Source organism: Lycorma delicatula, chromosome 1 (genome assembly GCF_047948215.1).
Source record: "Lycorma delicatula isolate Av1 chromosome 1, ASM4794821v1, whole genome shotgun sequence".
NCBI lineage: Eukaryota > Metazoa > Arthropoda > Insecta > Hemiptera > Fulgoridae > Lycorma > Lycorma delicatula.
In genome coordinates, this window is record NC_134455.1 from 62,515,553 (window position 1) to 62,919,601 (window position 404,049).

Consider the following 404,049-nt stretch of genomic DNA (forward strand, 5'->3'; position numbering starts at 1 on the left):
TTTACTAAAATAAAAATTATGTAAACAAGATAATTACAGCAAATATTATAAAGAGATAATAAATATAAAAAGATTATCCTTGTGGAAATTTGGCATTTCTTACGTTTTTAAGACAATAAAATTTTTAAAACCTAAACAGTTTCAGAATATATGGACTGACAAAAGATGTAATCTTTTAGCTACAAATTCACTTTGCATTGACATTCAATTAACGTAGTAAATTTTAAAACCCCCCAAAGCATACACAACAATCATTCTAACTATTAATCAGCCTTCTAAATCAGTGGCAAAAATTCTGTGTTCTTAAATACTACTTTCTTATAATAATAAAGCACATTTACTGTAAGGTAGTTCCTTATTTTAATAGATTTAAATTTTTTATTCTTCATCCCAGATTGGAAAATAATGCTCTTTCCAGATATGTAATGATAAAATGTTAATTATGTGTCTTGCATTAGATGCCACAGCCAAAGAGGCTATAAATAATGTAATTTGATTGAGTCAAAAGTCATTCCAAAAACTTGACAGACATTCTCATGAATAAAAAAAAGCATCCCATGCCAGTCTTATGAGAAGTGAGGAGTGATGTGGTTTCTTATTACCTTCATCAAACCACACATACTGTTGCACAACAGCTCACCCAGTTTACCAAACTCCAACTGATATTTGGTCTTATAATAGGTGGATCGTCTCTCTCTCCACCATAGGGTTTGGTTGTCAATGAACAAATTATTTTCAGAGAAAATGATTTTTTACCTTACGTGAGTTTTATGTAAAAGATTGCAGAGCAACAAATGAATTCATCCTTTTTCTTAAAAAAACAGTATACAGTTTCTCTTCAGTAAGAAAAATGGCAATTAATTATAACAAAAAAAAAAACAATGTAAAATTTATTGCCTTAAGTTAATTATCTAATTTTCAATATTAATGATCTGTTTTGTAGCAAACAGTAAAGTCTAACCTATTTAATCTGAGTTTCATTCAATAACATTCACATATGCTAAGAAGCTTATGTTCCTAATGCTGCCCTAGTAGCATTAGTGCTTCTAATGTGTATATTAGGACCAAAACCTTTACAGAAAGTTTGTGAAAATTGTCTAATTTATACAGAGTGATTCTGGAAGATAGGGCAATACTTTGACAACTCATTCTAGAGGATAAAAATAAGAAAAAAGTTCATATAAACATATGTCCGAAAACACTTTGTTAGCGAGTTATACAGAATGAAAGATTTTGCCCGAGTGTCAGTTCATCCGGATAAATTAAGGCTTTCTGAAATTCTGGGAAGGACAATTAAGGGGCAAATTCAATTGTTTATGGTTTTTGAGCTGGAATTCGAAAAAAATAGGTCCCAGAACTGTATCTCTCTTAGTTTCTAACATATCCCATGTAAAATGCCAAAAACAGGGTCGAAAAACATTATTTTACGTTTGACGTACAATAATGTTGTCAATTGGCAATAAATCATACATTTTTTTAACATAAATTTTAGAGAATAGTTATAAGAAGATTGATGTAAATAATGTCAACAGAACTCTAGACATGCTAGTGAAAGTTCAAGACAAATTCTTCCATCAGATGGATCTGTACCACACGATCAAAGGTGCTCGCATTGAATACTGGTAGGGAAACTGTTAAGAGTTACTCTTTCATTATATTGGCAATTCATTAATGTAAGTCAAAGTTAAGAGATATTAAATAGCTTTAAAACTCCAGTATTATTTTTTATAATAGTACATTGCTGTAGGGTCTCCCCCTCACATTCTACCCAAAACCTGTCAAATGTGCAAAATATAAACAGATCATATCTCCTTTATTAAATAATTTACCATAATCTGGTACCATAACTATAATGATTCTGTAGGTGATCTAGGACAGGATATGTCATTTAAAAAAAAGTAACCATTCTTAAGAACAAACATTACTTCAAAAAATTACTTTTTATCACTATACTGATAAAAAAATATTAAGTTATGTATTTAATTCTTTTTTAAACATAAATAAACAATCATAATAAAACTAAAACTAACAAAGATAAGTTCCACCTGAAATTGCAAAGAACTCTTGCAAAGAAAATAAATTTGACCACATAATATCTACTTAAAATGAGAATTAAGTGGTAAAGATAATGCAAGATAATAATAATAATTAATAAGTAATTATAATTATTAATAATAATATTTTTATTTTTATTATTATTATTATTATTATTATTATTACCAATATATAATACGAAAGGTAAAGTCGATAGATGGGTGGAATATATTGAAGAGTTATACGGAGGAAATGAATTAGAAAATGGTGTTATAGAGGAAGAAGAGGAAGTTGAGGAGGATGAAATGGGAAAAACAATACTGAGATCTGAATTTAAGAGAGCATTAAAAAATTTAAATGGCAGAAAGGCTCCTGGAATAGACAGAATACCTGTAGAATTACTGCACAGTGCAGGTGAGGAAGCGATTGATAAGATTATACAAACTGGTGTGTAATATTTATGAAAAAGGGGAAGTTCCGTCAAGACTTCAAAAAAAGTGTCATGATACCAAAGAAAGCAGGGGCAGATAAATGTGAAGAATATAGAAAAATTAGTTTAACTTAGAGTGGAAGAAGTGTTAGGAGAAGACCAATTTGGTTTCAGGAAAAGTATACGGACAAGGGAAGCAATTTTAGGCCTCAGATTAATAGTAGAAGGAAGATTAAAGAAAAACAAACCAACATACTTGGTGTTTATAGACCTAGAAAAGGCATTCGATAACGTAGACTGGAATAAAATGTTCAGGATTTAAAAAAAATTAGGGTTCAAATACAGAGATGAAAGAACAATTGCTAACATGTACAGGAACCAAACAGCAACAGTAATAATTGAAGAACATAAGAAAGAAGCCGTAATAAGAAAGGGAGTCTGACAAGGATGTTCCCTATCTCCGTTACTTTTTAATCTTTACATGGAACTAGCAGTTAATGATGTTAAAGAACAATTTAGATTCGGAGTAACAGTACAAGGTGAAAAGATAAAGATGCTACGATTTGCTGATGATATAGTAATTCTAGCCGAGAGTAAAAAGGATTTAGAAGAAACAATGAACGGCATAGATGAAGTCCTACGCAAGAACTATCGCATGAAAATAAACAAGAACAAAACAAAAGTAATGAAATGTAGTAGAAATAACAAAGATGGACCACTGAATGTGAAAATAGGAGGAGAAAAGATTATGGAGGTAGAAGAATTTTGTTATTTGGGAAGTAGAATTACTAAAGATGGACGAAGCAGGAGCGATATAAAATGCCGAATAGCACAAGCGAAACGAGCCTTCAGTAAGAAATATAATTTGTTTACATCAAAAATTAATTTAAATATCAGGAAAAGATTTTTGAAAGTATATGTTTGGAGTGTCGCTTTATATGGAAGTGAAACTTGAACAATCGAAGTATCTGAGAAGAAAAGATTAGAAGCTTTTGAAATGTGGTGCTATAGGAGAATGTTAAAAATCAGATGGGTGGATAAAGTGACAAATGAAGAGGTATTGCAGCAAATAGATGAAGAAAGAAGCATTTGGAAAAATATAGTTAAAAGAAGAGATAACCTTATTGGCCACATACTGAGACATCCTGGAATAGTCTCTTTAATATTGGAAAGACAGGTAGAAGGAAAAAATTGTGTAGGCAGGCCACGTTTTGAATATGTAAAATAAATTGTTAGGGATGTAGGATGTAGAGGGTATACTGAAATGAAACGACTAGCACTAGAAAGGGAATGTTGGAGAGCTGCATCAAACCAGTCAAATGACTGAAGACAAAAAAAAAATTATTATTATTATACTTACTTGTAAAACATAAGTATTTCCATTTATCACCTCTTCATCCCTTAATATAAGGTTCATGTTGAATGGTACATTTCTATCCCTTCTGTAAGGCTAAAAACAAATCATTAATTTGATAATTTCTTTGTATGATATACTAAAAGGTAAAACAAAGACATTTTAAAAGTGTGTGTTTAAAAAGTAAACTTAATAAAAATCATAACCAACACAAGAATATGCATACATATTATACATGTATGCAGTCAACTTACATCTAAATGTGCCAAATAAAAAAATATATTACTACTGCAGATAAATATCAAATATGTAAATATTAAATATAAATACTTCCGATAAAATGTATAAATATTAAACTTTTATATCCAACTAATAAAAGAGCTGTTCTGAACATTCTCAGCTTCACAAAGAAAAAACACAATATCTATCACAATTTTTTTTTATTTCTCAACAGTCACCTTGCAAACTGATACATTCAGACCAATGACTGACTACTTTACTCGTTGGTCCAACAACCTCAGTAAATTTTGTACAACTGCAAAGTAAGCAGTTGTTTTAGCTTTTGACCTATATTTGAGGTGAATCATCGTCCAGTAAGTCATTTCTTCAAATTTGGGAAATCACTGGGAGCTAAATATGGCATGTCTAGAAGCACACATCAGAGTTTTGCAGCAAAAAACAAAGACATATGTGCAGGCACATTATTGTGGCGAAAGAGTGCTTTCTTTCTGGCCAGATATAATGTTTAGCCTGAAAAGCACCCTTCAATTGGTCAATAAGTGAAGGAGGTACATACACCCCAGAAATGATCCTGCCTTTTTTCAGATATTCTATGAGCACCACACCATGAGAATTCCAAAAAATGGTAGCCATAACCTTTCCTGCAGATGAAACCAATTTTGCTTTTTTCTGCAATCGTTAGGTCTCTGGCATGTAACTGTGAATCTATATTTCACCTACTTTATAAAACATTGAAGTAAAATCAAGGAATTGCATTATTTAAGTCCCTTGACTAGTGTTCAGTTGAACGTAGTTTTAATAGACTAATGCCGGCACCCACTAAGCAAAAAGAAACTCTGATTCAGGAATGAGTTCAAGAACTTGCGTAAAATGGTTTTAGAGGCACAATCTGTAGAGATTGAACCATTACTTCCCAACCACAGAATTTTTCAGATTTTTGTATTCATATTGTTAAATCTGGTTTATGAGTTATAAAGAAAAATATGGTACAAAAAAATATATATATACCCTTTGGCACTGAACCAGCCTGTCCTATAAATAGGATGATGTGGAAATAAAATAAGAGAACATATGGTGAATAAAAAATAAAACTATTTTATAAGGTAAGAAACATCATTACAAGTGTTTTCTCACACTTTCTACAAAAAGTAACAGGTTTTTTTAGTAGCCCTAACCTTTGCATCACCTCTGTTTCTCTTTCTTCACCATATAATGGCCTACAATATCAAATCTGACATTGTAAAAGACTTTCGGAAGTATCAACTTGAAAAACAAATACACCTTCTAAAATCTAGAAAAAGCATTGTTTCCTCAGCATTTACACAATTGTAAATAATCTATCCATTCACTAGACCCATATCTAGTAATCTAATAACTAATGGACATTTTTTACCTCACACAGACTGGACATTTAGAAATCAACCAGTCATATTTATAGACATCTCCCATGTTTTTAATATAATTATGAATAAGTTTTGGTTGGTTCACAGCGACTTTGGCTTTTTTAGTTTTCAAATTCCTATAAGTTTTGACAAATGGTTCATTTGTATCACAAGTTGTCAAAAGACACACTACATTGTCATGCCATTTCACACAAACATTTTTATCAAAATGTTAGGAAAAACCTCTTTTTTCATTTCTTGCTTTGACATAACTGGATATTTCTTTGTTCTGATATCACAAATGGTTCCAGTAGCTTTGAATCAATCAGTAGAAAGAAAGGTTCTATTTATAGTGTAATAAAACCTAAATACAATCCTTCAACTTAACCCTTTGAATGTCTGGGTAATGATCTATCGTTTCCCTGACATCTATGATGATATGATATTCATATTCTTCAATTTTCTGGGTAAATGGTATTTTTTTCAAATTTATAAACTGTCATAATTTGACAATCAAGTCAATTTGACAATTATTTATTAATTTTGACAATTGATTAAGATAATTAAACATCAATTTGACAATCAAGTCACAAATTCACAGCAATATATGTTTGAAGTACACTTTACAAATGACAAAACAAAACCACACCAATATACATTTCAAACAAAATAATAAGCGACTATCAATATGCAAAAGTATACAGGAATTGACTTTTATACATAATCATAGACTTTAAACCTAACACACACTTCAACCAAGTGTCATGTTTATAGAACGGCTTACTTTGAAGGTATACATGCAAAGTAATTTCTTTTCTGGTCTGTAATACTCAATATACATTCATTAATGATAAGAATAATTATAAGCAACTATTAAAAAAAAATGTGGTTCAATTATAATAAATTATGAAAAACATAACATTATCTCCATTGACTAAATCATAATTTTTTTTTTTTTAAAAACGTGTTATACATATAATATCATAAATATTTTTTATAGTGAAATAAAAAGAAAATTTAAGTAAAACTGACTTTTACAAATTATTTAATAATATTAGAAAAAATAATATTAGAAATGACACCAGTGAACATGGTGTCATAAAAATAGGATGGTGGGACATAATAGGTTAAATAATACAACATTGTGGATTTTTAATAACTTTGGGTCGATTGTAGCAGTTTTTGGGAATCATCTTCAATGGATATACAAAAATTCTTCAATGAATTTTACATTTAAATTCAGCAGTTCACTGTTTTCTGTCTAAAACAAAGCGAAAGAGTCCTTTTAAGTTAAATCAATTCATTTTGAAAGTCAGTTGGCATTAAACCATTTTACTTAACATCTGGAATTTCAATTTTTTCAGAGAATGTCAAAACTTGTTATAACTTTATAAGGTCATCTGGTCATACTTGTACCATTCCTGTTTAGGCTGAGAACTTTCCAAATGGCCTTCACATTATAATATCAGATTCTAACTGAAATAAATCTCTTATATTTTTTTTTAATCATACTTTTACCATATTAAAAGGAAATATATTTACTATATTTTTTTTAAAATCAAGAAATAAATTATAGAAATGAAACAAAATGTTTCATTTCTTTTTTTCTTACTATAACAATTGCACTCTACATGAATTAGTCTACTTAATAAAAAATCTGAAATACTTTATTTAAACTTTACAAACTGGTACCATAAGATTTAAAAAATTTGTACAAAGCAAAACTTAGATGTTAATTGCAATACCTACTACGTGATAGTTATACAAAGTACAAAAAAATCTTCTTTTTTCTTTTATTACTTTTTAATTATTCAGTAACTGTTACTGTAATAAACAAATAATAAATATACCCCAAATAACATAATTGATGAAGAAATTGCATATAATAGCCAAAAAATACTATTTTTACATTATTACATGTATTTAGAAAGAGAGTTAAGTGTCCTCTTACTGCTTAGTATTCTATATAACCCTCTTACAAATCTGTAGCACCAGCAAGACTTGAATATGAAGTTTTCAAATACACACTCAACAGATGTTAAACTGAAATTTTAAGGTATTCTCATATTTTATTCTTTTAGATATAAAAAAAAAAATCAGCAAACACTCCCCCCCCCCCCCATAATAAGTTTACTTCTTAGCACACGATTTAATTATAATTAAATCATTTAGACTCAAATAAGTGCGTTGACAATTATGTAATAATTGTTGAATTTATTTTTTAATTTTAACTGATTTCATTAATTATTTTGATAATCATTCTAGTTTTATTTTTTATTTAGTTAAGTATTTTCTTAACTTAAGTGTTTTATTTATTTAATTCAATACAAAACTCTTTATAAGAGTCTACAGTTAAATATTACAGTTCCAGTTTACAGGAAGATTATTATATTTACTTGGTTTTAATTTTATTTAGATAAATGGATGTACTAGCTCCTCATCAGCTTTGTCCACGTTAAATGGTTACTTGCATTTCCCGTAGCAGTCAATCTTTTTATTTTTATATTTGTCACGTAACCAGAAGCAGGTGCAGCAAGTCACACATACAATAATGGTGGTAGTGACAGTGGTGGTCGTGCCAGCACCATATATCTCCGCACCCCTTATGAATTTAAAAAAAAACTGATAACTGTTTGTAAATATTTATCTAAATAATATTTGCAAGCCCAAATCTACTAAATATTTTGTTTACTATAATCAGGATTGGGAAAATTTACAATCATTGTTCAAAAATGTTTACCTTTCTTCATCCCCTTTCAAGGTCAGATTTCAAAATCTAGTAACTGGTTTATTAAAATTAAGATTATACTCACCAAAAATCAAATTGATTTCTTTATTTGTTACAAATTTCAAAAATCAATTTTAACGCTTGAAACTTCAAATTTGACTTTAGTATACAAAAAAAAAATGTTTTTTACTCACTAATTTTTTCATATTGCAACCAACTAAGTAAACTTTTTTATTCATCTAATAAATTTTAATAGTTGCAAAGCGTATGAAAAATGTCAGGCCTGACCAGGATTCAAACCCAGAATCTCAGATGCAAAGCTGAGACACTATTACTCCACCCCACAAGGATATATTTACAAGCATGTGTAATTTAAAACAAAATATTAAAAAAGACATCTACTGAACAAATGATATTAAATTATTCAGATGGTGTCCCATCTAAGATAGTGGTTTGGACATTTTAGATAAAGATCAGGGTAATAAAATTAGAATTTATATATAATGGAAAACCTTTTTCCTCTTTTCCATTCTGGCCACTTTAGGACCACATTCTTACCTTACTTATTAATTTCTGCTTTACAGTTTTATATCTTCCCAGTCTCTTCATTCCTTTTTTTTAATTTAAAACTTTTTTTTTAGTACTGTGCAGTCTGAAAACAGTACTGCTCAGCTGAAAGCAATGGAAAACACTACAGCTGCTTTTTTCCCAAGAAAATGTAGCTCTCTGCATTTTCATATAACAATGATGGAGGCGTCTTCCTTTGTAAAATATTCCAGAGGTAAACTAGGCCCCCATTCGGTTCGCCGGGTGGGGACTACTAAGGAAGGGATCACCAGAAAATTAAAAAATAACATTCTACGAGTCGGAGCGTGGATTGTTAGAAGTCTAAAAAAGGTTGGTAGATTAGAAAATTTAAAGAGGGAAATGGATAGCACAAATGTAGATGTAGTAGGAATTAGTGAGATTTGGTGGGAAGAGGAAAATGACTTTTTGGTAAGTAATTTTAGAATAATTAACTCAGCTTCAAATAATAGGCAGACAGGAGTAGGTTTCATAATAAACAAGAAGATAGAGAAGAGAGTAGAGTATTTCAAAATGCAGAGCGATAGAATCATTGAAATAAGAATAAGATCGAAACCTAAACAGACGATTGTTAACATCTATATGCCTACAAGCACCCATGATGATGATGATGATGAATTAGAGTGTGTATACAGAGAAATTGATGAAGCAATTAAACACATAAAAGGAGATGAAAATTTAATAATAGTTGGAGAATGCAAGCACTGGAAAAGGCAAGGAAGGAAATATTGCGGGTGAATACGGGCTGGGCAAAATGAATGAAAGAAGGGGCCAATTTATTCAGCTTTACATGAAGTATAATTTTGTGCCTAGACCCAGTTTAAAAATCATAATAGAAGAATACACATATGGAAAATGCCAGGTGATACTACAAGGTATCAGATTATATCACGGTTAAACTAAGATTTAGAATTCAACTCGTTGACTATAAAGCTTATCCTAGAACAGACATTGATAATGGCCATAATTTAGTGATAATGAAATGTAGATAGGGGTTTAAAAACCTAAGAAAAAGTGTCAGATGGATCTGTGGAATTTACAGAAGCTTGAGGAAAAGGAGGAGGTAAAGATTTTTGAGGAGAAAATTGCAAGAGGTCTGAGCAAAAAAGATAAGGTAGAAAATGTAGAAGAAGAATGGGAGAATGTTAAAAAGGAAATTCTTAATTCGGCAGAAGTGAACTTAGGTGCAATAAAGAGAACTGGTAGAAAGCCTTGGGTTTCAGACGATATAATGCAACTGATGGATGAATGTAGAAAATATAAGAATGCTAATGATGAAGAAAGTAAAAGGAACTATCAACAATTAAGAAATGCTATAAACAGGAAGTGCAAACTGGCGAAAGAAGAGTGGATTAAAGAAAAGTGTTCAGAAGTGGAAAGAGAAATGAACATTGGTAAAATAGACGGAGCATACAGGAAAGTTAAGGAAAATTTTGGGGAACATAAATTAAAATCTAATAATGTGTTAAACAAAGATTGCACAGATTTATAATAGAAAGGCAAAGTCGATAGGTGGATGGAGAATATATTGAAGAGTTATATGGAGGAAATGAATTAGAAAATAGTATTATAGAGGAAGTCAAAGAGGATGAAAGGGGAGAAACAATCCTGAGATCTGAATTTAAGAGAGCATTAAAAGAGTTAAATGGCAGAAACACTCCTGGAATAGATAGAACATCTGTAGAGTTACTGCGCAGTGCAGGTGAGGAAGCGATTGATGGATTATACAAACTGGTATGTAATTCATCAAAAATCTTAATTCTGTACAGAAGAATTGAGAGAGTGGAAGAAGTGCTAGGAGAGCAGTTTGGTTTCAGGAAAAGTATAGGGACAAGGGAAACAATTTTAGGCCTCAGATTAATAGTAGAAGGAAGATTAAAGAAAAACAAACTAACATACATGACATTTATAGACCTAGAAAAGGCATTCGAAAAAGTAGACTGGAATAAAATGTTCAACATTTAAAAAAAAATAGGTTTCAAATACAGAGATAGAAGAACGATTTCTAACATTTACAGAAACCAAACAGCAACAGTAGAAATTGAAGAACATAAGAAAGAAGCCATAATAAGAAAGGGAGTCCGACAAGGATGTTCTCTATCCCTGTTACTTTTTAATCTTTACATAGAACTAGCAGTTAATGATGTTAAAGTAACAATTTAGATCCAGACGCTATGATTTGTTGATATAGTAATTCTAGCTGAGAGTAAAAAGGATTTAGAAGGAATAATAAACAGCATGGATGAAGTCGTACGCAAGAACTATCACATGAAAATAAACAAGAACAAAATGAAATGTAATAGAAATAACAAAGATGGACCACTGAATGTGAAAATAGGAAGAGAAAAGATTATAGAGGTAGAAGAATTCTGTTCTTTGGGAAGTAGAATTACTAAAGATGGACGAAGCAGGAACGATATAAAATGCCAAATAGCACAGGCAAAATTAGCCTTCAGTCAGAAATATTAACTTGTTTACATCAAAAATTAATTTAAATGTCAAAGATTTTTGAAAGAATATGTTTGGAGCGTCACTTTATATGGAAGTGAAACTTGGACGATCGGAGTACCCTAAGAGAAGAAAAGATTATAAGCTTTTGAAATGTGGTGCAGGAGAATGTTAAAAATCAGATGGTTGGATAAAGTGACAAATGAAGTGGTGTTGCAGCACAATCGCTGAAGAAAGAAGCATTTGGAAAAATATAGTAAGAAGGGAGACTTATAGGCCACATATTAAAGCATCCTGGAATAGTCGCTTTAATATTGGAGGGACAGATAGAAGGAATAAATTGTGCAGACAGGCAACATTTTGAATATGTAAAACAAATTGTTAGGGATGTGGGATGTAGGGGGTATACCAAAATAAAATGACTAGCAATAGATAGGGAATCTTGGAGAGCCACATCAAACCAATCAAATGACTAAAGACAAAAAAAATAACTTTTTGTCTTTTATTACTGCATAGGATCACTTAAGTCAATTCAATATCAAAGTCTCTTTGAACACACTGTTCAGGCCTTTTTTTCAGGGGAAAGTACTGAGGTCCTCCTGGTACTTTTTCATATGGTCCAATCTCCATGCCCTTTCTGGTGTTTTCTGATGAAAAATGTTTTGTGTTTTTGTCCCCAATTTTTTTGTTTAATTTTACCTTGTCTGTGGTGTGCAAGACCAATTCCCTTCAGATCCTCTCTTATTTTTCTGATCAATCTGCATCCTGTCAAATGTTTTTTGAGTCAAGATTGTCCAGCTCTTTCATAGTCTCAAATCTTCCATCCTCATAATGTATCCTAGTCTCCTCTTACATATGGTATCAGCGATGGGTTCTAACCCTTTGTACATGACTTTGTTGGGCACAATCCACCACTGCCCACCCACTTTCTAGTACTTTTTGTTAATCTAGGTTCTTCTAATTCTTCTTTTGATTTTCTAGTCTGTCGGTCTTTGATTGTTCATTCAGATGGAAAAGTGTTTCTGCTGCATATGTGGCTTCCAATTTTATAACTGTGCTGTAGTGTCTTATTTTTGCCATTTTTGAATAGACATTTTTTACTGTAGGTGTACCAAGTTAACATTTGTGCTTTAGCTAGTTTGTTCTTGTTTGGAATGAGGTTTTTTTGTTTAGATTGTTATTATTTCTCGAGGTCTTTAAATTGGGTTACTATTGTGACTATTACAATTTATGTTTACTTCTAAATTGTGTTTGTTTGGAGGCAAAATTTCTTGTTGAGACCAATTTTATTTGCAATGTTTCCAAGTTCTAATACTTGTGTTTTAGCTTCACTGATGTTTGCCAACAGTGCCAAATTGTCGGCAAAATCAAGGCAGTTCATTTTTAATTCTGGTCTATCTGTGTATTTTGAAGGCACTTTTTAAGCCATTTCCTGATTACCATTTCCAGAGCACAAGTGAATAATAGCAGTAAGAGTCCATCGCTTTTTTGATCTCAAATTGTTCCAAGAGTTTGCCTCTGAATTTCACTTTTGACAATGTCTGTAAGGTCTGTTTTATCATGTAGTACAGGGATTCTCTGTGGATGTAATCATATGCTTTCTTTAAGTCTACAAATGTTATCATCATGACTGCTTTTTTTTGTTGTAATCCATTATTAGCTTGAGACTTATGATCTGGTCTGGACAGCTCTTCCAGAGTCTGAAACCTCCCTGGTATTCTCATACTTCTTTCTAGAGTTGTAAACCGATCCTGTTGAGAACGGTTCTTGAAAGAATTTTATTGATTCCCCTGCAGTTGTTAAAGAGTCTGTTTTGTCCACTTTTTTCTGTAACAGGTGGATGATGGCTGTCATCCAGTAGTTCCTTCTTTGTTCCAGATAAGTTGTTGAAGGGCGATTTTTTCTGGTCTTCCTGTATGTTTCCACATCTCTACAAAGGTCTGATATCTTCTCCTGACTTCTCCTGACGAGTGATTGGTAGAATTCTATTATTGTGGAAGGGTGATGTTTTCTAGTGTATTATTAGGGTGCTGGCATTAAAGTTTAGAGCTACAATTTCCATGTTGTCTTTATTGTTATGGGCAAGATTACAGTTTGAATCCTTCATTAGTAGGATTGGGAGTTCATACTTTTGGAGTGTTTTTTTTTTTTTAAGGTTGTGGTAGGTCTTACACCGTTTTGCTAAATTCTTCTATTGATTTCAGTGAATCTTTATGGTGTTGTTTTTTTATTTTCCTTAGGGTTCAGGTGGTTTCTTTTTTTGTTTTACTAGATTTTGGAAGGATGTTTGATTTTTGGGATTGGTGTAATAGCCAGGTTTCTTCTTCATTGATTCGTTGTCCCACCATTGATGCTTTTTACACGGTTTTATTGGGGCTAATCTTCTATGATTTTTTTTAAGGTTGCTGACTACTAGGTCTTCATGTTTATCCTCAATTGTTACTTTTTTTCAGTTGCGTTTTGGTAATTTTTATTCTTGATTAGTTGAGTAAAGTCTATTTTTCTTTTAATTTGAGGGGCTTGGTTTTGTTGCTTCCTTTGGGGAGTGAATTTAATTTTTTTGACTACGTAGTGATCTGAGCCTGTTATCTACTCCTTGAAGAATTTTTACATTGTAGATCTCTTTGTGGTGATGTTTGTCTGCAAAGACATCATCTAGTTGCCAGTATCCTTTAGTGAAGTATTTCCAGGTTTTGAGGCTTCCTCTTCAAATATGTGAATTTTGAGACTAGGTTGTGGTTTCTGCAGAGAACGATGAGTGTCTGTCTGCTTTCATTAGTTCTCTTTAGAGTGAGCCATTTTCCAATGATGTCACGGTATCTTCTTTCTCTGCCTTTCAGTCTTTCTTTTTCCTGTTTAGCCGGAACTACCGTTTAGATAATACTTCAGAGGATGAATGAGGATGATATGTATGAGTGTGAATGAAGTGTAGTCTTGTACATTCTCAGTTCGACCATACCTGAGATGTGTGGTTAATTGAAACCCAACCACCAAAGAACACCGGTATCCACGATCTAGTATTCAAGTCCGTGTAAAAATAGCTGGCTTTACTAGGACTTGAACGCTGGAACTCTCGACTTCAAAATCAGCTGATTTGGGAAGACGCGCTTCTTTCTCTGCCTAGTTGGAAGTTAATGTCTCCAATTAGATTTTAATGTGATTTTTGAGGATGTTATTTATGATCTGATGGAGTAGGTCCCAGAATTTGTTTTTATTAGTGGTGGCACAGGCATTTATGGTATAGATTTTATTAGATGCTTTTAGGGTTGAGTGTTCAGATTCTTGGGGATTGTGACTTGAATTCTTGTATGGAGTTTATTATTTTGAGGCTGACCAAAGAGCCTGTTCCAACTATGGAACACTTTACATCACTCTCTTCCCAGGTATACATTTGTAGAGTCTATATCCTTGAGATTCCACTGACATCCTGCTCGATGTTTCTTACTTCCTGCATACCACGATGATAATTTTGTGTTGGTCCATTAGGCAAAGTTATTATTTTTAGTATACCAGTCTGCACAAGCGAGTTCATATTGTGTATGGAAATGTAGATGAATTGCTTTGGTTTGATTTTGGACTTTGTATTGTTCTATTATAAAACCTCTTCAGTGATATTTCTTATATAAATTTAGAGATTCCTTTTCATGGATTCCATCTAGTAAATACTCAAAATTGTACTTTTAATATGTACTGAATTTATTTTTTCATACAATGTGTTAAATTCTGAAATCGAGTAATTACATATACAAACATTTACTGATAAAAACTAAATATTACTATATAAAACAGATGAATTTTTTTTTTATATTTTTGAAAAACGATTACACCAACATAAATCTTTATGTAAGAAAACAAATTAGAATTAATCATTTTTAATTTTTTTTTCATTCCTATAACTATCAAGAATAAAAATAAAACATTTGGATTACGTTAAATAAAATTTATTCTTAAACTTTCACTCATAATATCTAACAATTACATTCTGAAAGATTAAACTTGATCCCAAAGGGGAAACAGTATAAGTAACTAAGGGAGAAACAGAAATATACAATTTGCATAACCATAAGCAAAAATAGGCATCTTTTTCTTTACATAAAGCTTCTATACTTTAACAATAAAAGAAAAAAGAGCTTTACTTTTTCAGGAAATCAACTCTTCATTAGTACCTGCTCATGTCAATAACTATTTGGAATAAAAATTATTTCACGGTATAAGTTAAATCCTTTTGAGTGCCACAAGAAAATTTTTGAAATTATAAAATGTTGGTGCACACCTAAAATGTACAGACTCATCCTAAAATGCCAGGCCTATAAATTAAAAATCATATTAAGTAATATTCAGGATATCTCAAGATATTAGGTTTCAAAATGTTCAGTTTTACTTAGGCTACAAAATAATTTGAATACAAGTTTGATTACATCACAAAAGAATTTTGAAATTAAAAAAATATTTTACCTACTAAACAAAAATATTAAATCTGCGGGAAGTATGCTAATTTCAAACTACATACAGTTTCCTAGAACCATGCAAAGTTTTAAAATATTTGATCAAAAATCAAACATAAAAAGCTATTTCTATAGTATAACGGCGCTATTACAGTTAGAAGGTTATACAGACGTTATAATAATACACAAGTACCAATTATTTTATAAATATAATTTTACCCAACTTAACCAACTCTCGCTTTGTTCGCAAACCTTGAATAATTAATACAGTAATATTTTGAGTATTTAAATAATAAATTCAGTAATTATTTATTATTTAAATAATCAAAACATTATTGTTAATTAGTCAAGGTTAGTGAGCGAAGCGAGCGTAAGCACCAACCTTTTGGGTTATTGTTTATTTAAACAAAAAGTAAATCTGTTCAGATGTTAAAATAGGTCTAGAATCAATCATTTTTAGAGAAAGTTTTTTCTAACTGCGATACTACCGGTCAGTGTTGAATCATGAATCAACATGAATCAGCGAGCCTTTTTTCCCCAAAAACCATTGTACATTAAAGGAGAGATATTGTATATACCACACAGTAGTTCAAAGCAATAAAATTTTACCTTTTCCTATTTGTTTGAAAAGTAGGCCTGCTGTACAAACAAAGAAAGTCTTTTCCTTTTTTCCTGATAATTTTTCCAAGCCAGCAATTCTTTAATGGCTATCACCTCCTATTTCCAAATACTGTCTATAAGTATTCTTCAGTAATATATTTTATGTCAACAAGAAAATGATATCTAGATAGGGATATATAGATATTTTTGTTACTGTTGGTACAATTTTCTCTATAGATTATCTAAGAATATATTATCATTCTAGCAAAGAGGTTGAAACCACCTTCCAATATTTTACAGTTCTGCGCTCATCAAGATATCAGTACAGCATCATATCAAAAGCATCTATGTCCCGCATGTGTTTATTGTTCTCAACAATTAGGGATGGTTTTTTTTTACTAGTAATTCAACTGTCTTCTTTTTTTAACATCTTCAAAATCTTTAATTTGTGTTTTAGATGACAGTAATGTTACAGGTTTTTTTGCAATATTTTTGTCTACAGCCAAGTGCCACTATTTTTCCCTGTTTGTAATACTTTTTTTGAGCCAACTGTAGGTTTTGTTTTACTCAATCAGGTAAATCTTTTTTTTTGTTTTTCCTAACTGTTCCAGTTAAAAAGGTTTTTAGTTCATACAGCCTTTTTACAAGTGGTAAACTAGTAAAGAAATTAGTGATAAACACATGAAAGCCTTTGTTCAAATAACTGCAGGCACTACGCAGTGAAGTTACAACTGCAGAGCCTAAACCATATCGTCTAACTTCATCAGAATTATTGCCTTTTTCCCCTTTGTAACAAGAACATGTATGTCTATTAGATACAGTCGCATAAAACCCACAGCTTAATTCCCTAGCAATGATGATGTTTGTTGGGTAAGTACTGGATTAAGAGTGGTTTGATTTTTTGTTCAAAGGATTCGTCAATTGACAAATGTTTGAGTGCAGTGTAATAAAATATAAATTGATTTTGATTAAATTTGTTATATACCTTATTTAGGACTTTTATTCATTACACTAGAATCTATTTGTCAGACACACCTTTCACCTGAGTTGCATCTCTTGTAAGTTATAAAATACAGTCACCAAAAATTTAATAATTTGGCAATGTACAAAACAAAGTGTAATACATTTTTAATTGCACTATAATTTGGTTAAGTTCGTCAATTAAGATAGGAATTAAATTAGATTCAATTAAGACTAAATTAAATTAGATTAAGCTAGGATGCAACTTGGGTTAAGTGTAAATATACATTATTTTCACAGTTGCAACTTGGTTTCAATTGTGTTTAGTTAGATTTTGCCTAAAATCAAGGTTATACAGTTATATTATGTTGGGTTAGGAACTAATGATTTTGTGTACCGAACTTTGTATGATATCAAAATAATGTAATGCCTGCTTCACTCACTAACCTTGTCTAATTCCCCTTAAAAATTAAATTGGCCAATTCTTGGGTTGAGTCCATAATTTTATATATATATATATACACACACACACACAAACCAACTATTTAGTCTGAAAATAATCTATTCTACATATTACACTTATCCAGTGTTGAATTAAAAAATCTTTGACGACTGTATTGTGTAACTTACAAACGACGTAACTCTGGCGAAAGGCATTTTCCGACAATTTCAATTGTATTGAATAAGGTCCTAAATAAGTACATTCTAAATTTCATCAAAATCAAGTCCCTAATTGTGTATAATTACTTCAATGACAATTAATACTATTCATCAGAGTTAAGAAAGCTCAGTTGACACTTTGTTGTTTTAAACTTTGACAAGTATTATAACATTAATTCTTAAATTTCAGTGCAAATTACAAAAATGATTCTGCAGATCTTAAATAACTTTACTGTCTGTAATGTAAAGATCTACAGGAAAATTATATATTTACATTATCTAATTAAACATTTGTCCTACACAAAGAATGATAATTTAAGTTATAAAATTAAGTGAATGAACCAATCTTACCTTCACATTTGGTAAATTATAATTTTTTTTTCAAAATTAGATATTCCATAAAAGTACTATAGTACAGTAAAATTAACTGATGTGAATTAACACAAAATTTCAATGTAATTAAATAATTTTACATACAACTTGATCGGTAAAACAATCATTTCACATACTACATTAAGAAAAACATTACTTTTTTCCTAAAAATTAATAAATAAAAAATATATATTAACAAAAAAAAATGTGTATTTCAACTGATTGGTCAGGTTCACCACACTACTGGGCATTTAAATTACCATTGTAATCCTTGACACCATATGCCCTTAGTTAAGCTTACTTTTAGTTTAACAGAGAGCATAAAAATGTTAATAAAAAGTAATTTAAAAAAATAGTAAAGTATATCTGTAACCCCCGCCCCCGAATACCCTTTAAAAACACCTAGAAGAAAAAAACCAATGACAAAAGTCTTAAGAACCGAAAAATGTTCTGAAACACGATTCTAATTAAAAGACTTAATAAAATTCGGATGCAGTTCTGTAAAGATCGTAGAACGATTTCAGGTACGAAACAGGACCCAATTTACAAAGGTGTTCTTTTAAATTGTAAATACCTGAAATGGAAATAATGTAACTTCAACTACAACTTCCGCAATAAACTACAAACGTTAACCTTCACAGAGTTGCCAAAAAAAATTCTAGCATCTAATAAACTTACATTTCCGTTCTGAAACAGTTTGTGAATGGCCCATGTCGATACAACAGGAAGGAAAAGTCCTGCGTAAATAACAGCAGCGCTTGGTAATATTTCATACCACATTTCTGAACTTAACCCTGCAGCAATTACAGGACGAATACTTCCAACAATTACTAACAATGCTATCAGGACTATTACAAAATTTTCATACAGCTGTTTTTCTGATGTATTGTGAGCATGTTAGCAAACTTAAAATATCACACAGTTTCAGTTTTGTACTATTGAATTCATAAAATATATTTATTATAGAAAAACCATTGCTGTAATACAATTTCCTTATTTTACTTAAACGAAATAAATATTACCTCCTAATCCTTGTGGTAGGAGTAACCATAACACGAGAAAAGTGACACTTACAGTTCATAACGTACGCTATGAATGCATACTAGGCTGGTACCCCAAAGGTAAAAGTAAAATCAATTTTAAAACGAGAAGTTAAATTACTAAGCTGAGATACTATTATATGTTTTGGTTAGTTGAATGGAACATTTTTAAAGTTCATTTTATCGAACAGGTAGAAATGATATTATTATACAAAAAAAAAACGGCACATTCTTCCACTTTGCATTATATTTTCTACTAAGGATAGCAGTGTAGACCACTCCATTTTTCTTCAGTTTTTTGGCAAAATAATTAAGAGCATTAAGATTCTGTGCGAAAAATAGTTACGGAGCTAAAAGTGTACAAACTCAATATTTAAAAAAACCCTCATAAATTACCATATATTAACTTCATCTAATATAGAATTTGAATTATATTAAACCAGGCTTGTCCAATCCAAATGGTTTAACGGGCCACTTTGATGGCAGGTACGTTACAGCGGGTCGCACTTTAGGTAAACATGCTTTTAAAAAATGTAATGCAAATACAAAATGAATAAAACTTTTGTTATACTATGATTCAAAATAATTAACTCTCGAGTCTTAATTAATGAGATATTTGTTTATCCTTTCTTTCACTTAATTTTTGTAAATTTACAATTATGTTCGACGTTGGTTTTATGGCTTAGCTGGTTTTCTAAATTGGCATCAGTTAATGGAGCACGTGATTGAACATTTTGTAAATTTCATCTTCAAAAAAACGTTTCACAAATATATCTGTATCCAAAAGCACTTGCAACTCGTGCAAAATATCTTAAGTTAGAATATCTCTCGGATGTAATATAAGTATTGTAAAAATTAATTTTTGATGTGGACGCAAAAATTTGTTTTATGTCACTGTTGCCCTATAACTCATCAGCATATGCTGATTTTCAGGAATACTTTCACGTCAACATGAAATGGACGTAAAAATATTTCAATCATTTTATCATTTTTTGCTAATTTTGAGAAACGACTATCTGCGGTTATAAGTTTATTTCATTAGCATATTTCGAGAAATTCTTAGGTTTCGTCTCCGCTAGTTGTCTAGTCTTAAATTTAAAAGATTTAACATTTCTTCTGTCACCTGGAATGATTCACTCACATCGCGAATAAATGTCAAGTTGAACTTTGCCTGAGATATCTGTACTTTCATCGAATGCCAATGAATATGCTTTGAATTTGTTAATTTTGTCTTGCAAAGTTAGTACTATTTCAACTGAAATGTCATCAATGCGACGACATATAGTTTGGCGTGAAAGACTGATACTTGAAAATAATTTGTTTTTATCGGGCAAAACATCTTTTATAATCGCTTCCACACGGTCCTTCACCAGTTCACCATCCGAAAATGGTTTCACTTTCTTTACGATCAACATAGCAACAGAATAACTTACTTTCACAATGGTAGATGGTTGTAATGATGAACTAAACATCATTTGCTGAGCTTTCAGATACGATTTAAGCGCAGCTAATTTAAAATGTTTTACTTATTCAACTGAAATTTACATATTCAATATGTTTTGTCTCGTGATGTCTTTCAACGTTATGTTCCTTAAATGCAGCGACTCTCTCTGTAACCCACCGTGTTGGTCTAGTGGTTAACGCGTCTTCCCAAATCAGCTGATTTGGAAGTTGAGAGTTTCAGCGTTCAAGTCCTAAAGCCAGTTATTTTTACACGGATTTGAATACTAGATTGTGGATACCGGTGTTCTTTGGTGGTTGGGTTTCAATTAACCACACATCTCAGGAATGGTCGAACTGAGAATGTACAAAGACTTACTTACACTTCATTTACACTCATACATATACCGGAGGCTAAACAGGAAAAAAAAGAAAGCAGCGACTCTCTCTGCAAATTAAACACATTCATTTTGAGTTCTGCATTGTAAAAAAAAATCTGTTTCCCAAGATCATTAAACTTCTGTTTTCATCAACAACTTTTCTTTTCTTTGAATTCATCCTAAATGTTAAAAAAAATTGCAAATAAATGTAAGTTGGAGAATATTGGTATATTACACAGAGAAACAAAATTTACTTTTTTATGTAAATTCAGTATTCTTGTTTTCTAATAATGTATTAATATTATATAAAAATACCAATATTTAATAACTTTTTTAAACGTAATGCAAATAGTGATCATTTGACACTTGAAAATTTATAATAACTTTTATTAATTTAACATTTTATTAAATTCTTACTAATTTTTAATTTTACTTGCATTAATTTTTACAATATACTCACTCGAATAAATTTCAGAATTTCTTTGGAAAAAACCTGATGTCTTCGGATGTCACTTTTATTCACAGGAACCACTTTTTTTTCAAATGTCAATTACTGTGACAATGTACATATATTTATAATTAGAATTAAAATTACAGTTAAAATGAATGGTGCGGGCGACGCACGTGCTCTCCATTCGCATTCCTGTCGTACACCTCTCTCGTTCTACTCTCAAAACCATAGCACATCGGGTCCTCACGGACAATCCGCTGCCCACCGCTCGACGTCATTTAGAACCACCACAGGATTATGAACAGTTAGATTTAGAACATGTAGGTGTCCTTTACATAAAGATTGTTGCATACTTTGGGTACCTGGGAATTTTGAAATTGCACATAACATAGAGGTGTCTGTTAAATAAAATTAACTGTAATTTATAACAGTTTTTCTATTGTTTTGTTTGAATATAAACTTGGTTTTTGTTCTTAACTATCAGTTTTAAAACTATTTAGCTTCAAAAAAAAAAATATATATATATATATATATATATATATCATCCCTGTTAAGGGATAAATATCATCCCTTTTTAACAGAATTACACATGTCAACAAAAACAAAAATTGTAATTTGGAACCGAGATAAAAGTAGATGAATTAAAATGTATTCATATTTTTCATGCTGAATCTTAAAATGAAACAGTTTTTCTTCATCATCCTCAGATTTTTAGTTATGACCCTTTAACAGTTTTAGAAACTTCTTAAATAATGGAATAAACAAATAATAATAATGATTACAAATTAAAATTATTTTGCAGACATTTATATTTATCTTAATTTTTTCTTATTTTCCTTTTGTGTATAGTGAAGTCTTCTCTTTTTTTCATCCAGCAGTAATCATTCATCATAGATTCATCCCATCTGCCTTGATAATGTTGTTCCACCTACATTATACCTTGGTGAAACCTTTCTCCATGTATGTCACTGATGTCACTCGAGTTTAAAGGGAAAAAGTCAAAATGAAAATCTAAAAAATGAATTTTCAATGACATTCTGCAGCTTAAATTTTTGTAGTTCACTAACGACTTCATTTATAAGCTGATGATGGTTTTCAGCTATTTTGTTTCCAAGAAAGCTAGTAACATCTTTGAATGGCTTCCAGTCATTCTAGTTCTTTAGGATTCAATTTGCTGTCAAATTTATTTTCACAAATTAATTTTCTTATTTTTGGCTCGATGAATATTCCCTCTTTTAATTGTGAAAAAACCTCAGCCAAGTATTTAAAGCTGCCTCCATCTTTATCTAATGCTTTTAAAAATCCTTCATCAAACCTACTTTTACGCGTAGAGGTGGTAAAATAATACAATCTTTGTCAAGGGTAATATTGACATTTTCCTTTCCTGGGGTAAACTGATTTCTTTTTGACCAGTCTTTAACTGCATAATGTTTATCTAGCTTGACTACCCCACAAACAGAAGAAACATATATATTTTGTAAAGCCACTCTGGAGACTGAGAAAAACTTGTAAAGGCAGTTACTTTTATATGTATTTGAATACTAGATTGTGGATACCAATGTTCTTTGGTGGCTGGGTTTCAATTAACTGCACATCTCAGGAACGGTCAACCTGAGACTATACGAGTCTACACTCTATTTACGTTAATACATATCATCCTCATTTATTCTCTGAAGTAATACCTTACGGTGGTTCCGGAGGCTAAACAGAAAAAAAAAAGACTGAGAAGAAGCCCTATCATTTTCAGATCGGTAATGATTCGCCATGAGTGTTCATCATACACTTATGTCAAAGATTTTAGTATGTCAAAATTTTTGACATACTTTCACATGTTTCTTTCATTCCTATAGCATGTGCTACTGATATAGAAGAAAACTTATTCGAGTTATGCAACAACACTGCCTTCTTTTTGATGAGTCTAAAAATAAACGTCAATCATGAGTAACATATTCAATAACCAGTTCAGACATTACCCCCTAACATCATGACAGGAACAAATTAAACTATCTTTTCTAAAATATTTCGGTAAATTTTCATTTCGATTTCTATATACTGAAATTATAGTATCCTTGTTTAATAAATTCCATTCTTTAGGACATGAACTTAGGAGTTGTGCATGTCATTTTGGCAAATACAAGTCATAAATTAAGTTGCTCAGTTCTGCTTGTGTGATGAGTTTAGGTTCAGTATTTGATTCTACTGTAATGTAAGTAATTTATCTGTTGAAGATGAGGATTCATTGGTTGAGCCTTCTGGGGAATCAGAATTTTCTTTCCAAGAAGTTGGAGCGATCGGAATCGGTAAATCAACACCATGAAGTACTGGTCTCATAGCTAAACAAACATTTGGGTATGCGATACTGCTCTGATTGTTTGAATTGAAACCCGTAACATTTGTTAAACAAAAATAGCAGTCATCATAATGGTTAGTAGGCTCTCGCCAAATCATAGGTACACCAGAAGGCAAATGTTCTTTTTTTCCTTTTACCCAGTAGGTTAGATTAACGTAGCACTTGATGCATTTTACATCTGGAGCACAGGATTTGTCTTGGTCTCCCAAGGGACAGTCAAAATAATGTTTATAAGCTGTTTTTAGCAAATTCGATACTGGTTTTCATTGACTTTTGTGGTGATTTCTCCGCAAACATAACAAAAAAATATGTGGAGAATTTTTAAAAGCCCAATTTTTATTCACTGTAAAATTCAATGAAAATGAACTGAAATATTGCAGAAATACTTACTTAATTATGAAAATAATTAAATTTTTATTTATAAATACTTAATTACTTAAAATACTTCACAAAATTGTTTCTCCATGGAGTGCAATAAAACACAGCATGAAACACAAACACACAAAACTTCTTGATGTTCAATAAAATAATACCAAAATTTGTTCTGTGACAAAATTTTTCACTAAATTTATGGCATCACTTACAAAACAATCTTTATAATATGTATGATTAAAACCTTACCACAACTGGAGAACACAGCAAGTCATACCAAGAGCTGAACTCATACTGAAGAAAATTTCATCATGTTAATTACTCATTACTTGAATCACTGACATGTCTACACATGTCTGGCTTGACATGAAGTGGCATCATTTTACTGTTACATATCAAATATAGGTCTACAGCATACATCACAATATAAATCAAATGTGAATAAGCAAATATGCAGACGTACTAACTTATTTGTATTGTTTGTTCCACGAATGATGGAACAAATAAATTGAAGGGGTTGTAACTTAAGAATGCTACATGAAGAGTTGTTTCAGAAGACATATTCAGATTTAGCATATAAAATACTATGTAGAACAGTTACTCTGTTTTCTGTTCCCCCACCCTTTTAGTTTGAAATTTAGATTACAAGTAATAAGTGAAGCTGAAAAGTCTAATAACTGTAATGCAGCCAGAAAATAGTGTCAATGAAAAAAAATCATTTTGTTGGAGGAAGCAGAAAGACTCCTTACTGACCACAATAACTTCCTGGAAATCTTTCAGAGGATTACAAGTAGACTGTTTTCAAGAAACAGATGATTTAGTTGTTGAATTCATTAAAGAAAATAGAAGTAAAGGTTTTTGTATTATAACAGACAATAATGATTAAAGGCCATGAAATTGTTGAAGAGAAAGGTGTAGAAAGTTTTTAAGGTAGTTTAGGTTGGTGTAGGTGCGTGAGAAAAAGGAATGTGCTAGTCTTAAAATGTCATACAATTCACAATTACAGTGGATTAGGAGGAAAAATTCATTGCTTTCCAGAAACACATTACTAATCTAAGAAAAACATACAGTTATCCACTAGATACAACTGGTAATGCTCACCAAATTTCCATTTTTTTTAACATGCCTACAAACACAAGTCAACACTAAAGTTGAAAAATCTGTGTTAATTAAAAAACAAGTGGTAATGAAAAAGCTTGGATAACTGTTATGCTGTATGTGTTAGCTGATGTATCAAAATTCCTGCCGTTTGTGTTTTTAAAGAGAAAAATATTACCAAAAGAAACACTACCAATAAACATTATTGTGTGAGTAAATAAAAAAAGGTTAAATGGATAAGTCTTTGGTCAAAGATTGGCTTACAACAGACTGGTTTGGGATGTAGCTGTGAACAAACCTTTTAAAGATAATCTTAAAAAGAATTATGACTGTTGAATGTGAATGAACAGTCATCAGCCAACTCCTACTGGAAGAATAAAAAAACATTCCATGAGCTTATTATGCAAGTCGATTATTATTAAGTCATGGAACTTGATAACACCAGAGAGCAGTAACAAGGGGTTAAAAAATGTTGCATTAATAATACATTAGTGAAACTTAAGATAATGTTCTGTGGGAGGAAGAATCAGATAATGAAAACATTTCATTCATTATTTTTAATGAAAACATTTTATTTTTAGTAGCAGCAGCAATGATGGTAGCATCAATTCAAATATTCATGTGTTGTGAGTAAATTTTTGTTTAGTAACGAATTTTTTAATGAAATTTATTTATCTTGAAATTATAGAAAAACAATTTAAATAGAAATTTTAAAATTAAATTATTATTATTTATTTAAAAATATTCTTTATAAAAATCTTGAACACAATTTTATATTCTTTTTTAATATATGTTATTTAGATATAAAATTTAGGAAGTATGTACAACATTATTAAATAGTATAATAAAAAGTGTATATATATTACGTTTAATAATTTTCAAAATTAATTTCCTATTGGTGGTAGAATTTGCATTTGTAGAAAAAAAAATTCTACCAATTTTTTTGCTGAAAATTAAATTAAAAAATGGGGGTCAACCTATATTCAGGGTTGACATATACAAGGTCTGTAAATAAAGTAATGAGGCTAGTTTTTTTTGGCAGCCAAAGTGGCAACACTGTAAAGTTACTAGTGTAAGCATGTGGTTATATGAACAGCTGATTTATATTAGGTATTAATATTCTTAGTCTATTGTGGCCACGTCAGACTAAACGAACTTTTCATGAAATTAGTTTTTGTTGTGCCTTACAAGAATGAATGATACTAATTATGAGCAACATTGTGCAATCAAGTTTTGTGTTAAACTCAGTGGAAATGCTACTGAAACGTTTTCAAAATTGAAAAGGGTGTATGGAGATGATGCTCTGTCACGAGCAGTTTTTAGGTGGTTTAAAGTACTTTCAGATGGCCGGGAATCAGTTGCAGGCAATCCATGCTCTGGAAGACCATTAATGTCAAAACGTAACAACAATGCTGAGCGAATCAGAGACTTTTGGAGTTTTTGTCCACAGGACAGACTACATTGACAGAATATATATGTTTACAGAGAAATTCTTGAAAGACTGCAGAAAAGAGTTGCCTGCATGAGACCAGCCATCAAAGCCAACTGGATGCTGCATCATGACAATGCACCTTGTCACACTGCACTCTCAATTAATGAGTATTTGGCAAAGAAAAAATTCCTGTAGTTCCTCAACCACCTTATTCACCTGACTTGAGTCCCTGCAACTTTTTCCTGTTCCCAACTTTAAAAAAACACCATTTTGGAACAGTAGAAAACATTTTAAAAAATGTAACCAACTATCTGAAGGATATTCCGGTTTCTGAGTTCCAACACTGCTATGAAGAGTGGGAAGACCATTTGAAGCATTGCATGGCTTCCCAAGGGAACTGTTTTGAAGGTGATAGAGTGCATGTATAATTAGATTGTAAATAAAAACTTTTTCTGAACCAGTCTCATTATTTTATTTACAGATCTCGTATTTGAGCAAATGTGGTAGTTTTGGCTTGTGATAGTTAAGGTTGCAGTTGTCGTGGCGTGTTGTTATACATATTTGTTAATGTATAGATGAGATTTGTTGAAGTATGCTAGTGTAGAGTTATGTGGCAAGTGCAGATTCATAATTTTATTTACAATAATAAACATTACACAGATAAAATATACTATTTGATTTCCTAATCAATGTAAGATGAATGCCATCAGACAGTATTTAGAAAGGCAGTTCTGTTAAATTTATTATTCCATAGTAATTTAAACTGTATTTCATTTTGCTAATTTGTGAATATTATTATTAATTTCCTAACTGCAGAAATTAAATAAAGTTATGTGGTATTCTTAGTTCTCATTTCTTTAAAATCTAATATTAATGAAAAATATATGCTACAGTACTTTCAAAAAGTTTCCTTCTCTAGTAAGTGTCACATTTGAAATCATAACATACTTATGCTATCATTAAATTAATTTAATCCATTAAAAAATAAAACTAACTTCTTCAAAAGATTATGTTCTTTTCAGTGGAGTAATAATATTTTGACTTAAGTTTCTTCATTAGCAAAAAAGAATATTTTGTAATACCTCCACTGCAATGTTTGCAGTATAAATATGCGACACATTTTAATTATTAATTATGTAAAAGTACTATTGAATATATTAACAATCATGTAATATGTTTAATTGAAATGTGTAATATTGATTATGACTGACTGAATTTATATCTAACAAATAATTATGTCGAAATTAAATATTCAACAGGGTAAATTGGTATCAGACTTAAATTGGCAAACTATTACCAAGCCACTCCCTTGTTAGTATAAAACAATGATGAACAATACGTTAATAAAGAGTAGTTACTAAGTAACTTGTCAGTTTAAAAACTTAAGCGTTTAATTCCCAAAGAGTATAAAATACCATCCACCTTTTATTACCTTTGATATTTTTAATATGATAGAATATTTAATGAGATTAAATTAGTAATAAAAATTGCTTGTAGATAAAATTGACTGTCATAACGTTTGTGATATTTATAGTAATGGTGAAGAATATGTAAATAGAAAATGATAATAAAAATATTTTATGTAGTGAAAAAGCTAATTTTGTAGTCTAAAATGTTAATGTTCTTATTTTTTTATTTTTGAATTTTTTATTTAAAAAAAAATTAAATCAAGTTACCACTGACGATCTGAATTACCACATTTCAGTTATGAAAATGAACCTATTTAACGTGTAATCAAACATTAAAGTGTTTAATTTTGTTATTCAAATAATTAATTTATATAATTATACTCTTTACTTCCAAAATTCTCAAATTTGAACGTTTCTGTTTCAGAACTATTTTTGATGTATTTTTTTCGCGTAGTAATATTGGTATATAAAAGCCAATTGTCCTACTTTCATGGCCTCCTCTTCGTAGCAGGATTCCTACTTGTTAACGGGAGGTTGTGTGTCCTCGAAAAGGTTACACAACCCACCTTATTTTGTGAAATAATTCATTTTTAAAAACAAAAAAAAATCATAAAATACTAAAATTACAAAAAAATAGTAAAATCTATAAAATAAACGGGAAACATTTAAGTTTGAAATAATCGGAACGTTTAAGTTATAGCAACGTGCAACGTGGGCTGTACTGTTCGTCTGCAGTGAATCATAGGTCGAGTCTTAGGTATTTTGTAAGTTTTTGGTATTTTATTTCCGTTTGTATTTAAAAGTTATTCAAAATGAATCCAGGTCCAGGTGGTCCGAATTATCCCATGGCATCTCTGTACGTCGGAGATCTGCAATCTGACGTTACTGAAGCCATGCTGTTTGAAAAATTTTCTACTGCTGGTCCAGTTCTGTCCATCCGTGTGTGTCGTGATATGATAACTCGTCGCTCTCTAGGGTATGCCTACGTTAATTTTCAACAGCCTGCTGATGGTGAGTTTTATTTTATACATATATTTTTTGTTTATATTTTTATATACAAGTATGCACATAAGCCTACCCAGATGATACCATACGGCTTGTGAGCAACGATATGGTATTAAGTTATTACATCATTAAGTGAAATTTTTTTAAATTTTAATTAATGCCGTTTTTTTATTTCATTAAAATTTTTATGAAAGTACGCCGTAAGTTTAAAGATTTGAGTTCGTTTATACACCGATAAGTTTTATCATAATTTTACAATCTATGTAGAGAATGAATTCTGTGTAGTGGAAGGGTGTTATTTGAATAATGGAAAAAGTCGGAGTCTACTATGTCATAGCATAACTTGGCCTAACAGAATGAGCTGTTTGTACTTAACAAATTTACTAGAAAACTGATTTGGAGGAGCTAAACAATTTGGTTATTGTAGCCACTAATCAAATTTAAATGGCTTTAGATTCTTTTCCTTGTAAAAAACGTCAATGTGGTGATTGTTTCCTTATATTTGGGCATATGTTGCTCTCAAATAAGTTTCTTTCAAATAATTTTATAAATATATTTATTTTTAGTATTTGTATGTTTTCAACATGTTTCTCTTACATTATTGGTTTTAAAATATCATCTGCAAAATTACTTATTTTAAGTTTAAATCTCTAATTTAGTTTGTGTAATTGTTCAAATTACTTTGTTTGAAACTTTTTTATTTAAGAAGCTCACAGTAGTATGGTTTAAAAAAGTTTGTGATTTAATAAAACACATGTTGTATGTATGCATATATGACATGTGAATACACCTAACGAAATTGGTGTTAGTTAGCAATTAAGATGTTTTTTAGTTCATTTTGGCTGGAGTTAGTGTGTGTGAACAGTTTATCCCATATTCCCCTATTTTGTTTCAAGCAGCTGTACTATGCAGTCTGTTAGATCATAAATTTATTTAGTCATTGTGTTTATGTTATTAAGTTAACATTAATCTTTAATCCAAACTAATGATATTAAGGTAGGTTTTTCAATTTCGGCTCTGGTTAATTAATTCTTTAATTTTAGAAAAAAATATATGCAGTATTGAATTTATATTGAATAGACTTGATTTTTTTGTCTAGTTTCAGTGATTTTTGTATGATAGTTTCATAATTTAATAGTCAATATTTATTATTTTAAAAAATAGGTACTCAGAAAACCTGTAAAATGAAGTGCAAAATTATATTTAACCAAGGCATTGTTAGACATGGCCTATCTGATATTAGTATTTAGTAAAAGTGCGACCTTGATGAATAAGTAAATTTCTTATCTGATAAATGAATTTTTATAAGTATTAAATTATGTAGACAATTTGAAAAATGTATGTTGATAGTTTCTATTTAAAGTAAATTATAATATTGTAATAACAAAAAAAAGTATATAAAGAAGTTTTATTTGTAGATCAATGTGGCTCATATACTATAAAATTTTTTGTCTTGCAGATATGTTATTACACAATTGGTAATTATATCCTTAATCTGTTAATTTCCATTATTGGTATTTGTATTATCTTATCCACAAGTTCAATGTTCTATTATAAGAGTAGAACAGAGTTCATAGTTCATATCAGGTAACAAGAATATATTCTACATTTAAATTATATCTGATTTATGTTATTTCAATATAACATGAAATATTAAAATTAAAAGATATGATGTAAATGATAATATCCTTTTCAGTATAATTGATCTGGTGTTGTGGCCGTTTATGATAGTTTGTTGAATTACACAGGTGTCACAAGGGCAAACTGCCATTCTGATCAAAAGAAAAAATTCATATAAGCATAGGTTCAAATGGTTTTTTCAGATGCGGCTAATGAAAATGAAAGCCTTTCCCAAATTTTTTATACAAGTGTAAATTAATAATGTTTACATTATTGTGTATCAATTATAAGGGATTTTTTTTATGTTTTCCATAATATGTACATTGCAATCTGTTCAAGAAGTGAACATTAAGCAAACCCCCTCTTCATATGAGGATATGTATGACGTAAATGGTGTATACAGGCTCATGCTGACCATTCCTGAAGTTGTGGTTAATTAAACCCCAACCACCAAAGTACACTGGTGCCCACTGTCATATTCATATCCATATTAAAAGCAACCAACTTTTGCAAAGTTCGAACCTGAGAGCCTTTGACTTTGAAAATCAGCTCTTAAACAAAACTGATTTGCTATGACAAGATTACCACTAGACCAGCCCTTAAGGGCTTAATTGTTTAATTTGAATCCTAACCCTTTATCTGTTATTTGACAACTTTTTTTTTATTCTAAATTTTTAGTAACTAATTTTTAATTAAGTTTAAGCTATAATCTGTTGAATGATATTATAGGTGGTTTTTTATTTTTCAATTTCAGCTTTTAGGTAATTAATTTTTTGTTAAAATATTAGAATAATTTATATACTTCATTGTTAATTTATTCATCTTCAATAGACTTTATAGTTTGTCATTTTTCTAGGTACAGTTTCATAATTTAATAGTAAATATTTATAGTTTTTAAAAAATTGGTCCTCAGAAAAGCTGCATAATAAAAGTGCAAAATCATACTTAACCTATGCAAAAGTTGGATACAGCCTACCTGCTATTTGTATTTATTAAAAATTAATTGAGATGAATAAGAGAATCTTTTATCTGGCAAAACACTTTTGATTATTAAGTAATAAAATATATTAAGTAAATGTATATATATATGTATTACTCATTATACTTAATGCTAGTATTTCTGTGGGCATAATTGCATCTATAGCAATATTTTTTTCATACTAAATAAATTTATCAGTCTACGTCATTATTTACAAATTGTTTAGTATTGCTCAAAAAACTTTGTGAATGAATTACTTCATTTTCTGTTAAAAAAAGGAAAAGTTAAAATAATATCTAATCATACGTTGCGACTAAAAACATTTCAAATTTAAAAATATATCTTGATTTCACAAGGTTGAGAAAATATTTTAAAATTTTATTGAGGTTGTAAAGATCTATGTTAAGTAATTAGTTTTTATTAATGTATTTATTGTTTTCATGTTACATTTGAATAGTAATTATTATTTTTTGAATTAAGTGATATAAATACAAAACCATCTTAAAGAATGATTAGTTTTGTGTAAACATCACCCGCATAATCATTTAATTTGCTTGTTGCATCATGCAAGTACACGTTTTGTAACTAATTACAGTATTACGTTGCCTCATCTTTAACCATATTCCCGTAATCATTTTTTTCTTATATGATTCTGTATAAATAAAGCATCTTGATTTTCTCTTATCTATTCATTGTGCATCTCATGCTTGTTATTGCATTGGCTATAATTAAATCTTAAAACTGCTAGCTCTGGAAAAATATATTGACTAATCTTTTTTTTTCTATAATGTGTAGGAGTTTTTCTCTTAAGTTACTACTCTGTGAATATTATTTATTTTTAAAACCTCATTACCCAGTATATTATTTCCTTACAAGCTTTTTCTTTTGTTTAAAATGTTAGAAGTGTAAAAAAGGTTGGTAGATTAGAAAATTTAAAAAGGGAAATGGATAGTTTAAATGTAGATGTAGTAGGAATTAGCAAGGTTCGGTGGGAAAAGGAAAACGACTTTTGGTCAGGTGATTTTAGAATAAATAACACATCCTGAAATAATGGTGAGGAAGGAATAGGTTTTGTAATGAATAAGTAGATAGGAAAGAGAGTAGAGTATTACAAAATGCATAGCAATAGAATCATTGTAATAAGAATAAGATCGAAACCTAAACTGACAGCGGTTGTTAACATCTATATACATACAAGCACCCATGATGATGAGCTAGAGTGTGTATACAAAGAAATTGAAGCAATTAAACACATAAAAAGGAGATGAAAATTTAATAATAGTTGGAGATTGGAATGCAAGCATTGCTAAAGGCAAGGAAGAAAATATTATGGGTGAATTCGGGCTGGGCAAAAGGAATGAAAGAAGGGGTCAATTTATTCACTTTTGCATGAAGTATAATTTTGTGCCTAAACCCAGTTTAAAATCATAATAGAAGAATAAACATATGGAAAAAGCCAGGTGATACTGCAAGGTATTAGATAGATTATATCACGGTTAAACTAAGATTTAGAATTCAACTCGGTGACTAAAGCTTATCTTGGAACAGACATTCATAACGACCATAATTTAGTGATAATGAAATGTAGATAGGGGTTTAAAAACCTAAGAAAAAGTGTCAGATGAATCGGTGGAATGAAGCTTGATGAAGAGGAGGTAAAGAAGATTTTTGAGGAGGACATCGCAAGAGGTCTGAGTAAGAAATACAAGGTAGAAGATATAGAAAAAGAATGTGAGAATGTTAAAAACGAAATTCTTAAATTAGCAGAAGCGAACTTGAGTGGACAAAGAGAAAACTTTGTAGAAAACATTGGATATCAGAGGATATATTGCAGCTGGTGGATAAACATAGAAAGTATAAAATGCTAGTGATTATGGATGTAAAATAAACTAAAGAGAATTAAGAAATACTATAAACAGGAAGTGCAAATTAGTGAAAGAAGTGTGAATTAAAGAAAAGTGCTCAGAAGTGGAAAGAGAAATGATCATTGGTAAAATAGACTAGCATACAGAAAGTAAAGTAGAATTTTGTAGTATATAAATTAAAATCTAATGTGTTAAACAAAGATTGATAAACCACCAAGGTGGGAAAAATATATTGAAGAGTTATACAGAGGAAATGAATTAGAAACTGATAGAGGAAGAATAGGAAGTCGAAGAGGATGAAAAGGGAAATACAATACTGAGATCTGAATTTAAGAGAGCATTAAAAGATTTGAATGGCAGAAAGACTCCTGGGATAGACGGGATATCTACAGAATTAATGTGCAATGCAGATGAGGAAGCTATAGATTGTACAAACTGGTGCATAATATTTACTAAGAAGGAGAAGTTTTATCAGATTTTAAAAAGAGTCATGATACCATACTGTCATGATACTAAAGAAATCAGGAACAGATAAATTTGAAGAATACAGAAGAATTAGCTTAACTACTTGCTCATCAAAAATCTTGACTAGAATTTAGTACAGAAGAATTGAGAGGAGAGTGGAAGAAGTGTAAGGAGAAGATCAATTTGGTTTCAGGAAAAGTATAGTAACAAGGGAAGCAATTTTAGTGCTCAGATTAATAGTAGAAGGAAGGTTAAAGAAAAACAAACCAACATAAAAGGCATTTGATAACGTAGACTGGAATAAATTGTTAGCATTTAAAAAAATGTAGGATTCAAGTATAGAGAGAAGAACTTACAGGAACCAAACTGCAACCGTAATACATAAGAACGAAATCATAATAAAAAAGAGAGTCTGAGAAGGATGTTCCCTATTCTCGTTACTTTTTAATCTTTACGTAGAACTAGCATTTAATGATAAAGAATAATTTAGATCCGGAGTATTGGTACAAGGTGAAAAGATAAAATTGCTAAGATTTTCTGATTGTATAATAATCCTAGCTGAGAGTAAAAAAGATTTAAAAGAAACAATGAATGGATTGGATGAAGTGCTACATAAGAACTATCGCATGATAATAAACTAGAACAAAATGAAAGTAATGAAATGCTGTAGAAATATTGTAGATGGACCACTGAATATAAAAATAGAAGAGTAAAGATTAAGGAGGTAGAAGAATGTTGTTATTTGGGAAGTAGAGTTACTGAAGATGGACAAAGCAAGAATGATATAAAATACCGAATAGCACAGGCAAAATGAGCTTTCAGTCAGAAATATAAATTGCTTACATGAAAAATTAATTTAAATGTCAGAAGAACATTTCTGAAAGTTTATATTTGGAGTGTGGCTTTACATGGAAGTGAAACTTGGATGATTGGAGTACCTGAGAAGAAAGGATTAGAAGCTTTTAAAATGTGGTGCTACAGTAGAATCTTACAAATCAGATTGGTGGATAAAGTAACAAATGAAGAGGTGTTGTGGCAAATCCATGAAAAAAGAAGCATTTGAATAAATATAGTTAAAAGAAGAAACAGACTTATATGCCACATATTAAGGTATTCTGGAATAGTCTCTTTATTATTGGGGGGACAGGTGGATGAGAAAAATTTTGTAGGCAGGCAACGTTTGGAATATGTAGAACAAATTGTTAGGGACGTAAAGGTTACACTGAAATGAAACGAAATAACTGGCACTAGATAGGGAATCTTGGAGAGATGTATCAAACCAGTCAAATGACTGAAGAAAAAAAAAACTTAAATCTTAAAGTAATTCATCTATGCTTTTTGATACCAAAGTGAATAAAATTCTAATCTGTGTTTTATTTGTTGTAGAAATACATAAAAATCTCAGACAACAGTTAAGCCTATTCTAAATAATGTACAGTTGATGGAGTTTTTAATAAAATAATCTTTACTAAGTAGCTAATTAGCAGGTAAAATTAATAGTTTGTCAGATGGTGCGTAATTTTTAAGAGTGTGATAAAAATAAAATTACTATACTGCAATCATGCAGATAAATAGTATTATTCATATGTTTGTTAATATTTCTTATTTATATGAAGGCATCTCTATCTACAGTAGATCATCATAAGTTGTCATAATTAATATTTATTTACCACACTATCACTGTTGTATGATCAGCTCACTACCATAATGACAACACAGACATCAGTGTAAGGTTAGTTAGTAATCCTAATGAAACAATGTAACCAACATTAAAAAATAATATTTTAGTAATTTCCCAATCATTAAATTATGTTGAAAAGTAAAGATAGTTCTAGTTAAACATAAACAAAGAGAATAAAGAGATTCTTATCTCTTTATTCTTAACACTTCCAGCCCCATGTGTAACAATTTGATACATGGTGATTTATGAGCTCAGCCCCACGTGTATTAAATTGATACACCATAAAACCCAGTTAAAAAGTTGGAAAATTTACCATTAGCCAAAGGGTTACTTTTGCATGAACTCATTATTCTGATAGCCTATAATTGTTTTAATGCAAATAAACATATATTCTCTCATTTTTTGAACCCTTTTTTAAAAATGTGAGTCTGTAAGATACATGTGGGCCATGAGTTTATTTTTTTTTTCACACTTTCATATTTTATTTAGTGTCAATAATTTTGATACACAATGGAAGAAAAGCAAAAAATCAAATTTTTTACTTATGTTATATCTAACCCTTAATACAACATTTTGACAAAAGGTATGTTTTTTTTAAGTGGTGGAGGAACCCCATTTACGGGCGCCTATGCAGTGTCGGGCTCGCTAACAGGTTCTGCCAGTTATAACCAAGGGCGTATGCCACTACCAACTAAACCTCCACCCCTGGCTTCCCCCCATCCTGGGACTGCTTATAAAAACATTTCATTAGAAGAAGGAGGAATCGCTCACACACACGGTCATAACAATCCAACTATGTCACACACTACACAAACAGCACTAGTGGAAGAAACACATACAGCACGTCAAATACATACACCGACAACAACACACAAGAACCTGCAGAAAACAGGACACTCTACTAACATCCACAACACCCACACAGCCGTCAAGACAGAAATCTTAAATAGTCATACCACTTACCAGTAGCCACCATCAGATGCATGAGCTCCGGTCTCATTGCACCCAGGCAACCCCCACACGTACGGGGCACTCAGCCGTGGACCTGCCCACCCCCGCGCCCTTTGGCATCATTCTCGTCTGTGGGACTCCTCATATAATTGGAATTTCATCATGATCATCCTCACGAATCTTTCCACAGTCCTCCACTGTGCCTCACTTTGTGTAGGTCTCGTAGGGTATCTTCAGGGTGAAACATGTACTCATGTCTCAGGTTGTCGAGCATCATTCTACACTCTGTGGCGAATCGCAGACAAAAAGAAAATGTTTTGGGGGTCTCTTCCACCTTGCACTCTGGACAATTTTCAGCTTGATCGATCCTGAATCTATACAAATAAGACCTGAATCCCCCATGACCCGCCAGGAATTGCGTTAACTTAAAACTCAGCATGCCATGGTTCCTCCGGCACTATGCCCTGATGTCCCCAAGAAGGCAGTGGGACCACCTACCCTTCGTGGCCCGATCCCAGTGCTCCTGTCATGTTTGTGCGATCTGTTCTTCGGCAGAATGCCTTTTTTTTCTAATGGGAGTGTTCTCAGTTCCCTAGTTGTGCTAAGCCGCATTATCAAGTCTACAGGCGGAAATCCAGCAATCACCTCAACCGCCTTCCTGGACACTGTCCTATAGGCAGCTGTTACTCTGATGCAACATCTGCTATGGATGGATTCCAAATTACCCCTGTACTTGGCAAATCTAACAACGCCCACAACTCGGCACCATAGCAGGGCTGAATAGACCACACCAGTAAGCAGTTTTCTCCTATGTTGGGTGGGCCCACTTTTGTTCAGGAGTAGGCTAGCAATAAGCATCCTAATTTTCTCTGCCTTCTCACAAGCCCGGAGTACGTGAGTACTAAATCTTAGTCTAGTCTAGTGTCAACCCATATTCCCAAGTATTTTATGGCCACCTGAGACACAATTTCTCTGCTATCAAGGATCAGATGTAAAGTCAGCTTCCTCCTGGGAGCAGAGATCACCACCATCTCCATCTTTTCAGGAGCCAACTCCAGTCTTACCCCAACCATCCACTCACTAATCCTTGTGTACGACTCAGTTATTTTGCCTACAGACTCATACTGTTTCCGCCTCCACTAGCAATGCTATATCATCTGCGTAGCCAAATAATGTAACCGATTGTGGGAGAACAACCCCAAACGCTCCATAATAAGCCATATTCCACAGGGTCGGTCCAAGGACCAACCCCTGTGGAACCCCTCCATGGGAATACCCATCATAGATCTCTAGACCTATTTTCAGTGGTTTTGAGTATGTAACTCAAATGAATGTCATCATCTTCACCAACCTGCAGATGTTCCAATAGAAGGTAATTTACTAGTTTCTCTCTGATACAATTTCTTTTGGTGCAAAAAGTGTAAACTTTTAAACTGTGTGCATTAACTGCAGGTGTATTTGTCAACAGCTCGATCATAACTATGTATGTTACACGATCTGTACACTTACTACCATAAGACCATAAGATCTGTTATATCAATAAACGATTTACTTCTATTATAGTGCAGAATTGTGGGTGGTTTCTTCATAAAAACACCCAGTATGGTAGTAGTTTCATCAGATCAGGAACATTTTTTGTTGTTGGGAACATCATTTTCCTTTTTCCCATTAAAAGTCCTTGACAGTCATTTGTTGTCCTCTGTAAAGTATACTTTTCTCAACTGTTGTCAATTTTTATTTTTTTATGTTGTGTCCCTACTAGATGTTTTTGGTCATTTAGTTGCTGGGCAAGTGAAACACTGGTATAAAAATTACAGTAACAAAAGGTTACAGTAATAATCACTATTCGCAGAAGCTAACAAACCATGTGGAATGTATTCTTTTCTATTACACGCTTTCATGTTCCAACTGTAACTATCTTTTTTAGATAACTTATGTTACTTGATACCATAACAATGTCTTTTGGGTGGCACATGGATGCCAAAATTTTTACCCTTTAAAGAAATTGTATCATTGACTCATCCGTACATACTTCCTCATAAGGATTCATTATATTTTGAAATTTAACATTTAATGCATTGACCAGTGGTCTTATATTTGCCAAATGGTCTTCTGGTAGGTCAGTCAAATTATGTAACCAAGAATGTCTTCAAATCTACTTCGAGTCTAGATTTTCGTAATGAACATGTAGTAGATTGAATTTGTGGATCAATAGTTTCTTAGTTTGGGTTTTTTTGTAATCAAGGCCCATGTATAAAACTATCTAAAAAAATTGTCTTCTCTTGTAACATCTACCCATTTTTTAAAAACATTACTGTTTTTTCTCCTCACTATGGCATCAATGGTACACTGGTTAGTTTTATTTACCACCATATTTAAAATTATCATCAATGAACAAAAAATAAAATTTAAAAGGCATGTTTGTAGCTAGGTTATTATTAGCAGTCTAAGATAAGCTACGCCTGGAGGTTCTCTAGGAGTGAAATCAACATTGTTTAAATTACCTTTAATGTTCTGCCAAATGATGGCATTACCTTCTTTTGTTAACAGTATTTCATCATCATAATTTTCTGGTAATACGTCCTCATCTTATTTCTACTTGTATGCCTTCTTCAATTTCATTGAGGTTAGGTTGTTCCATTGTAATATTCTCACTGTCCCTATTATAGTACCAAACATCTGACAAATGTACTGATGGGAGTCACCTAAATTCCTAAAAATACTTAGTTTATACTAATATTTTAGGATAATTTTTCCATTTCATTTCTTATGTCATCAGAATTCATGTTTCTGCATCAAAGAACAAAGACTAAGTGAAAAAACATGGTAAGAGCAACAGGCAAAACAGTTGCTTTTGAAAACAGTGCAGTGTTTGCAATGTGCCAATGTTTGAACAATATGCAATCCACCACTGTCTTGTTGTCCCATAACCCCAGGGAGTAGCAGTCGCTATGGTATTTCAGTATAAGAAGCTAAAAGGCTTATGGTTTGAATAACAAGTCTAGGTCATGTGTATCGAATTGATGCACATGAGGCTGAGTACTTTCTAATAAAACACTGTGGGCTGGTAGTAAACATACTTCCTATATATGGTTGGGACTAAAGGTGTTATACTTATTTTTTATCATAAATCATAATTGTGCTGTTTTTATGTTTATAGCTGAACGTGCTCTGGACACCATGAACTTTGACATGTTAAAAGGACGACCAATTAGAATAATGTGGTCTCAGCGTGATCCCTCGCTCCGTAAATCAGGGATTGGTAATGTTTTTATAAAAAATCTTGATAAGGGAATTGACAACAAGGCTATGTATGACACATTTTCAGCATTTGGAAACATTTTAAGTTGTAAAGTATGTAATGTATTAACATATATTTTTACTTAAATTATAGTTGTAGAAAACTAGGAAAAATCATAAAATATTATGCTTGAAGGGTTTTATGTTGTTATAAATATAAGATAAACCTTTGCTTCTTACAAAGCATGTTTTTAAAGTAAGATCTGTTTAAAAAAAATATATAACTTTATTACTTGCACATAAAAACTGCATTTATTCACTACTGTTCTGTATAGCTAGCTGCCTTTAACTTAAACATGTTGATAGTGTCACTGGCTTCTTCATTCTCTCTTGAAGGAATTAAAGAAATTACACTGCCAGCTACTTAAACTGCATAGTAATGCCATTCATGAATTTATCATCATTGTCTAGGAGATTATAAATGTCGCCATGATTTGTCTGTATGTATAAGAATTCTCTGATAGCAGTGTCATCAAACAATTCATCACCTTCATTTTTGAAAAATCAGAAAAATTCATGCGCTGCAGGAAGACACTTTTCCTTGTATTTCTTATGTCTCTTAACATCTTTGGCATACTTGTGGCACACAATCGTTTCTTACCTAGCATCATAGCTCTAGAGCTATGCTGCAAGAAGAAAAATATGGTAATCAGATAAAGAATGGGATATAGTTTTTTCCCTTGAAGTTTCATGACCTGGAGGGGTCAATTTTCTCAAGCTTGCCAATACAATCTCACTTTTTCTAAAAAAAATTGTCCCCTAATTCTCCCCCTTTTCCAAAAATCAATTTTTGAATTTTTAACTTTTTTTCATGTGTCATCCCCTTTATGTGTTTAATTGCTTCATTAGTTTCTTCATAAACTATCTCATCATCATCATGGACACTTGTAGGCATATAGACATTAACAATCATTGTCAGCTTTAGGTTGATTTTATCCTTATTACAATGATTCTATCGCTATGCATTTTGAAATACTCTACTCTCTTCCCTATCTTCTTGTTCATTATGAAACCTACTCCTGCCTGCCCTTTATTTGAAGCTGAGATAATTATTCTAAAATCACCTGACCAAAAGTAATTTTTCTCTTCCCACCAAACCTTGCTAATTTCTACTATATCTACATTTAACCTATCCATTTCCCTCTTTAAATTTTCTCTACCACCCTTTTTTAGACTTTACCATTCCACACTCCTACTTGTAAAATGTTATTTTTTAATTTTGTGGTGACCCCTTCCATAGTAGTCCCCATCTAGAGATCTGAATGGGGGACTAGTTTAACTCCGGAATAATTTACCAAGAAAGGCGCCTCCATCTTTGTTACATGAAAATGCAGAGTGCTACATTTTCTTTGATAAAAAAAAGAACAGCTGTAGTTAGTTTTCCATTGCTTTCAGCTGCGTAGTACTCAGAAGATTGAGTGATGTTGATATGGCCATTTAAGTCCTGGAGTCTTTTGCCCTTAACTACTACTGAAAAAGCTTGTTGCCCTCTTTCAGGAATCATTCCTTAGTCCGGCAGATACCTCTCCAATATTGTTGCACCTTCGGTCCAGCTGCTCTGTATCACTGAGCACTCAAGCCCCCTCACCATCGGCAAGGTCTCCTGATTCACAGAGGGAGATATATATATACACACTTTTTGTTCAAACAAAAGTAATATACATAATATTACTTTTGTTTGAAAAGTCTTTAAAAAATAAGTTAATCCTTAGTAAACATTTTATTTTTGTACTAGTATATTATAATGTTACTTTCACATATGTATGTCGTAGCAACCAGTTTTTCTCTTGATTCATCATTTTCAAAACCTTCAAACCATTTTTCAGAGTTTGATGGCAGAATTATTTTACTTAATCATTGATTCCAAAATGAATGTAGTTTTAAAATTTTAGGGAATAAATTAGAATCACTGAAGAAAGGGTTAGGGCTATATGATAGGTCCCAGTTAGTTTGCAAGCCAAATTTTCAAAGTAGCTTTTGCATTGCAGCAGATTAAATGTGAATGTTATTCTAAAACAATACAATACTGCTTGCTTCAAAATAGGTTGCTTAATTTATGATTGATGTGATTAGCTGTTGAATAGAAATTCTATGAATTTAATGCTGCTCTACTTTGATTAAAATAAACTAGTTTCCTTGCCCCCAGAAAACTTACTTTGCAACTTTTACTTGTTCTCAGTTGGATTTCTGTTTTTTTAGTTTTGAAGGATTTTTTAATTGATCATCATGCTTTTTATTTATTTCATAGTTTTATGATTATTTAATGTTTTATCACAAAATGTTGTACCTAAACTAAGTAGTACAAGTAATGAGAAGAAAAAAACATAAAAATGGTCTGAGACTTCAGATTTATATCTCTTATAAATTTATAGAATCTAAATGTAGGTTCAATCTATTTGAAGTGACCCACTGGTGGTTACTTGACCAATTCAAATAATTGAAACTTACTTACTTACTATATGCCTCAAAACTTTAAAACTATTCTTTTTTAATTTTTTATTTAAGCAGTTTACCTTACCTGTGGCGGCCATTTTTGTTATGTTTTACACACCTATTTTTGTGATGGTAAGGGTTTACAGAAAAAATCATACTACAAAAATGTTGGTCCTGGTGTAAGGATAAAACAAAAAGCAATTTATTCATATTTTCTCAAGGTAAAAGATTGGTCAAGTGGTTTATTTACCTATATCTCTTCATTCTACTAGAAAAATGACCAATAAAGTTGAACATGAGAAACTGTGAAATTTCACTTCTGGTCATTTTTTTCAAGAATCAGGGATAGCATACACAGTTTGAATTATTTTTTTATATGTAGATATGTGTTAGTAGTAGTTTTACCATAAATAATATTAGAGGTGATATACTAACCCCTAAATATTTATGAATTTTTGAAAACTAATAAAATAAAAAATTCTAATTTGGCTTCAAATAACTCAGATGGGGCTGGTGATAAATATCTCAAATTTGCACAACAGTTGTAGATGTTCATGGCAAGTAAAAAAGTTTCTTGTGTATTGTACTAATAAAAAAGTTATAACCTCTTGAAAATCATGAAAAACCTGTTAAAAGCGATACCATTTTGACTCTAAATAAGTGCTCCAATGAGGTTTCTTGTCTTCTTGGTATATTTTTTACTTATTACTATAGTTGAAATAGACTTGTTTGAACCATTCAACTGCAGTGTTCATGTTATTATTACAGGCACTTGAAGTTATTTCCATTCGTCAGGAAAATTCATGTTGCAAGATGCTCGTTTGTGCCTGTAGCTTTGGAGTTACAGACTGGTCAGTCTGACATTAGTCAGTGACCTCTTCACATCTTTACAGAGTGTCTCAGATTTTATCCTGTGTTTGGAAGTGTTTATTAAATAAGTAATTCTTATTGAATAATGTTGTATTTTCATATTTTAAAATCAGTTAAATTTTTACATTATCTTCAAGTAATTTCACATAGAATAATAAATAATAATGTTTCATAGGAATCTATGTGAATGAAGTGTCATAAAACAGTGTACGGTGCAGTACCAAAAGAACTCATTAAAATATGTAAATTTAGTGATGAAAACAAACATATTTTTTTACTTGTTTAATCAGATGGCACTAGTGTTTATCATGAAAAAACGTTTTTTTTTAAATTCAGTCACCTGTATGGTTTGTTTTGTCGTAACCCTTTGAGAACTCATAAAAAACAGTTAAGAAAAACTTAAAGCAAATAACATTAGAGCACGCTCTTAAAGAACACATTTTTCCAAATTTAAATTTAGTTCCTGGAAAATCAATTTGTGTTAACAATTTCAAAAGTGATATATATAGTAGCCTCGAAAATGACAATGTGCAGGTTAATTTTTTCCATCCAGCTGGACTACATACTTCATTTCAAAAGTCTCAACAAGACGAAGTGTGGGTACCGATCTGCAAAGTCCTGAGAAAATTGGCACCATTTTGAACTAACTGATGACCGTTCTCACAAATTAATTTCAAGAAAATTATCAGAAGAGATACCACAGCTGTTTGTTAACCACACTGATTAATAAACTTTCATTACTACAAAAACATTCGTATTTCATTGAAGAATAATTAAAATTTTGCTACAATTTATTTTTTCTTTGGTAGTGTTTACAAATGTAAACCAGTACAAAAATAAAAATGAATTCTTAAAAAAAAGGGATAGGCCACTCATTATTTAAATCTCAGTTTGGGTAAGTTTTACATGCATTTTTGAATCAAAGTTGTATTAGGTTACTAGTATAGGTTATTAAATTAATAATACCTGTCATTAATAATTTAAAAAAAGGCTATTTTAAAAATATTGAAAATGTCAGTCAGCCATATAGGAGCCAAATATAAAAAATGTAAAGTACAAAGAAGACAAGAAACCCCCTTGGAGCAGTTATTTAGTGAGTCAAAAAATATTGCTTTTAAACAGGTTTTTCATGATTTTTGAGAGGTTATAACTTTTTTATTAGTACAATACACAAGAAAAATTTTTTTTGCCATAAAGATCTACAACTACACTGTAAGTTGTGCAAATTTGAGATTTTTATCACCAGCCCAATCAGAATATATCATCATTATACTTACTATTTATGGTAAAACTACTACCATATACTTACGTATAAAAATAATTCAAACTGTGTATGACATCCATGCCTCTTGGAAAAATGAAAATTGACAGTTTTTATGTTCAACTTTATTTGTAATTTTCTTATAGAAAGAAAAGAGATGGGTAAATAAACTACTCAACCAATCTTTTTACCTTGAGAAAATTTGAATAAATTGCTTTTTGCTTCATTCTTCCAGGACCAATAGTTTTAAATTTATGATTTTTTCCATAAACCCTTACAATCACATAAAGAGGTGTGCCCACCATAACAAAAATGGCTGCCAGGTGAACTGCTTAAATAAAAATATTTTTAAGGTCCTGAAAGATGTGCGGAACTAGTGGGTGCCAATTTTTGAATTGGCCAAGCAACCAGCTTTGTTTTTTTTTTGGGGGGGGGCCACCTCAAATGGATTGACCCTGTGTTGAATACATTTATTTATTTTTAAAATGAAAGTATATCATGCATAATGGTCATAAAAGTTTTAATGAAAATCCATTGGTGGCTGAATTCAAGTTTTGCCCTTATGTAAAGTTTTAGTTAAGGATCTAAAGAGAACAGGCAGACAAAGGTGTTTTTAATGAAACGTATCAAATATATCAAGAGTCATAGTAATGATAAATTTGTTAGCAGTTTCCATTCTAGTTTTTAAATATTGAAACATTAATATGTAACTTAATATTTGACTCCTGTAATAGAGTAAAAGAATACATTTCTTTACTTACATGGGATTTCATGCAGTTTGTAATAATTGGCTTTAACTTAATATTAAGTCTGCTGCTGCATTGTCACCCTAACGGTGTGACTATTGCTATACTAAATCCTAGCAAAGGCTATACCTAACATGAACGTATCTGATTTCTTTCTAGAAAAGTACAGTTACATCTCTGTTAAAAATTATTCTTTACAGCTACATGAGCTTTTTATTATATTCTGTAAAATTTCTTTATAAGTAGTTGATGACTTGTTTATTGAATTTTTTTGAAGATAGCTAAATAAAACTAAAAGTACAGATGGAAGAGAACATAGCTAAAAATTGATTTATTGTAGGAATATAGCTTATCAATTATTGACCACTTGTAATGTCATGTATTTATTAAAAAGAAAAAAAATACTCCTTACCAGCCTATATGATAAATTGGAGTATAACTTCATAATGAGAAAAATGTGCTTTATATGATAGTGTTCAGTTATTTTAATATGGTATAGACAAGTACTGGTCATATTCAGTTCACTCATGGTACTACAAGGGTCATCCAGAAAGTAAAAACCATTTTTGTTTTAAATCTCTTTGTTTTAAACAGGTTTATTGTATTTGTTTTAACTTTATTATATGCCTCGTAATCTATATTTTTTAGATAATTTTCTACATAATCGCCTCCTAAGTTCAAGTATGTCAATTTGTGGCCCTAGTTTTTACATGCTGTCGTCAAAGTAGTTCTGCCTATCCATTAACTCGCTTATGAATGGCTGTCTTAACGTTGTCACTTTCATTGCAATTTCCACCAAGAAACTCATTCAATAGGAATTATAACCAGGTTAAAATCCTTTTCTAGCAAGATCTGGACTGTATGGTGGATAATCAAAAATATCCCTCTGAAACCTTTGAGAAATACACAGGTTTTTTTGCGGCATGTGAACAAGCATTGTCATGAAACAAACACACTCGAGTCAAAAGACCGCGCCGGCAAGTTTGAATTGCGTGACGCAAGTTTCATCAAAATTTCAGAATTAGGAGTCTGCAATGATTTTCTTTCCACAAAGCATAAATTCGCACAGTAAGATTCCATGGCTGTCCCAAAAAATTGTAGCCATCATTTATGCGCCTAGGTTCAAATCTGCTTTTATCTGAGATGACAACACACCTGCAAGCCTCCTTTAACCACCAAAGTAGAGTCTTAGTCAAAATTTTGTGTCCCTTTTTAGTTCATTTAGCAAGGGATTCATAGAAAAGAGTTCATACTAGTAGGTATTCTTCTAGCCGAAGCTAAACTTATTAAATATGTCTAGCTAGAACAATAAAAGTTTGGTGGTGATGTTGCTAATACATCTTAAAAGAAAGTAAATTCATATAACAAATTCTAACAATAATTAAAATTATCTGGTTCATTAACAAATAAGAAGAAAGAAGGATTACATGAGATGTTTACATTAAGCAACAGGACAAAGAAAACAAATGAATCTGAACCTACTGCCCGTCAAAAAAGAAGTTTGGGAGATTTGGATGTTACCAATTGGGAGTTATTGCGGAACTAAAATGTCCAATTTTGCCACTGAATTTCCTGAAAAAAATTTTTAGACTACCAAATGAATAGGAATTTTTTTGTCCCTAGGTTGATTTTATTATTGCTGTGCCGTAACAAAGCTGAAGTAAAAATTTTATGCTGCAGAACTAGCTTTTTGAGAAAACAAATTTTCAGTCTGAAACTGTTTTTTTTTTTTTTAGTTTTAAAAATAAAAGAAACATTCTATCTCCAAAACTATTAGAGCTAGAACAGTGAAAGTTTTACTGGAAACTTGTAGATGGCTAATAACTTAATGTAAAAACATTGACTGAAGTGCGGTTAGTTTAGGGACAAAAGCAGACTTCATGTAATGTAGAATTGCCCCTAAACTTTCTGGAAACACTACTGACACCATATATGGGAGTAATTTGACAATTAATTTCCACAGGAAGAATACCTCACAGTCACCATGATTTTCAGTTATTTTTTTTAATTATAAATACATGCAAAATCACTCCTGTCATATTACAGCTATGAAATTTCATATAGTGCTGCAGAACAAGTGAGACACCAGTTGACAGCCTTGACCAATTGTGTGAAGCTGCATGCATGCGATGCACAAACAATCTTTCTGGATGACCATAGTAATTTAAAACTATTTTTTCTATTAATTGTCTGGACATTTTTAATGAATACATGCCAATTTAACAGAAAAAAGGCAAATATTTGTGTACATTTATTAATCAAATATGTTTGGCTGTAACTAAACCTCTGGTAACTTTTTTTTATTTGTATTATGTGTTTAAATTGATTTTATATAATTTTACTTTTTAATACAGGAGTAGTGCTATAAATATTCTATATGGTTTAAAAACATTTTGCAGGTTGCTCAAGATGAGACTGGTGCTTCTAAAGGTTATGGTTTTGTACATTTTGAAACTGAAGAAGCTGCCAATAAGTCTATAGATAAAGTGAACGGAATGTTGTTAAATGGAAAGAAGGTCAGTTGTGTTATTAATTTTTTTAATTTTATGTTCATCCTGATTTAATATAATGTCAAAATTATGTTATGTTCTGAGTAACATTTTAATGTTGTGTTTCATCGTGATTAGTAATCCAAGCACATTGATTTTTTTTTACTGGAATAAAATCAGTGGAGTTGAAAGTCTAATATTTAGGGATTTTTTGATTGTATAAAAAAAATGTCTGGTTAATTATTGACTGTGAGATGTGCATAAAAGAATAATTTTAATGTGCATAAAATATTTTATTTGCCAGAAAGATTTGTTTCATTATTTAAAATATTCTATATATTTATATAAATAACTTAAATATAGTAAATAATTTACTACAATATTATATTTTAAAAATTTGCAAATAATAGTTTACAAATAAAAGTTCTATATATAGTCATTATTCTAAAGTATTGCTCTCCCTTAATTTTTTTAAACAACTTGAAATGAAAAAAAATCATTTGTCTTTCTTAAAATATAAAAGTAAATAGATTTTCTTTTTTATCATTATTAAATTCTTCTACCAATTTTCTTCTTTTATTTAAAAGTTTGTTGAAAATGAACAGTAGGAATATATGTAAATGATTTCCATCAGGTTTTTTTTATAGGCTTCCAGTTTAGAGTGCTTTACAAGCATAATTAGTTTATATAAATTCATTCAAAGAAGTTCCATTAAAAAATTGCAAAATGTAGTTAATGGATTTAGTGCAAAAGCTGTATGTAATTGAATGAATAATTGTTCTAAATTACAAATAAGTTTTTTGTTTTCTCTCTCTCTCTCTCTCTCTCTCTATATATATATATATATATATATATAGGTGGTAAACTATATTATCTTGGTGGTAAACTTTTTATACTTTTGTCTTTGATGTTCGAGGGTGGTCCAGAAAGTAACTTACATTTGTGCCTAGTGTGGAGATGGGTGGGGATAGAGCTGCCATCGTGGTGTCAAAATGTTTCTACACTCAGTACACATCAAGCTGTCATAGCACATGGACATGCCATAGCACATTGTGAATTATTGAAATGTGCACCCTAATAGAAAATTCCACAAGTTGTGAGCTATGTTCTGTGATTAGGTTTTTACTGGCAAAAAACTTCAAACTAATTGCAATTCATCTGTCAAAGTCTATCTTTGAGATTCCATAAAAGTGTAGAAAAAGATGGACAGAGCAGATTGAAAAAATCCAAGTTGCTGATAAAGTATTTGTTAAAATTCAGTGGATAGAAGTTCAGAGGAGGACAAAAGAATGGCATGTAAAAGCTGGTGTAGGCACGATGTCTAATCTGTAATTGATTGAAGGAGAAGTTTTAAAATTACAATATTTTAGAAATTTTTTCCCCAAGACTTAATTCCATATTTTTTTGTAAATTATTTTTTATTCTTCAGATGTTCATTAACAATTAAATCCTTAAAAAAAAAAAGTACATTTATACATCAATAACAAAGAAAAACTTTTGTTTTTTACTGGGGTTATTGTAAGATTCTTATGTTTTAAATTGTTCCAGGTTTTTGTGGGTAAATTCATACCTCGCAAAGAACGTGAGAAGGAATTAGGGGAAAAAGCGAAATTGTTTACTAATGTTTATGTTAAAAATTTTGGAGAGGATTTCAATGATGACATGCTTCGTGATATGTTTGAAAAATACGGCACAATTACCAGTCACAAAGTAAGTACTCTTTATTTTCCTTAGTATATTTTGTTTATTTATTTATTTGTCAGTTTTTTTTATTACATTTTAATATATCTACAACACATTGTACGATGCAAGCTTGTATTTTCATATGATTTTCAGTTATAAAAGTGTAAGTATATTTTTGTCTTTAAAAAGAAATTTTAAAATAATAAAATTACCTTTCTTATCTAATCTAATTTTTCATTAGATATGTTAAGGGCTAGGTCATTTAAACTTGCTTATTTAGATTTGTTAAATAATTCCATATTTTGAAGTGTTGAAAAACAAACTTAACACACTTGTAAATGGGTACTGAGAGTACTTATATGAAAAACCTGCTCTGACAACTATATTAAAAAAAAAAATCAAACAAACTGAACACAATAATTCTAAGAAGCTTCTTTTGACTACTTTATCCCATTTGTGACATGTAGCATAAGCACTGTATATTCTTGCACTTATTTAAAATGTTAAAATAAGCTTTTTGTTCCATAGTATACACTTTATATAAGTAAAAAAGATCATAGTACCCATCCTTTTGATGTAATAATTATATTATCATAAAGGTTCTGTTAGAATTTTGGTTGAGTAAAATTAAAATATTATAAATAAAAATTATTCTAGGAAAGCCAGAATAATTTTGGTTCTTCAATTCAATTTGATGCTAAGGTTTGCAATTTATTATTCTGTCAACTAAATAAGCATTAAGTTTTTGGACTTTGTTGATACCCTTGCTGGTATATGAAATAAATGCATTCTTTATTTTATTAAATTTCTTTGTGAAATCTTCAGGTTTTTAGCCTAAAAGTAAAATTCTGGTTTTTATTTAAAATTTAATAAATTACATTATTTGGAAAAGTGTAGAAAGGTTTGAAAATTAAAGTTCTAATTTTTATCAAATTTGTATAGTTTTCTGATTTTGTCTATGTTGAAATTTCAGTTTTAGAGGTTTCTGCCATTTGTATGTATGTAAGATGCGTTACATCTTATTATTTGGTACTTATAAGTTCAGTAGCAATGCTAATAATATACTAAACTTATAAGTATCAAATAATTTAATATAAGCAACTTCATGTTACTATATTTGCAGTAATTTGTTATCATAATGAGGGAAGTGAATAAAATCAGTTATTACTGGGCAACTATAATAAATACTGATTAGGTGTAATAGTTAGAGTAAGGAGAATAAATTTTACTATTATTGATAATAATAACTTAAAGGATCAGTATTTTGGTGTAGTGCACTGAATTACATTCACTATGTAACTGATAAAATGATTCGTTCTCGTGGACCTGTCCCAACAGCTTGTCAATTAAGTCTACATTATCACGTTTCCTGTTTATTCCTGCAGTTTGTCTTTGATTTGGAATTCATTCCTTTATTGACATACTGCTGTATCAACATACATATTTAATACTAGAAATGTCTAGTGACAGAAAAAGTGAAGTAAAATTTGATGGATCATTAGCAAAAGCAAAATGCGATAGAACCCCACTGGTTAATGCACTAAATAAGAATACAATTGTTTTAAACAGATCTTATCAGCCAAAATAGTTCTAGACAAAGAAAAGGCTTGGAATGAAATAAAAAGTGATTATGAAAAAAGTATTGGAGAAACTATTCTTATAGAAAAAATAAAGAGGATCTTAAATAAAATAAAAACTGAAATAAAAAAGAAAATGACAACATGTAACAAAAGTATAAACATAAAAGCAGGGGAAAAGAACTTTATCAAGATACTAGAAAAATATGAAAACCCTACTGTAAATTTATTATCAGTGCGCTTGCTGTTGGGATTATTACAAAAGAAAAACATCACGAATCCAATGTGGTGTATGAAAAATTATCACTGAGCACATCTGCTGAAGTTACTAGTCACCTTCAAGCAAGGAAAGATCTATTCAGAAAAGGACGAAAAATAGGTATGAGACTGAAGCATTGAACCAACCATTGTGGTCATTCCATAATAAGGTTGACCACACTGTTGAACTGATTATTTTTATTATTTTGTGTTAATTGGTACCCTTTATTATTCCTTTTATCTTTCATTACATAAACGTTAATATTACACAAAATTAATTAATAATATATAAAAATACATGACAAACAAATGTTAGTATTACTTGGTTAAGTTCAACAATTATATAAAATTATTTTTTAATTATTTGTCGCAAAGTAACCATAACTTCATTTCACTTTGTCTATTCTTCATCGCATCTCTACATTGTGATTTTGATATTATTTTTATCAACTACAGCTTCTTCTTCTTCATCCTCACATTTTTGACATCCATCTTCATTTACATTAAATTGATCGTGAAGGGGTTTTCTTATATTGTGCAAGCAGTTGCAACCTTTTGCACTTTTTTCAGTTTCATTCTAATTGAATTGGCTAATGTTGGAAATTGTATTTTATTTGACAGAACATTCATTCCACTGTCGCTCTTTCTTTAGAATGCTGTTTGTTTAAATTTGATTCTCCTAAAAGTTTTTCCTTTATAGACCATGGCCGACTAAATGTTATTAGGCCTAAATTATCTTAGGAGCCATGGTGCTGTCAGACAGATGGCACTATTTAATTTGGATGTTTTTATACACACACTGCTCCGCCTTCAAATGCAGCTGTCGTGAGTGCTACCAGGCAGCTCAGCTTCTATGCTTGTTGTTTTCTCTTCCACACTGCATGTGATCTGCACATTAATGCTTGCATAGCCCTTCTATTGTGAATCATCAAAAGCTTTTGTTTTTTTCTCTAAATGAGTGCAGTCAACTTCCCCGATTACACTCAGCATTTTGAAGTTATTTCTCCGTTTTTCTCTAGTTTCTTAAATTTAATCTACAATTTGGGGAAAATTAATACAGTCAACAGCTTTGGAAGTAATTCTCTCTAGAACATCATTAAATATTTTATTGGCTGTGAATTCTGAAATATTCGATGACACCATTTTGGTACTCTGAATCAGGCAAGTATCTTTAAAATATTTCTATTTTACGCCGGGTGTACGGCCCCTCCTCTGGTTTCTTGAAAAAATAAATTACTTAAGTACTCCACAGATGTCTTCTCAAAATGAACCAGTTCCTTGTACCTATTATTTCTTGCAGAGTTAGACTTACTAAAGTTTTTTAAGTTTATGTTTTAGGTTTATTCTCATGAAAATAGCCATCTCTCTTGTTTAGCAGAAGCTTTCAGTATGGATCTTAGATTACTGAAGAAACCTACAGTAATTGCTGATGGTTTTAAGTAATTGAAAACTTTTATTCATTCCCATTATATTTACTGGAAAGAATCAGTAATTTCCTGTAATTTCAGTTAATACTGATTAAGTAAAAAAAATACTACTGGAAGTTATAATGTTGCACAATTACTTATTCTTTATTTACTAAAGAATACTTTACTCCAGTATTTACTGTAAAAAAAAATAACCAGTAAAAGTAATTACTGATTTTTTTTTAGTGCTTTTTTTAAAATATTTTTTCTACTTTTTAATATTCTACAAAATTAATTTACTTGGTCTTTTTCTAATTGGTTGAATAAAGCTATTGATAATTAATAAGTTGTGGATGTACTGATAGGTAAGTCAAGTATTTGTTAGGTGATGATTGATTAACAACATTAGCCCAAGATTTATGCTTGGGTATATAATACATGAAATTTGTGACATGTGAAAAATGTTAAGACTGACTAGGATTTAAATACAGAACCTGTCATCCTCTTCAGGATGACAGAAGATGGGGCTACCACTCCACCATGAAGGTTGGTGAAGAATTGTTGGTCATGAGAAGGAAATAGAAATTTCCTTTTAAATCAGTTTACTAGTTTCCTCATGTTAACTTCATGCTCTAAATATATTTGTGCCCCATCTTATATAGTAATCTACTCAAATTTTGACATTGTTCTTTGTATTTCAAAAGTTGCACTAGATTTAAGCCATGTGATTAATCTTCATTATTGATGACAAGTCAACTTACTGTTTCTTTTAGTTATGTGTTTAAGTATAATTGAAAATTGGCATACACTACTGTCATAACCAGAGGTTCTGTTTTCTGTTACTAAATTTTCTAATTTTTCGCCAAATGTTTTGTGTAGCTTTATATAAAACTTGTTTTATTTATTGTTTATACTGAATGTAAAAAAAAAAAAGGAATAGTAAGGTAATGTTTAATTGGTTCAGAAGATATTGATCCTGTCACGGCATGGTTTGAAAGTTATGTGAGTGCGGGGGGGCAAGAATGTGAATCTTTAGTAAATGATGTGTTAACTTATTTAAACAATATTTTGTTGTTGTACATAAACATTTTTGAAAGACAATTTTGCAGCTCATTTTGTCTTAATGTAAATTTTTTTTCTGTTGTGTGTAGTCTAACTTGGTAGTTGATACATTAAGTTTTTTATTTATTTAGAATCAGAACAGATTTATTATTAGAAAACTCATTAGTAAATATAATAATAAGTTGTTAACTATTCCAGGTTATGAATAAAGAGGATGGTAAATCAAGAGGTTTTGGTTTTGTTGCATTTGAAGATCCTGAAGCTGCAGAACGTGCTGTTGAAGAGTTAAATGGAAAAGAATTGTTTGAAGGAAAGGTAAGGATCTTTTTTTTATAGAATAGGCTATGAGTAATACATAGCCATTAAATTATAAGATATATCTGTATGTTTATTATTACCAAATAGGAGTTACTGGTTAGAGGTTGTGTAGTTCAGATTTGTTGTATAGAGTTCTACTTGTAGTGTTTTTATAGTAGAATATAAGTTAAAATTAATTTTTTTTTTATGAAAAAGGTAAATTAAATTGCTTTTTTATAGTTAATAGATGTCTGTGTTAAAATTTTCTATAAATAGTTATGAAATTTAGTAAAATATTAATGTGAATTATGAAAATATAGATAACAAAATTAATTATAAATTTATTGCTTCATTAAAAGTTAAAGGTCATCTGCACTGGCTATTTGTTTGTTTGAATCTGTGAAATCGACCTTTGAATAGTAAATAGTAGAGATTATTGTAGTAACTATAATCTTATCATTTGGTTATATTTATCTTTTATAAAATTGTCTTTTCATTTTAAAGCATTAGTTAGTTATTAATAATTAAAAAAATGAAATAGTTGAGATAGAAGAATTTTTATTATAAGTTTTTAAAAGTGGACCTTTAAAAAATTAATTCTTTCATAACTTATTGTTTATTTTCCATCATTATTAAATTAAGAATGTGGTACTCCTTTTAAGAACCATCCTGTTTTCACTGCATTTATTTTTCTACATTAAAGTTCTTTCAAACATCTCTTATAGTTAAGTACATTTAACTAATACTTAAGATTTGTCATTTGATAATCATATCATTACAGGAAGAAAAAACTTGAAAATAAAAAAATTATCCTTATCGATATAATAGAAAAAGGACCATTTTTATTTTTAAGTTTTTCTTTTAAAATTACTCATTTATAAGTAATTGAGAAATTTCTATTAAAATATGATGTAGTTCTTGTAATTTTATTAGATTAGATAAATGACATTTTCGTAGTATTAATATGTTGATAAACTGTAATAAATTTGAATATAATGTTAAATTACTTGAAATCTTTTTTTATTATTATGTGCATCTAATTTGCTTTAACTTGAGTATATAACACCAAAGGTTTCTGTAGCTAATATTTTATGTAGTAAATCGTGTCAAAACACATATGTTTCTTTTTTTTTTGTCTTCAGTCATTTGACTGGTTTGATGCAGCTCTCCAAGATTCCCTATCTAGTGCTAGTCGTTTCATTTCAGTATACCCTCTACATCCTACATCCCTAACAATTTGTTTTACATATTCCAAACGTGGCCTGCCTACACAATTTTTTCCTTCTACCTGTCTTTCCAATATCAAAGCGACTATTCCAGGATGCCTTAGTATGTGGCCTATAAGTCTGTCTCTTCTTTTAACTATATTTTTCCAAATGCTTCTTTCTTCATCTATTTGCCGCAATACCTCTTCATTTGTCACTTTATCCACCCATCTGATTTTTAACATTCTCCTATAGCACCACATTTCAAAAGCTTCTAATCTTTTCTTCTCAGATACTCCGATTGTCAAAGTTTCACTTCCGTATAAAGCGACGCTCCAAACATACACTTTCAAAAATCTTTTCCTGACATTTAAATTAATTTTTGATGTAAACAAATTATATTTCTTACTGAAGGCTCGTTTCGCTTGTGCTATTCGGCATTTTATATCGCTCCTGCTTCGTCCATCTTTAGTAATTCTACTTCCCAAATAACAAAATTCTTCTACCTCCATAATCTTTTCTCCTCCTATTTTCACATTCAGTGGTCTATCTTTGTTATTTCTACTACATTTCATTACTTTTGTTTTGTTCTTGTTTATTTTCATGCAATAGTTCTTGCGTAGGACTTCATCTATGCCGTTCATTGTTTCTTCTAAATTCTTTTTACTCTCAGCTAGAATTACTATATCATCAGCAAATCGTAGCATCTTTATCTTTTCACCTTGTACTGTTACTCCGAATCTAAATTGTTCTTTAACATCATTAACTGCTAGTTCTATGTAAAGATTAAAAAGTTACTGAGATAGGGAACATCCTTGTCGCACTCCCTTTCTTATTACGGCTTCTTTCTTATGTTCATGTTAATGATGTTTGTGTGAAAATCTGGAAAATGTTATTAATACAGAGTAAAATATGTATAATAAGAGCTTTTTTCTTGGTTGCAACATTATATTATTTGATTGAACTTCAGTTTGTTACTTGTAGAAAAAAATATTAAATTATAAAAAGCCTTTCTTCTAATGATTGCAGCCAAATGTAACTATTTTCTCTTGTGAATTACAAGACTTCTATCTTAAGAGAAATACTTAGTTTGAGATGATTTGAATCTAAAAAAAGTTACATTTGCAGTTTTGTTCAGTAGTTCCTGGATAAAAATGTATGAACCATATGTTGTGTTGCTGACTTCAGTGTGGTATTGAAAAAAGAAATATCAATTTAAGGGAATTCTGCCAGTGAATTTTTTTTTACGTGTTTCTTAGTTTCTGAATAAATCTCTCATATACCGTGTGAAAATCATTGACACTACACTTTAGTTAGGCATTCATTAATAAGTAGATTAATCTGTTGTTCTTTTTCATTAAACACTTCACATTGTTGCACGTTAGGTTCATTAGAACAGTAGTATTAATATTATCAGGTAAATATTCAGCAAGTCCTGTAACAAGAGTTTTGCTTTATAATTTTTATTTAATCACTTTCGCCTTGTAAGGTCTTCATTTTGCAGTAATCGTTTACTGCTAAATTTGACAAAACTTTGAAATTGTAGATAAGGTCATGTTCCAGTTAGATTTGCTGTTTCTTTCATTGTTTGTGGCAGCTTTTTACACTGATTACTTGCAGTGCTAGTTTAGCTAGCACTGCCATTAAAAGTAATGTAAGCGAAAATTATGATTTCATTTGGTAGATTTTCAAAATCAAGCTGATTTGATGAATAATTGCAATATGGTTTTACCTGGTGTGAAGATGAACATAAACAGATACCAGAGTCCCTTATGTGCGGAGTATTCTGTCAAATCAGTCAATGGTACTGAATAAACTTGAAGATATTTAGAAAGAAATCATTCTCATGTAGCTTCAAAACCAAGTGAATATTTTGAATGTCTTTTCAAGTTAGAAAATAAAACCATTTCCATTTCTGACAAAGCATTGCATGCTTCATATGCATTACCTGAGTTAATAATCCAACAGATTAACACTCAAAATATAGTCGAGAAACTAATATTACTAGCCACAAAAAAAAATGAAAATAATACTTAGTGATACTGCTGAAAAGGAAATATCCAAAATATCATCCAGTAAATAAAAATAAAAGAATTTTCTCATAATATTGAACTTAATTTGAACATTAAATTGATGGGGGATACTATGTTTGATCTACAGTTAGATGAAATTATTGACATTAGTGGTAAATCCTAATTTACTGTTTATGAAACAGTTTAATAACTGTTTGTACTTAAAGTATAATTTAGGTATTAATGATTAATTTTTATTTTGCCAAGAAAAACTACTACTAAAGGAAAAGATAATTATGACTGTTAATAATTACTTTGTTGAATTTCTGGGAAAATTGCTTCTTTCTTTGTACTGATGTTGCAATAGAATTAATAATGGGGTGAAAATCATTATTTTTATAAGTTTTCATAGGGAAAGTAAATATGACTATAGTGGAATTCAGTTTTTTCCTGGAATGGCAATTATGCAAACATTGTTGATGTGAGATCTTTAGAATGGGTATTATATACAATTATTGAATTGATAAACTATTTAAAAACAAGACCAGTTAAGTGTAGACTATTTGAAAAACTTTGCAACTCTACTACAGCTAAGCATACCCATTTGGTGATGCGTTGTCTTTCTAGAGGTAAAGCATTGGTGCGAGTGGTAGAGCTAGATAATTTTTGGTATGTCGAACTAGCATATTTTGCTGAAATTTTTGACTGATTGAACTCTGAGTGTAAGCATGCAACACAAAACAAAATAAAAGGATTTTGCAAAAAAAAATTGACGTTTAGCACTGTTCAGTTATAGGTGATAAATCATCTTGCTTTCCTCTTAATTGAAAGTTTAAAAAATCAGGGTAGACAAAATAAACAAAACGCCTAAAGGAGTTAATAAAAGAACTCCTAAATGCATCATAAACCTAGGTAAAAAAAAATAATTCCCTACCTTGTCCATTTCAACATTAGAATGAGTAATTCTCCTTTTACTACATCTGGTGAGATCAACATACAAAATGTCACTAACCGGTCAGTGAAAAAAAAATGATAGACTACATGTGGTTTTACCAAAATTTCTAGATACTTCAGTACAGTCCTTTTGAATTTTTTTTGTACAAAATATCAGAAAGAGGGCCGTTAAAGTTTTGCTGCTATTTTCAACATAAAGTGAATTAGCATTTCCTACTATGAAAATAGTTAAATCTAAACTGACTGGACAACTATCTTAAAGATAATTTGACTTTCTTTCTTTTTCTTGTTTAGCCTCCGGTAACTACCGTTTTAGATAATACTTCAGAGAATGAATGAGGATGATATGTATGAGTGTGAATGAAGTGTAGTCTTGTACATTCTCAGTTCGACCATACCTGAGATGTGTGGTTAATTGAAACCCAACCACCAAAGAACACCGGTATCCACGATCTAGTATTCAAGTCCGTGTAAAAATAGCTGGCTTTACTAGGACTTGAACGCTGGAACTCTCGACTTCCAAATCAGCTGATTTGGGAAGACGCGTTCACCACTAGACCAACCCGGTGGGTTAAAAGATAATTTGCCTGTCAAACATAAGGGTACGTGTAGACAACTGTGGAACACAGAGCACAGATTTCACATTAATTTTAGTGAGGAGTTTTTAAAAAATCAGTACATATATTTTTCAGCCAGATTTCTGGAATAAATAGGTCTGTATTCCAGGTATTTACCTTTGTTTTGAATTTCTGTGATGCTGCTGATACGTAGAAGAATATACCCACTTGCATGTTAACAAAGGCAATGTACACTGGATGTCTGATACTTTGAATTAGATATAGATATTATTATTATTATCCGTACCATTATTAATCTAAAATCAAATAAGTGAGTGTGCTGCAATATTGTGGGTTTTCAGTAAAGTGGCATCACAAAAGGTTGGCAGCCATTTTTATAAGACTATTTATTTTTCCCCCTGAGTGATGGATTTTTATGTAGAAACCTTGATTGGTGCTTTTATACCATGTATGAGTTGCTTTTATATTAATCCCTTAGTGTCTCCTATTTTTTAATATCACTACTTCAAAAATTTCTTTAGTGTTGGTGTTTATTTATGATTATTCAGTTATAACTGCCCATGTGATTTTGAACAAAAAAATTCCTTAGTTGTTCACCCATAAAAAGAAAGGCAGAGAATTCTGACAGCAGTAGTGCTAGTTCTTAGTATATGAATGAAATCAGAAAAATATTTAGCTTGGTTTGAGGTCCCATGTAAAGTTCAGATATTATCCATTTTAATAAAATCTTAAATTAATTATGATAAGTTGGCCGTTATTTTACAATTTAATGTATTGTTTTCTCTTCAAAAAATAAATTTACTTTATTTTTGACGGTTATGTTTTGATTATTAGTTTAAAATTATTATTAACAGTGGTAATTCAGTTATCGTCTACTGCAATATTGTGCCATCTGTTATTTTGATTTTTGTTGAGACAGTTAAAGAGAAAAAAATCATGTGCATGAAAATCATCGGTACTAGATGCATTGCTGAAATTAATCATTAGATAATTTTGCTGTTTTGCTTTATTTTGGTGATGATGCAATAGAAAATAATGCAGAATTTAATTTTACTGTTTATATACTCAATTATTTCTTTTATTATAAGATTCCATTTTCAAATCTTAATTGTATTTCAATTTTTTGTTGCAGTTTTTATATGTCGGTCGTGCACAGAAGAAAGCAGAACGTCAGCAGGAATTAAAGCGAAAATTTGAACAACTGAAGATGGAACGATTGAATAGATACCAAGGAGTTAATTTGTATGTTAAAAATCTTGATGACACTATCGATGATGAGAGACTGCGTAAAGAATTCAATCCGTTTGGTACAATCACCAGCGCCAAGGTTATGCTTGAAGATGGTCGTAGTAAGGGATTTGGATTTGTATGTTTCTCATCACCAGAAGAAGCTACAAAAGCTGTAACAGAAATGAATGGACGTATTGTTGGAACAAAACCATTATACGTAGCTCTTGCTCAGAGAAAGGAAGATCGTAAAGCACATTTAGCCTCACAGTATATGCAACGAATGGCAAATATGCGCATGCAGCAGATGGGACAGATATTCCAACCAGGTGGAACCGGTGGGTACTTTGTACCTACTATTCCTCAGCCACAGCGATTCTTTGGACCTGCTCAAATGGCCCAGATGCGTCCACAGCCAAGATGGGCTGCTCAGCCTCATGTTCGCCCCAACACCCAGGCTGCAGCATCAGGTAAACATAAATAAAAGATTTCATTTAAATTTTAATTTTCTACATTCTTGTCTATTAAAATATCAGCAGATTAAACAGTTTTGAAAACTCCAGTTTCATAATTAAATTATTCAGTATTTCGTTTTGAGTGTAAAGGAAAGTTACTGTTTATGAATTTAGAATATTAACAATATGAAATTAGATTTAAAATCGCTAAAATAGTCATTTTTAAGTAAGTAAATTTAAAAATTGTAAAGTATTAGATGACAATATACTGAACACTCATGAGTAATTTTTTGATAAGAGAAAACCTAGAATTAAATTTCAGTCTTTATCATCCAAACAGTTTACGCATTAAATGATTGTGTAATAAGGTGTAGTAGTGGAATTCCATGCTTGACCAAGAAACCTAAGATTAGATGGGCGAGTAGGTGGATGCATTATCTTAATGATGTAACTACCACTTGCATGATTTTCACCTGTTCAACTGAACTACATCGTGAAATGACTCATAACCTCCAACAGTGCTACTTTTTGACTGTTTGGCATTTTAGTGAGTACTTATGAAATACAGCTTCACAACAGTTGGAAGAAAAAAGTCAGCATAATTTTCACTTTGTTTTGGTTTCTTTGCTCTTAGAGATAATAGCTTCAACTGGATGACAGCTTTTGTATTGTATTATACACCCAAGATTCATTATTAGTTATCACAGTCTTAAGGATGTTAGGACCATTGGCAGCACATTTAAGCGCACTACCAATCCTATTGTTATATGAAGTTTCTTGGATGGTTGGGTAACAATTTTCAGTTATCAAATTTGTTAATAACAATTGGATTTTGACTTGTGATGGCCTACTGGTATTATTGATCATTGAAGCTTGGCCATTTAAAAAATGTTTGTACTGCTTAATTTTTATAAACTTACATAGATTTGTTCTGAAAAGCCTGTTAATCTTGCATATTGTTTCATTTTGGATCACTGAGCTTTTGACAGAACTAGGTGAACTTACATTTTTCAATGTGTTCTGTTGTGCACAAAATAAAAATTCAACAAGTATTGTAGCTCACACATGGTTGCTGAACAACAGTTGACTCTCTCTGTGATTAAATAAAAAAAAAAATCATATGTTATTGTAGTCATTAACAGCAGACTAATTAATACATTCTCTGACAAAAATATTTCATTTATAGTCATTGAAAACTTTGGTACAGTTACCAAATTTTAGTATATTTTAATTAGATACTAATAGAGTTTATATATATATGTGCACAGCAGGCTTTCCAAACATCCAATCACCATTCCGTACAGCTGCCCGTGCGCCAGCAGGTGCACAGCCAAGCTCACTACGCAATGCCATCTCTGCACGTCCAATCACTGGTCAACAAGCTGGTATGGGAGCCCGAGGTGGACCGATGGCAGCCGCTCAGCCTGTATCAGTCTCTGCCCAAGGTCGTGCACCAAATTACAAATACACTCCAAACATGCGCAATCCTCCTCAGCCTATGCCAGTTCCAGAACAGCCACCTCAACAACAGGTAAATGTACTAATTAGTAAAAAGTACAGTACTTTTGTATTAACTGGCATAAATATTTTTTTTTTTACATACAACAACTTGACTGTAAATAGTAATTGAAGTAATTGAACTGAATTTATTATTATTTAAATATCATAATTTTTATATTTAACATTAATTAGATGAGGTTAGCAAGCGAAACAAGCGTAGGTTATGTTGAGACACGTACAATTTGTCAATACATGGACTCTACATAATCTAAATGAATATGTTATACACTCGCTAACCTCAACTAATAAATAAATTCAGTAATTACTGCTTACAGTCGAGTTGTATATAAAAAAAATTGTGTGCCGGTTAATGCATAAGTACCAAAATTAATTTTTATTACATGCATTTGATACAACATAAGTAATATTTCTTTATTACTTTATGTTTGTTAACTTCACATTCTAGAAGTTCTTTGATTTTTCAGCATGTTTGATTAAGCTTAACCATTAAATAGTATCAGCACTGTTCTTAGGTAACCTGATTATGGTGTTGTAACATTTATTAGATTGATGTAACTTTTGGATTTTTTTTTAAATTATCGGTTGAAGCTGTTGCATGTTGAAAATCCCTATTAACAAAGCAAAATAAACAAATATCAAATTTGAATTTCATAAAACTATTTTAAAAAATCAAAACAGCTATTGTTGTTTTTTAAAATAATTTTGTGAGAGAATTAAATAACATACTGTTTATTCTCTTTTGTTAATCTTTTTCTTCATTTCTAAGGTTTAAAAATAATACCATTATTTGAGTTTTCTAAACTGTTTTTTTTAACTCTTAACCCTCAAATTTGTTATACCTTGTCCACCTATCTACTTTACATAATTTCTTACATTCTATGATATGTCATATTAATTATTTTTTTTGTAATACAAATTTGTGCAATTATTTTTTTTTATATATAATTGGTATTTTAAGTAGTTCTTACCTGATTTGTATTTTTTAGGGTATGATAGTTTTCAAAATACTCCCCAGGATAAAGGCCAGGCTTATAGGTGCACATGTTGCAGAAGAAAACTTTTCCATTCTTCCCATTCAGTCTTGATGATGCCCTCTTTTCCGACCCTGAGTATCCTGGACATTTCCCACTAGTTCCTTGACAATTGTTTGGCGAAACCATCTTTTGTTTGACAAGCTGTTTTCCAATCTCTTTTCATTTGTTATTATATAAAACATAACTATTTACAACTGAAACATCTAATAACCAAAAGAACAATTTTCTCCACCACATTCCAGAACATCTAATAAAACTATAAGAAGCATTGTATTGATCGGCCTGATCAACTCCTCCCATAAATTCATTATAGTTATTTATAAATACTGGATTTGTATTTTGTGTTGTAACACCATCTTTTATTTTTCTTTCAAAAGTCTGATTACTATTACCATAATAAGTACTAATGGTGTACTTATTATTGACTTTCTACACTAACCTAATATTGATGTCTTCATTTACAAATGTTTTTAATTTCCTTTTTTTTCAATTTTATTCTTTTTAAGATCTTTTGGGAGTGCTTTTCTGTATAACATTGTGGTTCTTGTAGTGTGAAGTCTTGAGATTTTATAGTTCTAAATTAAGGTTATATCTTGAATAAAATTTGTAAAAATGAAAACCTTGATCATTTGTACTGTCTTGTAACTTACTAATTGTAAAAGAATTTGGGATGTGAGAGAAGAAGCTCTGGCCTGATCAAAGAATCTGTGGTATGAGAACCATAATAAGGTTCAAAGACATTTGCATAACCAGTGTTTGATTCAGCTAAAATATATACTCATATGTCCAATTTTTGTTTGGAACTAACCTTTGAAGCCAACTGTTGATTCATCAGTACAGATTGCTTCACCAGGAACATTATATTTTCTAAATTTTTAATTTAAATACTCAACAACATTTTAAATGTTTTACCCTTTGGTAACAACCGTCTGAACTTGCAGAGGTTAAGATAAGTCCAAGTTCCAGAAAATTTGAAAGAACTTTTCTCTACTAAATACCTCTTTGAAGAATGGCTGATAATCTAGCCATTCTTAAGAAAAATAATATTGCGGATCAGACTTAGGATGCATATCCATGTTTAAAATTACTCGCAAGAAAAACCTTAAATTCAAGTGCAGTACATCTTCCAAGTTGTCCAGATTGACCGTTCTGGAAGTTTTGTTATAATACAGATTTTTATAACAACATAACAAAAAACAATTGAAAAAACCGAATTGGGTCATAACAGTTATTATTTTGTGGTCGTTGAACTGAAGTATACAGATATTTAGAAAAACTGGGAAAATTATCTGTGTACACATTCAATTCAAAAAAAAACTCAGTCAAACAATTTTGTCTATTCATTTTGAATATTTTCATCTGTCCACAAAGATAAAGAACTAACTGTCACTATACATGCAACAAGGTTTTTTAAATTAGTTCAAATGATAGCCAAGAGAGAGAGGAGCAGAAATTGGTGTTTTAATGAAAGTCTGTGCTATCTCCACAGTCAAGTTATTTTAGTTAAAATATGCGTGCAGGTATCGTCAGACATTCAAGTAAAACTGGATAGCAGCAGTGCGGGCTCATATGACAGTCAAGGAAGGACTAAGGGTTAATATTGTGTTATTACAATCAGACAAGTTATGGCTCTTAACAGTTTCATGTTAACTTTGTTTTTAATTATTCATTGACTGTTTAGTATTTCTCTAGTGAAAATGATCTTTTAAGGTAATGAAAGCATTCAAACGAGATTTTTTTCTTCTCTTATTTGATTTATTACTTAATTAAAAACAGATCATTATTTAACAATTGTAAATTGTTTTCGTTGTCCACAGTTGTTCTAATGTTAAATGTACAACATTTATTATAATTCTTCTTAACATGTAATTTATCTTTAATTCTAATATGAGGCAACACTCATTACATAAATATATAAAAATTAGTAGTTATTAAAATTAAATAAGAAATGTGATACTTTGAGTATTATAAGGAAGCTTAGCTGTTTAATATTTTAACCCACACATTTGCATTATGTTTTTTTAATATGCATCATTTACTTAACAGAAAATCTTCATGAAAAGTACGCTTTTGAAGATTGTTCAGAGATAGGATTTCTGGTTTCAGAAGATACAAAACCAACTGAAATTTACTGCAGATGCATAATTAATATAAAACCTGCACAAATTATGCAAATTTATTTCTAGATTGAGTTTAAAATTGGCCAGATAAGTGTTATAACCAATTTCAGAGATGACATTGAAATTTTAGCTACAGTTCTTGAAATTTTACAGATAACTCATTCAAAAGACAACCAAGTTATTCTTAACACAGTAGATGAATTGCTGTAAATTGTAAACATTGTTCATGTAATTATTCATTAAAAAAAACTTAAATACCATGAAGTATGTATAGAGATTGAGTCCATAGAGATTGTTAACTGTGCAAAAGTAACCATACTAAGCATTTTCAGCCTTATGAACTGAAAAAAATATTTTTTAAGTCAGTACATAGTAATTTTTGATTAATAAGATGTTATTTCATGTTGACAGAAGATATAGATAGTTATTGTTCTCTTATCATAAATCTGTCTATAATTGGTATTAACACATTCAGATCTAAGTATTAACTGGTGAAATCTTAGTTAATTTCATCTTAATGGGAGTAAATGCTTTGCATTGAACATATGTTAGATTACCAATATATAAACTTGAAAAGAAGTCTCTGGTTGGTTCAAAGAAAAGAACGTAATTAATTTGACCCAGTAAATATTTAATTACAAATTATCATTATATCTATTCTGTCTCAGATACCTAGATAATTTTTAGTATTTTTAAAACTTCTGAGGTTTTTATATACTAGTTACCTAACATTTCATTTATTATCTCATAATAATAATAATTCACATTGTGTGCAGGCTGTTGTCATCCAAGGGCAGGAGCCTTTGACAGCATCCATGTTGTCAAATGCAAAACCAAACGAACAAAAGCAGATGCTGGGTGAACGTTTATTCCCACTTATTCAGGTATGTAATTAATGAATTATTAGTTAAAACTTTCTTTTCTTAACAGATTTACATAAAGTCTTAATAAGTTGTTTATCACTATGATTAAAATTTACATGATGGTTAGTGCAATGGTAATGACACTTGCTGCTTTAAGGCAAAGTTTCAGAAGCAATTTGGTTACTTTCATTAGATAGAAGATCTTTGTCCCAAGTGTGTTCCCCCCCCAAAAAAAGTCAAAAATCTACAGTGCATTTGATTTTATGTAAAAACTATTAGTTTTGAAAAGAAAATATAAATTTCATGTTAAAGTTTTTTTAACATTTCATTTTGTTAATATAATTGATTTATTGATATGAAATGCTCAAACCATCAAATACACATTTATTTGCAGTCCTGTAAACATGTATTACATAAGATACATGGTGTTCAACTTTAAAAAAAGGCCCCATTACTCATTATTTTATTCTAAATGCATATTTTTGTTAAAAGTGCATTTTATTGGTGTGAGATTGGTAAAATAATGTGGAAGATGTTGATATGACTGGAACTGGAAGTGCGGGGACACTGTTCCATGCCTGCAGATTTGAGGATTGCCAGTGTGTCAAGCATTTGCTTTTGAGCCAGGTTGTACAATCGTGTGTTTTGTTAAAATGCAGTTAACTGTTAAGAATGTATTTGTAATGAAACTTTATGTTGTGTACTGGCAAAGATTCAAGGAAAAATTTGTAGGGGAAGCACCAGTGAAAAGTGTTAGTCAGAAGTTAGTAAAACATTTTATGAGACAAAATCTGTGTTAGACCAGAAATGTGCTCAACACAGATCACTTCTAACAATGCAGGTTGTACAGGACATTAAAGGGGCAGTTACAAGATCAAGTAAATTAAGCTGGGAAAAGAACATTTACTAGATTCAGCCGACACTGCAATGAAGAGAATGCTAAAATGTTATTCTTATAGAATGCAGGTTTTCCATGAAATGATTATTTAGCTAAAAATTCACCATTATCAATGTTTCAAGAACTTCATTAGAGGCAACATTGGCATTTAGATCAAGTGCTTTTCGCAGATGAAGCGTGATTTTATCTTAATAGTATCTGGGGTACTAAAAACTTGCAAACTTTCTTTGAATCTCGCCTACACCCACAAAAAATAGATATATGATGAGTGGTTTCAAGGCAACGAGTGGTTTCAAGGGTGCTTGTTTTTTTTTATAAAACTGTGGATGCTGCTGTCTACCAAGAAATTATCTACAGTTCATAGCTTTACTGCAAGAGGATGAGCGTGATTTCTGTTTACAACAGGACAGCGCTACTTGCCATGGAGATGCTACAGGAGTTTTTCACTGGAAGAGTCATTTCTAAAGGATTGTGGCCACTGAGATTCCCAGATCCAATTAGTCCAAACTTCTTTCTGTAAGATTACTTAAAAGAGACTGTTTATAGAAGTAATCCACACACCCTGCAGGAATTTAAAACAAACATTACCCATGCCATCCAGGAAATGGACAGGGTGTAGTTAACAAGAGTAGCCTGGAACATGGTCATACATACTGACAAGTGCATAGAAGTAGATGGACACCGTTTTCTATATAAATGGTTGCCAATAAACTATTATATACTAAATAAAATATAAGGGCCTCTTTTTAAGTTGAACACCTGTAATTTCATTACATGAAGTATTTGTTGTATGCAGATTGTATATAGCAGTTCCTATTTTATGCAAAGATTTAAGTAATAAAAAGTGAGAACTATACTATATGAATTGAATAAATAGGTTTGGGAAATAATTTAGTATCTTTAAATAAAACTTTATTTAAGTATCATAAATAATAACTTTCAATCAGAAATCGTATTTAAAAAGTAATTAGAAGGCAATACATGGTTGCAAATTTTATAAGTAACTGAGACATCTGTGCGTCAGCTATTTTGAAAAAACAATTTATATGTAACTACTGGGTAGATAAACATGGTGGATTTGGACTTACGATTAAAAAAGAAAGATAGGAAAAATATTAAAATGATTTTATAATACATCAAATTAGTAATTACACGGTATACATTTTAATTTTGGAATAATAAATGCTGTAAATTTATGTAGTATTAAATTATGTTACCTGATCACATTCTCAGTGCTTTATTTTCTCATTGGCAAATAATGCTTTATTATTTTAATGTTGTATGTATTGAATAAAAATCATGAATTAACTAGATACTAAAGTTTTTTTTTAAATTTAAAAACAGCTGGAAAAATAGTAAAATTTATTAATTTTTTTTAAAGAAATTAAGTAAACCAATTCCAATAGCTTTAATTTTAAGTAAATTTATTTTTTCCATAGGTCAATCCTGAAATCGTTTATGTTTGCCTTACTAAATCACATTTATTATTATTTTTTTTTTTTAGTAGATAAAATGCCTTTAATAAATAAAATCAAACGTAATCATATATATATGTACTTGTTCATGAGCGTATATATATATATATATATATATATATATATATATATATGTTACACATACATATTTTACTGAAATAACTCCTTTTAAAGTTCATATTACATTTCTCTGTACTGTTAAAATTATATTTTAAATTCTATTAGTATGATCCACCTACCTACTACAGAACATTGAGATAAGAAATATCTTACTTTAATTTTACCATGAAAGTACTTTTATGGGATCCTGCATCTTCAGTCGTAATTTAAATGTTTAATTGAATTTTAAATTAAAAATTAAGGTAATATATGTCTTTATCTCAATATTCTGTACTAGATGGTCATAATTGACATGCTCTAATGAAACAGGTCAGCCAAAATAGTTTATATAAAGTATTTTTTTAATTAAAATTTTACTAGATGACATTTGTTTCAAAAACATTAAGATTTCCAAAACAGTACATCATTTGTACCTTTAACTCGCATCTAGCAGCAGTATTTAGAATTATTTTAAGTGGTAATAATTTATGCCATGCAAGTTGAATTCAGCTAGTATCTTTTACCTGTTAACTAGCATGGCTCTCCTGAAGAAGTAAATTTACACCAAATCACTTAATAAGGATTGTAATTTTAGTTACTGTTTTATATTTTAATCATATTTTTTATGATGAAAAATATGATTAAAAGTTCAGTTCAGTATCAACATAAATGACTAATTGTATGATGTTTGAATTAATAGATACTATAGGTAATTTAAATATGAGACAGTATTGCTTCAATTAATTGCAAGTACAATTAATTTTTTTTTTAATTGATGTAAGCTTTTGGTAATAAATTATTACCAAAACAAATCAAACATTATTACCAAACAAATCAGTTGTTTCATTGTTGTGGTTGTAATTTGTTTATTTAGAGAATGTATCCAGACTTGGCTGGAAAGATCACAGGAATGTTGCTTGAGATTGATAACTCCGAGCTTTTGCATATGTTAGAACACCATGAGTCACTGCAGGCAAAGGTATGTTGATGCATTAAAATATTTTAATGTAAGTATAAACACTGCAATCATTTATACCACCTGAATCAAATTTTTATAGGGTTCAGCAGTGAATCAAGTATCTCCAAGGTAAAGTGAATACTGTACCTTGATGTAAGAAGGGATCAGGAAGGAATTGGAGTTCAATCGTGAAATAAGTTATTACAGTTTGCATGAGTTAAATAGTAAAATTTAATTATGTTTAACATAATGCTGTAATAATTATATTTTTCATTCAGACATAGTGATGGTCCACTTTTATTTAGACTGTGTAAAATAATTATCTTAGTCTTCTTACATTTTGTCAGCTGCTGTGAATTGCAGTTCAGTGGGTATTTACTAGAGCTTTTTTTGTTAAAGAAATTAGCTGCCAATTGTTTATTTTCTCACTGTCAATGTAATAAGCATTTATCAGTTTCTGTTCATAGTAGTGGCTCATTGATTCTTTGGTAATAACTATTTTTTTTCTGCTAAAAATGATAAAATTTCAACTAAAATGATACTAAAAAGATTTTTAACATCTATGCCAACAACATATATTTTGGTATAAATAATATTAATTCCCTTTGAATCTTTTTTTTTTTTTGCATTTTCTTGTTCAGTTGTATGTGAATATATAAAAATTATTTGTACTCTTTTTTGAAAAAAAGCTTTGTGCTGAGAAAAAACTCTGTAATGAGTGACTGTGTTTGTCATACACCTTCTACTTCCAGAAGTTTCTATTTGTCAAAATAAACTTCAAAATTACTTTTGTTTTTCTTCAAGATTAAATAGTGTACAGTCCATTAGTAGTTACCAAGCTGAATATTTGTCCATCTAATCATGAAAGAAATCATTATAAATTGTTCTATTGTAATAAAATGTATAAATTATTTCAGATATGCTTACAAATATTTTTGGTATATTAATGACTATATTTTGCTCCACAAAATGTAACTAGATGGATATATTAACACTGATTAAATTGTATTTTTATTTGAATATATATGTAACTTTTATTGCTGATCTTTCAATATTCTGTAAAAATTATTTTATGAAAATAATTATCCAAGTTAAGCCAGACAGGTATTTCAGTTTTTGAAGAAAACAGAGTCTTATTGATCCACCCTACCTAATAAAAAGGTGTAGTTTTTTTTAGTAAAAGGTGAAGAAAGTGCAATAGTCTAAAAATAATTGCACTCAAAAACAATAAACAATGCAAGTTTAAAAAAAGGTAAATAATACAAAAATTCATTTTGAAAAGGGTTGCTCATGTTTCAAGTATAAGTTTGGTGTAACTACACATAAGTATAATTGTCATTTTCATTCATTTGTAGCCTAAAATATAATATGAAATTGGAAATGTGAGGAGTTAGTGAACCTGTATTTATTTGTTAGAAATTTTGAAGCTATAATAAAATTGAGAAATATACCAATAATGGAAATAAATATACATATTATGTTAATGTTTATTAATAAAAAATTAAATTTTCCTCTTCTAATTGGGAAACTAAAATTATTCATAAAAATTTCTCGACAAAGAAAAACATTATACTGTGAATAGAAATTACTGTGATAACAATTGGAGTATTATGCCTATGCTCGCCAGTGAATTTTAGGCCATTTGCTTACAGACTTGTGTTTTTGTAAATTGTATGATGATGAAGACTTACTGTAATATTTTTATTAACAAGTAAATTTTTTTTCTCTAAGGAATGTTTAATTGTGAAATCTAGATCTTCCAAAAGAGAATTAGTAAATTCTGTAATCAATGTTTAAAACAGGCCATGTCAGAAGATATAAAAATAGATAATAAAGAATTTTTTCCAAAAATCGTTTGATCTCTTAGTAAAATATTTGCTCAAAAAAGTTAAATTTAAATTCTTATTAAAAAAGAAACTAAAAGTTAAAAATAACATGCCTCATTATTCTTTTGTTAAATGAATTCAGATTTACCCAGATGCCTGGATAAACCCATTGGGTTGATCTAGTGATGAACTTTTCTTCGCAGAGTTTTAAGATTAAAATCCTAGTAAAGGCAGTTACTTTTTACAGATTTAAATACTAGATCATGGATACTGATGTTCTTTGGTGGTTGGGTTTCAATTAAAACACATCTCAGGAACGGTTAGCCCTGAGGCAATACAAGACTACACTTCATTTGCATTTATATGTATCCTCTTTCTTGATTTAGGAATCAACTCGACTGCAAAACTTACCCTGGAGCAGACCATTGATAGCGACCATAATTTGGTGATAATGAAATGTAGATTGGGGGTTTAAAAACCTGAAGAAAAGGTGTCAGATGAATCTGTGGAATTTAGAGAAGCTTGAGGAAGAGGAGGTAAAGAAGATTTTTGAGGAGGACATCGCAAGAGGTCTGAGTAAAAAAGATAAGGTAGAAAATGTAGAAGAAGAATGGGAGAATATTAAAAAGGAAATTATTAAATCAGCAGAAGCAAACTTAGGTGGAGCAAAGGGAACTGGTAGAAAACCTTGGGTTTCAGACAATATATTGCAGCTGATGGATGAACGTAGGAAATATAAGAATGCTTTTGATGAAGAAAGTAAAAGGAACTACCGACAATTAAGAAATGCTATAAACAGGAAGTGCAAACTAGCGAAAGAAGAGTGGATTAAAGAAAAGTGTTCAGAAGTGGAAAGAGAAAGGAACATTGGTAAAATAGACGGAGCATACAGGAAAGTTAGGGAAAATTTTAGGGTACATATATTAGAATCTAATAATGTGTTAAACAAAGATGGTACACCAATATATAATACGAAAGGTAAAGTCGATAGATGGGTGGAATATATTGAAGAGTTATACGGAGGAAATGAATTAGAAAATGGTGTTATAGAGGAAGAAAAGGAAGTTGAAGAGGATGAAATGGGAGAAACAATACTGAGATCTGAATTTAAGAGAGCATTAAAAGATTTAAATGGCAGAAAGGCTCCTGGAATAGACGGAATACCTGTAGAATTACTGCGCAGTGCAGGTGAGGAAGCGATTGATAGGTTATACAAGCTGGTGTGTAATATTATTTATGAAAAGGGGGAAGTTCCGTCAGACTTCAAAAAAAGTGTTATATTCATGATACCAAAGAAAGCAGGGGCAGATAAATGTGAAGAACACAGAACAATTAGTTTAACTAGTCATGCATCAAAAATCTTAACTAGAATTCTATTCAGAAGAATTGAGAGGATAGTGGAAGAAGTGTTAGGAGAAGACCAATTTGGTTTCAGGAAAAGTATACAGACAAGGGAAGCAATTTTAGGCCTCAGATTAATAGTAGAAGAAAGATTAAAGAAAAACAAACCAACATACTTGGCGTTTATAGACCTAGAAAAGGCATTCGATAACATAGACTGGAATAAAATGTTCAGCCTTTAAAAAAATTAGGGTTCAAATACAGAGATGGAAGAACAATTGCTTACATGTACAGGAACCAAACAGCAACAGTAATAATCGAAGAACATAAGAAAGAAGCCGTAATAAGAAAGGGAGTCCGACAAGGATGTTCCCTATCCCCATTACTTTTTAATCTTTACATGGAACTAGCTGTTAATGCTGTTAAAGAACAATTTAGATTCGGAGTAACAGTACAAGGTGAAAAGATAAAGATGCTACGATTTGCTGATGATATAGTAATTCTAGCCGAGAGTAAAAAGGATTTAGAAGAAACAATGAATGGCATAGATGAAGTCCTACGCAAGAACTATCGCATGAAAATAAACAAATACAAAACAAAAGTAATGAAATGTATTAGAAATAACAAAGATGGACCAATGAATGTGAAAATAGGAGGAGAAAAGATTATGGAGGTAGAAGAATTTTGTTATTTGGGAAGTAGAATTACTAAAGATGGACGAAGCAGGAGCGATATAAAATGCCGAATAGCACAAGTGAAACGAGCCTTCAGTCCGAAATATAATTTTTTAACATCAAAAATTAATTTAAATGTCAGGAAAAAATTTTTGAAAGTATATGTTTGCAGTGTCGCTTTATATGGAAGTGAAGCTTGGACAATCGCAGTATCTGAGAAGAAAAGATTAGAAGCTTTTGAAATGTGGTGTTATAGGAGAATGTTAAAAATCAGATGGGTGGATAAAGTGACAAATGAAGAGGTATTGCGGCAAATAGATAAAGAAAGAAGCATTTGGAAAAATATAGTTAAAAGAAGAGACAGACGTATAGGCCACATACTAAGGCATCCTGGAATAGTCGCTTTAATATTGGAAGGACAGGTAGAAGGAAAAAATTGTGTAGGCAGGCCACGTTTGGATTATGTAAAACAAATTGTTAGGGATGTAGGATGTAGGGGGTATACTGAAATGAAACGACTAGCACTAGATAGGGAATCTTGGAGAGCTGCATCAAACCAGTCAAATGACTGAAGACAAAAAAAAATGTATCCTCTGTAGTAATACCTTATGGTGGTTTTAGAGGCTAAACAGAAAAAGAAAGAAGATACCTGGGTATTATACTATTAAAGGGAATCGATTAATTGCACCTTGAAAATAAAAAAATTATTCACATCATAGGTAACTTTTACTGTCCTTGGTTATCATTTCAAAATTCTAAATTGCATTTGGAGTGTTGAAGTAACATTTTTATTGTAGTTACAATGGAGAATAAAAATAATGTTTATTACATATGCAATATGTAATGTTTTAATTACATATGAATTATTTTTATTATATAAATATAATTGTTTTTTTTCTTATTTTACAGGTAGAGGAAGCAGTGGCTGTCTTGCAAGCCCATCAAGCTAAGCAGGCTGCTTCCCAGATCAAGAAGGATTAATGATTGAATGATAAAAAAAAGATTTTTTTTTATATAAAAAAGTAACAGAAATAAAGGAAGTAATTTATCATAATATAAGGGAGTCCAGACTCTTAGTAAAAGAGAAAATACTAACAGCTTTTGAACCGTTTTGTTCTTTATTTTTGTTACTTTTTTATGACAGGGTTAAACATTGTGTTATTTCTTTATAATCTTGTCTTCTGTATTCTTATTTTTGTTTTACTATTTTTTTGAATAATGTATGTAACACAGCAGAGGTATTAAATGGATAATATATGTAACCTCGTTAGAAAAAATGCACTGGAAGTAACTCGTCTTTCCTCTGCATATTTTCTATTTTTTATATAAACAAAAAAATTGTAATCATAATAAAAAAGAAGAAAAAAATAGCAAGAGTTGAAAAATGGAAAAAAAATAAAGTAAAATATAAAATAATACAAAAGTTTTGATCATATTTGTTTTTTCTTTCTCTAACAAATATTAACCATTTTCATATCAGTTGTGTTGTATATGTTATTCATGATAAAATAATTAAAGGGGAATCCTATCCAGTGTTGCTTTCATTATCATTATTTTCATTATTTTATTTTAACAGTAGGGCATTCCAGAAGACTACTATTTTTTTTCTTCAGAAAATTCATTGATAATAAGTAATACACGTTCTGTTTTAATATTTGGAAAATGTTTGCTAATTGTAATGTTTATCATTTATTTTCTTCAGTTGTTTATCTTATTTTTTTTTTCTTTCAATTTTTGCTTATTGATGACAAATTTGGTATACTACAAGTGAAAATATTTTGTTTTGTTAACTGTTCTTTATTGTTGATGTATATTGCAATATCTCAAAATATTGAACATAGTTATGTAATTTTCCATTATTTTTTTAATTAGAAAAACATTTTCTATAAAATATTAAAACAGCCATGAATTATCAGTATGTACTGAAATTTTTTCCTGTAATTTTTATTTATATTTTTGTTTTGTTAACATGTATATGTGCCTTTACATTCTCCTAGAATAATTTTACCTTTTTCTGAATTTGGTTTCGGGGTTTTGAGAATAAAAAAAAAATATTTAAAAAGCATTTTATTTTATTTTATTTTACTTGTTTGTATTGCTGATAGCTGTATTTTTTATCAATTTGAAAATATTAATTTTTTCATTAGCAAGTTTTTATCTGGCTGAATCAAGATGTTTGGTTTGTTATACGTGTAAGTTGTACGCGATAGTACTGTTGAGCTATACAGATTTCAAGCAGCTGAATGCCTAGTTGCACTATTGCAAGGATCTATCCAGTATTACTCGACGAGAGTACTAGGTAGTATATGTAAAACAAGGAGATCAAAAAAATATTAATTATACGCTTGCATTTAAATTCTTTAACCAGTAATATATGGCTTTTTATTATACTAGATTTTATTTTTTATTTATTTTAATAATTACTGCTGTCGTGATACACAATCTGTGGAGTTTGTTGAGGACCATTTTGGCTACATGAATTTTAGTTAACAACAGACTTATGTATCTACAATTTTTTCCTTAACTGATTTATAATGTGTATATTCAGATGGTGAATAGATATTTTAATTTTTTTTTCAGATTTAATTGTTAACATTGAAGAAAAAATAAATACTTAAGTGTAACAATGATAGGTTTTTCTTTCAATGAAATTACTGATGTAAAACATATAACGCAATATGTGATACAGTTTCCTGTGATATTTGCATTGTAGATTATACAGAGCTATTAACTATTCATTTTTAACCAAAAACTAATTTCATTTTAAGCAAAAATTTTATAATATTTCTTTCATATATGAATTATTAGTTAAAACATTATGATGCGAGCTTACAGATTGTTCATTTTTTAGACTGAAAATTAATGGTTGTGAGTATAATAAAACTGATAATTTATTATTTACAGACATTAACTTTTTAGCTTAGGGAGAGATTTCTCATGTTCTAACCAGTGTCACATTTATTCATTGACAGCTCATAAGTAATCATATAGGATTTAATAGTCTAAAAAAGGGCAACCCCAGCCAATGGATATTAGTAGAGTGTGAAGTTTCATTTAATACAGCACCTTTTACCAAAAAATAATTGAAACTCTGGATTAGTATTGTTAGTAACTGCAATACACTGAGGACAAAGTAATAAAATAGCATCTTCATATTTCCCTACTTTTAGTTTTTTCTTGATATAATCAATGCTTTAAAAAAAATTCTAATATGACAAGGTTTCCTAAACGTAGCTGCATAAAATGAACTTGAAACACAAGAATCACAAGTTTGTGGGTTGTCACATACATCCCTTGAAAGCAATCAAATAAAAATGCAAGTTCATCAGTTTTAATTAGTGGTGTCTTATCTCAGAGTAACTACAAGTTAATGTAATTAGCAGTATTGATTAATAATAAAACTAAAAAGAATACGAATGATTTTTTAAGTTTATTGCAGTGATAAAACATGATTTTTGTTTCTTAACATGTGATACATGATACCAGTTTGTTTTTTTAACACTTAAAAATTATGAAGTCAGAATTTTCCCACCACTAAGTTTTTTGAAAAATTTCAAAATTAAACTTTGAAAATTGTTGACATATGATGATGCATGGCTGCACACTGTGTTTTATTTTATTTGATTTCTTACATATATGTGCACAGCATATACTTTTAACTCTTAAACAGTTGTTAACTATGAAACAATAACAAAAAGTTATAACCCAAACATTACATACATGAACAAGATTCATCATGTCTGTACAATTCAAAATGACACAAAGCTTGTTGGCTTTGTTAACTTATAAACCTTTAAAATAGCATATAAATTGTATTGTGTCTAAAGTCACCAATTAGGATAAGACAAGGGTCTTATCTAATATGTTGTAATCATTTGGTCAACTAAAAGGCACATGTAAGGCCTTGCCAACTGGTGTCCCTGTGGTTTGTTATGAACCAAAGGATCTCTACATTCTTCTTTCTTTGTGTAAACACACTGTTCTCCTTCATTGCCATCTGTACAGTAAATCCATTTCAGTTTCTGAAAACTGTGCTGAAGTAGCGTACATGAGTACAACATTGAAGAAGTGGGCATAGAGAGACATCTTTTAGGCTTAAGATTGCAAGGTTGGAATTTACTTTTAAAAAAATATAAAAATCTTAGGCTATCAAAGCTGACAGAAAAATCTTTATAATTACTTTACTGAAGAAAATTACTTTGTTTAGTATATAAATATATTGATGGGCTTATATTACAATTAGGGCAAGTTCATGAACCTAAATAGTGGTGACTTTTCATCGATTCCTCAAGTACAGTTTAAAAGCAGTTTTGTTTCACAAACAAAAAAAATTCATGAGCCTCTAATTAAACTAGAAAAAATATTTTTATTGCCCCTTCACATCAAACCAGGATTAATAAAAAAAATTGTAAATCTATAAAGGACAATCAAGCATATGTGTATGTATGACAGAAATTTCCAAAGATAATTGAAGCAAAAATTAAAAAATGAATTTTTGTTGGGGCCCACAATAAGAGAACCTATCAGGATGTTTTAACTTTTGTTGACTGATTTACAATTCCCTGCTTAAACAGCATTTAAAGACACTTGTAAAAATTTTTCTGAGTGTCAATGTCACAAAAATCCAGGATCTTTGAGAAATTCATGCAAAATTGTTACTAAAAGTCTTTTTCTCCATCCATGTCTGGATTTCTTTCCACTAAGTCTTAGGCAGTATTTGGCCAACGCTGTGAATGTTTCCATAAAAATATTTCAGTGTTTGAGAGGTGATTACTTTTTGACTTTATGAACCTGAGACTATCTACTAAAGAGGAGCATCTGTTAAGAAATTAATGCAAGTACAACATTCCATTACATTAGTAATATTAACTTTTATAGATCTTTCATCTGCCATTTCTATTAAACTGAGGGAGATAGCAAGATTCTATTTACCATATTTGTAATTATACAAAAAACAGAAAGTTATCACACTTACAGAAACTTTAAAATTAAAGTTTTATTTTGTACTTGCAAATCTGTTTGGACTCGAGGTCTGTAAATAAAGCAATAAGACTGGTTCAGAAAAACTTATTTACAATACAATTATACATGGACTCTTATCACCTTAGTTCCCTTGGGTCCCACGCAATACATCGAACGGTTTTCCCACTCTTCATAGCGGTGTTCCTCAGAAACTGGAATAACCTTCAGATGGTCGGTCGGTTGCATTTTTAAAAATATTTTCTACCATTCCAAAATGGTGGTGTCCTTTGAGGTGGTTTTTTAAAGTTGAGAACAGGGAAAAGTCATAGGGACTCGTCAGGTGAATAAGGTGGTTGAGGAATTGTAGAAATGTTTTTCTTTGCCGAATACTCGTTAATTGAGAGTGCAGTGTGACAAGGTGCATTGTCATGATGCAGCATTCAGTTGTCTTTGATGGCTGGTCTCACACTGGCAACTTTTCTGGAGTATTTCAAGAATTTCTCTGTAAACATACTGATTTACACTCCTGTAGGCAAAAACTCCTTATGGAAAATACCATTACTATTGAAGAAACAAATTAGCATGGTTTTGATTTTCTGGGACGTGGTGAGTTTGAAGTGTGCTACTCCTTGCTGTGGTGTTTAGTTTCTGGTTCGTATTCATATATCCAAGATTCATCACCAGTAATATTTTTTTTGGAAAATCAGCATCAGTTCCAATTTGCCCCAGAAGATTGCGCCACACTTCCACCCTGTTGTTTCTCTGTTCAACAGAACAGAGGTTTTTGGTACCAATTATGCAAAAACATTTTTTCATCTCCAATTCATTTGTCAATATTTGATGGACTATGGTATGGTTCAAACTCAATTGTTCTGCAATCATTCTGACAGTTAGTTGCCCGTCATACAGTATCAAGTCTCTGATTCGCTCAACATTGTCATCACTTTTTGATGTTAACAGTCTTCCAGAGCATGGATCATCCGCAACTGATTCCTAGCCCTATGGCTGCCAAAAAACTAGTCTCATTATTTTATTTACAGATCTCATATATCTGAAATCATGTTTTCAGTTACAAATACAGTCGTCTACATCCTTCAGTGTCAGCTATAAAAAGGTAATATAAAAATCGGTGACTCCATTCATTACAAATTGCATTATGAAAAAAGATAGTTATTTTAAAAACTATGTGGTTGCGTATACCAGCTAGCCGATGTACTGACTGGTTTAATATTACTGCCTTTATAGACAGTGTTAAACTTTTACATTTTGTTGAAATATACAGAGATCAAAATAATTTGTTATTAATATGTCTAATCATTTAAAGATTAAGAAACATGCTATAAAACTGTAAATTCACCGATTAAGAAAAATATGATAGGTTTGTATAGACATACTCATTACCTGACTACATTCCTTTTCATTGTTTTTTTAATAATGATAATTATTGAAAAATCCTTAACTGGAAAAAATTGCAGTTTTAGTAATAAATAGAAAAAGTTGTAGCCAATTTCAAAGAAATATGGCTCCATTTATAAACAAAATGTGTCATATTGAACTTAAGTTTTCTTTAGTAAGAATAGCTATTTTTCAGCAAAGTTTGAGGTGTTACTTTGTTTTTTTAATAGCTTAAGACTGAATAGAGCAGGTAATCAAAATTGTTAGTCATAACCCTTCTGTTGGTATTACTCCCCTAATGATAAGGTTGTTCTGTTGTGAAAATTTAGCTGATGAAGTAAGCATATTCAATATACCAAATTTTTAGTTAAAACAGAAGTATCATCTACAAGTTGTGGGAACAGATAAAATATATAATTAATATTTTAAGATGTGGAAAACTAATTGCCTAAAAAATTGTGATTTTGTTCATTAGATACTTATTTTAAATATTAGTAGAATTTTATAGTTGTTTTGAAAAAATCCAGTTTAAATGGTTATTTAACTTTATAAATTTTGACATATTATACATGTATTTTAACCAGTATTATTTGTTGAAAGAAATGAGGTTGAAATTTTATGTGAAAATATATAATTTAATTTATTCTGCCATCTGGTTGGTCTAGTGTAGTGTTTTAACTCGCCACAAATTGTGGTGATTTAACAGCTGATTTTGAAGTCGAAGGTTCTGAGATTCAAATCAAAGTTAAAATTTGACAGTGGATACTGGTGTACCTTGGTGTGGGTTCAACTGACAATAGGTCAGAAATGGTCGGCCTGAGTCTACAAGACTACATTTCATTTCATTGGGCCATGGGGAGGTTGCTTCTTGTTCAAGAAATGTACAGATTAGGAAAATTAATATAATCTAAAATCAAACTCCTAGCTAATTTATAACTATTACAAACAGGTGTGATCATGATCGTATTATATAATATACTTTAGCTTGAATATCCAATAAAAGATTAAAATAGCTTTAATTGCCAGAGTGATCAGAGGCATATGAAAATAAACTAACCCCATCTCTAAATAAGCTTAAATCATATTTAAGTGTTATTAGTATAGTGAAGTAAATAATATTTGGAGGTTAGAATGTTTCATGACAGACTTATTCAAATTATTTATTTTTGATATTTTAATATAACCACATTTATATTTATATTAACCACATTTATCTTTTTATACAAAGATCTGAAGATAAGATTCAGATAAATTAAAAATGTGACTCTTAAATAAGACTATGAAACAAAGTTTGGAATATCATAAAATAGGTAAATATTTTGATCTACTGGATTTGATTGTCTTTGGTCTGTAAAAACCTGTTTTAGTCCATGCAAATGAAATTGGCAATGAGTTATTAAAGACAAAAAATAAAGTGAAACTTGCAATTCACCATTTTCAAATACCTTAATTATGAACAAAAGTTTCTTTTTAAGTAAGTGACCCATTCATATTTTACCAATGATTATACTTGTGTTCACCATTAAAATAATGATAAAGTAATGTCTATACTAATAAAGCTGAATTGCTAATTTATTGTTCAGTTCACTATATATAAGGTAAAAATTGTAGTTTTTGGAGTAGAATTTTATTTAAATCAATATATTGTCATGAAAATTATAGTCATCTTTTATTTAATAATACCATCAAATTACCTTAAAAGAGAAAAAAAAATTAGGTATCTACTATAAAGAACTTTTAATTAATGACGATTACTTTTAATCATTGTATTAATGCCAATATTCACAAAAAATTGAAGAGAAATTATATTGATGTCAAGGTAAAAACTGTTGCTTTGACGTATTGCATGTAATCAATGGAAAATATATTTAATTATTAAATACTAAATTTTAAACTTGCTCTTTGTGACATATTGTATGTTTGTGTTGTAAATGATCTAAAAGACTGGTCCAATTAATCTTAAGTGTTTGATAGAATCTTGATTAATAGGCTTAGTATTTCTGGTTTGAGTAGTCTAAAGCTGTGTGCACAATCATAAACAATATGTGTAGCTTGAAATGATATTTTCAGTTCATCTCTGCAAATGTTAAAATTTCTAAGAGATGGTGATGGACCTTAAACCACCTATTCCCACTTAAACTTTATATACATAATCCATGTACTGAAAACACCCATTACATTGTAAAACGTGTAGAACCTTACAGTCATAAGCCAAAACTCATTGACTTGCTTCTATACAAAATAGCTGAAGCAAGGAATAGATCACATCAACATGAATAACAGACTTTGAAAATGAAATTGAACAAAACTAAAAGAAAAAAAAAATTTTAGACTAGAGCATAATGATACTGTTAGAAGGGAACTGGATGGTGCTGCTCAGCACTGTAAGTCTGATGTTCAAATCCTGGTTAAATTTAACTTTTTACTTTCTCACTTACACTGCTAACTTCCATATCTTATTCCCATTCACATGTTATGAGCCTAAAAAAAAAAATGTTAATGTAAACAACATTTTCAAATGGACACAATATTCTACACTAGAAAAACAACTGACATGGAGTAAACACGCCATAGCAAAACTGTTAACAATCATTTCTTATAAACAGATCTGCCAATATCAATAAAGTAATAATTAATTTTTGAAATGTACATTGAGGACTGAAAAATTTAAAGTCAAATCTAATATGTGCTCTGAAATAGGTAAGTCTTATCAGCTGGTGTTAAAATAGAAAACAGCAGCACTAGTTACTGGAAATAGGTGCAAAAGCAACAGTTTTATAATGCTAGTTTTAATACTTCAGTTTGATTTGTATAAAAGAACTGTTTCAACAAAGGGAGCTCCTACATAAAGCCCCAAAAATATTTTTCATTTTTAGTCATATTGTTGACTTATATTGTATTATTATAGTATATTATTTATAATAAAATACAAATTGTTTCTGCTAAAGATTATAAGAATAAAAAATTACAGTTATTAAAAAAATCAGTTGCTTTAGTTTTGAGTTATTCGGTGTAAATTTTGCACTTTTCTAAACAGCGCAAAATTAAAGGCTAGTAGTGTTTCATTTTGACGTGAACATTCTAGTAGTCGAAGTTAGATTTTTTAATTTTGTTTAATTAAAAGAAAGTAGCTGTTTGTATACACATTTTAAAATATATATACTGCCTGATGAGTTCAACAGTTTTTATGACAAACCCGGATACTGGTAAAAGAACGTTTTCAAATGTTGAAACAACATATTGTCATAATTTGTCGAGTTTCACGAAGCGGTTACTTCGATTGCCATTCATGTGGGGGATTCTGGATTCTAATCCCAATCGGGCTTGGCATTTTTCATACGTTAAAGAATTCATTTCAATATAAAAAAATAGGGCGACTGGAATTGTGAGTCAGTTTATTTTTTCTAATACCAATAAATATAGATACCAAGGTTAAAATCCTAGTAAATGCAGTTACTTTGTACGGATTTGTAATCTGGATCGTGGTTACCGATGTTCTTCGGTGGTTAGGTTTCAATTGACCACACATCTCAGGAATGGTCGGCCTGAGACTGTACAAGAGCACACTTCATTTATATTCATGCATATAATCCTCTGAAGTAATACCTTGCGGTGGTTCCGGAGTGTAAACGGTAAAAAGAAAAGAAAATACCAACAAATGAATAATATTAAATTATTAGACGATATATTAAACGGTATAGAAGATAATAGTAGTTGGCAAAACTGAGTCCCAAAAAATCATCTGGTTATCAGCTGTTGGTTGTGGTTTATTGTGGCTGTGAGAATTAAATATGCCCTGAATTATATTGTTTTTGGACAAGTTAAAATGGCAGCATTAGATAAATTAGTGAAGGCTTTGGAAGGTCTGAAAATAATAAAGGAGTCGTCTTCTTTTACAGATGAATCTGTCAAGTAAGATAAATTACGTATTAAATATATAGTAAGCAATCAATAATAATGTATTTTCTTAAGTTTCTCTTTTCCTGTTATGTTAAGATACTTTAAATGCTGGACTTAATAAAGTGTATTCTTGTTAAACTGTCTAATAGTTGATTTATCTATGTTCGTATTGCAAGCCATTTGCGTTTTATTATGCTGTTGTGTAAACAATTATCAATATTGACATTTTTTTCTTGAGGACATATCATTTTTCTCTTAAATTTAAATGTTTTCTGAGGAGCAATTGGTGGTCGTGGATTTTGTTTTGTTTTTTTTTATTTTTATAATTTATTAGTTGGCTGATATTGCTTATTTTTTTAGATTTATTTAACACTAATTTTCTTTTAAATGTTGGTCCCTTACATACTTAACAAGATTTGAAGGTAATTTTTATATTATTGACCAATCTCTGATTTTGATGAAATTTGGAACTTAAGTTATTTGTTACAGTTATTATTAAATTATTTTATATTATGTCTTTTACCCAAGTTATATCTCTCTTAAGTTACCCTCACCATAAATTTCATAATTAAGTACTGTACAAGTGTAGAACAATTATTTTTTGAATTATTTATTTATTTTTGTATAATTATGGACCCAGCATAACATTTGTCCAATTTAATATTTAAGGTGTCTGTGTGTATGTGCATACACACACACTAAATAATATGTGTATTATTTAGATGATTAGTTCAACACATTGATACAAAGTCTGTATAACAAAATATGGTGTTGGCATTTTGTGACATATGTCCAGGATTCAAATTCAGGGCTTTCCAAATCAAAGATTTAGACTACAACTGTACATTTTCAGTTTTTTGTACTTATAAAATACTCATTATGGTTGGTTTGAAGTTCAGTTGTGTGAAGTATTGTATTTAAGTATTTCCTTTTTTGTTCTCCCTCTCTCTTTCTTTCCCTATGTGCGTGCATATGTGCTTGTCATTTAATCACATTCAAATTTTAGAATGCATTTGATTGGATTTGTTAGTTGATTTTGCAACCTATGGTATTCCTTTTAGTGAAACCCTATTTTCATTTTTATGCCCAAATGTAAGAATTATAAATTGTACATGTTTGGGAAATAAGTTATGTTTTATTAACTTGAAGCATATTATTTGTGTATGTTAAATTTATAATTTATTATTATTTACTAATTGCATTAACAACTACTCGTGCAAGTTTCATTTAAAGAATTATTTTTTGTTATTGCTTGCCTAATTTTAATGGATAATGATTTGTTTATTACATAAAACATATATGTTGCTATATCTGCAACCACATACCACATTGAGTACAAGGTACGTGGGATGGATGGAAGTTTATTACAAAACACCTACATCATAGCATTACATAAGAAAAAGCTAACTTATATTGATGTTATTCATATTTATATACTGATCTTTGGTGATTAGCAATTACCAAAAACTTTCTCAAAAACTTGTTTCTTGCTTGAACATATGTCAACTTTAAATTTCTGAAAACAGTGAAAATAGATAAGTATGATAAGGTGGGTATAGCAAATCTAAAATATAGATATGCAATTGCATATAGTCTTATATTAGTACTAAGTACAGTGGTACCTTGAGATACGAATTTAATTCGTTCTATGATCATCGTCGTATGGCAAAAAAATCGTATCTCAAAGCAATTTTTCCCATTTAAAATAATGTAATATATATTAATGCGTTCTAGCGATATGAAACTAACCCAAAACACAGTTAAATTACATATAATATACACAATTTGTATATAAATAAACTAGTAATAACACACATAATGCTTATTAATTTATTTATTAATATATTAATAACACACAATGTTTATTAATCATCACTTTAACGTCGGGCCTTTTTGGCCTCACTTTCCTGACTTTCACTGCGTGAGACCTTCACAAGGTAACGATCAAGAGAACTCTGTTTCTGCCTTCTTTTTAAAATGTTACGAAAGAATGTGAGACACCTATCATCAAATAAGGCACTCGCTCTCCTTGTAGACAATTGCTCTGGGTGTATTTTTTCCACAAAATCAGACACTTCCTGCCACTTGCCAAAGATATCACTAATTTCACGTGAAGTAAGTTTCTCCTCCGGCTCGACCTCCTCCTCACAGCTGAGTTCCATCATTACCCCCGAGTGGGAAATCTTCTGTAACTCCTTCAGCTCCTCCGTCTTGAGTTCTTCAGCATACTCCTCAATGAGATCAGCAACATCTGCCTTGTCTACCTCTAGGTCCATGGAGTGATCAATGGATACGATCTCCTCAATTGGTTCAAATCCCTCTCGTTTTAAAACAACAACTGGCCATAATTTTCTCCAAGCTGAGTTCAATGTTCTTTTGGTAACACCTTGCCAGGCAATATCTATAAGCTTAAGACAGATCACAATGTTGTAATGATTCTTCCAAAACTCCCTCAATGATAGGGTCGTATTTTCGGTAACTTCGAAGCAACGCTTGAAAAGATGCTTCGTGAAAAGTTTCTTAAAATTGGAGATAACTTGTTGATCCATGGGCTGAAGGGTAGACGTTGTATTGGGTGGCAGATAGACAATTTTAATAAATTTAAATTCATCTAAAAGGTCATCCTCAAGGCCAGGAGGTTGAGCGGGAGCATTATCCAACAGAAGGACACACTTAAGCGGTAGACCATTATCGATTAAGTATTTTTTCACTGAAGGCCCAAAGACTATGTTCATCCACTCAATAAAAAACTGACGGGTCACCCATGCTTTACTGTTTGCACGCCACAGAACTTGTAATTTTTCTTTCATAACTTTATAAGCTTTGAAGGCCCTTGGGTTTTCCAAGTGGTAGAATAGCAACGGTTTTATTTTGAAGTCCCCAATAGCGTTAGCGCAAAGGGCAAGCGTTAGCCTATCTTTCATAGCCTTGTGGCCGGGTAGACTTTTCTTCAGCCGTGATAAACGTGCACCTAGGCATTTTTTTCCAAAATAACCCTTTTTCGTCACAATTGAACACTTGTTGCGGTAGGTATCCTTCTTCACTAATGAGTTTTTCAAAAACCTTAATGAAATTTTCAGCCGCCTTAATATCTGCACTAGATGCTTCTCCATGACGAATAACTGAATGAATGCCACTTCGTTTCTTAAAATTGTCAAACCAGCCACGACTAGCTTTGAACCCCTCACCGCCTTGCGATGATTCTCCCTCCGTCTCGGTTACATCACGCTTGAGGTCTTGGAAGATGGCACCAGCCTTCTCACAAATAATCGTTTCAGACACAGAGTCACCTGCCAATTGCTTCTCCTTAATCCATAATAAAAGTAGCTGTTCCATCTCATCATGTATATTAGTTCGTAGCTTTGAAATAATGGTGACGCCTTTGGAAGGTTGCAGCTTCTTTATCGCTTCCTTCTGATTGATTATCGTAGATATTGTAGGATTGCGGCCATACTCATTTGCCAAGTCGATGATACGAACGCCACGCTCATGCTTTGCAATAATTTCATGTTTCGCTTTCATTGAGATCATTTTCTTAGGCTTTTTCTTTTCACCAGTTTTGTCTTTAACTTTGGGATCCATGGTTAAAATAAAAAAAATATGCAGAGTACTATCCATATACTATCCATATACTATCCAAAATGACACGAAAAACAGGCACAAACAAAGCGAATAACATGTCGTGGTGGCCATGCAGAGGACTGTGGTCTCAACAACCAAACAGAGCGACATAGCGGGCAGAAGCGGCGGGGGAAAAGCTGAGCGAACGCTCTGCCATCTAGGGATCACCTATGCAATTATCGCACATCACAAATTCGTATCTCAAATTTTTCGTTGTATGTCGAGGTATAAATTTTAGAATATTTCATGTTGTATCTCAAAACATTCGTATGTTAAGACATTCGTATCTCAAGGTACCACTGTATTGTGAAATTTTCTTTTGGGTTGAAATATTTTGTTATATGCATTTTTTTTTGTTGCTGTAAATCAGAAAGGAATGATCATTATAAATTGCGTAACATATATTCTTAAAGACTCTACACATATTATTAATATGATATGCACTGAGCACCTACATTTAAAATGAAAAACGACTCCTCATTTTTGCTGCATTACCAAAGTAATTCTAAGAGAATTTGGGTTTCATTTGTTTACACTACAAGTATGAATAAAAGGCAATGTGAAAAGATAACATTATTCTATCCTAATCTAATCTGGAGGCAGCAAATTAGGATAAAATAAATTTCATTTTCATAGTTATTGAGCAGCAGTGTTAAAATTAAAAAAAAATTATTGTGGAAAAATCCTACACTGTCTGTAATCCTCAACAAATTACACCCATACACTTGGCCAAGAAGCAAGGTATTGAATATGAAAAATGGTAATTGTAAATTATGAAAAATGATCACATATTAGCAAGATTGTAAAACCTTTCAGTATATAAAAACTGGCTATGCCCTTGCTTTTTAAATTAGATGCTTCCACTTAGAGACAATTTTCACCATTTGAAAAAAGCCTCTATAACTATTTGTGGATAAAACTTTTTCATAGATGTGGGAGTATCAAATGCAATACTTTCCGTCATAGTTTGGTAAAAATTATAAAATTTTATCCTGTAAGAGATAAAATACCATATTGTTTCAAAAACTAAAATTCATTGGTAGGATTATAAATCTATATTGCTGAAATCAGAGACTTTTGTAAATTCTTTGCAGAAAAAAATTGATAAAAGTAATATTAAACTTAAGCTGTGATGAGTTTTCATATTTATCTCCACAATTTACATACACCTCTAGGGGGCAGTGTTGGACTCACAACAGGTTTCGCAAGATGTTAAATGTACACCGTTTTTTTCTTTTCCTGTTTAGCCTCTGGAAATTACCGTTCAGGTATTACTTAAGAGGATGAATGAGGATGATATGTATGAGTGTAAATGAAGTGTAGTCTTGTACAGTCTCAGTTCGACCATTCTTGAGATGTGTGGTTAACTGAAACCCAACCACCAAAGAACACCATTATCCACGATTTAGTATTCAAATCTGTATAAAAGTAACTGCCTTTACTAGGACTTGAACGCTGGAACTCTCAACTTTCAAATCAGCTGATTTGGGAAAACATGTTCATCGCTAGACCAATCTTGTGGGTTGGCGTATGTATGCCTGCACCCTGCTTACTAAACCTAACCAGCTCACCCAATCCCCTCCTGGGGCCAGACCTACAATTAAGCATTACTCGGCCCCGGGAGGTGTTTTTGAGTGTGGAAGGATCAAGAATCCCTGTGCATCATCATCATTGCCCATCTATACAAGTGCAGACATGCAACGACTCAGCAGAGGGCTACCCCTCACTACCATGCTTTCCGATCCAAGTCTTCACCTTAGCTTAGGGCTTTGTCACTGCCAGTCTGACGTTCCAACTTGGATCTCACTCGCATTTGGACTAGTCATCTCCTCAAAGTCTGGCATCTGTTTCTGTTATTTTTATGACATCGCTTACTAACTTCCATACTGACTTCCATTCATGGTGACCTTTTAATTTGTTTTCAATGTTTTCTGAGGTCAGACCCTCCAGGTGAAACCATCACCTTATTTGAGTCCATCTGTTAAACTGATAAAACGTATGTTCTAGAGTGTCTTCTGCACCACAGTACTGACACTCTGGGAACTACTTTCTGTGAAACCTAAAAAGGTATGATGTATGATGCAAACTCACTGTGGCTCGAAAGGAAGTGGGCGAGGTAGTAGTCCACCTTGCCAAATCCCCTCCAGACCTATGGCCCTATCCTGGAAAGTAGCGTCTTGTCCAGACCACTCTTTGTTTGGGAGCAGCATCTCACAACATTTGCCATTCAGCTGTGTATGGCAACATTTGCCATACCACTGGCCTCAGTTTTGGACATGCCAACATAAGTTCTTGATAGTTGTGCCACATGAAGCTGTATGGAGGTTGTACTCGCCATAACCTCAATAGCCAGACTGGACACCGTACAATAAGCACAGGTGATTCTGATGTGTATATAGTTTTCCTCTTTTTGTGGTTAAACATTAATTTTATTAAAACACCATCTAGCTATAAAATCAGTTAAAAAATATAAAACTCATCGCTTACCTGTATTTCAGTGATAAATTAAAAGCTGGCACAATTAGCACATAATTTCTTATTTGTGCTTACAAGCATTTCTTCTACAGATCATTATTAAGAACTATCAGCATAGATTTAGATTCTGTTCTGTAAAATGTGTTTATTCTAATAAATTAAAACACAATATTAAATAAAATTCTACAAATAGTAAAATTTAAGAAGGCTGTAACAAAAATACTTGTTGACGAGATCAACTCTAGATATTATGCATTTCAGTTTTGTGACATTAAAAATAAATTGCTTTACGGTAAGTGGTGAAAAATTACTTATCATTTCTACTAATTAAACAATTATCTGTGTGTGTTGATTCATGAATATTCTAAGTCTTGAACTATTTCTACTTCTGTATTGCATTCTACTTCTTTCTCTAAAGATGTATATTGTGATTCTGCTACTTGTAATATTTGTGTGGTGAAATCACAATATGTATGCTCTCTATCATCCTTTATTCTTCTCTACAAAAGATTTTAAGAAATTTATAGATTAAAGTAAAAGTGGGAGAGATATATACTCTTGTTAACGTAGCTTGTGTTGTCCAAATAAAATTTTAAGTTGCCTGATATTAGGATCATTATTCCAGTAAGTGTCTAAATGAATTAAATGTGCTCATCTGAATGGATAAAAGATGAAAAAATTGAGATCTGTATTTTCAGTTTGGTAGAGGGATTTTCTTTCTACAGGCTGGCTATGCTAACTCAACACATCAACCTCATTGAGGAACTTGCACTTATTACATCACAAATGATTAGGGGAATTTTGTCAGAAAAGAACTTTTATAGAGAAAAATAAATCTTGGAAGCTACTATAACCTGAAGTAATTTTTGCAAGATGATTTTTACATATTTGTTTGGATGAGACATACGAACATACCACACTCAGGTTATTTGAATCATATTTAAATAAATCCCAATCATTTTTTTAGTTTCTCCTGAATCTAAAATTACCAGTTACTTTTTTTTGTTATATACGCATTGATTTTATTACATCATTAATTTTTGAACTTTTTGTGTTTGACAAAAATTGTAACACACTGACTGCCATTTGACAAATTTGAGTCACAGTTTGACTAAATATGAATCACCAGTGAGATTTGCAGATGAAGATTTATTTCCACGCCTTGTGCTATAATACTGTGACGCATTATAACAAACAGGATGATTCCAAATTGCACGGGAATCCCTCAGATGATATTGTAGCCAAAAATAAGAAAAACTATCATATAAACATAGGTCAGAAAACCGTAAATTAGCGAGTTTCAGCTAGCTAAACATTTAGCCCTGCTTTCTGCTCACTTTGTGAAATTAAATTGTACTAAAATTCTTGGGGGTACAAATCAAGGGGTAAATTTGGTGATTTCTTATGGTTTTCAATCTAAGAAATTAAATAAAAATGGTCTCAGACCTGTTTCACTTTTTTCTTTTTTTTTAGAGAGGGGAGGAATCCATTTACGTACAAAGTGTTGGACTTGCAAGCAGGTTCCGTAAGATATTATTGAGTGTGTATGTGTGCCTGCATCCTACCAACTAAACCTCCACCTCTGATAGTCCTTCCCCTTTCTAAAAACTGCTGTGAGCTATTACTTCAGAAAGGAGGAGTTTCCCTTCCTGCACCAGGCATTGGAGTGACCCATGGGTTCACCGCACTCAGGTGACTCCCACAGGTTCAGGAGGCCCCTGAACACTCACTCGCAGCCCTGTCCTTTCCACCTGAGCTGTCAGGCGTTCGTCTGCTTTTTTGCTTCTTCCTCTATCTGAAGCATCTCCAATGGACTAAGTCATATTAACCACGGCAAGCCAGAGCTACTCTTTGGTTAGCCTGGAAACCATAAGCCCCTCAGGTGGGAATAAAACCGTCGTATCCAGGAGTTCAAGCATTTCGCCTCTCTCCATAGCGAAGCGGAGATACTTAAAGAAAACATGCTGCGCCGTTTCTTCCGTTCTGCAATCAGGGCAGGTTTCAGCGCAGTCTAGTCAAAAACAATATAAATATACCCTGAAGCCCCCATAGTCTGTCAGCATCTGAGTGAGGTAAAAATTCAATGAGCCGTGGGATTTCACAATCCATCTGCCAATATAATTATCCATATAATTAAATTATATCAATATAATATAATTAATATTTATAATATACATATAATATACAATATAATATACATATAATTAATTTAATTATCAATATAATTATCCTGTGGGTCCACCTGCCCTTCGTCGCCTATTTCCACCTCTCCTACCATGTCCTCAAAGTGTCCTTCTCAATCGCCGCCTTCACCATATTTCTATCCGCAGGAGTCAAGCCACCAGACTCGCGCATTCTGGCCGGTAATAATGCAACCACGAGATCCACCTGCCAAGTACCCGTGATGACCTACCTCGTGGGCCTCTCTGGATGTAGTTCTATAAGCAGATGCCACTCGCAGGCAACATCTCCTGTGCAGCGACTCAAGAATCGCTCTATACTTGCGATACTTCATATTAATATTTCCGCCCCGTAAAGAACCGCAGCGTGGGCAACCCCAGTCAAGAGCTTTCTCCTCTGCTGCCTAGGCTCCTCACAGTTAGGCAGGATGCCTCCAATGAGACGTACGGCCCTATCCGCCCGACCGCATGCCTCGAGGACACGAGTGCCGGACCGCAGCCGCGCGTCTCCTCATATGCCTTAATACTTAATTGCGGGTTTGAATCGCACACATCTGCCCTCCAATCCACTAAGCTCTTCGGTCACCGTCTAGCGTTAGAGATTGCAACTATTTCTGTTTTCTCCGGGGCCATACTTAATACTATTTCGCTCATCCAGTTAGCCACCGCCCGGTAAGAATTTTCTCCTTGCGCTTTCCTACAGGTACAGCCTCCACAACCAAAGCAAGGTTGTCCGCTTAACCCACAATATCCACTTTAGGGGGCAGAGGAACACAAAATACAACATCGTATTTAACATTCCATACAATCGGCCTGAGGACCGACCCGTGGGGGACCCCTCTGCTTACTCCTCCCTCCAGAACTCCGCCATCCACCTCACACACAATACTCCTGTCACTGAGATACGAGCATATGACCCTTTTCAGATACACAGGAACACCGAAGCGATCCATAGCGCGCCTGATCGCACCGTGAGAAACGCAATTAATACATGCGTTCCTCACATCAAGTGCGAGCAGCACGCATATCTTACTCTTGCAGTTACCCCATCGGCTTGCCATTATCCCTTCCGCCAGGGAACGCTCTTTCATTACAGCATCCATCGCAGACCTAGATCTGCGGAAACCAAATTGCATGTCATGTAGTCCTCCCGCCTCCTTCCTTCACTCCTTCACCGCATCAGACAACCTCTGTTGGAGTAACCTCTCCAGTATCTTACCAATGGCATCTATCATTGATAAGGGCCTGTATGAGGCTGGAAGCGCCAAGCCCTACCCGGCTTGGGAATCAGAACAAGGAGCTGCCGCCTCCACTTCATAGGAAACTCACCCTCTTGTAAACATGAATTAAATACACTCAGAAAAGTCTCGGGATATGCCCGAGCCACCACCTTAACGACCTGGTTAGGCAGCAGATCCGAGCCCGGCGCCTTATCCACGGGCATACGTCCCACCGCCGCAAGTAGTTCCTTCGTACCAAACAATGCCACGGGTCCCTCATTTCCCTCCAGCTCCGGCAAATTACCTACTCCTACGGGTAATAGCTCCTTAATGACATCAGCGACCTCACCAGGGTTCGAGTAACCGGTGTCCTGGGTTTGAGATCGTTCCTGACTAGCAGGCGGTATGGTCTCCCCTAGGGATCAATTTCAATCTCACAGATTGATTTCCTCCAACAGCGTCTTTTGGAATCGCTAATCATGCGTGCTAACTCCCTTTTCTTGGCCTTATACAAGTCCTTATATACAGCCTTAGCAAAGTCCAGATATGTGCGCGTCGCCACTCGTCTAGCAGTTATACACTCCTTCCTTTTCCGTGCAATATCCGCCGTCCACCACTTGGTTGGAACAACCGTTCCAACATTCAGGCAAACCAAATCAATTTCCGTGATAACTTCCATCAGTAACCTACCCCGGGGATCCATACGCACCGACCCCCAGGTTGTAGAGTACACATTAAAATCCCCAGTTAATAGGGCCGACCTACAGACAGGTCTCTCGCAAGGTTCATCAGTGTCTCCTTGTATCTCCCAATATCAATGTTGGATGAAATATCTCGCTTATATTTTAAGAAAAAACGGGATAAACAGGAAAAGGTTTTGTCGGAAAATACACTTTTTTAGGTTTGGAATAAAATAACTTTGTTAATTTACCAATAAACAAATAAAAATTTCTAGTTAACTTTGTAGAGAATTTAATTCTTAGAAAAGTTATTTTGTGGTTTCGACCCATTGTGAACGACTGACCGGACAGCTCAAACACCACTGAAATGAATAATCAAAATGCTAGACATTAATCTTAACGCTATTCCGATCAAGTTTGTGTGTGTCTTTTTTTATTGAAGTTGAACTTTTAAAATTTGTATTTAATTTTAATAGACGTTGTTTACATCAATTTTCCCAGAATTAAATTCTCTACAAAGTTAGCTAGAAACCTTTATTTGTTTATTGGTAAATTAACAAAGTTATTTTATTCCAAACCTAAATAAGTGGTTTTTCTGACAAAACCTTTTCGTGATTTACCCCGTTTTTCTTAAAATCTAAGTGAGACCACTTTTATTCAGTTTGTTAGATCAAAAACCATAAGGAAGCTCCAAATTTACCCCTCGATTTGTACCCTAAGAATTTTAGTACGGTTCAATTTCGCAGAGGAAGCAAAAGTAGGGCTAAATGTTTTGCTAGCCAAACTTGCCAAGAACAATCTTACCTGTGTGTATATGAACCTTTTTCTTAGTTTTGGCTGAAGAATTATCTCCCGAGAGATTACCATGCAAATTGGAGTCGCCTTTGTTTGTATGTTGAAAGTCATGCCCTTACAGAATAGCTTGTTTATAATAATGTTCACAAAGTTCGTATAAATTCATAATGTACAATGCAAATGTAGTATCTGTTTAATTCTTACATATTATAATATTATAGTAGTGTTAATTTTCTATTCATTATAATATTTACATATTTTACACTAGCAGACCCGACAATGCTTCGCTATTACTAGATTTTAGTATATACGTATAAGGAGGACTGTTACGTCAACCTTTTTATTAAGAAAGTGAGATAACAGATATAAGGAAGGTATTTACTTAAATTATGCACGTAAGTAATTTGTAATTGAAGTATTGGATGATATAAATTGAAATAATTTTTTGATTTTGTAACGTATTTTCGTATGTGCCTCATGCTTTTCCATTGCGGTTTGCGCACCCCGCTGTTAACTGAGGAAAGCTTTAAATGTTAATTGTGAAATAGAAAATTACTATTTTGATCAGTGTTTTTTTTATTCTAAGTTAGTATTTTGTTTTTTAATACTACCGTATTTATGTTATTACATGACGTAACCTTTGCCACAAAATCAACTAATCGATAAACGCGTAATCTAATATTGCTTAAATACAATTATTGTTAAAAATAACGATTTAGAAATAAAAAGTAATAAAAGATTATGGAAAATACACAAAAAACTAGTTACAGTATCAAATTTTGACCAAAAAAAACAAGCGATCGTCTCAGTAAATATTAAATCCTATTATCAAAAACTCTGTGTGTCTTTTTTACTTCCTTGTAAGAAGTAAAGGAAGTACAGTATGGTGATCGCGAAAAATCTCGGTTTTCAGATTTCATCGTAAATATGCATTTTGACCATCCCTAAATCCATTTTGACTAGTTTTAGCGTGACTTCTGTATGTACTTATGTATTTCGCATAACTCTAAAACGATTAGCTGTAGAATGTTGAAATTTTGGATTTAGGACTGTTGTAACATCTAGTTGTGCACCTCTCCTTTTGATTGCAGTCGACTGAACCAAAAGTGTCCAAAAAAGCCCAAAATCCAAAAAAAATTGGATAAGCCATCATTGAGACTTTTTCAACGATGTTATAACTGGTACTTATTTTCATTGATTCCAGAGTTATAGCCAAATAAAGTTTTAGTTAATGAAATATTAGGATTTTACAGGGGAGGAAGCACATCGGTTCGAATCGGACTTCATCTCCTTTTTTTTAATTTAAATATATTGATTGTGCCTAACTTCTGATTGACTGTGACTGATGACTATATTGACTGTGATTAACTTCTGATTGTAAAAAGTTTTTTTACGATAAAAAAACAATGAAATAATTATCAAAAGTTATTAATTAAATAAAATTCTATGTATTTTCCTTTTTTAAAAAAAAAGTGTATGTGTAATTTAATAGGCGTACAAGGAAGTCATGTGGTATTCACATCAGATTTTTAAAAATTACTTGAATGAAAGTTGACAGTGTAAGAAATGTAATAAAAAAATCATTGTTACATTTCCCTTCTCAAATTACATCAAGTTGATGTGTTCAATTTTCCGATCCTTCAGAAATTACAAAAAAAAACATTGTAAAGTTTGTTCAGTTTTATTGCTTTTGAAAAATTTTCAAATTTTATTTTAAATAAGCCTGTCAACAGGAGAGGTCTGTTTTTATTGCTCCAAGGCCCTACTTTGGAAGATAATAACTCCAAATGAAATCCATGACTAAATTGTTTCAAAGTTTAATTTTATTAACCATGTTGTTTTAAACGGATGCTTTGAACTTCAGTTTAATAAATTTTTTATTTTTCCATTTTTTTTGCTTTTTATGAAAATGTGGTATATTACTGCAACTAAAACTAGTAGATATGTGATGCTAGTTACTGAGAATGTCTACCACCTACCTCAAATCAAGTTTTAACCTTTTTAATTTTGCACTTATGAATATCTTTAATTGTGTAGATCCTGTAATTGTTTCAGTTTTAATTTTTTATATTTTTATTCAGTTATGAATTGTTGCAAGGATGATTATTATTAGACAGTATTTTTCAAAAGTGCTTCATCTACAAAAAAAAAAAAAAGTCTTGTGGTCTGACGTAAGGGGAGGGCCATAATCCAATAATCAGTTGTTTTGATATTGGAGAGTCATTAGAAAATTCATGGCCACCATCTTCCTGATTCCTGTGTTCACATTCTGAAAGAGCGATAAATTCAGTTTAATGCTTTGGTGAACATGTTTTTAATGGAATTGTTGAAAAAAATCAGTTCATCTTTTTTTCTGGGAATGGTGATTCTTAAAATCTATGTAGATTTATATTGCTCCAAATTCAGTTATACTATTTTAATTGTAGATGTTTGGATGGATGGAACCACACTAAATCACTTAAATAAACATTACCGGTATGATTATTGTTTGTATATTTTTGATAAATGAAGAAAACCATTTACAGTAATAAACTCTTTTACCTTGTTTGGTTTTTTAATTTTTTGAAAAACATTAATTTTATTTTGTTACTTTTAAGTGGCATGTTTCAGCAAGAAATATAATTTGTTTTCATCAAAAATTATTTTAAATGTCAGGAAAAGATTTTTGAAAGTGTATGTTTGTAGTGTCGCTTTATATGGAAGTGAATCTTGGATAATCGGAGTATCTGAGAAGAAAAGATTAGAAGCTTTTGAAATGTGGTGCTATAGGAGAATGTTAAAAATCAGATGGGTGGATAAAGTGACAAATGAAGAGGTATTGTGGCAAATAGATAAAGAAAGAAGCATTTGGAAAAATATAGTTAAAAGAAGAGACAGACTTATAGGCCACATACTAAGGCATCCTGGAATAGTCGCTTTAATATTGGAAGGACAGGTAGAAGGAAAAAATCGTGTAGGCAGGTCACGTTTGGAATATGTAAAACAAATTGTTAGGGATATAGGATGTAGAGGGTATACTGAAATGAAACGACTAGCACTAGATAGGGAATCTAGGAGAGCTGCATCAAACCAGTCAAATGACTGAAGACAAAAAAAAGAAAAAAAAGTGGCATGTTGCTTTTAAAATTGTTTTAGAGATTGTTACTTAATAAAATAGTTTAGATAACAATTCCTAGGTGATTGCAACGGCCTTTTTATTGATATACTTTTTTTCTGAAAATCTATGTAACGTAAAAAAGAAATCTGCAGGTGTAAGTATTCATTAAAATCAAATATGCTATCTAAAAAAAACTAAATTGCATGGTATGATTGCAATTGCTTTTAGAAGAAAATTAATATTATTTTATAAGTAGGAAAACTATACATTTTAAAAAGCAGTATCTGTGAAAAGATACAGTATGATAACTTAGTTAACGATCATTTCAGTATGGATCTCCAATTTTATCTCCTTCTGTGATGTAAACTGTACATACAAAAAATGTTTTTTTTTTCATTACTAAACATAGTATAATATAGATATACCCAAGGAAGCACACAAAACCCTTCTGTATGCAAGTGGCTGCAGTTGGAGTACCATCATGTTTGGGTCTGTTGTGGTACATTTAGAATCTGGAATTGAATAAAAATATTATACCATATGAACATTCAATTTCCACAAACTAATTACATGAGAAAATGTTGTGCTCAGGCAAAATGCGACTCTAACATTGTTTACTCTTTGTTGATGATTTGGCAATCATGCTTTTCTTTTAGAATTCTGTTTTCTCATTAAAAATTTTGAGGAAACTATTTTTGTTTAATTTTCATTAAAATATGTCGTACATTTCTTATTTACAATCAAATAGTATACTAAAATGTATTAAATCAGTAAGTTGTTGTTAAAATATTAAGTTTCAATTTCATAAACACTTCATTACTTCATAATTTCTATGACCATATAACATTAAAGAATCAGTGATTCAGAACTGAAATCCAGTGTACAGTAATCCCTTGGTTTAATGTGATTTGATTTACGCGATTTTGAATTTGCACGGTTGATTTTTTATAACACTGTCCCTTGACTTAAGTGTAGTTTCGAATTAATGCAGTCAGAATTACTGTATGTAAGGTATAACATAATACTTGTGAAAGAAATCTTAAAAAGGGTTTTCTGTAAACAGTGCATGTGTACTATATACACATGTAATACAGTAAACAATGAAACAGGTTTTCCCTTTCAGTAATAGCATACTGAAGTGTGTTAGGTTAGTAATACTGACCCACCGGGTTGGTCTAGTGGTGAACGCGTCTTCCCAAATCAGCTGATTTGGAAGTCGAAAGTTCCAGCGTTCAAGTCCTAGTAAAGCCAGATATTTTTACACGGATTTGAATACTAGATCGTGGATACCGGTGTTCTTTGGTGGTGGTTGGGTTTCAATTAACCACACATCTCAGGAATGGTTTAACTGAGAATGTACAAGACTACACTTCATTTATACTCATACATATCATCCTCTGAAGAATTATCTTAACGGTAGTTACTGGAGGTTAAACAGGAAAAAGAAAGGATAGTAATTCTGAAATATTTGGTTTATAAACATTTTAATGATCAGTCAACCAGCCATTAGTTGTTCAGAGAATATACTGTGTTGTGTTATTCTGTCTTACGTTATACTATTTTAAGTATATTATTTAAGTATTATTTACAGTCACCATTAATGGTTGAACCTAAATATCATGCTGAAGATATCAACCTATTCAGTGCAAGCAGAGGATGGTTTGAAAATTTAAAAAAATGTTCAAACCTGCATAACATTTTAATTCAAGTTGAAGTAGCCAGTGTAATTGAAGAAGCTGAAAAATTCAAAAAAAGATTCATATTATCATGAGAGGAGGATACACGTCACAGCAACTATTTGTTGATGAAAAGGCGATTTTTTTTTTTTTTTTTTTTTTTTTTTAAAGATGCCTAAACGTACTTTTACCGCAAAAGAAGAACACCATATGTCTGGTTTTAAAATATCTAAAGATCAATTCACACTTTTACTTGGGGAAAATATGAAGGGGACCTGTAAACTAAAACTGTTGCTTGTATACCACTCAGAAAATTCCCCATGCTTTTAAAGGAATTAACAAACAGTCTCTTCCCATGCACTTGAAATCTAACCAAAAACCAGCTGCATTTTTTCTGACTGAAGAATTGTTTTAGCCTGCAACTCAAGATTTTTGCATAGGAAACAATATCGCACACTGCTCAATAATGCTCCTGGACATCCAAGCTCCTAAGAATTGGAAGCAATTAATTTGCATGTAAAAGTCTTTTATATGTCTGCAAATATGAGATTACTGATACAGCCATGTAATCAAGGATTGATAGCCACTTTCAAGGCTTACTATCTTAAAAAAAACATTTTCTCAGGTGGTTTCTGCGACTAACAGTTCAATCAATGAGATCTGTGATTTGCGAACATTCTGGAAAAAAATATAACGTCCATCATGCTGTACGCAATATTGGCAAAGCTTGGAAAGAAATCAAAGAGAGTATGCTTTGTGGAGTATGGCACAAGCTGTATCAAAATGATCAAGATCAAACTGAATTTGATGATAATGGACAAGGAATTACAAGTACTGTTAAAAATGAAGTTGTGCAACTTGCCAGCAGTGTAGGACATGAAGTTTATGCCGAAGATGTAAATGAACTTGTGGAAGGAGGTATACAACTTTTAGAAAATGAAGACTTGTTAGTACTAGCAGAGTTTCCAAATCAGCAGCTAGATGACAATTCAAGTAGCAGTGACAAATCATTTAAATCAGGGTCATCAAAAATCAACAGTGGTGAATCTTCAACTTCATTTTCCATTTCTCAGCCACAATTAACAGTAAAAGGAGAACAGGAGGCATTAAGATACATCAAAAAAATTTTGTGATTATGTAATTGAAAATGATCCTGATTTAGTATGATGTACAAAAGTTGTAAGTGGACTGTTAGGTGATTTGAAATGCTACAAGATGGTGCTAAATCAGTTGCAATTATCAGTAAAGCAGAATAAACTGGCATTTATTTTTAGAAATCAAAGCTGAACTTAATTACTAGTTGTTTTTTAATATTCCTTTTTGTATTAAGGCCTCTATACGTTTATTTTAAGGTTTATATTTTTTTTTAGTAATTCTGCACTATACTGTATTATGATGTTTCTTTAAACAGAGGTTATCTCTGTTATCTCTTATTGAGATAACATTATTGAGAGATTATTGAGATTAAAAATTTAATCTCAATTTTAAAAAAATAGTGATTGTAGATTTATAATTAAAAAAATAAGTGTGTAAGATTGTTTAGAAATTGTTTTTAAATGAGTGATCATTTTTAATTATTTTGTTTAAGGTGTAAAGAGAAAGCAGCATTATGTGTGACGGTAGCAGATCTGATGTGTTCTTCAGCTGCTAGAAATGCCCCGAAACTGCCATATTATTTATCGTATTCAATGGAAACATTATTGCATATGTGTGATGATCCTGATTCTGACATTAGAATGACTGCTGATGAATCACTGAACAGGATAATTAGGGTAAATAAGCTAATTAAATGTGGTAAACGTTTTTATAATTTTAATCTAATTTATTTTCTTTTAATATCTACTGTATTTGATGTGATGATAAGTCCACATAGGTATGGATCAGAACCCTACTAAAGTTAATGCGTATTAATTATAGAATAAATATATTTTTCATTTGTAAGAATAATTTAATGCAAATTTAAGATTTTTCTACCCCCTGTTCAGCAGTTGCTAATGTGATGCTTGTCTTAGAAGTAATCTACTAATTGTTTGTTTAAAGTTTTAACAACTATTCCAGGGAGCTGGAGGCAACATTAATAAGCTTTTTTTTTTGAGGTGAAGGAACCCCATTTACGGGCGCCGAAGCAGTGTTGGACTTGCAAGCTGTTACAGAAAATGCGTATGTATTCCTGCACACTACCGACTAAACCTCCACGCCTGGTGACCCCCACCTCCTGGGAAACCAGGAGGTGGGGGTGAATAAAGCATTACTTCAGGAGGGGGCTAAGTGTCCACACACATTCGGTCTCCACTAGCAAACATCATCCATACCAAACCACTACAAGAATACCTAAAGAGAAAAAACATTCAGAAAAATAGAACTCCTAATAGGTACTGATACGTACCACACACATTTATACATTCATACAATCAAGCCAATACAGGACAAATGCACCACAATCAATCAAGAAGACATGGCCACAAGACGTAACTTATCCACCAAAGTACACTCAAAAGTTAATTAAATTTCCACAATCTCACTCACAGTACACAAAACACACACCCACCAACTAACACACACACACGCACACACAACTACTTACCACTTATCACTTACCCACGTGACTATCAGCCATAATCATTAAAAACGTGAGCAACGCCGTCTGACACCAGAAGTGGAGTGTCCATGGCCTCACCACACCAACGCAACCCCCCCTCATGTTTGAGAGGGCTTCCAAGGCACTCAGCAGCAAACCTGTCTAATCAGGCATCCTCAGACGCCTCATTCCCTTGCAAGCCATGCCAATGCTTGTCGTCTCCTACAAGTTTTTTCTATTTTACTTTGTTCTTCTAAAACTTTTCTATTATAATTTGCAAAAATAGTCCACTGCTTCACACCCTGAAGCATTATCTGCTGAAAATCCTCAGGTCTGAACACGTCCACCTGACCCAGGGCATCCAGCAAGCACCTTCGTGCATCTTGGAACCTCGTACAAGAGAAAAAGACATGGAGAGTTTCCTCCACATCGCAGGTCGGAAGGCAGTCTGAATGGTAGGAGCGAATCTAAACAGATATGATCTGTAACCACCACGCCCAGGCAGGACTTGCGTAAGACTATAATCAATTGGTCTGTGAGTCCTACTCCACAAACTCCTTATATTCCCAATCAGACGGTAAGTCCATCGGCCTTTCTCTCCCGCATCCCACTGTTCTTGCCAATTGTTCATCAACTGTTGTAAATTGGCCACAATCAATCTCTTCTTCTTCGAAGAAGGAAGCATCCTTAATTCGCTATGCTTCTTTCTCTGAGCAGTTAGCATGTTAATTGGCATAACACCAGCCAGCAACTCTGCAGCCTCTCTTGAGGTTGTACAATAAGCTGCCGAAATCCAGAGGCAGCATCTCTGATGCGCAGCAAGAATTCCCATATACCGTTTATACCACGGAACATCTGCCCAGATCTCTGCCCCATATAAGAGGGTAGAATACACCACACTTGTTAATAACCTTCTCCTGAGTTCTCTAGGCCCCCTGGTGTTCAGAAGTAAGATGGCAACTGTATGCATTGTCCTCTCTGCTCTCTCAGAACTTTCTATAACATGGACTCCGTACCTCAATCAGGCATCAATCCAGATGCCAGGGTATTTAATGGCCATTTTGAAACCAATTTTCCTTCCCGCCAGTTCCAACGACAGCATTTGACATCTTTTCTTAGAGGTGATAAGTACAATCTTCGTCTTTTCAGGAGCTATCTCAAAGCCAACCTCAGCCAACCAAGTGCTGATCCTATTATACAAAGCCTGAACTTTATCCACAATCTCTTTCTGTAAAAGCCCCAACTGCAAGTACTATGTCATCCGCATAGCTAACCACAGCAACATCCTCTGGAAGTGAAATTCAAAGGACTCCATCGTATACCGTATTCCATAAGGTCATTCCAAGGACCCACCCCTGCGATGGTCCGACCACCCCAATCAATGGTCCTAACATTCGTGCCATTCTCTGGCATATATGTCAATTGCCTGTCTGTTAAGTAAGACAATAATAATTTTAACAGATATGCAGGAACCTGCAGATTCTGGAGAGCATTTGCAATGGCGATGTGAGAAACGCAATTGAATGCGTTTCTTTTGTCCATCTCCACCAATGCACACATTTTACACTCTGTAAGGTATATCCGAGCTGTGCCTATCACCTCCATCGCATTAAGTGCACACCTACCAGCTTGCTTGAAAACCATATTGTCTCCCCGAGAAGCCATCTGCATCCTCCATTGCACGAACCAGCCTTTGCTGGTGCATATGCTCCATGATTTTCCCCAATGCATTAATCATCGCCAGTGGACGATAAGATGATGGAAGCGCCAGATCACGTCCAGGTTTCGACACTAATACAAGACGCTTCGTCTTCCACGCTTCAGAGGATACCCCCTCTCTCAGACAGTTATTATAAATGTCAAGATTACATCTATATTAGCTCAGACTGTCAATTTAATCACAAGGTTTGGTAACGCACCAAGGGGCGCACGAGGGGCGCACTCCATTGCCGTGATCAATTCTTCCTTCGTGAACATTGGTAGAACCAGTATCTCATCTGAGGTAGTCGTCGGAACCCCATCTCCATGCAGAAATAATCCATCAATGATGTGCTGGGCTGCCTCCACATCCATAGCAGTGGGTACTCTAGGTCTCACAGTATACTTAATAATATAATCTTGTGTGGTCTCCCCCATGAATCCTTTTCAATCTCTTCAATAAGTTTGCACCAGCAAGCCTTCTTGGATTCCTTATGAGCTTCTTTAGCTCCCTCCTTCTCTGCTTGTAAAGTACCTTACAATGTTCCCTAGCTGAGTGGATATAAGTCTGCTGAATTTCCCTTCTGGCCCTTAGGCACTGATTGGGTTTCTGTGAGATCTTCTCATTCCACCAATAAACAGGTGGACAACCAGCCCTGTAACACTTTTGGGGAAGGAGACCATCACAAGTCCTCATCAATTCATCCACTAATAATTAAACCTTTCCTTCTGCCACTGTAATCTCGGTATCCTTCCTCAAATCAAGAGCCTTCATGAATAACTAGGGGTCCATTCCCTTCACACTCCATCCTTGAGTCAGTGGTCGCCCTATCACACAATGTCTGCCATCGTCAATCATCATAACGACAGCCTGGTGGTCGCTCCCTGTATAAACTTCCCACACCTGACGGTCTCGAATTTTAGCCGCAAGGGCGGGGTTGGCAAAGGTGACGTTCACTGTAGACCCATATATGCCTCTCCAGTAAGTAAATTGATTCCCAGTGTTAAGACACACCAAGTTCAAAATTGCTGCCGCCTCAAGAAGCAGTCTATCCCATGCATCGGTGTAGGCAGAGCCCCACAATGCAGACCATGCATTAAATCACCTGCAACTAATGCCGGGCGATGCACAGCTACATCTTGGTAAGGATTGCCAGAGCCTCCTTATATCTGTCGCTGCTTATGTTCGGTGACATATATACACTGTAGAAATAGGTGACGCTGATCTTCGTTCTTGCAAACATATGTTCACACAGAGAGTCCCTTGTCAATAAAGGTGTATGTACCCAAATAGCAGAAGTTCCATCCAACGATGCTATCCAGCCTTTAGAGAGTGGGGTCGATAAGGCTTGGAGACAAGTGCTATATCAGCACCCATCTCTGAAACACTATGCACCAAAAATGTCCTGTGCCAGAGCCGCATGGTTCATATTTAATTGAATCAGTTTGATTGAAGAGTTATCGATCCCCCAGTCCTCCTCTAGCTCACGATTTACTTTTGCATTGAAACTCCCTGTGGGCATAAAGTAGCTCCAGTACGATGTCCTTCCTTTTTGCATGTTGAACACGTTGGTTTTTTAATATACTCAACAGCATGGTGCCTCTCTTCTTCACAATTAAAGCAGGTATTATTTCCTCTGCTTTCTGCATGGCAGTTCCTCACCATATGCCCAAGTTCAAAACAACGATAACACTACAAAGGCATCTCAACAACGTCAACCCGACAGGACACCAGTCCAATCTTCATCCTTCCTTTCCGGGTGATATCTGCAGCCACAATCGCAGGGAATCGGCATGTGGCAATCCGAGTCTCCCCAAAGCTGTCTCTGAAGGACAGTCGTATTCCATCTAAATAGACTGGCTCAATAACTTGCTCCAGTCCCCGAAGTACATCTTCAGAATTGGCGTCTTGCTCCAAATCACGTATCCTAGTTTTAGTTAATATGATTCCCTCTTTGAGAGCTGTGGAGACCACCCTCTTAAACTCACCCGCCGCAGTTCTGTCTTCCTTAACTCTAATCTCCATACTGCTACCAGCTTTACGTATTGATAATATCTCAGATGTAACTGGTACTGCCACATATGTTTCAAATGGATCCAGCAAGTCCGCATATGTTGTAGTCGGCGCCATCTTAATGACAAGCATCTCTGTCTTGTGCAGTTGGTCGGCAGGGTCATCACTTTTCCAAGCCTGTGGGAGTCTGCCAGCAGCCGCGAGCAGATGATTTGTCTGCCTAGATTTCCTCCCCTCCCACTCCAATATTTTCCTAACGTATACTGCAGTGTTCTACCCATACACCACGGCCTGCATCGATCCCAGGTATTCACCATTATTTGTTCTTACTTTATCGATAGCGTCAACTAGTTCCTGCACCAGGTCGCCACCACTACTGGAGTCTATAAAAACTATGTGGAAGCTGTTCTTCACCGGCATCACATCATCAGGAGACCCACCAATAAGTCTGGCCTCCAAAGTGGCAGTCAGGACATTACCAGCCCTAAGCCCAGGTCCATTTAAGAGCCAGGTCACCTGGGGATGCCTCGACCCCAAGCTGTCAAACAGCCATCCTTCAGTCATTTCATGGAGATCCATAATGGCCATTATATCTAACACACCATCTCTTCTGTCCGGAATGCCAACCACTGTATTGCGAAAGGCCTTTTTTGTCTAAATCTTTCTTATAAAATCTGCAAGTTGGTGCGAGGGCACCCCATTATATAACCCATCAACTATAGGGCACCCAGTGCCCTATAGTTGATGTGCCTGGGTAGTCACCTCGACCTCTTTGTTCTTCTTAATATTTCGGCTGAAGTACAATCCAGTCTCCGAAGTCTTTCATAGCAGCGGTGAACCCTGTATCAATTTCTTTTACACTTTTAATATTTTTATCCCATGTTTTTTCTGAGTTCCTTGGCTAGCTTTTCAAAATGTCGGACTATCATCTCCATGTCAAGAGGTATGTCCTCCTTCTCGGTGGAGGACTGCCTCACTTTCTGCCGTTTGGCTCCCTTCCTGCCCTCCACAGTCGCTTTGGGGGACAAGTCCTCCACCAGCGAATCAGATGTTGCAGCGTTGGTGGCAACCGGGATGGGCAGATCCTCCATTGCCTCCTGTCTCGATGTCGTAGGCTCAGGGGTGTCCTCCAATTCATCTGCCAGCTTCCCTTTCATTATTATTGAAGGGTCGGTAAGATAAACAAAAATAAAACAATAAATTAAATATTCTAATTAAACATCAATAATGTAGCTTGTGTACTTAAGCTACTAACCAAGCTATCGTTTAAACCGATAACACCAGTATGTAATATAAAATTATCAGTATTGAGAAATATTATTCTATTTAATCTTATATCATGAGATAAGGTAACCTAATATTGTTAAGTGTTGTCCATTAACTAATAAAAAGATGATGTTATTGGTAGATAACAAAACTTCAGTCCTCATTGTAAATAACAAAAATAGCCTCTATTGTCAGAGACAATAAAGCCGATCTCATAAACGATAGAATAAAAAAGTAAGCCTGTTAATCGATAATCAAAATATTCACAAGATACTTCTGTAAAAATTCCACCAATCAATCCCAATCGTCTGAACCGAAAATGTCACTGAAAAAACCAACCAAAAAGAATAAAATCGCGGAGCAAACGAAATACACGTCCACACTGTGTGAGTTTATCCACTCGAATCAACATTAATAAGCTGGAGCATTAAGATTTTTTGCCTTGACAAGTATGCATGTCACTGAAATGGTTCAGCTGTACTAAAACAATGCAACTCTGGGTAACTAGGTGCCAGAATCATTAGTGCAAAAGGACCTGTAAGTCCTTCCTCCATCTTTCAGAATAAAATGTGGGTTACTGCTTATTATCAAGTTTAAGGTTGCTTCTCTCCGCCCAGTCTACTAGGTTTATGCCTTTTGTATTGTTGTCATTGTATCCCCAAATTTGGTGATGTGAGTTAAAATTTTCTGTATATGAAGAAGGGTTATTAAAATTTGGGATTACGCTGTTAGGCTACTGTGTGTATGGAGGTTTATAAATATTGACGATTGTCATTTCTTCAACGTTTACAGCTAGTACAAAAATATCTTGTGAGGGAGATGAGTGGGTTATTGAAACATTATCAGTACCGATTCTAATATATGTAGCAATTCCTTATTTTGGATGATTTATTGCTGCAGTGAAATTATACCCTGGTGTATAGCCTCATGATTGAATTTGACAATGGTCAGCTGTGTGTGTGTGTCCTGGATTTTGATAACGTCAAATTTAAATTAATTGCTAACTTACTAATGTATTCACTTTTACTGTGGCTGATGCCTTTTATGTTAATTTGGCTTACTGTTATTCTGGAGCCAATTATCAAAATGTCCTGAGGAGGACTGTTACAAAGTTTGGTTTGCAGTGTTTTCACCAGGAGATCAAAAGAACAAAATGACAGTCTGGTGGTTCTTTATTGCTGTTTATTTAGTGTAACCAGGGAGCACGTGTAACATTCTGTTACGGACGTGAACAGCTTTACCCCCATCAGTAAATATTTCAAAAAATGGAGACTCCCTTATAAGGGGGAGCCATATGCAAATAAAACTGAAGTCACTGTGTTGCATCTTAACAACAGGGAAGCTCAATGAACTCTTGCTGTTAACTATGGAAGAGTCCTACTGAAAAATAACTCACACCTGACATACCTCAGTGTCCCGCTTGACAGAACACATACCTTTAAATAACATCTTGAAAATTATTGGCGAAAGTTAAAACTAGAGCCAGCCTAATTCAGAAGCTGGTCAATTCGTCTTTGGGAGCTATCGCCGAAACTCTAAGAATCAGGACACTAGCCCTCGTACATTCAACCACAGAATATTGTGCTCCTGTTTGGATTAATAGCTGCTACATCAAGCTCGTTGACCTACATCTGAATTACGCTATGCAAACCATAATTGGGACCATTGGAACAACTCCGCTCCAGTGGCTGCTATTGCTAATATTGCACCCCCCCCAGACTAGACAGCTGGGAGCCCTCAAATCACAGTTGGAAAAATATAATGCTAACCCATCTTTACCTATTCATGCTGATATAGATTTTCTTAAACAGCACCTGAGACTGAACTTCAGACATCCACCTGTAGCAGCTGCCAATCGGGTTAACGACTTCAACTGAAAGGATCATTGGACATCATTATGGAAAGGTCAGAATATCACTAACCCCAACCTTGTGACAGATCCAACTCTGAGGATACCTGGATTTACTCTTCCCAGTAGACAGTGGTGCAACATCAACAGGATTCAGACAAATCGTGGCATCTGCAATAAGAGCCTGACCCAATGGGGAGCTGTAGAAGCCCATGATGTGACCAATGAGGAGCTGAAGAGCAAATGATTACCCACCTTGCCCTGGTTTGTCCAAACAAATCTTTAAGAGGCTTGCTACAAGGCTGTTTGAGCTGATATGTTATTGTGCTACAGCACCCATTCATTTGCTTTGTCCTTGTAGACTATTAGTCTAGTTTTTGAGTTTATTCAAAGATTTTCTATCTTTCCAAGACAGTCTTTGCAGAAGGAAAAATTAATTTTTTTTTTGGTGGTACAGATTCTTTTTGCAGAATACCATGGCTGTAAAGAAAGATATTGGGTGGGGTTGTCAGGGCGCATGGCCATTAGTTTAATGTGAAATGTTACAGACCTTGATTGAAGTTCCTCTGAGCTACAGACCGACCAACTTATCTGTAGAGTTAAATGGGAGAGCCACCATTGTATTTTTTTGAGCAAAACTGAAAGTCTCCAAAGTGCCAGTTTTTTGACGCTCCTGAAACAGTCTTGCTCGCTTGGCACCAAACATTGGGGTACCTGTGTGTACCTCCCCTTTCCAACGATATGCATAATTTATATTTCCAGTTGGGTTTTGCACAGGCTGAGGCTGACATATTGAATTTTTATTCTTCTTTACATGCTTAGTTTAATTTTTTACATGTAAATATTATCCAAAATACACTTATTATTACTTAAATCAATCACGTAAATATTATCCAAAATAACTTATTATTACTTAAATCGATCTACCTTGACAAACTCTGAACACAAACACACTAATCACATAGCTATTACGTCTAAGTCATGAGCTATACTGAATGGAAATGAGCAAGAGTGCCAGTTTTGGCCGATCTGCTCTCTGTCCTCTCCCCACCAACCCGTTCACCAGTTATGCAAACTAAACTCAAAGTCGTATCTGCACCCTGACCATGTAAGTTATAAAATGACACCGCATTTGCATCTCTGAAACTAATAGTTAGGGAATTATTAAAGCAAGACAATATAGACCTTTTTGTTATGCTATAAATTTCTGTTCTGGACCCATATGTTTTGGTGTGATTTTAAAGACGTTTCATGTCAAAACAATTATAATTTCAGAATGAGATTATCTTCAATATTTTCTCAATGTTGTGAAAGCTTATTGACGCTAAAAAATAGTTCTCAGTTAAGCTTCAGTTAAAGAAGCAAATGTTTCTGTGGCAGATTTATGAAGCTACACACGAGATTCAATAGTTTACTATTGTTGCATTTTCCTGCATTCCTACAAGCATCAGCAGCTCATGACTGACTCAACCAGTTCAGTTGAAACAAGTATGAACATTCAACCAAACTCACTAACTATAGTGATATATAGAAATGGGTGTTTACTTTAGAAGCAAATCTATTATTTTTTATAACGTAACGTAATGTAATTTGAAAATTACTGTTACTCTTATGTAAAATTTTTATTACTATTATGCTGTAGTATATTAATTTACTTCTTGCTTCTTCGTAAATGACATAGATAATGTACATACAAAGGATTTATATTATTACTGTCAGTGATCTTGGAAGACACCCTCCTATTATCTGTTATTTTAACCTTTTAACAGAGAGAAATATATTTGTAGTTCACAGCCATTTTTTACCAGAATTTTGTGGCCAACTAAAATTATGTTGTGCACTACACAAATATCTGTTTTTTATGTTACAATAAAACTTCCTAAAGCTAGATTAAACCTTTTTTTATTTTTTTTTTTTTTTTTTTAATGTCGTATTATTTTCAGGCAATGATGGAAAACAATATAGTAAAAGTACAAGTAGAGCTACATAAAGAAATTAAAAAGAATGGCAATGCCAGAAGTTTAAGAGCTGCGCTTTGGAGGTTTGCAGAATTGGCTCACATGATTAGGTTAGTAAAAAATTCTGCTGTTAGTTTTGTGAGTATGGAATGAAGTAAAATGATTTTGTTTTAATACACAGAGGGATTAACATAGTGTTACCAGCACTTTATGAGCTCATTCTATTAGCGAAAATAATGAAAAAAGTTTCTATAAACATGGATCTGGAAAAACTCTGGTAGCAAGATACAGCTAGCGAAAGATTTTGCCCTGATTCCTGGGCAGAAATGAAATAAAATCATACTGAAATTCTAGTAATTCATATTAAGCGGTAAACTTGACTGTTTTTTTATGGTTTTTGACTTGACAAATTGAAAAAACAGGTTCCAGATCCATACCTCCAGTAGTTTTTATAATATCCTATGTAAAACAGACAAATTTGTTGTCTAAAACACTTTTTTTTTATGTTTCTAATACAAAACCTTTGTTAAATGAATAATAAACACATAAAATTTATTATCAAACGTAAAGAATTTAATTCTGAGAAAATCTATGCAAAATAACCTAATAAAACAAATCAAGTTCAAGAAATTTGATTTTATTACTAATACTTACCGTATGAAAATTTAAATGTTATCAGTTATAGAAAATGGAGTTAACATACAATTGATGAAATAAAAATGTTATTGATACATTTAATAAAGTTTACAGTAAATTTTCAAACACCTGTCCTATTTCAATACATTGGCTGCATGCATTTGGATTGCTTGTGTTGCTCTCTGCAATTCTGCATGACTTTCCTTAATTTGTGTAGCTATATTTGTAATACAAGCAACCAACTTTTCACATGTATGAACTTTTCTCTTGTACACAACCAACCCCACATACAAAAACCTAACGGTGTTAGATCAGGTAATCTTGTAGCCCACTGCGGCCAATCCATTTCTCTGGAAATTAATTATTTAAGTATCTGGTACAGCATATGAGAATTGTGGAGGCACACCATCATGCTGAACATCTTCTAATAGTGGAACATCTTTTAATTGCCGCAGCATTTGTTTCTTAAGGAATTCCAGGTAAATGTCAGAATTTAGATATCCTGGGAGAATGAATGGTCTAATTAGATGATCGTAATTAGACCACACTACACATTGATGGTAAATTGGTGTTGGAAGTCATCTTCTACTGTCGTGTGTGGATTGACTTTTGCCCAGGAGTGTTCATTACGAAGGATGCTGTTCCAAATAAACTGAGCCTCGTCAGTAAATAAAATGAACCTGTGCAATCGGTGGTTCATATTTAACCTGTTGCAATATTGCAAAGAGAAGGATCTCTTGGTTGAAGATTTTGTACTCATTAATTATCAGTCTTGTCAATATCTATATCTTGATCTTGACGTAAAAGTTTCATATCGACCTCAGACTCATCAGAATTTTTGTCCTCCGCAGTGGTCTTCTTTGACCTTTTTCCTTTTTGTTTTTTAGCCGTAAGTTTCTTGATGTATGCATGGGAGAAAAGTCTAGGAAAGAGTGGCCCTTTGAGGTAGACAGTTTAGGTTTGTTGTAGATAATATTCCAGGAAATGAGCCCTCCGTTTTTGGGAACATCACCCGAGGTTGAATTATCCAAACCATCTTCATTATAAATCTCTGTGAGTTCCGTTAGATTTTTACCATTCTGTTGAGTTTCATAGCTAGTCACAAAGATTTCTTTATCATTTGATGTGCTTGCTGAGACAAACTCATTTTCTGAGAACTTGTTTGAATCAAAAGAAAAGATTCTAGCTGCATTAAACCCGGAAACAGTGTTTTTCATTGTTACTGTCTTCATAGAAGCTTTATTTAACAGCCCAGCTACATCTTATTCAGTTATTTTTTAATGGCCTGTTCTCATCTTTTTTAATGGCAATCGTACTCATGGTACAAGGCATTTTTTAAGGGACCAAAAAATGTCAAATCTAAATGCTATAGCCCTTTGGGAAGTATGGGGAAGGGGAGAAACCATGTGGATGAAGTTTGCCCTGCAGAAGTTATAAGTGTCAAGAGGTTATATGTTGTCTGATGCGTTATCCAAAATAAGTAGGACAGGCTCACTTTCAGTAGAGTGAGCATGCATTTTAAAAGCAACCACTGTAAAAAAATGTTCTCATTGATCCATCCATTTGTTGAGCAAGTATAGACAGCTCCAATTGGACCATTCTTTTGCAACTGAGTTGACATCCTTTTTTCAGCATAAACAATCAGAGGTGGGATAAAGTAAAATGGCCCCTACTTTCTTAGCCCCCCGTTTGGTTTGTAAACTGTAGGACATTTCTTTTGAACAGTAGTGATGCCAGTCTCGTCCTGGTTGTACATTTTGTGAGGAGAGAAAGGTTGCCTTTTAAAAATCTCTTCAATATTTTAATAAAAAAGCCTTACCTCTTCTTTCTTAAAGGCTGCTATCCTATTGATGTTTGTGCCCTCTGGCTGTCGCAGCTTAATTTTCAGGTGGCTCTTTAAGAAACAGTACAACCAGTTCTTGCCATAGACCTAGTTCCTTGTTAAAATTATTTCTAATTTTTTGCCTCTCCATACTTAAAAACTAGGTGTCTCAATTCTTTTGGTGTTAATCTGGAAAATAAGTTGCAAAAATTTAGAATATAATCTAAGCTCTAATTCAGTTTCTGCTGGAAACAGAGGTCTATTACAAAGTGATTCTACATAGGGTTTGTTTAATAACAGCTGCTTTCACAGAGTCGACTCCGGAATTCCATAACTTCTCCTTACTTATCTAATTTTTTTATGGTTTTCACGAATGTCATTAAGTATTTTACGCAGGGTTTCAAGTGAGTAAGAGTTAATCTCAGTCTTCCTTACATATGTTCTTGGCATCTGCAATGGAAAGGTAAGAGAAATATAATACACTCAGTACTTAGCACTGAATCGTGTGGGAGGGGGGGTTCATGTGCACCACCGTGTACAGTTACCTGATTATGTACATAGAAGTGTATTACTCTACCCTATCAAAATTATTGGCTAACATCTAAATTATTACACATGTAGATGTTAATAAAGAGTCATACACTCTAAATATGACTAGCTAAAGTGGATAAAAACATTGTGCAAGACATACCTTCTAATTTTCCAAGGAAGTCAAGTAACAACAGTACACACACGTAACAATAATCCAGTACTAGTGGCCACAACAGTAGGTTTGATGGGAAGCCACTTTGGTGGGGTAGTTTATTTGTCTACTGCTAAGTGTCAGCACCAACTGGAGATGTCTATGGCTGTTAGAAATTTTGTTGTAATGATGTGCATAGTTACCCGCTGCACACAGTTCTCCCACTCTCCCATAATGCAGAACAAGCAATGCATTGATGACACGACCTATAATGCATTGTTGTCCAGCTGATTTCTGAGTTGCCAACTTATGAAATCATTATTTCTCAAATTTTCAATTTGTCAAGAGTGAATTCAAGAAAAATAAATAAAGTTTATTGTCAGAAAAAACATTAATACTGATTTTTTAAAATAATTTTAATATTGTTGATACAACTTTAATACAACACTATTTTTTGTATCATGGCACTTTGTAGGAAAGCAAACATGCTTTGCATGTGTAATCCCTTCATTTCCATTCGGTAAGTGTTAGTAATAAAATCAAATTTCTTGAATGTGTATTTGTTTTTTAATGGGTTAGGTTACATCAGTTTTCTTAGAATTAAATCTTCTACAATGTTTGATAATTAATTAATTTTACATATTTATTATTCATTTAACAATGTTTTTGTATTACAAACGTAAAAAACATGTTTTTAGACAATAAATTTTTCTGTTTTATATGGGATATTATGAAAACTACTGCAGATATGATTCTGATAACTTATTCTGAATAAAACTTATTCAGATATAAGTTTATCCACTTAATATGGGTTCTTAGAATTTCAATATGGTTTTATTTCACTTTTTGTCCAGGAATCAAGGCAAAATCTTTCACTCACCGTAACTTGCTAATGGAGCTTTTCTAGACCCATGTTTATATGAACTTTTTTCATTATTTTCACGAGTAGAATGAGCTCAGAAAGCACCAGTAACACTACGTGAATCACCTGTACATAATGAAAAATTTCATCCTAGTTCTGCTCTAATGGCAAATTGAGGCTGAACTGAAATTCTTGGTTCATAAATTGCAAAATGAACTGAAAATCTATGTTGTTTTTTATGCATTTATTTTTTTATGAAAATACATTGCCCTTAATTAAATTTTTTGTATATGTGTTTACAGATTTATATTTACATTGAACTTGAAAGAGTAAAAATTAAATATTAAGGTTTTCCTTACTGTTAAATCTCCAACTCACATTACACTATTAATTTGTGATTATTTAGCCCTAAAATAACACTATATTGATGCTGCAGTCTCCAGATACTCCAGAAATTTCATTCTGTGCCTTTTTCTTCTTGTTCCCACTGATTAAGAGAACATTAAAAGGATAATGATCTCTGACGATAAATGAAATAAAGACTGATTGCTAGTTGAACTTAAAATGTTTTTACAAATGTTTTGAAAAATGGAGGTAACACTGGCATAAGTGTGTCACATGTCTGGGGGATTACTTTGAAGGAGACCATATCAATATAGAAAAATAATTAAATCCGTTTTTTTGATAAATTTTTGGGTTATTTTTCTTATTATACCTCATAAAAAAAGTAATCTGTTGCAAAGTAATCAAGTGTCAGTTTTCAGTGTATTTTAACTCTTTCACTGAGCTGTGACTCTGATCTGGTGTACGATTCATTTTTCAATATCAATTATCTTTTAGTTACATAATATTCCACTTTTTACCGATAGCTTTACCTTTTCGGCAATCCATATTAAATGCTAGAATAAAAGTTCATCATTTTTAAGAAAAATAAAGTGGTTACTTTATACTATTATTACAGTTCTTTCTTTGCTGTTGAGTGTGTTTTACCCAAAGCACAGTATCTCATTGCTTAACCATTAACCATCACCATCTATCTGATTTCCTTATTTGGTTTCCCTAATTTTTAAAGTTTTGTATTTTATTGAGAAATAACAAAGATGGACCACTGAATGTGAAAATAGGAGGAGAAAAGATTATGGAGGTAGAAAAATTTTGTTATTTGGGAAGTAGAATTAATAAAGATGGACGAAGCAGGAGCGATATAAAATGCCGAATAGCACAAGCTAAACGAGCCTTCAGTAAGAAATATAATTTGTTTACATCAAAAATTAATTTAAATGTCAGGAAAAGATTTTTGAAAGTGTATGCTTGGAGTGTCGCTTTATATGGAAGTGAAACTTGGACAATCAGAGTATCTGAGAAGAAAAGATTAGAAGCTTTTGAAATGTGGTGCTATAGGAGAATGTTAAAAATCAGATGGGTGGATAGTGACAAATGAAGAGGTATTGCGGCAAATAGATGAAGAAAGAAGCATTTGGAAAAATATAGTTAAAAGAAGAGACAGACTTATAGGCCACATACTAAGGCATCCTGGAATAGTCGCTTTAATGTTGGAAGGACAGGTAGAAGGAAAAGATTGTGTAGGCAGGCCACGTTTGGAATATGTAAAAGAAATTGTTGGGGATGTAGGATGTAGAGGGTATACTGAAATGAAATGACTAGCACTAGATAGGGAATCTTGGAGAGCTGCATCAAACCAGTCAAATGACTGAAGACAAAAAAAAAAGTATTTTAATGTTTCATTTTTTCATTAATTCCAGTTCTTTGTTAAAGAGATAACATTTCTCTATTTAAAAATACATTTTACTTTCCAGTATCTGAAAATCTTCAACTTTAAAATCATTCGGTTAAAAACCTTCAAAATTTTTTTAAAAGCTTCAATTTAAAATCCCTTTCCAGCTTTACCTATATATTTCTGAACAATTTCTTAAACGGGTTATATTTCTGATTCAACTTAAACGGGTTATTGGTTCTAAGCCAAACGTGTGCAAGAACTGCTACAATAGGACATCATGATCTTCATTTAAAAAACAATTCCAGTATTTCAGTGGAGTCAATTACCTTACTTTCTGTGAGCTGCTTGGCCTAATAGTAGTTCATTTTAGTGGTTAAATGTCTTCAAGTTAAAAGAATTTTTGTGTGAAACAGATTTTTATCTTACTTGATGTAGATGGTGAATATCAGCACAGTTTATTTGTTCACATTTGCCAGACCCTAGTCTCTAAACAGGAGTAAAGATAATTAATGAAAAGGGTTGAATTTAGAAGCCTAAATAGTGCTATTTATTTATTTATTTAACTAAGAAAATTTTGATTATGATTCTTTTAAAAATGGATATACAAATAAAATATTTGGAGAATTTTAAATAATTTAAGAAGAAAAAATTATTTAGGGGCTACTTTTATTTTACATTTTCCATGAGAAATAAATAGTCGCTTTATCATGTACTTCTGTATTTTAGTTAATATAGATTTTTGCATATTAGTTTAAACTAGAATATATCAAACCATTTAAAAAATACAATCAACCATGGTGAAAGGTTTTGAATACATCAAACCTAGTCGTTTGATATATTTAAAACCCACTACAGGAATACTCAGCCATCCCTTCCAATTTTTTGTTAATCAATATTTTCATTCTTCCAGTGAATATACATAAACTCATGTATATAACTGTTCTAGTCGACCACCCTTCTTATAGTCATTTCACATTCATGCACATTTTATGATGTCAATTTATCTTTCCAAACATTGATGAGATTTAAGGATTAAGTTTTCGGAATGGAATCATCTGCTCAAACCAGTTCTTGACATGGATGTTTTATGACAAGCTTGCATATTACAGTGTCAGTTACTCTGTTACTTAGTTGAAGTAGATCAACGAGGACAACACATGCCAAGTAACAAAACTCCAGGTGCTGTAATTCAGGATGTGATCCAGCATATAGATTTGGTTCCAAAATATGTAAGTAATTATTCACTGGTAAAGTCGAGCAAAGAGTTTGTAACTCTTTGAATTTCAATTTTGAATAATAACTTGAATTTTATAACACAAAATTCAAGTTATTATTTAAGTAGCCAACTACATACACGTGTGATGTTTGTGATTCATGTACTGCAAAACTGAAGAGGGAATTAAATTCAGTTGAAAGTAAATCAATTTCAGAGTGTTATGATTAACATCTTTTGGATGCAGAACAAAGATATACACTGAAATCTATTGGCACACACAGGCTGCCATCTATTTTTAACCCACCAGGTTGGTCTAGTGGTAAACGCGTCTTCCCAAATCAGCTGATTTGGATGTCGAGAATTCCAGCGTTCAAATCCTAGTAAAGCCAGTTATTTTTACACGGATTTGAATATGAGATTGTGGATACTGGTGTTGTTTGGTGGTTGGGTTTTCAATTAACCACTCATCTCAGGATTGGTCAAACTGAGAATGTACAAGACTATACCTCATTTACACTCATACATATCATCCTCATTCATCCTGAAGTATTATCCAAACGGTAGTTACTGTAGGCTAAACAGGAAAAAGAAAGAAAGGCTGCAAGAAATAGCCAGATTCACAAAGTCCTGTTTGCTCATTTGTTTGACTAAATATGGATGTTTCACTATTCAAATAGTGTGAAATAAAAAAAGAAACAATGCTCATAATTCAGTCAAGGTGTATATTTATAAAAACAATGAGTGGACTTTAAAAAGATTGAACAAATGTATTTATACATGTCATAAAGAGACTTGAGTGAAAAAGAATAAGTTACATAAAACAAATAAAATATATAATTGTTAATAATGCCGCTAGATGGGCGAGTTGCTTACACAGCTGATATTACGTATATGCGCAAACACATTTGCAGAAATGTCTTTCTACTTCACCATTAAAACTAATAGCTTAAACTTTTTACAAAAGAAAGTTGTGGGCATTTAATTATACAATGTATGATATACTTGGGACCGATATAAGTGGTACCGCAAGTTGTATGATGTGGGAAATAAAAACACATTTGCAGAAATGTCTCTGCTTCACCATTAAAACTAATAGCTTAAATTTTTTACAAAAGAAAGTTGTGGGCAGTTAATTATACATCGTATGATATACTTGGGACCGATATAAGTGGGACAGCAAGTTGTATGATGTGGGATGAAACTAAGACAGGGTATGGAGGGAGTTAAATGACTTCAGCTATTCTAAAGTGGGTAGATCACAATATTCCCAACTCTACCATTGAGGAAATAACTTTAGGGATTGATAACTGTTGGGAAAAACAAAAAATATGACTTGTGATGTGCTTCCACAGGATGAAGAGTATTAACTATAAGTTTTTTTTTGAAAGTGCACATCCACATGGAGACTGACAGTTTCCATTCATTGATTGAAATTACACAAAAAGAAATGGATTTTTTAATGATACTACACCAAAGGATTGGTAGCTGTTAGTTTGTCAGTGTTAAAAAAATACATTGAATTCAACGTGGAACTGAATAACTTAAAAAATTTCAAATTGCTGTTTAAGCAGAAATCATGTTTATGGAAAACTTGTTAATAAACAGCCACAAGTGCTATAAAAATTTTTTCATCTTGAAGTAATGCATCATAATATCAGAACATAATTTTTAAATTACAAAAATGATGCACGTTTAGTTAGATTTTATGCAAATTAATTTAAGAAGCTTTAGAAAAATAACATAATATTTCCATATTAATAATAATAATACTATAAACACGTTATAGTATTAGGGACAATCCAAAACCAATATCAATGATAAAATACAATGAAATTATCTCTTCTTCAGATTTTACCATCTGAGTTTCATTAGTTTTACCAAAATATTCTGAATCAAAATGATATGGAAGATTATTGTAAAGAATCAAGTGATGAAGATGTATAAAATTATTTATTTTTTTAAATGTTTACTGGTTTAAAGTAAATTTTATTCCCAATTATTCTCATTATGTTTTAAAATTTTTTTTTAATGTTTGGTATCGTTATAGTTATTAACTTCTTTAAATTCAACTCGGCTTTTGGTTTTTGTGTTAATAAAACATTTTGTGATTTTAAATTTCATTACAAGTATGGAATTGTACTGTTATGTATTAAATTAGTACAGTATTTTGATGTCTTAAAATACTGTTTTCTATTATGTTAATTATTAAATTATGATTTCTTTTTAATGCTCACTGCTATATACCTTAGGATTTAAGTTTATTAAATTTTATTAATATTTTTATGTATAATTTGTGGTTTTTTTATTTTTTTGTTGAATAATATAAATAATTTTCATAAATATCACTCAGTTAGAGGTTAAAAATATTGAGTTCATTTTTTAATAAAATAATTAGAAAATACATTAAATTTTATTAACATATGTTAATGTAGTTAACAATAAAGTTAAACTTTAAAATAAAGTTTTTTTCAGTAAAAAAGTGTTGTAAAAGAAAACATGTTCAGAAATTAAGAAATAGGAATTTTAAAACTAAATCTGCTTTCCTGTAAAAACATAAAATTGTAAAATGGTGTCCTTTAACTCCAGATCACAAATTTATTATAATTTAAATGTTAAAAGGAACAGAAAAAATGGATAACATTAACAGTCTAATTTGTGGAAGATTAAAAAGAAGTTAAAAATTGTTTATGAAAATATATATGGGTTAAATAATATTTAATTATTTGATATTCACATTATTAATATTATTATAATGTGCATGTTGTTATTTTTAATTCTCATTTTGCTAATGCTTTTAGGCCTCAGAAGGGAAAACCTTATGTACAGAATTTAGTACCATGCATAATTCAGATTGCAAAAAGGACAGAAGAACCTGTATTAGAGACATTGGCTGCTGCTATGCCAAAGATATTTGCAGCTCTTGGTTGTTTTACCACTGATAATGATGTCAAGGTAATTATATTTTTGCCTTCTTTTTGTTACTGAAGATGTCAGAGGTATGAACTGAAGTTTGAGTTCACTAAGGGAACTAGGACTAAACTTTTTTTTGTTGCAAACAACATTTTTGGTGGCTTGTTGTTGTTTAATTTGCCTCGAATTTATGAGACATTTACTAGAAAGTGGCTCAGTAAAAGTCGATCTAGGCACAGGGTTCGTGCTTCCATGAACTCTGTTAGCTAGTTCAGAGGGCAACGATGTAGCACATTCAAGATGTCCGGACAAGGCCTACAGTGAAGGCAAAAGCTGAGTTTAAAAATCACTGATGTAAATGTCTACCGAGGCATTTACATTGGTGGCATCCCAACAAAGTCTGGTTTATTACTATGAGATGTAAAAGTTAGAGGGCAAAAGGCAACTCTGTTAAAGCTCATCAGGGCCAAGACCGGGGGGGGGGGGGAGCCAGTAGCGTCACAAGGCTTCCCTTCCAGCATTCTGTCCCCAAATTTCCTTTATATTTACATTGTGTATGTAAGTTTATTCCCATATCATGATACTTTGGTTCTCATCAGGTATTGCAAAATATACCCTTACACGTGGTGAGTCTTGAATGATTTCCTCTGAACATCTGGATGAATCCAGTTGTATTTAGCTCTAGCTCCAGTATGTGTTTGCTCTGTTGGAGTGGTCCATTATATTGCTGGTATTTGTGGGAACTGCACGTCCATCTCATTAAATTCTTCTTTGATGATTATTGGTCCATTTGAAAAACCAACAAAAAACCTGGGAGTTTGAAGAGACTTCGACCAACATTGTCAACCAAAGATGTATCAAGCAATAAGGAAATGAGAGATGTAACTGAAAGTGCCAAGTTATTTAATATCCATTTCCTTGTAGCGAAATGTAACCAAGAAGCTAAATTCTTGGCAAAGGTTTCTCCATTCCTAATAGACAAGTGTGTTGTAGCAACAAGTCCATTAAAAAAATTAGGAGTCAGAAGCTCTTAGTCCGTAGGTTTATAGGGAAGGACGAAGTAATAGTGGAGCCACATAACTCTCTAAATTCCAACCAGGGAGTGATTTTTTGCCGAGACAACGAATGTTGAACTATCAGAGATATCGGAAGAGCAGTCACTGTAGTCTGTCACTTCTGTGCAGAGGATCATGAAGAAGGAAAATTGTGTTGATGTGGCATCATCTTCATGTATCCTTACTTTTTCTGCTCTATCTGTTCCTCAGAGAATAAAAATTGGCTACCATACATACTTAATGTCCATGTGCAACCATACATACCTAACCCAAGATGCTGTTTTCATTGTCAGAGTTTTGGTCACAACAAAATTGGTTGCACTAAGGAGCAAGTTTGTTTGCATTGTAGCTGTACAGGACAGAGTGATAGCACATGCCCAGAAACTGAAAAAGTGTATCAATGGTAAGTGCTCACATTCAGTGAGATCTTGAGAATGCCCTGTTTATAAGGAGGAGCAAGCTATATTAAGGATTTGTATTGAGCGAAAAGTGTCCTTTTCTGTGGCTTGTTGGAAATATAAAAAATCCCTCATCATGAGGAATCCAGTACAACCTGGTGTTAGTTTTGTTCAAGCTGTCTCCATCAAAGTACAGAAAGAGAATGAGTGTGCATTGTGCAAGGAACTGTCCAATTTGGTCCAAGCTTTGTCAGATCAGATAAAAGCTCTTACTTCTGCTATTGCATCGTTGAGTGCAGGTAAGAAGAAATATATTTTTGTTGGAAAGGCTGAGAGTGGTTCACTGAAAACCACTTCAATCCAATTATAAATTGATTCTGTCACCTTTGAAATAGTTCCCTTGGGAAGCCATGCAACGCTTCAAATGGTTTTCCCACTCTTCATAGCAGTGTTGGAACTCAGAAATCGGAATAACCTTCAGATGGTCGGTTTTTTTTTAAAAAATATTTTCTACTGTTCCAAAATAGTGTCCTTTAAAGTGTTTTTTTAAAGTTGGGAACAGGAAAAAGTTGCAGGGACTCAAGTCAGGTGAATAATGTGGTTGAGGAACTACAGGAATATTTTTCTTTGCCAAAAACTCATTATATGGGAGTGCAGTGTGACAGGGTGTATTGTCATGATGTAGCATCCAGTTGTGTTTGATGGCTGGTCTCACACAGGCAACTCTTTTCTGCAGTATTTCAAGAATTTCTCTGTAAACATACTGATTTACAGTCCTGTAGGCAAAAACTCCTTATGGAAAATACCATTGCTATTGAAGAAACAAATTAGTATGATTTTGATTTTTTGGGATGTGGTGAGTTTGAAGTGTGCTACTCGTTGCTCTGGCATTTTGTTTCTGATTTGTATTCATATATCCAAGATTCATCACCAGTAATAACATTTTTTTTTTGAAAATCAGGATCAGTTTCAATTCGCCCTAGAAGATTGCGCCACACTTCCACTCTGTTGTTTTTCTGTTCAACAGAGATTTGTGGGACCAATTGTGCAAAAACATTTTTTCATGTCCAATTCATTTGTCAATTTTTGATGGACTATGGTATGGTTCAAACTCAGTTGTTCTGCAATCATTCTGACAGTTAGTTGTCAGTCATACAGTATCAAGTCTCTGATTCGCTTAACATTGTCATCACTTTTTGACGTTAACAGTCTTCCAGAGCATGGATCATCCGCAACTGATTCCTAGCCATTTGAAAATGCTTTAATCCACCTAAACACTTGGGTTCATGACAGAGTGTCATCTCCGTACGCCCTTTTCAATTTTGAAAAAGTTTGAGTAGCATTCTCACTGAATTTAACACAAAACTTGATTGCACAACGTTGCTCATAATTAGTATCACTCATTTTTGTTATGCACAACAAAAACTTGTCTCATGAAAAGTTTATTTATGTCTCACATTGCAGTAACAGACTAAAAATATTAATACCTAATATAAACCAGCTGTTCATATAACCATATGTTTTACTAGTAATCTGTTGTATGGAGAAAGATTCGTTCCATGGGTGGACCGGTATATTCACCGCAGCCGATTGGACTGCAAAGTGGTGAAGCCCTTGTTATCATGATAGTTGATGTGAATACATTTGGAAATGTGAACACATTTGGAAGATCGTTTAGGGCAGTTTCACTTATGTCATTTTACTGTCCTTAGTTTGTGAGATAATGTGGTTTCCATCAGGGTAGATCATCTATTGATCACATAGTTACCCTTGAAGCTGTTATTCAAAATGCCTTTTTATTTTACCATACTTGTTGCTGTATATTTTGATTTGCAAAAGTCATGTGACACAGCATGGAGGAGAGGAATCCTAAATGCACTTCATGAATGGGTTATAAAAGGTAATCTCCTTGCATTTATCAGGGGTTTCCTCAGTGATCAGTGCTTCCAAGTTCAGATTGGAATGGTAGTATCTGAAAGGTTCACACTGGAAAACGGAGTACCTCAGGGAAGTCTCCTGAGTGTTATTTTGTTTGCTGTAGCCATAAATAGTATAACAAAATGTGTACGTACATCTCTTGTGTGTTCTTTATTTGTAGATGATTTTTCTATTTACGTGCAGGTAGAATATTAGCTATAGGTGAGAGGCTTCTCAAAACACAATATCCTGCTTAGATTCATGGTGTAAATTTACTGGATTCACTTTTCTCCAGAAAATACAAAGTCCATTTGCTTTTCCCAATTGAGGGAACATGCTGACTGTCAACTGTATTTAGATAATGAAGCAGTTGAAGCATGCATGGAGGTTAGATTTCTAGGAATGTGGTTAGACCAAGGACTAACATGGGTAACATATGAAGGAGCTGAAGGTAAAATGTCATGGAGCGGGCCGCCGCCCTAAGGATGCTGGTTGCAGTCCATCATTCATTCATATGTCTTATCATATGAATATATGGGTGCATTTCACTCAAACCCTGTGGTAAGTCTGCTGGTAAACAGTACTGAGCCAATTCTTTGGAATAGGTGGAAGCAAATGATATGGTGCTGTGTGGCTCGAATTAAAGCGCAACCAACTCATCCAACCTTTGATGTGGTATTCTCCAACCAGCATGTTAATAGAAACCAGGAACAGCCAAGATCTACTGCTCCGCTAGGCAATAGAGCTTAGTGCCTTTTCTCAGCTGTAAACATACAATTACCTGCAGTCCTTACTGTTGCTCCGTGTTATAATCCCCCTTGGCAGCCTTCTCTCATTAATTACAACTTTGATCTTTGTTAGTATAATAAAAAGAACAAAAATCTGGTTATTTTACAAAACAAATTTTATAATATTATAAATAGCATGAATACTGATGTTATAGTTTTTATGAATTGTAGTAAAAACATTAATTTTGTTGGCTGTGCTTTTATGGTAGGCAACAGAACATACATGTTTGGCTTCCACAGCATCTCCAGTATTTTTGTTGCAGAGCTGTTTGCTGTTATTAAGGCCTTAAATATAATTAGCCCTACATCTCAACATGCGCTTGTTAGCTGATTCCATGCGTGCCTTGCGGGCGATAAGTGAAGTGTACTTCAGATACCCTGTTGTTTGTGAGATTTAGTGTGTTATTTTGCTAATGACTAGATGCAATACAACAGTGAGCTTCTGCTGGATTCCCAACCATATAGGAATTTCAGGTAATAAATGAGCAGATAGTGCGGCAATAGAAGCTTGTTGTCTGCCTACTTTTACCAATTGTATTGCTTTTAACAATCTTGTCTGTTTCCTGAAGAGGGTAGTTCACAATGAATGGCCAAGTGAATGGGATGCTACCATGAACAATAAACTTCACCCAATTAAGAACACTGTATCACTGTGGAGCTCCTCATGCAGAAATAACCATAGAGAGGAGGTTGTTATTTGCTGATTACAAATAGGGTACACTAGGCTCACTCATGGATATCTGATGATGCAAAAATGCACCCTTTTGTGCTCGCTGCGACTGCCAACTAACAGTGTATCACATCCTTGTGGATTGTATCTGTTATGCGGCATTGCGTTGCAAATTTAACGGAGATACTAACATGTGAACTGTGTAGGAGGATAATGAAATGTTATCTTATGTTTTATGGTTTCTTAGGGTCGTCCACTTACATTCAAATATTTTAATTACTGTAGTGAGTTTCAGTGTTTCATGCCAGTTTCTGTAAAACAGATGGTTATTTTATTATTTTAATTTAGATATATAATGTGATATATCTTTGTTTATTACAATAAATTTATCATGTCTGGGCGATGATGATGCAGAAGCATCTTTAGCCCAGAAAAACAGGTATAGATTGCACATAACTAATAAATTTAAAAAATGAATGTTAGTAAATTTTAAGTTTGAAAAGATATTTGAAAATTGTTGTATTAAAAGTATATTTAAATTATTGTAATTACATATAAAAATGTTTTTGTTGTTTTAATGATTGTTTTTTATTCTGTAAAATTAAACATGCCGAAATATAAAATAAGATAAGAATGAGTTTGAAATCAGTTTTTTTCAGTAAATTGTGGGTTATTTCAATACACAGTTGTTTTATTATTTATTATTACTGTACTGAGAATTTTGTAAATAATGAATAATTTGAAATTATTTATAATTGCTGAAAATGGTAATATAATTTAGTCAGAGTGTCATTGCAGTTGAAGTAAATGCAATACCTTAGAATGACCCAGCATACCCAACACAGAAGGTGGTCTTGTAAATATTTTTTAGTCTAAGGGTCCAGTAAGTGCAACAACCTCATAATAATAGTGATATGTAAAAAGAATATTTCGTTCATAAAAATCGGATAAGATTAGATCAAAGAAAAAAAATTGCTAATTTTAATAACATAAGTAAGAAATTAAGTGGTAGAAAACAACAATCCTGGTTTATAAAATAAACAAATGCTGTGTGTCTGTTAAAAATACACCAAGTACTTCATTTTCATTCATGTTAGATACAATTTTAAAATTTTACATCCATCGATAACACATTGTAAAAGCTAAAAGGAAGTTCAAGTTGTAATATTGTTTCAGTTTTTGCGGTATTTATTTTATTATTTAAACATTTTGAAAAAAAAATGGAAAATTCATGTTATACCTATAAATGAAAAAATATCACAGCAAATTAAGTAATAAATTTAGCTCCTAAATAATTAAAAACATAATGAAAAATAACACTACTTATTGGGCATTATCAAATTTTTCCCTGAAAATGTACTTAAAAACTAACTGAAGTGCACAATAATAAAAATGTAACTATTCTGAGTGATATAGTATTGTAACAAAAAATTCAAAACTTATTAACCTTCACAGTTGGAAAAAATGAGAATACCTAACGGAAGAATTGTGCTCAAAGTAGATGGGACGGATCCTGCAGGACTACAGACAATGCTGAAAACATGTTAATTAATATGTTATATTTTTTATATTGCTTCTTTACTAAAATATTATTAATAAAATTGTATTTTTTATTAACTAGTATTAATTTTATTATACTACATATCTGAAGAACCTCCAGCGATTCTAAATATGCTAAGAATAATTTTAAAAGTTAATTTTATTTATTTTCATCATCTATCATTTTTATAAGATAATAGTTTATAAATATTTTTCATTAATATTATACAAAACCCTATAAGTGAAACTTTTTTATTAATGTTTTTCTTCTGATTATGACCAGTGCTTTTATGAACAACAGGTTTTTTTTTTACAATCCTCAGTCCTTATAATAGGGTTTCTTAATTTGTTAATAGAATACTCCTAACAGTCAACATTAAAGTTGAAAAAATAATTTAATCGTGAGTGTAATTTGTACATACGTTATAAAAATATGAATACTGTGCTGTAATCAAACTGATTATATTTCATGTTTGCATGCTTGTCCGTATTTCTCGTATTCATTTTTATAAGTAAACATTTTCTATTTTTTAATTATGAAAGACAAAGAATTAGGTTATTGCTAGAGTCAACATGTGTATATCACGGTTGATGTTTAGTTTACTTACTCGTTTACTCACTATAATTGATGATTTCATATGCATTACAAATCAAAACATTTTGCTTTCTTTAAAAATTAAAATGTTTTTATATTGAAGGATTTCTTTAAACGAACAAGGTTTTCGTGTGTAATCTTTACTACAGTGTAGAAGCAGACACATTTTTTAAAAAGTTGATTGAAATCTGTATACAAAAAAAAGTAGATTTGTTTAAAAATCTATTCTTGTTACTTTAAAACAAAATGATGAAGAAAAAAATTATAGGAAATTTATGTAGGAAGTAGGAATTTATGGCAATGGAAATCTGCAAAAGAATTTCCAAAGATCATTTCAGTATATGGTTAAGAAGAGGGACACAATCTATATTCAGAGGTATACTTCCTTTGATCACAGTAGAATAGTTGACCATCTGATCCAAAACTGAAGTTTTTCATGGCTGTCTTAGGGAGTAAGGCTGTGATAATTCTGTTATGGTCTTTTCCTGAAAAGACTGGGTACAGATTACTTATTCGAATGAATGAATTGTCATCCATTAAATATTTATCCTCTCAAAATAATACAATTACTAATGGTAGTACACAAATATAACAATTTCGTATTCGTATCAATTGCTTTATAAACTGGATTACATAATTATAATTTAAATTAATTTTATTAATCATGGCTCGATATTGATATGTAATTTATTTATATAATAGTTTCCACTTACCAACAATCTTTAATAGTATGTTTGAGCGCTTCCAGATTAGTAATCCATCCTCAGGAACATTGATGTGTTATAATTATAATTATTTATTTCACATATCATTAATTATATTAACCTGAATGTTGAAAACAAAAATTATAAATATAACAATTGATCGTCAAAAGGTAAAATAATGTCAATGTTATCTATCATGTCAGTATATAGGTTTCAATTGTTATGTTCATTAATTCTAATGTTTGAATTAATTTGAATTTTCGAATAAACATAACAATTGAGACCTTCATACTGACATGGCAGATAACATTGACATTATTTTACCTTTTGACGATCAATTGTTATATTTATAATTTTTGTTTTTAAAATTCAAGTTCATATAATTAATGATATGTGAAGTAAGTAATTATAATTATAACACATCAGTGTTCCTGAGGATGGATTACTAATCCAAAAGCACTCAAACATACTATTAAAGATTGTTGGTAAGTGGAAACTATTAAATAAATAAATTATATAATTACAATAACAGCATATTACAATTATGACCACTAGCAGAAGAGAAGTTGAGCGCTAATGATTGTGCTATCAAGTGAATATAATTTAATATTATATTATATATAAAATATTTTATAGTTACCACTCCTAGTAAATAATAATAAATTAAACATAATATCAATCTACAACTTAGGATTCAACCTCATACAATAAAATTAGCCAAAATCATGAATTTAAAGTAGATATTAATTGAATAACTGCAACATTAGAAAGTGTAATGTCAAAATTTATTTTGAAATAGAATTTATCGAATATCTTTTCCACTATTTTCATAGGTTTCATAGGTTTTTATCAAATGATTTGATAAATTTTTTGCAAAAATTCTTTTTTCTGTTTAGATTAATTTACTTAATTCTACATGCACATTGTATCATTGTTAGGACACACATTTCTTTAAAAATTTGTTTATTAGAATATAGGCAACCCTTAACCCAAGCTGCTCAAGAATATATTTTTGCACAGTAAAAAGTCTACAAAGTGAGTATCAAATGCCCCATCCCAAACCTTTCTATGCAATAATTTGTAAAGAATTAGCAAATGAGTAGTATATCAATTTAATTATGTGAAAAGATTTTATTTTATTAATTTTTCAAAACTGATAAGGTAAGTGTCTTAATCTATTAAAAATTTGACATGAGGTTGACATTTGGGATTTTAATCTATTATGATACTCAGATAATATATTGTCATAGTTTTTGTTGTTAATTCACAACCACAATTACTTATAGTGTCATGAACTACGCCCACAAGATGTGTGAATTCTGATTGAATTGTTACCCATAGCCTAGGCAGCTGCATTTTGAGAAAATGTTATATATTGGTTTCATCCTCGTTTAAACTTAGTAGATTGTGTTCAAACAAACTTCCAATTTTTAAAAGCACACCCTTTGCCACATGACAAACTTCATCCCAATTCCTTCCTGAGAATAAAATAGCATACCCTTTTTCCTTGCACCCAATAAATTAATCTAAGATATGAAACGAACTCTTCTCTGGGTATGAATTCCTTTAAAATATGAATTCCTTTAAAAACTCACTATTAAAAAAATATCACCTTTTACATCTAAGCCACTTGGAATTATTAATAAATATTTAAATAAGGAAAATTTCCTTAACTTTTTAACATTTCTAAAATAAAGTCATTACTCAAATCAGGGGAAAAAACTAATCCAGGGAATTACACACCTATTCATCTTAAGTTACTTCACTAAAATTTGTGAAAAAAATTATAAAGATTGTAGATTTTAAAAGCACACCCTTTGCCACATGACAAACCTCATCCCAATTACTTCCTGAGAATAAAATAGCAGTGTCATTGGCAAAAAAGATAACAAACTTATTATCAATCTTAATTGTAAGTAAATCATTTATGTAAATTAGATATAGCAAGGGCAAGAGTACTGTGTCCTGGATTATATCCATAATTACACATAATTGCATTGAGATTTGATACTGTTATCCAGGATTTGTTTCCATTATATGTAAATAGCTTGTGAATAATTTCAACAGTGTACCACAAATTCCATAAAACTGAAGTTTAATAATCTGTCATGAGGCACCATGTCAGACGCCCTTTTCCATATCCAAAAAAATGGATAATAATATTTTATTGCTACTGAGGTTATTAGTAGTCATTTGTGTTCATTTTATTATAGCACAATATTTATATAGTTATTGTGCTTCTTCAAGATGTTTAATGCAATCGTTTAAAACCAGTATAGATTTTGCCAATGACACTGCTATTTTATTCTCAGGAAGGAATTGGGATGAAGTTTGTCATGTGGCAAAGGGTGTGCTTTTAAAATCTACAATCTTTATAATTTTTTTCACAAATTTTAGTGAAGTAACTGAATAGGTGTGTAATTCCCTGGATTAGTTTTTTCACCTGATTTGAGTAATGGCTTTATTTTAGAAATGTTAAAAAGTTAAGGAAATTTTCCTTATTTAAAATATTTATTAATAATTCCAAGTGGCTTAGATGTAAAATGTGATATTTTTTTAATAGTTAGTTTTTAAAGGAATTCATACCCAGAGAAGAGTTCGTTTCATATCTTAGATTAATTTATTTGGTGCAAGGAAAAAGGGTAGGACTGACAGTCCTTAATCGTAGGTAGGAACTCGGAAATAACTGTTAGTCATGGTAGTTTTTATTCATATTTATTTCATCAGCATGTTTTTAACCACGTTAGCGAAAAACCTATTAAGGTTGCTGAATCAACTTGAGGGGCTGTAACATCCTGTTTAATGTCCAGAACTTCTTTAATATATTTTCATGTTATTCTACTATTATCTTTGATTGAAATTTATTTTCATATCTTGTTTGTCTAAATTTTTTTTTTTTGTCTTCAGTCATTTGACTGGTTTGATGCAGCTCTCCAAGATTCCCTATCTAGTGCTAGTCGTTTCATTTCAGTATACCCTCTACATCCTACATCCCCAACAATTTGTTTTACATACTCCAAACGTGGCCTGCCTACACAATTTTTCCCTTCTACCTGTCCTTCCAATATTAAAGCGACTATTCCAGGATGCCTTAGTATGTGGCCTATAAGTCTGTCTCTTCTTTTAACTATATTCTTCCAAATGCTTCTTTCTTCATCTATTTGCCGCAATACCTCTTCATTTGTCACTTTATCCACCCATCTGATTTTTAACATTCTCCTATAGCACCACATTTCAAAAGCTTCTAATCTTTTCTTCTCAGATACTCCGATCGTCCAAGTTTCACTTCCATATAAAGCGACACTCCAAACATACACTTTCAAAAATCTTTTCCTGACATTTAAATTAATTTTTGATGTAAACAAATTATATTTCTTACTGAAGGCTCGTTTAGCTTGTGCTATTCGGCATTTTATATCGCTCCTGCTTCGTCCATCTTTAGTAATTTTACTTCCCAAATAACAAAATTCTTCTACCTCCATAATCTTTTCTCCTCCTATTTTCACATTCAGTGGTCCATCTTTGTTATTTCTACTACATTTCATTACTTTTGTTTTGTTCTTGTTTATTTTCATGCGATAGTTCTTGCGTAGGACTTCATCTATGCCGTTCATTGTTTCTTCTAAATCCTTTTTACTCTCGGCTAGAATTACTATATCATCAGCAAATCGTAGCATCTTTATCTTTTCACCTTGTACTGTTACTCCGAATCTAAATTGTTCTTTAACATCATTAACTGCTAGTTCCATGTAAAGATTAAAAAGTAACGGAGATAGGGAACATCCTTGTCGGACTCCCTTTCTTATTAGGGCTTCTTTCTTATGTTCTTCAATTGTTATTGTTGCTGTTTGGTTCCTGTACATGTTAGCAATTGTTCTTCTATCTCTGTATTTGAACCCTAATTTTTTTAAAATGCTGAACATTTTATTCCAATCTACGTTATCGAAAGCCTTTTCTAGGTCTATAAACGCCAAGTATGTTGGTTTGTTTTTCTTTAATCTTCCTTCTACATTAAATTAAATTATTCATTATATACCTGTAATTGTGATATCTCTTTTTTAATTCAGTATTAAGTGGTTGTTTTAATAATGTTCTAAGCATTTTCTTATGCATCCTATTAACACTTTTGTAATCCAAGGTTTGATGGGCCATGATTTATGGGGAATAGCAATTTTATATGAATTCTTTTCAGTAAGCTCTCATAATTTTTCAACAAATTTTTCAGTTGCAATATTACCTTCAATATCATCAAAATATACCATTTCCCATTTTTCTTGTTAAAGAAATGCTATTCATTTCCTAAGAAAACAAATTATCATCCTTAGAACCTTTAATATTTCCTGTACAATGTAACAGGCCTACAGAATTGATCAGTTATATTGGTTTTTATAATTAAAGCTGCAACATATTAATACAGTTTAAGAATATGTGAACAAAGCAGAATTCATTGCTATTGGAGATCCTTGTTGGGGTTTTATTAATGTTTTAAACCCATGTATTTGTAGTATGCATAAATATTTCTATGAAAGAATCTCAATTATTAATAAAATTTGTAACATCATTAGCTTGTGATCAATAGATACCAATTACTTTATATCACTTCTTATCTATAGAACAATTCAGTAACATGGTATTTGCTTCTATCAAAACTGACAGTCTGTGAACTACAATATTCTGTCTTAATGAAAACACAGATACCATCATATTTTGTTAATTTATTGGATTGCCTTATAACCAATAAAGCTATAAGGCAATGCCTTATGAATTGAATGAATGAATGCCTTATAACCATTGAAGCTATAAATAAATTCTGAGTCATCCGATATCCTTATTTGCATCAATACGATAACAATAATCTAACTGTTTCCCAACATATACATAAACTGATCAAAGTCCTTATTCAAACTTGTAATATTCATGTGAATTATGTTAATTTACAATAATCTTTATTACTTACTAACTCACTCTGATTATAAACACAGATATCATTCCATTCATTTCACATGTGTTAAAACATTCTAATTCACTAAGTTCTTCACTGATCAAAAAATTCATTAATGAGATCCTTTAATCCACTTCCTAATATATGGCTAAACTTATATAACTAAGTTTTGTTTGTTGCATCCTGTTTCACTTGTTCAATTCTTCAAAATTTGTTATTCTTTTAGCACTTAAGACTTTATTTTTACATATGTAAATCTTGCCGTATGTTACCCAAACAAATTTAATAATTTACGGACCAAATCATGATTTGTTCTCTTTCAAAAATTGTTTGTAGTAGGGAGAGAACTGATCACCAAGAAAACAGGTTGATCGGGTAGTTAATTATTTGTTTATATGCGTTATTATAAATGGATGTTAACTTCTTGAGTCCTGTTTTAGTTCTAGAAGTTCTTATAACTGTTCATCCATTTTTCTTTAACATTTCTAGAGGAGAAACTGAGAAGAATACCAGGGACACTCTTAATTTTATTATTCATCATTAAATGATGGACAGTGTTTATTCCTTCTCTGTGGTTACTGATCAGTGATTTTACTAGGTTCTTAATGACTTTTTGAATATTTTCATTTTGAATTTTTGGCAATCCATGAACTTCCAAATTATTAGATCTCATATATGACGTTACAATAATTCCAGTTCAAAATTCTTCAATTTTCCGTTTAATTTAAGATAAAGAAATAAATTTTTCCTTTTCTTTATCGTGAATGTTTTTTTTAAAAGTAAAGAAAAAACTAGCAAACATAAATGTGTTCCTTGTTGCCCTTTCCGTATTTTAAGTAAAAATAAAATTCAGAAATTTAGAATAAAATAACTTTTTTAAAAAATATTAATAAAGCCATAAAAAGTAAAAAATAATACATTGTCATTCTTTAGTGTTTTCTGAAGTGAGGACCAATTTAAGGGTTAGCATGTTATTTATAATTTGGCGTAAGCATCTAAAAGTAAAAATTTAACGAAGAACAAATTGTTCAATTTGTTTCACAAATTGTTCACCAAATTTTTATTTGGAGGGGGGGGCAAATTAATAGTCAGTTTTATCAGATAAAGTTTTATTTTATGATGTGGTATCAATAGTTTACATAAATCTCATTAGGTAAATAACATTTTTAACTTATCAAAAAGATGATAATTTTCAATTTCACATATTAAATTTATATTTTTTTTTTTTAGATGTGTACAAAGAAAGAAAAATTTATCCACTAGAAAAGTTTATATTTATTATTCAATTATTTCCACCAGTACATAAAATTCTTGTTTGTGTTATTAAAAGAGAATAAGTGAATTAAAATTAATTCTTTTCATTACCCTGATATTCTTATCCCAAATTCACTATCATTCCTTTCACACACATTTGCTAGAATTGTATTATTACAATTATTGTATGAGGGCCATTCATATATAAATTGGAATTTAAGTAGCTTTATCGATATTAGACAAAATTAGAAGTAAATTTACCATATTTTTCTATATAGTTTTTTCAACAGAACTACATTTTCTCCACCATTTTTTTTATAGGTAGCTTCCTGATCCCCTCCTCAAAAAAACAAGATGGCTGCTCCAACAATCAATTGCACACACAATGCTCGACTGCAACATCATCTTCGAATCTTTCCCCCTCTTAAAGCTTCTTTCAAGTAAAGTAAACGCATGGAAATTACATGGTGACAAGTCTGGTCTGTACTGTGGGTGTTCAAGAGTAGTCCAATGATTTTTATTAAGTTATCGCGAGTCTGAGCTGCTGTTTGCGGCCCTGTATTGCCATGGAGAAGGAGGATGTTGGGAATTGGCAGCATCATTTGTTGCAATAAGCAGCCCCAACATTATCCAATAACTGGCAGTAGTATGCCGTATTTACGACCCGTCGTTCATGCAGTAAATCAGTCAGTAGCACATCTTTTGTGTCCCAAAACCAGATGCCAGAACTTTTCCAGTTGACAAGCATTACTTGGACTTGATCATTTCTTGAGCCTCCCCATTTTTCTTCCACTCTATACTAGTTTATTTGCTTTCTGGTCTGTAATGGTGGGCCGACATTTCGTCGCAGGTCGCAATACTGTCCAAAAATGCTTCTCCTTTCTCAAAGCAATTCAGAAGCTGCTGATAGATGTCTTTCTGGACATTTCTCTGTGCCTTAATAAGATGAGGGACCCACCTCACCGACACTGCTGTATCCAGAAGTGTCTGACAACATCGTTGCATACTCCCAACACTTATGCCCACCTTTGATGCAATTTCAGCAATGGTTATGTGGTGGTCACCGTCCAGAAGGACACTAACAGCCTGAATGTTGTCATTGTTGACGACGCTGATCCACGAGTGATATTTGTTCTCTGCTTCAACATTTTTTGGTCCAATTAAAGTCTTGAGTTTTTTTATAGGATAGCATCTCCGAGCAGAACCTGTAGTAGAGTCAAAATTTAGAGGATTTGACACCTTCATTGGCATGAAATCTGATTATAATTGTATGAGCAATGGATAATGGTACCTCCTGTTCAGACATTCTCCTACTGATGCGGGAACATGACCGATGGGCATGGCTAACTGGTGGCTCCTCTGCACACATCAACTAACTACCTGCTGCATCCCACCACATCACTGCTCTTCCTCAGTTTGTGCAGCAAAATCCCAATTTATATTTGAGTGAATGACCTAGACCTTCATACATTGAAATAAAGCTCTGTTCATTTCAAGAAACATCTGAAATAAAGTTAAAAAAAAAGTGATACTGTAAATTGTTTGTAAAATTATACAACCCCTCCCCCCATCTTGTTCAATCAATGGTTTTTTTTTTTGAGGAATGTTGAAACCTAAAAATTGAAATTTTGATATAAACAAAAAAAAATCCTGATCCTTTCCCTTATGTTCAACAAAATTTTAAAATGGAAGTAACACGTTAAAATTAGGTTTAGTAAAATTTATTTAATTTTGAATAAAAATTGTAAATATTTTTATTGTTCAGATTTTACAAATGGAAAATCAAACAATATTTAATTCTGTGAAGTTAATAATTTTATTTCATAAAATAAGGTAAATCAAAATAAAAACTGTTACTGTTATTAAATATAAATATTAACTATTATTATTATTAGTAGTAGTAGTAAAAATAGTGTTTTTGCTTGTTTGCCTGACCAGAAACAGGAAGCATACTTGACCCAAAATGACAAAAAATATCAAAATGTTCAGTAGAAAATTTAGGTCCTGTTTGATCTCCTTGGTCAAATGATGTTATTAAAATTATATTGTATTTAGGGTATGGTTGCTGAAAATCAAAATTTTTAGGAGAAAAATGTGAATCCCATTTGATTATATTGTTCGACAGCCACCTAGTATAATAACTAGAAAAACAATGTATCAGAAATGATAAAAAAAAAAAATAATTTCTTAAGTGGTGAGGTCTCATGGAACTCTATTTTTTAAAAATGTTTCTGTCATTATGATTTTCAGTTTTGAAAATTAAAGTTAAAAAAATCAATATTTTAATTCTGGGTTCCATTCAGTCTCCTTGGTTTCTGAGGGTTAAAAAGTTTATTTATAGGAGTAGTAATTACTTCAGTACGTTGGCATAATTTGAGACAAAAACCCCACAATATCTTGTCCGATGTGAGATTGAGTAACAGGCAAAAGGGATATATATACATAGCCAGATATTTGTGACAAATTTCAGCGTTTTTGATTTATAGGTTTTCAAAATGTGTGGCAAAAACAGTTTTAGAAATAATGTTGAATATCACCCATTCCTTAATTCAACTGATTTAAAATTTTGGAATTTTAATCTAATAATAGTACTAATAAAGTACTTCCATTGTAGTAAAGCTTAGTTTTCTATGATCACTATAAAAGATTAAAATTGATGAAAACTACTCCTTTTTTTCATTTGTCCAAAATTTAATAGAAAATTTTTGAGCTACATTCAGAAAACTTATGTAAACCGAATCTGGTTACATCAGTTAAAATACCAGCAGACTCATTTAAATATATACATTCATCTTCTGGAAATTTCTACTTTTTTGAGGTTATTGAAACATAAACATTTACAAAAATGTCGTTACTTAAATTTTTTTCCGATAGCTGTATTTTCCTGCTATGCTTCTGCAGCTGCAATAGAGCTATAGCCGAGAAAGTAAAAATTACGACATTCATTAATTTATATTTAAAGTAATATAAAACAGTGCAATTTATTGCTTATTTTATCCCTTCACAAATTTTAGCATTAGTTATTGTTGTAAAGGGAAAATTAATTTTGAAAATATTAAAAATTATTTTGGAAAGTCTGAGCAATCTATTTTTAACTTATAAAAAATTGATTCTTTGAAGAGATTCTTTTACATGGAGGGAAGATGTAAATGAACCATATCTAGTAAAAAAAAACCTACTAACGAAAAAAAACATCAGCTCATTACATTTAACATTAATATATAACACTATTACTATCTGTGTGTTGCTATTTTAGGAATTAGTTTTTTTCTATATTTTTTATGTTTACTACATTTTAATTTATATGATTAATCCAGTTTGACTAATTACAACTGAGATATTTAATATTTTTATTACTTTTTGTTTGTAGATAAAAATATTACTTTTTATTTTAATAACTTATGTTTGGCTTAATTTATAGCTCTTTTCACACTGACTTATAGATGTAACTTCTCTGCTGGTGAAGCAGTGTATTTAATATATTACTTCACAACAGAAAAATAATAATAACATTACTTGCACATTATTTGCTGCTTTATACTCTCTCTCCCAGCCAAAAGCATCAGTAAAATTTGCTTTCTCTAAGAGTAATGATATTCTCTATATAGACATTGCTTGAGTCATATAGAGTAAAGGTGTCATTTGAAGGACCATCATCTATATTTATGGCTTGGCCTGTTGATATGCCACTATATATTTGGTTAATTGAAGAAGATAATGGGAAACCATTTCATTCATCAAGTCTGGCACGGGATGCTTGTTATTTGTGAAAATGGCCATGTTATTCTCAAGAGTTACTGTTAGTCATTTCAAGTCACCTGCATATATTATGGTTTCAGTACTTATCACACTACATATATAGAATTAAAAACATGCTTTATTTTTTTTTTAGCAGTATTCATAATATGTGAACATTTGTTTCAGAGCTTATTAAGGACATTCCTAGCTAACATTGCATCTGAACATACAGTTGTTAGACGAACAGCAGCTACTAGTATTTTAGCTATTTGTTTACATTGCCGCAAGTCTCAAATCTTCCTATGTTATACATTGAATACTATTTTAGGTCAGAAGTTTCAAGTGTTTTATTAATAATGTTTTAGTGGATAAGTTTTAAAATTGTTAATTGTTGTTTTTTTAAAGAAATGCGATGTACTCGTACTATTTGCAAGAATGCTTACACATCCTCTGTTTGTATGGAACTTTTTGCCACATGTCATGCATATGCTGTGTGTGTGTGTGTGTGTGTGTGTGTGTGTGTGTGTGTGTGTGTGTGTGTGTGTGTGTGCGTGCATTTTTCTAACAATTCAGTTGATTTTTAATATTATTTTTAATCATTAAGGAGATAAATTTAATTGTAAGAGAAAATTAAGTCGATATTTGTAATTTATTCTTATTAGGCATATTTTCCTGTAAATTTTGTATGATTTCATGTATATTTTGTAAAAATCTATCATGCCAACAATATAACTTTATTAATTATTAAAATATATAAAAATGTTTTAATGCTAATAACGCATTGAACTGCGTTAATAATGCATTGAACGCGTTGAACCGAACTGTGTGTGAAGGTGCTCAACAGAAATATTAAAAATGAGAAAACAGAGCCTTCATTTATGTCATCCTGCTCAGTTTTAAATACTACAGAATTCATGTACAGGCATGATGCTATTTAGAATTTAAAAAAAAAACAGTCTTATATAAAAAAACTAATTAAAAAAAAACTGGTAATTAATTTTTTATCTATATTTTACTTGTATCTCCTAATATCTCCTTAATTATTATTAATGTCTGTAATTAATAGTAAATATATTCATTAATATAGGTCTGATTAGGTTTTGATAAACTTTATCAGATTTGTAAATAAAAATAAGTATTCAGATTTTCTAATTCATTTTGAGTATAGTTGTATGACGTGTGCACTTATAGTTTATGCATTTATTTGCTGATTTTTCAGTGTAAGTTACATTTAGATACTCTATTTATTTACCAAACCGTTTAAAAGTTACAGCATAACCTACATCAAATTCAGTTTCCTCTTTGGCCATTCCTTGAATTGCAACACACATATTTTGTAATAATGTAATACACAATATTTGCAAATTATGCTAATGCTCTATGTAGTATTAATATAAAAAATCTATTTGATTTATTTTTTACATTAAATTGTGCAATCAAATTCTTTGGTCACAAATGTATTACTGATTTGCAGCAGTTATGACTGTTGATCAATTATGAAGTTAGATTTTTTTCATTTTAATATATTTTCTGTTTTTATTTTTGTAAAAAAGTCAAAATTGAAAGTAAAAATAATAATATGTATGGTAGATATCCATGTCAGATTAAGACTAAGAAAGACAAAATTAAATGAAAAAATCACCTTTCTTATAAAGGACCTCAGAATGGGATTTAGATTTTAAGATTTTATGTAATGGATACTTCAGCCAGTAATTTGCCTTTTTGTGCAAATCCTGAACAAGAAAGACAATCCCTGAATATTCCTGTAAGTAGAATCATTTTCTAACTGACTCCCAATAAAGAAACAGTTGTTAGGTAGCTGCTGGAAGATACCAGCATATCGGAGCCAGATTGGGAGCCAAGATAATTTCCATGGTACCTGCTCAAGTAAATAAAAGTTAAGGAAGAAGAGATAATCTGCTACAGAGACCATCTCTGATCATTATAGTTTTCTGTATTTTCCTTGTTTAGTGAAGGGAATTTTTTTTACTTGCACCAAAAAATGGGTTATACTGGAGATATCAGCAGTATAAAGTCAACCTATAATTATATTGTGATTATAAATGTAATTTAATCATAAACTTGAATTAATCTTTTAATTATGCTAAGAACTTTTATCCTCTTCAGTACAATATTCCTAGTGATCAAATTATAAACAAGCATAATTAAAACATTATCATTGTTCACCAGGTGGGTAGCAGTCAATATTTTAATATTTTCTTTCTTATTATGTTTATAGATAGACTATTTATAAATTACACCCTGGTTGTGTGTTACTAACAAACTGGTTTTCATAGCAGCATAGCACATACGCAGTATACATCAACTAAGCTTAAATATCATCACTCGTGTAATCAGTTGGCATTTTGGTTTTTATACTGCTTTAATATTTTATGGTGAAATATGCAGTGATTGTTGTTGTTCCTGCCAGTCGTGAGGTATTCAGAGTCATTTGTTTTTTGTAAGCAGAAGGAACATTTGCAGCTGAGACCCACTGTTGGCTATGTGTAGTTTATAGTAATAAACCCACCTGACTGTTCTAGTGGTTAATTCATCATTGCAAATCAGCTGATTTCAAAATTGAAAGTTCTAAGGTTCAAATCCTAGTAAAGGCTAGGATTTGAACCTTAGAACTTTCAATTTACTTTTATATGTATTTGAATACTAGATCGTGGATACCAGTGTTCTTTGTTTGTTGGGTTTCAATTAACCACCCATCTCAGGAATGGTCGACCTGAGACTGTACAAGACTATACTTCATATACATTCACACATATCATCCTCATTCATCATCCTCTGAAGTAATACTTATGGCGGTCTCAGAGGCTAAACAGAAAAAGAGAGAGTTTACGATAATAATGTAATGAGTGATATTTTGTAAGAGAGTAACGCAGGAAACTCAATGAAGGGTGAACTGATGGGCACAAGGAAGGAAGAGGGATTGACGTTCCATTTTGAGTGATGATAGTGTTGAAAAAATTGAACATGCCATTTATGATAAATTCCATTTCACAGTTACTGAATTTAGCAATTTCAGTGTTCACTGTTTATGAAATTGGTTTTGTGACAGATTGGGTTTTCTTAAGTACTGTACACTATGGGTATCAAAACAAGTTACAGATGCCCATAAAATGAAAAGAATTGGAATGGCATTGACTTGTCTTTAGTAGTATCATATTAAAGGAAGTGAATTTCTTGACAGTATCATACCTAGGAAGGGGTTGTGGATTCGGTTCATCAATATTGAAATAAAAGAACAATCCAAACAATAGATGCTCACATGCTTGCCAAACAATCCCAAAAATTAAAAAAACCAATAAAAAAAATGTCCACTGTGTTTTGGTACCAAAAAGGAAATTTGTTGGGAGAATTTACAAAGCTGGATATGACAATAACTGCTGTTGCTTTGCATCTACAAAACTTAGAAGAGAGATACTTAGAAAGGAAATAAATGGCAAGGGATGCTAATGTAAGGGATTTTTTTTTATGGCAAAGGATGGCTAAACAAGTTTAAGTAGCAGATTTTTTACCATTCCCTTCCAGCCCTGATTTGGTACAATCTGATTTTCATCTGTTCACAAAATTGAAGAATTAGCTGGCTACTCAACACTTCAAAAATAATGGTGAACTCAATCATTGAGTTTAGATAGAGTCAACAATTGATGGCTGCTTTCGCGGCGCCATTCTTTGAAGAGGGAATAGACAAGTTTGTGTTGTGATACGAAAAGTGCTTGAATTTTGGGTGGGAACTATGTAATGAAGTAATATAAGTATGTATGTTGTAACTTTTATCTATAGTACATTTGTTAATTTATTTTGCTTATTTTTATTACTCTTTGGGAAGTTATTTTATAAATGGTAGTTGTATATAAGAAGTTTTGTATTTTTTATTTTAATTTTCAACATTAATGATAATTTTATATTATGTTAACAGATTCTGTTCTTCCTGTTAGAGATGATCAACCAGTATCTGATATATTAGGTGTTTTGAATTTATCTAGACAGCTTTTGTTACATCTTGATAATTGTGCATCACCTGAAGATAAAAGTTTTAATAATAACAGTTCCCTAAGTTCTTCATATGGTACTTCAAATGCTTCAACATATCCTTCTATTGATAGGTTTATACAAGTGAGTAAATGTTAATGAATTTGTAATTAAGCATCATAGCAGTATACAATAATTATTATCAATAATAATAAAAAAATTAAAATATTCACTTACTGCTTATTTTTATAATATTTAACATTAGTGCTTTCACAGTGCACACTGCTTCATCAGATATAAAAATTAAAATAATTTGTGACCAGTTTACAACCTAACCAAAAAAAGGCAACAGTCTTCTCTTTAAATTTACTTTAATTTTTACATCTGATGAAGCGGTGCGCACTGTGAAAACACTAATGTTAAATATTATAATAACAAGCATTAAGTGAATATTTTCATTTTATTATTATTGATAATAAGCAAGTTGTTCACTAGCAGTAAAATTAATGAATAAATTAGTATTTTAATTAAATGTGTACATAATTATAAATTTTATAAATCATCCTGGAATGGGTAAGTGTGTTGTGCTAGTACAGGAATAAAATAAGGAATATTTGTGTGGGTAGATCAGAGGAAATTGTGATTAAATCTTTGTCAGAATAGTAATGTTATAAAATAAGTAATTAAGAAAAAAGGAAGTAAAATGTTACATTGATACATAAAAATAATAAATATATTAATTAATAATTACGAATCAGATATATGAATTTGTGAAGAAAATCTCATGTTTTCTTTTTGTATTAACATTATTTGAAAATTCATCAACAAAATAGTATTGGTTCTTCAATGCATTAATCTTTTTAAAAAGGGGAATTAGCTTAACCTGTTAGGTGTTTTATTGATAAGGTTTATCGTGCAGCCATCAAATGCAAGGAAGTCGTAATAGTCCAGATAATAAGTCCAGATAGCCTCATACTTGATACTATGGATGTTTTTGGTCTTTAGGTCCCTACAGAGTCAAACCTACACCCATAGAACCAATAATAATAAAATAGAATAAGGAAAAGGAGTGGGTAACAAGAAAAAGTGATGTACTCTTTAGTATAGATTAGAGTAATTTCCATCTTACAGAGGACCCAATTTTAATTTAAATAAATTGATGGGAATATGTTTAAATGGATCAGTAATTTATTAAAAATGTTAATAGAAGTGTAATAAGAAGGACTCTTTTGGAAAGTTTTATGATTATCCTTGTTGAGTATTCATGAAAAACAGTGTAATAAGGGGAAAAATAATTAAAAGCATGTGGTGGATGACTCAAATTTCTCACTTTTTTTACCATAGCTAACTCATTTTTGATGGAATATTACTTCAAGTAAGTTTTGTATTGGTTTGTTTATTCATTTTTAAATTAGTTATAAACTAGATTTTGTAATTGGTTCCTATTCTGAATTGTAGGAAGTTAAAGGGCTTTGTGTTTATTATTTATTGTTTTTAATGTAAACATTTTCATAAACAAACATAATGTGCTCCATGATGTTTCAGGTATTTATGAAAATGTAACAGTAATATTTCTGTTATATAGTTTGCCCAAAAAATTGTGCAGATATTTCATTGCTTCCCTCCTTGCACAGGAGGGAAGCTACTGCACGTAGCTTTTAATTCTAGGTTTGGCTAAACTAATTATATTTAAATGTTATTGGTTCCTTGATACACCGGTCATGGCTACCACTTTGTTGTTGGATTCTAATTAACAGCACATTATGATATGGTGATTCACGGATATGAAACATACAGATGCAATCATTACATTAATAATGTGTGCAACTGCTTATGATCCCTGAATCAGTAAAGAAGCAGTAGAGATATACCTTTGGAATAGCATAATCAATTTATGAAAGAAGCAGAATTAAATCTGATAATTAGAAACATTTGAAAACCTGTAGTCATTAATTTTAATGAATATGAATTTATATTTCATATTCATGTCTTAAATAGTCTTTAAAATACAGGACAGAAGTTTTTCTGTTCATCGTTAAAAAAAGTGTTTTACACATTTACAATTGAATTTTTTAGAGATTTATACAAATTAAAAATTTAATTGTTGCTACTTCATTTTAAATTAATAAAAACTGCAAATATTTTACCATATTTTAATAACAATAATCTTGCAAGAAATAATGGTTAATAAAACTGCAACATTTTATAAATAATTGTGCAAATCAGACAGGTCAAAATCATTTTTATTAACTTATAACTGAAAGGTGGTGGTGAGTAGTGGTGGTCTTGGTGTTATGTTTCACTGTGCCTGTACAAAGTATAAATCACAGTTAGCGTTAAAATTAAAAACATTTTTTTATTAACATTTTGAAATTTAATGATGAGTTGCAGAAACATGTGTTTTTTTGTTCACATGATTTTATGTAGATAATTTTTAAACAGCACTTTTTAATATCACATTATTTTTTTTTTAGATATATGAGCTTTCTCTTCATTGGAGCAATCATCAGGATCACAATGTTGTTACGGCTTCATTAGAAGTTTTACAACAGTTATTGACATGTGCCAGTTCATCTCCATGCCTAGCTAATGTTTTTGTTTCTTCCAGTGGTCTTTCTCATTCAAGAGTTCTTCCTTCAGATAACATTGCTAAGTTTTCAACTACCCGCACTTTAAGTAAGTTAGATTAAAGATAGTGTTTGAAACTAAAAATTAAAATTATTGCATTATTTTTATTATTTTCTAGAAATGTTGAATATAATTATGAATAGAATGGAAGAATGTAGCTCTAAATTAATGAGAAAATTTTTAATTTATATCGGGAGGGTTATGTATGGAATGTCCTCTTCATTATAAATAGATTAAAAAAGATAATTATAAATTTTTAATATAATAATAAATTTGGAAATATATGTTTTGAATCAAAACTTGGCTCAATACTGTACGTAGTCAATAATGAAGTAGACTTAGATTACAAGCGGTATAAAAATAAAAATATATTCTAATAATCATTTCAAAATACTTTCACCAGATCATTCTACAAAATTTTGAAATGGACAAAAAATCCATTCAAAGAAAAAAAGAATCAGATTAATCTTCAGGATGTTCTAAATACAATGAAACTTAAGTAATGAAAATCTGTGGTAATAATTATTGAGACTTTGGATTTGAAAAGTATAAAAATAAAAAGTAAATAAAATCTTATTTAAAAAAATATTACTTATATAGGCATAGGATCAAAGAAAACAATTATTTATATAGACATATCACCCCCAGTCAGTAAGCTTTTTAATGGTAATTCTTGAAAACACATAAATATCAATGAATGGTTTTTGCCTTGAATTTAAAAATTTGACCGTAGTGCCAATTAAAAAAACAATAAGTTGAATCCAGTTTGGTAGACACAAGATGTTAGAAAGGATAAAAATGGTTTCAATATCCCAAATAAATATTGCATTGGTCTGGAATTACTAAATTAACAATTGTAGAAAAAAGTAGGAGATAAACTAATTTTATGTGCTCCCTGATTATGAATATATTTAAAAAAAATATATATATGAAGAAACAGATGTAGCTGTTTGCATGATAACATTCTCAAAAAAGGGAGGGAAAATTAAATTAGTACAGAAATGTAAAGAAAATGAAGGAGGAGGAGATATCAAATAGAAGGAGAGAAATTTGAAGGGCTCAACATTCATGGTAACTGTTTGGGCAGATACCACAAATTGCTACTATGAAATAGTTTATGTTTCTTATATAATTTTAAGATGAGCTATTAATTATTGTTTATTTGTAGTGCAATGATTTGTAAACATTTTAAGTCTTAAGAGTCTATTTTAAAATTGACGAATGTTAACAATATGAGTAGATATTATGACTAAGAATAATTCTAACCCTCTTCAAATTTATATAATATTGGCATAATATATAGAAATGTGTAAGTTATAATATTAATTACAACTTTTTTTTGTATTTGGTGTCCTTATTTTCAGTTAACGTTTTTTAATATTTATAATGATAGTGAAGTGTGTTTCTGTTAATTATTTTGTTATGTTTACGTAGAAGGTTCTGTTTTGAAGTTTTGTTTTATTTGAGTAATACTTGAATAGTTAATAAGGCTTAGAAGTTTGAAAACTATAGAGGTATAACTATGTTTTAGATTATGATTCTAATACAAAATAGTGTTAATCATTTTAGGAAGTTTTAGATTTAATTTTTATCAAAACTTATGCTATATGAAAATTTTTATTCTTCATTTGAAATAAATTGTATACACAATATTGATTTCTAAAAGCTGAACAATTAATTGTTATTTCTGTTCAGTTTTATAATGTAGTAGGCTGAAGACATGATGTCATACGTGTAATCAAAAGCCTATGCAAGTCTTTTACCTGTTGTTTAAAGTTCATGACTGCTGGATAATACTCACCTTTGCCCATATTTTCTATTATTAAATTTACTTTGGAGAGCTATTCTGTATCTTAATTTGAAGAAAAAATTTAGACATTTTAATTAGATATATTAAGTAAAATTTCCAGTAACTCTGATGACAAGCTTTGCCGTAGTACTCCTTAAAAATAATTTAATGTTTTCTTGGAAACATTTTCTTGGAGCATTTTTGCGCTTGGAATATATTGATCATTATGTTCTTAATTGGATCTAATTATGGTAAACCTTTTTTTCATTACCGGCATCAGAACATTTTTATTAGACAATATATTATTTTGAGATAAATGCTAGAAAAAATTAAAATGGTTTGTTATTTTACTTAGCGTATTTGAAATTTCTTTTTTTAGGTTCTAAAATTTATTTTATTTTTCTAATAGGTGAAATGAGTGTTTCTACAGCTTCTATAATGCAGGGAGATGAATCAACTCTATTAGATGCTACAGAAGACTGTGTAGTCAAGTCTCGATTGGAACAGTGGATGCAGGATAGTGTTCCTCATGATTTCCCAGTTCCTACGATGGAATGTAATCTAGGTCAGTCATTTTTACAATCTAGTCTATTTATTTATTTATTTTTTTTTTATTAATATATTTGATTTCAAATTTCATTTTCATTTAAATTTAACGTAATGTTGGTTATCATTTTATTATTTTTCTATGCTGTTGAGATTTGAATGTCTTTCTATTTATAAGTAGTATTTTTTAATTTTAGAGGCTACTTATCTAACGCTTGTGAATATTTGAAATGTTACAAAATAAATTATATGTAACAGGGGGAGAGTTTGTGAAACTAAAAATCAAAATTTAAATTAGTAGTATCAAATCTTAAGTTTACTTTGTTTTCCATGGAATTGCTTTGTTCTTAGTGTAAGTTGTATGGTACATTTATTATTATCACCAATAGATTCTTGCTACTGTGTGATTACTTCTGAATTGTATTCAGAAGTAATATAACAAATAATTTGAATCATTGGCTTATGTTTAGAAAATTTGATTTATTACTTTCACTAAATTAATGAAAGTACACTATTCATGGATTATAAATGTAATGGAGCTTTGTTTTAAAAATTCACATTTTTAAAGACTTCCTAAAAAAACTGATTAAACTTGATTTAAAATGATGCATACAATCAACATGCATACAACTTTACATGAAATGGGTTTATACTATCAGCTGGTTACTACTTACCATTTTATGTTGAATTGTGTGTAGAAGTTCCTTTTCTCCAGAAAATTCCATTGTAGAAGTCATTTAGGTACTAAAGAAACAAAACTGGGCCTGATTCTCTGTTAAACCCTGCTCATTCAAAACTCTATACTCTAATTCTCTAAGTTCTCTGCTCTAAATAAGATTTGAACCATTCCTTAACAACTCCTCTTAATTTGATTCTCTTCATTTAACACAGCAGTTAAAAAAATTATCATCCTATCTAACACCATTTGCAGGTGAGTGAAAAGGCCTGCTACTTTTTCAATAGTATGGTGGATACTATTACTTACTATAGAAAGTAATTTAGGTGTGGCCTCTACAAAAACATACTGGTTTTTTCTATAATTTTATTTAAATGTAATCATTATATATATATATATATATATATATATATATATATATATATATATATATATATATATATATATATATATATATATATTTATTTATTTATTTTTAAACCAATCATAATCAGTAATTTGTGGAAATGTCTGTAGTTTTTTTGCAGCAAAGTTTTTCTGGATGGCAATGTATCAGCTGTTTCCTCAAAATTCATGTGTTAATTGCATGTCCTGATGGTACACGATTGCAACATCTCAAATTAAACTGATGGTGGAATTTGCTATGGGCAATCTACACTTATCATTTTTAAAAAAATGCTTTGGTAGCAAAAGCATGTTGCATACCACTCCCAAGTATCTATGATAGCTAAATTGCAAGATGGTATGAGCTAGCTTCTATAAGTTATTTAGTGCCGACCCTTGCCCAGGGCTATAAACATTACTTTCAGAATTTACTGTTTCCCTGAATTTCTCTTTGTATATATGTACAGTAGTAGTACATGTGCTTATTATTTAAAAAAAACTATCTCCCCCTAATCTTGAAAATTTATTTAAACTACCAAAGTATTATACCTACTAAAATCATAATTATCAAATTTGTTATAGTAAATCCGTACGTCTGACTAACAATAATTCTAGGAAACTTACCTTTATACCACAATTTCAAATGATTAGCAAATAATTCAGAACATTCCTTGACACTTCTAATATTTTGTTGAATATCCTTTTTTTTTGCATCAAACATCTTTAATTCATTTATGTTTGATTTTATATTTGATTAGTGATAATCCTTCAGCATTATGGATGAACCACTCTTTATGCAAACATACTTGTATCCTTTATTATTGTTTACCGTTGTAAAGGAAACTTTCCTTGCTGGGTGTAGTGAGACTCATTGTTACAATTAGCAGGTTATTGGTTATTAATAACCTCATTGACAAGTTCATATAGAATTTTTTTTCTTAATTCTTCTTTAAAAATCTTGTTACTGTCAGGTATTATACCTGAAAATCATTCTTATTAAGCAATGACATACTTCGATCATACATTTCTTGACCTTGTAACCTAAAGCTCTGTTTAACAGTTCTGATAACCTAAATTTTTATAACAGAAACAACAATGTTTTCAGGATCTTCATTAAAAGACTATGGGATACCATTTATCTCAATGCAGTGTGCATAGGAATATTCCTTGACTTCTGGCAATCTGTTTTCCAGTTCCAAATTTCTAATTTTTATTCATTTTGTTGCTGTTTCATATGCTTACATTTTTTATGGTAAGCCTTTTTTAATTTCAGGTGGTATTAATTATTCCTGCCCTTCTGTTCTCTTAATATTTTCCCACAGTCTTAATGGCAAACATTAATAGATTTTTCCAAACTTCTTTTCATTTTTTTAAATTTCTTATCTCGTATAATTCAGAAGCTTCAATGTATCCTTCAATGTTACCTTCTCCCTTCTTTGGTAACTCCATCTTCCTATGCCATGATTTCCCTCCTAGCTCCTTGAATGTGGAATTGTCTTTTTTCAAAAATTCAATATCGGAATTTTTCACATAACTCTATCTTGAAACTTTCCATTCCAGCATAAATTTATTTTTAATAATTTTTTAGTAGAGCTGCCTCAGGATACATTATAAGCCGTGGTAAGATCTATAAATAAAAACATTAATAGGATGGAATATTTATTTGTATTGAATGCTATAGTGAATTATAAATGATGAACATAGGCTTAATTTAGGTCAGATAACCACTTCATCTCAGTAGATTCAAGGGGCTACCTCTACAAATTTTAGTATTTAAATTGTTTTTATATAATTTATGCTACTTTGTCTAATGTATACAAGAAGATTTTTTGGTTGAAAGAGTTAAAAATATTGGAAGAAAAACTTTATTAAGACCAAATGTCTGGAATAGGTGAAGTCTGTGTATCGTATTAGATACAGTAAAAGTGATACCTTTGTTTTAAGTTGTCTTAATTTATTGCCTCATAAATAAATCATATTTACAGATGATATCGATCAACAGCAACAGGATTATGTATCAGGATTTGAGAGTGACTGTATGTCATCACCAAAAATGACTACTGATTTGTCAATGCAAAGAGCACCTAGTTTGGAATCCGAGCAGTTGTTGGGACGAGATGAATCTCCTACACCGCCGCCTTCTGAAATTTCAGCAGATACGAAACAGGTTGTTTATTTTGTGTGAATGCATGTAAAGATGTTTATGCAGCCTCTAAAGTGTGCTTGTTTCATAAAAAAAAATGATTGAAGTCATTATATAGATTCTAAGTATCTTATTGTTCTGTTAGGTAATTAAATATTTATGTTTTTAAAAGAATAACTATAATACAGTCTATTCCTGAAATTTGAATCCTAATAGTCTTTCAGATTTCTAAAACAATTTTTTGAAGGGTGAAAGACAATATTTTTGAGTTATATGTTAATGTAAAAGCCAAGTTAGAAATGTCCATTGCATTTGTTTTTTGTATAAATAGTTTGTGTGTGTGTTTAATTAACAAGTTTTGTGTTATTCAAAAATTTAGTTTGATTATATTAAAATGTTTTACCAGTTTGTATTAACCTGGCGTAGGGATTAATTCAGTGACCTAGTCTGTGATGTATAATTTTTATGTAAACCTTAATATTGTAATTTAAAAAAGCACTTTCAGTTAATGGGCTACATAAATAATTATATTGAATTGTTATTAAATAGTTAAATTATTAACCGCATGGTAAAAATTGGTACACTTGAAATGAACATCTGGTGAAGAAGCTGGTTGTGCTAACAAACAGCTTGCTTAAGACTAGCATTTCATGTTTTAGGGGTATTTTTTAGGTAATATTTGCTCTAATTATCAATGAAAAATTTTAGTTTTTATACTGTAAGAGGAATTTCTGGTTAAAGTTAGTCACACCTTAATGATTATACAGATGGTAAAAATCTAAGATATTGGTCCCACTGCAGTTACTTGATGAGCTTCTGTTAAAATATCAGACAGTTCAACAGATCAAAAAGTCATTCATTGGATAAATTGTAACTTTAAATATGGATTAAACCATAGCAGTGTGCTTTTCAGGTAAAAATATTGTTTCTAATGGAGTAGATAATTTAATTTTCCCATGTGTGATAATGGTAGTAATTCTGTTGTAAAATTTTTGATTGTCTTGCTAGTAGACATAAGTTCTTATAAAACTTGAATTGATTTTGCCTGCGACAAAATTAGACCATATTATTTCACTTTGAAATGTCTTAACCCTGCATCTCACAACACCATCATTACCCTATAACATAACAGTGTCTGCTGTGGTGTTTGGTCTGTACAGTATTTCTTTCCAATTTCCAAAAGATTTTAGAACTGCAACTTGTAACTGCACAATTAAGGAAGGAGGCAGTCTTAATAACATTACATCATTATAGGAACTCAGTTTTATTAAAAATAACACAAAATATAACATTTTTACCTGAGGCAACTCAAAATACAAAAGTAGAAATACTTTGAGAAATAGACTTAAAAAAACTTAGATTTGTACAGAACACTTAGTAAACTAAACAAGCAGGTCATAACATTTATACAATAGTCATAATTTTTTTACATTCATAAAATTTTTACATCATATTTTAACTGAAAAACTAAGTTTCATTTTATCACATAAAGAATGCTTTATCACTTAAAGAATGCTAGGAGGAAGTCATTGAGGAAATTTGTGGACACCATCTCATGCACCACTCCCACGTCTACTGTGTGGAAAAAGATCAATGCAATTTGCAGATCACTGAAACAATCCATTCTCAGACTCATTCATGAAGGAGAACCTTCTGCAGTGGCAAGTAACTTGGCAGATTGTTTCCGCTTGATGTCTCTCACCTCATAATATAGTAAGGAATTTCAGAGGTACAAATTACAGATGGAAGTATTGTCTTAAACATTGGTGATTCGGTCAGTGAATTAAATGTTCCATTTTCATTCGAGTTGTTACATGCTCTTAAAACTCATGTGATACCTCCCCAGGACCTGAAAACATTTGTCTCACTATGCTCTCACACCTTCCTAATTTGGTGCTACAACACCTATTGTGAATTTATAATAGTCTATTCTCCTCACAAGTTTTCCCTTCAGTCTGGTCAGAAGCTGTTGTCGTAGTAGTACTTAAACCTGGTAAAGACAAAGCAAGTCCCTCAAGCTACTGCCCTATCTCTTTGACAAGTGTTTTATGTAAAGTGATGGAGAGAATGGTGAACTGCAGGCTTACATGGTACTTAGAGGAGACATGGCCATTTATGTCCAGAACAGTAATTTCCGCCAAGGACATTCTTCCATTGACCATTTAGTGTTACTGGAAGCAGCTATTCAAAACGCTTTCCTACTCCGCTAATGCCTTGTTGCTGCTGCCGCAGTTCTTGCGAATCCTAATTTACTGAGGTATGAAGACCACCCACATTATACTGTACCTATGGGTGTTCGTACCCAGCGGTTACTACACCTTTTAAACATTGACATACTTTCTATTTTACCAACGTTTCCCTGTTCATATCCTCCACAGAGAATCAACCCTATAAATTTTATTTTTGATCTTCCATATACAAGAAACAATCAACCCACCTATTGTCTTTCAGCAAATGTTTCACCATATCCTCTCCAAAATAAACCCAGACACAGTAGTATATACAGGTGGATCGAAACAGAATGATATTTTTGGACGCACATTTGTTCTTAATAGCAGAATGTATGTGTTAGATCTGCCTAGTATTACAAATGTATTTATTGCTGAACTTTATGCTATCAATAAGGCTTTGAATATTGTTAATCCAAAATACCATCATATCCTTATTTGTAGCAACTCGTTTAGTGCACTACAAGTTGTAGAAGATTTTTACTCTAGACATCCTGTGATCACCGAAATTTATAATGCAATTGCTGAGTTGTACCATCGCAGCACACAAGTGAGTTTCTGCTGGATCCCTGGCCATGAAGGAATTGTGGGCAATGAATGTGCAGATTCCGCTGCTAAAGACGCATGTAGTCAACCTTCCTTCATTACTCTTGTTACTACATGAGATTTTATTGTGTAAAATACACTCTTTGAGAAAAGTAGCAAGACAACTGGACTGCCAGAGTGGATAATAAACTTCGGTACATTAAACTCACTGTGTTGCCATGGGACTCATCATTCAGAAAACTACATCGAGAGGAAGTGGTCCTTTGTCGATTGTGGGGTTAGGCCATACCAGAGTCACTCACGGGTTTCTGATGTCAGCAGTAAATACACCAATATGTGTACGATGCAACCGCTGCTTGACTGTATGCCACATCATTGTGGATTGTATATGTTATGTGGCCTTGTGTCATAAATTTAAATTGCTCAGAAACATTCGTCGAATCCTAGACAGTGATAAAGAAGTTTTGGACCAGGTGTTTTTTATTTCTTAGACGTGTTGGTATTTTACATACTTTTTAATATTGTTATATTTTTTTTATTATACTGAATTTTATGTTATATTTTTATTCTTTCTGTTATTTGAGAAGGAGCCCTTTACATTCCCTGTCAGAGTTTGTAAAATTTTTTTTTAAAAGTTTTTATCTGTAATAGTAGTTAGAATTAATTTTTTAGTATGTTATCTGTATTAGTAGTTAGTTGTATGTTTTTGGGTTTAATATTTTAATTTAAGTTTTTTATTTTGTTTTTAATATTTTAGTTTAAGTGTTTATTAAAAAATTACAGTTTTTGTTTTTTTATTAGATTTTATATTTTTTTTGTGTTTTTGTTTTCTGGGCGATGATGACATAAAAATATTTTTTGCCCAAAAAAAAGATTTTCAGTCTTCCTCTTCATCACAAGACATGATTGAATAGCTCACAGGTAACTTTATGGATTCCAAACAGATTCTGTTGGCAAATATCACTTGTAACACGAGTCTTTATACTTTTGTGTGTTCCACAAATAAAATAATCTTTTTTTTAGATGTCCATTTGTTTTATGTAGTTAAGTTTTTGCAATAGTTCTCTAAAAACCCTGTTATGTCTGTTGGTAGTGACAAAAGTGTTGCCTTTTGTTTCAAGTTGCTCTTCATCAACTCTTTACCTAATTCAGCAAGATATTATCTTCTTGTTCTTCCTTTTTTCAACAATTTCTGGGTAGTAGATAAGATGAATTGTGAATGAATTGACTCTGGCTTAATTATGTTCATGAAAAAAATACAGCAAGAGGCCATCTCCTTGTTTTTTTTTAAATACAAGGAATACAACTGATCAATAGAATTGATCTCCTCTTTTGTTTTATTATAATAATCATTGTTAGCTTTCAGGTTTTTGGGTCTATATTGTCGTGCGTTGTTGAAATTAGTAGGACTATTTTTTCCTCTTTGGTTCATATGACATGAGTTTCCTGTTGTATTGGAATCCAAAAATAATTGAATCTACAAGGAAGGAGGGATCCGTGAGAAATTCAAAGGGAATTTCACTTTTATTTTTGTTCACCGTTCCTAAAAATGTCAAACTTGTTGGAGCTAATATTTGGTCAACAAAACTGCTGTAGTAGTTGAGTCCTGATTCGGAGTAATACTCATAGAAAAATCTAGTTGCTTTTTATATTGGAATAATTAAACGTTTTATGACATCTAAAAGTTTGTTTGAATTTGAAATGGACCATCTTTTTGCCTACCGCAGTATATTTCCAAGTTTAAAGTGTAACATGTTTTGGGATCACGTAATGCATAAAATTTTGTGACAGACTTTGCTGGTTTTAGTGGCATGTATTGTGTTGAGCTCCAGTGGCCCTGCATCGCAACTAGCATTTCATCAGTTGACATATTCACTCTCATTGTACCAACTTTGGCAGTTTGTAACAAAATCAGAATGAAATTCCCTAGTTGTTGCCAATTTGTCTGTTATTTCCCAATCCTTTCTGGTTCTGACAACATGAAAATGCAAACACATTATCAAAAACAAAAACTGCCTGCTGCTATAATTAGCTCAGAGGATCTTATTTCAGTGCCAAAACTTGCCCACAGTTCCAAAACAGAGCAATTTTTTTTTTTATTGATATCAAAAATAATGCTCCCATAAAGGCCATAAGTTTGGATCGAGACATCTTTTTGAAGTCCCTTTCACTCAGAGGCCCCTAATTTTCCCTTGGTTTACTTTTAGCTTTTTCCTTCACATTGTGTGGATTTTATGATGTTATCTATCATTTCAAGAGTTATAATTTTTACGAACACATCAATAGGTTTAAGGGTGCTGTGCTGGACCCTTGGTTTCTGGAAAAATTTTTATTAAATTTCTTGATCTAGTCCTACAATTCCCAACTAGAGATTAACTGTACACTAATCCAAAGGGTATAGTCATTCTTATCTGTAAAACCTCAAATTATCTTCTTCCATTCCTTCTCCTGTAACATTTCTGTGATTGATCAGAATCACTGGATTGATTATCAGCATTGATTATCACTCCTTGAGGCTCATAATCAATGCCATCTTCTGAATCAGAACTGTCATTGCCTCTTTCCTCTTCCTGATTTAATTCTCTGAGGCAGCATTGAATCTCTTCTGCTGTTCTATACATTTGTTTAGCCCTGAAGTAAAAGAAAGAAATTTAGGCCTAATGTTTTTGTTTCATCTAAATTTTTAATAGTTCACAAGAATAATGTTTATAGTAATAAAAAATTGTAAAAGCAAAGTACAATTTGTCAGTAAAAACATGCACTTAGATTTTGTGCACACTGCTATGTTCAGACCACTTTGGTGGCTATGTTGCAGTGTTAGGACAGCTCAACTGTGCACTCGGGAACAACCTCCATTCATGATTGACTTGTTCTTCACAGATAAGTTGCTGAAACGAGTAGCAGCGCCATCTTGTGAGGGAAGATGTAGTTAAGGATCTGATGTCGCTTCCAGTCACAGGTGATAGCCAAGAGATGTCGCAGACAAAAATAATACAAAGTCCAAACACTGCCTGCACACATGGTGCAGGGTTAATATTGCACTAAGCTTGAAATTATTATTAAATATTTATTATGTTGATGTAACCAAAAAGACAGTACTCCCTTGAGGGAAGGCCTGCATATTTTACTTAAAACACGAAAGAAGTTTATTTTTGGAAATATTGGCAATGTAATTGAAAATATTGGTTATATATAACCACTTTATGTGATTTATGTATAATAAAAATTGCAATATTACGTCTATTCCTGTTTGAAATATTATATCATGGATTCTACCAAAAAGTCAAATTATTTCAGAACACAAAAGTAGGCAACAGATCATTGTTTGATCTCACTAAAAGGTTGGCTGTGGGCAGTTCCTCCAAGATAGAGATGTGGATCAGGATGAGTTGCAGTGTTCCACATGACTTGATGCTAGATCCAACATTGTGAAATATTGCTTATGAAAAGTCTTGTTTGTTGCTTCCTGAAAGGACAGCTGTGACCATATTTGCTAATAACTTGGCTGTGATTGTAATGGAAAAGTCAGAACAGGTGGCAAGGGACACTAGCAATGAGGTGATGAATAAGACCTTCTTATGTGTGTATAGCTGCAGCTTTCACCCAAGAAGGCTCAAGTAGTTGTTGTCTCAGGCAGGGGGAAGCTCATTCCAATCTCATTTAGGGATGGAAGCCCTTCTCCTGTAGTGAATTATATTTGTGTATGTACAGACAAAAATGCTTCATTCCTAAGATACCTGACTGAGGTGTCACAGAAGGTGGAAAAAATAGCAACCATAATCAGATAATGACCAACATCAGGGGTCCCCGTACATTAAACCAGAGGGTTTTGTCATAGGTGATGCTTTCAAAAATATTGTACATAGCACCAGCCTGGTCTGTTGCGCCAGAAAAGGGAAGAGCATGGGCAATTCTTAACTGGGTTTGCAGGGCTGTTTCACTTCAGGTATGCTGTGGGTTCAGGATCATCTCAGATGATGTTGCCTGTGAAGTGTGGCTTGACTTGCACTACTCTACTTCCTTAATTGGAAGAGGTAGGCAATTTACCAGGGGGTAAGTAAGATGGAGGTGGTTGCATTACTTATTCACAGGTGACAGGAGGGGTGGGATCTGTCAACAAGGGGATAGTCTGTGGGGTAGATGGACCCATAAACTAATTCCTGGACTCTCAGTTTTGGCTGGACTGCAAGTATGTACCCATGGGGTAGTCTAGTGGTGGACACATCTTCGCAAATCAGCTGATTTTGAAGTCGATAGTTCCAACGTTCAAATCCTAGTAAAGGCAGTTACTTTTGTATGGATTTGAATACTAGATTGTGGTTACCAGTGTTCTTTGGTGGTTGGGTTTCAATTAACCACAGAAATGGTCGACCTGAGACTGTGCAAGACTACACTTCACTTACACTCATACATATCCTCATTCATCCTCTGAAGTAATACGTGAAGGTGATTCCTGGAGGCTAAACAGGGAAAAAAGACTGCAAGTATGTGGAGCTTGGGTGTGTGTTATCCTTGTTGCTGAGTGGATAACACAGCAACAAGGATAGTTGCTGTGCAACTATCCTTGTCATAGTTGCTTTAAAGCATATCTGTACATGCAGCCATTGAGACTCTCTGCTGAATGTGATTGTTATGGAAGGGAGGACACTACAGAACAAACCATGTTAGACTGCAATAGGTTGTTGCAGCACAGGAAAGCGTGCCTGAGAGAATTTGGCATTCTTGCCCCCAATAACATCATGGGGACTATACTGCAGAACAAACAGTGTGGCACACAGTTTTGAAGGTGTTGGTGACATTTATCTGCATGAAGATGGCAGAGGAAGTGCAAGGATGAAAACCCTATGATTTTCCCTTGGGGCTGTGTTCATAATTAAAACAGATCCAGCTCCAATTAGAAGTAAAATAAAAGAAAAAAAATCATTGTTTGGTGCCCGTAAGCCATATTGGTCATATAGAACAATATTTAGTTAATTAAAAATTCTAACTTTTCCATCCGTTTATATAGGATCTGGCAGAATGATCTAATGATTTTTGAGAAAAAATAACAAAAATGTATTTCAGTATTTCATAGTTTTACAGAGTTTAATGTTTAACAGATTAAAAAGCAATTTATTCAGTTTTACTTTCAATATAACATATTTTACTTGAAAATTATGTTGTCCAAATGTTTCTTGTTTTTCCTCACGCACCTATTTAACCTCTTTTTAAAATTTGTCATTGCTCGCTCGATCATTGCTCATGGAATTGCTGCAATTTTACATTGAATGGTTTCCTTGAGTTCTGCAATTGAATGTGGTCAACCGCAGTAGACTTTATTTTTAAGATAGCCCCAAAGGAAAAAGTCACAAATGACCAGGTCAGATGAATGATTGCATTGGCCAGGGAATGTTGCCTTGTTGTGAAATCAAATGTCCTGGAAAGGTTTCTCAAAGAACATCCATGGAAATTCTCACCATTTGGACAGTGGTTTCAGTTTGTTGGAACCAAATTTCATCACCAAGCTCATTCAGTTTCAGTAGCAAAAGGTTACACAACATCATTACATGGCCATTATTGTTACTATGTGATTTGACTCCTCCAAAAAATATGGGCATATTATTTTGAACCTGGAAACTGCATATCACACATATTGACTGTGAAGTAGTCGCTGGTGGGTTATTTTTGGCAGCCCAGTAATGGTAATTCTGTTTATTGACACATCCACAGAGGTGATAATGTGCCTTGTCATTCGAAAGAATAATGGCATCGTGGTGGACATTTTTGGGGATGAACTCGCATGCTGCTTTACGAGACACCCAGTCCTTTACACTGAGTTCCCGCACTAACATCCTCTTCTAGGGGTGAAATGGAGAATTCTTCTTATGCTTCAGTCAGAAATACCTAGTGCAGCAGCATGCCTCACTGCTGAACTCATAGACACTGCGTTACAACTAACCTTACATCACCAGTGTTTTTGGGCGTTCTTACACAGTGATTTCATCTAGTTGATTTCATTTTTAAGTAGACGATGTGTTTTGAAAGTTTTTTTCCCACAGTGTTATTGTATTCCTACTGGAAACAGATGTGTTTCGATTTAAATTAAAATTTCAGAGATATTAACACTGTGTAGTGATAAGGGAATTGTTATTTTTAAAATAGGCTTCAATCACATACGCACAATGTTCACCTGACCTGTTCGCCTGACTTGATGGCAACTAAAGTGGTATGACTAGTGCTTGTTGGGACAGTGGTCCGGCATTCTCATTGACAGTTATTATACCAACATAATGTTGATTATAAAATTGTCAGATTATTCTGCTAGACTCTGTAATTAATAATTTTGCTGTTTTTGTCATAATAAAGATAATTGTAAGATCTTTTAACTAGTTTATTTAAAACCAGATTAAAATTTTTTTGTTTACATAACTGATATTATTCTCTTGAGTTTATAATTATTGTTAATGTAATTAAAAAATCCTAATTTTCGGGATCCTTGTGTAACATTCACTGTACTCTTAATTAATTCTTATTGAGTTTTCATTAATGAAAAAAATTATTATTTCAATTTCTACTGTTTTTATTTATTATCTTCATTTATTTACTTTTGTATTTTAATTATTTTTCCATATTAATATGGAGTTTTTAATGGTTATTTTTGTGATCCTGTTCTAATCAAGGATTTTCTGTGATCCTTTCAGTCAAATAATAGATTATCCAAATTCTGTCCATAGAGTTTTATACTTATTCATTCCTTATATGTTCTTTTTAATTTATATTTAATATACATCTTATATATTATTTAATGTAATTATGTATTGATTTAAAAAAAATTATTGGGTAAAATCTTGTTACATTTTGAATGAGATTGAGATTGTTTATACGTAGATTAAAAGAATTTTATTTCTGTTCATGTATACATCTGAATTAAAAATTTGTTGCTATAATGTGTTCATTTTATGTAATACAGTGTTAAAATATACCATTGAAATTTGGATTCCAATAATCAAAAAACAGTTTTTTATTAGACATATTTTTTTTGTTAAAAATTGAACTTGGTTGGTCTTATTTATTTATAAGTAAATTTTCATTATAATAGTTAGGATAAGTGCCATTTCTAAAAGTAATTGATAAATGAAGCAGAGAGATGTAACAGTTTTATTTTTTACTTGAATTTTATATCAACCACTTTTTCCCTTTTTTACAGTTTGGTAAATGTTTTTCATGTAAGCTGTTTATGTATTTGTTTAAGTGCTATGACCAAAAGCTTTATAAGCAACCTGACACAAGGCACTTGGAAGAAATTTAGGAGTGAAGTAGTTTCCCATTACCCTCTTCATCAACCTAACATGTTTTTTATAACAGCTTTCCAGACCAATAAAAATACAGTTAATATTGAACCCTATAACTGACATCTTCACTAATCATCTTACAGCTGGTCGTGTAGTGAATTTTATTACTCACAAAGAAAATTATCTGCTGGCTTTGTGCCTCAGTTGTTTTATGAATATAGTGTAAAGCAACAAATAATAAATAAGTAATAACAATAATAACAGTTATGTAATAATAATAACAGCAATGTATTGCTTTTAAGAAGCAATACATTAAGAATCAGTGGATTATATGAATTACTTCTATTCAGCAGAAAGCTTTATTATACACTGTGATTCAGTAAATAATGAATAACATCACTTTCCTGGAAAATAAGTAAAGGACTCGGACTCATTTTGTTATTCTCACAAGGTCAGTGGTTCTAATTGACTTTCCATATTTTTTTTATTAACTAAGTATGATTATAAGTTGACTTATTGTTTTGTTTCTTATGGCTATTTAATATAATAGACAAGTCATTGAGATTAAGTAAATTATACTAATTACTATTTATTAACCGTAATTATTTTGTTCTGTAGGTATGGGATATTGGGTCTGTACTAGATACTGATCCTACACTTGTCTACTGTGCACGACATCTGGCTGCTAAATTTCTTTGCCCAGACCAAGGTGGACCTCGTGTGAGAGTTAGTGTTCGTGCTCTTGCTTTGAGTTGCCTTAGTCAAGTTATTAATCTCATGCCTCGAGTCTTTTTAATGAATGTAGCTCGCAGATATCAAGCTACAGTCTCTGGTATGAGATTTAAAAAAAATTATTTTTACAAAACTAAATATTACTTGGTTAAACCATTTTACCTTTATTTCTTTTTTTAAATTTTATTACTACTATTGTACAGTATTTTATATTAATAAAGAGTAGGAAATTGCTTTGATACTTATAATGGTATTTAGGTGATAAATCATTCTTATTTATCTATTTTTTTATTATTTCAAAATATTTTACTGTTACTTGTAATAATAAATGGCACTAATTCCAAATAAGTAAGTCATCTATGAAAAAGAAGTTCTCCCATAATTTCCAAATAATTAGGAGCAATAACAAATTGTAAATATATTCAATAAGTGTGGTAGCTATGTCTTTTGTATGTGCTGGATTATGCCAGGTCCATGTAGGTATGAACTTCATCTTCCTTCAGTTATGTTCAAAAATATAACATTTTATTTATCAGTTTTTTAAGCAGTAATACTAATATTCAAAATAATCATATCTGAAATATTTGTTCAAATGCATAGTAAAAAAAAATTGAACAGCTTTAGCACAATATAGATTTTTTTTAGAAAAAAACTTTTTTTGTTTAAATTATGTTTCTAATTTGCATATAAAACTGGAGAACTGGTGATAAAAATGGAAGTATAATTAAAATAAAACTGAAAATTAGAAAATTATCAGAAGAAAAATTGGAATGATTATTCCATATTTGGGGAAATAATTCTTTAAAAATATTAATGAAAAACTTTACTTTAATTTTACAGACAAAAAAATCTTAGATAGAGAAAATGTAAGAAAGAAATTTTTACTGGATATAAATGTGCTTTTAAATAATTAAAAATATTTTTTCATTAAAATAAATCTAAAATATTGAAAATACATTTAACATAAGAGAATAACTTTTAAATATATAAAAAAAGTAGTAAAATCTTTAAAAAATGCACAATTGTACAGAGAATAAGCAAAAAACACACCATTGTATGATGTACTCTAATAAGAACCTAGAGCAATAAATAAGAGCTAATCATACTTCACCATATTATTTCAAGCCAAAAAGAATATCTGCCTATCATGTAGATTGTTGTGATCTGATTCAAAGGCAAGTATAATTACAACACAATTTGTATGATCCGACAAATATGTTAAATAAGATTTAAGCATATAAAAATTAATTTTAATGAATTTTTTTCCTGGATGTTACGTTATGAAAAGCTGCATATATTGTTGTACCATCAAATAGTTCCTTTTGACAGTCCCACTTATGATTAGTTGTTCTAGTTAATATATTGTCTTTGATGAGCAGTTTAGATGTGTTACAAAAATTAACTATATTTTGTGTAAATTTTTTCTTGTCTGAAATATTTTTATTATATTTACATATTTCTTTTCTGCATATTTAAGATATTGCTATGGACTGTTAATTGTTGTGAAGTAAGAATATTTTAGGTAACTGAAGTAAATAATTTTTGTGTTAAGGATTTTCCCACATTAGTGATGTACTGATATTTGCGACTCATGCTGATCAGCAGTTACGTGGTTTGACCATGACTTTAATTGGATATATTATCAGATCGACTTTGTATGAAGGTAGGGCCAGTTTCTCTGACTGGTCCAATGGTAATTTATCTACATGTGATTCAGCTGTTGAGACAAGTAATGTGATTTCTTGTGCCAGTAGTTGTGTTGGAAGTAATATTCAACCTATCACCAGTAAACCAATAGAGCTGTCAACTCTTTTATCTTTCCTCATTCAGGTAACATAAATTTTTTTAATTATTGCAAAGCATTAATGACATTTCTTAATAAATATTCAGTAATAAATATTTTACCCTTGTAAACACGAATTTTTGCTTTAGATATACTTTAAAACATTTTTGATGTAATAAATTATTTTTATTCATTATTTGAATAGGCATTTAACATTTTTTAATAATATAACAAAACTTTCCTATTTTGAACTAGAATTGTTTATTAGTTTTAATATTTATTTGCCATTTATTCAGTTAACTTAATGTTAATTTATTCAATTATTGGGTCTCCTGTATCAATTTTTTGAAAGTCCTTCTTTTTATCTTTTAACTAGACAAGGGTGTAATTAGTATTTTTATATATCATCTTAATGACTACTTATCAGCTACAGAAATGGAACTAAATCATTATTGTATATATGAGTGTTATTTATGAAGTGACTGTCATTCATATATCAGTTTTTGTCATTTAATGTACCTTAATGTGTGAGCGTTATCTCTACTAAGTTAAGGAAAATGTACAGGTTGTCTCATAAAGAAATAGAAAGAATTTCAGGACATGTTCTACAAATGAAAATAAAGAAAAAAGTTTATATAAACATGAGCTCAGAAATGCTTCATTTTCAAGTTATAGTTGAAAAAATTTGCTCTATTTTTTGTCTGAGGTAAAATGAAGCTATACTAAAATTTCTGAAACTTATATTAAGGGTACAGTACTTTATTAAAATGTCAGTAAACAAAATTTTGCAGCAATATTTCTACAGTATTTGATTCTGAGAAAATCTATGTAAGTAATGTCGACTAAACATGAAGAATAGTTAATCTATGTAAGTAATGTCGACTAAACATGAAGAACAGTTTAAGAGATTGACTTTTATTAAATCAAAACAGACTGAGACATGGCAGAATATTAGTATAATATAATTTGTAACCGAAATATGAATAATTTTAATACCGGAAAATGCCTAGAAACAAAATTGATTATTAAAAATAAGTAAAAAGAAAAGTTAAGGAAGATGTTAGTTTACTACTGTTATTTAAATTTAATTTTGTTAATTTAAAAACTAAAAAAAAAAATAAATAAAAAGGTATAGTTTTCATTATGTAGAAACAGTTTTGAAAAAACCGATTGAGAAATTTCTTGTTTGGTAAGTTGGCGGTTTTAACGACTGATCAAAATTAAGGTTCATGAAGTGCAGTTGAAGATTTTTATGCTTTGAAAATTAAGGAACTTAAGAATCATTTTCTAAAAATTCCATTTCACTTTTCAAATGAAGACATGATTTTTATTTATCGATATTATAATGGAAATATGCTAGCTGCACATTAGGAATTGAATTAGATTCTGTAATTGAAGAATACCAAATCCGAAAACCTTTTTTTCAGTATTTCACTGTTCACGCTCAACTTATTTTTTCTTTTTATTTATTATAAAATGTAAATGACTTTGTGAAGAAAGTAATATTAAACCACTTTCCTGTGTAACCCATTTATGGGGTGGTTGTTGTCATGTGAATAATTATCCCAGTTACAGGAATAAATTGTTTTTCAGGTCAGTCACCTACATTCTTTTTGATTATGGCAGCTAATTGACCAAGAATAAAAAAAAAGGGGATGAATTGTAACAATGAAAGATACTTGTATTTGAATTTGTATTTTTCAATTATAATTACAAAAGTTTTCTAATATAAGTATTGGTTATTATTTGCTTTCCAATTTTGTGATGGGTGGTGTGATGCTTGTGACATTATGCTTGTGCATGCGATGTGATTTAGCACAGTGTTTTATTTATTCAGCAAGGATCTTATATGAAATTTTTTTTTAATTTCTCTTCCCTAATACTCTCAATACCCAGCAGAGGTGAGTTATACTTTTGAACTGATGGTGCCTGAGGATGTAATAAGGAATTCATATGGAAGGACTAGGATAGCTGCTTTATACAAGTTGTAACTTGGTTACACATCATAATTTTCTGTATCATTCAAAAAGTTAATAAAGTAGAATATTGAGTTAATTAATTAATATTGATTAAATATTTAGAAATAATGTGCAGTTTTTAATAATTAGAATTGTAATTATTATGTTATCTTTGCCAATCTTCAAGGAATCTGAATTATTGCTTTCTTCAGTAATATGAACACAATATTATGTTGTTTTTTTTTAAATTTATCTTACACTTTTACAAATTAAAAGTAAATACATTTAAAAGTGGGAGAGTGAAAAATTCCTTTGTACCGAAATGGAGAATAAGTTTTATGTTGACATTACATTACAGTAACATTATCAAGACATAGATATACATTTAATAACTTCCAACAAAAACCATTCATGAATGAACCAAATTAATTATAAAACATGTTAACAATATGTTGTCTGATAGTTTTGGATTTGAAAAGCACCTTTTATTTAAACTTGTATGTTTGTATGGTTTTTGTTGGCAGCTATTAATTGTAACACACCAGCCAACTTTATTATATTATAATGTGATAAACTGTCAAGATTCTTTTTAATCAAGAATATATTATCTAAAAATAACTTGTATTAAAAACCAGGATGGATTAAAGGTAATTATTATATGAAAATTTCTAATGATAACAAGAATTTTATTTTTAGGGTTTAGAGGATGAATCAGCAATTTGTGTCAGACATACATTGGCTGGAGTTGAGACTTGTTTAGGAGTTCTGTTATCAAGTAAAGATAGTAAGGCTGCTGTACCTCTATTGCATGCTGTTGCTGATCTTACAAATAATCCTTATTGGCTCATTAAGGTAAATACAACAATTCACTTGTGTAAGCATTAGTAAACATATTTATTTGTATTTTTACCATTTTGTTATTTAATGTGAAGTTTTGACTTTTATTAAATCAAAACAGACTGAGACATGGCAGAATATTAGTATAATATAATTTGTAACCGAAATATGAATCATTTTAATACTGGAAAATGCCTAGAAACAAAATTGATTATTAAAAATAAGTAAAAAGAAAAGTTAAGCAAGATGTTAGTTTACTACTGTTATTTAAATTTAATTTTGTTAATTTAAAAACTGAAAAAAAAATAAAAAGGTATAGTTTTCATTATGTAGAAAAAAAACCGATTGAGAAATTTCTTGTTTGGTAAGTTGGCGGTTTTAACGAGTGATCAAAATTAAGGTTCATGAGGTGCAGTTGAAGATTTTTATGCTTTGAAAATTAAGGAACTTAAGAATCATTTTCTAAAAATTCCATTTCACTTTTCAAATGAAGACATGATTTTTATTTATCGATATTATAATGGAAATATGCTAGCTGCACATTACATTACATAATTGAATTAGATTCTGTAATTGAAGGATACCAAATGAAGGTGAAATAAAGATAATAATCACCTATTAACAATGGAAGAATTCATTGTCAGTACACTCGACTTCTGTGCTGTCAGTCAATTAAACCTGCTATGCAAATATTTATATTATTTTTGGATTAATATTATTCTTTAATATTTTTTAATTGAATTTGTTGAAATCTGTATTCAAATTTTTTTATGTTCTTGATAACTCTTGGTTCATTCTCTCTAGTTTTTTGCACGTTTAATTTTTGTGATTAAATTTGTTTTTTCAAAATGATTAGTGCAAAATGTAAATTTAGTTTTATCCTGACAATGGAATGGAAACTGAAAACATTATCTTATTGTGTAAACAAAGAAACATTAGTAAAACTTATATGTAACAGATTAAATGCTAGTAAATGATGGGCAGTGAAATAGAAAATCTGTTGAATAGTTCACTGAAGTTTGTGAAAATGTGGTTGATGATGTACACAGCAGGTCTGTCTGAGACAACTTGGTGCATGCAGTTGATATAAAAACACTGTGAAAACAGACGATTATATCTTTTCCCATTGTGATAATATGGCAAAACAAAAATATGCCAAATGATTGTCATTTGCTTGTGCATCTGAAGAGGTTGCATTTCACCCAGTGTTTGAATGATGATGACAACATCAAGAGAGATTTGTAGAGTTGTTTTCACAGATGGCATCAACATTTGTTAAAGATCTGTAGTAGCATGCAAATTAATCTGAACACAAGGAATTGTTTTGTTTTCTATGTTGTGGCTACACTTTTTGACCACACTCATTCTTTAAGTTGTCTATGTAATGGGAGTTTATTATTTTTGGTTATTTAGTAATTTTCATATTTTAAATAGTGTTTTGGGAAATTTCATTTAATTTTTTACTACAAAATTTATTTTTGAATTTTTTGTTCTGTGTCTTAATGTATAATGATTGACATAACTTCAAGAAAGTGTTTGAAAATTGTTTCTCTTTCTGAGGATACCAGTATGACACAATGACACAGCTTTTAAGTGTGGCATTGGACTAAGGACAGTGAATGCTATTTTAAAACTATTCAATGAAACTGGCTCCTTTTCACCTCAAAGGAAAGGCAAATATGGCTGTAAAAAGAAAAACTACTCCAACACAGGATTGGTTATTAGTGAGGAAAACTAAACTTGATCCAAAATTATCTGGCGTGGACTTAATTAAAAAATTAGCAGCCAGTGGAACAGTTTTACAAGTAACAACTGTTAGATACTGACTTCCTGCAGCTGGATGGGAAATTCATTGGCCAGCTAAAAAGCAGCTTTTAACATCAGCAATATGCAAATATGCAAAAAAAGGCTTTTGTTGGCCAAGCACGTGCTAATTGGACCAAAGAAGATTGGAAAAATGTTGTTTGTTTTCCGAGTCACATTTTTGTATTCAGGGTTGAAGGGTTCCATATATTAGAAAAGAATCAGATGAAAATACATTACGAGCTCATTTCCAACAATCAGTTAAACATCCCCAGAAAAAAATGTTTTAGGGTTGTTTCACATTTGAAGGACTTTGTTCATTACTTCCTGTAGATAGTATGTTGAAAAGAGATGGATATATCAAAATTCTAAAGGAAAGAGTTGTGGGATAACTTCAAAACAAATTCCCACAAACAACAGAGTGTTCCAACAAAATTTGGTGCCATGCCATATTGTCAAAAAGTGGACAAATTTTTTAGAAGAATAAGATATTAGCATGCTCCTGTAGCAGGCAACTCCCCAGACTTAACTCAATTAAAAAATCTTTGTGCTATAGTCAAAAACTCTGAAACGTTAATTGTACTACACAAATTGACCTGATTAAAGCAGTACTATCCGGTTTGGTTTCATGATGTAGAATGAAAAGAAATGTCTAATAGTCTTGTTGAATCAATGAAAAATTGTTTACATGTATTCGTTAAGAATAAAGGAGGACATATTAATTCCTATGTATTCACAGATTGTAGAGGTTTGATCGTTTGTCTAAATAAAGTTACTTTTTATTAAATAACATCTGTGTTCGGATTAATTTGCATACTCTACTATATTGTGTCATTCTGTTTACGTTAAGTTGTACTACTTAATGACAATTTTAATTGCCATTACTGTTGATATTAAAAAATGAACATCTAAGTTTTGGCTTTGATTTCAATAGAAAAATGTGAAGGATAAAAATTATGGGGTTTAGGTGATAATGTGTTGAGGATGATCAAAACATTTTGCTGGAGAAAAGTGATATTCTTTTCAACAAAATCATGTATCAATAATTTTAGAAAATTTTAGAAGAGAAGGCCAACAAATTTTTTTTCTGATTAGACATATCCACGCACATATTTATTTATATAAACTATTATTATGTATTATTTTATTTATATTTATTATAAATAATATATATGTATTTATTATAGACATATATCCACTCACGGGAAAGGTTTTGTATGGTAAGAAAAAAAAATAGTTAAGACTGAAGGTTGATTATTTTACATACAGATAATGAAAAATTTATAATTACAAGTGTACCTTAAACTATAGAGCTCTTGGAAATAAAAAATAAAATATTTTATAAATAAAATAAGGGATAAAGTGGTCATACCTATTATAGAGCTAAGAGACATGCTATGTCTCATTGTTTCATTATCCCTTCTATTTTTACTTTCTCATGCCGTCATCTGTCCAACTACTGGGTTTTGCAGTCTGTGTGTGCAGAAATCATGCTAAATTACTGTATATACCTCTAATACAAAATTACAGATAATCTGTAATTATTTATTCAACTGATATAATATTTTATTAATTGTTAGAAATGTTAATAATAAATAAAATGAAAACCATAATGGTAGTGAATTAGAGTTATTAAAGTAGTTGGAAGGTTTGTTTAAAAATAATATTTTAACATGTGTACTAGGTTAAAAGTAAACATTTTTAAAATAACTGATGAGTATCTTTTATTTTCTTTATCAGTGTTTTTTATTTTAGTTTCTTTATACTAATAAATAATCATGATACACTTTATTTTGATAACTTTATTTTGTCATGTAAACTTCTTTGTGGTAAGTAATTGTGGAAAAATTTAACGTTTTTCACTGTTGGTTTAGGGAGCATATTGAGTTAACACAGTCTCTCACTTCCATTGTATTTATTCTAATTCTGCACCTTGTGAACTGTTTCTTGTATGCAACTGAAAAACATTAAATTAAAATTGGCTAACTGTAATTTGTAGTTTACTATTGTCACTTTTAAGCCATTCATCAATATTTTTTTTGTATTGATTTATTCACCACCTATAGGTTTTTCTAAATGTTTGTTTGCAGAAAATTATTTATGAAAACAAAGTTTGAACATGTGTTCATTTGTATTTGTTTTCATTGACCATGAATGTGTGATGACTGTGCAAATGTTCAGTTGTGTTGGCACATTCTCTAGAATTAGATTTGATTTTAATTTTTTATATTTGTATCATTAAAAGAAAGTTGTGTAACAGTATTATTATTATTACTCTTATTTCTGTTATTTCATATTACTGAATTATATACACATAAATAACTTAATATATACGAAGAGATAAGGATGGGTGTTGGTTTGTCCAGTTACCTCAACCATTTAATTTTTCTATCTCCCCTTGTATTTATTTTAAGTTTGAACTGATTCTTACTTAATTTCTAAAAATATGTTAACAATGGCTTGGTTTAAGCTTCAGCTGTTTCATTTGAAAAAAAATTGATGAGGTGGGATAACTGAATGCAAATACTGTATTTTCAATAAATCATGCCACCCATGCATTGATCGCATATATATTAAAATCATATACATCAAGAGTATATTACAATAAAAGTTGAAATTGTGAGCCATTCATATTTACATTAGTGCACACATTGAATCATCTTGTGAGATACAGTTTGCAGTATGTTTTGAGAAATCTTTTTGTCTCATTGTGGCGAATGTTTATCGACAGTTCTGTCTGTGTAATTGTGTGTTAGATTAGTATTGGTTGGTGTTCAGTGATATTGTCTGTATGAAGAGAGTGGGTCTGAGATCAAATGATGTAGGAGGTCACAATCCTGCAAAAATATTATCTCTTTAATTAACACACCTTTCAGGAATGTCACAATTTCTAGGCTGTGTGCACTGTAGTGTTGTCCTGCAATGCTTAACTTCTTTTTCACTTAGACATGATGTGATAAGAAATTCTTCTATCAACAAAATTGACCACCAGCTCTTGAAAAGAAGAGATAAAATCATACTCTTAGGATACTGCAGTTTACATACTAACCTTCTGGGCTATCTAGCACCAGAGTTCAAAGGATGTTTTGTGAAAGGTTTTGGTGAATGTGAGCATGCTTGTGTGTCTGTGTGTTCATGTGCATGTAAAGCCTTTTTATTGTTTGTTTTATGGAAACAGCAAAAAAATATTTAGAAGGAAGTAAGTTTAAGGCACTGGAAAACTAAAGAATAAATATTTTCAAGTTATTTTAACTGTAGGTATATTAATAATACTTTCCTGTTAAATATACAGTTCAAGATTTTATTTCTCTTTTATATTTCTTTGTAATTTTGCTACAGAAGCATATTTTTAGTTTTAAACTTTTAGTGTTTATTTTTTTTTATATATGTTCCAGGTTAAAGTAGTTGAATTGCTGTCAGGGCTGAATTATATGACCATAAGTTATGTTATTGGAAATAACAGTTTTCAGGATAAAGTATTACACTCTGTTATGTTTACACAACTTACAGACCAGGATAATAGGGTTAGGAAAGCAACTGCTGAGGCAATAGCAAGGTTTTAATTTACTTTTATCTCATTCTTATTTTTTGAACAGCATGGCAAAAAATAATAATTAAAAAAATTACTGATAATTTCTTTAAAATTATGTGAAAATTGTTATTCCATGTGAAAATTCTAAATCATGGAACCCTTTCTTTACTGTTGTTGCGCATGTCTACTATTGTTAATGGTACTTGTATGCAAAATGTTCAGAAGCCTGTTAGTAATTGTTAAATAATGTATTTGTTCTATAATGTGTTTGTACAATATGTTGCTTAAAGATTCTAAATAGTGTATCGTTCATTATTTATTATAAAAAATAATGAATTCAAAATTCATTAATTGTGAACAAACAGAAAGAAACAAGCTGTTTCTTTCTGTTACTCTGTTCTTCTGCATATCCCAACACTGATATCAGTGTTGGGATATGCAAACTGATATATCAGTAATTCTAGGTAATCTTGTCGATTATAATATATATATATATATATATATATATATATATACGAGATGTGTAAGAATTTTTTCAAACAACAATATTATCGCCTTCAAAGTAGTTCCCTTGGGCAGCTATACACTGGCGGAGTCGTTGTTTCCACTCCTGGTAGCAGCGCTGGAAGGTTTCAACTGGTAGGGCTTTTAACTGGTCGGTCATAGTCTTTTGAATGTTCTCCAGAGTTATAAAATGACGTCCTTTTAAGACATGTTTCAATTTTGGGAAAAGAAAAAAGTCACAATGACTCAAATCAGGTGAATAGGGGGGTTGAGGAACCGTAGGAATGCGTTTTGAGGTCAAAAATTCCCTGATGGAAATGGCCGTGTGACACGGGGCATTGTCATGATGAAGCATCCACTTGTCTACAGTGTCTGGTCTCACGCGAATCACTCTTTTCCTGATCCTTTCAGGGACACCTTTGTAAAACACTTGGTTGACAGTTTGTCCTGGAGGAACAAATTCTTTATGCACAATACCCCTACTTCCCAAAAAGCAAATCAGCATGGTTTTGATCTTTGATTTGCTCATTCGACATTTTTTCAGTCGAGGAGATGACGGAGTCTTTGCTTTGTTACAGGATCGTACTCAAATATTCAGGATTCATCACCTGTGATCAGGTGATGTTTCTTTGATTGCCTTTCTGTTCCGTTGTGAGGTTTTTCGGCACCAATTTTGGACAAACCTTTCGCACGTCCAAATTGTCTGTCAAAATTTGATGTACATTGAAAGTGTTTAAATTTAACTGTTCACTCATCATTCTTATTGTTAAACGACGGTCTGTCTCACAATGCCTCACATGCTCAACATTTTCGTCAGATTTTTAAGTTGAAGGTCTCCCTGAGCGAGGTTGATCTTCAACGTGTTCTCGGCCTGCCAAAACTGATTTGTGCCAGTGGAAAACTTGTGCTCTTGATAAGCAATATTCCCAATGGCCTGTTTCAACTTTTCAAAGGTCACTCACACTCACGGATTCCCCAAGTTTAACACAAAACTTGATTGCACAACGTTGCACTAAATTCGGATGCTCCATTTTCGTAATACACAACAAAAACACAACTTCACTGATGGTGCTGTCGAAAATAATGTGTTGGCTGAACGGAGTTGAAACTCGTACTGAGCAAGTGGAAGGGATGAACAAACTGGTCTAGCACAGACCGGTACACACAGCATTGCCAGATGGCTCGCAGTGTTACCAATCTTATTATTTTTCTCACACACCTCGTGTATATATATATATATACATCCAGTACTGGGCAGCAGAATTTGCATATTTGTCTGTAATAAATCTCAAAATTTATAAATCAATAACAATTTTGACAAATTCAAAATTCACAGATTATAAAAATAATGTATTTTAATGTAATTAAAGAATTAAATACCAATTTAAGATGCAGGATCCTGTGAAAATCGATTCTTGGAATTAATATGGTAAGTTTAACTTATCTATTTACTGTGTTTGGTGATTGAAATTTCATTTAATATATAAATAGATGGTAGGGGATGGGAAGAAGGAGGGTTGTTTGAAAAGTAGAAGGTGTGATTGTCATTGGCCACAGAATAGATGCTGTGGAAATGAGTTTGTAGAGTTACAAATTTGCACTTAAAGTATTGTAATGGTATTGATTAGAAAATTTACTACTATTAGTACCTAGGAAGAAGTTCCTTGAACATGTTCAGCATGAAAGATTATATTTACTTAAAAAATTTTCTAATACTTTACTGATGTTTCAAATCAATAATCCCAGACCTCCACATTTATTTATAGAGATAAAACAAATAACATATCTGATCTGTATCTTGCATAATTAATCAATGAATGAAACTAAATAAATATGAAACTCTTGTCATTTATGGTCATAATGAATTATTTAAAAATTATTATTATTTAATCTGATGAGAAAATTTTAAATTTGACTGACTGACATATGTCCTGTAAATGAAGTGCATTTAACTATTTATTTTATATAACAATACAAATGCACATGCTATTTACAAGTTTAAACTATTTCAGTCATTTTATAATAATAAAAAAAAAAAAAAAAAAATTATTAAATTACATCACAAAAGCTGGATCAAACTAATTACTATATCACTGAGACAAAAAAAAATTTGCTCAAACCAATGTTCAAGTAATGAAATAGAGTTAAAAAAAAAAATAAGTATGATGTTTAAGTAGAAAAGAGTTACCAAATAAAAGTGAACTACTATACTCATATGTGTGTCAGATCTGGGACATAGGATTGGATTTTGTAGAAGTAAAGAAGATACAATTTTTCAGAAAAAATCTTCTGTTTCTCAACATAATCTCCTTTCAAGACTGTTCATTTAGTTTAATGATGCTCAAGTTTTTGTTTCCATCCTTATAGCATGATTTATCAAACTCTTGAAAATAGGTAGATATTTCAGCAGTAACTTCAGCATTTCATCTAAATCTCTTTCCACCAAGATGCTTGTTCATATTTTGAAAAAGGCAATAATTTGAAGGTGCTAAGTTTAGTGGGTAGGGGGATACAGAAGAATTTTGCTGTGCAATTCAAACAATGTTGTAGTAATCACAGAAGAGTGAGCGTTGTGAAAAAACCTAGTTTTTCTTATTTTGATATTGCATAAGCATTCCAAAAGATAGTGGGCAACAATCATCTTTCCTGCTGATAGAACAGTTTTCACCTCTTTGAATTTCATTTTATTTTTATTCTATTTTTACTTTTGTTACTAAACTGCAACTAAGATCCTTCATTGTAAAGTTAATCCATCACTTCAGTTTATCTGTTAGTGTGATTTAGCATCAATAGCAAAGTTTACAGAATGAATCTATTTTGATCAGAGATAGCAAACATTTATGGAATTGTAAAAAATGTAGTAGATTTATTCTACACATCATTAAAATATTATGAGGTTATTGTTTTATTAGTTAAACCCATTCTATTCCCTGTGAATTTTTTTTATTTACTCACAGGTTACACTTTAACAAGAACTTTCAACAGACAAAAATTAAATTTCTAAAAACCTTTTTAGAAATTTTCAAGTGTATTTAGATTGGGGAATGGTTATTTCATCCTCCTTTTGGCAAATTTTTTCATGATTTATTAGGAGAAAATGTTTTTGAAATTTCAAACTGGGATTTCTCACTCTTAACTTGTGTGAATAGTTTTTGTGAATGCTGTTTACTAAAAGATTTTAGAGGACATGAATTAAAAAGAATAAAATATTAAACAATTATCCCTTAAAAAAATTTTTTTTGACCATGGGACTCTTCCAGATATTAAAAAAGAAAAGGTATCTGGAAGAAAACCAGTGTTATGAAGAGCTCTACATGAAGGAGGTGTTGAAATATTAGTTAATTTCATGTTTACTTTTTATTTATTTTTAGATTTGTGGAAAACCTCTTCTATCCAGTTGATCACAACCAGGAAGATATAGTCACAACATATGGGTTGCTTTTCAGGCAAAAGATATTGTCAGGACTCTTTGATCAAGGTATTGTCAGCTGTTACAATTTTGATTATTTCCCTTTAAAGTTTAGTTAAGGTCTTTAAGTTATACCCATCTTTTTTTATATTACTTTTTACATTTTGTTGGATTCTACTTTTTGTTATTAAATTATTTTGTGCATTCTGCGAATGTGTTAATTTTTTTTGTTCATTATTTAATAATTTTTTTCTTATGGGAATTGTGAAGTTGTTTAACAGTAAAGGGGGAAGGAAAGTTACAAGTTCAATCAACTTCAAACCAGGGAGTATTTATATCTGAAATTTAATTAAAAAAAAAACTGTATTTTGAAAGAATAATTATAATTCATTTATTAAAAAAATTATAATTATTATTGTTATATGTATTAATAATTATATACAATGAGAATAATAAAATGAAACCACCAAAGCACGTATAAGTCATATAAAATCCTAGGCCTTTAGTTTTTCATAAAAACTAAAAATTAATGCATCAGAATTTTTTTTTAAATAATGAGTCTCCCAGAGTTGGTTTAAAATGCCAAACAAATTTTTAAATCTTGTTTAAGAAAAGCATGTATACTTCCTGGTTTGTTGATCTCAGTATTAAATATTTCAACAAACGAAGGATGTTTAATAAAATCAAGCATGAGACCTATTAAACAAATAACAAAACTTTTGCTATATAAATTTTTAGGCTTTCTGGGAGCTATTGATTCTTGTCGCCCTCAAAGTAATTCCCTTCTCTCACTTATCCTAACGGTTTCCACTTCAGGAAACAGTCATAAAATGTTCAGAGTAGAATTGCCTTTACTATTGTGTAAAGGTATTTCACAATCAATCATTTTCAAAATCTCTTAACATTTAAATCTCTTTTACATCTTTACATCTCTTTTACATTTTTCTTAATCTCTTTAATCATGTCAAATCTTAGGCCTTATAATCTTGATTTTTTGTTAAGGAAACAAAAAAAAGGTCTGATTTGTTATTGTGTGAAGCAGCCCGAGTTAAACGCCAAAGTTAAGGCCTTTTCCTGCTGTTATTTCTTTGTTTGTATGTTTTTTAAACTTCTAAGTAGTACTGTCAATGTATAATTTTTTTCTAAGAAAAAAAAATTATAGTTAATGATACCTTAACTGTCAGAAAAACTATTAGCATGACAGTTATGATGTCCCCTGTTATGTTGTTATTTACAAGTGTTTTGGCATAAATGGAAAAATGTAACAGTTGACTGACCACAACATAATGATCTTTTTGATCTTCTGACATCAACCAAATTACAGAATTTTTGGTAATTTAGTGCATTCTCAGTTTTTTTCAGTCATTATTTTCAGTGAAAAATTATTGGTCTGATCCAATTTCCAACTTTTTCAGTCAGAATATTGTGGTTTGAGCCAGTTAAAATGTTACTCATACCTACTAATTCCTGTAAAGTTAAATGTCAAATGCTAGTAAAGGTTAGTTGGTTTTATACAGATTTGAATAGTTAGTGGATACTGGCATACTTTCGTGGTCGCGGTTCAATTAATGACACATCTCAGGAATAGTTGTTCTGAGTCTACACAAGATTACATCTCACTTATGTGTCGTACTTTTCCTCATTCATTGGGCTACGGGTTGCTTATTGTTCACATCTGTGTGTGAACATACATATTAGAAAAAAAAATTATAATAAGAAAATTCTTTGACTTTTGTAAGAGATATATGTCAACGTTGTGATTGCTTTCCTTAGCATGGATCATTATAATCTGATTCATGTCATTTTTTAAAATCATGCTGCTTGCATGAATCATTCATTGTAAAAATGTGAAAATGAGTCAAACAGTGACATGAACTGGTCTCAGATGAACTGCATTTAATAAAAATAGCTCTTAGTGGGATATACAGTGTTATATACTGCTCTATATTGTTATACCAGTCCTTTTGTCAGTCAAATTCCGTATAGCTGCACAATTCAAAATTTTTGTTTGTGTTTAGAACAGATCTTTTTACATGCATATGCACATACGCATTCATGCATACATTCACACAAGGTTTATAGGAAATTTTTTATATCAATTTCAGTTAAATTAGTAAGGAAAATTTAGTAAAACTTTGACCAAAAAAATTTACCTATACAAAATTGTACAAAAATTATATGAAAGCTTCCTATTAAAATTTTTAGGTTATTAATACTGAAGTCTAATCCCTGTTATAATTATAATTTAATGTTTATTTATGTATTTATTTTTTTACCTTATAACAAATTTCAATTATAAAGATATTTCTACTTTCAAAAAATAATTAAATAAAAAGTATAGGGCAAAGACATGAATAATGATTTAGTCTAGTTATAATATGCAGTAATATTCTGTCTGATCATTCTTGTATATAGGAAGTGAAAGAAGAAAAAACTTTTAAAAATATACAATAAATATCAGGTTCTACGTACCGTTGTCTTAATCTGCAATCATGAAGTGAAAATCTAAGTTTTGACATATATATATATATATATATATATATATATATATATATATTGTTGAGCAATATATATATATATATATATATATATATATCAGAAAATATGTAGATATATGTGCTAGGCACATAGTTAAACAGGTCTTGTGGACAGGTTTGAGAAATTTAATCTAAAATAGCTTGTGCAGTCATGTAATTTGCAATCAGAATAGTTAAATTGTACCCTCATCTTCTTTCTATTTCATTATATCTTTCCTTGTAAGTTACATTTTATATCTCTTTTTTCTTATCTGTTTATAAATTTGCACATGGCTTGTGTCATTTCTTTGCTTTTATATTTCAAACTCCTTATCTCGTTAACACATACTTTGCAACTACTTTTAGGTAGATGCAGCTTTTTTTTGCTGTCATTGTCTTTTATGTAAGATTTTTCACCTGGAGTGTAATTCATAATCTGTTATTTTGTCAGAAAGGAGCTTAGGGTCTTAGTTTAATAAAGGTAACCAGTGAGTTAAGCCATTGGCATAACAAGGTTATTATTCTAATAATGACTGGTTTGTGTACAGTTTTTAGAATTGGTCAGTCCTGTTAGCATTCCTCTTCACAGAATAACAAGATGTTTTATCGATCAACTCTTGTACAATGCATGGCTACTTTCTTAGATTGTATGTTACTGGTGAGTGGTGCTGTTATAGGCAGGTATTATTGCTATTTAGTGGTAGGATGTGAAAAGAAAGTTTTTCATTGTAGTACTATTATGCCATGGCTACTGTAAGGAAAACCATTATTATACTTAAAAAATTTCAATTAAGTTATACTTATGGTATTTTTTTACATTAATTTCAAATATCTTATTCTTTTCCATCAGTTATATTTTAGATTTTGAATTTTGCAAAAAAAAATACACATGATTGTAAAATAACAATACATTACATTAACTGCTTACTGAGCTTAAAATCTCCTTTTGAATTTTCTACTGTAATTCACTTGAGTTAGATTTTTCTTTAGATTCCAGCAACAGACATTTAGAACTTTTGGGTTCAATTTATAGTGTAATTCTATGGTGGAAATTTCATGATGAAAGTACTCTTCATCACTCACAGTACCAACATTCAGGGAAAATGTAAGAAATTCATTTTGAGACATCAAAGTTCTCTATAGTTTTCTAATTTGTGGCTTCCTAGGAAGTATTTTGCACATTCTGAAATAATTTTTGTGTAGTAGCTTCAACCCCATACTAACTTTTTCAGATTCAGAATCTTTAATTAATATTTTAATTATCTTTTATCTTACCACTTGGTTTTGGCATCACTTATATTTTGGAACTTGCCTTTCAGAAACTAGAATCCTAATACCATTATGATTCATTGCTTTAACAGAATTTTTCACCCTAAGTTAATGTGTAGTGATGGAAGATAAGCTTTTTCAGATGTTACTAGTGCCTGATTAACTGAATTTTTCTGATATTTCAATCAGTTCTCATTGGGCAGAGTATTTTTTGTAGTATCTCGTATCACTGCTGCCTTATGCATGAAACAATAAAATTTAGTGTTTCAATCCAAGTAAAAGCACAATAATTTTCAGATATCTTCATAAACATGCATCAATTACCACCCAAAAATATCTTTGCTGATTTTGCAAAAATTGAATGTGAAACAAAATCATTGTTGACCACTTTTATTAAAAAAATTATAATTCATTAAGTCTTCATAATGGAATAAACTAAACACATATGCTGATAGTAATCAGTTGCAGGAAAGAAAACATAGTATCTTCTTGATAATGGATTGTCTTTCTTTTTAAGTTTTATATATATAAAATATTAAACATTAATAGTAAAGGGTTGCAAAAGGATATCTATTCTGGGGTTTTGAAAGGGATTTGTATGGACTCTTCAACAGTTGAAAAATATTCAAAAAATTAAATAGATTGTTGTCTTCATTATTGTTTTAAAATGGCCTAATAAACATTTTCTTCTTTTCCTTTTTATAGTTACTGGGATGTTGGTTTGGTCAATTTATGAATTGCATTTTTTAAGCATGGTGTGTTTTGAAATAAAAAAAAAATATTGAAAATAAAAATGATTTTTTGCAGCCAAAACAATCTACCAGTTTTCTTTATTTTTCTACATAATTAACATTGACTTGCATAATTTTTGATATTGTTTCAAAGCTTGCTTATTTTATTATCATCGAAGCTCTATACTTGTGTCTTGATCCAGTTAGTAATGACATTCTTTAATTAACTGCCATTTGCTGCAATCTGAGCTATTTCTCTAAATGTGTGAATAAGTAGTAATAATTTGGCGTGAGACTGGGGATACAGAATGGAGAGACAAAAAGTTTCCAAACAAACCTTTTCAGCAGTTTGAAAAGTTTGAGTACACAGCTTGAGGTGAGGTGCTGTTTTGGTCGAAGAACTGTTGTGAAAAAACAACCTCTGCTGGATAACAAATCACATTCTTTGTTTTGAATAACAGATCTCGGTTAAAACAAAGTTTTATGGTTCATTTAACAAGTGTTCTGCGTCCAGAAAATCAGTCATAAGTTAACATTTACAGTAACTTACCATTCACTTCTCTTACTAACTCATCTGTCATCACTAATACATGACTGCTGTGTTCATCATGAACATTCATTTGCCTTTCTGTAAACAAACAGTACCATTGCCTAACTTTACTATCATCCAATGTTTGCCCACAAAGTTGTTGTGAATTCCATTAGCGCTTTTTTTGTTTTTTCCTAACAAAAAACATATTGCAGCACTCAATTTAAATTGCTCACAAATCGCAACAATCATCTTGCTAAATGACCAACAGCTGGGTATTACATCATATTAGAACATGGCACATTCATAATCCCACTTTGTTGTTGCAGTCAGTGATAATATCAAAATAGACCTTATTTAAAAAAATTGCCTTGTATTTATCTAAAAATATTATTTGATTAATATTTACATAAATCTTTTTTTTCAGATATTCCTGATGAAAATGACAGACCAAATCCAAAAATTGAAGCTGGATTGTCTAGAATAGTCAGCTCCTTATCATATTTATTGCTACAGTCTACTTCAAAATATCTTGCTGTATGTTTTATTTCTAAAATATTCATTAATTTTAACTACCATGTATTTTCTATACAGAAATTACTTTGCAAACTTTAATATTTTTGTTTTGTATTCATTAATTTTTATTTTTCCCATACTAAAACAATTTATTAGCTAAGGATTTTTACCAAATTGCTTTCATCATTTCCTTAGATTTTAAAGATACCTTTTTTAATTTATTGCATATGTATGGGTAAATATAGCTCATTTAATTATTATTATTGTTGATTCTGTCAGTATTTGATGAACATCAATTTGTGTTTCTTTGTATCAATTTGTTAACATTTTAATGTAATTAAAAAAAAGAATCATTGAAATATGGTTTATTTTGAAATTAAATTTGTAAATTTACATATGGGTTATCTCTTTTTATTTTCATTTCTCTTTTCTTTTTTGTCTTCAGTCATTTGACTGGTTTGATGTAGCTGTCCAAGATTCCTTATCTAGTGCCAGTCGTTTCATTTTGGTATACTCTCTACATCCTACATCCCTAACAATTTGTTTTTCATATTTCTAATGTTGCCTGCCTGCACAGTTTTAAAGCGACTAATGTTAAAGCGACTATTCCAGGATGCCTTAATATATGGCCTATAAGTCTGTCTCTTCTTTTAACTATATTTTTTCAAATGCTTTCTTCATTGATTTGCTGCAACACCTCTTCATTTGTCACTTTATCCACCCATCTGATTTTTAACATTCTCCTACAGCATCACATATCAAAAGCTTCTAATATTTTCTTCTCAGGTACTCCAATCGTACAAGTTTCACTTCCATATAAAGCGACACTCCAAACATATACTTTCAAAAATCTTTTCCGGACATTTACATTAATTTTTGATGTAAAAAGTTATATTTCTGACTGAAGGTTTGTTTTGCCTGTGCTATTCCGCATTTTATATCGCTCCTGCTTCGTCCATCTTTAGTAATTCTACTTCCCAAATAACAAAATTCTTCTACCTCCATAATCTTTTCTCCTCCTATTTTCACATTCAGTGGTTCATCTTCATTATTTCTACTACATTTCATTACTTTTGTTTTGTTCTTGTTTATTTTCATGTGGTAGTTCTTGCATAGGACTTCATCCATGCCGTTCATTGTTTCTTCTAAATCCTTTTTACTCTCGGCTAGAATTACTATATCATCTGCTCCAGGGTAAGCTTTGCAGTCAATGAGTTGATTTCTAAATCTTTACTTAACCATAATATAATCTATCTGATACCTTGCAGTACCACCTGGCTTTTTCCATGTGTCTATTCTTCTATTATGATTTTTAAACTGGGTGTTGGCAATTACTAAATTATACTTTGTACAAAACTCTGTAAGTCAGTCCCTTCTTTCATTCATTTTTCCCCAGCCTGTATTCACCCACAATATTTCCTTCCTTGCCTTTTCCAATGCTTGCATTCCAATCTCCAACTATTATTAAATTTTCATCTCCTTTTACGTGTTTAATTGCTTCATCAATTTCTTTGTATACATACTCTAGCTCATCATCATCATGGGCGCTTGTAGGCATATAGACGTTATATTTTATCCTTATTACAATGATTCTTTCGCTACACGTTTTGAAATACTCTACTCTCTTCCCTATCTTGCTTATTACGAAACCTACTCCTGCCCGTCCATTATTTGAAGCTGAGTTAATTCTAGAATCACCTGACCAAAAGTCATTTTCCTCTTCCCACTGAACCTCACTAATTTCTATTTCTACAACATTTGCATTTATCCTATCCATTTCCCTCTATATTTTCTAACCTACCAACCTTTTTTAGACTTCTAACATTCCATGCTGCAACTCGTAGAATGTTATTATTTCTTAATTTTCTGGTGACCCCTTCCTTAGTAGTCCCCACCTGGAGATCTGAACGGGGAACTAGTTACCTCCAGAATCTTTTACCAAGAAAGGTGCCTCCATCTTTGTTATATAAAAATGCAGAGAGCTACATTTTCTTGGGGAAAAAAAGCAGCTGTAGTTTCCCATTGCTTTCAGCTGTGCAGTACTCAGAAGATTGAGTGATGTTGATATGGCCGTTTAAGTCGTCCTGACCTAAACAACTACTGAAAGAGTTACTGCTCTCTTTCAGGATTCATTCCTTAGTCTGGCTCTCGACAGATACCTCTCCGATATGGTTGCAGCTTTGGTCCAGCTACTCTGTATCACTGAGCCTCAAGCACCCTTACTATCAGCAAGGTCTCATGATTCATAAAGGGAATTTATTACTTTATGAAGTTAAAAAAATATTTTATTTTTTTCAGGCTGGTTGTTGTGAGACATTAGGTCTTCTGTCTTCACGATTTCCATGCAGTGTTTATCGCAGAGCATGGCAGTGCAAACTTGGGTGCAGTACAGGTTCAACAAAGTCATCAAGGTATTATGAATCTCCATTTTGTCACAATGAGTTGAATTTTAAAACTTGCCAATTTTTTGTGTCTAGTATTAATGTAATGTTCATTTGATACATTTAAATGAGTATAAATTGAAAAATGTATATAATTATTGCTTTCTATTTATTTGTATATTTTTTTTTAGTAACATAAATTGTGTTACTTGCTCCATGACTATATATGCCTATAGTTTGCAAAGGTAAACATTATATATATATATATTATTACTTAAATGTGTTTAATTTATAGAAACTGGTTTAATAAATGTTGGTTTAACCATTGACAAATATCCTAACTTGTTGTAATCCCACTTATTCATATTGCCTAAGATAATTTTCCAAGAGATGTATTCCATATGATGAAATTACATCAGATTTAAGGTGATAACATTTATCATCTTTGCTCAAGACCCTTGTTTTGTAATCCTTGGAGTTAATTGAATTGTTTGATGCTTTTCTCCTTTACTCTAGCTGCTAATCTTAGCATATTTACTACATCTTATATTTTCAGTTATTTGTTTTATATATGCCATTCTGTTTTCTGTCTATGTCTTAATACACAGGCAGGCTACTAACCTAGGTTGTCTCTGTAAAATTCAACCTCAAATTTCTCTTCTCTTATATTTATCTTAAGGCCTCTTCATTTAAAATTTCCAACTTGTTTAATTTTCAACATATTTCTTTAACATTACATTTTCAAAGACCTCTATTCTTTCCCATTCTGTTTTTCCTGTTACCTATGCTTCATTACCATAGTTCTACGCTATACACCAATGCTTGTAAGAATGTCTTTCCAATTCTTTTATCTATATTTGATACTAATGGACTTAGTTTTGCATAAAAGCTCACCTTGCTTGTTTATAGCCTGCATTTTAAATCTATCTTATTTCGTCCATCTGTTGTGTTGCAATTCTATTACTTAAAGTGAAAGTTCTTCCACTTTTGTGTATAGTATTTGCCTATAAATCCATGGCATTCACTATTTCTTGTAATTCATCTTTAGTTGATCAGTGAATCTTAATGTCTATATTTTCTTCCTTGAATAGTTGCTCTTATCTCAAATATTTCCTTCATTTCCTATATTGCTTGTTCTGTTTAGAATTTGAAGACAATGCCTACACCTTTGCCTCATTTGTTTCTGAATTTACACCTTGTATTTTTTTCATCTGTGACTGCTACCTGATTCTGTAGAAGATAAATAATTGTTATCTCCTTATATTCAAGTCTCAATTTTCTTAAAATTTAAAAATGTAGATCCTTATGTATGTTTGTGTTTACACTCATATCATATCTCATGGTAATCTTATTTTCACTATAAAACAAATAACATCAGGTTTCTCTCTTGTCAGTTGCAGGACCTGCAGTGTATTCCTTCCAGCTTTCTCCTCTGTAGCATTTTACCATCCTTATCCTCAGTTTATATCATTTTAACATTTCCTTTCTATTTAATCTCATGTATGCTCTTCATCTTCCTATACATCATATTATACTGCCGTTTCTTTAATATATCCTCAGTACTATTGCACTCTTCCTTCAACTACCTTTCCTTAGTTTTTTGTATTTTCATCCTTAACTCATTATTTTATTTGTGATACATTGCTCTTTCATTTTTTCCTGTTTTATTCTTACACCGTCTTCTTTCTTCTAATTTCTTTTGTATTTTTGTTCTATTTTTCAGTTCTGTTTTGCATGGTTTCTTGCATCTATTTTCCTCATAAAGGTGTACTTCTTCCTCTGCTGTTTTTGTTATGATATTTTTTATTCTTATCTAGGTCTCCTCATTGATCACATTTTCATTTTTTTTTTAATTGGCTTGAAGTTGGCTTAGGTTTTCCTCCTATTGTTTCCTCATACAATTTATTCAACTTTTGCAAGTTCCTTTTATTTCTTAACTGTGTTCGTTTCCTGTACCTTCTTTAAAGCTATTCTCATTTCCATCTTAAAAAGCACATGATCAATATTGATACCTGCACCTGATAATCCATTGTCTTTCTTAAAATTATTCCTTCACCTTTCATTTACTAAGCTGTGGTCTATCTGATAGGGAGATTTGTCTCCAGGAGATACCCATGACTTTCTTCTCCATTATTTTAATGTTTTTTGGTCTCCATTGTTTTAAAGTATTGGCTATAAATAACTATTTTCTTGGAAAAATTCTACTAATCTGTTCTCCCTTTCATTTCTTATCCCTAAGCCAAATTTTTCTACCACACCTACCTCTTCACCTTCTATTACAGCATTCATTCCAGTCTCTCATCAGTACCTTTCAGCAGTCCTTTGTAGATTTTATTTCATCTTCAATACTTGAAGTAATGACAGGGTTGGTCATTTACTGCATCATTAATCATGGCGCACTTAATTGCTTGAAGAAATAGTAAAAGGAACGGCAGGAAGAGGACCAACCCCAAACAACATTCCTGAATATCGTAAAAGAATGGCATCCACATTATCAAATCAAACATCAGGCTTGAGAGAGAAATTTCGTGGAGGATGATCATGTTACTGAGGATAGGAAGACAGTTACTGAGAGACAGACCGTACTGTAGACAGACTGAGTTACTGTAGACAGTTACTGAGGATAGGTTGAGGATAAGAAGAAAAATAACTATGTTCATCCCTCAAAAATTATATGCTGATGTTTATATATTATATTTAATTAGTAATTAATTAATTAATTATAATTAATAATATTAATTATTTATTATTAATTTAGTAATTACTTAATTAATTAGTAATTATATATTTTTTGTAATTATATAGAATATATAATGTAACGGGTGTTTCAAAAAGGATGCAACCCTAAGATTAAGAAGATAGAAGTCACACATAGCTAAATTTTATTTCTCCCTACTTGTCGGTTGGCAACACTGTAGGATGTTGGTTAGTAGCTTGTAACAGTTGAAATGTCCTTCTCATACACTAGTGCTGTACCAGTATAAGTTTGTCTCTATTGTGTTAACTATATTTTTTGCCAAGGACGAACATATGTTTATTATTGAGACTTATTGTGCGTATAAATCTTACGAATGAGTGAAAGACAAGTTTTTGATAAAATTTCCTAATTCTTCAGTTCCTAATAAGTCAACAATATTGAGTTTGATTAATAAATTTCATGAGACTGGCAGTTTACATGATTGGAAAAGCACAGGTTGACTCGATTATCACTGTTAACAATAGAAGTTCTGGAGGATGTGAAAGAACGTTTGACTCGTTCACCCAGAAAATCGCTCAGAAAGTTATCTTCAGGCTGGGCTTTCACTATCTACAGCTTTCAGGGCTACTAAAAAATTACAATTGCATGCTTATTGTATTGGTGTCATTTGAGAACTGAAGGAAATAGACCACAGAAAATGTTTACAGTATTGTCTTTGGTTTCGTTATTTTGTTAATGACAACAGTATTGAAATTTTTGATCATGTTTATTTCAGCAACAAGGCATGGCTTCAGTTGGGTGGCTACAATAACATCCAAAACTGTCAAATATGGAGCGTTGAAAATCCTCGTGCGTTTCATGATCGACCATTACATGCACGCAAAATTGGTGTTTGGGTGCAATCTACCGGTGTCGTGTAATAGGGCCTTTATTTTTTGACAAATCTGTAAATGGTGTGGTTTATTGCAACAGTTCATTGCCGTGCTAGATTTATACAAGCAAGAATGTAGGTGCGAGCAGGATAATGCAACGTGTCATACTGCTAGTGAAATGCTGGATATATTACAGAAATCTTTTGGCCGTCATTTGATATCAAAAGAGTTGTGGCCTCCCAAAATTTCCAGATCTTACACCAGCAGCATTTTTTTGTTTAGGGGTATTTAAAAAGTGTAGTTTTTAAAAACAATCCTTATACACTTGACAAATTGAAGGCTAACGTTGAAAGTGAGATTTCAAACATTAGTGAGCAAACGTTACAAAAAGTGGCTGCAAATGTTATGAAACATGTACGAATCTGCATCGCGATCACAGGAAATGATTTTGAACATCTGTTGTAAAGCTATTAATGGTAATTTGAATATTGTTGTATATAAGTATTTAATTAACATTAATATTTTTGTATTAAATTAATGTTGAAAACAAAGGGGGTTGTGTCCTTTTTGAAACACCGGTTATGTATTTATTTTAAACCAGGTGAGCAACTTAAAACTGAACTGAGCTGGCTGAAACTGCAGTTATTTGATTGTTATCTGTAATACTGCATTTTTATTAACATTTGATTTGTTAGAGGCCATAGTAGTATATACCACTTAAAATGGTTTTTAAAAAATAAATAAAATATTAAGTATTTTTTTATGAAGGAGGGTGAATCAAATTTAAATAGTAATTTTGCTATTCTACGCAGCAGGCAGTTTTGAGTTGGATGGTGGAGTGGCAGGTTAATGTTCAATATGTTAGAGAGGGGAAACAAGCTTTGTTAGCTCCTTTGCGCTGTTCTGTCATCAGTACAGTCATGAGTTAGCAAGAGGTTCTTCATCTGTTGCACAACATATAATCATAAAGTTTTTAACTAATGAAGGTGTTAAACCTGCAGAAATTTTAACTTGTTTAAAGGTACAGTTTGAGGACGCTACACTATCCCAGAACCAAGTGTATATGTGAGCCAGACAGTTAAGGAGCAGGTGAGAAAGTGTAGAAAACGAAAGTCATGATCGATGTCTAAGGTCAAGTCTCACAGCTGACAACATCTGTGCTGTTCGAGAGCTTATCTAAGGTGATCGCCATTTCACTGTTGAATAAATCGTGTCAGAAATACATATCAGCTGTGGGAATGCTCAATCCATTGTCGCTGATCATTTTTGCTTTAGAAAAAGTAGTGCTGAGTAGTTTCCGAGATTGTTGACTGAAAATTAAAAACAGTTCAGATTGGAGATCTGTAAGGAACTTCTGAATTGATTTCGGCAAGAAGGGGATGATTTTTTGAGGCACATCATCACATGTGATGAGGCATGGGTCCATCATTACACTCCAGAGCCAAAAATGGCAAGTAAGGAATGGCGAAGGAAGGGGTTGCCCAGTCTGTCAGTCAGAAAAGTTCTTGCAACAATTGTTTTTGAGTTGAGGGGAGTTTTATTCATTGATTTTTCCACATTCAGCAAAATGTGAATGTGGCTTTGAAACGATTCAAAAACAATGAAGATGTCAAATCTTGACATCTGGAGCGCATGAGCCATTGGTTGACAACTAATCTTCAAATTTTTATGAACAAGGAATATTCAAGCTTCTAAATCATTGGCAAAAGTGTGTAGATTGTGCAGGAGACTACATAGAGAAATGATGAAGTAATGAATTGTGTATATTATTAATTAATAAATTTATAAAGAAAAAAAAATTACTGTTTATATTTGATTGCCCTTGTACTATTAGTTCACATTTATATTTGTTTATCTATTCTCCAGATTTTTCTCCATTAATGACTGACTATATCAGTTGTTGCTATAAACATATTTGCTGGTCATAATCTGTAATATAAAGTGACTTTTTAATTGGAATATAATACTGATCAGAAAATTATGTGTATTATTGTGCTTAAGTATTTATTTTACATGATGCTGTTTTTTTTTTCTCTTGTTTATTTATAGTCCTTCAGCTGGACTTATTGCAACTGTGATGACTTTTCTTACATCTGCTCCTATATCACATGATCTGGATTCACATTATTGGCTGCTTCTGTTAGCAGGAAACTTGTATGCAGGTCGAAATATTTTTATGTAACTTACATAAATATAATATATAAATAGACTTATAGAAAATAATATATAAATAGAATATGCACATAAATATACACTTATATGATATAGAATTTATTATTTTAAAATAATTTTTTGTTTCAGACAGAGTTGACCTAATTCATTATTAAAATTATTTTCATTAATTACTATAAAAGGATTATAATTATCCTACAACTTAACAAGATTTGTTATTTATTGACAAAATCTTCTCAGTTGAATTTTCATTGGAAATCTGTAATCCGAATTCTCATCTTTTTTTTTTTTAAAACATTTTATGCTGTTAGAAATGAATGACTGAGTTAGGATATATTATTAATAAATTTAGAATATAATCAAGAGATCAATCTTAAAGGCTGGTCTGGACATATTATACAATGGAAAAAAAAGTTAAAAAATGGTACTATGTTATTTTATAAAATGCAGGTCTTAACTTAACTTCTTTCATTGTAAGTAATTAATGTTTATTTTATGTGCACTCCTCCTCTATGAATCATGAGACCTTGCCGTTGGTGAGGGGGCTTGAGTGCTCAGTGATACAGAGTAGCTGGACCGAAGGTGCAACCATATCGGAGAGATATCTGTTGAGAGCCAGATCAAGGAATGATTCCTGAAAGAGGGCAGCAACTCTTTCAGTAGTTGTTAGGGGCGTGAGTCAGGACGACTTAAATGGCCATATCAACATCACTCAGTCCTCTGAGTACTGCGCAGCTGAAAGCAATGGAAAACTACGGCTGCTTTTTTTTCCAAGAAAAGTGGCTCTCTGCATTTTCATATAGCAATGATGGATGCGCCTTCCTTGGTAAAATATTCCGGAGGTAAACTAGTCCCCCGTTCGGATCTCCGGGTGGGGACTACTAAGGAAGGGGTCACCAGAAAATTAAAAATGAACATTCTACGAGTCGGAGCGTGGAATGTTAGAAGTTTAAAAAAGGTTGGTAGGCTAGAAAATTTAAAAAGGGAAATGGATAGGATAAATGTGGATGTAGTAGGAATTAGTGAGGTTCGGTGGGAAGAGGAAGGGGACTTTTGGTCTGTTGATTTTAGAATAATTAACTCAGCTTCAAATAATGGACAGGCAGGAGTAGGTTTCATAATGAACAAGAAGATAGGGAAGAGAGTAGAGTATTTCAAAACGTGTAGCGATAGAATCATTGTAATAAGGATAAAATCAAACCCTAAACCGACAACGATTTTTAACGTCTATATGCCTACAAGCGCCCATGATGATGATAAGATAGAGTGTGTATACAAAGAGATTGATGAAGCAATTAAACACGTAAAAGGAGATGAAAATTTAATAGTAGTTGGAGATTAGAATGCAAGCATTGGAAAAGGAAAGGAAGGAAATATAGTGGATGAATACGGGCTGGGCAAAAGGAATGAAAGAGGGGACAGACTTATAGAGTTTTGCACAAAGTATAATTTAGTGATTGCCAACACTCAATTTAAAAATCATAATAGAAGAATATACATTTGGAAAAAGCCAGGCGTTACTGCAACGTATCAGATAGATTATATCATTGTTAAGCAAAGATTTAGAAATCAACTGATTGATTGCAAAACTTACCCTGGAGTAGACATTGATAGCGACCATAATTTGGTGATAATGAAATGTAGATTGGGGTTTAAAAACCTGAAGAAAAGGTGTCAGATGAATCAGTGGAATTTCAAGAAGCTTGAGGAAAAGGAGGTAAAGAAGATTTTTGAGGAGAACATCGCAAGAGGTCTGAGTAAAAAATATAAGGTAGAAAATGTAGAAGAAGAATGGGAGAATGTTAAAAAGGCAATTCTTAAATCAGCAGAAGTGAACTTAGGCGGAATAAAGAGAACTGGTGGTAGAAAACCTTGGGTTTCAGACGATATATTGCAGCTGATGGATGAAGGTAGAAAATATAAGAATGCTAGTGATGAAGAAAGTAAAAGGAACTATCTACTATAAACAGTAAAAGGAGTTATAAAGTAAAAGGAACTATGCTATAAACAGGAAGTGCAAATTAGCGAAAGAAGAGTGGATTAAAGAAAAGTGTTCAGAAGCGGAAAGAGAAATGAACATTGGTAAAATAGACGGAGCATACAGGAAAGTTAAGGAAAATTTTGGGGTACATAAATTAAAATCTAATAATGTGTTAAAGAATGATGGTACACCAATATATAATACGAAAAGTAAAGTCGATAGATGGGTGGAATATATTGAAGAGTTATACGGAGGAAATGAATTAGAAAATGGTGTTATAGAGGAAGAAGAGGAAGTGGTGAGGATGAAATGGGAGAAACAATACTGAGATCTGAATTTAAGAGAGCATTAAAAGACTTAAATGGCAGAAAGGCTTCTGGAATAGATGGAATACCTGTAGAATTACTACGCAGTGCAGGTGAGGAAGCGATTGATAGATTATACAAACTGTGTGTAATATTTATGAAAAAGGGGAAGTTCCGTCAAACTTCAAAAAGACTGTTATAGTCATGATACCAAAGAAAGCAGGGGCAGATAAATGTGAAGAATACAGAACAATTAGTTTAACTAGTCATGCATCAAAAATCTTAACTAGAATTCTATACAGAAGAATTGAAAGGAGAGTGGAAGAAGTGTTAGGAGAAGACCAATTTGGTTTTAGGAAAAGTATAGGGACAAGGGAAGCAATTTTAGGCCTCGGATTAATAGTAGAAGGAAGATTAAAGAAAAACAAACCAACATACTTGGCGTTTATAGATCTAGAAAAGGCATTCGATAACGTAGACTGGAATAAAATGCTCAGCATTTTAAAAAAATTAGGGTTCAAATACAGAGATAGAAGAACAATTGCTAACATGTACAGAAACCAAACAGCAACAGTAATAATTGAAGAACATAAGAAAGAAGCCATAATAAGAAAGGGAGTCCGACAAGAATGTTCCCTATCTCCGTTACTTTTTAATCTTTACATAGAACTAGCAGTTAATGATGTTAAAGAACAATTTAGATTCTGAGTAACAGTACAAAGTGAAAAGATAAAGATGCTACCATTTGCTGATGATATAGTAATTCTAGCCGAGAGTAAAAAGGATTTAGAAGAAACAATGAATGGTATAGTTGAAGTCCTACGCAAGAACTATCGCATGGAAATAAACAAGAACAAAACAAAAGTAATGAAATGTATTAGAAATAACGAAGATGGACCACTGAATGTGAAAATAGGAGGAGAAAAGATTATGGAGGTAGAAGAATTTTGTTATTTGTAAGGTAGAATTATTAAAGATGGACAAAGCAGGAGCGATATAAAATGCCAAATAGCACAAGCGAAACAAGCCTTCAGTCAGAAATATAATTTGTTTACATCAAAAATTAATTTAAATGTCAGGAAAAAATTTTTGAAAGTATATGTTTAGAGTGTCGCTTTATATGGAAGTGAAGCTTGGACGATCGGAGTATCTGAGAAGAAAAGATTAGAAGCTTTTGAAATGTGGTGCTACAGGAGAATTTTAAAAATCAGATGGGTGGATAAAGTGACAAATGAAGAGGTATTGTGGCAAATAGATGAAGAAAGAAGCATTTGGAAAAATATAGTTAAAAGAAGAGACAGACTTATAGGCCACATACTAAGTCATCGTGGAATAGTCACTTTAATATTGGAAGGACAGGCAGAAGGAAAAAATTGTGTAGGCAGGCCACATTTGGAATACGTAAAATAAATTGTCAGGGATGTAGGATGTAGGGGGTATACTGAAATGAAACGACTAGCACTAGATAGGTAATCTTGGAGAGCTGCATCAAACCAGTCAAATGACTGAAGACAAAAAAAAAATATGTGCACTATTATTATTTATTTATATATGTATGTATAAATAAGTGGTAGTTTCCTTGTACTGGATTTTTCTGTGAATATAAAAGCAGTATATTCTATTAATGTGATCATATGTCTGTTCTTTAAAGTATTATGCTGCTTCTGTTAAATGTTATATCACCAACATCTCACATTCTCTAATTAGTGATGCAAAACCAGTGAGTGCTTTATGGGAAAATTAACCTTTAGGTTTATTTTCTTGAAACCATTTTCAAAACTGTTCGATACTTTAAGAAGATTAAATTATATTTTTCAAAACTTTTTCTGAAATTGCATTCAGGTGAAAAAATGGCAGAAACCCATTTCTGACCCTAAGGAATATCAGTCCTTGGTACATTTATTTATGAAATACTTTATTGGCTAAGTCATCAGGACCAGGACAAAATTAGCCTGTGACTTTTGATTTTTTATTGATAAGGCATTTAGCTACTTATGAGTGATACCTAAACGAAGCCCTTACATGCGCATGAGTATATTACATATACTTTTAAACATTTCCTTTGCCTTTTTTTTTACATCTATTTTCTTTTTTGCTGAGCATATTATATATAAATCAATTCTTGTATTTTAATCTAGAAATGATAACACTGAATTTGTCAGTCAAACTTAGTGAATTTCCCATATAAACCTTGGTGACAACTTCATTTGCCATAACAGCATTTACAATTGACAAGTATGGATTCTGTAGGGGTTTCTGTTTGTATATGTACTGTCTTTGTACTAAATTAACTTTTTTTGTGATTGTCTGGAGACAGTTTGTATTCAGTCTAGGGACAATGTTTCTCAGTGCATACTAAGCTATAGTTTGATAATTTAATTATTATTTGCATAAGGTTGTAAGATATAAAACCTTAAATTATTTGGATTATTACTTTTGGTTTATATATTAAACAGATATATCAAGACAGACTTCTGTGAACTTAACATTATGTCAAGGTAAATTTACCGTCTCAGTCAGTACTGAGATATCAAGATTTAGACTGAAATAAGAAAGTTGTTGAAGACTTATTATGAAATAATTGAACTATGGCAATAAGATTGTGATTTTTAAATTTGTGTATAATGAACAACTAGAATTGGAAATAAATAACCTTGATATTCTCAGAGAAGATGCTTTCACAATACCACACAATTTGCATTGGGCACTTGTTCTTGCTCTCCATTATAGTAATAGTATTAATTCTGTATAATCATGATATGGATAAACTTTTCTTAAATGCAATATTATAAAAATAGCACAACATTCTAGCTCCTTTAACTGTACGTTTAATTTACAGTTAAAGGAACTGGGAACTCAAAATTAGTTCTATCACTTATCAAACAAAAATTTTGGAAAATCATTTCATACCAAACTTGTTCATTGATATTTATTTTTATATAATTATGTTGACTGTGTAATTAACAGACTTTATTTTAATAGATGCTTTTTGAATAGAAAACTAAGAAATGGTTGATAATTTCTCAGCACTGAAATTGTGTAAAACTGTTAGTGACATTTCTTTAGTTTAGTTTGAATATGTTGGTTTAAGAAGAGTGTATTCCATCCATATAGTAGCATCCATTCATATGGAACTACCTTGTTCAGATGATGCAATTTTTATTGATATTTTATGAAATAATTACCAGAAATTGAGTTTCAGAGCAAAGAGGCTCTTTACTTAAAAAAATAAATAAGTCACTATAATAATTTTTTATGATTTTTGTTTTTAATTACTGTTAAGTATATAAACAGTTGATCATTAGAACATTTATTTCTGACTTAAATTTGTATCATGAAAAACACAATAAATGGTGTTGCACTTATACTTATAATCTTATTCTTTGATCAACATGCACAGCTTGTTGATCAAGCTGTGCATGAAATTTAATTTTATTTAATGCCTTTTACCAATCGAAGAATGATTGTAATGCGGGTAATATGCTGAATTAGAAAAGACAGAAGATTAATAACCTCAGTGATCTAGGTGCTTGTAGAATATTATTCACTTACCTATGTGCTTGCCAAATTCTTCAACAAATCATAATGATACATGATTTTATTGAACTGCATGTAATAATCTATAAATATCGTATTCTGTCTAAACCGATGTTCAGAATCAACCTCAACCTATATTTCCATGAAACTCTGTTATTTTTCAAATATATCACTCAGTTTTGAAAGCAGTGCATATTAATTAGTGAGGCTATACCTTAAAACTGGAAAAGTTTCGTAATAATATTTTTTAAGAAATCTATGGAAGTTGAAAGGCAGAAACAATCTTTCAGACAGTTTTCCTGAAAACTTCACCTATAAGAATAAAATTCCTTATACAGTTGAATAAAACAGTTACAAATTGTAACCAGGGTATTAAGATTTGACATCCTTTAAGGAATTTTTCTATTAAATTTAAGTATTCTTTTGTTGGTATACTTTAATTTGACTGATATATGCAATATACAATATAATTTGTCATGACTGATGTATTTTGTATTGAGAATTATACTGTAATATGAACAGGTTTTACAAACTTGAATATGGTAATAATATGTTACCAATGTGTTCCCTTATAAATATTTTACCTGTTATAAAATATGTCATACCAAAAATATAATGGATCGATCATTTTAAACAAAAGTAATTTGACGAACCTAAAAGTTTGAATTTATTTTTTATTTGTACATTATGATATAACAATCTAAGTAATTGAGAAATGTATGTGATATAATTATAATTCTGTTTTATTGAAAGTGTGATAGATTTATTTGTTTTCTGCTTAAGGGTACTATTGTTACAGTTAAACTATTGCTCTTGTCATTATTAACGTTGTTAGTTATTTGCTCTTATTTTTTCAGGTTTGGCTGAAAGTGCATTACAGGCTATGGATTTGAAAACTGATTATGATAAGTCACAGCTTTGGTCTGTGACAGGGGACAAGAAGGTTGGCTATTATGTTTTTATTTTCTAATTTATAAAATATATACTCATGGTAAATAATCATAAAGAAAAAATTCTTCAGAAATGAAAATAATTTTGGAATATTCTTTTCTCTAAAATTCAAAAGTAAAGATTTTTTCAGGACCATACCAGAAAAATTGTTTCCAAAAGAGACGGAAACTTTTTCTATCCATTTTCAATATTTAAGTGATAAAATAGTGATATAAACATGATTTCCAGCACTTTTTCAATAATACAGAGTTTTACACATGCCCCCTTCTTATTTGTAATTTTTACAAGCTCAAATTTTTAAATTCTGAATATATTACTATGTAATTAAGAAAAATGAATTTTGTTAAAAAAAATGTTTTCAGATTTTAAAGTGAGGAAGCTTATTTTATTTAAATTGTTAAAGAATTGGATTTTACTTTATGGTGACGATCTAATAATTTCAGTGAACAGAAAAATCTTTTATTTTATTTGGACACCCTCACACATTTGTGATACAAAGGTGTAAGTCTGCATCTGGTTGTAAACCATTTTCCTTATTTAAATATGATTTTTCTGTTTTCATCCTAGATTTTTATATTATCTTTAGTATAGTAATTGTCATTTACTGATCAATTGTTTCAAATGAGCAACTTGAAGAAGGTGAACTGCTGACTTTAAAAACAGAATTTAGAAGCAGTAAGCAATTAAAATCTCGGCTAATTGCCTTACTGTGAAACTCAAGACATTGGTAGTTGAAATTAGTTTGCTTAAGTGTTGTTACTGTTTATTGTGTGCAAAACTTTAATTTTCTGATCATTTCATGTGACATTGTATCTATGTGCTTCTCATGCATAAAGTTCTTGGGATTGATGAAATTTAATTATATATAAAAGGAATCTCCGTTGCGACTTTGCCTACATTGTATGATTACTTGCACTTCCTGTCACAGTCAGGGGATATTTAGCAGGTCAGAGCCTTTCTGGAACCCCTGTGTTCATTAAACTCTTGCTTGTGAGAATAATGATAAATAAAAATTAAAACCTGTTAAATTTATAAAAAAAAAAAAGTGTAGTGTTTATTATATATAATATATATAGTGTATTGTAATTTCATCAGAGCAACAGTTTGTTCAGTACAGTACTGAAAACTTCGAGTGATCTGAATGAAGAATATGGGTTTAAACTAGTTGGCCTCCATCTTAAAAATGTAGTTATACCTGTCTTTCATTCGGATAAAAATGTATATTGCCTGGTTGTTAGTTTTACGTGACAAATACCAGTAGGAGGTGACTACTTCTTTCTCTCTTTTTTTTATTTTTTCTTATTTTATGCTTTTTAGTCAATTTACTAAAGACAGGTGCAGCCAGTTGCATCACACATACAGTAACAGTAACAGGTAGCAGTGGCTGTGTTAGTTGTGCTGCAGCTCCGTACACTGCTGCACTTCTTAAACAAAATCAAAATTCAAGAATAAATTTTATTTAGATATTTATCTGAAGAGTATTTTCAAGCCCAAATATAGTAAATATCTCATTTAGCAGAGTTGTAAATGGGGAAAATTGCAATTATTCTTCAAAAGTTTTTTTTAACTTTCTTCACCCCTTTCAAGGTCAAATTTGAAAAATCTAGAAATTAGTTTTTAGAAAATTATTCACTTGAAAATTACTCGCACCAAAGATCAAGTGATAACTTCATTTGTTATCAAGAAATTAAAAAAAAAAAACCAGTAAATTTTATTGTTACTTCATTTTAACCATTTAAAATCTGAATTTCTAAAAATCCTTTCTTAGTACGCATTTACACCATAAGATTGTGTATATAAATTTTTATCAATTTATCTAGAAGTTTTTGCTGGGTGTTGATTCTGAATCATTCAAAACATGTTTTATATATATATGTATATATATATTTATATTGTGGAATTATTTTTTTAATTGTAATTTTTAGTTCTGATTTTTTTAATTGTAATTTTTAGTTCTGATTTTTTTGTATTTATTTGTTATACAGTAATGTTTGATTATATTCAATAATATCAAGATGTAATAAGTTAACTTATTTAAAAAAAATAAGAAATTGCTAGGATAAATGTATATTATCAGTTTTTTTTTTTTTAATTTAAACAAATATTTTTTATATTCTAATGAAACATTATTATGTTAATAATTCTAATAGAAAAGAAAAGCATTATGATTAAAATATCTGTAAGTTGTAAATTTTACAAACATCTGTGTTAAAAGTACACTGATAGCCTTTGTACTCTTTTGGGTAAATAATGGGGTTGGCTGCATTTGTATTTATGAAGAGTAGAGTTAGTTTATTAAATTATTACTTATCCTTATGTCTGTGAATAGAACATTTTTGTGACAGGAATTTTTTATTTTTACTGAATTGGAAATTTGTACTCATAATTTGTAAGAAAGTGAGTGTTGAATAGTTATAAAGTTTATACTTTTGTCAGAATAATTTTTTTTTAGTCAGGGTAGAAAATGCATGATTTTCATTATTATTTTTGATATTTTTTCTTGATGTAGTTGTAAGGAGAGTTTTAGAGAGAATATTACTATGGTTTGGAACACATGTATCATTTGATGTAATTTTTGACATAAGTTTTGGTTTATTTAAATATTGAACATTATTGTTAAAAGTTCATCCATGTAGATGTGCAAAAAAGTTATAGAAAAATATTTTTAAAACATTTATTTCAGATCAATATTATTTATTTTGTATGTAAATTATCTGTACACTTATTGAGGGAGTAGAATGTTTCCTACTTTCTTTTATTGCTCCTTTTAGTCTTATCGAAAAGCAGAGAAAATATATAGGGTTATTTTAAAAACGTAGGTTACATTAGTTCAAAATAAATTGTGCCACGCTATAATTGTCTTTCCTCATTTTGTTACATCATTGTAAGTATAGAATCTATTTCATCTATTTTTAATTAATTTCCTTTAGGTAAACCCAAAAGAATGGGGATATTTTTGAAAACATTTACTGCATTCTAAACCAGACAGTCATTAATTATTTCAGTTATAAAATTTAATTTTGTGTCCCTTTTATGATTTCTATCCTTTAGATGGATCTTTAAAATATGTATATTAAAAAAAATCTGGCTTTACCCAATATGCACTTAATCAGTAGGCTGCAGTTAGTCTGTACTTAGTCTGTAGACAGCCCCTTCTCCATTAGATACCAAGGATGCTCTGGCTTTTCAGATCCTGACATCATTAAAATAGACCTATATCCACTGAAGCAACAATGGGAAAGAAGGGATTGAAAATTAGGAAAGAGGTGAGTGTTAAGAAAAGGTGATCTAAGTAGTTTTACTACTCATGACCCTCCCTGTAATTTCATTAGGTACTAGAATGAGGAAGGGTTTTTTTTATGATTGTTGATTAAAATTGTTTTTACATTGAATAACTGTGATTAAAATTGTCATCAAAGTTTTGGTATGGACAGAATCCTAATTTCTGAATATGTTTGAATTGTTGACTCCAAGGATCAATTGTTCCAAAAGTACTGTACAAGAATGAAAATGATATGAGTACTTGTACAAAACATTAATATTATGCCATTTTGTTCTTGTAAGATTTGAAGATTCTATTTCTGTAGTATATTTTTCTTATTTTGTTGCTAGTTTGCTGTAGTGAGTGAACAGTTACTCCTGCATGTCATGCGGATGTTATCTGTATTTGTTCTTGTACTAGAGGATCAGCGAGGTCAGTCACCGAGAGGAGGATTAGCACCTTCGCCGGTTAAGAGACGTCCATCACGTCCTGCATCTCCTGCTAAATCTTCAACTGCTCCATCAACTGGTACGTTTACCTCTGTGAATTTTATATGGGTGAATAATTTTTTTTTCTGTAGCAGATCTAGAATTTAGTTATTTTTGGATTAAATGTGTTTAGCTTTATAGTGATTTTTAATTCTCAAATCAATTTTACTATGTACAGATGACCATAAGCACCAGCTATTAAACCAGTTACTAAATACAGTAGTGTTTGAAGGTGTTTGAAGGACTAAAGCCCTTTGATTATTTAATAATATCTAAAATATATAAATAATGAATAAGGATATTGTCTTATTTTCATGTCTTGAATTATAAATGAATTTTAAATTTAGTTTTTTCAATTGATCCTAATTTATACATTTGAACATTGAAATTGAAGCTTTATTGTAGATACGTGATATTAATAATTAAATAAATAGTTTCTTTTGTGAAACTTAACTGTTATTTTTAGATTATATAATTACTATTTACTGTTCAGTAAATATCTTATAACAAACCCAAACTATTTATTAAAATCTAAAGTCAATTAATGTTTAAAAAAGTACCTAAAAAAAGGTTCAATCCTGATTCTCAGAGTTTGTTCAAATAAATTTGTTTAATGTTAAGGTAATTCTTATTTCAGAAAAAGAAGCTCTTAGTGTAACTACTGGTCCATCAAGCAAAGAGGAAAAAGGAAAACCGTATGGATACTTCTCATATCTACCACATTATTGTAGATTACATGATATCCTTGCATCAGCTTACAAAAACTATAAGGTATATTCATCTTATGTTTAATTTTATCTGTTTACTTCAAACAGCATCCTTAATTTTATTAACACATTTATTTGTATGCCATTTTTAGTATATGTATCCTCCATCCCATCTTAATCTTTTTTGTTTAAATTTACTGGTTCAAATAATCCTTAAATCGCACATATGCACGCATGTGCATTCCTGCATACACATGTGCACATGGACCTATTTTTTATGAACAAAATTTATTGACTGGAAATTTTATGCAGTAATTGAGTTAGCCACGCATGCATTCTGCCTGTTGTATGATCTGTTTTTATAAACACTTACAATAACATACTAGGCCTTAAGATAATACTCTTCTTTTTTTTATTCAGCTGTAAAAGCCATACAGTTCATAAGTTTCTGTAACTGAATATTTCATACATTTTATTCATGAATTAAATATTTGAAAATTAAGAATTGTTATAAAAATATGATATTAGTGAAATTATGAAAAAGTGGAATTATAAACACGTTCTTTGTTTTTCAATAAGTATTTTTTTACTCTGTAAAATGTAAAATAATACTCTATGTTTATTAGTGCTTTTAATAATCTGTAAATAGGGAACTCTTATGAAGGGATATCTGTTTCCTTAAAATAATAATTTAATTTAGGCATGAAAATATCTCATTGGTTGAAGACTAAACTTTACATTAACCAAGCATACCCAGAAAAACGTAGGAAAATATTTTTGGTTCAGATGTCAAGAAAGTTCCATAGCTTCATAATTTTAATTACAATAAGCACCATTAATAATAATTTTTAAAGTAAAAATTGAAATTTTATTAAACTCACTAATCCTAATGAAGTAAATAAGAGAAATTAACAGATACATGATAGAAATAGTTATACCTATTTTTGAAAATAAATAAATGCAGGTATGAATGTTATAATGAATATATCAAAATATCTTTGTTTTCAGCTATATCACATATAATTTTTAAAAAGTCTATTGTAATGAATACATCAAAATACCTTTGTTTTCAGCCATGTCACATATAGTTTTAAAAGTCTAAATCAGAAGAAAATAGGGTATTTAAAACAAATTTTTGCAACGGTGTCTGTTACCACATCATTATTTGTGGGATTTTAATAATATTAACAAATAATGCAGAAAATTGGATCCTATAAAGAGTAATAAGTAAATATTGATGAATTAAAAAAAGATTAATTTTAATTGAAAGCACTCATTAGGTAGTTAAATATCAGTCGTCTTCTTTTAAATAAAAAATTGTATAAAAAATGTTATTCAAAACTAACAAGAACCACTAAAAAAGAAAATTAAAAAACTAAAAATTGTTTACTATTTTGAGTGCTAAATTGCAAAATAAAAGTACATATCCAGTTTTTTTGTATCATTTCACAGTTTGTAGAATGTGAAATATCTGAGACTACAGATTTGCAGGCTTAGGAAACAGGAAACATGCATCTTGTTAGCATATCTTTGGGCTTACTGCAAACTTATTGATAGTCTTTTTTTATTTATTTATTTTAAACACCTAACCTAATTAACATTGAGCATGCTAATTGAATGATTGGTATTGTTCATTTAGACATATTACAGAATCCTGTAGAGGGGTAGTGTGAGGAAAAGCATTTGCCATAAACAAACCTGTTTATATGATAAAAAAAGTTTCCCTCTCTAGATAAAGAAAAGACTAGGTAAAATGGCTAGTAATTATGAAAAAATTGAGCTAATCTTTTTTAACATTTTTTTTTCTTATATATAGTGTATTAAACTATAAATATATTTTATCAAGTATGATAGGTAACTGTATTAATAAATATAAGTTACTACTAACTTTGACCCCATAGCTAATCACTCATGATCTCTTGATGAGAATTTATATTGACTAGAATTCATAAAATGTTTTCAGTATTCACTTTCAGTTATTTTTTGAAAAAAAATTATATTTTTAATATATTACTACAAGCATATTTTCAAAAATCATATATTCATTTTAATGTAATTCATAGAAATTTTAGTTCATCAAAATTTACAACACATTTATATTGCAGGTTAGATTAGACATTAAAATAAAAATAAGACATACTTGAAAAAATTATATTTGAAAGTTAAAAAAGGTACTGTTCATTTTATATTTTCAAAATGTTCCTTATAACTTATAATAACTTATGAATTGTTAACTTGTCATGGATTTAAAGAAGTTAAAGTTTAAAGAAAATTCATTTATAAGAAATAATATTATTTTGTAGGTTTTATTATTATTTTTTAAATCTTGTTACCTATTCTTTTTTGTTTAAAATTTATTAAAATAAGAGCAGGCCTATAAAAAAACCACTTCTTTTATGAAAAAATGCAACAGACAAGAAACCTGGATTGTGATAAAAAAGGGTTGCTGCCCAGCAGTGAAGGTTATTAAATAAATAAATTTACTATCACCAGACGTGAGATAAGGTTATCAGAATGCAGAAATTTTCATTATTTTTATTTCATATTTTTTAGTTACTTTCTTGAAGTTTCATGCAAAAATATCTTTGAATATCATAATGTTGTCATGTTTTTATTTTAAATATCATTATGTTATTATAATTCAGTACCAAATAATGAGAATGAACAAACAAAAAATATATTTTGATTGTCTACATTACCATATAATTGTTTGTTTATAAAATCTTCCACTGATTTTATTTTGAACAAACTACTACTAATGAACCTTCAAGAAATTTCTTCTGCAGATTGAAAAAGAATCATTGAATTTGCAGCATTGTCATCTGTATATATGACTTGATGGATATCCATTAAACTTAAATGTAATAATAACCTTATCTTTTATTTAAGTTTTCTTTCTTGATCATCATCAGCATAGCCACAATTAACCTGCTTAAGGACTTGACATGTGAGAGCTGTTTAAAAAATATTCTGGTCGTTATAGAAATATTTTGAGATAAGTGGCTGGTATTGTATCACTGCATAGTATAGAAACTAATAAACAATTCCCCTCCACCTTTGTGTTTCTATAATGATTAGTTTTTGCCTAGTGTTTATTCAAAGTAGCCTTTTGGTGCCTTTAGAATGATTTTTGCAATGAGTAAATTACTTTAACTAAAAATTGTAATAAAGTTCATGTTAAGCTTTTGCTGAAGTACACAAAATGATTAACAGAGGCTTACAGAGAGTACTCTCTGAACCCCATATTTACTATGAGTGATTAGATGTTTTAAAAGTGATTTAGGATCTACCAAAGATGATGCTCTCCAGGAAGACCATTCATTGTTGTCAGTGAATGTCTTGCATTGCCAATAGAATAATTTAGTGAGGTCAAATCAATATTTAACATTTTTCAATGTAGCAGAATATATTGAGATTTCAGTGGAGTCATATTAGAAAATCCTAAGTGAAAAATTTGGAATACATCATGTCACCGTCAAGTTTGTTCCAAAACTGTTGACACAAAAGCAAAAAGAAAGTTGTGCAGTAAGTAATCATGCAGATGATGATGAAACCTTCTGGTTGATGATAATAATGGGGTTTAAAACATGGGTATATGGGTACAATGTAGAAACAGAGTCTCAGTTAACACAGTGAAAAATCATCGCACAGTCTGAAAAAGGCATGCAAAAGTTGTTCAAACACAAAGGTGTTGTTGACTGTCTTTTTTGAAATCAGAGCCATTGTTCAATATGAGTGTCTACCTACAGGCCAGACAGTAAACTGCCATTACTATCTAAATGTTGTCAGATGTTTACACAAAAATGTGAGGAAAAAGGGACCTAAACTATGTGCCAGTCCAAACATTGCTGTTAATTTGTGAGTTTTGTCCAAAACACTTGCTTAGTACCATTTTCCCACCAGCCATAGTCATCTGTTCTAGCCATGCTGATTTTTGTTTTTATTTCCAAAATTAAAATTGTCATTAAAAGAGCAGAATTTGAGCCAATAAGAGAATAAGAGTCTACAAAAGAAAACTCTGGGAAGACTGGAAGCTATTTCAAAAAGTGCATTCCATAGCTGCTTCTCGAAGGGAAATGACATTAAGGGAAGTGTTTACAACAAAAAGGGGTGCTTTGAAGGATAGTAATTGTATAACACTAAATGTTCAATAAATTATTTTTTAAAAAAGTTTGATTATTTTTTGAACAGATCTTATATTGTTAATTCAAAAAAAGTATATAACATGGAAATGTAGTGGGAAAAATAATCTACATAAAATTATTTATAATTTTTGATACGTATTGAGAGATGAGCAAAGGAGAAAAATTATATTTCCATCCCAAAAGTAGTATACATCTCATAAATTTTACAAAAATATTTCTTAATCTATATGGTCTTTATGGCAATTATGATGAACTATTTATTGACAGCATTCTACAATTCATCCAGAGGGAGACTGTATAAATCATTCAACGTTTGTGGTCTAAGTAGTATGTTTATTTAATATCCTATCAAAGTCATCATTGTTTTTTTTAAGGTTTACTATGAGTTATAAAAATTCTTGTATTAACATTCCTTATGATTTAATCAACTTTCTTAATTCTTGGAATATAACAGGTTACGCTAGAAGGAACTGCGAGTGAGAAATTTGTTAATTTACTAAAAATAGTACTGACAGTTCTCGGACAGTTGTTGGAATATTGTGGTTTGTTGGAGTCAGGAAGGATAGCTGAAGAAATACTTCATTACTTACGTGTCACTGTGGTACTTGATGCAACTACCAGTGTTTTTACTGTACAACAGGTAAGCTAGAAATACATGAGTTTATATATTTTACACAACAATTTTCTCTAAGAAACTGCAACAAGTAATGCATGTTGATCAGAGATATTACTACTAATCAGAGACAGTGTATTGAATACATCTTTTCAGAGCATAAAGAATCCAATAATTTAATGTTTAACAATTGTAATACATGTAAAGCACTCGAGTTACAAGAAACAATAGCCTTAATTATAAATGATTGCTTCCTGCTCATGATTTGATGTGGTTTTGGAGTTCGTGTGAGTTGAAGATTGCATTTTTTATTTAAATGAGTACAACATCTTTTCTTATTTTTAAATGAGTACAGTATCTTTTCTTATTTTTAAATGAGTTCAGAAAAGGTTGACACCTTTAAAGACTGTAATACCCATCCAGATTCTTTTTTTAGATAGTTTTATAATTATTCATTGTTGTGTTCTTCAATTGAGAGACAAATTGATGGACAGATATCACAGGTCAACAAAAAAAAAAAAATAATTTGAAACCGAGATAAAAGTAGATGAATTAGTATATATTTTTTATGCTGAATCTTAAAATGAAATCAGTTTTTCTTCATCACCCTCAGATTTTTAGTTATGACCCTGTAAAATATTGAGAATATTTGTAAATAATAGAATACAAAAATAATAATAATTACAATTAAAATTCCTACCTTTATTTTGCAAAGATTTACATTTATCTTAATTTCTTTTTTGTTATTTTCCTTTTGTGTTCAGTGAAGTGTTCCCTTTTTATCATCCAGCAGCAGTCATTCATCATATATTCATCCCATCTGCCTTGTTACCATTATTCCATCTGCAATATATCTTGTAACTTCTCTCCTTATTCATCGCTGATGTCACCCAAGTTTAAAGGGAAAAAGTCCAAATGAGAATGAAAAAAACGAATTTTCAATTACATTCTTCAGTCTAAATTTTTGTGGTTTACTAAGAGTGCATTTATAAGCTGACTGTGGTTTTCAGCATTTTTGTTTCCAAGAAAACTAGTAATGACATCTTTGAATGACTTCTATGTGCTAGTTTTTTAGAATTCAATTTGCTGTCAAATAATAAATATATTTTCATGAATTAATTTTCTTATTTGTGGCCTGATTAATATTCCCTCTTTTAATTTGGCTTCACTTAATTGTGAAAAAATCTCAGCTAAATATTTAAAGCCAACTCCATCTTTAGGTAATGCTTTTAAAAATTCTTCATCAGGCCTAGTTTTATGTGTAGAGGTGGTAAAATAATACGATATGCTTCAGGAAGGGGAATATTGACAACATTCGTCTTTCCTGGGGTAATAATTTATTTTTGGCCAGTCTTTAACTGTGTAGTGTTTCTGTAGCCCAACTATCCCACAAACACAAGAAACATGTATTTTGTAAAGCCACTCTGGAGATTCAGAAGAAGCCCTGTGTCACTTTCAGGTCAGCAATGATTCGCCATGTGTGTTTATTTAATATCTTAATGTGTTTATTTTGGGGAATCTTAATAGCTTTTAAAATTTTTTAAAAGCTATCATATAGCTTTAAAATTTTTTTAAACTTTCATATGTTTCTTTCATTCCTACAGCGTGTGCTACTGGAATAGATGGAACTGGTATAGAAGAAAACTTATTTGAGTTATGCAATAACACTGCCTTTAATCTTTTTGATGAGTCTGTAAATAAATGCCAATCATGAATAACAATGTCCAGTTCAGACATTAGCCCCCTATAATAGCAGGAACAAATTAAACCATCTCTTCTAAAGTATTTCAGTACATTTTTGTTTCGATTTCTACATACTGAAATTTTAGAATTCTTGTATAATGAATTCCATTCTTTAAGACGCGAACCTAGGAGTTCTGCATGTTATTTTGACAAATACAAGTAACAGATTAGGTTGCTCAGTTCTGCTTGTATGATGAGGTAAGGTTCAGTATTTGATTCTTCTGGAATGTAATTAATATCTATTGATGTTGAGGATTCATCGGTTGAGCCTTTTGGGGAATCAAAAATTTCTTTCCAAGAAGTTGGAGCGATTGGAATTGGTAAATCAACACACTGAAGTACTGGTCTCATAGCTGAACAAACATTTAGGTATGCAATACTACTTTTATTGTTCGAATGGGTACTGGTAACATTTGTTAAGCAAAAATAGCAGTCATCATAATGATTAGAAGACTCTTGCCAAATGATAAGGTATGCCAGAAGGGAAATGCTCTTTTTTCCTTTCAACCCAGTGGTTAGTTTATTGTAGCACTTGATGGATGCTGTGTGTGGAGCCCAGGATTTATCTTTGTCTTCCAAGGAACAGTCAAAGTAATATTTGTAAGCAATTTTCAGCAGATATGATACTGGTTTTCGTAGATTTTTCGTGGTGAATTCTCCGCAGACGTAACAAAAAATATTTGGAGAATTTTTACAAGCCTGATTTTTTATTCATTGTAAAATTCAAAATGTTTCAATGAATGAAAGTAAATTGAAATATTACAGAAATATGTACGTAATAATAAAAATAAATTAAGTTTTAATTTATAAATACTTAATTATTTAAAATACATGATAAAATTGTTTCACCATGAAGTGCAATAAAATGCATGCTCATGCCTTAATAAATCTTGAAGTTCAATAAAATAATACCAAAAGTTGTTGTGTCATAAAAATCTTTCACTAAATTTATGGCATTACTTATTAAACAATCTTTATATGTAAATGATAAAACCACTATCACAACTAAAGACAGTGCCAACAACAGACAGTCATACCAACAGCTGAACTCATACTGAAGAAAATTTCATAATGTTGAATTACTCATTACTTGACTCACTGACATGTCTATACATATTTGGCTTGACATGAAATGACATCATTTGACTGTTATGTTTCAAATTTAGGTTTACAGCATGCATCACAATATAATTTTTTTTTTTAATCCTTTTTTTAACACCCCCAAAGTGACCGGTCCTCGCCGTCAGGCTTTAACACAATCACTTCAGGATGTTGTGGCAGTCGTCTACCCCCCTGTCTTGCCCTCTCCTAGGGCTTCCCATCGGGGTCCCACAAGCTTCATCAAGATGCAGTAGCCATCCCTTCTGGACGACCGCTGCATCCTTCAACTAGTGGGCTGCCCTTCCCTGTCCTGCTCTAGGTTGCTGCACCCGCATTGCGCAGGTCCAGCAAACTGCCGCGTCCCCCCTCTCACACCTGAGGGTCCATCACAATATAAATTAGATGTGAATAAGCAAACATATAGATGTACTAACTTATTTGTATTGCTTGTTCTACGAATGATGGAACAAATAAATTTAAAGGGTTGTAACCTTAGAATGTTACATGGTGGGTTGTTTTGAAATACATATTCAGATTTAGCATATAAAATACTATATAGAAGGGATGTACTCCCTTTTGAATTCCAAATTTTATGTTGACTAGTGTTATTGTTCAAATAAACAGTCATCTTATCTTGAACCCATTTATGTTTGAAGCTGTCCCAGTTTTCATAGAGTACATAACAAATGAATCACAAATTATATTGACACTGGTCTTTATGGCTAGGTGGAAAAAAAAACAAAACGATGGCTAGTGAAGCCCACTATTTCCTAATTGAAGAATAAAAATGAATTAAAACTCATGAAGTGGATTTCAAATGAAAGTGTTTGAAAAGTGAACTGTAAGACATGAAAATTCAATTTTTACATTATATCAAATCTCTGGTTCAGAACGTGATTGTGTTGTTCAGCACAGATTATTTTATGTTATACAAATGAATATAATTTAGGTACCTCTTGAGGAAGATTGAATATTTTTTGCTGATTACAAATAAGACTAATGTACTGAATAAATTACATAGATGCACACACTGTGACATAATAAAGTATTAATTATTGTTGTTATTTACAAGTCCAGGGTACATTTGGATAACCAGTTTTTCAGATAATAAATAAAAAAATAGCATGTTTGCGTAAAAAATAGTTTATTTCATACTTATTTTTAGTAACTTTCAACGTGCTGTTAGAAATACAGGAATAATAAAATTGCACTTTCTAAGTGATATAGTTATACAAAGTACAATGTTTCATTTATTATATCATGTGGGCTGTGATCATTTTGTAGTGATTATGTATTGAAATTAAAAGTGTGCTGCTTATGCATTATTAACTAATTTACACAAATGAGTACTGTACAATATTGGTTCACATTTTTTTTTTTATAAAATTGTATTGTCTTCTGCTTTAAAGATATACCTTTTTTTGATGTTATACCCTAAAGCCTTTTAAAACTCATAAGTTTAATATCTTGGCCTGTGTTGCATCTTACCAGTTAACAATTTGAAGAATATTGAAAGCTATTACATGTTATTTATTAGCATAGCTTTATTATTACTGTTATTTATTAGAATCCATAAATTGACTTTTTTTTGACATTAAGGTTTTTCTCAAGTTATGCCTAGTCTCTAGTTATTGCAGGTGTTTTCAGTGTAGTAAGTTTCTCTCTTATTATAAGTAAAATTCTTTTTATAAAATTATCTATATTTTGAAATTTAGCAGTAAGTTGCTTACCAGTAACCAGTGTATTAATGATTGAATTTTGAATGAATTTTTACAGCCAACTTGACTATTTAAAGTATGAATACCCTTGGATTTCTGTTTCATTGTAGGTGCTTTCTCAGAGATAATAGTCCCTGATACAAGTTTCTCTTTGCTTCTTTATTCCACAAACCTGGTGCAGACTGTAACTATAGTTTGCATTATCAGTTTTGTTACTTTTCTAAAATTAAATCCACCCTTAGATTCTAGTTTTATATCAAAAGAAGTTAGCATAAATTCATATGTTTTAATATTTATAATAGTTGATTTAAATTCACTAACAGACGTGTCAGTCATTTTTCCGTTCTTTAGATAACTTATAATTTTAAATTTATACTATATTGGTAACACTATTACCCTCATTCTTTTGAAGATATTATAAAATACCTAAAATAACATCTTTAACTCCTTCACAAATACAATATTAAACAGATAACCTAACTCTGACAACTGAACTTCATGAGTTAACTATACTAAGTTGTACGAACTGCTGTCAGGGAATAGCATCATGATGCTGATAGAGGAGTAATTAATAAACTTCAGAGAAAAGAAATGTACTAGATTGCATACTGAAAGTAGGTGATTCAAAAATTTATACAGATGTGTGTGTTTATGTTTATTTAAGGAAACTTAGCTGCAGTCGATGAAGTTTATACTAATATTATCTTATGTGTACAATTTATCCAGTAGTTTTTTTAATTTTTGTTGGAAAATCAAGTCCAGTCAAGTCTGGTCAATGGATTTACTTTTATTATACTTTTATTATACTTTTTCATGTAATAAAATGCAATGTAATAATAATAATACGTATATAAATTTAGCAATAAACGAATATACATAAGGTTTCATATTGATATTACTTGCACAAACTTAATTATAAAATAAAGAAAACAAAAATACAATGGTGACTTATATTTAATGTTACTGAAGCCTCATTTACAGGCCAGAAAATTGTGTGACCAGAAATGATATTGTTTTTTCTTCCTTTACTTTTGTAAATGAAAATTATTTTACACTTACAACAGCTTTGATGGCACTTTTGTGAAGATCAGCAGTAATATTGAGGATTTTTCATAGTCAGGGGTATTGTTCTTAAAATCATTCTTTTGTGTACTTATTTAAGAAAGTCTTACTATTAGTTTTTTCCTTGTCAGTGCAACATACTTTCTACAGTACTTAGTTCTTGTTATGTCATTGTAGCATTCCAGGAAGTTGTGTATGACTATTAAGTGTAAAGGGCAGTGAGAAGATGATAAAAATTAATTTAGATTTTAACAAAAGCTAACATTTCAGTTTCAGGGAAGGAACTCTTAGATAACTTTATCAGTTTCTTACAGTATTTAGTTTGCTTTGTTTGTAAGTACGTTGCATGCTGGAAAACATTTTATTATCAGTGGAAATGTTTTTGAATGACAATATTTAAAGAAGAAAATATCATGCATATCTGTTCTGACAAAATTATTTGTATTTTGATTTATTCATTAGCTGCGTTTTAATTAACTTTTTTTCACATTAAGTTCTCATTTTACATTGTGTTAAAATATAATTTCATACTTATTTACGATCTATGATAAGTTGTTAATAAGGTTAACAATAATGTATTTCTAACATTAGTTTGAATTTTTCAGCTTTTAAAAAGCCTTTTTGGTGCTAATTATTTAGCAAATTGGGAAGATGAACGAGAAAGAGGTGAAAAAAGAACACCACCATTATCTGTTGTGCAAGATACTTACACAGGTTTTTATGGCAATGTTTTTCAGCAGCCATATCAAAAATTGAGCGATTATTTAGAAGCAAACAGCAAAATTTGCAATGAGATACCTCGAGGGTAATTTTTATTGATATTATTTTTATTAAAAATTGTAAATTCAAATTAAAATATTTATCAAAAATAATATATTTTGCATGTTTTATATCGCTAGGTATATTCATAACAATTTATTTATAATATTTAATTGCAATCGATATGACTTTTTAATGCAGCATTTTTTTCTCTGCATAACCTTAGTTTGGTATTTCATGTTACTGTTTAACAGTTTTAATTTTGTAGTATTTTATTGAGCTTTTACATTCATGAAACACCAATTTTTTTTATAAGATTTGTACATCTTATTTACTAGTGTAATTTGTAGTATAATACTATCATAACTCTTTCATTTATATGCATTTGTTTTTTTTACTTCATTAACTATTATCTAATGACCAGTTAAATTATAATTTTTATAATAAATTAACCATTTGTTAATTTGAATTTATTATAATTAATACTGGAAAAGGTATGTTTTTTTTATGCAGCTCTAAAATTGTGGTCAGTTAGGTTATCTACTGTAACAAAAAAAGAAGATTATTTGCTTGTAAAAGATTTTAATTAATATAGAATGAAGTGCAATAAATAAATCAAACACAAAAAAATGGTGGTTCAAACACAAAAAAAAATTAGTTTCTATGAAGTTCATTTACAATCAAAATCTGTTTCTCTTGCTTAAACAGATCTTTTAATTCCAATTTCAAAGAAGTTTTAGTTGATTATCATATCAGCTCTAATTCAGTTTCAATGAATTCATCATCATTAATTTTTTCCCCAAAAACTTCTTCACACATCTAAAGTGTTATCTAAATTGTACGAATCAATTAAGGGCTGATATATAGAACAGGTAGAACATCTCATTTATGTTGACTAAAGTTGTCATTGTTATGATAACAGATGAAAATGAACAATGCCTAGAGAGGACAAACTGAATCATGATTTACTACTTCAATAGAACTAATGTAACTGAATGAGTGATAAATCTGTAAATAAGAGTTTTTTTAATAACACACCACGGTAGCCGTGATCTTGTCTCCTAACAGTTTTTATTTTTCTTGAATGAGGTGAGTCTTGATTTTTGTACTATACACTAGTTCTCCTCAATTCAGGATTAAAGTGTGGTGGAGTCAAATCTTATGGAAAGTCATGGTATAATTAAGATATTTGTTTCCTTCAGAATGTTGAAAAAGTTGAATCTTTACTGCCCTGACTCAAGTGTCTTCCTTATATACGAAGGCAAGGAACAAAATTTCACAAAAACGTTTTTTCTATTACTACATGTGCAGTATTTCTTCAGTATTGCCAGGAATAATTCTTAATTTCTTAAGGTAGTAGTAGTACAATGATTATTTGCCAAATGCTCTGAACAATTTCATCAATTTTTCATATTTTCAGGAGTAGTCAGGTTTTCTCAATTGTCTAACATGAGGTTTCTTTTTCTTATCATCAAACAATTTTACCTAATTATGCTGCCTTGCCTGTGTAAACATTTACTTCTAACTGTAATTGAAGTGTAATAAAAATTTTTAGAAGGCAGAAATTGACAGAAATTTTAAAATGGTGTTTGTTGTGCACTTCTTGCTCAGAGATCATAATTCCTTTCCAGTAACTGATTCTTCAAACGAAATGGGAAAAACATAAGATTAATATGATTTGCAAATTAAATAAGCATAGCATCATGGATATATTATGGCAAGAAGAAAATTAATTTATCATTTACATCAAACCATCTTTTGTATGTTTTTTGTGTCAAATATTTATCATGCGACTGACTTCAGCTAGGTATTCAGTGAAGTTAAGTAACTTGAATTGGTTTATAGCATGTGATCATCAGTTTGTATTATGAGTGCTACTCTCTAATCTTGTGGATTAATTTCAGGAATGGCGTCTACTTAAAAAATCAAACAAAATCTCACCCTCAAAAAAGTCCAAGAAAAAACAGGATTAGGTTCAGATAAAAATTATGTGCATTAATATTTTTCATTAAATAGTGGGGTGTAGCATTGAAAGGCAAAATTAAGTTGAAATAACCTCATTATTCAGGAATAAAGTAAATTCAGTATGATTATAAAATTAAAGAAAAACTCCTTTTATGTTTTTCATTTTCAGATTTCATTGTGTGAAAATTATTTTGTATTCAAAAAGAAAATTATAGAAACTGTTGCTATGGCTTAAAGAATTTTGTAATACATATGTTATTTACAGTGAGTTATCCCATACTTAATGCTGCCACTTGTATCCTAACTTCCGTACATTTCTGCTAATGATATTCTTACCAATAACTGATCTTGCTTGTATTTCTATTCTTATTTATGATGCAAATGCCTTTTTAAATTATGTAATTGTACTTTTCTGATGTATAAGCTATATCTCTAACTTTGTACTGGAAATTTATGAATCTTTATAATTTTTATTTTTACAGATTAAAACGAATTGTTTATCCTCATATTATTTCATTCTATAATTTATTATATTTTATAAAATTAATGTATTTATTTTATTATTTTTTTTTAGATTTAATTTATTTATAATTATTTAAAAAAATAAAAAAAAGGATAAAAATATTTAAATTGATTATATTTGTATTTAACCTAGAGCGTCTTCGGGCTTCTCAAGTATGGTGGAAATACTGGATATTCTTCAAATGTAAGAAAAATGAAAATAACATGAAGTGGTTGCATATTGGTTTTTGGTAAAAGATAAATTCTGTCTATAATGAAGAATTATTTACCATTTTCTTTTATTTCTTTACCTTAAACTAAAGTATGTTATTCTTAAAATTGGGCACTACATATATTCTATGGTTTAAAACTTAATATTTAATGATCTAACTCTTTTACAACTATTTGATTTTATGAAATTTCTTCTTGTAATACTAAGTGTGTTTTTTTCCCATGTTTTCCATACTCCCAATTTTCATTTCTGGTTGGCTTTTTCCGTTGATCGGTTGACTTTTTTGGCCAGTTGATATCAAATGCATTTGGTGTCAATGAAGTTGATTGAGAATTTTTAAAAAAAACATGCTTTCCATAAGTTTTTCTTAAAAGTTATAAAACTTTTCTGGTACAAACAATATTTGTAGAAGTTATAATACTTTGTTTTATATTAATTAATATAGATTTTTACTGAATAGTAGGTATAGTTTTTTGATTTTTTATGAATGAATTGTATAAAATTAAAAAATTAATATTGAATACAGTCTATACATAAACATTTTACATTATTACACTTATTTTTTTTGGTGAAAATTAATTAGTAGAGAATGTTCAAATAACTGCTGTTTACTTAAAAGGTTTTGATAGCCTAAAAATGTTCTGAAGCGATTGGTTACTTCTATAGGGAATATATTACTGGTCATGTATTATCAAAGGAATTTCAAGCTAAAATTAGATATTTTAATAACTAATAATTGCTAAATAAGAAGGAAAACTTCATTTCATTTGTAAAAGCAGTATATTTGAAAAGCATGATGCTGTTTGAAAATGTTATATGCGGAATCATTCATGGTGCTCTCATATAACTACCGCAGCAGGAGTGTGATGTGTGGTTTTTCAGTAGTAAGAGGGTTAAAATTCTTTAAATCTTATTTGAATATTTTATTTATGTTAGTTTCATTAAATTTATCTGCTGTTGTTAATTAATCAAATCTATAAATTTATCTGCTGGAACTCTATTTTTTCTTATTGTAACAGTCATTATCATTATATTAATGACTTAAGAATTTTTGAGTTTTTTTTTTACACTGTTATTATTTTATGTGGTTGTTCATAAAATGTCTAATTTTTACCATTGAAAGTTTACTTTTGTTCTTTTTTTATTGTAAATTTGTGTGCTCATTTTGCTAAATGATTGATACATTTTTGCTAACAGAACAAAATATTCCATTTTTTAGTTTTTAAAACCATTTTTTTGTAGAACATTTTTTTTTGGAATTTTTGTTAAATTTTAGAGAAAAAATAACTTTTTGGGAGAAAAGTATTATCTGTCATTGTTTGTATTGACAGATGTACGCATGACATATATTTGTGACCTCAACTGAGCATTGTAAATATATGTAATATTGAAACGTTTGTGCATGTATAGGGTTGTTTTGAGATGGATGGTTTGTTAAAGGGCAAGCTGTAGTTATTTTTAATTGTCTGGTTTTTTTGTTTATAGTTATATTTTTAGTTTTAGTTAGTTACTGTTCTGGTCTATGGATTTCTTTGGTTTTTTATTTTTTATTTTTATTTAGAGTTAAATTCATAAATTGTCATCAAAAAATGCAGTAAGTGAACATCCTTGGATTTATTTTCTTTATTTATATTTTAATTTTTTGCTATTTAAATGCGTTAATGCTTGCTATTTGTTTTGGTTTTATTTTTTTAAATTATTTGTTTGGTGTTTTCCTTTATTCCTATTATCATTATTCCTTGATTTTTTGTGTTGATGTTTACAGTTTGTTATTGTTGACTTAAGAAATATTATTACTTATAGTAAAATATGCAATAGGTGCTATAACTCAACCTCACATGAAATAATAGTTACTTACATAAATGACATAGCCATTTTCATCAGGTTTGATGAGTTAGTTACTACTAACATCATACTAATTGTGCAAGTTATTTAATCATGATGGTTTTCTTTGACATGGGATAATGTTTCCTTTTATAAGCGATGCTTAATAAATCTGTGCATAGTCAAGAGATACCTCTTATAGTTCATAGTTGAGGGCATTCTTAGTTTTCTGCATCTTTACTAGGAGTGTACACCAAATTTCAATCAAAAAATTTCAATCAAATTTCAATAAATTCTTTGTAAGTCAACTCAATTACAAGTAGTTTGGTTATTTTTAGTGATCATTTGAGCACAAATGATGCTGAAGATTCTGTTGAGGTTACAGCTGCAGAGAATGTTGAAAAAAATCCATGAATGGTGATGGTGGATAGAAGAATAGAAGTGTATGAGATTGTGCCAAGACAATAGGCATTTAAAATGAATGGAAGTATCGTTTTTCAATGAATTTTTACTTTTGCAAAAACTGTTTGCAAGGTGGATGCCACATTTGTTCACAGTTGATCAGTAGTATGAACGAGTAAACATTTCTAATCAAGATTTGGGGATGTTTCATTGTAATCAAGAGGAATCTTTACACCGTTTCATAACAGTTGAAACTTGGAATTATCACACTGATCTAAATCAAAAGGATAGTCAAGATAGTTGGTTGCTGTAAGCAAGTATATTGCTCCAAAGCAAGTGATAACTGTTCCATCAGCAGGATAGGTGGTGACCACTGTCCTTTGGGATTCTCGTGACTTTGTCCTTTGGGATTCATTGACTTTTGGAAGAATTGTAAAATGATATTTGGGAATTATTGTATTTCTTTGCTGGATTGTCTGAGAAAATAAAGAAAAAATCACATTTGACAAAAAGAAGATTCTCTTTTACCAAGACAGTACACCTGCTCACCTTTTTGTGATTGCAACACCAAAACTGTTCAAATTATGCAAAAAAAGTTTTCCACATACCCCCTCTAATTGCCAGACTTAGTACTCTGAGACTCTTATCTGTTTCCAATTTTGAAGAAGAGGCAGTTTCCAAGTATTGAAAGATACTTACATGAAGGGATGAAGTTATTATTGAAACATCTATTTATTTTAAGTCTGGTAAATCATTCTACAAAGATGGGATTAATAACCTGAGCACTATTGGACAAAATGTACAGACTTAAAAAAATTTTTTTCAAAAAATTATGTCTATTTTTGAATGGATCTATCAACAAACATCCTTCATCTTGTATTTTACTGTGCATGTGTGTACACATGCGTGTACACACACATGTGTGTGTGTGTGTGTGTGTGTGTGTGCGCGCGTGCATGAGAGAGAGAGAGAGAGAGTGTGTGTGAATGTGTGAGAGAGAGTGTGAGTATGTGCGCGTGCGTGCATGACCCCATACACACACTATCTTTGATGTTTTATTGAATCATTCAAGTATTTGAGCATTGCAAACGGTCTTTGTTATTTATTTAAAGATCATATTTTTTTTTAAGAGTGGGATATACGTATATTTTTATGTAAAACTGTAAATAATCTGTTAATGCTTCCTGATAATGATATTTAATGAAACTACTTGCTTACTTATAACAATATTTGATACATCTCTGGAATAAAATTTGAAAAAGTTATTTATATGAATGTATGCATACATAACAAAAGTTAGGTTGGATAAACTGTAACACAATTATTCAGGAAAAGCCATCTGTTTATCTTTTCCTAGCCATGAGCTATATGTTGTGCTACCTGTGGTCTTACATGATTTCAACTCAACTAGTATATTGAAGTATATATTTGTTGTTGTTGTTGAGTGGGTTTTTATTTTAGCTTTAGCATCAGTCTTGTGTAAGTTCATAAAACTTTCTGAATCAGTGGATTTCAAAAGATGACAATAAGTTCATAAAAATTAGTTTGCAGATTTTTCTTATGATTAGCCTGCACTTTTTTCTTCTTTGTTAGGTAGTTTACTATGTGGTAATTAAGAATCATAATTATTTAAACTTTTTAAGCATTCTGTTTTCCTAGTAAAACTGATTTCTGAATTGGCTGGTCATAGGTTCAGTTCCCAACAAGGGTCTGATGGTTTTTTCACTTATTTTATTTATTTCATTGAAATGTTTGTATAAAGGAATGTTGAAAGTTGTCACCCTATAAAATAAAATAATAATAATTAAAAACAATTGTTGAATGATGCAGAATTTTTTAATTTTATTTACTGTCAGTAGTCTGCTTGTATAGTGCTTGCTATAATCTGTTAAATTTACAAGCACAGCTCTTTTTTTTGGCCTTTAAACTTTAAATGAGTTATATCTGATATCTTCAATTAAGATTTGAGAAGACTGGATAAGACTAAATTATATTTATTATAACATGATGGATTCATAAAACTGTAAAAGTCTGATGGAGTAACATTCTGATTGAATAGTGTAACATTCTTTAGTATATATAACCAAATCCATGTTTAATTAATCGATTCCACTGGATTTCCAAAGTTAAACAACACTGAGTTTGATATCTCAGCACGCTGTTAGCATTTGTCATAAAAAAATAGTTTACTGTATGATAAAACTGAATGGAGTTAAATTCATTCATATGAAAGTAATGATTTTTGAATAAGCATTGTAGAATTCTGAGCACTGGATGAACTTTAATTTACGTTAATCCCATATTGTGTTTCTTTCTTTCTGCTTTTTCACAAAGAAAGAAAGAAAGGAAAAAAATATGTTTCTTACTTTGTGTAAAACTTTTATATATACATATATATATATTTTTTAGAGAAACATATTTTTATTGTGAAAATTGTTTATAAGTAGCTTTCTAAAGGTTTGGTCTGTTAAAACACTCTATGAGAGATGTTGATAAGAATGGTTGTATAAGCATTTATAGGAATGTGGTAATTTATACATTATATTGTACAGAATAATAATCATCTATAAGAATAAATTAAATTTACTAGAAATCAAAATTTAATGTCTTTCTTCATGATTAACCAATGTTTATCATATTTTCACGTGGTATTTGTGTGTGTGTGTTTTCCTAGTTTATTTTATAATTTAATTAATGTGATTATTATTAATATGAGATACATATAATTTATTTATTACCTTTATTTTTAACTTTCTTTAGAGGACCAAGTTATGTTAGAGAAAGAGCAACTGCACCAAAAAACATGAGTAGAAATTCTGATAAAGCAGCATTGGCATCATACATAAGATTATTTGAGCCTATGGTTATTCAAGCTTTAAAGGTAAATTTAGATTTATTATTTTATATAATTTTCAATTTTTTATAAATGCTTGGTTGAACTTTGAACCTGTGTAACTTGTAATTTTGTACATTTACTGTTGTAAATTTTACTTTTACCAGAACTGTAAGTCCAGTAAGTTTTAAGATATTTGATGTAAAACACAAAATTTGGAATTGTAAAACAAGTTTTTTTAGGTTTGTAGTAAAAACCCTTTATTATTATTTTTTTTTAACTTTGTTATATGATTAATAAATGCAGAAGATGTAGTACAAAACTTGTACATGATTTAATTCAGAGAAAATTAATTTAAATACAGCCAATAAGATCTAAAAAACTTTTAAAAATCGGTTTTTTATTGAAGCAAAACAGACGAAAAATAGACAGAAAATCATATTATTCTTTTTGTACCTAATAAACATTTTTCTTAATACAGCAAAACAAACAACAAAAACAAACAGTAAAATCATAAATGGTAACAGATTAACAAACCTCAGTTACAGTAATTGTTGAAAATTCCCTCCTTCAATATGTACACAGCACACTGCCTGAGATAAAATATTTCTGGTGGCTTTCCGTATCATCTCAGGATTGTTTCGTATAAATTCAATAATGTTTCATATTTTAATGAGTAACTCTTCCTTACTATTAACTTTTTGTCGGTATACTATCTTTTTCATATGGCCTCAAATGAAGTAATCTAGTGGCGTTAGGTTAGCTGATTGTGGTTGCCAATTGACTGGTCCACCACATTCAATCTAGTTTAAGAAATTAGCATTCATGTGATTTCTAGCTGTTAAAGAGAAATATGGCACTGCACCATCATGCTGGGACAACATTTGTAATCAGTTTAAAAGGTTCATCCTGCAAAAGAGCCGGCAAAAAGTATTTTTTTTTTTTTTTGTTATGAATGTATGCATACCCATAAGGTTTTTCATTGAAAACAAATGGTCCCAGAATTTTGTCATAAATAATGTTACACCAAACATTAATGTAAAATCTATGTTGGAAACTAGTGTCCACAATACCATGTGAATTGTCTTTGCTCCATAAATGACTATTTTTAGAATTAAAAACTGTTTCTCACAAAAGTGCCTTCATCAGTAAATAACATTGAATTTACCTTATCAGAATTATCTAGAAGCCAGTGACAGAAGTTTAACCACTGGGGGTAATCTGTTAGCCACAAATTTTGAATTTTCTGCAGGCGGATAGGACAAAGATTTTCTTTCTGTAGGATGCGCCACACTTTGTTTTTTGATAAACCAATGCAACATGAAATTCACCTTGTACTAGTGCCTGGGCTATGCTGAATCACATGTTGTTCTTCATTAACACTATGATTTACTTGGCATTTAACAGAAAAATGAAGACATAGGAAATAACCCTTTTGTTTGTAAATGCTGATACACTGAAGAAAAGGTTTTAGTGTTTGGAATCCACCTTCCAGAAAATCTCTCCTGATATTCACGTCGAACAGATTCAGAATCTCCATTACAAAATCCATAAGCAAAAATTATATTGACATATTCCTTCTTAGAAAATTGAAGCAGTATTTTTACACTGTGGTATGATAACATTACACTTCCTTTACGTGTATGATAATTTAGATAATAGATTCAGTCAAAGTACACAATTTTCATTGTAACCATCTGTTAGAATTGCCAGTCTCTACAATAAAATTTTGAAAAATATTTCTAAAGTAACATGCATTTCAATTTAGTATTTTACTTATTTTGTTTTACCTGTGTAAATCATTGAATATACACAATTAAAATATTGTATTATAAATTTTGTATTTCTTTTAAGATTATTATCAATAATTTGCATTTTTGTTTTTAAAAAGAATATTTACTTGGTACAGAAAGAATAATACAATTTTCTGTCTATTTTTCGCCTTATTTGCTTCAATAAAAAACTGATTTTTAAGTTTTTGTTTACTTTTTATTGGCTGAATTAAAAATTTTCTCAGAATTAAATTCTCTACAAGTTTTGTTACTAAATCTTCCGCATATATTAGTAATTTAACAAAACTATTATACTACAAACCTAAAAAAACTTGTTTTTTTGATACTGAATTTTGTGTTTTTTATCAGATATCTTAAAACATACTGGAGTTAGATTTGTTTTATCCTATTTCCCAGCTCAAATTACATAAGAAACCACCAACTTTATCCCTTAATTTGAGTCCCAAAAGTTACAGTAGGTAACTTTTTACTAAAAGAGATAGGTTTTTATTAGAAGAGCTGAAATCCAGGTGAAATCTTTCGCTAGCCATAATTAAAAAAAGAGCATTTATAGACCTATGTTTATATGAAATTTTTTCATTATTTTCACCAGTAGAACATGTTCTGAAAGTTTCTCTGTTTCTTCATTTTTCACTCAGTATAATGAATTCTTGTAGGGAGACTGAACTGTGGTTATATGAAATGTAAATCTTCTTGATGTCTAAAACTTGAGCAAAATAAAATCTTGCTTAAAGATGTGTTCATGTGATCATTTCACAAATTTATGGAATTATGATTCACTATTGAGGATAGTTCCTGTGTTGCTTCCTGGTCACTTCAAAAAATTTTATGTTGCTGATTTGTACTCACATCAAACAGGTCAATAAATTGGGCCAAAGGTGTTTAGTGTGTTATCTACAGATTAATACACTCCCATACATGATCCTAATTTGAAGTATACTTCGGTTGTATTGTAATTTATCTTGCCCTTTAGTATATTATTTCATATTAGTATTTCTTTTTGAATGAATTAGATAATCTTTTTCACAAACTTATTTTTCAGTTTAACAAGTTTTTAAAGTTATGGGCTTTGTACAGCTTACAGGATGTATGAAAGCAAAAGCCCACATTTATATATGTACTGTTTTATAAGTTCTCAGAATATATTCAATATATTATTGATTATTTATGTTAGTAGTGTTCATTTTAGAGTTTTATTAAAACTGTTGTGGAATATTTTTTCTTTATTGTCGGTTCTTGAAGTTATTTGTAATCAAGCTGCTGAACTTGATTGTTAATAGGTAAGCTTTTTTTTTTGGTCTTCAGTCATTTGACTGGTTTGATGCAGCTCTCCAAGATTCCCTATCTAGTGCTAGTCAGTATTACCCCCTACATCCTACATCCCTAACAATTTGTTTTACATATTCCAAACGTGGCCTGCCTACACAATTTTTTCCTTCTACCTGTCCTTCCAATATTAAAGCGACTATTCCAAGATGTCTTAGTATGTGGCCTATAAGTATGTCTCTTAATATTCCTGAAAGAGGGTAGCAGCTGTTTCAGTAGTTGTTAAGGGCGTGAGTCAGGACAACTTAAACGGCCATATCAAGATCACTTAGTCCTCTGAGTACTGCGCAGCTGCTTTATTTCCAAGAAAATATAGCTCTCTGCATTTTCATATAGCAATGATGGAGGCGCCTTCCTTGGTAAAATATTCTGGAGGTAAACTAGTCCCCCGTTCGGATCTCCGGGTGGGGACTACTAAGGAAGGGGTCACCAGAAAATTAAAAAATAGGTAAGCAAGTACCCATTATTTGGGAATTTCTAAATATTTTTATTACTTAAAAAATACTCCTAACTTAATGTCTAGGTATGTTGACTGTGGTAATAATTGGAACTTGTGTGTCCATTAAAAATTTGTGTCATCTTTTTAAAAAGTATGAATCTTTAATTTTGAAATTTTTACATATAACTTTAGTTTTGTGTATTATCAAATATGCAAAACATTTTTTCTCACTAAAGATAAAGTTTGATTCCTGAATCATATGGCTTATTTGTGGAAATTAATTCTAATTTTTTATGGATATTTGAAAGCTTCTATTTTTTGTAACGTAAAATTTATTTTGTTAATGTTACTTGGAACTTTATTTCTGTTAATTAAAAAAAAATTAGTTTATTTCATTTTTTAAATAGTTTTGAACTATGTAACCCCTGCAATTTCCAATGTAAAATGTATTATTCTTGCTTTTGTTTTAGTCTATCAGCAAATTTACAGACATCCAAACCTAGAATCACATTAGTAGCAGCAGCTTTAATGAAATTTTCACTTCAAGATACTTAGATATATTTTTTAAATGCTTTTATCCTTACATCATTAAGGGTTAAAGAAATTAAGTGCATTTTATCTTACTATTGCATGCAGAATACTGACAAATGACAGATTCTGCATTAATTTTTATAAGAGGAAATGAATGGTTATAGAACCTAACAACAGGCTGTTATACTGTTGAAATATACTACAGTTTTTTAAAGTTATGTACATAGGCAATTGCTCAGAAAAATATTTCTGATTGATTAGACTGTTGATATTTTGTTTTGTATTACCTTGATATAACAAATTATCATGATAATTATTATTATGATATTTATCATGATATTTGTTTTGTATTTATCATGATATATAGAAGAGGGTAATCAAGGTATACATTTAGTTGGAGAATTTTTTCATAAATTGTCTCCATGTAAAACTTTAAATGCACCTTACTACACCTCTTATCAGCTACATCTTCTTCCTACCTATGCAATAATTGCATAAGAGTAAGCCCACTTGGAATCACAGCAGATAGTTGTGTTAAAATTTATTATTTAATTTTAGAAAATAAGTATTTAAGATGTGTACTTTATGGTATTTACAATTTTGAAAAACTGTTCATCAAAAATTTTTTTAAAAATAAATTGTCTTCAATCATTAGTTGTTTAGATTATTCATATGTAATTAAAAAAAAGATAAAAAAAAGATTTCAGATGGGTTTATGCATAACACTCAACAAAACTAAATATTTACTTTTCTGTGGTTTTTCATTCAAAACAAATAATCTTTGTTCTCATAAAAAATTCTTCCAGATTTTTTTTATTAATTATTGAAATATCACTTACTTTTCATTACACTATTAAAAAATAGTAAATTGTTGTGTGCATGTTTTCAAATTGCATTTGAGTGATTGAAACAATTTTTGGATCAATTTATGAAATAATTTTTGGATCATTTTATGAAATATCTATTGATTTTAAAATGAATTAATCCTCAATTGCGTTAAATTTAACACTAACACTAACACTAGATGAAGAAAATAATATCACATCTTAAGTGGTACATCAGCTTGTATGTACCACTTGTAAAGAACCATGACCAAGTTTATTGCAGTCATGTTCCAGTTTTAATCTGCGTTATGTGAGTGTTCTGTTTAATGAAGACAGAGCCTTAGAGAGAAAAATGGTATGACATGATGCAGATTGGTGTTGTTAGCCAGATAAAAATAGTGATTAGAGTAATGATAATTTTAAATATCAGTGTGATAGTAGAGGAATTGATTTTACTAGGTTGTAAAAAAAAGTTAAAAAAAAAATTTTTTTAATACATATATATTTCAGAAATATACAGTTACAAGTGATGTCTCACTGCAAATGGCTGTTCTTGAGCTTCTTACACAACTTGTTCGTCTTAGAGTAAACTATTGCCTTCTTGACTCAGATCAGATTTTTATCAATTTCATTTTCAAACAATTTGAGTTTCTGGAGGAGGGACAAATTTTGTGAGTACTGTATGTTTTTTTTTCATTCTGATTATGGTTAATGTGATCTGTCGATTTAAATTTTCTCTGAATTGTTATTAAAGTTATATTTAAATTCATTCTCAGACAGTGGTACTGCACTTTTAAAGCATTTAACAGTTATGATATGCAAAATAGAGACAAAACATGCAATATTATGGCTGTTGTTGATAATATTAAAAAAAATTCAGGGTTTTTCCAGGATTTTTTGAATGTAAAGATGTTGGTATGGCATTTGTAAAACCAAATCTCTATCAAATAATTGTTAAAAACATGAATGATTGTTAAAGAAAAAACCTTTAATTTTTAATTTTGTTGAGTTATTCTTTATCTCTTTCATAATCTTTATCTATAATTAATTTTATTGTTTACCACTTTTGAGAACAGGGCATCTCATTATTGTATTGTATTTAATTCTTCAGCACCTTTCAATTTCATTTATTACATGGAGAGATGAATGGTTGACATTTTATTGAAATCTTAGTTGTGTTTTATGCATAAAAACTGAATTATTATCCAAAATTTTAGTTTGGATAATAATTCAGTTGCATATAGAAAAAAAGTAATACATGTTGACTGTGAACTTTTAAAACTTCATGCTGGGAAGGAGGAGCCTTTGCTGGAATTTTAAAGTATATTCAGGATCACCAGAAACTGATCTTCACAGTTCACTACTTAATAATTTTTTTTTCACAGTTTGTCAGAATCTTATGCAATACTAGAAGTATTTTAAACATGTCTTTTTAGGTATGAGGTAGCTTCACAGCTCTTGGAATATGTAAATTTTGCAGGTACTGTGTTCATAAAAAAAATTTTTTAATTATTTTTTTGAAGTAGATTTGTCAGCTGTTTAATTTTGTATCTAACCTTGTAACATTTAATATAACCTATGTTCTTCGATAATCTGTTTTATACATTTTAATCTTTGTCTTCTACTGTTTACCTTCCAGTTATCCCTTTATTACTATTTCCAGATTATTTAAATATGGATATCTTAATACATGACCACTAATGTGGGCAGTCTAATAAATTCTGCCACAAATTTTTCTCCTTTTCTATTTCTCTTAAGACATAGGACTATAAAATTATTGTCATAGTTTCAAGTTTTATCTGTTCATTTAATTTCAACATCTATCTTTTGTATCACATCTCAAAGTCCTTTTTATTTTCCTTTTTTCCCCTATTACCTCTGTTTTACTTCCATAAATGCTCCACTTCACATAAAATCTTACATGAATCGTAAATTCTTACATAGCAGGTTGGGGGAGTGTTGCTCCAGAGACATTACAAGATACTTATTAATCAGCAAGGATTATGTGCAACATTTTTGGAACAAATGTTTTGACAAACAATGCATATTTAGATAGTGTAGCGACTTCCTACTTATATTCCAAATATTGGCTATTTTTTTAACATATCTCCTCTGCCACTTTGAACAATCGTAATATTTTTGACATCTGACATGATCCTGTCAGCATATATTGTGAACATTATTGATACTAACATGATTCTCTAAATCTGTAGCTTAAACCATCTGTGGCCATCCCGTACCAGTTATGGCATGCAGGGTCACAGTGGTTGACACATGGAGGATATAGAATTAAAATATTTTTTGAAATGTCATCTTTTGACAAAAAATAAAAATGTCATAATTTGAAAACATAACTGAAAAAATAATTAATACTGTATGTCTACTCTACAATAATTACTTTGTTTACAATAGAATTCATGAGTATTCAGACTACATTTAATGTAAAAATTCTTTAGTTGCAACTGACTGTAAAGTTAACACTTTACAAGTTTTAACAGTAAAGTTAACACGTCATCTGCATTGAGTTGTTACTGGCTTTGAATTGTTATGTTTGCATATATATTTACAGTAGCACCAGGCATGTCTCATAGATGGTGCCAGTAATATGGGTGCCCAATAGCTTTGACAAATCGCCATTGTCTTGGGTAACTTGCGCAGTAATCTTATGACATTGATCTCAGATCAGATTTACTGAATTTTACTTTTATTTTCATGCATGTCGTTAAAATTTTTCTTTTATTATGTCTTTAAGTAAGCCATCTACTGAAAATATGAAGAAGATGTTTCTCTTTGTGAATTCACTAGTGCATGAGAGGAACTCTTTTTGTTTATTAATCAAATTACATTGAAATCAGCTTGTTTGATTTGTGGTTCTATTGTAGCAGTGCCCAAAAAATTTAACTTGAGCAAAATTTCAAGCAAAACCGTCGCAATTTTAATGAAACATATCCTTTCAATTCATCTTTGAGGATGGAATTCATTAATAAAAAAAAGAAGTCCTTAATTAGCCAACAAATTGTTTTTCAAAAAAAAAAAAAATTAATTAACATGAATGGTTAAAGCTTATGTAATTTCTTTACTTCTAATGTGATAAAACAAACCTTATACTGATAAGGAAGAAATTATGAAAACTAGTATTAGAATCTTTACTAATTATAAAAAACTGGTGGAATAAATTGCCCTTTTGTGAATTATGGTGATGTGTTGTATAGATGACCAGGCTGTGAATCTTAATATGAAAATTGTATCTACATTAGCCTCATGTAAATATATTTCTTTAGTTGTTGATGAGAGCACTGATAATACTGACACTGCTCAATTAAGTATTTTTGTGTGTTGTATCTATGAAAATTTTGGTGTTATTGAAGAACTTTTGACTTGCAGCAATTGCAAGAGAAATTTCATCTCTTGCAGCACAAGAGATGAAGAAATATAATCTTTAATGAAATATAATCAGTCATTGGGAACAATAATTTGCAATAGGATAAATTAGATAGCATATACTTGGATGAAGCGCCAGCTATGACTGATAAAAATAAAGGTTTCTTATCACTACTCGAAAATTACTTGAAAAGAGACATTTTTAAGTATCACTGCATTCTGCATAGGGAAGCACTTTGCGCTAAAGATATGACTTTATCTAATGTTCTTGATTTGGTAGTTCAGTGTATAAACAGGTGATTGATCACATGTGCCTTATTGCTGAGAATTTTGTTGCTTGTTTCCCGAAGAGGTGGAAGATGACAATGAGTTAATCCTATATTGTAGTGTATACTGGCTTTCAACAGGCAAAGCACTTGTCAGATTTTAGAATCTTTGCGAGAGTGTCTTACATTTTTTGGAAGAAATAGGTTTACTGCACAATGACTGCTTGCTTCTAAAAAATGAAGGTTGACTGTGGGATCTGGCGTTTCTTACAGATATTATGAAACATTTGATAAATTAAAATGTACGAGGGATACCTCTAAAGTAAAGACCGCTGTGAAATTTCTCTGCTTAATGTTGGCAAACTTGTGTTGTTCATAGCCATGCTATTAATGTACACACTGCATTATTGTCTGTAAATTGTTGCATTATAGTATCTTTGATTTTGTGTGTTATTATGTTATAAAATGAATAGGAAAATCGATGTTGCCACCAACTTTGAAATATGTGGAGTCATACAATTTTAAACCATAAAAATGTTAAGCCAGCTTGATGAAATTGCCTATGAAATTCATAGGCAGTTGGTTGCTGTGCACGGTAATAATGAAGTGAATGAAAGAAAAAATAGTGTGAAAGGTTTAGAAATAACAGTATTAATGTGCATGATGAAGAACATTCTGGGAGACGCTCAATAATCACGCATCAATAATAAACGCATCAATAATAAAATTAAAAAAAGATCGTTACTGAATGATTTCTGACTTGGCCCTTCTTTTTCCTGATATTTCAAGAGCTGTTATTGGACGCACTGTTCATGACCATTTAGGCTTCAGAAAGGTTTGTGCACGTTGGGTGCCGCACGTCTTAATGGAACATCACAAAAAAATCTGAATGGGATCTGCTTTGGAATTTTTGATGCGCTATACAGAAAAAGGTGACGAGTCCTTAATTCAATTATTACCGTTGATGAAACATGGATTTCGTATTGCACGCCAGAAAGAAAATGGCAGTCAAGTGAGAATGGCATCATCCTCAATCACCAACCAGATCAACAAAGGTCAAGTCAGGCATTTGGATGCAAACTGATAGTCACAGTCTTTTGGGATTGATTTGGCATACTGCTGATTGATTTCATACCTTGTGGAATGATTATAAATGCAGAAGCGTACTGTGAAACTCTATGCAAGTTACAGCGCACCATTCAAAATTGGTAATGTGGGCAGCTGAACGATGGCATCATTTTGCTGTACGATAATGCATATCCACATGTTGCGAGTCCGACACATGATTTATTGATGTTGGATGGGAAATTTACGATTACCCACTTTATAGTCCGGACTTAGCTCCTTCTGAGAATCGTATGCTTGAAAAAACAAATTGAGAGAATTTTTAAGTGGTAAGCAATTTGCAGGTCACTATGAACTTAAAAATGCTGTTAATCAATGGCTAAATGGACTGGCGGCAGAAGAATACCACGAGGGTATATAGAACCTGGTGTATCGCTACGATAAACGTCTTACTTCATGTAGCGATTATATAAAGAACTAGTATAAGCTATGTAGTTTAAGAGAAATAAAAAATATTTATAAAGTTTTCAGAATAAATTTTTTTACAATGAAACAGTCTACTTTAGAGATAATTTCTCGTAAAACTGCAAGATAAAGATTGCTTGTTTCCGATGTTATTTAGTTCTTCTATATCTTCTTTTATAGTTAAACATTTTCTCTCTTTAAATAATATTAATAGAAAAAAACAGATACATTTCAAATGAATGATAGAGTTAGCGATCAAAATTGACTACCTTCTTAATTATGATATTATGATAGGTATGAATATTTAATCTCTAAATTAAAAATCTCATTTGAAACAAGGTATAATGATCTCCAAAAAAACGATAAAAATGTTATTTTTACATTTTATTTATTTTTAACTTTTTACATACCCCTTTTCTATTGCTGTTGAAGATTTATGCCACTACCTTTCTGAAATTCAAACAGAAATAATTGATATTCAGCACCATAATGTTATTAAAAATTAATTTAAGGAAGTAACTTCAATCCCAGGTAGTGAAAATTATATTATATTAAGTTTTGGAAATTTCTCTCAACTACTGATTTCCCAAATTTTTACGAGTTTGCTCTGAAATTTTTTGTAGGTTTGGCTCCACATATGTTTGTCAACAATTGTTCACAATTATGAATATGATAAAAAATAAATTCTGATCAAACCTAACTGATTCTCATTTAAAAAATTTTGAATGTTGGCTTCTTTAAAAATCAACTCATACAGTTGAAATTGTAAAGACCTTACAAATTCAAAACCTCATTAGTAGAAATTAAAAACAATTTTGTAGAAAAATTAAGTTTTTGTAGGTTGTTATTATTTCTGAATAATTTTAATTATTTTTACTGTAATTTTTTGCATCTATAATAATGGTTCTTGTTTAATTTAATTTTTTACAATTTATAATTATATTTTGTGATACAGTAGCAATGTTAATATTCAACTGTCAATAATTCATTGTAAAATTAAATATTTTGACTCGTTATTGTTAAATCAAAAGGCTACAAATTTTTTTATTAATATTATATTAGCCTCATAAGTCTGTACAGTACCTGATTAAATAAAAAAATATCTAATCTGAAATATGTTACCTGTGTATCCTTAACCATCTGAAAAAAGTTACTTAAAATGGGAAAGTTTTTCATTTAATTTTTTTCATTTTTGTTGCTGCCTGATGTGATATTTAGGGTAATATTTAAAAAAATAAGTCTTAAGAAAATTATCATGTAAGACATAAAGAAGCCAAAAATTTAGTTAGATGTAAAGAAGTTTAAGATGTCATAAGCTTAAAGAGAAAAGGTAGTGAGGGAGTAAGGGTGGAAAGAACTTGGTCATGAAAGTGGCACCTTATTGAAAAACATTGGCCACAGATGGCTTAAAGAGAATAAAAATGTTATTTATGATGGAAATTTTTTAAGCAAAATTTTACATTTGATTACTGTTTATTGATAGACATTTTAACCACAGTGTTTTTTGTTGAACATTACACAAACACATCTATTGCTGTAGTCTGAGGAAACAAGAAAACCAATGCTAGTTATATTGTGTCATCGCAAGTGATAAAACAACAATTTCTAGTCCATAATTACTTCATCAAACAGAAGATATCAGTTGAGAGTAAATCCTTACTTGTTATTTATTTCATCTTGTTACACGTGCAAAATTGTGGGCACATGTAACAAACCATGACCTTTAATGTTATTGTGTGTAATTAGACATTGAGGCTGTGGGGAAAAACTCTTTCAATTGTGATTGTAATTTACTTTTGTTGCAACAGTCAAATCATGTCTCAATATAAAAAGTTTGTTATACCTTGATCTTCTTGACATACAAGAATCACTGTTTTCTGTTTATATTTAAAAATTGCATATTATTTTTAGCAAACAAAAATTACATAGTGTATACATTTCTTTAGGTATAGAAGAATGACTGAGTCAGTTTACAGAGTCATTATTGTTTTCTCCATGTCAGTTAAATTTGAACTTTATTTTATATTTATATCTTTTTTTTTAATAAAATAATGCTATTTATTTATACAGGAGAGCAAATGAACTGATTCCAAAATTGTTTAAATTTTTGGTTCATCTTTCACATGAGAAAAATCATTCCAAACCTGTAATCAGTTTTCCAAGGGTGATTCAGTTGTGTGCTGGATTGATGGCTAGTGGGCAGAATCCTCTTACACATTGTAAGTTATTATCTTATAAAAGTGAAATATTGCTTGTTTATGTATATTAAAAACTGATCATGTATTAATTAAAATATTTTATCTTTATTTCTAAAACCTGGAAACAGTAATGTAAATTCCTAGCATTGCTTTTTCAAAACTGTATCATTAGATGATTCATTGATAATGTGTTTCAGATATCTATTTAAGTACTTACTATAGAACTACTGTAAACTGAAATATGTGGCATAATTCTTCTCAGAGTAAGTTAGAATTTAGATAAGTAGAGGTTAGATAAAAAAGAATATAGTATAAATAGTTATAATTAAAGTATGCATATAAATAAATATTTAAAATTATGTTTGTGATTTATTTATTTTTCTAAAATCGATTCTTTTGGATATCATATTCCTCTGCACTATACAAATTATATTAATCTGAATATATATATATTTATTAAACAACCTATTACACAATATTGAGGTAAGACGTATCTTACCTTAATTTTTCATGAAAGTACTTTCACAGCATTCTGCATCCTCAGTCATTACTGAAATAATTCCGTTATTGCATTATAAAAACCTTAAAATAAAAATATTATACTAATCTAAACAAGTATAAAAATAATTTATTTTCCAAACTAATAGTAATACACTTTTTAAAAGACAAACAATACAATATCATTTACAATATAAAACTGAGTTACAAATTAGACATAGTTTATGAATTATGTAAATATTTCTGTTGATCTAAAACAGTTTGTACCCATAGCTTCTAATTGAACTACAACAGGCTCACAAGAGTAACTATAGTTGTCTAATTTAAAACTGTAATGCAAATAATTTATGATGAAATAATAATTTTTTGATTTAATAATAGTCTGGAAAATTAGGTACTTCTTGAGGCCAAGTGCCCTGTTTTGGGAATTACCATCAATTTATGATTAAAACATTGAAGATTATTAAAGATATATAAATGAGGACAGAAGTCGTCGAGTAGAAATTTTAACAGTTACTATAAATTATAGAAATATTATAGAGAGAAAGTCATTCAGTTTGTCATTAAGTCAAAAGGTGATTCCCTAGTACAACTTGTTAATTTTAGTCACAATTGAATTATAAAAGAACTCTTACTGAATGTTTTCATACTGAATGAGACAGCACTTAACAGATATTCTGAATGAATTTAAACCTAGACTATCTGTCATACAATCTGGTAAACAGTTATAAACCTTTGGTACCATATAAGTGAAAACACTTCCAGGGCCTAGGAAGTACAAAATTACTCTTGCTTTGCATATCTTGGTCAATTAGTCTATATTTGTGAGCCTTATCTCCACTCCTATGAAAGAAAAGTTTAAGTACTGTAAACAAATATAAATGCCTCAAAGGAAGCAAGTTTAAGATACAAAAAACAGGAACGAATATTTCTTTTTTAATGAGAGGTGGAGGAATCCGTTTTACATTACAGATACCACGCTACCACCATTACGCTACACCACACTGTGCCAACAGTCACCAAATCCTTACACACTGCACAGCCATTCATGCAGGGACACAGCACAGCACAACCATGCTCATATACTATCACATAGCGTACAAACATATACCATAAACTTACCAAGGCCTCCATCAGACCTGGAGACGGAGTGCCGTGACCTCATCACATCGGGTCCCTCCCAGGCTTCAGGATGAGTACGAGCCTTTGCCATCTCACCTCTCTGTAAACTCCTAAGATACATAGATACATGTGTTATAAAAAAAATACACATCAAGTAGTGTTTCAAGGTCACCCTGGACTGCCACCTTCACTACCAGATTTGGCAGGCAGTCTACTTATCTGCCAACATATTCATGGCTGTAGTGGCCAACTTGTTGGTTATAAACATTGGGGGTGTCGCTCTTACTCCCCAGTCTACATCTGCAAGTGCATCACCATGAGGGAAAAGACCTTCGATGATGCAATTGATTTCCTCTGCATCTTGCATATTGTGATATCTCTGGGTCAGAGAACACCTTTGACCAGGAGCCAGTAGGGCCTTAGATCAGCTGACAATGCCTGCCTGACGACTGTCACCACCCCCCCGGAGGATCTTGCCCTGTTGAATGTCGTTCTCCAATTCATGAATTCGGAGAACGGCCATCCTTGTTTTCATAGTGATAGACCCACCCTTTAAGGTGGACATCAGATTCTGCCTCAGAGCACCAGACGCTTACTTCTCTCTCCTCCTTAGCCTTAATTTCCACTCTGTCACCTACCTTCCTTATAGAAAGAATCTCAGAAGTTGGCGGCACCGCAACATCTTTCCTGATCAATTTCATCAGTTCTTAATTAGGTAGTTGCAGACTTTACTACGATCGTCTCTATCTTTTTTTCCTCTACTGGGTCATTGTACCTCCATGCTGAGGGGAGTCTTTCAGACGGAGCGATTATGTGAAATTGGCAGCCAGTCAACCTCTCCTCACACTCCAAAATCTTGCGCACCTATAGAGTGGCATACTTCCAATAGATTTCTGCCTGGAGTAGTCCAAGGTAACCTTCATAGTTCTTCTTGATTCTGTGAATACATCTACTAGGGCCTGTGCAAAGTCCCTCCATTGCCAGAATTATGTATGCAATATGAAACATGTTGGAGACCAGTCTTTGGTCTGCTTCTGTGTCTCCAAGTCTCGCCTCTTAACATGCTGACACCACATTTCTAGTCCTAATGTGAGACTTACTAAGGAGTCATGCCACTTGCAGGTGTCTGGCAGTCAGGGAATCCAATACCTTGCTTTCTGCCAGTGTATGTATTTTGATAACTGTAACTGTATTTAGAGACTCGTCTCTCTGATCCAGATTTTTCCTATTTTCATTGTTTACGTCATAGAATGTGATGTCACTATCAATCACTATTTGATCTTTTAGAATATTTAAAGCTTCTCCTATAGGTTATATATGCCTATTTAACTAGTCTCTGATAGAGAAAAACAGCAAATTAGAAAAATCATAATTACAAGTAAGTTCATTATCCAATACTTGTAAACCTTATAGGATGAACTTTATAGGTTTACTATCTATCCTCCAACTCCAGGTTTTTCATTGAGAAGTCTCTTTTAACATGTCTTCTGTTTAAGATGCCATCTTTTACAGATCTTCTGGTAAAGTAAACTATAATTGTAGCTGGTCTTTTCTGGGTTCTGTTAGTCAGCTTATGGCACACATCTGTGTCTCTTTCAGATATTGAGTAGTCAAGAGCTTTAGCAAAATTTTGAATTACTAAATCTAAATTCTCATTTCTGTGTTCAGGTATACCATGTATTTCTAAATTATTTGCACAAGAATACTGTTCAAGTTCATCATTTCTGTTCAGCATAATTAAATTATTCCTTTCTGTTTTTAGCTCAGCTGACATGGACAATCGTATTGTATTTTTTTCCTTTTGAACTTTGAGCTTTTTGATAGCGTCCCAATTTCCCTGTAGCATGTTTCGATCAAATATAAGTAAATTTCCCTCCATTTCCCAGTTTTATCTGTGGATTTCGCTCAGTAACTCCACAATATCTTTCATTATAATTGAACCAGCTTCAGCTGCCGATTGCAGCACAACACTCTTTTTGATGCTATCTGGTGCTTATCTTTTAGCAGTGTTATCTATTGTAATTTTTTTGTAAGATCGTCTCTCTCAAGATGTGTCTGATAGTCTATCAAATTGAAATTTTGTTTGTATTTATATATATATATAATATTTTTCTAATATATTTAATTTTTTGTCATCTTTATTAATTTCTAATATTTCTAAATTTGTGTTAATATCAGAAATAGAATGTTTATTGTTTATTAGATGAGCTGCCATATTAGATGGACCTAATTTATTATTTTTGTAATTTCTATCGCATTCAAGAAATCTAGTTTTAAAGGATCTATTTGTTTTTGCTGTATAAGTACCATCATAATCATATAAACTCCACACAGATTTTTTCTTCTGTTATTTGTTTTGTTTTTTTAAATATTTTATTATTTGGTTATTAGGTTTGTATGCTGATTTAAGTGTTTCTTTATTATAAGTTTTAGTAATGCTTTCAATAAACAATATAAAATAATTAAATATAACATCAAAACCACTAAATACACTCAAAAAAGGTAAGAACACTTATCTAACTAAGGTGCTTTCAAAGTTAAATTACTTCATCTTCAGCAGTTAAAATTACAAGGTTACATATAAAATAACAGCGGTTTAATATGCTATGTCATTAAAGTAAAATAAATTCTCTCATATACCATGGTATAATAGTTAGTGATAATATTTTCTAAAACTATTGGTTATGATAAAAGTTCTATCAATTTGAATAAAGAACCATCGTATTCAGTTTATTTATTTATGAATTTGTAATTACTAGTTGACAAGGCAAAGTGCATATTCAGAAAGTTTACGAACTACTACTGAGTACAGTCATGTTCCAGTGATACTAGTAAAGTAATTTCAACCTTTGCCATGAAATTAGATTGGTGTTTTAAAAGTTATTGTCACCATGTATGGACGCAGACGCATATCATTGTAGTGTTACATAACATTATATTGTTTATTAGGCTTTTAGCTGAGTCAACAGAGACTCAAAAAGGGCGTAACCTTGAAAAAATTCACTGCAGGAAATAAATTATTGGAATGGATTTGGAAAAATATATAGAATAGAAGTGTGCCCCAGCGGACATAGCGAAAAACTATTTAATTTGTTTATTAAAAAAGTAAGGGAAAACTTATTTTTTCACCAATAGCAGCTTTATTTTAATCGTATATAAAAATAAAAAGCACCAATAGATACCTGAAGAAAAAATCGCTGGAGGCACTTAACAATATTTATTCAAAAGAATGTAAGCAATGTTTCGAACAGTGGAAAAAAACCCTTGGGAGAATTGCATCTCATCTAATTACATTATTTTGAAAGGGATTAATGTTTTTAAGATGTATGTTATCTTAAATAAAAAAAATAAATAATAATTCTCTTCTTTTTTTCTGGTACCTTCTCATATATGATCACAATCATTACATTTAATTATACTCATACATATGCCACAAAATTCAAATTTATCATTACCGTTTTAATTATGAAAAATATATTTAATAGGTTTACCGGATTTATTAGAAATATACTTTTGTTTTTATGAAATGTATTAGTTATTTTATTATTATAATTATTTTAAATGTAACATTTTATTATATAATTATTTTGATATTTAAATGTAACATATTCTTTAATTTAAATTAGGTTTATCATTAAACCTAGTGTTTCTTATACAGATACTTTGCAGTTTTCCTGTCACGCTTCTTAAGAACTCCATTCATGTTGCATGTCTTTTTTTGTTAGAGAAAACAAAAAAAGTAACTGAATTACTTATTACTGTCATAAAGTAGAATAATGGCATAACACATGATATTTGGTACTTGATACATAATATTATATGTGTTCACAGTATCCCATATAAAACACATCCTATTTAGCATATGTTTATGTCAGTAGGCGTATTTAAATGAAAAAGGCATGAGTAAGTTTACTGTATACACTTTATTATTAAATTTTACAACTTTTTAAATTTTAGAGTAAATGCTATCTTCCTATACCTGCTTCTATCTGTTCACTGTTACTTTCTAACTTTTTCAAAGTTTGTATATTTAATAAAATTTCTCTGATATTGACCATCAGTAGTTCTGGTGTTCATGGCTTGTTTGTTACTTTAGGCAACTTCTTCTTTGCGATAACTGCAGAGAAAAAAATCTGGTTGTGAAAAATCTGGAGATCGTAGTGCCTATAATCCACGATCAATGACATGATCACTGAAGAATTTGTTAATGAAAGTAGTTGTTGAATTTGTGTGGTGTGAAGTTGCATTATCACATTGCATTAACAGAATTGATCCAAATCATCAGTTTTGACTTTTCACTTAGTCATCCAAATTGAACCACCCTTAGTTAAAGAAAAATAAAGTCCATAACATAAGTCTCACAGACAAATCTATAAAATCAGTGACAATATTCTAGCCATTTTTCCTTATTGGCTAGGGGTGATGGTTGGGATCAACAATTGATGAACTGTTTGAATTCAATGTATGTTCATTTGTTTTGTCGTCTGATGGAACAGTTGATTTTGGCAAATTAATTTCAGCTGATGTGCATCTAATTGATTTTTTGTGAGGGAATTAATCAGTTATTGATTCTAGCAACTGTGTCTGCATTCAATAATTTTTTATATTATGTGTTTTTGTCATTAATAGAACTTGTCTTTCTGAATTTGTCCCTAATTTCAGTGCTGATGTTTATTAAAACCTGTCTTTGTACTTGTGGTAAAAACATCCTTGCAGTCACTGATAATGTACTGAAGTACAAGTCAATAATAAAAACATGTTCCTCTTGTGAAAACACCACATACTCTTAAACAGTGCACTGAGCATACTGATTGTTTTGTTTTGGCTATCAGTAGTTGTAGTTACTGCACTGGCATGATAATCAGATGATGGGCGAATCCATTCCAGTAAAACATTAGGTAGTAAATAAATCAATTCAAATTCTGTAGAAGGCTGATTGATGGGTTGGGTCTTATGTGGAACATTCAGTATAACTTAATTATGAGAATTGCATTAGAATGTCTTCCAGGAAACAATCTTTGTTTATGCCTCCCCATTGTGATTTCTAGTCAAAGTAATTTTCTCTGAGATTAATAGTGTTATTTTAAGTGGTAGGGAACACTTACTGACTCACTTTTATTATTTAGTATTATATGGATAATTTGTTATTTTTTAAATGACTATTTCATTCTCAATAGACATTTATTTTGTCTAATGCCAGGTTACATGTCTAAATGGGCAGATTTATCTGATAAGAATTGAGTGTAGTAAATTGTTTATCCTTTACTAATTTATTTTCTTTGTTTATGCACACACGTATTTATGATTGTTGTTCTTTACTTTGTTCTTCAGGTATTCCAGCACTATTCCCAGTTGTTGAACATGTCTTCTTGGCTAATGTTACAAATCTGGCAGATGCCAAAGAATTGGAAACGCAAAGAGAATTTCTTATTAGTATGCTTTTGAGATTAGCTGAATATCCACAGGTAATTTTTACTTCTCTTATTAGTATTTACAAAAAAAAATATTTAGAAATCTGGTGACAGGGAAATTTTTATTGTGGATTTTCAGAATGGGAAAATTCAATAAATCCTTTAGAGAACAATTCTTCCCCTCAAGAGAAAAATCCCTTCACTCTTAATAAAAAATTTATGTCAGGAAAAGAGTGACAGATGTTTTTCTCCAGTAAATGTTCAGATGTATTATATTACATTTTTTAATGTATTGTACTGTTGAAGTAAATTGTAAGAATTAAAAATTTTCTGTTAGGAAGACTAACTACTAACTTAATGATAATGTTACTGTACAGTAAGTCATTTCTCTTCTCTTAACTTTTAAGGTTTTACATAATACAGATTATCTCTTTATATACACATTATTCGAGGTTAATATTTATATTGTAATATATAGAAATTATGGATTTTTTATTTGCTTTATTATGTGGTTTATTTTACTATTAGGTATTGCAGTTACTTGGAGTTATATTAAAAGAAGGCTGGAGGTGGGAAGAACGTTGGAGAAAGTGGTCACGCCTAACCGCTGATACAGTGCTTCCTACGCTTGCTCAAGACAAAGTTTTGCTTGATACCCCAGACAGTCTTTCATCCTTGTTATATCTCATCAATAGTTTGGCTCCAGGTACATTACGTCCTGTTGATCAGATACTCAAAGTCCTCTTCAATACTCAGCAACCACAGGTAACACTATGGACAAAAAAAAATTTTTAATGTTTCTCTAAGTGTGATACCATTTCTTGAATTGCTTTTTTGTGTACATTACAGATCTGTAAATACAGTTTTTCTATCACCCTTTCTTTTAAATAAATTATGCTTCAATAAAAAATTAAGGGAAAATATAGTAAAAATCTGGAACATTTATAATTTTACGTGACCATACCTCTGTTAGAATGATTTCGCTGATGATTTTTTTTAATAATTAGCCTCAGGCACATCCCGAATTAATGTCCAACAGTAATCAGCTAGCATGTTAGTATTCCATTTTCCTTTATAGTGGCTTTCCATCACTGAAATGTCTTGGGTGGAAACACTCACTGTGTTTGTCACTTACGTCTCCGAGGTTGTTCGGAAAAAATCCAGATGTGAGTGGGGAAAATGTATTTTCAAAGACATATTACATCCAATAGCTCTGTATGAAGTAAAAAGTTGATTAACAATGTTATGGTAAATGTTGGATTTTTGTTTGCCAAGAAAATTTTTGCAAACTTCTTTAAATGGAGCCCAAGCTGCACTTTCTACATTATTTAACATTGAGTTAAATACATCATCTTTGAGCAACTCTCATATTTGAGGACCAACAAATATTCCTTCTTTAATTTTTCCTTCACTTACATTCGGAAATTTCTGCCTGTTGTACAAAAATCCAGGACTATCCTACCTCATTGCTTTTACAAAAGTTTTCATTAGTCCTAGCTTGACGTGGTGAGGGGATAAAAATATTTTTTTTGGGTTCAACTAAGGGCTCATGAATAATATTTTTCCCATTTGGAGTTAAGTTGTCTTATTTCTTCCACTCTTTGCTAACATAATGTTTATCCCTATAAACATCTTTGCTGTCCCATTCACAAAGAAAACACATGTACTTAGTATAGCCTAACTACATGCCTAAAAAAATAGCTATAACTTTCAAATTGCCATATATGTTCCTGCTATGTTTTTTATAATTTGTTTTTTCAAGAATGTCTCCCATCACATCATATGTCTGTTCAAATTAATACCATAAGTGATTGGTATCGAAGGATATTTTTTACCATTGTATAGTAAAACCACTTTTAAACTGTACTTGGATGAATCTACGAAAAGGCGCCAGTTCTCAGGTTTCTGAACTTGTCCTAAGTGCAACATAGCTCATAAACCAAATTATTTTCATCAATAAAGTACTGAGGAAGTTCTTTTTGTTGGCTTCGAAAGCCTGAAATTTTTGTATTTTTTTAAAGTAAATTCTGACCTTGCAGTCTTGATCCTAACAGTATATCTTTATTTTTTGATAAATTTCAAACCCCATCCAAGTCATTCAATACACCTTGTGATATAAGATGTGGCTTATTGGAAGATAATTCAAAATCAAAATCATTGTTGTCTTCTTCAGTACTGCCTGATTTTCATTGCTGGTTTTGAAATACTCATTCACATGTGGCTCAGGAACTAGAATAATTTCACTGTGAGGTACAGGCCTGATTGCAGATTGCAATGAAGAATATTTTACAGTATGTTTAGATTTTTTAGAAATTCCAGACACACTTTTTAAACAAAAGTAACAGTCGGTTACATGATCCTTTGATTCACTTCAAACCATTGGTATACCAAATGGCAAAGCCTTCTGTGTACCTTTCAGCCATCCTCTATATACAGGACAATTAGTGCATACCATATGAGGAGCCTACGTCATATCTTTTTCACCAATTTTAACTGAAAGTACAAATGATATACTTTTTTAATTAAAAGTGTAATGTTTTTTCTATTTGATTTTACAGTAAACTCACCACATACAACAAAAGGCACCAACATCATTTACACAATTTTGAGGCATTATGACACTGCACTGTTAACAAACTTAAGACAGCAACAAGAATGAACAAAATTAACTCATTCCTAAATCCAGTGCTTAATACAAACAACACAGGTCTGTTTTCAGCTACATGTTTTGACTTTCGCAGACATGATTAATTTTGAACATGAAGGCTCACTCTTCAGTATTAGATATGTCATAATATGTGACTGTGATATATGATTTAATTCTTTGTGTAGTATTTTTTATTTATAGCTTACAAATTATGTTAAGAAAGTTAAACAATAAAAAATGAGCTAACAAAACACAATATAGGAGCTTAAAATTCTAACTATACGTTGAAAAATGGAAAAAAAATCATTTAATTAAAATTTAAAAATTCTTCAAAAATGGTGGCTGATAGAAAGATTCTGAGTTCATATTCATTTTCAGCATCAAAAAACAGATTAAAATCATGTATCGCATATAAGGAAACAAAAATTATGTTTATCAGTGTAATTTTCATTCTAGTTCACAATATTTTTAATGATTTCAATTAGATTATAAGATAATAGTGAATAGGTAGGACATCTCTAATATTTATACATTTACTTATATTGAATGCGTGGGCTGAAGGGTAATTGAGAAGTCTCTGAGATATTTGTTGCTGCTTTATTTAGTAGGAATACATTGGTAGTTGTATTTCCATATATTCATCAGGTCAGGGTTTGTTTTTAATTAGAATCAGCAACAAAGTTGTTACCAGGAGCCAGAGCTAAGAATGCAAGAAAATTAAAAATTAACTGGTTCAGCTAAGATTGTAATCTGTATATCATCCCAACACAATCCCAAGTTGTTAGTGTGGTTATAGAATATCTTATATGATCATCTGGTTAATCTTATATGGTCTTTTGGTTTCACCTTATCCTTATGATTCACACAAGGTGTTTGAGTAGATTTTCTGTTAATAAATGTTTCAGTATGATTGCTACTGATTTTACTGCTGATAACTAGACATTTTTTTTTATTTCTCACTTTTGTGGATGAGTTTTCTAATATGTAAATTTAGTTACACTGTTACTAAGTAATCTTTTGTATCCTTTAATATAAAATGTTATAAATGTTTCCTGTTTAAATGGACTAGACGTATGAAATCAATCATATATTCATGATCATATAAAACTAACATATATAAACATGATTAACATGAATAGACTTCAAATTAATAGAATGAAAATATGTATTGATTATGTATTATATTATTGAGTAAGTTTTTATATAATGAAGTACAAGGATGGTTTGATAAGTCAGTGACTTCTCAGAAGATAGCACTCCAATCGCTACTTTCTCTCCATTGTTTATAAGTCTTATCTAGGCTTGTATACAAAATTTTGAGTCGTTCTGATAATTAGTAGATATTTGACAGCACTTGAAAGTTGATGTGTCAAGAAAACTTAGAAAAAAATAGCAAAACACAAATTCCATGTACTCATATAACACTACTATTTGTGAAGAAAAACAATAAAGGAATCAGAACAAAAGCTTGAAAAGTATTATCGAGTGTGTACTCCTTTGCATGGAATGTTCGTGCAAAGGAATATTCATGGAAGGTTCAAAAGTGGTTTAAAGAATTTTGCTGTGGTCGTATGAGTAAAAGTGATGTTGAGCATTCAGGACTTCCAAAAGAGGTGACTTTTCAAGAAATGATCGATAAAATCCATGATATCGTACTGGAAGATTGCTGAACATAAGTACGTGAAATTAGTGAGATCATAAACATTTCAATTGTACGTGTATGGTGAATTTTACATCAGTGGTTGAATGTGCGGAAGATATCGGCACGGTGGGTGCCTTGATCCTGACACCTGATCAAAAGCGGTGCCATGTGATGACTTCCAAGCAATGTGTGACCATTTACCAGTGCCAGATGAGTCTTACAGCATTATGTTACTGTCATAGAAAAGTGGATTCCTTATTTATATGCCAAAAACAAAACAGCAGTCAAATATATTGATTGAGCGAAATGAACCTGCTCCAAAAAAGCTGACAGTTCCATCAGCTGTGGCCATGGTTTTCTGGGACGCACATGATATAATGATCAGTTACCTGCAAAAGGGAAAAACAACCATGGGAGAGTATTATGTCTCATTATTTCAGAGATTAACTGAACAAAAAGTGGCCTTATTTAGCAAGAAGTGCTCTTTCACCACCAAATGCTCCAGCTCACTAATTTGCAATTTCACTTGTTACATTAACTAAATTGTATTATGAATTACTTCTTCATCCACCTTATTCTCCAGATTTATCCCTATCTGACTTCTTTTGGTTTCTTAAACCTAAAGAAGTTCCTTGTTGGAAAGAAATTTTCATAGAATAACCATGTTACTGCTGAAACGAATGAGTATTTTTGAGAGTTTGGCAAAGAACTCTTTAAAAGAGAGTTGCATTAGTACCATTATAAATTTCTATAAAACAAAATAAATATCTTCAGAAAAGTAAAAAATTACTAACCATTTAAATTACAATATAAAAAAACACAAAAAAATTGCAATTATATAAAAAAAAATAGTAAAAAAAAAGTGCAGGAAAAAATGTGTGTGGTATGTGTGTGTGTGTGTGTGTGCACACATTTATATTTGAAATAACTAACCTAGGATTTCAGGCAAAACATCATGTAAACATAGCAATTTTTGATCATTGTTGTTTAGATTTATTATTTTTTATATAGTTAATTTTTTTGTATTGTATTTTCTGCTTGGTAATCTTTTTTTTATTTATAAAAAAGTAAATAAATTTTGAAAGTATTATTTGTTTACAAGTATGTTTAGTTATTTTTTTTAAGTATAATAGTATCAACCCAAACACAATATAAATTATTTTTTTATTTTGTTACATATATTATTTATACAATAATTTGTTCAAAAAAGCATTTTTGTAACGTAAATAGATTTTTTTAAATGTAATTATAGGTTATTATATTTCTATTTTGATTAAAGTAAATCTAAATATTATTTTCACACATATTCTTCTCACAGTATCTGGAATCTTAGAGATCAAATTCTATGTTCTCAAAAATAATATAATCCTATTTTTAAATGAATGTATAATTTCTTTCTTATCATTTTTTCTTTTTTTATTACTGAAAAGGGGCTTTCCAGTGTATTGCATGCATTGCCTATATTCATAGTAATTTGCTGCTGCTTGATGAAACAGTTACAAAACATTTCATAACATAACTCGTAACATCAAGATAGAATAATTTTTAAATAAATTATGTTTTATTTTGTGCCTTTTATTTTGGCAAATTGAACCTCTACATAAAAGTTGATCTGATTAGATTTTGTGTACAATAGTTGAAAAATACTCCAGTACAAAAGAATTAAAAATTTAGAATTTTTAAATAAATATTTTAACAACTGAATTACAAATATCATGAGCTATTGTTATTATTCTCCTCATTTCCTATGTACAATTTGAATTTTTTATCTGGGTGAAACATTTTAAAGGAGTTAGAAACCATGGAAAAATATTTTTATTGAGAGAATACAAAGAAAAAAATTGAATCTGGCATCAGTTGTGACGATGAATCAACTGTTTCTAGTTTTGTTTGAAATTTTGTTATCTAATATTGTACTGATAAATTTTGAATAATTAAGTAACAAGATGAGATTTTGGAAAACAGTTTGCAGAATTGTTTCCAGCATAAAATTGCAATGTTAGATGATTGTAATTAGCCCCCTATCTACCAAAAATATTTGTTTTTAATGAGGTTGGGGATGGCTGTTCTGGACACTGTAACGATCAGCACCTAAAATACAGATGAAGCTATCGATGTAAGGATTTCATTAAAGCTTTCTCTTTCAAATCTACATTGAAATCATGAGTAATATAACCATCATGGCATTTAAAAAAATAAAATTGAATTCAATATGGTGCATCGAAGATGGCTGACAATAATTTCAAATACAACTCATAGTAGTTTCTTTTTTACAGTAATCAACTACATTTATTCTGGTAGTGTAGTCCCACTCAGTTTTTTATAATTAAGTCATTTCCAGGCTTTTTGGACCTATGTACATATATATATATAAAATTACTTATTTCTAAGGAGAAATTGAATGTGAGCCTTATAGTCTTTTCTAAATTACTAGTATCAGTTTGATTTTGCAACTGCCCTGCTCTTTTCTCCACTCTCAAGCTGGTCATTTCTGATTTCTAGGTAAAGTATAAATTTTCTTTTATAAAATGATGTGTCTTAAATTTAATCTATTTATTATATTTTACAGAATGGTTGCAGCATGGAAAGGTGGTTAAGGATAATATTGGCTATGATTGTAGCATTAGTATGTCAAGGAAAAGAAGACAGTGTTCTGTCCAGGTTAGAAGAGTTACAACTCTGTGTGCATCAACAGGGTGATGATCCACTTAATGTTACTGCGGCTCAACATAATCATCCACCACAATTAATATTTGCCAAGTAATTAAAAAATTTTAATATTATTGTCAGTATGAACATTTAATGTTCGCCAATGAATTTCTAGTTGAACAAAGTTAGTTCAAAAATTTGTTTTATATAATTTTTTTGACCATATTGATTTAATAAAATTAATGACTGTTGTTTAGTTCGTGTTTATGAAATATTGTAATAGGTAAAAGACATTTTTATAACCATTATGTATTTTAAGTTAATAAAAATTACCAAAATATTTAAAAGTTTTTTTGGTTGACTACTATTTTTTACAGTTGAGCGTTATAGCAGGTCTCTGTTGAGAGTTCAACAGATAATGTAAATTTATATATTATCCATTATCAATATATTTATATATAAATGAATGTTTGTTTGTCCTGTATGTGTTCCTATACCATTCATCCGATTGCGACGAAACTTTCGTGAGTTGTTGTGTGCATGCCTGCAAAGGTTTCTGAATTAGTTTTGACCCACTAGGTAGTGCTGGGGTCATGATATTTCAAAAAAATGTATTTATGGTCTGATTTGGTTTATATTCAGAATATACATTAGTTATGTGAAAAGAAATATTTTTGCAAAAAGGAAAAAGGGGAAGGGGTGAAAATGGAAAGAGGTGAAGAGGAAAATGTTAAATTTTGTGATGTTCTGTAATGTTCAGTTTTTTAATGTTTTATTAATCTTTCATTTGTGTTTGTTTAATATATATATATATATATATATATATATTCAATTCTAGCAATAGCGAAGCATTACCAGGTCAGCTAGTTATGTATAAAATGATTGTACCTCCGCATGTTCATTGTTTTTCAAAAACAGCAAACATCTGAAAAGCACTCACTGCTGTTGTAAAACAGCCTTTTTTATACTAATTATTATTAAAAAAAAGTGATCTCAGATATGTTTTATAAATAATACTAGAATATTGTAAAATAAATAATTATATTCACTGCATCCTAATTTATGCAAAATTTTGTTACTGAAGCCTAATGTACTGGTGAATAGCATAACATTTTTTAGAAGCTGTTGCATACAGTAAGGGAAACATTTGTGTAGGTAGTTTAAATAACTCTACTGCTTCAGTTTTAAAAGTATTTTTATGCATTTAATTCCTAAGGACATTTTTATTTTATGAAATAATCTTAGAGAATAAAAATCCTAGCCGATACTTTTATGAAATTATCATGAACAAAAGGTTTTAGAAAATATATTACTTAATTTTTATTTTTATGAATTTTTTTGATAGAATACAAGGTAAGCAAAATCTAAGAAATTTGTTTACCGGGAGATGTATGGAGTCTAACTTTGTGATTAAAAACAAAGCTTTTAGCAAAATATACTGCAAACACAGACAATAATTTATAACATACTGATAACACAGACAATAAAAAAAGATAAATAAAAAAAAAATAGTAAATCATCTGTATATCATAAGAGCCTACTAGAAAGTCTTTACAACTAAAAAACGTTTTAGTAGATAAATATTTAAATTTTATTGAAATTGATAGATAAATAACTTCCTAATATAAATAACATTTTATTTGATATTATAATAATTTATAATTATTTTATTCTGATGTTTTAGTGAATGGTAGCTTAAAGTTAGAATTACTACTTTTGCTGATGCTTCAGCCTTTGAATAGCCCTGATGTAACTAACCTTGTACGTTGCACTCCTTCAGGCATTTCTATTCTTCTAACCCCGATTTTCCAAAGATCTTGTTATTGTCTCTCCAACTATCTCTTTCTGGGGTATGTTTTTCTTATTTTTTCCCTGTGGGTGTTCCATCAAATATTCTTATCCCAGTCTTCCCTTCAATCTCAATTATCTAATCCATTCTCCCTTTCATTATCTTGATTATACTGACCAGTTTTCAATTCAGCTACTTCAATTGTTTGTTCTTCCCTATCCTCCACATATCTTCTCCTTTAAGGTCAGTATATCCTTCTGAATACTTTTGTTTCGCATCTTCTGAATTCCTTCTTCTTTGCTATCATCTTGTCCATGTTTCTGATCCATGGCATTGTTTCTGATCCAACAGATCAGCACTTATCTTTTGTTTTTTATCAGCACTTAATATCTTTTGTTGACAATTCCAATGGCCTAAACATTCTTTAAGTTCCTTTTCGTTTCATGCTATTAAGACCTCCATGACATCTGCAAAGGCTAAACAGTGAACTGTTTGGATGATACTGATTTACTCTGGGCAAATGGTTTTTAGCTAAACTGTGTACCTTATTGTCTAATATAAAATTAAAAAGTTTAGTTATAAGTATTACTATGGTAAAAAAATATTTTTTTACCATTAAATTAACTTACATTAGTAAAATTTGATCACATCTTTAGTAATGAATAAAGTAATTTTAATTAAATTACATTAATTAATTTTATCTAGTACACTGGCTTGCACAAGCCAGTACATATGGTCACCTACAAAGAATAGTGTATTCAGAAATAGTACTTGAGATTTGGTTTTAGATTTTAATAACTAAACCGCAGATTTAAAAAAAGGAGATTTTAAAAAAGGAGAAAGATATGGACAGTAGTAGCAATTGATGAAAGATTTTTAGAAATGAAGATATTTTTAATTGCAAATTATAACTCTCTGGAGTGCAGGAAATGAGATGTGGCTACTTAACAATAAATAGACTTCTAGTGGTTTTTTTTTAATTTAGTAATTTTAAATTTTATAATTTGAAACAAATTTATGCTAACAGATTTCTGCAATATTATTGAATAACATTCATGCATTTTTTATTAGTTAACGTTGATTGTTAATTTTCTCTTGTTTTTCTTCCCCCAGTTTGTTACTTCATGTAATAGAATCTGTGATGGGTCAGATAGAAACACTAAATCGAAGATCAAAGGATGTGAGCCAATTTGAGCATTTGTTCTCTCATTTCTTATTGTGTTGTTTGGTAATGTTTCAGTCAGGTAATAAAAATAATTTATTTATTTTAATTTGTAATAATTTATTATGAAAAAATAATTTTTTGTTAAAAATATTACGTAATATTATTAGTAATTCTTTTTTTTATCGAGTGGAACTTGTAGGCGTGGTATTTTGTCAGCTGGCTGATATTGTTTTGATGATGATACATGTTACAAATGATGCAAAACATTCATGTTCATAAAGCAAGTAACCAGTTTTTTTAAATTTATTTTCATTCCCTTATGCATAACTATGCAAATATATACCATCCCTCCCACATAATTTATTTTTTTTTTCATTGATTTTGGATATCCTGAAAAAAAATTGAGACATATTCATACTTATTAAAAAATTATTTTTAGATGTTTATTCACCAACTTTGAGGTTTTTCATCTGCTACAAAATTAATTTCTTACCTTGAAAAAACAAAAAAAAAAATTAAAAAAGTGTCTGTTACTCACATTTTGGCACTTATCTGGCATTCTGGCATTTACCAAGAAATGTTATCTTAAAAATGGTATCTTTGTATCTTAAAAACAACTATTCACAGTGTATTGTATCAGGATCTGAATTGTAATTCATTCAAGATGTTAATTATACAAGAGCTGAATTCTCAAAACCATATTACTAGGGGGAATGTAAATCCTAGATTTATTGACAAACTACTGTAGTAGTTTGGAACAATGTTTCATTTCATGGAACACTTCTTCATAAGTCACACTTCTTTAAAGAGTAAGATGACATTAAAGTTGCAGTTAAAAACAGAACATTGTGTTGAAATGGTATGTTCTTTTCTAGAACATAGTTTGATCACTATAAAATTGATTGTAGTACTCTTCATCAGGATAACCCAGTAGTTCATGAAGTGTAAATTTTGATGGCTGTTTTAAGGGAAGTGTTCCTGATCACATAGTCCTAGTTCAGAAATAATCCATACTTTGCTTGTTTGCTAGATTTAACTAAATGTTACTTCTTACTCTGTGACTACTCGAAAATTAAAAGTTTTCACAGCAAAGCCCAGAAACACTGATAAACTGAAATAGAAGATAAGGGATGAAATAGCATTGTGCATGTGTTTGTGTGATGGGTCAAAGTTATTTTTACCGATTTTATGATTATAAATGCATGATTACATTATCATATGATATTTTAATATGATACTATATCACTTTGATTTAATCATGCAGTAATAGTGGTTAATTTATAAATAAAATCTGAATATTAGAAGTTTATGATGCAATTAGAATCCCAAGAACTAAGAAAATTATCCAAGGGTTTTGAATCTATTGGAAATATATAAAATTACGTATATTATTACTTGATGAATTTATTGAAATTTTAAATTATTGATAAATAATTTTGACCAATACTTGTTTTGCTACTGTGTACATTACTTTCTGTCATCATCCCTCTTCCACTAATTTTACCCTCCCACTTTCCTTACTCCTTTAAATTGGGTTACATTCTTTATGCATTACTTCTAGAGGAAGAAAATCAGTAATTTGGCACTGTTCAACATTTTTAATTATTACAACGTGAAATATAAAATTTCCAGTATTTCATATAATAAATATACTTATTTAAACTTTTATTAGAGTTAATTATAAGTGAGTAGAAGATGAATTTTAAGTTAACATCTTGTTAGAAATATCTGTTGACATTAAAAGTAAAGATTTGAATCGTACAGAACGATTAGTTTTAACTGTATAAAACAAATTTTCCTAATGAAATTAAACATTTTTTTATGAAGTTCTAGTAATTTGTAAATCCATGCTCTGAAGAATGTGAATCCACTGAAATTAATTTAAAAAAACATCATATATTAATTCATGATGTATTAGAACCAATCAATATTGAACATGAATTTTTTGAACATTCACTATAGGTGATTGTCACTTTTTTTACTGAAAATTTTATTTTTAACATTTGGATACATCTATTCTTAACACATTTTTTTATTATTAGGAAGTGTCATCTTATAATTAGTGCAACCCTAATATAATTATTCACCAATGTATAGAGTACAATGTCTTATATATTTTCTTTTGTTAGTATAATTATTCTTTTGTTTGTTATGAATATTGGAGCTGAATCAATGCACTGCATGCATATGTTTAAGTTAAAGATGAACAGAACTTATTATTCAGTCATAATTAGCATGTCAACTGTGTGAGGTTTAAACGTGTTAAAAAGTTGAGTACTCTGTAGAATTTAATAAAGTTTTTTTGGAAATTCTTAATTATGATTTAACCATTTAAAATTTTGCTAGTCTTCCAAAGATATGTTTATTAAAGTACTGATTTTTAAAAAGTATTGAGATGAACAATATCTTACATAATCTTAAAAAATAGTTTATACATCCTGCTTCAGTGCTTGGTTGTAACTTTATGAAAACCTTGAGATTCAGCGAATCAAAGAGATTGTCTTTTGAAATAACCATGTGGTGACATAAATATTAATATTTATAAGTTCTGCTTTTTAATAGTTAAAAATATTATATTTATTTTTTTTTGTTCAGGAAGCTATTTACAAGTTTTGACCGCATTAATTGATTTAGTTGGTGAACCAGAAGGTTTGTGCAGACTGGAAATGTTAAATGCAAAATTTGAAGCATTGGCTTCTTCTTGTCCTCTTTTAACGCTTCTTTGGTCTTATTTGTTGACACTCATCAATTATGGTAAAACTAGTTATTGGTCTGCATTATTACAGACGAGAGATAGAGACAAAATTGGGTTAGTAAAAATACTTGAAATAATTATTATTTGTAATAATACAAAAAACAATTATTATTTTGTACTTGTGTATTTTATTGATAAACTAAGTTAACTTGTCTATACTGTCTGAAATAAAATCTCCTTTTTTATAGTTGAAAATGGTCTGTTTTTATAAACAACAATACTATTCACTTTTTTCCCTTGGGAGAAATACAGAAACTTTTTTCTCATATCATTCTTTTTAAAATAATTATTATTGATGTGAATTTTTGGTTGTGCCCTTTAATTCTGTATTCTTTTTCAATATGTTTGGCATAACTTTCATAAATTAACTTGTGTTTTATGTATGTTAGTGCTGAATTATCCACCTAAATGGTGGTTCAAACTCCTACAATCTACTGATTCTGGAATTTTGTTTGATCATTCTGTTTAATGGATGCATAACCTGATGTAGCATTTTTAAAAGAATAGTGACAACTAGATCTCTTATGTGTGTGTATATATATATATCTAGATCTCTTGATATATATATATATATATATATATATATATATATATATACACACAAGAGATCTAGATTATAGTTATATATATATATATATATATATATATAATTTTTTTTAATGAAAGACAGACAAAATCCAGAAAATCGAAAGAAGAGTTGGAAAAACCTGCATCAATAAAAAGTACCAGAAAGATGGGCATTGCTGGACTGTGCCCAACAAAGTTGTGTACAATGAGATAGAAACTATCACTGATGCCATTTGTAAGAGGAGACTAGAATTATTTGGACATATCATGAGAATGCAAGATTCAAGACTTCTGAAACAGCTAGTACAGTACAATCTCAACTCAAGGATGCATATGGATTAGAGAAATAAGAGAGGATCTGATGGAAATTGGCCTTACACCAGAAGACACCACAGAAAACATAAAATTAAACTAGAAAATCAAGAAAAAAAACACTTGCTTCACTCACAAGAAAAAACTCACAATACAAACATTTTCAACACTAGGAAGGGTACAAAGATCGGAATATATGAAAAAGTACTGAGAGGATCGCAAGGCCCGAACAGTCCCATAGAAGAGACATGGATAATGGACTGACTAATATGTTTAATTACAGTTCTTGTAGTTATAGGATATATTAATAACAGTTATATATATATATACACACACACACACACACGCACACATACACACATACACACATAGGGTAAATGAAAAGTATATTGATATTTTTTCTTAAATTTTTTTACATGATTTTAATGTACAATGAAGAATGAGGGAAATTTTATATGTAGAAAAACCTTGAGGCTAGATTTTGTCTGACTGTGCCTGTATACGATTCTTAGTGTATGTTAAATTGCATTTAAACAGTTTAATATGGTGCTTTTTTTATCAACACGACTAAGAGAATTCAGTATGACCTCTTATGTTCAGTGTATGGATCACCATCTGAAAAATTTTCCAGTGCAGCGTGACAAAAAAAAATTGTTGAAAATTTGCTAAAAAGCTTTTCACCATACATTCTGTTTATAACCAAAATTGAATTAGGGAATATAATTTTTAAGAGAAGTGATAAATAAAATTCAGGCAAAATAGTTGTGTCTCTTTACAAATCTTAGGAAGTTAAGACAGGTGAACGTTTAGTAAGGTTTGGCTTGCATACTTCTTAGATATTTTTTGGTTGTATCTGTGTTGTATACAAGTTTTTCCGTGTAACTGTAAAAAAAATTACCAAAAAAGGATTGATTATTGTTAGAAGTTTAAAATCTTTGTCTGCGGTAACATGTCAGTTTTAGACAACATTTTTTTTTTTTGTGGTGAATCTTGTTTTCACCTTTGTGAATTCATAAACAATAGGCTGTCTCTTGTGTGATATGTAAATAACCAACATGTTTTTTTGTTTAATCAAGTCACCCTACCAGTGTGTGATATGCACTCATCAAAAAAGACATTTTTAACAAATTTAAATTCTGAATGCTACCAGGAGCAGTTCATTGCCCTTTTAAAAGAGATTGAAAGGAACTGTTGGTTACAGCAGAATATCGCCTTCCATACTGCTTTTTATTCTGTGATTGATTTTCTTCATTTGTTTTATTACATATATGGCAATTTCTATATGTGTATGGTTTACCATGTCGCCTGACCTATCAAGATATTTATATTATTGTTTTCTAAAAAAAAAAAAAAAAATGATAAAACAGTCCTCTGTAAAACATATCCTGGTCTGTGCTAATTTACATGGATAAGTGTGCTAACTATGAATTGAGAACCTTTTTAGCCATTTTTGTAGATAGTCTTAAATAATAATTGTTTCTAATATGTAAATAATATTAAAATGTATTGTGAAATAGTGTATTTTAAATTATTAGCACACTTGTTAATTATAATTAATTATATTCTGTAGGCAGTTAACAGCACAAAGTTTTTTTTTCTTGTTTTTGTTTACTGCTTTTTTCCTCCATTTAAAATAGCCGGGCCCTTTCCTCCTTTTATTTTGAATAACAAGTTCAGTTAAAAAAAAAATATTATTTAGAGATAATAGATTATTTTAGTTTTATTAGATTGCACTCTCTTGCCTTACAAGTTGTAGTTTGCAGTAAGTCTTTCCTATTCTTAGACATACCATTAATAGTAGAAGGAAGATTAAAGAAAAACAAACCAACATACTTGGCATTTATAGACCTAGAAAAGGCATTCGATAACGTAGACTGGAATAAGATGTTCAATATTTTAAAAAAATTAGGGTTCAAATACAGAGATAGAAGAGCAGGTGCTAAAATGTATAGAAACCAAACAGCAACAGTAATTATTGAAGAACATAAGAAAGAAGCTGTAATAAGAAAGGGAGTCCGACAAGGATGTTCCCTATCCCCGTTACGTTTTAATCTTTACACAGAACTAGCAGTTAATGATGTTAAATAACAATTTATATCCACAGTAACAGTGCAAGGTGAAAAGATAAAGATGCTACGATTTGCTGATGATATAGTAATTCTAGCTGAGAGTAAAAATGATTTAGAAGGAACAATGAACAGTGAAGTCCTACACAAGAACTACTGCACGAAAATAAACAAGAACAAAACAAAAGTAATGAAATGTAGTAGAAATAACGAAGATGGACCACTGAATGTGAAAATAGGAGGAGAAAAGATTATGGAGGTAGAAGAATTTTGTTATTTGGGAAGTAGAATTACTAAGGATGGACAAAGCAGGAGTGATATAAAATACCGAATAGCACAGGCAAAACGAGTCTTCAGTCAGAAATATAATTTGTTTACATCAAAAATTAATTTAAATGACAGGAAAACATTTTTGAAAGTATATGTTTGGAGCGTTGCTTTATATGAAAGTGAAACTTGGATGATCGGAATACCTGAGAAGAAAAGATTAGAAGCTTTTGAAATGTGGTGCTATAGGAGAATGTTAAAAATCAGATGGGTGGATAAAGTGACAAATGAAGAGGTGTTGCCGAAAATAGATGAAGAAAGAAGCATTTGGAAAAATGTAGTTAAAAGAAGAGACAGACTTATAGGCCACATATTAAAACATCCTGGAATAGTTGCTCTAATATTGGAGGGACAGGTATATGGAAAAAAATGTGCAGGCAGGCAGTGTTTGAAATATGTAAAACAAATTATTAGGGATGTAGGATGTAGGGGGTATACCGAAATGAAACAACTAGCACTAGAAAGGGAATCTTGGAGAGCTGCATGAAACCAGTCAAATGATTGAAGACAAAAAAAAGACATACCACAACAAAAGCATTTTCTTGAAATTAAAAATAATTGAAAATTTTTTGTTACCTCTTGAAATAGGTTTGTTTTAAACAAAAACAAAAAAAAACTATCATAAAATTAAATTAGAAATAAAACATACTAACAACTTTCTTTAATATTTGCTAAGCATTCCCTTATTTGTGATTAGTATAATTTAGTTGAAGTGCATTTTCTATGTAAAATTGTCCAAATGCAGTTACAAAACTTACTTATTGGCTCATAAGTATGCAAGTATGCACCATAATTCTATTTGTATAAGACATATAGTTGGTGACTCAAGTTGTGTTTTATGACAACTAAATTATACTGGTGTAATTTTCAGTATGTATACATAATATAATGATGTAAATATTTTTAGAGGAAGAAGAAATCCCAGTGTTGAAATCCAGCCTGAGCAATGTCTTCATTTAGAAGTTGTTAGAAGAGGAGCCACAATTTTCTTCTGTGATTATGTTGTAAGTAACATTATGATTTTTCTTAGTTAGTGTGTATCTGAGCTTGATAAACTAGTAAACCACGGACTTGATTTCTTTGTGGTTTTTACTATTGACAGAGAATTCTTTTGGGAAAATTTTGACTTTATACAAAATTGAAGTTTAGTAGCAAATAAAGCAGTGGAGAAAATATTAATGATTTGCCAATTTTACAACTTTTGTTTAAAACACAAAGTTGAAAAGATATTTTAAAACTGAGAAAATAAAATGTTTTACTGAATTGTCTATGTTGATACTAATATGTCTATGTTTAGTATACTTTTGACATGGAAGATTGTCATAGTTACATTTGAACTTTTTTTGCAATCATGTATTTTATTCTTAAATAAACTATTCTGGTTGCATATAAAAAATGAACTATACAATTCTTGGAACATTTTTGCTGATTGTTTTTGACTATTCTCAGCAATCATATAGCAATCTATAATAAATGGCCCCCAGTATAATCCATATTACCATGCATAAATGTTATTTTTACATGAGAAGCTTATTAAATCATTGGCATCAGCTGTCCACACAATCAATCATTTTTCTTCATTATCTGAGCCCGTTAAATTTGAATGTTAAATATTTATTTTACGTAAAGAAAATTTTATAAAAGAATTTTGGCTTAGAGCAACAATGAAGTAACATTTATTGAATATGAAAATTCATAAAAAATCAGGAGGAATGGAGAAAAGTTTGATTTATAAACAATCTGTATGAGAGACAGTTCTAAAATTCCATCATACTAAAACTATGAAATATTTGACATGATAAATTGGTAATTATGTCATGTCAAATGCTACAGATGTGCAAAAAGAATGACTTGAATTATGAGGGTTTTTTCATGGTCCGATCAGTCGCAAAATAAAAACTCGCACAAAAATCGGATGATCCTTTGTGCATATGTGTTGCGCAGCGTCTCTAGTATGGCCTTCAATCACACCGCGTCACTTCGTTTAGTTCTGAACATGCAGCTAGCACGTAAACATGTCTACAATAGCATCTCTTGCAAAGTGTGAAGTGCGTGCAGTAATTCAATTTCTTCAGGCTGAGGGGTGTAATGCAGCTGAAATTTATCGACGAATAAGTAATGTGTACGGTGAAACTTCAATGAGTGACAGCAAAGTGCGACAGTGGTGAAGAAACTTTAAAGCAGGATGTACAGATGTTCATGATGCAGGCGGTCAGGGAAGGAAGCGAGTGTCAACCGATGTTCTCGTTGAGCAAGTGGATGAGGCAATTTGAGAAAATCGTCGGTTCACAATTTCTATATTGAGTGATTCGTTTCCTGAAATTTCAAGGTCGGCTCTCTACACCATTGTGAGTGAGATACTTCAGTACCGCAAATTGTGTGCGAGATGGGTTCCCAAGATGCTGTCCGACCATCACAAAACAATGAGAATGGACACCTCCCTAAAGTTTCTCCTGCACTACCACAGTGAAGGAGAAGATTTTTTGAACAAAATTGTCATTTTGAAACTGAAGAAACAAAAGAACAATCCAAACTGGATGCATTCTCATTCTCCCAGTAAACCAAAGAAGTTCAAGTAAACCTTTTCCAACAGAAAGTGTATGGCTACTGTGTTCTGGGACCGGAATGGAGCTCTGTTGGTGGAATTCATGGAACGTGGCACGACCATCACTGTAGCCTCACTCTGCATGACTCTTTAATGTCTACGAAGGGCAATTCAGAATAAGCGGAGAAAAATGTTGTCATTAGGCATTGTCGTTTTCCATGACAATGGTCGGCCGTACATTACAGCTGTAACAAAGAAGCTCCTGCAGCGTTTTTGTTGGGAAGTATTTGATCACCCACCATACAGCCCAGACTTGGCTCCATCCGATTTTCACCTCTTTGCTCACATGAAACGCTGGCTAGGAGGACAACATTTTGGCATAGACATCGAGCTGCAGACCAGCTTAGAAACATGGCTGAAAACACAGGTGGCTCTGTTCTATGACTAGGGTATTGGAAAGTTGGTACCACGCTATGACAAATGTCTAAATCAGAGTGGCGACTATGTAGAGAAGTATTTGTTACAAATAAAAAATTTTTTTTTTCACTGTGGTTTTAATTTCGTGACCGATCGGACGTTGAAAAAAAAATAACCCCATATTATTGCAACAGAGCAATTTTAATAATCGTTTGGTAGAAAAAAAATCAACAAAAAAGACAGGGAGATGTTACTGCTGGTGAATAACATGAAAACAAAGTGGCTGTAATGACACATGATGACACGTTCAGTTGTTGAACGAGAAAGCTTGTACTGGACAGTGATAGTCTGGAAGATCAATTTTAAATGTCTTGTTGTCAAAAATTAAATTTAAATCTGGCTTTGCATAATATGAAAAGACACAGACCAGTATGATTGCCTGAGGAAAATGTATCGATACTATGAACATCTTATCGAAAAATAAAGAAAAATTATTTTGTAAAGCAAATCACACACACATCTTGGGGACAATGACAAAATAAAAACTGCTGCCCCTGATTTGGTTGTAGAGAAGTTGCTAGACTGTGATGATATATTTTTTATAGTTTTGAGATTGGTATGTACTATATAGCAAAAGAAATAAATGATCATATATTTTCTTCAAATTCCTAGCATAGGTAAGTTTTGAAGTTTAAAAAATAAATTTCTTGTTTATTGTGTTATATTCATAGTTTTGAATACTGTGTTCGCTTTATAATACTAAATACTTTTATAGTCTTCAAATTGCCAGAAGAAGTAAAAAATTATAGTATATTGTACATAAAAAGAATGAAAGTCAATTTCATATTATTTTAAATATTGGAATATTTTTAAATTTCATATTTAAAAAATCTAAAAATGTGTTACACATTTAATTGTAATAAACAAGTCACATTTAATTGTAATAAACAAGTGGTACCATAAAAATACTAAATTATAAAAAAATGAATACTAAAACTTAAATAAAATTTGGGAAATTAAAAAATGTATGTACTATTTAAATGTATGAAAGGCATTCATATAGTAGATCTTGTTTATCAAAAGTGCCATATAGCCACACTATACCAGAGCCTTTTCCTATGCAAATTACAATAAAACTATCATTAATAAAATATTCTTACTTTTAAGTGATCAACTAGTGAGTATATTTCATAAAAAAAAGTACTGTACTATTAAACTTAAATGATTAAGAAAACAATGGTAAATGCATGTCTCATTTGAAATTTTAAAATCTGTCAGAAATTTAAAGCAGCATGGTGCTTAGGATGAACTTTACAGGAAGGTAGTAAAAGAGCTACTGAACGCCTGTATGACCATTCCAGACATTTACAACCTGTCAGACTAATAACAAAAATATATAAAAGTAAACAAGAGAAATGATGCCAATGACATCAAGCTGGCAGGGGAATGTACAATTAGATATCAATAGCGTCATGCCATACAGAATGTCATTGAAAATAGACAAATTATGCTCCAATACATTTTGTAAAAGGTAATGCTATTTTGTGCTTTAGTTCTATAAACTTCTCATTAACATGTAGTGTTTGGACGTTTAGTGAAAGAACGTAACATTCTGGGCTGACTAAAAAAAGAAGACATCTTAGTTTGAACTGTTATTTATTACTAACTATTAGTAAAAATGAATCATCATATATATATATATATATATATATATATATATGCATGTATATTACATATATGCAAAATTAAATTAAGTGTTTTTCAAATTGGTGTGTTTATGAATAAAAAAATTATTAAATCTATCACATTTGATTTTTGACTTAAAATCTTTTTCCCTTGGAACATATACAAATTTAAGATATTCCTGTTTCTCACGTGTGGGTTTTGCTTGCAATTTTTTTGCAAATCAAAACCCACACAGTTGTCATTTGTGATAAATGAGGTACAACTGTACTACAATTCAGATAAATATTAAATAGTAATGCAGAATGATCTGACTAAATGAATCTGATGTAGTAGTGTTCATTAAAAAAACAAGCTTAAGTAGTGCAGATATGCTCTACAGTGAAGCTATTTTCCAAAAATTCTTAAGAGAAATTTTTTTTACTAACCATTATATGCTTTGTTTTTCCCCTAATGTATCAGCATAATAATTTCATTCTTTGTATCTGCTTAAATTTTCATATCTATTATGTTAATCCATCACTTTATTGTTCAAAATATTTATTTAATTTTTTAATGTCAATATACAGTTAAAAATTTATTTTTTGATTTCATAATTTGATATTAATTTTGTTTATTATATTTATAATAAACTGTCAGTCTGAATTTGTTGTTTTTTTAATAAATTTTTAGACAGAAAATATATCAGACAGTGAATGTCTTACATGGTTGATGATTGGACATATTGAAGAACTTGTAAGGTTATCATCAGAGCCACCTGTACAAGAATTACTAGCGTCTGTACACAGAAATCCTGCTGCTAGTGGATTAATGGTACAAGCTGTTAGCACTAGGTGTAGTCATATAACTCAGGTAATTTTTTGTGATTATGGCTTAACTAATAGCTTTTTAACTGTGATTTAGTCCCTTGTTTATTTCTTTTTTGCAGCTGTTTAAGTTTATGTTAAGTGTATTATTTACCTGTTTCAATACATGATTACGATTGCAGGTTACTGTAAATTAATTTTTTTTTTTAATGCATTCAGCTGTGCCTTCTTTATTTATGTACACATGACAATATAATTTTTCATGCAGCTAATTGTATTTATTAGAAGTATTACTTCATCTGTGCTATGTTTGTATATAAGTCTGGGGTTTGAACTAAAGTTGAGTTCACTAAGGGAACTAGGACTAAATTTTGTTGCCGCGATCAATATTTTTGGTGGTATGTTGTGTTTAATTTGCCTCGAATTACGAGACATTCACATAATTGGCTCATAATAAGTAGAGCTAGGTGCAGGATTCACGCTTCCGTGAGCTCAGTTAGCTAGTTCAGAGGGATACGATGTAGGACATTTAAGATGTCCGGATGAGGCAAAAGCTGAGTTAATAAATCACCGATGCAAATGTCTACTGAGGCATTTATATCAGTGGCATTCCAATGAGGCCAGGCTTATTACTATGAGATGTAAACAGTCAGATGGCAATAGACGACTCCCGTTAAAGCCCAACAAGGCTAGGAACATGGAGGGGAGATGTGGCGACCGGAACGTCACTAGGTGGGTGACTTCTCCTACGGGTTTGGGATGTGTTTGTGTGTATATATTACTTTTTTGTTTACATTTAGTGTTTTGACTGTCAGTAGCATGTATACCTCTGACAGTTCGAGGCGTTTCTGTTTGCATACTGTGGTTGTTGTTAAGCATCAATCAATTTAGACTCTCGATTTGCCCTTCTTTGTGGTATACAAGGCTCAGATTTCTGCCATCTACCTGTCTCATCACAGCGAAGAGGTGTAACGACTTTTGGTCGTAAGTGACTGTTACAAGTAAGGGAATACCCCCTTTAGTCCAATATACGTTTTTTAAGAACAAGGGCTGTAATCCGTAGTTATTTTAATTTTATTTTATAAGCGGCTAAGAGATACGAAGAGTGACAGGAGAATATCTTAGCTCTCCGGCTGCCCGTGCCTGCTGCGGGCAGTTGTCACATTTGTGGGCTTGTTCATTCTACTAGTAGGAGGAAGATGGTGAGAATCAGTTAATCCATGGCTGGTCAGGTTAGGGAATCTTCAGCCATGGAAGGATGTACTAAGGTAGCTAGTAAGCCCAGGCGGAAGAGGAAGCTGGAGCTGGTGGCTACAACTTGAGGATGAGGTCTCAGATATGGAAGTAGCAGGGTCACCCACCTGGGCTAAGAATTCATCGTTGATAGAGGCGTTCAAGAAAGCAAAGAGCAGACCTGATAGTTCTGCCCCACTGGCTGCAGAAGTTCAGGGCGAACTGGACTACTTATTAGAGTTCTTAGTTCTCCCCGGCAGCATCGGTTTAGGTGTTGGGAAGACAATTCTTCCCCGCTTGTTGAAAATCAAAGTAGCCTTTTTTTGCTGTGGGAGAAGGCTATGAGACTTTGGCCTCCAAGCCCAAGGAGGTCAAAGTGGTTCAAAAACCAGCTCTTGCTCCAGCACAGCCATGCTGAAGTCATTCGAGGTAAGAGAGAGGCCAGCCAGGCCAAGAAATTGGAAGTCTTGTTTGTAAACAAGCCAAAGGGTTCATCAAAGTCCAGCATGAAGCTTAAGAAGGACTTTCAGGGTGCTCTTCGTGTCAGCTAAACAGGCCTAAAGATCAGGGGCATAAAAAGAGACCAGCAAGGGTCTGGTTGTTGTTGCGAATAATAAGTAGATAGTCCGAGTCATTCAGGACTCTCCTGCTGTTAAGAAGCTTGAGGTCAAGGTTGACCCCAAGCGCATTGATAGGCCCTGTGTCATAGTTTAAGACATAAACTGCAGCCTCTCTGATGAGAGAGTAGACAGTAGAGAGTAGAGAGTAGACAGTCATGGATGAGGCTGCATTTAGGAAAGAATGCAGGCTGATCTTCAAGACCAGGAAGCATCATGATACCCCAAGGTATCATGAAGTGAATCTTTCTGGATTTTGCATCCTGCCGCGTCAAGGAGTAGCTTGACATGCAGCAATGTTTCAAATGTTGTTGCTTTGATCATATGGCCAAATTCTGAAAGTATGCATCGGTTTGCGCATATTGTGGTGAAAAGGGCCACAAGCATGACGATTGTCCACAGAAAAAAGAACCTCCGACTTGTGTCAACCGTAAAAGGTTGTGCAAGAGTTGTAGGCATTTCTTAAGTAGTAAGGCCGTGTGGTTGTTACAAGAGGGCAGTTGAGATTTATTTCAACTCTCTTGATGGTTAGGTTCAGTCAGCTAAATGCCCAGGGTGCCTGTGTAGTCCAAGTTGAGTTAGGTGAAGTTGTTGAGAAATGAAATGAACCACCTGTATGTGGTCAAGGATGATCTGCCAGGTTTCCCCAGTTGGAGGAAGTTTTTTGTTGGTGACAGCACATCCGCCATACTGTGCAGGAAGTCTAGATAGTGTCTTATGGCAAGCCTCTGATACGCATCTTGTCATTATCAAGCTTGCTGTGGATGGCCTGGACCTAGTTGTTGTGAGTTTGAACTTTCAGTACAGGGATCCCACTGAACAGCATTTGGAAAAATGGGATAGAATTGTTAGGCTGGTAGCAAGTTGTCCACTTCTTATAGGTGTTGATGCAAATGCCAAATCGCCTCTTTGGCACAGTGGGATCATGGACAATAGTGGCGAGTTAATTGAAGATTTCATGGCGCAGCATCATTTTGATGTCTTTAATGTAGCTGGTGAATTGCCCACTTTTGCTGGTATTGTGGAGGGCCTTCTGTGGTACAAACATCGATGTTACCATTGGTAAGGATATCCCTGGTAGGATTCTGAACTAGTCAGTAGTCATGATTGCGTGAGTAGTGATCACCAACTAATCATTTTTGAGTAGGTAGGTGGGCTGTGCGATGTTTATAGGGGGAATGTCCCTGTTCAGCAGGGGCACTTCCTGCACAGGTGGTGGATTGTCTTAGGTTTTCAAATATTCTTATGTCCAGGCTTTGAGTTTTTGTTCGAAGTCTGGATGATTCCCCATTAGACAACCTGGCAGAGAATTTTTCTTATGCGGTAGTTGAAGCCGTTGAACAGTCGATTTCTAGAGGCACAGGTTGAAAGAGAGTAGCTGGATGATGCACTAGGGACTTGACCGTGATGAACCAGACTGTGGGCTGGTTCAGGAGAGCCACACAGCGTAAGGGTGATGCTGATCGGCATGCAGTTTTGCTTGCTGACTATCATCAGAAAATGACCGAGTATTTTCATAAGGTTAGGTCTTCTAAGCATGATTCCTGGTGCTCTTTTGTAAAAGAGCAGGGAAATAAAGACCCTTGGGTTGTCGTTTATAGAGTTCTTGGTCATAAGAAGAAAAAAGACGTTCTTCTGTCAGCTCTGTCAACCCAGGATGGAGTTGTAATAGATAAAGATCGTGTCCTCACTGTTCTGATGAAGGATCTGCTTCCAGTTGATACTGAGGTTGGTGAGACCTCGTATCATCAACGTGTTTGCAAGGAAGTCGTAGGTTTTCACTCTGAAAATTTGTCTAATGAGATTACTGAGGCAGAGGTCCACCAAGTAATTTGTATCCTGGCTAGGAATAAAGCCCCTGGATATGATGGTATCACAGTGGAGCTCCTTGTTCACACATTGTAGGTGATTCTTGGTCCTTTGACTAGGGTTTTTAATAGGATGCTTTATGCTGAATATTTCCCAGCATGTTGAAAACATGGTGTGTTTAAACCACTCTTCAAAGGTGGTGACAAGGATCCCACTGTAAGTTCTTCTTACCGTCCTCTGACGCTCTTGCGTATAGTAGGTAAGGTTTTGAAGAAGGTCTTATACCTTCGCATTAATACTAGGTTGACATCTACCCATATGCTGATGGACGACCAGTATGATTTTCACCGTGGCAAAGGCACAGAGGATGCAGTTTTTAAGGTAATGAATCTCGCTTCTTCCAGTGAGTGCAAGTATGTACTCAGCGTATTTTTGGACATATCCGGGGCCTTCAGTAATTTGTGGTGGGTGACCCTCTATTTTGTTTCAACTTTAACAACATGGGTGCACCCTAAACAAAACCATCGTCCTTTGCAACAGCGGCTCAGAAGTAGGAAAGACCCTGTCAAAAGGTTGTCCACAGGGCAGTGTTTTAGGTTCATTCGTCTGAGTCATTGAGTTCAACTCTCATGTGATTGCAGATGCCCAGTGGCTGCAGCATTGTGGCTTATGCCGACAACAGGTTGCTGCTGGTTGAGGACAACTCACGTGCCAAGGTAGAGCTCAGAGCGACAGGCATGCAAGGTTCTCAGGTTGTGGAGTTTTCAGCACGATGGTTTTCAGTGCAGAGAAAACCACTGCTTCTTAAAGGTCGTCTTGCCATGACCTATCACCCGCGGGTAGTGATGGACAGCCTTCTGATTAGGTATGTCACCGTTCATAAATATTTGGGTGTCATCCTTGATGAGAGGCTTCAATTCAAGGAGCACCTTCAGTTTGTCGCAAGCAAGGCCATCGATGCCTTCTTTAGTATCGGTAGGGTCATCTATCACAATTGGGGGTTGAATTATTGTACCATGCGTATTCTTTACAAAGATGTGTGTGAGGCCATAATGTTGTATTTTGCACCCGTTCTGGGCTCATTGGTTACAATTCCAATGTTGTATGGACTTTCTGTTGCGAGCCCAGCATTTTCTATTGTTGGCTGTTGTCGGTGGCTACAGAATTGTCTTAAGAGGGGCAGTTTCTGTGATCGCTGGCATTAAACCCATTGATATTCTAGCTATGGAACATAGCAAACATGTTTCTAAGAAGGGTGGCCTTCTTACTTCTGGGCGTGTGCAAGAAATTGAAAGGTTTTGATTTTTGGCAAGTTAGATGGAACGATTCTTCTTCTGGTTGATACACGCATGGTATTTTTCCAGATGTTAAGGAGCTGCGAGCAATTAGGTGGGTCTCTCCCAATCGGTATACAACTCAATTTCTTTCAGGACATGGTGCCTTTAGGAATAGTTTGGCTAGGTTTGGTTTGGTTGACTCTGGGTTGTGTCCGAATTGTAGGGTCAATGATACTGTGGACCATGTCCTTTATGTTTGTCCCCGGTAAGAGGCTGAATGTACCATAGTTGTAAGGGAACTCGAGAGAGTGGATTCCTTCTTTGATCTGCGAGTCAACTGGAAGACTCGCAGAGAATGAACTATTGTGGCTGGTTTTCTCTGTTTCCTTGCCCTGAGCAGGGCAGCTGAAGGGGTATAGTAGAGTAGCACCCCAGGTGGCCCCTAGCCACCTGGGCAGTTGATTGGCTGGAGGTAGATGTTTGGCATCGAGCTACGGTTAGATAAATGTTGTGGTGATTATTTTGAATGTTAGCTGTTTGCGGAACGACAACTGCACTGCCGAGGGTGTGGGTTACCATGCAGTTGTGAGGTGTAGCACTGTTTTGACAACAGCAGTTTTGAATCTGTAAACATCACTGTTGGTGGGATGGCGATTGCACTGCCAAGGGCATGGATCTCATGCAGCCGTGAGGTGTAGTGGCATCTTGACAATGGTAGAAAGCAAATAAATGTCACGCATAACTCTGCAATGGAGCTGAGTGAGAGTAGGAGGTCTGTCCGCCTCTACCTTGTAGACCAAACCAGAGTCCGTAAATTAACCAAGTCTGGGGTATGAACTAAAAGTTTGAGTTTACTAAGGGAACTAGGACTAAATTTTGTTTGAACAACATTTTTGGTGGTATGTTGTTTTTCAATTTGCCTCGAAAACTATGAGACATTTACAAGAATGCGGCTCAGTAAAAGTAGTACTAGGTGCAGGTTCATGCTTCTGCAAACTCGGTTAGCTAGTTCAGAGGGCAATGGTGACGAGGCCTACAGCAAAGGCAAAAGCTAAGTTTGAATATCACTGATGTAAATGTCTACCGTGGCATTTACATTGGTGGCATCCCAGTGAAGCCTGGCTTATTATTGTGAGGTGTAAAATGTTAGAGGGTGAAAGACGACTCCCATTAAAGCCCATCAGGGATTTGAACGGGGATGTTAGTCTGGCGACTGGAAGCGTCACAAGGTGGCTGTGGGTGTCTTCCCCTACGGGGTTGTTGGGATGTGTTTGTTTATAGACTTAGCATGACGTATTGTTGAATTGGAGTGCACACTTATTAAGGGGCAAATAAGTAGATGCTGGTTGCGATCAACCTAGCTGTAAATTCAAACAGTTCCCAAAGTTGGAGCTGAAGTGCAGACTAGAGGTTATTCTCAGCTCCCGTATGGGCCAGACCTGAGGTCCTGCGGGACATTTATTCTCACTGGTAGCACTTCAATTTCTAATTGAATTATGATATGCCATCGTGGCATGAATTTTTAGAGGTTTTATTGCAATCATTTGTAAAGTGGGTACATACAGTTTAGGTGGTGATAGAATTTATAGAGTTAGGCACTGGGTCTTTGATCTTCTGCGTGAGGACTGTTAGATTAGTTCCTGAGGGCTACGTGGTTAGGTGTCTGATGTCTTCTTTAAAAACAAACTTGACTAGGGTGAAATTTACTGATGTGGATGTCTGTCGAGGCATCTGCATCGGTGGCATCTCACGAGGCCGGACTGATAACTGTGGAATATGATTGGTTTGAGGGCAAGAAGACGTCCTCCGATTTAGCCACTCTTGGCTAGGAACAGAGGGGATGTGTAGCGACCAGATATGCTGCGAGGCGGGTGTTCTTCTCCCTCAGCGGGGAATTGAGATGTGTTTGTATGTAGTTAGAGGACAAAAGACGATTCCTGTTAAAGCCCATCAGGGTTAGGAACGGGGTGGTGTAGTGTGGCGACTGGAATTGTCAGAAGGGGGTGTCTTCCCATGAAGACACCCCGTATAGGATGTGCTTGTATATCCATTCCTCTTTAATCCAGTAGATGACGTATCCAGTGGGATACTTATTATTCTGTGGAAAGCTGCACCATTTATATAAATAGTTATTTCTCATGTCATGGCAGCTACAATCTATAGATTATTGTATTTAACTTACATATAGCATCCTTTCTACTATTAGAATCGGTCCATTAAATATGTATTCAGCCACCATTTTCTTTTCCATATTGTTTTGTACAGATTTTCTGTAATGGCATTTATTCATTCAAATATTTTAATCTATTTATGGCAAATATAATTTATTTACTGTATAGTTTTAATGTAGTAGTCTATATGATTTTGTGAATTGATAACAGAAATGTAGATATTCTACTAATGAGACATGTATTCTAATTCAGAAATAAAAATATTAAAAGAGATTTAAGATTTTATTCTGCAAGTTCATATTTATTGTAATATAAATATGAAATATTTATATTTAATAATAATTAATATATAATTTATATATATTTATAATTAAATTTATATATAATAATAATATTTAATAATAAAAGTACCTGATATAATTATATCTTTCTTATTTCTTTTTTTGTTCCGGGAATTTTATGCAGTCACAGATTGATTATATTTCTACCTGGCTGGTTTGGTGGCTGTTATTAAAATAACCTTGATAACATGAAATAACATATTTCAACAATTTTGTGTACCTTATCATGTTTATGGACTGTAGTGGAAATTGTGTACTATCTTTTTCCATAAAATTTTGGAATAAAACACTCAAATTATAAAATGTATTTTATTTTATCAAAGAATATTATAATTGCTTTGTTACAGTTTAGTTTTTTACCGCCAAGTTGTTATGTGTAGTCATTTAAATTGTTGACTATAAGTTGTAAATCGTTTTTATACATGAGGCATGCTTTTTAAACTAAGGTCTGTTTGAATTAAAATAAGAAATGAAAAATACAAACAAACTTTGTTACTTACACATAAAAATTACATTTATTTACTTGTAAAACACATTTTTCATAGTGTTTTATTAGTTTTCTTCATGCTCTCTTCAAGAAATTCTGCCACCAGTGATTTAAACCACTCAGTAATGCCAACTATCAGTTCGTAGTCATTGTCAAACTTTGTGATATAAGCCATTATTTAAGCTGAAAAAAAGAAGATAATTGCCGGGAGCTGTCAGACTGTGGATAATTGAACATTTTCCAGTTACTTCATTCTCTGATGTACCATGTGTGGCAGGCATTGTCGTGCAGAAACTAAATCCTGCAAGTTAGCATCCCACATCATTTGTATTTTTACAGCTCTTCTAAGATTTTTTAATGTTTTGCAATACATATTGCCATTCACAGTAGTTCTATTATTAAATTTGACAAGCAAAACATCCTTTTTGTCCCAAAAAGCAGTAGTCGTAAGCTTGTTTACTGAACATTCTTGTTTGCACACCTTGGTCTAGGAGATGATAAATGCCGTTATTGCATTGAGTGCTCCTTTGTTTTGACATCCAAACAAGAAATCCAAGTTTCTTCTTCTGTTAACAGTTAGATCAAACAATGTTTCACTTTCATTTTCATAACTTGTAAAAATTCATGCACTGCAGCAAAATTTTCCTTGGGTCTGTTGGTTAACATGTTCAACACCAATTTGGCACACAATTTTTTATTGCCCAATTTTTCAATCAAAACTTCGTAAACAAAGATCAGGAAGCATCAGTGACAGTTGTGATCCAGTGAAGGGCTGGTTTTTTTTTAATTCTTTGCTAACTTTTCTATCAAATCATCTGTTATCACAGACCATCAGCCGCTACTTTCTTCATCATGAACATTTGTTTGCCCTTCTCGAAATGAATGGTACTGCTGCTGTCTTACTTTAATGTTTAATATCAGTCTGTGAATGTCACAAATTTTCCTGTGAATTTCAGCTGCAGAATTGTTTTTTCCTTCAAAAATTAGATTGCTCCTCGTACTTCACATTTAGTGGATCATGAATTGTAGCACTTTGGAAGAATATAAACAACTAATAACAAAATTATTAATCTGTTATTGCTGTTGAGCTCTGCAAGCACCATCTGACTTTACATCATGTTTATAGGCAACACATTCAAAATGGAACCTACTATAAAAACAAGCCTTGTATGTTAGCATCATGGGTTTGATTTAGTAAAATATTTAAAAAGTGTTTACATGTTTTTAATTTTAATTATATTCTGTATTAAATGAGGTAATCTTGCTATAAATAAGAATAAAAAAGTAATGAAGTATTAGGGGGAAGAAAATAATATGTGAAATATTAAGAGAGGAAAACATAATGTATCAAAAAGAAGTTGTAGAATATTTTAATTTTGTCACTAAAATTATGAAGGGTTTATGAAGTAAATATCTTAAAACCACGTTAGCCCAAGGTGAGCTTTTATGCAGAGAAGTCTACAAGTATCAAACAAATTAATTAGTAATTAGTAAATTAATAATTAAAAACTTAGTGTACATTATAAACTCTGTTATGTATTTGGAATATAGTGCTATCTTAGTAGGTATTTTGACATTTGAAGGTTACTTAGAAAAAGAATAAAGGGTTTTGATATACAGTATTACAGAGATTGTTGAAAATTAAATGATTTGATAAAATTGTAACTGAAGAATTTTTTAAATGGGTTTGAGAAGAGGGGAGTTTTTGGCAGAATCGTGTACATATTTGTGTTAGGTTGTTGGATCATTTAGGGCTTTCTGGATTTTGTTATTTACTAATAGATATTAATTTACAAAAGAAAGAGTGTAGCAGGAAATAAAGATTATAATTTATTAAGCAGATCATTATAGTAATTATAAACATGGAATCTAGTAATCATGTTGATGTATATTAGTAGGTAATTAAAAATAATACAGAATTACTTCAAACAAAAATTAAAAAAATAAATACTACTCTAGATGTGAAATAAGTGTGTGTTTTATAAACAATTAGTATATATAATATATATATATACATATAAATCAAATTTATTGATTTTATTTTTGAAAATTTATTGAATTTATTATGGATGAATACGCAAATTCTGCTGTCCAGTCATGGAATGATGTTATATTTATAATACAGTGTTTTAAATATTACATCATTCCAGGACTGGACAGCAGAATTTGTGTATTGTCCATAATAAATTTCAAAAAAGAAAAATTTTGATGAATTAACAAATTATAAATAAGTATGTTTTAATATAATTATAGAATTTAATAACAACTGAAGATGCGGGATCCTGTGTAAATTGATTATTGGAATTAAAATGGTAGTTAACTTTTCTATTTACTGTGTTTTGGTGGTTTATAGAGTATTTAATTTAATATTTTATATATATATATATATATATATATATATATATATATTATAGAATATTGAGGTAAGACTTATTTTCCTCAATATTCTGTACTAGGTGGTTTATATTAATAGAATTTAAAATATAATTTAGCAGTACAGAGAAATAATATGGATCTTAAAAAGATTAATTTCAATAAAATTAAATTTTAATTGTATATATATTTTTTTAAACGTGTTGCCCTGTCTGTTGATTTGTAATTAGTATTTATAAACTGCCAGGTACACACACACACACAAAGCAAGAATGATCTTACCTTCAATTTAATAAGGCCTTTTCAAATCCTGCAGATTCATCATCAGTTATTAAAATAACTCAATTGTCATTAGCACTAAGCTACTTCATCAGCCAAGTCATGACTTATTAAAACTGTTAGTCAGATGTTAAAATTCTATTCTACAGGCCTACAAATTTAGGCCTTAAGTGGCATATATAAAATTAAGTGCAAAGATTGTGATGATATATATATATATATATATATATATATATAGGTAAAAATGATAGATCTTTTAAAGCAAGATTCTCGGAACATCTAAGAGCATTTAAAAATAAAAGAAAAAATTTTTCAAATATGGTAGATCACTTTATTTCAAATGGACATAACATTACAGATTTAGTAAATAGTCTTAAAATATTAGAAATTTGTAATGTTAAAAACAAACTGGATCATTTGGAGAAATATTATATTTATAAATATAAAAGTTTCAATTTAGTAAACCACCAGATAAATTTTGAGCAGGATGTTCTGTTTAAATTAGTAGGCCTGTAGAATAGAATTTTAACATCGGACTAATAGTTTTAATCAGTCATGACTTGGTTGGTGAAGTAGCTTATTGCTAACAATAATTGTGGTATTTTAATAACTGATGAATCTGTAGGATTTGAAAATACCGTATTAGATTGAAGGTAAGCTCATTCTTGCTTTGTATGTGTGTATCTTATGGTTAATAAATACTCTATATATATATTAGATCCCCTCTAATAAAAGAGTTCTTTAAATGCATTATTTCATCTTTAGCAATTTATTTTTTGTGTGCATTTGGATTCGCATTCATGCATGTATGTCTTTAACTTGTGTAATGTAATTTTAGTTCAACATTATTTCAGGTTAGATTCCTTTGTAAACTGTTGGCATGTCTTGAAACTGTACACCCTAGAGACAGTGGTGCTGTATTGAAACTGCTTGCTCCAGATCTTATTAAGCACCCACATCTTGTTATTTCCAGAAGATCAATGGCTCTTGCTTCAAGGTAAATAAATATTCTATTTATAAAGTTCATTATTTGCCTACCTTGTATTGAAATACATTACTGTGGTACAATATTCAAAATACAGTGCATTCAAAGAGTAAATATACACCTGTACAACTGGTACAATATACGAGGTGCTACCCAAAAGTTCAGGGAATTTTACCATAAAAATAGAAATAGCTTACCATAACTTCTAATTTCCACTGTCTCTTTCAAAGTAATCCCCTTGGGCATTGATACAGTGACCCCAGCATTTTTCCCATGATTCCATGCATCCCTGGAAGTCTGCAGGTGTAAGTGTTCGAAGCACGTTCTGCATTTTTCCTGAATCTCCTCAATTGTGTTAAAACGACGCCCTTTCAATTGAAATTTTATTTTCAGAGAGAGAAAAAAGTCACACGGGGCAAGGTCAGGCGAATAGGGTGGTTGGGGAATCACTACTGTCTTTTTGGAAGCCAAGAGATTCCAAACGGCTAATGATGTGTGAGTGGGTGCGTTGTTGTTATGGTGCAGAACCCAGCTGTTGTTACCCCACAGATCTGAACGTTTGCGCCTAATGCTTTCACGTAACCGCTTCAAAATTTCACAATAGAACATCCCATTGACAGTTTGACCAAGAAGAACAAATTCCTTATGGAATGCCTTTGATGTCGAAAAAACAATCATCATGGACTACATGTTGCTGCGAACTTGGTGTGCTTTTTTTTGGCCGCGGTGAACTTGGCGACTACTGCTTAGTTTCAGGGTCATACTCATACACCCATGTCTCATCATCGGTTATGATGTTGGAAATGAAGTTGGGGTCATCTCTTGCTGAATTTTTCAATTCACTACAGACAGCTACACGATGTTGTTTCTGGTCGCTGTTCAACAGTCTCGGTACGAATTTTGCAGCAATGTGTCTCATGTTCAAATTGTCCAACAAGATGCGTTGCACGGACCCATATGACAGTTGTACAAACATCATTGATTTGAACCATATGACATTTGTACCATATTGATTGCACAAACATCATGGATTGTTTGTCTACGATCTGCAACAATAGCCTCTCACACTTTTGCGATGTTTTCCGGTGTTGCGCTTGTTGATGGTCTTCCTGAATGCCATCGTCATCGACTGTCGTTCGCCCATCTTTGAATCGTTTGTACCACAAAAAAGTTTTACTTTTACTCATAGCATTGTCACCAAATGCTTCCACAAGCATGCGATGGGTTTCTGCACCAGTTTTTTTAAGCATGAAGCAAAATTTGATGCAGGTTCTTTGCTCTTTAAAATCTGCCATTTAGAACTTTGCCGAAACAGTAAAACATAACATTACACAACCGCATGAAAGTCAACAATGCGGCCTCTCACCGTCACATCTGTTGTTGGAACACTGATTCACAAAGAGTACTGTTAGCCACATCTAGCGGCAGTAGGTCGTACCAACACTGGTTCGCACACGAAATTCAAATGCCCTGAACTTTTGGGTAGCACCTCGTACATGCTCTAGTACAACAATATGTAATATTTATTACCGTAGTGTTGTTGGAAATTGTCCCTGTGAATATCCAGACATACCTACATATGTTTTTTCTTGTTCTCAAAAATTCTCTCCAGTTGTTCATTTGGAATGTTCTTAGTGAAATCATGATTAGCAATTTGAAGTTCGTGGCGTCTGAGGGGGTTTCCTTGATAAACAATATTTTTTGCATAACTCTGGCAGAATAATTGATTCAATCTCCAAAAACCTGTTGCAGTAACTTCATGGACTGCTTGGTTACATGCATGGTTACATCATCTTGTTGAATCGAAGCCATATTAATTTTATCCTCAGTTAGCTGCCCCGTAAACGGGTGAATGATTTCACAATAATAAGCTGAATTTATTGTTTCTAAGAAAAATATTCAACCGATTATTCTGCTCTTGGATATTGCAATTCACATCCCAATCTTCTGGTCATGTAGAAGAATTTCAGTACTACATGTGGGTTGTTGGTTGACCATAAACATGAGTTCTGTGCATACACATACCCTAATAAATAAAATTTGTATAATCCAAAATATCAGAATTGTCCACTAGAAACTATTAAAACCAATCACATTATTAAATTTGCTTTCCAGTCTATGGCTGTTAAAGTTCAATAACTTTTAAATTGCTTTCACTTTATTTGGATGAGATTGAGGTTCTTATGAACTATCTTTTGTGCAGTTGCAACACCAGTGTTTTTCTGTTGGGTCAACTTTTGCCTGAATTTGTTAGGACTTCGTTGCATAGCAGCTGTTATGTCTTGCAGTTTTTCTTCATCAAGTATTGATATCACTTTGCTAGTAGTCGCCTATCTCTAAATTTCTCATTTAGTGCTCTTACATTATGTTGATTATTAACTGGTGTACCTGGAAATAAAATAGAAAACTGGTCTTTAAATGTCTGCATGCATTTGCCATGCTCACGGTCATTTGTCTAATATAATTCTATAGATGGCATACTGCAGTTTCAGATGCCCCCCCCCCCCTTGGTGTTTAGTTCCTTATTTATGACAATCAAGTAAACCAAACACATTCTAACATTTTCTGAACAATGGATAAAATTTAATTTCAAGCTGTTATAATCTATTTTGTTGTAATAGGTTAATCCTGAGATGTACAAAAAAAGTTAAACTCCACTTTAAAGGATTCTTCCCCTTCATTTTCAATGATAAAAAAGTGAGCTGGTGAATTTAAACATGGTCATACATTATTCAAGATGATGAGTACTCATGACTCCCATAAACAGCTACAACCTCTGAAACCATCCTAGAAATCCACATTGCCATATTAAATCATTGTTGACTGAAGTCAACTTTCATTTGAAATATGATCATACATCTTATTAATTAATTGATCTTTTCCTTGTAGATGAGTGTTAATGTCATGTAGGTGGTTAGTTATTATATCGACCAGAAATGCAAAGTTGTAAACCCACTCTTTGTTTTTAAACTCTGGGATACTTTTTGACGTGCTTGAAAAGAATGATTGTATTTTTAACATTTTGACACGGGTCAGCCATCTTACTTCTGCATAACATGTAACATCATCATAATCTGAGTCCAAATACTTTAGAAATTCTTAGAACTGATGGTGATTCAACATGTTTGACTTAATGAAGATACTATTTTGATGACCACTTTCATGACATGGTCCATTTGAGGGACTTTGAACATAAATTCTCCTGATGAATAATGCAATTAAAATTTAGCATTGAAGTATTACCGACTTTGGAGGTCTCATTTTCAATCAATTTTACTAAACCTTCATGTTTCCCAACCATTGCTGGAGCACCATCCATTGTTAAACCCGATAAGTTATAATGAGAAGTGATTCAATGTCGATGTAACTGCCTCTAACAAATCTTGTGACTTAGTAGTGTTTTTAAATGAATACAGTGCTGCTAATTCTTCTATCTTTTTAAAGTGGACATCAATACCCTTGATAAAAATTTCCAGTAGGGCAGTATCTGTCATATCTGTGCTTTCATCCAATGCTAGAGCATAAAATATAAACTCGGATGCTCAATTTTTCAAATTATCTTCACTGTGTTTTCCATGTCGTCCACACGCCTAGTAATAGTCTGACAAGACAGACTTATTTTTGAGAAATCCTTCTTCTTTTCTGGACACAGAATTTCAATTACGCTTTCCAAACATTCCTTAACCACTTCACCATCTGAATATGGCTTCGATTTTTTTGCTAGTATCATGGCTACTCCATAACTAGCTTTTACATAGCATGTTGACTCTTAACCCGCTCTAGTAAATGTTTTGTTGTACAGAAATTTTTTTTTTTGTCATTTACTTGGTCTTGTCAAAATTACCCTTTGTACTTATTAAATTTATTTGCATGTTTAGTCTCATAGTACCATCTGATGTTATACTCTTTCAAAACGGAAACAGATTCATTGCATATTAAGCATATGGGCTTTGTTTTACTTTCCACTAAAAAATAGTTTATAGTCCACCTGTAGTCCACCTGTCTTGTAAACCTTTTAATAATTCTTCTGTGATTCTTCTCTTCTTTGGTCCAACATCTTTACTAGTTGACAACATGGTAGGTCTTTGTCTTTAACTGAAAAAAAATAAAACACCACAGGTAATATTAATTAATAATACTAAAGAAAGACTGTATTTTGTACTAACTTATTCCATTACATGCCAAAGACCACAGAACATATATATCAGAAGTTGAAGTCTCATATTAAATTTTATCAACACGCATTATTAATGTTGAACAAAAAACTAAGTAACCTTTGGTACCAAATAGCAGGATATTTGAAATAGCTAAAACCTATGAATTTTCCTGAAAGTGCAGGATATTTAAAATAGCTCAAACCAGTGAATTTTTCCAAAAATGCAAGATATTTCAAATTTCTCTTAGCTATAATTGAAAACTATGTGATACAAACGTCTCTTGATGTAATGTTCTTTTGGTGGTATGTACAATAAAAGTTAACATTTATGTTCATTTGACCCAGTTCTGAATGCCACATGTGGCCTGCAGGCCTCGTGTTGGCCACCCCCTGGTTTAGACCTTTTATTCCCTTGAGTTTCTTCAATTTTTTATAAGAGTAGATGAAACGTGGATTCACCATTACACACCAGAAGCCAAACAGTAGGCGACATAGTACGTTGAGAGCATGTAAAAGTGCGTCAAAGAAAGCAAAAATTATTTTATATGTAGGAAAAGTCATAGTTGCACTTATTTATGATTCTTTTACTGTGGTGCTCATTGGATACCAGACCCTTCAGTGGGGATTATTATTCTTCACTGTTGGATCAATTGAAGAATACTATTCAGGTTAACACCTGGCTATTCGTTTGTGCATGCACAGATGGGTAGCAATGAAGAGTCGTGGGGTCTCTCTTGTCCTCTTTTAGACAAGACCATAGTCCCGGCGAGAATGCTCTTTTGGGCATTCTTGTTTAAGGCAAACAATGCATAAAGACTGTGTCCCTAGTTAAGACCCAGCTGGCTTATTAGAGTAAAAGGACACTCTCCCCAGATTGTGTTATGCTTCACTGTGGAATCCAATTTGGGGGAGGGGAAAAAATAAATAATGCACCTGCATGCATGTCTTGGGGTTGTTGCTGCAAAACTCCATGACCTGTGTTTTGAAGTACTTCTACATATACTGGATTTGGCTCTCTGTGATTACTTCCTCTTCCCAAATGTGAAGAAGGGGCTTGCTGGATTAAGATTCACTTCAGATGTTGAAGTCAAAACTAAGGCAATTGCTTATTATACAGAGTTAGACGAATCACATTTTTCTCAGAGTATTAAAAAGTTGGAAAGCCATTTATTTAAATGATTTAACTACAGGATGACCAAGTTGAAAAATATAAAATAAATTTCTGAAAACTTTTTTGTTTCATTTGTCTGGGAAAGAACTTTTTGAACAACTGTTTTAGTTGGGTAAAATCTGTAAATATATTGTGAATAGTTAAATAAAACACCAAAACAATAAATGAAAAGCAGGAGTTGATGGGATGTAAAAATTGGAGATATTGTAAATGGCTGTGAGGAAGGAGCGGCAAAGAAGAAGAAGGTAATTAAAACTTAAAAGGAGATAATCATGTTTTAAAAATAAGTGAAGGCAGTGCAAGGAAATTTATAGGATTTGTAAAAAATCCAAAAATAGTGTAGGGTGACAGAATTTTACCAAGAATAATATCAAATATTACTGCATGTAAAAATTGATAAAGAGTTATAAAAAATAAAATTCTACTTTATACTAAGATCATAGAAAATTAAAACAAGATTCTCTGATGAAGAAGATTGAGAAAAAATTTACAGCAGATCAATTTTACATTCTGGGTAGGAGGAGAAAAAACTCAAGGACATAATGGAGGTTAAAATATAAGAATTAAAACATGTAAGTTAATGCTATATGGAGGAGTTGTGCTAAAGAATAAGTGTGTGGCGGTTGGAGATAAACGGAGACAGCAAACAAAATGGTTTGCTGTCAAAGACCCAGTGTTACTAACATAAAAGGAAATGTGAAAGAAAGAATATAGTGTAAGAAGAAGGATGTTACTGCATGCTTGAAAGACAACTACAGTACTTTGTTGAAATATTCTTACTTCTTTAAGTACATCTTATCTATCATTTTTACTAGCAAGAGATTATTTTGTAGATTTATGTTAATCATTTCTTACCATAACATGTTGAGCGCTAATAACTTGAGTTAACATGACATGTCATACTGCACTCTGCCAAGGACTGATAATGTATTGGTGCGTCAAATGTCTATAATGTTTTATATTACTATTATTTGAGCTCAGGCAGCTGGCTTGAGTTAGTATATGTTTTGTTATCCCAGGAAGGGTTTTTCAATGCTATTGTTAAAGAAGTTCATGAATATCTCACCAGCAATTTAAAAATTTTTTTTTCAAATGCTGGTTTCATCTTTATGGTTTCCTTATTTCTTGTGATTATTTAAAGTTTATCTTTGCTTCTTTTATATAAAAAGATATTAAAATAATATAATATAAATATAAAATTTTATTTTGATTGTGATCAGAAAATGACCCAAAAAAATTATCAGATGGGAAGTGATCGATTGCACATATTCAGAGCAGTATTTTTTATTTGACTTTAGAAATTTTTAAGTTTAAGCTAAATATTCTTTTATTTGAATTTAGTCATGTAGACTTATGTATCTTATAACAGCTAACTGATATAAGATACATAAGTCTATTTGTTTTTGTTTAGTTTAGTTTTATATTCAAGTAATTTATTGTTTCTTATTTTCAGAAGAACAGAGTTCCTGTTAACTCTTGATAAATTTGAAGTTATGCAGCAAATTAGCAAGGATGATTTACAGAAACTATTGGAATCATTATCTAATTCATATAAATCAGCAATTAAGTATGAACCATTTTATCTTAATTTGTGATTTGTGTAATACAGTAGTTGTTATTCTTTATGAATTTTGTGTTCCTATTTGCCCTTCTCTTCACCCTTCCTACTGAAAAAGATAATTGTGTAACTTTTATTGCAGATATTGTTCGTATCAGATTTAGTTAACTAATATGAATATTTGACTATATGGGCAAACAATTTTTGTGAAAATGTTTGGAATTTAACCCATTTTGATATGTAGACCTCTTCTGACAGTTTTTTAGCAAAGAACATAAAAATCAATTGACCTGTGTTTGTTTAAAAATGCTAGTGTAGATCTTGATGTTAAATGTTGCACAAAATAAAATGTACAGTATTTTTTTGCAGCAACAGTGTGCACACAAGTACCCAAAAGTGATCAGGGATATATTTCTTTATCGATTAGTGAAACTTATTTTATGAATTTATTTTAGTTTTAGCCTATATCTTATTAAATAATCATAGATTTCTAAATTTGTAAAATTTTTAATTTAGCTTTAATAATTGTGCATTTTATGTATATGGTACTTATTTTATTATTTATCTAACCTAAATATTATATTTAAATAGATTACATTTGACCTAATTTATTCAAAAGTATATATAAAAATTATATATATTTAAATAAAAAGTACTATAACAAGGCTCACTGTGTACTGGAAAAATTTAATTTAGTTTAAAATAATTTATTTTAAATTTTATTTCTGTTTGTTTACTGTAACAAGAACTGTGTACTGAAAAAGTTCTGAGCAAATGGGTTAAATCTAAAAACCCAGTTTTTGAGAAAAAATAGTTGTAATTTATTTTTCTCTCAATATTTTTTCTTTAAGTGAAACAAAATTAGATCATCTATTTAAAACAAGAATTTTGCTTACTTTGTAAAATTGTTAAGCTAAAAGATTATATAACTGATTCATTGTATGAACAATATTCATCAGAAGCTTTTGTAATATTAAAATTTTAAAAATACTTAATTTATATTAAAATTATTATTTTTTTCTATTAATAATATTTTTCAGGCATAGTGGTTTAATTAGTCTCTTAAATAAGCTTGGTGCACAGTGTTTTGATTTATCACCAGTTGAGTTAGACCAGGGACGACAAGTAAACACAGCTAATATTAGGACTATTAAATTAGACAGAGATTGGTTTCTTACTCAAGTTAAACTCAGGTAAGCCAGAAAAAAGATAGCATTATATAAATGTTATTTGTAAATCAGATATGTGATAATGATGTGCAGTGCACATCCACCAGAATTGGCGATAGGTTTAGAGATGTTTTGTTTTTAAATATTTATTTTTATAAACAATGTTTTATAACATTATATTGTTATCTGTCCATAAAAATAATTATGAGATGTAAAATGAATGCGTATGTGTTTTTTTAGTTAAAATATCAAAATTATGATACAAAATCATTTTCATTATTGTTTAACTTTTTATTAACATTACTTATTACTGTTATTTATAATATATAGGATTGTTTGGGCATAAACTATCATCTGAATTATTCTTCTGAATTTCAAAGTAGTTCATTACTTAGAAATGTTGAATTGTCATAAAACTACCTTGATCTGTCATAAAACTTGAAATTCTTTCCTTAATTTTATATTTAGGACAAAAAAGAATAATAAGCTCCTTTCCAGCGTAAAGTATTCTATACATTATAAGTAATTATTGTGATAGTCTGTAGATTGAGGACAGAAGAAAAATGCAATCAAAAGAATCAAAGGATTATATGGTTATTCAAAAGATAGTTTTTCATAAATACTTCTAGACCATAGAAATGGTCTATCTTTATAGATTAGTAGAGAATGATTAGGAACAAAACTTATTTGAAGTTTTATCATGCTTTTATTGAAATCTTGTTTTATCTTTTGCAGGATACAAGGCTTTTGAAAATAACTTGCATTTTTTTCAGTATGGAGTTGTAAATTGTGCTAGATCCTTTACTGTTTTTTTTTTGCATAATCAGACATTTCACATGACTTTACAACTGCTTAGGTATAATTTTTTTCCAAGGTTATGTCAGTATTTGTTTCACCCAACTGTAAGTATTTATATTTATAAGAGTAAAAGAGGACAATAAACTATTTATTGTTTTATTTTATTTTTTTTTTTGCATTAAACATCTCCTTTACTATAATTTATATAGAGTCAGGAGTTAGTCAAGGTATTGTTAATTGGCTACTTCTGTTTGTCTTGCCCAGGCACTCTTAATCTTCTAGTGCTACAGCATTATTTTATAGAATGCCAGAAAAGTAGGCATTTAATTATTGTAATTGTACTCTAGTCTTTGGAACATTTTCCACACTCAAAAAACTCAGAAGAGATAGTTTTTATAAATATTTTAATTTATCAAACATGTTATTATAATTCACATATCTTTTCCATAAAAAAGTATGGTGTGTGGGTTTGCTTGTTGTGTATGTTCACATCTTTATTTTAGCTGCTATTGGCACAGAGCAGATCAATGTTGGTGCGCCGGCCAGCTGCTTACAATGCTTCAACATAATTCGCTCAAACAATTTTTACTTGTTGATACAAACAATTTATTCAAAATTATATTTGTGTTTTGGGGATAAAAAAGGAAAACAATGGGGTTAGAGAGCTGTGTTAAAAAATCACAACTCAAGAAACAGCTAAAAATGTTCAGTATTTTGAAGCTTTTTGTTGTAAAAGTTTTTGTTGTTAATACGTTAAATTCACGAACATTATTTAGTTTCAATTGGCAAACACATTTAACAAAATCATGTGTAATGAAACATAAACCATGTAACATTTTCACAGTGGGCCTTAGGCCTCATTTTTTTCCTAGTTAATAATAATAAACATTTTATTATTTTTATTTTGTGATTGAATAAAATATTAAGTATACTTTTTTATCAACCACATAATCAGTTATTAAAAAACTCATCTTTGGTACCATTTTATATGAATGCTCTTACCATTAACTTATAAGAATTATATATTTAAATAGAATTGCTGCTGATCTGTGTTCAAAATTAAAAAAGGAATTACTTCTTTCAGCTGTCATTTATTTTATATGTGTAACCAGACGGATGTTGTAATGGTTATCAACCTGGACCCACAGACTGGAACCAAATCTAGAAAGTGGGTTGGATAGTGAACAAGGAAAAAACTACGCATGGAGGAACTGCAGCGAGAGACAAATAACCCACTCATAGTATAGCATCAGGGTTCTATCGTGGCAATGAGTACTCATCCACCTGTAACCTCTTTCAAGGTTACACCATCTTTAGCGCAGATGGAAGTAACTTTTTTTTTTAATTTTGGCCTCTGAAAGACCACGCTCCAATCTTGATCTTCTTTGAAGTTTTCTCTTCACCCAGTATTTTTTCATTGATTGAACTTGCTGTTCTCTCTTTCTTTCAAGCATTCCTGAATACAGGTTATCTTTTTTCTTTCTTTTTCTTGAAAATCCTGTGTTGATTCAGTTTTCTCTTTATAAAATTTTGTGATTGTTATATAATTTTCCGAGATGTTTTGATTTTTTAGATCATTTTAATTTCTTTCATCCAATTGATTTCATTTTTTTTTTTATATAAAAATAATTAAATATTTGTTTTGTAATATGATAATTGGCCATTCTAAAAGGTGTCCAAGAAAAAATATTCTTAGTTTTTTCATTGTTATTAAATTTTCTATGTGTTGGTAAATTTCTTTGTTATGTTTCATTTTATAATAGCTGTTTTTATAAACTGGGCCTAGAATTTTCTGAACTATTCTTCTTTATTTTTTTTTAACTCCTCCTTTTTAAATTCAAGTTTAGGCATTTGCAGGAGTAAAGACATTGTGGTTTTATAACCGTATTGTAATACCTGATTTTTAGATTTTTAGAAAGGGATTTTTTATTGTAAATATTTTTAAAAAATTGCAATGCACTTTCAAGTTTGAGAAGATTATGTTTCTAATTACAGACTTGTCAATTCCAGTCTTCTGGATTATTTCTCCCAATTATTTAAATTCTTGAACTGGGCCCAATTTGGCCTGTTTTATGTTCAAATTGATTTCAGAGGGTTTATAATATTTGTCATAATTTTATTTTTTTTGTAGAAATTTGTAGGCCTGTTTTCACATCTGTCTTGTCTAAAATCTCAGTTTGAATTTTTGCTGATTTGTAGGTTTCAGAAAGGGTCATTATATCATCTGCAAAAGCTAGACAATTAATTTTGATTCCCAGTTTACATCCTAATTTTATTGGATTTATTTTTTGGTTCTGTAATGCTAGGTTCCATATTCTAATAATTTTTTCTAAGGCAGAATTGAAAGGGATCAGTAATAATCTGTACCCTTGTCTTGGACCGGTGTTAATTTTGAAAGGTTCAGAAAATTCTACTCTAAATTTTATTTTAAAATGCCCCGGTTAAAGTTTCTTTAGTTAGATTTTTTTAATTGTTCACAAATTCCAAAGTCTTTAATGACATTTATTAAGATTTCTCAATCTATGAAGAAATCACTATTTTTGTTTGATGAATTTGTATGTCGAATTACTGATCTTAAATTGAAGGTCTGCTCAGAACATGAATGTCCTTTTCTGAAACCTCTTTGATACTCTCCTGGATCTTTATCAGTCTTTCTTCAATTTTAGTTAATAATATTTTAGAGAAGATTTAATACGCAGCCGGTAACAGAGAAATCCCTGTATAATTATTCACATTTTGGTCATTACCCTTTTGTGAAGGGAATGACCAAAATTATGATTTTCAATTCGTCAGGAATTTTTCCAGCTTCTCTATTTCTTTTGTTAGTTTTTATGAATATAAAAATCTGTTCCAAATATTCTGAAGTCTTTATTAATTTTGATTTAAGATTTGCCTTTGCAGTTTCTAAAAAATCCAACATCTGTCACGTTTTTATCAAACGATTTCTTGAATGGCTTAAATTTGAATTTTAAATCTTTCAAAAAGTTTTTCTATTCCTTTTTATTTTCCAATTTTTAAAAGCGAGTTTATATTTTTAGTTAAAAAAGTATTCTTGTTTAAATTTAAATTTTGAAGGGTTTCCAAAGTGCTCCGATTCATTGTTAACACTTTGGTCTGAGCCCCTAGAATCCTTGGCTCAGTTGCATTGCTATTTGCATGATGGATTTGCATGTCTGGTTAACCACCTGGGATAAATTTTCCATTTTTTGAACTTTCCACTGTGTTAGAAGATAGTAAGAACAAAGTTTGGATGAAAATGTAAAATTCCAAAATTAAAACAGGATTGTTAGTCCTGATTTCTCTGGTTTAGTTGGGTTATAAAACTTTTTATTATATCCAGTGGCACCACATGGGGAGGCTATTCCATCATCTTTTTCAGGAAACTTATTTCTGAAAAAAAATCTATTTGAATGAAAGTATATTTTTATATTCATATTTTATTTTTGTTTTTTATTATTTGAATTATTATTATTTCTTGTATTTATAAATGTTGTTAGGTGTTGTGGAAGAGGTAAGAATGGACCACAATGTGCTTTATTATTGAGCCAGTTGTCTGAAGAAGACATTGTTAGCGTATTGAGATCTCAGAATTTTGATAACAGTATTCTTCAACATTGTTTTAATCTTGGTACTAGATTAACTTTAGAGGTTAGTGTAAATGGGATTTATATCCTCTATATTATTTTATATGTAATTATTTATTATAAGTAATTGTATAAATCAGATATTATAAAAAAATTATTCTGTAAATTAACTGGCCAATTATTTATCTGAAAATTTGAAATAATTTCCTTGTTGTATTTAACATCTTATTCTAAAAAAAATCTATATTCATCAATTCAAGTATGATAGAGTATAAAGGATTTTATGGGGTACAAAAACCACTTTCGCATTTTCAATGCCTGAGGTTTTCTTTACTTTCTGGAATGAGCAAAATGAATGATGATTTATATAAAACAGTATAAAATATAACTATGTCATTGAAATCGATTTTTATTTACTTTTGTTATTGCAAAATATGTTCAAGGTTCAGAAGTTCAGCTATTGCAAAATATGGCTCAGAGGCTCGGCTTCGCCGGACCTCTGAGCCAGGCCTCACTTCGCTTGATGCTTTGGTTTTCCAGGTTTCCGAAGTTCTTTTTTCAACTGGAAAATTTTTGACGTTATCAACCTTACTCCAAGTTAAGAGCTAAAACATATTGAAAAGGTAGAAATCAACATTAAAAAACTTTTAAAAGGTTGTATTTCCAAATGTGTATTAATAAAATCGCCCATTACTCTAATTAATAGAAAAGCTAAAATATCCGGAAAAACAAGTATTGGAGATAAATTTAGGAAGACCTGAAATGAGAACTTGACTAGAGAAATGTCTTAATTTGGATAATTGTGTAGAAATTGAATACTGCATAAAACTATTTATTAAACTTTTCAAGCATATGAACAAATAAATGCAAAAATGTCAAAATTGTAAAAAATTAACTTTGTCGTCAAAATTGGAACTCGAATCCGCATCAAATTGAAAAAACAAACTAAAATCACATGAAATTTAACTTTTAAAGCCGAACAAATAATCCAATGTTGTCAAAATGGAAAAAAGTAACTTAAATGCCGATACTCACAACCGTTATGTCAGAGGTCCAAAAAAATTAGCCTATGTTCACTGCAGGGCTTCAAAGTGTAGGTGTGCAAAATTTTAGACAAATCTGTCCGATAGATCTTGAGTTAAGTTGAAACAGATAGACAAACAAACATTGATTTTTATATATATAGACAATCAAAATATCTAAGATGAGGTCGATGAATAAGAAAACTTATCAATTTTCAATACAGCCACCATCATCTTAAAAATAACTTCTTCTGCAGTAATTCACTACTCCTAGTGCTTTTGCCATTTTTCCAGGTCATTAATGCTCTTTGAAAGTTATGTGTTACATTTGTAAGTCACACTGTATATTTTCTGTGTTAGTCAAATAGTTATTTCACAACTTGATTTTTTTCTTGGGGAAAGGATAAAATTCACTTTGAAAAGTATATAGAGAGCAACAGTCATGTTCATCCAACAAAGTTTACGATGGTTGTCTGACCTTGGACATCTCAGAATATTATAGAAGAACATGGCACTGAGCTGTCTATCTTTCAGGATGAATCCACTGTTCACATCACCCCACATGTAAAAAAAGAAAGTTGTCCTGACCTGCTGTTGTTCTTTAATAAAGTACTGATGTTTTTTCCTTTTCCTGAAGCTTCAGTACCAAGACATCTTGCCTGTTTTATTATTTTACTATAAGCCTTCCTGGAGCTTGTTATACCCATTAATAAGTTCCAAATTGGATATAGAATTTGGTTTTTACTCTGTGTTCAGGTTTCAGGTCTGTACTGAAGTGTAAAACAAGCAAATACAAGCAAGTGCTTATGGCCATAAAGATAAGTTTAACCAAGTTGCCAATATAGACTACATCATGCTGCATGTTATATCAACTGTAGTTATTTCTCAGATACTTCTTGTGTGTTCGTTTCTGTGTTCAGATCCATTTATTTATTACAACTTGTACAATTTTGGAACTTTTTTCATATATCATAAAACAGTTACAAGAATGTCAGATTTTATATTATATATTGTCAAATTGCTCCAAAGCCATGTAACATGTTAGAACCGTGTGTTAGCTCTAATAAGGGCTTTCTTAGTGGTGGCCCTGAAAATAGTCGTTGTGTGTTTGATGTGATAGTCCTGAGAAGGGCTGTTAAGTCCAGTCACTGGTCTCTGGTGATGCCAGCTCAGCTGTAGCCAGGGAGTTGTGGCTCATCCATTGGGATTATGCTAAGCTTCCCCTCAGCAGAGGTTGGGTCTCCACTTCAGCAAGACAGTAATGGCCCACAGAGCCCCACAGTGTCAGGTCAGTTTCACTGATGTGAGGTGATTCTCCCCAAGCAATTCCATGTTGGGCTGGCTTGACCCTTCAGGCCACCAGCCAGGGTGCTTGAAGCCTGGCAAGCTGGGGCAGGAAGACGGCACCTGTGCTCAGTGGCTCCCTCAGCGGGCTGGCCAGGCCTACTGTTCCAGCTTGGATTGGCATCCGCCAGGAGTTACCACACTGGGCCCAGTAGGGAATTTTTACCATCTTCTTCTTTATCTGCTCTTAGGGTGACCTGAAATGAATGAGATGAAATTATAAGGAGCATGCCGGGCTGCTGCTTATAAAGCTGCCAGCATGTGGGGCATGTTGGTGATTAGCTGGCTTGGTGGGGTAGTGTATGTGCAGGCGTTTAGGTGGACTGTAACTCCTGCTAACATCTTAATGACTAGCATTGCGCTCGTCAATATGAAGCACAGCATGTGGTAGCTCTATACATTTAAATATATATAAAAAATACTTATGGAATAAACTGGTAATCTCTCTTTTTTAAAAGTCAGTTGAAAATTCAAGTATAAGATTTTTGCAATGGCCTATTTATTAATTACAGCTGATATTTAAGGGACTAATTCATCTTTTTTTAAGTTTCCTTGCTTAAAGTGAATATAAACAAAAGTTAAATCCTAACATTTACTAATAGTTTTGACTAAGATTAATCGCTGTGATAAAGTTTATGTACATTTTACCAACGGGCTAATGTCAAACAATTGTTAAACAAGTTCAGATTAATTATATTTAGGATGACACAATATTTCTTCACTTGAATCGGCCTTGAAGTAAATTTTAATCGATGTAGTCCTAAAAAATTTTTATGCTCATACATAAATAGTATTTAAAAATAGTTAAGGATTTCATACTCAGTGCAAAATGCTGGGAATTTATTTACTAATTTGTAAATACAGGATTTGTATCATATTACTTTTCTTTTCCTGTAAATAGCTTGATTTTTAAATCTTATTTCTTCATATCTGTGGACATTATTTTTTGAATTAATTTGATTGGTGTCCTTGAAACCCTGACACTGTGTATAATTAATTAAAAAAAGCTTGTTTTGATTCATTAAAATTATATTTAATAACGTCTTTCAGGCTTGCAAAATTGGAAAAAGCGATAAGGTTATTTTATCTCCTCTGTTTACTGCTGCTAGATTAGCTTTGCTGCATCATGTAGACCATATGCATAGTCTTCTACCACGTGTACATCAGGTAAGATTACTTACAGATAATATGTGTCCTTTTAATATATATTCTGTTAAAATACTAAAAATAATAATATATCTTTTAAAGTTATATATACGTGATTGGCAGAGAAAAACATTTTGTAACAAAAAAGTAACCTTTTTACTATAAAGTATATTTTAATACTTTTTTAAATACTTCAAAAGTGAGGTTTTAATTAATAATTTAAAAATTGAATGCATTATTTTGCTACTAAAATCTTATTGTAATTCTACACATTTGAGTTTGATTCAGAGAAAGTAAAACAAATTAATTTTTGCTATTTCTCATCTATTTATGGTAGCTACATAACTGAATTTATATTAAAAAAATTATACTGTGTGTAAAAGTGTTCATAATTTTTTTGTGTTAGAAAAAGGTTTATTGGAAAAAATCCCAGTTGACAAAAAAAATAGAGAATAATGAATACATATAATATATTCTCTCTTAAAAAAAGTCTTATCTGGGTCACATACAAAACAGATGAATAACCATTTATTTTATTTTTTTACTGTATATCAGTGTATTATACAAATCGAACAAATTATGATCGAAGTAATATGTTATTCTTAATTAAATTGTTAGAATATGTTATATCTGATAATATACAAAAGCGTACTGTTTCTATGTTATGTGTTAGCACATGCTAAAACTTCTCATAGAAGTTTTTTCTATGAGAAGTTTTAGCATTTGAAATTTAAAAAAATTAAAATTTTCTGATCTGAAAATAATATAAAATCATTATAGAAGAAACCATTAAGAAATAATAAACCATTATTTAAATTATGCTTTAATTTAGCCATCAGTTATATTGTTAGCAAATTAATACATACAGGAAATAAACAAAAAAATTGCTAAGATTAAATTAGCCAATTAAATATTAGCAATTGCTACTACTACTACTAGCTATATACTTAACCTATAATATTTTGTATTAACATCCTTACATAAAAAATTAATATTATATTGGGCAAAGTTTGATATAAGTTGTTTAGTTCTGTAATTTATTTAAAAAAATAATAATGATATGCGTTGTAATAATCTACAAAACAGATAGATTCACTGTGTATGTGTTAAAGCAAAATAAACAAGGTTCATAAATCTTTTATAAATACTGTTTTTCAGGTTTATAATCCAGTAGGGCGACAAGCAACTACCAAAGAAGTTAAATATAAGGAAAGAATTGATGAATTATTGTGTGATCCAGAATTTTTAGAAGCTTTTTTTCATTTAGTGCCAGCTGTTAGCAATTTTTTACAATCTATAAGTGATTTAGAGGAAAAGACTGTGGAGTTGCTGGGTATTAATAATAATAGTAATCCTCTAATACCGAAAGAATCACTTGATGCGCTTTCAAAATTTAGCGTTTTATGCATTGAGGTAAGTTTTGAATTTTTTGTAATTTTTTTTATCAACAGCAGTTATTGATGTTGAAGCAAAAAATATAAAAGTGAACTATTCAAAAAAGGGGAGGGGCATAAGACATGTGATCAAAAAATAGAATTTTATATTGATAATGTCCCCTTTCAAATAGTCCCCTAGAGATGCAATATTTATGCCAGCATTTTTCATGATCGAACATTTTATCGAACTTGTGTGTTTTTTAAACATTTTTCTTTAGCAAGCTCCATTGAGGGTGATTGGATCTTTGCTTAATATCATAAATGTACCCCATGTTTTGTCACTATTATGACATGTTTGAGTTTCTGAGTCATCTGCAATGTTTCTTTTGTTAAAAAAATCAACAGTTTTGGAACGGTTTGAATCAAACTACTACTCATTTCATACCCAGAAAGGTAGTAACATTTGTTTCAAGCATACCGTAAGAGATTCCCACTTCTTTATAAACTTCTGTATTAGTGATTCGATGATTATGATTCACTATACCCACCTTTACTTTATTGATATTTTCATCAGTTTATATGTTAGAATATCCAATCCTTTTTATCTTCATGTTTTTTTTTAAACCACTCATAAACCTTTGGTATTGACATCTTCACCACTTAATTACATTTTTAAAGCAAAATTTATGAAATCCTTTATTTCATCATTTTCAACAAAATAAATCACCACTCAGAATAAAATTTGTCCTAATTACTCAGTTGCCAAATTTGAAATACGTGTATTATGGCTCGAAAAAATGTAATTATTGCAGCGTGATTCAGGAGGATAGGGCAATACTTTGACAACTCATTCTAGAGGCTAAAAATAAGAAAAAAGTTCATATAAACATAGGTCCGAAAATGCTTCGTTAGCGAGTTATACAGGATGAAAGATTTTGCCCGAGTTTCAGTTCCTCCAGGTAAATTAAGGCTTTCTGAAATTCTGGGAAGGTCAATTAAGGGGCAAATTCAATTGTTTCTTATGGTTTTTGAGCTGGGAAATAAAAAAAAAATAGGTTCCAGAACTGTATCTCTTAGTTTCTAAGATATCCCATGTAAACGCCAAAAATAGGGTCAAAAAACACATTTTTTTAAGTTTGACATATAATAACGTTGTTAAATTGGCAATAAATCATACATTTTTTAAACATAAATTGTAGAGAATATAATTATAAGAAGATTGATGTAAATAATGTCAACAGAAAACAAATAAAATTTTAAACATGTCGACTTTTAACAACAAAACAGATTAATTTTAACAGATTGAAAAAACTTTTTCATTATGTACAGTAGAAAATAACTGGAGAAAGAAAGAATACTTACTGTTTTTTTATGATAATGATAAAATGCTGCTTATAAGTAGTATTTCATGTGGTTTAATAACTTTCAAAAATGCCAACATTGTGTTCAATGCACTTTTCAACGCGTTGTACTACATTTTGTGTTGCCAGTCTAATGGTATCTTTGTGTTCCTTGATTATAGCTGCAGCATTGAGAATACGAGCTATCAGTTCATCGCATGTGTCTACTTTTTGCTTGTAAACCTCATTTTTCAACCATCCCCACAATCAATGTGTTCGGACCTACGTTTATATGAACTTTTTTCTTACTTTAAGCCTCCAGAATGAGTTGTCAAAGTATTGCCCTATCCTCCTGAATCACTCTGTATATAAAATAGACAGTGTTGCCATACATGGGGAAAAAATGAACTTAAAAACATATCTTGCATCAAGCAGGCAGAATTAAAAAACCTTTTTTTTTATCACATATGATGTATATCTTCTTGTATGTTATACAAGGGCAAGTCAAAAAGTAAAGTGAAATTCAAAAAATCAATATATTTATTTATAGTTACATAAATGTTCATGCATTATTTTGCAACATAATCCCCTCCTACCTCTATGCACTTAGTACATCTTTTTAACAAGCTTTTGAATTCCTTCCTGGAAGTAAGTTTCTGGGTTTCATGTGCAGAGAATTTTTCACAGTTTCTATGGTCTCTTCGATCAGATCGATAATAATTCCCTTACAACTTTTCTTTTAATGGTCCAAAAATATGAAAAACACTTGGAGCCAGGAGTGTATGGAGGGAGGGTGGTCCAGCAGCTCAAAACAGATCTTGAAGGCAAAGGACTATTTTTTTGGCCGTATGAGGTTGAGTGTTATCCTGAAGCAAAATCACGCTTTTAGAAAGTTTACCGCGTCTGTTGGATTTTTTGCCTCAGTAAATGCAGTACATGCAGTAAATGCTCACAGTAGTTGTCACTGTTTACTAATTGATCTTTAGGTGTGAAGTAAACAAAAAGTGAACCTTCCATGTCCCAGAATATCGTCATCATATTTCCTGCAGACATCTGAGTTTTGAATTTTTTTTGCTGTGGGAGATAAAGGATGTTTCCACACTAAAAATTTGTCGCTTACTCTCTGGTTTAAAGTGATGGACCCATGTCTCATCAACAGTTATTATTTGCATAAGAAATGAGTTTCCTTCATTTCATCTTCGTAATGTTTCAAAAGCTTCTGGGAAATTTTCAAATGATTCTCTTTGTGGATGTTGGTCAATTGATGTGGAACCCAGTGAGCACAGACTTTTTGAAAGTTTAAAAAATCATGGATGATTGAAAATGCTTAGCCATGGCTTATATTTAACTCACTTACAATGTCATCAACTGTAATTCGTCGATTACTGAGAATCATTTGTTTAACCGCTTCAATATGTTGTTAGTCTTTGAAGTGGAAGGTACCTTGTCAGTGTTCATCATGGAGAAAAATCCTACCATTTTTAAAGTGATTAATCCATTTGTAGATTTTGTTTCCACTCAAACAACTATTTCCATATTGCTGCTGCTTTTGATGAACAATCTCTGATTGGTCTGCTGGTTTCACCCTTCTGAACTGAGGAAACATATCATTACTCACATTTCTTCCTTAATGCATTCAGACAAAGGAGCACTCATTTTAAACAAACTTTAAAACACAATCACAAATAGCTAACAATGAAATAATACTTTCAATGAACAGCTGAAAGACGTTATGAGTTATTGCAGAACAATCATTGCTATCATTCCAGTTATTTCCAGTTATTGAAGAGCAATCATTCCATAGGTGTGATTGGGAGAGAAATCAAAATTTCCCTTTACCTTTTGACTTACCCTCATTTATATATTTAATATGTATGTATAAAATCATTTAGGGCAAGGTTTGTGGAACACTTTAGATCTCATAAAAATGAGTTAGGTTTCTCCAGTCTTGCAGACAATTTAGTAAGCAATAAACATTCAATTATCGATTTGGATACAAATTTAAAAATATTAGAAATTGTAAAAGAATGTGATAATAATAATAAAAAATTAAATATTTTAGAAAAATATTACACATTCAAGTACAGACAAAAGTTTAGCTTGATTAATGTGCAGAGTTTGATAATGACTTTTTATCAGGACTGCCATAGATAATAGCACATTCATATAATTTATAAAAATTTAAATAATCTTAATATAGAGTACTGTATGTGTGGCTGGCCACATGGAATATTTTATTTCTGACTACATATTTTTATATTATGTTGGCAATTTTATGGATTTAAATATTAAGCTGAGATTTTTTCACAGTTAAGTAAAGCCAAATTAAAAGAGGGAATATTCATCAGGCCACAGATAAGAAAATTTGTGAAAATACATCTGACAGCAAACTGAATCCTAAAGAACTAACACTATGGAAGTCGTTCAAACATGTCATTACTGGTTTTCTTGGAAACAACAAAGCCGAAAACTATCATCAGCTTATAAATGAACTCTTAGTGAACTACAAAAATTTAGGCTGCAGAATGTCATTGAAAATTCGTTTTTAACATTGTCATTTGGATTTTTTCCCTTTAAACTTGGGTGACATCAGCGATGAACAAGGAGAAAGGTTCCAAGATATATTGCAGATGGAACAACATTATCGAGGCAGATGGAATGAATCTATGACGAGTAACTACTGTTGGATGATAAAAAGAGAAGAAGACTTCACAAAATACAGAATGAAAATAGAAAAAAGAAATTAAGATAAACATAAATGTCTGTAAAATAAAAGTAGGAAATTTAATTGTAATTATTTTTGTACTCTTTTATTTAAAAAGTTTCTCAATATTTTAAAGGGTCATAACTAAAAATCTAATGGTGATGAAGAAAAACTGATTTCATTTAAAGATCCAGCATAAAAAATACATCCTAATTCACATACTTTTATCTCAGTTGCAAATTATTATTTTTTTTTTTTTGTTTACCTGTATTATTGGAAATGAATATGGTAAGTTTAACGTATGTAATTAATGTGTTATGGTGGTTTGTATTTCATTTAATATATGCGTTTGTTTTACTGAAATTAAAATTTTTGAAATTCACATTATTCCTCTCTACTGTTAAATTATATTTAAATTCTATTATAAACCACCTAGTACAGAGTATTGAAATAAGACATCTTATCTTAATTTTTCATGAAAGTACTTTCGCAAGATCCCACGACTTTAGTCATGAATGAAATAATTCTGTTATTGCATAATATAAATATAAAATGAGAATTTTTATTAACTTACATGAGTGCTGCTATTTGTTGCAGTATTTATTAGACTTTTTACATCAAACACTGTCTGATGGTTTATCAAATTGAAATTTTGTTTTTATTTTTATATTTAATATTTTTCTAATATATTTAATTTTATGTCATCTTTTTTAATTTCTAAATTTGTGTTAATATCAAAAGTAGAATGTTTATCTTTTATTAGATGGTCTACTATATTAGGTGAACCTAATTTATTATTTTTGTAATTTCTGTAATGTTCAAGAAATCTAGTTTTAAAGAAAACTAGTGTTAAAGAAATATTTGTTTTTCCTGTATAAATACCATCACAATCATTACATTTAATTTTATAAAATCCTCACAGATTGTTTATTTTATTTTACTTTTTGTTTTTTAAATATTTTATTTTATGGTTATTAGATTTGTATGCTGGTTTAAATATATCTTTAATGTAAGTTTTAGTAGTGTTTTCAATGATATTATTAGTATGTGTATATTTTTTTACTTTTTTATGTCGTGTATTTGTATGTATGGTAATTATTTTGCTGCTGTGTTCTGATAGTTGTTTTTTTATAAATATTAATTAAAATAGTATCATACCCATTTTCAACCACTATATGTTTTATGATGTTCATTTCATTATTTAACTTTTCTTTGTTATTTTGTGTGTATTTGTTTGCGTGCAAACAGTTAACCATTTTGTGTGTATTAATCATATTTGTATAAGTGTTAGTTTTATTAAACCAGAGGGAATCTTTATGAACCAACAGACACTCATTCCCTGTATTCGCTAAATTATTGGATATAGGTTTTCAGTACACTGATGATACAATTTGGTTACCCTTATTTATTTCGATACTGACACCTAAATAATTTAACATTTTATTACCTATTTCAAATTTGAATTTTAAATTTTCATCATAAGAATTTAATTTGTTTTATATTATTAGATGTTCATTTTTATCAACAGGGTACATATAATTAGAATATCATCAACATTCCGTGTCCATATTAAAACATTATGTGTATGAGTGATGCAGTGCTATGTACTAATTTACTTTTAAAATCATGACTTATAATGAATAAATTATGATTGATAAATATTTCAATCATGAATTGAAAATGCAAGATCCCACAAAAGTACTTTCATGAAAAATTAAGGCAAGATATGTCTTATCTCAATATTCTGTACTAGGTGGTGGTTTATTTAATAGAATTTAAATATAATTTAACAGTACAGAGGGGTAATGTGAATCTTAAAAAAATTAATTTTAATAAAATAATTATGAATGCTAACCAAATGCATTATGAATAACCAAATTATGAATGCAAAAACAAGTTTTTGTTTCTAAAAATTGTGTATTAAAATTCTAATTTGTTATAATACTTCTTGAATGAGGTACAGTGTTGATTTAATGCTAGAATGAAACAGCAAAGAGGGTATAGTTGAATGCATGGCCATAAACTGATTCATTATTTTTATGTTTGACAGCACCTCTAGCAAAAATGATGACTTCTAAACAAAAATCCTTCTTTGTTTTGTAGATTGCTATATGTGAATCTGTAGTGCAGTTCTATGTGCTTTCTGTAAGGAATTAAATTGTTATCTTGCAAGTGGCAGTAACATTTGTTCATGGCATAATCAGTTTGAAACAGCCAGATGTCTGAGTAAAGGGATGACCAAGGGTGTCTAAAGAAAATTTTAATCATATTAATGAGTCTGAAAAATTTGTTTAGAAGGCCAGTTGCAAACTCTCTCATGTTTTAATTGCTTCATTTCTATTTATGTTAGGCTGAAGCAGCCCTAATACCAACTCAATATTGAGGGATGATTTGACTTGACCATTCCTTTGCAGAAATAAGATTTATTATTTAATAGACTCCTAAAATTGGAAAAAAATGGATCATGTATGGATAAGGATTACCCAGTTACTGTCTACTACTCTTGTCCAAGTACTAATCTGAAAGTAATACTATCCTCCAAATCTGGTAGGGATTAGTTCATATGCAAGTTTTTATTGCTTATGTGGTTGTTATTTTTGTATTGACATGGTTACATAGTGAGGTCTTGTTGTTCCCTTTTCTTAAGAATAGGATAGGGCAATGTAATATAATTTGAATGGTCTTATGTAATAAAAAATCAGTTTGGCATCAGTTCTTGTTCACCACAAGTTAATGCAAAATACTTGTTAAATCTTACTACAGTTTCACATGGAAGTCTGTTCCTTCACCAGCAAATTTCAAGGAATGCTTTTCCCAATACATTAGTAATGTCCTTGAATGCTAGTGACAGTATAGAACAGGCAGTAGAATGTTTTAAGGAAATACTGACATATGTGTCCATACTGTTTACAGCTGTTACAAGCCTTGAAGTGCCTACAGACTACTCTGCGCATGCTGACTTCATAATCAAAATGTTTGCAGCATGAAGATGATGACAAGCTTGATTGAATTTTGTTTAATGATGAGTCAGCATTTCATCTTAGTGGAAAATTTAACACAGTGAGGTCATAAAATCTCATTGAACTCTTAGAAAGCAAAAGGGACTGCCCAAAATTAAATATTTTTTGTGAACTACCCCAACATCAAGTTTATGACCCGTCCTTTTTTGCTGAAGGAAGCACAACAGGAGTAGCTTATTAGGATATCTTGCATACAAGGCTCTTTCCTTAACTGTAAGATGGACCAGAGAATTTTATTTGGCAATAAGATGTGTGTCTCCTCACCAGCACAACTCTGTTTAAGGTCAGTTGATGACTTTTTCTCCAACCACTGGATTGATTGGCATGGACCCAATGACAGAAAACTTGTTTGTGATGACTGATTTAAAAAAAAAGAATTGATTCTTTGTAGGATAAAAAAATTAAATTGCATCATTATTTTCTGTAATAAATTACTGAAATGGTGTAATCTGTTATAAAAGTTCAACAATTTGGTTTTTCTGTTATTGAAGTACTACTTGTCATTTAAGACTACATTAAAACGTACATTGTAATTTTTAATTTAAATTGTTATGATGTTATGAATAGTGAAAGCATGTGAATCTATATCTGGATCATATTGATTACTTGTACAGTTATGTATAATTATATATAAATTTGTTTGATAAGTTTGTCTACTGTTCAACAGTTTTTATAATGAGATGCCAATTTTCTTTAATCAGTGACATGTTTAAATATATTATATGAGTCCACCTGTTTTAAATATATTTTATAGCAACATAAATTAAGATATTAAAACAGTTTAAGTAATTTTATAATTTTGAATATTTATTAATTAATTAGTATTATTGTTTATAAAGATTATTTTTGGTATTTCAGAGTATTGTATGGTTGAGTTTAAACAAGTCTTTGTGTGGAGGAAAATGGCCAAATTGTTTACATAAAGCCCTTGAATGTATAATCAGTGTTGTGAGAATAGATCGTTTGATGTCTCTGCTGTCAGTCTCGCACGTCGGATCAATTGTTTCTTGTATAGTATCAATAATACATAAGCATACTAATCATACCATCAAAACACCATCTTTACAGGGTAACTATTTAATTGTTTGTTGGGTAAGCTGTTTTTGTAACTGAATATAAAATGATATTAAATGCCGATTATTTAATATGAAATTATGTTTATTTTTAAACATATAAGTATGCATTTAGTGGTGACAGTATAGTTATTATTTTGTTATAATTTTTATCATAAAGTGGTTTATAATTAGTTTTAGATTGTAGATTGGTGCATTGTGTCTATTTCAACCTATTAATTCCATGATAATTGGAACATTAGACTACTGGAATCCAGAAATGCAATACGAAAGTGAATGTAAAATAAAAAAATCAAAGACATATGTGTATCCTTTCTACTGCCACCTTATCATCTGGATCGCCTATTGACAGAGACCTTATATTTGTTCTGTAAAACTTAATGCTAAATGCAATTAAAATGAAAGCTTTTCATATCTAATCAGATTAACTTACATGTGAGTATGATTGATTTAATTCTAGTCAAATAGTAGATCAACTCTCTCATGTTTTAATTGCTTCATTTCTATTTATGTTAGGCTGAAGCAGCCCTAATACCAACTCATATTGAGGAATGATTTGACTTGACCATTCCTTTGCAGAAATAAGATTCATTACTTAATAGACTCCTAAAATTGGAAAAAAAATCATCATGTATGGATAAGGATTACCCAATTACTATTTACTACTCTTGCCAAAGTACTAACCTGAAAGTAATACTACCCTCCAAATCTGGTAGGGATTAGTTCATATATAAGTTGTTATTGCTTATGTGGTTGTTATTTTTGTATTGACATGGTTCCATAGAGAGGTCTTGTTGTTTCCTTTTCTTAAGAATAGGATAGGGCAATGTAATAGAATTTGAATCGGCTTGGGTAATAAAAAATCAGTTTGGCATCAGCTCTTGTTAACCACAAGTTAATGTGAAATACTTGTTAAATCTTACTAAAGTTTCACATGGAAGTCTGTTCCTTCACCAGCAAATTTCAAGGAATGCATTTCCCAATACATTAGTAATGCCCTTGACCTTTTGTTCAGTGTATCAGTGCTTTCAATCTAGGCTCAGATTCTAAAACGTTCTAGATTAAATGCTTTCAATCAAGGGAAATGGCTATCAAGGGTAAGGCTTCTGTTTTAATTCATCTTACAATCCTACACCTTGGCTGTATCCTGAATTCCATATTTTCTGAAACTTCTTCATAAAAGATGTGTAGGATGTTCTAAGGCATTCATTATACCTGACAAGATACTTTCCTCAGTTGCACATATTGCTTTTTTTTTCACTATCAACTAGGCATGATTATTAAAAAGCAATTTATAATTGAGCATAATTCCAAAATATACTTATAAACTGTGACTGTGCTGATAATTTGGCTTAATTTTTGGACAGTGAAATGAATATTTTTTCTGAGTCTTTCTTCAGTCAGCTGCTTTAGCAACTTTGGGAACAGTGACTAAGATGCATACAAATTTGAATACTAGATTGTGGATACCAGTGTTCTTTGTTGGTTGGGTTTCAACTAACCACACATCTCAGGAATGGTTGATCTGAGACTACAAGACTACAATTTATTTACATTCATACATATCATCCTCATTCATCCTCTTAAGTAATACCTTCTGGTGGTTCTCGAGGCTAAACAGGAAAAGAAAAAGCACAAGAGTGATTATTGTTCAATTGCTGATCTTATTAGGATTCCATACATCTTTTAAAAGAACGTTCTAACAAGCCTAAAACCAGCCTAATTGAAGTTCAGATTTATTGTGATTTGTACTTAGAATATGGCATCAAGGAACTATTCAAGACTAGCTCCTTTGATGCTACTGAGATGAAATACCCAGAAAATAAAGCTAAAGTTTAATTCAGTACTAATCATTCTATACTTTGTGAACATGTAGAATTGAAATGTTTCCTCTCAAGTAAATATTGTTTCATTTCTGGTGAGAAATAATGGATCCAATACTAATTTCTGGCTATGTTGTCCAGAAATTCATGTCCTTCCCTGCTGCCATGCCAAAACCAGGAAGTGACCTGAAAATGTCTCCTGTTTTGTTGGTATGACAATAAATGATGAATTAATCTTTTAAACTCTTGATGCTAATTGAAGATATTCTATCTTAAATGCAAATATTCTGTTCCCGCATGGTCATATACATGGTAATTTGTTTTCATGAATCATGTCATTTGAGTGAACGTTTTTCATCGTTGTCAAAGTTTCTCATCTTTCTCATACTGATTATTGTTAACCATTCAATCCTTAAACAAAGCTTGCTATTAACTTTATCATAACTTTATCATATATTTTAAGTAATTGATAATCAATTTCAGGGAGTTGATGCATATTTGACTGTGAAAGTAAATCACATCATGGACTTCCATTACATGCTGTCTTTCATAGATTATAAAAGACTAATTAATTATACTGGTCACTTGGCCAATGACAGTATGTACTTAATAGGGATATGTCAGTAGTTTTGCCATGCATTTAAATCTAAATATTTGTTATAATCAAAAAATTATGGATGCAATTTACTTTTTAATTTTCCTTTATACTAAAAAGTTTTATTTCACTTATTTCTTTTGTTTATTATTTGAATTTATCTGATATTACTAAAAATTAATTTTAGGTGAGAGTGAATCAGTTACTAGACTACATTCATGTTATCAAATGGCAATGCTCATTAAACTAATGGAAAAATCACCTCCTACATCATGGGATGTGCCTCAATTGTTTTCTTCTAACATAGGGTAAATTTGTCATTTTTGTCTTGCGTTCCTTAGTAAGGAGTAAATATATTACTTTACGTAATAGTTTTTTGCTTATTAAGTTGTTTATAAAATGAGTAATTTAGAAATTTAAATGGGAAGTTATATTACTTTTAATTTGTTTAAATATGAAGTTCTGCATAATAATATTTAATTTCTGAAATATCACTTTAGAATTTTAGAATAAAATATTTGAAATTGCTGTTGATGATTGTTAACAGAACTTTTAGTAAATGCTAAATATCAGTTTCTGTTATTTTGTGATTTGAGAAGGATTTATAGGATATCTCCATCAATAGTATTTTTGACATAATCCTGTAGATCTTAATGTATTATATGCTAGTGATACTGTAGTTTTATGCTCTTTAGAAGCTTGTGACCAAACTATAATTATGGTAAATAATTTATAATTGGTTTATAAAAAACTGATTTTATTAAAATGAGATTTGGTTTATAGAAAACTGGTTTTATGTATTAGAATATATATGTATGTCATTCAGTAGTATGACAACATAAAGAATAAAAATGTAAGTTTTAGTATGAAAAGGAAACAACTAGTATATGTAAAATACAAATTTTACTCATATTGTTAAATGGATTAGATATTTTATAAATATCTAAATTAACTAACACCATTCAGCCAATTTTATATTACAAGATAAAAAATGTTGGTGTGCATGGTTTATTTTAGTATTTTTAATTTTTAACATTTTTGATATCTTTATGAAATATGCAGCTTAATTAAATGAATTCAATCATGACTGAGGTTGTAAGATCCACAACGTTTTGTTATGATAAAATTAAGATAAAATAAAGATTATCTACAAAGATAATATTTAGATTTTATCTAAAGTTAAATATAGATTTATCTAGATAAATAAAGATTAAGATCTTATCTTAATATTACAGAGGGGTCCAAAAGAATGTACTCTCTGTTTGCAATTAAATAATATCTAAACAAAAAGACTTATACTCACTAAACTAATGTGAAGTGTAGTGTAAGGTATTAAATTTGTTGTGTTAGGCGGAACTGACAATTTATGCTGCGCATGCGAGGATGGATGGATGGTGGTGGAATGAGCCAGTCATATTAGACAGTGCAGCAGAAGACAGTTGAGTAGTATCAATGGCTGAGGTTTGCTCATCATTTGTTGAACACAAGGCTATACTGAAGTGGTACTGGAAGTATGAGAACATTGACAAATGCTCATACTTTGTATACAAATGTTCTGGAAGTATGAGAACAAAGTACAATGACAATGGCAGAGATAGTTTGAAACAAGGAAAGATCCAGCCAACCACTAACAGCTACAAGTCTGACATCCAGTGCTGTGGTGTTGCAACATTTCATCTGATCACTCGATAAAACCTACCCAGATGGTGAGTGGGTTGAAGAAGTGCTGTTAAGTACATACCTCAGTCTCGTGATTTGACACCTTTGGACTTCTATCTCTGGGGGACTGTCAAAAATAACGTGTATCAACAAAAACCAACAACAATCGACAAGCTATGTGAAAAATCATAGTCGTGTGCTGCCATTACGTCAGATATACTGACAGCTGTAGTTCAGTGTGCATATCGGCGCCATGGGAATTGTATAGAAGCTGCTGGTGGTCATTTCAAATGCATACCATAACCCTCTCTCAGTGCCAAAAATTGTCACATCAAGTCAAATTTGTCACTAGATATGGACTAGCAAACAGTGAGTACATTTTTTTGGACCCCTCTGTATGTACTGAGGGTTTGTATTAATAGAATTAAAAATATAATTTAACAGTACAGAGAAATAATATGAATGTTTTAAAGATTAATTTAAATAATATAGATTCATACATATCTACATTTATTTTTTTAAATCAATTCTTTTAAGAATCATATTCCTCTGTACTAATATACAAGATTATATTTATTTGATCAACCTAAGTACAGAACAGTAAATAAAGTAGGATGACACTTACCTTACTTTATCATTTATGCAAAAATGTTTTCGCAAATTTCTTGCATTATCAGTTGCAATACTTTGTTTTTTCTAATTTTTCACATCAAATTACATACATATTATACATAAATATTATAAAATAAAAAAGTTTTTTTTACTTTTTATAAAAAACAATAAAAACTTTGGTATAATTTCATTTTTAGGTTTTTTAAGTATGAGTTATAAAAATCAATGATTCAAAGTTAAAAATTGGAATTAAAATTAAACATTTTTTTTACACATAACTAAAAATTTTAAATTAAAATTAAAAATTATGCATTATAAGTTAAAAATTACATGTATAGAAATATGACATCAATTGATAAAAATTAAAATAAAAATAAACTAAAAAATAAATAGTTTAAATAGAATGTTACATGTTGTGTAGCTAGCCGATGTTACATTACTGTACATGCTTGAAATAGAATTATATATTAGCAATGTCTGGAGAACTGCTGCCATCTACTGCAGCTGTCATCCTCATACTCTGAAGGTTGATCAGATTAAATCTACTATTATATTTATACATGTAGAATCTAAAATGTCTAAACCCCTATTATTTGTATTCATATTATATTTTTTAATTTCCAGTATTTCCAAATTTGTTTAAATATCAGATATTGAATGTATATTATTAATAAGATGGTCAGAAACATTAAAGAACCCCAGTTTTCAATTTTTGTAATATCAAAAATGTTCAGAGAATCTAATTTTGAAAGATCTGGTTATAATTACAAAAATTTAGTTTTAATTTTTAAATATAATATATATAAAATGTTTAATTTTAATTTCAATTTTTAACTTTGAATCTTTGATTTTTATAACTCATATCTAAAAAATTTAATAATGAAATTTTAACAAAGTTTTTATTGTTTTTTATAAAAAGTAAAAAAAAATTATTATTTTATAATATTTATGCATATGTAACTTGATGTGAAAAATTTGAAAAAAAAAAGTATTGCAGCTGATAATTCGAGAAATTCGCGAAAACTTAAGATAAGTATTATCATCCTACTCTATTTATTGTTCTGTACTTAGGTTGATCAAATAAATAAATATATATATGTATATTATATTTAAAAATTAAAACTAAATTTTTATAATTATAACCATATAATTAAATTATATATATATATATATATATATATATAATTTTTTTGAATATTTAAATAATTCATGAATATATTGACCACTGTGTTAATAAAATTTAATGTTATATGAAATATAAACCACCAAAGCACAATAATTACATAACTTATATTAATTTCAGTAACTGTTTTCGGGGGTATCCCACATCTTCAGTTGGAATTAAATTCTGTATCTGTTACATTAAAACAGATTCTTTTAATTTTTTGTCATTATATTTTAAATCATATTTTATATTTTGAATTATAATGAATGTATATGTAAATTTTTCTGTCCAGTACTGTAGTGATGTAATCTTTAAAACATATATTTTCCTTTTTCTAATGTCATTATTACCAGCTGTTAGCTTGTAATCTTATTTTGTTTTTAATTAAATTATCATCTTCAAATGTGATCGGGTGGTTCATCATTTTATATTTTTGTTTATTTTTTTTTTTTGTCTTCAGTCATTTGACTGGTTTGATGCAGCTCTCCAAGATCCCCTATCTAGTGCTAGTCGTTTCATTTCAGTATACCCTCTACATCCTACATCCCTAACAATTTGTTTTACATATTCCAAATGTGGCCTGCCTACACAATATTTTCCTTCTACCTGTCCTTCCAATATTAAAGCGACTATTCCAGGATGCCTTAGTATGTGGCCTATGTCTGTCTCTTCTTTTAACTATATTTTTCCAAATGCTTCTTTCTTCATCTATTTGTCACAATACCTCTTCATTTGTCACTTTATCCACCCATCTGATTTTTAACATTCTCCTATAGCACCACATTTCAAAAGCTTCTAATCTTTTCTTCTCAGATACTCCGATTGTCCAAGTTTCACTTCCATATAAAGCGACACTCCAAACATATACTTTCAAAAATCTTTTCCTGACATTTAAATTAATTTTTGTGTAAACAAATAATATTTCTTACTGAAGGCTCGTTTCGCTTGTGCTATTCGGCATTTTATATCGCTCCTGCTTCGTCCATCTTTCCAAATTTCTACTTCCCAAATAACAAAATTGTTCTACCTCCATAATCTTTTCACCTCCTATTTTCACATTCAGTGGTCCATCTTTGTTATTTCTACTATATTTCATTACTTTTGTTTTCTTCTTGTTTATTTTCATGCGATAGTTCTTGCGTAGGACTTCATCTATGCCGTTCATTGTTTCTTCTAAATCCTTTTTATTCTTGGCTAGAATTACTATATCATCAGCAAATCGTAGCATCTTTATCTTTTCACCTTGTACTGTTACTCCGAATCTAAATTGTTCTTTAACATCATTAACTGCTAGATCCATGTAAAGATTAAAAAGTAACGGAGATAGGGAACATCCTTGTCAGACTCCCTTTCTTATTACAACTTCTTTCTTATGTTCTTCAATTATTACTGTTGCTGTTTGGTTCCTGTACATGTTAGCAATTGTTCTTCTATCTCTGTATTTGAACATTTTTGTTTATAAATGTAATATTTTTTGAGTATCATTTTTTATCATTATTACAAACTTTTAAAATCTTTTAATATTTTTGCAATCAGTAATACTATGTTTACATTCTAATAGATGGTCAGTTAGATTAGATACCTCCTTTTTTGTTTTTGTATCCTGTGTAATGTTCTGTAAATCATTTTTTAATAATCTATAGGTTTTACCAGTATAAATGTTAATATATTCATTGCACTTAATTTTGTATTTTCCTCTCAATTATTTTTATTATTGTTATGTTTTAAATATTTTATAAGCAATTATTTGGTTTATGTGCCTTTTTATATTTATTTTTATCATATATGTTAATATTTTTTTCTATTATTTTATTTGTTTAACTGTATTTTAGTTATAAACTATATTTTATTAATTTTTGTGTTATTTTTTTTTTGTTTTTTAGTAAAATTATCTTGGTATTTTTTATAATAATTTAGACATTTTTTTCAAAATTTTATCACCAAAACCATACCATTTATCTTTATTGTTTTTTGCATAATGACTAGGTCTAAATATTATGTTTATATGTATAAAAATTTTGTGATCATGGGGGGTTAGTATTTAAATGTATTGTAATATTTTTTGTTGTGTGTTTTCTATAAACTAATATATTTTTCTATTATATTGTTTATGATTATTTTGATTTCAATATCTAAAAAATGTGTTATTTTCTATTTCATATATAAATTTAAAATTCTTATTATAATTTTTAAGTTTATTTAAAATGATCAGATGTTTGTAAGGAAATAGTTCATTCCATATCAAATCAACGAAAATTGATGCACCTCTCAGATTTATGTCCAGTAATTCAAATAAAATTTACAGGTTTGGCTCTACCGAAGTGATGCAAAAAAAATTTTCAGATTTTTCAGTCGTTCAGTTTTTTGTGTAGGACCTTGTAAAAAATTGAAAAAATTGCAAAAAGCAAGGTTTGGGTAATTACGATAGAATAAATTTCTCAGCTCCTATGAGAGGTAGAGAGCTCATTTTGATATCATTTTAAAGGTCTTGGAATTGGCTTTTATATGATATGTCACTTGGCAAGGTTTTGTTATATAATATTTCAAGGTCATAAAAATATTATTTGACCTTAAATATATACAAAAGTGTATTTTTTTTAATTAAAAAAAAATTATATTTTTTACTTCCTAATGTGATGTACATGTGGTAAACATTTCATAATGGAATTGCAATGGAATCATGTTAAAAATTAATTTTGTAATAATTAGGTACAGCAGAATATTCAAATTGTTCCCCCTGTGTGATAATTGCTAATTGAGATTCAGTCATTGAAAACCCTCCCCAGTTTTCCAGACTGGGTCACTTGATGAGACAGAAGAGTAACATGACGTGACATGCACTCTCCTAGTGCCAGCAAAAGATTGTACATGTTTCATCCTGTTGAGAAGTAATATCAGTCTGGATCATCTCTTCGAACAGTAGGATCAGTTGTGTCCTCTCCAAGAGGATTAATCACATCTATAAAGTGATGCAAAAAAATATTTTTTTCAGATTTTTCAGTCATTCTCTGTTAACTGATCTTGCCTTTCTCTACAGGTTTGGACTTTTATGATTAATTCATCACAGCCTTGGACCAGAATACAGTGACCAGCATGGAACCATCCATGCAATCCATTCGAAGTCAAGTAATAATTTCTGTAAGAAAAACCTGAGAAGTGTAAGCAAGAACTTGGTGCAAACATTTACTTTTATTAAACAAGATTACAACATTTGTGATACTTTTCGCAAATGATTAGAAGCATCTGCTAAAAATAATGCTGAAGAATTTACTTCTGATGAAGAATTTCAACAATTAGATCCTTGGTGTTCCCAGAAATAGATGAAGCTGTAATGGTCTGAACAAAAGTTTGATTGTTGTAAGTGAATCACCTATTCAGAAAAAAAAGACTATATGAGTGAAAATTCCCTCAGGAAAAGCTTAAGAAAGCAGCAGTAGTGTTCAAAAACAAAATATTGAGCATGGATTCAGATTCTGAACAAGATGCTATTCCTCTCTCCTTTGACCGTGAAATTATCAACCAGTTGAAGGAGAAATTTAATACTACAGATTGTAAGAGCATCAGGGTGCAAATATTGATGATGCTTCCTAAAAGCTTTTAGGAATGTCTTTCTAAAAGACATTCAAGATGAATTTGGAGTATCAGACTACACTGCAAGGAAAGCTAAAAGCCTGGTTAAAGGAAAAGGTGTCATGTCATGTCCTGATCCTAAACCTGGTAGAACTTTACATTTTGAAACAGCAGAAGAAGTAACGCATCTATATGAGAAAAATAAGCCGATCTAATGCGCGAATCTAAGCCGAATGATGCCCGGAAAAAAGATTTTATTTCTCTTAAGATAAATAGAAGATGAGAGCATGTTAAGAAAAAAATTATTCTATGTAATCTCCATGAAGCTTTTGCTTTATTTAAACAGAGGCATACATTGCTGAAAAAAGGATTTTCAAAGTTCTGTGAACTCAGGCCTAAGTACTGTGTTCTTGCAGGTGCAAGTGGATCTGACAGTGTTTGTGTATGTATAACACACCAAAACGCAAAACTTATGGTTAAGCATTGTAGAATGAAAGAACTGATAGAAGGTGATAGACCAATTAAATCTACAAAGATATTATGACATATATAGTGTGTGCTAATCCAACTGAAGCTTGCTACTTTGGAAATTGCAAAAACTGTCCTGGTTTGAAGAATTCAAGGGAAGGATTGAGGAAGCTTTCGAGCTCAACTGTATTGAAAACATCACAGTAAGTTAAACTTACTGAAGAATTCATCAGTATACTTTTTGAAAAACTTCCAAAACTTCAACATTTATTTCTTGCTAGTCAATAGTCCAGTTACTTCACCCATCTGAAGCAATCTCTGAAAGAAGGTTCATTAACTTGTAATCTGTGTCTTCACTGAGAACTATTCATTCATTCCCCAGGATGCAGCCCAAGGTTTCCGCTGGAACAATGCACAGGCAACAGTTCACTCCTTCACAATCTATTTCCAAGATACAACAACATAAACATGCATATATCTCTTGTCCTAATTTCTGATTGTCTTACAAATGACACAAATAGCAGTGCACCTTTTTCAGAAATATTTAACTGGTTTCATGCAGTCTCATTTTACCACAAAACCAAACCTGACTTATTATTACAGTGATGATGCTGCCTCAGTACAAAAAGAGATTCAATTTTCTAACCTCTGTTACCATGAATCCAAAAGACTTTGGATTCAGGAACCCAGACTTTGGGTTCAAAGCAGAGTGGCATTTTTTTGTCACATCTCATGACAAAAGTACATGTGATGGTGTGGGAGGGACTTTTAAAAGACTTGAAGCTAGAGCAACTCTTTGAATGATTTACAATGACCAGATCATGACACCATGACAGTTATATGACTGGGTAAATGGACATATTGATTCAATACATTTCCATTACAGTACGTTGAACAGCATAAAGGAGAAGAAGAGGTTTTGAAGAGTAGGACAGTGACAACAAGAACTACACCAGGTACTCAAAAACTCCACTCTTTTGTTCCACTGAACAAGAATCAGGTGCAAGTGAAGGTTTTTTCATTTTCTAATAACTCAACAGTAGCAAGCACAACAAACATTGAGGATGATATTGAATTCACAGAAATGGTTGGGTTCTTGATCTGCAGATATGATGGACACTGGTGGTGTGGGTTGGGGGGTTGAGGACTCAAATGAAGAAAATCAAACAGTGAAGATGAAGTTCTTACATCCATATGGACTTTCTCCTTCTTTCCACTACCCAAACTCTGAGGATGTTCTTAATGTACATAGGATGATGCTATTTCAAAAGTAGATCACAGGGTAAGTCCAACAGGAAGAGTTTATAACCACTCAAAGCAAGAAGTGGACAATGCTAACCAGAAGTTCTGTAGATATGCTTGGAAGCTTTATGAATTGCAGTTAAGTAGTGAGTACATACAAGTTCATTATTTTATTGTGATCACATTGCAATCCTATTATGAAATGTTGACATGTACAACATATTAGGAAGCAAAAAATATACTTTTTTCAAATTTAAAAAAAAATATACACTTTTGGATATATTCAAGGGCAAATAGTTTTTTTTGGTTACCTTGAACTATTAATGTTACAAAATTTTTCCAAGTGATATAACACATAAAATCCCATTCCAAGAGCTTTAAAATGACATGGTGATGGTCAAGTTGTGAGCCTTATTGATTTGACATGGAACGACCCAGTATATAACTCAGCTATAAACAACAAACATCAAATGTTTGTAACAAAATATTTATATATTAGGTAACTCAGCTATAAATAAACAAACGTTTGGGCATTTTAAATAAACTTAATAATTACAGTAATAATTTAAAATTTACGTACAAAGTAGAAAATAACAGAAAAATACATTTGAACCACCAGATTTTACATAAACCACCAGACCACATTTGAAGATGATGATTTAAATAAAATTGTAATAAATTTACAATCTAACAGTTGGCAATAGTGACAGTAAAACAAAGGAAAATACTATATTTAAAGGTTACATCATTCCAGTACTGGACAGCAAAATTAGCATGTGCATTCATAATAAATACTATTCAAATTAAATTTTTAAAGAATTATTTATAATGCAATTATAGAATACAACAGCTAAAGATGTGAGATCCCAGGAAAATCAATTCTTGAAAATTAATATGGTAAGTTTAACTAATCATCTAATTACTGTGTTTTGGTGGTTTATATTACATATAATATTAAATTTTATTAACATAGTGTTCAATGTATTAATGAATTATTTGAATTTTCAAAAATTTAATATTTATATTTATTGAAATTCTATTAAATAAACCACCTAATACAGAATATTGAGGTAAGACATATCTTACCTTAATTTCTCATGAAAGTATTTACACAGGATCCTGTAAAAACTTGTTTTTGCTTGGTTACCACTCACTCATATTTACTTTACTGTAATTCCTCTGTACTGTAAAATTATATTTTAAATTTAGTTAAAAAAAACTATGAACTATTAAATAAAGCAGAGGAATTATATAAATCTTAAAAAGATTAATTAAGTAAATTACGAATGTACCAAGCAAAAGAAGTTTTTGCAGGATCATGCGAAAGTACTTTCATCTGGATATTCTGTACTGGGTGGTTTGAGAGGAAGAATATAAATCTTAAAAAGATTAATTTCAGTAAGTAATGTATATATAATATATATATATATATATATATATATATATATATATATATATATGTGGAGTAGTACTCTAATAAACATGGTTTTTGCTGATAATTTTTTTAATAGAATAAAAAATTATTAATTTTATATCCACCTTACTAGCAAAACAGATGTATTTTCTCAAAATCTTTCGGTTTATTTCAAACCATAATCAGGAGATAAAAATAATATAATAAGTCAAAAATTAAAATAATTACAGTCATGACTGTTTGAATGTAAAAAGTATACTGAAGACTATATAGTGAATTCTGATGGAATGAAATAGAATTAAAGGAAACCATATTATCAAAAATGATATTTTAATTGTTTACAATTATTATCTCCTATTAATATTTGTTTTTAAGACATATTTGAATAATTTATCTTCTTTAAAAAATGTTTGTTCATTAATTAAATTATTTTGGTTACTATATATGTGAAATTTTTCTAAATTATATATATTAAAATGATTATGGGAAATATCTAAAATATTTATAAAATTATTTTGTTAGTATGTATCAGCATTATCTAAGATGTATTTAGCAAAATTAGAATTTTTGGGTTATTGTTTTTAATACTATTGATGTGTTATTTTGCGCATACCGAAAATTTATGGTTGGTCATACAGATATAAATCATATCACAATCTTTTTCTTTTTTTTTTTTTTACTTCCGGGACCACTGTTAGGTGTTGCTTTAGAGGATGAGAATGACAGTTTTTGTAGCGTGTGAAAATGCCATGCCTGACTTTACACTTACACTATATACACCTTGATTATCAAATTTAAAATCGTTATTATTTAATGTTTTATATAATTGTTATTAACATATTTAATTCATTTATTATTTGTAGTATATGCCAGTGTTATGCTAATTTTTTTGACTATATGGCATGTATTCATATTTATTTATTTTTTTAAGTTTTTTCTGGTAATAATTTTATAGTGTTTATTGTGTTAATTTTATTATTTATTCTTTTATATAATTTATTTTTTATTTTGAAAGCAATTATTTTAATAACCATACTCTTCTGTACCAATACAAATTAATGTATGTTTAATAAATTAACCCCAAGTACAGGACAACTGAAATAGGATGACTTACCACATTTCATTGTATAACAGAAGCGCTTTCGTGACTTTGATTCACATCATCAGCTGCATACATTTTGATGCATAGATTGCATCAACTTGCAATCTATGACAACAAACCATTCAGTAATACTTTTATAATAAAAATTGTTTTAAATTTTAAAATTTAATTTAATTTATCATACTTTAAAACCATACAAAAATTTATCCCAACAAGAGATAGAAACATTAAATATAAAAATTTTTAAATTACAAAGATCAATCAATTAAAATTAACAAAGTCAAAAATGAAAATGTAAGAATGTAATTGAAACAAAGGTAAAAATTAAAACTTTTAAAATAAAAACAAAAACTTAGTAAAATCATGTGCTAGCCATTTCACTGATTTTACTCTACTAACCATACTGAAAGATGAAAGATCAATTATTCAACAATATTGTCTAAACAGATAGTGATACTATGTACTGTAGCCTTTATAATACAGTCATTCTCATATTCTGTCTGAAAGTTGATCATATTAAATTTATTCCTTTCTAAAATGTTCAAACCCTTATTATTTCTATCCATATATTTTTAAGTTTGTCTGAATATCTGATATTGTGCATTGTTTACGCCAATGTGTAAAGCAGTTAAATAAATTAGTTCAACTTGTTTGGTATTTGACTTATTTTCATCTAAAATTTAACAGTATTTCGATGTAATGAATATTTCAATTATAAATAAGAAATTTTTCATACACTGAAATTTATGCATTCCATTCAACGTACATATAAATATATGCTCAGCTGATTTTTATTTATGCTTTTTGTATTGATTATTTATTACGATTTAACGCTGTATTATTTCATGTTTATAATGTAAAAAAAAAAAAAAAAACGTAAACATGTTGCATTCACTCGGCTCCATCTACACTGTATAAGCCGGCTCCCCACTAGAGTCAGTCAGTGTCTCTCAGTCTCTCTCTGATCACAGTCTCTCTCTAGTCAGTGTCTCTCTCAGTCTCTCTCTGATCACAGTCTCTCTCTAGTCAGTGTCTCTCTGACCATCATTCGAAGAATCATTGGTGCGTCTTACAATTCTAACATTGTTTAGTCAAAATTTACACTTCATGCAGTTAACAAGTAAATTACACATATTCTTCAACAATGAATCTTTTTTTTGTATGTTAAAAATCCTTTAAACATTATGTTTGTGTTTTTTCTTCTCTATAATTGTATGATAAAATATTAAACTTAAAGGAATTTATATAGACATATATAAAATCCACGATTGTGAGATTATATTTTGTGCAAGTGAATATCAAGATTTTAATGTTTTTCATTCTACAGTAATCGTCCGTTAAACTCTCTGTTATGATAATCCAGATTACAAGTTTGTATAAGTGAATATGAAGAGATTAATGTTTTTCATTCTACAGTAATCGTCTGTTAAACTTTCTATTATGATAGTCCAGATTACATTTTGTGCAAGTGAATATTAAGATATCAATGTTTTTTATTCTACCGTAATCATCCGTTAAACTCTCTGTTATGATAATCCAGATTACATCCTGCGTAAGTGAATATCATGATATTAATGTTTTTCATTCTACAGTAATCGTCTGTTGAACTTTCTATTATGATAATCCAGATTACATTCTGTGCCAGTGAGTATCAAGATATTGTTTTTCATTAACAAAAAACAGTAATAGTCTACTAAATATTATGGTAATCCTCTATTAAATAATATGATATTATTATTATACTCTGTATTGTTATTATATACTGTGTGTATGTAAAAGAAATATTTAAGGTAATAAGTTTACCTATACTTTACTTAAGGATTGTTATATATAAATATCGCACAAGGAGATTTTGTGCAAAGCATTTGTCTTAACAAAACAATAATATGTAATAATGTATTTATGCATTTTTTGTTTTTATGAATATGGTTATATAATTCTGATTTTCATTCTGTTAAAAATAAAGTCCAATTTTCTTTTGGCAAAAACGAGTATGTGTAATTTTATTTTTGTAACTTTCCCCAACATGCGTTTATTTTGAATCAAATGATCTGATACATTTAAAAACCCAGTTTACCCTTTTTATAACTTCTAAAATGTTCTGTGAATCTGGTTTTAAAGGATCTAGTAGTGGTCGTACCAATATAAATATGGTCACAATCATTACTTACAATTTTATAGATACCATTCAAATTGTATACATCAGAAATATTATTATGTATATTACTCATTAAGTGTTTTATTATGTGGTTATTCATCCAGTATACAGGTTTGAACTTATTATCATAAACCTTTGTAATGTGTTCGACTATTTTATCAGTATATACATATTTTCAATATACATTGTTAATTTTTTATGTTATTTATTGGTATTAAATTTATGTTCTTTTAATTTTAATTTTTACAATTTGTTTATTATAAATATTATCTACTAACCTATCATAACCATTATGTATAGCAGTCTGTTTTATAATATTTAATTCTTTGTTAAATACATTTTTATTTACGTTATTTTTCATATAATTAATTGCTCTATTTACCATATTTGTGTAAGTACTAATCTTACATGACCACGGGTGATTTGAAGCTCTATGTATAGCATTTTTGTTGGATGTTAGTTTCTGTATACTAAAATTATACATTCATTATTTTTACTAAACTTAATACCAACATCTAAATAATTTATTTTTCTATTGTTATCAATTTCAAATCACTACAGTTTGAGAACAATTTATTCAAGATTATTAAATATATATATATATATATTACAGAACCATCAAAAACTTGCAATCCATGACAACATCGCCCATTCACTAATACTTTTATGTTCAATTTTATATCAACATTTATTCTGATTCTTGGACACCTAGAAGTTTGTATTCTAATCCTCTCAGGATTTGGATTAATCTCACATATTACAAATGAAAGAGGAAAAATAATAACATTTGGTCACGTAAGAATAACAGTAATAACATTTGGTCACCCAGGATTACTTTTGAGATCCCTCTTGAGGTGAGGGAAGAAGTGGAATTTGCATGGAGCCAAATCCGACGAGTATGGTGGATGTGGAATAGGCTGCTGAAACTTCATCTTGCTGAGACTCATCAGAGAGTTTGTGCAATACCCATCGTGGACAGATTTTACAGTTTCCCAATTGCTCGATAATATGGCTTACTTGTTCTTTAGATATTCCTATCTGAATAATGATGCATTGCTGGGTGATTCGCCAGTCACTTAGAAGCAAATTGTTCACCTTCTTTCAATATTTCTTGTCAGTCACAAGAAACTGGTCATCTGCTGTAAACTGGTCATCTGCTGTGAGGTGCATCCTCAATTGTTGCTTTACTAGCTTCACATTCGTGAAATTTCAATGCCCACCTATTCACAGTACTCCTTTAACAATTTCACTACTGTAAGCCGCTTTTAAACGATGAAAAATATTCATATGATTTACATTTTCTGCTGTTAAAAATTTGATCAATGTGCACTGTTTTAATCATCTTGATTTATTGGCCATACTCGACTCCATTTTAATTACTACTGAAAACAAACTGGTAAACAAATTTCAACGCATTATCGCAGGTTTGTAGAGGGGGATTTTAACTATCATGTGCTGCCATGCCAAAACTTGGTAATACCTTTTGTTTCCGTGTATTTTGCACCAATGTGCAAAATTGATCAGCCAAACCTCGTATCTTTGATTACGTGTGAGTTATTACATTATAAAATGAATAGAAATATCGATGTTGTCGCCAACTAAAATACCTGGAGTCATAGGTTTTTAAACCAAAGAACGTTCAGGGAGGCCCTTGATAATCATTGAGGATTTGCTGAGAAGCATCAATGATGAAATCAGAAAAGATTGTCGCTCAATGATTTCCGACTTGGCCCTTCTTTTTCCTGATGTTTCAAGATATTAGTCACACTGTTCATGACCATTTTGGCTTCAGAAAAGTTTGTGCACATTGGGTGTCGCATGTCTTAATGGATTGTCATAAAAAAAATCCGAATGAGATCTGCTTTGGAACTTTTGATGCGCTACACAGAAAAAGAAGATGAGTTCCCAAAATTCAATTATTACTGGCGATGAAGCATGGATTTTGTATAACACACCAGAGAGAAAATGGCATTTAAGTGAATGGTGTCATCCTTAATCATCAACCAGACCAATAAAGATCAAGCCACAGACATTCGGATGCAAACTGATGGCCACAGTCTTTTGGGATCGGTTTGGCATACTGCTGATTGATTTCATGCCATGTGCAACAATTATAAATGCAGAAGCCTACTGCGAAACTCTACATAAGTTATGGCGCGCCGTTCAAAATTGGTGACGTGTGTGGGTGACCAATGGTTGTCTTGCTGCATGATAATGCGGGTCTGACTCGTGATTTACTAAGAACATTTAGATGGGAAATTTATGATCACTCACCATATAGTCTGAACTTAAGTCCTGATTACCATTTGTTTGCGAAATTGAATGAAATTTTGAGTTAATCAGTGGCTAAATAGACTGGCGGCATATTGAAGCTGGTGTATTGCTATGATACGTGTTTTAATCCATGTAGCGATTATATAAAGAAATAGTATAAGTATGTAGTTTAAGAAATATAAAAATTATTTATAAAGTTTTCAGAATAAATTTTTTTACAATGAAACTGTCTTTACTTTAGAGTAAACTGAATTCATTTTGATGGTCTTCATTGGTATCAGCAATGTTTGTATGAAATAATGTCATGTTGGATTAAGATTTTTTTATAGAATTTCTAAAAATTGCAGGTATATTTCTGAAATAATTGCTGATTAAGGTTCACCCAATGCTAAACCAAATGGTTGTTTAAAAAATTAATTATTAAAAGTGAAAAACTACATTCGCAGCATGATTTAATCATATCAATTAATTAGTTTATATTTGTTTATTTATAATTATTGTTTTTTAAATGCTTTTTAATAATTGTTAAAGATTTAGTTATATTTATGTTTGAATACATGTTGCAAATATCTAAAGATATAATTTGTGTATTATTATTTATGTTAATTTCATGTAAAAGATATATAATATTTAGCCATTTTTTAAGTATATGTGTTGTTTAATTTTATTAAATTTTTTAATTTATTTGCTAAAATTTACTTAAAAAAACTATGTTGGTGAAAGGGTAAAGTCAGTTAACGGTCTTGGTGTATTGATTTTATGTATTTTAGTTAATGCTTTTCATATTAGGGGCGTATGTATTAATATTTTGTTTAAATTTATTCTTTAATCTATCATCAGATATAATATATATTTAGATTTATTAATTATTCAATTTTTTTTATAAATATATTTATAGGATTTTTGATTTTTATAAAATTATTATCATTTATAAATTGTATAGTTTTCTCTTTATATTTGTTCTATGTACATAATGATGGGTGTTCTTGTCTTATCTGCTTTTACCTATATGCATGCACTTTATTAACTTAATTTTAATATTTTTTTGTTTTTCCTTAGAATTCAGATTATTTATTGTACCATTATTTGTGGATTTCCTTTTTATAATATTATAGTCAGTATTATTCATTATGAATGTATTAATGAATAATAAAATATGATAAAGTTTCTCTAAATAAATTGAAATAATTAAAAATATTGCCCATACAAATGGATATGATACTGTTAGTATCATAAAAATGCAAATATGGAATAAGATCCACAGTTTAATTTCCACAGTTTATTTAAGCTTGTAAGTATAAAGTATACAGTATAAGTATGAAAATTTAAGATAAAGTATAAGTTTAACATAAAGTTTAATACTATGTTTACACAGCTATGCGGAGCCTCTCCTTAGTTGTAACCCATGGTTGCCAAGGAGTATTTATTCCGTTGCTACGCGCCGGCTTATTTACTTCTTTGTATCATTTTGTTTTATTAATCAGATGACATTTAAAACGTTAACAGATACTAATACAATAAATAAATTATGTAAAAGAATAAATAATAAAATTAATATGTTAAACAGTATAAAATTATTACCAGAAAAAACTGAAAAATATATATAAAAAATGAATATATGCCATACAGTCAAAAAATTGAAAAATTTTATAAAAAAATTAACATAACACTGGCATATACTACAAATAATAAATTAATTAAATATAATTATAATTATAATAAAACATTAAATAATAATGATTCTAAATTTAATAATCAACGTGTACGTAGTCTAATTGTAAAGATTGTAATATGATTTATATCGTTATGACCAACCATAAATTTTTCATATGTGCAAAAGAACACATCGATGGTATTAAAAACAATAAACCTGAAAATTCTAATTTTGTTAAATACATCTTAGATAATGGTGATACATACAATCAAAATAATTTTATAAAAATTTTAGGAATTTCCCATAATCATTTTAATACACATAATTTAGAAAAATGTCACATATGTAATAACCATAATATTTAATTAATGAACAAACATTTTTTAAAAAAGATAAATTATTCAAATATGTCTTAAAAACAAATATTAATAGGAGATAATAATTGTAAACAATTAAAATATCATTTTTGATAATATGGTTTCCTTTAATTCTATTTTATTCCACCAGAATTCACTATATAGTCTTCAGTATGCTTTTTACATTTATACAGTCATGACTGTGTAATTATTTTAATTTTTGACTTATTATATTATTTTTATCTTCTGAAAATGATTTGAAATAAACTGAAAGATTTTGAGAAAATAGATCTTTTTTGCTGGTAAGTTGGATATAAAATTTGAAATTATATTTTATTCCATTACTGTAATAATTCATGTAATTTTTATTTTCTGACTTTATAAATCTGTTTATTGGATGCTTTTTTATGAACTTAGGAAATTAATTACCTGTATGGGTCGTTCAGCTACTGTAAACTGGCACTGTAGGACACCTCTTGAAGGTTGGGGACCTCCTGATCCTGGACCACCTCCAGTACTGTCACCACATCTTTTGCAAGATATTGAAATTCTTAATTTAGTTGTTTTTCGGTAAGTTTTTCTATCGGTTTATTTTATTAAAGATTATATTATTTTATTAGAAAATTATTTACTAGATTTATTGTACTGGACGTTATACTGGATTTTTTTAATACTGGATGTAGAGTACACAGACTATATTACACTCTTAATGGAAGGATATAACATCTAAAAAAATTTGATTTCTAGAGCAAATACTATTCTTCCTGCAAACAGTTTTATGCAAGACTATTAGGATACATATATATATATATATATACACACACAGAATAGACCTGCAGGATATATATATATCCTGTTAGGTATTAACATTGTTAAAATACAAAGAGGAGATGTAATAATAATTGTTCATCAAGTAGACTTCATTGTATTGTGCAAAGAATAGTATTGAATCTAAAAATCAGTATTTTTTAAGATGTCAGTCTTGTAAGGTTCAAATTTTTGAACCTTACATTGAATCAGTCTTGCTGATTCAATTTTTGTGTCATGGACATTTTTATTTCTTATTGAATAGTAAAATAATTTTGTATTGTATTTATTATTAGAATGGTGCACTCAGACTTTGTGATATTATATATATATTTTTTTTTAAACAATCAGACCAATTCGTGTTCACAAGCTTTACAAATTCAGCTTAAATTAGAAAAATTATTTTTTTTATTTTAGGTCTGTCTTTACATAATAAAAGAATATTTTAGTATATATAAAACTAAATTTTATATGTATGTAAAATCGTGGACCTCCCATTACTTAAAAATTACATAACATTCTAACAAAAGGGATCAAAGTACTGAAGTATAAATATTTTCAAATATACAAAAAAGAACTGTGATTGCTTAGTCAATGTTTCAACTTTAAAATTATTATTTACTTTTTTTATCTCATTTACCAATGTTTAAATTTTTTTTTAAATATTCCTTGTATGTAGGTTTCCGTATATTCTATGATTCTACTGATTCAAGTAATATATTGGGAAAGTGTTTATTGATTAATGTATTACATAATGAATACAATGTATTATATGCAAAAGTGGGAAATTCAATTCCTTTAATAAACAAGTAATATGCAAGTATTATATTCCTTTAATATGCAAGTAAGAATACTTGCAACCAAACTATTACAGACTAAATACAATTGTGATTTACAACATTTTGTAAAAGAAATTAAAATGAAGACTTAAATTTTATTTATATCAGCTAAAATTTTCATATTTATCATATTTTTTTGACAAATTTGTTCAAAGTGAACACTCTGTACAACGATGGATTTTTGTGCTTGGGTGAAACATATTGAGAATCATCTGATTCAAATAGTTGTCAATGACATAAATTTCTTGCTCTGTGTTCAGTTCATCAATAGTGTGGGGATTTTTATTCATAAACTCTATTCTTCTAATAGCCCCAAAAGAAAAAATGCAACTAGGCAAAGCTGGGGAACATGAAGACTACATCACCTTCTGCTGACTATTCGTTCTTTTGTAAAAGCTGCATGAGGCGTGCTAGTGAATAATTTGATGTGCAACAGTTTACTTTGTTTTGTTGGAAGAAACCATACTCTTTTTCTCAATCTGTTAACTGAGCATAGAATTCTTAAAAAAATTTATGACACTTCTGTATTGACAATCTGGTCAAAAACAGTTTACAACTGACAACAGTAAATAAGAGTTGTAACATACAAAACTTGTAGCACTAGTAGTTAGTAATAGCATCAGTAGAAGTTTTAAAGATAATACTCATATAATTTCAGTTTGAGCCAGCCCAAATTAGTTTTAAGTTACCTACCTGGTATATATATAGGTAGGAACAATGCAATTTCAGTGTTCTTGTCTCCATTCTTAGCTTACATGTATAAAGGTATATTCTTTGCTTAATTATATTTATATAAACAAAAAACATTTAGAAACATCATCTATATGAATAAAAGACAATCTTCGTTTTGTATGTGCCCTAATAATTCAAAAACTACTAAACCAATTTTGTTGAAAATTTCACAATTTATTATTATTTGACCTGGGAGTGTTCACATCATTATTAGTTTCATAATATTATAATAATTTAATAATATAATATTAAATCACATAATAACTGTCTGAGGAAGTTGATATTGACATAGACAATGATTGAGACAATGACATCAATATAGATATCTCTTGATATATACTATGACATTAAATTTAGTAAAAGAAATTTTAGGTTAATTATTTGTATTTTTTTTTCTTTTTTATGATTTACATAGAAGTTTACATTTAAAATAATTTTGTAAATATTTTTTTTATATAATTGTGAGAGTTCTACCTTGCTACATCTGTTCATAACTTGTCATCTAGTTCATATGAAAGTCTACACGGATCCAACAGAAAAAATGATGCATCCTAATGTGCTAAATGACAGATAGGTTACCAAAGAAAGTATTACAAGGAAAGAAATCTTGAATTTTTTAACAAACTCTAAATTAAGAATAAAAAATTAACCATCAAAAAGTAAAAAAGTTTATTTTTATAGAATGTTATGTCTTGGTTGGACATCCCGTCAACAATTTGAAGAGTCTTGGATGACCTTGTTGAGCGTTGTGCGAGCCAACTCTCCATTAGATCAGATAGAACCTGAACAAGCAGCTAGCATAATCCAGGTATTGTAATGTGTTTTATCGCTAAATATCTAAACTGAAGGGTGAGTCAGGGAAACGGGAAATTTTGAAAATTAAAAATTTTCTTTTGAAAAAAGTTGCATTACATAAATTTATTTATATAACATTTAAATAGAAAAAATCATGCCACTTATGAAAACATACACAAAGTTAATTTTTTTAAGATCACATCTTGCAAGTGAGCTCCATCTCTGCATAGACATTCCTGCTGTCCTGCAGCAAAATTTACATGGTTCAGCACAACATTTCAACAGAAATATCTGCAATTGCTGTTCAGATTTTGGCTTTTAATTCTGTTGTAGTGGTTAACTTCTATATACTTTGCTTTTAAAATGAACCATAAGAAAAAATTGAACACTGATAAATCAGGAAACTTGGAGGCCATGGAATGTCATGTTTTCTCAAAATTATATGGTTGCCTAACAATTGGTATACAGCAGCTATCGATATTCATGCTGTGTGTATGTTTATTCACCTTGTTAAAATCGAGCACTATCAATAATTTGTGGAAATGTCTGTCATTTTTGCACAATAAAGTTTTTCAGTATGACGATGTACAAATCTAATGTGACTGTATTCATTAGGCCATCATTGTTTTAAAAGAAAATAAAGACCTGTTACAGCATGCAATGATAGCACATGGCACAGTAGCCACACGGCCTGGAGGTACCTTTTTCCAGAACTGCTTTCCTGAAAATAACTTATCCATGTGGTAGCTGCATATGCTGATAGTATACAGTCATGGCGTCCTAAATTAAACTGGCAATGAAAATCTCTATGTATGGCCTCAACATTTTCATTATTTTTATAAAATGTTTTGATGGTGAAAGCACATTGTGCATTGCTCCAGGTATCCATGATAAGTAAATGGCAAGATGGTGTGAGCTGGTTTCTGTAAGTTAATCAGTGCTGACACTTGCACAGAATTACAAAAGAAATTTCAGAATTTGCCATTTTCTTGAATCTCCTCATATAATTAGTAATTTAATGGTACTTTCTTTCTTTTTCCTGTTTAGCCTCCAGGAATTACCGTTCAGGTATTATTTCAGAGGATGAATGAGGATGATATGTGTGATTGTATCACTTTGTAAAACTGGTCAAAAAATATTTACTTATAAAATAACATGCAATATTGATGTATATCTTAATAATACAATTTAGGTGGAAGACTTTTGAAACAAAAAATTGCATTATCTACACAAATATTTTTTTATAACTGTTTAGTAATGGATTGTTAAAACATAACAGTATATGTATTCTTACATTGAAAATATTTTAAGCAAATTTTTAAAAAAGATTTGTTAAAAAATTTATATTAAAAAGTCCGACTGAAAAATGAGTTCCACTTTTAAAAAGAATATCTGGGTTCAAAGAAGAGAAGTTCTTGCAATTCCTATTTTCAACCAAAGACTCAGTTATTCATACAGACAAGCTGTATGAAAAATTTGTCATTAAGAAAAATTTGTCATATACTAAAAGTTGTGACAAATTTCTGTTTTATAAATTGTCTTTTTACTAAATTTATGTCAGTCAAAAAAAAAAAGAAGATTTTTTTATGATAGTTTTAATGTTTTTGAATACAAGGTAATTTGTTTGCTCTGTTGTTCAGTTCATTTTACTTAAGAAATTTTCAAAAATTAATTTTCAATACATTAAAAATTGTATATTCTCATACAGTTCAAAAATGACTTTTGTATACAAATTATTAATTCAGTAATTTATAGAAGTTCATTATAAGTTATCAAGAATGTGTTGTTTTATTGTAGTTGTATTTTTAATTTGGGTAAGGTATTATTCAGTACAACTTGTCAGTTTAACCTGATCGTGTGTATCTTTGCATGCAAAGAAAAAAGGACAGTTTTCCTTATCAGCATTATGTGAGGATAGGCTGGACACCAAAGTTTAATTCCTGAATGAATGAAAGTCGATCAATGTGAGGATCACTCATATATTATTAGCCATTGAAAACTTACTTAACATTTTTTTATTACTGCTGATCTCTACTACAACTTTTTGAAATGGGGTTGAATGTTTGTACTCCATTAATGAAAATTGTAAATCATAGAGCATCGATTGAATTTTTAATCCCTGAAAAGATTACTTACAAGATGTTTTCATATCATAACCATTTCTGTTAACAGTAAGGAAACTGTTGACCAAAGATCAGTGAATTAATTGGGTTTCAGAATTTCATAAATGTGAAGCTTGCAAAGGAAGTTTCTATGAATATGATTGGAAAGATAAATTAATTTTGAACTCAATAAATTAATTAAACATGTTGATTGTATCATTCTTAAATCCATTTTGAGTACTTGAAGCAACTATAACAATTTTTTTTTTCAAGTTAAGAAATTCATAATGATCATATTGCAGCTAATTTGCCTGAATTGTAGCAATAACTTTAGACCATTCACATCCAAGCAATGCTAAATGTTGAAAAAAGTTAATTTTGATTTCCTTTTTAATCCAATATATAGATTCAGTTTGGCACAAGGTATTTCATAAACTTAAAAGCTTCTTTCTCTTTTTAAAGGTGATGAAATGGGAAGGGAAATCACAAATCACCTTATTTTTTCCTTTATATCATGAAAAATCGTTCACATATGGGGAAAAATATATATAATTAAATTGTGACTGTTGAAAACTATGAGGATTGTCTAGAAAAGAAATTCCATCAGGTTTTAAAAATATATTCAATAAATCTCATTTAAGACTTACGTTTTAAAGTTAGTAGAATTCAATAAACATATAAGTAAACATATAAAATACAATATAAAAATGTTTGTACCATTACCGTAGAAATTACATCCCCCATCATTATTACCCATTTTTGAATTTTATTTTGTATCTCATCATTGTCATCAAAGTGCTGACTACTGAGTAACATCTTGAGGTTTAAGAAATGTTAGAAGTAGGTAGGTGACGACTAAGAGATGAGTAATTCTCTTGTTACTATCTGTGTCTTCTGATGAGATTTTCATTAAGACTGCTTTTTGCAGCCAAGCATTATCATGAAGCAAAAGAATACCAAAATCAAACACCCTGCCCTTTTTTCCAGATGGCACAGTTTTTTCAGCTTTCATTGTAAACAAAATAAATTTTTGGCTGAGCCTACTTGTAAATATTCGTCTGTGAACAGCCATAATCTAAAGGTCTAATTGGACTGTATAGATAGTGGTAAATGATCACAGGATGCGTGATTCATAGTTATTTAATTTAAAACAACAATACTCTATTAAACAGATAATTAATTAATTATTAGTATGAATTATATGTATTAGTATGAATGTGTTGAATTGTAACAAGTGACAGTAAGTAATTTGCATACGCACATGTATTAAACGAACGAAACTAAAAAAAAAAAATATTGTTTCATCAAGAAACTCTACTTAGAAACATCTCACCCATATTGTATATTGTAAAAACACAATTAATATTCATGCATCTGGCACACAAAAAGGATCAAAATGAACGGTCATGACGTAAAGGTCTAACTGGACTGTATAGGTAGTGGTAAATGATCACTGGATGCATGAATCATAGTTATTTAATTTAAAACAACAATACGCTATTAAACAGAAAACATACTAATGAAAACAGAAAACTAATTAATTATTAGTATGAATTATGTCAATTTTCATATGATCCGTAAAGGAAAAGGTGCTAACCCAACCTTCTCTGTCTACACCACAAACACTACTGGTCTAGTAAACTAGTTGCTAAAACATCCTCTCGGTTCAGAGCATGCCTACTGACAGCGGCAATAACCAAACAGTCTGTAGGAATACATCTTTCCTAAATATAGTATATATGTTATTTGTTATTGAGAACATTTTGTTCTTTTTTGCTAAAGAACATTTAGGTGACAACCTAAATGTTCTTTCACTGTTAGTTCTACCCCAATCCAAATGTGATAGTCAATAATTCTCATCTTCTGTCTGAATGTAATTCAGATTTCATCTCCTACTTCCATATAAAGAAATTAAAAATTTTTTTAAGAAATTATGAGATTTTATTCTTTCAGTGCTTTGCATGAAATCCTGGACATTGTATGTGTGTGTGTGTGTGCACGCGCACATGCACACTTCTTTTAGAAAGTTCAGTGATATACAGCAGTTTCATACAAAGGTGACAATGAGATGGTAAAATTTCAGAAACTCATAAGGAGTACAGACAAAGAGATTTCAAAATGTCATTCCAGAAGAACTTTTTGTTTACCTGTCATTTTTTTGTTTGTCATTTAGTCTTTTTGTTTGTTGAAGTTATTATTCACCAAACATATTTCTTCTAGTCGTCCCATAGATATTCTCAACTTCCATTTACAATCTGAAGTCTTTCCCTGAACATTCTATCACTCATCACATTTTCACTTGGAACAAAAAAAAAACCCACAATTAACTTCATCACACTATTTGTTCCTTGCACCAAAAAAACAAATTACAGGCCTACATTCACTACCATCAGGCCATTTGATTGATCCAAAACCTAGATTGTAATAACTGTAAACAGAAATTAAGTTCAGTAAAATGGAATCTTGACAGTGAATAAAGGAAGATAAAACATATAGTAATAGCTGACTGTCAAAATGTAAAAAATGCGTTTAAACATAATTTTTTTCTGATAACCCTTGTTAGTTTGTAATCTGTTATCAGTAAGCGTATTTTTATCATTTTATTTGATTTTTTAAAAATATATTTTTTAAGATGATGTATGTTATCCTTAAAAATGAAAGGATAACATATCCCCGTTACTTTTTAATATTTACATAGAATTAGCAGTTAATGAAGTTAAAGAATGTAGATGTAGAGTAACAGTGCAAAGTGAAAAGATAAAAGATCTATGATTTGCTGATGATATAGAAATTCTAGTTGAGAGTAAAAAGGAATTAAAAGAAACAATGAATGGCATAGATGAAGTCCTAAGCAAGAACTACTACATGAAAATATACAAGAACAGAACAAAAGTAATGAAATGTAGTAGAAATAAAGTGAAAGTAGATGGATCACTGAATATAAAAATAGGATGAGAAAAGATTATGGAGGTAGAATAATTTTGTTACTTGGGAAGTAGAATTACTAAAGATGGACTAAGCAGGAGCGATATAAAATGCTGAATAGCACAGGTAAAACGAGCTTTCAATCAGAAATATAATTTGCTTACATCAGTTAATTTAAACATCAGAAAAACTTTCTAAAGGTGTATGTTTGGAGCATAGCTTTATGTAGAAGTGAAACTTGGACGATTGGAGTACCTGAGAAGAAAAGATTATGCTGTGCTGTAGGTAATGTTAAAAATCAGATGGGTGGATAAAGTGACAAATGAAAAGGTTTGCAGAAAATTAATGAAGAAAGAAGCACTTAGAAAAATCTAGCTAAAAGACAGATTTATAGGCCACATCTTACGGCATCCTGAAATAGTCGCTTTGATATTGGAGGGACAGGTAGAAAAGAAAAATTGTGCAGGTAGACAATGTTTGGAATATGGAAAACAAATTTTTAGGCATTTAGGATGTAGGGGGTATACTGAACTGAAACAACTAGCACTAGATAGGAAAGCTTGGAGAGCTGCATCAAACCAGTCAAATGACTGAACACAAAAAAAAGTTATTCTTTTTCTCACATTTTATTACCATTACTATCAATTAATTGCTTTTTAGAATAATACTTTTTATATCATTTTATGTTGCTGTTTTATTTTATTTTTATTTTTTTATTAATAACTTTTTATTTGATAGGGGAATAGTTTAACTGTAAAAGCATTGACATCATTGTTGTTGCAAACTACATTATTACCAAATCCAGGCAATCCAGGAACTGGACGGTTACTTCATTGTCCTCGAGATGAACCTATAGATTTATCAAGTCACAGGTGGGCATCTGATATTTATATATCGTTCTGTATTATTACTTTATTTCTGAAAAATTATATTTGTACATATATTTATTAAATTGTAATGTTCATGAAAATGAAAAAGTGAAATTTTATTGTGTAATTTTCTATAATATTGTGAAACAATGATGCAGAAAATCTACATTGCAATAAGTATCAGTCCATTATTCTTCTTGCTTTCAACAATAGTTAATGGTTCTTATAATTTTGGTTAATTTTTTTTAAATAAATTAAAATAATTCATTTTATAATTCTTTTATTGATTTTTAAAAAATTATATCTACATTTCTGAATTCTAGTCAAAAACATCTTTAAAGTATTAGTGAACAAGCTAAATTACCTGTCCGTGGTACAATATTTTATTTTATTTTTTCTTGTGCAATAAAGCCGATTTTGAATAAGGAAATAATTAAGGATCATTGATATTTTTGTTTTGTTTACTGTTACTACTTAAGATTCTACACTTTTCATGATATAGTGATGTGTCAGTTAATATAGATAATTCATTAGAGAAGTGGTACAAGGAATAAGGAGATAAAGTAATATAAATTTTTACATGTACTTAGAAAAAATGTGGATATTGGTAAAAAATGTTATTAGGTGTTCTTTAAAGGTTACAAAATTTCCTAACCTAATACAATAAAAAGTAATTTATTTATGTTTAACTTAGTTCCTAAGAAAAAATATTTCAAATAAAAGTTTTAAAAAAGCTTACCTGAGATTTATATTTGCTTTCTGTACTGCATCCTCAAAATTGACCAAGTTATGAACAAGAAATCACCTTTTTTACAAGAAATCATTAATTTATTTTAAAAAGAAAATCTTTAAAAGATTGTAGGGTAATTTTTTTTTTGTGGTGAGTTTAGTAAAAAAACAACTTTGAAATTTTAAATAAGGAATAATTTGGACTGTATTTTTCTTAATTTTATATATCACAATAGAATAAAAAAATAATATTATTCATATTTATTAAAAATTGTTAAAGTATTTAATTAAAAGGTCACTACTTGTTAATGATGTACGGTAACCTTTTTTTTTTACAAAGCTATGGATGATGTAGTTAAGGCAATGCAATGTCATTGACAAGAGTTAAGAGTTTATACGTGCATGTGGAATTGCTGTAAAAAGAATTCTATATAAAAAGAATGATAAAACGAAAAAAAAGAAGTTAATTATATAAAAAAAAGAAAGAATAGAGTTCCAGTGGTAAATATTCGAAAAAAAGTGGTTTATAATAAGAATGTTTATTTTTAATCTATTTATGTTAGTATATTAATGAATGTATTTTATTTGTTCTATTATTGAAGTGTCAAGAAGGAGATTTAAATGTAAATTTTTGTCTTTTGTAGTTGGGGTTCTAAATTGCTTACAGCCAATGATGCACTTTGCTGGAAATTAAAAGAATTAGATAGAACATCATGTAGTAACATTCAGTTGTTGAAAATAAATGAACGTCCTAACATTGAGAGGCGAATTGGATCACAGATGAGGTAAGTAAATTTTTTATTAAAAAATTATTCTTACACTATTATTTTTTTGTCATTATTATAATCACATTAATAAAGATTTACAAAGTATAGTTGTTATGTATATCTAATTCAAGACATTTCTTTTATTTCACAAGTTATTATATGCTATTTATTTTTAATTTTGCAATCTGAAATATAATAACATTAAACTCTATTTTAAATCAGTATCCTTACTTTATTGATGTTGTGTACTGTAATTTCTTATCACTTTTGAATTAAGATTTAGTTTTAAAAAATTTGATTTATCTGTATAATTTGTTATCCCAAATTATATTAGCTTATATTTACAATTTTTGTAATTTAAATTAATGGTTTTATCAAAGTTCTTCAATAAAAGTTAATTTTAATTTAATGAATGTTTTAGATACGGCTATGGTCAAGTTTCTGTAAACTATATGAAAACAGCTGTGATGTCAGTTGAAGAACGCAGTTCTACTTCAGGGAGTTAGTATTCATTTTATGAATTATTAGAATTATTACTTAGATCAATGATTCTCAATCTTTTTAGCTCCTTGACCCCCTAAAAAAAAAAAAGAATATTTTGCAACCCCCAAGCCCAACCTAATGAAAACTAGTTAAAGCTATTTAGCTGTGTTGATAGTGATGGGTATGAACATGCAATTTACAAATTCCAACTTGATGTGTATGTATTCCTTGTAATTTGGTCTGCTTGCATAATATTCACTGAGCATCATGTTCAAACATGCATATGACTCGTTTGAACATTCATGCTCTCAGCAGTATAAAAGAGGCATGGAAACATTACTTATTTTCTAATGTGAAGCATGTGTCTAGTGCCTTAAAAACTTAAATAAAGTTTTTTAAAGCGTAGTTTAATTGAAAATAATAATAACTGAGGTTTTGGTTCTTTAGTCTGCGATCAGACAGTGTAACACTTTTTCTTTTTTTTTCAATTAGATTCTTATGCAATATAGATAAATTTGTGAAAAAAACAAAGTGAGTCATCTCCAGCCTGTGAATCTGTGGTTAAAAAACTAAGATTGTACAATGATAATTATTTAAATTATGGTTTTATCTCATTGGATGGAAAGCCACAGTTCATTGTTTTCTTTCAAGTCATCTCTGATGAAAGCATGAAGCCATCAAAATTAATTTGACACTTGGAAACTAAACATCTGGATCATAAAAGCAAAACCTATGGAATTTTTCAAAAGAAAATTACATACTCTGAGAAATCAACAGCTTCTGTTTATAATTCAAGCTACACTGATGTGAAGTACACTTGAAGCATCTTATCTTGTTACATTAGGAGTAGCTAAGATGTCCAAACTCCATGTAGTCGCAGAAAACCTCATTTTACCTGCTGCAATTGATATGGTCAGAGTTGTAAAAGGCATGGAAAAAGCAAAAAAATTGATAAAAATTTTGCATTCTAACAACACAGTTTGAAGGCGAATTGATGACATGACTGCTGATGTTCATGATAATTCAGCGAGTAAGTTCAAGTGAATTTATTAGTATACAGTTTGATAATTCAACAGATGTGCTAAATATTTCTCATTTCTTATGTTTTGTGAGATATGAATGCGACAGATCAATATAAAAAAAAAAATGTTGTTTTGCAAATTAATACCTGGTCATGCAACAGGAAAATGTCTTTTTGATGTTTTTTTTATGAATTACTAAAAACTATAACATAGATTGGACCAAATATATTGTAGTATGTAGTGATGTGTAAAGGCTAAGGAAAAAACAGTGAATTTCTGAAAAAATTAAATAGATTGTCTTTATGTCAAGGGCAGAATGGGCACACTGCTTCCTTCACAAACATACTCTTGCCAAAATAAAAGTTCCAGACAATCTTAAACAAATTCTTTGTAAAGCTGTAAAAAATGGTTAGTTTTGTTAAAAGTCAACTATTACAGAATTGGCTGGTTTGCTAAACTATGCAATGAAATGGGTGAAAAAAATTTCTTCTTTTCCATGCGGAAGTCAAATGGTTCTCACGGGGAAAGTTAACTCAGTTATTGGAATTGTGAGATGAATTAATAATATTTTTCCCAGGTTAAACAAGTGGCCATTGTCATTGTTTTTACAGAATAATGAGTTGCTGTTTGTCTTGCTTAGCTGAAGTATTTTTGCATTTAAACAACTTGAATGTGAATTTACAGACATGATAAAAACATTTTATTAATGACAAACAAAATTCATGCTTTCATTAACAAGCTTGATTTCTGAATTATTCACCTTCAAAGAAAAAATGTTGATATGTTTCCACTTACTTTCAATTATAATGAGAAAATTTGGATGAAGAAGACACTATTATTCACCACAGTTTGAATAACATGACCATGCATTTGCATGAGCTAAAAAAACAATTGACAGAATTTTCCAGTGGATAAAAATAATTTTTCAGAGATTGTTACTGAATCCATTTAGTAAAAACGTTTTGTAACTGCTAAATTACCAGTTGAGATTCATAGCCAGCTCATCAAAATATCTGCCAGTAAAACATTACAAGTACAATTTACATCTGAAAATGTAGATAGGTTTTGGCTTGCTCATTGAATTGAATATGGAAATTTAGTCTAGAAGCATTGAAATTTATTTTCTTTACATGTGTACTTATAAATGTAAGTAAAATGTTTATACAACAAATGACTTCTTTTCCCGTAAATTGATTTCATTATTGTTTATGTGTAAAGTTGCAGCTTAATTTTGTGACCCCACTTGATGGAATGGAACGCAAGGAGAGCGGGAGTTTGTTTTCTCCCTACTAATTGCAGAACCTGGACAAATGTCCCTTGCTGCTGTGTCTTTCTATTTTATCTGATGGGTTATCATCTGTTTTGTGGCATTTATAGATTTTATTTGTTTTATTTAATTTATGGATGGATTTTGTATTTGTGTTCTGGTCCCTTAGACTAATGAGAAACAATTGACTGAGGCTGATACGGGGATAGTAAGCAAGTATGAGCTTTGTACTTCCAGCAATATTCCCCTTCAGTCCATCCTCTGAAGTCCTTTCAGTGCTAGAGCCTTTCAGTCAAACAAGAATTTGCCTTCCGTGGAGGCCCTAGTGTTTGGAGGAAGCTTTCAGATACATGTGTGTCCGGGAAGGGTTTGGGGGGGAAGCGTGGACATCATCATTGTGCTGGTTCACCTGAAACAGACATAAAAAGGAGGCATGTTCTGTATTTTGTTCAGGACAATATGACAAACCTCTCATGTTTTAACCTACCTACTTATTAAATTTGTATAAAATTTTAATTTTTTTTTTTATGAAATGCGGCAAAATCACACTAAATGTTCCCGCTCACGTGCACGCAAGAAAAACCCTAATAATGTTGAAAAATATTAATTAGGATAGTATGGGCATAGATTCAGATGTTTTCAATAAAATTTGAAAGTTAACAATTTATTTCATTTATCATTTTGAATAATTACTTACTTACTACTAGTAAGTAGTTAACACTGGTCAGGTAATATATATTTCCATTAGTAATAGTGACTATTAAATTAGGTTGGGATCAACAAAATACCAAGTCAATGGATTTGGTATAAAGGCTTTAAAAGATATTTTATTTTATTTTGTTTATTTAACTGAAGATTTCCTCTAACTTGACTGTAGACAATGAAAAGGGCCCAGCCAGATAGCAGCGTCCTATCTATTTCCTGCTGAGGACTCCAGAACATAACACAACAAAACCATGTGTTCAATTATTATTAAGCATTCGTTAGGGCTTTAGATTTTATCTATATCTATACTATTGTAGGATATTATAATGGGGTAGATTAAATTAATATTGGTTCATGTATTTATTTTACATTTAATTTGAATAAAATACAACACAACTAAATGCTTAATTATTTGTTAAGCACTAGTAAGGGTGTTGTGTTATATTTTATAATTCAGTAGTATTGTAGGATATTGATAAATGGATTAAAGACCTCGCAATAAAGGCCCACCTGCAATCATTTGTGGGAGTTCCATGATGACTCACCCGATGTAGAGAGGCTCCTGGCCTGGTTTATCATACACAAACCCTTGTCCTGCCTTTTCACAGTGGTTCATCTAACATGTCATGAGGCCTTTTCCTCATACCTTGCGGTGTAGGGTTCTTTCAGCAGATGTCCCTGAGATGGCTGTGCTCAGATACAGCCGCTCTCCCGAACAGCCCACATGCCTGTGCTAAGCCCACTTCCGACTTGGTTTTTATGTCCGCGTCGTAGTGAAGTGTGGCGTTTCTGACAAACCACGGCGCTCTGAAAATCATCTGCAGCACCACATTTTGGACAGCCTCTAGCTTTTTTGGAATGTAGAGCACAACAGAGCCCCTTATGCCGGGTATGCATACATCAGAATGGGCGAGACATAGAGTCTGTATATGAGTATCTTAGTCGCCATCGGAATGGTGCTGGCTCGATTAAGGACTGGATATAGGGAAGCTCTGGCAGCCTTTGCCCTCTGGGACACATTTTACATGTTTCCCTAAGGTAAGCCGCTTATCCAGGACTACTCTCACATATTTAACTTTTGTCTCAAAGGGTATTTTTTCCCCCGAGATTTCCAGGTGTCTGTCCGGAGCTCGTTGCTTGCATGTGAATAGCACGGCCACGGGCTTTTCCCCGTTGATCCTGATTATCCACTTATCAAGCCACGGCTCCGCGAAATCGAGTTACCGTTGAAGTCTCTCGACCGCGTAATCCATATTTCGGGATGTGAAGTAATATGCCGTATCATCGGCGTATAAAGCGGTGTTGATGCCTTCCGACAACGGTATATCGTTTGTATATGCAGTGTACAGAATCGGCGAAAGGACTGCCCCCGGAACCCCGGCGGTTATCGCCCTGGTAGTTAATAAGGATCCCCCAACGCGTACTGCGAACTGTCTTCCCATTAGGTAAGATCTTATTAGCTTGACATGGTGGCCAGGGAACGTCGTGTGAGCGAGTTTAAATAGGCCGTCATGCCAAACTTTATCGAAAGCTTTAGCCTTATTCAAGAAAACGGCCGCGGTCACCGCTTTCCTATTCAACCCTCCGACAAGGCTATCCACCAGTCGAACTAGTTGGAGGGTCGTCGAGTAGCCTTCTCTGAACCCGAACTGCTCAGACCGAACCACCGGCCCCAAACATCGTCGAAGTCGCTCGAGGAAAATTCTTTCGAACAACTTTGACAATGACGGTAGTAAGGAAATGGGCCTGTAATTCTGGGGAGAATATAGACTTTTCCCCAGTTTGGGCAGGCATACCACCTTCGCCGTTTTCCAGCATTCTGGAAAATACCCCACGTACAAATTGAACGTGAAAAGGGTGGCCATGGTCACTAGGAGAGCGGGGGAACGTTCCGGTATGCTCAGGCCTTGATCCCGTCCACCCTTGGGGATTTATCGGGGCTTGTGGCTTTGATAGCCGCGGGTCACTTCTGCTTCAGTGATGCGGTCTATTTCGCGGGGTGAATCCTCTACTTGAGCAAGTAGTCCGCGAGGAAAGAGTCCACCTCGGTTGCATGGTCGTAGTTAGGGCCGAGGGAGTTTGGAGTGAACTGTTCTTCCAGTATGTCCGCGAAGACGTCCGCCCGGTCCTACTCGGAATAAACCAAGAAACCTCGTCGTCCCAGCACTGGGGGAGGCGAGGCTTCTTTTCTTCGCGTAGCCGTTTATTCAACCTGAACACCGAAGAGATGTCGTCCGATATCGAGACGAGATAATCTGTCCAAGATTTTTCGCGATGTTTTGTCAGCAACACTTTCACCCTGTCCGTTTGTTCGTAAAATACCCGTTTGTCGTCGGGGAACAGGGTGAAGCAATATCTCCTCCTCAGCCGGCGCTTTTCCAAGATTGCCTCGGAGATATGAGGTGGAAGATCGTTACGGAGGGGCCGTGCGGGCTTCTCCGTATGCTATAAGACAGAGCCTCGTTTATGGACGACGTAACGCGATCAACCGTGTCGTCGATGTCCTCCGGTGTGGTCAGCAGTTCTGGATCTACCGGCCTAAAATCCCGTTGGAGAGTTTCATAGAACTTAGTACAGTTCACTGACCTTCGGGGAGTTGGTGGTGGATCTCGCTCTATCCCTGCTGTCCCAATTCCAGTAAGACCAGAGAATGGTCCGAGCTGAGGTCCTCGATCGTTTCTATTGCGAACGGCATTTGTACCTCCTTCAGAATCGCTATGTCGAGCACGTTAGTTCTCGACCGACCATTTGCACTCACGAAGGTGGGGCTCACTTCAGAGGCTGTGACGAATAGCCTGCGGGCCCTCATTTCTTCGCATAACAACCTGCCATTAGCATTTATTACGCGGCTATTGCAAGACGTGTGCTTAGAATTGAGATCGCCCATGAGTATGAAGGGACGATTCCAATTTTCCAGTACGGCATCTTGGTCAACGCCGGGTACAGCTGAGTTCGGCCTGTTATATGCCGAGACCAATCTGTATACTGCGCCTAGATGTTGCACATGTATGCACATGACATTGGTGTGGACCTCGACCCGCATATGCGTGATTTGTCTGTGGACTAAAGTAGTGGTTCCGCTACTGGCAGGGCTTTGGCGTGGCACTACCCAGTCGGTTCTGTAGGTGAAATAGTTCCGAAGGGTTAGTGATTTGTCGGGCTTGAGGTGCGCTTCTGCCAACAGTATCACATCAATTTATAGGTTATCGGCCAGACAGCATAGCTCTGCCGTCTTGCCTGAAATGGAATGCGCATTCCACTGCAGCAGTTGCAAAGTTTTGCCTAGCCACACTGGGTGTGTAAGATCATGAGGCATTAAATCAAGGACTGGAGTAGGTCCTTGTGGCATTGAGGGGGCCCCCTCATGACATGAATGCTGTCACTGTTATTTTACAGTAAAACATACTGTCCAGGTCGTAGATGCCTCTGTTGGCTGGAGTTCTTTTAAGTGCCACAAGGCATGTAGGGGTTTCCCTACCGTTTCTTGTGGTCAGCTGTTTTACTGACGCCATGTCATAGCCTAGTGAGGAGAGCTCCTCTCCCACTTTTGCAGGTGGCCCCAAAGGGGATACCCCGGACCACGACTTTAAGCTCTCTCTCCTTAGGGAGCTGGTAGGTGTGGAAGGCGATGCCCTTCAAGTGCAGAAAATTCTGCACTTCCCGGAAATTGCCTTGCTGCTTAATTGCACCTTATTGAAAGTCTGGTCCTTTGCAGGGGCCCACAGACTATGGCGGATATGGCTACTCCAATGTGGGCCATTTCCTAGGGCAGTCCAACATTACGTGTGGGATTTTCTCCCTCTTCTCGACCGATGGTTCTGAGGGGGTTTCCCCTGTAACTTCCATGGTGGCGGCTGCTGTTTCTGGACTGCCCTTGGTTGTGATTGGCAATATGAATTCAGTGTTCACAGCTACCAACACCTCATGCTTGGCCCTTTTCCGAGCTCCCAAGGTTAGAAACTTTCTGCCGGAAGTTTCCGGGAATGAGGTGGTGGGCGATTAGTCACCTAAATTAATAAAAAAAAATTATATCTAAATTTTTGCACTAGTATAAGTTTAAATTCACAAAAATAAAAATTAAGTCTATAATGGCTTATATTAGTGTAAATTGCTAATAGAAGGGGGTGGTTAAACCTGAAAAAGTCTCTATCAGTGAATGACTAAATAATTTAAGTAAAAATGATTTACTTAATACTAATCGCTACTTAATCTATAAAATAGTTCGAAAGTAATATAATTACTTTGTCCTAAGCCTAAAAATAAAATCTGCATATTTAACAAATTGTTAGACATTTATTTAAAATAAAATAAAAGTAAATGATGCTAAAACTTATCCAGTTTGACTGAAAGTCAAACAAAAGATATAATGCTATCGCTGGCTGGACTGCGCATCCTAACGGTATGTTGGTGACGACACTGGAAATGTTATTCAGGTGCACACATATAACATAGAGCACTGGAATACATGTCCTTTCACAACCACTGCTTGACAGAGACTCCCTCCCAGGTTGAGAAATGCTGACTTAGATAATTTTGGGTTCTGTTGTTATATCATTTTGGTTTGTTACTTATTTTAAATTAATTATTTTTTTGTATGATTAAACCTCTGAAACTCCCTTCCCATAGTTGATGGATACCGATAATGTCGTTCATCCTAAATTTTCCTTTATTAAGAAGTGTTAACTGAAGTGTTGAGTTCAGCAAGAGTTTTTTATTCTGTTATGAAAATATATTTTATATGCTGTATGCCTTTGTAAAAATATCCAGTTTGCATTAAATTATTGGAAAGAACTTCTTCTACTTTACTAATGTTTAAAATGTTACTCTGTGGTTTAAAATTTTTATTGCACAATTCTTGTGTTGTATTCATAAAGGAGTTTCTGATACTTTCAGATGTTTTGGTTTGAATTTGTTCCTTATTACTTAATCTTATCTAGTGTTGTGGGACTTGTAATTTTAAGACCACATTATTAGGTATTAGATAATTTATAAAAAAAATATATGTGCTGTTAACACATAACAGCATAATGATATAGAAAACTATTGATGTAAATAAAACTTTATAGTTTTCTTTTTAAATTTATTAGTTGTAAATATAATTTTATCAATAATATATTATAATAAAGGCACTTGTTTGGTTTTTTTTTTTAATTATAAAACAGCAAAATATGTCATTATCGTGTTTGTTATTATGATGGCTGACTTAAACCAGTGGGTTTTCCAAAAAGAAAATTATATTTTGAAATATTACTTGCTGTGTTGATACTCGCTACTGTGCTAGTCCGTAGTGGAATTGTTTAGAAATAATATTCCGTTTGCTGTGTCATAATGTACTGTTTCATTTCCAATCTGTACGCATACAGATACGGTTATGGTTGTAATCATTTTCTGAAATAAAGGTTCTTGAAAAGCAATGGATGGATGAAATTTTTTTTTGAAATCAGGGGAATGTTGCAAGAAGCTTAAGAGGAAGATTATATAAAACACACAGTTTTATGACTGGCATTGATCAACATTTTAGATCAAGTAGACCAAATTTACTCAGATTTGAAGATAATAATGTTAGTTATCTCTTAATCAGAATAATGTCTTTCATTATGAATACATTCCACATGGTCATAACATTAATAAAGAGTTTATTTGAAAGTAATGCATCGTTTGAGAGTGGTATTGTGAAGGAAAAGGCTTTAACATGAGCAAACAAAATGTGGGTGTGCTCCTGGCAAAACATGTTAAATGCTTCCAGCATTCACCATTCCCTAGTCAGGAATTTTTGGTGTAGTTTAACACATTGATGCCTAGCCATTGTAGCCATGCTTAGACCTGGTGGCCTCTGGGTTTTTAGGTAGTTTTTTAAAATTTGTTTTAAAATTAATATGAATTGAATATAAAGTACATTATATACCATTTTAAAGAGCAAATCATGTAGTTTATTTTAGTGTATAAATGAAAAAAGTTAGACCACTCACCATTTGTTTTACGATTCATTGAATATGCTGTTTAAAAAGTGAAAAAATAAAATTGTGGCTGTGTTAAACTCATTATACTGCATGCTTTTTCATTAAGTTTACAAGATTGAAAACTAAAATAAAGTTACTACCTATAAAAACCTATAGTATTCACTTAATTATAACAATAAATATGTACAAAAAGCAAATGTGAAATTAGTCTATATGTACTTGGCTTTGGTATGTTATAGTAAGAAACAGTCCAAAAGACACAGTGCTGGACCATAGTCGGAACACCACCAACCAGTTTCTTATCTTCCTGCTTTCCCAGTAGATGCTTTACTCTTTTCCAAACACACTTTACAAACCCTTGTGGCCGAGTTTTTTGTTCTGTGGGAGGAATCCTGTCTGGAAAGTGACATCCAGTGAATCTGTTTGAAGCAACTGATATAGGAATTATTTCTTGAGCAAGAAATCCAACTTTACTCAGTTCTATTCCAAGTGACTCAATAAACTTTTCTAAATGTTTTTTTCTCAAGTTTGGAGGTCGGGGGATTCACAATAAAGGAGAAATGAATTTGAAACAGCCATCGTAAAATGTAAGAAGAGTTTTTCCACTATTTCATTTGTTTCCTCTAGAAAGGGTAATAGGCAATGATGTGGTCATTTCTATTAACATCGGTTTTATTTTTATTTTTGTCAAGCATACACTTTTTGTAATCATACACTACTTTGAACGAACTTGAACATTTGTTCAAGTCATTTTGTGAGCTGACAATGACAATGTTAAAACATCTCTTGTGTCTTTCCATTTTAGTCATTTTAGGTATTCACGTCTCATGAAAATAGATTAAGATTTCTTCAATTTTTTTGATACTACATTTTGTTTAGGTAACTCTTTGCAATTTGGTATACAGGTGCGAACAGCTTTTTTGTTTTTCTCTGCCATAAAAATCAAATAAAGCTGGTGAAGTGTAAAATTTGTTCATGAATACAGTATGCCCCTTGTCAAGATATTGAGACAGTAGTCTCTGGAATAGTGATATAACTGAATTATCATCCCTTTTGCCAGTATAAAGTTAAAGCTGAAGAACATATCTGGTTGAAGAGTTTCACACACGATGTACAACTTTATCCCATACTTGTCTGGTTTATTTTTATTATAAACTCAGAAACCGAATCCTTCCTCAAAAACCACATATTCCTTCATCTACTGTCAAATTTTCACAAGGGGAAAAGCATGCAGGAAACTGTGAAAGCGATCGGACCTTGAAAAAAAAAAACCCCTCGTATCTCTTCCATTATAACAATATAAAACTATAAAAACTGTACGTCTGTCAATTTACACAAATATGAAATAATAACAGAAAAATTGTCTTAGAGTAACTACAAGAAAGTGTACATGGAGTAGGACCTACTAAACAAAAACATTCATAAAGTCAGTTGTCAGTAATAAAACACAGAAGAAAATAAATAAAACATGCGTAATTAAAAGTGTCTTTGTTATTACAAAACAAGAATTATTAGTCTTGTAACCTTACCAAAAAACACAATAAACACAGACACTAAATTAATAACACTGATTTAAAGAAAAACCTTACTGCAGTAAACTGTGAAATATACCCTTCAAGAACAAAACTCAACCGTAAATAACATTTACAACCTCAATGTGCAAATAGTTTATTTTACTTTTATAATTTCAAAATTCCTTGATGGAGAACAGTGATAGAGTGTCTTGAACTAAACTATTCAGTGAATGGTTCACGAAACCATAAGCACAAAATTAAGCTGTGAAAGCTTTTATATAAAATTAAATTCGAAGGCCCAAAAGTTTTTCGGGCTTCAGCTTCAATGTGTTAATGTAACAGTTGTATCCCTGTATCCCAACGTACTTGTTGACTTTGATACCTGTCGAATTCTGTTTGTTTCCAAAGGTGAAAGCATCCTTGAAAGAATGCTGTTTTGACACAGAAAAAATTAAGAAAAATTGGCTGTGGGTCATGCAGGCTATTCCATAAAATGTGTACCAGGACACATGCTTGAAAAACTTAGCTATATTTAAATAATAGCTATATTTTAATAATAAAAGATACTTCTTTGATGGGAATAAATCTGATAAGTCATACAACAAATAAATAAATTTTCAAAAAAGAACAGTTTTTTTTTCGACAAACCTTGTTAACCCTATAAAAAACATAATCTTAGCAAAATTGAAACGTCTATTATTAATCAGATATTTCCACTAATTGGGGAAGTTTTATTTACGTATTTTAACTTTCCAGTAAGTTCTTTTTATTGCAAATAATATTTTTATATTTTGAGGTTTTAATTAATATTGTACATATAATAAAGAAAATATGTACTTTTTCAGAATTATGTCAATTGTTCCTTGAACAAGAACAGAGATTAACTGCTTTGAGCCTTGATGTACGTTCCTGCATTCAATTTTTGCTAGATCTTTATTCAGAGTGGACACAACCTAGCGTATGTGAAAAATATATATATTTATCTAATTTTGTTTACAATTCCTTATGTTATAACTATAATATAATAATATGAAATTTAGCCTTTATATGATTTAGGAGAAAAGGTAATGTAATAAATATTGCATTACATTATTTATTTACTTAGTTATTAAATCAATTATTATAATTTCAAGTTACTATTAGAAGCATCAAGATCATGTACTAAACGTTGGTGTTCTCCCAAATGCAATCATTACAATCATTTAAACAGTGTGTAAAAAATCACTGTAATTTATTTTTTATTACAAATTAATTTTTATTTTTATTATCATCCAGTGAAATATCTAATAAACTGAGAAGATGACTCTGTTGAACTGTAATGAAGATTAAATTTTAATCTGTTAAAATATGTTGATTTCTTTTTTTTAAGTTCAAAGGTATAAGCTCGAGAGAAAAGAATTGGAAATTGTTTGATTTTGGCTCTTATTGTTCTTAGTTCTCTGTGTAATAGACATCTAAATTATTGATGACCTTTATGAATAATGTTCACAAGTTTTAAGAAGGCTTAAAAATTACCAATTTTCATCATGAACAATCAACTGTCTTTCATCACCCTGTTCATTTACTCACACCTCTCCCTCATATTCGCTCCTCTCGTACTCTAGCTTGTACTATTGCAGATATGTGAGCTGGCAACTCTGTAATTCTGATTTTTCAAATATAAACCCACTTTGTTTAAAATTTAAAGTATAGATTTAACACTATATAAGTTTTAATTATCAAAATAGCTAGAAGGAGTGAGACATTACTAAATCAAGGAATCTATGCTTTAGTAGTTCAGTATGTTATTATTTACATTGTTAATAACGTGTTGTATTTTAAAATGATCAGAATAGATTTCAGAGTGGAGAGTATAATCCTATATTTATTTTAATAAAAAGAATAGAAGAGACCTAACTTTGTTTGTGGTGCCTAAGATTGTACCATAGATCTATTAAAACAAAAATTCTTATAAGAAACTTCATTATGAAGTCTATGCACTACAGTAACAGTCTATTGTAACTGTTATGTGAAGGATTTCACACAACTACTTTTGTTTTTCAAAGTCATTGTTCAGCTGTGAACATTGTAACATTAATAACTTTAGCATATAAATTATACTATAATCCCTACTAGCTAATAAATATTGAATCTATTATGAATTACATACAGATTTTTTCTGTTATTTTTCCAGGCTGGTTTATCATTAAATGTTTTATTAGAAATAGTTCGTTCAACATTATGTGTATCAGACTTATTCTTTGAACGCTCTCATTTCTCATGGATGCTAGACACATGCCTAGAATTGTCTCATAGTCATCCTCAAGAAGATGAAATAATGCATCAGTATCTTGTACTTGCTGTATGCAAGGCTGCTTCTGTTTTACCAGCACTGGTAAGTTATATTTAACTACTCCGCTTAAGAAATACTTATACGAGGGTAAGTCAATTATTATCCGCAATGTAGTTATAAATCTTATTGCAATACAAATAGAAAACTTACATGTACATCATTTTTCAACATAGTCCCCTTGCATTTCAACGCACTTGGTCCATTGTTGAACAAGCTTCCTGATGCCCTCATAAAAGAAGGTTTTTGGTTGAGCTGCGAGCCAGGAATGCACCGCTTATTTCACTCTTTCGTCTGAGGTAAATCGACGGCCCCTTAATGCCTCTTTGAGTGGACCAAACAAGTGGTAGTCAGAAGGGGCAAGATGAGGACTATATGGAGAGTGAGCCAGTACTTCAAAGTTGAGTTTCTGGAGCGTTTCAACAGTGTGGGCAGCATTATGTGGACGGGGATTGTCGTGCGACAACACAACACTTTTCGACAGCAGTCCTCGGCGTTTGCTTCAAATTGCAGGCTTCAGCTTGGCAGTAAGCATCTCACTGTAATGCACACTATTTATTCCCGTGCCGCTTTCCTCATAATGTTCCAGTACTGAGCCTTGTGAGTCCCAAAACACCATAAACATCAGTTTTCCTGCGGATGGTTGGGTCTTGAACTTTTTTTTCAGGGTGAATTTGGATGTTTCAATTCCATACTCTGCAGTTTACTCTCCGGCTCGTAATGAGGGATCCATGTTTCATCACCAGTGATGATTCTGTCTAAGAAGATGTCGTTCGTTACCATAGTGATCCAAATGTTTTTGGCAGATGTCCAAGTGCGTTTGCTTATGCAACTCTGTGAGTTGTTTTGGGATCCACCTTGCACAGACTTTATGAAAACCCAAGTCTGTTGTGGATGATTTCATAGGCAGAACCGTGACTAATTTGCAGACGATGTGCCACTTCATCAATAGTTACTCGTCTGTCTAAGAAAACCATGTCACGTGCATGCTCAATGTATTCCTCATTTGTGGCGGTAAACAGTCGTCCGGCTCCTTTGTCATGCGTAACACTTGTGCGACCGTTTTTGAATTTTTCAATCCATTCGTAGACACTCCGTTGCGGCAACGGAGTTCCTGTACTGTACAGAAAGTCTTCAATGAATTTCAGCCCCTGATACAACTTCAGACCACAAAAAACGGATCACTGAACGTTGCTGATCACAGAAGGCGGAGCAGCCATGGTTAACGGCTAGGCAGCGATAATGTAACTATCCTAGCAGCATCAAACCTGCACAGCCATAACAACAATTAAACCACGCATGCGTCATCTACGCAACATGACAGTACTACCAACATAAACAAAAGTATAACTAAATTGCAGATAATAATTGACTTACCCTTGTACTTGTTTACTCTATCCATTATTGTCCATCTTCTGAACCAATTAATTTATCCCCTATCCTCTACACTTAGTTTATTCTTTACATGATTCATGTAATTTTGTGTTAATATGAGTGAGTTAATTATAATAATTTGATGTAACTACAGGTTGTACAAACCAAACTGGCACAGGTCCACATTTACAAATACACACAGTTCAAAGTAATATATGTAATTTCTTACCCTTTTCACTGATTTTTTCATATAAAGTTTACATTGTAAATAGATGTAAAAGATTAGTCATTTTTTTTAAAAATCGTAATTCATTATTAATAATCATTTTGTATGTTACTCATAACAACACTTAGAGTAAATACCTACATGAATGAAGTGAAATTATGCATGACAAATAGATTAGGTTATGAGTATCCTCGAATGGTGAGAGATGAAGCGTGAGGTACATATACCACAACCCCACATGTCAGTTCAGCTTTTATTTATAAATAAAGTAAGGTAATTGTTGTATAATTGCATCAAGAAGTTGTGAGAACTATTAAAAAACTATTATGTTAGGAATATCATATAAAAATTATTAAAATTAAAAGAAGCATAATGAACAGTTTCAAGTAAATTTTTGTTTAAAATGTTTATTTTTTAAGTTAAAAAAATTAAAAACAGTTCAATATCGGTGATTGCTTGTTTTTGAATCGGGAATTAACTTTCAAAAATCAATATTTAAAAGAGTTAAATGATTTTTTTTAAATATTTACATGTATTTTTTATTTACTTTATTAAGTTTATTTTATATTTAATATTTTATATTGTATTAATAAAATCATGGGTAGGCCTGCAAAAAACCTGATGATTTGGAAAAAATTATTTTACAAAAAACATGAAAGGTGTGAAACTTTCTTACTTAATAAAGTGAGGAATGCAAAGAAAACACATAAAAATTCTACTATCGAGCATGAACTAAGATTCTATGGAATGAAGATGTATAAATTGCAGTTTAGTTAAAGAAAAATTGATTTTTGTAATACACAATTATCTTCTCAAGTGATTACCAAGCAACATCTATAGTGCCTCTCACTAATTTGTGAGCATATATTAAATAGACCATCAAGGATCATTCTCATCACCTCAGTTAAATATATGAGAGATTATCAAGCAAGTCTGTGGGCATAATGATGATACTGTGGTGGTAATTGATTATTGTACAAAGCTGAAGGTACTGGAAATAATAAAAAAGCTTACTTTGTCAATGAAAATTCTTTGAAATTGGCACTCTTACTAATAAATTATTTTTTTTTTAGATTTTTTTATTGCTACCACTTATGTTATTGGGAAGCATTTTACAGAGGAACTATTAAAAGAACTTCCTTTTAAATTTTTTTAAAAAGGATCAAAATTTGTACATTTGGTAAAAATTAAGATGTGATCATACATCATCTTGTTTTTATTGTATTTAAGGTAAAATAGAAAATCTCCTCCTTTTTAAAATCTGTTACAGTATGATTATTTTTTAGAATATTTATGTAGATTTGATAGTTTAATATTTTTCATTAATTAAAAAAAAGTTAATAGCCCAAAATTTTGAATACAGAAATTATCAGTTAAGGAGGAGAGTCTTCATCAACAAAAAAAAAGTTTAGAATTTAAAATCTTTTATTGATACTGTACAAATTTCTATTTTCAAATAATGTATTTCATATATAAATAGTCAGTTTGTATTAAATAGATTTTAAAATTGCTAAAACTTCATCATTTGATATTTTTACTGACATCATTCTCCAAAACTTTATTCATATTTTCAAAAACTGAAATATGCTTGAAAACTTGAAATTTCTAATTCTATTCTAAGCCACATAAACTTGCTCTTGTTTTTATTACAAAACTGTCTGGGTAATAAATAGTGGTTGTAGAAGATATACATGAATTTTTTTTATTAATGAAGAGGACTAGTTTTAAAATTAGCCAATCAAATTCAGTTTATTGAGCTGTGCTGGATTTGCATAATTTAAGTAAAACTAAGTACTTAAATATAATTTGTTGGTAGTTGTGATGGTCTCTAATTACATCACTGTAGAACATTTTGGAAATGCAAACATTTTCAGTTATTACTCTCTTCATATGCACACACAATTAAACATTAAGTGCATCCATATCTATTTACAATACTATGCATAATTTCTAAATTTTTTTTACTATAAATAGATAATTACAGTTATGATTTATTTTTTGTATAAATGTTAACATTTATAAAAAAAATACTACTGTCTCTAAGATAGAAGAGAGGTTTAGGTGATACATGTATAATTTAAAAAAAAAAATTGAATTTCTGTGTCTTTCAAAAGTGAATATTCATTAAAATTAATGTTTTTTTTTTTTAAATAACAGATTATTGTTATATTTTAGTATATTTATTAAAATTGTTAATTACTTGGAAAAAACTCATACAAATTTTTGGTAAAGTTATTTTCTGAAAATAAATCTTTGCATCCAAATGCAAAGTAATTAAAGTTAATTCTTAATTCAGATTAGTACAGTGACTGTTTCCATATAGATTAAATAAATCAATTTTTTATAAAATTAGGGTTCATATATTTGAGTTGATGCCATGACGCAAAAATATACAATACTTTTGTACTTATATAAGAAGTCGAAGATGCAAGTGAAAAAAGATTCATTTTAATGCTAAAAGAAACTTCTCCAACAAGCCATTAATGTGTCATACAGTAGACAAATAGTGTAAAACCAAATTACTAATACGTTGCAAGATATGCTTTAACAGCAGAAATTAAGCTCAAAGACATGCTTATATCATAGAAATCAGTCAACGTCAACTCATTGATCAGTCACATTGCGCCTACTGCATCAAAATGTTAATCAAGAAAGAGTATTAAAAAAGGAACTGGCAGAAAATATCAGGTCTCTGGTTCTAAGGCTGAACATGAAGAATGAAATGAGAGAATAGAGGAAACTTTTCTTTAATTTTAACTTCTTAGATGTTTCATCTGTATAATCAATCTCATTAAATTAAAAATAAATTTTATATTTATTCATATCATCTTTATAATATTTCATTTAATTACGTTTTATTTTTGTATAATTTTACAATCTTAATGTATTCATTTAATCTTTATTGTCAGTTTTGTTAAACTTAGTGTTATATTTATTTCATTTTTATATTTAATTTACTCAAGAGTAAATTTTTATCAGTAAATTTCATTTCTGACTTAAAGGTATGTTATTATTATTTTTTTTTTTTGGTCAAAGAAAATTGTAATTTTGTTAACAATAATTTAATTTTAATGCAAAACTGGTTACCTGTAAAACTTTTGTGTAAAAGAAACAGCATAATTTTTACTAAGTTTGAGCATCATACATTACACATTAGTGAGCTTATTCTTAAACAGATATTTTTAAAAAATACATATTTTGTTTATTTCCAGGAAACTGAAGTAACTGATCGTGTTCTCAAATTATTAGATAATTCTTTAAAAGGCAATTTTCATCCTACTAAATTAGCTGCTGTTCATGGGTTGTTATATTTATTACAAAGTCAACTTATGGTAAAGGTTAGTTTCTTTTTCTTTAAATAAGATGTATTTGTTTATATAGTTATATAATTTTTTACGTTATTATTTATAACAAACACCACAGTCTGTAGTTAGGGTTTTTGTTCAGTCTCCCAGATAATCCTGATGATGAATTCATCACCTTACTGAACTCCAGAATAATTGCTGTCATATCCGTTAGCTGCTTGAAGGTGTTAAGATGGTACACAGATAAAGCAAGGACATCGTTTGACACAATTTGAACATCCAAGAAAAAGGGATGAGACATAAAGATTAGACCATAGATGAAGGGGACATCCAGCATAGCAACTCCCTCTGATTGGGATATTTTACTGTCTTGTCCAGGAGTAATGAGTGAATATTTTAGCATAGTTACTATATTTACTTTAAGAAGTACAATCCATGGTGCAGTCCCAAGATCACTTGATGTTATGTTTCATTACTTTGAAGTTTTATCTTAAAAAAATGTGTAAACAAAATGTAATTATGTAGTTATGAGGAGATTAAGATATTTTGGTTGTTGGTTTGTAACATTCTAAGGGTCTCTAATTAATGTAATGAAAATCTTTTGTTAACTATTTATGAAGTAACTCACCATCTCGCTCAGCAGCAATAGATACCTTATTTTTATAGATTTGAAGGGTCTCTAGCAGTTCAGTCTAAATTTAAACATTGCTACCCACATTAACATATTATAGCTATTATGCATTTTAATTTTAATTGGCAGTTGTGTCTACTTCAATTCCTTATTTATCTATTAATGTCATATATGTCCACTTTTGGTGTCTCTAATCACTATAAGTAGTGTATTTTTTTTATACAAAGAGTGAGCAGTGATAAATGACTAAGGAAGTAAATAAGAAAAGTGAAAAAGTTTAAAAATTATTTACAAGGAAATAAAAATCGTAAATGTGTTAATTAATAATTAATCAATTTTAATTTTACAAGTAAATAAAAGTCACATGCTAAGTATGATGATCTATAATTAACCAGTTTTAATCTTAGTTTGAGATTTTTATTTGTGAATGATTTTAAAGCATATTTTCTTCATAAATTCATTTTATTGTATTAACCCTTTGCATGCATAATGCCAGACTAGAGGATTCACCATAATTCAGCTTCAATATTTATATAATGTTTTTAACTGTTCATTGTTACCGCCTTCTTTTTGTAATTGCCACTCATCATAATTTACTTAAAAAACTATCTGTTTATAAATATATGACTGTAATACTTGAAAAGATTCAAAATAAGCTATTAATTTTTCAAGCTTGTGTGAGATATTTTGGAGAAAATTTAGTGGTTGGTAAAACATATATACGAGATGCAATAATAAAATAATGAGACTGATGTGAAAAAAAATGTTGCTTACCGTTTTAGTCATGTTTAGTGTTGTCTCCTTCAAAGTAGTTCCCCTCTGATTGCACACACTTATTCCAGCGCTTCTGCCATTGATGGTAACATTTCTGGAACTCATCTTCTGTAATATCCTCCAAGACCCTCATCACAGCTTTTTGGACATATTGTGTTGTTTGAAAATGGTGTCCCTTGACCGCCATTTTGACTCTTGGAAATAGAAAAAAGTGGCACGGAGCGATATATGGTGAATAAGGTGGCTGTGGTAGTACTGAAATTTGTTTTGAGGTTAAAAATTGCTGTACTGACAGAGCAGTATGGGATGGTGCATTATCGTGATGCAGAATCCAATTATCAGCAATGTTGGCACAGATACGAAGAACTCGTTTACGAAGTCTTTCTAAAATTTCTTTGTAGAAATATTGGTTAACTGTTTGTCCAGGAGGCACCCACTCTTTATGAACAATTCCCTTGGAATCGAAGAAGCACACAAGCATGCATTTCACTTTTGACTTTGACATGCGACCTTTTTTTGGTCTGGGTGATCCCTTTGAGCACCATTGCGAACTTTGGTGTTTTGTCTCTGGATCATATTGAAAAAACCAACCTTCATCACCAGTGATAACACGGCTCAACAAATCTGGATTGATTTCCATTTGCTCTAACATTGCTGTCACATTTTTCCGTGTTTCTCGCTGTTGTTGTGTGAGATTTTTGGGGACCATTTTTGCACAAATCTTTCTCATACCAAGATCTTCAGTTAATATTAGATGAACCGTTTCTCGATTGATGTTGAGTTCTTCTGCAATCATTTTCACGGATAATCTTCGATCAGATCGTACGATTTCACGCACCCTGGTCAAGTTGACATCTGTCCGTGAGGTAGATGGTCGTCCACTGCGGTCTTCATCTTCAACATTCTTTCTGCCTTCACTAAAAATTTTATGCCACCGAAAAACTTGAGCTCTTGACATAACCTCCTCTCCAAAAGCCTTCTGAAGCTTACCATAAGTTGTCGTCGCATTTTCACCCAATTTAACGCAAAAAGAAATGGCATACCATTGCGCAATATTTTGCGGTTTCATTTCTGTGATGAGAGACACAAACACGTGTTCACTTATTACAGCACAACTCACGACTGAGCAGTTGGATCAATGTGTCGCTTGGACTAGAAGTAGCTTATAGATCAAGGTCAAAGATGGTGTGCCTACGCAAGCTGCAGGGTTGCCACATCTTGCAAAGAAAAATCAGTCTCATTACTTTATTGTCGCACCTCGTATATATGAAAGTGTTTACAAAAATTTTGATTTTTTCTTTGTTTAAATTCTTATATGAATGTGAACTTATAAATTCTTGGTTTACATTCCTTTTTTAATCAGTGCTTGTTAATATTTCAACACTAGAAAATTCTTTTTATCACAACTTAGCATAGTATACTGTTTATTTTTGCTGATATATGGAAATATTCAGTCGCTTAACACTGGAAACGATAATTATTCAATAAAGTAATGATTAAAAATCTATCGCCTCATTCTTTTTCCCATTATAAATTCTAAATATAAGCTTTGAGACATATGATTGTAACTGAACATTTGATATGCTTTAGGTAACTTATTGATGTATCAAGTCATATATTAGTAAATATAAGGGGCATTTCTTCTTGTGATAATGTTACTGCTTAAATGGGACCATGTTTCATTACTAAAATCAACATTATTTAATATCTTATGAGTGTCTTACAGTAATTTATTTCATATGACACTGTAATAAATTCTTCAACAGTACTCATTTTTCAAGATTGTAATTTTAAGCATCATTGCTCTTATAATTGTTATTTTAGAAATTCTCACCTGAGGAAGTAGTTTACACAATGATATTCCAGAAGATTGCAGTAGTTTATTATAATGTTACTGACCCTTATGAGTAATGATGTCCAGAATGTCCATTATTTACTGCCTTACATTTCTTACAAAAGCAGTAAGGAAAGAAATTTTTTATATTTATTTGGCATAAAAGTGTCAGGAAATATATGCTAAAATAATTCTTGCAACTGGGTGTCAGAAATGATGTTCTGAATTAAAAAAATCATCTGCAAGAATTTATTTACGGATAAGCTAACAAATAATTCACCACAAAAGCTTAATGTTTGAGCATGGAAACAATTTTTACATGAGGATAATGTCATGCCTGACTAAAATTTAAATCTAGAATTTTTTTGATGACAAACTGAGATGTACCAATTCATCACTGAAGTTAGCAAGACCTCTGCATAGAAATGTAGATTTTACAACTCATCACAAATACATGTATGATTGACAATTTAATCAAAAGAATGGATATCAAATAAAAAGAATTCTGTGTTACTAATTACATAGCTTAATTTGCCTTCATATCCCTGCTGTTAAGAAATGCATTTTCAAATTCTGATATGTGTGAGTTTGTGATTATCAATATACGTAGTTGTATTGATGAAATTATTAATAAGAATTTTGGCTTGTGGCGTTTTCATTACATTCCGTTTCTCTGATTTTGTTCAATTCAATAAAATTGTTATTGGTTTTGTTTAATTCAATAAAAATTAAAAAAAATTTTGTGTCCAAAACTTTTGAAAAAATTTTTTTATGATTGTAGTCAATTAATTAGATTTTATTGACTATAACACAAGCCTTCGATGGTTGTGTTTTTTTAGTTTTCGATAATCGTTTCTTACATATTTTTTAGCGCTGAATTTGAAAATAACCTCCAATTTTTCCATTACGTCAGGATTTTCTGCAAATCTCAAATTTTAGAATTTGTAAAAATATGAAAAATTGTGAAAATGTGATAATATATATATATATATATATTATATATATATATATATATAATATATATATATATATATATTCACTTTTTTGGCTTATAGTATGCATTCTTATAGCAGTTTTGTGGTGTAAAGAGGTAGGAGGGGTCATTGACCTCTTAATTTCTAATGAAAATTACCACAAAATAAGCCTGATATCTATTATAGTGCATTTTAAATTAATTTATTTTTATTTATTTAATTTTTATGAGGTAGTCATGCCTTTGGAAGACAACCCCCCCCCCCTCTCTTCACCTACCCTTAATGATGAAGTGTGTAAAATACTTAACAGTTTTATTCCATGTGTCAAAATTTCTTTGGACAGCGTATACTCTGCTTTGCATGCTTCCTTCTATGTTCTCTGTAGTGTTCATCACAGTGTAAAATCCAGCAATAGTCTGCCATCATCATAGCAGTCCATTTTCCTTGATAGCACCATTCCATTTTTTCATGTCCTTATGAAATCTCTCACCCACCTCTTCGCTAACAGCACCCAGATTTTCAGGAATTATATATGTGTAGTCCACATGTGAATTTAGGAAGTGACCCTTCAAGCTCATGGAATAGCCTAGATTTTTTTTGTACTTCTGCAGCATGTTATCAACGATTGATTTGAAGTTCAGATCCTTCTTATTGCCTACAAAGTTGGTTACTGCGTCTTTAAAGGCTTCCCAGGCTTCTTTTTCTGCAACTTCCATTTGTTTCTCAAAATTACTATCTTTGAGAAGTTTTCTAATGTCAGGACCAGTAAAGACACCCTCTTTTAGTTTGGTTGGTGATAAAACTGGAAATTTGTCACAGATGTATTTAAAACATTTACCTTCTTTTGGTAAGGCTTTGACAAATTGCTTTATCAAGCCTAACTTTATATGCAGAAGTGGAAGGAGAACTTTATTCAGATCCATGAGACCTTTTTGGTTTCAGGTTCTAATGAAGCTCTTTTTGGCTAATCTTTCTGTATCCAATGATCTTCTCTGACTCTGTCATCCCATTCACACAAAAACAAGGTACCTTTGTGTATCCTCGTTGCTGTCCTAGGAGCATCGATATTATTTTGAGATTGCCGCACGTAATCCACTTATGATTGTCTTTTATTTTATCGAGAATGAATTCCAAATTATCATAACCCTCTTTTAAATGGACAGAACGTATGATGGGTATTGATAAATACATATTCCCATTGTGAAGAAGGACAACTTTGAAGCATCTTTTGGATGAATTTATGAACAGTCACCAATCAGTACTTTCTTACAGAATCTTAAATTGAATCAAAAGTTACGTACATCAATGCAGAAGACTAATTCTCCTTCTTCTGAAAAATATAGAAGAAAATCCTTTTTTCTATACCTGAACCAGGAAAATTAGGTACCAGCTGCTAGCAGGTTCTTTTATTTAATCCTTGAACCAAGCAATTCTGAATTTTCTTTGGTCAAATGTAAGTCTCAAAACCAAATTGTTTAGTTCAGACTGTAAATAAAGCTACCTTCAGGTTCGTACTCCTTGATGTTATCTTCATTTAAATCACTTGTGGAACCATGTACATCAGGTAAATTTTCCAGTTGAACTGAAGCCACTTTAGAAACCATTTTTAAAAATGTAACGTTTGGACCATGAGAAATCAGGCGTAAAGCAGATGGCGTTTTTGGATAGACGTGCCATTTTTTATTATTCAAATTGAAATCGTGAACAGTCAAACAAAAGTAACAATCATTGGTGTGATTTTATGGCTCTCGCCACACCATTGGAACTCCAAATCTGAACGCTTCTTGTTCACCCTTTGATCACCGTCTAAGTCCTTCAACACATATGTAGCGAATTTAGTGGCGAGCCCAAGTTTTGTCTTGATCTCCTACTTTCACTTAGAAATACAAGAAGTAAGTACACTTGTCAAATGAAAATTGTTATATTTTGCTTTTGCCTTTCTATTATTAACTCATCACAAATGTAAAAGAAGAATCTGCAGAATTTTTGCAGCCTCTTGAAACCATTACGAAAATGGAAAGTTTACTTTACGGCCAGAAAATATATTTTCCACCGACAAAAAAGCATTTGGTCACAGTGGATGGAAAAAACTCTTATTTTTGCATGCTGATGGTTGAAACAGCACTGATAGTAGTTGCATGGTACATGAGTAGTGCGGATAGCTACAAATAAACATGTAACATCTTGTTAAGTCTTGTCCACAACCTGTTAGCCACGTTTTATGTCTATTTTATAGTATTAAATTTTGCAATTTTTCAACGTCTTACAGATGAAATTTGCGATTTCCAAAAAATCTTGATATGAAAAAATGAAGGTAATTTTCGAATTCAGAACTAAAAAATACATAGGAATAAATTATCAAAAGTTAAAAAAACATTCTTAAAAAACATTCCACAACCCAAATTTTACAGTCTTGTGTAATTTAATTTTCCTTTATTTCACAACAATAAGAAGTAAAGTAACACATTCAGTAAGAAGGGTAATAATCAACTGAACTACTTTAGTTAAGATTGTTAATTTTTTTGATTTTTATATCTTCTCCTGACATACATATCAAATTACATTATTGACCTTAAAAAGATTTTAATATTTCTTTTTTTTCCAGACTGATAGTGAAATTATTGAACAGAAGACACCGGTTGTGGACACCAGGCAGAAGTTAATTCAACTATCTGTAGATTTCATTTCTAAAAATGTATCTTCAGAAATTTCAGCAGAGTAAGATATTTTATTTTAAAATTAAGTATATTTTGTGTTTGTCTTTACAGTGCCATTGCTAAAAATTCAGGAAACCAATTTGGTTTGCCTGTTAACATTTACTATATGTTACAAACCATCCATTATTTCATCCCCTACTTTGCAGTACCATAAATACTGTGTTTATCATTTAGTTAACAGAAATCTTGAGTCAGGATTTTTGATTCTAACACAATTTTTTGACTTGAAAAATCAGTATTTTTATTCAAATCTTTATTGTTTAATAATGTGAAAGTAATTATGTTGCCTATTTGAAATCCATTTAGTTAATGAAAATATTTTATAATAAAACCTAACACACTAAGAAGTTTTTTAATTCATAAAGATACTTTGATGCTTGTATTGCATTCATTATCACTGATGTATATTTACTTCTATTATTATTACCACTGTTATTTCTTTTTATTTATCTGTGGTCTGGTGTATATAATTTTTAATTTAATGAGCATATGAAGTTTATAAATCTTTATAAGCCTAACTTCTTTGTTTACAATTTTAATTTTAATTTTATTATTTATATTAGTTTTGAGATTAATTTCTCATCCTAACTGGAGGTACTCTATGTAATATACTGTGTCCCATTGAAAGGGTTATGTTAATGTTTTGTTTTCACCATCTTTCACTGTCTTAGTTATGACTGTGGTACATGTGTACATGTAAAGTACATATGGAACTAGTAAGAGGTTCTTTCTCTCAAAGTTATAATGTTTGTTATTGAGCCAAATCCAGTAATGAACAGACCAAAGATATCACATGTTTGACTGATTTTCACTGCTTTTGTAATGCTGATGTGCTATAGTATAATTGGCTCTGCCAAGAAACCACTCAACTTCTACTTTCTATGGTGAGCCTGATATGAGAGGCTTGCTGTTATTAAGTATACCATTTTTCAGGATGATTGATGTCTTATATCAGATGGTCTATAATTTGATAATCATCAGATTATGATTATGAAATTAAACATGCATACGTCGAATCATGATTTCTTTCTATATCTCCTATGTAACCGAAACTTGGCACCCACAAATTTTTCCTTAGTTTCTAACCTTAAAAGGAAAATTAAACAGTCTAATTTATGCAGACAATAAAGTAAACCAAAGAGTATAGTTGTATATCAAGAATAGATTGCCTGAATTTTTTATTGATTTGTGAAAAATTGTCATGTTTGCAAATTATGAATGAATGAAGACTAATGCAATTAAATAATGTATTCCGAAATAAATGATTGGAAAAAAATGCCAAAAATAATTATTGAAATTCAAAATGAATATATATGTAATATATAGAAATACAGTTCTTTTCAGGTTGCCCTTCTACGTGGAGAGTTTGGCTGTTTGTAATATTATTGACAATGTAGAAATATTACTTATGAAATGCAGTATGCTCTAATGATTCATTTATCTGCATGAGATCTTCCAGATAGTATTTAGTGCCTGTCTATGATAAAAGCCCTAAATGCCATGTAGGCAAATGACATAGAATTAAAAATTTTTTTCAGTATTAACAAGATATTGCATATGAAAATGAATTTATATCATTAATTAATCTAATTAACATCATTTCAAACTCATACTTATCTGCCTAATAGGAAATAAATTTGTGTTTGTAAAAAACGTAAAAATGCATTTTTATGTTCTATATCTAAAGGAAGTATCCAATTTAAATTTTCTTATACTTCTTTTTTAATCATCAATCCGCATATTTGTTGCCAGTTGCTTTTCATTTGTCTCTTTGGTAAGCCATTCTCTTTTGGTATTGGTTCTGCAGCCTGCATCATTTTATATTTGAGGTTGATTCAAAATGACATGGGTGTACTTAAGTATGCCTATATCAGTTCCAGTATTTAAATTTATTTTATTTTTGATTGTTTATCATGAGGAGATTATTTCTATGCTAGAACCAATTTTCCAAAAGTAGGTCTCCATGAATGAATAGATAAATGGGAAAATTGTTTTAAGAATGCTTCTTTCTTTATTAACAAAAGTAGCCATTCATTCAAAGTTGATTTATTAATTTTTTCATTCATTTTAGTCTCAATCATACTACATGATTAGATTGTGTGATGAAAATGAAAGAAACTTAGACTACAGAATATTTACTGTATGATGTAATGATGTGTGTGGTTATAGAGAAGCAGTTTAACAATTCTTTCACACTACCCTCATGAAACTATCATTCTTAGTTTATATTTTATGGAAACTTTGATTAGGCTGTGATAGTTGCTTATGGCAAGTCTCTAATAAAAATTACAAAGAGCATTGAAAAATTTGTACATGTTAAATTTTATTTTAAATTGGGGAAAACTTTCACTTGGGATTTTAAAATATTATATCAAGTTTCTGGAGAGGAATGTGCTAGCTACATGCAATGTTTAAGCAACATATCAGTTTCAAAGAAGGAAAGTTATCAGTATTTGTTTTTGCAATTTACATTTCAACAAATTCAATTCTTATCATCTAAAAATAAAAAGGAATAAGGTAATTTTAAGCAGGTGTTAGACTATAGTTACCAGAGGAACAAATAAATATCAACTGTCATATTGGAAAAGTGCATACTATTTTCAAAGGAAATTATCAATAGGCTGTCTGTATCAAGTATCAGAAGTGAAAATGTATAAAAGTTTTTTGTCATTTGGCCTTAACTGAAATCTTGAACGTGCATTGTGCTGCAGCAACATTGGTGTTGCGATTGCTCACTGGAACAAAAGTAAAAGGAACAGAAAAGAAGGAAGAAAAAGAAAAGAATTGCTAGTAAAAAAAAAAATACAAAGTCAATGTACATCTAGTATTGATTGTTTTCCTTGATTGGAAGGTTCTCATAGAACAGGAGTTCATTCCACATGGTCAGTCAGGAAAACCATTAATTTGATTGTATTGTAGCATTTGAGAGAGGCAGTGAGACAGAAGCAGTTGAGGTACGGGCCTTAAATTTATAAATCCTGAGCTGCATTATGTATATAGATGTATTTGTTTAATTATAAATGAATAGAAGTAAAAAATAATTATTTTAATTTTTTTCTAATCAGAAATTTATTTCCTGAAACTGTAATTAAAATTTTTGTTAGACTTATATTTATATAATTTTTTTTGTATCTTCCATTTTTAATAATACTTATGTTTTCAGTATCACTGAAGAAAGCTTAGTTACAGTTTATGCTTTGGCCTTCTATTTATTAGAACATTCTGTTCAGGATATGCCTCAGGATACATTTTCAATTCTGGTGCAGTTAGCACAAAATGCTGCATCATCTAAAGTTACCAATATTTACATTACACTTATTCAGGTAATAAAATTTTTTAGAGGATGTTTGGACATTTATATATATATATTTTTATTATTTTTGTCTTCAGTCATTTGACTGGTTTGATGCAACTCTCCAAGATTCCCTATCTAGTGCTAGTCGTTTCATTTCAGTATACCCTCTACATCCTACATCCCTAACAATTTGTTTTACATATTCCAAACGTGGCCTGCCTACACAATTTTTCCCTTCTACCTGTCCTTCCAATATTAAAGCGACTATTCCAGGATGCCTTAGTATGTGGCCTATAAGTCTGTCTCTTCTTTTAACTATATTTTTCCAAATGCTTCTTTCTTCATTTATTTGCCGCAATACCTCTTCATTTGTCACTTTATCCACCCATCTGATTTTTAACATTCTCCTATAGCACCACATTTCAAAATCTTCTAACCTTTTCTTCTCAGATACTCCGATTGTCCAAGTTTCACTTCCATATAAAGCGACACTCCAAACATACACTTTGCAAAATCTTTTCCTGACATATAAATTAATTTTTGATGTAAACAAATTATATTTCTTACTGAAGGCTCGTTTAGCTTGTGCTATTCGGCATTTTATATCGCTCCTGCTTCGTCCATCTTTAGTAATTCTACTTCCCAAATAACAAAATTCTTCTACCTCCATAATCTTTTCTCCTCCTATTTTCACATTCAGTGGTCCATCTTTGTTATTTCTACTACATTTCATTACTTTTGTTTAGTTCTTGTTTATTTTCATGCAATAGTTCTTGCGTAGGACTTCATCTATGCCATTCATTGTTTCTTCTAAATCCTTTTTACTCTCGGCTAGAATTACTATATCATCAGCAAATTGTAGCATCTTTATCTTTTCACCTTGTACTGTTACTCTGAATCTAAATTGTTCTTTAACATCATTAACTGCTAGTTACATGTAAAGATTAAAAAGTAACGGAGACAGGGAACACCCTTGTCGGACTCCCTTTCTTATTACGGCATCTTTCTTATGTTCTTCAATTGTTACTGTTGCTGTTTGGTTCCTGTACATGTTAGCAATTGTTCTTCTATCTCTGTATTTGTACCCTAATTTTTTTAAAATGCTGAACATTTTATTCCAGTCTACGTTATCGAATGCCTTTTCTAGGTCTATAAACGCCAAGTATGTTGGTTTTGTTTTCTTTACGTTTTCATACGTTGGTATGTTGTTTTCTTTAATTTTCCTTCTACTATTAATCTGAGGCCTAAAATTGCTTCCCTTGTCCCTATACTTTTCCTGAAACCAAATTTGTCTTCTCCTAACATTTCTTCCACTCTCCTCTCAATTCTTCTGTATAGAATTCTAGTTAAGATTTTTGATGCATGACTAGTTAAACTAATTGTTCTGTATTCTTCACATTTATCTGCCCCTGCTTTCTTTGGTATCATGACTATAACACTTTTTTTGAAGTCTGACGGAAATTCCCCTTTTTCATAAATATTACACACCAGTTTGTATAATCTATCAATCGCTTCCTCATCTGCACTGCGCAGTAATTCTACAGGTATTCCGTCTATTCCAGGAGCCTTTCTGCCATTTAAATCTTTTAATGCTCTCTTAAATTCAGATCTCAGTATTGTTTCTCCCATTTCATCCTCCTCAACTTCCTCTTCTTCCTCTATAACACCATTTTCTAATTCATTTCCTCCGTATAACTCTTCAATATATTCCACCCATCCATCGACTTTACCTTTCGTATTATATATTGCTGTACCATCTTTGTTTAACACATTATTAGATTTTAATTTATGTACCCCAAAATTTTTGTTTAACTTTCCTGTATGCGCCGTCTATTTTACGAATGTTCATTTCTCTTTCCACTTCTGAACACTTTTCTTTAATCCACTCTTCTTTTGCCAGTTTGCACTTCCTGTTTATAGCATTTCTTAATTGTCAATAGTTCCTTTTACTTTCTTCATCACTAGCATTCTTATATTTTCTACGTTCATCCATCAGCTGCAATATATCGTCTGAAACCCAAGGTTTTCTACCAGTTCTCTTTATTCCGCCTAAGTTTGCTTCTGCTGATTTAAGAATTTCCTTTTTAACATTCTCCCATTCTTCTACTTCATTTTCTACCTTATCTTTTTTACTCAGACCTCTTGCAATGTCGTCCTCAAAAATCTTCTTTACTTCCTCTTCCTCAAGCTTCTCTAAATTCCACCGATTCATCTGACACCTTTTCTTCAGGTTTTTAAACCCCAATTTACATTTCATTATCACCAAATTATGGTCGCTATCAATGTCTGCTCCAGGGTAAGTTTTGCAGTCAACGAGTTGATTTCTAAATCTTTGCTTAACCATGATATAATCTATCTGATATCTTGCAGTATCGCCTGGCTTTTTCCAAGTGTATATTCTTCTATTATGATTTTTAAATTGGGTGTTGGCAATTACTAAATTATACTTCGTGCAAAACTCTATAAGCCGGTCCCCTCTTTCATTCCTTTTGCCCAGCCCGTATTCACCCACTATATTTCCTTCCTTGCCTTTTCCAATGCTTGCATTCCAATCTCCAACTATTATTAAATTTTCATCTCCTTTTACGTGTTTAATTGCTTCGTCAATCTCTTCGTATACACACTCTACCTCATCACCATCATCATGGGCGCTTGTAGGCATATAGACATTAACAATCGTTGTCTGTTTAGGTTTTGATTTTATCCTTATTACAATGACTCTATCGCTATGCGTCTTGAAATACTCCACTCTCCTCCCTATCTTTTTGTTCATCACGAAACCTACTCCTGCCTGCCCGTTATTTGACGCTGAGTTAATTACTCTGAAGTCCCCTGTCCAAAAGTCGCCTTCCTCTTCCCACCGAACCTCACTAATTCCTACTATATCCACCTTTACCCTATCCATTTCCCATTTTAAATTTTCTACCCTACCAACCTTTTTTAAGCTTTTAACATTCCACGTTCCGACTCGTAGAATGTTATTTTTTACTTTTCTGATGACCCCTTCCTTAGTAGTCCCCACCCGGAGATCTGAACGGGGGACTATTTTACCTCCGGAATATTTTACCAAGGAAGGCGCCTCCATTATTATTATTATGTGAAAATGCAGAGAGCCACATTTTCTTGGAAAAAAAAAAACAGCTGTAGTTTTCTATTGCTTTCAGCTGCGCAGTACTCAGAGGACTGACTGATGTTGATATGGCCGTTTAAGTCATTGTGACTCATGCCCCTAACAACTACTGAAAGAGCTGCTGCCCTCTTTCAGGAGGGCAGCATATATATATATTAATATATATAATGATTACCTCTAATCAGAGTAATTTATTGTCTTGTCTGGGACATATTATTTTTAATCCAACATTGATGGAACTATTTCAAACAAATCTTATTTTTAAAAAGGATTTGCTTTGTTGGCATTTTTATGATTAGTGCGCCTAGTGTCTGCACAGTCACACTGTTTTCTTGCAAATTCATTTGTTTATCACTAGATTTTGACTTTCAAATGACATGAAGCAGAATATTGAATACAATAAATAATATCATTTTCTTATTCATCTTCAGATGAATAATTTGAATTAGCCAAAAGATTGTGCAATTGTTAGCGTGTTTATTCCTTTGTTTTTATCTTAGTCAGGTTCATAGTTTTTCTGCAGAACCATTATTAAGTGATTGATACAAAGAAGGAAGATGATGTTTTTTGTCTTGAAAGAATTAGTTTATACTATAGTTCTTTGTAATGTTCAACTTCTTTATTGCGATAAACCTATACTTTCATTAGTACATGATGTCTCTGTTTTAACACTTGATTCTGTGGTCAGGAAATTATGATAAATTACACAGCGTTCCTGTGAGACACGGGAATCCAGTTTTAGATTTAATGTCTATAATGACAAATTTCTAAAAACAAAATTTTATATAATATTAAAGAGCAAATTTTGACATTTTTCCATCATCTAAAGTTATTTTTGAGATAATTTTAAACCATGTATTGAAATGATTTTGGAGTTATTTGTAAGTAGATAATGCTATTTATTTGTTAAACCAAACATTATTTTTTTTTTTTTTTATGTTGAAGATTTTTATTAATTATTAAAAATTAAATGAGAAAATGTTATCTTTATCTTAAATTTTGTAGTAAAGATTACTGAGTTTAAAGTTTAAAAGTTATTATTTGGATCACCTTTTCTACTGTTCTAATTTATTCAGTTCTCTCATAATTATATAACTCCCTTTTTTTGGTGAAATTAGTTATTTGTAAGCAATAACTATGAACAAATGATTTAGATTTTTATAATATCTATAGTAGAGGGAAGTGTTGTGATCTTATAAAAAAAAAATTGTTAAATTTTATTGTGTACTTTTAAGAGATTGGTACAACTTTACTGTATCAATTTCACAGACTTAGCCCAAAATTTTAATCTGGATCAAAAGTCAAAATGTACAAAAAGTAACTTTTCTCAAATAGAACTTTTACAATGTTTATTGCGTTAAAAAAATTATTACAGTGATAGTATCATCTAATAAACAATAAACATTATTTAGTATATCTTGTAAAATAGATGGGGCTCTAAGTTCTCTTTATAAAAACAGTTTTTAACCTAATAGTATTCATTTTAGTAAACGATTTCATATAACATTAAATTTAAATCATATAACTAAACTTTTTTTTTGTATTTTATTGTAACTGTTTTAAAAGCATTCCTATAGGATCAGTTTTTAAAAAAATGTGATTGAGATGTATGAAAATGTGTCAAAATTTCAACAATTTTTTTTTCTTTTATTTTTATCTTTTGTGAGATTTCATAGGGTCATTTAGTCAGTTCATTACCTGAGTCTCTTCGATGGGACTGTTTGGGCCTTGTGGTCCTTCCAGTACTTTTTCATATGTTCCAATGTTTGTGTCCTTTTTAGCATTGAAAATGTTCATATGGTGAGTTTTTTCTTGTGAGTGTGAAGCAAGTGTTATTGTTCTTGATTTTCTTGTTTAATTTTATCTTATCTGTGATGTCTTCTGGTGTAAGGTCAGTTCCTTTTAGATCCTCTCTTATTTTTCTGATCCATCTGCCTCCTATCTTGGTGTTTTTCAAGTCGAGGTTGTATTGGACTAGTTGTTTTAAAAGTTTTGAATCTTGCATCCTCATGATATGTCCAACGAATCCTAGTCTCCTCTTATGCATGGCATCAGTGATGAGTTCTAACTCTTTGTACACAACTTTGTTGGGCACAATCCACCACTGTCCTTCTTTCTGGTACTTTTTATTGATGAAGGTTCTTCCAATTCTTCTTTTGATTTTGTGGAGTCTGTCTTTGATTGTTCATTCAGGTGGAAGAATGTTTCTGCTGCATAAGTGGCTCCTGGTTTTATATTTGTGTTGTAGTATTTTACTTTTGCATATATTGATTGGAATTTTTTATTGTAAGTGTACCAGGTTAACTTTTGAGCTTTAGCTAGTTTATTTGGATCAAGGTTCTTTGCTTGGGTTGTTTGTTATTATTTCTCCAAGGTATTTAAATTAATTACTGTTTTTGTTTTATTACCGTTTAAAAGAAGTTGTTTTATTACTTTTTAAAAGAAGTTTACTTCTTTTAATCATATTGGTTTTTGGGGCATAATTTCTGTATTTTCAAATGATATTTTGAGGCCAATTTTATTTGCAATGTTTTGAAGTTCTAATATCTGTGATTTATTTCCATTGATGTTGTTAGCTAGCAGTACCAAGTCGATGAAACCAAGACAGTTTGTTTTGATTTTTTGGCCTATTTTTACTTTTGGGGAGAATTTTTTTAGCCATTCTCTCATTATCATTTCTAGAGCACAGTTGAATAATAGCAGTAAGAGCCCATCACCTTGGTGCAGTCTGGTTTTGACTCAAATGGTTCTGAGAGCTCACCTCTGAATATTACCTTTGATCTAGATCTTGTGAGGGTCAGTTTTATCATGTTTATTAATTTGGCATGTAGTCCAAAGGTCTTAGAATTTTTAGTAGGGATTCTCTATGGATGCAGTCATAAGCTTTCTTGAAATCTACAAATGTTATTACCATGTCTTTGTTTCTTTTCCTGATCCATTATTAATCCATTATTTGCTTGTGACTCACGATCTGGTTTGGACAGCTCCTCCAGAGTCTGAAACTTCCTTGGTATTCTCCTAGTTCTTTCTTGAGTTGTGAACTGATCCTGTTGAGGATGATTCTTGAATGTATTTTTAGAATACTTTCAAGAATCATCATCATTTGTTGTGTTTAGGAGTAAAATTCCCGTATAATTGTTAGGATCTGTTTTGTCCCCTTTTTTGTGTAGCAGATGAATGACGGCTGACTTCCAGTGTTCAGGTAGTACTTCTTTGATCTAGATGTTGACAAGCTATTAAGGAAGGGCAATTTTTGCTGAACTTCCTGTATGTTTCCAGATCTCTACAAAAGTATGATCTTCTCCTGCTGCTTTGTAATTCTTCATCTCACTCAGTGCTTGGTAAAATTCTTTTATTGTGGGAGGGCTGATGTTTTCTGGTGGTGTTGTTATGGGGGTGTTGGTGTTGAAGTTTAGGAGTTCTGTCAGCTCTTCGCAATTTAGGAGTTAGTTGAAATATTTAACTAGGATCTCCATGTTGTCTTTATTGTGATGGGCCAGTTTACAGTTTTCAATCTTTATTAGTAGGATTATTCTCCTTACGGTTCGAATGATTTCTTTTCTTTGTTGTACTAGATTTTGGAAGAATGTTTCTGATTTTTGGGGTTGGTGAAATTGCTATGCTTGATGTCTTTTCTCCACTATTTCGTCACATTTGCTGTTCCACCATTGATGTTTTTTATGGGATTTTATTGGATGTAATTCTTCGTTGATCGTTGATAAGGTCAACAACCTTAAACAGATCATAGAGGTTATCTGTGGTTATTTTTTCAGTTGCTTTTTGGTAATTTTCATTATTGATTAGTTGGGTAGGGTCCATTTTTCTTTTGGTTTTAGGGGCTTGGTTTTGTTGCTTTCTTTGGGGAGTAAATTTAATTTTAATTTTGACTATATAGTGATCTGAGCCTGTATCTACTCCTCAGAGGACTTTACGTTGTAGATCTCCTTGTGGTTGTGTTTGTCCATGAAGACATGGTCTAGTTGCTATTCTCCTTTAGTTTAGTCAGGTTGTCTCCAGGTTTTGAATTTTTAAGATTTCTTCTTGAAATATGTAAATTTCAAGATAGGTTGTTGTTTCTGCAGATATCTACATGTCTGTCTGTTTTTGTTTTCTTTCGGGTATGCAATTTTCCAGTGATGTCACGATATCTTCTTTCTCTGCCTAGTTGAGCACTGAAGTCTCTGTTTAATTGTTTATCATGGTTTTTGAGGATATTATTTATAGTCAGGTCGAATAGATCCCTGAACTTTTCTGTTTCTTTATGGTCTTTTGGAGAGTTACTTTTATTATTAGTGGGTGCATGGTCATCTGTTGTAGTGTAGATTTTATAGGTGCTTTTAGGGTGAGTGTCGAGATTCTTGGGGATTGTGACTTGAATTCTTGTATGAAGTTTGTTATTTTGAGGCTGATTAAAAAGCCTGTTCCACTGTGGGACATTTTTCATCATTCTCTTCCCAGGTATCCCTTTGTAGATTCTATATATCCTTGAGATTCTATGGTGTCCTGGTTGGTGTTTCTTATTTCCTGCAGACCCTTGATGAGAACCCACCGGGTTGGTCTAGTGGTGAACGCCGTCTTCCCAAATCAGCTGATTTGGAAGTCGAGAGTTCCAGCGTTCAAGTCCTAGTAAAGCCAGCTATTTTTACACGGACTTGAATACTAGATCGTGGATACCGGTGTTCTTTGGTGGTGGTTGGGTTTCAATTAACCACACATTTCAGGTATGGTCGAACTGAGAATGTACAAGACTACACTTCATTCACACTCATACATATCATCCTCATTCATCCTCTGAAGTATTATCTAAACGGTAGTTACCAGAGGCTAAACAGGAAAAAGAAAGACCCTTGATGAGAATTTTGTGTTGGCCCATTAGACCAGTTATTATTTTTAGTTCACCAGTCTGGTTGAATGAGTTTACATTGCATGTGGAAATGTAGGTGATTTGCTTTCGTTTTATTTTGGACTTTGCATTTTTCTTGTTCATGTGTATATTGTTAAGAGCATTCCAATTCTTCCAGTTGCATGTTATCTTGTAAGTGGCAGCCTACTGTATCCAGATACTGCCTTCTTTGAACTCTGGTGTTGCTTGGTTCAACCAGTGGAGTATTCCTTAAAAGACATTACATGGTTGACTGTCAAGTTGTCACCTGTGGTGGTATTAGGTCCTGAGTTACAACTCTAGATGTGATCTAGCAACGTAGGATTTGATGGTAAATGAAGCTGTTTATTTAGATTCACTTCACTAGACAAATTTCTCCTATTTGTTCCAGATATATCTAGGTACACTTTGTGGAGGCTTAATCTGACTTTTTTAAATTGTTATTATGGGGAACATCATAAAATCCTTTTCCTAAACATTATACCCTTTTTTCTTTAATAATGTCCAATTGCGTCAAGGTTTTTTGAAGTAAAAATAAATTTACACTTAAGACAGGCAACAGCAGTTGAAGAACTTCACCATATACAAGGTGTCTCATGAAGAAACAGAAAGAATTTCAGGATGTACTGCAAGTTAAAATATAGAAAAAAGCTTGTATAAACATGGGTCAGGAAACTTGAAGTTAATGAACTTTAGCTAACTAAAAATTTTATCCAAATTTCTGCTCCAACGATAAAATGAAACCATTCTGAATTTCTTGCAACTTAAATTCACAAGTAAATTAGACAGTTTCAAAATGGCTTTTGAACTAAATAATTGAATAAAACAGTTCCTAAGACTGTATATATTTAGTAATTTTCTAGAAAATTATAATAGAACACAAAAAATTGGTGTTGCAAAACAAAATTTTTTAAATTTGATACACAATAACTTCATTAAATTGCTGCTAAACAAATAAAATTTTGAAACAAAATTTGTAGAGAATTTAATTCTGACAAAATCTATAACTGATGTAATGTCAGCATTGTATTTAATTTTAAACCAAAACTGGAATCATATCAGTATTGGAAAATATATTGAATTAAAATAAATTATTAAAAATAAATAAAAATAAAAAATAAATAAGAAGATATTTAATAGCATTACTGAAATTTCATTGTACTATATTAAAAATAATAAGAAATGAAAATTCATAGTCTTTTTAAAAATATGTTTTTTGCAAGCTGTAGCTTCAAATTTAAGTGTTTCTGAACCCATATTATTATGTTTTTTTTATTTTCATTTTGTAGAACTTATCCTGAAATTCTTGTCATTTTTTCTTGAGACACACTGTTTAATAAAATATTTTAAAATTTTGTTGTTTTCTTTTTCAGGGAATAGATAGGTTGGTTTTAGTTAGTAATAATTCAGATATTAGGGCTCAAGCAACAAGATTAGCCACTGAAATTTTTGTACATACAAATCCAGCTACTTCAATGCCAGCCTTACAGCTTCTTCTATCCTGCATTTATTCAGGTTTGTTGTTATTGATACTTATTTAATTTTAACTGTCATTTATTTAAGTTAGTGTTTTTGTTGATGTAATGAGTTAATTATTCTTATCATCTGGTTGTGTTAGCACTTTTTTTTTACTCTTGAATATTCTTCAGAAGAGGAATTAGAGTAAGAGGTAGAAAAGTTGAAGTGAAGAAGTGAATAAATTGTCAAGTGTGATAAATAATAAAATGGAAAAGTGAATAACTATTGTATCACTGTTGGGAGAAAGTCTAGCTAGTCATGGTCACCATGATGCGACAGCACCTCTTGTCATTTGTTTAATTTTATATACTGTATGGCAATAAATAAAATAATAGCTGTTACTATAAGATGCATCTTATGAATTTGTACTAAATCATAATTGTGTGCCACTTCATTGTGGTCTGAATTTTTATATACAGTGGACAGTTCGTTTTTATTATTTGCACTTTCTTCAAGTATGGCCAGCCTTTCATAAATTTTTTAAATTATTTGTTACAATCACCTTGGTGGTGCTCAATCAGTAGCAGTTGATTTAGTTAACATATCTATATATATATATATAGATCAGATAAATAAAAAAAATATATATTTAATAATTTATAATATTATATTATATAATTTATATATATTATATCAGATAAATAAAAGTTGAATATATATAGATCAGATAAATAAAATATAAATATATTCAACTTTTCTTTTTTTTTGAGATTTTTATGACACTATCAGTATTAGGAATTTTCTTGAAACTTAAAAAAAATTATGTTCTCATTTCTAGAAAAGTATATTCTATTTAGATAAAAATCATTAAATGAAAGCTTTTAACAAGAAATGATTAATGTGTTTGGATAGGGGATAATGTGTACAAAATGTTGAAATTTTTTTGATCTTTATGAATATTTTTAATTTTAGGAGAATACGAAAAAGGAAAAGAAAGGCAAGTGGACTCAGAAGTATTAGTTGCAGCCATTGAAAAATTATCTACATTATTTAATAGGTAATTTTTGTGCTTACTGCATATATTATGTGTTCAAAAAAGCAGATATAAAAAAAAAGAAACTGAAAGTAATTGTTTAAAGAAAAGGATTTTGTACAAGAATAATATAAATTGTAAGGCTAGCTTGTGACTTTTGTTATAATTCAAGTGTTTTGGATAATTTTGTGCATTTGTAAAATCTAAAAGAAAAACAAATAGAAATTCCTTTTTTTCAAGTTCATGTGTCCCCAGGTAGGCTTACATGGACTGTGGAATTGTTCCTTAATGTATTTATTCAGTGTTCAATTATTTTTGTTAATTTACAAGTTTAAAGTTGTCATATATAAGCAGCATGACTCCACAGAATAGTTTTGTAAGAATAGATTTTATTTAGGATTTAACTGTTTAACTCTCCTGAATTGCTCCATTGCTGTTAACTATCATTGCATTTTTGTTTTTAGCTAGTTTAGGTTGAAATTTTGAAATTAAATTTATAGAAATAAGTGAATTAATTTGGTCCATTCTAAGAAGAAAAAGAATTCTAAGAAGAAAATTTACAAAATTTTCTATCTCCCTTTTTATCTATTTTGTTTTCATGGATATTAAATACATGAATATTACATTTTTTGGATCCATTAGATTTTTTATAATATTTAGTTGCTCATTTCTCAAATAGGATCAGTATTAACATTTCTCTACCAGGAAAAATTTATAAATTTACATACATTAATATAGTTTTATGTTTTGCTATCATTTTTTTACTAAACAGTTGCTACAGACTCCTAAGTGTACTTGTATTCATTTTTTAGTTATAAAAATGTTTCTTCAGCAATTTTACACACCAAATTAGGAACAACTAGTATTTATAACATCAAATTGCATGATATGATTTTTTTATTTCATTTTCTTTATTCAATCAAACAAAATTCGAATATGGCCTTGAATTAAAGTTATGAGATTTGGGAAACAACTATTTTTAGCAAAATGTATGTTACACAATGTAGTCAGCTAATGATAGAAGCAAAACATTTGTCTGTGCTATGTATGAATATTTTATTTACAAGTTAGATTTTTGTTTTTTGGAAAATTAAATATGTTATTCCAATTTTATTTTGAAAAAATCTTAGAAAACTCAGTTTTCATTTTACATACATATAATATAAGCAAATCAAATTAAAGATACAGTTTTTTAATTGGCTTATTATTATTACAATTAATAATAATAACCTTCAAAATAACATTTTGTAATTTATTGTTATAAGAATAAATTAATATTAAAGTTTTTTATTTAATTTAGATCTTATTTCTTACTTTTTAATTTGGTTTATGCAGAATTAAATGGGCTTATCCTGTTGAAGCTGAATGCGTATGTATTGTTCTTCCACATCTTCTTGGTGACTTCTTTCCAGCATCTGAAGTCCTTTCAAAAGTTATCGGAGAATTTTTAGCACCGAAACAACCCCATCCACAACTTATATCTCCTGTTGTATTCCAGGTTAATGTGTTTTATTATTTTTTATAGCATTAAATTTTTTCTTATAAATGAACTTTTTGAGAATCATAATTTTCATTCTGCATTATTTTACAGCCTTACAAATTTAATTTTATGTTTATAAATTCTATGTACGCTTTGTAAATACAGCATTTGAATAATCTAAAATAGTAAGTTTAAGAAAATTTGAAAGTTCATTGTGCTTGTAAAGCTTCAGTAAATGATTGAAAATCATATAAAGTTGGAGTAAATATGGTTGAGTCAAAAATTTTTTGACTCAAAACACAGTGTCTGATACATGAACGTAATTTTCATTATGTAAAATTAAATTGTGTTTGAGTGGCATTCAGTAGAATCCATTCATACATAACCTTTATTAAATGACATGTACATGTGTGAAAAATTATACTTTGTATTGTTTATAGATAGGTATTAAGAAAGTTATTTAATGTGTAGTAGCTTTTTTTTTTGTCTTCAGTCATTGGACTGGTTTGATACAGCTCTCTAAGATTCACTATCTAGTGCCAGTCGTTTCATTTCAATATACCCCCAACATCGTACATCCCTAACAATTTGTTTACATATTCCAAACATTGGCTGCCTGCACAATTTTTCCCTTCTACCTGTCCCTCCAATATTAAAGCGACTATTCCGGGATACCTTAATATGTGGCCTATAAGTCTGTTTCTTCTTTTAACTGTATTTTTTTAAATGCTTCTTTCTTTATCAGTTTGCTGCAACACCTCTTTATTTGTCACTTTATCAACCCATCTGATTTTTAACATTCTCCTATAGCACCACATTTCAAAAGCTTCTAATCTTTTCTTCTCAGGTACTCTGATCGTCCAAGTTTCATTTCCTTATAAAGCTACGCTCAAAACAATTACTTTCAAAAATGTTTTCCTGTATTTAAATTAATTTTTGATGTAAACAAATTATATTTCTGACTCAAGTCTCATTTCGCCTGTGCTATTTGACATTTTATATCGCTCCTTTTCATCCATCTTTAGTAATTCTACTTCCCAAATAACATTCTTCTACCTCCGTAATCTTTTCTCTTCCTATTTGTATATTCAGTGGTCCATCTAAATTATTTATACTACATTTGATTTCTTTCATTTTTTCTTGTTTATTTTTATGCTGTAGTTCTTGTGTGGGATTTCATCCATGCCATTCATAAATCTTTTTTACTCTCAACTAGAATTACTATATCATCAGCAAATTGTGGCATCGTTATCTTTCCACCTTATACTGTTACTCCAGGTCTATATTGTTCTTTAACAACATTAACTGCTAGTTCTATGTAAAGATTAAAACGTAACAGGGATAGGGAACATCCCTGTCAGACTCGCTATTTTATTACAGCTTCTTTCTTATGTTCTTCAGTTATTATTGCTGCTGTTTGGTTCCTGTAAATGTTAGCAATTGTTCACCCTAATTTTTTTTAAATGTTAAACATTTTATTCCAGTCTACATTATCGAATGCCTTTTCTGCTTCTATAAATGCCAAGTATGTTGGTTTGTTTTTCTTTAATCTTCCTTCCACTATTAATCTGAGGCCTAAAATTGCTTCCCTTGTCCCTATACTTTTCCTAAAACCAAATTGGTCTTCTCCTAACACTTCTTCCACTCTCCTCTCAATTCTTCTGTATAGAATTCTAGTTAAGATTTTGGATGCATGACTAGTTAAACTAATTGTTCTGTATTCTTCACATTTATCTGCCCCTGCCTTCTTTGGTATCATGACTATAACACTTTTTTTGAAGTCTGACGGAACTTCCCCTTTTTCATAAATATTACACACCAGTTTGTATAATCTATCAATCGCTTCCTCACCTGCACTGCGCAGTAATTCTACAGATATTCCGTCTATTCCAGGAGCCTTTCTGCAATTTAAATCTTTTAATGCTCTCTTAAATTCAAATCTCAGTATTGTTTCTCCCATTTCATCCTCTTCAACTTCCTCTTCTTCCTCTATAACACCATTTTCTAATTCATTTCCTCCATATAACCCTTCAATATAATCCACCCACCTATCGACTTTACCTTTCATATTATAAATCAGTGTGCCATCTTTGTTTAACACATTATTAGATTTTAATTTATGTACCCCAAAATTTTTGTTTAACTTTCCTGTATGCGCCGTCTATTTTACGAATGTTCATTTCTCTTTCCACTTCTGAACACTTTTCTTTAATCCACTCTTCTTTCGCTAGTTTGCACTTCCTGTTTATAGCATTTCTTAATTGTCGATAGTTCCTTTTACTTTCTTCATCACTAGCATTCTTATATTTTCTACGTTCATCCATCAGCTGCAATATATCGTCTGAAACCCAAGGTTTTCTACCAGTTCTCTTTGTTCCGCCTAAGTTCGTTTCTGCTGATTTAAGAATTTCCTTTTTAACATTCTCCCATTCTTCTTTTACATTTTCTACCTTATCTTTTATACTCAGACCTCTTGCGATGTCGTCCTCAAAAATCTTCTTTATTTCCTCGTCCTCAAGCTTCTCTAAATTCCACCGATTCATCTGACACCTTTTCTTCAGGTTTTTAAACCCCAATTTACATTTCATTATCACCAAATTATGGTCGCTATCAATGTCTGCTCCAGGGTAAGTTTTGCAGTCAACAAGTTGATTTCTAAATCTTTGCTTAACCATGATATACTCTATCTGATATCTTGCAGTATCGCCTGGCTTTTTCCAAGTGTATATTCTTCTATTATGATTTTTAAATTGGGTGTTGGCAATTACTAAATTATACTTCGTGCAAAACTCTATAAGTCGGTCCCCTCTTTCATTCCTTTTGCCCAGTCCATATTCACCCACTATATTTCCTTCCTTGCCTTTTCCAATGCTTGCATTCCAATCTCCAACTATTATTAAATTTTCATCTCCTTTTACGTGTTTAATTGCTTCATCAATCTCTTCGTATACACACTCTACCTCATCATCATGATGGGCGCTTGTAGGCATACAGACGTTAACAATCGTTGTCGGTTTAGGTTTTGATTTTATCCTTATTACAATGATTCTATCGCTATGCATTTTGAAATACTCTACTCTGTTCCCTATTTTCTTATTCATTACGAATCCTACTCCTGCCTGCCCATTATTTGAAGCTGAGTTAATTATTCTAAAATCACCTGACCAAAAGTAGCCTTCCTCTTCCCACCGAACCTCACAAATTCCTACTACATCTACATTTATCCTATCCATTTCCCTTTTTAAATTTTCTAAACTACCAACCTTTTTTAAACTTCTAACATTCCACGCTCCGACTCATAGAACGTTATTTTTTAATTTTCTTCCTTAGTAGACCCCTTCCTTAGTAGTAGTCCCCACCCGGAGATCTGAACGGGGGACTAGTTTACCTCTAGAATATTTTACCAAGGAAGGCACCTCCATCATTGCTATATGAAAATTCAGAGAGCTACATTTTTTTGGAAAAAAGCAGCTGTAGTTTTCCATTGCTTTCAGCTGCGCAGTACTAAGAGGACCGAGTGCTGTTGATGTGGCCGTTTAAGTCGTCCTGACTTACGCCCTTAACAACTACTGAAAGAGCTGCTGCTCTCTTTCAGGAATCATTCCTTAGTCTGGCTCTCAACAGATACCTCTCCGATACGGTTGCACCTTCGGTCCACCTACTCTGTATCACTGAGCATTCAAGCCCCCTCACCAACGGCAAGGTCTCATGATTCATAGAGGATGGTATTTTATGTATGTCTGAAAACTGATTATTATATACAGGCACTGATGCAGTAAGAATTAAAATTCATTGTAAAGCTCTTTTAATGAAATTTCATATTATTATAATATTATTTGCAAATGTCCTAAACTTACATTATGATACTGTTATGATAGCTTGATATTTATATTCTCTAACAGGTTTTTATTTTTTTTAGGTATTCTCTCAAGCATGTAGTGAGCAACAATTACCCCTGCTGCAGGCATGGGTTGTAATGTCATTACCAAATTTTACTCAAGGAATTCCAGTCCCAATAGCAACATGGTGCCTCAGTTGTTTCTTTATCAGTGCTTCCACAAATCCTTGGCTGAGATCATTGTATCCTTTTAATACGTGAGAATAAGGTTAATTAATACTTCATACTTTGTTTTCTTGTGTCATAAATATTTCATACAAAAAAGAACGACCTGTCTTCATCAATATGTAAAGAAAAATAGCAGTTTGTTTTTCCATTAATTTGTTTATTTCTTTAATAAGATAATGGAATAGTATTTAAACAATTTGCTTTAATACTTATCTTTGATATTTGGGAAGGCTGTAAATTATAATCCATATAACCTTATGGTTCTACAAGACCTGGATATCTCATTAAGTAGGTTCTTGAAGATTACAGTGTGAAGAAAAAAAGATGAAGTGCTGACAACTAAAGTTAAATTGTGACAAACCGCTTTCTTTAGATGTTTAAATTTTGATGACGGTTATATTTTTGGTGAATTTTATGGTATTTATAACTGTTAATGACCATAATCATTAATGCTACTCAAAAGATATTTAAAATATCTCAAACACGATAAAGATTATGAAATTCTCTTTGGTTTAGTACAGTAAAGTATATTAAAATGCAAGGTGAAAAATTGTCATTATTATTGATATTTTATATTAAAAGATTTTGTGATTATCTCATTTACTGGAGTTATATTCTTGAAAGCTTCTATTCTTTCGTCTATTTTTATAGACTTTTCCCAGAATATCATACTTACAAAACATGCATCATTTGTTTAGTGCTTTAACCATTATAAAAAAATCACCGTCAGCTGGGGTTACTTAAATCGCTGGGATAACTAAACCCATTTTGCTGGGTAAATTTTGAACACTGATCTTGGCAACACTCTTTGAGTTTGAATGTTACTTTTCATGCCATCAGACCTGTATTTTGGTGATGTTTTGGACTGCATTTTTTATACTATGTGTGTTTTAAAGGTAAGTTTATAAATCTGTATTTATAATTAGGATAATTTTTATCATATCTTTATGTATTTCATAACTTTAATCACCAAAATCGTGAATTTTTAATTTGAATTCAGTATAAGCAATCACAAACAATGCTTTTAAAGTTGTTTTACTTTATAGGTTATATTTCCATTCTGTTTTTTCTCTATATTGTTAAATTCAGCTGTTTCCTATATGGGGTAACAAAGGCCACCAAACATGTAGCTTTTGTTACCTCGTACTAACAACATCATATTATATGAAATTTAAAACATATAACTCACAAGTTCTTTCTCTTTTTTAGCTGGAAAATGCCTTGAAAATATGAAAGGTGTATTGGAGCTCGATCAGATCAGATCAGGTGAAAGAAGCAGTAGAAGAAGTGAGAACAGGATTTTCATTACGGAAGGCTGCCGAAAAGTTTGGAATTTCAAGGTGTGCTCTTACTGCATCAATAAAAGGAAAAAGAAATAAGGTAGAAGACCTTTTGTTTTGGATATTGAAGAACAAAAAAGATTAGCGGAATACATGAGTTTGGCTGGAGATTAGGAATTTCCATTAACTGTCTTGGATATTAGATTAATTGTCAAGGGGTATCGTGATCGATGTGGACGAACTGAACAAAGATTCAAAGAAAATATGACTGGTGTAGATTTTGTTGAATCATTTATAAAGAGACATAGTGGGATTCTTTCTAATAGATTATGCCAGAATGTTTAAAGGTGTAGAGCGGCTATCAATAAGGAAACTATAAACAGCTACTTTGATGAGCTCACATTGACGGTTAAGGATGTAGACCCATCTATGATAGTTAACTATGATGAGGGGGTGGGTGCTTCAACCTTGAAATTTTTGAGGACTAGTTTGAGAAGATAGCATTGCCATCCTTCAGTAAGTTTGACAAAGGTGCTAATAAGTTGTTGATAGGAGATAACCTTTCAAGCCATATTTCACCACATATTATTGGCACATGTAAGTGTAACAACATAAGTTTGTGCTGCTTCCCCCGAACAGTACTCAGTACACTCAACCTTTAGATGTGGCTTTCTTCAGACCCTTAAAGATAAAGTGGTGTGAGACACTTTACAACTGGAAAAAGAAATATCGTGGCACTGTGCCTAAAGACAGGCACAGTGCCTCCTCGACTCTTAAAAAAGTGCATTGATGACTTAGGAGAAGAAAACATCACAAAAAACTTGAAGAGTGGCCTCAGAGCAGCAGGGATTGTGCCTTTGGATTGCAGCAAGTACTGAAAAGGCTTCCTGATGATCATAAAAACAAAGACTCCTGAAGATCTTGATTCTAGCAACAACTGGTTGCAAATCATTTGAAACCAACCTTAAGTACAGTAGAAAGAAGGAAACAGAACCCATGAAAAACAGAAAAAAAAGAAAATTAAATGTTCTAGCTGGAAAAGGTATTGAAGGACTTGAAGTTTTGGAAGCAGAAGCCTGTAACATCGAACCTCAAGCGAGCACTTCCAAAGGCCCTGAATACAGCAAATTGAAAATGCCCACTTCAATAAGGGCTATGAAAAATGATTTAGATTCAAGTGAAGTTGATGACAGCGACTTTTCAGTGCAAGATTCAGAATTCAGACCTTATATTAAGGGATTTCACTGATGTAGATTTTGAGGGAGAATCTATTACAGAAAAAACGCCTAATAAACCAAGGAAAATATCAGTTCAAATAGAGGATCTCAAACCGGATGGAAACTTATCTTATCTTATGGATGGAAACAAACTTATCTTCAATGAAAATAAAAAAAAGAAGTAGCAAAACAGTTATATGCTATTGCACTTGACATTGAACCCAAAGAAGATAAAGTGAAGGTAAAGTTTTTTCGAAAATGCTCCAAATCACAGGGAAATAATTATATGTTCCTGATTGTGGATGATGAGATGGATGTGAATATGGCAAACATTGTCATTACTGTACAGCCTGTAACAATCAATAGAGGACACCATACTTTTCCATATGAACTTAAATAAACTTTAATCAGTAAATGTAAAAAATTAGACATCTTCAACTTTAGTGTAAATTAAACATCCAAAACACTAGTAATGTAAACATTTTTACTTTGTTTACTTTTATTTTAACCAATAAATGTCTTGGATCAGTATTTGTACGTTTATTTTAGTCCTTTGTATTGATTTTGTTACTCCGTCACTTATTAACTTAAGTCACACATTGAATTCTTATTGCTGTCTTTAATTACCACATAAAGGGGTAACTTAAGCCATCATGTTTTAGTTTTTTTGTCTTTAACATACATGTTTTAGAAAACTTTCAGACATGTAAACATAGAGTGTAACTGTAGACCCAAGTTTTACAACAATTACTTAATTTCTGAAGTAAATGGTCTTGAATTGGCAGATGTTTTAAATTGAGAAATGGCCAAGTAACCCCAAATGATGGTAGCTGTTCCCAGAGTAATCATGGCAAAAAAAAAAAAAAAAAAAAAAAAGAGTAATCATGGCAGGTTTACTCGGGAAAGTGAGGAGTAAACTGATTTCTCATTGGCTTCTTTATTGAATCAAATGTACTTTTGTATGTCAGTGTACTAACCCTATTAAAGTGCAGCTGATATTCAATTACACTGGTGACACTTTCAGTCCCATTCACACAGGCACTGGTTATATATTGAATATTATTACTTTTAGAGAAAGCAACTGTATCTGGTGTTTCTTGTAACTCAGGCGCTTTACATGTATCATAGCTGTAAGTCCCATCATCTATTTCCACTCTACTCAGTACACCAGCTTCTTTCATTTCTGACTTGTCCCTTCATGAATTGTTTTCGTCTCAAAAGCTTCATAATCTTTAAAGCACAGATACACAACCTGATTAATATACCTACATCTTCGGCACCAGTATCTGAATACTGAAAACTGCACCTGTCTAATTCCATTTCTGAACACAAATTATGAATCATATAAGTGTTCAACTCTTTGGTATATATGAGGCATATTCATAAAGTAAGAATCATTTGGTCATTAAAAAAAATTAACTTGTGAGAAAAGGTTTTTACTTACAGTTTTAGTTTACTACATATCTACTTCACTTTTCCACGTAATCACCAACAAGTTCTAAGCAATTTTTGTAATGCTGCTCCAGTTTCTTTAACCCCTCTGCATAGAAGTTCGCCACCTGGGAATTGAACTAGTTGAACAATAGCAGTCTTGAGTTCCTTGTTGTTTTCAAACCGTTGTCCACAAAGCCATTTTTTTTAAATTCAAGAAGAGGAAGTAGTAGTCGCTAGGTGCAAGGTCAGGACTGGACTGTATGGAGGGTGGTCAAGAAGTTCCCAATGAAATACAGCAGAAATCTGCTTGATTAAGGCAGCAGTGTGAGGATACGCGTTGTCATGAAGGATTTCACCAGATGACAGTTTCCTGCGTTGTCGATTTTGGATCACACTTCTCAGTTTGGTAAGTGTTATGCAGTACATGTCAGCTGTAATTGTTGATCCATTTTCCATTAAATCAACCAAAATGACGATGCCCTTTTTGTCCCAAAATATGTTAGCCAACATTTTTCGACTTGAGTATGGAGATTGCTTTAAACTGTTTTGGTTTTGGGGACTTTAATGGCACCATTGCATTGACTGTTGCTTTGATTCTGCATTGGTGTAGGATATCCATGTCTCGTTGCCTATAAAAATGTAGGAAAACAAATCATTTCCATCTTGTTAATAGCAGTCCAAAAACACTCATCCAGTGTATATTCTTTACTCTTTGTGTTGGTTGGTGAGCATTTTTTGTACCCACCTTGCACACACAATTTGTGATATCTGAGCTTTTCTGTGACAATCATGTAGATAGAGGTGCATCCAACATGCGGAAATTCATCAGCCAGAGCACTAATCGTCAATCGCTGATCACATTGCAGTTTTCGGTTCACTTGTTCAATGATTTTGTCAGTCTGAATACCAGACCTGCCGCTCCACTCTTCATCGTGCACATTTGTGCGGCCATTTTTAAAGTCTCGACACCATTGTCTTAACATTTCCTTCACTCATTACTGTAGGTTCATACACTAGGAAAAGGTTTTCCTTCTCTAGAATTCACTCCCGATGAATTCCAGATGCTGAAGATCCTTTCCCACACAAAAATCAAATCACAGTGCACACTGCACAACTGGCGGGAGAAATGATTGTTGTGGACATTGCGATCTGCATTCACTGGCAGGCAAAAAACTATTGAATCAAAACAACTGCAGTGGCTGTGTAAGTAGCCGATAGATGGCCCTACATGCATGAAACTTTATTCAGACCCACTGATATTTAAATATAAGGCGAAGGCTCTTACTTTATAAATATGTTTCATACTTTTCAAAACACATGCAAAAATACTTTTAAAATATGACTCATAAAACCGATGCAAAATCTGCCCTGTACTATTTAGCACATCAGTCTTCTTTGGCAATGTAACAAAGGTTGAAAGTAGCCAATCAGATCAAACAGTGTAATCTAAGTTGTGTGCTGAATTGAAAGATTTTCTTATGTATCTCTGAAGTTTACAATTAATTTTCATTATGTGTAGAAGGTTTGGGTACTTACGTATTAATGCCACCGCAGCTATAGCAATCGGATTTCGGTGGAAAATGGGTCGATATAGAGTTTAACATAGATTCAAAACAGTCTCTTTATTAATTTTAATTTATCAATAGTCAATCGGCCCATTAATTAATGGGCCGATTGACTACTTTGTTTTTAAATAAAGCTGTAGCTGTGGTGGCATTAATACGTAAGTACCAAAGTTTGTTTTAGATTAATCATAGATACTATGATGATCAGATGAACAGTGCAAATCCTTTCAAAATTATTCGTATTATTACCAAAAATAAGAAGATAATCTGATTGAAAGTAAGTGGAAATTTACAATAAATAGTAAATCTTGTAATGTAATGGATTTCTTTTTATAAGCTGTTCTCACAGTATTGTACTACAATTCTTTTAACCTTCCAAATCACACCTTTGTATTGCCTGTAATCAGGGCTGGCCCTAGATGGTAGGCGAGGTAGGTAACTGCCTACGGTGGAAAAATTTAGGAGCAGCGAAACCGCCTGAACTAGAGTGCAAAAAAATAAACAAAACCCACAAAAATATTTTTGATTACTTGAATTTAGAAAATAATATTATTTACTATGTATCAGTACGATAATATTATTATTTTACTAGTTTTGTGTATTGTTTTAAAAGTATATTTAAATTATCTCTGAAATTAGTAGGTACTAGCTTTAGTATGTAAGCTCACTGTCATTAGCTTGTTAAAAATGTAAATTTTATTTTTCAATAAAACAGTTTCCTGTAAATCTATATTGGTATTATTGTCTTAATTGAATTATATATCATTTTTCTGGTTAACATGATTCTTTTATAATTATGTGTTTTTTTGAAAGATTTTAAGTTTTTTGAAGCTTTGGGGCGGCACTTTTTGGGTTTGTCTACGGCGGCAAAAATGTTAGAGCTGGCCTTGCTTTAATATGTAATGTAGTATCTCTGCTTTTATTACATTCATATACTGGTTATGCACTAGTGCAACGATTACCAAACTGTTTGCTTCAGTGCCCTGGGGAATCGCAAATTCCTCACAGGAGTGCTGCAAAATATTATACAATTTTCATAATTTTATTTTCATTTCAATTCTATGTCATAGGATGCAATTTAGTTGAGCTGGTGCAAACCCCTTAGTTACTTTTTGCAGAAGCCTCTATAAATTGTTACTAGATGACACAACATTACTCTGTTAATTGTTTTTGTAGTTTCTCAAATTTTCTGATACTATATGTTCGTAAATAAAAAAATTTCAGTACTGTACTGTTCTAGTGTTGAATTAGTTTTAGAGATTGTACCAACTGAATGTTGTGATCAAGATTTTTCTCTTGCTTCTTTTGAAGTATTTTTTCTCTTATGCCTTTTTGAGAATGGATCGGTTGTTATTAAATAGTAATAAGCATTGTGAGAGTGATAATAAGGGTGGCACTACATCAAACAGTGGCAAGAGTTTGAGGAAAAACATAAAAATCGAAAATAAGATGTCAAGTATTTGGACTTTGCTTTACATCTACAGAAGTCAGTCGCGAAGAGAGTGTTCTGTGTATGAAAGTTTTGACACGAAGCTACATGCTACTAATTAAGTTGAAATGGTATTTAGAAACTGCTCACCGTAGCATAGTTAGTAAATCTTGTGACTACTTTAACAGGAAGCTAAAAATGTTAAATCAAGATAAAGTTACAGCTCATAGTGGAGGACCTCAGATCAATTAATTGAAAAATTAAAAGGAAAGGAATTAGGTTTGTAGTTGGATGAGACCAACATGGCACTCATTATGACAGCTAAGTTGGAACAGATAGTGATGGGCTTTGGGAACTAGGTGATAGATAATCTGTCTCGCACCTGCAAGAGATTAGGCCTCAATTTTCATTGAAGAAGACCCAGGTAGGTGGTTGTAGTCTTGGGCAGGCTTAAATTGTCCTCGGTTTTATTTAGGGTTGGTACCATAATAGTCGCCCTATCCTTGCAGTGGAGCACCTTGGGCTATGGATAGATAATAATGCCACATTTCAAAGGCACATAAGTGAAGTGTTGGTCAAAGCCAAAAAAATGGCTGACACTAATGATCAGATAATGAGCAACATCCTGGGCGGGGTCTATACACACTGAAGCCGTGTTTTGTCGAGGCGGTGCTCTTGCAATTCTTATTTAGAGCATCATTCTCTCATCACAGTGGCAAGGGAGAAAGCCTGTGTAATTCTTAGCTAGGTGCACAGGGCTACTTCCCTTTGGGAATTTTGTAGGTGCAGGACTATCGTAGGTGATGCCACCAGCAGTGGGCTGAGTTTCCGCTCTGAATACCTCCTCTTGGAGGTTTGTTCATATCAAAGAGGTCTGATTGAGATAAAGGTTCATGAGACTATAGACAATAATAATAATTCTCACTTAATTTGCTACAAACGGTTTATAGATATTAATAACATTATAAAAGATCATCTCTTCTGCAAAGTTATCACTAGTGCAAAGGCTCAAAAATTGTTCGAGATCCTTCATACTTTTATAATCTTAAACAGTTTGGAGTGAGTAATATTTAGTGGATTTTGGATGTCTGTAAAAAATGAATGAATATCCATTTCTAAGTGGTAAACGTCAGAGAATTGTAATTTTATTTGGAACTTATTAATTATGCTTATGGCTTCTTAAATGAGAAGCTGGGTTTTTGGCAGTTGCTATAATAAAATCTAAATACAGAAGGGAATGAGGGTGGCTGTGTCCAGTTTAATTGCATGATTTAAAAAAAATTATGGTGATCAACAGGCTCATACATCCCTTAATTATTAAAGTTAGTGGGATGTATTAATTATTAAAATTTATTGAATTTGTTCAGTTACAATTTTTTGGAATCTAAAATGTATTTAATTAATTTTTACTTAACCCTGCAAAAAAGTATCAGCCATTTTGCAAAGTGTACTTATTAGAATTTTACATAAGGCGCCTTGAGAAAATCTGGATTCAGCAAGGGAAAATGTTTGGGACCAACTACATTAGTGCATTCCCTTGAAAGTTTATAAAGTCTAGTTTCTTAGAACACAACTAATACTCATTAGAATTTGATTTTTACTTCAGTGTTATGTATTGGAATTTTTTCTTTATAACATGTGTATGAAACTTAAAAATGAATCGTAGATGTTTATATTATAAGACATGTAATAATAATAATAAGTACATAACTTGTGATTAATAAATTTGTTATATTTTGGTTAATTAGTTAAAAAAAAACCATTCACTTTGAATGTTGTATAATATTTTATCACACTCTTTTAAATAGCTTCTATTCAGGGTAAATTTTTTTCTGAAATGAAAACTATCACATGCATTTAACAACTTGTCTAACTTTATTTAATTACTTCTGAAAAACCTGTGGATAATAAATGGAACTTTTTTATCACATGCTGTAAGATTTAAGTGTATTAATTTGTCTAAGGCACTAAATTAGGTTTACATAATTTAAATTAATTCTCTTTACTGAGCATTAGAATATCTCATTTAGTTTTCATAAAATTGGTTCCTGAAAATGAAAATACGAAGATGAAATCGTGCTAATTAAAACATGTAAAACATATAGGAAATAAAATATTGTATAGTTTTTGAGAGGAAAAATTTCTTATGGAATTAATTATCACTTATTTCAGATTTATATTTAATAGAATTACTAATTAAAGTTATAAAAAAAAAGAATAGTGTATTAAACTGGTATTTAGAAATAATTATACATATATAATAAATAATATAATTTACAGATTCAACATTTTTATGTATAACAATACTGATTTAATAATTACTTAACAAATTATAATTTTAATTCATTTATCAAATCTGTTGTATTCATACCCATTACTGTTCTGAATAGTAAAAAATTGTTTATGTATTACAGTAACAAACTGGTTTGTTATATTGTTTCAGAAAGTATAACATTAAAAGATGCTCTATATTCACAAAGATTAATAACTCCAAATTATCCATAGTAAGTTCATGAACATGCTCCCTAAGCTGTTTCTAGTTTTATTGTATTCATGTACATTTCACTTCAGTTTAAACAATTATTTTTCCTTAGCTAATCGTTTCAGATTTCCCCATGTCCAATCAAGAATAGGAAGATGTACATATGAAGATAAGAAATTGCTTTGTATTGCTGCATCAGACTTTTACAATCAGGTTAATTGTATATGCTTATTGCTTTTTTTTTAATCTTATATCATTACCTACATATGAGTAAATGTTTATGTGGGAACAGAAAAAGCATATATCAATTGTTCAGATAGTTCTTGGTCTAACAGAAATTTTACATGTATGATCTAATGAATGTTTGTCAAGTATGAACATTTAGATGGTGTGCTGCAAAATTTCAGATATTTACATTTAGTTGCTTGTTTGTGGCAATCAAATAAAGCAAACAAATTTTGATATTTTTTTTGGAAAATAGATGAAATTAAAGTTTGAGAATAATAAAGTACTTTATTTTAAAAGGTTTAATCCTGATGGATATATAAAGAGTAGATTCTACTTTAAAGAATTCTACTCCTTCAGTTTTCGATGATAAAAAAAATGGGCTGCTGAATTTTAACGTGGTTGTTTAATCATTCAAGATGATGAATGCTTGGGATGTCCAAAAACCGCTGTGACCAATGAAATCAGATCCACATTTCCCTATTAAATGGTGACCGACTGATGGTATGCGAGCTTGTTGAGATTGCCAACATCTTGATAGCCTATGTGCACTACAGTTTACATGATGTATTAGGTATGAAAAAGCATTCTGCTCGATGATTTCCGTGATTGTTAATAAAAAATGCATTCAATTGAACTTGATGTTTAGACTTATTTAATCATGATTCCACTGAGTTTTTTTAATATTTAATTACAAAATAATTGAAACATGGATTCACCATTTCATGCCAGAGACCAAACAGTGGGTGGGAACAGATGAACGTGTGCCAAAGAAAGCAAAAATGGTACCATCTGCAGGAAAAGTCATGGCCGTAGTTTTTTGGGATTTTCGTGGTGTGGTGCTCGTAGACTACCTGGAAGTGACCAGACCATCATTAGAGAGTATTATGTTTCACTCATGGTCCAATATTGCTAAACATCCAATGTGTGACTGAAAAGAAAGTGCTTTTTTGCCACAATAATGCTTCTGCACTCAGATTGTTGCTACAATGCTCCATGACCTACACTTTGAAGTGCTTCCAAATGCACCAGATCTGGCTCCCAGTGATTACTTATTCTTTCCAAACCTGAAGAAATGGCTTGCTAGGTGAAGATTCACTTCAAATGATGAAGTGAAAGCTGAGAGAACTGCTTATTTTGTAGAATTGGACAAATTGTATGAAATTACAGGGTGAATAAGTTGAAGAAAAAAAAATTTAATTGTATTTTCTTGGTAGGCTGAGAATTTTTCAAACAACCCCTGTTTATTTTCAAAAAATGTACTTCTGGTACTTTTCTTTGAATTCAGTCTGTTTTTGTTTCTCTTGAAGAAGATTCTATCTTAAATTGAGATTAAGAGCGAGTTGAATATTTCCTAAAGCAGCTTGATTATAATGACTTTTACTCTATGCAATATGTTCTTAACTCGACAGAACTGGATATCATTCTGTGTTATAAACTCCTACAACATTTGTTTTTCAAGGAAATGCGCTTCATAAAACTTTTTTCTGTATAAAAAAATGTCTATGTAAGAACAAATTTTTGTTACATCTGATGAATGGTCACCCAAATGAATAATAGATACTTTTATGGAGTGTGATCCACTTCACATGCGAAGATCTTTTCAGGTAACTCATTAAATAGAGTAAGTAGTTTTATAAAATTGTTAATTATCACTGTTCTTAAAATGTTTGTTGTTTAATGCTTGTAAAAATGAGTAGTGTCAACAAAATGATAGATGGACTTACTTAACTGCAAAAACTAAAGCAGTTACGGATTTCAATTAATTTGATTCAAATTTGAATAACTATGCTGTTTATAGTGTAACTCTCTCAATAGCTATTCATGTAAGCAAAATAAATTCATCCTGCCAGTAGCGATACTTGCACTAATGCTTTCAGTTATTAAGATAACCGATTCATTTAAGAGCAGCTAATTAAATTTTAAAAAAAAGAAAGGTTTTAATGAAAATCAGTTATGAACACACTATAATAGCAAGATTAATATAAACTTACTTATGGAAAACTTTTGACTCCATGAATTCACCATCAGTTATAAAATATTATGAAATCAGGTAAGGTATTACCATCATTACATTCAAAACTGATTGTTGTCACTGAAATATTTATCGGTTATGATGAATTATTTAAAACAGCACACCTCTTTTAAAAGTTACTGTGAATATAACCAGTAATTAATTTAACTGATCATGACCGCTATCAGTTTTTATATGTAATGATTATAATGCATTATCTGATTTTATATTTTATAATCGATGATGGAAAATGTTTTCTACACAAATTAGTAATTTTGTATTAACCTTAATATTTTGGTGTGTTCAAAGGTGATCTTTGTTAATAATTAATTGGATGCATGTGTGTGTATGACAGAGAGAGAGAGAGAGAGAGATGGATAGAGAGACAGAGAGAGAGGGAAAGAGAGAGAGATTAATGTTATATAGAAGTTGAAGATTTTATAATTTAGTTTCTTTTAACACTGAATTTTTTAATTTAAAATTTTAGTTTACTTAAAAATGAATAAATCTTTTTTACTGATCTGTACATAATTATATGTTGGTCACATCAGGAATGGACAACTATGCTTCTCCACAGATAAACTGTCCAGTATACAGTATTTGCTTTGCTGAGTCCAGGGAAATCACTGTAAAATTTTGATTCAAGCAACATCACAAAATACTCAATTAGTTACTAAATTAAATATAGAAGTAATTGAAGCCATAAATAATAAAGTATAATTACATGAAATAATAAATGGATATATGAAGATAATACGTACAAGTTAATTGCTATTCAAAGATATTGAAAATTATTTATGCATATTTTGTAAAAGTTCAAATGGAGCGCCAAAAATTCACATTTTTATTAGTTTTAGTTAGTAGTTTATAGACTTATTGACTGAGTAATGTTGTTTCTGTAAAAAAGATCTTTTAATTTAATTTTAAAAATCAATTTTAAATGGTTTGGTAATGATTGAAAAATGGTTATAAATGGCCATTTCATTTTCAATAATAAAATACTGCCGGATTTTGTTGCAAAAAAATTTGATGGCTTAACAGTTTTTTAGTACATGATTTTTTTTATGTAATACTTATGATCTGTACTAAATTTAATACATAGAAGATGTTTGATTGGTAGAGCCCATCTTTCTCCAAGGTAATGTCCATGCTGCCATGCAAGTTTGAACTTTACTAAATAAATTGAAAGCTGGCGTAGTTATTTTGGCTGAAATTAATTAAATAAACTTTTATTGTTTTATATTTTTTATTGTTACGTGATATAATATTTATTTTGTATTAAAATATAATTGGATCCTTTATTAAAATTTTTAAATTTATGAAGCAGTAAAATGAATTCTTTTAAGCAGTATTAAAATTGTTTAATGATAAGTTTGTAACTGCTACTAACAGCTGTTATATGTGCAACAAGCTTGTTTATGATATATTGCCAGTTAATTAATCAGAACTTTTGAAAGCCAGAGTTACTTAGTAGTTTAGTAATTACTGTATTGATTTCAATTCTTTATTTGCATAGTAACTAAAGGTGTGTTTTATTAGAGAATTTTTTTTGCAGTTAAGTGATATTTCTCAAAAGGAAACATTCCTGCGCACATTTACTGAAGCTGCCAGCATTCCCAAGAGTCCCTTTTCAGATATAATTGCATGTATCTCTCAAACGTAAGAATTTTTTATTTATTCTGTGTTCTTTTTCTTTCATGTTAAGTGATTTACTAGAGGTTATCTCTAAAGTTAAGACTGTTTCATTGTAAAAACATTTATTCTGAAAACTTTATAAATATTTTTTTAATTTCTCTTAAACTATGTACCTTATAGCTTTAATATACCTTCGTCTTATTCTTCTGCCACCAGTCCATTTAGCCACTGATTAACAGCATTTTTAGGTTTTTCATCACCCGTGAATTAATTACCACACAAAAATTCTTTCAATTTACAAACAAATAGTAATCTGAAGGAGCTAAGTCTGGACTGTATGGTGGGTGATCGGAAATTTCCCATCCAAATGTTCTCTGTAAATCACATGTTGGACTCACAACATGTGGACATGCATTATAGTGCAGCAGAACGACACCATTGGTCAGCCATCCATGTCGCCGATTTTGAATGGTGCCCCGTAACTTACATAGAGTTCCACAGTAGGCTTCTGCATTTATAGTCGTTCCACGTGGCATGAAATCAATCAGCAATATGCCAAACTGATCCCAAAAGACTGTGGCCATCAGTTTGCATCTGAATGGCTGTGACCTTGACCTTTGTTGGTTCAGTTGGTGATTGAGGATGATGCGATTCACTTGACTGCTGTTTTCTTTCTAGCGTGTAATATGAAATCTATGTTTCATCGTTGAAAACAATTGTATTAAGGAACACATCACCTTTTTCTGTGTAGCACATCGAAAATTCCATTTAGATATTTTTGTGACATTCCATTAAGATGTGCGGCACCCAACGTGCACAAACCTTTCTGAACCCTAAATGGTCATGAACAATGTAACCAATAATAGCTCTTGAATCATCAGGAAAAAGAAGGGCCAGATCAGAAATTATTGAGTGACAATTTTTCCTGATTTCATCACCGAGATGTTTCAACAAGTCCTTGGTGATTATCGAGCGGGGCCTCCCCGAATGCTCTTCATCAGCAACTTCTCATCAAACAAAACACCTAAGTACTTATGAATTCTATCTCTGCTGATTACACAGCCTTTATACTTAATATGGGGGTTACGACTATATGATAATTTGTCTGCACACTTGTGAAGCATACACTTCGTCTTGGCCATAGAAATCTTTTAAATTTTGCTGGATGTCCATCCAGCCCTCTGCAGTTGACAAAGCCGCCTGTGTCCAGTCTTCTAGCTGTGGTCATGAATTACCATGAACTAACAGGAGAAAGTCATCGGCCAAAAGCCTGGACCCTTCTGGGAATATACGGTCACAAAAATCTGTCGAATACTAGGTTCCACAACAAGGGACTTGCGTTGCAAGTCACACATAGAGTCTTGCCAAAATCTGAATTTGGCTTGTGTGATAGCATGAACGTACTCACTATGAGCGCGCGGGTAGATCCGCAGACCCTCAGCGCGCACGTCGTCAACGATAATCCCCTTTAGGGGGCGACGCTGGTATCTTCTACGCGCGGTTCTAACTCTTGCGCGCAGCACTCTCAGGTCAGAGGACCACCACCTTTTCCCGGGTTTTCGCCTGCGTCAAGAGACGGCTTCCCGGAAGCGGAGATCATGACGGCTCCAGGCACTCGCAGATCAGCTGACTGGGTACTTTCCACGGGTCTAGGCCGCCGTAAGACCCTATTGCAGCCAGTCTTGATTGCCCGGCCGAGTTGTTCAGCCATCAATTCCACCTGCTCCCTTTGCTCCATGCGCCATTCCAACCCCTTTAAGGCAGCCGCAGCCTGTCCTGATCCAGGCCCCTTAGGTTATAGTGACCCGAATCTGGAGCTCTTAGACCGCCTCCGTAAGCGATCCAATATCGGCTTCGGGCCAGACAGTCCAACTGCTGGTACTCCTAAGTAGATCGCCCGTCACCAAGGTGACGTCAATGTAACTTTCCCCCAGTTCGGAAGAGAAAGTCGGCGGTTGTTCTTCCTCGTTAAGGAAGTACAGGTTCCTGGCTTCTAAGAATTGTGCGGGACCAGCGCCTCAGGGTTCAGTGAGTGATGAACCCCAGGCGGAAGACTTGGCGTTAGCGTTCAGAGCAACCAGCTCTCTGATGCTCGGGAGACCGTCCAGGATCCGTCCCAACTTCGCCAGCAAGTCGTCGATACTCCATCCAAGCTGGAAGTATCCCGACATCGAGCGTACCCCTCGTGACCCGCACGATGGTGAATTGCTCATCAGAAAACTGGAGCATCCAGAAGACACCTAACGAAACAGAGCCGACCACGATCGCAGAGAGTGGCCGTCTCCCACGAAATTGAATAACATCAACTCTGTGAAAGCTGACCACCCTATCCCCAACCGTGTACGGCTCCTGGACCAAGAAACCTCGAGGTTGTACTCCTCAAGGATCCTGATGATTTCATTGGTGGCTGCCCGGGAATGATGCAGTTTAACTGTTCCAGGCACAAGCGTTCGATATGGTGACGACCATCCTCGAAAGCTTCCTCCAATTTAGGCGTCGTCATACGTCATATTATTCATGATCTTCCCTCGGGCTCGGCCTCTGTTGTGCGACCTGCATTGCTTGCCCTCGAGTAAATCGTAGACCAATATTTGCGGTCTCCACTCAGCCAGCAACTGAGCCTTCAGCTCGTTCTTCTTAAGAACGTCGGCCTCCAGCAGCCACTTCACCTGCTGCTCATTTACAACCTCCAAGGGACAATGGCGTTGTCCCTTGGTTGGAAAACAAGGGACAACGCCATTGTCCCTTGTTTTCGTGACCTGGGAAAGGAGATCCGGCAAAGGAGATATGCTTTTTAACCTTCTCCTCTACCCATTTAATAGTTTTGTGAAGTTCAGCAAGAGCTTTGCCTATTACCGGCTGGTTAACCTTGCCAAAGAGCCTTGACACAACTGTATCCCCCTTGGTTGGTGCCCTGGAGGCTTTCACACTTTAAAGCCAGCTCAGCAACCATCAAACTACACTTGGACAGATAAGAGTCTACTAACTGTTGAGCCTCCACCGAAATCCAAGACTCCTTCTTTGAGTAGAATTTAGTCCATGCGGATCGCATCTCCTCAATCCTCTCCAATCCATCAGCCCCAGAGCCAGACCTCCTAATAGAAGGCTTCATCCCAGAAACCTCTGGCTTAGGGCCGACCACCACATCACTGTCTTTCACCACCCTCATCTTCGTGAGGAGACACCCTTCGGACTTGGTTGTGCCCTCCAAAGCCTTGCTCTCTGAATGGATCCAACTACCAATTTTCCTGCACAGCTTGACACAGAGGTTTGGGTAGGATTTTTACTGCAATCTGCTGGTGCACAAGGATGCTCCACTACCCTCATGGAGACCTCCTTCACAGAGGACCAGGGTATTGACGGTGATGGATCCCCTCCAGCCGAGAAGGTCAATTGTGACCTTCTCGGCTGGAGGGGGTCACCGGCTACCAGCTGAGTTCACCCTGAATGAAACTATCACCTATCTCAACACCTGATGAGCGTTCACAATATCTTTCCCGAGCAAGGCCGTCTGTTCTCACACAACCCACTCGAGAAGTCAAAAGCTAAAAGCTTCTAAGTCAGACCACCAGCGAGATCGGAGTGAATCGCTTCCAGAACTTGCCAGAGGATCTAGAAAGATTTTTTGGCCTCATGATGATACTATGATATGGGGACATGATTTAACAAAGGAAATGTCCTTACTTAGCTGACAGTGGCACTACTACAACCCACAATGCAGCTGTGTAGCCCAAACTCCACAGCAGCGCAGATTGACTGACAGCCACTGATCATTGTCAGCCCTGACGATGTGAACATAGGCATGCTGTACTTGTAGAAAGCAAATTATTGCTACTAATAGCAGTAAACACAAGTTTTACAGCACGGGGCCAGCGTCGAGAAGCAGTCTTGAATGTCTGTTTGACCTTCCCAAAACATTTGGCATCATTGTCTTACTGCACCGTCACTCATGATATTCATCACGATATGCAGAAAAATTCACCTAGAGTAAGTGGTTCTGTACTGATTGTGATTAGGACATACCAGAGCTATTCATGGATACCTGATGTTTTCGAAAACACACCACTATGCGTACGATACGATTGCTGCTTGATTGTGCGTCACATCCTTGTGGACTGCATATGTTATATGGCCTTATATTGCAAATTTAAATTACTGAGGAACATTTAGCGCATTCTAAATTATAAATTCTTAAATGATAAGAATGTACTAGACCGGATATTGTTACTTCTAAGAAGAAGAATCAGTATTAATAAGATTTAATGATAATCAGCCATACATTTTATTTTATTATTCATGTTATATTTTATCCTAATGGTTATGTTTTTTTTTACTAGTTTTAATTTTACTACTATATCAGTTTTTATTTAATTTTTTAACCTTATTTTATTAATATTTTAATATTCAAGAAGGGTCCTTTTTGTTACTTTTTGACCTTTCTTTTTTTTATCTTCAGTCATTTGACTGGTTTGATGCAGCTCTCCAAGATTCCCTATCTAGTGCTAGTCGTTTCATTTCAGTATACCCCCTACATCCTACATCCCTAACAATTTGTTTTACATATTCCAAACGTGGCCTTCCTACACAATTTTTTCCTTCTACCTGTCCTTCCAATATTAAAGTGACTATTCCAGGATACCTTAGTATGTGGCCTATAAGTCTGTCTCTTCTTTTAACTATATTTTTCCAAATGCTTCTTTCTTCATCTATTTGCTGCAATACCTCTTCATTTGTCACTTTATCCACCCATTTGATTTTTAACATTCATCTATAGCACCACATTTCAAAAGCTTCTAATCTTTTCTTCTCAGATACTCCGATTGTCCAAGCTTCACTTCCATATAAAGCGACACTCCAAACATATACTTTCAAAAAAGTTTTCCTGACATTTAAATTAATTTTTGATGTAAACAAATTATACTTCTGACTGAAGGCTCGTTTCGCTTGTGCTATTCAGCATTTTATATCGCTCCTGCTTCGTCCATCTTTAGTAATTCTACTTCCCAAATAACAAAATTCTTCTACCTCCATAATCTTTTCTCCTCCTATTTTCACATTCAGTGGTCCATCTTTGTTATTTCTACTACATTTCATTACTTTTGTTTAGTTCTTGTTTATTTTCATGCGATAGTTCTTGCGTAGGACTTCATCTATGCCATTCATTGTTTCTTCTAAATCCTTTTTACTCTCAGCTAGAATTACTATATCATCAGTAAATCGTAGCATCTTTATCTTTTCACCTTGTACTGTTACTCCGAATCTAAATTGTTCTTTAACATCATTAACTGCTAGTTCCATGTAAAGATTAAAAAGCAACGGGGATAGGGAACATCCTTGTCAGACTCCCTTTCTTATTACGGCTTCTTTCTTATGTTCTTTACTTTCTTATGTTTCTCATGTTCTTTACAGGAACCAAAACAACAGTTGCTGTTTTGGTTCCTGTAAATGTTAGCAATTGTTCTTCTATCTCTGTATTTGAACCCTAATTTTTTTTAAATGTTGAACATTTTATTCCAGTCTACGTTATCGAATGCCTTTTCTATATCCATAACTGCCAAGTATGTTGGTTTGTTTTTTTTAATCTTCCTTCCACTATTAATCTGAGGCCTAAAATTGCTTCCCTTGTCCCTATACTTTTCCTGAAACCAAATTGGTCTTCTCCTAACACTTCCACTCTCCTCTCAATTTTTCTGTATAGAATCATAGTTAAGATTTTTGATGCATGACTAGTTAAACTAATTGTTCTGTATTCTTCACATTTATCTGCCCCTGCTTTCTTTGGTATCATGACTATAACACTTTTTTTTAAGTATGACGGAACGTCCCCTTTTTCATAAATATTACACACCAGTTTGTATAATCTATCAATCGCTTCCTCACCTGCACTGCATAGTAATTCTAGAGGTATTCCGTCTATTCCGGGAGCCTTTCTGCCATTTAAATCTTTTAATGCTCTCTTAAATTCAGATCTCAGTATTGTTTCTTCCATTTCATCCTCCTCTTCTTCCACTATAACACCATTTTCTAATTCATTTCCTCCGTATAACTCTTCAATATATTCCACCCATCTATCGACTTTATTATATTGGTGTACCATCTTTGTTTAGCACATTATTAGATTTTAATTTATGTACCCCAAAATTTTCCTTAACTTTCCTGTATGCTCCGTCTATTTTACCTATGTTCATTTCTCATTCCACTTCTGAACACTTTTCTTTAATCCACTCTTCTTTCGCTAGTTTGCACTTTCTGTTTATAGCATGTCTTAATTGTCGGTAGTTCCTTTTACTGTCTTCATTACTAGCATTCTTATATTTTCTGCATTCATCCATCAGCTGCAATATATCGTCTGAAACCCAAGGTTTTCTACCAGTTCTCTTTATTCCGCCTAAGTTTGCTTCTGCTGATTTAAGAATTTCCTTTTTAACATTCTCCCATTCTTCTTCTACATTTTCTACCTTATCTTTTTTACTCAGACCTCTTGCGTCCTCCTCAAAAATCTTCTTTACCTGCTCTTCCTCAAGCTTCTCTAAATTCCACCGATTTATCTGACATCTTTTCTTCAGGTTTTTAAACCCCAATCTACATTTCATTATCACCAAATTATGGTCACTATCAATGTCTGCTCGAGGGTAAGTTTTGCAGAGTTGATTTCTAAATCTTTGCTTAACCATGATATAATCTATCTGATACCTTGCAGTATCGCCTGGCTTTTTTCAAGTGTATATTCTTCTATTATGATTTTTAAATTGGGTGTTGGCAATTACTAAATTATACTACGTGCAAAACGTGTTTAATTGCTTCATCAATCTCTTCGTATACACACTCTACCTCATCATCATGATGGGCGCTTGTAGGCATATAAATGTTAACAATCGTTGTCGGTTTAGGTTTTGATTTTATCCTTATTACAATGATTCTATCACTATGCATTTTGAAATACTCTACTCTCTTCCCTATCTTCTTGTTCATTATGAAACCTACAACTGCCTGTCCATTATTTGAAGCTGAGTTAATTATTCTAAAATCAACAGACCAAAAGTCCCCTTCCTCTTCCCACCGAACCTCACTAATAACTACTACATCCACATTTATCCTATCCATTTCCCTTTTTAAATTTTCTAGCCTACCAACCTTTTTTAAGCTTCTAACATTCCACGCTCCGACTCGTAGAATGTTATTTTTTAATTTTCTGGTGACCCCTTCCTTAGTAGTCCCCACCCGGAGATCTGAACGGGGGACTAGTTTACCTCCGGAATATTTTACCAAGGAAGGCGCCTCCATCATTGCTATATGAAAATGCAGAGAGCCACATTTTCTTGGAAAAAAAGCAGCTGTAGTTTTCCATTTCTTTCAGCTGCGCAGTACTCAGAGGACTGAGTGATGTTAATATGGCCGTTTAAGTCGTCCTGACTCACGCCCCTAACAACTACTGAAAGAGTTGCTGCCCTCTTTCAGGAATCATTCCTTAGTCTGGCTCTCAACAGATACCTCTCTGATATGGTTGCACCTTCGGTCCAGCTACTCTGTATCACAGAGCACTCAAGCCCCCTCACCAACGGCAAGGGTGAGGGGGGCCTGGCCTTTTTGACCTGGGTGATGACAATGTGAAAGTGTTTTTCTCCCAAAAAAAAAAAAAAATATATATATATATATACTGCACTAAGTTCATGCTGAATTTCAACAGCTGACAAGTTTTTGTGTGAAGGAAATGGATGACAGCAAGCTCTTCCTAGTCGGCAGGATTTTCTCTAACAGCAGCCATTTGAATTAGAGTTTTACAGACACAAACAAGCAAATGATATTTCCAATAACACTACTAGAACAGCACTGAACTGGGCTGTTCAACTGTGCAAGGATAGAATTGCTACCCCCACTACTTCATGCAATATCATGGACCAGAAGTTAATTTCTGATTAGCCCTTGTACTTTAATTTTTGCTATATTCATCCACAATGGTATATGTTCCAGCAGTGGCCTGTTTCATCAAAACTGAACATCTAATGAACTGAGTATTCACTGTAGTATAACTTTAGCTAACAGTATTACTTTAGATAGTTTTCAGTGACTGTAACACTACATCCAGTCTTACGTATTATTTTAATGTTTTGTAATCCAATTCATCTTATTTAAATCGATTAATATTTATAATTGTAATTTAATACAATAGTTTACATTTTTTGCTATTTCATATATTTTCATATTTGATTCTTTTAGTATCAAATTTTTAGATTTAGTTTATTCAGATTACTACAAGTCCTTCACAGCTCTAGTCTGTGAAGGGACAAGAAGATGGACTACCATCACTAGTACTGATTACAATATAAAGATTAATCAACTTTTGTTTATATATAGAGTAGTGCTTTTAAGTAGATTGCCTAGTTAATTTACATAGTTTGGCTAGATACATGTACCACTATTAGTCATCTCTTGTAAAATATTGCAAAAGCAAATGCATGTGCATTAATCTACCATTACTATAATTAATTAATTATACATTCCTTCTAACTTCTCAGAGCTTTGAGTAGACCATTATTCTAAATATTAAGATTTCTGTTTATAGTAATAAGGATTTTTGTTATTTTCAGGTAATCATTGCAATCATTGAAATAATCGTCTTTGTTGATTACTTATCAACGAATACGTTGTTGCTGAGTTTCATCTTCTGTATGTAAGTTTGTTAAAAGTTGTAAGACAGTTTTCATCAGTCAGTTTATAGTAAATATCTAGGCCTATTGAACTTGTGCTATATAAAATACATACAGGCAGTCGTTATTTTTTTATAGACTTTATTTATTAACAGATTGTAGTATGTGACGTAATCACACATTCTTTTTGTTAGAATAGGTATGTTAAATATTATAATCATTTGTTGAATTGTAACATTAAATATGATTATTTTTAATACTTGTTTCTTTTTTTAATCCATACTTTTTTTAAAAATATAATCTTTATTCTGAATCTTATTTTTTAATTTTTTAGTGTTATTTATTGGTAAACCCAACTAACTTCAAGTGGTAGTATAAAATCAGCCCTTGAAAGGAAAGCTACAACCCCAATATTGTTAGATTGAATGATTTTTTTGTGATTTAGATTAATTTTTTTTACTAGTATCCTTTTAAATAATTTGTTGGATCCTACTACCTAAAGCTTTGCTAGCATAGTAAAACCCTAATAACGAAATATAATTAACCATATTTTGTTGTATTACATTCGTTTTCTTTCTTCTCCTTTTTTGTTTAGCTGGTAAGGCTCTTTGTTGTACTTTTATATTCCTTTCCCAGGTGTATCGGAATCAAAACAATGTTAATAGAAGCAAAATAAACTTAAAAGTAAAATAAAATCAGTACTAAAAATATTGGTGATACTGTATAGTTCTTTGAACTTCAACTTTCTGAAGTCGGTATTAAATAAAGGATAGTATAATAAAGGATAAGGATAAAATAAAGGATAGTAAGTTGTTGAAAATTGTTTGTTATTAATTTGTTGCTAACCTGACAAAATCAAAATAAGAAAGAATTGTACAGTATTTATTTTACATTTAATGCATTTTTTAAAAATTTATTTACATTCTTAAAATCATTTTATTTTAATTTATAGTACAAATGGCCTGAAAACAACACTGCCAATATGAAAAACAGTGTTAGAAAAAATTTGATAGGCAAGAAATCTTTACTGTGATAAAATAATAAAAATTATCCAAAGAAATCATGTTAAGGTAAATGACATAAAACTTGAGGTAAGGCTGTCTGCAATGCAGGAATATGTATAATTTTTTTTAAAGTTTTTAACCAATTTTCCTGAAGTTTCAGGTGAAATTCTTAAAATATCTAAATGATTACAGGCTTTATAATATTTCGCTACAGTAATCCAGTAACAAGTAATGATGATTTGAGAAAAAAAAATATTAATTTGTTACAAGAAGTGTATTTTTTTTGTTTAAAAATTGTTTCAATTAAATACCTAGAAACTTATTGGAGGACCACCAGATTTGGATCTTCTAAAATAAATCAAGAATTACCAAAATTAGTGGATTTGGTTGTGAATAAGAATTGATTATTTATATATTAAAAAAAGAAAAATGCATTGCTAGAATGAGAACTTTCTATTTTTAGTCAAAAAGAATGGCCTTCCTAATTTTTTAAAAATTCTTTGAGGTCCCTTCAGTTCAAAAATACTAAAATCTTGGTTATTGGAGTACGTAATTTAAATATATGTGGTAGTCTCTATTTGACTTAACATTTCAGGAAAGCTTTATCACTCAATTTATTGGTTGTAGTAATGTATGGTAGAAAAATTAAATCAGTTAAATGTTCATAGAATCAATTGAAGGAATGCCATACCCCAAGGGAGGATGGAATTATGAAACACAAAATCATATGACTCTTATATAAAAAAAAAAAAACAAAAAAAAACAGAAATATGTATAATACCAAAATAGCTTTTTTAAAAATTCCATTATAAAATTTACCAGTTGTTTAAAATTTTTCTAACATTAATGCATTTAATCTATCCACTTGAAATTTTTCTTTAAATGAAATGTTATCAAGATAGTTTTCAACTTTTATCTCAGAATTAGGAGGTTAGTACCCCATCCTGGAACATATCCCCACTCTTAAAAATAGGAATTCGATACTTTTTTTTCAATTATTTGCCAGTTCAATTAAAATCTATGAAAAACAAATTTCAGAATTTCAATCTGCAGTTAGGTTACACTAACAAAATTGAGTAGGCAAATAAATAATGTTAAAATAAATTAATATAAAAAGACAACTTTAATATATTTATCAGTTATGTGCTAGTGAGAGACAAGCCTCAGAAACATTAATTCTTTATAATTTATTGCATGAATATTTCATACATTATAAAAATCAGTATAGACACCCAATAATTATGTCTAATGTTGCAAGCATATTAACCAAAAATAGAATGAACATACATATTTACTGATATACTATGTAAATGTAACTTACCTTTATTCTGTGTGTTGTATAAATTTAAATTTTGTGTGTGTAAATTTAAATTTTTCCTTATGTTATATAAATTTTATTTATTTAAAGAAATTACTATTTTTTCAATGAACTTCTTGTTATGATATGGACATCATTTATATTTTTATTCATGTATGCTTAAAAGGTTTTACATGTGTATATGGTATACTCACAGTACTGTTGAAGTCCAGGTTTTAACCAATGAATAAATAGAGTATTAACAATAACTATATTTATTAATACTAATAATAAAAGGAAATAAACTACATTGTTGTGTTGTGTTTGGCACATCCATGCTCTATGGCAATTAAAAAAACAGCCTCTGTGTAGTGTCAAGACATCGCCTTGACTCGACACTCTAATACATACATTAACCAATACGTGTCACCATTTGGCCTATTAAAAGTAACTTGGCCTATTTAGCAATAGTAAAAGTATCACATACTCAACAAATACACACACATACACTCTCTCACTCTCCCTCTCTCACCCTCTATCATCCCTCTCTCTCTCTCTCTCTGCAGTTCACTCACTCACACACACTCACTCACTCACTTTTATATGTTCCTTTCAAACATCAATAAAATACAACATAGTAATAGTTGCCTACATCAGAGTTTTTTCATCCAATATTTTCTTTTTATGGTCCAGTACCACTTGATAATGTTGTGGGATCACTCTGTATTATTTAAAAAAATTCATCCAATTGTGCACTGATGAAAAATTATGCCTGGACAAAAAAAAATGTATGTATATACAGGCCGAATACAAAAAAGAACTACTTTAAATAATTCTATTAGAACTAGAAGATTGTTCAAGTTTATGCTGATATTCCTATTAAAAATACAATAAAATAGGTATTCCAGGCAAAATGTGAAAATTGATGAGGAGTCATGGAAAAATTGATCGTTAAAGGATTCATAACATAAAAATCACATTTACCATAATTATGGGTCTTTTATAGCAGATGCAAAAAACCAAATTATTTCTTGTTATTGAAAACAGGAGTGCAGTTGTCTATTATAAGGGAACACATCTTTCCAGGTACTATTGTTATTCCATTCCAAATAAATTGAAGTGTAGAGTAAATTGACAAAATGAAGATTATGAATATAAATTATAAATCTTAAATATAATTTTGTACACCTATATATACCGATTTCAGGCATATATACCTGTATAAATAGTTGAGACCACAGGAAACTCACCAACATGGCCTGTTGTTTGATACGTAAAATGATTTTATCTTATGTTTAACCTAATCATACATTTTCTCAAATAACATCTAACATTTAATTGATGAAAAGAAAAAAAAAATATATATATATATATATATATTATTAAAATGGTCTAGATGGTCTAAGGAATGAAAGATCTTGAGAAGTTCAAAGTTAATTACTGGTAAGGTGGATTTGTACTTTTTAATATTTAATAATTTATTAATGTGTCAGCAGTAACTATGTTTGAGAAACTGATTTAGATATATATATATATATATATATATAAATCAGTTTATGGTAACCCTATATATATATATATATATATATATATATATATATATATATTTATTATTAAAAAAAGTTATTATTAAAAAAGTTAATATTTATCACTAGTGTGAACTTTCATTAAAAATTCACTATTAATTTTGCAGTGTAGTAAAGCTTTTATAGTTAGTTGATTTAGTCATTCTACCTCTTTCTTCAGATCATGTGATATTCATTATTGAGAATAATACTCTTTCAACTGGTGCAGGTATGCCTTGAATGCTGAAAACGTATTCTATAATTTAAACAGGATTGGGCAATGAAATATTCTTTTCCTTGAAATGACTGAAAAGTATCCATTTTTCTTCACAACTTGTGTTTTTCCAAATTTCATAGCTGACTAAAAGGCTTTTGGAGTCACTACTTAATCAAACAGTTGATCTATGTTTATTGCATTATTTACAAGTTTCATTAGTTTTTTCACCTGAAGCTTCAATTTTAGACCAAATTAATTCATTGTTGTTTATCCAAGTAAAAGATTCTGCTCCTCCAAAACTTTTCCCATAGCCCAATGTAAGAAATCTGTCATAAAATACTCTTGTAAGATTGTTTTGATGTTAATACTTCCATTTTTTTCTAGTATTTTATTTTATTATTTCTTTGCTTCCTGCGTAAATTTATTATCACGCCTTTCTTCAAGATTTGATTTGAATTTTCCAAGTTTACTAACAATATCACTTGCACTTGTTTTGTACTTTCCATTATCAATATAGCTTTGTTAAACAATTTAAGTTGCCCTCACAAAAACCACAAATATATTTCACTACAATCATTATCAAAAAATGTTTTATCTTCACCGGACAGTGTTGTTGTGAAATAAAATAAGATTTTAGTCCTGGAAGTAGAATCAGTCAGCTGGAAGTAGTAAAAGAAAGCAGGTGTTGCCATGTTGAAATTTTTTTTTCAACAACCATATATATTATGGTGAAAAACCATATTAATTTGGAAATATTTATAAATTTTGACTATGAAAGCTTATATTTCAGTAGTTAGAACATAAACTGCAATTTGAAGGCAGTTATGTATGATGTGAGCACTGTAACTGATGTTAACAATATTTCTTCCTAGTTTCCTTCTTCAATCTACTGAAAATATTTTCTCCTCTATGTTTAACACTTCCAGAATTAGTTATCTCCACAAAATCAAATAACCTTTTGCTCTATTATGAGTTTTTATAACTCATAATTTTTTTTTTAATATGACGGGGGTGAAGTTTATCATGTGTTGCCCTCTGCATAATCCAAATGATCAACAGTTGTTGCCAAACAACCCAAAAACATAGATTTACATTGCAACATAATGCAACGACCAGTGCCAAATAGGCCAAAAAACAGCCTTTGACTCTGACAAGCATGGTATTAAAATCAAGTCTCTGTTTTATAATGTTGTAGGATTGATCCAAGATAAATATACAGAGCTAAAAGTACTCATTATCAACAATGGCATTGACATCTTTTCCATAGTGGAAGCAGGAAAATCAGCTGATGACATACAGTATTACCAGCCACCAGGATACAAAGTTACGTCACTTAAACAGTAATGTGAAATCGCAATTAGTATTGTGATAGGAGTGAAGACTAAGTTTACAACTAAAGTATGAGTAATGCATGAAATGAATCTGGACAGATAAACTTGAAAAACTTAGGGTGGAAATAAATGCAGCTCGGAGGACAGCTTAAATAATCAGCTCCCATAAGAATTACATAGCCCTGTGACAAAAGAATTGCATTTTTAAAAGATGCATTACAATCTCAAAGAGAGAAACTTTTAGAAGATACCTTGCAAAAATGGACTTTAGAAAAGATGGAGCTAGAGCGTACAAGTTCATATTCAGGAATAACAATAGTCATATTGAGGCCAACAAACCTATAGTCAGTACCTTTGATCCTTCTATCAAAGGGTCAAAGATACTGACAAGACATGCCGATATTGCTAATAAATCCTGCAAGATATTTGCTCAAACTAGCAATTTTAAACCCAAACAAATGAAATCTCGCGTACCCTGGAATAAGGAAGCTACAAGTCATTTAGCCATTCTCCAAGGGGGTTGTACACTGGCACTAGAGAACACAAAAAGTGGAAAAGCACCTAGCATAGACAGCATATACTAAGAATTCCTGAAGTACATTGGAGAGAGGGTGAAAATGGTTATTTTGAAGTTTATTAACCTAACCTGGAAAAATGGTGTTAACCCAGATTTTTGGAGAACAATTCAGGTTATACCAATTTAAAAAAAAAAAAGACATGCTGAACAGCTATCGACAGCTGACAGACATTTTGACAGCTATCGAACTATAATACTGACAAGTACTTTCTGCTAGGTTGCGAGAAAAAATGGTTATGAGAAGACTATAACCTGCCTTAAATAATATCAAGAATGGCATGTCACAGTGCCAAGTAGAATTTATGAAGCATAGAGATACCACTGAAAAGTTAGTAAACCTTTCCCAGGCAATTAAAGAAGGATTCCATAAAAAGCGAAGTACACTAACTATCTTCATTGATTTTAAATTGGCGTTTGATAGAATATGGAGGTATAAACTATTGTACAGACTACATTCCCTGGAAATTAATGGGATGGATCAAATCAAATCATTCCCATCCCGTCATATTAATGTAAAATATAGGACAAGCACCTCAGGATTCAAACATGTTAAACAGGGACTCCCCCAAGGGTTAGTACTCAGTCCAGTGTTCTTTAATGTTCTGGTTAATGACATTATTGATACTCTGATGGAAAAATCACCTGTTACATAAACCTTACTTTATGTTGACGACTTGATAATCTGAGGGACCAGCGGCAAGATCACAGCTCTTGAAAAGTGGGCTAATGATACGTTAAAGATGCTAAAGAGCTGATCGGAAGAAAACGAAATGATCCATTAACCCACAGAAGACAGTCTTTCAGTTATTTACACTATCTTCAAAACAACATGACCTCATAGTGAAGTTTAACGATCAGCCCGTGAGTAGGACTAATGAAGCAAAATATCTGGGACTAGTGCTGGATAATAAATTGACCTCTCTTTTTCTGTTTAGCCTTTGGAACCACCATAAGGTATTATTTCAGAGCATGAATGAGGATGATATGTATGAATGTAAATGAAGTGTAGTCTTGTACAGTCTCAGATTGACTATTCCTGAGATGTGTTGTTAATTGAAACCCAACCACCAAAGAACACCGGTATCCGCAATGTAGTATTCAAATCCGTATAAAAGTAACTCTCTTTACTAGGTTTGAACCTTGAACTCTCGACTTCAAAATCAGCTGATTTGCAATGATGAGTTAATAAACAGGCCTTACTTTCTTTTTCCTGTTTAGCCTCTGGTAACTACCATTCAGATAATACTTCAGAGGATGATTAAGGATGATATGTATTAGTGTAGTCTTGTACATTCTCAGTTTGACCATTCCTGAGATGTGTGGTTAATTGAAACCCAACCACCAAAGAACACTGGTATCCACGATCTCGTATTCAAATCCATGTAAAAATGGCTTTACTAGGACTTGAACGCTGTAACTCTCGACTTCCAAATCAGCTGATTTGGGAAGATGCGTTCACAATTAGACCAACCCGGTGGGTTTAATAAACAGGTCTTCTTTTTTTCTGTTTAGCCTCCTGTAACTACTGTTTAGATAATTCTTCAGAGGATGAATGAGGATGATAGAACAGCCATAAAATGGGGAGCTACCGCAGAGGTGTTAAGAACTGTTTTTACATCATGTGTAAGACCAGTTCTGGAGAATGGATCTATAATTAAGATGATAACTACTGACTCAGCCTTGAGGCGTCTTGATTTGGTTCAAAATAAGACACTGTGGATTATTACTGGTACGGCAAAATCAATCTCAATATTAGCCGTGCAACTACAGGCAGAACTTGAGTCCCTAAAAGACAGACAAGAAAGGAATGCCCCATCCTTCTTTATGATTGCATTCTTAGAAACAGCAGTGACTAATGGCAAACAATAGGGATACAACCCAGAGGCTAAAAACACAAGTGACATTTAGCCACGTGACAAAATATTTCATCTCAAGTGTGGGCCTGAACTTTGAATTTAAGAAAGCCTCTGCCAGACCTATCTAAGCATGGCTTTTGATGTATCCATTTGCAGTTACTTTAGACTTAATAATCCCCATAAACAAATCCTTGACTTCTGTGTAAGAACAAAATGTGGTGGCATTAGCCACTATAGCTGAACACTATCCTGAGCCAGAATGGTTTTGAATATACACAGATAGATCAGTTACTGGAGCAAATACTGATACAGACACAGGCCTGTTTCAACTTTCAACACCTGTAGGGAAAAATGCCACAAATTTTGACAGAGAGGTTGCTGCTTATACACTGGTCTTGGAAAATATAATGGATGCTGCTGGAAAAAAGATATTTTTGGCACTTGAGGATTCCATAAGTAGACAGGGTTGACCAGAGGCAATTGCAAGCAGTGCTGCCTTTGAATTCAACAGCAGCACTGCTTGTGATTGCCTCTGCTCAACCCCCATCTACTTATGGAATCCTTGTGTGCCAAAAAAACATGGTCAACCTCAGTAAAACCGTAGATGAGGTAATGATGCAATAGATTCCAGCCCATTGTGGTATCTATGGAAATGAACTAGCAGATCGCTTTGTGTGGGTGGGTGCATGCCAACCACAGTCCATCCTGCCTATTTAATTGCATAGCGCAAAATGAATGGTCTACAGTGCTATCATGGAGAGAGCAAGAGCAGCAGATTTTAGAGATTGTGGTGACAAACGCTGGGCATCAATGCTCAACTCTAAAAAACAATCTCCACTGACTTTATTTAGAGCAGTAACAGTGTCATGTTTTAGGCTAGCAACTGGACATGATTATTTGTGACACCATCTAATCAGAATAAGAGTAGCTCCACAGTGCATCCTGTGCAACGAAGAAGAAATGACAGCTGATCATATATTTGTTTGTGCGGCAACTTTACCTATGGTAACTGACAAAAGCCATGTTAATATGGTGAACTTTGAATTTAAGAAAGCCTCTGCCAGACCTATCTAAGCATGGCTTTTGATGTATCCATTTGCAGTTTCCAATATACAGTATATTGGGCTGTGAGGAATAAAATGGGAGAAATGCCTACTCTGGCATAGAAGAAAAAGAGTTTTTATAACTGACATTAAATGGTTTGTCAGTATTTCTGTAATTTCACCAGGGGACTGAAGGTCTGAAAGTTTAACATTAATGCCACTATCTGGTACAAAACAATTGGCGCAGTTTTAATTTCTTTCCTGTTAGAAGAATTTACTGATACCATTACAAAATTTGTTTTATTTAAATCTTTGAAAAGCTGCTGAAACAATGGTAGCTCAATCATATTAACAATGATAGCTTCACATTTTGTTCTGGCTAGTCTAAACTCTGTTTCAGGACAGAGTTTAGACTAGCGTCTAAGAGTTTTGAAGCTTTTTTAGCTTCAAAAACAGTTAACATGAACAATTGACCGACTTAAAGGTGAGATTGTGAATAGCTATATTAAAAGCAAAAGTTGCTTCTTAGCAGCTATTAGAAATTCTTTGTCACTTAAATTGGTACCTTTAAAATATGACAATATATTTCAGGAAGCTCCTGCTGCTGCTACTAGACTTGTTTTATGTTTCAGACATTGCAAGTGATTTTTTAATGGCCACCATGAGCTACTGAAAATTGTGAAAACCACATTTCACTTTGTCAGTACAATCGCAGCCTTTTTTTCAAAAACATAATGCTTTTGCCATTCTTCAATAAACATCATACAGTTCCTTTTTGGCATTCTGGAAATGTTAATTTAATGTACAGTTGAAAATAATTGCAAATGCCAACTCCCAATACTAAGATAGGACATGTGCAACAAGATGTGGCCAGTGTTGACAACTCTAATTGAAACAAAGTATTTAAAAAATGAAATAAAAATATCTGCATTCATAGGGCTATATGCTATTATAAATTCCATGAAAAATAAAACACTTAAATTCATTAGGTTACATGCTATACATTTTTGGGGAAAACATCTAGACAACATTAAAAGTACTTAGATCTAGATACAAAGTATTTAGATTGGCTTTGGTGAGTGTAACAGAGGGGATACTTTAGTTGACAAATTGTCATTTTATTGAGGTTGCACTATTTTTATTTATTCAGAAATTTTTAATTTTACCAAACTAACTGGGACAAATTGGCTGGTATGCTGGGACCACATCAAAAAACTGGGACAGTACTTGTCAAAGCAGGATGTCTGGTAAACCTATGTTGCTAGCTTATAACACTGCATAAAAGAATCATTGTTTGGTTCAGTTAGAATAAAAAATAGTAACCTTCACCTCGTAGTCACAAAGTGAAAAATAATATTTTTTATTCATTCAAAATAAAACAATTTTTTTTTTGCATTCTATTAGCTACTTTTGATCATAAAAGTGAAGGAAAAGAGTAATACATAAATTTATTTAATATTTTTGTTTAACACACTATTACTGAATTACTAGTGAGTGGCTCAGTAACTTTCGATTTACAGATCGCGGCAGTTCGTAACTAGATGTCATATAAAGATGTATTATTTGAGTTTGCCTTTCGCGCCATTGCGGCCAAC

General features: G+C 31.3%; 3 protein-coding genes and 1 pseudogene across 5 annotated transcripts in view; 3 read left to right on the forward strand and 1 right to left on the reverse strand.

The window, feature by feature from the left end:
* ND-MWFE (NADH dehydrogenase (ubiquinone) MWFE subunit) overlaps positions 1–19,125 on the reverse strand; it is a 20,112-nt gene extending 987 nt beyond the window's left edge. The window contains exons 1-2 of the mRNA XM_075354659.1: positions 18,917–19,125; positions 3,825–3,914 (exon numbers count right to left, since the gene is read on the reverse strand). Coding sequence (XP_075210774.1) covers positions 3,825–3,914; positions 18,917–19,018 — 192 coding nt within the window. The 5' untranslated portion in view covers positions 19,019–19,125. The remainder of the gene's footprint in view (positions 1–3,824; positions 3,915–18,916) is intronic.
* Positions 19,126–28,693: 9,568 nt separating this feature from the next.
* pAbp (poly(A) binding protein) lies at positions 28,694–75,463 on the forward strand. Its single transcript, XM_075355674.1, has 10 exons — positions 28,694–29,221; positions 39,937–40,130; positions 47,786–47,902; positions 49,424–49,585; positions 54,060–54,176; positions 60,040–60,604; positions 61,858–62,120; positions 66,041–66,148; positions 69,474–69,578; positions 74,308–75,463. The coding sequence occupies exons 1-10, from the start codon at positions 29,023–29,025 to the stop codon at positions 74,377–74,379; spliced, it is 1,902 nt and encodes a 633-aa protein (XP_075211789.1). The 5' UTR covers positions 28,694–29,022; the 3' UTR covers positions 74,380–75,463.
* Positions 75,464–83,506: 8,043 nt separating this feature from the next.
* htt (huntingtin) lies at positions 83,507–393,821 on the forward strand. 3 transcript variants are annotated; one of them, XM_075355687.1, is made up of 58 exons: positions 83,507–83,667; positions 100,988–101,171; positions 110,748–110,872; positions 120,517–120,670; positions 138,415–138,556; positions 142,163–142,359; positions 144,690–144,891; positions 147,042–147,197; positions 150,224–150,405; positions 161,045–161,258; positions 162,711–162,988; positions 165,596–165,751; positions 170,935–171,095; positions 174,947–175,053; positions 180,457–180,566; positions 182,844–182,956; positions 188,546–188,658; positions 195,349–195,434; positions 199,055–199,232; positions 199,830–199,963; positions 204,499–204,684; positions 210,887–211,086; positions 213,661–213,711; positions 218,725–218,845; positions 224,221–224,381; positions 230,958–231,106; positions 238,037–238,170; positions 238,645–238,881; positions 244,975–245,165; positions 247,957–248,087; positions 250,604–250,817; positions 254,943–255,039; positions 259,353–259,532; positions 270,928–271,070; positions 277,839–277,952; positions 278,984–279,136; positions 283,408–283,558; positions 286,911–287,027; positions 288,165–288,419; positions 296,305–296,515; positions 299,125–299,245; positions 317,029–317,181; positions 319,671–319,797; positions 325,550–325,683; positions 327,054–327,194; positions 327,598–327,677; positions 338,973–339,085; positions 340,301–340,501; positions 345,269–345,394; positions 352,180–352,292; positions 355,455–355,614; positions 364,972–365,113; positions 366,029–366,113; positions 367,425–367,587; positions 371,489–371,649; positions 381,168–381,255; positions 384,837–384,940; positions 393,505–393,821. In XM_075355687.1, exons 1-58 carry the CDS (start codon positions 83,582–83,584, stop codon positions 393,506–393,508), a joined length of 8,490 nt encoding a protein of 2,829 aa, XP_075211802.1. In that variant the 5' UTR covers positions 83,507–83,581; the 3' UTR covers positions 393,509–393,821. The 3 variants fall into 3 exon arrangements, with proteins under 3 accessions (XP_075211802.1, XP_075211811.1, XP_075211820.1); XM_075355696.1 differs by lacking the exon at positions 213,661–213,711; XM_075355705.1 differs by lacking the exons at positions 381,168–381,255; positions 384,837–384,940; positions 393,505–393,821 and adding an exon at positions 372,845–373,144 and having other exon boundaries at positions 371,489–371,675.
* Positions 372,517–374,565, forward strand: LOC142318506 (uncharacterized; annotated as a pseudogene).
* Positions 393,822–404,049: the final 10,228 nt, after the last annotated feature.

What these genes read in the sequence shown, in the direction of transcription:
- pAbp (XM_075355674.1), top strand. Translation starts at nt 29,023, where the DNA reads ATGAATCCAGGTCCAGGTGGTCCGAATTATCCCATGGCATCTCTGTAC. An exon ending in CACCCAGGCTGCAGCATCAG is followed by an intron (nt 60,605 to 61,857) that starts GTAAACATAAAT and finishes ATATGTGCACAG; the next exon opens with CAGGCTTTCCAAACATCCAA. An exon ending in ATGAGTCACTGCAGGCAAAG is followed by an intron (nt 69,579 to 74,307) that starts GTATGTTGATGC and finishes CTTATTTTACAG; the next exon opens with GTAGAGGAAGCAGTGGCTGT.
- htt (XM_075355687.1), top strand. Translation starts at nt 83,582, where the DNA reads ATGGCAGCATTAGATAAATTAGTGAAGGCTTTGGAAGGTCTGAAAATA. An exon ending in ATATCAAGCTACAGTCTCTG is followed by an intron (nt 161,259 to 162,710) that starts GTATGAGATTTA and finishes TTTTGTGTTAAG; the next exon opens with GATTTTCCCACATTAGTGAT. An exon ending in TGGTTATTCAAGCTTTAAAG is followed by an intron (nt 218,846 to 224,220) that starts GTAAATTTAGAT and finishes TATATATTTCAG; the next exon opens with AAATATACAGTTACAAGTGA.